The sequence below is a fragment of the Meriones unguiculatus genome, chromosome 16 (genome assembly GCF_030254825.1).
Source record: "Meriones unguiculatus strain TT.TT164.6M chromosome 16, Bangor_MerUng_6.1, whole genome shotgun sequence".
In the NCBI taxonomy this organism is placed as follows: Eukaryota; Metazoa; Chordata; class Mammalia; order Rodentia; family Muridae; genus Meriones; species Meriones unguiculatus.
Window position 1 is genome coordinate 31,970,034 of NC_083363.1, and position 576,716 is coordinate 32,546,749.

At 46.2% G+C, this 576,716-nt stretch overlaps 3 protein-coding genes, 2 long non-coding RNA genes and 1 pseudogene across 9 annotated transcripts in view; 3 read left to right on the forward strand and 3 right to left on the reverse strand.

Annotated features, from left to right (window-relative positions):
- The first annotated feature begins 24,976 nt into the window (after nucleotides 1-24,976).
- Nucleotides 24,977-310,938, forward strand: Kif6 (kinesin family member 6). Of its 3 annotated transcripts, XM_060369640.1 has the most exons (23): nucleotides 24,977-25,134; nucleotides 30,435-30,544; nucleotides 35,735-35,809; nucleotides 83,259-83,406; nucleotides 87,146-87,255; nucleotides 99,689-99,818; nucleotides 120,185-120,391; nucleotides 127,120-127,263; nucleotides 128,169-128,255; nucleotides 135,184-135,287; nucleotides 166,313-166,418; nucleotides 167,530-167,674; nucleotides 170,875-171,090; nucleotides 232,270-232,378; nucleotides 239,925-239,980; nucleotides 270,665-270,715; nucleotides 289,656-289,740; nucleotides 291,338-291,473; nucleotides 295,167-295,249; nucleotides 303,168-303,215; nucleotides 303,759-303,848; nucleotides 305,569-305,675; nucleotides 310,074-310,938. In XM_060369640.1, exons 1-23 carry the CDS (start codon nucleotides 25,069-25,071, stop codon nucleotides 310,088-310,090), a joined length of 2,430 nt encoding a protein of 809 aa, XP_060225623.1. In that variant the 5' UTR covers nucleotides 24,977-25,068; the 3' UTR covers nucleotides 310,091-310,938. The 3 variants fall into 3 exon arrangements, with proteins under 3 accessions (XP_060225623.1, XP_060225624.1, XP_060225625.1); XM_060369641.1 differs by lacking the exon at nucleotides 24,977-25,134 and having other exon boundaries at nucleotides 30,434-30,544; nucleotides 83,259-83,332; XM_060369642.1 differs by lacking the exons at nucleotides 24,977-25,134; nucleotides 30,435-30,544; nucleotides 35,735-35,809; ... (8 more) ...; nucleotides 167,530-167,674; nucleotides 170,875-171,090 and adding an exon at nucleotides 212,148-212,230.
- LOC132648376 (uncharacterized) lies at nucleotides 267,680-280,290 on the reverse strand. 2 transcript variants are annotated; one of them, XR_009586783.1, is made up of 4 exons: nucleotides 279,282-280,290; nucleotides 278,412-278,476; nucleotides 271,674-271,810; nucleotides 267,680-270,696 (listed from the first exon to the last, which is right to left on the reverse strand). It is a non-coding gene; the product is annotated as an uncharacterized LOC132648376 (long non-coding RNA). The 2 variants fall into 2 exon arrangements; XR_009586782.1 differs by lacking the exon at nucleotides 279,282-280,290 and having other exon boundaries at nucleotides 278,412-278,800.
- LOC132648377 (uncharacterized) lies at nucleotides 280,325-291,341 on the reverse strand. Its single transcript, XR_009586784.1, has 4 exons — nucleotides 290,652-291,341; nucleotides 290,290-290,366; nucleotides 281,485-281,606; nucleotides 280,325-280,568 (listed from the first exon to the last, which is right to left on the reverse strand). It is a non-coding gene; the product is annotated as an uncharacterized LOC132648377 (long non-coding RNA).
- A 10,685-nt stretch (nucleotides 310,939-321,623) lies between the features above and the next one.
- LOC110548166 (potassium channel subfamily K member 16-like) lies at nucleotides 321,624-328,005 on the forward strand. Its single transcript, XM_021636234.2, has 5 exons — nucleotides 321,624-321,867; nucleotides 325,581-325,695; nucleotides 326,589-326,755; nucleotides 327,396-327,561; nucleotides 327,788-328,005. Exons 1-5 carry the CDS (start codon nucleotides 321,655-321,657, stop codon nucleotides 328,003-328,005), a joined length of 879 nt encoding a protein of 292 aa, XP_021491909.1. The 5' UTR covers nucleotides 321,624-321,654.
- A 61,652-nt stretch (nucleotides 328,006-389,657) lies between these two features.
- Rftn1 (raftlin, lipid raft linker 1) overlaps nucleotides 389,658-576,716 on the reverse strand; it is a 201,743-nt gene continuing 14,684 nt past the window's right edge. The window contains exons 2-10 of one of the 2 annotated variants that reach the window (XM_021636247.2): nucleotides 571,699-571,851; nucleotides 510,624-510,810; nucleotides 488,720-488,828; nucleotides 464,104-464,452; nucleotides 451,057-451,260; nucleotides 432,760-432,875; nucleotides 403,207-403,310; nucleotides 401,547-401,628; nucleotides 389,658-391,839 (exon numbers count right to left, since the gene is read on the reverse strand). In XM_021636247.2, coding sequence (XP_021491922.1) covers nucleotides 391,513-391,839; nucleotides 401,547-401,628; nucleotides 403,207-403,310; nucleotides 432,760-432,875; nucleotides 451,057-451,260; nucleotides 464,104-464,452; nucleotides 488,720-488,828; nucleotides 510,624-510,810; nucleotides 571,699-571,843 — 1,623 coding nt within the window. In that variant the 5' untranslated portion in view covers nucleotides 571,844-571,851 and the 3' untranslated portion in view covers nucleotides 389,658-391,512. Of the gene's footprint in view, nucleotides 391,840-401,546; nucleotides 401,629-403,206; nucleotides 403,311-432,759; nucleotides 432,876-451,056; nucleotides 451,261-464,064; nucleotides 464,453-488,719; nucleotides 488,829-510,623; nucleotides 510,811-571,698; nucleotides 571,852-576,716 lie in introns of both variants that reach the window. The other variant, XM_021636246.2, reaches the window with a different exon arrangement.
- Nucleotides 559,355-559,480, forward strand: LOC132648417 (small nucleolar RNA SNORA17; annotated as a pseudogene).

A 576,716-nucleotide genomic window follows, 5' to 3' on the forward strand; every position in this document is an offset into this window, starting at 1 on the left:
AGCAGCACATGCCTTAGCACTGAGCCCTCTTGCCAGCCTTTCAAGTAAAAGCCTATAATACATAATATATACGGCACATGGACCTCAGCTAACAGGATAGTTAGCATTATTACCATGGGATTTTCTGGGATTTTGGTGAGCTTCTGAGCACCACGGAACTTAATAGCTGGTTTCTAAAGTTTAAGGCAAGAAACAAGAGCTCAGCATTTGGTGTTACACCAATGCGCTCAGTGAAGGACTGAGGGGTTTCCTCAGCTGCATTTCAATTTGCTACCAAACAATCAGCTCTGATGTTCCACATATAGGAGCAGATCCCAGGGACCCAAATCAGTGCAATGAAATTTTTTCAAAGCCACTAAATGGTTCCCTGGTGACCTGAGTTAATCAGATTTCACTAACAGCTTAACCACACTGTGGAAAAAGAGTTTGCATATGGGAGTCACTGGCTTGTTGCGTCTCCATTTGATCTCTTTCTCCTTTGATGCAAAATGTTTCCCACAGGGAACTTTAAAAAAAAAAAAAAAAAACTCTGACCATTTAATTTTGGTGAACAAAAAGAAATTTTTTTATATAAAAGAAAAGTCTAACTTCATGTGTTTTCCTCCAGACGCCCTGACTTTGCAAGGGTATGAATTTTGCTGTTGGGAGCTTTTCCTCCCTTCAGCTGTACAATAAAGTCTTTGTTGTTGAACATTCTATTAACCACAACCCTGTAGTATCCATCACATCTGTAACCCTCAAGTACAATCATTGTTGTTCACGATCCTGACCCTGGGGCTCTGTGTAGTCTCAGATGCCTTCTGAACCATCAAAGAGAACATACTAGCATGGGTTTGGATTCCCCGAGCCCACGTCAGCCAACCATGGAGAGCAGGGGTCCCGATAAATGCTAGGCAGAACAGGAACTGGAGTGGCAGCTCAATTTTGCCACAGGTAATTCCCTGTGGGTGATGATTGTCCATCCTGCCCCAGCTGCACCCTCCTCCTCCACCAGTAGCTTTCTTCCTGCCGCGCACACTCAGTGCTGTTCACGGCTTTGGAAAACGCACCGATGTAAGAGCGAATGTCAGTGCAGCCTGTTCTAGAGTTTCTGTTTATGCAGAATCTTATGTTATCCCCGGAAACAGTTCAGAAGATCTGAAATTCAGGGGCTCGGGGGATGGCTCCGTTGACACAGTGCTTCCCACAGGAGAAGGAGGGCCTAGGTTCGGTCATCTTCATGACCCGTGTAAAAAGCTGAGCGTGATGCTGGGCACTTGCCATTCCAGAGACGCACAGGCCATCCTGTGCTTAGTAGAGTGGGTGAGCTCCGTTCCCAGTAAGAGATTGTGTGGTAACAAATAAGGCTCATAGCACCTGCAGAGTGACACCTGAGCTTGTCCTCTGGCCTGAACATGCAAACACACACACACACACACACACACACACACACACACACACACACACACGAACATGGACAAACAGCTGCCCCCACACACGTACATGCCAGCATTACCTGAGAATTTATGAGTGTGTTTGATACACACTTTTATTCGGTGACTTCTGTGCAATAGTTTCCATCCACTGTCCACACAGCACACTCTTTGGACATTGCCAGGTCTCAAGACGGGCAAGGACAACCTTCACACGAATGAGAAAAGAGAGAAACAGGAAGGACTGGAGCCAAAAGAGGTAGATTTAATCAAACCATCGAGGAGGCTCGCACTCAAGCTCAATTCTTAACCATAACATTGGTGAAGAAAGGTTCTTATGCAACCGGCCCATTCTGCCTGGCAGAAGGTCAAGGTTAAAATGAAGTCAATGTCACCTAGGGCTGGGAAGGACAAATGATGCACAAGTCACTGATCTGCTTGTGAGGGGAATTATTTCAGTAGGGAAGGATAAAATGCAATCCCATGCATGATGACCAGGAAGAGATCTTCAGATCAAAACTGAACACCTTTGATTGAAGAAATGACAACAGAATCAGGATGTCCTGATTTCCATAGCTACAGGTAAACCAACTCTCCCTAGGAAAATGTTTCCAGAAATATGGTATACAGTTCCCATCCCCATGTCTACACTCTTACTTCGTGCCTAGTTCTGAACTTACTTCTATTCAGAATCATATTTCTTGATTTCCCATTTAACATTTCAGAAGGACTCTACTGTTAATTGAAAAATATGCCTATTTCCAAAGATACTGTGTGTATCTGAAATATGTGTTTTCTGTATGCATCATGTGTAGTATAGCTTACCCTTCCTATAATGGAATAATGGGCTCCTTACATCTTTCAACTTTCATACCCCCAATACTACATTTTACCCCTATCATTTTAGTGCTTTTTCCCTAGAACACTATTCCCATATGCTAGAACAGCTCTAAGTATGTGATGTGCTTGGATAGGCAGCATCCCAGACCTCTCTCTATTAAATGCCATCAGCACTTCCAACACATCAAAAGTCCTTGGGGGTGGTCACATTTGCAAGAACATCTTTGGAAGGCACATCTGTATCCTTAGATGGGAACAAGGGGCTCCAGTAACAAAGCCATTTACAACTAGGATAGAACCAGGAAGTCAACTTTGGTTTTCTGGTCCTATTGTTGTTGAGTTACTCCTTCTGGAATCATCAGAGACACGAATATACAGGATGACAAGTCTTGGTCTATATATTCATCTTTCAGAAGTCTATAATGTCAAGAGAAGGGAAGTCTGATTTATATTAACTTTTTTTTCCTACTCCCTTCCTCCTTGAATCTCCAGGAGTTTCCCTGGAACTCTTCAGAATGAATTCCCTATTGTTGTGTCTATGAAATGCAAGTTGAAATTTGTTATCACCCTGGCTCAACTTTCCCAACCTGTGACAAAATAGATGACAATAAATAGCAATGTAAGGAAAAGAGGGTCAATTTCCACTCACAGTTGGAGGGTACAAACATTCTGGCAGAGAAGTCATGGTCACGGGAGCCTGAAACAGCTCACATTGCCTTCACAGTCCGGTAGCAAAGAGATGAATGCTAGAGCTCAGCTCTCTTTCTCCTTTTTATTCAGTCTAGGACCTCGCCCATGGAATGATGGCATCTGCATTTAGGACGGGGTTTACTATTTCAATGATCTCAGTCTAGAAACTCACTCACAGGCACTCCCAGAAGTTTGTTGTCTGGGTGAGTCTAGATCCCAATACATTGAAAATCAGTACAAACCTTCAGACCCTGCTTTGGATTATGAACCTTCACATCCTGCTTAGGATGCCTTTACTCTCAACACCACTACCCTTTAAGGTCCATTTCCAAAACTGTGGTAGCGTATTCAAAGAGAGCTGCCCCAAAGTCTCTTCCTCGTGGTATGTAAATGCTGCCCTGTCAGCTTCTCTCCCCTTTGAGTTTGGGTTGGTCTATGTCTTACACCAACCAATAGAGTACGACAGTCAGGAGCATCTGGGATTTGGAAGTTCTGTTTTATTCTCTTTCAAGAGTAGTTACCGTGGAAGAAACTAGAATTCCTTCAGATCTTCATGTTGCCTCAAAGCCAACTGCTTGAAGTAGAAACCATAACTGACACACGTGGGCACAGCTTTCCTAGGCCTCAGTTCAACTCAACTATCACTTGAATGTTGCCAAATGTCCCTGGCTGATACCACATGGGAAAGAAAGCTACCTGGTGAATCTGAAATTGGAGAAGTAACACAATATTGTTTTAAACCACTAAGTGACAATTTCATATATGTATGCAGTGGACTTTGATTATATTTATCCCCCACTTTCTCACTGTAACTCCCCGAATGCTTCCAATCCTGTCTTCCAACTTTGTGCCCTCTTTGCTACTGTTGTTGTTGTATGAATAATATGGTGTTCCATATGCTCTCTGGCATGGAGCCTGGACAACACACCAGCAGCCATTAGCACCCCCAACCATCAGTTTCCAGTACCTTCTCTGAAAAGGCAGGGTCTTCAGGGCCTCTTCCCTGGTTTTGACTGGCCTCATCTTATTCATCTAAGCACAGTTGCTGTGAGCTTATGAGTACAGTGTCATGACCAGAAGTGAGTATTTGACAAATCTCCTCCCCAACCACTAGCTCTTACACTCTTTCCATTCTTCTTTCTTTGACAATGTCCCATGAGCCTTGAAAGGGGAGGATAAACCACCATGTTTAGGGGAAATTTGTTATGCAGCATTAGGTGACTGAAATACAATACAAGCACTGTGGTTTATTAACTATATAAGAGATAGATAGATAAATAGATAGATAGATAGATAGATAGATAGATAGATAGATAGATAGATAGATAGATAGATAGATAATTTCTTTTCCCCAGGACATATTTAGGGTTGTGCTTTAAATCTCTCCATTTTTCCAAGATTGTCTAGCTGTCAGCTCTCACAGAAAGGAGAATAATTTCCATCTAGACCTGTGTCAAAATGCCCTGCTAGCCACATCAGCCATTGTCACCCCAAACACCCTGCTAGATTTCTACTTGTTACAGTTTGTCCGATGGAAGTTGGTTCTTCCCATTGCCTTGAGAATAACCTCTTTTTTGTGGAGAAGGGATGAAAGGATCACTTAAAGCAAGCTGGGATCTGGCAGCCTCCTGTGGCTGTTCCTGTAGCCAGTTTTATCTAGCAATTGCAATCTGTCTTCGAGGGATGTCTTGGCAACTATATTCAGAACCTTCATCTTCTCCTGCAGGCATCATTTTTCCTTGAGGTAGAGATTCATATTTAAATAAATCAATCCTGCAATTTCTCTCTGATTTATTTCACCCTTGATCATGGGGTGCTTATCTAGCAAATTTTTAGACTATCCCAGTGTTATCATTCTTGTTGCCAAAAAGAGTTTTGTTATGTCTCTATTCCTGTGTTTTATTAACTTGGAGGAGTTCACCCTCACACTTGAAAAATATCAAGAAGGTTATGAACTGCCTGTTGCTATCTTTGCATAATCCTGCCACTGGCCTCCACGAAGTGGTCAAAGAGTTCCCCATCCATTTTTGGAGATAGGTCTTTTCTGAAGCTTTGAAACGAGTGAGGAAGTCCATTTTGGTTTGCAATCTCTGTCACACAAGTTCAGCCCACACCAAACTCCTTGCAAACCAGTATGGGAAGAACAAGTCTAAATTAGGTGCAATTTTGGCAACTATTTTAAAACATGTTTTAATTTTTTTAAGAATAAAATTAATAGCAATTAGTTTATACATTCTTTTGAAAGTTGGACACATCCAAGTCCAAAAGTATTAGGCCGATGACAGCTGCTTTGGTGGTATGACTTACTGCCTTGTAGCAAAGTTCACTTTGCAAACACTTTGATGCTTTGTTTATAGGGGCCATATGGGCACAGCATCAAAGCAGAGAACATGGATTCAATGTCATCCTGATGAAACTGAAACCAAAGCCCAGGGAAAGAGTTGGGCTTTTTGAACTGAGACCTATTTCTTTTTTAAAAAGTCATTTTGTTTTTATATTAACACATGTGTATGGCTGTATTGCCTGCATATATGTAGGTGTACCATGTGTATGCAGTGCCAGGGGAGGCCATAAGAGCACATTACATCCCCCTGGGACTGGAGTTACATACAGGTATGAAACAGCATGTGCGTGGGTGGTGGGAATTGAACCAGGTCTTACGGAGGATCAGTTGGTGCTTCTAACAGCTAAGCCATCTCTCCAGCCCCGTGCGTGACCTATTTCTATCAGTGTCCTAACATGATCACAGGACTGTGTTGTCATCTCCAAACTGTGGGGCGGGGGGGGAGGACGACAAGGTAACAAATGATTAAAGTGTGGAAAACCCTTGGGTATCACAAATACTGAATTCCAAAGTCAAGATGAGACATCTGAGTTATGATGCGAGTGGTCTGGTAGAGCCTTTTGGGTTTCTGTCCTTGTAGGGAAACAGTGGGGCTTTTTCAGGATCTGTGAGTGGTTTGAGTAAAGAATGTACCCCATAGACCCACATGTGGGTTTGAATCCTTGGTCCCTGAAATGGTGGTGCTGTATGGAGGAAGTTAGGAAACCTTTAGGAGGCAGAGCCTTGCTAGAAGAAGTACAATGTTGGAGGAGGGCCTTGTGAGCCTACAACCTGGCCCCACTTCCTGTTCTTTCTTTCCCTCTACTTCCTGTGTGTAGATAAAGTACCATCGGTCAACTTCCTGCTTCTGTCACCCTACCGTGCCCATCCCTGCCTCTAGCCCTCTGAAGCCCTAAGCCCAGATAAATTCTTTCTTTCTTAAATTGCTTCATGTAGTGGCATTTATTAGAAAACTGAAGGCAAGACAACAGCAGCCAGGTGACCTGCCCGTGTCCACTCTCTTACTTCACCATGTGCTGTGACCGTTTCCTATGCCCTCTCAACTAAGCCTGAAACAGCCCACAGCAGCCTGAAACATTCAGAAATTCAGGAAACCAAACTTCAGAGGGCTTTAATGACTGGCTCAAGGTCCATGGCTCCTCTGGTATAGGTGAGATAACTAACCTGAGTGCGAATTCTGAACTGTCGATGGAGAGACCGTACCCACACACAGAGCCTCCCTGAAGCCAAGGTCAAGACTGTAGGCTCTGTGCCGGTTCCAGTCTTAAAACCTGCAGATAGCCAGCCCATGCGTTCCCCAAGTAGTGGCAACTGGTTAGGGGAGTGTGAACTAGGAAGGGGAAACTCACCTTGCAACGAGCAGATAATGAGTGTGTTGTACCCCTGGGCACACACGCTCCATCCTGCACCCTCACAAAATAGCTGACAGGTGTTCAAAGTCTTTGTCTAACCTGATCTGTCACTAATGAGATGGTAATGATGTCAGTGATAAAATTTTAAATGCAATGAGAGAGTAACTACAAGACATGCATTATAAAATCACATATACCTTCTAACTGTGGAACTCTGCATATTCTAAGCAACCTGTCCGGGAGGTACTTGGGAAGCCTGCAAAGGCAGGCCGTGGAGCGGTAAGTTTTCTCACAGCAAGCATGTGTCATAACCTAGATTCAAACCAGGGCTGGTGAGATGGCTGAGGAGGTAAAGGCACTTGGCTGCCAAGCAGGAGTCTGAGCTCCAGCACCCACAAGGTAGAAAGAGAACAGACTCCTTCTTGTTGTCCCTGACCTCTGCACAAATGCCCGTGTGAGTGTGTGTGTGTGTGTGTGTGTGTGTGTGTGTGTAAAAACCATTAATTAATTAACTGGTTAATACAATTATTTAAAACTGGTTAGTGGGTACATAACTAGATTTAATTACTAAGAGATTGGATATTATATTTAAGGTAAGCAAGTTTTATGAAATATAAATTAAACCAAAAACCTCTAGGAAATTAAATGTTCCTAAGAAGACAAACATGGTGGGCTATGGCAACAATTGAACCTGGAGTGTCAAGAATGATGGTGAAGTCCCCAGTGAGGCCAGTGGGCAGGAGAGCACTGCTATAAAATAATATTTGGAAAAGAAGACTTGGAGGTTAGCCTCGCTCATATTAACTTTGAGCTGGCTGTTGAACACTTAAGTGGACATTTCCAGTACAGTTGAACTGAACTGCTGAGAGGTCACGGAAGGGACAGGAGCGGGAAGGAGGTCTGAGGATTTTCCATGTGTCAGAGCAACCATACAGGGCAAAAGAGTGTCTGATATTTACATTGGGAGCTGCCCAGTGGAGGGAGCTTCCAGCAGTCGAAAGACATTTTCGACTAACTGGGAATGGTTTGCTGATTGACGGAAAGCTTCCCTGGAGTGTCACCATAGTGCGACTCTAAAATGCCCCCCCACAACTGTGCTGGGAAGATGGCTCCGTGGATAATGGAATTTGCAGAACAAGCATGAGGATCTGACTTCAAATCTCCAGCAGTCTTGTAAAAGTTAGATGTGGCTCCCTTGCACCTGTAATCCTAGCATCGTTGAGATGAATGGAGTTTGCTAGCTGCCAGCCTAGACCAGGTTCAGTGAGAGACATTGTCTCAGAGGAATGAGGTGGATCAACTCCTCTGGCATTTGAGCAAGCCATGAATCGGTAGGTACATCACACACACACACACATACACACACACACACACACACACACACACACACACACACAAATGTCCCTCACACCTCATGTTTTGAATGCTTGTTCCCCACATGGTGGTACTGTTTTGGAGGTTGTGGAACCTTTAGTAGGTAGAGACTGGCTGACAGAAGTGATCACTGAGGGTAGGACTTTGAACAATGCTACCCCTGACTGCTGATCTACACTGCTCCTTGGGCCACGGTGATTTGAGGAGCCTCTCATACATGATCCCACTGCTAGGTGTTTCGGTGTCTGTGTGGTAATAGAAGACTACGTCACTGTTTTTCATTTCTTCTTTCTCTCAGCTCAAGATCTTAGAAATTGACTTCAAAATCACAGACTTGATCAGTAGAGGTCATTTAATCCAGCCTGAAGCTCTTCTCTTCTGGCACAAGGCTGGGAGCTGAGCTACTGCCAAGCAGATATCTGTAGATCTGGATGATAATGCTAAACATTGTTAAGACTTCAAAGAAATGTGAGGTTTAGAGGCTGACTTCAGCAACTTTGAACTCTTACAAGAACTTCATGTGCTGTCTCTGGGTCTCCCATACAGCTTCAGAATATAGATTTTGAGGCAGAGAAGGAACTGGAAAATTCACTGACCTGGAACTAGAGAGATGGCCCAGTAGTCAAAAATCTTTGCTATTTTTGTGGAAGACCTAAGTTCAGTTTCCAGACCTAAGTCAGGTGACTCTCAACTGCCAGTAATTCTAGATCCAAGGGGATCTTCTGCCCACTTCTGGCCTCTATGGGCACCGACATTCATGTGCACATATCATCACACAGACATGCACAAATGCATATACTCAATGAAAAATCAATACACAGCTTTTTAAAATCCAGAAAATTCATTGACCTATTTGATTAAGGAAAGCCTGAGAGGAGCTGTTGGTTTGCTTCTATAAATAAATAGGTCCTTGGCTGGAAGGAAATTTTGGGGGAAATTATTCAGACCAAAATGACTTTTTTTTCTTTTTTTAAGTGGCATTGTTGACTCTTGTGGGTTTCTTTTTAAAGTTTGCATTGGTCATTTCATTTCAAGTCATTTCTATCCTGGTTTACCGAGAGGAGTGGCAAGTATTTTCAGATGCCATTAATGTATTATGCAATGCCTTACAAAGAGCAATGGGCTCCAGATCCTACAGGAGTAGGCGGGTCCTTGCATCATTCATTACCTTCCCTGCCAAAAGGGAACACAGATAGAGAAGCTGGAGCTGGGTCTGAGATGGGACCAGTGAAGCAGGAAGAAAAAGGCAAACGTGACATTCTGTGGTCAGAGGCAGGAATCTCACTGGCTGACAGGGACCAGTAGCTCATGAGGCTTTTGGGAAACCAATAAAGAGTAGCCATTAGAAGTGATATTGAAGAGAGACAGTATTTTTGTGTGTGCATGTTCATTAGTGAACATACACACATAGGTGAAAGTGCACATGGTTGTGTGAATGTGCCCATGGGTGTGTGTATCTGTTCTTGTGTTTACACATGCTATAAACATACCAAAATAAGGGACTGTGTGTACAGAGGCCAGAGGTGGATGTCCTCACTCAGTCAGGGTCTCTTGCTGGACACGGAGTTCACTGTTTAACTAGACTCGCTGGCAGGCTAGTCCTAGGGATGTGCCTGTGTCCATTTCCTCGTGCTAGAATTCCTGGCATGAGCCGTTGTGCCTGCTTTTGTGTGGATGTTGGGCTCTGCATTCCAGTCTTTATATCTGCACAGTAAGCCCTTTACTCACTGATCTGTCTCCCCAGCCCCAAGACAACATGCTCTAATGATGTCTGAACAACATCCGATGCTCACACATGAGAGGAGACTACTATGAGACAATGAAGCCTTGCTCCAAGTGGACCGGAGTGCCCAGGAGAGGGGGGCACTGGAAGGGCTCTGCAGTCAGACAAGAGAAAGAGCCCACAATGTGCTTCATGTATCTGACCTGTGTGGACTCTAGCTAACCTTTACATAAAAATACCATCTTAAAGGATTGCTCCCGAAGAGATGCAGACTCCTAACACTCTCGGGTTGAACATTGTCCAAAGCCCTGGGTGACCTGTGGAAAGAGCCTGCTACTGAGACATTGCCCACAGCCACATTACATGGCCCCCACAGCAAAGCCCAGGAGGCTCAGCGGGTCTCCAGAGATACACTTTGTCTCTGAAAAACAAATGTCACTAGAAAGGTTTATAATAAGTCTGAAAATTTCTTTTTCCTTTAGCCTTCAAAAGAAGTCTGTTTCAAGAGAAATCCAAAGGTTTTTGTGGTTTTTTTCTTCATTCTTTATTTTCCCTTTCTTTCTTATTTTGTTCTTCCTTCCTTCCTTCTTTTCTTCCTTTTTTTCTCAAGATGGTAAATTATTTTTTTTTCAATGTAGTTTATTCAGGAACCTTGAACAATCATCTGACCCTGGGGAAAGCCAGCCCACAGCTTAAATAGCCTCTGGGTAGCCAACCCCAGCGTGCCACGTGGGCAATGCAGATAGGTCCACATACATGGAAGCAAGCCAGATCCTCAGCCTTAGCCAAATGTGGAATTGTTCGTGACAGAGAGCACTCACCATCGGGAAGGTGGAAGGCGGAAACCAGCTCCATCTTTAAGGCATAGCATTCCGCAGCTCTCTACAGTTCCCCCTTTTTGTTTTAGACGCATCAGGCAAGAGTAGAGGTCTGATCTCTGATATTAGAAATAAATTGGGACTTTGTACTGATGTTCATTTAGGTGTCATCCACCCAAAGAGCATCAGACCCGACCGATACTTTTTTCTCAGAGGCAGGACCTGGGGCATCAACCCGCATGCAATCAGACATGCTCTTCTCTGGGTCCAAAGCGGCTGACCCTCAGTGCAGTGCTTAGCCTCGCATCCTGAGCATAACATTTTAGTTTTTTATGGTAGCCAACCATGCTTGGGGAGACTGTCCTGCTTCAATGGCTGTAAAGGCCTGAATGATCATGGCTGCATTACGCTGTTGTGAGACTCTAATCTTGCATATATACCACAGGCAAACCAAGGAGACCAACACCAGAAGGCCTGCTAATGCTCCCATGCCCGCCCATTCCTTCAGATGATTCATGGCTGCAGCAATCCATGATGATAATCCTGTGGCTACTCCTGTGTCCACTCTGGTAGAATTTACTGTGACAATGGTCACTCTCAGCTGCTCCATCGTAGTATCGAATTCTCCAGTCCAATTACCTAAAATATAGCTCGACAAATGTTTAGACAGATTTGTAGCACAGGAAAAATTCTCATGTTATGTGCTAGTGACTCAAAGTCCAGCATATTTTCATTGACAGCCAAGTTGAGCAATTTGCCATAGGGTATCAATTTGCTCCTGCACGAGGTCAATCCTCTGATTGAACACCATCAAGCTTCCTTTTAGTTGAGCATTAATTCCTTTTTGTACAACTAAGGCATGAGCTACATTGGCTAAATGATTATTCAGGGTAAATTATTTTTAAACTACTTAGTTTAGCAGAGAGACTTCTGTATAGTCGCCCTCTCTGATTTTTAAAGTCACGTGCATAGCTAGATTACTCCTGACTAATGCAAACTCTGCTCAGTTGGATCGACAGTATTTCTTCTCATTTTTACAGATCTTAAGTGGATCCCTGCTACCATGAAAAACAAAACAAAACAAAACAAACAAACAAACAAAAAAACCTCAAAAGAAACGATGCCTGAAAAACTTAGGCAGACAATATCGATAGCCTTTCTCATTGTTAGATCAACAGGATAAGTAATGGGCATGAAGGATATGTTTATCATCTCCGTGTCTTCCTTGAGAACTCTCTCTGCCATCATTGCCATTAAAGGAATTGCTGCCAGAATCTATGGAGCAAATAAACCCTGGGAGGCATGAGTACCTCCCACATCCACGAGGGTAAAGGGGGCTGCAGACATGGCATACCAGAGCCTCTGATTCTTCCTGCTTCTGTCTCTCACTATTTAAGGCTCCTGTAAAGCAGTTGGCTCAGACACACATTCAGGACAGGACTGTAAATCCATGTGCCTAAGTCTGGATGTAAATATCTTTGTACATGTTGAGGAATTGGGGGTTATTTCAAAGGTACATTTTTATATATTTATAAATTGTGTATATTCATTAGCATCCATATGTGGGCATATCTTCACATGAGTGATGTTGCCTGCAGAAATGAGGAGAGGGTGTAGTATCTCCTGAAGCTGCATTACAGGTGGTTGTGAGCTACCTGGGAGCTGGGAACCAAACTGAGGTCCTCTACAAGATCAGAGGTTGCTCTTAACTGCTCGACCATTTCTCTAGCCCTGGGTTTTATTTAAATACAACTTTTTTTTTCTTTCTTAGGGTTTTATGGAAACCATTTGGTTTGAAATTTGTCCTGCCTTGTTTGATACAAAATGGTCTGGGAGTTGCCACTTACTGGAAAATGTGGGGGTTCACAGCCAGCTTCCAACCTGCCACACCTCTATCGATACTCTTCCTTAGTCCCATAATCTCAGATAATGCAGCGAATCCACTTGAACATATACAGCCTATGAAGAGAACATGGTGTGTACTGTCATGTTGTGGCATGCTCTGCTGGTCACGCACAGACATTTCTTTTCCGCTGTAAGCAGACTGTATTGTCTCATTGACAGCTTCCATGGCAAGTCCACATTTGTTTCTCATAAAATCTTGTCCTTGACAGATGGCTCAGCAGGTAAAGGTGCTTTCACGGGCCTCATGATCCGGGTTCCATCCCCATGGTGAAAGGAGACAAAGCAGACTCCCACTAATTGTCCCCTGACTTCCGAAGACAAATATATGTGTGCCTATGTACATGCATGCACACATACACACACAGAGAGAAAGAGGGACAGATAGATAGAGAGACAGCAACAGAGAGAGAGACAGAGACAAAGAGAAACAGAGAATAAAAAATTATATGTAAAACAAATTCGTCCTGAGGTTTAGGCGATGGCATCTTGAGTAAAGTGCATGCCATTCAAGCATCAAGACCCAAGTTTAATCACCAGCTCCCACATAAGAGACAGAGCAGAATACACCCGCAATCCCAGTGCTGGGGAGGCAGACCAGGAGGATCCCTGAAGCTCACCAGCCAGCCAACTTATCCAAATCAGTAAACTCCAGGTTCACAAAAGACCTATCTCAAACATTGAAGTGGTGAAAAATGGAGAATGACACATGTCGTTGACCTCTGGCCTCTCTATCCACACACATGCATGTACACACATACAAACACACACACACACACACACAGACGACCACATACCCCCACATAAATTCATCCCTCCCTGCCTTGCACAGCCCTTTCTGATACTTTCTTGTTTGTTTTCCAAAGCATTTTGTATCAACATTTACACTAAAGATCGAAATTGCCATCCAGAGAGGCCCCCACCACCAGAAAACATGGCTTCCACTTCTTCCTTGGTATGAAGGTCGGCCAAGATATAGAAAACCAGATTACTTTTTTTCTTTTGTAAGAGTAATGATCCTACTGTAAAATAGAAGATGCAACTTATAAATTATTCAAAGCTGATTTGAAAAGACTATTAGTCTCAGTGTCATTTTTATTCATGTTAACTGAGGTATCTGTTTTTGTCACTTTGGATACGTATAAATTTTGTTAGCTATGTTTTTAAGTTAAAGAAAATTGGCATTCACATTTTGCAACATTCCTCAATCACTGCTCCTCTTTAGAATGGTTTCTGTGCTATACTGAAATGAACTCACACATTCCTCCTGAGGCATGATGTATATTCTAACACATAACCCAGATCACTTCTTTTTCTTGTGTGTGTATATGTGATTTTGTCGTTGATATTTGTTTTGTTAATTTTTGAGACAGGATTTCTCTGTGTAGCTTTGGCTGTCCTACTAATCGCTCTATAGATTAGGCTGGCCTCAAGCTCATAGAGATCCATCTGCCTCTGTGTCTCAAGTGCTACTCTTATTAAAGGCATGCACCACCACCACCTGGATCCACCTTGTTATTTTGAGACAAGACCTCTCACTGATCTGGCACTTGCCAGGTAGGCAAGGCTGACTGGCCATCAGGGATCTACCTGTCTCCACTTTCCCAGAGCTGGGTTTACAATCACCTACCATCACAGCTTTTGTGTTCTAGATATTTTTGTTGCAAAGACTAACATAAGTAAATGCACTTAATAATTCAAGTGTGATTTTTATTTATTGTTTATCCATTTGTCATTTATTTATTTGTTTTAATTATGTGCAAGCATGTGTATGTCTGCATGTGGGCGTGTGCACTTGAGTGTAGTTACCTGAGAACTCCAGCAGGGGCATCAGATTATTCTGGGGCTTGCCTTGCAGGTGATTTTAAGCCACCTGATGTGGGTGCTAGGAGCCGAACTTGAGTTCTCTTCAAGTATGTGCTCTTAACAACCAAACCATCCCTCCAACACCTCAAGCTCAACAGTTTAGGCTAAGATCTCATAGCACCCTTTAGTGAATCCATAAGACCAGCAGCTATGAAAAAAACCGTTACTCCAAAATCCACAGAAAGGACAGATATTCTCAGCTCAGTGCCACAGTCTTATAGAGTCCATTGGCAAGGCAGCTGCCTCAGGTATCTGATGCAGTTGACTGGGTGAAAGAGTCATGCTGGCCTTATGGCTGACCCAGGGCAAAACAGTCACCTTAAGACTCCTGATGTGTGGCCAACAGCGGCAACCACCGTGTTGACTACTAGTAAAAATGGCGTTAAAAAAATAGATACAATGGCACTGGAGAGGTAGCTCAGCAGTTAGGAACACATGCTGCTCTTGCAGAAGTGTGGTCCCCAGTATCACAGGGCACCCCACCACCACCTGTAACCCCAGATCCAAAGGAGTCAATGCTCTCTCCTGGCTTTCATGGGCACCAACACCCACGTGCACATACTCCTTCACCACACGTATACACAGAACTAAATGTTAAAAATAAATCTTAGAAATCCAGAAAGATGTCTAAGCGTGTTTACAGCAAGAGATAAGCATTCCCAGCTGTTGTCATGAAAAAGCCAGATCTGGTCAACTCCACTCCAGTATGTTTTACACACTGAGCCATGTGACAATCTGTGACAAACTCTAAACCCACTAACCAAATCTCCAGCCTCTGGGAAAAAGTGACTTGGACTTCTAAATAAGTAATGGCTTAAACTCAGGTGAGAGGCAGTAACTCAGAAATATTTGGCAGCATACATATGCATGCATATACATGGATAGAAATCTATGTACAGATCAGTGCATGTACTGTGTATTGCTTGCCAATCAATAGTTGTCAAAGTCTGTGTGTTGGGGGTGGTTGTGAGTGGGTGTGGGTGCATATACATGTGTGTACAGGTGTATGTGGAGTCAGAGGCTCGTCCCCAGTACCTCCCCGATCACTTATTTTAAAGCAGGACCTCTAGTAAGAATCCTCTGCAATTTCAACTCAATAACGGTGTGATTTTAATCGGGTAGATTGCAGCGAATAAATATACTTAAGGTATAAGCAGGTAAAGGGCCGGGGAAATGGCTCAGTCAGTAAGGAGCCTAGTGCGCAAGCACGAAGACCCACAGCTGTGATACCAGCACTGGGAAGGCAGAGATGGAGTCCTGAGACTTGCTGTCTTATGCAGTATGAACACAGAAATAAATGTAAAAAATTAAATTGAAAGAGTGGAGTATTATTAAGTAGAGCGGGGATCAAATGGATGACAATACTATTTTCCTAATGAGATTTAGAGGAAAACCATGACCGGTCCTGAGTGCAGGAGACTTGGCCAGTGGCCTGCTCACATCTCCACAGCCCCACTCCAGACATCACTGTGATCGTGGCGGACAAACCTACTCAGGCCAGGACCAGCCTACTTCTGGACTCTCTCTGCCCAGGCGCTTTTTCTAGGTGTCAAGGCACTGGGACACCCCTTCACCCTGGGAAGGACAAGGGTGCAGGAAGCAGGAGCATTCACAACCCAGGAGCAGCCCCCCAACAGCGAGAAACAGAAGTGCTTCCTTGCCCCCCTCAAAAGGAGAACTAAAAGCATAGTATCTTTGGTCTTGGGAGGTTACATGGTGGAAGCAGCCCTAGTGTCCCACCACGTTAATTCATCCAGCATCCTCCCAGCAATGTTTTGCTTCCCTTCGCTGTCTTCTGGAATCCCCCATTCCAGTGTCTGTTTGGGGGCAGTGCAGTGAAAGATGTTATCTTCCTTCCCTGCATTCTTCACACAAAGTCAAAATACACAATTTCCAACACGTATTTATAGAGTATTTACAGTCTATATCAGATAGGAAGGTGATGATGAGGAAAAGCAAATTTGATTTTTTTTTTCTTCAGAAGATCTGGAACATGTTTTAAAGGCTCTCTAAGCTGGCACCCAGATCTATGATGAACAGCCAGGATGAGGAAGGAGAAGGGACCTGGAGAGTGGCACGGGCTGTGTAGAAGCCACTCCCTTTAGCTTTAAGGGGAGGGGATGAAAGCCATGGAAGAAGAGGGAGAGCCACCGCCTGAAACTGGCTCAAGTGCTAAAGATTGACTTTCAACCCTCTGAAAAGCCATTCTAACATGGGACAAAAGAAGGTAGACGGCTATTTAATTGATAATTTATAAAGGTTCATCCTTCCAAAATTAAGAAGTTGGCTCCTAGATTCATCAGCTGCTTCCCAGACAGCCTGAGAAAAGACTCATCCAGGCAACAGTGCACTACTGTCTTTAGAGCTGAGTCCATCAGACCCCTCTTCTGTTGTTTCCTATTCAAATGCTAATTTACTTTCTTTATTACCCTGGGAAAGTTGTAACTATCTCTCTCTCTCTTTTTTTTTTCACCTGAAGAAAAGGGGTTCAGAAATCTAAACAGGGACACTGCCTTTGCTTCTAACTCTCCTGTCGAGAGCCTCATCCAGCTGGTTATCTCGTTCTTGGATGAGAGAGGTAGGAGGAGGACAGTAATTTTCCCTATGGAAACATGAGCCTTGAATAAAAAGTTTTGAATGTGTAGAGGTTTTTCTTGATTCTTCCCAATTCGTTAGGCACTCATTCATTCTGACACATAGAAATCTCTGGTATCTAGCTAAGACCTTAGTGGTCACCAGGAATCCATAAACAGGACATAGTGACTACTCTTAAATGATCCCAGGCTGACAGAAGTGTGTGTGTGTGTGTGTGTGTGAGTGTGTGTGTGTGTGTGTGTGTGTGTGTGTGTGTGTGCAGCATTAACCAGATAGTAGAGACCTCACCGAGGTGAGGGGAAGATGTATCACAGGACAGGTGATACGAACTGGGTCTTGAAAGATGAGGTGTACGTCTCTGATGGATAAATGTAGAGACAGCAAGTAGGACACAAACAACAGCACAAAGATGTAGAAGAGTGAAGCAGCTTGGCCTGTTCAGACACTGCTGGATGTGGTGGCCATAATGCAGAAGCAGGAGAGTGACAGTAAGGGATGTGACAAAGGCTATGAAAGTAATCCAAAGGCAGCTTGGGTCAGATGGGAGTGGCCTTGAGATCTTCAAACAAGGAGTGATATGAACTTGCTTGTTTCATACATACAACAGGGATCAGAAGGAGAAGATAGAAAAAAAAGAGGGATGGGATGGAAGGTGAGAAAAACAGCTCGATGGACTTTGTACTGGAGAGAGAAGGAACTGAAGAGTAGTGGAGATACAGCTGGACACACACACAGAAAGAGAGAGAGAGGGGTGGAGGGATGGATGGAGGGAGAGAGAGGTGGAGAGATGGAGAGAGGGAGAGAGGGGGAAAGACAGATGAGGGAGGGAAGGAAGGAGGGAGGGGGAGAGGGAAGGAAGAATGGAGGGAAGGAGAGAGGGAAAGAGAGAGAAAGGAATTATCAAAACTTGGGGATGGTTTGGATATAGTCATAAAAAGAGAAAGAAAGCAGCAGGGTCAGCCTGGAAGGCAAGCCTTGGCAAATATGAAGCTATTCCAAGATGAGGCAAAGATCTGTCCAGATGTTTCGTTTTTTTTTTTTTTTTTTTTTTTTTTTATTTAGGTGTACAGGCCTGTGTATGTGTACACATGTGTGTTCGGTGACCCCATAGGCCTGAACATCGGACCCCCTCGAGGTGGAGTTACAGGCAGTTGGGAGTGCTGGGAATTAACTCTGGTTCTCTGCAAGAGCGGCAAGTGCTCTTAGCCACTGTGGCACATCTCCAGGGCTGACAGACTGCACGCATCAGGAGCAGCAGAAACTAGACTCGAAGGCCACTGAGAGGTGAGGGGGGACAGGGGCAGCAGAGGATAGGAAGCTTCACAGACCAAGTTGCTAGATCCACGTTCAAATCGGATCAACTGCGGCCAGGAGAAGTGCTGCAGGAAACCCAGAGGCCGCTCTTTCCCTCGAGTGATTCATCTGTGAAGTAGGATACTTTTCTATTGGCGATGTATGTTGATACACTCAAAAGTTCTGCTAATGCTCTGGGCCACTTCTGCCGCATTCATTAAGGTTAGAATTAATACAGGGGAGAGTGGCTGTGAGTTTATTAGTTAAAAGGGTGAGTTTTAACTTTTTAACGTGATCTTTCTGAATAAAATGATTCTTTGTTTTCCGAGCTAATTTATTTCATGCAGGAGGATTACAAAGCAGTTGAGAGGGTGGCTCAGGGGATACACGTACAAGCCTGAGGCCATGAATAAAAGTCCAGCCTGGTGCTGCAAACCCGTAACCCAAACTGGGGAGGTGGAGATAGGAGGGTCCCTGAAACTTTGGGCATCTAGACCAGATGCCAAGCTCCAGATTCAGAGAGAAACCATGTCTCAAAAAATAAGGTGGAAGGGCTAGAGAGACGGCTCAGTGGTTAAGTACCATAAGGCTCTTCCTGAAGGCTCAAATCTGGTTATCAGCACCCATTTGAAGCAGTCCACAACCACCTGTAACTCCAGTTCCAAGGGATCCAACACCCTCTTCTGGCCTCCACGGGCACCAGAACACAGGTGGTCTACACACAAGCACACACACACATGCTTTCATGCAGGCAGGCACACATGCACACACACATACATATGCGTGCACACACATACACACTAAATGAACGAGTAAATGAACATTTAAAAAATTAAGGTGGAAAGTAATAGAAGATAGCCAAAGTTGACCTCTGTGCTCCACAGATAAGTGCAAGCACATGTAAGTGCAGCCACATACACAGGGGAACACACACACACACACACACACACACACACACACACACGCCCCACAATGACCATGCACAGTCACAAAAGAAATGTACAAACAGAGCCAGAGTAGTCCTCTGAAGTGATCCCAGCATGGGTGCTAGAAGACTGACCACTAGTTCTTCGGTTTGTTTGTGTGGTAGGCATTTGAAGAAGAAAAAGCCAGTGAGTGAAAACTACCATTTTAAAATATGACTTCCCCCACCAAAAGGCAGACAATATGAAACTGTCAGTGTTTTCTCAGGAAGTCAGTATTTCATAAACCCAGAGACAGATTGGCTGGCTAAAACTGGCTGGATCTGGTGCCCATAATGAAATGTTAGGTAATCTCCACTAGATACCATTTTCTTTTATGTTTTAGTTTTCCACCCTAACTGAACTATGCAGAGGAGCAGACACATAAAAGGCAGGAGGAGGTAGGCCTGGGTGGGTCATTTTCTTAGAAGAAAGGAGTCCTGGAGTTATTTTCAACTCAGCCCATCCCTTGCTGTGATGGGATGTTGGTGGAGCATCCGGGATGTTTATGGGAAGCCTGGGTATAAACACAGAGACAGTCACATTTTCCATTCAGGACTGGAGGCTTCCCTCTGTGCCATCACACTGTCATTTGGTTCGTGTGCTACACTCTGTAATCCGGTGACAGCCTGGGCTGTAATTCCATATGGCTGGCCACCAGCTTCCAGATCTATGCGAACTTTGATGTTGCCGCTCAGGGGAGCCCCAAGAGGCCTGCAGGAAGAGGATCAGACAAACTGAGAGCAAAGGGGGCCTCAGTCTCTCGGTCAGAGTGGTAATGAACCAGCAGGGGGGAGAAACCAGTGTGGTGGTGAGGATTTCAATGCACCACCAATAGGAAAAGGAAGTTAGCACATGGGTACCAATACCAAGATTCCCACAGCATCCTATAAACCCAGAGTGTGGGTGAAGTTTTATGAATTTCACTCTGCTGTGTTTGGAAATATGGTTATGTTAATGAAATCATGCTTTAAATTAGCTGAACATATTCTCAAAAGAAATTTCTTTGCTGAAATTATACATTACAGATTTTGTGGTACCACTGCTCAGCAGTATAAAAGCATGTTTATTATTCAGCATTTAATGAGGACCAGAAATTGCTGCGTGCATTCGTCATTGGTTCAGAAACAATGGAGCAAATGCCCTGTTGAGACTGAGGGACGCTAAGGGGTTCCCTCTGGTCCTGACCACCCATAAGGTAGATGGGTGGGGCTGGGCTTTAAGGCGATTTTCAAGGAAAGTGTCCTCCACTGATCTGCTTCAAACTCTGTATCTTTCCACTCCCTCCTTTCCATGAAATGTTTAATCCTCACACTAATGAATTGTGCTGTGACTGTTATCCTGTGGACATTCACTAGCAAGGCAGTCCGTATCAAATGACTGCTATCTTATTCCCACTGTTAGCTTCTAGTAAGTGGGGAATTCTCATTACTGGCCTTGCTTTGTGGAGGAAGTTACTTAGAGGAGACATGGAATGGGGTTAGTGAAACCATCACTGTGGGGCTTAGTACATTTGTCCACCTGATAAGGAGGGTACAGGCTGGGGTGGTCGTGGAGAGATTTCTGTAGGAGGGAGGGGTCACAGCCTCTGCAGGTTTGTGTGTGCAAAGACCCTGTCATGCCCAGAAAATACTGTTTCGTGTCATTCCTCCGTAAGATCAAGCCAGCCAAATTCCAACATGGTGAGGGGAAGGTTTAGGAAGTCACGTGGGAGCAGGGAACTATTGACAGTTGGTAGCTGCTGGGGGTAGGACAGTCCTCGTCTTTGGGGATCTGGCCCCTGATGGATTGCCCCTTATGCTTCAGCGGATGGTCCTACACCCAGACAAGTACTGGATCAGTGTGTTTAAAAACAGGGGAGAAAAACGACATAAAGTTGGGAGAAAAGAGAGCTGAGTGGTATGGGAAAGGTTGGAGAGGAGAAAGTAGGAGGTAGATTTGATCAAAATACAATTATACGCATGTATGAAATTCTTAAGGCATAAATTAAAAAATGAGGAGAAATTTATTGCAATTAGGTAACTGGATGTACATATTCTATGTCAAGATTACTAGCCTACAATTTTTTTACTGGTCCCCCTGGAGATGTGTAAAATAAAACAATGCGTTTTATGGTTGCAGCACCAACAGCTCCAAAAGGTAGTTGAAACTCATGCTGGAGCTGCAACTTTTGCTAAAAAAACAAAACCAGACCAGCAGGCAGATGGAGCCCGACCCACTTGCCTATGGACTAACTCACTGCAGGCTTGGCTTAACTCGTACACGCTCTGGAGCAGAGAAGCGCTAGCTCATTGGCTTGGTGCAGTCATCTGTGATCAGGGCAAGTGCAGATCTCAAGGGTCCTTAGCAATTACAAAAGCATCTGGACTACATCTACATGAGGCGAGGTAAGGTGCAGATAAGAGCACTGAGCAGAAATCCAGTGGGGAAAAGACAGCAAAGCTAGGAGATTTAATCATGAGCTCTCTTGTGTCTCCATTTCAACCATCTGCTGGGAATTTAAGGAGAGCTGTCCTAGCCATGGCCTGGGAGCCACGTATGCCACAAACGGGAACCAGTTTGAACTGCTGGCCGTACATAGGGTGTCTTCAGGCCACACTGTGCACTCGTCATTCGGAGTGTGAATGCTTTTAGTTAGATGCTCTCGTTTTTGGGTTTCAGCGCAATGCCTGTTGTCTTTATCTCTCCACTTAAAGTGTGTGCATCACAGGTATGGCCCTGGGAGGTACTGAATTTGTGGCCTCAGGATGTCCTATAGACAGACACTTGAGTGGTTCCACTTCTGTTCTCTAGAAGGCTGTAGTCACAGGGCTGGGGACACAGTTTAGTTGGTGCAGTGGTTGCTGCACAAGCCTGAGGTCCTGAGTTCTAATCCCAGAGCATAAGTAAGAAGAAAAGAAAAGGTTTGGCATGGTGGCATGAGCCTGCAATCCCAGAGCAGAGGAGGTAGAGGTATGTAGGAACCTGGAGCTCACTGGCCAGTCAGTCTGGCTACTTGTTAAATTCTAGGCCAGTGAGAGCCTCTGTGTCAAAAAGCAAGGTGGGTGGCCCCTGAGGTTGTCATATGGTTTTTACATGCTTGTATGCACACCACACCACACACACACACATGCACATATACATGCACACACATGAACATACACAGAAGGTTTTACTCATTACTTTTCTTGTTGCTGTGGCCAAATGTTTGGCAAGAAGCAGCTTGGGGAACATTTTATTTTGGTGCGTGGTTTGAGGTTACGGTTTGTCACGGTGGCGAGGGCACAGCTCCTGGCTGCGGTGGCAGAAGGAGGAGGCTGACTGCTCACATCTGGGAAGACCCGGAAGAAGACAAGGATGAATGCTGCTATTTCCATCACTCTCCTCTTTTCATTCCCTTTTAGTCCAGGGCTGGGTGCATTCAGCGTTCTTCAGCTAACCCTCTCAGGACCCCCTCATAGACGCATTCAAAGGTCTATTATGTCAGCGCATCCTAAGCCCTCCCATGATTCATTGCAGTCAAGTCTCCTTCCTACTCCAGCCTTTGGAATCCGTTCATCTGTTTTGTATCCCTAGAGTTTTTCTTTAACTAGGATATCATGTGTCTGTAATTACATTCAATGTAGCTATGGGTGCTGGCATCCTTCACTGGACAGAACAAATGTGAGGCTGAGCCATGCTGTAGGAACCTGCAGTCCACTCTGGGTTGCAGAAGTTGCTTATCTGTTGGCCCAAAGGCTTTACTTCCAGTTTGGGGCTATTGCTAATGAAGCTGCCATGGAAATTCCTGTGCGGGTGTGTGCTTTTGTGTTGGATCGCATGACGTGGGTTTGCTTAACTTTGTAAGAAACTCTAAGGCCGTTTTTGAAAGTGAAGGGAGCATCTGGTTGTCCTACAACTGGTCCTGAGAGTTCTAGATACTCTTCATCTGTGCCAACACTCCATCCTGTCAAATCCTTTTCTTGTTCTGACTCTCAGAAGAGGCATGCCATTGTGATTTTAGTGACACCCAGGACCCTTTTCATGTATTTATTTACCAGCCACATAATCCTTTTCATGAATGAAGTGTTTACGCAAATGCTTGTGCCCTCTTTTCAAATTTTAAAAATATATTTATTATTTATTTATGAGTATGTACATGTATGTCAGGGTGCCTACAGAGGCCAGAAGCAGGTGTCAGATTTGAGGGAGATGGAGTTACAGGTGGTTGTGAGCCACCAGACACTGGTGTTGGGAACCAAACTCCAGTCCCTGGGAAGGAGCAGCAATCTCTGAGCCATCTCTCCAGAACCCTGAATTGGATTTTTTTTTTCTTGTGATGCTGGAAACAGAACCCATGACCTTCCACATGCTGAGCAAGTCCTCTGCCGTTGAGCTATGCCCCCAGCCCCAGTCTTTACCACCTCAGTGCTAGGATTTCAGGGCTTGCACCACTCTGCATGGTTTAAGGGATGTGGGGATCTAACCCAGAGCTTTGGGCATCCTCAGCACTCACCCTGCCAACTGAGCTCCCTCTCCAGCCTTTTAGATGTTGTTTATCTTATGTGCAACTTGCATTTTGTTCCTCGTGGATGAGAATGCCGCAGCAGTCAGGTTCAGAATAGTCCGTTACTGGAATCTCTTCATAACCATAGCCACCTCCTGCCCCCTCTACCTCCCCAGCGACCTCTAGTACCCCCATCTCTGGAATTCTTATCATTTCAAGAATGTTACAGAAAGAGACTCATACAGTATTTAACATTTGCTTTTTCTTCTTCAGTCTGGGGAGTTTCTTCAGGTTGTTACCTATTATCAGTGGCACATTCCTTTTCAAACAGTGTTCTAAGTTTGCTTAACTGCTCATTAGCCCTGCCTGTGGTTTGGGTCTATCACCAATTAAGCAAATGCACACAGACTTTCGCGTGAACATGAGTTTTCATTTCTCTGGGATAAATGTCCCCAAAGAGCAGCTGGTGGGTCTCCAAGTACCTTTCTTCTGGGAAAACACAAACCACACAAATGGAAGGTGGAAATGGTGGTGCGCTCAGAACTTGGGGTTCTGAGGGAAAACGATGACGAGGTGGAGGCCATTATAGGCTGCACGGTAAGATCTGTCGAAAAACATCAACAAAAAACTGTCCGACTTTCTTTTCAGAGTGTCTGTACCATTTTACAATATCCACCTCACCAGTGAGACATGGGTGATTCATCTTCTCCCTGTCTTCGTTGGCACCTGGTATTGTCAATCTCTCTCTCTCTCTCTCTCTCTCTCTCTCTCTCTATATATATATATATATATATATATATCCTGTTATATACATACATACCACAAAGTTTTCAATCCATTATCAACCGGAGCTACATTGCGGCTTAGTTTTAATTTACATTTTCCTGTTGAGCAGACGTTGGACATATTTTTAGAGACTGTCCACCAGCAAGTCATCATTTCCAGACGTTTCACATGGGAAGCAGTTTCTCCACTGGGAACTCAGCACTGCCCTTGCCCTTGGGTTGTGATTTTCTGTTGAGAACCTGCTTTATCACACAATGATTTTCAAGTGAATTCAGAGCAGCCTGGAAGTCTCAACCAAAAAAGGACATTTCTTCAATGCGTGATAAACGGCAGGCTGACTTCAGAGAGACGTAACGGAGTTAAGGAATGAGGAAGGAGTTGTTAAAGAAAGGGGCCAGACTCGGGGTTTGCAAACCCTTTAACCCAGGTCCCAAGAGCATCCTATGCACATGCGCAGTGATCCCTGCTCGGTCCCGCCCACAACCAATTAGGGAGAGGAGGCGGGATCCCCGGGCCGCGGTGCCGCTTGGGTAGCATCCTTGGTTACTGTTGCTAGGGCAGCTGGTCTCTGCAGGAGGTGGAGTGGGAAGTTTCAAGGGGACTGGACTCAGCAAGGTCAAGGGTCAGTGCGGAGGCTCAGCTGGCGATGGTGAAGCAGACAATCCAGATATTTGCTAGGGTGAAGCCCCCGATGCGGAAGCAGCAGCAGGGGGTACGAGCCACCCGGCCGGGTGTGGGGCGCGTGGGAGGGCCGGCGCGGGGCGCGGGGCGCGGGGCGCGGGGCGCGGGGCGCGGGGCGCGGGGCGCGGGGCGCGGGGCGCGGGGCGCGGGGCGCGGGGCGCGGGGCGCGGGGCGCGGGGCGCGGGGCGCGGGGCGCGGGGCAGCGTAGCTGAATGCATCCCCGGGGGCGGGCCACCTCAGCCCAGCGCCTGGCATACGTGTGCACACTAGTGCACGTGGGCCCGACTGCACGCTCAGCTGCACGGTTTCCGTCCACACTCTGGCGCTTCTTGGAACTCTACTCGGCCACTGCCTTCCAGCCCTGCACACACAGCTCGGAGCTGGGGCTAAAGGGCCCCAGCGGGGAAACCCGTGTTCAAGTTCTGTAAGGCACACTCGGACAGTTACAGACAAGCATGCACAGGTGCTTTCTTTTGCATTCTACAGCCTGCGGGGTTTCTTACCTAACTGCTTTGCTGTCCTGCTGCATCCCTGGTTTGTTTGTCTGACACACTTTCATAAATCCAGAAGTTTGCCAAGGCTGGGAAGACAGGCCTTTCCACTTCTGCCTCCAGGGTGAGCGTGGTCATGGCTGCTGTGTTTGGAGAAATCACCACCCACCTGTCAGTTGACTTTTCTGGGTTATGTGTGGTCCTCTGCTGGGACTCTTGTCATTTTACCCACGAGGACACTGCGTGGTAGGTTAAATAAAGTGACCAGAGTGCCCAACTTGTGAGCAGCGGGACCTGACTTTTGTTTAATTTTAATTTAATTTGTTGTTTGTCTTTAGACAGGGTCTCACTATGTAGTCTTGGCCGGCGGGGAACGCAGTATGTAGACCAGGTTGGCCTTGAACTCACAGAAATCCACCTGACTCTGCCTCCTAAATTATTAAAGGCATTCCACTACTCCTGCCTTTAATTTAATATTGTGTGTGTGTAGATTTTCAAGACAGGGTTTCTCTGTGTAGCCTTGGCTGTCCTAGGCTCGAACTCGCAGTGATCTGCCTGCCTCTGCCTCCCTGAGTGCTGCTTTTAAAGGTGTGTGGCATCAATCCCAGCTTAATTTAATTTTACATTTGTATCAAAATTTTTAATTGTTTTGCAGTCTCTCCATCTCCTCTCTCCTCTTTCTACCTTTCCCACCCAAACCTGCTTCCCAACAAGCTTCACAGCCCCTTTCAAGTTTTTTTTTTGTTTTGTTTTGTTTTGTTGTTTTATTTGGTGCAAGTCACTGGGTTTAGTTTTTGTTTGTTTGTTTTGTTTTTGTTTTTCAATATTGGGTTTCTCTGTGTAGCCCCGGCAGCCCTGGAACTCACTGTGTAGCCCAAGCTTACTGCAAACTCAGAGTCCACCTGCCTTTGCTGGGATTAAAGGCGTTGTCACCGCCAAGCTGGCACTGAGTTTAGTTTTCATTAAGGATTTTTAAAATTACATTTCTTCTTCAGAAAACAAACAAACAAACCCCCAGCTTTTTTTTTTCTGACTTACAGAGTCAGACAATTTGGTTCGTATTCATGAATGCCTAGAATAAGCATATGATTCGTATGTTTAACCTCTATTCTTTTTCAGTGCTGTGTGTCTGTATGCGAATGTGTAACATTAAGGCATCTTATAATTTAGAATTTGCCTCCGATAACTTATGTTCTTAAGACAAGGTAATTATAATGTGTCTGTTTTCACCAGCAGTGGCCCTTTTTCTAGTGAAAAACATTCAGGAGAAACTGTAAGAAAGGACTCCAAAGAAAGCATTATCCATTGGAAAAAAAAGTTGCTTTTATTTTATATTTATGAGCGTTTTGCCTGCACACAAAACACTGAGTGCATGCAGTGTCTGCAGAGGCCAGTGAAGGGCACTGGATCCCCTGGAGCTGGAGTTACAGATGGTTGTGAGCTGCCATGTGGGTGCTAGGAATCAAACTCCTGTAAGAGCAGTGCTCTTAACCTCGGAACCATCTCTCCAGCCCTCAAATCAGCCATGTTTATTTAAAGAAATAAAACTGTAGAAAGAGAACCTTGGACATCTTTGCCTCTAACTCTCCTTGCAATCAATCACCTACACAAAGACCTTTTAAAGCACTTATGATATCGACCCCCTGATTCTTAGACTTTGCCTTGACTTGGCAGTCAAGGAGAAGTTCATCCGTGGTAAGGTGGAGGGGAGCAGCGGTATGAACGGGAAGCTGGTGAGGAGTCTTGATGCTTAGTTATTTTGATGATTGTTCTTTACTGTTTTCCTAATGAACATGGAGAAGGGGTTGTTTGGTCCTCTGAGCAGTGAGCTTGATGTCATGCTGTGTTTTCATGATGCCACATTCTAGCAGCGACGTTCATTATGCTGCAAGCACAAGCAGAAGAGAACAGAAATGGGCAGATACCTGGATAGTGTGTCCCTGCTGCCTCCTGTGTCCAGGACTCTCAAACTTAGCACCGTTCTTCCCTGACTGGGAATGCTGCTTCTGATACAAAATCAAAAGCAACTCCAAGGCTTCATTCATCCATATGTCCATCCATCCATCCTTGAGTCATTACAATATGAATCATAGCAATTTGTAGACTAGGTCAGGCCTGGTGGTTCACAGCGTTTAGCTGTGTTGGTGGTTGGGTGACAGGGTACCGAATCGGGGGGATTGCTGTGAGTTTGGGGTCAGCCTGTGCCACATAGTGAGAGCCAGATAGGTGTTGATCACTACTGAATGCTACTTTGGTTTTTGTTTGATTGATTGTTTGTTTAAACACTCCAGTGAGGGTGAGGTGGCAAACACCTTCAAACCCAGTAGTAGGAAGACAGAGGCTGCTGTGTAGTTCAATCGGTTCTACCATCGTGAATTCCAAGACAGCCAGGACTTCACACTGAGACCTTTGCTCAAAATCAGCACACAAGAGGCGTGCCCGCAAGGCACACACACACACACACACACACACACACACAGAGAGAGAGAGAGAGAGAGAGAGAGAGAGAGAGAGAGAGAACAACAATGAGAAAATAATAACAAACAAAAACAAGACAATACAAACCTTGCATTTTTTTTCTGCTTCTTTGCCTAAAGAGATGATAAATTCTTTGTAAGAGAGAGGGTGAAAACTACCCTATTATACTAAAGATTCTGGTTTGAAGGATATATTTTCTTCTTCCCTTTGATGGTGGTAGTGCTAGGGTTTGAACCCAGGGCCACCTAGGTGCTAGGAACACCCTGACGCTGTTCTGCCTCCTAGCTCTCTAAGGACTTCATAATGCCTTGAAGAATGTATCTCCACTCCCACCCCCCTGAGAGAGGGGTTCACTGTGTATCCTTGGCTGTCTTGGAACTCATTCTGTAGACCAGGCTGGCCTTGAACTCTCAGAGATCCACCTGCCTCTGCCTCCCAAATTCTGGGATTAAAGGCGTGCACCACCACCGACTAAAGAATGTCTTAATCACAATGCCGGGAATTCATTTCCTACTCCAGTTCCCCCTCTGATTACTGAGCGTAGAGAGACAGCGGCTGTCTATAAAGATTTTATTTAAATTTTTTGACTATGTGTGAGCATCTGTATTTGCGTTTGTGCATGTGAGCACAGATCCCCTCAGAGGCCAGAAGGAGAAAGCCCCTGGAGCTGGTCTCTTGTGTCCTCTGGAAGAATGGCAAGTGCTTTAACCACTGAGATCTCCAGCTTCCACTCCAAGATACAGATTGTTAAAGAAGTGTGTGTCACCCGTCAGCTTTGTGTATTTCGTGTCAAACACACTCCTTTCATTCACTGTAAGAATCTGCTTCAGCCAGACATGGTGGCACATGCTTTTACTCCCAGCGCTTGGGGTTGGGGGCAGCAAGGGGTGGCTCTCTGCCAGCTGGGTCAACATAGAGATCCAAGCCAGGGTTACACAGTGAGATCCTGTCTCAAAGTTTAAAAAAATTTTTTGCTTTGGGAATTATTCATACTTTTTGTTAGCTTAGGTAACCTTTCCTTGGGTAGTAATATGACTCTTACCCTCTAATCTTGCATGTAAGTGACTCTAGCTTAAATAGGAAGTGTTGCCTGTAAGAAAGTATTTTATTTCCTGGTGAAAGACAAGAGGTCTTTTTAAAAAATCTCCTTTTTATGGTGCATTACAACCACTTCCATTCACATTACATCATTTGAGCCCCACCCCCAAACACTCTTTCGAGGGAGGCTGGCGATTCTGTTTCCCATACTTTATATGTAAGGGGCCTTTGATTCTGAGAGTGGTAGCTGCTCACACACCTGGTAGTTGGGTTCAGTGTGCCGACATTAAATCTCAAGGTTTCCTTAGAGGGTTGACTTGCTTTTCCTGGCCAAGAAATAAACACGTGTGTAATGGAGACAAGAATCAGAAAATGGCACCACTGTCAGGAGGTTAGGTCCCTCTGTTTCCATATCATCTTGGAAGATGGAAGTGATTTCTCCCTGGTCACTTAGCAAAAGTAGTGGCTGAGCTAAGTTGACATGCACAGGACATCTAAGACATGAAGCTCACACATCCTTTCAACCCACATGACCCACCGAATTCCTGAAACTTGGGAGTCTGTGTCCGAGGGTCACACCTGCTCAGAAGTGCTTATGGGCTGTATCGAGAATGTGAATCTCTCTAGAACAGGGGAGCCACACTTATCATAAGGCTCTCAAGGCTCTTCTCAAGGACAAGAAGGATGCGTTTACCCAATCAGATTTGCATATTAGAGCATGCAAAGATGCTCAGGGCCTGGGTACAGCAGTGTGGTGGTTTGAATGAGAATGTCTCCCGTTGGCTCAGGTATTTGAATACCTGGTCCCCAGCTGTTGGCACTGTTTCAGGAAGTTACGGAATGTTTAGAAGGTGGAGCCTTGCTAGGGAAGGTACTCACTGAGTTGGACCTTTTGGCTGTACAGCCTTGCCCCATTCCCAGTTCACTGTCTTTGCTTCATGTTTGTGTTTGTCATCTCTCAGATTCCTGCTCTGGCTGCCTGCTATCATCTACGTCCACCCCCCACCCCGCCGCCATTGTGGATTCTCCCATAGGAACCCCAAGCCAAAATAAACTCTTACATGAGTTGCTTCTGGTCATGGCATTTCATCACAGTAGCAAAAGTAACTAACATGAACAGCAATTTAGGTTTTAACTCTTGTTTTGTTCTATGTATTTGTCTGAGTCCAGTGACAGTGCAAAGAGAACTTTACGTACTATACCATGCTATGGTATTTTGTCACAAGAGCACATTTTTTGTACTGTTGCAGTGTTAATCATATCCAGGTCAGAGGTCACTCTGGGATTTTACCATTTACATCTACCCTCGTTCTTGTATTTGCAGATCTATTCCATAGATGAAGATGAAAAATTAACATCTAGCTTGGAAATTATCCTACCTCGAGATCTGGCAGATGGATTCGTGAACAATAAGCGAGAGAGCTACAAGTTTAAGTAAGCTTTGTGTTCCTCCTCTTTGTTACTTCATCACTGGGCAGATGCTTGTGCCATGTCAGTTTCTGTTGCTGAGGTCATCAGCCCATTTCTGTGGCAAGGGCAATATGGCCATCTCATTCGATACAAAGAAGTCAAGTTCATTATTGTGCCCAAGATTTAAAGGTAGGTTCTGTGTTTGAGATTCTATCCCAGGCCTGGAGATTTGACTCTGGCTGCAAAGTGCTTACCTTCTGAGCCTGAGGACCTGAGTTCTCATGTGAAAGCCGGACACACCAATGCACGCCTGATATCCCAGTAAGGACTACATGGGAGGCAGAGGCAGGAAGACCCTGTAAGCTCACAAGCCAGAGCCAACTAACCTAAAGTTCCAGGCGAGTGAGAGGTCCTTTCTCAAACAGAGGTGTTGAAAGCAACCTTGAGTATGGATCTGTGACGTTGACCTCTGACCCCTACACTTACATTGCGAACACATGCACTCCTCCACACACAAATATGCACACATATGAATACATATAAGATAATAAAGAAGTAGCACGATTACAGTCTTAAATTCCATCTTTGCTTTGTGATCTGTGAGTATCGAGTGTTATTATTTTCCTGTTCTTCCCATCATGGGTTAGTCCCTACATGAAGCCCATGAATGTGTAAATGTGATTAAAGGGGGGATGTTAATGTCCAGTCTGTGTGTTACTTAGGTGGTCTTTCTTTGGAATGTAAATGATACATAGGCCTCAGGTACTCACGAACATATCTAATACCTATAATGTTTAGTGGAACAACACCCACTTGAACCAGCTGTGGCCTGAAATGAGGTACTCTGTAAAGTATTCCTTTATTTTGGATATTGATTCAATATGAGAAAAAATTAAAGAGACTGTAAAATATCTCAGGAACTTTTTCATATTGATCTCATATCATAGTGACAAAAAAAAAATTGGATATAGTGTATTAGTCTAATTAATTTCCCAGCCTCCATTTTACTTAAAAAAAAAAAACTGCAGCTGGAACACTTTCATTATCATTTATGGATGGTTTTATATTTCTCTTGGGTAATGCTTAACCACATGGATTGGGTGAATGTCCCAACCACCTACTCCTTGTCTTTCTTCACTGCCAGCCTGAGGGGTGAGAGATCCAGGCCTTAGGGACAGGAAGGACAAGGTCCTTAAGATAGAAGAGCATCTGGTTGTTTGAAGAAAGAAAGGGGACCCCTGAGATTTACAGAGCAAGCGAGGGATACAAGGGAAGATGACAGGCCAAAGGGCACAGACAGGCCAGATTATACAGAACCTCGTGAGTCACTGGAGTTGTCAGGGAATTTGGGTGGGGTATGTCTTATTGCCTCAAGGTCACCAACAACCAGGCGAAAGAAGCCAGAGAGCTCTGTTCCTCAGTGCCACGGGTAGGAAGAGGATGGTGCTGAGGAATTTGGGTGGGGTATGTCTTATTACCTCAAGGTCACCAACAACCAGGCGAAAGAAGCCAGAGAGCTCTGTTCCTCAGTGCCACGGGCAGGAAGAGGATGGTGCTGAGGAAGATGGAGCCATCACACTCCTGTTGCAGTAGCGTGGCACTTGCTGACATTTGCAGCATGTGCTGTGAAGAGGCAAGGAAGTCAGGTCAACACAGCTGTAGCCTGGCCTTGGTAGGAAGTGGAGTGCTGAGAAATGTCCCATGTGTCCATTCTGTATCCATGGGTCTAACCAACATGGGGCCTAGAAAGGATCAAAACTGTCTTTGCTGAACACACTGACTCTTTTGTCATCTTTCCAGAAACAGCAGAGTATTAAGCCATTTACACGACACTTGCATTCTGTTAGGTATTGTGAACACTGAAGAATGTATGGAAAGAGGTTCCTGGACTGTATGCAGATGCTGTTATATAAGAGATCTGTACACCTGCAGATTTTGGTGTCTGAGGATGCCTAGGCAGGACTCTGATTGGATTATGGCCATTTGGAGGTCAGAGTTGATTGAGTTTGCCAGTGACTTCATTACAGAGGAAAGCAGAAAGATAGGAGTCAAAGGCACCAGGGAGTTTGGGACTGAGAATTTAGAAGGATGGAGTGGTCATCTTGTGGGGTCAGAAAGATTTTGAAAAAGGCATCAGGCAGGAAACCTGTGTGCAGTTAAAATGGGCTTTAGGCAAACCCTACACAACATCCTAATGAATGAAAGGACATTCTGGTCATCCGGAGCCCCAAGTTCTGTCTTGGTGTGTTATTTATGACCATGAGGACCACATGGCTCTCTTACCTCCATAGACCTCAACTTCATCTTCCTAAGAGATTTGACTGAACTTGTTGCAGCTAGTCTGAACTGTAGGATTCTCTTTTGTCCTCAGAAGACAGCTGGTCAAAGTTCCTCTCCAGAGCGTAACATAACTCTGTTGTGAAAATCAAATGTTTAGAGATGGTAATATTTGGTGCTCAATATGCAATTACTTTATATATTGTAAACTTTTATCTTGAAGTCTTCATTCTAAAGTAGGTATATAATAGAGAAATCTGGAATGTTTCTTCTTCCACTGTTTTTATAAAGACCAGAGGATATATTTTTAAAATGATTGAGTGAATTCAATTTTTAAAATTTAAAATTTTAATTTAAAACTATTTTTTTAATTTAAAAATTATGAATATGTGTGTACATACATGTAAGTAGAGGTACCATGGAGGCCAGAAGAGGGATTTGGATCCCCTGGAGTTGGATTTACAGGTGGTTGCAAGCGGCCCTGTGTGGTGCTGGAAACTGAACTCGGATCCTCTGAAAGAACAACAAGTTCTCTTAACTTTAACAGCTGAGCCATCTCTCTGACCACGTGACATCATGCCCCTGCCCAAAGAATTCCGTACACTTTATGAATATTATTCTAAAATTATATCTCAGTCTAATCAAAACCTTGGTAGAGCGCATGGCTTGTGGGAGGCACTTGATATGTATTTGTGAAATAGGTAAGTGAGTAGATAGGCTGACCATAATTAACCTTGTATAAGGAACCTTTCCTTGTTGATTTCATGGTGGCTCAGTGCCATTTTGAAAGTTCCTGGCACCACTTGATGTTACGGTGACAGATGAAATGACTTGTTCTTCAGGGAATTTGGGTGGGGTATGTCTTATTGCCTCAAGGTCACCAACAACCAGGCGAAAGAAGCCAGAGAGCTCTGTTCCTCAGTGGCCTCCAGGAGCCCTGCAGGAGGTCTGTAATCCAATACCAGAGTAGATCGAGAGTCCACCCTGCTCTTTAGAGCACACTCTTGCATGGTGCCCATGTGTTCCCTGGACCTCTGTGCCATGCTGGCATACAGATCTAAAGCTGTGTACCGATAGTGTTTGAAGGGATAATAGGCACACTAACAGCAAATGCTACCACCCCAAACCTAGTGTTCCCTCCTAAGACCTTAGAAAAGTTGTTCTCAATCTGTGGGTCATGATCCCACTTGGGGGTCAAATAACCCTTTCACAAATATCACCTAAGACCATGGAAAAACATAGATTTTACAATAAAATTAGTAACAGTAGCAAAACTAAAGTTATAAAGAAGCAGTGAAAATAATGTTATGGTTGGAGGTCACCACAACATGAGGAAGGTTGAAAACCTCTGTTCTATCTCAGTGTATATGTAGTCCACCATTCGCTCATCTAAAATGAAGGTTGATAAGCCCTGGGAAGCCTTTGAGGTTAATATTGGTCATTGGTGATACATTTCTTTCTCTTTTGTATTTCTAATCTTAACTCTGGGTATCCATCCGAACTCCTTGAAGGTAACAACTGTATTAAAAGTCCCCCAAGGTCTTGCTGCTTTAGTTGAATATGGCCAGTTGACTTGTGTAGGCAGGCAGGTTGACCAGAACTCCATAGTCATCTGAAAGCTGTTTATGATGCCCTCAAAAGTTTTGCTTGAAAGTTTTTACTTTAAAGGCCACATCCTCTCAGCTTTTGTTTTGAAATAATGTAAGGTACTGGGAAGAGATCACAGCTGGAAAAGTGAGCTTGAAAAGCTTTAACAGCTTCAGAACTTCTGTTTGATTCCTGGAACCCACATTTTAAAAGCCAGATGGGATGCCATGCTGTGATCCCAGAACCAGGGAGGCAGAAACAGGTCAATCTGTAGGGCTTGCTGGCCAGTCAACCTAGCTTGCCTGGTGAGCACCAGGGCAGTAAGAGACCTTCTTTAAAATACAAGACAGATGAAAGACACACAAGCTTGTCTTCTGACCTCCACATATACTCCCTGCCAGGCACTCTCTCTGTCTCTAGCATGCATGAAGCTACACTTGCATACATATAAACACACATATACACATGCATGCAGCTGTACCTGCATACACATAAACCTTCAGACACACACACAGAGAAAAATTTAAATACATAAAAAACAAAAAATTGGTCTGTCAGTGCTCTCTGTGGAAGATTCTCTTTTGTGATGTTTTAGTGAGGGCTGTACTTGCTGTCAGCACCTCACCCCACCACAAGAGAGTAGACTGTCTCACCCAAGTGTTCTGCTGTGCTGGCAATCCTGTACTAAGCTTAAGAGTGATTCAAGGACACTGAAACAGACACTCTGCCACCTCCTAGAACTCCCGTCCTTGCCGGTCTGATAAAGACCCAACTTTGCAGAACAGAGGAGTCTCTTCTCACTTTTAAATCATGGTCAAGAAAATGAGACAGCAGCACCCTAAAGCTGGCATCACTGGTCGTAGGAAAAGGACCTAATATGTGGCCAATCAACTGCAGTTCAGATGCGTTATATTCACAGATTGCACAGTTCATGCTTGCACTCTCCTCACAGGGCAGGCATCAGAGGTCCAAGGGCCTTTTACATCCCCTTCTTGGGCTTGTAACTCATGCAGGTCCGGAGGTTTGACTCTGATGCCAGCCACAGACACTGTCCCTCTTGGTAGCTAAAAATACACAGTTTATTATTTGGTTCAAAGCTGGTGTGATTTATTTCAGAGGGGGACAATTGTACAGATCTTGTCAAAGCCATATTGTTTACCCACTATTTTGTGAGCAAGAATACAATGGCACAGTGTGGGGGGGAGGACAGGGCAAACATTGTGTTAGGCTTGGTAAGCCTGGTGATGTCAGAGTGGGGTCATTTACAAACGTGTTTATGAAAACAAGATTCATTAATCCAATAGCATTTGAAGGCTCAGCCTTGCGATAATTACTACTTTCACGTTGCAGATTTCAAAGGATTTTTGACCAAGATGCTAAGCAAGATATCATTTTCGAGATCATTGCCAAACCAGTTGCTGAGAGGTAGGATTTCCCAGACTCTGTTCAGTGGGTTCGTGGCTTTTCATCTTGTCTTCAATCCTCGGGTAATTGTGGTAATTTGTTTCCATGTATCAGTCATACACTCAGGCTGCAGGGCATGAAACGGTGATAGCATTAATTATTTATATTAATAGCTGTTTGTTTTGGACTCAGATTGTGTTCTTGGAAGCGAACCAGAGATGCAGTCTCATTTTAAAAGGCCCAGTGTGGGGCAGGAGGGATGGCTCAGTGGTTTATTGCGCGTTCTTCACACGCAGAGGCCTGAGTTCAGTTCCCAGTATCCACGGGGGGCAGCTTGCAATCTCCTGCTGTGACAACTCCAGCTCCAAGGATCTGACACCCCCTTCTGGCCTCCAAAAGCACCTATGCAATGTGCACATACTAACCTTCACATATGTGCGCGTATAAAGAAATCCTTTCAAAGGTTCCATAACCAGGGGTGATGTAGGCTGACAGTGCTCAAAGTGCTATGGCTGTTGGTGTTGGAAATCTAAATGGTTTTCTAGCCGTTATTTCAGTTTTTTTTCCTTGATTCAATATTTATTTTATTATTATTATTAATTTTTATGTGTGTGTGTATGCACTTATCTGTGCTTGGTAGTGTTGAAACTAGAGGTCACTGGAGGTCATCATTGAGATGTCTTCCTCAATAGCTTCACTACCTCACTTTTTGAGACAAGAATTTCACTGAACCTGTAATTCACCATGTCAGCAGGAGTGGTTGGCCCATGAGCCCCTAGGACATGCCTGCTTCATTCGAAGTGACGGGTCTGAAAGCATACACTACCGTGCCTGGCTTTTAACATGGGTGCTGGGCATCCGACTCAGGTCCTCATTCTTATTTGGGAAACAAGCACTGTACCTACTGAGTCATTTTCTCGACCCCTCGGAATTTTAAACAAATGATTGGGAGGACAAAGAACAATGAGAAAAGAGGACACTTTGGGAGGCCCGAGGATGGTTGGACCTGCCTCCGTGGCTTGTCAAAGCTTGGTGTTTCCTCTCTAGGGCCATCTGTTTCCGTATACCCAGGCAGTTTCAGGCTGCTGACTATAACAATAAAATTTTCATGGTGATGCTGGACAATCAGACACAAACATATTGATACATCTTGGCAAGGTGTTAGATCTAGAGCAGTGCTTCTCAAACTGTGGGTCACTGGCAAACCTCTCTCTCCAAAAATTTTACATTGTGATTCATAACAGTAGCGAAATTACAGTTATGAAGTGGCAGCTAAAATAATGTTATGGTTGGGGTCACCACAACATGCAAAACTGTGTGAAAGGATTACAGCAAAAGGAAGGCTGGATAGTCATGGCCCTTGACAAACAAGGGTCCCTTGTGGGGAACCTCACAGGGAGCAACTGCTAATCAGGTTGCTCTGATTGTGAAGCCATTAAAATGGATCAGTGACCATTCATCTTTGCAGGTAAGATGAAATCTCTGCTAAATGAAGCCAATTTTCTAGTCTACTAGTTCATGTAGTTTCCTATGCACAAGGGGTTTTGCTGAATATTAATATTTATTATTGATTTATCTTTTAGTTAAGCAACGGTTATTCCTAAACCAGCTGTATACACAAATCACCACACAGAGACCAGGATTTATTTAATTAACCTAGAGCACAATGCTGGGCAATAGTTATTCCATCCTAAACCTCCAAGCCTGCATAGTTTCCTCCCATTCAGATTTCTCACATTATAGTTGCTTTTAGTCATATCTTACAGGTCCAGTTCATCTCTGCTCGTGGTTCCAGTTCTTTTCTTATATCTCTCCTCTCCGACTTCTTCCACTTGCTTCCTTCTCCTCCCCTCTGGACCAGGATGTCCCACCCTATTCTCTCATTTCCTCAGCATTGGCTGGATGTTTAATTGACAATATAGAGAACAAATGGTGGCATGCTTACACAAACTTGAGACAGGTGATGCTTACAATAAACATCACGATACAGTATCCAGATTGAAACCAGATAGTGGGGTTGAGAAATCAGCATTTGAATGAACAAGGGTAAATTGTATACATTCCACAAGAGCATTATACCAACAAAGGGGAAAAACCCACTGTCACACCTTGTCCCTCACACTTTTGTTTTATGGACTTTGCCTAAAGCAAGCTCTTTTCATCTCATGCAGTCTTCCTTCATTGATAAAATACAATCACAGCAGGCTTTGTTTCTTCTATAACCACAACCAGGCAATCTGTTTTTGGATTAAATTCAGGTTGCCCTAGTCAGATGTCAAAGATGAGTGAAATTACACTCCTTTCAGTAATCTTTAGGGTTAGGTTATTTTACAGAGTTAATCTTGCATTTTATTTTAACAAGTTGTATTTATGTATGTGTGTATGGATACACACGTGTATGTAGGTACCTGCAGAGGACAGAAGCAGGCACAGGATTCCGTGGAACTGGAGATACGGATGGTCATGGGCTAACATGTGGATGCTGGGAACCAAAGCTTGGTCCTCTGCAAGATCAGGAAATGATCCCGGCCATTAAACCATGTCTCCAAACTCTAGTCTTTGTGTTTTATTTTGAAACTTTGTTTACTCATTCCTGGAGGGAAACTTGTTTCTGTGTTCTCAGAGCTGGGGTCTTCCTCCTTTACTGAACTCTCCCATCTCCGTTCCCTGCTTTGAGCCTCTGCCCCTTTCCTCAGCTTTTCTTTATCTCAGGTACATATCTGAAGATGCTGGTACATTCACAGATGACCCCAAGATATTTCTAGCCATTTCTGTTTGCCTAACTGTCCTTCCAAAGAATGATAAATGGTGAAGGCCAACAGAAGACAAAGCCTTCTGGGAAATTCTTCCTCCACAGATGAATAGTGCTGAACAAAAACTGACAAGACTTTTACTCTAGTGTTTGGATTTGCAACTTACTATCCATAGCAGAGCTATAGACGCACATTAAATATTGGGGGTGTGGCTTGGTACACCAGTGAGTCTGTTCAATTCTTTGTCACTTGCAAGTCCAAATATCTTCACGTGGAGCATGAACTTGCTTGGCAGGGTTTCTGACCTTCTCTGAATTTTGGGCTTCTATTTTATACCCACCCTTGAGTTCTGCATCAGAATAAGCAGGATATACCTTGTTAAGTAGCAAACGAATTTATTTACTGTTGTTAGATAACACTAAGAATATGCTGTGTGTAGCGCAGAGGGCTTTGACGGCTTCAGAACTTTCCTGTAGAGAACCTCACTCAATCCACGCAGGAGTCTTGTGGAGTCTCTTGCTTTAGGGGAGACACCAGGACCCTGGGCATCAGATTGGCGTTTGCTGGACCACACAGTAATGACGCTGTAGATGTAAGACGAGAACAGATCTTCCCCTCCCTGTGAGTTGACCCTTACTTTGTTTTAATCACTTTTAGCATCTGTCACCCTTGCCAAACTCATGGATGCCACTCGTTCCTGAAAGGTCATTTTCCAACTTCATCCTCCCTCCGTCTCAGCATCGTTCAGCCATGTCACTCAGCTCCTTCCCCCTGGTCTTTGAGAAGGGGCAGCTGCGATGTGGGTCTGCCTTAACTTTCCAATTCCTGGATTCTCCTTCCCGTGAGCCAAGTGTCCACAGCCTCTGATGGTCCCATAGCTCACTCACATATAGTCACATTTCTGTGGGCTCAAACATAGGTCTTTCATTTTCCCCTAAAATGCCTTCATTCAATAGAAATACTCTCAGAAGAAAAGAACTAGATCATATAAATTAAATTTTATTCATCATTCATTCAGTGAAATTAGTTAGTTATTTAGTTGATTAATTCATTCATTTTTGAGACAGGGTCTCACTACATAGCCCTGGTTGGCCTGGAACTCGCCAGGTAGACCAAGCTTGTCTCAAGCTCACAGAGACCCTCCTGCCTCTGTCTCCCAATCTTAAATTAATGGTGGACCTGGCAGGGTTCAGGACCATTAACAAAGTGTTATGATGTGTCAGGCCCAGGCTATAATCCTGGCTCTTGGAAGGCTAAGGCAGGAGTTACTAATGTAAGGTCAACCTGGTCTACACATACACACACACACACACACACACACACACACACACAGAGAGAGAGAGAGAGAGAGAGAGACAGAGAGAGACAGACAGAGACAGACAGAGAGAGAGAGAGAGAGAGAGACTTAAAACAAGAACAGTAAAATCTTTTTCAAAAAACAACAAAACCAAAACCCTAACAAGTCGTTGTCCATATGTTGCTTTCCTGAGGAGTCACACCCTGGCCATCCTTGTTAAAACTACATGCCCTCCTTCACCACTACGGTGTTCCTGGTGCCCCTCCCCTACCACCTGACATATATTTGTGGGGCTGGGGTACTGTGGAACCGGGAGGAGCCGGTTGGAACAGGAGTGGGGTCCAGTTGTGTCTAACCCTGGAGATCTCTCAAGCACAGGAACAGTAAGAGTGGGGACCACTCCCTCCTCTGTCCAGGGCAGGCAGGCCCACATGCCTGCAGTCCTTTATCCCCCACCTTTGCCCACACCAGAAGAGATTACATAGCCAGAGCAGGTTAAACTTCCTCTCTCTTGCAAGCACCTGAAATTCCTCTTCATGCAAATAAAGCATTCCTAACATCTTTGCCCTGGCCAATGATATGCAGTCACCCCAGAAGCCTCTACCCACAATGATATGAGCTGGCACTTGTTGAACTTGCCTCAGTATCCAGCAGGTATCTATGGAATTAGTAATGTCTGAAGCTGTTAGATAAACACACAGTTTCTATTCCAGCCCAAATTATACATATAACCACAAGGGGCTTTCCCTTGTTGCACAAAAGGCAAATCACATCCTTGGTTCTTTAAATTGTTCACAGCTAATGCTTTTGTGTTGTATTTACTTTAATTAATGGAAATTCCCATTGTGGAGACATGCACTTGCTGTGTGCTCATTAGGGTGTTTTGTCACTGTTGCATGTTTTGAGCCATAAAGGATTTTCAGAGCACTGAAATCTTGGTTATAAAAATGAAAGCAGCTTTAAAAAATAGTTTTCAGTGGCTTGGTTTATGCTTGTTAAGAATATTTATGCCCAGGCTGGAGACATGGCTCAGTGCTTGATAACGCTTGCTGCCTAGTAGAGGTCTGAAGTTTTCTTCCTAGCACCCACATGGCACCTCACAACTGCTTGTGACTCCAGCGCTGGGGATCCTGTGCCCTCTTCAGGCCTTTTTGGGAAGTGCACTCATACATAGATACACATGCATACACATAATTCAAGATAAATTAGTCATTTTAAAAGGCTGTTTCTCTCTTCTGAGGCCCCGTTTTGCCTCCATCTTAGTGTTAACAAGTACAGTGTGGTTTTGCTGAGGAGTGTTGTTGCTTCTCCAGCTTTGGGGCTCTAGCTAGTTTTGTTAGGATTATTGTCCTTTTCTTTCAAAATTAATTAATTAATAAATTTACTTTACATCTCAATCATAGCCCCCTCGTGCCTCTCCCCCTGGTCCAGCCCTCTCTCCCCCTTCTGCTTCTCCTCTCTCCTCTACTCCTCAGAAAAGGGGAGCACCCCAGCCAACCCAGCCCAGCACATCAAGTCTCATCACAATTGAGCGCCTCCACTTCCACAGTGGTCTGGCGAGGCAGCCACGCCAGGGGTGGAGTGTGATCAGAACGCAGGCAACGGAGTCCATGTCAGAGATAGACCATGCTCCCTTTACGAGGAGACACACATGAAGCCCAAGCTGCCCACTGGCTTCATCTATGTAGGGGCCTAGGTCCAGTCCACGCATGGTCCTTGGCTGATGCTTCAGTCTCTACAAACCCCTCTGGGCTCTGGATAGTTAGCTCCATTTGTCTTCTTGTAGCACTCCTGTCACCTCTGCGTCCCTCTATCCTTCTCTTCACCCCAACTTTTCCACAGACTCCCTACGCTTTGACCAATGTTTGGCTGTGAGACTCAGCATCTCTTTTGGTTCACTGCTGCGTGGAGCCTTTCAGAGGTCGGCTATGCTCAACTCCAGTCTGCAAGCTTAGCAGAATACGGTTAATAGTATCAGGAATTGGCTTTCTTCCATTGGGTGTGTCTTAGGTTATGCCAGGCATTGGTTGGACATAGCCTCAACCTCTGCTCTACTTTTATCCCTGTACATCTTCTAGGCATGGAAAAGTTTGAGTTGAAGTTTTTATGGGTGGGTTTGTGTTTTCCTCCCTCTACTAGAAGTCCTGTCTAGTTAGAGGGAGTCCTCTGCAGTCTCTTTGACTCCTGATACTAAGAGTCCCAGCTAGAGTCAATCCCGTATTTTCCCAGAAGCCTGCCCTGTCATAGATCTCCAGCTTGTCACAAGAAACCTCAGCCCACAGTTCCTTGTCTCTCTACAGGCCATCTGTCCACCCTCACCCACTCTTCCTAGGTCTGGACTCCACCCTCGTTTCTATAGGTGCTCCCTTTCCTACCTTGTTCCCTCCTTCAACAGCTACCGCTCTCTGTTCTACTTCCCCTTCTGAGTGAGACTGAAGTGTCTTTCCTTGGGAACTCCTTGTTATTTACCTTCTTTGAGTCTATGAATTGTAGTATGTTTATCCAGTGCTTTATGGCTAAAATCTGCTTATAAGTGAGTATATATGTATGTCTGTCTTTGTATGTCTTTCTGGGTCCGGGTTGAGATCAGGGATGGAGATACCTCCAGAAGTTCTTGTATTATACACGATTGTTTTAGCGATTCTAGTTTTTCTAGTTTTTTTGTTTTGTTTTGTTTTGTTTTGTTTTTCCATGTAAAGTTGAGAATTGCTCTTTCAAAGTCTGTGAAGAATTGTGTTGGTATTTTGATGGGAATTGCATTGAATCTGTAGATTGCTTTTGGTAAGATGTCTCCAACCCCCCCCCATGGTGATCCTACTGATCCATGACCCTACCATCTTCTGCTATCTTCTTCAGTTTCTTTCTTCAGAGACTTGTAGTTCTTGTCATAAATATCTTTCACTTGCTTGGTTAGAGTTAAGCCAAGGTATTTTATATTATTTATGGCTATTGTCAAGGGTGTTGTTTCCCCAATTTCTTTCTCAGCCCATTTGCCTTTTGTAAATAGGAGGGCTACTATTTTTTTTTTTTGAGTTAATTTTGTGTCCAGCAACTTTGCTGAAGGTGTTTACCAGCTGCAGGAGTACCCTGGTAATATTTTTGGAGTCACTTACGTATACTATCGTATCATCTAAAAATAGAGAGATACTTTTTCCTTTCCAATTTGTATTCCCTTGATCTCTTTTAGATGTCTTATTTCTCTAGGTAGGACTTTAAGTACCATATTGACGAGAGACAGAGAGAATGGCAGCATTGTCTTGTCCCTGATTCCAGTGAAATTGCTTTAAGTTTCTCTCTGTTTAGTTTGACATTGGCAATAGGCTTGCTGTATATAGCCTTTACTATGTTTAGGTATGTGTCTTGTATCCCTGATCGCTCCAAGACTTTTAATATGAAGGGGTATTGGATTTTGTCAAATGCTTTTTCTGCATCTGAGGAGATGATCATGTGATTTTTTTTTAGTTTATTTATATAGTAGATTACATTCATGGATTTTTGTATATTTAAATCACTCCTGCATGCCTGGGATGAAGCCTTCTTGGCCATGGTGAATGATATTTTTAATGTGTCCTTAGATTCGGTTTGAAATTATTTTTTTGAGTATTTTTTTAAATCAATGTTCATAAAAAAATTGGTCTTCAGATTTCAGTTCTCTTTCTTTGTTGGGTCTTTGTATGATTGAGGTATCAGAGTGACTGTGGCCTCATAGAATGAGTTTGGCAGTGTTCCTTCTGTTTCTATTTTGTTGAATAGTTTGCAGAGTATTGGTATTAGCTCTTCTTTGAAGGTGTAGTAGAATACTGCACTGAAACCATCTGGCCCTGGCCCCTTTTTGGTTAGGAGAGTGTTAATGACCGCTTCTATATCTTTAGGGCATATAGGACTGTTTAAACTGTTTACCTGATCTTGATTCAACTTTGGTAAGTGGAATGTATCAAGAAAATTGACCGTTTCTTTTAGGTCTTCCAATTTTGGGGCATATAGGCTTTTGAAGTAAGACCTAATGATTCTTTGGATTTCCTCAGTGTCTGTTGTTATGTCCCCCTTTTCGTTTCTGATTTTGTTGATTTAGATACTGTCTCTCTGTCTTTTAGTTAGTTTGGCTAAGGGTTTATCTATCTTATTGATTTTCTCAAAGAACCAGCTCTTATGTTTTGTTGATTTTTTTGAATTGTTCTTTTTGTTTCTGATTTATTGATTTCAGTCCTGTGTTTGATTATTTCTAGCCATCTATTCCTTTTGGTTGTGTCTGCTTTTTTTAAACTAGGGTTTTCAGGTATGCTGTTAAGTTGCTGGTATGAGCTCTCTCATACTGGCATAGAAATAGACTTGTTAGAATTATATTTTCATTTACAGCTAAGTATCCTTCATCTACCACTCTTCAGGGGTTCACATTCAGATTTAATTTGATGTTACTGTATAATGATGTTACTGTATAATAATTACTGTATAATAAGTTTTCTTCACCTAAGGCAAAAATCAGATTATTTTAACTGGAAAAAAATTTTATTAAAAAAAAAATCTGAATTGTGGGCTAGAGATGTAGATCAGTAGAGGAACACATACACATTATGTACTTTAAAGGTACAGGTGTGTGTGTGTGTGTGTGTGTGTGTGTGTGTGTTATGGTGTAATACATTTGTATGTGTTGTTGTGTGTGCACTTGTATATGAAGGCACACATGAATTTGGGGGTCAGAGAGTGATACCTGTTATCTTCCTCTTGCTCTCCACATTATTTTTTGAAATGTAGTCTCTCCTCACTAAACCTCTAGGTAAACTGCTGCGTAGACTAGTTGGCCAGAAAGCCCCAGGTATCCTCCAGCCTCAGATGTGCCCAGCACTAGGATTGCACACACCTCCACATCTGGCTTTTTACATGGATGCTGGGATCTGAACTGAGGTGGCCATGTTTGCGGATCTGAACGTAGACCACCATGCTTGAATGGTGCTTTGCTGACCAAGCCATCTCTCAGCCCTCCAGCCTTGCTTCTTTAATGGAGGAGATTATACCGAAAGCTGTAGCATTGTCCCAGTGTCCCAAAAAAGGAAATATTAACATCAGAACCACCAAATCTGGATTTCCAAGGAGGTCATCAGAATGAGAGTTGCTTAAGTTACTTAGCAGAAGTTAATTGTGGATATGATGTTAAAATTTGATGAGTAATTTTAAAAATAATTAAAAGAACCAGTGTAGCAGCTCAAACTTAATATTCCAGGTATGAGAGTGAGGCAGGAAGATTGCCTGAAGTTTAACCCCAACTAAGTCATCCTAATCTGTGGAGACTCTGTTCTAAAAAACACAAGTAATGATAATAATAATAATAACAATAGAAAGTGGATGACTGCAGGAGGATGACAGCCAGGCAGCTACTATGTACTTCTGATTGACAGGCAGGGGACAGCAAGGCCAGAGTGAGTCTGAGTTTTGTCAAGCTGACAATTAATATTAGCCAACTAAGGTTGGAAGGAAATTCAGGACCTTTAAACTCCCCACAGCGAGCGGAATCTGCCAACAACCGGAAGGTTCCCTAAATCAAACATGCATCTGTCCTTCCTCAGTCTGTCTTCGTCTGCTGTCCAAATGTCTCTCTCACCTACCTTTACTGTAGGGGCTTGTGCCTTTGGTTCTGTTTGCTTCTTCCAGAATTGCTTGTTCTGGTTCAAGTCCGACTGGAATTGTAAGAATTAATAAAAAATAACACAGAAGGGCCAACTAAATGGGAATTGCATGGAAGCACACTATTTACTGATTCAATATACTAACAGTTATTCAATGTGTATCTGAAATGCAAAGTGAAATGGCCATCATGCATTTTTTTTCTGGTGTCCTTTGTCCTATGATCTTGCCTTTACACACTTGTTGTTGTTGAGATTCTAATCTGCAGCAGTGGGCCAAACTATGCAGGTAACATCCTTGCTGCAAGGCTTGTTTCCCTATGCCTGCACCCACTTCTCTCTGTCCTCCTCTTGGTTTCCCAGCCTGAGTCTCCCATCTCCTACCCTACCCCGTTCCTGTCCCAGGCAAATGTGATTGTGCTTGTCACTTTGAGGCTAACTTGAGTCCTTTTCCTAGTCCTCAGCATTCAGCTGAGAACTTACGTTTGGGTGGAGACCTCATGCAGGGTCATGTAACTGACTCTGAGAGTTATGGGGAAATTGGCCAGGGTAAAAGACTTCTGAAATGCAGCATAACCAAAAACTGATTAGTTAATTCAAAATCAAATGCTTAGTGATTCTGACACGTTTCTGGCAGTCCTGGCCTGTGCTACATCCCAGCCCTGCCACCACCTGTGTTACAAGCCATGACTTTACTGCAGCTACATGCATCGAATCATGTGACTTCTGTTTGAACACACAGCACGAGCTTTCTGCACCATGCGTGCTTCAGGCCATTCATTGCCAACACTGGAGACTATTAGAGGTTAATTCTTTTTGTTTGTTTTGGTTTTCGAGACACAGTTTTTCTGTGTAGCCCTGGCCATCCTAGAACTCACTCTGTAGACCAAGCTGGCCTTGAGCCCACAGAGATCTGCCTACCTCCGCCTCCCGAGTGCTGGGGTTAAAGGCGTGTGCCACCACCACCCAGCTACACTGTAACAATTTAGCTGGTTATACAAGGTTTTCTGCTGTTATAAAAACACAGTATTTTCATTACTGAAAGTAAAGACTAACCTTTTCCTCTTATCATTCTTCAGCATGGAAATGGGCATCTCTTTGTGTACTACTGAATTAGATTTGAGTTTCATAGAAATAAGTCATTAAATTAATTTAGCTAGGATTAGGACAAAGTTTCCAGAATTGAACTGCATATTTATGTAAAGTGGCATTCTCAGCATTGATGATTATCAAGTCAACGTATTGATAACTCAGAAAGCCACTGAAAATCTCGATCCTGCAGTGCCAAATACCCAGCCAAGATTTAATCAATGTGTAAAATTATGCAAGCACATCTTTTTCATTTGCATGCAAATACGATTTCATCTTTCATAAATAGCAGAATTGTATGTGTGCCAAAGAATTGGGGGCCGTTGAGGTGGCTTAGCAGGTGAAGGTGCTTGCCAAGCAAACCTGGTGACTGCCATGGGACCTTGAATTCCTCTGTGGAAGGAGAGAACTGATTCCCACACTCAGGCCACACACACACACACCTCATGAACATAATAAGAGTATAAATGAATTATCAGTAAATGCTTCTTCATTTTATACCTATTTTATCAATTTAAAATACCATTTTGTTAATTGTTTGATTTTTTTTTTCTTCTATTGAAAACAGACTTTTTTCATACAGTGCATTCTGATCATGGTTTTCACTCTCTTGGTATTTTGTTAATTCTTTGAGAATTTCATGCAATGGGTTTTGATCATTTTTATTCTTTCTCTCCATAACGTCCTCTCCATGCTCAACTCCCAACCTACCCAACTTCAAGTTTTCTTCTTTTTGTAAAAAAAAAAAAAAAAAAAATCCATTGATGCTGGTTTGTGTTCCTATATAACCTGAGGCTGTTCAAACTCCTTGGGTCAAAAGGAGTCTTGAGTGGAAATGTTTAAGAAGTCTGGAGCTAGTCACTTACATGTCCTGGCGGCTCTTCCCTCGCCGGACATTTTCTCTGCCTTTGCCATCTTTTCTGTCCCTCTCTTCTCTTCAGTCCTGCTGTCTTCCTGGACCAGCCTCTCCACACCCACTGTGCTGTGTCTCTGCAGCACATCACATTGTATCAGAGTTTACAGACACAGAGTTTTCAGAACACACACATATCAACTATGAACTCATACCAGAAACTCCTTTGAATAGGTACTGAGTTCTTTCCTTGTGGTTTCTCTGTTTTATTGGTGTTTGCTGCAGTAGCTCTCTTTTCATTTCTGATTTTAATAATCTGGTCTCTTCTTTCTCTTGGTTAATTTGTCTAAGCATTTGTGGCTCTTATTTATCTTTTCAAAGAACCAACCATTCCACTGAGTTTTTGTGGGTTTTTTTCCCTTGTTTTTATTTCACTAATTTCAACCTAATTTTGGTTATATCTTCTAGTCTGTTGTTTGTTTTGAGAAGTGGGTGTAGATACAATATTTTATTATATACATACATGAGAGGTTTTTTTGTTGTTGTTGTTTGGTTTGTTGAGCCTTAGCTGTGTAGCCTTGGCTGTCCTAGACTCATTTTGTAGACCAGGCTGGCCTCAAACTCGCAGAGATCTGCCTACCTCTGCTTCTCCGAGTTCTGGCATAACTATATTAGAGTCTTAATAATAAAGAAGTTTGAAGAGACATTTTAAGTCATGCAATCATCTGGCTCAGAAGCTATACAGCAGTATCTTTCTTCCCATCGTTATGTTAGTATATGCTACATTATAAAGTTTTATCCTAATGCAAAATTAAAAATATCCTAACTCTGCAAACCTCCCACAGGGAATGTAATTTAGAATGAGGTGTACTTTTCACAGTGGCTGGACAACCTTCCCTTCCTTCTCACACTTCTCCTTTTGTTCTGACAGAAACTTACAGCTTTGGGGCATCCGTTGTCTCAAAGGTGTACCTCACCACACTTTTCCCATGGCTTTGGCTTGGAGGCAAAGGGCCCCAGCAGCTTCTTAGGAAATGTAAGAACAGCCTTTGTTGGCTCCTGTAACACTTCTCTCATTCTCTCCTCCCAGACCATAATAAGTGGAACAGCGAGTTCCTCATCCCAAAGTAGGCCTAGCAACATGAAGATGAGGTTGTGTTGACTGTGAGCATTTGTATAGCTGCTAGCATCTCCACAATTATTTGGGTCCGTGTGACATAGTTAAAACAATGCCACTTGCTCAGATTAAAATGCTTAAAGCCATCATGTGATTTCAGTGCGTTAAGAGGTGAAGCTGGGACTGTTCATTTGTGTCATTTGATTTTCTACCACCCATCCACTTGTTTTCTCTCTCATCAGGTTGCCTTGTGGGGCTCCTCAGCTATCTGAATTCCCAGACTCAGTCAATGTGAAATCCTCACCAGATGGCTGGGGTGATAGTCTAGTGGTAAAGAGCCTGCACTGCTTTTCCAGTGGGCATGAGTTCACACTCCCAGCATCAAGTCAGGCTGCTCACAACCACCTGTACCTCCAGCTCCAGGGTCTCTTACCGTCTCTTCCTTCCTCCACAGGCAGGCCCTTACTCTTGTGTATTCCCTCTTAATATTTCGTAGGTGGAAGGATCAGTATCGGCTCAGGAACCCCAAGACCAAGTTTTCAGCACAAAGGAGATTTATTTGCCCCAGAGGGACAGAGGGCAGGGAATACAAGACAAAGACAGGAGACAGAGAATAAGGGAGAAGAGGACAGGAATTAGGGATGGGAGGCATGGGTATTTGTCCTGGAGACAAAGAACTGCCTCTGGATAGAGAGGAGATAGATGTGGCCCATAGGAAAATGGCAGTTTATAAACGTAAAAGGGGAAACCCCATGTTAGGATGGGGTGTTTAATTTTAATTGGGCATGTTAATTAGGTGAGCCAAAGGAGGCTTTTGATTTCTGGACATCAATGCTTTGGTAGCTGTACCTTGATAGTCAGCCTCAGGAGGAGGAGAAAGTGGCCAAATAAGGGAATATAGACCTTAATGGTCAACTTTAGGAATGTAATCTAATGGTTTTTAGCAAGGCAGAGGGAATGGGGGAGAAGGGTAAGGCCTGCCAGAACCATGTTTGCCAGGTTCAGGCTGGCTACAGTCCTTTCCGACAGGGGGTCGGAGGGGAGAAGGTGGGGGCTTCCCTGCTCTGTGGATCTCCCTGGTTGCCCGTTTGCTTTAGACTCAAGATCAGCTAGCACTCTATAGCTCTCTCTGCTGGATTCTGGTCGCCTTCTTTTATAAGTCTACATCAACAGGTGGCAACAGAACCATCACTGGCAGCCCCGGGTTTTAGCACTATTCTTGTGGCTGCCCTGTATGTCAAGTCTTTGTACAAAAGCTTTCTATGAACAGAGTGCAGCATGCCCTCCTGGGATCCTTGCTAATACATGTTCTGCACGGAAGGAGTAGCTGACTGCCCTTCAAGTAGAAATGCTATTCTCATTCCGAGGAAGAGGACAGTAAAATGGAGCAATGTAGCAATGCTAAGGGACCTGAAAAGGTCACAGCTAAAATGTGACAGAGCCAGGACTCCATCCCAGGAGGCTGGCTTCAAGCTGTGTGTTCTGGCCACCAGGCTGTCCCACAGTATGGCGGCTGGGAAAACATTCACTGGAAAGAATATATCAGAAGGGTTGCTGATGATGACAGGCAAGAACTGACCACTCAGATTTTTCTTCCCCACCTAATGCTTTCATGTGCATACTTAAAGGGCATTCCTTCTTTTCTGTTGCTCTTTAATCTTAAGGAATAAGAAGTTCAAATCCTGTTTCTTACTCTCGGCCATTCTAGAGAGTAGCTCTTTGCTGTGAGCATTCTCCGCACTTTCCGAGGCTTCAGCAAGCTCCCTCTGGTCCGAAGAGTCCAGCGTTAGGAGTTAGGAGTCATCTTTCCCACATGGTGGGAAAGGTCCTGTGTGCTTTGGGTCCTGTCTGCTGAGTCCCTGCACTGATTCCCACATTTCCTCCTGCTCCTCCCTTATTTCCGGGATCTGTGCTGGTGTTTGTGTCTCCTCTCTGCCCTGCCCCGCGACCGCTGCCATCGTCCCCTATGTTCACGTGGGGCGTGGCCTGTCACATTTCCTTTCCTTGTAATCTTTTACTGTGGTGCTGCCACTGAATACACCTGCGGTGCATTGCTGGTCCTGAACTCCGGCACATCCATGGCTGCCACGCTGTGCTATACAGTCCCTAGATGGCTTCTTTGGCAGTTGACACTATTTCCGCGGTAGCATTTTCAGAAGCCTACCTTCATGTCTTCTTGCTAAAAAGCTGCCAATAAAGACACAGCCCATCCTGGTCTCTTTGGGACCTTTAGATCATTATAATGCCATATAGTAAGAGCTGGAAACCTCATCTATACGCTAACTTTAACATGCAGTCGAGTTCCAGGACAAAGAAGGCCCGTGACTTGGTGCCCTGGTTAAAAACAGCACACGTGACTGAGTTTGTTTATAGTTTGGGTGGCTATTCTGGATCAAGATCCTGTTCTTAACAAATTTGACTCCCTATCATTTTGTCATTTTTTTTCCTACTGTGGGCATTTGGGTTATGGGAGAAGGTTGACGTTTCTCTGCAGTCCACACTTACTGTCTGGAATCCCTATTGATTTTGCTGTAGGCTAAAACAGCCAAACCAGAGAGAGCACTTGACCAGAAATTCAAACCTGGAAGTTCAAAAAATCATATCTCTCTCCTTAAACCAGTTGCTTGGCTCTTATGCTTAAGATTTCATCTGAAACAAGTTGTCTGAGGACTGCAGGATAAGTAACTTATTAAGAGTTCTTGGCTTCATCATGTGGTTTGCATAATTAACATCTTGTCCATCAAATAATTTTATGTGAAGAGAAAATATTGTTAATATTGTTAAGTTCATTTGCTCAAACGAAAGGACAGTTCTGATTGTTTCTACCTCAGAGGGTAATGCTGTGAAAAGATGTGGTTGGGATCTTTTTGCTTAAGAAATATTACCATTGTGTGTAATTTGAGAGCCAGACAGGTCTATCAAGCTAAGTCCCTTAAAAAATATGATTTATTCCATTATCCTGTCAAAGATTTAAGACTGATATATCATGTTGAGCCATTTTGTTTACTTTCTTGAAAAAGTTTTTTCATTTTCCGTCCAAATGAGAAAGGATGTTTAAGTCCAGAGATGTTTTATAATCCAGCTCTCAGTATAAAAGGACAAAATTTAAAGAAAAAAACTAACCCTTAAAATGGGTTAAGACAAAAATAGATTTATGCAGTAGATGGTTGCATTGTGTTCATAAAAACTTGGGTGTCTTTGAGTTGAAATCAACACCGTGATCATTCAGATAGAGGAGGAAAGTTAAATTCCTTTAGATGCTTAGAAAGCTGAAACAGAAACAACCAATCAGCCACCATAGTTACCATCAGTGCCATCTGTGGCAATTGCTGTGCTCCACATGGGGTTTGATCCATGGTCAGGGAGCAGCACCAGTCCCTCCACCCCTGTCCATGCTGTGCACCCAACAGAAACTCTTCCCCATTTAAGCCAATCATCAGTCCTCTCTATTTCAGCATCTGGCCTGCTGTGTAGGGCTAGAGAAACAATGTCCTGCTCAGTGATAGCCTCAAATGGGCGTGCACAGGGAGCCATGCAATCTTCCTGCAGTTTGTTTACTTCCTCACTCTTGACTGCTTCTCAAGTTAATTTATCTAGAGTTTAGAGTCTGCTATACTCTCTTCTCTTTCATTCAGTTTCCTGGAGTAAATATACCAAGCCAGTTCAGTACTGCCTCCCACTACCAACTCCATTCCTTGCCTTCCTTCCCGCCACAGTAGCCTGAGTCTCTGTGCCCAGTGTTGATTTCCTGAGACTTGACTTGCCTTCCCAGGTATAGTACATTTGCAGTTTTCTTCTTCCCACGGCATTACTGATTCTTACCATTCTGTAGGAGCATTCTCAACCTCAAAACCATGAGGCTTTGAGGACCAGGAATATTGTGATTTAAAACTGAGGCATTTGGCAGTGCAATGGGGCCCAGGTGGGGAGCAAGCCCCAGTAGCCCAGTGCCACAGGGCTTGGGTGGACAGACCACACTGAGAAGATCCCTGCCTGGTGCTGTGTGGCACAGGTGGAGCAAAGCACTCCTGAGACCACTCCTGAGAGGACCCCTGACACCCAGAGGTCCCAGGAGCCACTAAGAGAAGCAAGTAAGTGGTGGAGAAATGGAAGAGAAAAAGGAGCAAAAGGATATGTGTACAGTGAAGACAGGCAGAACTGGAGACTTGAGTGTAACAGGGAGACTGCCTGATGTGAGTAGCTGGTGATGCCACCTAAGGCCATGGTGAACTCCTGGCCTATGCTGTGACTGAGGGCTGTGTCTGGGTCCATGGCCCTGAAGCTTCAGGGGTCTGTTACCACCAATGGCCAAGTGGATGTCCCTGATCTGGACTGCCACCTGGGGTCATGCTGATATCTGAGGACTGTGCAGAACTAACCCCATCCCTTGCCAGGGCATCGTGGAAAAGCTAGCCTTTGGAGCTTAAGGACAGGAGAGATGTCCCTGCCCCTCACCTTCTGTAGCACTTAGAAAAGTGGGTATTGCACCACTCCCCCAGGAAACACATTACAGCTGCCTACATTGGTGGAGTCCTGGGTAAGCCAGTCCCAAGAGTGTCGGCATGGGAGAGCTGGTCCTGCTACTCATCTGCCATGCAGTGGCATAGATGAGGGAGAGATTCCCCCTAGCCCTATGCTACCTGCATCAAACAGGAGAACTGGCCCCATGATATAAGAGAGGGAGAGTTGGCCCTGCCTCTCACCTGCTGCAGCACTTGGGAGAGCAGGCCCTGCACTTTGCCAGGGTAGCACAGTAGAGCTGGCCCCAAGGGCATGAGCTTGCTCTGCCCCTTGCCAGAATTGGATGAGCTAGCTAGGGCAGTATTGGAGAGCTTGCTCTGATAGTGTAGGTTAGGGAGAGCTGGCAGGCTGATGAGCTCAGATACCTCCCAGGCCCAGATCCAAGGCTTTGAGTTGGCCCGCCCCATTGATGAACTGCTGGAGTGCAGGATGGGGCCAGTCCTGTTGATCTACAACTGCAGGATCTCCATGATGCAAGGCAACAGTGGGATATTCCAGAGGAGACCCAATGAGGATCCAGTATTGATAGTGTAGCAGAAGCCAGAGGCCTCAAACCAGACCAGTAACTTATTACAATAAACATTTGCAAGCAAAGAAATATGGACAAAATGGTATACTATGGGACAAAATTTGACACATTATAGCTTCCACAGTGAGATTTTTTTTCTTTTCTTTTATAGTTTTCACAATGGGATGTTTTTTTTCTTTTCTTTTTTCTTTTGTTATGGGGGCGGTTGCAAGGGCAGAGAGTATGCATGAGGAAATGGGGATATGAGTGAGATTGGGGTGCATGGTGTGAAATTTACAAAGAGCCAGTAAATATTTTTAAAGTGATGTGTTTGGGTACCAAGTTAATCTTCATTGTCAACTTGACTAGATGTAGAATCACTTAGAACACACTGCTCACTGTGTCTTTAAAAAAGATTTGGTTCTATTGTGTTGTGTGTGTGTCTACACGTGTACATGGGAACACACAGTGCGGGTGCCTGCAGATCTTAGAGGTGCCAGATCTCCTGGGGCTGGAATCACAGACAGTTGTGAGCCACCTACTTTTGGACGATCAAGATGCACTCTTTACTATGCAGACCATCTTTCCACCTTCTAGTGTGTTTCCTAGAGGTTCCCCTGAGGGAAAGACCCACCCAGAGTGTAGGCAACACTATCCCACCGACTGGGGTCCAGGACTGAGTAGGATTTGAGAAAAGAAGAAAGCAAGCTGATCCGCAGCATTTCCTGTGGTCTTCCTTCTGCCTGTGGAGGTGATGTGATGAGTCTCATACTCCAGCAGTCAAGATTTTCTTGCTATGAAGCCATGATGAACTGTATCTCCACAAATGGTGAGCCAAAACAAGCCCTTCCTCCTTAAATTGCTCACCATCAGGAATTTGGCCACAGCAATAAGACAAGTCACCGATACAGCTTCCACACAAGAAAAATGCTGCCATGTGGTGTGTGCCCTGACTGTCAGACTAAGCTCATATGCACACAGACAGGCTTCCCTGTGTCCAAGGGCATTTGGTGCCGTATGGCAAAACCTAACAAATATGAAAAAAAGCCAAGGTCTCTAAAAGCCTGTTGGATGGTTATCTCAGCTGTGAACTTGCACTCTCTCTGCTATTGCCATTGCAAGGTGGCCCATCCCTGGTGGCTGAGTAAGTATGCCTCACTTTGAAGTGCTCAGCGGTAAGCAGAATCCTCTACAAAGGCGCAGTGAGATATCTTACATTTGGGAATGTAAACTCAGGCACATCAGAATACACAGCACAGCTTCTCCCACAAGTAGGTACTTCGTGTACCGTATTAAAAGATGGCTCCTTTGTGTCCATGTTTGTGTATGGGTATATAATTGGCTATGCAAGCTAATATTTGGGCCAAGCGTGTCTCCACAAAGATGTCAGCTGTAAATTTAGCCGGTTATATTGCTTCAGTACACATTCGCTTATTTGCTTTCCCATTTAGGAGGCTGCCATCATTTGTTTGTGGAACAGCAGCACACATACAGATTTCTTTTCTGTCCCCTCTCCCCCATGATGAATTTCTGGCAAAGGGGACTGAGGCCTTGTATGATTTATTTTTTCAGTAATTTTATTCTGTGGTAGACACCACAGTGTTCCATTGTAAAGGCTCCAGAAGAGTTCCAAGCCAACTCTCTTCAAAGCTGTCCTGCTAATCTGTCAAGCCTAGCAGTGCTTGGACACATCTGGGGGTTGGGACAATTGGCATCTGACATTTGGGGACAATTAGTATCTGAGGGTTGGGACAGTTGGCATTTGAGGGTTGTGAAAAGTGGACATCTGAGGGTTGGGACAGTTGGCATCTCTGAGGGTTGGTACAGTTGGCATCTCTGAGGGTTGGGACCATTGGCATCTGTGGGCTGAGGCAGTTGGCATCTGTAGGTTAGGTACAGTTCATTCAGGTTGGTGTGTGAGGGTCTAGGCGGATCTTGTTGCCGGGTGACATTCAGTGGCTTTGGCTCATGAGAGTTTGCACAAAATTGTTGGTTGGTTTTCTTGTATGGCCCTTGGACCGCACCCACAAACTTCTCTTTGGGGTTAGCTTGGTGATCCCCACCCCACACCAAACTCAAAGTGGAACCCAGAGGGAATGTTGAGGTTTAGACTTCATGACAGCACTCATCAAAGTGCTTTACCCAGTTTTGAAAAAACAAATCAAAGCCCAGCCTAGATTTTGAAACTTCAAGTGATAGATTTATTGAAACCAGACTAAACAATCTTAGCCTCAGTTGAGATATCCAAGGTCATTTGACCACACCATCACTAATGTACTATCCCAAGGATCAATTTGAAATTATTTAAGACTTTTAATAGCTTGGTGGCTTCTTCCAGGCTTCCATCTTTGTCCTTAGACTTGAGATTGTTGGCCCCGTGGTCCAAGTTTGCTGTGCTCATCAGTACTTTCTGTTCAATCCAGTAAGAACCAATGGAGACCAAGGACCATTCATGGAGATAACCTAGAACGATCTTGGTGAGAGTTTCTGACCTGCTTCAGGATTCCATCTCACTTTTCCCTAACTGGGTCTCTGAACTTGTATTATGCAAACTAATGATGCAACAGGTTCAATAGAGGAGGCAGTTTTGGGTAAGCACTGGCTTAGTATCCAGGCTGCAGACTGGCCTGCTGATTTTTTTCCTTTGGATTTGAGCTAACAGCCATCAGTCAGGAAGCCTTGCAGCGTTCTGTTGGACACATTTTCCAGTTCCCTGTGTGTTTTCCTGCTCACTGCCTGTTCCACACCCAATTCTTGCATCTACCTTTTCCCGTCTGGCAATAGGATAAACTGCTATATACTTTCCGTTCCCCTAACATTAACATTAGTTCCGCACTTTCCAAATTATGATTTAAAAATTGGGTAAACTTTAAAATCAATTCTCTTCTTCATGCTCATGACTTGTGCGTGTGTTTTAGTGTGTATGTCTGAGAGAGAGAGGTGGGGGAGGGAGATGGGGACGCTGTGTATGCCATGGAGTACATGTGCAGGTGAGGAGCCACGTCCTCCCTTCTGCCTTGCTTTGAGGCGGGGACTCTCTCCCTCCCTCCCTCTCTCTCTCTCTCTCTCTCTCTCCCCCTGTGTGCGTGTGTGATATGTGTGTTGTTGTTGTTGTTGCTCTGCTGTGTATGCCGGCCTTTGCTTTGTGTGTAGAACCGTTGAACATGGTCTCCATTGTGTGTATTTAGCATGTAATCCCTCTGTATATCCGCTCAGAGCACATTTCCTAAGTCAAACCCCAAGGATCTTACAATGGAGGTAAATCTTTCCTTCCATCATGCTGTCTTCATGCTTAATCTGTGCCTTGTGCTTTTGTCTTTATGCGTTGATGTCCTACAGCAATCAGCACGATGCTGGGTATGTGACAGATACACACCCACATGAATGGAAAACCAAAATAGCGACCTTGTAAATTAAAGCACACTGGTGACCTCAGTTGGCACTTCCCCAAACTGCCTGACTAGATGTGAATGTCAGGTTTGATTTAGGCAGGCAACCACAGCGCCCTCATGTGGTTGGTTGGAGGAGGGCCAGAGTCAGCTGGGAAAACAGGATCTCAGCTGCTTAATATTGATGCGCTATTTCCAGGTCAGAGAGCTCCCTAAGATAGCGCACAATGGGATCTGTGAGGGAGCCACAGCCCAGGTACTTGTCTTAAGTGTGGCAATCCCAAATGTCATTATGGTTAGGGGTAAACAGGCCATCAAATGATTACCGTACAGATGTGTCTGCTCTTCTTGGATATTCCCCAAGCTTTCTCTGGGTCTGGGGCTTTTGTTTTCTCTTCTCAGAAGACTTGTGAAATCATAACACACGAGCGTAGAGTGAAGCAGAGCCTGATGATCTCCTCAGAGGTCTTCACTGAGTGACAAATGTTTGCCTGTTTTAGTCGAGGCTGTGGGTAGGTTTTCCCACTAAAGAACCATCTCCCAGAGACCCCCCCTGAAGAGCCAGACCCCAGCCCTGCCTCACCTGCTCAGGGAGGTAAGCAACATGTGCTCGCCACCCCTGGCACGCATCCACAAATCTGAGGACGCTGATGGTCCAGGTACCGAGAGCCAGACTGGCCCATGCCTGCTGTCCTTGGCCTTGACTGGGCTGCCCCAGCATCTGCAAGCACCACGGCATGCCACCCAAGGAGCCACCCCACCTCCTGCTACCTCACGAAGATTGGGCACACACTGTATTCCTGGGAACTGTGCTGCCTCCTAACATCCCGTTTGAGGAAGGGAAAACAGAAGAAGCGCCCTGGGGTCAGAGGTTAGCCAAGCTGTAGAAAGAGCTCCAGAGCCTGCTGTCAAACCTAGACCTTTTTAAAGTAACCAGGCACAAAGGGGAGAAGGGGCAACTTCAAAGGTAAATATGAGAGGTGAAAAAGCACGTCAGAGCAGAGGCAGTGATTGACAGTTAAAGATGTGTGACCCAGAAGCATGAGGAGTCAGCTGATGTCCTCCAGGAGGGCCTGTCCATCCTGGCTGGGCACATCCATATGTGTGCTCAACAGGCAGAGATGATGCTTAACATCTGCGTTCAAAGAGCAAGGAGCCTTTGAGGTGACTCTTGCCCTTTCTTCTAAGAATCAGGGAGGAGGCAAGGGAACACACAGTAGAATTTTGTTTGCATAAGTGGTGCTTCGTGAAGTAATTAAAAAGTGACCTTGGCTGCATTTAGCTTGACTTGTCTTGTTAAGCTTTTTCATTTGTCCCGGAGCCGGCTTTTGCCCCTCTCGTAGTATCTAAGCATGCATGGTGATACATATTAAGAGAATACATTTTAGCTTCTATTTCATGGTTCAAATATCAGTTTAAGTGTTAAGTCAAAATAAATGGGTAAAAATAATTTTTAAAAAGTAATTTATTCAATTTAACTTTGTAGCCATTAAGGGAAATTTAAAAAATGTATAGTATGAAATTGCTCAGTGTTCAGTCTCCAAGTGATGCTTATAAGGTAGGCTTTTTTCTAGGTCAGTTTCATTTTAGTAGATTTTTTTTATTTTTTATTTTTTTTACCAAAAAGAGGTTTAAATGCAACATGGCCACAGAAATGCTGGGTTACCTTGAATCTAAGTCTGAATATTGATTAAAATTATAACAGGTAAGGGCTCCCCAGTTTCCTCTGTGCTCCTTTTTTCTTTTCTTTTTTTTTTCCAAGAAAGGTGTCTCTGTGTAACTGTCCTGATTCACTTTGTAGACCAGGCTGGCGTTGAAGTCATGGTGATCCCCCTGCCTCTGTGTCCCTTCATGCTGGGATTAAAGGCACCTCTTTGTTTCTTATTGGAGGGATTGAGGGGGAAATTATCTTCTTGGGAAGATTACAAAGATGCAGCCAGGGGCTGTTGCCATGAAATGTGCGTCTCTGAGCACAGGGGCCAGGAATTGGTTAAACTGGACCGGAAACACAGTGGCTGCTTGATGAGGGGACAGCTCCTCATCACGGAAGAGCTCAAGCAAAGGCTGACCTTCCGGGGGGCGGGGGTGCTGGGAAGCGGTGAGTTTCTGTCACCCATGAGATGTTCCTGACAGGAGAGTTGCTGAGGTCTCCCAAGGGTCCTCAGCAGAGGCTGGAGGTGGTCTGGATTGTCAAAGCACACTATTTATTGCGTCAAGAAAGTGCCTGACCTCACTTTAGATGTATTCTGCTCATGAAGAGAGAACCAGTAAAAGAAACCACTCTTGGGCTGGGGAGATGGCTCAGGTGATAAAGTGCCTGCCACACAAGCAGACAGAGCTGGTGTGGGACCCTCACATCCCCATAAAACCGAAAGTGGCCGTGTATGCTTGGAATTCCAGTGCCGGCTCGATGGAGGGTCACTGGCGCTCGCTGGCCGGCGGTCTAGCTGAATGGGTGAGCTTCAAGTGAGAGATCATACCTCACAAACACATACATAACTAAGGTAGGGACCACAGTGCAGACATTAGATGTTGACCTCTGGCCTCTACATGTGTACATGCTCACACTAAGAATTACATATACCCCATACACCACCCACTCCACATATACCACACAAAGCCACTCTTACTTGATTCACATTTGAACACTTTTTAAACTTTCTAGTTTTTAAGTAGGGAAAAAGAGGATCTGTTCAGTCTTGAGCACACAAACCAGCAGCTTCAGCTTTCACCCTCAGGACTTGAACTTGGGGAGAGAACCTAAATGTCTGAGGCATTTGTACTCCCTTCTCCCAGACATAGCACTTTGCAATGCATCGAATTCAAATGTGGCATACACATTTTTCCATGACGTCAACTCTCCTGGAAAGCGTTGTGTATTTTGAGTTCTGTGCTTGGGTTTAAAATGCCCAAGAAAGACCTGCAGTGTAAGCTCTACACGGGCAACCTGCCAGGGCCATGAGGGTGAGAAGAGAAGTCACTTCTGGTCTCAGAATCCAGGGAGCCATCATGCAGGGAAATCAAAGGTAAATTGTGGTGTCATTGTCTGAGGCTGGGTGCCATTTCTAGCAGTGAGCCTCAGCCTACGCTGCTTCCTTTCTCTTCTTTGCCAAGAACCCTCAAGCTCTGCTTTGTCTAGCAGCTGATGACCAGCTAGCAGTTGCTAGACAATCTCCCTTTCCCGCTCCCAGATTACCTATGGCAGCTATGCCACATGAAATCATAGACAGAATCTGTGGTACTCAGACAGCTGGGAAGAGCCTGGTCCTTGTTGCTTTGACTGTGAGCCCCAGGAGGCCAGGGCCCAGTCTGTCCTGACCACTGCTGCATTCCTAGCTCCTGGAGTAGTGATTAGCCCCCACAGTACCTTGACAATCCCTTTCAGCACAGGAACCCATCATTTAAGCTGAAGTGTCCAGTGGTGGTGTTTAAATTGCTTTAAATTTCTTCCCAGAAAGAAAATTTTCCTTACCTGACGTGAAGCTTCCCCTTCCTGGTCCTATGTTTAGCCACCATCGTAAAATGTTATCTTCAACGAACACCTTTAAAGAGAACTGAATCTCATAATTGCCTTAGGATTTATTTTATCTTTAATTATGTATATGTATGTATGTCTGTGTTTGAGTATGTCCACCCACAGAGGCCAGAGAGAGCATTTACACCCTGGAACAGGAGGTGCAGGCAGGTGCTGAGCCCCCTGACATAGTGGTAGGGACAGAGCTTGAGCCCCGTGTAACGGCAGTCCTGAACTTTAGCCTCTGGGCCGTCTCTCCCCCAAGAGCTGTTGTTCTTGCATGGCCAGAAGACAGCCTTGGACTTCATCTGCAGCCTCCTTTGAGGCAGGATCTCTCATGGGCCTGGACTAACTGGCCAGTGAGAGCCAGGCTCTACCTGTGTCCGTCTTCCCAGCTCAAGGATTAAAACCACGTACTATTACAACAAGCTTTTTATGTGTGCTGTCGGGATCCTTGAGCCTGACAGACAAGGGCTTCACCAGCTGAGCCATCTTGCCAGCCCAGAATCGTCTTTTAAAGCACTTACTCCTTCAGATTCTCTCTGCCTCTGCTCCTAGTTGTCATTGCCTCGGACAGGTCTCTCGAGTGGCTGTCCAGCCCTGCTGCTTTGTCGCCTTCCCTCCAGATTACAATGCAGACGGCTTTCCTCTGTGTCCACGTTGTCTGGACTCTCCACAGCAACATACATTATCTTAAAGCTTCTCGAAGCCAAACCTAAGTAGTGTGTCATCTTCTCCTGCCCTTTCCCTGATGCTATACTTTATGCAAGGAGTCACAGTGCTGCCTCTGCTTTTAGTTGTAAGAAAAACTTCCTCCTGATATGTCCCCAAGGCTTCTTAGTTTTATTTCTCATTCTACAGTTTACGGCCCAACCCCTGACATCTCCAGCAGCCCAACCATAACCACTGTGTAGGGCACTTACGGTTCTTGGTGTCCTGTCTGCTCTGGATGTCCTGCTTTTCACATCTACAAATGCTCTAGAACAGAACGCAGATTCTCCCATTGGCACATGCTCTACTATCGTGAGAAAAATGCAATGCTGAAGTGGTCACAGCACGCAGATGCTGTATTTCATCTCTGAGGACCCTGAGGCCAGCCAGGCAGGGAACTCTTTTCTGGTTGGCTTTCTGTTGCTGTGATAAAACTCTGACAAAGCAACTTTGGGAAGACAGGCTTATTAAACTTACACCTTCAGGTCACAGTCCATCATGGAGGTAAACCACGGTAGGAACTCACACGGGAGCTCACAGGCAGACTCAGGGAAGAAAGCTGATCAGTATCTCACGCTCTAGCTTACCCACTGGCCCATGCTCAGGCCTTCTTTCACACGCAGCTTAGGTCCACCTGCCTAGGCGAGGTGCCGCCCACAGTTGGCGGGGCAAACAATCTCTCATAGTCATGGCCACAGTCCTTGCTCAAGACCATTCTCCAGTGAGGCTTCCTCTTCCCCGGTGACTTTAGCTTGTCAAGCTGACAACAGAAACCTAACCGTGGCAAAACCTGTACTTTTCTAGGGTGTACTGTTAAGATTCTGTTGCCAAAGGGAATTTTATAAAGCCCTTCTACTTAATTATGTTTAAAACTACTGTTGAATTTATTAAGCTGTTCATTCAGAAATCTACCCCAGCCTAAAAGGCTTATCCTTCTATTTTAGAACAAGTTATTATTATGTATGGACTGCCTCTTTCATATAAGATCTTATTGCCGTTTGGTTAATTCAAGTCTAACAGCTGAAATTTCCCAGAACAATTAGCTCTCATCTCAATAAAGGTAATTCAATTCCCACCAGCACTTTAAACCTCACTTACCTATTTAATATAGCTGAGTTTTTCAAGCTTCTTCCACACATGACAGAACCAACTTTCAAACCTAACAAACGATCATTCTAAGCAAGTAAGCAACTTAGAAATACTAGCAGTCAAAAATGCATGCAGTAAATAGGCTCTCTTAACATTTCAACATTATTTCCAATAGTAAATCAAATATACTGAAATCCTTCAACTTAATATTAGAAGTCTGAAATCAATTACACATTTTAAATTGAAATCATAATCTCTTTAAGTGCTTCAAACTGTTCAAACAAACTGGAACAGCCCAGTGATGCAAAGATCTCTCTTTCACATAGCTCAGAAAAAGCATTAAGGATCTGAGTTTGACTTTATTTATATTCTCATTCTGCAAACTTGCCAGAGCTACACAATTAGAGTAAACTGATGTATTGTCTTAGGATGGCTAAAGTTCCTGGGTTGAAAGTTCAGAATATCACCACATTCCTGGATTGGTTTGTGGTTTTCAAAGATGGCTTCTGGCTGCTGGGTGAAGAAAATTCAGGACATTAGAGCATGTCAGTTTGCTGTCAACTCCTTGGGTATGTGTAACTAACCCCACATTAACTTCTCCTGAGATCCTTCTCTGTAGCTCTCTCATGTTACTCCTTATCCATTCACCCCCAATACTTCATTTACAGTCCTCTCTCCTATTCTTTCCTCTACTGTGTGCCCTCTAACTCCTTTTCCTTCAGGTCCTGGTTTTCTGATTCTTATTTCCAAAGGTACACTGGACTTCAGGGGTATCTCGACCACTCAGAGAATGATCTCGCACAGCCGTACGTCCAGTTTTGAATGAATGATCTACTTTGATGACACTCAAGGGGATGTCTAAGACAGGGTCATCCCTGTCTATGTGTTTTATGTGAGTTTGACTCAAACTAGAGTCATCTGAGAGGAAGGAGCACCAACTGAGAAAATGCCTCCATAATCATGCTGCAGGCAAGCTTGTAGGATATTTTCTTAATTAGTGATTGAAGAGTGAGAGCCCAGCACATTTTGTGGATGTGGGATGATGGCCCTGGGTTCAATAAGAAAGCAGGCTGAGCAAGCCATGAGGAGCAAGCCAGTAAGCAGCACCCCTCCATGGCCTCTGCATCTGTTCCTGCCTTTTGGCCCTTGCCCTACTGGAGTTTCTGTCTTGACTCCCCTCAGCGAGGGACTGTTACCTCTCTTCTCCCCAAGCTGCTTTGGCATGGTGTTTCACCCCGGCGATAGAAACCCGATCTAGGACATCATCCAGGTTGTAGACATGCTGTGCCCTGCATAGGCTCTGCCACAGCTTATGAGTTTTCCCGCTCCGCATTATCTTGTCTGTAAGACAGTGCCTCAGAAGAAAGGACCCCAAATGTCTGTTGTAGTAAGTTCATGAAGTAATGGATGAACGGAGGATGAAATGCAAGACCTTCAATACAGTTTTTATTGGAGATTTTAATGAAACACTTAATATTCCATACACGAACTCACAGAAAAAATACGAGATAAGCCAATTTGAAGCACAGTCAAAGGTCAGCCATTTATTTTAGTCAAACTAAACTCTAGAAAACACAATTTTTACCAATTCAAATCATTATGTGGCTAAGCTAATCAGCCATGACCTGACTATCCATCAGTATGATGAAAAGATCGGTTACTTTTCTCTTGCTGCAATGCAGTGCCCAGACAAAAGGCAACTTAAGAGAGAAAAGGTTAATTGGCTCACCATCCCAGAGGGGACATGGGCTGTCATGGTGAGGGATGAACAGAACTGGTCACATGAGACCAGCTGGGCAGTTCCAGAGCCTAGAGGTCACATTTCATCTGTACACAGAAATCAAAGGGTACCAGGGAGTGGCTCTAGACCAGGAAACCTTAAAACCTGACCCACTGACATACTTCCTCCAGCAACACTCTGCCTTCCGAAGTTCCATAACCTCCCTAAACAGCCTCACTAGCTGGAGACCAGGTGTTCAGACACGTGAGCCTATGGGGGATGTTTCTCATTAAAACCACTGCGGTAGCAAAGCCTGTTTAACTACCCACTGACCAGCTCAGTGGCATGCGTAGAACTGATCTTTCTCTGTAATGCACTGTAATGTTGACCTTAGCATTGTTGTCATGTTTAAGGAGGGGGAAAAGGTTATAATGATATGATATCCTCATATACATATTATCTGTAATATATAAAGTGCTTCACTCCATGTAGCACTTTCTTGGCTGAATTACTCTTAAGTAACTGTTGAGAAGTTCTTATATAACACATACAGAAACTTTATAAAGAGTGTAAACTCCAAGTTGGGATATTATTCAAGTCACATGGAGGCCAGTCTTCCAGTTTCTATTTCAGCACACCGGATTTCCTGGAGATATTAGGAGGTTTCTTGACAGGGCCGTTTGATTTGAGTTACTAGGAGCAATTCCTAGTTCTGTTGGCCGACCCTATGTACAGTTCAGTATCTCCTCTGTCCAGGCTAGCTCGGGTGGGCTCACCTAAAGAGCAGGCTGGTTTCCAAGACCCACAGTTTGTGTGATTCCATTATAACTCGGAAGAGAGCAGCATTTAAGTGAGGCGGCAGATTTGTGTGCGCACGTGCGTGTGCATTTAAATATGAGCCACACACGACCCTGGGCTCCTCCCCTGCAGCCTGGCTGCCTGCTCCCTTCATGAAGACCTTCGTTATTGAATTTTGTTTTCATTCCTTCTGAACTTTTTCCCCTGGGTGGAAATGCATGAGCTTGGCCTCAGCTCACGGGAAAATTGTTTAATCTATCACTCCAAACTTACTTTGTTGAGGTAAGTAGTGCTGGAATAAAATAAGCATTTTCCATAATTTTGCAGCAAATTATGCTTGTTCAAGAGAGCAAGGTCCTGATTTTCAGGCTGACAGAATTTCTTCTCGAATTTATGGATCTGAAGATCTTTAGTGAGAAAACACAATACTAACTAGAATTAAAAGGTGTTGGTGGTTTTTTTTCTATTTTTATCACAATAGAGTTTTCAAAGTACCTTAAAAAATACACATTTTCACTTAATTTGGAAACAAGGCTTAATTTTGCTTAAATTTTTCTGAGCTTAAAATATCCGCTAAGTATCCAGCATTGCTTGCATGCTTGTGTTTTGAGGCAGGGTCTTCTGTAGCCCACATTGGCAGTGAGCTCCGGATCCTCCTACTTCCTCCTGAATGCTAACATTGCAAACATGTGAGTGTAGAGACGTTCATATGCAATATGAATATTTCACTTTAATTATTTTCATTTTCATTTTAAACCATTTATGTGTGTTTTTGTGCACTTGGGTACAGCACCTGCAAAGGCTGGACGAGAGCATTGGATCTCCTGAATCTGGAATTCCAGGTGGTTGTGAACCATCCCATGTGGACCGGAGAGCCAGTTCAGAACAGCACACCCTCTCAACTGCTGAGGCATCTCTTTAATACCTGAACATCCCACTTTAGGTCTTTAGGTCACCTGCTGTTATGCCAGACTCACAGGACCCTCAGAGACCACCAGGAGATGACTCGATGCAATTGAAAGAAAGCTTTATTATGAGAGCGATCAAACTCGGGACCCAAGTCTCACTGATGCAGCAGTAGAGAAGTGGGACCTCGAGTTCTGAGTGAACAGGATTTTTAAAGGGAAAGTCTGTGAGCCGGGGGTTTCCATGGCAGCAAGCAGGGGGGCACAAGCCTTGGCGTTACAGAATTGGGTGAACTTTAGCAGGGCAGGGTGACCTTTTCTGAGACACACAATCACAATGGCTAAGGCATATAATCACAATGGCTATTTTTCTAAACCATATCTGAAACATTGGGGAGAATTTTCCCACCTGATTCTCAACCGATTCCCATTGATTATTGCCAGGGAGTTTGTCTCTATTTTCTATGAAGCATTTATTCTGTTATGTTTCCTGGAGGCTGTTGCTAGGAGAGTTAACTTTGTTTTCTGCCAGGTGTACATTCTGTGATATTTCCTGGTACCTGAATTCAGTTCCCAGTCAAGATCTTTATTTCAAAATAGAGTTATACTCAGGCTATCTTAAGCTCTTCACTGCTTATTGAGATGACACAGGGTCCACTTCACCTCCCCTTCTGTATTTATTCTGTGTGGGGATAACAAATCATAATGTTATATAATTATTTTCAAATAATAGCTGACATCCCAAGGTAGATGAGCATTTGACCTTTTTAAGTACATTCTTTCTGTGTCGTAGCTCAGCGCTGTCCTCTTCGGTATGTGCATTGGGCACACACACCGAATTTAAACGGTATAAGCTAAGGTTCTTACGAAGACTGTTTTCTCATTCCCCTGTGTGCTCAAGCTTGAAGCTCCCTGTGGTGCTAACGGAGCACCGTGCTTCTTATGCATTTAGGTAATTCTGAAATATGGATCCCAAGATTACCTGATAGATCCAGTCAGAATCCATGTCTGCCTTGTGTGTGGCCTTGGGGCCTAGGTGTCTTGGTAAGGTGCGCCTTTCAGCTTGGGGCGATGCTGTATAACTGACGGGGCTTCGGAGAGTGAGCAGAGCAGAGTACATGTTATCTGAACTTTTCCAACTGCCAAATAACTGCATGCAAAGCAAATATTTGCATAGATTATCACCTTTCCCATCAAATTCTTTTATTACTTTGGAAACAACAATGAAAAATATATTTGCTGTGAGGCAAAATAACATGTAAAATATTAACTTTGAATTTAGGGAAAAATGCGATTCTCTATCTCTTTTTTCTTTTTCTTTTCTTTTTCTTTTTTTTGCACAGCTCTTCTTAGTTTGTCAGAAGAACAATCCTATAATTGTGTTCCCACTGTTGGTTAAAATAGGGATGAAGGTAACTCCCTCTCTTCCTGGGGATTTAGTATTTGGGTCACGCTGGCTTTGCTATTATTTTGAATAATGATCAGAGTGTTTGATGGTGCCAGGCTCCCAAAGAGTGGAGGTGGCAGCTGGGCCAGGGCTCTGCCTCCTTTGGTTCTGCTTGCCATGCTTCTCTTCCCTGTGGGGCCTCACTGAATGCCTGCCGACCTCTACTTTCCCCTACTTACGCTTAGGGTATAGTGAACTGATTAAGATAAAAGACCTCTTTTAAGGAAAATAGAATCACATAGACACCTCCCCCCAAATGAAGATATCAGGAGAAGAGAGATACCTCTTCTCTTCTCTCCTCTCCTCTCCTGTCTTCCCCTCCCCTCCCCTCTCCTCCCCTCCCCTCATCTTCTCTTCTCGACATGGTGGAGGGTGAGGCTGGCAGTGGCACTGTGCATGGGAAGCTATGAAGAGCGGGTAGCAGTGGCATTGAGTCTGAGACCTGGAGATGCAGGCACTATTCAAGTGAATGGGAGGGAAGGAAGGGAAGGCCAGAGGGCTGGACAGTGGGGTTTGCAGTGGTGGGGTGACTTGGTCCTCCCAATTCAGGTGTCGGGGAATACTCGAGGAACCCATGAGGAACTGCAGAAGGGCCAACTGGCTAGAGAAGGAATGAGGTGGAAATAGTGGGAGTGATACGTGAAAGGTACTCTAGGTTGTGAGAGCGCTCACACTGCCCACAAAGAGAGTCACCTCTCATCCTAATGACAATATGAAGGGGACAAATAATTGAAACCAGAGCAGGGCATCCAGTCCTGTCTGTAGGGAAAGATTGTCCGGTGGCAGCGGAGACCGAAGTGGGTTGGGGAGATTCCAGGCTCTTGCGGATGGTGTTACAGTGACCCTGGGTCGCCCAGACAAAAGCCGTGTAGGGTCTAAGTAGGCCGCACAAATGATGGAAAGGAGCCACGTTCAGACACAGGAGAGCTTGGACAGAAAGCCCATGTGGATACAAAGAACAGTCGCCTCTTGTCTCCAGCCACTTAGGAAGGCAAAAACATCCCGCCACACACGCACACGCACCCTGTTGTGCATTCAGTGCTGACTCTTGGCTCTTACATAGGTGTCAGATGTTTTTAAAAACATGAATAGAACAACAAGATAGTGACCAAACAAAATAGATCTTTGGGCCAGCTACACCCTTAAGCCTGTGTGTCTCCAGGGTCTGTTCCTTTGAACATTAATCTCTATAAAAGGAAAAAAAGAGTTTTGTGGTTAGAAGCAACTGGAACATGACAAAACCGATTTAAAATCTCCTGGGGAGTGGGGAGGGGGGAGTCCGTGATTATGCGAGATGATGACTTTCTAGAACAAAGATGGGTGCCTTTCCCCCATAAGACCCAACTACTGTATAGACCAGTCATCTTTAAAACAGTGTGATATTAGTCAGAAGCAGCGAAGGGATTGGTGAGGCAGAACGGATAACTCAGCAACGGACTGCAGCATATGGAAATTTGGGTTGCGATTTAGGGAACAATAGGTCACGTAAATGGTGCTGGGAAAATTATGCTCTCAGCTGAACAGGAGAAGTTAAACTCATACTCGTGCTGTACATTAAAATATGTTTCTATATAATGAATGGTTGAAAAACAAAGCAGGAGAGGGAAAGGGAGACAACACACTTGTGTTGCCAGGGAACAGGAAAAGCACAAAGGAAAGTTAAAATAGAGTCAGGACAGAAACAGCGACCCAAGACAACGTTAAAACATAAGTTGTGGATGGTGGAATGGTTCAGTAGGTAAAGGCATAGTGGTAAAACCACACCCAGGGTCCGAGTTCAATTCCTGCTGAAACCCACATTGTGGAAGATTAGAACTAACTCCTGATAGTTGTCCTCTCACCTCCACATAGGCACTGTAACCTGCACACTCATGTACCAAATAAAAAAAATGTAATCAAACCTTTAAAACAAGGCTAGTTACCATCTGGAGAAAATATGAAACATTCTAACACACAGTGTAAAGATAATCTCACAATTAACGAAAGAAAGAACCCATCCTCACTCTACAGTCAACCAAAGAACATGAACACAGCTTCTTGAAAAGTGTGTCAGGGCAAGCAAATGTGCATTTGATCCCCTGGAGCTGGAGTTACAAGCACTTGTGAGTTACCGCATGTGGATGTTGGGTCTTGAACTCTGGTTCTCTGGAAGAGCAGCACCCATTCTTAACAACTGGGTTGTCTCTCCGGCCCCCAGATAAATGAGAAGTTAAAGGATGAGCTATACCATCTCCGTGTAAGTGACTAACTAAGGGTTAGACAGCATCAAGAGGAAAGGAAAGCAGAAAGAGATTGGGCTCTCTCCTTGTGCGTTGACGGAACCAGTGTAGAGGACATTGAAGCTAGCAGCAAAGCCAAGAGTAGAGAGGCAGCGGGGCTCGCTGGCGTTCCCCGGGGTGGCCACGGTAAGACCTTTACCTGCGAAAGGCTGCACAGACTCGTAGTATAAGCTGTAAAGAAGAGCGTGTGGGAACCGAGCAAATGGGCCACACGGGGGATGGACGCCACTGTCGAATAGGGAGAAGGACATGTAACGATGCTATATGTAAACAATAAAAATTAAAGAGAAGTCCTGCAGGGTGCATTCCAAGGTGGTAAAGTTTTGCTCTGTTTGTGGGGTGTTCAAGGGGAACTTGACTTCATGTGTAACTTAACATTTTTTTAAACAAATCCTTGTGCATTTATGAACCAATTGTTGTGATTAATAGTGACTGTTAACAGGATCTGGACTCCATTAAGAGACTTACCTAATTACCTAAGAGACTTGATTAACTTAATTGGTGTGGGAAGATGGAGAGGCTCACCTTGAACCTGAGTTACGCTGTTCCACAGGTTGGGGATCCAGGCTTCATAAAACACAAAAAGAGAGCTAAGAACCAGCACTTATCTCTCTGTCTCCTCACTCTGGATGCAACGTGGCCAGCTCTTCCTGCCCCTGCCGCTATGACCTCTGCACCGTGATGGGCTGTGCTCTGGAGCTAACGTAAACCTTTCCTCCCAATTGCTTTGGTCAAAGTGTTTGGTCACAGCAGCTAAAAAAATTATCAATATACTTATAAATAGACCCTAAAATAAGTATTTTCAATAACATAAGAAATAAGCATGTTTCTTTTCTAAGGCAGAACCAATCAATGGAAGAAGTATGAACACAGGAGAGTAGTTAGTTAATTAGAGACAGGCCCCTGGGAAGATGCTGGGGATGCAATGTGGAAGTCCTGAGGGAGAGGTTAGCTTTGGATCTAGAAGAGTTGATCTATGTGGCCAGAGGCAGGAGGGGAAAATGAGATTGGAGCTTAGCTTCTGTGTGTGTGGGTGGGGAGTGGAGAGGAGCTGAGGAATATCCTATGCAATAGCTTCTGTTTTTCTTTTCTCTGTTTCCTCCTCGTTCCCTATCAAGTGTCTCTCCTCGATGAAGGAGTTAGTAAGTTACTTGCTGGCTTCTCCAGGCATTCACATCCAACACACGGAATGTAATTCATATCTTGGGCTTTAGGCCCTTCCCTTATGTTAATGTTGTGGAGAACAGCTTCAAATGGCCATTGCATATGCTTCCACACGCTTTCCAAGGCTGCCCCCAGAACACCATCCTTGTGAGAATGGACTGTACCAACATGTTAATTTCTGTTGTTCCGAAGGACCAAGGAAACGGCTCCAAATGGCCAACATTAGTTCTGGTGTATTACATTCTGTGCTCAAGAGTAAGTTCTGTTTCCTGTGCAGTCAAAGGGCCCCATTACCAGCCTTCCGCACAGAAAAGCCTATGAAGCCACCCCCCACCAACATTCTGTGGAATTTTTATTTTGTGACCATACAAAGGCCTCTGTTGTTCCCCTTTAACAGCTAACTGTGAAGTGGGGGCAGAGTGGGGAGTGTAGCCCTGCCCCTCCCCTCTTCTTTCAAGTGTGCAAGCCTTCCAGCAACCGACCTCACCTTTTATGTAAAATATATTTAGCCACTCATTATGAGTTGCAAGCCCTCTGTGGTTCTTGAATTCCAGACAAGGAATTGGAAAACGTTTTTTAGATGCCTTGCATCAAAAGGAAAATATCTGCATCCTTTTGCCCTCTTTGCTAAAGCATCTCACTTTGCTAGAGGCTGTCCGCAAGCTCCCAACGGTGCCACTTTTGATAGGGAGCAAGACCTAAAACCATTAGCCACCCTTGTCTGCTTTTTGTGACCGTTGAAGGTATTGGTGGGGAGGAAGTGTTAGCTTCTGTCTGAATGGGTGATGTAGTTTTGTTGTTGTCGTCGTCATTGTGGTTAATTCTCCGTCCTAATGTTAACTATCCTAGTTAGTGGTGTCATAAAACAGTACTTGGCAGGATTTTATCGTGGACTTGATGAAAATCAAGTGCTCCAGATGGCAAGATGGTTGATCTGCAGGCATGCCCATCTGTAAGACACATAGGACTCTCACCATGTGTGGCATTAGCTACAAGGGTTTGGGTCTAAGCTGAGAACCAACGAGAAGCATGGCACGCTTCATTTAACTGTGTGTGGGTTAACCTGTGATACCCTCCTGCCTCTGCCTATACTAAGTACCCCCTCAGATTCTTCAAATGAAGCCTCTCAGCTTCGTCTTCAAGACCTTCCCATTCATTTGTCCTATGAGTATCTCAGGGAGACAGACTTTGGGATGACTACATGTGTGTTATCTTGCATCATGTATCTAGTGCCTCTGGAGGCTAGGACAGGGCATCGGAGCCTGTAGGACTGGAGTTGAAGGTGATTGGACGTCATCATGCCGGAGCTGGGAGCAAAGTCTGAGTCCTTCGCAAGAACGACCAGTACTTTCCGCCACTGAGCCGTGTCTCCAGCCCCTTGATGCCACATTGTTAATAAGATTGTTTTACCTCTCATATGTGTGAACTGACAGCAGAAAACGCCTGTGCCAAAGCCCCATGAACACCATTTCCCCTGTGCTTCCTGCGCCTCCTTCTACAGGTACTCTAGGAAACTCTTCATAGGACAACCCACCTCTGCCCTCGTGCTCTGCAGGCGCTGCTCAGCAGCTCTTCATCCCCGTAGATGATTCTGATCCTGCTCAGCTGGGCAGTCATCTGAGGAAAGCCTTCTTTCCACTCCTTTCCCTTACTCTTTCGTGTGTTTTCCCCATCGGGTTGTGTCTTTCCACTTCTCTCAGCCCCTAAATGCAGCTGTCTCAGAGTATGTCCATGATGTAACTGAAAGCCACAGTGGATAGTGTGGACAACTTCATCAAATGTGTTCTTATTTACTTTTCTATTCCAAAAGGGCCATCGCTCTCTTGATCATGACTCATTGAAATGTATTTCGGCTTTCAAGGCATTCTGAAGGGAGGAGAGTGCATTTCTCTTACGCTGTGAACACTTCGAGTATCGTTCTGCATCCCTTCTTCTCTTGGTATTCAACTGACCACCAGGCTGCAGTTCCATTTCCTACTCTTTACCTTACCAGACTTATCAACAGTTTCCGTCCTTTCCCTCAAAATATAGACACCAGTGTCCCTTCCCTTCTGGGCCCATCTTCCTCACTTGCTAGCCTAGATTCATGGACCTGTGCGTCTGCCCACAGCAATGGCTGGAGAACAGAGACATTCACACTTGCAATGAAGTGGGGCAGGGAGGGCATCTCACTTTGCCTTCTCATGAGAAATCACTCTTCATATCTCTCTAGACACTTCCATAAACAAGCCACTTGGGTCTCTTTTGTTGTAGACAGTGTAAAGTAGAAGACTGTGTCGGTAGGAAGATCCTTATCTTGTTAATTATTTTGTTTGATCTTACGTTGCAAGCTTCTTAGCAACTTTACCGCCCGACCCCCAGTTCACAGAGCAGGCTTCTCATAGTATACTGAATGCTTAAGGAGCAGGAAGACAAGCCCAACCATGAGTTCCTTCAACATCCAGGACACACAAGCTGGCAGGAGAGAACTGACTCCCACAGGCTGTCCCCTCTCCCCCTCCCCCCTGCCATTCCCCCTGTATTAGTTCCTTTTCTGTTGCTTTGATAAAATACTATGACCAATCCAGCTTATATAAGGAGTTACTTTGAGTTACGGTTCCAGAGGGACATGAGTGCATCATGGTGGGGAAGCAGCAAGGTGGCGGGCATGGGGCAGCCAGCTGAGAGTTCACATCTTCAAATGCAGTCAGGAAGCGGAGAGCAGGAAATGGAAGCGGTGCAGGGTTTTCAACCCCAAGCCCGTCCCCAGTGATATTCTGCCTCCAGCAAGGCTGAACTACTAAGTCCCTCCTCCCACCCCCAAGCAGCGCCACCTATTTTTGGTACACTAGGTATTCACATCTGTAAGTCTCTGGGGGACACTCTCATTCAAACCACTACACCTCCCCACAAATAAATAAGTGTAAAGACGTGATTGATTTTAAGGATTAATTGAGAGGTCGGAAAGACCTCCCTGCCTTGAAATGACGTGAGTTTGGATCCCCAGCACCCACGTAAAAACCAAGTACAGTATGCATGCTTGTAATCCCAGTGCCAGGGGCTGGAGTCAGGACGATTCCTAGGACCTACTGATCAACCAGTATAGTCAAATCAGTGAGTTCTAGATTCAATGAGAGTCCCTGTCTCAAAGAATAAGGTGGAAAGTAATTGAGGAAGACAGATAGACATACTCCTCCGACTCCATACAGGAATATATATGGGCTTGTATACACAACCCCTGCCCACACAGAGATGATTGATTTACTAGTATAAACTTACATATTAGAAAAATTGTTCTTTCATGCAGAAATCTGGAAATTGGAGGTGATGAATAGCCTGGTGATCTGTGTTATCTATTGGGTCAGACCATATCAGGCTTCTACAACAAGGACCAGAGGTTGCTAATAGCCCAAATGACCCCTGCACTACCAAGACCAGGCCAGATCCTTCCCCAGGCCTTTAAGCTGATAGAGGTAGCCTGCCTCTAGGATCCATCTCCTTGGAAGAAATGACATGTGCCCTGGGTTGAGTTTCAGTGTAATTATGTTTCCTTGTGCACTGGGATTTTATTACATCCGGAGGCTTTTGTTTTTCCAGATTGTACTGTGTGCTGGGAATAAGCTGCCTGCCATCAGGCTCCCCAGAACCCTGATCCAGGTTGATGAGATCAATCTGAACCTAGTTTTCACTCTCACCTCTTCACAGTTTTCTTCTCTGCCTGCCATGACTACCTGCAGGGCTCCCTTCATGACCCGACAGACATGGTGGTCCCAAGCTGATCTTCTCAGCCTAGCTGTAATCCCTTTGTGTGGGACTTATGTTCTCTGGCTTGCCATAGTCTTCAGAGCTCCCTAATGTCCTGAGACTCAGGTGTCTTTTCTCTCTTTGTTTGTGCCCCTGTAAAAGAAGCCAAAAGTAACCAGTCAGAGTTTTAGGCGGTGTTTCTACAGGGCATGAAATTTCCCACATTACTGTGTATGACTTGGTTGTTTCATTTAATCACCTACTTTCATAGGCATCTGAAAACGATTACATATTTAATGAATCCAAGTGTTTACTCTCAAGGGTCACAGAAAAACTATCTGTCAGAAATGCTATAGTCAGTGCATTTTCATCATGTAAATAAGATAAAATGTAGACTCCTCTTCTTAATCCTGCATGCTGCCTTCCAGCCAAAGCAGGTCCTCTGGCTGGATCGTGTTGCAAAGAGGTCGCCTTCTCCTCTCAAAGCTGCAAGCATTTCTGTCCTGTTTCCAGGCTTCAGATGCTTGTTGTTAATATTGGAACAAGACGCTTTCTTCAGGAACTTGGGGAAACAAACAGCTCACATTTAAAGAGAACTCTGTCCTATATTTTATCCACTAAGTTATGTACATAAAGCTGTTGGGTGAGCTTAAGATCTTGAAGATTCTTTCTGGGAGACGGTTTGGATTGTGTCCTGTGATAATGTTTGACTCTTGCTAAGTCCAGTCTGAAGTAGTTGGGACAAGACTGTCAACAAAGCCTGGGAATCCCAGAGCTGGGAAGATTCTCCCCAGCTTCCCTTTCTCAGGACCAGAATCTCAGGAAGAGGATTTACAAATCATTCAGGATAGACAGCTGCTCCATGATATAGACAAGAGTGGAGGTTCTGCCTGTGCTGAGGAGAAAGGGCACATCCAATAGTGCTGTTTAAAGCTTATAAAATGTGAGCAATGCTAAGAAAGTTTCCCTTCTTCTTTCTGATCAGCTAATTGGATGAGGGAGTCACCAGTGACATTTCAAAACCCGGAAGATGCTGGAGTTTAGCTTGGTTTATTATGGACTATTTTTTGAAAAAGTGTGCTGCTGTTGTAGCATTTCTGTAAGTGCTCTAGACATTAAACAGCTCGCCATATGACCGGCGGCAGGCAGCTAACGTCAGATACACAAATGAGAGTCAGGCAGCGATGGGGTCTGCGCTTCAGTGCAGAGCACAAGTCCTTGGCTTAAGAGTACTCAGGCTTAGTTAAAGACAGTACTGTCCAAGCAAAGTGCTGCAGTGGCTACAGTTGGCCAGTCATCAGTGGGTGCAGAGGAACTCATGAAAGGTTTTGAGTGTGGACCACAGAAGCATAAAGTACCTCCTAAGATGTTCTTATCATTTTCATTTCCTCACAAAATAGTTTAATGAGTCCATTAATTTTTTTCTTTTAACATTATTATGTGTGTGGGTGTGTTGCCTGCATGTATGTCGACATACCATGTGCATGCAGTACCTAAGGATACAGGGGGGTGGGGTATTGGATCTCCTAGAACTGGAGTTACAAACACTTGTGGGCTGCTGTGTGGGTGCTAGGAACCAAACCAAGGTCCTCTAGAAGAGCAACCAGGGCTGCTAATGGCAAAGCCATCATCCAGCCCTTCATTAATTATTTCTAATGTGGGTATCCTTTTCTCAGCTGTTCCTTCCAAGATGTAGAGAATTTGAGCTAGGCCATCAAAGGTTAGCTAGGAAGCCACTTCACAGAAGTGAAGCTGTAGGTGAACTAAGAATGATCTTGCCAAAGCATGCTTTAAGAAAGGACAGCCAGGAGGCTCGTTTAGCTCAATTGATCAGGCTGCTGACCCAGAAGCTGAGAGTCCAGGGTTCAGTTCCCTGCTACCTTTAAGGGCTGGAGAGATGGCTCAGCTGTTAAAGGCTAGGCTCTCGACTATAAATGTAAGAGAAAGGACAGTCCTTGACCTCGGGGGAACTAAATGTTCAATAGTACCCTCAGTAGTCTGTTCGAAAAGCTGTGTGGTGCTGTGACTGGCACCGTGTCACTGTGTGCTGACATAGCCCCACAATCAAGTTTTGGCAGATAACATATTTGGGAAACACCTTAGTCTCAGGACAATTAGGAGTTTGAAGACCATGGCAAACCAGAAAGCAAAAGTCGCATACAAAGGGATTGTAAAAGATCAGCTTGAACTACCACATTTTCCAGTATAATAAATCTCCAATGCACAAGGAAGTGTAATTACACTGGAAGGCAACCCAAGGCACATGTCATTTCTTCCAAGGAGATGGATCCTCGGGACAGGCTACCTTAACTAGCTTTAGGGCCTAGGGGAGGCTCTGGCCTGGTCTTGATAATACAGATAGTATAGAGGTCATTTGGGCTGTTAGTGACCTCTGGTCCTGGTTGTGGGAGCCTGGGGAGCCACTGTCTGAAAGGGTCATTCAGAATGCTAGCCACCTGGTTCTAGTTGTAGAAGCTTGATAAAGGCCTGGCCCAACAGATAACTCAGACCACCGGGCTATTAATCACTTCCAAGTCCCAGAGTGCTACATGGAGGAACAGGTTTTAACATTTTACAGCAGAAAAATAATCCTATGTGCTTAATATTCCTCTTTTCTCCAGTGATCCACGGGCACAGGACTCTCGTGCTATGTTCCCAACAGGGTCACTGAAGGAACGGTGCTGATTGTCACTCTTAAGTTGCATATTTATACATCCAAGCTCAGTAGCAGAGGATTTCCTGGTTCGTATAATTGGATTAGCTGAAACTACTGAAAAAAAAAAAAAAAAACCCTGAAAGGAAGGTACTTTGTTATCTGATTAGCCCCTGACAGTAGCTGGTATTCCTTCTCCATGCTCTGTCCTCTGCTCCCTTATGCAAAATGGCAGGGCATAAGGCATATGGCAGCTGTGACCCAGTGATCCTAATACAAAAAGGGTTTCTTCCTTCTCCTCCTCATTTTCTTCCTTCTTCCCTTCTCCTCTCTCTGGGAATCCACATGAGAGTGAATCTGATTAGCCTGATTTGCATGCCCATAGCATCCTGGAGCAAAAGCTCTTGTAGATGGTGGGTTTGGGGAGGCTTATCATGGAACGGGATAGTATTACCAAACTGAATTCTAATTCCTCTTACAGGAGCTCCACAAGGAGAGCAACAGAACCAAAAAATCTGGGCACAGGGGTCTTTTCTGAGACTGATACTCCAACCAAGGACTATCCATGGAGATAACCTAGAACCCCTGCAAAGATATAGCCCATGGCAGCTCAGTGTCCCAGTGGGTACCTTAGGAAGGGGAACAGGGACTGTCTCTGACATAAACTCTCATGGGCTGGCTCTTTGATCACCTCTACCTGAGGGGGAGCAGCCTTACCAGGCCACAGAGGAGGACAATGTAGCCAGTCCTGATGAGACCTGATAAGCTAGGGTCAGATAGAAGGGGAGGAGGACCTCCCCTATTAGTGGATTGGGGAGGGGCATGGGAGGAGAAGGAAGAGGGAAGGGGGTAGGGGGCTACAGCTGGGATACAAAGTGAATAAATTGTAATAAATAAAAAAAGAAAAGAAAGTCATGTTGTCAGGCTGGGAAGTAGTTAAAATACTTGTCACACAAGCATGAGGACCGGAGTCCAGATCCCCGGAACCCACATAAAATGCCTGGTATATGTCATTCCAGCTGCAAAAACCAGAGAACAGATCTCCAAAGCAAAGCATCTGGGAAACCCCACATCTGTGACCTCTGGGTTGGATTGAGAGACCTGCCTCTGTATATAAGGGAGAAGAGTGATTGAGGATTCCCAACATCAGCCGTGTGGCTTCCCCACACACAGGGAAACATGCACACACACACACACACACACACACCCATGAACAAACAACAGCAAAAGAATGCTTTGCACTATTAAATTAGTCCATTTAGATATTCTGAGTGCGAACCATTGAGTCTCTTAGCATGTTGCTCTAAAAAAGCAGCAGTTACTGCCTTGGGCTGCTTGTGGGGGACTTGGGACTTCATTTTAGGAAGAGGAAAACAGAATGTCACAAGAAATGACTTCCAGCTACTGTGGCCTATAATAGGTGACCCGTGCTAAGAAGGAACCAGTGGCCCAAACAGAGGAATTTAAATTTCATTCAGCTCTAGGCTAGTATTTTTCACAGTTTTTACTCAACTTTGCTGTAAGTATAGTGTAATTTCAGTTAGCTTTAAAGTGGTGGTCCTCATATTAATTGGCCTATGTTTTCCAAGTGATTTTGTTTTATCCAAACAGTCATACAGTATAGGCATTTCTTTCATTCTTAGCTTTTCTAATGCTAAGCTGTTAGAATACTATCAAACTAAGATGATCCTTCAACACTACGTAATGATGCACACTTGTAATCCCAGCACTTGGTGATGGAAGCAGGGGGATCAGGAGTTCAAGGTCAGCCTTGGCTATAGAGAGAGTTTAAGGCCAGCCGGGGCTCTTTGAGTTACTATCTCAACAAACAACAGATAGCTGACCTTTTTAGGGTACCGCTTCAGCTACTGCTCTCCTCAAAGAAGAAGTTGGTCCTTCCTGATTCTATGATATCAGCCTGATCTTGAATCAAACAGCTCAATAACTATAGTTTATATGTTTCTCAGAATTAATTTTAGAGGGAGTTCTTTTGTTGGCTCAAAAGTAGTTAATAGGTCTCTAATGACATTAGTTACTGGTTCTTTTTTATGATTATATGTATTACGTGTACATTCGAATACCTGAGGGAATGCGTGTGCTCCATGTAGGCTCAGGAGCCCTGGGAGGTCAGAAGCTGGCCTCACAATGATCCTCCTGCCTCTGCCTCCCTGAGGGCTGGGATTAAAGGCATGTTCCACTACCGCCCAGCTCATTACAAAATTTTTTGAGACAATTTCAGTATGTACACCAAGCCAGCCATAAGTCACAGAGATCAGCCTGCCTCTAACTCCCAAGTGCTGGAATTAAAGGCGTGTGCCACCATGTCCAGCACAATAATTTTTATTGGTTACTTTGTCATGGTCATTGTATAGGAGGATGCTAAGACCTTCTCATCATGCATAAACAACTGAAATTTCCTTTTCTTCAGACCTACAAGATCTTCTATATGTGCTCTAGTATAACCAATCAAGAATAATAGAAATGAAAAGGCTAAACCAGAAAAAAAAAGTTTCTATTTTTCTAGTGTGGAAACATATTATGTGTTTAATTCCTACTTCAGTCTAGAATCTCCCATAGGGTGTAGGCTTTATTTTGGGGTTATTCATAAAAATCTTAAAAGATAAGTGCTGACAAAATATCTTGTCGGTATAACTTAGTCTCTTAGGGCTAGTGTACTTTCTGCAAAGGGAGAGAGCTGACCTCTACAACAGAAATTTCATCTGACCCTCAAACCCCACTCTAGAAGCCCTGGGTTTACTTCCACACCCCAGGCCGTGAGGATCAGCAGGAGCCTGCAGTATTGATTTTAGGCTGCTGAGAGGTAGCTCCCACCACAAATATCTGCCGACTTGGTTAGTTGCTGGATTTTATCATTTGCCACTCTTGTCTATCAGTACAGACACACAGTAAAGGCAGCAGGAGCATCTTGGTGCTAAGGACTTCCTGTGAATTCCTCTTCTTCTGTACTGGAACAGCAGCTTCCTTACGATGTCACTTGCATGCCCTTTGTCATTTGAAGAACATCATTTAAGGATCTGGTGAGGAGGCTCACTGGGGAAAGGCTCTGCTGCTGAGCCCATGGGCCAGATTGATCCCCAGAACACACGTGGTAGAGAGAATCCACTCTGTTAAACTGTCCCTGGACCTCCGCCCATGTACCCTGGTGCGCATGTGCACACACACACACACACACACACACAGTAGAATTTGTTGATGAATACAGCAAAGTAGGTTTTTAGCATAAGTGTTGAGTGGTCAGTGACCATCAGTTAATTTTAGGACATTTTGTTACCCTAAAAGAAGCCCTTGACTGTGTGCAGTCCTTGCTCCCCATTTTCTGTCTTCATTCAGCTGGTGCCAGACACTAACCCACTTTTTACACTGATTGGAATTTGCCCATCTGAACATTTTGCAGAGACAGAGTCTTAGAATATGACCTTCTGTGGCTGGCTTCTTTCATCTAACATAGGCTATAAAGTTGAATATATTCTTTTAAATGTATGGACATATGGTATGGAGATGGCATATTTTATTCATTAGAATTAGAAGTGGAAAGCTTTTAAATTCATTGCCCACTTTTCTTTCTTTTATTCTCCTGTGTGTGTGTGCGTGCATTTGTGTGTGTATGTGGTGGATCCCAGGGGTTGAACTCAGTTCTTCAGATTTGGCAGCAAGCACCTTTACCCTCTAAGTCATCTTGCCGGCCCCTTTTTCTGCTTTTCAACTGACTTATGGTCCTGTGATATATTTCCTCATGTGCTGTGTCTTGTCAGTGTGGTGTCAGTTCCCTTGTAAGAGAGATGATTTGTGAAAAAAAAAAGGGGGGGGGGAGGGTGCTGAGGAAATGGCTCAGTAGCTAAGACTGTTCCATTCTTGTAGAAGACCTGAGTTTAGTTCCCAGTGTCTGTGTCTGGCAGCTGATACCCCCCTCAGATATGTGTGGACCTTTGCGCTCGCGTGTTCACCCCCCTTTACCCATTCAGGTGCATTCATGCTGAGAGACAACGCTGAAGCAGCACTAGGCGACTCTGGGACTGTGGGGTCTGACGCTGGTTGTTCTCCTGCGCCAGTATTCTGCCACCCTCAGTACTTCAGCCTTCCAGTTAGCTGCAAGTAGGAAGTGCGGGCTTTCACGTTTGTCCCTGTTGTCTTGGCTATCACACGTTTCTTAAGTTTCCATAGAAATTTTATGAACGTTATGTCCATTCTTCTGGCAAAGAAGCAGAGGGGAGATGGTGACAGCTCAAATCTTCCGAAATGTTATTTCTATTCGTTAGTCATGAAGCCTGTGCCTGAGGAGGATGTCTAGTGTCTCATTCTATCATTCCCTGCCCTGTTCCCTCAAAAGACAGACTCTCTCACTGAACCTAGAGCTAGGCTGGTGGCCAGCAAGCTCCAGACACTTTCTGGTCCTCCTTCCACAGTGCCCTGGTTACAGGTGCACACATGACCACATTGGCCTTTTGTGTGAGTGCCAGAGAGTCGAACTCAGGACCTCATACCTACAACAGAAAGTGGTTTTATGCACAGAACCACTCACAAAGCTCCCTTGCCTGTGCTCATCCTTGTGCAGCCACTGGAGCTGCTGGGAGTTAAACATTCCTTTGTTCAGGCCGTGTTTCCACCCCTTAGCAAAGGAGTGTAAGGAAACACATATTAGAGCAGGCATACAGTCCACTAGCAGAGTGAGATAAGATTTTGGTATTAAAAAATCAGATGAATGGTCAGAGAGGACCCTGAGTCACCCTCAGTCATCACTTTTAATAGGCTGTGCCTATGCGGTGGAAACAGGAAACAGGTGGAAACGTGATTCACCTTCTTGAAAGCAGTATTGACCCACACAGTAGTAATGCTTTCCCCACTCCCTGTACTAAGTCTGTCAGGCTTGAAAGCAATATTTGCACTCAACAGGGTAATGCGCGTATCAGTGTGTCGCTGAACACATCCTTCTGAGGTTTCCAGCTGCATAAGATGCTAAGGACTTAACTGACCTCTTCAGAATAAGCTCTGTGCAACACCCGAGTTACCTCAGAATCACTCTGAAGACTGTCACTCACCATGTCAAAAGCAGAGGGAGATCTAGAGTGAACTATGGGCAGAATCTCAGCAGCCAGGGCAGAGCAGGATTCGCCATGCAAATGGTGTGAAACATGATTTCAGGGAGCTATCCACTTACAGTCCCGCTCGAAACGTGGGTCCCATTAGCTGACTTCATGGCAGCTGGCTTGGTGGAAACATCTTGAGGATCAAGGATCCACTTGTAGCAAAAAGACAGTAAAACTGCAGGAGTTTACTGCTCTGTATATCATAGATAAAAGGCCCACTCTTCAAAGTCCACATCTACAGAACACGTCGTTAAGAGCCTACATTACAGGTGGTGTTTTGAGAGCTCCTTAAGACCACTGTCAGATCATAGGATTCTCTGCTGGGCTGAATGATACACATGGGGTAACATCTTCCACCAAAAACAAAACAAAACAAAACAAAACAAAACAAAACAAAACAAAACAAAACACCAAAAAGCCCCAGTCATTCCAAGGAGGGTGGAGGGTTCCTGAGGAATTTCTGTTGATGGTAGGTGTTACACAGAGAAATAGACTGCAGGTAATATAGTTGTTAAAGGGTGTGTCTAGTAATTTAAGGGTGGCTATGCAATGAGTATTCACCAGGGGAGCTACACGGAGGGAAACTAAGACCGTGCCCAATCACAAATGTTCCCCTGGGATGACTTTTCATAGCTCATTCTTTAAGTCCAGTCCAGTAAAGCCTGAAGACAGTATTAAGGTGCTGGAGTATTTTGAGTGGCCTGTCCTTCCTCAGAGAAATCCTAAGATTCCTGGATTAAAAACCATTCAGCAGGCCATGCATGATGACCCAGTCGGTAAAGTGCTTGCCACCCAAACGTGAGGGCCCGAGTTCGCTCTTCAGCATCTGTGTGAAAGCTGAGCCCAGCAGCATGAGTGAGGGATGTGGGGACAGGAGGGTCCCCGGAGCTCAATGTCTGGGTAATTCAGTCATTAGTGAGCTCCAAGTTCAGTGAGGGAGGGTGTCTCAAATACGGTGGATTTAGGAAGATCCACAGTGTCGACCTTTGGCCTCCATAGGTGCTCCTGCACTGACATATGTAGTCATGAATACACATATACATACACACACGTACACACACACTTCTAACTGCACTGTCACATAATTAAATATTTTGTAACTATCTTACAAATGTATTTTCAGTAGTTTTTTATAGGGTTACTGTTCAACTATGAGGCACCTTGTGCCAATGTGTGTGTCCACCTAGCCATTGAAATTCTGTCCTTTCTTCTTGCAGTGTCTTGGCAGGTTACAATGGCACCATCTTTGCGTATGGGCAGACGGGCAGTGGAAAGACATTCACCATCACAGGTGGGGCTGAGCGCTACAGCGACAGAGGCATCATTCCGAGGACTCTGTCCTATGTTTTTGAGCAGTTACAAAAGGTAAAGAGGAAAAGAGCCCACGTTTTGCTTGACCTATTCAACAGAAACACACAGTTGTGAGGAAATGTGATAAGGCATTCCACACTGTGCCCGCAGGGGAATGCATGATTGTGGACTAACTCTGGCCTTTACACTTAAAGGTTAGGATTTTGCTGGAGAAGTAGCAACTAAGAAGGTGCTTTTCTTGCCAGGGTAGGACTTCAGCAAAGGCTGGGGCTCCGCTGAGACGCCTACAGGGTTTAAGGAGCAAATGATAACTTCTGTGGCGGAGTGGGAATAGGTACAATGGACGCTTGTGTATCTGGGTGTGTGGGGATGGTACAGAAGTTGATGTCGGTGGTCCTCTGTTGCTCTCTACTGAGTTTTTTTTGAGACAGGGTCTCTCACTGAACGTGGGCTTATTGATTTGACTGGCTGGTCAGTGGAGTCTGGGGGTGTCCTTCTCTCCCCCTCTCCCGGCATCAGGGTGACTTCGGTACACTCGAGACACCCAGCTTTCCACATGGGTTCTGGGGATCTGAATTCTGATCCTCATGCTTGCACAGCAAGCGCTTTACTCGCTAAGCCAGCCCTCCAGCCCCCATATGTGGATTTTTAATACATTGTATACGGTGACTAGCAAGTTTGGCATCTTCAGTCCCATTTCCTAGTTGGAAAAACTGAGCCTCTATTGAGATTTTTTTTCTAGGTCCACAGCTCCGTAAGCCAGGCTGCTCCCTTGCCTTGTCTCCACTTCCTCTCTAGCTCAGCTTGGCTTTGTTTTGTTGGCTGTGCTTAAACCCATTTCCTGTGATGAGTCACTTAACTTCTGTGGGTTTCTGCTCTCCATTTTCTGCAAGCAAGGACTGAGCTGTTCTGGAGGCTCCTCTGTCTCCCTTCCAGCTCCAGCAAGTCCTTGAGTTCTGTATAAGTGTCTTACTGGGTTGTTGTAACAGTCACTCTGGAATTCCCTACTGAATGTTCTTTGCATTTTGAGCTGCAAAGACGAGAAGAAATTGCTGAGATCTGCATAATTCTAATTGCCATCCATAAAGCAGCAATTATCCATTAGTTCAGCTCTTCTCTCACTGGCCCAAGCGCGCCAACTGTGTGCGCCAGAAAATGTGAAAGAGGGCGGGCCGAGTAGAGTGTGTGCCACATCCAGAGCCCGGCTCCTCGTTTCCTCATGTGTGCCTGACACTACCTGTTTTGCCTTGTTCACATATTTCACAGACAGGGGCTACAATTCCCAATAGTTTTTTGTTGCTGTGGAACAAAGCAGAAGGCTATCATCTTGAAAGGATGGGCAGGGTCGTGTAGGCTGTCAGGGTTCTGAGAGCACATACCGCTGATGGCATGTGGCTCCATGTCTCAATGTCATAGAGTTGCTGTGAGGGCCAAACATTCTAAGGTCTTGAGCTGGAGAGATGGCTCAGACAATTAAGAGTGTGGCCCGCTCCTGCAGGGTTTTGTTTTGAGCCCTGGTATCAGGCTACTCACAACTGTCTATAACTCCATCTCCAGGAGCTCCAGTGCCCTCTTTTCGCCTCTATGGACACTGCATTCTCAACGCACATACCCACATGGAGAAGCACATAATTAAAAATAATAAACACAAATCTTTAAAGTTCTTTGGTTCACAAGGTATGCTTAGTTCGTGATCGTTATTACCACACCATTAATATTTACATATGCAAATACTTAAGAATTGTTACCATACTCATCAGTATTCATATATGTACATGTGGCCAAATGCTACCTGACCAGTTTCAGAAAACCTTTTAAAAGAAGCTCTCAGAATCAATGAAGCCAATTTCCTTGAGTAGCTTGAACAGAATGGATACATCCTCTCCTAACAGGAAGTATGTTTTGTCTCTTCTAAAATATTCTCTGTGGTTACCAAAGAACAGCCCTGAAAGTCCACCAAGCGTCCAGGGCACTGGCCCCCTATCAGGGTTGTTAGGAGATCCTGTGTCATTGATGTCACTCTAAGTCTTGCTTAGTCTGAATCATTTCAAGTATTTTCCTGGAGTTGAAGAAAGCCCACTGGACCAACTGACAGCCAGGGAAACTGAAATAGACCAGTTTCTGCCATGGGCCACAACACGTTCATAGTAATCATAGTAGATTGTGCTAAAAACCGGCCTGGCAACTTAAAGTGCCCATGGAGTGTGTCTATACTGGAGACTAGAAACACAGACTGTACCCAGAGGCCCCTGCTGATTGCCTTAGACAGGAGATCTCACCAGGAGACCAAAGCCAAGTTTTCCTTGAAGACAAACCAAGGCCTGCGAGTGACAGTGCATTTCCACTGGACTTAAGGATTCCATTTGTTTAAGAAATCACTTCTCCTTATGTTGAAGCATTGTGAGGCTTGGACTTGTTTGGGGTAGACGAAATGGCTGTCTCAGGGAACACATGTGTTACATTACAGTCTGGCAACCCAGATGCTGAAAAGGACCAGGAAAGGTAGCTTGCCACATCACTCAGTGAGATCTGAGCATGTGTGCCAGTAAAACTGCAGAAAAAAAATGGAAGCTGGAGGAGCCAAGAACGCCAAGAAGAGAGTGTCTTCAAAACACACACGATGGCTCCAAGTCACTGTTCTTTTTTGTACCCTTTCCTTTTATATTCTTGTATTGTTTTAGCTACTTTGACCGTGGCTGTGACAATACCCAACAAAAACAGTTTAATGCAGGGTTTGCAGGGTTGATCTTGCCCTGTCTGAGGAGATAAGTGCACCAGGTGGGGAGAAGGTGGTGGTAAGAGCATGGTGTAACTGTCACACCACGTCCACAGTCAGGAAGTTCCTTTCTCCCCACTTCTTCTTCAGTTCAGGACTCTAGCCCATTGGAAGATACAGTCCATATTCAGCGAGGGTTTCATTCCCCAGCTATACAACCCTGGAAACCCCGTCACAGACATACCTACCTGGGTGTGTCTAGGTGATCATAAATCCCAAGTTGACCACACACTCAGTTCTCCATTTGGAGGCTTCTGTTCTCAACATCAGTGACAACAGCAATAGCCACAGTGGTTCTTGTTGCCCAGATGTTTTTGGTAGGACTTGAAATGTAGATATTCCTCTCTTATGGCAGTTTTTTTTCCCAAAATCAGGGTTATTTCATAAGTTATTAGTATGAAACCATCTTAGAAGCGGGACTACTCCAGCAGAGGATGGAGTTTGGTTTCCAGCACCCATATTGCGTGGCTGACAACTGCCTGTAATTCTAGCTCCAGGAATCTGATGTCCTCTTCTGGCCTCTATGGGTAGCTCTACTCATGCGCGCGCACACGTAAACCATTAAATACTTGTAAAAGAATTAAGATTCGGAGTAGTAAGAAAGTAAAGGAAAATGAATTATGATCAAGACTAGAAACTCCTTTGCTACTGAAGTCTTTGAACCAAAGTAATAAATAATCTTTGCTCTTTTATGAATAGGCTGTTCACAGAAAGATGCATTATTCAGTCCTACAACCAAGTGGATCCTGGCATTTTATGTATAATGTGGATCCAATAAAACAGACTGAAGTTAACTTGTAATCATGGATATTGGCTATTACAAAAAAATAAAAAACAACCCTTCATGCAGATGGCCACAGCAACTCGAAAGTGTCACGAACTGAAAATGTAAACCATATAACATGGAAAGGCAAAGGAGGGATGCTATGAGGAAAGTCCAAAGACAAATAGTGCATCTCTGTCTAGCCAAACAGTTGTTTTTAGTCATTAAATAATGCCTTTTCCTTCTCCAATCAGGACAGCAGCAAGATCTACACAACACATATTTCTTACTTGGAAATCTACAATGAATGTGGCTTTGACCTGCTGGATCCAAGACACGAAGCCTCCAAACTGGAAGATCTGCCGTGAGTAGCAGGATTACAAAGACCAGCAGGAAATGATTTTCAGATGTTTTGTTTCCATTGTTTCTTTTGAAATTCGCTGTGTTTCTGGTCTCGATCATAATTAGCAAATATTGGATAACAGCATCTTTCTGTAATGAGCAGGAATGATGGGAATTAAGATTGCTTGGAACACATTTCTTAGGGGAAATCTCTTTGGGAGTCAGCGTGAGAGTGCGTTGATGGTCTCAGTGGGCATTTGGATTTGGGGGCAGGGCTTCACCCCTACCACATAACACCCACATACTCCTTTAATTACACCCTTCTTCCAAAAGCACCATTCCATGTATGCAGCAGTAAGATAATCTGAGAGAGAACGTCAGATTGGAAGCTTTCCCTCAAATGCTTCTCTGCTGTCATTAGCACTGACATTTATAACCCTTTGATCAGATCAGCACTAGTTGTTTCAGTGAAAGGCACTCTTCAAATCTGTTGACAGAGGATGTTCCCCTGCCAGGGTCACACAGCGTTGCTATTTGTTTGAAAATCTGCCTGAGTTAGATGTAGTAATTGGTAATCACTCATGTGCTTATTTCCAGGTGCTTTTGTGTATTGGAAGTTGCCTATAGACAAGAAAAAAAATTGTTTTAAAGATTCATTTTATTTTCAAGGATGTGTATGTGGGAGTGTGTGTGTTGGTGGGGGTGCTATGTGCACGTGAGTGCAGATACCAGCATAAGCCAGAAGAGGGCATCCAGCCGCCTGGGGCTGGAGTTACAAGTGGTTGTGAGGTGCCTGGCACGGCTGGTGGGAACAAAACTTGGGTCCTCTGGAAGAGCAGTATGTGCTATTAATACTCAGCCATCTCTCCATCCCCCAAATATATGTATATATTTTTTAATTTTTATTATGCTTAAAAGATATTCTAAAATAATTTAGAAATACATATGAATTTTCTATAAAAAGATAACTAATTGATTATTGAATATGCAGGTTTTCTATCCAATAATCAAGTTGTTAAATTAGTAAAATACTTTGAAAAAAAAATAATAAAATAATTCATAATCCATATATTCTTTCATTAATATTGATTGAGGTGTTTCATGTATCACCTTTTTTATTTTTATAAAATTGCAAAGTCAGGATGGAGTCAGGAACGAGAACAATTATTTGTATTATAAATATTGGCATAACAGTGAAGAGAGAAGAAAGATACCAACTCTATGGAAGAACAGAGCTTTACAAACTTAGGGGACTAAAGTTTACTTCTGAAAAAGGCAAAGCTTCTTAGTGGGGCTAGGAATAGCAGTATTAGACACAGGGCATGGTTGGAAAGGTTATGTGTTTATGTATGTTGCATGATACCGAAGTTCCCATGTCCAACCCTAATCACCTGTGTGGTGGTGTTAGCAGGTGGGGCCTCTGCATGGGTGCAGGTCATTGAGGGATGGCGCTGCTCAACACAGCTGTTGTTTTTATAGAAGAAGACCATGGGTGCTAGTTTGGCCATTCCATAATGTTGAGGACTTCAAGGCAAGTTGGTAGCTCATCATCTAGAAGAGGGCTGAGCTAATGCCTTGATTTTGAACTTTATGATTCTATGGCTGTGAGAAATATTTCTTTTGCCTTTAATATGTCCAGTGTATTTACTGTCCATGCAGCCCAGATGCACTATAGCAAGGTATCAAGGTATCATCTGAAAGAAATCCCAGAAGCCACTTGAACCAGTTGGAGGAAGGGCTTGAATGTCAGGCTTGTCATTTGAGGTTCATTTTACTTCTGATCAACTCTTTGTTTTATAGTCTCTAGGATGACCTATTCATCTCCAGATTAAACCTTGTTTAAAATTGTTTTCAATATATTTAGAAGGCAGTTTGATACCATGTCCATTTAGCAAAATAACAGTAATATGTTTACTTATTGGACCTATAAGCTATGTAGCCCTGGGCTCTTGGCCAGGTTTACAGTGGACCTCAAATCCAATTAGAAAGCCTTTGGTTATACCCATAACATTAATGCCACTATTACACCCATGGGCTTACCTTGCCAGAACATTCATAATTGTAGCTAACATGGATCACAGCTGAATAAGACTGCCGATAACTTTTCTCCCCCAGCAGCCTGTATAACACCTTCCAAAACCATAACAGCTAAGCAGCAGTGGCAACGCTCCCAGGTTACGCCAGCGTGATTTCTTCACGTCCTGTGGAGTGTGGTGTCTTCAGCAGTCGGGTCTTACACTAAGAGTGATGGCAATAACTATCGTTTTCAGTTAGGCTCATCAAGATCCAGCAGTTTGCAGCCTCTGTTCGACATTCCAGAGTGAAGGGATTATCTCTGATAAACAGAGAGGAGAGATAAAACTGAGATATTTGCAAAAAAAAAAAAAAAAAAAAAAAAAAAGAAGGAAAAGAGGTATAGGAAGAATATGCAATAAGGTGATCCAGGTGGATCATATGTTAAACCTCAGATCGGACTGAATGAGAACTGCCAAGGGTTGGTTTTGTCATTGCTGACCTGGGACCTAACAACCAGAAAGGTTTGCTTTAGCCAGCATTTGAGAACAATTAACTGGCACCTCAGCAACAGTTGAGATCCAGATATTAGCACTTTCATGCCAGAATGGTAAGAGGGGTTTTTATTCACTGGGGCTCTGAGAATTAAGGAGTCCATTAAAAGGATTTCCATAAAAAACTTGAGTAGGTGACAATGAAGACTTTTGCAGATGGGACTTCAAGTCCGCCATACCACACTGCGTGTGTATATATTTATATTGAAGTCGTTGAGGTGGGGTATAGAGGGCAAGAAGTATGTCTCACTTGGCGTAGTAGTCTCCCTAGTGTCGATGCCTTCATATGCTTAAAATGTATGGGTCTGGAGAAGTGGTTCCTTGGTCACAGTGCTTCCTATGTGAGTATGAGGACCAGAGTTCAGATCCCCAGAACCCCCACAGATGCAGGGCAGCTGTGTTGACCTGCCTGTAACTCAGAAGGCAGAGGCAGGATCTCCAGAGCAAGCTGCCTAGGGAGGCTAGCCATATCAATGAGCTCTGCGTTTGACTAGGAGACCCTGCCTCAGCGAATAAGGTGGAGGAGCAATGAAGGATGATTCCCAACCTTGCACACACACCATGTGCATGCACACCCTTATATGGCAAACATGCGTGTGCACACGTTAAAAATGGGAAAGGGGAAAATTATCTACTAAATTGAAACTAAGAGGTTGAGACAGTGAGGGAGAAGAGGAGGAGCAGGGCCCGAGCCATGTGCATGCACGGCACTGCACAGGATGAGAGTCAGTGGGGGTGAGCGGAGGGTCCCACTCACCTAGTGACAGAAGGCTCAGGGTGCTTCAGCAGAAGCCAGAATCTTCAGAGTAGAGCCACAGCTAGTCTCAGACAAGTCCTTTCCTTTTCCTGTGTCTCTTTATACAGTGTAGGCTTTGGTCAAACACTGTTCATCAGTCTTATAATGTCTAACATCTAGAGTTCAAGGATTGGTGATGTTCACAGTGTACGACTTTATTGGTGATTTTTTACCACTTCACACAAAAATAGTGATTTGGATTTTTTTAATTCTTTTTTTAACTTTTATTAGTTATACTTTATTCACTTTGTATCTCCCCATAAGCCCCTCCCTCCTCCCCTCCTAATCCCACCTTCCCTTCCCCTTCTTCACGCATGCCCCTCCCCAAGTCCACTGATAGAGGAGGTCCCCCTCTCCTTCCTTCTGATATTAGTCTATCAGATCTCATCAGGAGTGGCTGCACTGTCATCTGTTTCCAATCTGAAAAAGAACAAGGGCAACGATTTCATTCTTCCTTTGTCCTCTGCACCCCTGAGTGTCCTTGGAATTTAGCAGTGACCCTGAGTGCTGGTCAGGTTGCTGCTAGAGATGTCAAGGGCTTGAGAGGCTGTTCTTCAGTGGCCTGTCTTTCGTCTTTCGCTTCAATGTGACTGCTGATTCATCCAGACACACAGAGACATGCACATACATATAAATCAATAATAAAATAAAAATGTGAGACAAACACACATACGCATATTACACCCACTACAAATATTAATGAAATCAGTCACAGACCTAAATAGACAGTGCCAAAGTAAAAATCTAGAGACAATATGGAAGGAAATCTAGGTAAATCTGGGTTAGGCAATGAGCATTTAGATATAACACCAAAAGCATGATTGGTGAAAGGAGAAAAATACTGCTTAAGTTGAACTTCATTAAAATTAATTTGTTTGTTGTTCTGTGAGAGTCTCTTTTAAAAGAACAAATAAACAAGCCATGTACTCAGAGAATGACTAGAAACACCTGTCTGATAACGAATTTATATCCAATGCTCTTCCAGAGGAACTAAGGTTAATTCTCAGGTCTCACATGTATACTCACAACCATCTTTAACTCTAGGAGATCAGCACCTTCAGGCCTCCTTAGGCACTGCATGCACTCAGTACACATACATAGATGTAGCCAGGACACAAATACACAAAATCATATGGCTGTAAAAGTGGATTTAAATCCATTAATATGTATAACAATATGTATACATACATATATATAACAGTAACTTTGTCATTCTAATAACTATTGTACATATGATATATAATAACCCTTAAAATCCAGGATAAAGCAACAGATGATTTAAAATTGGACAAAAGATCTCACCAGCCATGTCTCTAAAGACTAAATGTGCAGATGGAAAGTTAGCAGATGTCAGTGAGCTCAGCAACATCTGTAATTAAAGAAAACAACAGTGAGGGGCCACTGTGTACCCGAGAGAGTGGCTAAAATCCCAGAGTCTAACAATACCAAAGGCTGGCAAGGTTGTAGAGCAATGGAAATTCTCACTGCTGGTGGTAATGCAAAATGATATGGTCATAGCTGAGAAACAAACCAGAAGCATCTTACAAAACCAAACATCCGTCACACAACCTAGCAGCCATGTGCCTAGATGTTTACCCAGATGAGCTGAAAACTTAGGTTCACACATAAACCTGCTCACAAGTATAAAGAGAAGCCTCGTTCATACTTGCCCCAAGCTGAGCTTAACCAGGAAGAGGAGGAAACTGTCGCACATCCCAGTGTTGTGGACGTAAAGGAAGCCAACCGCAGATCACAGAAGAAGCTAAAAGGTGTACTTCCAGCAGAAAAGTTGCTAAGAAAGCCTGCATGTTCACCTGGCCGGCACTCCGGGAAAGGCACGAGTGTTCACAATATTATGAATGTGTTTGTCGGAGCTTGAGGAAGAAGGGTAGAGTGATCAACAGAGGAATCCTCAGTATGGAACTAGTCTGAATGATCATATGATGTGGTCACAGTAGACATATGACACTACCCAGGTGTCAGAGCCCAGAGAATTCACAGCTCAGAGGCTGACCCCTAATGTGCACAGGGGAAAAAAAATTCCATCAACAACAGAAAGAAACTAACCAGTGACATAGCCAGCAACTGGGATGAGTTTCCGAGAAACCTCACTTATGCTGCCTCGTTCTCTTCCTTTAGGCACCAGGATGATAGAAAGGGAGAAGAGACAGCACAACAGGAGTTGTCGGGTGGAGGAGGGGACGGTTACCAGGCAGCTCGGATGGCTGGTGTGGCTACACCGAGATTCTCAGGCAATAGAAAGCAGCAGACTGTTAATATTCCTATTCACACATGACCACAGCACAGCAGGAGTGCTCAACGCCATTGTCCTGCCCGTAAATATGTTAATTCTACAAGGCATTCTCATTGGAGGGGCTGGAGAGGATGCGGAGCATGTGCTGACCGCTCCTACAGATAAGGCGGCTCACAACCGCATGTAACTCCACTTCCAGTGACTCGACTCTGACGTCCTTTTCAAACTTTTGCAGGTGCCTACATACGTGTGGCACACACACACACACACACACACACACACACACACACACGTAAAAAAGTGAAGTCATTTTAAAAAGTTGTTCTCATAAGAAAAAATTAGATTCCAGATTTGTGGGATTTTTCTGCACTATTTCCTGCAGCTGATATGAAATCCATTTATCTTAAAATAAAAGGTTTGATTTTTTTTAAAGTAACTATCCATATGCTTATATGTGGATATGCACACAGATACATGTTTTCAGTCTATTCTATATTTAAGTAATTTTAAATGAAAATAGAAGTTGTTTTTGAAAGCACCTCATGTCCCATGCTATAATGGGAATGTAGTTACAGTTTAAGTGTGTCTCCTGAGGCAAAACAGGAGAACTGTTGGTCTTAGCTGTACAGAAAATAGTCACCTTGCTTTAGTTAATTTTAGTATTCCTAAATAGAAAACATACCATTTAAGGCTGTGATGATTTTTATGGCTATTACTGTAAAAGACTCACAGGCTGGAGAGCTGGCTCAGTGGCTGAGTGCTCCATCAGAAAACCAGAACTCAGATCCAAACACCCGCGGTGGGTGCTCACAAATGTCTGTAACTCTGGGAATCTGATGACCCCTTGTGGACTTGCTGTGTGTGTGTGCGCGCGCACAGTGCTCTCTCTCTCTCTCTATCTATCTATCTCTCTCTCACACACACACACACCACATAAATAAATCTTAAACAACAACAGCAACAAAAAGAATCAGTAGACTCTAGCATCCAGCATTGAAATCTTGGCTAAAAGATACTGCACAGCACTCTGATAGACAACTGTCCTAAAACAAAAATACACAAAATCATGACAGAATGGACACAGTGCTATTGTGCATTGTACAGCCTGCATGACTGAATGGAACATTTGCAAGTTGCAATAAGAAAAAGAAGAAGAAATCACATGGTAGTGCCTGTCTGTAACAGGAAGATGAGGGTCCATATTCGTGGTTGTAACTTCTGGGAAGTTCCTGTCAAGCAAGTGGACGGTGCTGGAATGTTGTGGAGGTGGGGCGGCCTCTTTCATTGATGGCTTCCATTATTGAAAGCAAGAACTTGGCTATTGTTCTCTATATGCCTTCCAGTAAGTTACAATGAGCCTACAAATTCCTACCGAGTAGCCAAATGGAAATGATTCTGTTTATAGAGAAAACACAAAGCTTGTTGCTTCCCCATCATTAAGCAGGCTGGGTACACTTAGCAGAACTTTTCCACTTAGGTGTCCAACTCAGGACGATCAGTGACTTTTGCTTGAAGTCTAAACATTTTAGAAACATTTTGTGGGGAAACTATTCACAGGCCCACTCCAAGGAATCAAATAAATAGTCTGGTGGGTTTCCATCCTGGGAGTAGAATGTTTATTTAAGAAACACTAATACAGTCCTCTTGCAAGCCTGTAAAAATTGTAGTCAGAACCAAGGGATGGGCTGAAGTCTGAGGAAATAATGAGTGCAGTGTGAGAAGGAGCGTGAAAGAGAGGGTCGGGGAAGGAAGCAACTTGGTTAAAAAACAAAACAAAAAAAGTTTACCAATGAACTTCATTTCCCCCAACCTTAAAAATGATGCCAGCAATAGTAGAGTTGAGGGTGCTCTCATCTCCCAGTGGGCATCCAGGCAAGAGGGAATATCCAAGCAGGGTTTCCAGAGCCTGAGAGGGGGTGGAGCTGACAAGCTGGCTGTAAGAGCTCAGAGGAGACTGTGAGTAAGAGCAGGCCAGGCAGTGAAGGACAGTCCAACAGTCCTGCTCTGAAGCTGCGTGCCCAAGGAGGGAAAAAAACAAAACATGAGAAACTTGGTGAAGAAATAACAAGAGAGACCCTAACTGGAAGGAAAGAGAGTGAGGAAGAGAGAGAGAAAAGGAAGGAGGGAGGGAGAGAGAGAAGAAGAAGGAATGGGAGGGAAGGGAAGAGAGAAAAGGAAGGAAGAAGGTGAGGAAGAAAGAGAGAGACTCAAAACTGCACAAGAAGCTGGGCATTGTGGCCCATGCCCTTAATCCCTCCACTGGAGGCATGCACAGGTAAATCTCTGAGTTCAAGGCCAGCCTGGTCTACATAGCAAGTTTCAAGTGAACAAGGGCTGCATAGTGAGACTCAGAAAAAAACAAGCAGACAAATAAATAAATAGGACTGGATGCCAGAGGTGGAGCCTGGTCTGGGGTGCCCTAAATGAGTGCTTAGCTGGCCAAGAGAGATCCACGAGTTTCAACATTAGTCAGCACCTGTATCTGCCTTTCAAAATCTCCACAGACAAGAAGTCAGAACATATGAACAAACACAGCATCAAAACATATTCTGAGAAATAAAGATAGCAAAGTTACAACACACTGCTGAAACCACCATGAAGGAAAACCCAGGGAGATGCAAAATTGATCTTGACCTAAGTGGCAAAGCCAGCTAAGCGCCTGGCAGTAATGCATGTATCTAATTGGTCCAGAGTAGCCACATCAGAGATGAAAGGCTGTGAAGAATCTAAGTGAAGTCAGGCAGCAATGGTGGCAACAAGGAGCTAACACTTTACTCCTTATGCTGTCAGTGTCCTACCCAAATACAACCCTAAATCAGCAATCCCTGTGTGATTGCTGCATTTTCTGCTTAATTGACACAATGGCAGAAAACACAGGCACGATGTGAGTTCCTCTCAGAACTTTTCACTTTTAAGTTAGTGATGAAGTAAGCCCTCCAGATGCTATGCTGGATGCGCAGTCCCCGATGAGTCACAGTTATCGCCGAGGCTAAGGTCACGTGGCCTGCTTTACCCTCTGACCACAGGACCGTAAGAAGCTTCCTATGGAGGAATGCATTACTGGTGGTCAGGGTCTGGGCCAGGCATTTCAAGTTCTCCGCCCTTTACCCAAAGAATTGAAAATTATGGTTCACTCAGATTTGCATTAGATGCAGGGGACTTGGTTCTTAGCAAAGGAATAGTGAAAGTCACAGAGCTATACTCTGTCAAAATTGGCAGCAGGCCACAGGAGTGAGTCTACTCAAGGCACTAATTATTGTTCAGGGCTTCCCTTTCTGAGGTTCAAGGGAGGGACGAGCTGGTTCCTAGGAATGTGGTGAAGGTGGGTCTCTATTTTGATTGACATGTTAGGTTACATAATCATTTTTCTCTACTGCATACATCCTTTCCCATGATGTATCCAGTTTTAATCATATGCACACCCTATTATGTACTGGATTAGCAAACAGAGGATTCTTTACAAAAGGTGACTGGAGGACACAGTTTGGCCTTTTTTTTTTTCCACCCACACCCAAAACCAGTCAGGCAAGATTGGCCCACTCATTCTTAAAACCCAGATACACTTTAATACATTTGAATAGACACTTGCTAAATTTGATGATTACCAGGGATGGGGAAACTTATACCACTGTTCAGAGATATGGGAATACATGTAGCTCAACTCCAGCGCATTGTCTGGGGAAGGGTTTCTGTGCACAGTCTGTGCAGGTGAAGGAGCTAGGCTGCAGATGCATTATTATAAGAAGGGGTGTGCATAACCTAAAACTAAGGTGGTCCCAACGCTCATTATCCCACGCTTGTCTGTCTCAGATGGTTGGACTCTTAACAATTCAGTTGCTTTGCCGATGCAAAGGGTGTGGCTTGTCCCTGTCCTCAGCCACAGTCAGAGGTCAGTAACTTTCCCCCTGGGGCACAAGATGGAACTGGCTGGGAACTAGGGGTCCAGAATCAGCCTTGTGGTGCACCACCCTCAAGGGTTTGGGATCAATAGTTCAACCACCAAAGAGCCTTGACAAAATCTGACACAGTGATAGCACCAGGACCAATCAAATCAGAAACCCTTTCGAGAATTGCTGGGTTCAGTGAGATAGTGCAGATGCCCAAGGGAAAGGTGACGCTCAGGGGGCATGACCCTGCTCCTCATGGTTACTGACAGAGTGGGTTTAGGGATAGGGTTAGTCTTAGAGTTAGGACTATGCCTGGGATTCATGCTAAGTTTAGGGCTAAGGCAAGGGTTAGGGTTTGCTTTAGGGCTAGGCTTAGGATTCGTGCCCTGGTTATGCAGGGCTATTTTTAGGGCTAGAATTACGGTTGTGGCTAGGGCAAAGGTGAGTTCTTATTGCCCCTCCCCTTCTCTGTGTTCCCCCTGCTCGTGTCTCTTTGTTCATCCTTCATTCTTTTTAGGCAAGCACCTTACAGATGGAAGATTTTTTTACATCATGCTGAGTGCTTGAATTCTTCCCCTTTCCCTTTTAATATTTCACCATCTTATCACTTATCTTCTGCATTCGGCTTTGAATATTGCTTAATGCCTTGCACCTTCATTGGTAAAATCTGGAGTTCAGGGAGAATCCTGTCTTCTGTGTCCCTGGAGGCGGAATTTAGCCGAAGTGTCTTAAGCCAGGCAGAGGCAAAATTCTAAGGCATAAGATCTCCTCAAAATAGAACACAGCTCATCCATGCCAATTAAGAGACCCTTCAGACTTTCCAAGCATTGTTAATACACTCGCTCATGAGTCTTACTGAAAAAAATGACAAAGTGCACTTGTTTGCTCTAAGGGAAGGGGGTGTTTTCTGTCTGTGTGGGTATTGTTGAAAGGGCTGAGAAGGAGTCATCGGCAGGAGAGGAGTACCTCCACGGACTCACCGCCTGCAGATGTGCTGGGCAAGTCACATTTCCTTCCTGCAGCTAGTGTTTTCAGTGCCCACAAATTACATGTGAAGAGGCCAGAAGCTTCCTTGAAAAATGGGAAAAAAAATTTAATTATGGTATTTGAAAAAAATCTTCATTTAAAAGGTAACTGTATCCTAAATACGTTTTTCCTTTTTCACATATTTTATTTTTAAAATAACTTTTCTTTCTTCTTGAGAATTTCATACATCTATAGAATGTAAGTTACATCCCAGATTTTCTTCCTCCAACTCCTCCATCTTTTCCTCAATGTGTTGCCCTCCAGACTGCACTCCTCCTCCTCTTCTTCCTCCTCCCCCTCCTCCTTTTCTTTTTTATAGCCCACTAAGTCTAATTAGTGCTGTGTATGTGTTCTTGGGCGTGAAGACCCCATTGCTGACGCCATCACACATTTTGCATGCACAACCTAGAGAAGCCAGTCTCAAGCTGACTAGGAAACTTCCTTCCTGCTGACTAGCCTTCATGATGTCCAAAGATGCTGTGCAGGCTATTGTGGTAGAAAAGGTTTCAATGGTCTTAGTCAGGGTTGAACCCTGCATGATGTGATGCCAGCCCACCAGCTAAGAAGAGATGCACTCACTGGTGCAATAGTGGTATGACAGTTATGGCTGGCTAACCACTTTCTGGTTATACTTGAGGCCTGTTTCTTGGGAGGGAGATCCATGCCTGTATTCCCGGGAAGGGCCTGGTCTCTAGGGTAGAACCTGATGTTGTTAATTTGCTAAATGGCCATTCTGTGAAAGAAATTGCCTTTCAGATATGTATCTTGATACCCATGGACATGAACTGCTCTCAGCTTTGGTCAGAGAAGCTATTTTTGCAGTGGTCAGCAGCCGATGCAAAGATGTAAACTGGTCCAAGTGCTGAGAGTAAAAGACTTTAGTGCTCAGCCCTCAGGGGCTATCTTTATCAGCCCCTGCCACCAATAAATAAGCTTTAATGGTGAGGAAATGGAGTGTCCATTTGCTTCATCATGGCACTGGCCTTTGCTCAACACCATGAATTATAAAATTTGAAAAGAGTGAAACCCTCCCAGAGATGGTCTTTGTAAAAATTTGTGTGTGACACAAAAGGAAAGGAGCTCTCTCTGGTTGCTCTAAGACTCCAACCTGCAGGTCTTGGAGCAGAACTAGAGGAAGTTTTCCAAATCTTGTTCATTGCAGAATGTCTGTAAAAGGACCAGGAGAGAATTTTAAGTGACCATCTCTGGAATCAGGGTTGGGAGAAAATAGATGGCTCTGGGACACCCCTAAAGTAGTTGTCACGGTAGATGTGATACCACAGCTAGGGCTCTGGCGGGAGACGTCATGGAAGGAGAGGCTTGTTATAAAGGAAATAAGACCAAGAAATGGATTTGATGGACAAGCCAGTCTTCATCACAAACTTCTTGACAATGTTTTTCTCACCTTGATGAGAAAAAAAAAAAAAACCAAAAGTAACATCTCTCAGAGAGGGACAGTGGTGTCCTGGCTTTCATCATGTGGATGCTGATTGAACCTTGGGGTGTCATGCACATCGAGCATGCTAAGACACCAAATGACAAGCTCTGCCTATTGCCCACTTAAGAAACGGAACTAGAATAATAACAACAACAAAAATGGTGTTCCTTTATTTCCCTCCTCAGAGGTAGAAAGCTAACGGGTTGCTTTTTTACCCAATAGAACATGTGCTTTAAGATTTAACGACCCGCAGATTGCAGTGACAGGCTGCTCTCAGTTGGGTAGTTGAGATTTTTTTTCCCCCATCCTCAGGGCCATTTGACAGCATAATCCAGTGGGGGTCAGTGTTGGGTGTTAATCCAGTGGTGCCTGGTGTCTCCTCTGTTTTGTTCGGCACATCCTACTAGACAGTTTCTAAACATGCCTGTTGCAACACTTGTAATTCTCAGCAGCACCTCATGCTCTCGCTTTCCCTCTCCCCCCACAGGAAAGTGACAATATTTGAGGACCCTGATCAGAACATCCACCTGAAAAACCTGTCTCTTCACCAGGCAACAAACGAGGAGGAAGCTTTGAACCTGCTCTTCCTGGGGGACACCAACAGGATGATTGCTGAGGTAACAGGCACCTCTCCTCAAGCCACTCTTCCAAGATTATGAGACATGATAGAACTTGGCCGCAAAGACCTTCATGATGATCTTGTCCAAAGCTCATGCTGCTGACTAGGAGAGCTAGGACTAGAGAAATGGGGAGATCTTCCCCTGAGTCACCTACTGTGCTGGTTAGCTTTAATTGCCAACTTGACACAGCCTAGAATCGCTTGTGAAGAGAGTGCTAATGAGTGCTAATGCTAACCACTTTGGGTTTGCTGATGGTCCTGCCAGCAGGGGAAGTCCCAGCTCACTGTGGGTGACACCATTCTCTAGGCTGAGAGCTGGCAAGCAAGAGCCTATGTGTATGTTTTTTCCTTGTTCTTTCCTGAGCATGGGTGTGATGTGACCAGCTGTCTCAAGCTCCATCCACCATGGCTTTCCTACAGGGATAGACTCCAACTTATTCTTGTGAGCTAAAACAAACCCTTCCTGCCACTTAGTTGCTTTTTTTCAGCCCCTCCCCCCACCCCTGCTCTTGAAGTGTCAATTCTTTATTTTGCTATAAAGATAGGAAACTGGAAAATATTTTGCTATAAAGATAGGAAACATTTAGATACTTGTTTCGCTTTCACATGGTGGATCTCTCCTCCTCCATAAAAGAAAAGCAGTCAGTTCAAGGTCAAATTCAGAGGGCAAGGACAGACACCTAGACCTCATTGCTCCCAGCCCACTGCTTTCTACTTTGCCACATCGTCTGTTGTTTCACTTTTCTGTTTTTCAATTTAATACAGATTGTTTTACATCTAATCAGCCACAACCTATATAGCATCTTAGTTATAAGATGCATAATTTTTGAAATTGAAAAGTATAAGGCACAGTTCATTCCTCCTACCCTCAGATTGGCACACCCTAGTGGCATGCGATTATGTCCCTGTGTATTTTCATTTAACTGGTGAGTTAATTTTTGTAAGACACACAGAAAATACCATGGAACACAGGAGGTTATGCGTCGTATGTTCCAGGGCCGTCTGTAGGACACACTTATACACAGATTGAACTGGTTCCTTTGTTTCGTCTCGAGACCCCTAGGTAGCAACCAGGATTGACGCAGACCCTGACTGGTTACTGACCAGGGCTGGAGGGTCATGAGGCTCTGTCCAGTCACACTGAACTTGAAGGAGTGGATGTACTATTAATGATGGCAGTGGTGGTGGTGGTGCAGTTGGTGTGAGAACAGGTGTCTTATGGGCACTCAGAGTTATTATAACTTTCTTTCTAATTGTTATAGAGAATTATTTTATGGCTCTTTTGTCTGTACATATGACTATGCACCTTGTGCCTAGCTGATGCCCAGGAAAGACCCCCTGGAGTTACAGATGGTCGTGAGCCACCATGTGGTTGCTGGGAAATAAATCAGCCAGTGCTTTCAGTCACCGAGCCATCTCCCCAGCCCTGACACTTTCCTATAATCATGCTCTTGGACTTCCATATTTCATATTGTTGCTGATAGCGAGTGAAGGTAGGAAGATAGGCTGTCTTCGTTGAATGACTGTTTTCTGCTGGGTATCCATACTCTGGAATGCACTCCTTAGACATGAAAGTGATAAACCTAAATTCAGACCCTGAAAGCGTGCTTTTCACATCTTATTATTTGAGTCCTTAGTTTCACTGATTTTTTTTTACTAGTGTGTGTGTGTGTTTGTGTGTGTGTGATACACATGCATGTGTGCTTATATCTGTGTCACCCTGCCTATCTACACATACAGTTGGTGGCAAGAGGCTGATATTAGGTGTCTTCCTTAAGACATTCTGTAATAATATTTTTTTAAAATGCCACACACAGCCAACAGAGCTGATAAGAAGAAATTTATTGTACAGGGAGAGGGAGAGGGAGAGAGAGACAGAGACAATGGAAGAACATAGAAGAAGAGAGAAAGAAAGATGGTGTGAGGCACCTTAGGAGAGAAAAGTTGGAAAGGGGGAGAGAAACCAATGCAGAGAGAAGAGAAGAGAGAAAGTCAGAGAGAGCATGCTTGGGTTACCAGGCTGTCTTTATCTGTGCACCTCCATGGCAGCTGCATGTGATGACATCATAGATTGCTGAGCAAGCAACCTAGATGCAGACTGCCTATATGCTAACCATTCTCCACTTTATATGTTGAGGCACGATCTTTTACCCCAAATCCAGGGCTCCCTGATTTAGCCCATTTGGATAGATATCTTGGTTCAGAGATACCTAGCTGTACCTTCTGAGTGCTCGGACTATTGGCGGGCTGTCTATTACTGCCCAACAGCTTTTAGGGTATCAGGGATCCGAACTTTGCTTCTCACACTTGTGAGACAAGCACTTTACCCATTCCCCTGGTATTACAGTGGCAAAGCACCAAGGCAGCTTCTAAAAGAAAGCATTTCATTTGGGTCTCCTAGTTTCGGAGGGTTAGAGTCCATGACCATAGTGGTTGGGAGCATGGCAGCGGGAAGGTAGGCATGATGCCAGAGCAGTTAGCTGAGTACTCGCATCTTGAGACAACAATCATGGGCAGAGAAAAAAAGAGTTAAATCAGAATGACATGGGCTTTTGAAACCTCAGAGCCCAGTGGCTTACCTCCAAGACTACACCTCCAAATCCTTCACAAACAGTTCCGCCAGCTGGTGACTAAGCATTCACACATATGAGCCATTTTCATTCAAACCACCACACCCCGCTGAGCCATCTCCACAACCACTTATTTTCTAACTAGTTAGTACACTGACAACCTCATATAGAATGAATTTATGTGACATATGCTGGATATACTTAAGGACTTTTGACTTGATTTTTTTAACTGGATGAAAGTTCACGAAGGTTTTCATTTCAGAGTGTTTTTTTCTGTTTTCTGTTTCATGTTTGTATTAAGTGCTTTAATGTTTTGCCCATGAGGTCATCTTGGACATTCTTACTGTTTTTGATAATTGAAGGCTAAGGACTAAAGGCGGATTAAAAATTGGTACTGGTAAATGAGGAAAGACTTAGGATGACTCTGCATATCTCTGTACATGGGTTTAATAACAGCAAGCCAGGAGATACAGTGTGTACACAGGCCTCTATGAAAAGGAGAAGCAGTGGAGAGTGGCTTCGGAGGAGGTGAATGGCTGAGAGAAGAAGAGTGAGAGCCACAGAGGAGGTGAGTGGCTGAGAGCAGAGCGAGAGCTGCAGAGGAGGTGGCACCAGGCCCATGCTGACTGTGCTCAAGGTTGGCTCCTGACTAGAGGCCCTGTCTTAGCTCTTGCCATTGTTCTATCTTCAGTCAGTTTTGGAAAGGCTCTGACCCTCCTTCACTAGAGCCTGTGAAAGTTTAGAAGCTTGGCAATTTGTTATATCTGAGCTATGCATTAAGTGTAGCTCACTATGGGGCTGGGGAGTTAAATCAGTAGATAAAGCACTTGACATGCAAGTGTGAAGAATGGAATTTGATACCAAGACCTGATGTAAAAGCTGGACAGGTATGAAGCTGTAATCCCAGCTCTGAGGAGGTGGAGACGGGATCCCAGAGCAATCTGTCTAGCTTCAGTAGCTAGAATTGGGGGAACTTACCAAGCAGGGGTTTAGCAAATGAAGGGGAGCATGATTGAAGAATGCACTTGATGTCAGTTTTGGGCCGCCACACATTCCCTTGTGAACACTGATGTAAAAATACTCAATAAAATACCTAGAAACCGAATCCAAGAACACATCAAAAATATCATCCACCATGCTCAAGTAGGCTTCATCCTAGAAATGGTTCGACATATGAAAATCCATCAATTAATCCATAATATAAATAAACTGAAATGTTTAAAAAAGATATGATCATCTGTACAATAAAGGAATTTTGGCGGTATCACCATCCCTGATTTCAAACTGTACTATAGAGCAATAATAATAAAAAGAAAGTGTGGCATTGGCATAAAAACAGACAGATTCATCAATGGAATGGAATCAAAGACCCAGAAGTAAATTCACACACCTATGGACAATTTTTTTAGTTGACTCCATATAGAATTTTGAAAAGTTTTAAGAAATGCCCTTGGTGAAATGTCCCTGCCATGTTTTCTTTCTCACAAATGCCAAGTCTTTGCTATGGTCCACTGGGGAATTTATCTACTAATTACCTCATAAAGGCCTAAAACCTGAAGCAACCCAATCCTAGTGTGTCCCTGCATTAATATTGTTTGATGTGATAATTTTTCCATGTTTGCTTTTGTTTTTTCCCTTTGATAAAAATCAGTGGTCATGGTCTTGCTGTTCAGTAGATTTTGCATTATAGTAGACACTTTACAAACATCCTTAAATTTTTTACATTATTTATTTATTCATTTATGTGTGTGTATTTGTAAATGTGTGTGCACGTGCTAAAACATACACGTGAAGGCCAGAGGACACCGAGTGGGTCCTGGGAATCAAACTCAGGTTGCCAGTGTTGGCAGCCAGCTCCCTTACCCACCAGCCACCTACCCATACACTATTTCCAGCTCTTACCGTGTTGGGGGAAACTGAGGTTGATTGGGGTTTTTTGTCTTGCTTACACAGCTTAGTGAGTGGCGGGCAGGCTCTGACCACATCCCTGTGATTCAGAGGCATATGTCTCTTCATGCCATGTCATCACAACGCCATCACTGAGCTATTCCAAGCATGGATGTACTTCCGAATTATCTGAAAAGTATTCCAAGTATTTAGCACTTCCATTTATCTTTTGAATTCAGTTGAAAGAGACCACTTTTACATAAAACTATAAATGAAGTCTGTCAGTTCTTGAAAATTCCTTATTATTCAGTCTCCCGACACGTCTTAGATCACTAGCTCACTGTCAAAATGTAATTTGTCATCACAGAACGAGCTTCCCATAATAAAAAGAACACACTAATCATTTTTCTAAACAAAAAAAAGAAAAAAGAAAAAGAAAGAAAAAAGAAGTTCCCAGTTTCCTTTTTATTCAGACAGATCTAGAGGTTGCCATGGAAACAGAAAACATTTACAAAACAAAGTTCCAGTATGTAGGACACAAGGTGGAGTGTGCTTTCCTTTCACAGCCAGGCTCTTAACAGAAAAGTTGTTAAAACTAGGCCTTCTCCAGTCAGAAGTCCTAACGGCTGCAATCCTACTAGTGTTTTGAATGATTCTTGATTATGTCCTGAGAGTAGTTTTCTTTTCTTTTTTTTCTAGTTGGCCAGGCCAAAGAGTGTAAATGTTGTAAAAACTGAATCGTCAGTATAGCTGCTGTGACTTGGTACATCTGGAGTCTCATAGTTAAGCCGTTCCTATCAATTAGGCAAATGTAATTGAAGAAGGCATGCCATACTTGCTGGTCAGGCCACCTCATTCCTTGCTAAGTCCATTGGCATTTTCCTGGACCAGCCCCACCCCTTTTCGCCAGCATTGTCCACTCACACATGGCGGATGGTCAAATTGGTCCAAAGCATCTCACAGCACTTAGAAGCTGCAGTTTCAGGCTTAGTGGATTTGAAATGAACTTCACTAAGGTGGGCTGCAGTTTGGACCTGACCGCTCAAAAGGTCAGAAGAATTGTGTGCGATGAGAATTATGTGAGCCGGCCCATGCTGCATCTGCTCAGGATTACCCCTGAGTTTGAAAGCTCTACCAATTGGTGGGAAAAGAAGAAAAGCCTATTACAGTTTGCATGTTTTGATGTTTTTTAGAGTTTTCAAAAATTCTTTATTTAAACAAAACATTTTATTTTGTGTGTTTGTATGTGGGTGTGGTATATTGTATGTGGAAGTCAGAGGCCAGCTAGCAAAATTATTTCTCTCCTTCCATTGTGTGGGTGCTGAGTACTGAACTCTGCTCCCTATGCTTGATGGTAAGCTCCTTCACCCATTGAACCATACACCCCACACAGTGCCACATAGATTGCGACAAGGTTCACATCTGTGAGCTCCAGACATTTTGGAAGAGGCTACTTTCCAAACACCTAGCCTACCAGCAAAGCTTATGGGCTGTATAAATTATTTTCCCAAGAGCTATTCAAAGTCTTTATACCTAACTCTTTGCTTTAAATAAAAACCCAGATTTATGTACATGTGCAGGACCTCTAGCGTGAGCTGTGCGACCCAGGGGAGTGCAGAGACAGTTGGGAGAGTGCATGGGAGTAGGTTGAGGGAGTTTATGCCAGAGCTGTGGGAGAGGCTGCCTTTGGACCTGCCATCCAACAGCACCGAGGTAGCACAGGAAGAACACAGTGGATTTACTGTGTGGCTGTGCACATTAACGCCGTGTCATAGCCCAGATCTCCCTGTGTGGCCCAAGAATCAAATTAGAGGGTTTTAATTGCAACTGAGCCATGAGCAGATCAGTAACACAGCCTGGCGAGGTCTTCTGTGAAAGCCTGGCTAGCTGCTTGGAGCTAGGAAGGAAACTTCCTTTGAGATTTTAGAGCCCAGTCAGGGAGAGGTAGTCTGACCCTGATCCTTTTACAATCGGAAGAACATTCCCTGAGTTTTGATTCCTAAGTGGCAGCTGGAAGTTTTAGCAAAAGACATGATATCAATTCTATTCGTATCTAATCCGTCATGCACACATACCAAGAAGAATCAAAGGAAACTTTGATTCTGAATACTTATTGTATGCCAGACATTTGTCCTTCTAAGAATTTGTATATGACTGGTATTAGAAATACACAGTGCAAATTGAATAGCATTCTTAAAATATCTATTGTTTTTTAAGTTGTGTGTGTGTATAGTTATGTATATGTGAGTCCAGATGCTCATAGAAGCAGGCAGAAAGGGTCAGATCCCCTGGAGCTGGAGTTACAAGCAGCTGTGAGCTGCCCCATATGGACACTAAGAGGCAAACGCTAGTTTTCTGTAAGAGCTGTAAGTGCTTGTAATTGCTGAGCTGTCTCTCCAGCCCCTGAATAATGATAGCGTGATTTGACTGATTGTGTAGTTTGAATTCTGCTCTCACATAGCCTAGCCTAGTGATATCACACGAATTTTATACTGAGATCGACAGTGTCCATTAAAATAAGCCAAGTTGTATGGTGCAGGCATTCTCGAGTGTATTGATATGAACACGCTCATTGTTCCAAAAACACAATCTTCTAGATATAAAACCTGAGTTCCAGAGTTTGCTCTCATCTTTAAAATTCTCATCTCTCATTAAAACTAGCAGAAAGAGGCCATTTTTAACCCTCTTTTCCTGTTACTGAAACTTGCTAACAACAGTAACAAGAAAAGGAAAAGCGAAAGGGGAAAAGCCATTTTTCAGTGCACCAAGGAAATAGCTAAAACCTCAAGCTGTGAGAGACCCTGCCAAATCCTATGAAACTTGAATTATGGTAAGCAAGGGTGCTAAGCGTCAGCACATGTATCTTTCAACCTCAGGCAGGGTAGAGTTTCTCCTAAAGAAAGGGCCACAATTCTCAAACACAGATCCAACGATCCTCTGGTCAGGGTGACGAGGTCTGAGAAGGGAGGGAGTGTTGAGGCATGTAATATAGATATCCACACTGCACCATGCGACATGGGGCCAAAGGGAAGCCTTAAATGCAGAGCATCTGAAGGTCAGTGGTCTAGGTCATGCCAAAAGAGCTGGCCTTCATGACTGGAACCAGAAAGGCAGTGATTTAAGGGGCTTTGTACAAGCTCTTCCAGACCCCTTACTGCAGACTGTAGGCAAAGTTTATGCTAGGACCTCCAGTGTGGATTAATGTATTCAACACACAATCCTAGTGTGGCTGTTTCCTTATTCATGTATGAACGCTCAGAAGGGAAACAGGCTGAGACCTTTGCTCCTGTTGTAGGAGTTGGCGCCTTTGTTGAAAAACTGATTCCATGGAGGAGCTCGGAGTTTGCTCGCCATCTCCAACACATCCCCTACATTCAATATTTATTTCTTGAAAAAATAGCTTAAATTTATTGAGGAGTCGAAAGAAAATAATTGCAAGACCTAGCCACGAAAACTTGAACTCAGGGGAAAAGTGAACGAAAATAACGTGAAACAGATGAACGCACCATTAAAAAGCAGAAAAAAAAAGAAAAGAGGGAGAGGGGTGCTTGAACACCACCAAGCTCTGTACTTGAGAGCCAGGTGTGCAGCACGCAGCTGCTACTGAGCCAGCGAGACTGGTCTGTCAGAGTGCGGAGGAAGCCTGTCTGACTTACGGTCCGAAATCACGCCGCCATTTACTAACTCGCTGCGGCAGCACAACTCGGTGTGTGTTTGTAGATATAAAGAACATGCTTCATCTTCACGAAACAATGACTCATTACCTCCTTGTAAAATTCTAATGTAGCATGGCCTTTCAGTAAGGCAGCAATGCTTATGAGTGCTGTAATGTCATCAGTGCCCCTGAGAGGATTCAGAGCAATTTACAGTGTTACAACACGGACTCGTCTGGGCAGTAGTCGCAGGGAAGAAACACTGTTCAGAAAGCAAGCCGAACTCAAAAGGAGAAAGGTGCTATGGTAGGTAATTGAGCTGGGTTCATGGTTGCCATCGAAGACAAACGTAGCTCAGCTTCTTCAGGCAGACAGTTGAAAAACAAGGGCATATTTGGACATCTGGGGTTATATAGATTTTTTGTTCAGAGAGCATGCTTACCCAGGAGCATCGAATTGTAGATAGATGGTGTGGATAACGTTGTGCAGTATCTTGCATGACAACAAGGGTCATGTCTTGTCTGTAACTTCAAAACATAACGTAAAACGTTCTTTCTGCCCTTCAGTCCTGTCATGCTATCTGCAAGCTTATTAAACTTAGCTGAGTATGATAGTCAGGACCCAACCACGCTGCTGATCAAAACAGGACATTGGAGGAAGGCCGTTTGTCTGCAAAGAGGATGGGACCTCTGGGGAGTCTGACAGGATACGGGTAGCCATGGCCACTTCTGGAAACTAGTGCTGCAGGTGAACAGCACTGGATGGAGACACTGGAAGGAGGTTTGTGGATGTGAAAAGGAGAGAGACCAGGACATTTCTCCATTTGTCTTCACTGCTGGGCATCAGCTCCACAGGCACTGATCAACTACTGCCTTTAGAGCTCAGCCTCTTAGCGAGGCAGGAGGAGGGAAGAAGTGCATGAGATGAAGAGGTCTAGCTTTTGCCTCATTATAGCTATTTCTTCAAGGGATGGGGCGTAGCCTTGACACGTTGCTTATTATTCACCAAGAATTGGGGAAAACTGGTAGGAGGTCAAGGTCAGCTGTTAGTGCACAGGAACTATTCATTGTCAGTTGCTATTAGACCCTCTTGGGTCTGTTCCTCTCACTGCCTTCGAGCTGAGAGTCTTCTTAAGGGGCTTTGTGACTGATTTGATTTTGTTTGTGACTGGGCTTTTGAAGTATTGACAATTCTAACAGCAAAGGTCCTCATGGCTAGGAGGACATTTAGAATGTCTTCAGTGGGAGAGATGATTATTCGATAACAGGGCAACAGAACTCGGTCCTCTGCGCTTCCGGAGACCTCCCTTCGTCTTTCACCACTGAGTGATGCCATTCTCGGGTTCATGTCCTTTTCTGGTTGCAATGTCCAGACCCAAAAACAATGCAGGGAGCTGGCTGCCACATTCAAGTTTCGTAAGAATAAAATTGTGTGAACATACACCAAAACTGGAGTGTTAGTTCCTCCTGCATCCTACTTGTTTATATACAGGGACATATGAGCTGTTTTCAGTTTACCATAAGGCAGATAGATTCTATGAAAATGTTCACTTTAAAGGTGTGGACCAAGCATTCTAAATGTTTGAGAAGTGTATTAAGCCTTTTAGTTTGACATTGTTGTTATTGTTGGAGGGTATTTATTCCCGTTGTGGAGCCAGAGACCATGAACTGTAAACACTTGTTTCTGGGTGTGTAGTGGCACAGCCCTAGCACACACCTTTAATCTAAAAACTTCGTTTATTGTAAACATGGTGTGTCTCAGTCCTAGCACATGCCCTTAATCCAAGAGCTCTCTGTACAAAGAATTAAATAAAGATAACCCTAGGTCAAGAGGTGGAGCAAGAAACAAGTTGACAGGGAGTCAACAGAAAGAAGGGACATTAAGACAGAATGGAGAAGCAGAAGGAGCTTTTGGCCTTTTCCTCAGGGGCGTGAGCTGAGTAGAAAGGCCTTTTTCCTTCTGGGATGTTGGCTGAGTCTGAAGGTCAGTTGGGTGCTTTTTCTGCCTCTCTGAACTCATAAATTTTCAACCCAGCATCTGGCTCCTGAGTCTTCTTCCGTAAAATCGAAGATTGGGATTTTCGTTCTTTAAAGTGACATTATTACTATTATTATTTCAGATATGTATGTAGTCAGATTTGGATATTTTAAAGGCAGATTGGATTTTAAAGGCAAGAGGATAAAAATAACTGAATTTCAACAATGAAAAATGACTGTAGCAGGAAACCAAGATGAGTTACTCACTGTCTTTGCAAGCTGCATCTAGTTGTAATTCTTCTGCAGTCATATTTTTAAAAGAAAATAAAAAACACGAGAGGACTTTTGAGGTTATATATATGTCATTAGACAGAGAGCAAATAATGTACTTTCTGCCAGTAGACAGTATGCTGACCACTCAGGTTGGTAAGAAGGGTTGGTAACTGGCCGGAAGGCCGTTTAAAACTACTGTCATCTAGAACTAGAGTTATCTCAGTTGGTAAAGTACTTGTGCAAGCACAGGATCTGAGTTCAAATCCTCCTCAGTCACATAAAATCTGGCCTCGTTGCACCCACAATCTCAGCTCAGGGGATGCAGAAGCAGAAGTGCCCTGGGGCTTCCTGGCCAGTGAGGCTAGCCAAATTAGTGGCATCTATTCAGTGAGAGGCCCTGTCTCAAAATGCTGTGGAGTGTGATCAAGGAAGGCTTCCAGGATTAACTCGAGCCTCCCCAGTCAGGTGCACCTCTGTGATTGCAAACTTGAATACACATGTGTACAATGCACACACACACACACACACACACACACACACACACACACACGGTTTGTTTTTAATGGAAGGTACTGTGTTGATAAAATTTTCTCCCAGTTTGTCCTCCCTACCTTTAGTTTCCCAACTCTGATTTTGACATAACTGTCATTGATTTTGGCCTGTCATATATGGAGAAACAACCCAGAGGGACACTGTCTTCTGACCTCTGACCTCCCACAGGGGAAATTTCCACAGACCCACCACCAATTCTGGCATTAAAAGTGTTAAGCCACCCAATAGATTGTTGAGGATGTGAAAGTCATATCTCTGTCAAGCTGATTCCAGACCTGTCAGGAGAATGTAGAGTAGAGCTCCGGGCTGCTCCAATCAGAGCGGAAATCGTAATTGTCTCATATGTTGCGAAGTGCTCTCAAGTTTTTATTTTACTTTTAAATAAAATCGCTGCACCTAGTCTATTTCTCTCTTTCAAAAAGCTACCTGGAGATTATGCTAGATAAGAGAACAACTGGGGAAATAATTCTCATTGCTTCTTCTGAAAGACAGGTATACTATAAAGAGAAAAGTCAGAATGGAAAATATAAAAGCTTACGCTGATTAATTCCAATAGAGTGATATCCAGTTGGAAATATTTTTCTACAATATGGTGATGGCTTGAAAGAAAATGCACACCCTCCACCCCATCAGCTCAGGTATTTGGACACTTGGTCCTCAGCTGGCAGTGCCATTTGGGGAAGTTTAGGAGGCGGGGCCTTCTGGAGGAAGGAAGTCGCTAGGAACAGAGTTTGAGAGTATATAAGCTAGACCCATCTCCCTCTCTCTGTCTCTCTTCCTCCCCCACCTCCTCTGTGTTTTGTGCTTGTGGGTCAAAATATGAACTCTCTGCTTCCTGCTCCTGCCTCTCTGCCTGCTCCCTGCTGCATCCCCACCATGAGGGGCTCTCCTCCCTCTGGATCCGTAAGCCAAAATAAGCTGCTTCTTCCACCAGCTCCCAGTGCCGCTCATGGTATCCGTCATGGTGTTTTATCACAGCACCAGAAGACTAACTGATACAGATAGGTTCTGAAACAAATGGTGTGACAAGTATTTATAGATTCAAGGGCTAGGCCACTCCGCCTGCTGTCTCAGGCACTTACAGTAGTGCATCATGAGCATTGTGAGCTTCCTGATCCAGTCCTGTTCACGTGGGCGAACTAGACAGAAATTGTAGAGGTAACACTTCGTTAGCGGTAAGGTTTTACCTGTAAAGTCTGGATAGCAGACGCGTAGAGGGCACCATGGGGGTGATGGTGTGTCCAGGCTTCATTTGAGAGCGAAGGAGCAGAGGAATGAATGAGTGAAGAAGTGCCTTCCCATTCTGGAAGGCACTGCAACAGTAACTGGAGCGCTGGACTCTGTCTTGTGTGGTTCTTAGTTACTTTGCTTTGGGCAGTTACGGGCAAACACTAACAACACATTTAGTCTAAAAGAGACCATCTAGAGTTAGGAGGGGAAATCCTTGCTGAGCTTTTTCACTGCAAAATAGCAGAGTGATTTAAGATCTAAACAAACAATAAAAGGTTTAGATACACAGAAATGGAAAAAAAAAAGATGTTCTATAAACAATAAGCAAACATTTTAAAAGATCTAGAAGTTTTTAAATGAGACACAAAAATGTTATTTGAGTCATTGATGGCTATGTTAACCATGATTACTTTTGAAGTGACTAAAATTAGATTAATATTATAAAAGTTGTAATATTATGTGAACACAAAAGGACACCTTTCACTTAGCAGATTGCCGCTCCTCCTGGCAGCAGATCCTGGGTTTGGGAGCCTATAGAATGCAAGATTGCAGAATGCAGGGTGCTGGAGGCATCCACCTAGACTGCAGAGGATGCCAAGCAAGAGGAAGACCATGCTGTCTACAAACAAGGAGACCATAGAGGTGCTCATATTCTACCACCTGGCGTCCCGGGTGAGCCTGGCTCGAAGCTGCAGGATTTAACATTTGTCCTGCCTGTGTACTGCTCTTGCTTTTTTGCTCTGATCCTTCCTGAGTATTTTTCCAGTTCTCTCATTTTCAACAGGAATGTTTACTCCGTTTTAGTGCAAGCTGACATGGTGTTTAAAACGACTTGTAGGAGTTTATCTAGAAGGATTGTCTTGCATCTCAGGAAAGGCTTTAGACCTGAGTGTATGGCGGTCTTGAAACTGTGGAGCCATGGTTCTCAACCCTGCAGGGGTTACATATCAGATCTCCTGTGTATCAGATATTTATGTTACAATTCATAATAGTAGCAAAAATCACAGTTGTGAGGTAGCAACAAAAATAATTTTATGATTGGGGGTCACCACAACATGAGGACTGTTATAGGGCCACATCACTAGGAAAGTTGAGAATCGCTGATCTAGAGCCTAAAGGCAGCCAGATGTTTGGGATGGCCCAGCCCCAAGAATAAGCATTGAAGCACTGAGGTAGAGAGTTGTGACAAGGCATTTCTGTTTGTATGCAGGAGAGTTAGCTCACTGTGATGGTGAGTCTTCATTGACAACCCAATCAGACTTAGAACCACCTAGATTAGGAACGCGTACTCTGGCATGCCTGTGAGGAAGACCACCCTGAACGCGGGCAGCAGCAGCCAACACTCTGGGGCCTGGATCAAGCAAAAGCGGGTGGGCGCAAGCCCTTGCGGCTAGCTTCAAGCCCCCTACCCCTTTTGTTTCTCGGTAGGTGTGAAATGAGCAGCTTCTGCCACGTGCCCCTTTCTACCATGTTGTTGCACTTGTCTCAGACCCAAAGTCATATGTCCAGCTGCCCCTGGACTGAAGCTTCTGAAGCCATCAACCTAAATCATAATTCTTCCTTTTAAATTATTTTCTCAAGTATCTGACACAGCAACAGAAGGTCTGACTTACACAAGCTATAAAAAGGAATGGAAGACATGTGGCAACATTTGACCCAAAGTAGTTGAAAAATACCCACACCTGTTAGCCAGAGAGAGCAGAGGTCTTTATCAAATAAGGTAGCTCTCCTGCTCCTCGAGCTCCTACTTATTAACTGTTTGGATTAGGACATATGTTTTTATTTGTAGAAAATACAAAACTGAAAAAAATAAACTTATCAATTACAATGTTATAGTCATAGATTATAATTATAATATGTAATAAATGACCTTATTATAAAAGTCAGAAAGTCACCAACGGTATGTGTTAGTGTGTGTATGTTTGTGTATTTGTGTATATGTGTATATTTATATGTATGTATATATTTGTGTGTGTTTGTGTATATGTGTGTGTTTCCAAAGCACAGGCAAGAGGATAGCACATGTAGCATGAAAATATGTCATGAGCTATTCATTGGCAATACTAGATCTAGATGGGCCTGACTTCAGGAGGTGATTCCTAGTGTCCTCTGCCAAGGTTAGAGGATACGACCTCTCTGGGTGTCATAGATGCTGCACTCCTGATGGCCCCCAGGGACATTGCTGAGTCTGCTGGGGCTCCACCAGTTAAAGGGTTAAGAGTGTTGCATTTGAAAGGTTTTGATGAGTTGTTATGTAAGACCCTTTTGAAGGAAAAGGAGATATTTAGGCTTAGGAAGCGTGCTGCTTTAATTCCGGAATGTGGGTAGAGTTGGTACAATCAAGCATGCATTCTAGAAACTCTACCCAGTGGAGAATAGCCGGTGAGGCAGGAGTAGATGGAAGACTAGGGTAAAAGGTGAGTAACAATTGGTGAATTATGTGGTGAAACTATGTGTGGAGAAAAGAGTTTAAGCCCTAGAGGAGCAGAGTGGTTTGGGTGTCCAGACACAGAGAGAGGAAGACAGATGTGATTGTTTGGGGAGACATTATGTTCAAAATACTGGCAAGCATGGGCTGAGGAGATGGCTCCGTAGTAACATGCTTACTGCACAAGTACCAATATCTGAGTTGATCCTCTAGAGCTTGTGTCAAAAAGCAGGTCTGGAGGCATATGACTGCAGTCCCAGTGCGGGGGACAGGCTAGTAAGTCTTGCCTAATTAGTGAACTCCAGGTTCAGTGAGGGACCCTGGCTCAGAAAATGGTAGTTACTTATTTCTTGCTCTGATAAAACACCACAACCAAGACAACTTATAAAAGAAAGCATTTAAATGGGCATACAGTTTCAGAGGTCTAGGGTCTGTGAAGGCAGAGCAAAGGCCTGGCAAGAGTTCACATTATGGTCTGTAAGCAGGAGGGCAAGAAAGACACTGGAAAGGAGAGAGAGAGAGAGAGAGAGAGAGAGAGAGAGAGAGAGAGAGAGAGAGAGAGAGAGAGAGAAAGACTGGGAATGGTTTAAGTCTTTTGAAACTTGGTGCTTGCCCCAGTGACACACCTCTTTGAACAAGGCCACACCTCCTAATCCTTCCCAAACAGCTTCACCAACAGGGCAACAAGTATTCAAATATATGAGCCTTTGGGTACTGTTTTCAAACTGCCACAAAGAACAATTAAGGGACAACGTTCAATGTTGACCCCAACACACAAAGATCAACCGCAGTGCCAAGCCATACATCTTTTTCCATTTTGATGTTTTGAGACACAGTCTCTCATTGACCTAGACTTTACGGAGTAGCTTAGGTTGGGTGGCCAGTAAGCCCCAGGGATTTTCCTAGCTTCACCTCCTGAATCATTAGTGTGCTTTTACTATGCCTTGATTCTCATGTGGGTGCTGGGGATAAAACTCGTCCTCTTGCTTACTTGGTGGACCAGTTAATTTTAATTGTCAATTTGAAACAACCTAGAATTACCTGGGAAGAGAGCCTTAGTGAGGATTCATCTAGATCAGATTGCCCCGTGGGCATATCTGTGTGAGGGCAGTGTGAGGAGTATAGGAGAGGTGATCGATAACTGAGAGCGAGTGAGCAAGCAAGCAAGCAAGTGTGCATGCCTTAACGCCCTTCTGTTCTCGACTGGATGGGACTAGCTGCTTCAGGCTCCTGACGTCGTAACTCCTCTAATGTATGGAAGCCGAAGAAACCTCTTTTTCACTCTGTTGCATTTTTGTCCCAGGTGTTTGTCATAGCGACAGAAATGAAACCAGAACACGTGACCAATACTTCCCTCACTGAGCCAGCACCCCATGCAACACATCTCCTCTACCAGACATGCCTCTTCCTCACCTAGTTTGCTCTCGGTTCACACACCTGGGTTCTCATGTCTGACTAGATTACAAGTGCCCCGACACCCACTTCCAGGTCTTCTTTTCCTTCATTCTCTGTGCCACCTAAGGCAGCTATCTACAAAGACCGACAACAAAGTGCAAAAGCTCTCTTCGTGCAGATGATTAATCATCCTGAGAATTTTTCCAAAGGCACCAGCGATTGCCAAGAACACATTTGCTTAAAACATGTGCTCAGTTTTGAATTGAATCTGCCTAAATGGTGCCATCTGTTCTCAGGCAATTTCAGAAACAGTCAAGTACAGTTTTTACCTTTAAAAGGACAAGGGAACGGGCATGCCCAGAGGCACAGAGACTTCCCTAACCAAACATGGAACAGACATGGGTACATCCAATGACACGGCACCGCATAAAGAGCACACATGGAGGTCTAAGGACATTTTATCTAAGAGGACACCAACAGCTACATCATGTAGAAAGTATTTATGAGACAGAACTCAAGGCATGGGTTCCTACAGCATGTTACTGCGTTCAAATGCAGGCTCCATAATCCCCGTGAAAGGCCTAGGCTTTGTTGCTCTTTCAGCATTAGCAGCTTGGAAGGCAGAGGCCGCTACTGAGATTCCTTTGTGGGATTCCCTCGCTCCACCTGCTAATTGACTTTCAGTTCAGTGGGTAGAATTTATTGTCACATGGACATAACAGGAGAGTGAAACCTGTATTTAAGTTCTGCCAATAATTTCCAGCTGCTTCCAGAACACCTCAAGTCAGGTTCTATATTTGAGTTTGTGGTTTTTACATGCAGTTATTTGCCCGCCCACTTCAGCAGGAGAAAGAGAGAAAGAGGAAGAGAGAACTCACATGCTGGCTAGATTTGAGTCTAGTTATGGTGAAAACAAGTGATGGGCCACATTTTCAGCCTATTTAACTTGCTCACTGCATCGAAAGCTTCAAACTATTGCCAGCATTTTGACATCTGTGTATTTTGCTAGTTGGTGTAAATCAACCATGGTGTGTATCAAGAATTTATATAGACAGAAAGAATTTCTGATTTAAAACACATCAACGTATGTTTCTCCATCTGTGTGTACACGTATCCACACTGAAATTCTTTGCTTCAGATCTGAATGGCCCTGAATTCATTCATATGACTGTTTGTCTTGAACATTCTGTTTGTTTTTTTTTTTTTATTGATAGCACAATGCTGCTTACTCATTGCTTGCAGTTTTAGATCATTATTAATTCTTTTCTTAGAGAAAATATAACTTCCCCAAAATATAGAGGATAACAGGGCCAGTTCTTGATGTTTTCACATTGTTGATTCAGAATTTTCTCCTAAAGATTTTTAGATAAAAGAAAGTGCATTATTCAGTCCCTGAGAGAGTCCTTGTTTCTTCTAAAACCTTGAGAACCAGTCTCTCTCACCATTCTTGTATTCTAAACTCCTGTCCCTCCTATCCATTGTAATGACCCTCTGAGTTCTTCCTACAGCATGCAGGGCCATTTCTAGCCCCAAAGTTACAGCTCTTCCACATCCCTGCCTCAAAACACTCCTAAAGGCCCAAGAACCAGTCAGGTTTACACACCAATTCTCCCACTTCTCAGGACCAATTTTCTATCTTAGTTGCTTTTCCTGTTGCTGTGATAAAGTACTCAGCTCACAAAGGAAAGGGGTTGCCGAGATCACAGTTCTAGGCTCAGTCCATTATGGCGGGGGAATCATGGGAGCGGGAGCCTGAGGCAGCCATTCACATTGCGACCTCGATCAGGAAATGCAGGAGTGGAGGTGAATGCTTGCTGCTTGACGCTTGACGCTTGACTCTGTCTTATGCAGTCCAGGATTCCCTGCCTAGAGAATGACCCGCCCACAGCTGAGGTGGCTTTTCCCACATGATTCCCTGCAGCCTAGCGTAGGTGATTCTAGAGTCTGTCAAGTTGATCATCGACACTATCGCAAGCCTGTCACAGCTAAAGCATGAGTCCCTTTGTTGGCCTTTCTCTTCCATCCTTCCAGAAGACCACCGCTATCATTGATGCTCTGTAGCCTTCTGGACTATAATTTCTTATTTTAATGACATAAGTTCAAAAGTTACAGTTGCATATATAGTTAAGAGTGCCAATATTATGTTCAGATAAAGTCCATCACAGCATTTATAGCATTCTTTCTAACTTTATTTTTTCTCAGCCACCTATTTTACAAATGTATTATCATTTATGACAATCTTTTCCTAGTCTCTTTTCTCCTTTGTCACAGGTGTCTATTTAGGCTGTACATCTGGCACCAATTTTTTGTTATCCTAAAGACATTGAAACTGCTGTTCTACTTTATGTATCTCCTGGTACACCTTCTCATGACTTCTCCGTAGGAAATAGATATAGTGTTTAATCACTCTCATGGGGATTTTGCATTTGCAGTATTGTGACATATTGCTAAATTTCTTTTTAAACTATTATTAATTTGTATTCCCATCAGCAGTATATGAAAATTTTTATATCCTTATGACTCCACCAGAACTTGTTTTCTTCATTTTGGTAATTTGTAGCCTGGCGGGCTTGGAATAATTTTTCTTTATATTTCTAAGATCTACAGTAATTATTTTAACTTTGAGCAGTTTTTCAAATGCTCATTAACTATTTTTCTTATTTCTTTGAGCTATCTTGTCATCTCCCTTTCTCATTTTTTCTGAGTTTTTTTTTTTTTTGTTGATGTTGTTGATATTTTAAAATGACAATTACTACTTTAGAGGGATTACAGTATGCTCATTCTTATCTTGATGTCAAAGTTGTGTTGTTGTTATATTTATATACATTTAGTCCATTCTGGTGTTTCCTCTTTATTTATTTTATGTACATAAACACTCTGTTTTCATGCACACCAGAAGAAGAAATCAGACTCCATTGCAGATGGTTGTGGGCCACCATGTAGGTGCTGGGAATTGAACTCAGGACCTCTGGAAGAGCAGACAATGCTCTTAACCTCTGAGCCATCTCTCCAGCCCTCTGGTTTTTATTTGTAGACACAATATGAAAGCCATCCTCATTGTGTTTGTGTGTGCACGTGCACAAGCATGTGGATTTATGGTGAATTCATGTGTGTATGTGCGTATGCACACATATATGCAGGTGTGTTCACCTATGTATGCATGTGTGAAAACCAGAGGTCACCATCAGTGTCTTTCTCCGCAACAATTCTTATATAATAATTCTTTATAACATCATTGTCTTTGTTGCCATTCTGAGTAATTATGTTTCCTGATAAATTCTTGTTGGGCTATTCGGACTTAACTGATTTCACATTTTGATCCTAGTAAACTTTTTTACTCATGTGGGTGTGTGTGTGTGTACATTCATCTGTGAGTATGGGAACAAGTATGGAGGTCAGGAGACTACCTCAAGCCTTGGCACTTACAGGATGCTTTTAGCGCCAGGGCACACCCCAGGCTCACCAGCACATGACCTTCTAGGGTGCTCTTCTCCCATCCAGCCTTAGGAACAATGGGACGACAGACATGCTCTACTGTACCTGGATTTATGTGGGTTTTGGGATTCAGACTCGGGTCCTTATGCTTGTGTCTTCATTGAGCTATTTCTTCAACCTGGATTTTTGATTCCTATCAATTTGGTTGCAGATACACGTGCATTTTCTAGACAAATCTCCCTAGTTTCCATTCAAGAATGGCATGCTCATTCCCTCTTTTCCTATGACTGTGCCCTTCATTTCTAGCTGTCTTGAATGTAGCTGTGATATTGGGCCTCTTTGCTGTGGGTTGGTTAGCAATTGAGATAATGAAGTGTCATAACACACACATTTTTATGTGTTTCTCTCTTTCTGTGTTGTGTGTGTTTCTGTCTCTCTCTCTCTCTCTCTCTCTCTCTCTCTCTCTCTCTCTCTCTCTCTCTCTGTGTGTGTGTGTGTGTGTGTGTGTTACACTGTGCCTGTGCATTTGGAGGCCAGGGGTTGACGGGGTCTCTCACTGATGTGTTAGACTCTGGCCAGTGAGCTTCTAGAAACCCACCTGTCTCTGCTCACAGACACATCACCTTGCCAGGCTTTTTCACATGGGTTCTGGGAATCCAAGCTTAGCTCCTGCACTCACATTGCAGGTACTTTACCAATTTAGCCAGATCCCTATCCCCAAAAGATTCCATATTTATCCCAGTAGGATACCTTTGTCACTTTCTGAATCAACCCATCCCCATTTGCTACCAGTCATCGGCAGGCAAGAGCACAGTGAAAAGAATAGACTGAGGATTTCCCCCGTAAGTGTTGGCTTCAGGGGAATACCTCATGATTACAAATCCAGTTTAAAATCTTTTAATATTCTCTAAAGGTTTTCACTAGTCAGCCTATTACACATTTTGCAATTTCTTTTTTTTTTTTAGACTCCAATGAATCAAGCTTCAACCCGATCACACTGCATTTTTACTGTTCACTTGACCAGCAAAGAGCCCGGATCTGCCACTGTCCGGCATGCTAAGCTCCATCTGGTTGACCTGGCTGGGTCAGAGCGTGTTGCGAAGACTGGAGTCGGAGGCCTGCTCCTGACAGAGGCCAAGTACATCAACTTGTCACTGCACTACCTGGAGCAGGTAAATTGGGTGTAGTGAGCTCTGGTGTAGACACATGTGTTGCATGTATTTTATGGTACACATTCTAGTCTCTGTTTTTGCTTGCTTTTTAATTATGATGAAGTATTCGTAACAACATCTATCCTTTTTCATAGTTTAAAAACTGTTTCTTTGCATGTGTGTGCATTTGCGCCTGCGCCTGCACCTGTGCAAGCAGAGATCAGAAGAGGGCACCAGATCCCCTGAAGCTGTGGTTGTGAACTGCTCAATATGGGTGTTTGGAACTGAACTCTGGTCCTCTGCAAGAGCAGTAGATGCTCTGAAGAGCAAAACCATCTCTTAAGTCCTGATTTTTCATCCTTTTTTAAAGTGAAGAGCTCAGTGGCATTAAGTACATTCTCAAATAATGTGCAACCACGGCCATTAGCCATCCCTAGACTTTTTCAACCAGAAACTCGGGATCCACGGAATGAGAACACCCCTTGTATTTTTAATCTTTAGCCTCTGTTAACTTGTACTTCCCGTCTCTCTGACTTTGCCCAGTCCAGATGCTGCAGGTGGCATCATTTCGTGTGAGCCCTTTGGTAGTTGTCTTGGGAGGGAATAATCCCACAGTTGCCCACATAGTAGCATATATCACAGTTTCATTCCTTCTCAAAGCTTGATGGAATACATGCCCTTCGTTTGTTTATTTGTTGATCCATTCAACATCAGTGGGCTGCATCTGTTCATCGGGAGTAGCACTCCCACAAGCACGTATCTACTAGTGCTTTGTAGACACGATTTCATTTAAACCCCACAACACCGTTATTCTGGAAGTGTTAACTTCTTCATTTCACAGATTGCAAAAATTTGTCACCTAGTAATAAGGAGGATTTGATCTGAGGTTTCATTGGGTCCAGCACTGTTGCCTTATTGTCTGTACCGTAAATTTACTTCTGGACATGAATACAGGTGGCAAATGGTCTGGGTTTTTTGTTTCCATTTTTCTAGTTCAACTCTCTGAGAATGTAGCTCAGAGGTGACCAGTATTTTTTCAGTTTCTGCTAACTTCATCTGGTCATACTGCTTCTGCTTTGTGGCTCTCTTAGCCTGGGCTTGTCTTGAGATACCTACTCCATCCTGACTACCATCCACTAGCTGCTCTGTTCCTAATTTTTGAATGTGAATTCGAAAGAAAGAAAACTCACCCAAAATTTAGCTTCATAAATCTTCTACCCCAGATCTCCATCTATAAAATGAAAAGTCTGGATGGAGGATTCCCTGTGTTACTTTCTTATTCCTGAATGCTTAGCCTAAAAGATTTGAGGGAAACGACAATAAAAGTCCCTTTTCTTTAATGCCTAAGAAAACCTGAGATTAGTGTCTTGACGATTCTGAACATTCACGGGGCTGAAAAGGCCATGCCAGAGGAACCGCCTGAATGAGATGATATGATCACGTTTATCCATGAGAACCCCAGGGAGGCAGCACCTTAGGTGAGGGCCTGGAGATGCTGGCCACTTTAGTGCTTTTGAGAGGAGTCATCAGCCCTAAGCACTTTCTTGTTTAAATATTCCACACCAGTTATACTGATGAAGCTTTTTGCTTAATAGGACATTTACCAGAACAATGATATATGCCCATAATGGGCTGTATTCAAATTGCCTTATTTCAAAGAAATGTGTCTATGTGTTCAGATGGCAGCATGGTTTCAATTCCCATTGTGTCCATCTGTTCATACAAAATTATATTCTTTAGCTGAGTCAAACTTTCTATGAATTGTAATCACTCAGAAACATTCACTCCACACCCATTTTCTTCCTTTCTTCCACACAATCACCTCAAAGTCCTGACTATCACTAAAATTATTCCAATTCTCATACCTCTTTGCTTAACAATCCCTGTAAACATTCATAATGTCTATGTGGCATTTGCTTTTTCATTAGTTAGTTATCTAATGGATATTGATAAAGGTCTTATAAGGGTCAGCGTTAATCGTGAGCTTGGTACAGCCCAGAATCAGCTGGGAAGGAAAGCTCAGTGAAGGATTATCTGTATTGGGTTGTCTCATGAACATGTCTACTGGGGGAGTTGTCTTAATTAATTTCATTGATCTGGGAAGATCTAGCCCGTTGTGAGTGGCACCATTCCCTAGGCAAGGGGTCTTGAACTATATGAGAGAGGAGAAACTGAGCTTGAGTATAAGCAAGCAGGCATGCATGCAGGCATTTCCCTCTATTGACTACGGGCATTAGGTGACTAGCTATCTGAAGTTTCTGCCTTGACTTCCCCCAAAAACTGATTGACAAACTAAAATAAGCCCTCCTCTCCCATGAGCCACTTTGTTTTGGGATAGTTTGTCACAGCAACTGACATGCGAATAGGACAGATCTATAATGTGCCGAGGGTCATAGTGCAGCCCTCCCCCAAAGGGTTCCTGTTCTGAAGCAGAGGCTTGCATTAGGCCCCTGTAAGTACATGGCTGCACCTCAGGTGGGAACTGTGACAAATAAGGAAAAGGGAGAGACGGAGGAAGTTAAGAGTTAATGATGAAATGAGGAGTGAGTGGGAGGGAGCAAGGCACAGGTGGGGTAGGGCAAGGCAGGTCCTGGGAGCTATGAGCCCATGAGCAACTCACCCAGCCCAGAGGACCCTTTACTCCAGGCTAAATGACATTCTTGTGACTCTCACCTCTTCTGTTTCCTTCCAATCCACTGCATTAGGACAGCTGTTAACCATTTTCTCTGAGATCCAAGTGCCTTTGCAAGCAAGAAAACAGGAGTTTGGGAAGCTGCAGACATGGCCATGGATCTGAAGGGTTTAGTGAGGCGGGAAGAGCTGCTGGTGAGTGGGTGGCAGGGCAGAAGAGAGTAACACTCGGAAATAGTGAGAGAACCAGAGCACTCACATCAGTAAGAGTAATAAAAAGAGTGAGGAGATACTTAATGAAATCACATAGCTCATGGACATTTGTGATCAAATTATTTCTGTGTATATTTTATTGTGTGGCTAAAGAGATGGGGCGTATAAAGGAGCTTAGTGTAACTGCCTCGCTCGTCCACTGCCCTGGAAGCTGTGGGTTGTACTGGGCATCGGGGTAAACGCCTCCCTGAGAACAAGCCATGTATCACGAAACCGGCAAACTGGCGAAGCATAAGAACTTTCACTGTTCCTTTCCGTGACAAGCACCATGATCAAAAGCAACTTAGGGAAGAGAGGGTTTGTTTCAACTTCCAGGCTACAGTTCATCACCGAGGGAACTCAAGGAAGAGACTCAAGCAGGACTTGAAGCAGAAACCATAAAGGAACTCTGCTCGCTGGCCCACTCCCCGACCCATACCTGGCTGGCTTTCTTATACAGCTCAGGCGCACCTGCACAGGGCATGGTGCCGCCCACGGTGGGCTGGGCCCTCCTACATCAGTCAGCACTCAAGACAGTTTCCCCTCCCCTAAATAAGCGCACGGGTCAATCTGACCTGGAAAAGCCCTGGATTGAGAGTTTCTCCTTAGTAACTCCAGGCGGAGTCAGGTGGACGCCTAATGCTAACTAGGGCAGAACGCCTGCCTACAAACACCACAATAAATGGTATCACTTGTAACTGTGATAGTTAATGACACCCTTGCTCTCTCCATCTCAGTATAAAATCAGGGGCGAAAGAGGAACTGATTTGCTAGGTTGCCTTGCATTGGTTTAAACTTTTCTCACAGAATTCTAGTCGTCCTGGTGGTTGTAGTTGAGAGAACTCACACCTGCCAGCACTCAGCCAGCCTGGCCTTAGTGACTCCACACTTTTAAGCGATTAACGTCCAGTTTGCCAGAATACTGTTGGTTTTGGAGTTCTCCTTATGTATGCAGCACTTTTTTCCAAAGAGTTTCCTCAAAAACATTTTAAGCCACAATAACAGGGTACCACTTGGCCCCACAGCCCGAGTTCGCATGAGGAGAAGAAAAGAGAGCATGTGTACTTGTGCTAACTCTAAACCTCAACAAGTGCTCTGGGAGTGACCTGGGGTCTCCAGCAGCCCAAACAGCGAGTGAGAAACCACTGGGAACAGTGACTGCTCCTCGCCCCATCAGAAAGCGAACGGGGTTTCCTTCAGCCAGTTCCATAGCACACGTGGCTCCTGCTGCGTTTCGGGCATGTTGGGTTCAGGAGTGAAGGTGCTGGGCCAGTGCCAGTCAAAACTGCTCCCGTGTTTGCTCGTTTTCAGAAGACATTTTTCTGCACTCTTCTGAGCTCTTTAAAGGAAAATCTTGGAGGCTACAGCAACAGCTCAGCGGTTAAGAGTGCTTGCTGCTCCTGTCAAAAGACCAGACTTCAGTTTCTAGCACCCATATCGGGTCACTCCTGACTGCCTATAATTACAGCTCCTCTGACGCCCTCTTCTGGCTTCCATGGGTACCTGCTCAAATTCAGTGAGACACACACGTACACAAATACATACATACACACATACATAAATGTAAGAGAAGGTCTTTTAAAAATAAGAAAGCAAACCTCTTAATCCATTGAGTAGCTGAACTGTTGCTACCAGGCTGGTTTCCAGGTCCTTCAAGGTATTACTAAATGTGATGTGAGATTCCTTTCTTTCTTACTAGTGGAATATGTAAAGAATCTTTGCCATTGTATTTATATGCGACATTCAGAGTAGAAGCAAACATTACACAAGAGACCCAAGGGGGCTGAAGGAAAGCTCAGAAATTAGCCTCTGTTCTGGCTCCCAGCACCCACGCCAGGCAGCTCACAGCCTCCTCTAAGCCGGCTGTTGGGGAGCCAGTGCCTTCGGTCTCCAATGGGCACCTGCACTCCTGCACATACACTCACATTTGGGTGTACACACAGAGCCCACACTCACACAGGAATAAAACATGAAATAAACAACACGGAGTTGGGCCAATAGCTCACGCAGTAAGTGTTTGCGGAGTTTAGTGCCAAGAATCCATGCGGTGAGGAAGGTGTGGTCTCTGCACTGGAAAGTGGGCACAGGTGGAGCCCGGTGGCTCAGTGGGATCCACACCAGCCTACGCGGTGAGCTCCAGGCCAGCGAGAGGCATTGTCGCCAAAAATCAAAAGAAGAAACGAGGAGGAAAGATCTTTGGAAATGACATTCTAGGGATTGTCCTGTGGCAAGCACACACACAGACACACACAAGCACACACAGATACACATGTACACACACACCATACACAATTACCACATATACACACATCATACTCACACATACCACATACACCTCTCTCTCTCTCTCTCTCTCTCTCTCTCTCTCTCTCTCTCTCTCTCTCTCACACACACACACACAAGCTGTCTGACCCCTCTGCCCTCTTTCACTGCAGAGTCCATCCCAAGCCCTCTCTGCTTGCCCACATCACATCCCTTCTCTGGGTCCCTCTTCAGGCCTGCCTTGGCTCTGTGTGGCCTGGGCCCACTGTGATGCTCCGGGAGACCTGCTCATGGTCCTCTCTCCAGGAAATGGGCCAGCCCTACACCAAAAGCAGACACTCCTGAACACTAACACAGCATTGAGTGGCTTCGTGTTCAGTAACTGCCCCAGAAATTCCCTCCTGATCTCTCTGTGTGTGACTATGTACACATGACTGGGTGCACATGTGGAGTCAGAAGAAGATACTGGCTCTCCTCTATCACCCTCCATCTTGTTGCCTCAAAACAGGCTGTCTTGCTGAAAGAGAAGTTCACCATTTGGCTGGGCTGGGCTGGCTGGTAAGTGACCAGCTGTGATAGCTAGGACCCGCCTGTCCTGTGTCCACCAGTGTTGAGGTCACAGGCATCTACAGTTTGACGTTTAATTATTTTTTTTTCTTGTAAAGTTAGTCCCTTCGTGGAGCGGATGTTGAGGTGTCTCTTCTGGTGGGGAGCACCCAGCGCCCATCCCAGCTCTAGGGATTTGATCCTTATTGGCCAAAGCAAACTGACGCCTTCCTCCTGGCTGCAGTGATCAACCTTCAGATCATATAGGGACCATGATGCTCACCAGAGAAGCTCAAGATGAAAGGAAAGGAAAGGAGTCTGCTCTCACATAACTTACGAATGAAGACATGTAATGTCAGGGGTGTTGGCCGCCATCCTGTGGCTGTGAGGTGGCTAACCTCTACCACATGGAGGACAGTAGAGATACAAGCATAAACCCACTACCCTTTTGGGTCATTTGTAGCCCACAGCTTTCCTTTTTCCACCCCTCCTGGCGGAGACCAGTATCACTTACATTTTCTGTAACTTGCAAGCAAAATTGAGTTCATTAATATTCAATTCAGTATCACCAAGAAGGTTTATAAGCATATTGCTTGTGTCACCCATATCAGTGTCTTCCAGAACTGTAATGAATACTGGCATTTATCTTATGAAAGAGCTTCCAATGGGGAGGATGATGAGATGCTTAACTGAGGTTTTGTAAGCAGCCATGCTGCTCACTCTTTGTGCAGCGGGCCTTGGAGGCCAGGAGAAGGTGTGGAATTGCCGGGAGCAGGGGTCACGGGCAGTTGTGAACCACTCAGTGTGGGTGCTAGGAATTGAACTCGGGGCCGCCGGAAGGAGAGCAAGCGCTCTTAACCACTGAGATGTCTCTCCAGCCCTGTTTTTGTTATTTTTACACTGAAAGCTCTTGTTAAGCTGACTGGTCTGTGCCTGAGCCCGGAGGTCACCTGTGTGTAGTTATCGTGTCTTTTGTTTGTATTTTCATGATCGAGAGTCCGCTGCCCGGGGTGCCTTTCTTGCCCGATTCGTGCCAACATCTGTTCACCTTTGCACAGGTCATCATCGCCCTTTCGGAGAAACACCGCACCCACATCCCGTACAGGAATTCCATGATGACCAGCGTGCTCAGAGACAGCCTGGGAGGGAACTGCATGACCACCATGATCGCAACGCTGTCTCTAGAGAAGAGGAACATCGATGTACGAACTCCCTCTCCCGGACATCTCGGTCTAGGTTTCTGTCTCGGGGTGGTGAGGTGGAGCTGGGGGCCTGGGGGAGTCTGCATCTCTGGAGCAGCACTGACGTGCCCCCTCAGAGGCAAATCCACCTCAGGGATCACAGCTTGGGGTTCTCTGCTGGTGTCGTAATCAACTCATGCGCGAACCAGCCACAGAAGAATGCCTTGAAGAAGCCACGTGTGCCAATCTCAGCAGGCCTGATGCTTGAAGAGAGAGAAGGAAATCTCAGACTTTTCCTGCTCAGTTTTCCCTCTACTGATGAGAGCTGGCCATCTCAGAGCCGTCCTGAGAGCTGGTCCTAAACTCTCAGCGATGTTGGCACCCAGGATGCTTTGCCAGGGGATACTGCCAAAGGGCTTCCCTGGGTGGCCATGGAGTTAGCTGGAATCTTGTAAGAGTCAGCTTAACATTTTGGGTATAGACACTCTCGTAAATAGTAAAGCAAGGCAGAAAGGTACATCCCAAGACAGTGCCAAGCCTTCACGGTGAAAACCTCTCCTGTGGTTTATTACGGATACCTGCTGTGTGGTCTTGCATACTTGTGGATTATGGTACCTCTGTGGCTATGACTGTCATATGAAGTTCTAGTTTAAAAGAGTTGAGTGCATACCAGTTGCCTCTTGGGACGCCAGGAGTGCCTATATTTTTGGCATTTGGCCTTTTACCAAGCCAACACCATTTTGAAAATATAGAAAATAGTATCTTAGTGTCAATCCTCCCTCATGTTGAGGTATACTTATCTATTGTGTATTTTCCAGACATCTTACTCTTTGGGTAACTTTTTCTGTTAATGGGAATTAAGCTTTATCTGGAGAGAAACGCCATCATATTTTAAGAAACTATTTTTTGCATTCTTTATTCTTTAGGAGTCTATCTCCACCTGCAGATTTGCTCAGCGAGTGGCCCTCATCAAAAACGAAGCCATCCTCAATGAAGAAATAGATCCCAGACTGGTAAGCAATGCTTGTTTTGTTTTTTTGTTTTTGTTTTTGTTTTTTTTTTTTTTTTTGAGATCAGGACTTGCGTCGCTCAGGATGGCCTTGAACTTCATTTGCAGGTGGGGAGAACTTTGACCTTCTGGTCTTCCTGCCGTCTGATTGCTGCAGTTGCAGGCATGCCCTACCACGGCTGGTTTGCATGGCGCTGAGATAGGACCCAGGACTTTGGGCATCCTGGGCATGCCGTCCAGGCACTGAGCTACACCCCAGCTCCAATAAGAAACTTAACTTCGTAATTGGGCTTAGATAAATGTATATGCTCACCATAACTATGTGTGGGTAGCTGAAACTGGCTGTGGGCAGTGAGTGTGTACTAAGCAGTGTTGTAGGTGCCAGCCTGCATTCGTTGATGTAACCCTCGAATCCTAGGCTGGGATGTTCTGGCTGTCTCCATGGATAGCAAGATTGAGGCACAAGAGCGTGAAATAACTTCCTCATGGTCCCAGTGAGAGCAGGTAGCTGAGCCCAGATAGTCAGCTCAAGGGCATCTTCTTCATGACACAGTGTGGTCCATCCCGTGGACACACCCAACAGGTTGGCATGCACTACAATGGGAGAATACAATTATATTTATACTAAGGCCTTAGCCATTCACAAAACATCAATGTTCGCTTTTAGACTGAGTAACAAGTCATCTTTCACACACCTCATAAAGAGAGAGAGAGATGTGCAAGCATCCTATTACTCTATCGTTTCTTAAAGGTTAGCTATAGTTGGATAGTTTCGTGAAAAAATTATCAGTTTTCTTGGTTTTATAAAAATAACTTCTGCGTTATCAAAGCAACTTTTTATGCAAGGGAATCACAGAAACATAATTCAACTACTCACCTCGACTATAACTTTTCCTTTGTGTTTTGTATGTTCTCTGCAAAGGAAAAGCAGGCAACACTGGAACATCTCAGGCCAGCTTCCAAACTGTGATTAAGTGTCTCATATTTGGCAAATCCAATGATTAAGGTTGTATATTTTTGAGTTACCCAGCTTTTCTCATTCCTCTAGAAAAGAAGCTCATGTGACCTTGCAATATGCAGAGTTCAAAAATGTGAAATCTTGCCAACCTCATTTTCAAATCTCTCAAACTCAACATGTGATCACTGAACACTGATCACTGCTGTGTTCTGAATTCCTTCTTCTCCATTACCTGCCCTCCCTGTCTATCATCACTCCACTGAAAGCAGAGGCAAAGGAAGGGAAAAGGATAATGAGGCCGCCTGCTCTGCCCTGTTAGCCTCAGGGAGCCTCCCTTGCCCTGATGGGGAAGTCAGTGTGTGAAGCAGGAGCTTCCCTGCACCCATTTCGGTCAGACCCCGGCACCACAGAGTTCTAGGTGATGGAGCAGAACACAAAAGCAGATTCAAGAGAAACTGCACCCCTAGGGGATGTTGTCTGTTGTCCCTGGCCCTCCTGCCTCCCGAGAGCATCACTGTGGCTGTGCCTCTCCTTCCTGCCTCCCAAGAGCATTGCTGTGCAGAACGAGAAAGGCCCTAACAAAAATTAGTTCACAGTTTATGGAAAACAAACATATAAGACATTGGGAGCACTCCTTTACTTTCTTTAAATTTTGCTGGAGAGACTTTTCTTTGAAGGATCTGAAGGCAGAGGACATCAGCACGTGTTTGATGTGGGTCTGTGAGAGGTTTAAAGCAAAGAGATCAAGAGCAAAAAGCTAATAGCTGATAATTGAAGCAATTGCTGTGGTTCTTCCTGACTGACAAGTGTGGCTTGCTAGTCTCTGTAGCAACGGCACCCCAGCCACACACTGCTGCTTATTACTGTAAGGTGTGAATCGTTCCTGAAATACAAGTGACAATCAAATATTTGTCCTAGGGGACAGAAGAGATGGCTCAGCTGTTAAAAGCATTTACTGATACTGCAAAAGACCCAAGTTCAGTTCCTCACACTCCTGTCAGGTGACTCACCACCGAGGGAAGGTGGCTACAGCCCCAGGAATCCTTAGGTCCTTCGCTCACATGCACATGTCCACGCAGAGGCGTAATCTCTAAAATAATAAAATCCATCTTTTCGAAAGAAGTGGTTTTAAAAATCACTCAAGATTTATCTTGGCTGGTATTTCCTGTGTCTTACTCTGAGAGTTTAATGAGGAGTATGGTGTTACCCTACATGATGAGAGTCACCAAACACTGGTACTTCAGAGTGACATGGACAGATTCTGAGGTAACTGGGCATGGGCCAGGATCTCCCCTGATGCCTCTAGGTCCATGGGCAATCTGTGGGAGACATGGCTTCGGTAATCTCAATCCATGAAAATGAAGATTTCTGTTCAATAGTAGTTTTGATAGTAGTTTTGCCTTGGAAATCCTTAGAAATTACTGAACCAGGAGGCAGCTCGGTTGGTAAAGTGCTCCCTATGCAAGCATGAAGACCTGAGTTTGATCCCCAGAACCCAGCTAACAAAAGCTGGTGTGAGAGCACACCCTTGAAACGCTGGTGCTGGGGAGGAGATATAGGATGATCCCTGGGGCCCGTGCACCCCACGTTCATCCACAGCCACAAAGACATAAACACTATAGTATCAGTCTCAATTTAGGAGAGGTAGCAAAATGAATGACTCAGTTCTTGTCCAAAGAGTTCTAGTCTATAAGGCTTGAAGGTTTTTGACAGTGTTTCTTGAAAAGATGCCTGCAAGTAAAACCCATGACACTGTGCATTAAAATAAAACTTCTGGAGCATGTGTCCAGAATACTGTGGTAATTTGGAGGGTTGCAGTCAAGATAGCCTAAAACTCGGCTGTATGGAGTTTTGTAAGCATCTTCCGAACATGTTACCTGAGGGTGAGAGGAGCCCATGAACAGATGGTGTTAACAAGGGGATGAAGGTCAAGATCCTGCAACTCTGTAATATGGACACTGGACCTGAGATTTCTGTTTCTCTCCCTAACATAAAACCAGTGAAGAGGGAGCCAGAAAAAGAAATCTATTTCCTGACCTGGAGACACCAGGGAAACCTTCTGTCATATTCTGGACTCCGGTAGGACAGATGGTACTTTCTTCAAAATATGTTTTAGTGTGTGTGTGTGTGTGTGTTGGTATGTGCACCTGAGTATAGGAACCCGTGGAGGCCAGAAGAAGGTATTAGATCCCTCAGAGCTGGAACTAGAGGCAGTTGTGTGCCCCTAAGATGAGTGCTAGGAACTGAATTTAGGTTCCCTGAGAGAGCAGCACTCACTCTGAACCAGCTCTCTAGCCCCACAACTAGTATCTTCTTGTGATTGAAAGCCTTACCCCTCCCTCATATAGTTTGAATCACATGTACAAAAACCCCTTGGTCTAAGCAAACCCAAGGTTGTCTTTTTTGGTTTTTTTTTTTGTTTGTTTGTTTGTATTTGTGTTTTGTTTGTTTCGTTATTTTGAGACAAGGTCTCACTCTGAAGGCCTGGCCACCCTGGAACTCACTCTGTAGATCAGGCTGGCCTTGAGCTCACAGAGACCCTCCTGTCTCTGCCTCCTGAGAAGTCGATCCCTAAATAAAGAAGTTAGAGAATAAACAGACAGACATATTGGAAAGGGAGTGGAGCTGTGGGGACAGGAAGAGCTAACGTTAGCGCAGTTAGCTGGTTTGGGGGATCCAGTTTTCAAGGTTGGGGCACAGATGGATTTCCCACCTTTAACTAATACCCGAGGTGCAGTGCTGGATAGATTTATGCCAACTTGACACACGCTAAAGTCATCTGAGAGGTGGAACCTTAGCTAAGAAAATGCCTCCAATGGGCAAGCCTATAGGGCATTTTATTAATTAGTGATTAATTGGAGGTGCAGCCCATTGCGAGTGGTGTCATCCGCGGGCTGGTGGTCCTGGGTTCTATAAGAAAGCAGGCTGAGCAAACCAAGGGGAGCAAGCCAGTAGGCAGCGCCCCTCCATGGCCTCTGCATCAGCTCCTGCCTCCAGGTTCCTGCCCTGTTTCAGTGCCTGCCCTCACTGCTTTTGATGCTGATATGGAACTGTGAGTGAAATAAACCCTTTTCTCCACCAGTTCTTCTGGTCATGGTGTTTAACCACAGCAATAGCAACCTTAACTAGGACAAGTATCTGTAGTGACAATTGTGGAATCTTGGTTTCTTTAAAAACCGTAGAAATAGTATAAGTGTAAGTTTTCATTTTACTCGCAGGTGTGGGGATATGGGGCCGCTTCAGACTGTGTGCAGCACCTGGCTATGATTGGCCTCCTGCTCTAACAGTGGCATGGTTTTGCCAGCCACAGGTAGTTCCCATGACTGTGTAACATTTGAAACTCTGGGAACTTTTCAGAAGGTACCTAAGTGTGAGGGCTCCAAGAGATGGGGTTGGTGGTTATTGATTGTTCAAGGGGGTTTGCCGTTTGTTAGTAGTCATGCTCAAAGAAGAAACAAGAAGAAAGAAATTAGATTCAAGGATCTCTCTCTCTGCGTCTCTTTCTCTGCCTTTTTCTCCCCCTCTATCCTTCTCTTTCTTTTATCTGGTGAGAGGAAGTGAAACAGGGGGGAATAAAAGGTGGGAAAAACAAGAACCCACAAAGTAGCAAAAACTAGCTACAGGTATCTTTAGATCACATAGCAGGAGGGACAAAGGATTTGTGGAACCTCTAAGTAGAAGCGGAGAAAATTATACTTTGTAACTGTTGGCTCCTGGTATAGTGGAAAGAATCTTTATAAATGGATTATGGGCAAATTTATTATTTGTCACCAAATACTTTGGGGTGTTGTATGTAGACAATAACGTGATCTGCAAGTATGAGCCAATTATTTCCTTCTTTTCACTGTCTCACTGGCCTAGCCAATATGGCTAAGTAGAATATTAAATTGTTTTACCCTTTCTACTGCTCATTGCTAAAATAAAGGGCTACTATAGAGGGGTTGGCGCTCTGCCGGCTTAAAGATGCTCATGTCCTTCAGCTCAGCTGAGTCTTTTCAATGTGTAAATAAATTCTTGCCATTTTATCAAGTATGATTTTTTAGAAAAAGATTTGTATTATGCGTGTGACTGTGTGTGTGTGTGTGTGTGTCTGTGTGTACATATGAGTGCAGTGTCCAAGGAGTCTGGAAGAAGGTTTGGGCCCCCTGGAGCTGAAGGTACAGACTGTTGGCCTATCATAGGTGCATATGTACCGGGAATCAAGCTCAGGTCCTCTGCAAGAGTTCATGCTCTTTACCACTGACCGGTTCCTCCAGCACCAGGGTGTTCAGATACTTTTTACTGCCACTAGTGATAAGATCATTCACTCTTCCTCTTTCAAACTGTACATGTGATGAACTGTCTCAATCCCTTTGATCAGTTTTTAGTATGAACCATTTCAAATATTCAAAAAGGTACGAAAGGAAGCCCTGGACCCTGCACTCTTCTTAAGATCATATCATGTTTCTTTATGGCAAGAAGGAAGACTTCTCAGGCTTGTGAAAGCTATCACCCCATGCAGCTTACTCCTCCCTTTTTAAAATTTCAACGCTCACTACACACACACACACACACACACACACACACACACATATATATTTAGTGGCAGTTTATCCTTAACTTCCTGAGGTAAGTCTAGCTGTGTCCTAACACTAAATACCCTGTTAATGACTATGTGGTCATAATATGAACTTGGCAAAACACACATTGGCAGGCTGACTCCACCTTTGCCAAGCCTTGAAAACTGGAGTTACCAAAACCAAGCAACCAACTGAGTAGGCAAATATCGTTTCTCCCCACTCCCTGCCGCTCGTTTCCCTTTGCAGTTACACAGTCCACTAATGTGTGTGTGTGAACAAGGACATTGGTTGTGCTGCTCTCTCATTTTCTTTCAGCCTTATGCCCTTGAGAACGGGTTTCCCATTACATGGACTAGTGGCTGGCAAGCCCTAGCACCTACCCCTCTCCTCAGTTCTGCTGTGGCAGGCAGCCATGTCCACGATGTGAGTTCTAAGCGGGTGATGAGATTGGAGCTCAGGTTCTCATGTTTGTGCATTGAGCACTGTTAACTGCTGGGCCACTACACACACACACACACACACACACACACACATGCACAACCATGAGCCTTTCTTCTGGGGATACAATCTCTCACTGGCCTAGAGGTCAATAGCCAGCTGGCTGGCCCCCAAACTCCAGGCATCCAGCTCCCCAGCGCTAGGGTAGCACACATGCACCACCACATCTAACTCCTCCTCATGGGTTCTGGGGACCACTCATGTCCTTGAGCAAGACAGGTAGCTTGTTGACTAAGCCATCCCTAAACTCCGACAGAGTTTGATATATGATGTTGGAAGAGTATATGCCTTTGAAAGTTCAGGATGAAGAGCTGCACAAACTATTATAAATGGGCCCAAATCGTGTATGAGAAAAAAATAACGAGATGCAATTACGTGCAGTGCTAGAACATTACATCATTTAAGGCGTGTAAAAGGACAGGGCCCACTATTTAAGGAAACACATGAAAGCGTGCATATGGAGCTAATGGATGATAGTGTAAGGGAAGTGCTTTGATAACTCATAACTGCATTACAGACACTCCAGGGAGGACTGAGGGGGAACCGAGAGAAAGGTCTCAAGTTGCCTCTGTAATGTTTTTTTTTTTTTTTTTTTAACTAATTCTAGAGTTATTTAGACAAAGTTTAGTTTAGGAACATGAATGCCTTTTAGGTTGTTCTCTATCCAGTTTCGTATCCTGACATAGTTAATCATGTTAATTAATTGACTATCCATGTGTACACAGTTAGGTAGTGTATTTGTGGAGTCATTTCTCTTCTTCCCCAGGGTGGGTCTCAGGGATTGAACTTGTGTTGGCCCCTAATCACTGAGCCATCTTGCATACCCAGTGGCTCGTTACATCCAAAGCTGCATGTTTGCTCCACCAAGGTCACAGTGACCGGAAGTGGACATTGTTCACCCGTTCTTCCCTGCACAGATGATTATCCGCTTGCAAAAGGAGATTGCAGACCTGAAGACAGAGCTGGCCATGACCACCGGGGAGCTAAGAACAGAGGAACTCACGGAAGCAGAGCTCCTTCAGTAAGCACAGACTGTCTTCTCTTCCGTCCACTCTTTCCTAACAGAGAAACTGCGTTAGGTTCCGGGGCATGGCTCAGTCTTCCGGGAAGGTCAGAGACTGCGTTGGGGTGCCAGTGAAGAGGGGTGGCTCTCTGGGAAATGAGACAAGGCTGGCAGCAAGTCCTGAGGCCTGGGCTTTAGGAAGGAAAGGCCAGAACCTGGCGCAGCTGAGGAGGGGCTTCAGACTGGCCGCACCATTTCTCATTACACATGCCGGATGCTCTCAGCTTCGAGTCTCAGATCTGAAAGGGATTTGAGAAACATCCCGTGTATCAAGCCACACCGTGCTTCAGGCACCAGCATCCGTTGTGCCAGAGTGAAGTCCCTTCTTTTAAATATGGCCCATTTGTCACAGTTCAAAACCTCACATCTGGCACAAAAGCAGGCCTCCAGGACTTTGCGCCAGCCTGGCATTTTCACGCCAGTGAGATTTGCAGCCAGGTGGTACACTGCCGCTCACTGTCTATGGCTGTGAGCTGGGGAGGTGGGCTCTGTGCCTGTGTGGTTTCTCAAGGGTTTCTGGGATGCAGCTGATGAGCAAAGCGAGGAGGCAGTGGTGGGCTCCCATTTCAAACAAGCAGCAGAGCTGGGCTGGGATGCGCACTAGTCGGTAGAGAGCTTGCCTGGCATGCGTGAAGCCCTGGGTCCACCCCCCAGCACAAACCGAGCATGGAGGTACACACCTGTAATATCCACACCGAGAGGCAGAGGCAGGAGGAACAGAAGTGCAAGGTCATCCTTGGCTGCACGGCGAGCCAAAGCCAGCCTGGGGGTGCATGAGACCATGTCTTTATTTATTTTATTTTGTATTAAAAATCGATTTTTTTCATACAATATATTCTGATAGCAATTTCCCCTTCTCTCAACTTTTTCAAGACCCTTCCAGCCTCCACACCCACCCAAATCTGCACCCTTTCCTCCCCTCTCTCACTAGAAAACAAACAGGGTCCTATTCTGACATCTTGGTTTTATTTTATTTTATTACTTTTTAAAGAGACAATGTCTTTAAACAAGCAAGCACAAAAGAAGTTCATAAGATATTTCTAAAGGCACAGTACCATCTCACCTAACTTTCTCCAAAGAGAAATGGCGAATAAAGGAGAAAATAGTTCTCTTTAAACTACTGAATATTGAGGCTCAGATGCTGGCTCAGGAGCTAAAGACTCCAGCTGCCAAATCTGGTGACCTGAGTTTAATCGTGGACTCGCAAGGTAGAACGGGAGAGTGACTCTTGCAAATTGTTTTGTGACTTGTGTCTCACTGTGATACGCATTCACATGCACACAGCACACACATGCACACACAGACACACATACCAGAAACATACACACACATACAGATGCAGACACACACACCACACACACATTAGACACACACATAGACACAACACACACATACATCAGACACATACAGACACATCAGACACATACACATGCACACACAGATATACACATGCACACACAAACACATATTAGATATACTCATGCACATCAAACACACTCACACACCTCACACACCCACACGTACACAGATACATGCATGCATACACACAGACACACCACACACACATCAGACACATACATGCACACACAAATACACAGACACACATCTGACATACGAATGCAGACACACAGACACAAACATACAGATACACCACACACATTAGACACACATACACACACAGGCACAAACACACACACATGCACACACAGACATGCACATGCACACGTGTGTTAAAAAATCAAGTATTGTAGAAAACAATGTGTGACAAGTGATAGGCTCCACAGCTTCCCTTTCAGCACTGCTGCACACCGTGTGTGAATGAAAGTTAAACAGACTGTCCCAAATTCAGATATCAAGAATTTCATGTCAGGCCTGGAGCATTGGATCAGCAGCTAAGAGGTTCCTTGTTTGGTTTCAAGCACCCGCCTCTCAGCTCACAACCACCATGTGACTCCAGCTCCAGGGGATCTGATGCCCTCTTCTGGCCTCCAAGAGCACTGCATGCATGAGGTGCACACAACATGCACAGAGAGACAAACACACACATATAGCAAAAATAAACAAAACAATAATGTCACCCTTTGATATGACTCACGATGTCCTTGACCCTCAAGGGGCTCGGTGTAGGGTCAAGTCACTGTGGCACTCCTTCTCCTCAAAGAAAGGATGGTGACATCTTGCAAAGTGTCACCAGCGTTTGATCCAGCCAGGAAGAATTGAGAGAAGGACTATAACAGGGGGAAATGAGTGTGCAAAGGATAGTACGGCAGAGGTGCTCAGCCACCAGGGTCGCATGCTAGAGACCAACAGTGTCGGCGCTGGGGAGAATGTGACAGCATGACTCAGTGAAATTTCTTTTCTGTGCTACTGTCTGGAAGTCAGCCTCGGGGAAGAAAGTTTTGTTTTTAGCTCCTGGCTTCAAATGGTCTGTGTTTCTGGGCCTGGGGTGAAATAGAGCATCGCAGTGGACGATCACAGCAGAGCTGAGCTGCTTACCTTATGATGACCAGCAAGCAAAGCGGGGCGCAGGCCAGTGCAAGATAGTCCCCTAGGACCTTCCCCTGTGACCCACATTCTTCCAGCTACGCGCTGCTTCCTGAAGTCTCCAGCATTTCCCAAAACAGCACCATAAGCTAGAGAGCAAGCTTTGGACCAGGGGGCCAGCGCTGTATTCAAGTGCAGTGGTGATGCCACCAGGGTCCAAGAGCTAGAGCTGTGCTGTGGGTGCTGGACCAAGAGGAGCAGCCCCAGCGGCACTGGTGCCCCAGGGTGGCCGGAGGTGCTGCCCTGCAGACAGCGCCGGCCTTCCTGTCCCCCATGCTGACTAAGCTCAGTCCAGAGCCACTTACTGAGCAAGTCAGGGAGCATGGCTGCCTCTGATTCTGAGTCAGGCAGAAGAGCAGAAAGCAGATCTTCAGGCAATGTCTGAAAGAAATGTCCGTGCTCTCCTGAATTCCTGTGCCCCTTGTGTTGCTGAGGAGCATCAGCTCAAGGGTCCGCTTTCCCATGAGATGGTTTCAATACATCAGACTCAGTATACCCATGCTGCTCCGAGTGTGGGGAATGACAGGACCCTCATAAGGAACCACACAAACTGCCAGCCATACCTATAATGAAAAAGTGGAATTTCCAAGAGGCGAGCGGCTTGAAGAATCCCTGAGACCTTGCAAAGTTGGGGCTTGGGTGGGCAGGTGGAAAGGATTGGCAAGACGCAGGGCAGCACACTGAGGGCTCCAGGTGCACAGGCATTTTGACACTCGTGCAGGAGAGAGCCCGGGGCAGCACTTGGGCTTCTGAAGTGGGCCCGTTTGTAAAGCTGCTTGCCTCAAAGCCCGAGGACATGAGTTCAATCCCTGAAGCTGCTATAAAGGTGGAAGGAGAGAACCAATCCCACAAGGCTGTCATCTGACCGTCTCATGCATGCACACACTCATGCGCATGCTCACATGCATGTACATACACTCACGTGCACACACGCACTCACATGCACACACACTCATGCTCACTCACACACATGTACATACACTCACAGGCTCATACACACACACACTCACAAACACAGGGTCACACTCGCACACATGCTCACGCTCATGCCCACACACACATACACATACACACACACAGCATTAATATAATATTATTAAAATAAGAACAATAGTAGTAGTAACGAATTGAAATAAGCGTTTTAAAAGAACATACTCCCCAAGGCTACGGCATACAGTCACAGTGTAGAAAACAGGAGGAAGCAAAAGCCAAGGATCTGCTTTCCCTGGGAATAAGCACCAGGAGGGACTTCAAAATTATTTTCTGGCTCTGTCAAAGTTAATATTAATAGTAAAGATGAAATAAAGGCATTTTACAGAACACAGCCTAGATCCTTCCTCTCAAAAGTACCATAGTCTATCATTGGCAAAAAGAAAAATGCAGTAAAGAGTAGGAAGCAGTAAGGATGAACAAGTATGTTTACGGTGTGTCTGCGGCGCCTGGCATCCTGTAATACTTACGTCGTGCCATTTGTTAGCTCTCCTTGTCTCCTGCATATGAACGTGCCGGCTTAAAATTACCAGAGGGCTGGAGAAATGGCGCAGCAGTTAGGGGCTGCGCTGCCTAGAAGACTGTCCAGATCCCAGTGCCCACACAGGGCACTTAGAGTGGCTCCAGCTCCAGCGCCAAGGTATCCGCTGCCCCCTGCTGGCCGCCACAGCCACTTGCACATACACATGCACATAGACACATTTTATAAATAAATAAAAGGCCTGGAAGTCATAAGCAAACGTCCATTCCCAGGAGCTTGGGGGAAGAGCGTGAAGAGAAATGACAACAAATTAAGATACTGAAGGACCCTTACATCTTAGGTTAGTTTCTGCCAAACCATCCATCTCAGATATGCAAATGACAATGCGGACAGATCCAGAGTAGAGGGTGTACAGGGTTGGCATTTGTGCGCGTGTCTCTGACTAATTCCTTCATCCATCTAACATTTGTTACTTATCTTGTGATCACAAAAGCACCACCATGGGCCTTGAAGGGAGTGCAAAGATAAACAAAACCTAGGGCTCGCTCTCATGGGGCCCACAGCTCAGGGGTGGTGACAGCAGCAATGACACAGTGTTGGAGCACCATGGGAAAGTATAAACAGGAAGCAGTGAGAACGTGGAGAAGGCAGCGTTCAGGGGCTCAGGAGTCTCACAGAGCTAGGCCAAGTGCTACTGAGTGTAAACTCCGGCAGTTCCCAGAGGGATGGCCACCGTGTCATCAAGCAGAGTGTCTCCTTAGCGATCTTTGACCAGAAGCTGGGGACAGAATGGCTACAATTCCTGTCATACCTGCCAAAGCAAAGAGCCCCAGAAACATCCAGTGAATCAGTACTTATCCACACAGGCAGTGGGAATGATTCTGATACGTGTTTTGTTCTTGTCCTTTTGTGGCATTGTGTTTGCCATGATTACCCGGAGTGGATATCGCACAGCTTAAACGTTAATCAATTAAGAATCTTGCTTGCCTGAGAAGGAGATACATGAAATAGAACTTGCCCACAGTGCTGTCCTGGTATTTGGCACCATCAGCCTGGCTTTTGTCATTCAGGCCCCTTGATATTCACTCAGAAATGAGGGTTTGCTTCAGTCCCCCACTAGCACCCAGACTCTCCAAATGGAGGTGAGGGTCATGGTGCAGGAGACAAGAAAAGTCCCACAGCTTAGCCAGAACACCCCAACTCTTGTGCAGGCTGCCCGCCTGTCCTTCAGGTCCTCAGGCACATGGTGGCTGGCATGGCTTTCCCTCAGATAGTGCTGACGCAAGTCAGCAGACGGTGCCCAGATCTGGTCTGCTCTGTAGTGTCACCAGGCATGAGGAGAGCTCCGCTTACACCCACCCCAGGACGGTTTTGAACCGTCGCCCACCATTTCCCTGGCTAATGTAAATATTTGTTGCATTGACTCGGACGCTTTGATTGAAGAGGTTTCCAAATGTCTCTCTCCAGTTATTGTGATATTTTTAGTTTACATCGTCTTTTTTTTTTTTTGTCCTTGCTAATTTGAAAAGAGACAGCTGGATGAATTGTATTGCCAAGTCACTGTTTAGACAGAGCTTCTTGGGTGAAGATTTGGCTGTGAGGGGGCTGCTGAGCACGTGTCTTTGGTAGGAGAACGAGCCGGACATCTTTGGCTCTGCTGGGAGTGTCATATCCTGGCCCAAAGATGAGTAATTCTGACCAGTATCTTACTCCTGGAATGAAATAAAATTAGATCTTACAGGCTCAAGTTTGCTCAAAATGTTTGGGTACCTCCCAATGTCTGAATCTTTCCCTAACAGGAAAAAAAAAAAAAAAAAAAAAAAAAAACAAAAACAACTTCTTCAGATCAGTTAATGTTTCTGCCTAAATTTATGGAGAACATCTTAGATGTTAATCATTTTAATGGGTACATCAAGGGCCTAGGAGTACAAGACACAAAGGATAGTTTTGGGAGAGACCATTTTCCTGGGGAAACGTTACACACAGATGCATGCATATGTGTGCATATATACACACGTGGACATAGTAATGTGTCTGTACAACGGAAAACAAGGAATCGTGAAAAGAATTATTGTTCACTAGGATTTTTAAAAAATAGTTTTACATGTATTTATTTGGGCGGTGTGCATATGGCGGCCAGAGGACAGTTTTCGGAAGTCATTTCTCTTTTTTCACCCTGTGGTCAGAGTGAATTAGAACTTACCCCGACTGGGGCCCTGCTATTTGACACCATCAGCCTGGTTTTGGTCGTTCAAGCCCCTTGATAATTACTCAGGAATAGGAATTCGCCTCAGTTCTCCGCTGGCACCCACATTCTCGAAATGGACGTGGGGACTGTGGTGTAAGAAACAAAAGGAGTCTCACAGCTGAGCTGGAACACCGCAGCTCTTGTCCAGCATGCTTCTCTGCCATCACTATGTAGCCAAGGACTAACGTTAAACTTCTGATCCTCCTGCCTCTGATCCCCAAGTCCTGGGATTATCAGCAGGCACCATCGTGCCTGGATAACTATGTTCCCTTTTCCTCTTTCTATTTGGTGCTGTAAGCTGGGTGCTGGGTATCAAGCTCGGGAAAGAGACAAGCACCTACTGTAAAATACCTACTGTATAGATTTCAGATAACAAAAGGAATGGGAGGAGAAAATATAAACAAGAGTTGCCATTTTGGTAGGGTTCCTGGAAAGAATTTGCATAGTGGGCTTGGGTTCTTCTAGGACCAGTCTTCCGTAGGAAAGTCAGCAGAAGGGACTGCTGAAAGTCCCTTCTTTAACACAAGGACAAGTGGGGAAAAGGTATGGTGCCCACTGGTAACCCCAGGGCTTGGGAAGAGGCAGAAGGCAGAGGCAGAAGGATTACAAGTTCAAGGTCATCCTCGGTTACATAGAAGATTTTGGGCAATCCTGGTGACATGAAACCGTCTCAAGAAAGAAAGTGTACACACACACACACATATACACATGCATACACACGCACACACGGAGACACACACGTACAACACACACGCATATACGCATCTCACAAAGTATAAAAAGGGGGGAGGGAAGAAAGACGAGAAATGATGAGCTTTCAACATGGTACAGATGTACACGGGGCCAGGCTGAGCTCGATAACGTCCGATGCAGGTTGAAACTGTGAGAGTGATGGACACCAGCTCGCTATAGGGCTGAGATCTGCACATGGGTGCTCAGACTCACTTTGAAGTAGGTGGTCAGGAGCCATAAGATCAGAGTTTTCTATATCTAAGCTCCCCTAGGTGAAATGGCAACTGAATGTGTTGCTTTATTTACCTAAACAGCCCTTTTCTTTCTTCTAACACATGTTGCATATTTAATTAAATATTTTACTTACTGGATTTTTAATGCTGGCAGATCACCTCCCTCTCTCTATGTTCCGGGGCATTAGTAGGAAGCAATATGAAAACTGATGGCTTAAACGAGAGAGGTGGGTGAGGGTTCGGAGCACTTGCTGCCTCCCAGAGAACCTGGCCTCTGTAGCCAGCACCCACACGGGGCAACCATGCCCCAGGTGACAGACACTCTCATCTGGCCTCTGCAAGCACCTGTACACACGTGATGCATGTACATATGCTCAGGCACATCCAAGCATAAAAACACACATCAGTATTTTTAAAGATAACAATGAAATAATATCAGTAAGTGTGCTGGCTAGTTTTATGTCACCTTGACACAAGCTAAGAGTCACCACAGAGGAGGGAACCTCAGTTGAGTGAGCTGTAGGGCATCTTCTTAATTAGTGATGGATGGGGGGGAGGGGCAGCCTGCTGTGGGTGGGTCCATCCCCGGGATGGTGGTCCTGGGTCCTGTATAAAAGCAACATGAACAAGCCATGAGGAGCAGGCCAGGAGGCAGCACCCCTCCATGGCCTCTGCATCAGCTCCTGCCAGCAGGTTCCTGCCCTGCTTGAGTTCCTGTCCTGAGTCCTTTCAGTGATATTGAAGTATAAGCTGAATAAACCCGTCCCTCACAACTTGCTTTTGGTGTTTCGTCACAGCAGCAGTCACCCCAACTAAGACAACACGTTACTGTCATAGATTTGTTTGGATAAAACTGACAAATCAATGAAACATAAATTTCCAAAGCTCACTAGACAGAAATAGAAGCCCTGTGTAGTCCCATGTCCATTGGAGAAGCTGAGTTCATAGTGAAACTATCCAGTGAAGAAACTCCAGCGCACAAGGCTTCCCTGGAAATACTATTTCAGATGTACGTCCTAGCAGCCCTGTACAGGACTCCCACACAACAGTGCAGTACGAATTCTCCGTGCATGTACTGCTCTGAAATGAGAGTAAACGCACATGAGGAAACCACAGCCAGCACTCCCCATGAGTGAAAACCATTAACTCCCAAATCACATCCAGCAAGGCAGCTTAGAGGGTGGGCACGTGGACCTCGTGCAGACGCACAAGGCTGCCTTAGGATGCACCATGATAAGAAACTAGTTAAGACAAATCGTTTGATCATTTGAGTAGATGGAGACAGAGAGTTTGATAAATTTCTCATTTACTCGTGGTCAAAACTTAGCAAAACGGGGCTAGAAGGAAGCTTCCAAATCTCATAAAAACTACCTACCTTCTATGGTGTATGTATGTCTGTCACCGATTCATTGTCTGTCATCTATGTGTCTTTCACCTATGTACCTATGTATCTGTCATCTACCCATCTATCCCTCTATCATCCACGTGTCTCTCACCTTTTATGTATGTATGTATGTATGCATGCATGCATGTTTTTATCTGTTATCTACCTATAACTCATCCTTCTATCATCTGTCTATGTATTTATATGTGTAGCTATCTATCATCTATGTGTGTATTTACGTGTATGGCTATCTCTCATCTATGTATGTATGTATATGTGTGGCCATATAGACTCTATCTGAGTATATGTGTATGTATGTAGCTATTTACCATCTACCCATCTGCCTATCACCCATCCCTCTGTCAATCACCTATTTCTATCTGTAATAAGAATAAGGAAAAGTAAGCGTTCCTTCTCCTTAAAATTAGAAACAAAAGTAAAGCTGTCTTTCTCACTGCTTACACTCAGCACCACACTGAAAGCTCTCTCAGCATATTGCGGCAAGGAAAAGAAGTACAGCACACAAATATTTGATAAAATTGTCATTCTAACAGGTAACACTATTTCTATCTAGAAAACATCAAACAACCTGCAAAAAGTTATTAGAAACACTAAAAGGAGTTTATCAAGGTCACAGAACACAAGGTTATAGAAATTAAAGGATGACAACCCTTGACAGTAACATTAAAATCCAAAATACTCAAATGATAAACTGAACAGCAAAACTCTAATGTCTGTACTATTAAAACTAGAAAGCACCAGAGAGGATCTCCCGGCACCAAAAAGCCAGTGAGCTATACCACGTTCACAGATGGGATGGCTCCATGCTTCGATGGCAGCTCTGCCTACATTGACCTGTGCCCTTTGAACCCAGTCAGAACTCAGTGTGGGATATCTGACACCCGGAATATAAAATCCACACCATTGCTAGCATTCACACGGCACTGACATGACTGGAAACAGTTTCACAGAAGAACCTGGGTCAGGGTGGCCGTTCAGCGGGTAGGCTCCTGCCACCAAGCCTGAGACCCAGGACACACAGGGCAGAAGGAGAGAACTGACTTCCACAAGTTGTCCTCTGACCACCACTGCCACATAAACACACAAACACACACACCACACACACCAACATAAAACAAAATATTCTTTACAAGGAATTAGATCATTGGCATAAACATACAAATTCAAATATAAAACTCCTGAAAAGGAAAGGTAAGAAAAAAGTCCTTATGACCATCCATTAGGCCAAGATTTCTTAGAACATAAAAAAAAAAAAAAACAAAGTTCCAAAGGGAAAAGAAACAATCAACTAGACTTCATCAAAATTTAAAACATCTGTTCTTTGAAAGATATTAAGAGAAATCTATACACGTAAAGAAGATAAACAAGAAAGAGGACCCGGGATAGGGGTAAGATGATCAATCCTCACTTAGAAAGGCAAATGGGATGTGCATTGGACATAGGAGAAAACAAGTAACAGGACAGGAGCCTACCCTAGAGGGCCTCTGAAAGACTCTACCTAGCAGTGAATCAAAGCAGATATTAAGACTTCGGGAAAGTGCAGGGAATCATACGAAAGAAGGAGAAGTTAGTATGACATGGAAAGGATAGGAGCTCCACAAGGACCAAATATATCTGGGCACAGGGGTCTTTTCTGAGACTGACACTCCACCAAGGACCATGTATGGATATAACCTAGAACCTCTGCTCATATGAAGCCTGTGGTAGCTCAGTAACCAATTGGTTTCCCATAGTAAGGGGAACAGGGACTATTTCTGACAGGAACTCAATGGCAGGCTGTCTGACCTCCCCACCCCCCAAGGGAGGAGCAGTCCTGCTAGGCCACAGAGGAGGACTTTGGAGCCAGTCCTGAAGATACCTGATAAAACAGGGTCAGATGAAAGGGGAGGAGGTCCTCCCCAATCAGTGGACTTGGAAAGGGGCAGGGAGGAGATGAGGGAGGGAAGGAGGGTTTGGGAGGGAATGAGGGAGCGGGATACAGCTGGGATACAGAGTTAATAAAATGTAACTAATAATATAAATAAATAAATAAATAAATAAATAAATGGAAAGAAAGAAAGATATTAAGAAAATGTTTTAAATGATACATTTTATTATCAAAACATATTGCTGTAAGGGACTTTTTTCCCAAAATACTTAGAAAATTATCACAACTAAATAATAAGAGAACAAGCAATAAACATGTGGACAAAACTCTTGAGCGGCCATGAAGGACATGAAAGCCTGGCTCCCGTCATCCTTAGAGATCCAGAATGACTGGACTGTTAGGACAGCCTCCAAAAGCTGCCAGCAGCTCGTACTGCTGAACACGAGGACCAGCTGTCACTCAGGCACCAGGGTAGGGTGTGCCACGCCCACTATGCAAAGACAGTTTGCTCCTTTCTCAAAACATTAAACAACGCTGGGTCTGCAAGAAGGCTCCAAGCGCCCCAAAGCCTGATGACATGACATGAATTTGATTCCTAGGACTCACATGGTAGGACAGCTCCGACTCCCACAAGTCATTTTCTTGCGCATCACACTCATACGCACACTAAAATGTCAACGTAACACTTTTTAATCTGATGATAGCCACGTTTTAAAGTAATCTTCCATAAGATACGAAAGTATGGGCCACACAAAGGCCTCTGCTTGAATATTTTCATCAATAACAACTTTAGACACTATCTTCCCGAACTGGAAATGTCTTTCAACTGCCGAGTCGATAAACAGATGGTAGTATAGATACGTAACGGGATTCTACTCGGCAGTTGGCATGAAAGGAGCTCCTGAAACTGGCAGCAGCTTGAATGAATGTCAGAAGCATGGTGTTAACTGACAGCAGCCAGGCACAGGCGAAGCGCTGTATGATCCCAGCCACACGACATTCTGGAAAAGGAATGAGATCATTGCTTGCCGGAGGTAGGGGTGAGGGGTAGAACTGCACACGCTTAAAGAGACGGAGAGAGAGTGCTGGCAAATTCTGTGGTTGACTCCAGGGCCTCAAAACATGCAGGGGTTCAGTTTCCATCCCCAGACTTCGCTTCCAGCCTTCCTGGGGAATTATTACCTGATAGGATTTTTTTTTTTTAATTTTCACTTTAAAATTTTATTGCTTGTATTTTGTGTGTGTGTGTGTGTGTGTGTGTGTCTGTGTCTGTGTGTGTGTGTTTTATTCTTTATTAATTACACTTTATTCACTTTGTATCCCCCCTTTGGTTCCTTCCCTCCTTCCATCCCAATACTCCCTTCCTCCACCCTCTGCATGTATGCCCCTCCCCAAGTCCACTGATAGGGGAGGTCTTCTTTTCCTTCCTTCTGATCCTAGTCAATTAGGTCTCATCAGGAGTGGCTGCATTGTCTTCTTCTGTGGCCTGGTAATGCTGCTTCCCCCTCAGGGGGAGGTAATTAAAGAGCAGGCCAATCAGTTCATGTCAGAGACAGTCCCTGTTCCTATTACAATGGAACCCACTTGGATAGGATTTTTTTTTAAGCCTGTGGGTGTGGGTGCATGTGCACCTGTATGAAGAAGCCAGAGATCAACCTCAAATGTCTTTTCCTCGGGTCCATCTTGTTTACTGGGATAGGGTTGTTCATTAGCCTGGAGCTAGCCCACGAGGCTAGGCTTCCTGGTGGACAGCCTCGCCTGTCTCCACAGCTGGCCAGGCTGCCTGGTGGACCCCAGGATCAGCCTGTCTCCACAGCCGGCTGCTGAGTTGAAAACACACCTGCTGTATCTTGCTTTTCTTCTTTTTTACCTGAGCCCTGAAGGTTGAACTCAGTTCCTCATGGTAATGAGGTAAGCCTAGTTCAGCTATCTATCTCCCCAGCCCCTAAAGGCGATTCTCTACGATAGTAAGTAAGCCTAAAAATAACTGAAGAACACAGTATGTTATTACAGCACATGGAGCAGGTTTGTTTCAGAAGAACTCATTTGTACTAATAAAACTTCATTGATGTCCAATCTTCTTTTTAGGTCCATATAAATGTACCTAAGGTAGAGTCTGAAATCTTATTTTTTTTTCTATTTTTAAGCTTTATTATAAAATATGTGCAAATAAAAAAAAAAAAAGCAAACACTAAAATTAACCAGACCCAAAGACTATGCAAGCTCATGAGCTCCACAGTCCAAGAAGCCACTAAGAACTGTGAGACCCCACACTGGATTTCATACTATATTTTTGTGCACTGAAATCCACCACCCAGAATGAACTAATCCACTTAATGAACATGAGCTATGAAAAAGAAAATAAAGCTAATTGTTTTTCTAACTCTATCATGCATTTTATACTATCAAGTAAATCTCTCTAAAAAAGAAAATAAACATTGTGTCCGGAGAGATGGCTTAGTAGTTAACAGACCCTCTGAGTCCCTCTCCCCATGTCACCAGGATCTGAAATTGAACTCAACACATATTTTCAGGATGGATCGCCCGGCCCTGTCAGGCCTCCTGGCTGGCTTTGTAGGCCATTATTGCTCTGCTCTGGGTCTGTGCTTAGAGTAAATGCTCCTGGCCATCTCCTATTAGCAGGAGCCCTCAGGCCTGGCCTCTCTTGGCAGAAGGCATGTCCTGGCATTTAGACCCCATGTGCTGAGTCTGTTGGATTCCATCTCACAAAGGTGACCGATCCCGGAACATCCTGTATGTTCAGCAGTTCTCTTTTGAACTTTGCCTAAGTCGCCGAGTTCAGGCAGACACGATAAATTGGAATGGCTGACATTTAAGAGAGTTTAATTCTAATTTTGGCTCTCCTTCCAGCCGAGGGAGACTAGCTGTCTTCGAATGGCCGTTCCTCCTCTGTTGGTGTTTGCCTTCTATTCAGACAGGTGCAGGTTATGCTTTCCCTGTACCAGATGCTATGTGAGGGCAGCAGTGGTTCGATGTCACAGGACTGACAGGAGTCTCCTAACATGGTGATAAACACGGCGCCTGGCCCAGGGAATTCCATGAGTGTTAACTATTATTGTCAATCCTCTGTAATCCTTTGATAGAATTTTTGCCGAGGAAAGGACTTCATTTCCAAATGTTTTGTCAAGCCTCTCTGCAGGAAACAAAGAGACTACGCCTTTCACTTTGTCTTAGTTAAGTCTCTGCTGCTGTGACCAAAAGGAAAGAGTTTATTTTGTTTTACACTTGCCGGTTATCAAAAGAAGTCAGTGCAGGAATACAGGGCAGTAAGCTGGAGGCAGGAACCGAAGCCGAGGCCATGGAGGAGTGCTGCTGGCTGGCTCGCCCCTCTAGTCTTGCTCAGCCAGCTTTCTTACACAATCTAGGATGTTGAGCCAAGGGTGGCATCTCCCACAGTGGCCTGGGTCTCCCATATCCATCATTCATCAAGCCAGTCTGCCCGGGTCATCCTAACTGAGGCTTCTGTTCCCAAATGGCACTAGCAAACGCTCCTTCAACATCCTCATCTTTTTCTGGTTTTGTTATTGTTTTTTCACATATTTTAGGGATGTGCAGACATGCACACTTGTTGAGGGTAGAGGAGAATTTGCAGGCATTGGTTCTCCCCTTCCATCTCTGGGGTCCTGGAAGTTGAACTCAGGTCATCAGGCTTGCTGGCAGGGGCCTTTTTCTGCTGAGCTGTCTTGCCATCAACAGCTGCTCCCCATCACTAAATATTATCATGATTCTCTTTAGATATACTCATGACCAAGCATGCATATACATATAAAATACTGTATATTTATAAGCAAAAGAAAAGAGTATTAAAACTATAAGTGGTTTTTTCCCCTTATTTTCTTTAAGTGGTAGTATTTCCTAGTTTCCAATAGAAAAGAAAGATTGTCTTTAAGTGAATTAATGTGATTTGCTGACTTTACACCTCTAATAACACAATAAAATTGCTTCACTTAATTAATGAGTAGAAGAAAAAATGCCCTTCCCCCATTAACTGCATTCTAGATTTCATAGCTGAATTAAAACCAAATGTTGCCTCTTGGCATATAGAAAAATATTGTATAACACACTTAGTTAATGCTGAGATTGAAATTGCATTTGGTTCTTCAATTTTGTCATTAAATTGCGCTCATAGCTAGCATTTGTGTTTCCACATCAGGCTGTAATAGCACACATTCTGTGATTCCAGGCTGGTGCTTTTCTTTTATAATTGCTACAAGGCAGCACATCCAGGGGCTGGGGAGATGCCTTCATGGGTTTGAGCACCTGCTGTGCAAGCATGAGGACCTGAGCGCAAATTCCCAGACCCGCACAAAAGCCATGTGTGGCTAAGCATGCCCGCAACTCCAGCACTAGATGGGCCACAGAGACAGGGGGATTGCTGGGGCTTACTAGCCACCAGCCTGCTTCAAAGAATGAAGCAAAGAACAACAGAACAGGGCATCTGATCCTCTCTGATCTAGTGAGGCATGGGTGCGAGCACCTGCACACACGTGCACACACACACACACACACACACACACACACACACATGCACACACATGTTGCATATCTGAAAGACTAAACAAACCAAAATCTATAAATCTCTAGAATGGCATGTTGGTTAGATGCTCCCAAATCCACACTGTTTGTGCTGTGTCTCACTGTCCACTTCTTTAACCAGAACAGGGTTCCATATATTCCCTGAGGAAGAAAATTTTCCTAAAACTTGTAAGATTCTTGGAAAATCAAAAATGGAGTAGTAGCCTGAATCATAAATATATAAGATGCATGAACTTTATGTTATTGTTTAAACTAAAGTGAAGAATTTCAAGTATATGCTAGTATGTATAAATGTATATGCTGCAATATACATGCGTAACTAAATATTTTGATTTTTAAATTTCTTTAAAAGGTTAATTTTTATTTGTATGTTGGTATGTGTTCATGTGAGTGCAGTTACCTGTAGAAGCCAGAAGGGGGCACCAGATCCCCCAGACTTGGAATTACAAGCAGGTTAAGACTCACCAGAAATGCATGCTGGGAACCAAACTCCAGTCCTCTGTATAAAGTACCACAGTCTTGTAACTGATGAGCCACCTCTGCGGCCCCAGGATGTGCTGCTTGTGGAAAACACAAACACGGATAAGAAAGCGTGTGTGTCCATGCCTGCATTCGTGCGTCAGTGGCTGGATAACGTGTGTCGTGCCTGCATGCCAGCCAGCGAGGAGCAAGGGATTTGTAAAGGAGATGCCCAATTACCGTACTGTCCAACACAGAGAGGTGGAATGCGAACCTCTCTGTCTCCTCACCCGTCTCCTGTGGGACCCCTGCCCTCTGGAGCCCCCTGAACCCATGGAACTGTGTAGCACTAATGCTTTAGTTTACCAGCGTAACGCACTTCCTAGGTACCCCCCCCAACCAACACAGTTGTTTTTATTCTGAATTCTCCGTTCTTTCCTTTCCAACACTGGACATGTCAAAAAAAATCGTCTGCTTCCTATTTTCTGAATTTTGCACTTCAACATCTGGGCCGTAGCTGCACTAAAAATACTCAGACATTGTAAAATTGTTAGGGGACATCATGAAATCTTCTAAAAGGGCGAGATGAACTGAGCCGAGGATTGTTGTTGATATGGCCAAGGATTCTGTTTGTTCCCTTGGGCTCTGATAGGTGGGAGGTGCTAGCTCTGTGCATTACAAACCTAACCTTCCAGCATATCTCCTAATTTATCTCAGTTGCTTACAAATCCACAGGCTAACCAGAGTTCAGGGGGAGCAGTTTGTTTAGTCCCGCTCCCCGAGGCTTTTGTGACAGCTTATTGAGCTGTTTTCTGTTTGAGTCTACAGACTCGGTACCCCTGAAGACTCGCCGTGAGCCATGTTACCAGCTCCACTGGGATAAATTTTTCTTTTCAATTTTGCAACTAACAAACAGAGGCATTTGGGTGGGCCATCCTACTAAGCACATTATATAACCAAGGATTGTGTCCACATGGCATGTAAGGGGCGGGCAAGTTGGCTCAGTAACGAAGGGGGCTTGTTGCCAAGACTCATGACCTGAGTTTGATCCTTATGACCTACAAAGTGGAAGGAGAGGACCCGCTCCTGCTAGTTATCTTCTGACCCCTATAATCATGTTGTGGTGTGTATATGCACCAACAAGGTATATACACACACTAAATAAATAAATATAAAGCATTGACTAGTATATCAAGATCATGTGTAAGCCTGAATTCGTAGTAGAGAGCCAATACAATATAGTAGATATATCCAGTACCAAAAGATACCCAGCGCCCTAAGGAAGTATCTCTGATTTCTTCTCACTAAACCAAGGCCAAGCCACGGCCGTTCTCACCCGGCTTCCACGCACCCTCAGCAGCAGCTGGAGTTTTCTTTTCCTCCCACCTCCACATCTCCCAAGGAGAAAGAAACATCTCCCAGGACAACCCAAGCCTAAGTGCTCAGCCTGCCATTTCCGGCCACGTGAACAGTCTGTCCCGGTTATGAGCCGCCATGCCTGGAACCTGGGTCAGTTCCCGCTCTATTCCCGATGCTCTCCATTCTCCTCCTCTCCCTCTCCCTCTCCCTCAGATTTCCCAGTTGTCCCCTCTGTGTTTGCCATTAACCCAACATTCTCTTGCCACCTCCTCAAAAATTTGTCCTCACTCAAGGAAGCCACTACCGCCTGGTATCACATTTCTACAAATTTCTGCAGAAATCAGAGTTCCCCTCTTTTGCACGAGCCCTCCTGTGACTGTCATGCCTGTCAGCTGCTTTTCTCATCAATGTACTTTGTAGATTAGTCGCCTGGCATGAGCTGGGCAGGGGGGCAGCACTGAGCGTCCTGCCAACTAATCAGAAACTCCTCGCTGACATCCACAGCCAAGGGTTTCCTCCTCCTCTTTCTGGGTAACCTCATCTCTTAGCTCCTGGTCTGAGAGACATGACTTTATGCTTTGGAGAAAGTTGGGTCCTGAAGATGGCTCAGCAGATAAAGGTGCTTGCTGCCAAGCCCAATGGCCCGAGCCTTATCCCTGAAATGCATTCGGTAAAAGGGAAGAGCCAACTCCTGCCAGTTGTCATTTCCTCCAGACACGTATCCTGGCCTGTGTGCACCCACACTCATAAACACCCCCCCCACACACACACATAATATAAATGTGTTTAAAGGAAAGAAACAGGAAGTCACTGAATATCAGATGCCTCCATCTCTGACCATGCCCCTTGCATGCTAAACCTCTAAGGAACTTAAGTGATAGAATTGTAGAATGTCCTGGAGTTGTTATGATGTTTATGTGCTGATCAATACCAGACATTGAGGCTTATCTAGATTTTTTTTTCCTTTCATTAACTGGCTCCTGCTAGGTCATTTACAAGATAGTTCTTTCTGAGATGTCTGGTGGGGGCCAGGAAAGGACTTGGGTTGTTCCCCAGGTGGAGAAAGGCAACACCTTTTGTATTTAAAAGACTGACTTCTGAAGCGGGGGAGGTGGAAATGCTGACTCCTCATGTGCAGGGGCCTTCTGCAGCAAGACAGAACACAGGCTATGAAGTGAGTGTCTGCACCCTGCTTGTGGTTCCTTAGAGTTCTGCTAACCAGTGCTCAATCCAATATCCTACGTCTTGTGTCCAAGTAGTCACAGCTGAAAAACTCAAGGTTCGATACCAACAATGAAATTCTTCCCAGTTCAAGTAACTGTGGGGCCAGTAATCTATGAGGTATTTGTCAAGCAAACATAGAGATGGATTGGTGGTTTGGTTTGGTTTGTTTTGTTTTGTTTTCTAATTGGTCACCCTCTTTGGATCCAATGACTGACATCTGACTTTATCACTTCCCTCTTTACTGTAAAGCAAGAGAGGCAAGAGACTGGTTGCTTCGGCGAGACATACTTAAGTCACAATCATGTTCTCATGTGGCTTCCATCATGTGTGTCCCACAGCCACGCGTTCAGATAGCTGATGAGAAATTCTGGGCTGGACCCAGGCCATCTCCTATAAAATACAGGGCATAAGTTACTTTGGGCAGCTCCCTGGGCTGCTCTATCCTGTCTGTGGCCTCCTCAAGCTGTTCTCTGGGTGTGGAGTAAAAATTTTCTTTCTTCAGCTAAGCTTGACCCTCCGAAGTATCATATTTCTGTCCTGAATCAGGAGGAGATGACATAAGATTGGTTTCTACATGTTTTCAGTTTGACATCATATTTAGCATACACAGTACTCACTCTTTTCGTCACACGGCATGACTGGCACTCCTCTGCGTAACTGATCCTGGTGAAGAGCATCCTGGTTTGCAAGAGGCATGCAAATTTCTAGGGATGAGCTTTTTATGAATCTGAGTGTGATAGATTTTCTCTCTCTCTTTTCAAACATATTACGTGTATATGAGTGTGGGTATATACACGCGTGAATGAAGACGAACACGTGACTAAAGTCTCCTGGAAGTACAGAAGAAGATGGTAAAACCTGGAGCTGTGGTTACAGGTGGGTCTGAGCCAGCCGACATGGGGGCTAGGGACTGAATTTGGTGACTCTGACCAGGGCAGTAGGCACCCTTGCCTGCCGAGCCATCCATCCAATCCCAGAGGCGGATTTTCTTGCATAGTGGGTTTCTGCCTTGTCCTCTGGCTCAGACACATGCTGTGTGCCCTCAGTGGCCATGCTTTCTAGTTTGAATGTTTGTCCTTGCTCCGACTGTAAATGTAAATTCTCTGCTCCGTCCAGGAGTGTCCCGACTCGGCATGGGGACTTCCTGCTATAGATCCGACACCCAGGGAATATCTATGATACTGTCCTTGCTTTAGCTCCTTCTGTCCCTGTGCAATGCCGCTCAGATCCATACAAGGCAGAGTCTGACCTGCATGAAAAGCAAAAACAATGCTCAGCCCATGCCTTTCCAAAATGCTAAAAAAGGCTGCTTCCTCGAGCCGCCACATGGCCGCCAAACATCGAAGAACAGAGTTGACTATAAAGAGGAGTTGCTGTTGGCCTCTGGCCACAGAGGGACTCAGTCTGGAAAGGGAAATGATCTAGAATATAAAATCAAAATTGTACCTAACTTTAGAGGCTGGGAAGATGGCTCGGCAGACACCATGCTTGGTACACAAAGGCCTGGGCTAGAGCCCGTAGGGTTGGGAAGAGGAATTATAGCATAACTGTAATCCCAGCACTGCCAAAGTGGAGGCAGAGAAGTGCTTGGGGCTCACCAGCAAGCCACTATAGTCAAAACAGGGAACTCCAGATTCAAAGAGAGACCCTGTGCCAAAATATAACGGGGAGAGCCACTAAGGAAGTTACCAGATATCAGCCTTGACCTACACACACGCACACTCACAGGCACACACAATGACATATGTGCACACCCACTGAAGATCTTTTACAATATATAAACACATAAGTAAGATACAATTCTACCTAAATTCAAGGGCTGGCGTAATGAGGAGGGCAGAAATTGCTTTCGACTGGGGAAAAACAGGGGCAACTCTTAACAGATTGGGTGAATCAGGAAAGATTTAGCAAAGTGAAATTGGCCTGAGGAGCCTCGCAGATAGAAGGACCAAGGCAAGGGAAGGTGCATGTCTGGTTTCCTTATTTTAAAGATACATAAACAGCCGAGGAGAAGTGGCAGGACTTGCATAGATTCCTACCAAGTTGGTTGCTTGCCCGAGAAAATCAGTCTCCACAAATCCCAGCCCCTCAGGGCTCTGAACAGCTTTATAGCTCTCTGAATTATTAGCTTCTGAGTCAATCAAAAACATAGTGTATTCTTCATGTGGAAACATTCCGATGCCATAGGCAAAGCTTTGAGCACTTTTTATTCTTTTCGAAAAGAACAGTAGCGTTGGGCCTTCTTTCAAATGTTCTGCTTGGGGATAGGTCGCTAATGAGCAACAGTTGTCAGGCCCTCCTGAGTGTGTAAGGGGGTAGGGATCCACACCGAGAGCCTGCCTCGGGAGCGCGCAGCTCCAGGTCCACTCAGCGCTAGGAGGCCTGTAGGCTTTCTGATAAGGATGGTCAGATTAAGCATATAAAAATACGGGATGGCCAGTTGAGTTAGAATTTTGTGCAAACCACAAGTAATTTTTCAGTGTAAGTCCATCCAGCACAGTCTCTGCAAGACCATTTATTTCAGCTTTATGTTATATGACCAGAACTGATCTCTTCCACGAGTATTTCTGCCTTAAAACCATTAAGATTTGTAGTTGTGTGGGTTTTGGTGTTTTTCTTAATTTTATATTATTTTAAAGTCAGTATTATAACTTTCTGTGTATGGGTAGTTTGCCTGCGTATATGTCTGTGTGCCACAGCATCCCTAGGTGTCAGAGCCCCTGAGACTAGAGTTACCCACAGTTGCGAGATGCCATGGGGTGCTGGGAATTGAACCAGGTCCTCTGGAAGAACAGCCAGTGCTCTTAACCACAGAGCCATCTCTTTCACCCCTGGCACCATTTTAAGGCACCATTTGTATGGTTAAGCCAGGTTGTCAACCTGACAGGATTTTGTTCAGTCGTCATGGAAACAAGCCTGAGTATGTCTTTGAGTGAGTACCTGGAAGAGGGTAACCGAGGTTGAAATACCCTTCCTGAAAGTCGGTGATGTCATCTCATGGACTGAGGTCACCAACTGCATAAAAAGGAGAGGACTAGTTGAGCGCCAGCATTCTTCGCTCTGTATACCTTGACTGTGATTGTAACATGACCAGTTGCTCACATTCCTGCAAACATGACTTTCCCACAATGATGGACTGCGGCCCTACAAACTGTGAGCCACGGTAAGCCCTCCTCCCGTATGTTGAGAGTATTTGTCAGAGCAAAGAGGAAAGTTAACTGATGCAAACATTGAAAAACATGGCACAGGTTCTGAAGCTCAAATTCCAGGTGAGTACAGACTTGGCTGTGAGTCCTCAGTTGCAGCATCTGCACTGTAATGAGTAGTCAGGAAGCTCTCAGTGAACAACCAGGCATGGTCTTAATTGTTATTCCCTGCCTCAGACTCTCCATTAATGTGATGGCCAGCTTAATCCATTTTCTAAAGTCAGTTTCTGTCTGAGATGTCTCGGTGATGGAGAACTGAGAAGTATCTTGCTTAACTAATGTCAGTATTTTATCTAACAGCTAATTTACAACACTTGAGTGAAAAAAGTCCAAGTAATCAGGCGGTCATTAAGGGGGTGTGGGGAGAAATGGATTATCTGCTAACACGGTCCTGAATTCATGTCTCTTGCCTCCCAGGCACCCCTCTTCCTGGCTTTGGATGAAATGGCTGGCTATAGGCAATAACCTGAAGGTTGTGGGTTCTACCTCCCAGAGACCATTAGTAGCTAATGTGCATCTCTCATTCTATAAGAAATCAGATCTCTGAAATCGTTCAGGAGACATAATTCACTGCAGATGAAGTCTCCGCACTCCAGCACAAAGTGATTTGGGTCCTGACATCGCATTTTGAAGATATTAAAACCCAAACGAAAAATGTGGTCCGCAGCTTGTATTAATTATCGTTGGGGAGCTGTGGAAGCATTTGAGTGCTGAATAAATCGCTATCTAATATGATTAAATAGGCCTGTCTCCATCGCGAGGCTGCCTCTCCACTCGGGTGATTCCTTTTATTCTCCTAAATTCAACTGTTTTGGGTTCTAATCATCCAAAGGAATGGACATGAGAGGCAATAAAGGAAAGAAGGATGAGGCGCAAACGGCAGTTTCATTTACGGATTAGAGTTGACACAGTGGGTTCTTCGGGTCTCGACAGCTCTTTTATCAGAAGTCCACGTACGAGCTTCTGAGTTATGAAGCAGGGTTATGCAGGAGCGGGTAGTTTCACACTTCTGGCATCTCACCCTTCTCAGTACTGTCCTCTGTGCTCTCCGCTCCTTGGGCTTTAGGAACTCTAAGATTTTGTTCAGTGTTTATCTTTTTAAGTTTTCAGTTTTAGTCTTTAACGGGGAGTCTCCTTCTACTTCCCAGCCCTGGGATGTCAAATGCACATCCCCATTGTCCATGACTTTACATGGGTGCACACTGAGACCAGACCCAGGCCCTCTAAGAAATCCTTTAAAGAATAAAGGGGACCATATATGACACCCAAGAATATTTGTGTTTCTTTCTTACATTTCCTAATAGCCATTCTACAGGGATAGTTTGTGTATTCATGGATTTGAGTTTTGTTTTAAGATTTTTTAATTTTTATTTTTAATCATGTATGCACATGCATGCGTGTCTTGGCTCACGAACATACACACACACATATACACATGGATGTGTTGAATGTATTGCCCATGGATAGCAAGAGAAAACACCGTATGTACTGGAGCTTAAAGAAGACCTGTGGTCCATACTTATCACCCTAAACTAAAGTCCAAGTGGATAAAATATAAAGCCAATATAAAACCAGACACACTAAACCTCTTAGAAGAAAAAGTGGGGAAGAGCCTTGAATTCATTGGCACAGGAGACAACTTCCTGAACAGGACACCAACAGCTCTAAGATCAACAATCAATAAATGGGACCTCATGAAAAGCTTCTGTAAAGCAAAGGACACTGTCATCAGAACAAAATGACAGCCTACAGATTGGAAAAGGATCTTCACCAACCCTATATCTGACAGAGGGCTAATATCCAGAATATATAAAGAACTCAAGAAGTTAAACAGCAACAAATCAAGTGATCCAATTAAAAAATGGGGTACAGAGCTAAACAGAGAATTCTCAATAGAGGAATATCGAATGGCAGAGAAACACTTAAAGAAATGCTCAATATCCTTAGTCATCAGGGAAATGCAAATCAAAATGATCCTGAGATTTCACCTTACACCCATCAGAGTGGCTAAGATCAAAATCTCAAGTGACAACACATGCTGGAAAGGATGTGAAGAATGGGGAACATGTGTGCACGCACACAAACACACACACAATTAAAAATAAAAATAAAAAATCTTAAAACAAAACCCAAATCCATGAGTACACCAACTATCCCTGTAGAATGGTTATTAGGAAATGTAAGAAAGAAATGCTGTAGGGAGTGTAAACTTGTACAATCACTTTGGATATCAATCTGGCACTTTCTTAGACAATTAGGAATAGTGGTGCCTCAAGATCCAGCTATACCGATCCTAGGCATATATCCAAAAGATGTTTAAGTATACAGCAAAGGCATTTGCTCCACCATGTTCATAGCAGCTTTATTTGCAATAACCAGAAGCTGGAAAAGACCCAGATGTCCCTCAACGGAGGGATACAGAAATGAATACAGAAATTGTGGTAATTTACACAACGGAATACTACTCAGCAATTAAAAACAAGGAAATCATGAAATTTGCAGACAAATGGTAGGAACTAGAAAAGATCATCCTGAGTGAAGTATCCCAGAAACAGAAAGACACACATGGTATATACTCACTTATAAGTGGATATTAGACATATAATATAGGATAAACATACTAAAATCTGTACACTTAAAGAAGCTAAGTAAGAAGGAGGACCCTGGGTAAGATGCTCAATTGTCATTCAGAAAGACAAAGGAAATGGGCATCAGAAGAGGGAGAAAACAGGGAACATGTCAGGAGCCTACCACAGAGGGCCTCTGAAAGACTCTACCCTGCGGGGTATCAAAGTAGATGCTAAGACTCATAGCCAAACTTTTTGCAGAGTACAGGGAATCTTATGAAAGAAGGGAGAAATGGAAAGACCTGGAGGGGACAGAAGCTCCACAAGGAGAGCAACAGAACCAAAAAATCTGGGCACAGGGGTCTTTTTCTTAGACTGATACTCCAACCAAGGTCCATTCATGGACATAACCTAGAAGCCCTGCACAGGTGTAGCTGGTGGCAGCTCAGTGTCCAAGTGGGTTCCATAGTAATGGGAACAGGGACTGTCTCTGACATGAACTCAGTGGCTGGCTCTTTGATCACCTCCCCCTGAGGAGGAAGCAGCCTTACCAGGCCGCAGAGGAAGACCATACAGCCAGTCCTGATGAGACCTGATAGACTAGGGTCAGATGGAAGGGGAGGAGGACCTCCCATATCAGTGGACTGGGAGAGGGGCAAGGGAGAAGATGAGGGAGGAGGGTAGGATTGAAAGGGGATGAGGAAGGGAGCTACAGCTGGGATATAACGTGAATAAGCTGTAATTAATAAAAAATAAATTTAAAAAATAAAAAAAAAAAATGTTTTTTAGAAAGAAGGCCTGTGGCGTAACACCTGGATTCTGATGGTCTGCACAAACGGTGATTAAGCACAGGCAGGATGAGCCATTAGCTAACAAAAGCAGAGCCATGAAATTAGCAATCCAAACATAGGAGAAGAATTTTCTTTGTTTAACCTCTAATATTAAGTTGCTATACTCCTTATTATTATATTGCATCTGAGGATGTCTTTCCCTTATAAATCCAGATTAAATTCAATAACTAGAACTTAATGATAGTGGGTGTTTTGACTTATATAAATTTGCCTCAGATTCAGTATTGTATGAACCTGTTTCTAAACGGTTATGGACTGTTTTGCACATGACGGATAATATAATTTTTTTGATCAAATGGAACAGTAACCACAAGAATTTTGTCTAAGTGGCCTTCCTATTGCTATGATAAGACACCATGAGCAAAACAACTTGTAGAAGGAAGAGTTTCTCAGGGGGCTACAATTTCAGAGTGTGAGTCCATGACCATCCTGGCAAGGAGCATGGCGGCAGCCAGACGGGCGTGGTGCAAGGGCAGTAGCTAAGGGTAACCACGAGGCAGAGCGGGAGAGAGCTCCCTGGGATTGGTGTGGGGCCTCTGAAACCTTAAAGTGCCTCCCAGGGACCCACCTCCCTCACCAAGGCCGTACCGTCGGATCCTTCCCAAACAGTTTCAGCAACGGGGGACTAGCATTCAAACACAGAGACTACGGAGGCTGTTCCTCTTCAGTAAATCTGTTCCACTACAGACTTACTCCGTGTTTTCACATTGCAGATTTTTTAAATCTGTCTTTCAAATGGTTACTAGCTTTTCTGTCTGATTTAATATAGTGTAATTTAAAAATAAAAAAAACAAGGGCTGTGGTTTTAAATTTTCGCTAAAGATGTGAGCCGAGAATTGTATATTTAAAACTATTTAAAACGTTAGTGTGGACAACAGAGTTAATTTTATGTAAGACAGGACTGTAGAAAGAGTTAGAGATATGAAGCAAAGATTATATATAGCTTCTACTGCCTTCCTTTGAGAAATAGCTGGGCAGCAAAGGAACCATGAGGGAACTTAACAGTGTAAACGAATAGCTTAGGCACTATACGTTTTAGAACTTACTATTATTTCCTTTTACTGTGAAAGCATAAAAATAATCTTCATGCAGGAATCTGTCCAGTGCTTCAAATCTTTGTAAATATCTGTAAATAGCTCTCAGTGCTGGCAGGGTGAATAAATAAGTTGAAATGAGGGAACAGTGAGGCAAAGGAAAGTTCGGACCGACCCACTCTCTCTGATCCTTTTTTTCTTTTTTTTAAATTTTTATTAATTAGACTTTATTCATTTTGTATGCGCCCATAATCCCCCCCCGCCTCCCCTCCTAATTTCACCTCTCCCCCGCTTCTCCATGCATGCTCCTCCCCAAGTCTGCTGATAGGGGAGGTCTTCCTCTCCTTCCTTCTGATCCTATTCTGTTAGGTTTCATCAGGAGTGGTTGCATTGTCTTCCTCTGTGGCCTGGTAAGGCTGCTCCCCCCTCAGGGGGAGGTGATCAAAGAGCAGGCCAATCAGTTCATATCAGAGACAGTCCCTGTTCCTATTACAAATGGAACCCACTTGGATATTGAACTGCCACGGGCTACATCTGCGCAGGGGTTCTAGGTTATCTACATGCATGGTACTTGGTTGGAGTATGAGTCTCAGGAAAGACCCCTGTGGTCAGATTTTTTTGGTTCTGTGGCTCTCCTTGTGGAGCTCCTGTCCTCTCCAGATCTTAGTATTTCCCACTTCTTTCCTAAGATTCCCTGGACTCTGCCCAACAATTGGCCATAAGTCTCAGTATCTGCTTTGTTAGTCTGCAGGGAAGAGCCTTTCAGAGGCCCTCTGTGGGAGGCTCCTAACTTGTTTCCTGTTTTCTTCTTTTTCTGATGTCCATCCTCTTTGCCTTTTGGGATGGGGATTGAGCATTTTAGCCAGAGTCCTCCCTCTTGATTGGTTTCTTTAGGTGTACAGATTTTAGTAGGTTTATCCTATATTATATGTCTATATGAGTGAGTATATACCGTGTGTGTCTTTCTGCTTCTGGGACAGCTCACTCAGGATGATCGTTTCTTCACCATCACCTCTGAAAGGATGAGGGCTGAGGGCAGTAGAGGGTGCAGATGAGCGTCCAGGGGGTTCTGTAGCATTACAGGAGGGTGGAGAGCAGTGAGGAGCCCGAGGTAATGCCACCCAGCATCCAGCTCTAGTCTGCTTTTCTCTATGGGCTGGGCATGGGGCCTGGCCAGAGCAGGCAGCAGGGCTGGAAGCACTGTCCATGCAGTATAATATCAGATCTCTCTTCCCTGTCACCAGGTGACAGATATTGTTGCCTCAAGGATGAGCAAGAAGGGTGCCAGAAAAGGAAGGGCAAGTGGGCTCCACTGTAGCCATGCTGAGGCCCTCCTTTCTGATCTCCATCATAGACAGGAGGTGGGGCCAGACTGGAAGCTGTGGCCAGAGCTGTGTTGTCAGGGAGGCTGTGGAAGACTGTGCAGGCATGAAGGGATGCAGATCCCAGACACACCCACCATACAAGCTGAGAGCTGGCATATCAAGGAGATCGCCTGCACTTTTACTTGCAGTCCAGGCTGTAGGTGGCCTTGCAGAACGCAGCAATAAGGAGGAGGAAGGACAGCCCCTCCCCCAGCAGCTATGACTGCACTCACATATTATGCTGTGCAGTCCAATGGGGGAAGGTCAGAAACCTATGGGTTCCGTCTAATGGAGGGGCTCAGCTGAGACAGAAGGGCTGGAGCCCGGGGAATTGTTACTGCTGCTGTCCATCAGAACAGAAAGCTTTGCTGACCAGGTGTACAGAACGGCCAGAACCAGGGCTGCGGTGGCCATATCAAGACTTGGGCATGAGGCGTGCCAAGGCAGGACCAGAGCAAGCTGGGTAGGGGAGGGGCAAGCAAGAGGCGGAGGGGCAGAAACAGCAGGTAAGGCAGCTAGCTACATACTGCTTGTTCTCATCAGCATCTCACTAAGCCTGCTTACGCTCCTTAGGTAAGCTGGAAGTTCTTCACCCATAGATCCTTTGAGGTGGACGCCTGCAGGCTAGTGCCCAACAGGGCCTAGGTGACCTGGAGATCATCTCCAGCCAAGCATCTCCAGAAGGCAAGAGCTTGCTGCTCACACCTTGGACCAGTCCAGTTCTTGCCTCCATGGCTGCATGTCCTCAGCCCTGACCTGGAGAAGTCTCACCGGAGGCTCAGTCTCCTGGCCTAAAGCCAGGCTTTCTACTGGATTCTATCCTTGGGGTTTTCTCCTTCAGCCTGGTACCTTCTAGAACATTGATACCGGTGTCAATTTGTTCTTTTATAGACACAGCTAGAATATCAACTGCCAATTTTTTGGTCAGAAGCACTGGCCTTGGCCTCCTGCACAGGAGATGGGAATCTAGTTGTAAGCATGGCAGGCCGCTGTCCCGAAAACCCAAAGGGCCTAGAGGCGGCACGCCTGCAGCTGGTCTCCACAGCAGCACTGTCTGCAGCACCCGTTGGGCCAGCTATTTTGATCTCTTCTCTTTTTGTTCTAAATACTAAGCTTCTCTAGGCCTACTGCAGCGAGAATACAGCAAGGTGAACACACCTTAAAAAACTAACCTGGCGCTGTGAAAACCTGGAATCACAAACAGCAAAGCTGAGTCTTAAACCTTTCAACAGTTGTATTTTAAAAGTGCTCATAATACTTACCTTCAGTGCTTTGAGCCTGCCTTACTTAAAACTTTTTCTGTAAAGTGGATGTGGAGGCACATAGCTAGCCCTGGGGAGGCAGAGGCAGGAGGATCCTAATCCCAAGGTGATCCTCAGCTAAGCAGTCAGTTCAAGGCCAGTCTTGAGACCCTGTCCCTAAAAAGGAGATAAAATCTACTCGAAATAGCTTTTTTGAATTCCATAGTAGAAATATATGATGATAGGCAGATGGTCTCACAAAGGACCATTGTTTTGTGAGGGAAACCTGGCCTGGATTTTAATTTCAGTTGGTCACATTTGCTGTTTGAAATCACTGAGTGCACCAGGAAGCTATGTGGGATTGCATTTGAGGCTCGTGCAAGATTCCTTGATAATGAAACATGGAGAAAAAGAGCCGGGAAGCAACAGGAGCATCTCGTTCTGTTTCCAGAATGGGGTGCCGTTTCACGCTCCCCCCTGCCCTGACTTTGATGCCCCATAATGAACATCAACTCTGAGCTAAAATAACCCTCTTCTCCTGTAAGTTGCTTTTGTCGGAGAATTTTGTCACAGCAACAGAAATATAAACTAAGACAAGATGTGAAAGTGACGACTGTCCTACATCTGAGGAACATCTTAAGATCAAGGTGTAATGGTAGATGAGAGGCGAGATGGCTCATGCCTTCACTCTCAGAAGGCTCAGGCAGCAGGATTGGCACGAGTTTGAGGCCAGTTTGGGCCACCTGGTGAGCATGAAGACGTCCTGGGTTACATTTGGAGATTCTGTCTCACGAAAACAAAATCATATCAGAAAATAGTCTCGCAGTTATAAATTGTCTCATACTTGACAGTGTCAGCTGTCTGTGTAGCAGGCTGCAGGAACAAGTCTTCCCCGGAACAGAAATTATCCGTGTTGTGGGGGGCTGCTGATAACAGCAGTGGGAGGGAAGTATGGACCATTTCAAAGAATGGAAAGTATGCAGATATTTTCATCATATTAGTAAGATTCGGGAGGGCTGTTCTGCGGCCCGGCAGCTTAGGAACTGACCATCGTCCTTCCACCTTCAGCTCTCCTTGTCTAGGGTCCCAACTCAACACAAGGGGATGGAGTCCAGGAAATGAATCCATTTACTAACCTGTCTGTTTACAATGAGCACCTAATGTTAGGGGTGGGACAAAAAGCAGCAAGAATTATTATTCCTTGTCATCTGCATGTGTGTGTGTGCTCATGTGTGGGAGTATTGTGCACACATGTGTGATATGCCAATGGACGCCTGAAGTCAATGTTTGTCATCCTCCTCTATCACTGTTCACCGGTCCTGGGCCTCTCACTGATCCCGGAACTTGCCTATGCAGCTAGGCTGACTGTCCAGCAAGCCCCAGGGAGCGTCCTCTTTCCCTTCCCCAGTGCCGGGATTTACAGGCAAGGCCATTGCAGACTTTTTACATGAGTGCTGGAGTTCTGAATGTAGGCCTCTCGGTTTCATGAGGCGTGCTCTGCATCTTTCCAGACCTGTTGTGATGCTTAGGAAGCGCTGTGATTGGCAAGCAGGCTGGCTCAGGTACATTCACAGATTCTAGAAGGCAGCAGGGACGGGAAAATGAGGTTGAGAGCACGTGGAATAAATAGTGGTTGGCTGTTCCTCCCTAGAGGGAGGTATTTTCTTAATTTTGTCTTTTGTTTTGTTTTGTTTTAGAATAGGAAGAACATGAAAATTACTGAACGTAGAAAGAAAGAAAAGAGTCTCTCTGGAATAGTGATGACAATGCCAGGGGAAGCAAGTGGGAGAGGATAGCCTTGAGAAGAAGGGAGGGTGTTGTCAGATTAGGGATGAGAGCAGACAGAGCCTGGATGGTGAGGCAGAGCTATTGTCAGGATGCCCAGAATACACACTCTGTGGCAGCATCTTGGCTCTCTCAGCCTGGTGAGAAGGTAGCTCACTGGTCCACGGGGGAAATTCAGTGGCAAGCTTGGGGATCATGGGAAGATTGGGAAGAACCGCTGTGGAGACCGCAAGTCTACCGGGAGCGATCAAAGGCATCGTGGAGCACTGCAGAGGGCGGCTGAGGCTGAGCACCGTGCGCTTTTAAAGAAACTAATACAGGAATTATTTATTTTTATTACTTCCCCTAACAATGTGGAAGCTTGGCTTGGAGGCAAAGAGGTTCAGTGTGGCTGGAATGGAAAGGTTATAAAAATCAAATGACTTTTAAAATATTTATTTTGTTAATTTTTAATCGTATGTATCTGTGTGTGATTGCACCCATGCATGCAGTGCCCTTGGAGGCCAGGAGAGGGCATCGGATCTCCTGAGGCAGGAGTTGCAGGTGGTTGTGAGCCACTCCTAACCACAAGCCATCGATCCAGCCCCTCAGAGAGCTTTTATATGGAGATCTGCATGTGAACGTTCTTTGGAAATTAGCCAAGGATTTGTACAATTGCAGATTCCACTTTATCAATATGCCTTCCCCTTCCACATCCACAGACAAATGAAATAATGAATCCTCAGAAAATATGGGCCCAATATCCTGTACTTCAAGTCCTCTACATGCGAGTCAAGCCATCAGGTTTCTAAGGTTTCTAGCCCATTCTTGCTTCTCATGTGTTATGTGTTTTTTAGGCTGGAGAAACTAATAGCATCCTTTTTGGAAGATCAAGATCCTGAGAGTAGACTGGAAGTCGGCGCCGACATGCGTAAAATCCATCACTGTTTTCATCATTTTAAGGTACATTTCAGTGTTTCCTCCAGCCGCGTCCTGCCACATTCCAACTGCAATAAAAACTCTTCCTGTTGACCAACTCTTAAAAGGCCAGGACCAGCTTTACACATGCAGAAAACAGCCCGAGCATCCAACCACACTGCGACTGTCACTGAGCAGCCACAGGAATTATCTCCAGCTTTTCCACAGATAAACTCTGGCCTCGGACTTCTGATCCCTCTGCCACGACTCTCTGCCTCGTGCCTGGAATATGTCTGTGCCAAAACACACTCACTCACACACACACACACACACACGCACAGGCACATGAACACACACATGTACGCATACATATTTTCAAATAGCATCAAGATGATCATGTCCAGTTTTTTTTTTTCAGTATTTTGATTTATTTGAATAACTTATTAATTTTCCTCAGCCTCTGAAGTTTTGCCTTTGTGGGGTTCAAGGGGTGGCAACATCCTCAGTTTTCACTTGCAGTTTTGCACACTTCTTTGAGTGATGGGGCAATTACCATTTTCTGTGGAAATGTAAACAAACATCTACTTGCCTTAGCTAAGGCACTAAGTGACCAAAGAAGTGATTCCACCTGAGTCTATTTGAGTGAATTCCTGAATTTATTGAGGTTACAGACCATTGGTGACTTAAGGCACACGCATCATTTGTGCCAGCATGGGTGATGACTCAAAACAATTGCATAGGTAAAGGTCCCCGTGCAGCTTGCAGGCCACACTGCAAGAGTCTCCTCTCCTTCAGTGATTGTCTTCTGCTTGTTAACCTTAGCGGAAGGGCACTGTTTGAACCTTGTAAGTTTCAGGAGCTTCCTGTGTCTTGGAAGTTTTATTTGCTTCCTGAGTCATAGAACCTTCCCCTCTCACTCTGGGAGAGGATACTTCAGTTTTGAGTATATAGCTTCACAACAAGGGGGAAAGAGTCAAGAGGAGACAGAAGCTAAGGCAGAGGGGAATGAGAAGTAAATGTGTCCAACAAATGCTGTAACTTCTTTAAAGACAGGGATAAGGGCAAAGATGCATTCCCAGTGTGTATTAGGAACGGCATAGCAGCAAAGAAATTTAGAATATGGGCTTGGTCAGTAAGTTCTTCCCCCAACTTGCAGAAGCTGTTAAATGACAAGAAGACCCTAAAGAATGTTTCAGAGGAGACATCTTCTGAAACCACACGCCAGGTGTGCCAAGAACCATTGAAAGATGAAGAATCCACAAAGCTCCGAGACCTTCTTAAGCAGAGAGACAATGAAATCAGTATCCTTCTGGGGGCTCTCACTGTCCTAGCTCGGAAGGGGAGGGAACACGTAGGTTCCCCTCTTCAGTCCCCCATGCTACCACATAGCTTGATATCCCAGCCTATCCCAACCTGCTTCCCATTCACAGTGAGATGGGTCACTCAAGGAAAGTGCAAGCAAACCTCTGACTTTAGCTTTCTAGCTTGGTGTGTGCTTGTGTGTTTTCATACATATGGAGGTCAGAGGACAATCAGTTTTCTCCTTCCACTACATGGAACCTGGGAATCAAACTGAGGTCATCAAGCTTGGTGGCAAGACTGTTTTCTAGCTGAGCCATCTCTCAAGCCCTTGATAGAGTTATTCTTACAGAGAACATTTCATCTCTTGGAATACTGTCTTAACCATCTCTCAACACTAAGTCTTTCTCAGATGTATTTTGGTTGCTCTGTGGTGGGCTTTGTGTTTTGAGTCCAGAACCAGTAAGCTAGCTAGTTATCTTTAGCCAGCTGACCAGACACCATGCTGACCACAGTCTCATCGTGGCCCAGAATTTGTGGCTGGTGTGTGGGTGAAGCTCAAAAGATGATTGGGAAAAAAATGGCGTGTGGTATTTATTTTATGAAAAGCAGAGAAGTTGGCTTAGATATAACTTTTTATTTGAAAGGCAGATCTCTTGTCTTGAGTCCCACACACAGATGTTCCCAAATTAGGAAGTGAGCAGAGATTGAGTGTTCAAGATAAAATTCTTCTTGGCTCCCAGAGGCAGTGTCTTCTGGGTGCTGAAGGCCAGGGTTCTAGCTGCTGGTGGGTGCAGGCGCTGCCTCCTGGTGCAGACAGAAGCAATTACTTCTAAAGAGTCCCAGCCCAGATGCTTAAACCTCAGGCCTCAGGGGCAGTTCTTCAGTACTATACCTCATTTTTGCCTTTCAATCTTCTTGTAAAATATTTGACATTTTCATGACATTTATAGCCTTTAACACTCACAAGAAATAATTGTGCCAAATTTTATACACATATTTTAGTCATTAAAAAAAACTTTACTAAGACATTTTAAGTGCAGCTGTCGCACAAAATCCATTAAAAGAGTCTTTTCTACACAGGAGTTGGGGAGATGGATCAGCAGTTAAAAGCGTATCTTGCAGGAGTTGGAGACATAGGCCTGGGTTCGGGTCTCAACATGGGGACACATGAGCAAATATATTATGCCGTATGCTCATATTTTGTACATTTAAAAGAAGTGTGTAAAGAAGCTAGAAAAGTGTCTCAGCAGCTAAGAGCACTTGCTGCTCTTCCAGGGATTCTATTTTATTTCCCATCAGTCATGCCCATACACCTACATCACGTGGTTTGATGGTCCCCTGTATCTCCAACCCTAGGGTATCCGATGCCTTCTGATGCCCTCTTCTGGAGTTTTCAGATGCCAGCACTCACACATGCATGCACGCACGGCGCACGTGCAGGCACACACACACACACACACACACACACACATACACACACACACATACACACACACACACACACACACACACACACACGGGAGGGAGGGAAAGAAGCTTACGAGGTAAAATCCAATCCAAACAATGTAGATGAAGTGCCTCATTAGCTTCAGTCTCTAATTTTAGTTGAGTCTTAGCAGACCCCATGTCAGATTCAAGTTAGTTTTAGCTACTTTATTATCCAGCCAGTAACACTAAGTCCAGCTGCGACGTACACCCCCACTCACGCCGTGTCTCCAAGTGCTGCCCACAGCGTTGTCACCCCTGCATTCCTTCCCTCCCTCTTACCCCATCCATCTCCGGGGATGGCCTCAGCCTGGCCCTAGCCCCAGTCTGTGTTCTGCTTCTTTTCTTGGCCTTCATCCTAGCCTAGGATCTTCCCACCTAGATACTCCTACCAACCTCTCAATGCTCGCCATGGCTAACGAGCATCTGTGCATCGAGGAGGAAGGAAATGAGATGTGACAGAGAGGGACCACTCCAGGCTGGCTTGCGCATGTTTATAGAAAAGTGAGAGTGAACGGGAGACACGTGTGTGCCCGCCCCCACCTTCTTCACTGTTTTGAATCCCACACAGCTGTTGATGGAGGCGACACTAGATGCTGCACGTTGTGAATAAGTCACTGGACTCGGAGGCTTCCATTCAGAATGGTGATATGGAAGGAGACAAGGGGCCAGAGTGAGGGCCCAGTGGCCAAACCGTTTGCTGGCAACCCTGGCAACATGAGTCTGACGCCTGGAACTCACATAGCAGGAGGAGAGAACAGATACTCCGAGATCTGTGAGGCAGGAAGGAACAGGAGCCACACTAAGTAGTCTTAACAGAGAAACTGATTGGCCATCCAGACATCAGCAAGTTGAAGTTAAATCTGAGGAAAATTGTTTCCGTGATACTTGCTCAAAAAACATGTAATGAGGCCCACCCCTGCTCTGTTCTAAGTAGCAGCCTCCCCCTCATACTTTCCTGTGTGTGTAAGCGTGCGTGTGCACTCATGGTGCCCTGCATGCCAGAGGTTGACTGAGCGCCCTCCTCAATCAGGTTGTATTTTGAGAGTCTCTCAACGAACCTGGAGCCTGCCAGTTTGGCTGGCCACACACTGGCCAGTAAGCCCCAGGTGTCGTCCTCTCTCTACCTCCCAGAACTGTTGGCAAGAAGCTCCACCCTCTGTGCCCAGCCTTTTGCACGGGTGCTGAAAGAAGACAGGGTCTCATGTAGCCCAAGATGTCCTCAGAGTCATTAAGTTGACAGGGATGGTCTTGAGTTTCTGGTGCTCCTTCTACCTCGGGAGCGTTGGGATTCTGGGCCTGAGCTACACCAGCCAGCCTAATGTAGTGCTGGATGAACTTGGGGCTTTGTGTGAGCTGGGCGAGCACTTGACCGACACGGCTGTATCACCTGGCTCCATTTCTATTCTTCACACAAATGTTAGTCAGATTTTACAGATCTTTCTGTTTTAACGACCTTTCGATTTTAAAGACCTTTTTTGAGGTTGATAGTTTCCATATCATTGTGTCACAGTGAAAGGCTGATGCCCTCCTAAGCTGTCCACAGCTGCACATTCAACTTCAAGGAGTTGCTGTGTCCCTGTGGCCAGCCTTCCACAAAGTTCATTAGTTGCAGTTATTTGGTTGGAGGATAATAATTGCTTTTGGAATTTATGTGTGATCATGATCATCTCTCAGGAGCCGTTGTAGGATTTATCCTTAAACCAGATTTCAGATATCCTGGTCAATATGTTAAAAAAGGAAAAGAAGAAAACTCAGGATGCCTTCCACTCATCAAGCCTCGAGAAGAGTGAAGCCAGGCCACCTCAGAACTCTCCCTTCGTTCCTGGGAGCCCAGCGGGTGAGAGGGCCTCATTCTCCTCAGCCACGAGCCAGGCCCAGGACCTCAGCCTCTGCAGGAACAGACCCAGCTTGCTCCACAAAAAAACAGGTGGGTTGGCTACATCTCCAGTCTTCTTCATCATCCGTGATGGATTTCCGCATCACACTCGCGGTCTAACTGTGCAAAGGTGAAGGTTCCGGTGAGGAGTTTGTTAGAATTATTTTTTCCAGGTGAAAATACCCGTTTCTCCAAATTCATGAGCAAATAAGGGAGAATGGAGTATAACATGGCAGCTTGCAGTATAGGGTGATACGGAGAGAGGTCGCTTCAGAGGAGGGGAAGAAGGCACTTTCTGTGACCAGCGCCTGTTGTGGCACTGGTGTGGTGATGTCTAAACCCAAGTAAGCTGTCCACAACCAAGTGACTTTAACACATCAGTACAGCCTTCATCAGACACCAGCAAAAATTAGCAAAACGGTGAGCTCATAGGCTCTCCCAGGGTTGGCCTCATCCCTGGGGGAGTTTCCTCTTCTGGCTTTTCATAGAGCTGTTGCAGAGGCTTCTAAAGAACTCACTAGAAGCCCACGCCCTTGTGTGCATCGGCCTTTCCTAGACCAGCCTCTCTGGGAGTCACATGACCTGGTATGGTACAGAGGAATGAGAGCGCCCACTGTGAGCCATGTAAGATAGCATTTCCTATGCTCATGTTTGCTAGAAGGGGCAGCCTGACACATAAAGGGTTAAATGACATCTGACCTGGGAATCACTTCCAAGTCTGGTGCCATTCCCGCCATGCCCTTTAGTTGTATTTGTCAACTTGCCACAGTCTAGAGTGCCCCGGAAGAAGCCCTCAGCTGAGAACTGGCTAGGTTGGGTTGGCCTACTCTGCAGGCCTCTGCTGTATTCCCGTGGCCCTACAGAAATGTCTGTGAGGGCTCGTCTTGATTTCTCTGGCATGGCTTCTAGTATGTGCTCCCTCAGCAATACAGAGACGTATTTTGAAAGCGAAAAGACTGACCCTGAGCTTGGGGAGCTCGTTTCTTGGTCTGAGTCCTGGACTGTGTAAAAGTGAAGGAATATGGCTGAGTAAGCAGGCAAGGGTGCAAGCATATGCTGTCTCTCTGCTCCGGACTTGGGTGTGATACTCAAAATTCCTGCCTTAGCTTTCCCACAGCCACGAGCTAGAATTGTGATGCAGATAAACTCTTCCGAATGTTGCTTTTGGTCAGGATATTTAGTCACAACAGAAATGAAAGAAGAATGGGTGCCCTCTATGCCGCACTCAAGGGACATGGAGATGGATTTTACAGTTTGTCACTCCTGCTCCTTTTAATTGCACATCACCTTACCTCAGTTAATTCCTGCATAACACAGCAGCACACGTTCCAAATCGCAGGGAAACAAAGATGTGTTTGTACTGTTGATGACGGTGACAGAGCAGTGAGGACTGCTGATTCCTCTCCAGCACTGACTGCCACACAGCCCTGCTACATTCTATTACAGACTGTAGCTGTAACAGCTGGTTGGAATAAGATGGGGGCAGGACCTGGATTGGGAATCCATCCGTTCTGCATGTGTTTGCTGAGTATATACTTTAAGAAATTCATACACTTTTATACACTTACTGTGGTTAGATATGTGTCTAGGTATGTGCGTGTGTGTGCCATAGCCTGCATGGGGAGGTCAGAGAACAACTTTTGAGAGTCCAGAGTCTCTCCTTGCACCATGTAGCTTCTGTGATTGAGCAAGGTTGTCCTTCAGAAGCCTTCATCCATTTAGCTGTCTTGTTGTAAAGCATAGTACTATTTACTATTATTGTAAGCACAGTTTGCACCACCCTTGTGCATGTATAAGGCTAAACTCTTGCCTTGAGTTAACTCGTTTAATCCTTAACCCGTGGGGTAAGTTTTGAGTTTGCCCCAAGTTGAAGATGAGGACATGCATAGACAAACACAAGCTTTGACCTTAGAGTAATTACAAACCAACAGAGCATAGTCACTGAAGGAACACATCAGAGAACACAAGAAAGATCCAGAAGGGCTTGCAAAGGTCAGATGTGGAGGGAGAATAGTCCAATGAGAGGCAATCCATTGCTTGGCTATTTGCAATGCCTACAGGATCTAGGCCATGGGAAGGTCAGGCGAGGCTGGCCTGTGCAGAGCAGACTAACACAAGGCATTGAGATGCAGGGCCCATTCCAAGGCCAGATAGTCTAGGTAGAGCCTGGATGTACTGAGAGGGGGGTGGACATCCTACGTGTTAAGGACCTGGAGTACACAGGGCTTGAAAGCACATAGGCTATGGAAAGTCAAGGTCAAATGAACACCCAGGTGGCCCAGTGCCTGTGACAGTTTCTACAAATGTGAGAAATGATAAATGCCTTCCCCGGCTCTGCAGTGATTGAAGCTTTGACCGTCATGAACATGTGTCAGCATCTCTCCTCTTAGAGCCCAGAAAACAGTTTTCAAAGCATGGCACTGTAGCTTGTTTGGTGCATATTTTGAGCCACAGGAAATTGGGAAGCCACAGAAACAAATTCTCTTTCTAACTCTGTCCTTTTCTCTTCTTTTACCTACCTTCCTCTATCCTCCAAGGCAGGCCATGGAACCCCTCTCTCTAAATGCCACTCATGAAACTTAGAAATAGTTCCTCAATTACTCATGTAAAAACTGGCTGTAGAGATTTCTCTGGCTTACCTTCACTGGCTGGATCATAAGACCTTCCCTGTGAAGAGGCTTTGTCCTCTACCTAGTGGGAAGGAATGTCACAGAGAGATGCCAAGATGGATGTGGGCACGAACTGCCAAGTTTCCTTACCCAGCCTATTATATCTACTCATTTCTTTGGCCCAGTCACATTTCTGTAAAGCTGTCCTCAGACCTAAACATGAAAGTAACCAATTTTGTATAGGTTGTTAGGTCTAGGCCTTCGTTCTGAAGGCTCCTTAGCTACACAAAAGTTGGCTGGGATAAATCTGTTATGCTTCTCTATATATAATCTATCTTTTGTTTAAGGGAAGTCATTGGTGATCCACTTGACAGGTGAGGAAAGGTGTCTCACCCTCCTACCCTATACGGTTCAAACTAAAGGTTATTTCCAATGCCCATGGCTCACAGTGAGTGAAGTTCTTATTTCTGAACTGTTGTGTATATGCAAAAATGGCCTCAGATTCACCAACCCAACCCTAGCTTTGGGCCAGACCTTCTGAATGTCTATTTCTTCTTTCTGCACCATCTTTCCTCTCAGAATGATTCTCCCCAAAGCATCCCATGTTCCTCCCTTCCTTTATAATTATAGTCAACTTTTCCAGGGCCTCTCCCCTCTCTTGATCTTGCCGTTAAGATGGACCACAGTCTTGTTTGGAGAACAAATCCAGTATGCTTGAATTGAAAATTGCTGAAAAAAAAATCTCGGCAATTGTTTTCAAGATCCAAGAACAAATGAGGTCAAAGCTTTGGAGAAGGGCCTCCCATCTGAAAGTGCTTTTGAGTCGTCTTAACTGCCATTGGCTAGAGTTCCACGAGAATTGTAAATGGGAGTCAGTCAACAAATGGACTGATAATGATCTAACCATTTGGGGAAGGGTTTGAAGGGGAATCAACTTTATTATCTGGCAAAGACTACAAAAAGGAATGAAAATTGTGGAGGAATCAGAGACACAGAGCGCCAGGTAATGGGATCCTTGATTATGTTTAAGATCCTGGGAGCCGATTAAACCTTTATGACCACAGCGGCTTATATATGAAAAGCTTATGTAAACTAAAACAAATTCAAAAAAATCAATAAGCTTGCTTTGGGGAGATTTTTCTGTCTTGGGAAGGTGTTTTTGTTTCTTTTAACCATTACACGGCTGTTTCTAATGCAGAGTAGGTCAAACTGACCGTTTTGGAAACTATGGCCTGTATCCCTTTCCTCCACTCACCTCTGATGTACGCTGAGCATGAGCACCTTTGAATTAGAAAATGAGGCTGAATTTACAGTTCACTAGAGAATCCTGAAGTTATTGTCCAAGCAGCTGGCCAGGTGGAAGAGAACCAAAGCTTTGGGGCTTTCAGTTGTTGATAGGGAGACTAAAAGTCTATTGTGGTTTCCTTGGGAAGATGAGAGGGATTATACAGACTCAGTTTTTAAAGTCATCCTGTTCTTTGTAGCCTCAGTTGATAGAGTGCTTGCCTAGCATGCGCAAAGCCCTGATCTCCATCTGTGGCACCTCATAAAACCAGTTGTTCGGTGGGTGTACTAAAGAGATGATTCAGAGGTTAAGAGCTTGTATTGATCCTCCAGAGGACCCAAGTTCGATTCCTAGCACCTACATGGCAGTTCACAACTCTCTAACTCCAGCAGAAAGCCAGACACAGCAGCATGCATCTGCTCTCCCAGCCCTGGTGGGGCAGGGACAGGTAGAACTCACTGGCCAGCCAGCCTACAAATGAGTGAACTCTGGGTTCAGCAAAAACCCTATCTATCTATCTATCTGTCTGTCTGTCTATCTATCTATCTACCTATCATTATTACTATTGTTGTTGTTGTAGAGGCTCTGGAGAGATGGCTCAGCAGTTAAGACCATGTGAGCATGTAGTATTCTTGCAGAGGACCTGGCTTTGCTTCACCCACCTTGGATGGCTCATAACCCCAGTTTCAGGGGATTCAACACTCTTCTGACCTGGGAGGAGCCAACACACACCCACACAAACCAAATTATTCTCCTGAGACCAAAGCCTGCTGTTTATTCATCTGGCTATCCCTAACCCTCCACTAAGTAAAAAGAAAAGCTCCAGGGGAAACTAAAGGGGGCAAAACCCGCCATCCTGCTTACCAGAGAAAAGGCATCTTTGCAGAGCACAGGACTGCTCAGCCAGGGATTTCTCTGCACAGTTCCTTGGAGAAGGTATAGCTTTCAGACCCTTATTTGACAGGCATGTAGATGAGATGAATAAAGAGGACCTGAAAATGAAAGCCAGGAGAGAGAAAGAAACAAACAAAAAACAGGGTTATGCAAGCACACAGATGTCTGCCCTCAGGTCTGTGCACCCCAAAACTTTCATCTTTGTGATCCCAGGGAGAGCTCATGAGGTCTTATCTCAAACTTATGAAATGAGTAATGTGGGTTTTTTGTTTGTTTGTTTGTTGTTTGTTGTTGGGTTGTTTTTTGTTTTTGTTTTTTTCAAAAATAAGCATTTGGTGGGAATGAATTTCTGATGTTTGGCTAGCTGCAGCAGGACCTCATGAGCTCTTACATACTCTGTCCTAGTTAGCATCTGTTGACTTGACACAAACTAGAGCCGTCTGGAAAGAGGGAAAGCCCCCACTGAGAAAATGCCACCCATCAGACTGACCTGCAGGCAAGTCGAGTGCATTTTCTTGATGGATGATTATTGTGGGAGGGTCCAGCCCATGGTGGGTTCTATAAGAAAGGCTGAGCAAGCCACGGGGAATAAGCCAATAAGCAGCACTCCCCCATGACCTCTGCTTCAGGTCCTGCCTCCAGGGTCCTGTTCCGTTTGAGTTTCTGTCCTGACTTCTCTCAGTGATGGTCTGGGACTGGGACACAAGCCAAATAAAATCTTTCCTCCTCAAGCTGCTTTTGGTCACCATCTTTATCACAGCAATAGATCCCTGTCAGTCTGTCTGTATGCATCTCTCTGTTTCTATTTATCTTTTTCTATCTGCATATACCTACTTCTATTAGTCTATCTTTTATATATCTCCATCTATCATATATTAGTCTATCTTTTATATCTCTCCATCGTCTATTCGTCTATCTGTTGATCTATCAATCCATCCATCTACCCATCCATCCATGCATGTGTCTGCCAACTGATCTGGTTTGAAATCACCATCTGTAAGAACCTGTGGTATTTTCAGTCTAGTTGGAGGAATATGTAAATGGATAGAGCTGTCAATCCCTGAGTGAAAGCTCTGGGAAAATGTCCTGCATAGCTCCTCAGGAAGTAGTCCAGGGCTAGGGAGATGGCTCTTTTGGTAAAGTGTTTGTCTTGCAAACACAGAGACCCGAATTCAATCTCCAGAACCCATATTGTATTTAAAAGAGTTAGATATTGATGTGTTCTGTATTTTGGAAAACAATAGACTGGTCCTAACAGTTTCCCACATAGGACGGGATATTTATAAAACATCTTTCAGTTGAGCCAGGCATGTTGGTGCATGCCTTTAAATACCAGAGAATCAGAGGCAGGTGGATCCCTGTGAGTTGTAGGCCAGCCTGGTCTACATAGCAAGTTCCAGGCCAACCAAGCCACATGAGACTGTCTCAAAAATAATAAATAAATAAATAAATAAATAAATAAATAAATAAATACCAGAAGCAAACACAGGGAAAACAACAAGAACCATGTGTCAGCTTCTCTGACATCACAAAGGAGAGCCTGTCACTCTGTTCCTGTGACAGTCGGGTGTAGCTGGTCTTCCCTCTTAGGGCTACGGCTTACCACACGAGTGCAAGTGTGTGAGATGGAGAAGTGTGACTGAAGAAAACCTGTCCCCACTCTGTGTGTGGAGTGTCACTCCCCACAAAGCCCTGTTTTTGTCACACTGCGTTTGTACTCTCCAGGTCCCTGAATAGCAACACGAGCCCCTGGTGAAGCTGTGCTGCTGCGTCTGTGGCATTCTTTGCTTGTGGTTATTTATTTATCTGGTTGTTTGGTTGTTTGTTTGGTTCCTTGGTTGGTTGGTTTGTTGGTTGGTTTGGTTTGGCCTGGTTTGGTTTTTTTGAGACAGGGTTTCTCTGTGTAACCCTGGCTGTCACAGACTCACTTCGTAGACCAGCTTGGCCTCGAACTCACTGCCTGCCTCTGCCGTACAGGGATTATAGGTGCGTACCACCACACCTGGTCATTTAGGGTTATTTTCTATACTTTGCTGAATGGAGATGCTTCACATGTTTGTAAGATTCATCAAATGAAAATAGGAAACATTAAGTAAAATTCAAAATTCTTCCAATAAACAAGTATTTCAAATTGCATGGGTCCCATGAAATATTGCAAACATTGGGATTTACTTCTGCTAAAAAAACAAAATAACATATCCGTTGATTGTTTGAAATTCTGAGTTAGCCAGGAGTCCTAACCTTTTCTCCCAAATCCTACTCTGGGCTCTGATCGTGGTAATTTTGCTTCTTTGCAGGAAGTTTCAGGCTCTGTGTAACAGAGTGCTGCCTGGGGCTCAGTGGCAATGTTTGCCTCGAATGCACAATGCCTTGAGTTGGATTAACGTGCAAATTGCTGCATGCCTCTTCCTCAGAGATCAACCCTCACGTCACGCTAGCAAAAATGCGGCAACTTCCGATCTTCCTTTTTTCCCTCTGCTTCTTTCTGTCCCAGCACAACTCTGATTTTCTGAGACAGGAGAAAAACAGGCAGATTCTAGTGCATAACACTTCTCAAAGCTCCTCTTTAAGTATTTTGTTGACTTCCCAGGGGCTACGAGCTACACAAGCTCTGCATCACTCTAGGAAAGCATGCAGCATATAAGCTTTATCGTGTAGGTCACTGTGCAGAATCACCGCTAAATGGAAACTCTCCTGTGTCCTCCTACTTAAGCAGATGCGTAGTCTGAGGATCAGCCCCCAGGCTCTGCCAGGCCCAAAGGAACCAGTAGCTGAACTGGCGAGCGCTAGTCCGGTCATAGTACTGGCCTAATCTAGATGCAATGGGTTCTCCATCTCATGTCTTCCTAAAGCTAAGCCTTTTTACTTTCATTATTTGGGGAAGTAAATTTAATAACTAAAGCTATTACCGATATTATGATTGATAGTGTAGTCCACACCACTGCAAGTTTTTCAGGTGCCTAGAAACCACTCCAACGTTTCCAAAGCTGACGGGTGAAATTAAGTATTATTTGCATACTGTATTCCATGGAAATACCTGCTATGCTAATGACCAAGCATGAAATTGGGATAGACAAGGGGTACTTATGGACTTCCTGAGGCAGAAAGACGGAGTAGCTCCCAGAGCCAAGTTTCTGGGCATGATATCACATGCCATAGAGAAGTTAACAGAAACAACAAATGCATTGTCGTGTGTGTGTGTGTGTGTGTGTGTGTGTGTATAAAATTATACAGGCACCCAGTGTTTTGCCCATTTTCATTCCTGACAAAAGCTAATTCAAAGCTATCCTCCTGAGTCTTTGGGGCTTTAGGTTCTTTTCTGTATTTGTGCCATCAAGACATTTATATATCTCTTTTTAGGAGTTTCCTATTTTTTTTTTCTGAGACAGGGTATCTCTGTGCAGCCCTGGCTGTCCTGGACTCACTTCGTAGGCCAGGCTGGCCTCAAACTTACAGTAATTTGCCTGCCTCTGCTCCCCGAGTGCCACCACTCCCAGCTTTTACTGTCTTTTTTTTAAATATGTTTGTAAATTATGTCATTTTGTGTATCCCTGTGTATGGATATGCACACGTGAGTACAAAGGTCTGTAGAGGCCACTGGATCCTCTGCAGCTAGAGCTACAGGCGGTTGTGAGCTGCCCAGTGTGGGTGCTGGAAATCAAGCTCATGTCCTCCGCAAGGACGGGATGAGCCACTTCTCCAGCTCCAGGAGTTTCATTTCCATAAGAACCAAACATTTACCATTTGAATGAACTTTGAATGATATTTTGTGAGACTGGAATGGCCTCACCCACAAATTCAACCAACCTGGTGATAGACAGTGGCCATATTGACATCACTCTTCATTGCCATTTACAGTGCAGTAACATAACTGACGTATACTCTGCCACATGTTGAGCCTATGAATGTTATCCTTTGTGTTCATATGAATTTGTATCTGTGTTTGTAAGTTAACAGCTTGGCAGTTTCTCTTCACAAGGCAAGTCCTGTGTCTCTCCGTTACCCTCCCCATGTGGCAGTAGAACTCTCGGTGACAATTCGACAATTTTGATATAACCTGAGAAAGAACAAGCTTAACCATTACCCTGCAGCGCCTGATATAACAACATGACCAAATCATTTCAATAACAGCTGTGCAAAAGTACCACAGACACATAAGACACACAGCCCCTCCCACACAAACACAGCACACATGCGCACGCCAGGTTTTCCAGTTCTGTGTCTTGCTCCTGCATCCTGTCCCGTTCTCTTCTTCCTCGTGTGCACTAAACTAGACAAGTGTCCTGCTATCTGTGTGATACAGAGCTATCTGAAAGATGGATCTGCTAGTTCGTAGGTTAAACAGTTCTTTCAACTACTTTAAGTTGAGCAGCCCTTGGCCACACCAACATTCCTCTTGTCTGCTGTGGTCTCCATGATGCCGCCAGCCCAGTAGTTCACAACCTCAGCAAGAACCAGCATGGCTGTTAGAATGCTTGAAGGATGGGAAAGTCACATTTTACGTTAGGTAGATTGTTTGTGACTTCCTCACCCAGGCTCGGGGTGGCTTTCTGATAGCGTCCTTCAGGGCAGGAAATGTAGTTTAATAGTCTGTTGCTCTCTCCGAACTCGTCAAGTTCTGTTAAACTTACTGTGTCCGCTTGGATAGACAGCAGACTGGCTCTTTTTCAGTCTTTCTAAGCAGCAGTAAAAACCTAATTGATGACTGTATCCGTTTCATAACTTCACTGTTCATTACTTCTCCCCACTTTAATTACACATCCAGCATGAGGTAATCAATTCTTGCCATTAGCAAAAGGAACCCGCAGGAGCTCATTATCCCCGTGCTCATGGCTTCAATGCTCAATTTGCCATTTCTGGGGGACAGCTTTGTTTTACAGAAGATTGACAGCGGGTATGGGACCCTGCGTCTCACCAGGCAGGAGCAGGTGATCTTGCCATTAGTGTTGTGTGGTGTGCTCAAGGGAAGAGATTCCCATCAGCTTGTGCTCTCCACAGGCTCCCCACAGAAGTTTAAAGTACAGGATAGTTATGGTTGTTTAACTGAGAAGCAAACCCCATAGGCTCAGATATTTGAACATGTAGTTGCCCGTTGACGCTGAGGGAATGCCACACTGCTGGAGGAAGTCTTTCCCTAGGGTGGAGTTGAGATTTCATAACCCTGCCCTGTCTGCTTTATGCTTGTGGCTGAAGATGCAGTTTCCTGTGCTGGCCACAGTGCCTGCCTGCCATGGCTCCTCACCAGAGTGGACCCATCTCTCTGAAACCATAAGCCCAAATAAACCCTCCCCTTTATAAGTTGCCTTGAACACGATGTTTTTATCACAGCAACAGAAATCGAACTAATAGAGCAGACACTGGATTTCTGCTGTACCAATATCAGACTTCTCGCCAACACTCACCTTTTTCCTCTCCTTTCCAAATTTCCCAGCCAAGGAAAAAGCCTATTGCAAAGGCCCCAAATAGCCCTCTCCTTCCCTAAGTCTGAAACTGACTCAGTGTTGTTTCCCTCCCAGTAAATGAGATCCATACCTTGAAAAGAGTAAGTAGTTGCTGGGCGCTGCACCTCCCTCACTTCTGTAATTCCAGCACTTGGGAAGCTCAGGCAGTAGTATCACAAGTTGGAGGTTAGCCTGGGCTACAGAGTGAGTTCCAGACCAGCCTGGGCTGCATTCTGAGATCCTGTCTCTAAGACAAAAGGAAACAAACAAAGAACAGAAGTGGAAGCAACCATCATATACCTTAGGATGTTTCCTCTGGCCAACTCAACTGTAAATGGAAGCTATACGAGGCTGTGCAGGTGGGACCCATAAGGCAGTGTGCTTTCTCATCACTTGACAAGGAGGAGTGCCATCCTGTAGGAGCACATGGTCACTGTGGGAGAGGAAGAGGAGTCTTGCTCTGGAATGCTGTTCACCCTCACCTTCCTGGAAGCGCTCCCAGAGTACTCCACCATGCCTAGTCCTCATTCAACATTAACTCCTGGGGTCTGAGGAACCAGGAAAGAGCAGGAAGCAGCCTCAGCCAGCTGTTCTCCAGAAAATGATTCCAAACGGAGCAAATGTATTTACTAGGTTTGGCGGCTGCAGCCAGTTCAGGATTGTAAAACTTTGCTGTCTGTGTGGTGACCACCTAAACTTAGCAAGAAGAATGTCACAGAAAGTGTCATCCTTAATTTTGGAGGTGATGCTTAGAATATTTGCCTTTTAAAAGTTAAAAGCATTACAAGTAACACTGTTTCCTGGAAACTTACCTTAACCTTCCAGTTTATTACCTTATTTTTTCTTAGTACTTTTAAAAATATATTTTTGTGAATTGGTTCATAAATGTATAAATATATAACTTATTATACATAACAAATCAATATAAATGTATGTATTAATTTTATATAGCTGTATGTCTATATAATTATGTAGCTTTATTCATGTAAATATCTATAAAAATCTAAATAACATAAATATGCAAGTAATATTAATATTTATAATTATAATGTATTTTGTAAGTAATCAGCAATTAAGCCTGCTGGTTATGTGTTCTTTGAAAATATGTAAATACTTAATACATAAATGTGTACTGTATTTATCATCTGTATATTACACTGTAAGGCTGAGGAGATAACTCAGATAGTAAGTTAGCTTAGATAGTTAGGGCATCACAAGTGTGAGGACCTGAGTTCAAATTCCCAGTATCCATGCTACATATGTCTGTAACTTGAGCACAGTGGAGGGCAGAGGCAGGAGGATTACAGGAACATTCTGGATGCCAGCCTAGCTCCGGGCAGTAGAAGACTCTGTTTTAAGGAAATAATTGAAGTGTAATAGAAGAGGGTTTCTGCCACCGGCCTCTGGTCTCAGGCCTCTTTTACTCAGCATCTTCCAGCACTGACTCCGGAAATGGGAGATGAGTCACAGACTGCAGCACCCAAGACTGCGAGTGAGCTTCTACCATGGTTACAATAGGAGATGGCCATGCCTGTTGGCATTTCGGACCCCGGACCCCACAGGACTAGGAAGGGGCCTTCCTTGTGGACCACGCATGTTGGCAGCATCCAGATAAGCAGGTGTGCAAACAGTGGCACGTAAAATGCACAAAGTGAGGGGCCCAGAGGTTCGTCTCAGCTGGCAGTGTTCCTCCACACAAGCATAGGGACTCAAGTTTGATCCCCAGCATCTGTGTAAATAGCCAGATGTGAGATGGTGTGCGTTTGTAAAGGCCGGCTGGCCTCGCTTCCTTGGTGAACCCCAGGCCTCACTGTGACACCTTGTTTCAAAGACGGTAGAGAGGCTAAAGGAGACAGACGGCTCCGTGGTTAAGACTGAAGTAGGTTTCTTGTACTCACAGCTGGTAGATCGCAGCCACTCCAGCACCAGCGAGATCCTATACCTATGGCTGCCAAAGACACCTACAGGCACGAGTGGGCACGCGCACGCACACACACTTAAAAAACAAAAATCTTCAAGAGAGAGAACATCTAGGGAATGACAGATCCCTTGCCTCCATGCACATACAGACATACACACACATATGTGTACCTGCAGACACACATGATCACACACACACACACAAACCATGTTCAGAACCTATTCAGACAACAAAAGTGAGTCCCAGGACAAAGGAGGAAAGTTTTGCTCAAGGAATGATATTTTTTCTGTCCACCACCATCTCTTCAGTCCTGCTTTAAAGACCCAATGACCTCTTTTATTTTTTCTGTTCTTTGAGTCTTTCTTTTTCTGTTTTGTTTTGAGGGGAATTTGCCTACTTATAGAGAGAGCCAGCTGGGATGTTGGCAGCATCCAGATCCGCATACTCTCACAGCGGGACACTGATTCTTTTTTGACAAGACCCTATCTCCTCTCCCAGTGCAGACTTAACGTTTTTTTCTCCTGCCTTGCTCATGCTGCTGCCTTGTTCTATAGTGCCCTTTCTCCACCCACGGGAAAAAAAACACACTAAATTAAAAGTCATATATTCTTCACCCCAGGTAGTTCCCCTCCTTGGTGGCTGTGAGGAGCCGTGTAACCCTTCATCTCTGCGCCTCCATGCATGCAGTTCTACCCATCCAGCAGGGACCATAGTCCCTGGGCTTGGCTCTCAGTCCTCTCTCTTCCCCCTGCCCAGCCCTGTGCTCTGCCCATCATTAGTGCCGAGCGGATGGGCAGCGGAGTTCACTGACAGCACATCAGTGGTCCTCCCATAGCCCCCCTACCCCATGTCACGGTCTCTGTAGTTTTCAGAGTGCTTAGCAACTTCTGTTTCAATCAGTATTTCTTTTCCCCATTCTTCTGTTTGTCTCTCCATCTGTAGGTCCCCAGAGAAGGCCACAGGGCTTGAATACAACAGGATTCTTGATCTAAAAAAGGGAAGTCCCACCTTCAGAAAGGGTGCCTGGCAACAAACCTTCAACAACTAGAATTTTAAAAGTCTTTTCACATTCAGTTAACACCCAACACCCTACCATCTCCTCTTCCTCCGTAATTTTGTTTGAATACATATGTTATAGTGACTGTTGTACATGCTATAGCAACATCCACAGGCAAACTACAGTCTACACCTGGCCACTGGCCCCTTTGTATATGCAAAGTGTTACTGAATGCTTATCCACTTGGTATGGGGGTGGGGTCTATATAAAAAAAAAGCATTACGGAAAAGTTAGGAAGCTTGCTTGCCTAGTAGCAGGAAGAAGAAGGGGAAAGGGCTTGAGAGCCAAGGACTGATCCTAAGTAACTGTCACTAAGGGTAACAGACACTTTCAAAAGTCTGGAATGAGTTTGGGTTCATAGTGGCCTGGGATTAGTGGTTAAGAACCCTGAACACTGAGCTAGTATTGACTGACTGGCAAATGGACCCAATGGCCAGTCCCCACCCTCTCTCCTCTTTGCACACAGACCATCTACCCCAGATGCTGGGAAGTTAAAAGTGAGCTATTCAAGTTCAGGCCAGCGACTGTCAGGAGCCTGCCATTCCTAGGATAGTCCTCCTTCTCAGCTAATGACAACGGACTTTCACAGCATTGACTCCTCTGCTTGACAGCTGTACCAACCCCGTGGCTGACAGACCTGCTTTTCTTGGAAGTAAAGAGTCTTTGAGCAAGAGGGTGGGTCTCGGGTAACTCTAATTCCGTGGGCTAGCCAGGCAGCACCAGGTGTTTATGTTGGACTGGGGCCTGAGGCTGACACTCTGGCAGACTGGTGCCTGTCACTGAGAAACGGACAGAAATCGCAACAGAGAGGTGATACAGAATGGAAAGCTTTCTATTTTTAAAGTCCAGTCCCACCGGAGGCGCCAGAAGCAGCCACGTCACCTACAGTTGTAAAAATACAACTTTAGAGTCTTGATTTTGTGACCCCGGCAGTTCATCTATCATGGTGTCAGTCTTGTAAATCTGGCACAAAGGCAAGAGACTTTTTAAAGTAGTTTTAATCAAACTAACTTAAAATCAAGATAGAATCCAATGCCTGCTAATTTTCTGAGGCATCTCAAAACTTTACAGATAAGTTTTTGAAGCAAAACCAAACCAAACTTATATTGACTCAGGCCTTGACTCATCTCAGTGTATAATCAACTCAGTAAATATATACTCATCATCATTCTGAGTTCAGAATGAAAGGGTTAATACTTAAGTGACTTCTGCTGACATTAGATAATGAACACAATGGAGCAACTTCTCCATAAAGATTATTCACACACCCCTAATATGGATTAATATCAACCACCATCGTTTTCTAACTTGAAAATGGAGACATTTCTCTCAGCTTCACTCCTCACAGGTCTAGACCCTGCTATCCCTAAAAAAAAAAAAAAAAAAAAAAAAAAGCAGAAAGTGAGTTAGCTCCTCTTGGGGTCTCTGTGAGTCTCAACTGCGTGTTAATAGAAAGTGCTTTAAAATAGCTGTGAGCCTGTAAGAGGGAGAAATTATGAGATTTCTGGAAGCACGGGTGAATCTTGGAAGTACTGTATTAAGTGAGATGACCCACACGCCTACCGCCAATGTGTCTTCTTGCTGAAATACCGGTGTTAACTTTTAATGGTTGCATGTATGTGATGAAGGGATCTGGGAGTGGGTAGTGACTATGAAACCGGATAGGACACTAGAAAGGAGAAAAAGAAGTGTTAAGAAAAGGGCACGAGGCAGAAGGACATGTGACGTGAACTGGAAAGGAGGCTACCGGGGCTGGGAAAGTATTGCCGGGGGAAGAGAAGTAGCACAATGAAATCGAGCTTTGCATAGACTAATAAAAAATAAATTAAAAAAATAGTGACAGCGAGAATGCAGTCAGGAAATGTTAATAACAGTCTTAGAATCACGGTTTATGTGGGACCAGCTCAGCTCCCTGAAACCCAAGGTCTAGGTGTGGCAGGCCCTCTCCTGCCCTTGACCTCCATCTGCCCAGTGGCCAGTCAGCAGATGAAGTGTGGCTTAACAGTGAAGCCCACGGGACCTTCGGTAGATGCTGTTCAGTCAGTGGCGGGCACTGGGGCCAAACTGTAACCGGATACGGATTATGTGGGATCTGCTGAAATAGAGTAGGCTGCTTGGGGGTTTCATATTAAGGGAAAGAAGGAAAGTGGGCTGGCAGCTTGAAGGAAGATAGAATGGAGGAAGTCATTAGGACAGGGAGACAGTTCGTAAATGCTCACGTTCCCCCAGACCACAGCAGCCTGGGGTGTTAGGACCCCTCTGAATGCATCTCCAGGCTGCCTCTAACGGAGGAGCCCCTGGACCCCTGCAGGTGACTCCCATGTTAATCTTACCATACTCAAAGATCAGTCCATGTTTGCACTTGACTTTGGAATCCTCTGGCCCCGTCCCCTCCATGCCCACAGCAGGCTGGCTGTTTCACTCTCTGTAAAGTGTAGGGCTAAAGAAAATCCATGAGACAGGATTTGAAAGAGGTTAAATAATGGCCCCTCTCCCTACAATTAATTGACTAAAATCTAGAATCCACACAAACAGCTATTACTTCTTTTACTGATTGAGTCTTAGGCTTGTCTGATTTCCAGCATCGCTCACCTCCTTACTAGTGAAGCCTTTAACCTGCCAGAGAATCCCCTTTGCCTCCCAGTGTACCATAAAGGAGGCTAGAGGGAGACACAAAGGTGGCCACTGAGGAGAGGGGAGCAGGGTGTAAAAAGGGTCACCAACCCACTTGCCCTCTGGAGGCCACCATCTTGGACTATGGCTTGGCTAGGAGAACAGCATACTGGGGAGCGGTGCACAGAGCGCAGAAAGCCCACTCCTGCTCCCCCTCGGCCCCAAGTGTTTTCTTCCATCAGACATGTAGCCAGTCACGGCCCTTTCTTGCTGTCATGCATCACCAGCCGTATCCCAGACTTACTTCAGGACTGAGGCACTGGCACAGAGCAGACTTCGGCCTGCTCTGTTGTCCACCCGCTGCCACCTTAAATGAACAAGGACTCCCTGGAAACAGCTTTCCAGTTACAGTCCTCTGTCTGCTCTGTGGCTCCTTGGGGAATGCAGTTATCTCATCTGCCGAAAATGTTGGGGACTGGTTAATTCCAGAGTGACCACCAGCGCAGGGTAGGAAGTTTCAGATGCGGTTTTTTTTTCCACCTTTATTTCCTTTCCCTAAATAAATGTGGCCGTTCTGAAGTTTCTGATATCCCCATCTCCACTCCCTGTGAAACTCCCTTGATGCGAAAAGCATGTTTGGGCTCAGAGTCAAGAGGAGCCTGGTGAGTGTGGCGCCTGTTGGGAAACTTCCGGAGGATTCCCCGTGCCCCTGTCATCCCAGCCTATCCTCTTTATCTCTGAGGTCAGAAGAACATGTGCACTCTCTGTTTTCCACCGGGAATACTTAACATTCATTCACCCTGAGTCTTTTATTTCTTACAAAGAGGATCAAAGATGGAGAACATGAAAACATCACAGCGGTTTTCATTTGGGCATGAAAGGAATAAGACATTTTCTTCTTTTATTCCTGAGCGTTACATTTTCTTTTTAAAGCTCGTAACTCTTAAAGCATCAGCTTGTTTGTTATAAAATTTAACATGAGCTTTTGTTCAAAAGATATGTTTCTCCATTCTTCTGTTGTAAACATATAATCCAAAGTGACTACCTTTTCTCCGACACACCCAAAATGCTCATGAGTACTTAACGTTTGTCTGGGGTTTCAATGTTAAGTGTCTTCCGAGGGATTGGTCCCCAGGGTGACACTATCAGGAGGTCGTGGGACCCCAGGACCTGTTCCCCACATCCCTTTTCTTTCTGCCTGCAAGGTGACAGTTTGCTGTACCCTACACTTGCCAGCACGGCCACCCAGCATCTTCACGGGGTGCCTAAAACCACCATCATTCAACCTTCGGGCCAAAGAAACTTTTTCTCTTTATAAGCTTTTATGGATATTTTATTTACAATATCAGAAAGCTGACTGTTCCACTTATAAAGTACATTAACTCCTAGCAACTCACCACTTATTTGACTGGGAAGCCATTCCTTGTGGTGGGAGGAGGCGTTGTCTTCTTTATATAAACAGTCTAGTGACTGGCCTTGCTAGGACTTAGGTGGCTGAGGGACTGTACAATTTTATGTTCTGAAGATGTGCCCTTGTGTTCAGGATGAGCTAGGCTCATTTGCCACATGTAAACCGTCCTAAGCTATGTGTCATAGTCCATAAGCTTGAGATGAAAAAGAAAGCGGCAAAGTGGGAGGATCCAAAGGTACATCTTCCGAAGGGTTAAAGCAGTCGGTTCCTTATGGAGGTAATTTTTCTCCAAAAATATCAAGAAAGTTCTTCCTGACCTTGGAAACAGAGGAAGGTCATCAGGTTGAGAGTTGTAGATTTGCAGGTGCCATGCCAGGGGTGAAGGAATATGCCAGCCCCTAACCAGCTGTTCACAAAGAGACCAGAGATGGCTCTGCAAGCTGGCTAGAGCCCCAGGCTGAGTTCCACCTTCCTGAGCACCGAGGAAGATTGTGGAACGTCCAGGAACTGGCTGGAGCAGCTGATGAGAGGTTTCAGATGAACATAGTGCGCAAGATTGGAGAGTGACCATGTGTAGTCCCTGGAATGTCCCCACCAACACTCACGTTGCAATCTAATCCCCGCTGTGAAAAAATATTAAGAGGTGAGATCAAGGCAGGCCATGAGGCTCAGCAAATAAAGGCACTTGCCACCAAGCCTGACAACCTATGTTTGATCCCCTGGGCCCACACGGTGGAAGGAGAGAACTGACTACTGTTAAACCTCCGTAGGCCCACTGTAGTATCTTCATACATATACACCACATACGTACACAAGATAAATGTGATTAATTTTTTAATCCTTTCTTCAAATAATGTTTGGTTAAACGGCAAGGCCAAGAGATACTTAGTTCATGAGGAGCTCTGCCCTTGTGACTAAATCAATCTACTCCCTGACGAATGGACTGAGTCATATTGGCAGTTGGTCTTTTATATATCTCTGACATGTGCTCGCTAACTACATGGTGTTCTGTATTGCCTGGCAAGAAAGCCTTCATCAGATATGACCCCTGACCTTGACCCGCCCCACCTCTATAACCACATAACCATAACCTTCGTTCTTCATAAATTACCCAGTCAGTGACGTTCAGCTTTAAAAACAGAAAATAGATTAAGAAACCATGCAAGCAAGAAAATTACTATATTTGGAGCATAGCTAAGTTACCTAGTTCTTGACGATCCGTGATAAGGTGGCATACAAGTTATCTGGCCTAAAGACTCCAGACATCCAGACAAAACCTTGCCAAATGCCATGGCTTTAGTATCTCCACCCATCAAAGGCTGTCAGCAGACTAATGTGGATGCTTAGCCCCTGGTTCTGCTGCGCGTGATCTTCTGAGCATCCAAGGGAAGCAGAGCTGGAAAGAGTCTTAGAAACAGCAGGCTCACCGGAAAGGATGTTGAATGAAGGAATGGGATGACAGGAGGAATGTCTACTCTTGGCTCTGCCGTTAATTATACGAGCTTGGGCAGGTCACATAACCACTTTATCATCATCCCTGTGACCAATAAAACCTCAGTGTCCTCATCTGAAAAATGAGAAGGCTGAACTATTAGACCTCTAAGGTCCCTTCCAACTCCAGCATTCCAGAATATACGTGATTTATTTTGAATAAATAGTTTCTGAGTCATTCCAGATTGAGAGTGTTAGAAAAATTCTGTAGCAAAGAGAAACATATTCTCTAGGTTTCTGCCGAAGGAGGAGGAGAATGGGCCCAGAGCTTTCAACACCACTTTAACTCCATCAAGCATGTAATGTCGGCCTGGTAAATGGAAGACCCTGGGCTACATGCTGGGCAAATGAACTCTTCCTTTCCCGCTCTGAGCGAGCTCATTTTTCAGTCATGAAACAGTCAGCTTCATAGAGGAAGTGAGACCTGAGTTAATGGGTTAGATGTCAAAATGAAAAGAAAATCACATTAAGTACAATGGGTTCCCTGCTTTGGGCTATATTTTTCCCCCCTGTAAAAATCCTGGGCCTGCAGAAAGCATCAGGCTCAAGGCCCAGATCTAAATCAGGTCCAGGCAGGGTTCTTTGGATGCTTCACCTTGAATGCCATACTTCACTGGAGTATGCCATATCCCTCATCAGTGGATATTTTGAACAGGGCACCAAGCTTAGTCTCTACAATAGACACTTACATGCAAAAGGGGGGAATGGGAGGCACTCGATAGACACGTGGGTCAGAACATCTGGAACAATCTACCCAGGCCTTGTCTGCAAGTCCTTCAGTAGAGCTCAGTTTCCCCTTCTGAACACTGTTTCTATGACCCTCAGTTCTGCTCTCTCTTTCTGTCCTCAACTCCAAAGGCAGGGACCTCCTCCCTGTTCCCTAAAAGGCAGCTCACGTTGCATCTGAGCATCCTTCGTAGCTCATTAGCAGCTGTAAAAGTTTAGGATCCCTAAGCCAGCCAGTGGTGGTGCACACTTCTTTTGGGTTTTTTGTTTTTGTTTTTGTTTTTTTTTGGGGAGCGGGGAGTGGGGGGGTGAGATAAGGTTTCTCTATGTAGCCTTGGCCATCCTGGACTCTATTTGCAGGCCTTAAACTCACAGTGATCTTCCTGCCTCTCCTTCCCTGAGTGCTGGAATTACAGGCCTGTGTCACCGTGCCTGGTGGTGCACACCCTTAATCCCAGCACTCAGGGACGCAGAGGCAGTCAGAACTCTTGAGTTCTGAGTTTGAGGCCAGCCTGGTTTACAGAGAGAATTGCAGGACAGCAAATGCTCCACAGAGGAGCCCTGTCTCAAAAGAAGAAAGAAAGAAAGGAAAGGAAAGGAAAGGAAAGGAAGGAAGGAAGGAAGGAAGGAAGGAAGGAAGGAAGGAAGGAAGGAAGGAAGGAAGCTAGAATCCCAAATCCTGTTTACATGTCTCCCTATCTCATGCTAATACAATATTATTTGTGTTTTAAAATGTGTGCTGGGCATAGTTATACTCTCCTTTAATTTCAGCCTTCAGAAGGGAAAGTGAACCTGGACTGTCATAAGTTCCAGGACAGCCATGGCTACCTAGTGAGAGCCTGTCTTCCCCCCCCCCCGAATGTGTTTGGGTGGGCCTAAAATATGTCTCACTCAATAAAGTTCCTGCCATGCAAACATGAGCACTCAATTTGAGCTTCCCTAGCACCCATGTAAAATGCAGGCAATGGAGACAGGAACTCACCAGCCACCCAGCCCAATCAGGGAGAGACCCTGTCTATAAAAAGAAAATTTGGTGGAAAGTCATGCCACACTCACACAATTACACACGTGCATAACACACACACACACACACACATACAGACACACATACACGGTGTCACACACATACAACTCTCTCGTTCTCGCTTTCCCTCTTTCTCCCTCTCTCTCCCTCCCCTCTCTCTTCCCCCCTCTCTCTCCCTCACTGTCCGTCTGTCTGTCTGTCTGTCTGTCTCTCTGTCTCTCTCTCTCTCTCTCTCTCTCTCTCTCTCTCTCTCTCTCTCACACACACACACACACACACACACACACACACACACACTGTATGGGATTCTTGCCCAGCCATTTGGAATCTCCATTAGGGGAAACCCATACCCATTATCTCCCTTCTTCCCTTCTTATCAGGAGTTTTGGTGTGCCCCTAACACCTTTAGAAACCCTGTTGTCTAACTGTGTGTCTGCAGGAATGCCCCTCTGATCCTGCAGACAACTTCTGTTTCTCTGAAATGGTCAAAGAAATACCACTGAAGATCTTCATGAGGTATTAAAATGGGATCCTAGAGTCTTACCCTGGAGGCCATCTTTGGGGTAAGCCCTATCTTAAGACTCAGGAACCTTATTCTGGCTCCATAGATTGTTCTGGAGCCTTTCGGAGTCTTCTAGTCTCTCCACAGAGGCTAATCCATTTGTTCTTTTTCCTTTCTTATCTTAACACAGACACCGAGAGGAGGCCTTGGTGAGCCTGTCCAGCACAGGAAAGTTCCAGCAAGAGCACTGGGGGTTGCCATGTACACATTAGCCCTAGCTCTGCTGCCCTCAGGATTGCTGGTGACAGTCTTGCTGGCCTTCTCCCTACTAAATAACAAGTCTCATTTCCTCAGAGCAGATAATATTTCCCTCACTCTCTCTTAAATTTCCCCCAAGAACTCCCTCTCTGGCCCTGCCAACAGTCTCTTCGAAACTGCAGGCTTTCACTAACAGACTCTGCCAGTCCCCCTGGCTTCCCGCCACTACCTGCTCCGAAAGCCAACGACAAGATGTTATGTTGTGTTTACAGGAGTTCCCTGAGTGCAGGCGTCCAGAGCTCCAAACATCTTCTGATTTGTTGTTAATAAGTATCGGATCACCCCCAAATTTAACGTTGCAGAAATAACAGTGCTCCCTTTTTCATTCCTCAGGCTTTCCCTCGGATGGGGAGCTCAAGGAGCACTCAGCTGAGTGCTTCTGGTGGAGACAGGAACTTTGATCCCCTCAGGTTGCTTCCTGCCTCCCCACAGCCTTTCTCTGTGGTTTCCTCACAGCACGGTGGCCGCCAGCATCAGGGCGGAGCTTAATGGACAGCTAACAGGTGTCCCAGGGATACAGCAAAGATTGTGGTTGCCTTTAGAGCCTGGCGTAAGGAATCACCATGTCCGCTGCATCCGGTTGAAAGCAGGTGACGCATAGATCTACCTAGTCTCAAAGGGAAGGAAATTACACCCACCCCTCAGCGGCCATGATACAAGGGTCTAGAGGGATTTGTAAGAGGGAATGAGCATGTGTGCGTGTGCGTGTGTGTGTGTGTGTGTGTGTGTGTGTGTGCGAAGTCCCTCAACCCCACCCTGACATAGGTACTAGCTGCTAAGCGTGTCACTGTTGTGGTTACTCTCAGCACTGTGATCCCTGTCATTTTATGAGGTTTATTTTTTTTTTCTAAGCAAGTCAGTCTTTTTTAGACAAAATATTGTTCTTTCTCGCTCCTTTATGGCTTATCATTGTCTCTAATTGCTAGCAAAACACTTCCATAATTTTATATCTCACAAAATCTCAGCATATTAGGGCTAAACCACACCATACTAATCCCTTAAACCAACCACTATATTTTGTTTTTGGCAAACCCTAAGACAAAAGTTACTTGCTTCTAATGTGTCCGTTTTCTCGGTAGCATCCTCCCTCCTCTCCCCAATAGAGATGTGAAAACTGATTTTATTTGCCCCTGGAGTAAAAATTTCTCATTCCCTTTGAGGGTGTCATGGTGCTTTGAATAAAAAACATTCCCCATAGAATCAAGTATCTGATCACCTGGCCCCCAGTGAGTGGTTCTGTTTAGAAAGGGTGAGGGAGGTATGACCTTACCAGAGGAAGCAAGTTGGTTAGGGTGGGCTTTGAGAGTTCTTAGCATCCTCCTATTTCCACTTCACTTTCTCTACTTCCTGTTTGCTCCTGAAGATGCGGTCTCTTTGCTTCCCAATTCTCCCGTCCTGTCCTCTGCCTGTTGCCCTGTATCCCCATCATAATGGAACTTTCCATCATACTGGGCCCTCTGGAGCCGTCAGTGCAGAAGAACTCTTCCTTCCGTAAGTTGCTTTTGGCGGTGGTATTTTATCACAGCAACAAGAATGTAACTAGTGCGAAGTTTTCCCAATCCACTCTGCCTTCCTTTGTCTCGGAGCCTTCTGACGCTAAGCCTGTGATAGCACGTCCTGATGTAGATGCATCCCAGTGTCAGTAGAAACAGCCTGGTGTTAGGGAGGGCAGAGACAGAGTTCTTTAAAAGAGGACATAGTATGATGTTTGGTTATATTCTCCTTCCACACCTCCCGGCCCCACTCCCACCCCGAACTCTCTTTGCATTTCATCTGAAACGGGGGCATGGCCAACAATAATCTTCATTTCTGTCGCTTTATTCGCATTCTTGGGAAGATACTAAGATTTGTGTGTGTGGGGGGGGGAATGCATGCATGCACATATCTGTCCTCGGCACACACTCTTAAGTCGTATACAGTTTGGCAAGAGCATTCCATATAGCCAAGGGTGGAACATGGCCATAGGAAAAGAACAAAAATGTCAAACCACCACCAGCTACTCATTTCCGCGTGCATTTTCTGCTGTCTGCTCTCTCTCAGCCCCGGATTCTGCCTGCTCTGAAGAATACCTTCACTTTCTTGTTTGAAATAACTGATAACAACAAAAAGTCACAGTGCCTGGAGGTTTGCAGTAAATAGTTTTGTAAGATTGGGTTTCCTCATTTATCAGCCTTTATCCTCCTGTCCTTTCTCACATGCTCTTCCTTTTTTTTTTTTTTTTTTTTTTTTTTTTTGGTTCGATTAAGCAGCCACTGAGATCTGTCCTGAAAGATACTTCTGGTCTACAGCCATCCCATTCTGCCCTTCCTGGTTCTGGCTTTTGTGCAGGTGCCAGGATTCTTTGTCTTCTGTGCTTGTTAGACTTTGGGAACGTTGCTCTTCCCCTAGGAATGAGCAGCCCCAGGTGATTTATTAGGACATTAGTTACACAGGTCCAGGTAGATGTAGGTCCCAGCAGGGACAGCTCTCAAGCCCATAGCTGTGACAATCCCTGCATTTAACTAGTAGATATGCTCATGTGTTTGAGACAGAAAAAAATGAAAAAAAAAAAAGCAATTTTTGGAAAATTGCTGGAATTGAAAAAGACTGAACCTCAAAAAGAGAAAAGTAAATCTCACAATGGAAATCCAGATTATTTAAGGCAATTTAGAAAATGGAGTTTTTATATCAAATATTGAAAAAATATGAACTACATAAAAACCTATTTCTGTAGGTATTGTTACTTTAATTCAGATGTTTTGTGGAGGGTAGCTGTATTCTAAAGAGCCTTTGGGTTCAAATAGTGTCCCTGTCTTTAGCAAGATAAGGACATCAGAATCAGACATCAGATGGCCACTATCAAGGTTTTAGAAGGTAACATTAACTTGGTGAAATTCCTAGCTCTGCTAGTCTCAAAAATAAACTTGTAGCTGGGTGTGGTGGTGCATGCCTTTGACTACAGCATTCAAGAGGCAGAGGCAGGCAGATGTCTGTGAGTTCAAGGCCAGCATGGTCTATGTAGTGAGTTCCAGACCAGTCGGGGCTGCATAGTGAAACCTTCTTTCAGTAGATAGACAGACAGACAGACAGCTGGTAGGTAAGTAGGTAGGTAGATAGATAGATAGATAGATGATAGATAAGTATAGATAGATTGATTGATTGATTGATTGATTGATTGATGGTTTGTGATTCCACTCCTTGACCCAGTTGGTGATGAAATGAATGGGGTCTGGCTCATGCAAACTAAAGCCACAGAAATATAAATCAACAACAGTTGATGAAATTTTGCGTTTGATAAACAAGCCAGCGTTCTAATATTGGCTGACCAGTATGAGTAGGAGTCTCTTTCTCATAGGAATATGTGCATGACTAAACAAATAGTTCCTTATTCAACAGACAGTTAATAAGTGGCTACTGAGTCAAAACAATGTGCCGGGCCCTAGGGAGTCAAGGATAAGCAAGGTGGAGCCCCCTAAGCTACCTGGGAAATAGCAAAAGGAGATACAGTTCATTTTGAATCCATGGAGGGAGACCTAATCCAGTCATATAGAGTCAAACAAGTCTTCTAGAAGAAGGAGGCATTTCTGCATGGTAAAGGCCAACCACCACTGTCAATCGGCAATGGGCGGGCAGGGCAATGGGGAAAACCACAAACGTAGATAAGTATGGGAGTTGATAACTCCCATAGTGTAGATGAGTGTAGATGAGAACAAGACCATCAGGTGGGACACCTTCTGACTGGCATCGGTAAGCTAGACTCCGCCTGCCAAGTAAGCTGAACTTCAGGGCTGCCTGGCTTTGAGCCTCGTGGCTGGAGCAGCTGTTCCCTGGTGGATTTTTTTTTCAGCTGTATTGACCCATTGTGAGATTAAGAAAAAGAATACGCTATCCTGGGCAATTTAAAATAGAACAGAAATCATTGAAGACAATGGTAACTGCGATTGTGCATGTTTTGTTGGGAAAAGATGGATGCAGGCATGCACAGTTGCATAAATTTAGATGAATGCTTTTGTGGACAGGCAGATGGATGGAGAGATAGATGGCTGGACTGGCAGGTACGGCCTGAATGGAGAGATAGATGATAGTTAGATAACAGATTAGTAGACAGGTAGATAGATAGATAGATAGATAGATAGATAGATAGATAGATAGATAGATAGATAGATAGATAGATAAGTATGTTCCTAGGGGGTCTCTAGGATAACTGTTAATAATTAATAGTCATAAAACACTAAATCCAAGATCTCATAAGCCCACAATGCAATAAATTACTGGAATATAGAAATAAATCTGAAACCTTATGAAAAATTAGTATTATAATTTTGTTCTTACAAGTTAGCACTTTTGCTTTTCTGAACATTGACATAAGGCAGAGAAGTCTCATCTCAGACTGTCAGCCATTAAGCTGTGCACTACAAACCTACATGCCTGCCTATACCCAGGGGTGCCTTGAGATGCTTTCTGGGTCCCCCTTTCTCTAACTCTTGTTCTATCTGATTACTCGTCCTCCTCGTGTCTCCGTCAAAGGTAATTGCTGCAGGAAGGGCTCGGGACAACAACGCTATGTTGTAAAGGAGAAAGTGTTGTCAGAAAGATCCCAGTGGGTCCTCACGGGGCACTTAGAAGCCTCAGGGTGGCCACTGGGGCCATCCTGTGGTCTCTTGGTCAGTCTTTGGGTGCTATGTACCTTGAGGGAAGGAGCCCGCTATTGAGTCTTCTCAAGGCACGGATATCTGCTGTCTCTGTCCAGCCTCATTGCTTGAGCTTCAGGGCTTGCCCTTTCATCCTGGAGCAGGACATGAGTGAAGTGACATAGCTGCACCCATTCCAGTGACCTAGTGTGGACCCAAACTTTTAGAATCTCTTCCTCAAGAAATTTTGACGTTCAGCTTTGAATGTATCCTGCTAAGATGTAAATGCACATTTTTTTTTTTTTTTACCGACAACTTCAGTTGAATTAAATTACTAAGGAAATAAAGTCAGTCCTTAAAGAGAATTACAGTGTGATCACATTTCTATCATAATTTGTTGGTATTTTAAAACTTGTAAGAGTCATTGGCTCAGAAAGGCTATAATGCTCTTTTAACAGTAACCCAGCCTACCACTGCCCCTTGCAGTAAATTATTTAACTCTTTCATTGCTCCATATTTTACTATCACTGTTGCTCTGCCCTAGACGTGCAGTAATAAATGGGCACTTGTAGTTCATCTTCCTGGTAGTAAATACAGACACAAATCATGTGAAGTGATTTTTCTCTCGGGCTTCCCCTTGAATGCTTTGCCTATATCTCAAAGCAAATAATCAGGTAATAACAAGAAATCCTTGTTAATATCTGAATATTAACATCCTTGAAATCTCTGGAAGTGTTTGCCTTCTTATTAATGTTGATGGGTGATTATAAAAATACCAATAAAAAAGATCACACACTGAAATTAGCCAGACTCAAAGTCTGTCCATCAGTTTCTAGCACCCACACCAGGAGGCTTACAATCACTTAACTCCAGTTCTAGGAAATCACATGTCCTCTTTTGGCCTCTAATTGAAATGCATTCATGTGCACAAACCCAAACACATACACATATTTTTGTTTGTTTGTTTGTTTTTTAATGAAAGAGAAGGTGAATGTCTCCTAGACACCTGAGATTGGCCTCTGGCATCCTGGTACACATGCAGACATGAACACACACACACACAAACACACACTCACACACACACATATATATAGATACAGATACACATTTACACTTACATGTAATTATACCTCAACAAATGAATACTAAAAATATAAAAATGTGAAAGACAAGAACATTCAAGGTCATAAATAATGACTCGAAGAAAAACAAAGTATAAATCATATAATAACATTTTTGGAGACAACGTCTTACCCTGTAGTCCTGACTATCCTAGAACTCACTATGTACACCAGTTGAGCCCCCCAAACTCCCAGAGAACCACCTGCCTCTGTCGCTGGAGTTCTGAACTAGGGATGTTTGCCCACTAAGCCTGACAAGGTCCCGCTTCGTAGAAGTTGATGCCACATTCCCACATCAGTGCCCGGGAAACAAGTCTTTAAGCAGTAGGGACTGTAATGGTGGTGGTAGGGAAGGGTCGGGTGCTATTCCCTCAGATCAGACTCAAACCAGACAGCCTTCTAGGGGTGTGATTCCTGTTGCCTGGGGTGAACCCTGGAGCCAGACTGTCTGGATTCAATTCTCACATCCTAGCTATTCAGTCTTTGGCAAGTTGCTTAATTTCTGTTTGCAGTCGCCTCTATAGGATCATGGTAGGGGCTGGAGGATTTGAACCCTTGGACCAGTGCAGCCCTTGGACCATGCAGGACCTACTCTAAGAGGTGTCCACTCCCTTCACCATCTTTCCAAGATGTGCTGATAACGCCCCATCTGGCTGGATCTGGGTTGTGCCTCTCTGTGCTTCTCTGTTTCTCTCCTACGTGTTTGAGGGGCCCGCAAATAGCTTTGATGACTGTGCCTCTCTGCATACTGGTGTCAGTGAGGGAGATTGGAGTTTTTAGAGAGGGGCAGAGCAGACAATGCACTTGTGTGTGCATACACGGGGAGGCCAGAAGACAACCTTGACTCTTCTATCTAAGGTGCCATCTACCTTTTTGATTTTTTGAGGCAGGATCTGTCTCTGGCCAGTGAGCCTTAGGAATCTGCCTCTGTGCACACACCCACCCCCGAGTGCTGGGGTTAGAAGCATGAACCACCACACCCAGCCTTTTTCTTTTTTTCTTTACGGGTCCTGGGGATGGAACTCTGCTTCTCTTACTTGTAAGACAAGAACTTTAGGAACTGAACTATCGTCCCAGACCCCCAAACCCTGTTTAAATAAATTCCTTACTTCTCTTTATCTGGCCCGAAGTGCTGGTGCTCACACTTAGATCAAGACGTGGGTCCCAACCTTCCAGGAATTAATATCCAATTGAGTCAAGGACACATTGAAATGGAATCAAAGCATAGGGAGGGGTGCTGGAGACCTGTCTAAGTGGTTAAGGTGCACACTGCTCTTGCAGAGAACCTGAGTTCAAGTCCCGTAGCTCACCACTACCTGTATAACTCCAGCCCCAGCAGCCTTTCCTGGTGTCTGCAGAACGTGCATGCACATGGTGCCCAAACTAACAAAGAGACACACATATAACAAAAATGAAATAAATCTTTTTAGAAATTAGGCAATGCAAAGAGATAAAGAGTGATAAACCTGGAGGGATAGTTTGCATAAGGGAACATGAATGGTGTTACAAGATATCCTGTGGGGGTGCCAGGAGAAGGCCTGGAGGTCAGGCTGGGTAGGTTTGACAAGAGCGGCTTCCCTGGAACAGGAGGGCCCCAGAGTGAGGTGAGGCGGAAATGATGAACATGATGGTGCAGGCCGTTGGTCTAAGCGGCTCCCATGTTTGAAGGGCTGGGGAGTGTCCCTGTGGGTCCCTCACTGTGGGTCTGCATTGCTAAGAAGCGCAGCTGAGTGCAGAGGCCAGCAGCACCAAGCTGCAGTCAGGCTGCCCAGGGTGGGATTCGCACACACAGTCACTCATCTCCACCAATCAATAATAAAGTCCTTCCCTTATGTGACAGTGAACGCCAGGGTTCTAACATGGCACCGGCCTGTCCACATTTCCAGGCCTTCCCCGGCAGCCTGTCTCTCTCCTCTTCTTCCTCATGGTCCTGTTGCACACTGCTGTTTTCTCTGCCTCCCCAGACAGGATGCACTGTCCCTGGCCCTGAATCCTCACAGGACTAGTGACCATGTTGTCTCTTCTGTGGTCCTTTGTGGATTTATGCTTTGTCTTTGCCTCACTTGAAGTCTTCCTGAATATGGAGGTGGATTTATTCATGGAGAAAACCTCCTCTTCTTTTTAAATATCACCCACTCAACAAATATTTGTGGCTCTTATACCTGTGGGACATCTTCTGTCATGCAGGCCTTATAAAGGAGACAAGTTGAAAATGAGGTCCTTGAAACAGGATAGGAAGCTGAGCCAGGCAGGTCTGGGTACACCTGCAGCCATGTATGTTAAACACACAAGGAAGAGCAACAGTCAAGCAGAGCGTGGGAGATTGGCCTTCATCTTCATCATCATTCACCTCACCATACTGAAATCACCTACTCAGCGCGCTGTTTTCCCACCAGCCTGCGCCTCATCCTTCATGAACTGAAGAATAGAGATCATGGCTAGTTCTGGGTTTTTTTTGGGGGGAGGAGGGTTTGTTTGGTTTTGTTTGTTTGTTCTTGGCTCCTGGCACTCAGTCAAAATTCAGCCGATGTGTTTTTGGAATGAATAGAGCTGCAGTCATTGAGAGATGTCACTTTCAGACACCTTGTCTTATGCCAGAGCCTGGCTCCCTTCATTTACTGATCCTGAAACAGCGACAGGCTTTCTCCCGCTGCCCTTTTCTCTTAGGGCTAGTAACCTGGGTTTTCCAGCGACAGGCCTTCAGCTTCACCTCTGAATCATGCGTAGAGGTCTGGAAGAATGGTGGGATGTTTACATGCCTGCTCCCTCAGGTTAAGGTGTCTTTTAAACGTTCGCAATGTGACTCTCAGATCCTGCCCCCACCAGTGGGTTTCCCCTCGCTCACTCACATGAGGGTGGCAGAGGCACTCACAGCCTCCATTTGTAGGAAGAAACTCAGCACGTGAGGAAAAGGTCCAGCCTAGCACGCTGGTCTCTAGTGTGTCAGGTGGGAAATCTGAAACACCCCTGTTTCCTCATAAAGCCGGATGCAGAAAGCAGAGGTGGAGCTGTGTGGGGGTTGAGCACCCTCTCTTCCTAGAGAGGGAAGAGAGGATGTGGGGAATGGGGGAGCAGTGACCAGGAGAGTGTATATACAGGCAACCAATAGCCGGAGTTATTGGCTTAGTTTATATACCAGGCCAATGTTTCCGGATCCCTTCTCCCTCGTGCTGTCCGTTAGGCCCTTCTTAGTTTCTCCCCACAGAAGCATCCAGAAAGAGCTGGAAGAAGGAGGAAGTATCTCGGATTTTTTCATGACTTTATAAAAACCTCATTTTCTCGTGGGAAAAGGAGGGAGACAGATGAAAGACAAAATGTTTTAACAGGAGTCAAAGCTGGCGTATGAGCTGCTTACCTTGTGGCTGTGACGGAATACTTAACCAGAGCAGCTTAAAGAAGGTTTACTTTGCCTCATCGTTGGAGGGTGTGGCCCGTCACGGCGGGGACAGCATGGCAGCAGGCTTTCAAGGCAGCTGTCATCTCCTGCCCACAGTCGGGAAGCAGAGAGAGGTGAATGCTGGTACTCTGTCCTTGTTGTTCGGTCTGGGACCCCACCCTTTGGGGTGGTGCAGCCCAAATTTAGAGTACAGTACACCACAGTAACCTAGCCTCTCAGAGGTAAGCCCAGAGATTTGTTCCCATGGTAATTCTAAATCCTGTCAAACTGACAGTCAGGATGAACCATGACAGCTTGGCATTGCTTACTATTTGTATTATTCTTATTTCCCAATTTATCTATGAAACAAAACAGTGTGACAAGGGAATGGAAAACCCAGATGGAGAAAGAAAGGGCTTGGGTTCTGGCTCTTAGTTGGTAAGGAGACAGATGATAAGCCATGTCCTACCCTAGCCTAGGATTTGGTTTTCATATCTGTAATACCATGTGCAGACGGCAAACCCCCAGGAAGTAGCCATCCTGCTCCAAGCCCACAGGGATGTCTGTATCCAGCACCCTCTCCTGTGAGCTGGGCTGGACCACATAATATTCCTCAATGGGAATCCAGGCAGCCACCACCAATAAACGAGAGGTAGTCAGGCCTCAGGACGGGAACCCTGGCCATTCCTGACACTTCCCTTTGCAGCTAGGTTACTCACACTGTGTCACCAATGACACCAGCAGCCCCAGAGACACTCGTACCCATCACTAGGCTGACTTTCCCAAAGCTTCACACCAAGAGGAAGACTCCACAGTCCCCTGGCTCTCACCATCACCCACCTCCTTCCATCCCCAGCCTCTGACAGAGCCCAGCACACAACAGGTCCCTGAAAGGAGCTGGCTTTTCTTAGATTTCAACACTTGCCCTCCCCTGATTTTTAGGCTTGAGAGGCCCGTTGTCCTGCTCATTTCTTCCTCCTCAGAACGGTCGCTTCTGTGTGCTCAAAGCTACAACCCTCAAAAGCTCTCTAAAGTCACCCTGCTCCCTATTTCTCATCCCGTAGCCATGCTGTGCTCCACACTGGCTGAGCAGCTGGTTCCTGGGGTTCCTCATGGGAGTGGGTCCTTTCATAGCAGCCTTCTGGCTCTTCCTTCATGGGACAGTCAGTGATGGTGAGTCTTCATTGTCAGCATTAGTTAGAATCACACGGAAGACCTCTGGGCATGTCTGGGAAGGTTTTTTCTTGAGGTGTTTAGCTGATGTGACCCAGCTCGAATGTGGGTCGTCTTGTCATGTGACCAAGGGTCCTTGTCTGAATAAAAAGGTGTCCGCTAGGAACGCACCAGCATTCTTCTCCCTCTGTGTCCTTCCTGTGGACACACCTTGACCTTACACTCACACCATGCTGTCCCACTATGGTGGACTGAACCTCCTTCAGACCATGAGCCCAAATGAGCCCTTCCTTCCTTAAATTGCTTTTTTCAAGTGTCTTGTCAGGGCAACAAGAAGTAGTAACTCATTAAAGAATAGCCCTGATGAACTTAGCCCTACGGGAGCTAGGGAGGTGTACTGCAGAGCTCCAATGGCCGATGTTAAATTGCATCAGATGGGCGAGATGGATCTGTGGAGAGCCTTAAAAGCCAAACAGAGCTGTTTGAATTTGATGCAGGGACATAAGGAATCATTCCTGGCAATCTGTCCAGAGTGGTCTGAGGGAAGAGTAGTCTGGCAAGGGTTTATGGGAGAAACTGGAGAGGGACAAAGCAGTTCATCTATCCCTCGAGGAGTCTCGATTTAACTAGAAAAGGAGAAAGCATGAGCAGGCCGTGGGCCACGAGGACCCCTCCCTACTGTAAAACAATGCTTTTATATTTTGAAGAGGTGATGCATCCACATGGTTCTTAAATCAGCGTCCTAGCACGGAGTGTTCAAGAAGGAGTCTGTTCCGTGCTTTCCCAGGCCAGGGCTGTGCCTCTCCCACCAGTGCCACTGCCACCACTAAACACTGCCATGTGTCCACAGGCTTGCTTGCTGAGCTTACTAACACAGACAGTATTAGTCAGGGTTCTCCAGAGGAACAGAAACAATAGAGTGAGCACACACACATGTATGCATGCATACATTAAGGAATTCATTAAGTCAGCTTTAAAACAGTAGCAACAGCAGAATTACACCTGAGCTCTGAGAACTGGGTCCCAATGAGTCGCTCACCTGGGACAGTTACAGCAAACAGGGAGCTGCCAGGGTGCCTCGGCTGCCTCAGTCTGACCCCGGAGGCCCAGAGTGTCCCCAGAGAGCTGCTGGTCCCAAGTCCACAGTGGGTATGGAAATGCTGGTTCTGATCGACAACAGAGAAAATTAATCAGGGCAAGAGGGAAGCCAGGTGCACAAAAGCCAAGATGATCTTCCGTCCACTGCGCCCCTTTTATCTTGGCGGCCACCAGAAGTGTGGCCTGAACCCCTCTGGGTCTTTACACACACACACACACACACACACACACACACACACACACACACACACACCAGGCCATCAGGACACTTCTGAGGAGGCTTCCTACTGGGGAAAAGCTCTTAGAGGTACCAGAGACAATGCCCAGGAGGTCGGAGCACTTGCTGAGAAAGCATGAAGACCTTCGTTCAGATCCCAGCATCACGTACAATGCCAGGCAAGCCTGTAACCCCAGTGCAGTGGGAGAAAGCGGAGACAGGAGGATTAGTAGAGCTTGCTGGGCTCCCATCTACCACCAGTTTCACGAAGAAAGACCTTGTTTCAAAGAAATAAGGCTGAGAGTAACAGAGCAGGACAGCCAACATCCTCTTCCACTTGCACACGTACACACTCAAAAATAGGCCTTATATGTTTTTCACATTCTTTTCTTTTTTTAAAAAAGATTTATTTAGTGAATACTTTTTGTGTGCCAGTCTGTTTAAGGATACCATGTGTTTTCAGTACCGCTGGTGAACAGAAGAGAGCATCGGATCCCCCGGAGCTGGAGCTACAGGCAGTTGTGAGGCACCCGACATGGGTTCTGGGAACCTAACCCTTGCCCTATGGAAGAGCACCAATAACTCCTAACTACTGCCATCCCTCCAGCCCCGGTGCTGACACATTCACTTGTCAAATGCAACACATTCTATTATGTGGAGAGCTCCTAAGCAAGAAATGTGCTTTTAACAAGAAATTTTTTTTTTTTTTTTTTTTTTTTTTTTTTTTTTTTTTTTTTTTGCTATTACAGATAGGGAAAAAAACAATCTTGTCTTTATATTATGCTGTACACACTGACTAGCACTTGCTATGCCGATATACTTCACAGAATAAAGTACACTCATTTCACAGTCTAAATGCATTTATAATTTTATGGAGATTTTTGGAATTGCCCTCTTTGGGGCTCTTTTGCTTTTTATTTGCATTCCCGACATCAGTAGCTGGGGCTGCTTGCTTCCCCGTAGCCCCGCTGACACATTGGCTTATCAGTTTGATGGGCTTTCAGTCTATTAGGTAAAATCTTTATGCAGCTCTAATGTGTTTTTCTCTTATTATAAGTGAAATTGTACATTTTTTTTTCTCATGTTTATGAGCCCGGTGACTTTCAGTCCCCTTGGCTTGGGGAGTTGACTTCATCATCTCTGCATCCCTCCGAACCTTCCCGAATGCCTCACTGCAAAACAGATTTTCAGTACAGATTTGTAAATCCAATAACTGTTTTGTGTGTGTAAGGAGATAAATGACTGTATAAAAGCCCATGTGATTGGAATTGTAAGTCTTAGTGTGATCCTTCCCTCAAGGCATATGAAAGCAGTAAGCTCGCAGCCCTTGTAAAATGAATGTGTGTACATGTTCAAAGGGCAGGTACATGCGGCGTTCCAAGCGTGAATCAATATTTGCCTTAAGCCGAAAACACAGAGTCTTACCTGAACTATGTCGGCCGAACGCAAAAAATGAGGAACCGGAAATCAGAACCCTGTGGCTCTTTCTGGTGGGATCGTCTTCATCTGAGGGAGCTCCGGAGAGACTGGAGTTGAGCAGTTCTCTTAGGATGCGCTGACCAGGAGGAGCTAGATGATACCTGTGTTGGTGAGTCCTGGTTCCTCTGGGTCATGCTTCTCAGCATCCAATCACCGGAGGACCACGGTTGGAGTTTCAACCCTGAGTCTCTCCGCCTCTCAGTTTTGTGTGTGTTGAGATGTGTATTCAGAACCTACCAGTTTTGCAGACGGGGAAAGAATACACTTAGATGGGCTGAGTGACTTTCCCAAAGTCAGGAGCTTCTCAAAGGGAAACCTAGGCTTTGACTTAGACAGTCCGAGTTTCCAGTATTATTTTTCAACTTACTGTGAAATTAAAACCGAATTGAAGATGTTTTGGCACTAAGTGCAGCAAGAACCTTGTCCTCGTTCTCAAGAGCAAGAAACCATCAAAACACTATATCCATCGTCCTCTGGCCTCCGAGGCTCTCCTGGCGTCATCTGTGGGCATCATGGGTAATTAGTGAGCTGGTTGGGTACCCCGCTGATTCTTCCCAGACAATGGGTCACTATGGAAGGTCAGTGCGTTAAGCCACCGTACAAACTTGGTTCTCACTGAGAACCATGTCCTGCCATGGACTACTGAAATGAGCAGAAAAACCTGAGTTCATAGTCCCTCACAGGAGAAGCCGGCAGAGATTTCAGCCTTGTATGCTTTCATGATCAGCTACCAGCAGTGAACTATTCAAGAATCCGGCTTTCTGACACGAAACACAAGCTTTCTAAGATGTTCTGCAAGTACCAGGATCTGCTAGGCGTGGAACAGAAGTCAAGGCCAGCCTGGGCCACACCATGAGAGCCTGTGTCAGAGAAAACAGGCAGTGCGGATGCTTGCCTAGTGTTTATGGGGACATGGGGTCCATCAGCAGGGGAAAGAGGGGTGAGGGGAGAGGAGAAGAAGGAAGGGAGCGATAGAGGGAAGGAAGGAAGAGAGAAGAAGGGAAGAAGGAAGAAAGGGAGCAAGAACTAAGAAGGGAGGGAGGCAGAGGGAGAGGTATTTAGAGGCCTAATTGTTCCATTACTGGGTTACTGGGCGCCTCAGTTAGAAAGACAGCCTTCGTAAGAAGGAGAATGGCTCTAAGAATAAAGATGCTAACCCCAGACACATGGTTACTTGTTTTCTCTTCCTTCTGTGTGTGCACACATCGTGACCTGCAACCGAAGACCTTTAGATATTTCATAGCTATAAAGATAACTTTCTCTTTAAACATCCCCTTGTCAAAGCCCCACTACCTGTCCTCACCTTCTCTCAGATAATAGCTTTCCTACCAACTCACACAGAAATAATCAGAAGCCCCTGAAGGACTCCGCATCTATTTCTTATTTCTAAAGATTGGATTTTCCAGACACCAAATAAAGAGCAGAAGTGGGAGGTATTGTCACAGCCACAGTCACGATCTCAGATCAAAACTCAGATGAATTTTCCACCAAGAAAATTATTCATTGAAAAATATGTGGCTCAAGTTTCTACCGTACACAGAGGACCAAATTAATCTGTGAATCCTCGAACCAGAGGAGAATAAAGATAGAAGTCAGGTTAGGAATGAATGCTCCTGGCATTGGTTTCTGTTTCATCTTGACCTGTACATCAAGTAGACTCACTCATCCTGGACTTGTGGGAAACTAAGTTTTACAAGATAGAGGAAATTTCCAGAGAAGATAAAAAACTGAAATTTATCTCTTTGTGTGTGTGTATATATATATATATATATATATTTTTTTTTTTAACCAGTTTCGATAAACATCACTCTAAAAATCTCTTGCATACCTGTCATAGTGAGGAGAACGTAACGTTATACAGTATTTAGTCTCTTCCTGACAAGCCACAAGGAGTGGGGGTTGAGAGAAGGTTTAAACGTGGATTTGTGCAGTCTGGGGAGATGGCTCAGCAGGTAAGATGACTTCCTGTACACACTGAGGACCTGCGTTTGAGCCCCCAGAACTCCCAGGTATGGAGTCCAGGTATGGCTGTGGGTATTGTAGCTGCAGCACTGGAAAGCGGGACAGGTGGATCCTGACAGCTGGCTGCCCTATCAGCCTAGCAGATGCGTGAGCATCAAACAAGCGAAGTGCTTGTCTCGGGAGAATAGGCAGAGTGATGAAAGGACAGCTGCGTCTGCTCTGTCCTTCCCATGCGTGTCCCAGGCACATACACACACTAATTAATTAAAACTGCAGTGGCTCCTTGGCTCGTCCATTAGATAATAAATGTGTGCGGGAAAATATGGACCACAGTGTTTCTTATGCCTGTTCCTCAAAGCATTTCCCCACTACGTTGGTTTTGTATTATACATTCAGCCCATACTCTTTGGTGTGTGAATCCCTAGGGTGTAGAATGACTTTGTGCTTAGTTGAAAAATGTAAGTAGTTGAAAAATGTCCAACAGGGTTGTGACCAGAAAGTCTATTGGTGTTATTATCCGTGGAAGAATCAAAGCAAAAGGAGTATGGTGATATCCAGGAGAGTCTGTGACCCTCACTGGCCCACCCGGCCTCAAGAGCAGAAAACCTGAGTATTGATTTTCCAGGGAGGTTAGGAAGGTCCAGGCAGATACTTACTTTCTAAAACGTTAGCGTGAGAGAGTAGATATGTGTGTGTTTGTGTATGTGTGGTTTTCTGTATGCATGTATCTGCATATTTGTATATGTGTATATGTGTTTGTGTGTATGTGTGAATGTATGCGTGTAGGAAATATTGTGATTGATAGGTGTTCTGGATTCATTCTTTATCCCCAGATCTGCTTGATTCCCTTCCCTTCAGCAGTCAGCATGGAGCATGAATTTTGTCCATTAGTTGTGACTTTGTTAGTCTTCCCCAGCAATACAAAAGACAAGAATACCTGCCAAATATTTCAGGGTCAGTGGACATTTTCCATCCAGATGGCACACTTTTTAACTCATGTTTCTATCCAGGGACGTGACTGTTCTATCTAGAGGAGGAAGAACAAAATGCCAGCAGTTAAGGAGAGGAGGAGCCTGCCATGGGAACTGGGCGGGACAGAAAGGGAGAACGGACATTGGTTGCTAGTGTCAAATAGGTGGCTCTAAGGGGCAGCTGAGGAGAGCAGCTCAGCTCCGGTGGATGAGAGAGCGAGGGCTGCTGAGGAAGCAGTGCCCACGGACAGTTTGTGTGTGACGAGGAAGAAGAGGCAAGTTTGCAGAAGGCTTGAGACCTAGGATGGGGTGGTTTCAGGTGCCAGAGCCCCCCCGCTTTCAGACCACAACCAAAACACTTTAATTTACAGATGGATGTCATGGGGGAACCTTCAACTTCCCTTCCGGTATACTTTCCTCAGTGTCTGTTCATTGCCTGGAGGGGCCGTTTGAGCCTCCACTCCATTCAGACACTCAGTGAGCAACTCCATTTCTTCCCCTGGAGCTAAAGTAGTTCTACGTGGAGTAATACAGAGGTTTGAGTTACCTAGACCTTTCCTACCTGTGCGGCCCCGAGATGCACCGGGAAAGAACATTCACTGCCTTCCTACCCTCTGATAGCACAGAGGAGCCTTTTGACTAGCCTGCAACTGTCATAGACACGTATTTGCTGAACACGTGTGGGTTCATGAAGGGAGGACCTGCCAGTAAAACCCAAGATGTTGAGTGCCTCGACCCAGCCACCCCACCAGTGCGCTTGTCCTCAGAAAGGAATGTATCCGTTCATGTGGGGAAAGTTCAGGGAGCATGCAGTCATGGTCAGAGCAGAAGGCTGGCTGTGACCCACAGAGGTAATGGGAAGAAAGGTCTGGAGAGAGATGAGGCAGCACAGGCAGGCAGCAAATGTAGCTGCAGTGAGGAGGGAACATGGAGGCTATAAAGACCTTGGGGGAAAGGAACAGGAGAGGAAATGAACACAGGGGTGTCACATTGCACTTGGCCTTTAAAACACTTCCAGATTGCATCCTGAGCCTTTATGCCTGACCTGGGGATCACAGACTTCTGGCAAACTGGAGGCCTTTCCTTCATCGTCCTAGCCTTGTAATGCCAAATCACAGCTCCGCGTTAAGTTTTACTAGTCAACTTGCATGAAAAGGTCACAGGGAACAAAAAGGGCTCTGTGACATTCTGTTAAAGGAAAAGTCCGATCATCTTGAAGCAATATGGTCTTAAAGGAGCCTGAAGAGCAGTGGATAAAAGCTGCAGGCCACTGTTACTCCCTCAGGCGCATTTGCATGTTGGGAAAGGTTCTGTCTCTGTCTGTCTCTCTGTGCCTCTGTCTCTGTTTCTGTCTCTCCCTCCCTCCCTCTCTCACTCCCACCTCAGATTCCCAAGTCCTGGGGTTACAGGTGTGCATAACCACATCTAGTGTAGCGTGTTTCACGGTGACACTTTCGGGGGAATGGATAGCATTAATGTTTCACTCCCAGTGTTTCGCTTGCAGGGAACAGCAGGAAGATGTAGAAACTGAAAGTTTCCCCGTAAGTGAAAAATTACGTATTCCACCTCGGCCCTTATCCATATAATATGTTCTTTTAGACCTGAGCTGTGAGTACTCAGAGTCTTTGCTAGCACTCGGAGAGCTCCCTTCTGATCACATACCTGGGCCCCACGGCTAGTGTGAAGGACAGTCACCTGGCAGATCCCACTTTGGAGTGATCAGGCTGGTTTATGGGGATAAAACATTGGATGATGAATTCGTTGTTATTATTATTTTTTTTAATGTTGTAACCAAACACAGCACCCTAAGGAGGAAGTGTTTATTTTGGCTCATGCTTGGAGGAGATGCAGTCCCTTGTGGTGGGGAAGGCATGGCAATGGAGGTATGGAGTAGGTGGTCACACTGTGTCCACAGTCAAGAAGCAGAAAGACAGATGCTGCTACTCCAAAGGCTTTATTCAGTTTAGCCTAGGGGATGGCGCCACCCACATTGGAAGGGTCATCTTCCATTCACTAAATTCCTCTGAAAAGACCTTCCCAGAGAAAACCTAAAGGTGTGCTTGACAAACGCCCCAGGCCTGTCTTCATCTAGTGATGCTGACCACAAAGAGCATCACAGGATGTGCTGCGGCCAGTCCACCACACTCCCGCAGAGGGGTTTGAGCCACCTGTGTCTTAGACAGAAACGTCCAGCAGGCAGTTGGATGAGACTAGTCAGCTCCTCAGCACAGTCACCTGCATGACCAGGAGCTGCTGCCCAGTCCACTGGTGTTACAGCCACGTAAAGTGTTGCATTTGGATCTCTGCCCTGTGGGTTTGGAGCCCTGATGTCCCCTCCTCTACTCTCTACTGGCTCCTCACTGGGTCCCTCCTCTACTCTGTCCTTCCCTGTGTTCTGCCCCTTGGCCTGCTAAGGCCGTACCTGCTTCCATCCATGATCAGACACTACCCTCTACGACTTTAATCCTCTGCATATGTTAAGTCTCATTTTATGGTGTAACATATGGTCTATCCTGGAGTATGTCTCCTGAGAACTTGAGGAAAATGTGTCCCCTGCCGTTGTTGCCAGGTGGATGGCAGATTGTCTAGAGATGTCTTGCGGTCTAGTAGAATCATAGCACCAAGTCTGTTTCCTGTAGTCTTCTCCCTCTTAGTTCAATGGAGTGCAGAACATGAAAAATCCAAATGCTGTTGTCCAATGTTCTATTTCCCTCTGAGATTCCTCTTTCCTTCTGGAAGCTGTTTGTGTGTGCTCACTATATTCTCTGGCAGATTAGCCATTTTTTTATCATTATGAAATACCATCTTTATCTCTAGTGACATTTTAATGCTTATTTTTATTACTTTTAGGTATAGGTGTGTTTATCTGTATGTATATGCACACGTGAGTTCATACATGCACAAGTGAGGTTCTGCATCTCCCAGGAGGTCCAGACCAGAAATGCACACTTCTCCTGAAGGTCTGAGCACTGTTAGCTTCTGGGAGGAAATGGATGGAACTCAGAGTCCCAGCTTCCATTTCCCTCAGGAGTGGCTGGAGCTCTGAGGGTGAGGTCTGTTGGCCAGGGTTCCCGATCTCACTGGGGATGTGGAAAAGAGTTTTTCCACTGGGTTACGCTTAGCTCTTTGTAATGAGATTGCCAGCACCAGAGGGCAGAGGAAACTCAATGCCCCAAAACTAGCGTTGATACCACAGTGTCACAGCCCTTCAGTTAAACTGCCGTGTTAATGGCAGAGGGTGTAGGCGAGGGCCTGTGCCCACACCCTTGGATCAGGTGATGATCCAAACAGTGGGACAGCTGCGGTGGCCAGACAAGCTCCAGCTGCAGCCAAGGTGGTTCTGCTGTGGCTGCCTGAGCAGCATTCAAGCCCTGGGATCCAGTGACAGGTTCTTCGGGGAGGAGGGAAGCCTTCTTTCCCAAGGATAAATGACTTAGTCTCAGTCAGCTGGTGATGAAGTAGACAGTGCTGGCCCGTTTATTTCATGCGGAACAGGGACTTATAAACCTCGGGCAGTGGGAGGGGTTTTGAGGATGAATTCGTGTCATTGGCTGGGACTAGGATGCTGGCGATGCTGTATTTGCATGGGGAAAGACAACAGGAGACAGGCTTATGTGACTGACCGCCTGTAACCTCGGGAGCTCTAGCACGTGCTCCTGAGGCAGGCACAGAAAACAAGAGAGCTTTGTCCCATGCCTTCCAAACTCAGGATGAGCTTCTAAGCCTCAAGTGTGAGATTTCCAGGGCTCGAACATGCTGTTTCCATGCCAGTTCCTCTGGAGGCATGGTCCACAAGCCTGACATACTTGTGCATGTGGGGTGCCTGCAAAAGAAAGAAGAGAGCACTGGATCCCTGAAGCCAGAGGTACAGGTAGTGGTGAGCCAAGCCCATGTGAGTCATTGCTCCAGCCTCCATTTTTTTTTAAACTTTTGTTATTTATAAGTTCATTTTGTTACAGATTAGAATGCTCTTTTTAGCTTTCTTGTAGTTACTCTTTGCCTGATGTAAATTTTTCACCTCATACACTCCCCGGAGAGACATGAACAAACCTACCCACTGCTTGTAAGATTCCCAACAACAACCAGAGTTCACTCTGGGAACCATTGAATTTATTGGGCTTATCTACGGAGTGTGGACCAGGAGTTACTGACAGCAGTGTGCGTGACCCCCAAAGCAGCCATGTGGGGGAAGTCTTGACCCTGTATGAATCATGACCACCCCAAAACTTCCTATATGGAGCTGCCTTTCTGTTGCCCTTCCCTAACCTCTATACTCAAGCATGTTTCAGACCCCAAAGTCACAAGTAGGACAGGACTGCATGCACATGGCTAGGAGAAGTCTCTTGGATCTCAGGTGACCCTCCCCACCCCTTTGGCTAATAAGGAATGCCAGCAGTTAGCAAGCCCCGTCATGATGTTCACTTACAGGCACAACTGTATTAGGGATGTTGGCTGCTTTGCTTTGAGGACTGTGTTCTACAGTGTGTGCCTGTGTGTGTGTGTGTGTGTGTGTGTGTGTGTGTGTGTGTGTGTGTGCAGGTATGCATGTATATGGCTGCTCATGCCATATGTGCTTGGGTGTATAGAGATTTAGGGTAGGGGTTAATGGCACAGTGTTTGGACATGATAATGTAAACAGCATGGAACTTCAGAAAGTGTTTAAGCACCCAAGAGAAACTTCAGATTAATTTTACAATATCCCCAACAAGGGCAAGGTGAGGAGTAAACTAAAGTCGGGAAGACAAACCACAAGTTATGACATTAGTTTTGGCGTGGGTTGAAGGTTTAAAGTGAAGGCACTGGTGAAGAGAACTACATAGAGGAAATCAGGCAAAAGGAAATCAGAAAGCCTTTGCAACCAATTAAATACCAGCACGATGCCATCTAGGGGTGCACAAATGTGTTTGTTTTCTCTGCTAATTAAAGAATTAAAAAAAGAAAACAGGAAATACTTGAAAGTGAAGCAAAGCCCAAATTTATTCAAAGAGGAAAATTTTATTGGCGTTTAAAAAAAAAACCCTAGGGCAGGCCATCTGTAATTTCAGTAGCTGCTTGGAGGAAGAGAATAGAGAAGGGGGGAAAGGCATGAGGCAAGCCAGCATGGAGGTCAGCCTCATGGTGATGGACAGCCACGTGTCAGAGAGCAGGCTTTAAGAAAGAGTAAAGCCCTGACTGCTACGGCAAGGTGCTGCACTCTGTAAGATGCTGTAATGGGGGGGGGGGGGGTCTGGGAAGGAAAGGGACAGTTGCTCATTGAAGTGATAACTATCCCAGCTATCCCTTTAGCATGCCTGAAGGTGAGCCTGCCATCCTAGGAGTGGTCCCTTGGCCAGATATTTAACCTACCCAACTGGACCGACTCATTTAGGTTTTGGGTACTGGGAAGATTAGGCCTCCCTTGTTGGATTGGGACTGAAAGAAAGAAGAGACTGACCTCGGGAAGAGCAGATTGTCCTTTCACTAGAACGATGCGGGACAGCAGTCTCTCTGTGGGCGTGGAGACTGCATACCCAGGCAGCTTCAGGTAAGGTTATCTGAGGTTTTCAAAAGGAGGAAGTTTGACCCAGGATTAACGCCATGGTTAGAGTGCCTCCTTAATGCTGCAGTGTTTTGGCAAGAGTTGGTGTTTGAGGATGTCTGGCGGTGGAGCCCATGCAGCTGCAGTTCTCACAATAGCGTGATCACAGTTGGGGTGGGGCTGGAGGGTAAGATTCTCTTTCATCCACCCCGGTTAAAGATTTCCTCCTCTTGACCAGAAGGAACTAGTTTTCCCCAAGCGAGCCTTCGCTGTTGCTGTGTGAAGTCCTCAACAATGTGAACTCTAGTAATGAGGACTACGAACTCTAGGGCGATGTGAAAGTCCCACATCCGGCAATGCTTCTCCATTACCTATGTTGCCTTTGATGACAGCATCATTGCTTTGAGTTCTTTAAGGGAACACTTGTACAAGAGTCTTAGCTTTCTATGCCCCACTAAGTGGTAACCTTTATCCTTCTTCCTTAACCTCCCCCGATAACTTCATGGCCAGTGATGCCAGCCACCAGAAAATGGGGGTGTCTTCTTTGGCGTATGAATATCTACACTATGACACCGATGCCTGCTACTAAAAGATGGACTGTCATCTGGTGAGGCCATAAATGCTTGCAAGAGAAAAGCCTGGATTACCCGTGAGCTTTCTTGCCATAGCTTCCAGCAACCCCCAGTTGTATATTGGCGGAGGTAAAAATGATCAGTCCAAATAGCAGCCAAGGACAGCTCAGAGGCAGAGCACAGGCACAGGACTATGCGCTCAGCCAGGCACTGTACAAACAGGGTTCTTTTTGATTAACTGAAAAAAAAAATATATTCTTAAAAGACCTTTACTCCATCACAGGTGTGTATCTGCACTGAACTCAGCAAGTTGCAATGATCAGGTGACCAGTGGTTTCTGAGGGATTGTTAAGATGAACCCTGTCGAACCCAGTTGTGCTTCTCCACATCCCTGCCTGGCTACCTGCACCACCAGTGTACAGGCTGTGTTGAGGTGACCTGGCAAGTAGGCCGAGAAGAGGAAGAATGGAGCTGATGTGGTCTGTGTCATCACAGTTAAGCAGGTGCTCACCATTTTCCCAGGGCACGAGAAATAAAGGTGCATTTAAAGTTAGGGCATTTCCCTGTGACTCTTGAGTTAGCATGCAGGTCCATACCTAGTACACTGACTAATCAAAAGCAGCCACTGGATTTAATTGAGATCATTCTTTTTTCCCAAAAGGCTTTCATGGAAAGCCTGTCACAGGCACCAGGACCCCTGGCCCTGCAGATCCTCAGCAGCCAAGGATGGAAATGCCAATGGTCTTCAAATCCCCAATAGGCTCTCTTTTCAACCCAAGCCCTCTGCTAAGTAGAACAGCCCTGCCTCTCTCCCAGAGCAGAGCACCTTATCATGTGATGGGGTCAGAGGCTCACTCTGCCCCTCTGTCTCTGGGTGCCCCCATAATGGCCACTCTCATGCTCTAACATACAATATGTCTGCTAGAAGCATACAGTTGTTTACAAGCTATTGCTGAAGCTGTAAATAGGAATATCAGATGAACAAGACAAGTGAGGCCCGAGGAGGGTTCCTGTGAAAGGTTTCTGAAGTCACCTGAGGTTGATTTTAAGGACTTCAGTGATTTAACATCATGGGTCTGGAGGAGGAGGGAGATAAATGATGGCTGAGAAGAAAGTCATATGCTGGAAGGAGTGAGCCTATTTATTTGTCTACAACAGAAAACATCAGCAGAGCCTCAAGGCAGGAGCAGGCCCGAGTGCCTGACATGGCCCAAGGTTGAGAATTTTTATTTGACACAATAGACAACTGGTAGCCACGGCGAGGAATGTGAAAGGAGAAGCACAATAAAAAGCTGTGGTGGAAAATTCCAAGAATGGCCAAGGGATGGGGTATTGTAGTTACTGCTTTAATGATTCTAAAGAATTTTCAGTTCCACAAGAAATGTTTGATGAGATGAAAAGCAGAAAGTGTGGTGCAAGATTTAGTCTGTGATTTTAGTTGTTTTTCATGAATCTAAATGCCTTGGAGAAAATATTCTAAAACCTGAAGGGAGTTGTGTCCTTGTGTATTGGTGGAGTATTTTTTTTTCTCTTTTCTTTTCAATTTTTTAAATAATTATTATTTTTTCTCTCTCCCCCTCCCTCCTTCTACTTACCTACCTCCTGCCCCTCCTCTGTGTGTGTGTGTGTGTGTGTGTGTGTGTGTGTGTGTGTGTGTGTGCCATAGTGCATGTATGCAGAGGAGAGGACAGGTTTCAAGGCTCAGTTTTCTAATTTCAGCATGTGACTCCCAGACCTAGAATTCAGGACAGCAAACTTGATAGCAAGTACTTTTACCTGCTCAGCCATCTTGCCAGCCCTTTTTCCTTTTTCAAAGTTGAAACAAAATCTACAGAAAACATGACTTGCACAAATATATATGAGTGAAAATGTAGTATCAGTACACCCAAGAAGATAGTGGGTGGCAGTGATAAGACGGCAGGCACATGGAGGGCTGCAAGGTATTCAAGCTGTGAGCTGGAGACCTGTGAAAGGAGAGAAAGAGGAGAAAATGGGGGCCATAATTCAGAGTAATAACATGAGGCTACATGAAAGGGGGAAGCAAATGCCATGGAGAGGATAAAAGTGCTCCCTGCAGATGGGGTAGGATTTAATTCACTGTATGTCCTTTTTCCTTTAGGTAATCACAGGTACAAAGTTAGACCAAAGACTTCCTGTTTGACACATTAATATAGCAACGCCTGGTAGGTTTTCTCATGTAGGATTTAGTTGGCTGTATTTTCTTTCATGTTAAGTATTTGATCTACACTAAATACTCAGCCTGGTCTCGACACCTCCAGCTCTATACTAATCACCAGCTAATAAATATTCACTGACTCCTCTCTCTAGACAAGTTCTCAGCCCTGACTCTTTCATATGCACCTCAGTGCTAATCAGTCTGCCCAGTGGTCCTCATCCCACCTCACCGTGCTCATTGTGCCAATGAGGAATGCTTTCAGTTACAAACAGTATCTGTGTATTGCTGGCGTAGATGATAAGGGCAGCCATTGTTTTCTTATCGAAGTCTAATTCAACAGTTGTCATGGGAATTTCGGGTCATTGCTCATTATTCTTGGCCTGTTGACTTTTATCTTCACTGTGAGTCAGCCCCTGGTGATAATATGCCTGCTATAGCTACAGCTGTCATACGATGCTCACGGTCAACATGGGGAGAATAGAGAGTGGTGCCAGTAAGTCTTCCTCTTCAGTTTGTCCTTTTGTCAAGAAATCCAGGCTGGTAAGAGGGCTTAGTGTGTAAAGGCCACTACTAAGCGTCAAGACCAGAGTTTGATCCCCTAGACCCTACAATGGAGGGAGAGAAACCAGCTCCTGAAAGTTGTCCTTTAATCCCAGTGAATATCTATACACCACACACACACACACACACACACACACACACACACACAGAAATGATGATGATAATGATGACAGTAAATGTAATTTTTAAAGAAAGCAAAACCTTCCTAATATACACAGTTCCCCACACTTAAACTTCCTTGCACATTTTCTTTGGTCAGAAATATGCAAAGCTCTCTAAGTGTCTGAGAAGGATGAAGACATGTTCATGAGGGATCTCTAGCCTTTCCAGCCACCCTCCTAACATGGCAGCCAGTCCCTCTCTTACACTGTTAAGTACTTATAGTGTGGCCAGAACAGCTGAGGCAGTCTAGTTTTATGTCAGCTTAACACAAATTAAAAAGTTAATGGGAAGGAAGGAAACCCAATGAACAAAATGCTTATGAAAGATCCTGCCATGGGGCATTTTCTTAATTAGTGATTGATGGGGGAGGACCCAGCTCATTGTGGGTGGGGCCATTCCTGGGCTGGTAGTCCTGGGTTCTATAAAAATGCAGGATGAGCGAACTATGAGAAGCGAGCAAGTAAGTAGCATCCCTCCATGGCCTCTGCGTCAGCTCCTGCCTCCAGGTTCCTGCCCTGTCTGAGTTCCTGTCCTGACTTCAGTGATGGAGTACAATGTGGAAGTGTAAGCCAAATAACCTTCTTCCCCAAGTTGCTTTTCATCGTGATCTTCCATCACAGTGATAGTAACCCTAAAACAGGCTTCAAGTTCCTAATGTTGTTAAATTTAATTAAATTGTTTTACATTTAAAAACGGAGCCAGTGGATGTAGCACTATTTTGTATAGGACAACATATCACTTTAAATGTACTGTGTCATGTTACTGTCAGGTTGCAGCCTTACAGTAACTTAGGACATTTTTCATTCTCAGATGACACATGAACATAAAATTGGCCAGTTTTGTCTATGTGAATACAAATATCAGGTCAGTAACTTTGTTTCTCGATGTGAATATTAGAAAATCTGAACATATATTTACTTTTCACAATTGTAGATTTTTATGAAACACAAATATATTTCAAATGTTCCTAATAATGGTTTGGTATCCAAGCTGTGATGTTCCATAAGTTTGAACAATGTAAAGGAGCATAGAGATTTAATATTTAAAAATCAGTAAAAATATTTAGGTAATTTTATCAATGTGGATTACATATTAACTTGCTACTATGTAATATAATTGGGTTGTATAAAGTAACCCAATTTGTTGTTGTTAAAACTAATCTCGCCTATGGGTTTTTAAAAGTTAATTTTCATTTTTTTTATTATGTAAGTGGGAGTATGTGCATGTGAGTGCAGGTTCCTCTATTTTTATTACGCAAACTGGTGTAGAGTGAGCTGAAGACAAAGGTGAAGAGAAGTGACAGTGAATTTCAGGTTATCCCATCAATTGCTCCTGCCTCATCCTTATTGCCTTTGCCATCTGCTAGTGAAGAGAGAATCCTCTATCTTCACCCATTAATACCTATTAAGTGCTCATTAAATCCCCACTGTTGCTTCTATTGACGAGAGTTCCCTTATTATTAAACATAGCAGAATGCCAGAGAAGAGCATGCTAATGGTCAAGGAATAGCCAGACCGTACATACAGAGGGGCCAAAACCACAAAAATGTGTAAGGCCGCTGAGCCTGCCTGCTGGGGGCAATCGGCGACCGTTACATTCTGGCCTTATTTCAATTGCTTATATTTATTATTTGTTAACTACAGGGATCAGTACAAGGCAGAGGAGACTGGTGTGTGGATTTTATGCAGGGGATTTAGGAAGCATACAAAACAGCTTTCTGATCTCAGCATGGCACTGTACTCCTAGAACCGTGGCCCTGAGAAGGCAATGGGGGGGGAGGGGGTGGCTTGCTGGTCAGCCACTCTAGCCAAGCTGGCCAGTTATAGGTTCAGTGAGAGACCTGTCTCAAAACATGAACAATTGAGGAGGATACTTGATGTCTAACTCTGACCTCAACATACACAAGTGTGTTTGTGTGCGCACGCACACACAGAGACACAGAGAGAGATGCATGTGCCTTCCAGTAACCATTCTTAACATGAAACTGTCAAGTAATCATGGATTTAAGAAACAGAGTTTTCAGTGAAAAGTAATTTAAATGGATACCAAATTTGGAAATCAGAGCATTTCACACAGAGCCAAGGATCCGGGTAGCTTGGGGTCCTCTTCAGCAGGGCAGATGTACAGGCAGTCACGTGAGAAGGTTAACCAGAAACCTCATACTCTTCTCTTATAAAGCATCCACTGTGTAGCCCAGTGTCCACTGGGGGCCCGTTCCTCCTTACCGAGGCCCTGGACAGCATCAATTACACAGGAGCCATCAGAGATGAAGAATCATCTTTTTCAGATCATTTCCCACTGACCAGGAGTACTGACCGCATTATTGTCTCCTCAGGCAGAGGCTGTTGGTGTGTCATGTGCCCCCAGGAGCAGGCTGGGTGACAAAGGCTTTATCATTCCTGCACAGACCCCTGTTACCAGGTCACACTAATTCACATGACTGCTGTGCCTGTCACTTCCATATGTCTGAGCAATTAGCCCTGGGCACACTCGGTGGCATTTCCTGTCACTGGCTCTTTAACAGAGTTGTGAGTCAAGCCAACCCAAAGAAAGTTATCTCTTGTTTGGCCTCGAGTCCAGCAGCTCCAAGCGCACTGGATTAAGACAGGAGAGGAGAGAACATCCAAAAACCATACATCGTAGTAGTCTCCTGCCTCTGGCTGTAGAGAGTGTGCTCCCATCCATCCTGAGATGTGCTCCCATCCATCCTGAGATGAATTTTCCTGGTCCTGTGCCTTCCATGCCATTGCTCGCTGTTTATTTTGTTGCTTGGCTGCCACGGGCCTGAGCTTTGACTTTGCTCCACATGTCTGGAAAGCATAGCACAGACTGCTCTCTTTCTCCACACCCTGCTCTTTTTAATAAAAATGTTCCTCCCCCAGCCCCTTTAACACAGAGTAGTTGATCATAGCATTTGGTAACAGGACAAACACTAACAATTTAGTTAAAATGAGACACTTTTGCAACCAGGCTAGGAGCCCCATGACTCATAATTATGATTTCAAAGACTTGGTTGTCTGTTAACAGGAGGAGGTCCAGCCAGAGGGGCTTTCAGCCTGTTCCCTCTGAGTTCTTTATACCCTCTGAGCCAATTATTGTCCAGTGCCCCTGCCCCCAGCTCATTAGAGAGCCCAGGGAAGTGAGGGGCAGCTTCCAGACCAGGCACAGGGGGCAGTCTCCTAATGGGCCTCACCAGCTCCCAGCGCCTCCATCTCAGAGACTCAGCCAGTGAACATTTTCTGCTTCAGAAGACAATCTGGCTGGACTCTAGATGCGTCTTCATTATTCTACTTAACTCCTCCCGTCTTTCCTGCCTCTTCCTGTAACAGGGCACCGAGGGGAGGTGACGGCCCTGTCCACTTAGCATTGTCTTCCACAATCCAGCTCTGCTTCTGGCTTGGAGAAAAGACGATCCTTTTTCCCTTCCTCCCTTTCTTCCTACTTTCTGTCCTCTCCTCCTCCCTCTCTTCCTCCCTTCCTTCCTCTTTTTCCTTCCTCCTCTTTTTTTTTCATGACTATGTGTTTTATTTTCACTATATATATTCACTTTACACGGTCTGTGGTCTATAAGGACATTAACATACAATCTACATTGCCCATGGAGCATACACACCAAAGATCCCCAACCCTCCTCTTTCTCTCCGTGTCTCTTGTCCAGGCACCTTGGTTCCCCTTGCTCCTTCTTTCTGACTTATACAAACATGACTTTATATGCCTATATAAAATCTAGAAACCCTTTATGAGTCTGGCTGGATTCCCTTAACTATAACATCTCCAGGTGCATCCATTTTCCTGAACATGACACAACTTTGTTTTTCTTTAAGGCCAGAAAAATTCTCCTGTATGTCTATAAACTGCACTTTCTTTATTCACATCTGTGCCGACGGATGCTTAGGTTGCTTCCTTAATTCGGTTATGAATTTTTACACACCTACAAACCCAGGTGAGGTGAGTAAAAAAGTCATATAAGCTCTTCCAGATGCTGACTGCAGGGGCGCTCCCCTTGGTGTCTAAGCCGCAGACCCTGAGCCCTACCCATGAACAGTCACCCCAACTCTCTCTCCCACCACCACCCCCATCTCCACCCATTTTGCACAGATGTGTCCTTTCTCTGGGTATATGTTGTTGACCACCTGTAAATGTCAGGCGCCATACCATCCAGGACCCTTTGAGTTCTGTTCTGCGCCCACCATCCCTAATCTTTCAAGGACTTGGGCGTGTTCCTTGGTCCAGCTTTCCATTCCCACAGACACACCTGTCCTCCTCCACCCTACCCGTGCACTCAGGCACACACATGCACACAGACACATGTTTGAGGGCCCACTCACTCCTGCTTCCCATACAAAAGTCAGGGACTAACTAGAGCAGTCAAGCTCAAGATCCTGATTTCTAGGACACACTTTTGTAGTGGCTCTTCCTGTATAAATTGCTTCAGGCTCAACTGGTTTCCTAGAAAGTGAGATGAAATCCAATTCCCAACTCCCTCTGGGAAGCTGGCTTGCTGAAATTTCCAGAATGCCTCCGCAGAGAAGCCGTCTTGGAGAACCAGTCCTCTGACTCCCCTCAGCAGCAGGCCTCCCTCACTGTTTCTATCCTCCTGGTCTCTTCCTCTTCGATGCTCCTCTTCATAGACACACTCTCCTGCTGTCCAGTGTCCTTAGGAGGACGCTCAGTCTCAGCATCCTACTAAAAGATAAGATTTCATTCACCACCACACTCCCAACATCACAAGCAGCAGCACCCAGCAGTGGCACTGTAAGTACTTGTTGAAACGATTGATTAGATATGAAAGTGTGCTCGTGTAGCCAGAGGATCCTTGCAGCGACGCAAGCCATGTGGATGAAACAATGCAAATGTCTGACATTAGGGAATAGACCATAAGGAAGATATATTACATAGCTATAAAAAGTAATATTCTTAAAGATCTTAATGTACCATAAAAAGGGGTTAAGGGGTTATGAGATAATATTAAATGAAATAAACAGGCTAAGGAATTGTGTGTGTTATCATCTTAACTATGTAATAAAACAGAGTACGGCATGAACTGGAAGGAAAAAATGCAACAAATAAGTGGTTTGGGTTTTTTGGGTTTTTTTTTGTCAAGCTTCTTTATATCATTCTGTATTTTCTAACTTTTCTGCAATGGGACATCTAGAGCTTAATATGAAGCCAGATACTCGGAGATCTGACATCTTAGCTCTTGCAAATTGTGTACACTTGCACGCCTTTCTGAACTCTGTAGGGCAGTAGAGTGAGAGCAACTCCTCACACACCTTCCATCAAGCTTGTCAGAAATTCAGGGGAGGGCACCTTCCTGCTGTCTATTGAGGAAGTGCAAATGCCATGTACAGATTCTGGGCAGGCACCTACATGTACCCATTTGCCCCTCAAAGGACAGGATAGAACCGAAGACCTAAATTTGGGGACCATTTATATGTGACCAATTGTGTGTTGAAAAAGCAGTGTGTCCAGGGCAGAGTCCTACAATCTCTGGGCAGGAAGAAGAGAAGCCAGGAAAGGTGGCCCCAGAGGGGCAGGTTGGGGGTAGGGGCACAGGACCACACATGACATCAGAAGGGTGGTGCCACAGTACACTAGAAAAAGAAGTGCTTCGTGCAGCTGGGATCTGGTCAGCGGGTCAAATGATGCATGTTAGTCCAGATAAACTAAGTTACCCTCTCACTGCAAATCAAGACCACCTCTTTACGACCATCACCTCACTCCACTGAAAGAAGAGGGCATGAGAATCTTCCTACGGGAGCCATTTGGTATATCTGTGCTTACATTGCAGTCGCTGTGATAAAATACCACGTCCGAAAGCAACTTAGGGGAGGAAAAGGTTACAAATGGCCAGTCCATACTTACAGGGACATCACAGTGTTGGGAGCTTCTGTCACTGGGCACACCACATCCATCGTCAAGAAGCAACAGAAACAAATGTGTCTGTGCTGCCTGATTGCTGACTCTCAGCTTTCTTTACTCTTACACTGTTTAGGGCCCCAGTCTAGGGAATGGTATCACCTACAGTGGGCCGGTTCTATTAACAACCAACTCAATCCCACACAGACACGCCCACAGGCCAACCTGATCTAGACAATTCCTTAACTGAAGCTGTCTTCTCAGGATACTCCAAGCTGTGGCAAATTGGTAGTTAAAATCTGCCTATCGCAGTGCCTAAGCTGGAAAGTAACACTTGTTCCCAACATGCATGGCCAACTGAAGAGGGCATCCCACACACTTCCTGCCTGTACTGCTCTGCTGTTTACTGAGAGCTCTGCTAAAATAAGAACTGAAAGCTGACCACTGGCTTTGGAATGTTAAGATCCTTGTGGATCTGGAAAAGATCAGTTTCTGTGGAATAGATTGACAGTTTGGAACACCGCTGAAAGAAAGAGATGGAAGGATATTGAGATGGTGAAGGCAGGAAACCTGGCTTAGGCATTTTTTGTGGTGTGTGAAAAGGATCAGAGAAGTAGAAAGAGAACTGGGTGATAAATGGGGTAAAGTGAGAACATTGTGATACTGTTCCCCTGAAGATAGCAATACCCCACTCTGCCCTCTGTACACAGTGAAGAGTCTGTTCATCCCATAATTAGTGATCTTACACCTGCTTTGGTGGTGGAGTCAAGGTTTATGAACAAGGATGTTCTAACCTTCCATTTTTGTGCCTGCAAATATATATATATATGATGGAGGAAAGATGAGGTGAGCAGGCACAGGGCTGGGAAGATGAGGAAGCCCATGCCTGTGGCATGGAGTTTCTCAATGAGAAGAGATGGCAGCTGTGCAATGAGTGGGGTTGCTATGGTGGAGAAGCCAAGAACAGAGAGGCTGTGGAGCCGGACTAGATATTAAAACCACTCACTTTCCATACAACCAGCAATTCCTAGTCCTGTGCCCTATCCTCATGTGTTAAAATGGTTCTTGTATTCTAAACAGCTTGCAGCAGGTGGGTGGCCTTTCACATGACTCGCTGTCACCGACAATGATAATTCTGACTCTTTCTTACATTTTCACTTCTGAAGTGTTTGCACATTCATCCAGCCATCCTGTCAGACTTTTAGATGAATGATTCACAGCTGATTGTATATCGTAAAATGTATAGGCTGAAAATGCGTGAGTGTTCTACGTATGGTCTAACAGTACCATTTCTAAGAAAAAGCACTTTCACCAGAGATGTCCCATCTCCAGCCATCTCTTCAGTCAGCAAGGCCTGCTTGCAGGGTCTGCAGCATTCCAGACAGAGCTTGGAGCTATATGCTTTGAGGGCAGGTGGACTGGGGAAGAGAAAATTAAATGACAAAGCCAAGGCAATGCCTCTGACACATACAACAGTCTAGAAAGCCTGGTCCCACTAGCAGACTTGTGAAGATTACACCAATTCCCTGTCACACAGAATGCACAGACACACACACACACACACACACACACACGAACACAAGTAATTCCCCATACCTTTCCCCTAAATGATGGACACCGATATATTAAATTTTTAATTGGTCACTACATCTTCCTGAGCTAGGGAGGCGGCAGTTTTGCTCTGAATGCTTACACAGTTAAGGGAAGTTGCATTAGGGGAGTTTTTTGTTTTGTTTTGATTTTTCATTTTCATTTTTCATTTATTTTTTTTACTTTTTATTTTTTTTTGCTACTCAGCTGCAAGATAAATCTTTCATTTTTCTTTCAAAACATATTTGCATATGAAGACTGTAACACACTGCAGTGCTAACTTAGGTGACAGGGAAGCTTGCCCCATCCTCAGATGACAGGCCATGTCTATGATACTTCAGCTACCGCCTCCAGCACAGGATGATGAAAGGCTTCTGCTCGCCATGTGACACAGGGATCCTGTTAACTGTCCTGTCCTGAATCCCATGAGGTCAGTGATGCAGACACTGGAGAGGAAGGCAGGCTTTCTGTTTAGAAGGTCTGTCAGATACCTGTCCCTTCACTTACAGAGTGGACCACACAGTTCCGGCCACCCAAAGCCTGGCATGGAACTGGACACCGAGCCCCCTTCAGAACCTCCGCTTTGGTGAACTGAAGATGATCAGAAGCATTTGAGAGCCAGCCTGGAGTAGGAGCACCAGCAGCTTCCTCCAGATTGCTGATTTAGCTCCAAACCCCAGAAATGCCAGCAAGACCCAGGCTGCTTTCCAGGCTCAGTGCCCATATCTGTCCACCGTCATCTCCAGACAGCACACATGGGTACTTTGCTTTGGATGAGAATATTTACAGCATAAAAACCCTGGAGGGCTCGGCTGAGAGAACTCGTGCTTTCTGCGATTGGCCTTTAGGACCGGATGTCTTCACGGTGCCTTCCAGAAGCTTCCCTTCCTGTTAATGCTCAGCGCCTACTTGCTTATCATGCTGAGCCTCTCTTTGCTCACTGTGGGGAAAGTGGGAGGCTGAGCCACAGGAGCAGGGGGGGATGAATCAGACATGGTTACTAAGGCAAAAGGAAAACACAACTCTCCTTGGGCATACTGTCCCCTTAATCTCACCCAGCCCACTACCTCTGCCCCGCTGGGCCATGGCATGTGCGACTTCTGGCTCTGGGAGTCAGGAACCCGTCTGATTTATTTAAATGTGGTGCCACCATTGGGTGGGTCTCCTAAGGTTTATGTGGCTTTCCACTTCACATTTTCCTTTTGCTCTCCTCCCTGGAGCCTTTGCCAAGCCTGCTGCACTTCAGCCTGGTCTAAGCTGGCACTGGGGATCTTCTAATTGCAGACTGTCCTCTGTTATCTTTCATGTGGCAATCTAGAAACTCCAAGGCAGGTCCTCATCCGAGACCCTTAGCCCAGGTGATAGCAAAGGTTGAACGCAGACCTCTGACCCCCAAAGCCTTCTAGACGCTGTCAGTCACAAGTGGGAAGCTGGTTAAATGAGCATCATTCTTGATCTTGCTAAATATCTTCCCTGTGTTCTTGAACATCTGCACTCACTTTGGCCGTGGCTAAGTGGTTTTTTGGGGTGTGTGTGTGTGTGTGTGTATGTGTGTTTCTTCCTCTCATCCTCAGATTCCATATCCCATTGGACCCACCCAGCAACCCCTTAAATTGTAGCTGGGCTACTTGTGGTCCTTTCAAGCAAACTGAATCATGGCAAACGACACTGCTTTCTGTGGTGACCTCCATCACCCTGGTGGCAGAGAATGTGGAGAAAGGACTCCTCATTTATTCACTCACAATCTTCTCAGTGATTGGAACGCTCGAAGGCAAGGATACCACTGTGGGGGCACAGGGGTGTGGCCGGGATGCTCCATAGGCCAGTTCCTAAAGTGACAAAATAAAAGGCACAGAGATGATGAAGGGGACAGAGGAAACATACTAAATGCCACTTGTCACATAATTGGCTTATAATCTGGAAGCCACCTCTTGGAGGACCAGCTTTTGAAGCAGAGATGACTGCCACAAAGCCTACCCAAAGAGCTTGCCAAAAGTGCCAACACTGTAATTAGTTTCCCTGGCAGAGAACACTGAGTGGTTAGCCATGTCTCCCACGGGTGTGAGGAAGGGAAGCAGCAGGCTTCCCTTTCAAGTGTCTCCAAAACATTCCTCCTGCTAACCCCTCCCTGTGGCAGGGGAGGGAGGGAAGCTGCTGTCTCAGATGCCCCTTCTGAGCTTCCCCAGAGATGGTCCATGTCTCTTTGTGCGTTCATGCAAGTGTGTGTGTGTGTTTGTGTGTTGTGGTATATGCACATGTTCATAGAGGTGTGTGTATCTATATGCCTATGTATGAGGGCCAGAGGTCAATGTGGAGTGGCTTCCTCAGTCACTTTCCACCTTAGTTTTTGAGGCAGGGTCTCTCACTTATCCTGGCGCTCACCAATTTGGCTAGGCTAGCTAGCCAGTGAAGTCCAGGAACCTACCTGTCTCCACCTCTCAAGCTCTAGAGTAACAATGAGCCCCCTACTACTCCTGGCTTTTACGCAGGGGCTGGAGCTCCAAACGCCTGTTCACACAACACCTTACCAATAAGCCGTCTCCTCAGGCCCAGTCCCTGTGTCTTGGAGACCTCAGCCCTCCACTAACTATCCAGGGCACTTAGCGCAGCAGCAGCACCAGCTTTACTCTCCACACTGGACTAAGCTGTTGACTTGCCCTTTCCACAGAGCCTCTGGGGCCCTCACTTCCTCTCTGTGACCCTGAGGACACCCTTCTCCACAGCATGATTCTTGAGACTGTTGGATGACTAACCATCCATTGGGTCTTCATCAACCTCCTAACTTTCTTGTCTCACGTTTCCTCTTGACAGATTGTCTCCTCCCCTCCCTCACCTCTGCTTCCACACTTGACTAAGTCTCCTCTCCTTCTTCTCATCCTCCTTCCCACTCCCAGGTCTATTCCTTGGAACCTAGGCACACATGCAGGAGTGGAACTTCCTTCTAATTGTTTATAAGAAGATATTCACATTATATTTCATGCAGTTCACAATGACTGAGAAATTTTCTTGCCTGTAAAAACTTTATATCAGGGGCTGGAAAGATGGCTCACCTTTTAAGAGAACTGGCTTCTCTTTTAGGGGGGTTGGGTTTGATTCCTAGCACCTAAGTGGCAGCTCGCACATACGTGTAACTCCAAGTTCCAGAGGATCTAGGCCCCTCTTCTGGCCTCTGTGGGCACTGGTCAAGTACACACACATACATGTAAAATACAAATAAATATTTTAAACCTTGCATTGGGAACCACACAAAGGTAAACTCCATGCCTGCCTGTGGCCTGACATCCTTGCACAGTCATATAGTTTATCAGAGCCGTTCTGTTACCTTCCATTTCAAAAGTTTTCTAGCACCAAGTGCCAACCCCTCTCTCCCTCTTTCTGCCCTGAGCTTTTCAACACTTCCTATTGGTCTTCTTTTTTCCCCCTTCTCTTCTTCAGTCAGAGAACTGGAGCCATGTATGAAGACATGTCTCCCAAAGAAAATATATTTTTGGCTCTCTGTGCACAAAATCACTTTTCAGCATGCAGAACACAAGCCTCCGTCCTTTTACTTTGGTGGATTTTGAAGCAATAGCTTCAGCAATAGTAGGTTGTTATGAGAACAGCCAGGAAAATAAGCTGAGGTCCACATGCCCCAGACAAAAGGAAATCAGATGGGAGGCCCAGGACAAAAGAAGTTCTCCGCCACACCAGCGTGCTCTTTCCACTCAGTTTCCATAGACGCCTGTGTTAGGGTCAGGAGAGCTTCCAAACACTCTCTGAGTTATATTCTGTAGCAAAATAAGGGATTCAAATTTAGGATGACAAAAGGGAGAATATTCAGAAAGAGTGAAAGGGACTAGAGAGATGGCTCACCAGTTAAGAGTGTGGCTGGTCAGAACTCCTAAGGCCTCAGGCCTCAGTAGGAAACTGATTCCAAAACACTGGGATGGAGGCCAGGTCAGTTCTATGCTCTGCAGACTCTGTCAGCTGTCAGCAAACTTCAGGCTTTCTCTTTGCTCCCCCTGAGACCATAGTACTCCCAAACTGTGTCTGTGCAAAAGCTTCTGGGAGCTGGGGTTCATAGCCAATATGGACTGAAAGACATGGTGAGCTCTAGTACAGAGCTGAGTGTTGAATTTCAGCATCCTATGGTACCAGCTGTGAACCTACCCTTATGTTCCTTAGCAAAACATTCACAAGAAATGTCTTCAGCGCCCACATTGCTCAGTTTCTCCATTCATCCACACTGTGTCAGTCAGACCTTCCACCTGGGACCTGGAACTCCCCAGCAGCCACTCCCTCTCTCAAGCACTTACCTTTCCCTGCTTCTCTCTCAGTGCAAGCTGCAATGCAATTATTTGTTCACTTTTCCTTCTCCCTGGCTAGACTCTGAGCACTTTAAACATGACCATCAAAGCTTCAAGCCTGTCCAGTTTCGCATCCCAGTTGCATGCCTAGCGCCATGCCAAAGATAAACAAACGCGTCTGGAGGGAAGAAATAAATACATATCTGTCCCCTCAACAAAGTGAGCTCTCAAATGCAGAGTCTGCTCCCTTCTCTTCCTAAAGCGTATGATGTGTGCTTAACAAGAGCTGCTCACAGGAGAAAGAGCTTATTTCCTAAATCCAAAGAGGGATAGCAAAGCAGAGATGACTCTTCAACGGAGTTGAAGTAAAGTTGTTCGTTCATTTTGGGGGATGACCCGGAGTTGAATGTATCTGTATAATCTAAAAAGAAGTTAGTGTAGTCTGTGAGCAAGGGCAGGGGCAGCCAGGAAGGAGGAGAGCTGGGATGGGAAGGAGGCTCAGACACCTCAGCTGCTGGTCCATCCCTTAGGCGTCTGCATGGACCTCTGGTAACATGCTCCGTGCAACAGTCTTCCACAGTCTCTGCAGAATCCAGGCCTTGATTCCCCTTGAGAGAAGCCACTGAGGTCGGCTACCCCGTTCTCTTCGGGGCTTGGAAAGCTAGTTGCCATGTTTCCACTGTTTTCATCAATGCCCACCTAGCCTTAGGCACTGCAGTCCCTCCCCACCCCCCGCCCAGCATGCGTTCCCTAGGATGGGAGCACTGGTGCCGTCTTTCTGGTGGTAAGCTGAGGCACACTCCTGTCTTTTCAGTTATCCAGTCTCCGAACATCCGTGATTCACAGTGACCGTGTTACCCCCAATGGCTCCAAGTTTCATAGCAGAACCTTCTAGATTCTCAAAGGACACAAACCCCCTCAGGGATAATCCAGAGACTGTCCTGCTGATTACAAGTTCTTAACTGCCTCGAGAGTGCTACGGTCTTTGTTCCCATAACAAAGAAGGCAGGCAGGGGCTAGAGGAGAAATGGCCAGGCTCCGAAGCTTCTTCTTCATTCCCGGACCTGCTACAACCTGAGGAGCGAAAGCCTCCTCTGGGGGAGGCAGCCTGAGGCTCTCACAGAAAGTTCCAGTGTGTTCTCTGTGGCGCTAACTCTACAGCATGAAGCATACCATTTTACAACTAACTGGGCATAGCCTGGAGACAGAGGAGAGGCAGGGAAAGTGTTCCTTGGCTACTGTTGGGCTCCACTGGGGTCCACCGGAGAGATGTGCACCACAAAAATATCTCCTGTGCACTGGAGCTGATCTTGGTGAGTCTCACACCAACTAGTTCCCACCAGATTCAAGAGTGTGTAAGACAGATGGAGGCACAAATGAGCCATGACTAAAGAGGGTGGGGTGCCAAGCCCATCGCCGTGTCACCATTCAGACATTCCTCGTGGTGCTATTTTTATCACAGTAATCATGAAATTGCTGTCAGATGGGCTTGTCCAAGTCCTAAAGCTGAGGATAGGAGATAGCGGGCTCTTTCCAGGGAAAGGGGGATGCTGCATGAAGGCCACTAAGAATACGTCTCCCAAGGCCCTGGGCTGTTACTCCTGCTGCCCTGAGAACAGGGTCATCCTCCCACCCACTTCAGTCTTGGCCCTGTGAATTTAACAGACTAACAGACATAGGCTGAGTAGCTTCCGGATGCAGACCTTTAACAGAAGACTGTGGAATCAGATAAACATATGACCTGTGGCCCTGGAGGAATTTGTGTTTCACTGGAAAGGCGTGTCATGTACACAGTGTCTTCTGGACTGACTGTCATGGATGGAAGATAGGGAGCCTGGTGGGGGGAATCTGTTCTTTGTGGGCTCAGGAGCCTCCTGATGGAGGGGATCTGCTCTGTGTGGGCTCAGGAGCCTCCTGATGGAGGGGATCTGCTCTGTGTGGGCTTAGGAGCCTCCTGATGGAGGGGATCTGCTCTGTGTGGCTCAGGAGCCTGGTGGAGGGATCTGCTGCTCTGTGTGGACTCAGGGGCCTGGTGAGGGGATCTGCTCTGTGTGGCTCAGGGAAAGCATTGGTCTGAAGATGACAGCTGGCTAGGGCTTACTTTTCAAACATCAGCGGAGGTATTGGAAAAATAGAAGAGAAGGGCCCTCCTAGGGGAGGGGATGGGAGGAGAATGGCAGATTTTTTTTTTTAAATAAGAGTTCTGGCCTAGCATGCACTAAGCCCCGGGTTCCTTTTCCAGAAGTGCTTAAACCCAGTTTAGTGGCACATACCTCTAACCCCAAGAGTTGGGAGGTAGAAGAAGAGGATCATGAGTTCATTATCATCCTTGGCTAGGTAGCATGTTCAAGGTCAGCCTGAGCTACATGAGACCCTTTTGAGGCAGATCTCAAAAGACAAAAGCTTGCAGATTTATCCAAAGCCTATTGTGACTTAGGTTGCTCCTCAGGAGTCAGGCGCACACCTGCACTGGCCATTGCCTTTGGAGGCTGCCCAGTAGGGAAGCTGGCGAAAGAAAAGCCACCTGTTTCCTCTAAAGGGCCTACTTTCTGTGGCTGGGCTCTGGATTTGTGCTGAGAGCAGAGCCAAGCTGTGAGGGCTGGCCTGCAAGTGGCAGTGGCAAATTAGGGTGTTAAAGTTGGACATAAACTGGGGACCTCCCACCATGGGCTTTGGCTTGGAGCATTTTACTGACTCCCAGCTAAGGCCCAAGTAAGGAGCAGGACCCTCTTCACCAGCCATGGAAAGTAAGGCTGAATCATTAAATAGAAGCTAGAAGCTAAGGGCAGAACTTTCTAGATCCTGTAGCTTTCACTCTGGACTTCAGTTTGTGTTACTAAATGCCTAGAAATTCAGAGAGAAATTTAAAAATCCAAAATGGGGCATAAGGAGAAAACAGGAAGAACTGTGCCACCAAAGGGTGGCAGGAAGTAAACTCACAGATGTGCTCACCATCTAGGGCTTGGAGGCCTGGCTCTCATTTCCTCTGAGCAGGCACTCCAAGCCCCACCCCCACCCCCTGAGTCACGTGGACTTGTGGGCACAGCCTCTAGTCAGGCACCACCTGTCTGGCCACAGCCTTTCTACTGTGGGCTCCTGGGAGCCAGGGCCAGCTCTGTGGTCTGAATATAGTGACAATGAAATTAACAGCTTCCTGATGATGTGACTGAAACCATCCCCTCCCCCCACCCCCGTGTCTCCAAATAGGGATGAGAGAGGGGATGTCACTGGGACGCCAGGAGGCTTTTGAGATTTTCAAGAGGGACCACGCTGACAGTGTCACCATCGATGACAACAAACAGATTCTGAAGCAGAGGTAAGACTGTCAGAGCGCAGCTGATTCCCTCTAAGGCTTAAGTAGGCCAGTCCCGAGGCTTCCTGCCCTGTCCTTCTGCAAAAAAAAGGTGCAAAGTCTCTATGGATTCACATTTCCCGTGCACACCCTTGTACAGTTCTCTTTCGTGTCTGAGGGTCACCATCCCAGGACCACTTGGGTAAGCCGCTTGAAGGTCAGGGGCCTGCTACTGACAGCATTAGCACTCTCTGCACGATGCTCATTTTGTATATAATTCTCACCAGACTGGGACTCTTACAGATACCTTCATAATCTCCAGGGGAAAGCAAGACAGGCTGGGGAGCTGGGACTGGGGACAGTGTTAGCTGTGCAAGCATGAGGACCTGAGTTCCAGTCACAACCAGCATCATGCACCTGTGATCCCAGGGAAGGCAGGGGAGGGGAGATGTTAGGGGGTTCTCTGGGATTTGATGACCAGCCTGGTCTGAGTTCAGTGCCTCAAAAAACAAACAAACAAACAAACAAACAAGTAATAGAAGACAATGGAATTGTACACACACACAGACACACACACACACACACACGCATGCATGCACACATTCTTAATGTATAGATCAGATACATTTAGGTCCTCCATATTTTTAGTAAAATTAAGAGTTCGGGTAGATGAAAATGCTGAGGAGAAAGATGAAGGTTTAACACAGCTGCTACAAGGAGGGATGAGCAAGTCAGCCAGGAAGCATTTCCCAGGGCTAACGGCAGATCTCAGAGCACATCAGGAGCCCAGTAACCCAACACAATCCAGCCCTCTGGATCTCAGGCTAGACCCTCTTAGTCCAAAGAGGCGTGTGCACCTTGTGACCTTTCAGCTCCATGGGAGTAACTATCCAGCTGCACCCCGAAGGAGAACTCTCATGGCTGCACTGCTTATAGCTGGGGGGAGCTGAACATAGCCTAGGAGCCCAAGCTGAGCAGTTGACAGGGAATACAACAGAAAGTCCGTGGATGAGGATGTCCTGTGGGCATTGATGGACTAGATGCTTGCAGGTCAACAAACAGAGATCTTAAAGGCACAAAAATAGGAAGGGACATGTTCCAAAAACTATTTGCCCCAAACCGAGACCTTTGTACAAAAAGATTGACCTGAGTGTACCCTGGGAATGGAAGCAGGGGCAGAGTGGACAGACAAGAGTGGTTGCTGCTTAAGCATGAGTGCTGGATTTCATAGCCCAGCACCCATGTAAAACTCTGGGCTAAGCCACTCAAATGCCCTTCACCCCTCCCCCATCCCCATGCTGTAGAGGTGGAGCCATCTGTGGAGGTGAGACCTTATCTCAAAAGACAAGGTGGGCAGCACCAAAGGAATGGTGCCTGGACTTGACTTCTGGTCCACACCTGCATATGCACACACGCACACACATACACGCTCACGCACACACACATACACACACATTATGCACAGGCGTGCACACACCAACTGATGATGCTCTGTGTACCCGAGTTTAAAAGCCACCAACATGATAGATAGACATACTTTACTTTCTCATTCTCTGAAATCATCCCAGCTCCTGGCTGCATTGGGCTTGTATCTGAGTCTGGTTCTGTTTCTGATGGGAAAGCTGGTCATGGCCTATCAGGGTGAATGTGTGTGTGGGCCTCTCAGGCTTCGCCATACAAAGCCGCCCTGCCTCCAGTCCCGTAGAGTTCTGATAACCCGAGCAGCTACTGGGATTTTACTGGAAGCAGATTTTGTTCGCCCAGGATGGACAATGTTACCAGTGCTCCCATCTTCCCCTTGGCCATTGTGCCAAGGAATTAGCAAGACTCACTCCTCTGAAGAGATCTTCCCAGCAATACATCAGTTTTTAAAAATCCAATGAAAAGGTGGCCCATTCTTAAAATGTTAATATAATTGTAGCCATTAGGGAACTGCTTCATGCCAAGAGGCAGTGGGTGCCACTGAGAACCTCACCTTCTCCCTGAACTTACACTTTTATTCTCATCCACAGGCATCACTCAGTTGTTAGAAATTACCAGTTGTGTCAGGCAGGTTCTCTGGAGGAACACAACCGTGGAATGAATACATGTCAAAGAGAGGAATGATTAGATTGGCTTACCCGATACAGTCTAGGCAGTCCAGCAGTGGCCATCTGCACACCAAAGAGGCTGAGAATCCAGTAGCTGCCAGTCAACAAAGCGAGGAGGCTCAGCAGCCCCAGTCCAACACCAACAGCGTGGGGAGCCAACAGTCTTTGTTGTTGTGTCTAGGTGGGAGGGCAGGAGACGCTGAAGTCCAGCATCAGTGGACACTTGGAGGTGGCAGCCACTCATGCTGCTTTTCCCTGGGGCGTCTTCAAACCCTGCTGGAAGATGCTGCCAACTTGGAGAGTGAATCTTCCCTTCTCATTTAATTCTCTCTGGAAATATCCTCATAGATATACCCAGAAGGGTGTCTCCTGGGTGATTCAAGACCCATACATGTGCACACACACACACACACACACACACACACACACTCATACACACACACACACACACACACACACACAGAAAAGAAACAGCTGCCTACCACAGAGAAAAAAAAATTTTATTAAAAAAAAAAAACCTAAAAGAACAACAAAAAACAGTGTTTCAACAGCAGACACAAAATAAATCCCCAAATGCACAGACTTCCTGTTTGGCCCTGACATAGAAATAATCATCAAGTAATCCCGAGTCCTTCCAAATATCTGCTTTAGTGCCTCCTAATGTCAGGGAGGACCATCGCAAACAGCCACAAGTAGTGGTCAGAGGAATACAGGCTGACATTTAGTTACCTTGGGCTTCTGCAGCTCTCACCTTTCTACCATCCCTCGGCACCCAGGTCCCACTGGCCTTCCCATCTTCCTGCCCTTGCCTCACCTCTAGGAACTCTGTGGTCTGATGGTTCTGGCACGTTATTCTGTTGAGACTGGAACTACCTGACCCCATACATATCTCCTTTAGCCCATGGCAAGAGAGGTAATAATGCCTACCGGAGGGATTGTTGGCAGCCCAGAACCCTCTGTGAGTCTCTCCGCTTGGAGATTCAGGGGGCACATGAGTGGCCTGTGTGGTCCCTGACACCTACCAGGAGGCTGTCTATTCGCCGTTCACCTGTACATTTCAGCACATGGACTTCCTAGTATGCCTGGGTGCTGCCACCGGGTTTGGGGGAGGTTCAGCTGTCTGTCTGTGATGAGAGAAATAAGATGTCCCATTAATAGGACATTTGCCCTTCATTGGCCTACAGCATATGAACCAATTCTTCAGTGGAGTGGTTTTTTTTTTACCCCTAGTGGAAGGCAGTTGTTTTTCATAATCACTCCATTTTGTAGGCATGATTCATCTTTCTAATATATAATGATAAGAGAGGCGGGCGACCCTGTGTTCTGTAAATATCAGCGCCCAGGCAAAGCACAGGGGAGCTTTTCTTTTGTGGCAAAACCTTCTTACAAACGGAACCTACCAGACACAGAGTCCCCATTAAGTAACAAAAGAGGAAATGAACGGGGAGATGGACTGTGGTTGGAAGGCGTTAATAACGTGAGCTAAACCAAGAAAAGTGCCCCTTCACTCAGCTGGATCCTTCTAGCACAGAATGCAACAGCAGCCTAGGAGCTGCAGAGAAGTGGGCGGGGGAAATCACAGGCCCCATCTGGAAATGCTGCCGGTAGCAAATAGGAGCTCCCTGCTTCCCGTTAGAGTTTCCTTTAACCTTTATTATTTTACCATTTGATTTTTGCATTTACGCTTTGTCTGCTGAGCTAGAATTATAAACTCTGAGGGTAGAGACCAGATTAGAACCTTCTCAGCATCCCCCTGTTTCTTAAAACGATACCAGACACACACACACACACACACACACACACACACACAAAAACCTCTACTTAGAAAACTATTTTGTTTGAGAATGCCTATTTGAAATTGGCTTCCAGTACTCAGCAGTCAAAGAAACTGCTTAAGATTTGCTGCGAAGCATAGAACTGATGGTGGTAGACTCCCTGAGAGTCCAGGAAGGAACTTCATCAGGCCATAGAGGACAGCAAGAGTCACACACACACACACACACACACACACACACACACACACACACAAGCACTGACATGTAAAAGAAATGCAAGGGAAATGCAGGCTAGATCTTCATCACAATAGAATGGCCTAGAAGGTAAAGTATTTGCTGCACAGGCTTGGGGAAACTGAGTTCATGTCCCCAGCACTTACATCAGAAAGCCTGGCATGGCAGCTTATTTCTGTGACCCTGGCAGAGGAGGCACAGATGGGCAGACCCCTGGAGCCCAGCAGGCCGCCAGCATACCCAAGTCTGTGAGCCCCAGGTTCAGTAAGAAACCCTGTCTCAAAAAATAAGGTGGAGAGTAATTGAGGAAGACACTTGACATGGATTTCTGTCCTTTCCATGCACACTGAATTTCTGAAAAGAAGCTGTCTACACAGGCTAATTGGCAGATTAAAACTTCAATAATATGGAGAGCTAGAGTGTTGCAAGGAATAGCAGTCTTCAGCCTAACCAGAGACATTACTCTGTGTCAGACCTCTCCTCCTAATAAACAGATAAAAACTTATGGAAACTGAAAACAAAGACTATACTCCACCAGAGGAATGGCTAAGACTGTCATCACATAGTCTCTATGTAACCACAACCCATCTCTCTGGTGTTTCCATCAATGTATTTTTTTAATGCCTTGATTTAGAGCTATTTTGTTTTGTTTTGTTACCATAAAAAAAAAGTTCACAAAGCTTCTTCATAAAACTGGGGGTCACTTAAATCGGTGCTGCCAAACCAGGGTCACTCAAATTTGGCTCCGGAACAAACCATCTGTGGCCCTGGGTCAGAGCATCCGTTGCCTGAGTTCACTAGTGAACTGTGTGTAGGGTAGCCAGGCATGGGCTTCCTCTGCGGCTTCCTCTGCTGCTTCCCGCTGAGCGATCATATCTTTAGCTACCACACACCAAGGGCAAGAGGGGATCCCCTCAAGAACGTTCTCAGAAGTCACGTCAGACTCTGCTCAGCTGTCTCCCACGATGAGAAAGCTGGCCACAGTGTCCAGGCCCCTAACATCTATCTGCAGGGACCCCTTCCAGTAGGTTGGTTGGCTGGAAGGATGACCCTCAGCCTCTGCTGTCCATGGTTACTGCTTCCAGAGCACAACCCCAGCACCTAGCTCCCCCATAAGGCTCCTGCGTTGCCTAGCGGAGGTCAGCATTCAAGTACACCGCACACAGAGTCCAGTGCTTTGCTCCACACTTCCATGATTGTCTGCTGGACTGAACAAAGCCTGCATTTTGCCAGATGCCTCTGCACCGGACCCTGGATGGTGACAGGCTCTCACTGAGAAGACATAACTAGCCTATGAGGAGCCTTCATTCGGGAGCCAGGGTGGTGTCCTCAGCCATGCAGCCTTGTAGGAAAATTCAGTCCTCTTCCCTGGAACTCCACTTGTGGTCTTACGCCAAACAGATGCAGAGAACAGCAATGACAGAAATGTCACCACTTTCCCACCAGCCACGAAGCACTGGTGGCTTGCAGGCCCTTGCTTTCTCTCCTCCATTCACCTGATACAGCTCTTTAAGCATGAAGCATCAAGCAGTAAGGCATCTATGCTTCTCTGGAACCACATGAAATTCGTTTGGGGAGGTTGGAAGAGGACAGAGAGAGAAGAGACCATGGAACTAAGACGGACAATAGAAAAACGGAGCAGTAAGATGGGAGGATTTAGCCTAACGTGCTCTCTGTTTTATAGGTGTTTGTAAACCTCTAGAAGAAATCGTTTTCTAAAATTCTGTGGCCCCTCAAAGTCCGGGTCACTCCCAACTCACACACAAAGCTTTCTTGACTACACCCTACACACAGATAGTCCCCTTCCCAGATCAACTCCAACAGTGTGGTTATTGTTACCCAAGATAGAATATGTCCTATGGGCATATATTTTGTACTTTTTGTAGGGTTTTGGCTACCCCTTTAATTTCATGGCAGAAAGATGGACCAATGTTTTATAAGGTCTCGGAGTGGTAGCTCATCTTCATCATCAATGTCTTGGGACTTGGAATCCCCTAGGAGACACACCGCTGATCGTGTCTGTTGAGGAGGGTATTTCCAGAAAGGTTTACCTGAGGAAGATGGACTCACTTGACTGGTGGCCCCGCCCCGTGGGTGGAGCCCCGGAACTAATTGAAGATGAAAAGCCAGCCAAGCAGCGCCATTCTGCCCTCTCGCTTCCTGTATCTGACACACCATGAGCAGCCATCTCACCCTCCCTCCCGCCACCATGCCTTCCACACCTTGTATGACGCCCTGTGTCCCCTCAAGGGCTACCCGTTCCTTCCATGGGTCGTATCTTACACCACTTCCCCAGGACAAGCTTGGGCTCATCGTGGATGTCACTTTAAGATGTGAGCGTAGAGGGCACGCTGACTGCGGGCCAGCACAACCGTCTCGTGGACTAGTATTTGCCCACAGAGTGTAAGAGTTTTGAATGACATAGGGAAGAACTTACAACGCTAAGTGAAAAAAAAGAATCAAGGTATAAACCCTGTACACTGCCTATATGTGTGTGTATTTATGCATACATTATGACCTTGCCCTGTAAAAACAGGCTGGAGAAAACACTAGACACACTGCATATCATGATTTTTTTTTTTTTATTTCTGATTTGGAGGTTATTTTCCCCTTAAATTGTATTTTCAAAATCTGGTTTAATACTCATCTGCAATAGGAGTCTGTAAAGGGTCAAATAGTAATATTTTCCTGCTCCACAAGCCATCCAGTCCCTGTCACATCCTCTCCACTCAGCTGGGGTAACTTAGAAGCCGCCATAGGTGGAATGGTGATGAATGGGTTAACACAGTCTAATAAAACTTTATTGAAAGGACCAGGAAGTAGCGCTGATTTGCCTCATGACCGATTGTCAGTAGATGACCTCTGCTGCAGCATTGTCTGTCAATATGTTATTTCAGAGTTTTCTTTGACTATGAGGTTGGCATCACGGCTGAGTAGATCATGGTAGAGAAACCTTACCAGCACGCTTCATCCTGGTATCCTTGCCAGCATCAGAAATTGAATTCATTCATTAAAAATATAAGAACGACACTTATTTTGTTTTATTGTTTTGTGTGTATGGGTGTTTGGCCCGTGTGTGTGTGTGTGTGTGTGTGTGTGTGTGTGTGTGTACCACATGCATCACAATACACGCAGTGCTCCTAGAAGCCAGAAGAAGGTCTTGCATCCCCTAGGACTGGAGTTACAGATGGTTGTGAACCGCCATCTGGGTGCTGGGGATCGAACCCAGGTCCTCTGGGGAAGTGCAGAGAGTGCCCTCAACCACTAAGCCGTTGTTGCTCTATTTCACAGGAGATGCAATCATACAGATTTCAGTCTTCCTTTGTAAGCCTACCATATTAGGCTTCTCTTCAGTTTTCTTTTGTCTTCATCACATTCTAGCAACCTCTCAGACATCTCTTATTCTTTCAAACATAATCCAGGATGAATAGCAAGAAGTAAAACTTGTCTTCATTCTTTATTTTCTTCTAGATTTTCTGAAGCAAAGGCACTGGGAGAAAGTATAAATGGAACAAGAAGTAAAATTGGTAAGCAGATGACATTCTGACGGCTTCTTTCACAGACCCTTCCCCAGTGGACACTGGATGGTGGTCTGCCTTCTTCGTATAGCCACAGAGCCTAGCTTGCATCCCTTCCCAGGAAGCCCTGGCATGCACCCTCTGTAAGAAAGGCATTTTTGTATGGGTCTGGCCTGAGCTTCTGCAGGCTCTCTCACTGGGTTGGCATACTCCAGTGAGAAAGTTTTACTTCTCCCTGTGTGTTTCAGCAGTAGCTCAACCTGTCACAGCCATGTAATCACAGCAACATTGTTTCATATTTCCAAGGGCTGTGAAACACTGTTACACCGCCCAGAGCTGGTGCTGGGCATTTTTTGCACACATGTGCACTTTCAGCACCGTCCATAAAGCCACTGGGAAGATGGGAAGCCAGAGTGGGCCAGTGCATTCTCCCAGCCGCCAAGCCTCCTGACAGAAGTGTGCTTGCCAGGAAAGGACAGGCTAAGGCAACAGACAATTTTGAAAACACGTGAGCCTCAGATCTTCTTTAAAGCAAGACAGAAAATGCCTCTTATCCTAAGCTATAAAACACAACGGAGACCCTTCTCTCAGATAGTGCAACTTCGCAGAGGGGACCCTTTTACCTCTGTGCTCCAGAAAGCAACTGTTGCCTGTTGGCAGCTGGTTCCTTGTCTCTTTCTTGTCCCCAGCTCCACCTTAGAAACCTCTTTGTGTGTCCCCTCTGGCTTATTTTACAGAATATGGAAAAACGGGATAGTCTCAGTCCATTTAAGTCAAGGAAACAGTTCCCCTCTGTGACTGTACAAGAAAGAGCTGAGGCAGCTAGACCCTAAGCCACACCTACACCTTGTGGCCCAGAAGCTTGGAAGGTGTGATGGTCGATTTTATTTATCAGATTGACACACTCCAGTAACACCTAGGAAAGACGTCTCAGTGAGGAATTGTCTAGATCAAGAAGGTCTGTGGATGTGCCCGGGGTTGAGGGTTGGGGTTATCTTGATCACATTAATGGATGTGGGAAGGTCCAGTCCACTCTGGGTGGCACCATTCCCTAGGCTTGGTGGCACACGCCTGTAATCCCAGCACTCAGGGAGGCAGAGGAAGGTGGATCTCTGTGAGTTCCAGGCCAGCCTGGTCTACAAAGCGAGTACAGGACAGCCAAAGCTACACAGAGAAACCCTATCTCAAAAAACTAATGAATCAACAAACAAAAAAGAATGGAGAAAGTGAGCTAAGCAGTGAGCATGTGGACGTGATATGACTTGGTGTTTTAAGTTCTTGCCACAATGACTCTCCACGCTAGACCACGACCTGAAGTTGTGAGCTGCTTTTTGTCAGGGCACTTTTATCACAGCAATAGAAACGAAACTGTGATAGATAAGGAAACTAACCTAGCTGTAATTTAGCACCACCTTTGATGGTGGAGGCAAGCAGTGGGGGGAAACGTCAGCCCAGCACAGTGAAGCCAGGCTCGCCACGTGTCAGCCTTTGTAGAGTACCTTCGATGCCCTTGAACATTATCACAGGGATTAGACTCACCATTAGATCTGTTATTGGATGTATGCCTATAGTAGCACATCAACATTTCTATATCAAAAATGGTTTCAGAGCTTTGGTAACTATTTCATTGTAATTATCAGATGTGTGTACATGCTAGGCCACCACCAACATGTACATACCAGATTCCTTTCCACAATGTGGTGCGCAAATGTTGCTTCATAATACAGAATAGAGGAATGGTCCTACCCATCCCTCTTGTTGCTTCTCCAAGGGGTTGAGGAGTGAGGGCTGTCCTTAACCTATCCAGACTGGATACGTTTGTGATTAGCACACAGAAACATGTGCTGTCAGAAGTAAACATCAGGGTTTTATTTCTGAGATTCAAGTTTCCAGTAATATCAGGAAAGCAGCTAGTTCAGTGGTATAAACAAAGCCAAGGCCCCTTTCACAGTCACCCCCACCGTTCAGATTGTCTTCTTGGTTCAAGAGGACCAAGGTGAGAGGACTGTGGAGCCCTGGCCTGGCTACTGAACAACACCCACCTAGTGTCTAGCCACAGGGAAGAGCTCAATCACAGCATCACTCAGATGGCAGGTTAAAATTAAAGAAGCTGAAGGAAAAATCTGAGCACATATTTAAGCTTTCTAAGAGTTCGGGGCAGAGCACAGATGGCCCATGCCATGGCTGGGGTAGTGACTCAGCTCTGCTCCGAGCACTGCCACATCCCAGCTCTGGGCAGGCTTTAGATGCCGTGGAGTGTACTTTAATTGGCCCACAGAGAAGAAACTACAGATCAACAAATCCATATGTTTTTTTTCTGACATTGTGACTACAGCTGTGTCTTGAGTTTCATCCTTAGAGATTCTTGAACACTTTCTATTTCACTAGTAGCCAAATAATATCTATTTTTATATGGTAAAATGCTCGAATTATTTTCTTTCTTCAAGACACTAATGAACGAGGTGGATAACTCTTGCCAGTACTAGAGACACAGCTCAGTGGTTAAGAGCATTTACTGTGAGTGCAAGAAGACATGAGTTCAAATCTTCAGGCATGGCAATGAGAGAGGAGGATTCTGGGAGCCTGCTGGACAGCCAGCCTAGCCAAAGATGAGTCAACCTCAAAAATGGGTCTCCTTCAGGTTTCATGAAAGGCTCTGGCCTCAAGGAATGAGGTGGAAAGCTATGAAGAAAGAGATCTGATGCACACACATGCATAACACACACATGCATGCACACACATGCACACACGCTCACTCTCATGCACCCATCCGTGCACGCTTTCCACACACTCCTCTTAGCCCTTCTCAATAATTCGCTTACATCAGTCTTGGTCTTGGGACAGGCTGAAATCAAAACTGGGAAAAATTAATAGGCCTTTGTTTCTGGAAGGGAGGAACTATACTTCCGTGTACCTGTCCCACACATTGGCGCATTCAGCAGCTTTTGGTCACGTGGATTATGTTTTAAACACCTTTTTGTCCACTCTATTGCCATCCAGTCTGTCTCTGTAATTTTTGTCATTGAGTCCAAAATTCGGGAACTGTAGGCTGCCTTAGAGGCACCAGCCTGTCAGTTTTCACTTCTTAGAATCCTGGCGTGTGTCTTTCCACCCCAGCGTGCCACCATTGGCCACATCATTTTTGGCAACACAGGACAATGAATGACTACACCCTGGCAAGGGCCATCCAATACCAGGCCAGGAACCAGCTCCTATCACAGGAGCTGATCACTCACAAGCCTGTGAGGAATTCAAGTAATTATTGGGAGGGCTCGGGTTGTGGCTCAGGAGCACAGTGCTTTCCTGTGTGGTGGGCCCTGGGTTTTCTCCCCAGTACTGAAAAAGAAAAAAAAAAAGTTAACAGAGAATATAGCAGAAGGAACAGTGAGAAAGAGTAAAACAAAAAAATGTAAATATCCAAGAAGTTAGCATTTTCTTTTCTTTACTTCAAATTCCTTTGTGACTGTTCCCTGCGTGCGTTTTGGGATCTGGGAAACCGCTGCTCAGAGTTACATCTCCCAGGCTGACCAAGGGGACCCTCTCTCCTGTCCCCCAGCTTTGAGTGTGTCCTGTCTGTGATCAGCCCTTTGAGCGCCACTCTGGAACCCACCTCCTGAGTGCTGGCTTCTGCTGTTAGATCTCAAAGGAAAGAAATAACGATCTCCCACTCGCCTTACCAGATTATAATGACACCAACAGGGCATGCCCTTCAACACAGTTTTCGCACGTATTCATTTTACGTGTGCACATGCTATGGCACGCATGTGGCAGTCAGAGGACAACTTGTGGGATCCATTTCTTTCCGTCTACCATGTGGGTCCTGGGAGTGAACTTGGGTCGTCTGACTTGGCAGCAGGCACCTTTAACCTTAAGCCATCTTGCTGGCCCAATATCAGTTTCTTCATCCCTTCCTTCGAAAAAAGGTGCCTCCCCACACCGCCCCTTTGTTTTGCCAACACTATTAATCAGTCTTTATGGGGAACATTATACTTTATTTTTACACAGACATCTACTGCTGATTTCTTTTTATGATTTCTTCCAAGTTTTTGCACCTAGGAAAGGTCATTTTGATTAATAACAGGTAACTTCATTGCTAAGTGTCAGTTTATTATTTTCTAAACACTCATAGATTTTTTTTATTGTTAACATTTTCACATTGAGTTCATTTGGGATTTATTGTAGAACATGGCATAAGCTGAGGCTCAAAGCAAGACACCTCCTCCGACAATGAAACGCCTTAAAATAAAAATGTCTCTTCCTCTCCCAGGAAAACACTTTCAGGTCGTTCAGGAGGAGGCTGTTGCACTTTAATCTCATCATAACAGCCTTGACCTGATCATCTCCATTCTTGTACTTCAAAAATAACTTTGACAGGAGATACCATCATCTAGATATCAGGAAAAAAAAAAAGCCCACAGTAAAGTGTAACTTCATGTCAACCAGGTAGCTCTCGGACGCCATGGGGACATTATCTTGCCCGAGCACGTGGTCCCTCTGGGCTCAGCGCCCTTTTCAGGGAAATCAGTTGTCTATAAATGCCATTGCACAGCCTGGCTCGGCTTCCTGATTTGCCCAGGAAGAGTTAGTGAAACTCCATTCCTATGGAGGGCAGGGGTGTTCCACTGTCTTCTATTGACTGGGAGGGGAATGATGGGTAGAAGTGAGGTGGAGATGTTAATGATGCTAATCGCCCCATGTAGCTACACGTGTCCCTTCTAGGCCACTCTGGAAACTAATGAGTCCTCTGCTGAAGGACACCCAATAGCTTCCAACAGGAAAAAACACACAGTGCTGAGATACCTCTCCTCACAGGGCAGCCAAACCACTTACGGTGGAAACAGCCTCAGTGCCGTTCCAGCTTCACTTAGTCACATGACCCTCTAGGCCAGACTCATCCTCTAATTCAGTGTCTGCACCACAGCGTATTGAAACCTGCTCAAAATACACCAGTCACTCAGCACTCCCTCCCAGTAGATGTCTGCTATTGGACTTCTTCAAAAAGCAGAGACGCTGTCACGCACACTTGCAGATAGCGTCACTAATCAGGCATCCAGGGACAAAGCCCAGCCCAGTCAGTTTGGGGGCAGGCGGGGAGCGGATAGCACTAGCCCCAGGCAGCTGCCTAAGTGAGGCTTTCACGGTGGCCAGAGGCAAGAGAGTTCAGGAGTACCACGAAGACAGCCTGACATCTGGGACTGTCTGAAAGTCTGTGGAGCAAGCAAAGGAGACTGCCACCACCACGTGTCTGAGGACAGACCCGAGGGCAGGAGAGTCAGAGTGACTGAGTGCTGGCTATAGGCATGGTGACGATATCAATAGAGCTGCCTGCTTCTCTGGGTGCAGATGGAGAAACTGAGGCTGAACGAGGTTAGTGAGCATGCCCAGTCGTGTTCCGCTATGAAGGAGTGGAGGTACTCTGAGTTCCCTTCCTGCTGGGCTCCAAGATCAGTCTTTAGTCAGAAGGCAGGAAAACCCACAACCCAACTGAGAAGGAAGTGTGAAGCCATGGGGACCAGAGGCCATGTGTATTCTCCAAGGTCAAGTCGATAAAGAGCCAGTGAGAATGAAGAGCCTTCTTTGTCTTTCCTTGCTAGAAGATAGTAAAGGAAGATGGCAAGCAGAGCCTGATGGAAGGAGGGGACACTAGGCCCCCCACGGAGAGGGTCTTCTGTGCCAGAGGCTCTCCCTCCCTCTGACCTGGGATTTAGAGGGTTATAGATGCGTTGGGGTAGCCTGTGTCTTCTTTTAACTGCAAAAATAATTCATGGATGAGTTATTGTACTTCGGTAGCTTGCCACAGGATCTCCAGTGGATCCCTGAAACTATGCATAGTATTGGACCGTGTATGTGTGTGTGTGTGTGTGTGTGTGTGTGTGTGTGTGTGTGTGTGTGTGTTTACTAAGCTTTTTTCTAAGTACGTATATCTACGACCCTTCTTCAATTAATGTATAAACTAAGTACATTTCACGATTAATAATAACTAGGGTGGGAAATTAGGGAGGGGGCTGTGATTGGGATATAAATGAATAAATGAGGGCTGGAGAGATGGCTCAGAGGTTAAGAACACTGGCTGCTCTTCCAGAGGTTCTGAGTTCAATTCCCAGCAACCATTTGGTGGTTCACAACCATCTATGATGAGATCTTGTGCCCTCTTCTGGACTGCTGGTTCACATGCAGGCAGAACATTGTATACATAATAAATAGATAAATCTTTTTATCTAATGAATAAATTTATTTTTGAAAAGAAAAAATAATACTTCAATAAAAATTATGTGGATGTGGTTTTTCCTTTCATTCACAAAACATTTTATCATACCGTAGCGATCGTTTTCTTTTTGCTTTCACTAATTTCATATTTCTGTCAGCTTTTCTTACTGGTATACAGTGTACTGTGAGCACATCATCACCTTCTCTCTCGTCCCCCTCATTCCTGACGACTCCCCCTGCTGTCATGTCCTGTGTGGTCTGTGGAGGTGTCCACAGCTGTTGTGTGTTCATGATTTCATCAACCGAGTCGCGTCCTCCGGGTCTTATAGTTCTCAGGACTGCCAGCCCTCCCCTGTGATGTCCCCCGGGCCTCAGAGTGGATGATACTTATGACCTGATGAGCACTCAGCATTTCATCAGGCTCTAAGTCTCTGCTTTGACCATCATCCGCTGCCAGATGAGGCTCCTCTGACTAAGACATGGGGGCTGTACTATTCTGTGCCATCCTTTTCTTGCAATGATGCAGACACTTAGGAGGTATCCATGGCCTCCTATTAATTGCAGCCTTGTTGTCCTTGCATTTGGAGACCATCACGAAGCAAAATGAGAGAAGGGTATTTAAACATACACACTGCAATACTGATATCCTGGATTGGCCAGAGCACTTATACTGTGAAGTTTTATCAGGCTAGTGAGAGCAGCCTCAACTTAAAACTTAGGCGTTGCTCATTTCTAGAGTTTTTGTTTTGATATTTTCATGTTATAGTTAAGTGAAGATAACTGAAGCCCCAGAAAGCAAAATAAACGATGGGAGTAAGGGGAAGATTATCGTACATGTATCAAAATGTAAAATCCCTCTTTACTTCCTCTCTTGCAGTAACAGTCATGTTACATCTCTCCAGAGGGATGTAGGCACTTGGAACAATTTCATGTCTCTTTCCATCTTCCCCTATACATTGGTAGCTAGGTGATAGATAGGTTAAGCGGTAGATGGATAATATGGTAGATGGGCAAGACAGGTATATAGACAGGTGAGAGGTACAAGTTGGTTGATTGATAATAGGGATAGACAGACCAACAGACAGACTACTTATAAACAAGGCCATCCGCGTGTGATTCCTTACCCTGCTTTCTCGGTGACCGTTTATACGTGTGTACCATTTGGCTTTAGTGGTGAATAAACTGATCCATCAAACTATTTGTTTATAACAAGTATTTCACACACACCTCCACTTCTATAAAAGCAATACATGCACTTGCACATAAAGACGAGTGTCTGAGGGAGAGATGTTGAGACACAAACAGTATCATCCGTGTTAAATTTTCTCAGCTCCCTGGTCACGACCCATGAGGCTTCGTTGATTTGTGCTGCCTCTGTAGTCAGCAGCACCCATTTTCCTGCACACTCACTTGACGGTGACAATATCTGCTGTGGCTCATCATTGTTGTTGGAATTTGCATTTCTCAAGCAGCTGGCGTAACAGGACCCTTTTCCTGCATCCTGTGCTCTTTGCTGACTAGCTATTGGATGTTTTCTCTTTGATTCTCAGCAGCTCTCTGTGTGCTCTGGAAGGGAGGCCTTTGTCTGTGGAATAGGTAGCAGATGTTTTCCTCCAGCCCAGAACTTATTTTAATTTTCTCTTAAGAGTTTTGGAAGAAACTTAAGACAGTTGCTTTTCTCTGTTTAAAAAAAAAAAAAAATGTGGCGGGAGTGGGGGTGTAGACGAGCCTGGTTTGCCTATTTTCTTAAAGTTGTTCTGAACCAAGACGTTTTTTACCCTACCTCACGGCCACACTGCCACTAGAATGATGCCCAAGCCCCCTTAGATGGCACTGCAAAGACCGTCAGGGAAGCATGAAGGGTGACAATGGATTTCCATTGAGCATTATAGCCAACAGCCGCTACAAGGACAAATGTCGCTGTTAGACAGATGGCTAAATTCTTTGCTAGTCCAGAGTTTGATGACTTTTCTACTGAAGGGTTAGTTTTGTCACCAAGTGTACTCATTTGAATATATATATCAAAACATCATTCATTCATGTTACTTGAATAGTTTTAATGGTTCTATTTATTTATTATTTATTTATGTATGTCATGTATTCTCATGAGTGTCTGCCACAGCTCACACACGTGTGGAGGCCAGAGGACAACTCGTGGGATACAGTTCTCTCCTTTTGCCATGGGCCACCAGGGATCAAACCCAGGTGGTCAGGCTTGGTGGCAGGTGGCCCTCCCCACCGGGCCGTCTCGCCCACCCCCTCAAGCGACTTTTGTGCTGTGTTTTGTTAAAGAGCTTATAAAGACAGGCTGAGATGGTGTTGACATCTAGAAAACAGCCTGACAAGCAGCTGGAAAATAGTGGGAACTCCTCAGCAAGCAGTGGTGTACCTGAGCACTCCCTGTGTTCGAGAGGCAAATGGAAATAATTATGGAACAAGTGCAGAAATGGATATTGTGGAAAGCAAACTCCACAGACAAGAGAGACCAAGTCATAAAGTATATTAATTACCTGGGCCAGCAATCTAAGGCAAGATGAAGCCCATGCTTGAAGGCTGCAAAATAATTTATACCTTAAAGAAAAAAGTGTGATGGGTTTAGCTTCACCTCAGCCCAGTGAGAGATCTAGAACAACATCAGCAACAGATGAGGGCTGGAGAGAAGGCTCAGGAGTTAAGAGCCCCAGACTGTGTGTGGAGGCGCCCTTGGGGGTCACATGACCCTGTCAGAGGGGTTACATTTCAACTGTTTACATTACAATTCATAACCGTAGCAAAATTACAGTTCTGAAGTAGCAGCAAAATTAATTTTATGTTTGGGGGTCGCCACAACATAAGGAACTGTATTAAAGGGTGGAAGCATTAGGAAGGTTGAGAACCATTGGTCTAGAATGTTCCTTGAGGTGTACAGACCCCCGGTGCTCACTGCTTTGGCTAGACTGACTTGGCCAGTGAGCTCCAGGGATCTGCTTGTCACTCATCATGAGGTTTTCTAGACTTCAGCATGATTTTAGCATGTGTTTGTGAGGTCAGGAACACACGGCAGTTATGGTTATCTGTGCAAGATCAGGCCAACAAGATCAGTCAGCATTCCAGCAGTGAGCACTAATTAGACTCAGCAGCTTAGAGAGAGGATGAAGGGCTCAGGAGCACGGATTGAGAGTGTCTAAGTTGGGGGTGGATATGATCAAGGTTCATTGTTTGCATGTATGAAATCGTCGAAGAGCAAATGAAAGACATTCTATTTTTAATACGATTTTTAATACGATTTGGTCAGTCGGTGCCGAATGTCGGTGCCGAATTAGGGGCTGCCAACTGCTAAGCTGAAAGCAAACCAGACCCCTGACACCTCAGCCCAGCCCCCGAGAAACCAGGCGGTAGACTGTCTACAATGTTTAATTTCCTCCGCTCCTCTCTTCACTAACTTCAGGCCCAAAGAGTTAGCTCTTTTGTAGACTGTATTAACTGTGGGCTGCCGTGATGTCTTTTCCTACAAGGGGGATGAAGAACAAAAAAGCAAAGCCACTCAAGCCCCTTTAGCGGGATACGAACACTCACTGGCATGTCTGCATCTGCCAGTGCCTCCCGCGCTCCCTGAGCATGTGCTGGCCTTTCTGAGAGGCGCGCCAGAGCAGGCTGGTTCTGGTACCTCAGTCAGCGATGGTCAGAATTTGGTGTATATGCACCCCTGTTCTCCCTTCAGGGGCGACAACTGGGAACTGTGTGGCTAGTGGGATGGAGCTCTAGTTGCCCATGATGATGACTGGCTTGCGACTGCCTTTATTATCGGCTGCCTGTCCACCCTGCTCCTCTAACCCACGCTCTTTAGCCATGTTTCCAGGGACCATGTCCCAGATGAATCACCCGGATCTGTTTCTGGAAGAAAGCACACTAGGATTAACCCGAGAGCTGGGTCCCCTACCTCCCCACTCAGATATGCAAATAAAGAGGGACAGGAAGCAAGTGGAAAGGTGGATGGGGCAGCCTGGACGTGAACTGTGGTGAGCTAAGAAGTCATGACAGGCCCCTGGCCCCCTGTGACAGCATCCTTCTCAATAGCTTGCCGCTTTAGGAATGAGGGCTCTGCTTGCTACCCAGGTATTCCATTCTGTCATCTGGGCTGCTGCAGCTCACCCATCACCTGCCCCTTGTATCAGCAGAGTTGGTGGTTTCCTGAGAGCCAGGTTGCACAAGACACCCCCCCAATGTTGTTTAAATTACACCCCACAAAAGGCCATTGACATTAATCTGATGACCCATGGAAAAGATTCCAGTAATTTCTGTGGCACAGAAAGCCACGTCAAGCATAGTTTATCCAACAAGCAACACCCTAGGGCCCAACACAGCGTCCCCACTGGAAGTAAGTCAGCTTGTTCCCCACTGATGCCATTGGCATGAAGAGGAGTGATTCTCAAACTCACATGAAGAAGGAAGGCAGGTCTGTCTCCAGAGACGACACTCAGCTCAAAACCACATAGAGGAGAGTAGGATGATTCATGAGCTCTTCTCTCTCTCTCTCTCTCTCTCTCTCTCTCTCTCTCTCTCTCTCTCTCTCTCTCTCTCTCTCCCCCTCCCCTAATCAGCACAACCCACTCTCCCTTCTAATCAAGAGCAATTTCAGTTTGAAGCCCGTGATGCCCTTGGGATAAAGAACAATCCTGAGATTCCTCTGTTAATTCCTTGAACACTTCTCTGGCATCCCGACGCTGACCAAAGCTGGATCAGGTGTGTTGGTTTTGGACCCCATGAGGCCTGGCCAGCGTGGCCAGTAGAGAGAGCCGTCTGCAAAATATTAGCTTTTGATATTTTTCAAGAAGGGTGAAAAAGAACACATTTAACCAGATTTCGTTTCTTCAGCGTTTTGTGAGTTGGGGTTGGCATGAATCGGGAATATAATCATCTCAATTGTGTTTGAAAGAACGCCGTGCCTTTCCCAGTCTGCACGGTCTCCTTGCCCCAATAAGCCACCCTGCTCTTGTTCCTGGAGAGGTGACAGCTCCGAAGGAAATTTCTCCCAATGACTCCCACGTGTCTCAGACCTCTCCAGCTCACAGCAGCCAGAACTGTCCTTTCTTTTTATTCCCGAAAGATCATGGCCGAAGTCCTACTGGCTTCGCCCCTGGAAATTAGTTCGCTCATCTCAAAATAAGTCCCCAGATGGTTCCTGAGAGGACCTTCTTCTAAAATATCCTGAGGTTTGCGCCTGGAGTCTTTCCCTGCTGGCTTGCACATCCACTTCCAGGCAGCAGGGACTGCCACCTGCTGGGAACCGTGGCTTCTGGTAGTGCCACTGCTGGTGGCAACGTTAAAGACCCAACGTTCCTGGCCACCAGATCTGATGAGGCCTGAAAACTTGGGTATAATGAGAATGCTCCCAGAGAGTGGCATGGGGCTCATGCAAAGCAAAGTGTCCCTATTGCCTTGTCCTTGGGAGCACTACCTGATCTCAGCTGGGTGTGTCCCACACAGCGGCTTGCACCCGGAGTGAGGGCCCAAACACCTATTAATACATATATCCATTCTCTCCTTGATTCTGGGCTGGGAACCCTGGCAGGACGGTGCATAAGTCATTTTCCAAACCATGGACTCAGCCATGCAGGGTGGTATATGCCTGAAATCCCAGCACTCAGGAGGCAGAATCAGGAGGATCCCTGTGCCTTCAAGCCAGCCTGGTCTCTGTAGAAAGTTCCAGAGCAGCCAAGGCTACATAGTGAGACCCTACCTTTAAAGGAAAAAGAAAAAGAAAAGAAAAAGCAACTGTAGCCTGTTGAGAATGTTCATTAGCAGAGCGAGGTTGCCAGGGGTCACTGCTTCTGTGGCAGCTCTTTAAGTTCCCCAACTGCTATGACTGCCTTCACTCAGATGCAAACTGAGACCAAGATCGGGCTGTGTGGCCCACCCACCGTCCCACCATGGTCCCTGTCCTTTCCGGAAGTGCCAAAGCAACTGCACTGACAGGAGCAGGCCTCTGCGTCAAAATGCTCTCCACATCCTGTGGGTTTTCTTGTGGTGTCCTTGGCCCCTCTGGGCTCCTACTACCACCTGCCGCACCCCACTCCCTCGCAGGTTCTTCTGCAGGATTCCCTGAGCTCCGCCTAATGTTTGGCTGTAGGTCTGCGCATCTGTTTCCATCAGTTGCTGGAAGAAGCCTCTCTGCTGACAATTGGTCTAGGCACCAATCTCTGAGGACAGCAGAATATCATTAGGCATCATTTCATGGACTTTTTTTTTCTTTTTTTTTCTGTTTTATTTTTTATTTTATTTTTTTTATTTTTTATTTTTTATTTTTTTTTATCAGTTACATTTTATTAACTCTGTATCCCAGCCGTGTCCCGATCCCTCATTCCCTCCCAGTCCCTCCCTCCCTCCCTCATCTCCACCGTGCCCCTTTCCAAGTCCACTGATAGGGGGAACCTCCTCCCCGTTCATCTGATCCTGTTTTATCAGGTATCTTCAGGACTGGCTGCAAAGCCCTCCTCTGTGGCCTAACAGGACTGCTCCTCCCTTCGGGGGTGGGGAGACCAAAGAGCCAGTCATTGAGTTCCTGTTAGAAATAGTCCTTGTTCCCCTCACTTTGGGAAACCCATTGGTTACTGAGCTACCACAGGCTACATCTGAGTGGAGGTTTTTTTTTTCTTTTTTGCCAATCATGTTTGGTTCTATCCTAGGTCTCTGGGTCCTGGCCCTGCAGGCAGTATCAGGGGCAGGCTTCCTCTCATGGCATGGGTCTCACAGAGACTCACAGAGACTAAACCGACAACCAGGGAGCCTGCATGAAACGAGCCCAGGCCCTCTGCATTCATGTTACAGTTGTGTTGCTCCGTCTTCCTGTGGGACGCCTAACAGTGGGAGCAGGGCAGGGGAGTCCTGTCTCCGACTCTTTTGACAGCTTTGGGGATCCTTTTCCTCCTGCTGGATCGTCCAGTCTTAACACAAGGGGAGGTGCCTCGTCTTCCGGCAGCCTGATATGCCATGTTTGGTTGATGCCCTCGGGAGGCCTGCCCTTCTCTGAAGAGAAACGGTGGAGGAGTGGATATGGTGTCCTGGGTGAGGGAGTGGGGGTACAGAGGGGTGGAGGAGGAACTGAGGTCACGATGTAAAAATGATGATAACAGCAACAAATAATAATAATAGCAGCAGCAACAACAAAGAATGCTCTCCAGAGGAATAAGAGGATGTGTGTGGGCACAGCAAGAGGGTTAAGAGAGGAGCTTGCAAGATTGCAGGGACAGCAAAAATTCATGTTGTGCTGGGCAGGCCTGGAGGCCGGAGGCCCAGAAAGGTGTTAAAGTTGCAGTTGACATCCAGAGGCATCATGGTGGCAGAATATCTCCTACTTTGGGGCACTTCAGTCTGTTTTTTCATTCTCTTTCTTAATGTCCTGAGCTGATTGGGTGAGGCCCACTGCCAGTTAAGGTGTGTGTGTGTGTGTGTGTGTGTGTGTGTGTGTGTGTGTTATTTTTTTCACCCCTTGAACACTGGGCTCACAAACATACACTGTCACACCTGGCCTTTACATGCATGTTGGGGGTCCAAACTCAAATCCTCATGTTTGCGTAGTTACCCTGCTGAGCCATCTCTTCAGCCCCAAAGTCTGTTGACCTCAAAAGTAATGTAGACAAATTGAATGAAGCATCTGGGTACCAAAATGCAGCCAAGTTACACATCACCTCAAAGTGCAGACACGGCTATTTAGGATTACAGTTGGGGGCGGGGAGAATCTCTAGGTTGCCCTGGTATAGGGTGTGCTTCTGACCTTGGAATTCAGAACCAAACACCTAAGTCTTGCCTTAAAGCGCCTGTGCTTGAGTTAGTTTCTTCTTGGAATCTTCCCCAGGTAACATGGTATTTACTGTACCTGTACAGACCACAAAAGGTTCACTAGAGTGGTGATCTCAAACAAGGCTGTGTTTGCCTCAGATAATATCAAGACTCCCTTGAAGGAAGATGAAGCTGGAGATTTCAGTCCTCCCAGAATCAGTGATCCCGGTCTCCTCTTGGAATATCTCCGAGACCTTTAGCTGGTGATGAATGGATCACATGAGCAAAGAAACCAGCTGTTGCTACTGTAAGCATTGCCAGCAGGTGCTGGGCCCTGGGAGTGACGCCCACATGTCCTCATGCATTTATTCATTCATTCATTCATTCATTCAGATAGGGGGGTCTCTCTGTATGGCCAGAATTGGCCCTGAACTTACAAAGCCCTAGCTCAGCTTCCCTGCGTACTGGGATTATAGGCAGCCTAGCTCCACATCTTGTAATTCATAAGGGCAGTAGTCCATCTGTCCCTAGCCATGAAGGACCAGTACCTCCCTGTATTATAAAAATCCATTATTAAGGAATAAGTGTGTATATGAAAGACAAGATTGAGTCTGCAAGTAAGTCTAAGAAAATGCCTATATATGTTTGCAAATTCATGGAAAGAAAGTCATAGAGCCAGTAGAGTAAAGAACTGTAATAATGAGGCTGGGAGTGTGTGCAGAGAACTTGCCTAGCGTGCATGATGCTCTAGGTTCCATCCCAGCACAGACAAGCGCGCGCGTGCGCGCACACTCAGACACACACACACACAGACTCGAACAGCATTTCATGTCTCACCAATTTATCGTAATTGGTTCTGTCATGTAAACTGCACTTTCATCGTTTCTGGGATACGGTAAGGTTTTCGGGCCCCCTCTCCCCTGAAGTCTCAACACAAAGCCCATAAATCACCACTATCTTTGTGTACCACGGCAGTTTCTCCACTGTGTCTGCTTTTCTTCTCGCACGGCCGGGGCTGTCCTCCTGGTGTCAGCCCTTGAAGCTTTGACTCCCCAGAGATGCAGGACTCAGAACTGCGTCAGGCCCTCCCTCTCACACATTCCTGCACCTTTGGTAGGTGAGGATATGGTAGCTCTGGGCTGTGTGCTCCAACCGCCCCCTCAGATTCCTCCTCTTCTCACAGCTGCATTATAGACACACACACCCTCCCCCACGTTATGTGTCTGCATTGCCTCTTACTTCCAACTCCAAATCCCTGTCCCACAAGTGACCAGGTAAGACCTGCTGGGATTGAACTCTGAAAGGAAGAGCTGCAGGTGCTAGAATTACATGCGGGCAGATTTCGTGTTGAAAGAGGGAAAACACTGCTTCCTGGAAGCCTGGCTCCTGCAGGATGGCAGCCAGGTCCATCTCCATCTCCCCTCCCTTCCTCCCTCCTTTGAAAACCTTTAGACAAAAGCAACAAAGTCCGTTTTCTGAAAGAAAGGAACAGGAGTCAGAATCATCACAGACTCCGGAAATGGGACCATTAACCACCAGCATTTCAAGCAAGCTTATTAAAAAGCCATTTGCTTCCAATTATAGAAATCAATCATATTTGACTATAAAGGACTGCGAAAAGACCCCGTTACTAATGAAAGTGATGGAGAGCTGTAGGCTAAGTCATCAGAAGGCAGAGAGGTTTGGAAAATGTGAGCTTAATGGGTACCCCGGATTTGGACCACTGTGCATATGTCCTCCCCAGGGATGGAGGCATCTCAGGGAAGCCTGCAGGGCTTAAGACATCCTATTAACGAAGGCCTGAAATCTGTCACCATTTAAAAACAAAACACAGGGGGAGACTCAAAGGTCACACCTTACTCTAACAAAATCAAGGCATCAGACCATCTGAACCTCTCCCCCGCTTTTGCTGTCATTGCCATGACTACCACTTACTACACACATAAAACATCCAAGCAGCGTGGGGTACTCTGTTTGCTGTTTCTAATTCTGCAGCAACCTTGAAAAGTTGGTGTTGGGGGGGAGCATGCGCACGCATGCACTCACGTGGATGCGCGTGTGCAGGTGTACTGTGTGGAGATGGAGGACAATCTCAGCTGTCACGGCCCAGTGCCGCACACCCGTTTCGTTTCCTTTTGCTTAAAGGCGGCGTCTCTCACTGGCATAAGCCTCAGTAAGTCGGGCAGGCTGGCTGACCAGGGAGACCCAGGGCTCTAGCTGTCCGCACCTTCCTAGTACTGGCCGTATCAGCATACGCCATCCCTCATTCTTTGTTTGTTTGTTTGTTTGTTTGTTTGTTTACATGGGTTCTGAAGATAACACTCAGGTCCTCGTGCTTGCAAGCCATGTACTTTAAATTCACCAGGAAAAAGGAAAAGTATTAAAGCCGCTATACTGAAGAACCATAGCAACAGGACTGAGAGTGCTCTGTGTAAGAGCGCTTGCCTAGCATTCAGGCAGCTCTAGGCTCCATCCCAGCATCACAGGCTCACACGAAAGCACTCTAGCAGTATCTCATTCATTGTCTCCCCAGGCTCTTAGCACCCTGTTTCATTGAAGTAACTCAAAGGGATTAATTAGCCCAAAGATGCAGGTGGTAAGTGTCTGTGGCCAGCACTAATTCAACTCTGCCTATCATCCATTCTAGTCCCAGCTCTTCCTCTGCAGTCCTCCCTCTGCAGTCCTCCCTCTGCAGTCCTCCGAGTCTCCACTATGGCCCAGCCGTCTCGGAAGACCTGCTCTCCTTCTCTGGCTTTGCAGCTCCACTATTATCCCCGTTTCCCACTGGCTCCTCCTGCCCTTGTGCTCAGCCCTCTTTGGCTCTCGAGGATTATTTGCCCAGGTTGCACCTGGACACCCCAGTCCCATAATAAGCAACTGTAGACACATAGCCAAGAGCCACTCAGAGTAGACTGTGGCTTCGGAGAGAAGCAACCTATCCAGGTGCCACACAGCAGGGGGACTCATTTCTTTTTCCTGCTACTGGGGCTCCCCAGAAGGACTTCATACATGCTGGTCAAACACTCTACCACTGAGCTACATTCTCTTTTAAAGATCTATCTATCTATCTATCTATCTATCTATCTATCTATCTATCTATCTTCCTTCTTCCTATCCATCTACATCTACTTTCCTTCCTTCCTATCTATTTATCTACTTTCCTTCCTTCCCTCGTACCTATCTAACTGTCTGTCTGTCTGTCTGTCTGTCTACCTACCTATATCTATCTATTTTACTGTTCTGCCTGCGTGTATGTATATGGATTGAGTGCATGCAGTGCCCACAGGGCAGAAGAGGGCATCAGATGGCTTGGAACTGAAGTTGCAGACAATTGTGAACCTCCTCATGCAAGCTAAAAACTGAACACAGGTCTCCAGCAAAGGCAGCAAGAGGTCTTAACTGCAGAGCCAACTCTCCAGCTCTAAGAGGCACTTTCAGACCTGGAAGGTGACCCTATTTCTATTTTGTCTTGTGCTTCCAAGTGTATCAGGCTGTCTAGCCTCTTCATAGGGAGAAAAATTCCTACAAGCACATGCTCCCACTTTATAGTGAGGGCTGTTGTTCCACAGGCCCCTGCTGAACTGAACCAGGGTGGGCATCTTCCTCCTGGCTTTTTGTAAGCACTAATTAATAGAAAATGTAGAGTCAAGTCTTAATTTACAGTGGAAGAGTGTGGTGTGTATATCAAGAAACCAATTGTAAACTCACAGTTTTCCTGTCTTATTCCAAGTTTTTAAAACTAGATACATTAGCAAAAATCAAACTCCAGTGCTTAGGGCCGATTTCAGACCCCTCCATGGCATTCTCTGCCTCTACAGTTAGTGAGGAACTTCCAAGATTTGCTTCTGGTGTGAGCAGAGGGACACTAGAAACAAGTACCTGCCCCAGCTACATTGGAGTTGATGAACCTTGGGTGTCCCAGGTTCATCATTCACCCCATCATTCTGCCCTCAAGGATGCATGGAAAGAAGTCAGAGGCCACCACCCAGGCCTCATGCATGGCCCAGACAACACCCTGACATCCAGGGAAAGACTATGCTAATCTCTATCTGTGCTCCTACTAGGGTAGGCCCAGGAAGTTGTCTGTGTCCCTCCTTTGCCGAGGGACACAAGTATCTAAAGTGACATCTTTTGCGGGCTGAGGGACACAAACACAGTCCTGCCCACTTAGCATTGACCAATTCGTGCTGAGTAGAAAATCCCTCCTTCCTCCTATGGCCACTCTGCATCTGTTCAAGCTTTAAACAAACCTATTTACGTAGTCCTCTGACTGTGCATATGGAATATTCACACTCTGTGGAGTAATGACATTGGGAAGCAGCTTAGCTTAATGAAGCCTATACCAAAGCCGAATGTGCCCATCCTGTATGATTCTGATGACTGCGTGGGTCGCACCAATGAGCACCCCATAAAAAGAAATTGAACCTCCCAGTCACAGCATTACTGGGTCTTCTTTTAAAACAATAAATGAGAGCATTCCCTGAAATATGATCATTGTGCAGTGTGCCGATGATAAGAAAGGAGATGTCTCAGGAGCACAGATGTCTGCTGACTTCATCCCAGGCTAAGGACCTCAGCGGTTACAGGGAAGATCCCTCCCTTTGCAACAGGGCCAAGGTGCTGAACAGCTTTTGGGAAATCCCTGTGGGAGGACAGAGAGAGGGAATTGGCTTGCTCCAGTGGGGTTTTCGAAATATTTTTAGAATGTGCTGTGAGATATTTAGGTGATATTTAGTAAAGCTAAATAGAACTAAATGTAATTGGGAATGAATGGGCTTCAAAATGTTTGTCTTTAGACTGGACAGAAGACTAACCCTGTTCTTGCAGAAGCCAGAGTTCAGTTCCCAGTTCCTGCTTTGAGTGCCTCACAACCACCTTTAGTTCCAGCTCCAAGTGATCTGCAACTTCTGACCACTACAGATGTCAGCACTGACACACACACACACAGCTCTTGCTATCATTTAACAGAACAAAGGACTCTTTATGTATTTTCCTCCATTTTAAAAATAAATATTTTAGATTTATTTAGTTTATGTGTGTAAGGTAAAAGGTCAGAGTCCACTTCTGGGTTTGAAAAACCACCAACCCCCACCAATCCCTGAGCCTAAAGAACCCACCGATTCCTGAGCTCAAGATCCCACCAACCCCCAACCCCTGTGCTTACCTTGAAATCCCCCCAACCCCCACCCTGGAGAACTCTGCCCCCTAGAAACTCTATATAAAGCCCGCCTCCTGCTCAGTTCACCCTCTCGTGTCCCTCCCAGTAAATCTTGTGTGGGGTCTCTTGTGCCGTGTGACTCTGTGGCATTCCTTGGCCCCCGACAGCCAGGGGTACCTTTCCCCTCAGAGCTGTAACACTTACAATATGCATGAGTATTTTCTTGTATGTGCACCGCCGTGTGCAAGCCCAGTGCCCTGAGAGGCTAGAAGAGAGCATCAGTCAGATCCCCTGGAGCTGGAGTAACAGATGCTGCTGAGCCACCATGTAAGTTCTGGGAACCAAAGCCAGGTCCTCTTCAAGAGCAACAAGTGCTGTTAACTGCTGAGCTGCCTCCCTGGCCCCTCTCGCCATTGCTTCAAATCCCTTTTCTCCTTTGCTGCCTTCTGTTGACGCCAGAGCCGCCTTTCTCCTCATCTTGAACTGACCTGGCTGCCTCGGTCTGTACCTTTATTCTTCCTGGTTTAAAGAGCAAATGCAACAGTGCCTAGTTACTCTGACTATTTAGTTATTCTGTCCTCCCAGCTAAACCCAGGGTCATAGCTTTGTGCTGTTTGTCTGTTTTTCCCTTTTTTACAGGTATGTGTATGTGTGTATGTATGCATGTGTGCATATGCATACCTGTGCACATTTGCATGTGGGAGAATGCTCATGTACCTGTGTGTATGAACGTGAAGGTGCAAGGCTGACGTCAGCAAACGTCTTAGGTTGCTCTTCTACCTTATTCTTTGAGGCAGGATCTCCCGGTCAAACCCAGAGCTCTCCAATATGGCTAGTCTCCCCAACCAGCTCTGAGGACCTCTGTCTTGGCCTTTAGATGCTGGAGTTACAGGAAGCCAGCCACTCTCACCTGCCATTTTTATGGGTTCTGGGACGGGAGCTCAGGTCCTCACACAGCAGCAGGGGCTTTAACCACTGAACCACCTCCCCGTGACCCCCTACCACCCTATCTCCATCTTGCTAGATTTAGTTTCTCTCCCTTTCTCTCTCTTTCTCTCTCTCTCTCTCTCTCTCTCTCTCTCTCTCTCTCTCTCTCACACACACACACACACACACACACACACTTCAGTGGCTAAAGCCTCAGTCTTTCCTGCCGCCACTGTCTCTTTGACCCACACCTTTCTTTGTACTGCTTTTCCTTCTTGCCAGTCATCACAGTTTAGTGCTCACACGGGTCTTAGCACACCAGGCCCCATTTCCCTATTTTAAGCATTTTACACATGGGCCCTGATTCAGTCCTCATGTACATACTGTTGTTCCCATTCTTATGGAGAGGAAACAAAGGCAACACTGACTCTGCCCTGAGTGGCAGTTAGTGACCTGGCTAGTGTCCAAGCCAGGGAGGGTGTCCTGACTGCTGGGGCGGCCTCTCCATGCCACCCTTTCAAAAAGAAAGGACCGTGCAAGTGTTTCGGGCCTCGCATGAGGGTCTGCACTGGGCCTTCACTGGGGTAGGGGTGAAGATCCCTTTTGTCCTCTGGGGTAAGGGTGATGATTCCTTTTATCCTCTGGTATCGTGCATAGCCCCTTCCAGCACTGGTCAGTAGGGGTGAAACAACTGAGCACCAGCTTGATTTCTCCACGGTCCATGATACAAGTATGTGGTGGCCTCAGCAGTAAGGTTGCAGTCAGGTTATAGAATACAACCAATAGCACTGTCGATAATCTGTAATGCTTGGGGATTTATGGGACCTCACTGGCCAACAACCTATTCCCGGTACTCAGGGGTTGATTTGGTGGTGTATGGTGTCTAGTTGGGATATTGTTCCCCCACTGTATGGTGACTTCATTTAAACTCCTTTTATGTGCATATATATATGAACCTTCTAGAGTAGTAGGTTTCTATATGGCTTTTCAAAAGGCCTGTAGTCTTATTTGCTCCTCCCTGTATTCCCTCTGCTATCCTGGCCTCTTCGACCCCATTTACTTTTCTTGTTTTGATGTCTCCTTTATCCCTTTATTTTCCCCTCCTTGGGAGGTTCCTTTGGGTACCTGACTAGCTGCCTAACCTCTGTGCATATTCTAAACAATACACATATATCTAAAAAAAAATTAAATGCTAACATCTACATATGGGATAAAACAGGCTACGCATTTCTTTCCAAGTCAGGGCCACAGCACCCAGGGTAATTATTTCCAGTTCTAGCCACTTGCCTGCAAAATTCTTCGTTTTATATTTCTTAATAGCTGAATAATATTCCATTGTATAAATATACCACATTTTACTGTTGATCTTTCGGTTGTTAGACCTCAAGGATGTTTCCAGTTTCTGGCTATGAACAGAGCATCATTCAAAGAGGACACATCATCATTCTCCTCAAGGAGCCTCATCCTACCTAAATCCTTTGTCTTGGGAGTGCAGAGAGCATAGCGGCACCCACACAAAGCACACAGAGAGGCTAAGGCTGAGCAGAAACTCTCACCATTATAGGACTTCTTGCCTAGGGATGCCAGAGGTCTGTTATTGTTCATGGACTTGGGACATGGGGAAAACCCAGGGGTTTAGACTTAAAGACCCAGGGTACAGCCCTGAGCAATGCATCACGGGTGTTTGTAGCACCTGAGAATTAGGTGCACATAGAGAAACATGGACCAATGTCAGAAGCATAGCATGAAATGGAACGGTTTTATTAGCCTAACAGGTGTGTGTGTGTGTGTGTGTGTGTGTGTGTGTGTGTGTGTTGGGAAAAGAAGGAATGCTGAGGACTGGACCCAGCTGCCTTCGTTTTCAGTGTGACTTTATATCTTGAGACATGGTCTCACCAACTTTCCCAAGCTGGCCTTGAACTTCTCAAGCCAGTCTCCTGCTTCAGTATACTGAGTAGCTAGGGTTAACAGGCATGTGCCACCAGGCCCCAGTTCACAATATCATAGCTTGAAAATTACCCAGAAAACTTTGAAACAGATTATAAGGATACAGGTGATAAAGATATACATCAAGCCTGTTAGAATGGCTGTCCACTGGGAGAAGAAAAGGGTAAGCAAAGAATGAAGCACAAGGCTTGAGGATAACAGCACATATGCACAAAGCTGACCATGATGATACATGCCTTTAATCCCAGCACTCAGGAGACAAAGAGAGGTTAATTTTTGAAGGTTCAAGGGAAGTAAATTCCAGACCAGCTAGAGCTAAGAGGGACTCTCTAAAAATCCATCCATCCATCCATCCATACATACATACATACATACATACATACATTTTGTCTTAGTCATTGTTCTGTTGCTGTGAAGAAACACCATGAAAAAGAAAATATTGTGAGAGAAAGCATTTCATTGGGGGCTTGTATACAATTTCATCATGGCAGGGAGCATGGTAGCATGCAGGCTGGCAATGGAGCAGTAGCTGAAAGCTATATCCTGATCTGAAGGGAGAGAGAGGGAAAGAGAGAGACAGAGAAAGTGAGAGAGAGAGAGGAAGGCGGTAGGCAGGCAGACTCCGACTTGGCAAACATAGAGATATGCATATACATATATATAGAGAGAGGGGGATAGTATTTATATAAGTCACACATGAATGTCTGGGTGTGTTTGCACACATGTATACACGCAATCACATTGTACATCTCTGTGTACATGCATACATACCTATAGATATATATCGTGAGATTAACCCAGCTCTCTGTACTTCTGTATCCATAAGATTCTATCTGCCTGACAAGCAAGTGTCTCTCTTTTGTAACCCATTTCTGATCCTGTTGACTTAGCTCTCTTTTCTAACATTATTCATACAGATTATATCAGCCTTTTTTGTGGCCACCCCCCTTTTTTCCTGAAACACATCTAACTCATTTCCCTTGCTCTCTCTGTGACCACTCCTCTCTGCTGACAGAGCCTTTAGCCCCCTCCCCCAGTGCAGAGCCAGCTCTGAGGGAGACAGTGCGAAGGACTGCCCCACAGTGCTGCTGGGATGTGGCGGCTCCTGCTGTAGAGACACTGAGCAGCTGGCCTTAGCAACTGGACAGAAGCTGGACCTGTAACATCTCTCTTCCTCCCTCTCTCCCCCTTGCAGCCTCAGGCTTCCAGTGGGGCAGGGACCAGAGCACTGTGCACAAAGCTTCAGGATGTGTTCCTCCTACCTCCAGGCCCCTTCATTCCAGGCTGGTGGCGGGAGCCTCACCTCAGCTCACAGTCTCACCCCGTGAGCCTGGCTCTCACTGCTGTTTTGCACAGTGCACTTGGAATTACCTTCCTCCGTCTGGAGCCAAGAAGCCTGGCGGGCTCCAGGCTCCGGCTCAGTTCACTGTTGTATATTTCTGCTCAGCTTCAAGACTTCAGAAGCATGCCTTGTAGCCTAAGCCAGCAAAGCCTTCTTGCTGTTCTCTTGTGTTTCCTCGACCACGGCTATACGGAGCAAAGGTGGCGCCCCTGCCTCAACAGACTCTCAAATTATACTAACAAGCCTGATGAGCTATACATTAGTTACATTAGTGAGAGGACGCATCGTCTGATTTTAAGCCTTCAAAGGATTTACATACTTCTGTTTGTTGGAAACCCATCTAAGGATTACACACTTAATTTATTCCAGGCCCATTATTTTTACAAACAGCCTTGAGGGATCTAATGTACTGGTTATCTCCGATCTTTTTTCTTATTGCAGAGAAACTGGCCTCAGCACTATGGATTCAGAACCTCAACCATGACCTCCTGTTGCAGTGTACTTCCCCCTCCCCCTCCCCCCAGGCAGGGAGCATAGTTGATGTATTCTCCCCACACTCCAGTAGGCTTGTAAGACGTGGCTAGAGGCTGTGGTATACCCAGACAGAAGATTCCTTCTACCTGGCTCCCAAGCCCCTGGATTATCTAGAACCCCACACTCCCATAGAGATGCAATGCAGCCCTTTCTCTCCCTTCCGGCCTCCTCCTACCACCTGTCTGGGCCTAGTGTCTGCCTGTCCTTCTCTGGCCAGCCAGCTCATGTCCGCCCCTCTCCCTCTGCTCTGCTGTATGTCTCATAGCTCTCTTTGTAGCACACATGCCCAAAACCTCTTTTCTGAATCTACTTCATTCTTATCCTTTTGTTGTTGTTTGGATTTTTTGAGACAGGGTTTCTCTGTGTAGCCTTGGCTGTCCTGGACGCACTTTGTAGACCAGGCTGGCCTCAAACACACAGAGATTCACCTGCCTTCGCCTCCCTGAGGGCTGGGATCACAGGCCTTTGCCACAGCGCCCAGCTAATCTTACCCTTTCTTAAGCCGCTCTCCCCCATTCAACACTTCTGCCATTGACTTAACATTCACAACTTGGCCTTTGGAATCCATCACAGTCTCCCTTTAATAAGTGGTGAAGCACCCTGATACCTGAAATTAGGGGACACCTCCCATGTGCCACTTGTTTCCCGCTCCCCTCCCACCAAGTATCTTCAGATATTTCAGATATGGTCAAACACATGTCAGTGCAGTGCTGTGAACTCCACTTCTCAAACGAGGAACTCCAGGCTCACACGGAGATACAAACTTGCTGAGAAGCTGAGATTCAAACTGTTGTGTGGCAAAACGTTTCCTGAAGAGATGTGAAACATACACACACACACAGCCATAGCCATTCACCCCAGAGAGAAAGCATAGATACCACTAAACTCATCATGCTGACACAATGAGTTTTATTGAGATTACTCATAGGAGCACAAATGACTCAAAGCTACATCACTAAAGCTCTCATTCCAGCGCAGGTGGCAGCTCACAGAGCTAGGAACTTGAAGCACAGTGCACAGCCTGCAGGTAGCTCAACAGGTTGGAGAGTGTCCTTTCCAGGTCCCTCGGTTGGCAGCTGTTGTGGTCTCAGGGCCCTCATTGCAGCTTTGGTTGTCCGAGAGCCTTCTGGGCATCTCAGCTTCCTTTACTGTGGCAGAGAGGGGCCTAGTGAATCTGGTCAGTTTCAGGGACTTCCTGAAGCCATGTTGAGTTGTTTATCTTCCTGTGAGGAACTTTCTGCATAATGGGATATTTCAGTTTTAGTGGAAGCTGTTACAATACAGAACTCATCTCCAATTATCTGCGAATTTGAAATTAGTTTCTAGTATAGCCAAATTGGTAGAGATCTTTGCTTCCTCCTACTAGCCCATTTACTGTATCAGAAAAACAGCTACTGCAGTGGGTGGGATATGACATCGCTATATTCCCCAAAGGTTCATTTGTAGGACCTTCTGTTTTGGGAAATACATTTGTGTGTGAGTGTATATATGTACCTGTATGTGAAGGCCTGAAATGGGAGTTAGGTGTTGTTCTTTAATCACTTTGCTATCTGCCTCTTTTGCTTACTTGACACAGAGTCTTTTGTCTGGGCTGGCTAGTCAGTGACATTCAGAGACCTCCAAGGATGGGGGTTACAGACACATTCTGCCATGCCTGACTTTTTAAGCTGGCTCTTGGTCTTTAGGTTCTCAGGCCACATGCTTTACCACTGAGCTTTCCCCGTAGCCAGAGGAGGTGGGGCTCAGTGGGAGGCCCCCAGGTTCTTAGAAGCTGCTCTCAAGTACACACTGTAGCAATCCAGCCTCTTTCTGGCTTCCTGTTTGGGGGTGTGATTTTTCTCCCCTCTTTTCCACTGTTGTCATCTGCAATGAGGTGATGCCATCAAGGAGGGAGGGACCTTCACCAGAACCTGTGTAGTTCTATTTGGATCTTCAGCTGTGAAAAAAATGCACTAAAACATTCTCTCTGATTTAAAAAGTTGGCCTGCCCCTAATATTTCATTATGGTGATGAAAGCAGATTAAGATACCAGTCATGGTAGATGAACAAAGTCAGGCATATGTCTGGCATCTTAAAAAGGGCATGTAGGCCAGCTGTTTGCTGGCTCCTGTATTGTGCTGATTTCTTAGGCTTCAATGGACTGTCTACTACCTTAACACATGGCACTTTGGACAGCACTAAATCATAAATGATAAATACTTATGTCTTGATAGCAATGCAAGCATCTTCAGGATGGCATAGCATCACAGAAATCCCAGGAGGAGCAGAGTGTAAAGCTGGGCTGCTGTAACCCTAAATAAGCTGCTGCCCTCAGGACCAGCTTCCACTTAATGAGTGATCTCAAGCTAGCTTACATGCAAAACGAAGTGTAAGGCTTAAGAAAAACTCTTGAGTCCCAAACACTCCAAGTATCAGGATGCAGAATCGCTTTTGCTTGCCCATGATGCTAACACTTTTCCAGGGACTACTCAGGTCCAGAGAATCCATACCACCTGCAGCTCATAACCTGCGTGTGCTCTGATCAGATTGCGAGTGTCTTAAGGCCGCACATTTTCACAGCGTTTCTGTGGGTAGGTATTGGCTTAGAGTACCCCACCTGCCACCACTGCCGCCCACCCCCTCGATGATGACTGGATCAAAAGGGGACAAGGCATTTCTTGCACATAGCATTGTAAGTCAGCAGAGAAACATTGCTAACTGCCAAAGCTGTCCTTAGGAAAAGGCTCTCCTTTCTTCCGTCAATCTCCTGTTCCTTGAGTCTTGCTCGAGTCTAGGCACCCTGCTCCCCTCTCAGTCTGTCTCCTGCCTTGGCTGGAACTTCTCTGTTTCTGTCTCATCTCTTCCCTACCTCTACACAGAGAATATGTCCAGAAACCCTGGCCAAAACCCGCAAATTTATCACTGTGGTAATGACAGCAAGCCTCATGCTGAGCGAATTCTGCAATCCCCCTCAGCTCCTCCTTTGCCAAAACCCATGGAGCTGCAAGATCCTGCCCATTAGAGAGACTGTTATCTTTGCTTGAAGAATGCCTCTGCTGGCAAGTGTAATTAGGTATCAGCCATAAGGCTATTTTTGGAAGCTCATTTGAGGATATGGCCCTCCCACTCCAAATGCCATATGGTAGGGGATGTCAGTACACTCAACAATTCTGAGCATTGGGAATTATATTTTACAACTGCCTTTATCAATGGGTGATATTATAAAGGCCCACTGTTTTTGTCCCTTAGGGGTGCCTTATTCTAAGTGTGCACTTGCCTTTGTGTGGAGTTTAGAGAGTTTTCAGTCCTAGTAAAACCTTCCTTTTTGTACACATGAGCAAGCCAGGGCCTGTGGAAAATCCTTAACCCTCTCATTCTGCCCAACCCTGCCCCCTCAGGGTTGGGGAGCCCATCGTTGCAATGGAAAGCAAGGGAACTGAAGACAGGCTAGGTCAGATGCCCCTGTGGCTCAGGGTCCGGGCAAGCCTCATCAGAGGTGGGACACATTGCCAGAGGATTTGTCTTCAGAACATTGGGAGGGATGTGGACCTTCAAAGCATATTCCCCCTTATTTTTAAAATTTCCATCTTAGTTTTTATTTTTTAAAATTATAATTATATCATTTCCCTTTCCTGTTCTTCCCTCCGAATCTTTCCATGTGTCCACCATTTTTCAAATTCACACCCTTTTTTCTTTAAGTGTATATTTTTTCTTTATATATATTTTATTTAAATACATTCATATATATATGTCTTGGCATATATATATTCCTAAATACTTAAACACAAAGTACATATAAATAATATTATTTATATGTACGCTTTCAGGGAAGTATGGATAACCAGTAGATGTGCTTGAAGTTCCAGCACTCCAAGGTAAAGACAGAAAGACAGACAGGCAGACCCCTGGGCTCACTGGTCAGGCAGGTTCAGTGGATACCCTGTTAAGATGTTGGAGAGTTGGAGACATTCAGGGTTTGTCAGCTGTGTAGGTGTCCCCCTCTCACTCAGACATACACGTGCACACAAATGTATTTTAGAGCAATTTTGGTATACGTATAGTTTTACCATTTATTGAAGTCAACAGCAAATTTGCATGCTCATGAGAAAAATGCGACTGTTTGGGTTTTGTTTTGCTTTTTGTTTTTTGTTTTTTACATAGGAAAGTAGTCTCACCTGGGTATTTTTCACTGAGGGATAGAGAGCATCTTCAACATTTTCCATAGTGATCAAGTGTTATAGTTATCACTGTTGAGCATGCGGTTTCCCCTATGTGCATAGTACAGAAGAGCAAAAGCATGTTTAGGGCCATTCCAGAAACTGCTGGAAGTTCTGTCCCAATACCAAGCTAAAACATATTTAATGATTTTTTTAATGAAACTTAGGTCAGTAACCCCATCACCTATTTTTTAAATTAGATCAATTTTTAAATTAAATCAAGTGACTTAATACAATACCATTCAAAGAAGTGCTGCTTTGAAACTTACATGTTGAGGAACAGCATAGGAAAACAATTTAAAAAATCTTCATTTTCTAGAATTAAACCATTATGTTTCTTTAAGAAAAGAAAGCTCTGTATGCGCATGAAAAAATGCAGCAGTTCATAACAAGCCAGGTTTCCTCCCAACTCCTCCGCCACAACATGCTCCCAATGTTTCACCTTTCCCTGCTTAGAATTGGGGAGCAGTTATCCTTCAGACATGCCCTCGGCTTCCTCTCTGTATGTATGTTCTCAGTGAGGACATGGAACAGCAATGAGCAGCCGTGCAGGAGCCCCAGGTCAGCGGTTCTCAATCTGTGGGTCATGACCCTTCCAAGGGGTCACATATCAACTATCCTGCATGTCAGATTACATTTTGCAGTCATTATTTACAGATACAATTTACATTATGATATTTAACTGTAGCAAAATTAGTTATGAAATAGCAACCAAAATAACTTTATGGTTGGGGGTCACCACCACACGAGGAACTGCATTAAAGAGTCACAGCATTAGGAAGGTTGGGGACAACAGCCCTGGGTGATCACCTACCTGGAAGCTGTGCCCCCCCCCCCCACCTCGGGGATCACTGAAGAGCTGATGACGCCTGACTTGGAGGGGCAGTCAGACTGGGGAAAGGGTATCACCTCCTGGTGTGAAGGTTTCTCTCTGCCAAGCAGAAATAATCATTTTTTTTATGCTGATCTGAGTGCTGAAAAGGGAAGGCAAGCAGGTGTGGACCCCTAAGTTTATTCTTTACAATTTCACTATGAAACTGGTTAGGAAAGGGGCTCTAACGCGTTCTTTAGGATGGGTTCTTAAGTTGGAATTGAAGTGAATGAGCTCTGCCGTCCTTCTCCGTCCTAGGATCACCTGAGCAAACAGGTCTCCTGTGAACACCTCCTTCTCTGTTCATCTTCTCTGTGGGGCTCGAGAATGTTCTTTATGTGCAGGAAGAAATACAAGAGGCAGGGGGCAGCGAGACTCCCAGGCTCCCCCGACAGTCCTGATGAAGTTCCCGCTTGGGACAAGCAATACAGACTACACTGAAATTTAACACGTGTGTTGAGTCTCGCAACACACTAACCCCAGAACTACCCATGTCTCAAGCCCCAAACCTTGGGATTTTTTGAGACAGAGGCAACCCAGAGTCACTGAGTCCCAAATCCTCTAAGGATAGGAATTTTCACTCTAACAATCCACAGAATGCTCTTTCCTGGTGCTTTTGAGAGGCCCTTGCTGTTGTGCTGGGAGACTGGGGCTGCCTGAGAACACTCAGTCCATTTGCAGGCCGTGCGCCTGGTAAACTGTTCCTTCCTCACACCAAGCCCCCAAGTTGGCCAATTCTATGACTTGGCTTCCCTACACACTCACTCCCAAGTTAAACAGAATAGAATGTCTATACACCACTGCTCACTTTCCTAGGAAGCTTTCATCCCCATTCCTCCTAGTCTTTTCTTCTCCGTCAAAACATCTCAGGTCAACTCAAAAATCCTCAAGAGCATGATCTCTCACCGGTCACCTCCCGGTCACCATCTATGCCAGAGGTTCCTGTTAGGTGTCTTTCTCAGTCACTCTCCCCCTTGTATTTTTTGAGACAGGATCTCACTGAATCCGGAACTCACTGATTGAGCTAGCCTGGCTGGCCAGCAAGCTCCAGGAACACGCCATCCCTGACTCCCCAGGGCGGGGATGAAAGGTGCTGGGTACTGTGCCCGGTTTCTTGGGTGGGTTCTGAGTATGGTGTCTTCTCAGGGAGCATATCAACTGAGCCACCTCCTTACCCCTCTACTGTGCATTTTCTGTTTTGCAAATGTTTCCTGTAAGGGAAGCACCCAGAACAAATGGCACATTGCCGCCCCAGTTCCACAGAACTCTGTTGACACTCTCATTGACCTCAGTCTATACACTGTAACCTCACTAACGTGACCCAGAATTATGTGTGCTTCATACCTGGTGATCAGCTTTTTTTCATACAGCTCTTAAAAAAAAAACTGGATTGAAGAAAGGGTCTTATAAGTTATTAAAAGACCACATCCTCCCTCCCTCCTTTATTAATAATAGAATTATTGAAGAGACCAGGGCCCCAGCAAAGATTATGAATGACAGGCTTAGATGATTAAACCATAAGATGGTTGACCCCAAGGTGAAATTCATGCTGATGTGCCAACTCCTGCCTCTGTGTTCTTCTTCCTGACACAGGCTGTATGCAGAAGGGTTCTCAGTAGGAGCTGTGCCTGCCAGTGTTTCCCCAATTCTGGCCCTTTTCTTCTCTGTCTCAGTTCAGCAGGTACTCCTAAGGTGAAGTCTTCTTGCAGCCTGTTGGGAACTCTCTGATGGTTTTTCTCTGTGTCTTTGACAGGTCAGCTGAAGGAAGCCATCACCCAGCGGCACCTACAGAAAGCCGCCCTTGGTGAGTACACTGCACAGCCCTTGGGATGAGGGGTGGGTATGTGCTGCACCCTCAGGATGAAGGTAGGAGTGGCCCCAGCCATTCCAGGAAGATGACAAGCCCTTAACACGCTGGAAACTGAAGGAAGGCAAGGGTTGGGGTCTGTGTACCTTATCTGGGCAAGCCAACTTTCACCTTAGGTGCTTTCACCTGGATGCAGGCAAACCCCCTTTTGGCTGCTTCCTTTTCCTCCCAGCTTTCCTGTCCCATGACAGCCTGAATCCTGCTGCTTCTAGAGGCAGGACTGATTAATCCTATAGGGCAACCTCTGGCAAAAACAGCAGCCCATCAGTGCCTGTGGTCCTGTGGGCACCAGGTATTTTCTTCATCATCACATTCACAAGAGGCTGAGGCATCCTCCAGATGGGGGAGATTCAGTGGCCTGACTGTGGTCCTGTGGCTGGTGCTTGCTGGGATGAGGTGATGGCCTCTGATCTCCCTGAACATTCCTATGGTTCCTAGCCTACAGCAATGGTTGACTCACTTCCAGGCATTGATAATGTCAACACTAAACCCATGGTCATGGACATTTTCCAAGGGACCTTCAGGGGCAGACAGGTGCAGGAAGTGTCTCTTTTGGTTCGGGACTCAAGAAAAGTACATGGAGGATAGTGTCATTCTCTTGAAGGCAAGTGGAACAAATCTCTGGGAAAAACAAATAAACAAACAAAACACCTCTCTTTCCAGCTGGCCAGGACTCAACCACTTATCTTACAAACAAGCAGCTCCCCCTTATGATAGCATAGGTCCTGCAATGACACACAATTAAAGAGACCTGATCCCCATGGCCCATGGAAGGGAAGTTTAGCAGAAACCTAATGTCATGAGAATGGCCCAAGTCAGTAATAATAATAATGATCACGTGAAATGACAACTGATGAGGTGGAAATGTCAGGACACATATGTCCAAACTACCTACCTGGACACTGAGCCTCCCTTTGCCAGTCTTGGTGGGGTCACACTCCTGTACTCCATTGCCAAGGACTTGACACGCCCAGAGTTGACATTCCTCCCATGCCATCTGCATCAGGGAATCACGGGAAGGCAAGACAGCCTCTGTTAGAAAGATAAGCCAGTTGACCTGGGTCCTGTGTTCATACTGGACATGTCGCTGGATTGACGTCATCCCTCACACAGGGGCCTTCTCCAGCTTTCATATTGTTGACTCATCAGAATTAATACCAAAGTGGAAATGCCACTCAATCCAGGTTTTACCTTGGACCTGCGAAAGCATGCCCATAATTTGTAGGCAAGGGCTGCTGTGTCCTTTGCGCTCCCCATCCCAGAACCTCCCTGGTCTAGTCCTTTCTACTGGGGCAGGTACCCTTGGTGCCTTTATGCATGTTTGCAGAAATTCTGTGCCTTAATCCCGCTGTCTGCCTCCCTGGTGCCTCCTACCCTGCACAGGTGTCAGGGTCAGTGGGGCCAGCTGTGCCGGAAAGCCATCAGCAAACTTCAAACAGAAAGTACTAAGTAAGAAGTCTAAGTAAGAGCTTCAGAAAGACCCATTTAGTTTAAAAACATATTATCCCAATTAGAGAAGAGATGTTAGCAGTTCCCAGCTGCTGTGTTAGCCGGGTAGCTGTCCAGGCGCCTTAGGAGGTGGTCTAATATCTGTGGCCCCATGTGACCCCAGCACAGGAGGGTGAAGGAGGCTTTCTCCTCCACCCTCACCAGCAGCTAGCACTTGTGTCAAACGCTAGGACAGATAAGTAGCACTCGTAGCATGTTGGCATGGTCTGTGGTCTGCTGTCATGTCATGTGGGCTTCTAGTGCAAGAGTTAGGCAGTGACCAGATAGGCAGTGTCTGCTCCTCTATCTTTGGTTTGTCCTCCTTCCACCTCTTCACCTTGCCTCGCCCTCCATTTTAGGCATGCACCATTAGTCTTTCTGTGTGTTCCTAGGTTTCTATGGAGGGTGGTTAGTGACTGCTTGGGAGTACTGTGGGAACCAAGCAAAGCAAAGCAGGAAAGGCTGGCACAGACATCCTGCTTAGGACACATCTCTATATGGAAAAACAGATGAGTGTCCAAGGAAATTCATATGAAGACAAGAAACATAGATCCCAAGAAACATAGGTTTAGTGGTGCTGTGAGAGGCAACATTTGGAAGAGAACATTGCCTTGATGAGAGGAAACCATACCCAGGGGTGTGCAAGAGGTGGCTACCAAGTCAGGAGAACTGGCTGGTGACTAGTGACGTGTCGGGAATATGGGGTGTTGTTAGTCAACACAGCTGATGCTGAGATTCAAATGATGGAGGTTTAGAGTTGCATTATATTTTAAAACAAACTCAACAAACACTTAAATTTCCTTCTTTGCTAATTTTTATCGGTACTTTTGAAGTTATCTGCAGCTACCATGCCGCTATGGGGGTGGGGATGTCTGCACAGTGAGTGCTGCTCTGCATTTCCTCAAGTCCAAGTTTACTGACACAACACAGAAGCTTAGAGTCAGCTATGGTGGGAGAATTTACATTAAAGGAATGGGCATACCTTCTCAACATGGGGTTTTTTAGGCTTTTCCCCCACATCACTACTTTTATTAACACAACACATACAGACAAGCATGAGTCCCTGGCTATGTGTGTATGCATGTACACATGTGTGTGCTCAAGATTTTCTCCTCCCTCCCCTGGCTACAAATACAGATCATGGCTCTCTTTTTATCCCGCCTGCCCACAGTATGCCAGAGCACTCAGACTGCCTCACAGCCTTGGTCTTTTTGGAAGTCAATGGACACGGAAACTTGTGAAGATTTTGACATGAGGCAGGAATAGCATTGAGCCCTGTGAGCCCTGGATGTGGCAGCCTAAGAAATCTAGGGGTAGCCCTTGAAGAACATGTCAATAGCCACTTGTAAGACCATCAACGACAGACATGACTGATGGGCTGAAAGGGATCCTGGGTCCTGCAGGCTGCCCTGGGAATGACAGCATCTCATTTTAACACGGTATTACTTGGAGAGTTGAGAGTGTGGTCACAGCTGCATTGTCCTTGCTACCTGGAAAGGTACAATGGCTGATGGATCAGATGAGGCCACCAGCCAGTGTCTCTGGGGAGTTTCACGGCATATCTCTCTGTGTATTTTCTTATTTAATGCTCACAAATCCCCAAAAAGTAAATATTTCTCCTCTATCCTTCATACCACTGGCTCATTATAAGCAGTGAGGTGGGGAATCCAGCCAACCCAGAGTCGGTCTTTACCTTGGACCTGGGAAACAAGGTCAATGTTCAGGCAAGGCTGCTCTGTCCTCTCTGCTCCCCAGCCCAGAGCCTCACAGGACTGCCCTCCTCCCCCACCTCCACACATAGGTCCTCACATTACAGCTGAGACCCAACATGGTTACAGATACAAAAGCAGATAGCCTGGTTGATTCAGGCTAGGCCAAGTACCATACTGCACTACGCCGGGCAAATTGCCTGGCATCCTGATGTCCGTATGGGGGGTGCAGAGCTAAGGCCTGCCCTCTGAGAGTCTCTAACCGAGCTAGAAGAAAGAGGACAAAGATTAAGACGAGGTCAGCTTTGAACTTCCAAAGTCGGAGCTGCCTGTTTCCATCCACTGTCCTTTTCCCTTCAACACACAAAGCTGGGTCAGCCTTGACCCCCTCCAGGAAGGGTCCCCTGGCGTCTTCTCCACGGGTCTTGTTTTTCCTCAGTCTTGTGTGTCTCTGAGCTCACCAGCCTTGTTTTATAATGACTAATAATTTCCAAGCTTTTCTCCGCATTAAAACATGAGCTTCTTGAAAGCTGGGTGCAGAGGAATTAAGCTTCGTGTCTCCAGCAGCCGGCATAAGCAGAAAACAGGCCAAATCAATGGGCCAATGAATTCTTCCCCAGACGGCTTCCAGACCCACACATCTCGCAAAAGCACAATGAGACATTTGAACATAAAATAAAATAAGTCCATTTAAAAGAAGTGGAAGGAGTAAGTGCTTTTGGACCCCACAGCTGAGCAAATTACACACACAGGCAATAAATTTGGCTCTCCCTTGTCTAGCCGCAGAACAAAAAGAAGCACCCAGAATTCCTGAGTTTTCATTTTCTGACAGCTGGGAGCACACTAACTAATTTATCTGCAGAAATAGAATTTCTTCCTGAAACTAAACACAAGGCAGAATTTATCGTGTGGATCCTCATGTAAAGGACACTGGGTGACACTGAATGATGTCTTCAACTGCAGTTTTACAAAAGACATCCCGGTGTTGTTCAAGCAGATGATTCCTGTATCGACCCTCCATAAAAGCGCGAGGTCTGACATCAAGGCATAACTCACAGAAAAGTGTTTATGTGAGCAGCCAGGATAATGGGATCCAGGTACCCGGCTTCCTGACAGTCATGGGGGTGGGGCCATGGAGGTGGGAGAGTCTTTCATGGGGAACGTGCCGGCCGAGGCCTCACCTCTCCTCGTGAGCAGTATTCTGTCAAGGTCTAGGTCACGTTCTACTCACGATCAGAATCCTAACAAGAACTGTGATCAGAACTTTAAAAATGCAAGACACTCCTAAGCATGGAGAGAAGTGTGTCAGGGAAGAAGGACAGCCATCTGGGCTTTGGGGCCATAACACAAGGAATGACACTCATCACTGAGACCTTAGGTCAGGGCTGGGGGTTAAAGAGCTTCCAGGAACCATAGCCACAGAAGAGAATATGAAGTGGAGTAAGGCTGAAGGTTTGTGTGGTGTGTGTGTGTGTGTGTGTGTGTGTGTATGTGTGTGTGTGTGTTAAGGCTGAAGGTTTGTGTGGTGTGTGTGTGTGTGTGTGTGTGTGTGCGTGCACGTGTGCTGTGTGCACAGTAGAGCAGATAAGCGGTAACAAATGAGGAAGAATCCTATGCCCTGCGTTGAGAATCCTGCCCAGGCCAGGGCAGTTGAGCCACGAGCACCTAGAAGTCTTCATTTAGAAAGCCATGTATGGAGAGCAGACCCAGTTCTGAGCTGGCTTTCTCCACCAGCTTTTGCTCAGGCCCTGGAGAACTCTCTGGTTGTCTGGGCTCACCTGGGTGAACCCACCTGGCCCTTGGGATAGGTGATCACTCAGTTACTTTGTGCCATCATTTCCCTGAGAGACTCACAGACTTGGCACAGAGATAGTCTATGAGAGAGAGAGAGAGAGAGAGAGAGAGAGAGAGAGAGAGCCCATCCTGGCACTTACCCTCAACCCAACCCCTGTTGAAGACAACTCTCTGCCAATACTGTGGGCTTGCTTCATCCACTGTTCCTTTTGTACTTATGGTGGTGAGTACAACCAAAGACACCCACCACTGGCAGATTCTAAAGACAGCTGGGATCCCCTATACTTTCCCAGGCCCTTCTCCCTCTGCCCCACTCCCGTCTTGCCAGCCTCAACAACATGGGCGGCCCTTGGATCATCACCAGCCCAATGTGTGCTCTTTAAGATGACTCCCCAGTGCCCCCACAGGGCCTTCAGGAAGTTGAAAGACTTCCATGGGCTGATCTCTGCTTTACTGCCTTCCCCCCTTCCTTCAACTCCTGCAGTGACCTCTTGTGGCTCCCTGGCACTCAGAGAGCCAGTGCTTCCGCTTGCTCCATTTGATTAAGATCATCTGGGTCCCACGGATTTGAGAGGAAGCACGGAGGCAAACCATACCCAGTCGCTCCCCAGGTCTCACTGAGTGCCCAGTGTGATTGAGGGTGTGAGACTGGTAGCCCATAGCCATGGAGACGACCCACTACTTGAGGCAGACATGAAGGGCTTCCCAGCAGTGTGGACAGTGGACTTCGAGGGACCAAGGCAGTAGGTGTATCACCAGTGACAGTGAGCAGAACCTGCATGCAAGCAGCAGGGTCCCATGATGGTCCCCAAGCCGAGATCACACAGAGTAACTGGTCTAATTGCTGTTAAGTTTGTGTCCACAGGAAGTTCCACAGATTTCACACAACTTCTGCCTGTGGCTTCATTGAAACTCTCAAGTTAGACAGTCCACTGCCCTTTCCCCATCTCTGTTCTGCACGTACCTCTAGAAAATGACAATTCAGCCTCTTCTGCACCCATCACACAAAGCATCTCTATGCTAGTTTTGTTGTTGCTGTGATGTCCAAAGCACATTGGGAAGGAGAGGGTTGATCTCACAGATCACAGTCCATAACCAAGGGAAGCCAGAGAGGGAACTCGAGCTAGAAACCTAGAGGCAGAAACTGAAGCAGACGCCATGAAGGAACTCTGTTCCCCGGCTTGCTCCCCATGACTTGTTCAACCTGTGTCTTAAACAACATGAGACCACCTGCCCAGAGGTGGCACCTGCCATATGCTGAGTGCTCTCACATCAATCAACAATCAAGAAAATGTCCCACCAATTTGCCTATAAGACAATCTAAGAGGTCCCTGTTTTCAGATGGTTCTAGCTTGTGTCAAGATAACAAAAACAAACAACACTGAGCCAAGTGACAGACACACGGCACTGGGTCCCCATAGCATCTGTTGACACACCAGTGAGATCCATAGCATTATAGTTTTGCTTTACAAATGTGCCAGGCAGCTAAGGGGCTTTGAGCCTGGATTCCAATATCGTAAGTGAGATGTTGATACCAATTAATAGCCCAGTTCCCAGCACAGCCCCTGAGACTTAGCTTCATTTGCTGATGGTTCATGGCATGAACTAATGGCTCCCTTGCTATTCTTGGCCCTCAAGCACCAGAGCATGCTCTCTGTGAATGCAGCTGTCCTTAGGATACGTGGCACTGTGGTATGGACACATGTGAGGGCTTGGCTCAATTACAGATCATCGATCCTCTTGGAAACAAGTGAGAGAGATGTTGACTCCTTGGAATTTCAAAGAATCTAAAGAAAACACCCCCAGATGATATAGCATCTCAGGGGTTCTAAGAGTAGTCAGAGAATTCACTGAGCCATGCAACAATGTCTCTTCACTTAGGAGGATTCACGTCTACAGTGCGTATAAGAATACAGGGTGAAGTAGAGTGACTGGAATTCCACAGTTTAATTTCAGACTCAACATGAAGGCTGGGAGTGCGAAGGCCTCAGGCCATTTTGCTACCCACTGTCCAAGGCTGTGCCTTTGGTCTCCTGCCTCCATCCAGATATCCTTCCCAGGACAGTGGAGAATGAAGTCTGGCTCAGCACCAGTCTTGAGCTGCAGTTTTCTCCAAGGGAAAGGGCTCTCACCCTGAATGCTGGTCAGGACTCTCGGAGAGCAAAGCAAGAGGATAGAGTCTGATTCACAGGAAGAGGTTACTATGAGGAACTGATTAAAAAGGCAAAGAAGTCACGTAATCTGCACTCCCTTTGTGAGCAGGAAGCTCAGGAAAGCAGGGTGATACGGTGCCAGTCCAAGCCCGATTGCTGCAAATCAGGGGCATCTGTGCTGTGAGTTCTGGTCTAAGTTTTAACACCTGAGAACCAGAAGCTCTGGTGACTATGGGAAGATGGTAGATGCCCCCATCAAAGCACTGAGACCAAATTAGCCTGACTTATACGTCTCTACAGTACATCCTCAACAGACTCAATGATGCTGGCCTACATTGAAGAAGATGGCTCTTCTTTTCTCAGTCCACTTGGGAACGCCTCCACAGATTCACAGGGAAATAACATTTTACAAACCATCTTAGCCCAGTCAAGTTGACACACAAAGTTGACCATTTCACATCAGGATCAGAAGGACAAAAAGCATGAAACCTCTGTGATCTACTGGTCTTGTGATCGTGGTCTGTCAGCCTTCTGGAGCATCCCTTTCCTTGTCCCTAGGAAACAGAAAAGCACTCCGTGAGCTGGCCTGCATTTCAAGCAATGTGTGAACGTGATCAACATAGACACGGAAGGTGCTGAGCAAATGATGATGAGCTCTGACAGTGACGGCAGGGGACAAAAGGAAACAAATGTTCAGGCAGTGGGCACCACCCCCTCACCACTGAGGCCCCTAGCTGTCGGCACCACTGACACAGCTGATGGAGTCACCACATCTGCTCGCTGGCAGTTATGCTTCCTTGAAGAACACTATAGAGCCCCAGGAAGGGTCTTGTGGTCCTCCGAGCACTGCATTGCTCCCGATGGAGTTGCTAGTTGCCCATACCATCTTTTCCGCTAATATCAACCTTGTATGTGCTCATTTGGATTAATCAGACACTTCATCAAGCATCTAGAAAATAAAACAGTAGCCACTCGACTGCACCATCTAGCCTAGAACATATTACAGCTGGCTCTTCCGTATGTCTATGCCTTCCCTAACATTTAAAAAAAAAAGAAAAAGTTGCCATTTGTGATACATAGATCTAGGGCTGAGAAAGCCCCGCCCATGTGTCACAGAGCTGGGAAAACCTTTCTCAACCTCCCTGAAGAGATGATGGTAAGCCAAGGACCTGTTAACAGAAAACCAGAATTCTGTGTGTTCATGTGGCTCATAGAGCAAGTTCCAGGACATCTAGGCCTACATAGCAGGGCTGTGCCTCAAAACCTTTTTTTAAGAAAATTCTTTAGCTGTTGTTTTGAAAATACTGATTTCTATTCAGGGAGCAGTGAGGAAGCTGTTGTCAAGAGCCAGGTACTTACCCAAGACATAGTGCACAGCAGTAACTTTCCACAGAACAGGCCTATTCAGTGGAAAGGGGAAGGGAGGAAGGAGAGAAAGCTCAGGAAAGAGAAAAATGAAAGATGGAGGAGAGAGGAGGGGTGGAGACAAGGAGAAGCAGGGAGACAAGGGTTGCGTGTTTAAACTCTATGAACATCGTCTGGGGAGATCTGGTAACATTTGGTACAGAGGGAACCAAACCTTGCTTCCAGACAGTTCCACACTCCTCCTACAACTGTGCACTCGACATGATGTCACAGATGAGTCCAGGGAGACACTCAGCCCAGCACCGTCCTCGCAGTGGACAAACAAGCCAACCAACTAACCTGAAACCTGAAAGCCCAGAGGTCTCCAGCCGGGCAGCAGAGAAACGAGCTAGGGCTGCTCTATTCATAGAATGAAACAAAAACAACAAACCCTCAGACAAGCAGTCATGACTGAAAGAACTGTGGAGCAACGTTGAGCTCCAGAAATGGTGTCCTTTTGTGTAGTTCCCAGTTTTTAGTGCTATTTATTAGTGAAGCATGGAAGGCGTTTACATTTCATTGCAGGCTTAAAACCTGTGTCTGGGTATACGGTCCCCCAAACATTTATGAAGGAGACACCTGTGAAACCTCTTTCTTGGTCAAGAAATTGTTGTGTGATTTTTTTAAAAAAATATTTGTATATGTGTGTCTGTATGTGTGTATATGTGTGTGCCCATCTGTGTGAGTAGGCACACGTATGTTACAGAACATGCCACAATGCACATGTGGAGGGCAGAAGACCACCTCAGGCTTTGGACCTCACCGTCCACCTTGTTTGAGACAAGGCGTTTAAAAATGTGTGCTGCCACATCTGGTTCTGGGGATTTGAACTCAGGTCCTCGTACTTATGTAGCACATGCTTTACCCATTTAAACCATCTTACCAGCCCTGCTCTGTCGATGTTGCTGTTCACTAGGTCTTTGAGAATTTTACACAATGACTTTTGACTATTTTCACCCTCTCTCCCAGCCCCTCCCAGAGACACCCTGCTTCCCAACCCACACAACCTCGTATCCTTTTTTTCCTCATCCATCAAGTCCAATTGGTGCCGCACATATAATTACGCATTTGTGGCCTTCCACTGCTCTGTGAATCTTAAGGAACCCTGAACACACACAGTGAGAAACTGAACCGTGACGAGCAGGCTGGTGCCGTACAGCAGAATTATGGCATCTGGGAGGGGATGTGGAGGAAAGTGGATGGTGGAAGCTGCAAAGATGCTCCCGCAAACTCTGTCATGGCCTATTAAGAAATAAGAATGGAAACAACTATATTAAATAATTTAGAGTTTTCAAAATATAGAGGTGACACAGAGTGTTATTCATACCACACTCTGAGCTTTGTTGAAATGGTTCCTAGCAATCCCCAGTGTTCAAGAAAGGATAGGCTCAAAGGGTTCAGAACTCAGACAGAAATTATTGGTTTTTTTAATCACCAAAATGGTTAATTTGATAATAAAGCCAGAATCCAAGCCCTATTCAAATTCATTTTAATTCTCTGCACTATGGGTATGTCAGGATCACTTTACCTAAAGGTAAAAGCATAAATATGCCAGTTCTCATTTTTGTCCACAAGCATGTGGTCATTTCTAGTGGGCTGCAGATAGCATGCCGAGATGTTGAATGCACATGAAACACTATTTTATCTATCTATCTATCTATCTATCTATCTATCTATCTATCTATTTATCTATCTATCTCTGAAATGCTTATAGGAGGCTTCTCTATCTCAACCAGAAACTGAGTAACAATTGAATTGGTCATTCATTGTTCTTCACAAAAACAATTAAAATAGATCATTGTCCCTCAGTGGCGGTGATGCACTCCTCTTATCCCATCACTCAAGAGGCAGAGACAGGGGGAGCTCTGTGAGTTTGAGGTCAGCCTGGTCTACAGAGGACAACCAGGGCAGACAGAGAAAACCTGTCTCAAAAAATACAAAAATAGAAAAGAAAAAAAGGGGAGGGGGGGTCATTGCATGTTTAACTGCAGTTCTCTTAATTCTCCCAAAGTTATTTCTCCCTGTCTTAGCCCAGCTAAGGCCCGTGTGTCTGTGGTCAGCTTCTCTCACTCTATTCCCTTCCTTGCTCCACCCAGTAAGGCTCCATCTCCACAGGGAGGGGTCGGTGGGGAGAGCAATTGATATAAATGTTCCTTACCTGGTATTACTGTGACATGCCTGTGACCTGATGCTTCCTCCTTTGGGGTCCCTGGGTGGCTCCCACCAGCACGTCCAAATGCTCTCAGTTGGGCAGTTGTATAGCTGATACGGCCAGGGGTCCTGACAAGAAGTAGATGGCAGTATTAGATATTATGAAGAAAACTGAATAAAGGCCTATTCATAAAGGTTTGAGTGTAGCAAAGCCATAAGGGTCAATCTAGCACCCAGGGGTACTAACAGACAGCAAGGTAGTAAGTGCTGTCGCCTCTAGGCCCAAGGGGTAGGAGGAGCAACTGGAACATGAAGACACAGAGGGATGCATAGAGACACTTGAATGTCAGTCAAGTCCTGTCCCTGTAGAGACATCTCTTCAGTTGTCTCGACTTCTGTCTTCTCCCTCCCCTCAGTTCACTGACTGAGCCCAGGCAGGGTACCAGTCCAAGGAAGCCCACCTTTACACCAGCCAGATCCCCAGGGTGAAAGGGATGGGGCAAAACGAGGTGAGTGTGAGAAGTCAGTGGAATAGAAACGAGCCTCTCACAAAGCTCCAGGCAGCAGTGGCCTCCTCCTGGTTTACTTTTCCAGGGGTCCTGTTTCATCCAGGGAGCCTTATTAAAAATGATCTTGGTCTCCTGGAGTGTGCTAAAGGATCTATGAGTGCACTGGAACCAGTTCACACAGGCCCACCCTGTGTACCTCGCTTTCCAACTTCAGATTCAGAAGCAACACATTGGTGACTTGAAATCTCCCATGACTCTAGTGTTCTCTCTTCAGGCACACTTGGACCACAGGGTACCCTCCAAGCTTTCTATCGGTCTCTTTCAAGCATTACTTGCTGGATCTAATGAAAGGGAATACATCTACACACACACACACACACACACACACACACACACACACACACAAAGACACGGGCTGGAGGAAAAGGTACAGTTCTTTATTTTCAAAGTTTCTCGCCAGGGCATCTTGCTCTGTCCTTGTCTGAGGTTGCATGAGAGTCACGGCTGCTCAGCCAGCTCCAACTCTTCTGATAATGCGCCATTTCTGCAGTGTGGTCCAGCTTGGAGCTCATTTGTGGCTCCAGTGTGTGATATGATACATGATTGCCAAATAAACCACAGTAACAAGAAACAGCTTTATTAAGATTCCTCAACTCAATTCCTAAAAACCTTTAACCTTCCCAACTACACCAGTCGAGGGATTGGCCAATGCTACTTGTCAGTGCCATTCAGATCTTCATCGGTGAGAAGGCCTGAGTCCCTCCCTCTGACATAGGGAAACCATGCTGCCCTAAGACCTGCATGCCCTAACAACACAGCAGGCGTGATGACTAGATCTGCTGGTAAAGAGGGAACAGGTTCTCAGGATGTCGAGTTCTTACTTCCTTCCTTCTGGGAAGCCATGTGGCGCTATGGGTCCATGACACTGAAAGGGCAGGAGAAAGGGTTTTTAAGATTCATTTTATTCGTTTTAATTATGTGCATGTATGTGTGTCTGCGTGCGGCTATGTGAGTGTAATGTCCGAGGAGGCCAGCAGAGGGTATCTGGAGTTACAAACAGCTATGGGCTCAGATCTATGAGGAATGTCCTTCCTGAGTATGGAGTATCCCAAGGGACTCCCTCGTGCTGCTGGTTGACTATGAGCACACTGTCCCACGCTATGGCCAGCCTTCTTCAGGGAACACCATGAGGAATGGGAAGAGCGCCATGGCAGGCAGGTGATTCGGGGCAGCAGCAACATTCCGGGGTAGAAGAGAGGAAGAGCGTTCACACAGAGGGTGGGGCGGGTTCCCTGGTTCTCCTGAGATACACATCTGTGCTTGTACGAAAGTGGTGCCTTTCTTCGTTCAAAGTTCTCCCTGCAGGGACGACAGGCAGCGTGTGAAGGGACTGTGGGGCAGGGATGAGTGTGTCGCAGGAACTCGCAGGCATGTGTCCTCGGGCTTTTTCATCACTGCGGAAGTCCAGGCATGCTGTACGGTGTGCGGCTAAGGTGCTCCACAAAGCCAGCGCCAAGATGGATAATTGCACTGAGCACCCATCAGGATGACGACTCCAGCTGACAATAAATGTGAGCCTTGACACAGGAAATGCTCTAATTGGGAAGCCAGACGATTGCTGACCATTGTGGTGATTGAGCCATTAATCTCCATAAGAGTAGACACTTTGACTCCTCAAACAAGATGAGGTTGAGTCATCTATGGCTCTGTTAGGCAGTTCAGTCCAAGGAGACCCAGAGTGGGTGTTGAAAGAATTCACAGGTAGCTAAGGAAATGCCTGGTTGCTCTGATACCCTGTCTGGCAGGATTGCACTGTCTCCTCCCATGCTGAGTCCTGGCCAAGTGAGAACTATTTTAGGCCCCACAGCCCATACCGTATGGAAACCCAAAGGGCCCCTCTCAGCTTCACAACATGGTTGGAATTATCAGTGTTGCCTGCCTGAGGACCTCTAGTATGGTCAAGAAGACGGCATAGGTTGCTCCCAGAAGTCCCGTGGAATGACCTACTTTGTGGCAGACCCCCTACTGAGCGGGTAAGCTGTGCACGGCGGGGGGGGGGGGGGAGGGGGAGCTCGGCACAGGTGGTTGTCCTTGGTGAGGAAAGGGCAGTCTTCACAAGGCGGTAGACTATGGCTTCGCTTCAGCCCTGCTGCAGATCTGAAAGTCACTCCCGGGAAACAGCATCCCCTTCACCCACTTAGGGTAAGTCAGTACAGACCGATGAGCCTCCTTTGGCTCCCTTCACCGCTGCAATTGCTTGCAGAACAAGAGACTCCAGCTTTGAAACTAGACAGAGCCGGCATGCCAGCCTAGCTCTGCTCATCTGCAGCATTCCCGGAAGAGACTCCACCCCTCCTCAAGGCCAAGTCCCATCTGGAACAGGAGTTGTAAAGACTTCCTGAGGTGACACCTGTGAGGTGTTAGAGTCACGTGGTGGATAGCATTACCTAGATTCTGCCAAGCACTTCGTGAAAGCCAACTGCAGGCAGCTCTGGCTTCTCAGAGAGTATGTGTACCTAGCTGCAAGTCCCTGAGCTCCCGTCTCTCTTCAGGCTGTAGCCCTCAAACATCTGCAGGACGCACAAGAGCTGTGAGGACATACTAGCTCCACACACCATCCTTCAATCCCCTATGCAGATCCTGTAGTCTCCAGGAACGCTTGCACAGGCGCGTGCAGTGAAAGGGTCCAAGGCCTTAGCTGGTTCCTTAGCGAGGGGTGGCATCCGGATCTTCAGGGGCCATGCCGACAAATCTGAACTCAGCAGGTCTGGATCAGGGCCCAGCTGCTGCTGTGCTCTGACAAGCTCCATAAGTGATTTCAATGAGCGCCCCAGTCGAGAGCCACCGAACCAGAGAAATGAGATTTGGTACAGTTCAGGCATCAGCTAACTGTAGAGTGTGGGATGGGGGGAGCGGGGAGAAGGAGAAAGGGGAGCTAGAGGCCTCCACAGTAGAACAAGTTATGGCAGAAGGGTCCACATCTTGGCAGGTCACCCCAGCAATGCCGGGATTGAGTGCCCCAACCTCTGGCTTCCTGGTTTGACATTTGCTACCCAGCTTCTTGGGGCTTCCTCCTTGTGTGATGTCCACCAGGGGAAAACTAAACCCTTTCTTCTTGCTGTTGTATGTTGCTTTGGAGCTGGCTCTTCATGATAGTGACCTCACAGGCTAACCCCTGCTGGGCTGCTGTTCCAGACAGAATCCTGTCTTTGAAAGGATGACTCCCCCTGTGCCTCCTGTCAGGTGATCGGGGCTTCTGCCCATGGCAAGGGTACCACTGGGAACAAAGACCCACAAGCCCAAGTCCCCTTTCTCTTCTCCTCCTGTCCTTGCTCATCTGTTTTCACTTGCCTCCTTTTGACTTCTCCGCCCAGGCTCCTCTTCACAGGGGCTGGCTCCTGTCTCCTGGTGGGTCACTGTGCAGTCAACAAAACAAGCGTCACCTTTGGCTGCCAGCCCATCTGGGACATTGTGGGTAGCTGTGCCTTCAGCTGCCAGCTGCCCCAGGTCTCTTTCCCTTTCAGCAAGCCTAGAGAACCCTGGCACCACCCCACATTTGCTTCATTGCTGAATAACTTTGTTTCAGATCAGCCACAAAGGACTAGATCAAGCCACACCTCCTCCCCACCCTCACCCCTGCTGTTACCCCCTCAGCATCTCCCAGTCCTAAAGGGACCTAAAAAACACTCTGCCTCAGCTTCCTCTCTGACATCGTTCAGCTCCTACTGTTCTTTGCCTCACCAACTCCTCCAAGCTCACAGGCCTTCTCGTAGCTCCTCATAGGCCCCAAGCAGCTCATGCCTTGAGACCTTCACATGTCTCTCAGTCCCCTTATTTCTGCAGATCTCTGCCCTGTTGTCCCCTGTCCCAAAGGCCACCCACGGCAGCCCTCCATACTCTCAGCATTTTCATTCAGCTCTGTCTTTCAACCTACTGTACTATGTTGTAGACCTAATTTTGTTGTTTTTGATTGAAGTTCAAGTCTGACAACCTGAGAGAATTGATTCCACAATGTTGTCCTCTGACCTCCACACGTGCTCACACAAACACACACACACACACACACACACACACTAACAATACATAAACATTTGTTAAGCAAATGAAGGAAGGGCCAGAGCTCCTAGGTAGCCCCATGGTATTGTACACTTCCCCTAGCCTGCTGACCTTTGGTCCAGAGTGGTAGTGATGACAGGGCACACATTGCTCTAGACCCCACGACTGCACCAGAGGTAGCCGATATCACCCTCTATTCTGTGTCAGCTGCTCCCTCTACCTACAGCGCCTGGACATCCCACACACATGCAGCGCGCCCATAGAAACCACCACACACACCGTACCATAGGGTAAGGCTGTGAATGCATGTTGGGACTCAGTCCCCTTCATCTCCTCTCACCCTCACAGTCCTCAGTCCACCAGAGCCCTTCGTCCACCCTCCTCCTGCAGCCCCTCTGCTGGTTCTGGTACCCCAGCCATCACCCAAGAGCAGGCTGTCACTGAATCCCTTGTGTGCCCTTGGTGCGGGTCCAAAGGTGTTGAAAGAGGGGAGATGAGGCAGAGTTCTGTGTCAGCAGGCTGCAAAGCAGACAGGGTGTCTGTGGAATTCTAGGGAAGGCAGTGTCCTGGCCATTTAAAGGCCCACTGTCATTTGGTGTTAAATGCCACCTTCCCCATTTCACACCTGCCATTTTTCAGAGAAAGAGGGCCATCAAATAAACATGGAATCCAGTGTGCCCTGTACACAGCCTCTAAACAAGGCTCCAGGAAAAGATGCAGACAACAGAAGGGCTCCACTTCCCAACTCTGAGGCTCCGTACGCCTGTGACTTGGAGGTCAGGGAGGAATCCTGGGTAATGAAGACCAGCATTCAGCCTCATAAGGCTGATGAAATGTTCCCACAGGATGCCAGTGTCATCTTCGGCGGAGATGACAGACAGTATCTGCTTACTTAGCACAAGGAGGAGAGGGTAATTGGTTCCACAAAGATAAAAGACAGACTAGTGACCACTTAGCATAGGTGTCCATGTGTCAATAAAGTTGTAAAGATGGAAAGAAGAGAGTAATAACTTGGCAGATGGAGGACCTCTCTGCAGCCCAGACTCCCGGTAAGTGGGAAGTGCTGGAGATGGGATCAAAGGGTCAGCCAGCTGAGACAGGATACGTTGGGACAGCCACTTTATAAAAAGCATGAAAGGCTTTCAACCAACCACAAGCTTAGCAGAGGGCCTACAGGTCTGGATGGAGAGAGCCGGTACAAAGAGCCAGCTCCTTGGAACCAGGAAAAAAAAGAATCGCACTTATTTATGGACAAGAAGTCTGACTGCAATGAGGTGGCAGTTCCTGCCCTGCGTGGTGAGTCTGAGGACTTTGCTGTGCCTAGAGGATCTAGTCATGTGCCTAGCAAACCTGGCACAGCATTTCAGAGAGAGGGTTTTCAATAAACGTAGCCCAGGTTGGCCTCGAACTTTCAGTCCTCCTGCCTCAGCCTCCAAGTGATGGGATTACAAGGGTGTGCCACCATGTCCATCTGAGAATGCACATACACACATACACACACGAGCCAACACATGTCCAACTGAGAACACTGTGTGCATGTGCGTGTGTGTGTGTGTGTGTGTGTGCTTTATGTGGGTGTGTGTAGGTACATGCCACAGCATACTCATGGAGGTTGGAGGACAAACTTGAGTGTCCTTCCCTTCCACCTCATTGGAGACAAGGTCCCTCTTTCTGTTCGCTGCTGTGGGTGCCAGGCTAGCTGGACAGTGAGCCTCCAGCCACTCTCCCATCTTCAGCTCCCATATTGCCCAGGAACACTGCGACTACTGATGCACCCCACTGCGCCCAGCTTTCCAGGGGTCCGGGCAATTCACACTCAGGTCCTCTCTAGGTTCATGCCAAGTGCTTTCCCCACTGAGCTATCTCCCTGGCCTGAAAGTATATATTTAAAAGCTGGAAGGAGCCCTTTTCCACCCTGTACCTCTTGCCCTAGATGAGATATTATACCAGCTCTCTGCTTTTTTAAATGAGATAATTAGGCAATAATAAGGTCACTGAACCCATACATAAAGACCTGGGCAAGTCAGCCCTGCGAATGAGACTCCAGTCTCCTGTAGTGGTGCTGCTGAATATTTAAAGGACCTGCACAATAGAAAAGACGTTCAGTGCTGCTCCAAAGCGCCTGTGTGGAGATGAAAGAGGACATTAGCAAGAACAGTCTCTGCTCAAAGCTCGTGGAAATAGCTGCGGCCCGTGAAACGTGTGCTCCTGCACAGCACCGAGCTGCCAGCCTCTGCGAGTCCGTGGACAGAAAACTAACGGTCATCCCTCAAGTCTGTGGACATAAAGCTAGCGGTCATCCCTCAGAAACCTTGGAGTTGGTGAGGTGGCTCAGTGGGTGAAGCCTTTGGTACCCAAGTCTCGGTTGGATCCCTGGAACCCGGGTGGAAGCAGTGGAGAGAACAGTCCCCACAAAATTGTCCCCCGCCTTTATATGCATGTCATGACGCAAATGCACCTCCCACACACGTAATAATGAATAGAAAACAAAGTGTTCTACCGGGAGTTTTGAATCCAGGACCCTTGCTACCAAACAAACGGGGATCTGCACCCAGGATCGGGGACTTAGCCACAGGACTTGGCAAATTAACCCCCGTAAGCCTCCTCAATAATGCAAGAGTGATGTTTGCCTCAAATAATTGCCATCAGGATTTTGTCTGTTCTTACTCAGAAAGTACACGGGCTAGGGGGCAGGGATGAGGGAGGTGGCAGGGAGGCAGGGGGGCCATGTGCTGGAGGCAGGGGTGATGGGGCAAAGAACAGGAGGAGTGGGGGGAGGTAGAGGGAGGTCTTCAGTCTGTGCAGGGGGAGGCATGTGCTGGGGGCAGCGGTAGGGTAGGGAGCAGGAGGGGGTAGAGCAGGAGAGGTAGGGGGAGGCCTTCATTCTGTGCAGCGGGGAGGTAGTGCTGGGGAAGGGGGGTGAGAAGTGGTGGGGAGGGAGAGACCCTGGCTCTGCTGGGCCTTGTGGCTCCTCCATACTTGCAGACTCCCCAAGAGGTTGAGAAGTTTAGCAAAGGATCTGGGAGGGGCTCCCCAGCCTACAGTCAGGTACCCACACAGAGGGGTTCAGCAGGCAGCCCAGGTCATAGCCACCAGTCAGTCCCGCTGAAGGGCTCAGGACTCCTCCAGGCATCGCCATTGGTCCTGTTTCTGGTCACAAAGGATGCAGATTCCCGCCTTCTCCATTGATCAGCCTGAAGCCTCAGCCTGATGTGGGTGGAGATCGAGAATCTGGGTGCTGAGCCTGCGGAGCTGCTCAGCGGTACAGACACAGTTGTGCCGGCAGTCTGAGCCAGGCTCTGCTCTTGGTCTGGGAAGGATTCTTTCTTCAATCCGGAATTGTGGTTTGCCTCTTCCCTGTGGACCCCAGAAGACAGGGGTGCAGGGAAGAGGAATGGAGAGGGGAGATCCCCTGCACTGGCAGACAGCAGGGCTGGGAGGAATACAGGAGAGTGATTCTGAAGCCAAGCTGAGGCTGCCACCCAGAGGCCCCCAGAGGAACTCCCGGGACTCTTTCGTCTTTGAATGCCCTTGAACTCTGTTATTGGCCCTGTCACATTTTTCCTTCTGCCTTTCTTTGTCGCTGTAACCCTCCGGCATCTTATTCCTCCAGGACTCTCACGGAACATGGTCACACCGGACATGCCTGACCCCCAGGAAGAGAAACTGCGAGTGCAACTGGAGGAGGAAAAGAGCAGGTGAGCTGTAGGGTTACGTCAGCTGTTTTCATTTGTTTGTTGCCAAACGCACTCTGACTCAACCTCAAAGGGCCTCCAGGGCCTCCAGGACTGCTTGGAGCCCCCAGGCTCTTCAACTTTCCTTAGGAAATGGGTCCAGCCTGGAACCTCAGAGAGCAGAAGAGGGGAGGCGTGGCTTTAAGCAAGGCCGTGGCCTGGGAAGGGAGGGTGCTCAAGTGTCCCATCCTGGCTGCCAAGTGGTTCTCAATCTGTGGGTCACGACCCTCGAGAGGGTCACATATTAGATATTTACTTCATGATCCATAACAGTAGCAAAATTACGATTATGAAGTATCAAGGAAATGATCTTATGGTTGGGGGTCACCACAACACGAGGAGCTGTATTAAACGGTCCCCGCACCAGGAAGGTTGAGAGCCACGGCTCTAGGGGGACCAAGAAGCAGGCCCATGGTGGGCCTGACTCCACACCTTTACCAAAGTTTATCCTGGGTCTTGAGGAACCTCAGGCCTTCACCCAGCTATCACAGCGGTGGGGGTCATTTTACTTACAGGGTGAGGAAGTGCAGGCTTCCTGGTCAGGCAGCGCACGCAGCTCTTTCATCTGTTCTCCATGCCAGGGCTGGGATCTGGAGGTGCAAAGCAGGGCTTCAAGTTACTGATGGCATGACTGCAACCTCCCCAGTACACACACACACACACACACCACAGAGAGACACATACATACAGACACATACACAGAAACACACACACAGAGATACACACAGACACACACATGTACAGATACATACACACACGCACACAAACATACACCCAGACACACTCACACACAGAGACACGAGCAACAACAGTACCCAGCGCCCCACTCCCTCACAGCTTCACAGCAAAAACCCAAGTGCTGCTGCTACCCAAACCTGTGTGCCATCTGGCGGCGCTCTCCACATTGTCCCCCGTTGTCCTTCCGCCCCTCGTATTAGTTGCTTCTCTCACCACTGTGAACACCAGCCGCAGATGCAGTAAGGAAAGAGTTCATTTCTGCTCACAGTCTGAAGGTACCATCCGTCAGGGCAGGGAAGGCACGGGCAGGAACACAGGGCTGCTGGCCACACACTCTGTAGCCGGAGAGCAAAGACGGATGGATGCCGGCGCTCAACTTGCCCTGTACTCAGTTCAAGTCCCTGTGCCGGTGCTGCCTGTGTTCGGGGTGCGTCAGCCCCGCCCGGCTAAAGCGCTCTGGAAACAGCCTCACGGCTGCTTGCAGAGATGCATCTCCTAGGCGACTCACAATCTCGCCAAGTTGACGTTGAAGACCAACTGTCACACTTCTTCTCAGTACACGTCCAATGAAAAGGAGTTCTCGTTCCTGGAGGAGATCCCCACGTGCCCCCTGAATGAAAGTCTGAGCTCTCTGATGGTCTCAACACTTAGAGTCATGCTCTAGCCTTGGCAGCCTCCTGGCGGATCTCCCTTCCAAGCAGCAGGGCTCTGTCAGGCCTCTGAGGCACAGGCTGTCTTCACTTAAAGCCACACACACACACCCCACGCTGTGCTGGCAACTTCAGGGCGTGAGCAGGCTACAGCTTCTCTGGTCCCACCACAGGTACAAAATGACATTCACGCGGCTGAAAGCCCTGAAGGTGGAGATAGAGCACCTGCAGCTGCTCATGGACAAAGCCAAGGTCAAGCTGCAGAAAGAATTCGAAGCCTGGTGGGCAGAGGAGGCCACCAATCTGGAGGTACGTTGTGGGGACGAGCTTCAAACCTCAGGCCCATGTGCGCTGGCGCTGGCCCTGGCTAAGAGGCCAGTGCTCAGCTGAGTGACAGGAACCCAAGATCGAGAGTCTCCTGGCTCCAGGGCCTTAGGTAGCCTGACCAGGAAGGAACTCAAAAACAATGATGGTATCTCTGTTGCTTCATCTAAGATACTTACGGAGATTTTATTTGACATCCATCCTCTCTCTCTCTCTCTCTCTCTCTCTCTCTCTCTCTCTCTCTCTCTCTCCTGTATCCCTTACTTCTTTCTTTCTTTGAGGCAGAGTCTCTCCATGTAGACCAGGCCGGCCTTGAACTCAAAGATATCCATGCCTCTGCCTCCTGAGTTCTGGTATTAATAGTGCGTGCCACCATCCCTGGTTGTTCTGTCTCTTATTGTGGAGCCACACATACCTGCATATGAGTTCTAGAAATTCTAGAAAACATGAAGAAGAAAACATAAATCGCTTTTATCTTACCACTTAAGGAGAACCAGGTTGTCCTATGCTATCTCTGCTTTTTCTGCATATATATCACTATGGAGTTTTTAATCACTTGATGAAGCGTGTGTGTGTGTGTGTGTGAAAGAGAGAGAGAGAGAGAGAGGAGAGAGAGAGAGAGAGAGAGAGAGAGAGAGAGAGAGAGAGAGAGAGATTGGTTGCTTGGTTGCTTGGTTTATGGCTTGTGGTACTGGGACTCAAGCCCAGAATCTCAAGCATATTAGGCAAGCGTCGTCCACAGAGCTACACCCTGTGTTTTTAACTGTTTAGAACAACTGCTTTTTTCATATCATAATTCTGTGATGTTATTTCTGACTGTCACTGTTCCATCATGTGAATATACTTTAGATAATTTAGTCAATCTGTTCTTGAATATTTAGAGTTTCTGGTTCTTCATGGAAGACATGTCTGTAGATGATTTTTACATATTTCCCATACAAATCCCTAGAAGGTCTCTGTGATGTTGTGAAGGCTAAAATTACCTGCCAGGAAGCAGGGGCAAAAACCCCAGTTTCCTGTTTGCCCCCATGCGGCCCCTCAGACAGGGCAGATGGAAGTGAGGAGGTCACAGTGTCTCATGACCCTTGGAGAGTCTCTCCCAGGTTCACCCCTCACTTTAAGGACAATAAAACTGAAAGACAGAAAGGATATATGACCAAGGACACCTGTCCAAGTACTGGCAGTGCATGACTTCTGGCCATAGTGACACACACCTGCAAACACAGCGCTTAGGAGGCAGAGAGGTAAGAAAACTGTGAGTTCAAGACCAGCCTGGGCCACACAGACAAGATCTCGTCTCAAAAAGAATTTGTTTATGTACTATAGAAATCAGTATTATGGTTCATCAGCAGACAGCAATCACAACCGTGACCCAGCTGTGCCGTTCCTGGATAGGTCCCTGAGGAGTCTGAGCACAGCACAGGAACATGTGCACAGCTGTACTCATTGCGGTACTGTTCACAATCGCCAGTGTGGGTGTCCGTCACCAGATTAGAAGTCACATGTGGCACATACGTGCAGTGGAGCTCTAGTCAGCCATGAAGAAGAGCGACATCCTCGCCTCTGGAGGAAGACGGATGGAGCTGGAGATGCCTGCACTAGGCTCAATAAGTTAGACGTGGGAAGATAAACACTGCATGTGTCTCTCATGTGTACAACTTAGGCTTCAATACACATGTGATGCACGTATGTGACAGGAGAGCAGAAGAGGGAGGAGGTGGGTGATGATGTTTGGTGCCAAGGCCCTGCATAGTTCCAGGAGAAAACTAGCTCCCACAAGTTGTACACACACACACACATACACACACACAAAAAAAATGATTAATGAATTAAAAAATCAAATAAATAATAAATTCATGCATTACAAGTGACCATATGACAGCTCAATAAAAAATTAGTTCATTAAAATTAAATACATGGGAAAATAAAGAACATTAAGTAGGCTGAAATACAGCCATCAAAATAATTTTAAAATAAAGCTATGTAACAAAATTTGTGCGTTCTTTTGTAGATATATTAATAAGACTTAGGTTGTGGTTACCAGTGAAGTGTAGCAGCATCAGTGTGATTTCAGAGTCACAGTGAACACAGCGTCTCTCTCTCTCTGCACCAGCTGTGACCATGTGATAATGCATCCGGTTGGTAGCGAAGTCACAGGGGCTATTGGTATCGCTGTGCGGTTGATATCATTTCTTAACCTCAGGTGGAAGTCGGGGAGAACGAGGATGTAATCGGTCTCCATGTATGTCCACAGTGACCCTGGCTTCTGCTGGGACTCTGGCTCCAACACCACTCCTAGTGAGTTCATCTGGGAGTGAGGCCGTCAGCAGGTGCCCAGGGGAGCTCAACAATAGACAATAGACGAGAGTCACGGAAGGTGACCCAAGAAGGCCGGCAGATTCCTGTCGCTCGTTAGTTATACAGACAGTGAAAGCCAAAGCAGCCATGGCGCCTCCTGCCACCCAGGGGATTGTCACCAAAACAAGAGAGGCCAGATGGTGATAGCAGAGATGACGAATACCCTGCCACTGGGAATCCGATGCCACACAGCTGTGGGCACTTTCCTAGGCCACCCTATAAAAGTCTCCTCGGTGGACTGAGGTAGAACACAGGAGGTGATGAGTGTTCTATGGTGGCTTTCCAGAGAGGCAGGAAGCCAACAGGACACCTGGCAGCAGCTCCTTGCAAGCACGTTGTGCCTGTGGGTTCCTGGAGGCTCTCGGGGTGTTCTGGAAGGCTGGCAGGGTTTCTGGGAGACAGGCTGGCAGGGTGCTCCGTGAGGCTCGCTGGGTATTCTGGAAGGTTCACAGTTTGTTCTGGGAGGCTGGAGTGTTCTGGGAGGCTGTCAGGGTGTCCTGAGAGAGTGGCAGGGTGTTCTAAAAGGCTGGCAGGGAGTTCTTGGAGGCTTTCAGGGTGTCCTGGGGGGGGGCTGGCAGGGTGTTCTGGGGCCTCGCAGTCACTGCTAACTGCAGCACTGCCTCTGGAGACATGGCAGCATTCCTGAGCCGCATGGCAGAGGTGAACTCTCTGGGGAGTGCTCCATTGCTCCCTCAGAGGATCTCAGGGACAAGGAGAGGCACATGCCCAGGAAGGATTTCCTGAGAGTTGACAGGTAATACCGTATTCACCTCCCTCTACCTGAAAACAGTACATGATGTATGCTCCACTTGGAAAACTGGAGGGCACGGAGAATAATCCAGACTCTATTAACAAATGGCCTCATCCACAGGCAGTGTTTTGATGAACCAAACTTGGGTCATAACTATGTTTGGATTTTTTTTTTTTTTTTTTTTTGCCATATACTGACTTCTATAATCGCCCCCCCCCTTAAGAATGACATCAAAAGGCCGGAGAGATGGCTTAGTGGTTAGGAGCACTTCCTGCTCTTCCAAAGGACCAGAGTTAGGTTCCCAGCACGCAAATACACAGTTGCCTGTAATTGCAACTCCATGGGTTCTAACACCCTCTTCTGGCCCCAGAGTCACAATATAAAGAAAAACATTTTCAAGGAAAAGAAGATGTGTTTTAAAGAATGACATTCAGGGGTTGAGGGTGTAGCTCAGTGGTAGAGCATTTGCCCAGCCAGCCTGGGGGACAGAGGACAAGAGCTACGCTGAGAACATTATACCACGGCATTAGACTTAAACTAACTTACAAAATCCCTCCTTTGTCCAACAGGCAAACCCCCCAGCCACGAAGCCCCAGGAGAGTATGAAGCCATGTACCCAGGTGGACCAGACACAGCGTCTCTCCAAGAAAAGGTCAGGACAGAATCGCCAGCTGGTATCAGGGTATCTAAGAAAGGCACCCTGCCCACTCCTAGAGGCTACATGGAGACGGAGAATGCATTGCCTTTGCTGTTTAGTTGGTTCTAGGCCCCTGTCAGGCGTGTTGTCTAAGCGCTCTTGACTGTACCCCCGGCTAGACACTGACAGCCAACCCCGTACACCCACCACACCTGGTAACAGGAGAAAACCGTCCAAAGGTGTGAGCGCTGGGCCTGCCACCTAAGGAGGGAGAAGGGGTTGGCGTGAGCAGGAGGGGGCGTGGCCTGGGAGGAGTGTTTGGGAAGGAGGAGCCTAGAGAGCACTCAATCCACCAGGACTCAGGGAGCTAGGACAAGAGTATTAACGTCGCCTGTCCCAGAGCAGCTTCAGGAGATAAATGGGCAAGGTGTGGACAGCCTCCCGCCGAGCAGCATAGGTTGCTCATGCCTGTAACCCCAGCTCCAACGCATCTGACGCCATCTGCTTCTCTCAGTGGTGGAGAGCTCCGGTACGGACAGCAGGTCTCGGCACACCATGCTCCGGTGTCTTACTAATCACCCAATACAGATGACAGAGTCTCTCTGAGCCACACCTCCTGCCACTCACCTCAGACCCAGCCCCGACAGGCCAGAGGCTGGGACGGTGTGGGGCACCCATCTGCCATCAAAGAGCCATCAAACCTCTGGGTTGAAGGACACCGAGATCCCATGTTGGGATGGTCAAAATGAAGCTTTTGAAAAAGATACCAGGGAGCAGGAGTGATGTCCCAAAGACCAAGAGCGCTTGCTGCTCTTACAGAGGACACAGGCTTGGTTCCCATCACCCACATGGTAGCTCACAACCATCTGTAAGTCTAGTTCTAGGGTATTTAATGTTTTCTCCTGATCTCCGACAGCAACACACATGCACACAGGGCACTTACATACATTCAGGCCAAACACTCATACTCAAAAGTAAATAAATAAATAGTTCTAAAAATTAAAATAATAAACAAAAATAAAATGCCAGAGGCAGGCAATGCTGCTCAGTGGATAAGGGGATTGCCACAAAACCTCGTGACAACCTGAATTTGATTCCAAGGACTCGTGTGACAGAAGGACAGAGTCACCTCCTGCGGGTTGCTCTGTGACCCTCACACACACACACACACACACACACACACATACACTTTTTAAACGTGCCAGAAAGTACCAGTAGGAGCCTGAGAGAAATGTCACACAAATTCCAGCCAAAGGACATTCTAGAAAATACCTGGCCAGGACTTGTTGCTCCCACAGAGGACCTGAGCTTGGCTCTAAGTATCCATCCCAGACCTTTCCCAACCCCCTACTTGTAACTGGCTCCAGGGGACCCTCACTTCTGGCTTCTGTGGGCACACACATGTAACTAAAAATTAGTATCTTTAATTTAAAAAAAGATCTTACCTAGAAAACAAAAACACTTCTGCTGACATTCCCCCGGGCCTCCCAGGTGCATGCCTGCTGGCCTTAGAGCCAGGGCTTCCCTGGCACTCCACTTCAGGGAACAGTACCCACAGGGCAACAGCTGGTGAGGTGTGTGCTGTTGGGTATCTGAATGCTTTAAAAATCAGCAAATTCATGGAAGAAAAAACCAGTAAATTGAACTTTATTAAAAATTTAAGGGATACTGTTGGGCTGGAGAGAAGCCTTTCCTGGCCTGGCCTGCGGACTGCAGCCTGGGCTGTTGACATACACCTGTAACTCCAGTTCCAAGGGATCCAGTGTCGTCCTCTGACTTCCACGGGCATCCTTGGACAAACATGTGCATACACTCATGCAAACACACTCCCACACAATAAATGAATTAATAAAATGAAAATTAAAAAAATAAAAGGACTATGTTCAGAAAAAGAAATGTGAAGACAAACTTTGGGCGGAGTTCATGGAGTCTTATGAAAGAAGGGGGAGATAGTAAGACCTGGAGAGGACAGGAACTCCACAAGGAGAGCAACAGAACCAAGAAATCTGGGCACAGGGGTCTTTCCTGAGACTGATATTCCAACCAAGGACCATTGATGGAGATAACCTAGAACCCCTGCACAGATGTAACCCATGGCAGTTCAGTGTCCAAGTGGGTTCCATGTAATGGGAACAGGGACTGTCTCTGACATGAACTGATTGGCCTGCTCTTTGATTACATCCCCCTGAGGGGGGAACAGCCTTACCAGGCCACAAAGGAAGACAATGCAGCCACTCATGATGAGACCTGATAGAATAGGATCAGAAGAAAGGGGAGGAGGACCTCCCCTATCAGTGGACATGGGTGGAGAAGGGGAGGCAGGGTGAGATTGGGAAGAGAGGAAGGAGGGAGCTACAGGGGGGATACAAAGTGAATAAACTATAACTAATAGAAAAAATTATCCTAGAAACATATTTTTTAAAAGAAGAAATGTGCAGAAACCAGAGGATATTTGCAAAGCACATGTCTCATAAAAGACCTGTACCCAAATAACCCAAACACAGGACACTTTATGGGCCATGGTAAAAAGAAAAAAAAAATAGCTGACCCAGCCAGCTTTGAAAAACAAAACAAACCCCAGCAAATTACCAACACAATTCTTTACAGACCTTGAAAGAAAAATTCTCAACTTTGTATGGAATAACAAGAAACCCAGAATTGCTAAAACAATCCTCTACAATAAAAGCTCTTCTGGAGGTATCTCCATCCCTGATCTCAAGCTGTACTATAGAGCACCAATACTAAAAACTGCATGGCACTGGCATAGAAACAGAGTGGTGGATCAATGGAATCGAAGACCCTGACATAAATCCACACACTTATGGATACCTGATTTTTGACGAAGATGCCAAAACTATTCAATGGAAAAAAGACAGCATCTTCAACAAATAGTGCTGGTCCAACTGGATGTCTACATGTAGAAAAATGCAAATAGATCCATACTTACAGCCCTGCACAAAACTAAAGTCCAAGTGGATCAAAGACCTCAACATAAAACCAGACACACTAAACCTGTTAGAAGAAAAAGTGGGGAAGAGCCTTGAATTCATTGGCACAGGAGACAACTTCCTGAACAGAACACCAACAGCACAGGCTCTAAGATCAACAACCAATAAATGGGACCTCATGAAACTGCAAAGCTTTTGTAAAGCAAAGGACACTGTTGTCAGAACAAAATGACAGCCTACAGATTGGATAAGGATCTTCACCAACCCTATATCTGATAGAGGGCTAATAGCCAGTATATATAAAGAACTCAAGAAGTTAAACAGCAACAAATCAAGTGATCCAATTAAAAAATGGGATACAGGATGAAACAGAGAATTCTCAATTGAGGAATATCAAATGGCCTAAAAATACTTTAAAAAAATGCTCATCGCCCTTAGTCATAAAGGAAATGCAAATCAAAACAACCCTGAGATTTCACCTTATACCCATCAGAATGGCTAAAATAAAAAACTCAAGCGATAACACATGCTGGAGAGGGTGTGGAGAAAGGGGAACCCTCCTCTACAGCTGGTGGGAATATAAACTTGTACAACCACTCTGGAAATCAATCTAGCATTTTATCAGAAAATTAGGAATCTCGCTTCCTCAAGATCCAGCTATACCACTCCTAGGCATCTATCTAAAAGATGCTCAAGTACACAATAAGGACATTTGCTCAACCATGTTTGTAGTAGCTTTATTTGTAATAGCCAGAAGCTGGAAACAACCCAGATACCCCTCAACTGAGGAATGGATACAGAAATTGTGGTAGTCTACACAATGGAATATTGCTCAGCAATAAAAACAAGGAAATCATGAAATTTGCAGGTAAATTTGGGGAACTGGGAAAGAGCATCCTGAGTGAGGTATCCCAGAAGCAGAAAGATACACAGGGTATATACTCACTCATAAGTGGATATTAGACATATAATAATAGGATAAACCTACTAAAATCTGTACATCTAAAGAAACTAATCAAGAAGGAGGACTGGAGGACTCTGGCTAAAATGCTCAATCCCCATTCAGAAAGGCAAAGAGGATGGACATCAGAAGAAGGAGAAAACAGGCAACAGGACAGGAGCCTAACACAGAGGGCCTCTGAAAGGCTCTACCTGCAGACTATCAAAGCAGATGCTGAGACTTATGGCCAACTGTTGGGCAGAGTGCAGGGAATCTTATGAAAGAAGTGGGAAATAGTAAGACCTGGAGAGGACAGGAGCCCCACAAGGAGAGCAACAGAACCAAAAAATCTGGGCACAAGGGTCTTTTCTGAGACTGATACTCCAACCAAGGACCATTGATGGAGATAACCTAGAACCCCTGCACAGATGTAGCCCATGGCATTTTAGTGTCCAAGTGGGTTTCCCAGTAAAGGGAACTGGGACTGTCTCTGACATGAACTGATTGGCCTGCTCTTTGATTACCTCCCCCTGAGGGGGAAGCAGCCTTATTAGGCCACAGAGGAAGACAATGCAGCCACTCCTGATGAGACCTAATTGACTAGGATCAGAAGAAAGGGGAGGAGGACCTCTTCTATCAGTGGACTCAGGGAGGGACATGGGTGGAGAAGGGGGAGGAGGAAAGGGGCTACAGGGAGATACAAAGTGAATAAAATGTAATTAATAAAAATTAAAAAAAATAAAAGTTTTGCCACCATACAATATAAAAAGCAAAATAAAACAAATAAGATCAACAACAACAAACACCAGGGCTACACAGTGAAGCCCTGCCTCAAAACTGAATTAATGAATGCAGCTGGGCTCGGCTTGGTGGTGCTGACCTTTAACCCCAGGGCGTGGGTAGCAGGGGCAGGGACATCTGAACCGCTGCGGTTTCCCAGAGTTAGAACCGGAGCCCTCTACACTTCACAAGCTGCCATCCTCCTGCCTGAGTGGAGGCAGGGGGCCTCTCCAGGAGCCGCTGGTTGCCCCCACCTGCCCGGTGTGGTCACATCCTTCTGCTCTGCTCCTCGGTCGGTCCCTCCCACTGTGCTGTTCCACTCCTGGCCCCTGGGCACCTGTGAACATTCTCTGGCCTCTGAAGAAAGATAAACAGGGAAAGCATCAAGTGAAAAGGCCATTTGACAGCCAGTGGCTTATTGCCGCAGATTTACTGCTGTTTCTAATCCGGCCCTGACCTGCAGTGGAGGTAGCACCAATGGGAGGAAACCCTCTCCTGCCCTTCTCAGGGTTTGCCCCTGAAATGCGGCAGCCGTTCTCCCAAGAAGAATGTGCAGCGTCTGCCACCTTGTGGCTGTGTCCAGTACTGCAGCACCCCACACCAGACCCGGCTCAGAGGCGCCACTCTGCCTCCCAGGGTTCCACAGAGACACTTCAGACAGCCAGGCATGAGCATGAGGGGTGTGAGTAGGGGCTTTGGGAGCCCCACACTCTGGCTTCCCTTCCTATTTATCTAATTCACGGTCCTGAGCCTGTGGAGACATCACCTGTCATCATGTCTGAGGTGGGAGAGCAAAAGGTTGGCACAGGGCAGCTAGCCAAACTCGTGTGTGGGGAAGCAAGCTGTGGGCCTAAGCAAGAGCTCAGATAGATGCCAGTGAGCTTAACTAAGCCACCCCACTCGTCTCTCACCCTGGCCCGCCTCCCTGCCAGCTCTAAAATGAAGGTTCCGACCACGTGACTTCTTAGGCCCTTTTACCTCTGACACTGTTCTTCACAGGACTGTCCCAAATTATATGGCAGGATAGCCAGAGAGACACAAGAAACAAACGACAACCTTTCCCCTCCCTTCCCAGTAGGAATGTGAACTTCCTGCAGCCAGGAGTGCTGGGCAGGGCGCACACACCAGACCGCAGTGCTTGCTACACGGGCCTGACACACCCAGGGAGCAGGGAGCATCCTCCATGAGCATGCAGTGGCCAGCAGAGGCCGTGCATGGGAACAGTGTGGTCACGGGAAGGTAGAGTGCCCTCGTGCCCTCCCGGAACAGCAGCCAGGAGCCAGGCGGTGGAACAAGAAGGCTCTGCCCACATCTCTATGATGAGGGTGATGGCACCCTCCTCTGACATCTGCCGGGCTGATGTTGGAATTTTCTGTGCCATGACAAAATGGACGAGGAAAGCAACGTGATGGAAGAAAGGTTTATTTTGTCCCAGGTTGTCAGGAATTTCGATCTGAGGTCAGCTGGGTCCATTACTGTGAACTGAGGTGAGGCCATGCATCATGGAGAAGAAAGTGGGGTGCAAGAGAGCTCTTCAGTTCCTGGAAGCGTTGGGAATCAGAGACAGACAAACAGAAAGGGACTGGAGGCCAAAGCCATGCTCTCCCTACCCCTGGCCGTGACCTACTTCCTCCAGCCTGGCCCCGTCTCCTGAGTTCCACCATCCTTTAACAAGGCCACCAAACTATGAACCTATCTGAGGACTGAGCCATAGAGGAGGGAAGAGCCTTCAGGGCCCAGGCTGTCCCCCAAAGCTGGCAGCCATTAACACCAGTGCCTCCGGAGTGCCTCCGGGAGAGACACCTCCTGTCCGGATCACAACAGGGAATAATTGGGGCAAGATAGAAAAACAGAAGACTTTAGGGACATGACAGAGGAGAGGGGCCCTCACCCAGAATCCATTTGCTGTGTCCTGCCTCCAGACAGGCAAGGACTCCAGCACAGCTGACAACCGCTTAAGGCCTCTCTCCCTTCCCAGCTATAAGCCTGCTGTTTTAGGACCCTCACAGAAACAGGGAAAGGACATGTCCTAAACCCCTTGTGCAGCCCTAGTGACCCTGGTGTCACCTTATCTCCTCTGGAGCCAACCCATAATCACACTTCTCAGAAAAGAACGAAGGGGAAGGGGGGGGTCCGAAACAGTCAGCTGTGCTTCTCCCTTGAGGAGTCAGCACCCACAGATGGTGCGTCTTGCTTTCTGAGGCTCCCCTTTGGCAGCCCACACCTCATCTCAGGTGTACACTTAATCTCCTGTCACCTGTCTTTCTTCAATATATCTATTAACCCCCAGCTCTGCTCCATATACAGACTAGTCCTGAAAATTTTTTCTGTGTTGATGCCCCTAAAGGTCTAACGGGATACCTCAGAGTGCTGAGGGTGACAGCATGGAGCTGTGTCTCTGCCCCTTCACTGCTGGCAAAGGGGCATGGCATCTGCAGAGCACCATACATAATGGACAGTTGCGATCTTTGCAGTCATGGCCTGCTGTCCATCGTCTTTCCACCAGCAATGCTTTGCTCCGACAATGAAAATCGCCATGTGTGGGAGGAGGGCCTCGTGCACTGTATTTTCAGATGCTTATTTCAGTGCCCTGAGTTCTGGTTACGCCCTGCTATTGACACTGTCATGACTGTTGAACTAATTCTCCCCAGTTATTCTTGACTGGTTAATAAAGTTGCTGACAGCCTGGGCTGGGCAGAAGAGAGGTAGGCAGAGCTAAGGTTCCTGGGCTTGGGGACTCAGAAGGACCATCGGGAGAAGAGGAGGAGGAGGAAGGAGATGGAGAGGAGAACAGGAAGCCATCATGGGCTGACATGGACCAAGAGCAGCGTGTTCTGAGGACTGGCCTGATGGAGCAGAAACAGCCCAACTAGGACATGTGCAAGTATTAGTGGGGATTTTGGCTGAGAGGCAGACAAGATAGGTTAGAGGTTTGATATCTGCCCAGCTGTGGTGCTTTAAGGCTTATTATAAATCTAACAGGTCTCTGTGTCTTTTATTTGGAGAATGGCTTCCACAATAATAATTCCCTGCATTTAATTAATATATACATAATAATAACAACCATTTAACCATCCAAGATAGGGTGGGAACAGGGACGTCAGATTGTTAGCACTGTCTTCTCATGTTCCTGTTACAAACTGAAAGAGTCCGGGAGGCTCATTGGTTGGCTGGTGGCTGGTTTTTCTGGTATTGGGGAACACACCCAAGGTCTTGCACCGCGCTGCTTTCCACACTCATTTGTTTTTCTGTATTCATGTCACAGTTCTGGAGGCTGGGAAGCTGAAGATGGCACTGCCATGGTTGATGTCTGGTAAGGGCCCTGCGTCCCCCACCCCCACCCCAGTGGGCAGGGTTGGGAAGCTCTCGTGTTTCTCTTGTAAAATCACTAAGGCCACTCTTGAGGGGTTTACCTCATTACCTCATCACCTCCCGAAGGCTCCGTCTCCATCGCTTTAGGGTCTGGGTTCCACCTTTGGATTCTACAGCACCGAAATGGAGCTCTTGCCGTGGGCTCCCTTGCTGGTGTTTAGACACCCCCGTCTTGCCGTGTCCAGACAGAGTGTTCTAGCCTGTCTTCCTCTCACAAGAGCACTAGTCCCATTGTGAGAACTCCACCCACAAGGGCTCATCTATCTAGTCACCATCTAGTTACCTGTTTACCAAAATGTAACTGTTCTCTCTTTAGCCATTTATCTGTTTACCACTTCCAAATGTTGCGACTCTGGGAATTAGGGCTTTAACATAGGAGTCTGGAGAGGACACCCTTGGTTCTCAAAAGCCTAAACATTAGCCTGGAGCCTCTCTGCTGTGCACTCCCCATGACTTCTGGCTCTTGCGGGTTTGTTTTTTTCAGTGATAAGAACGCCAGAAGAATTCTCCCCTCACCCTGCCCCAGTCAGCCCAGCCAAGAGTCCGGTGGCAGCAGGGCCCAGCAGCAAGACAGGTCAGTGCCTCCTCCCCTAAGGGGCCCCTTGTCCAGCTTATGTAGGCAGACCCTGGGGCTGACCTCTGCCCCGGTACATGAAAGCCCCACCCCACTCCCAATCTTCTCTTGCATTCTGACTCTCAAAACAGGAGGCATTTCCCCACCCCCCAAAAGTTCTGGGGCTGGTCAGAGTAGCTCCTGTCTCCTGTGAATGTTTAAGATGAACCAGGGGTGGTGGTGTACACCTTTAATCCCAGCATTTGAGGGACAGATGTAGGTGGATCTTTCTGAGTTCAAAGCCTGCCTCGTCTATATAGTAGGAATTTGCCCAAAAAAGAAAGCAAAGAAGGAAGGAAAAAAAAGAGAACATAAAAGAAAAGAAAGAAAGAGCCGGTTAGAGCAGTTCTGCCAGAGCCCTCTGTCCACTACTAAAGAGAACCCAGTAGCCTCCCCAGGAGGTTGAGCACTGATTAGGGTAACAGCTTTAAGAGGCCCTTGACACCAAGGGCTGTTGGAACCACAAGCCTAGAACCCTAGTCACCTATCCGAGCCCTTCTCCCAGAGCCGCCTCAGGCTGGGTCCACCCTCCACCTGTGGACCTCACCATCTCCCACTGTGGCTCCCAGCCCCACCACATTGTTCCTGGGTGTCTGCCAGGCTGCAGATGGGGTGCTCACCCCATCACAGTGACCAAGAACAAGCCCATTACCTCACAGTCCAAGAATGCCACTCACTTTGTGGAGTCCTAGGCAGGAGACTGGCGAAGTCAGGGGAGTTCTCTAAGCCAGACGGAAGAAAGGCAGGGAGGGGAGCCAGTATCCCTCCCTTTATCAGGAGAATTTCTGGAAATCTCACGCAACTCTTCTGCTTACAAATTTCATTGGACACATGGCTGCAAAGGGTTCTGGGAAATGTAGTTTATTAATCGTGTCACTTTAGCTAAATATGGTTGTGATCTGAAAGAGATAGTGAATAGCAGTCTCTGCCTTGGGGGCAAATAGATACACCTTGTCAGCAGTGCAGGGGAGACATCCTCAAGATGTCAACTCTATGTTGAGTGCCAAAGGAGAAGTGGGGTAAAGTGGCTAGTTTGAGTAAGACTGGGATGAGAGAATAAGAAGGGTGAAGGTGACAGGCTGGAGAAAGCGTTATTCAGCTGTGGAAAGGTGTGTCCAAGGCAGCAGCAGGGAGAGGAAGCCGCTAGAGCTTCCCAGAGGCCCCAGAACCGGAAGGATTCCGCTTATTGAAGCAGAAAAAGAAAGTTGGGCAGTGGACCAGGGTCAGGGCGGGGACCCAGGAAGTCATGTTCTGGGAGTGATGAGAAGAGGGATCCGTGGCACCATGAGAGAACGGGGAGGCTTTCAGAAAGGAAGTGGAAAGCTGGGCAGTCAGACGAAAACCAGGTGCCTCAGAACAGAAAAGCAGTCTCAGTGGGTAAAAGTACTCACCACACAAAGCTGATGGTCTGAGATAGCTCCCCAGAACCCCACAGTAAAAGAAGAGAACAAGTTAGCCTCTTACTACACACTCTCTCTCTCTCTCTCTCTCACACACACACACACACATACATACACACACTCTCTCTCTCTCTCTCTTTAATCTTTAAAAAAGTAAAAATCAGGTAAGGTAGAAAATGACTTTGGAAAAAAAATTTAAAAAAATAAAATTACTTTGGAAATGCAGCCTCTGGGTTCAAGGTTTAGTGACCTGTGACACTATGACATGTGTTTGTCCTCAGTATCCCCGAGAGGCCAGTGTCATCCATACCTCTCACTGGTGACAGCCAGATCGACTCCGACATCCTGGCATTCATCAAGGCCAGACAGAATGTTCTACAGAAGAAATGTAAGTACACATCCCCCGGGACCCCTCCAGGGTCTGGCTGTCCCTCACTCTTCTGTCCCACACTTGGGAGAAGGAGGAGGCTATGGCAAGTAGGAAGCTGCAAATGAAAGCCTCATCATCGCCCATGCTCCTGTGCGACAGCACTGGCCTCAGTCACTTCCGTGAGCTGAGCCCTGCTTGTCCAAGTCCAGGGACCGGCACCAGAGACACCGGGACAGGCGCCAGGTGCGTGGGTGGGTGGCCTGGGTGCCCCTACTGCACCTGGCCAGGCTCCCTCTTCCTCTTCCAAACCTTGGCTTTGTTCTCTGTGCCCCGAAGGCATCACTCTCTCCTGCCCAGCCTTCTCCAAACAGGAAATTGCTGATGGAGGTTTGGTAATTCACTGTAACCCAGGCTAGAAACCTCACTCTCCTCTCAGAACATAGTTCTTGCCAAGGAGCTGTGGACATAAACACTACTTGAAGGCCCAGCCTGTGTCAGTCATAAAGGAAATCCCTGTCCCACAACAGGAAGAGAAGAAAGCCCCTCCTGGCCTTCCTTGCTGGCCTGTTCTCTTGGCAGCTAACCATCATTTCTTTACTGTGGACAAGCCTCTTCCATTCTCTGATAACCACAGGATCAAGGCCAGGGCCTCTTACCCTACATTTGCATTCAGTCTTAGCCTCACCCCAGTATTCCAAAAACTTAACATTGTCTTGGCTTGTCAAAAGCTGCCCTCCTTGGTAGTCTACCTCTGTCCATTTTCTATTGCTATAATGAAAGGTCTAAGTCAGGGCAACTTAGTAAAGAGAAGGGGTTCATATAATCCAGCTCTGGGAGCTCAAGGACACACACAGTCATTGCAGCAGCTCTGCCCTGCTTAGAAGCTCATGTGGTAAGAGGGAGGAGACTTGTGAGACAGAACCCAGAGAGGGTTCAGAATCAGATGATGAGACAGAAACCCAGAGAGGGATTCAGGCTCAGACTTCTGCAGTGACCTAAGGACCTCCTAAAGAGCTCACTCCTGAAGAGCCCACCTCCTGAAGAGCCCACCTCCTAAAGGTTCCGCCTCCTGAAGGTCCCACCTCCTGAAGGTCCCGCCTCCTGAAGAGCCCACCTCGCAGTCCTCACATGGAAAACCAAGGCTTGTGTACAAACTCAAGCGAGTGTCCAGTCCCAGTGAGAAGCCCTGTCTCAAAAAGCAAAGGGGAACCAGCTATGTGGCTCAGCAGGCGAAGGGGCTTATTGCCATGTTTGATGACTTTGATCCCCGGTAGCCACAGGATGGAAGGAGACAACCAACCCCAGCCGCTCCACATGTGGGCCGTAGCACACGCTCTAAGTTCATTAATTAATGCAGAAATAGATGGGTGTCATCCGAGTAATAATACCCAAGACGGAACTCTGGCCTCTGTATGTACACAGAGCTCATATGCATGGGCACACATGCACGCGCGCGCGCGCACACACGCACACACACACACACACACACACTCACTCACTATTGGCTAGTCAGCACTGATAAAGGTCTTTGTTTACATTACTCCGTTCTATGCTCTTGACGTACTATAAGGCACACAGCTGCAAGATCTTGACCAAGTTCTTGCTATGGTTGGAAGAGTTGCCCAGGGCTGTCCAGCTCATAAGAGGCAGAGCCAAGGAAACCCACATGTTCTGCTCTCTCCACTGAGCCACGCTGTCTCAGTGCCACAACCAACAAGAGCTGGCATCTCCGCTGTGCCTCTTAGCTTTGAAGAAAAGGACCAGGATGGATTGGAGGGCAAAACGATCGCCTCCCCTGCACTACAGCTGCAGTGCTGTTCTCCGAACAGCAGCCTGGAAGTAATCCATCAAAATATGTCCCACAGTCCAGCTGTCATTCTCAAAGGAGGGACAAGACCCTCCTGGTTTCTCAGTGACTCGGGGAAAGCCTTGGAGAGGGGATATGGGGGCAATTTTTTACCGGGTCATAGCCAAAGAACCAGCAGTTTTAACCTGTCCAGGCGTTCAGCAGATGGCCGACGGCCCAGTGTGTAGCACTTCATATGAAGCCCACTTATCAGGCCCGGCAGTCAGGCAGACAGCAGCCAGGCCTACACCATCCCAGCCAAGGCAAACACCCTGCCCTGCCTGGGGTTCTCTGCTCTTAATTTAGCATTCTGTCCTGTCATGGCTTCTTCCCAGCACTCATTACTGGGAATTTGTGACTGCAGAGGAAACAGGAGCCCAGAGAGGGCAATTTAACATAAGGCTCCCTGTTCTGAGAATGCACCAAGGGCCAGGAGGAATCGGCTTGATTTAGGACCCCATGAAATGCCAGCAAAATGTTTAAATCCCTGCTAGGGGCACCTGCAGACAGGTATATGTCCCCCATAGGGGCGTTCGTCATCCATGGAGTCAAGTTTGCCCTTCCACTGCCAAGCATGGGTTTTACATCTGAGGAAATGAGGTTAGCCCCTCTTTGCAGGCCTCTTTTATAATCTTCCTTAATCCTGAAATTTGGAGGTGTTTCCATCCGGAAAAGTCCACTGGAGCGACCCCATAATCACAAGTCCCCTTCTCTAAGAGACGCCAGGAAAAGACTGTACCAGCAAACCTCAAAATCCCACTCGAGTTCTGGAGCTCTTCCAGGGGTCAGAAAGAACAGAGGGAGGGAGGAGGAAGGAAGGAACACAGAAAGGAAGGGAGGGAGGGAGAAAGAAAGGAGAGAGAGAGACTTGAACAATATTTCATCCTCTCAGAGGATTAGGAATTACAAGGCATCAAATCAAGCCATCTCTGCCATTTGTGGCCTTGGCCAGGCCACGCTGTGATCCTCTGTGTGTCATAGACAGCATCTGCCCTCACCTGCCAGTGAGTCTCCTCATAGAGAAAGTCTTTCATAATGTCCTGGGCACCACAGTTCACAGCAGGGAAGGCGGCCTTGGTGATGAGACCTGGCCTCATTTTCGTGGTGCATCTCTCCATTTCAGAGCATGCCATCACGCCTGTGCTACCTCAGCTCCATTGCTTCACTGGAACACGGTATATGCCACAGAAATGGCACCTGAAAGGCTGTGATGTGCATCTTCATGTGAGGAGCCATGTCCCAGAGCGTGGCATGCTCTCCGCTCTGCTGTGTAGAGTCCCTTCTTCAACCCTCCTGGGCACTGCTGCATGCTGGCATCTAGGGGAGTGAGGACTTTTGAGGTGGGAGCTGGCTCAGATGCTCTTCCATCTTCCAATAGCATCATTAACTAATCCTAACCCAGACTTCTTGTCAACCATGCAGAGGAAACATCAGACCTGAGGCCTGAGTTCTCACCCCACATGTCCTCGAACTGTGGAGGGGAAGGTTGGGCCCTGTCCGGGTCACCTGCAGAGATTTCAATCCCATGGGTCTGTGCTGTGGCCTGTGGTGACTAAAAGGTACCAGAGCTGAGCATAAGCTTTTAAGCTAGGCTGTGCCCTGACTTCCTTCCTGTCCCTGCATTGGGTTAGGACAGAATGAGAAGAGAACCATCAAGATGGCCCAGCTGGTAAGGAAGGGTGCCAAGCCTGATGACCTGAGTCTATGTCATAAAATGAAAAAAGAAAAATGTCCATAAATTGCTTTTGGCCTCTCCACACATGCTGTGCCATATAGGCACACAGGTACACACACTGTAAGTACATACGTAAATAAATACTTTGAAAGAACGTGTTAAGAAACAAATAAGGATCATCTCTGCTGAAGTCCACACTTGGGCCTCATACACAGCACTGGCCTGCGGGACCACAGCCTAAAGCCAAGCTGTATTGCCCTCTTAGTCCCACAGTCAGTGGGCTATTGTAACCACGCGCTCAGCCTCGGTAGGACCACAGACAGAGCCCTGCCCTGACCTCACTCCCAGCCTGGCTTCACAGTCCACTTCCAGCTGACTGGAGCTTCCTCTTCACCGAGCCCTCACTGGCCTCACCCCTCGGCCCCCGACCCCCAAGCACTGAAAATTTTAAAACGTTGTGTTCATCACACTTCATCCAGAAGATGTGAGCAGTTTCCGCTTGCACCTACCATATTATCCAAACCCTGGGCAGATGAACTATGAACTCATGCTATGCTCACACTTCCATGTGCCTGGATATAAGGATTCTGCTCAAATGCAGATTTAAATCTGTATGTCTAGGGTGGGACCCTAGACTGTATATTTTCAAAGACTTATTTTAAAGTGTGTGTGTGTGTGTGTGTGTGTGTGTGTGTGCACGCGCGCGCTAAGCAGAGGCACCCATGGAATCCATGGTGCTGGGATGAGTTTGGGTCTGCTCAGGAATGATACCTTGACAAAAACAGCATTTCCTGCAGAGCCTGGGAGGTAAGAGTTCAGAGAGAAGAGTATGGCCGCTTGGTGGCCATCAGCCCTGGGGAAAGGCCCCACTGACCAGCACCCCATCTCCTTCCAGGCCTGGGAAACAACTGACAGCTGTCGGGAGTCCAATCCTGTCCTGCAGACAGAATGACCGCCGTGAAGATGAAGACCCTGCCCCTCACTAGTGACCTCGGATCTGATGGGAAGCCACCCCAGGGAACGGCTGGCAAATTCGAGGCCAGAGGAGAGAGCTGTGCTTCTTAGAGGATGGTGTGAGGGAGAGCACCGGAAAGGGGGCGTGGGGCTGACGGGAGGTCCTGACAGAGCTGCTGACAGGGTGGGTACCTCCAAGAGGCTGGAGGCAAGACAGGCTGTCGCTCACTGACATGTTTATGAGAGCCCTGGAGACACCAGAACACCATCAGAGTGCACAGGCGGGGGCCATTCCAGGCAGTGCGGTAGGGAGGCATGAAAATTCATTATTTATTTATAGCTATTCGCTAGGCACCACCCAGTCCAGTCCTGGTGGGGCTTCGGAGCCCTAGATAAGAATGTAGGCACCTTGAGGACCAGTGTCTCAGCCCAAACCATCACCCACTTGCCCTGTCTCCGGGGAGCTACGTACCCTGCAGCCTGAGGACCTCACAGTACAGGAGAACAGTGGGACGCTACCCAGAGCTCTGCAACCATCGGTACCTTAAGTCCTCACCTCACCAAGCTGGGTGGGGCTCTATAAAATTAAGGCCTAAACTCCCCGTCCTCACAGGGGAACATAGCTGCCCCATGGTCTTGCCTCAATGACCCTCCTGGCATTCCACAACCTGGCTCAGGGACTAAGTGAACACGAAAGGGAGGGGAGCACAGTCAGCAGATGCCTACGCTGGGGTCCCAACACAGTTGGAAGGCAGAAACGGGCGCCCAGAAATGATGACAGCCTAATAAAAACACCTTCTGATGTTCCTGGTGTGTTGGTCCCTTCAGTGTAAGAACCTGTGACCCTGGGGAATAGACAAGGAGTTGACAGAGCAATGTGGACTTGTTGGGTTTGTTTGTTTGTTTGTTTTCATTCCTTTTTAGGCATATGGAGGCTAGACACACCTGTAGCGCTCCTCTTAGTCATAGCATCACTGAGAAACTGAAGGTTGTGGGTGGCAACCTTCAGAAGATGCACCGCTGTGGCTGGCCGCACACACCGAAGGCAGCCCCGCTGAAGAGCCTGCTCTCTCCAGCAAGCATTGGCCTCCTGCATGGTCTCCAGGAGGCCTGTGACTCTTGCAGCTTTCTGAGCTTCCTGGGCCTGATGAGCCCCTTCCTCCCTTCAGAGTGCGCTAGGGACCCCACGGGTCATCCTCTCTCACACCTCACCTTTATATTTCAATTTCTGTGGATTTTTTTGTGACCTAATAGTTTTTAGAAGTCAGCTGGCATGGGCATTAAAAGTCAGCACACACTTTTAATCCTGGTACTTGGGAGGCAGAGGAAGGTAGATCTCTATGAGTTTGAGGCCATCCTGGTGTACATGATAAGTTACAGGCCAGTCAGGGTTATGTAAAACCCCATCTCAGAAAAACAGAAACAGAAAAAAAAAAGTTATCAAAAATCCCACACTAACTGCCTGGCTTATGTCATTAGGAACCAGAAGGATGGGGCAGGCCAGTCTTGCCCTTCCCATATCTGGTTTCTAGGTCTGCTGATGACTCTAAAGTGGAAAGAGCTGTGACACCCGTTGCCTGTTGTCTAGCTCCACCCTAAGACCCTAGCACAGAGCCAGTTCTTAATTAACAGTCCCTCCACTTAAGAACCCAAACCTGCTTCTCAGGCTGGAGTGACGCTTTCTACCTCCTGTGGCTCAGTGACTTAGCCCCACGGGGTGGGGGCCACTCCTGCCCACCCTACCCCACCCCTAGTAAGGCCTATAGTTCAAGGTAAGACCAGACAGGAGACTCTTGATGAGTCCACAGCAAATAAACCAGTCCCACAAACACACACTCAGGGTCCTGGAGATAACATGGACCTGGCCGGAGCCCCTCGGGATTGGCATCAGTGATCCTGGAAGACCTTGACATGGTCCATCTTCTAGATCTTGCTAAGGTCTCTTGACTTTCACTCTCCTGCACAAATGTTACCTCCTGGATCCAAAAGCTTTATTGGCCAAGATGTGTGGTACAGCTGCACACAGGGCCTGAAACAGTTGCCCAGGCTGGAGAGGAAGTAAGGAAGTGGGGAACATACCAGCCAGGGACCTAGGGCTGTGGATCATTGGCAATCAATCCACCTTAAGGCAGCCTCCCTTAAATCTTTCAGTGGATGCTGGGATTTTGGTGTTCACCCACAATGTACCTCGCCCCAAATGGGAGAAGGGATGCATGCTTAGAAAGGGTGCTCTAGCTCTCCACTGAGGCTCAGTGGAGCAGGAGGAGAAAGGAATGTCTAAATTCAAATGTGGAGATCAAAATGTTTTCTGAAGAGAAGCCTGGCCAGTGACCCTTGTCCAATCCTAAACAGAGCTGCCTGTTATTCCACAGGAAGAGGGTGGGGTGGGAGGTGCTTTCATTTATCTTGCGAAAGGGTATTTCAGGTTGCTCAGCAAGTGAAGGCATTTGCCACCACCCCTGATGGTGTGAGTTTGATCCACAGGACCTACATGGAAGACGGGGCGCTGACTCCCCCAAGATGTCCTTCGACCACCACATATACCCTGTGATATCATGTACCCCCATCACACACACATACACACAGCAACAATAATTACATAAAATTTTAAGAAGAAAACTCTGATTTATAGAAATCAGATGGAAACACTGGGACACTGAGTAACGTGTCAATTTTTCTCCACCTCTAATAGAATTTACATATGAAGTTTTGCCATAGATCCGTGGGTGAGGCGTCCTCCTGCACGTTAAAAGTGGGCTTAGCTCTGTGATCTGCTTTGGAGACACAAGCAGAGGCTGGACATGTGCCTCCATGGTCACGCTTGCTTCTTTCACTCCCAGGACATCTTGAGATGTCCTTGACAGATGCTGTCCTTTTAGCCCATATCCTGGAACGTACAGAGGGCAAAACCAAGCCAGCCTGGAGACTAGCACAGGGCCTCACAGGAAATTTCAGCCACAGCTGACTGCAAGACCTGTTGTCCTGAGATGAAACATTTCTTTTCATAAACCACTGAGTTGAGGGAATGGGTCCATAGCATTATTCATGTCAATTGCTGGATCATACAGACATTAAAGTTCAGACATGGTGGAAACCAGAACTTTCCAGTGCGACATTCGCTCTGCCCCTTTACGCTTACTGTTGGCAAACATTTCAGGGTCCACTGTGTCTGGGGCACAACAAGACCTAATTTACTCCACTTTACACAAACCAACAGCTTTTAGATCTCGGATAATAGAAAGTCATCGATGGAAGTGGTCCCATGAAAAGCCTCAAACATCACAGGCTTTTCTCAAGGCCATACATGTTTATTACTGTACACCCCGATGGTAAGGCCATGTGGCTTCTGGTAATACTTGGCTGTGGAGATGTCCAGCTGGTGCCTAAGTAGAAGCTTCGCCCCTGCTGACTTGTGACCGTGGTTCCGGAAAGTACGCTGCATGCCATCAGAGGTGGCCCTTGCCGTCGATATCACTCAGCTGTGAGCACGGGGAGCCACATGCCTGCTGGCTGTACCAGTGCAATGGAGGTGCAAATGTGAATTGGAACCCATAGCTGCCACTGCCAAAGTGGCCAAGAACCTGAGACTAGATAGGCCATAGTAGGAGAAAATGTCCTGCCATTATTCTGCTAAAGGAGCAGAGCAATAAAACGACACGCTGCTATACTCGTAAATCAGTATCTTGCTGAACCCTCATCAGAGCAGCTTTTTCTTACAATAGACGGGAATTAGCAGAGAGATCCAAAATTGGCAATGTGCAGTGAGTGAGGGGCTCAGTCCTACATATGAGGATGAGGTTTTCACCAAATCCCTCCCCTCAGGATTCAGGGATCTGTGTGGAAGAGGAGGGAGAAAGACTGTACAAGCAGAAATGATGGATGATTCCAAGCAAACCGTGTCTTCCAGACATAAAATGACTAATACACATAGGAACTCACAGGATCTGTGACCATGACTTAGCCATGTGCACACCAGACAAGAATCCCAACACCCAGAAGGGAAAGCGAACGTGCTCCACCCCTAACCAAGAAGCTCTCTGCAACTGATAACCACTGGAAAAGAGAAAATCTGTTTTCTCCAATGGAGTCTGACTGGCTATTCAGCCACACTCTATAGTAGCCCCATGCCAGTAGTGACGCCATCACAAAATGAGCTCAGTGGCATTTTTGTTCTGTTTTGCTGTGTTTGAGGGGTTTTGTTTGTTCTGTTTTGGTTTTGTTTGTTTTTTGTCTTACTGGTCTTTTTTAATTTTTATTTTTGTGGGATTTTTTTGTTTCTTTCACTTTTTTTTGTTGGTTATTTTGCTGTTGTGCTTTGGTTTTTTGTTTGTTTGTTTGTTTGTTTGTTTGAGAGAGGGGTTGGGAAAAGGGAATGGGGAAGAGAGAGAGGGCAGGTGCAGTGAGTGAGAGACTTTGGAGCACTGAGTTCTAAACGTGATCTTTTCATTAAATCTCTCCCCTCAAGACTCAGGAATCTCTGTGGAAAAGAATACAGAAAGTATTGTAAAATCCAGAGATGATGGGATGGTTCCAAGAAACAATTGGGTAGGTAGGGAGGTGGAGAGGATCTGTGAGGAACTGGAGGGAGGGAAAATATATTGTATGAAAAAATTTTTTCAATGAAAAAAATTGAAAATATTGACCATCGAACCAATTAACAAAATATATATGTGTCAGGATCCTCACATGCCTGACTGATCTATACCTATTCTTCATCCACACAAGGGTCCATGACATCCCAGGCCTCACACTGCTTTGACCCCAATGCTTCTCAGAGTTCTGGGTTCTACCCGTGGTCTGAAGAAGTGACATGGTACCTGAAGATTCATTCACATGAGGCATTCAGTGGTCCTTTAACCGTCACCGTGTCAAGAGAAATAGCCATTGAGGAAGCAAGACATTCATAAACATCAAAATAATGCAATAAATTTATCTTTTTAAAAAAGATCAACACCATGTATGGCTGCTTATTTAGTTGGAGGCTCCCTGAAAAATCACCTCTCAGCTCCCGCATCCTCGCTGCTGCTCACCATAGGCTGGACTTCCTCTGAGATCGACCTCTCAGACAGATAAAGATCCATCTGGACCTAGACCATCTGCTCTACACAGAATGTTTTTCCACAGTGCCCACTGTAAGGAGACTTCCAGGAGTCCCTAGCATCCTTGCCTGCAACTCAGCTCTCAGCCACTTGGTTCTATTAGGGAGCACTTGACGGCCCCTTCTCTCTCTCTTACCCTTTTTCCTACAGGATACATACCTGGTGCAGCTGGGCGGCATCCTCTCCCTATGGCACCTGTTTGGACAGTTCACCTCTATGCAGACATTTCTGGTGAGTGAGCCCATAAGCAAATACCCATGTTGGATGGTTGGGTGGCCTGTCCTCTTCTCTATTTCAAGGTCAGCCAGATGGAAGGAAACCTGAGCCCAGCTACTGTTTACTCTGGATTCTCTGCCCATAGGACATGGGATTGATCTTTCTTTTTGCCTCCTATCTTCCTATTAGTTCAGCTTCAGAAAACACCTTATCATCCCCGGATGTTAGGCCACGCTCTGCCATCAGGCCCGCCTGGCCATTTTCCGTTCATCATTAATTGATTTTACCCTCCCCACTGGGGAAGCACAAATCAGCTCTGCCTGTTAGTGACACAAATTCCCTGCAAAGGGTCATAAATCATGCCTTGTGTCTAGGACTCACAGAGGAACACTGTCCACACATGAAGATGCCTGGCTAGGAAGTGGGGTGTGTGAGAGGATTCTATAGTCTAGCAAGATCTCTTCTAAACACAGCCGAAGACTGATAGGTCCCAACACATACAGGACACCAAGTTTGTATGTGTAGAAGGAATGGAGGGGTAGGGAGGAGGAGACGGAGGGCAGAGTGTGTGACTTTTCTCGGGGAGATGGAAACAAGACTCTGTTCACTCCACATAGGGCATGGGCTGTGGACCTCAAAAGTAACTCCACCAAAGTCCAGACAGCGCACAAGTGAGCTGACTGGGGTTACTTAAGGGAGCAGGGATGACTCAATGGCAGCTGCATCACTGAGAAACTAACCTCAGCGTGGGTGGCAACCTTCAGAAGATGCACCGCTGTGGCTGGCCGCACACGCCGAAGGCAGCCCCACTGAAGAGCCTGCTCTCTCCAGCAAGCATTGGCCTCCTGCATGATCTCCAGGAGGCCTGTGACTCTTGCAGCTTTCTGAGCTTCCTAGGCCTGATGAGCCCCTTCCTCCCTTCAGAGTGCGCTGGGGACCCCACGGGTCATCCTCTCTCACACCTCGCCTTTGAATTTCAATTTCTGTGGATTTTTGGGACCTGATAGTTTTGAGAAGTCAGTTGGGCATGGTAGCACACACTTTTAATCCTAGTACTTAGGAGGCAGAGGCAGGTGGATCTCTATGAGTTTGAGGCCAACCTGGTCTACATGGTAAGTTACAGGCCAATCAAGGTTATATAAAACCCCATCTCAGTAAAACAGAAAAAAAGGTTAGGTGCTCCCTGGCCATTCAGGGAAAGCTCAGTCTTGCTTAAGGACTGGGCTCTAATTCATAAAGCTGGTTGACCACCAACACTCCCTTGGCCCCACATGCCCCAAAATATGAGAAAACAAACAAGCAAAAACCCAGCAACGGTAAGTGTAGTGATTTCAGAAATCCTTGAATGCCTCAGAAAGTCAGGAGCAGCAGAGAAGGTCTCAGGAAAGATGACTCCTGGGCTCTCCTTACACTGCTCCAAAAAAACCAGCATCTGTTCCTGCTCCTATCACCAAGGTGCCCCTGCCTCACCTCCTTCCTGTGATGCTTTGTGTTCTATGTTGCAGCAGAAGAAAACAGCACCTGTTAATCTCCCATATACTTGTTCATAGACTGAAAAATAAAAATAAAAAAATTCTCCCCCTGGCTTTGTTTTGTGTAAGGCTCTCCCACCACCAATAAGAGCCAATTGACCATCCTTTCCCTATTACAGAAAGAGTGGTGGCTTTTTATCCTGGCAGGCTAGCCACAGCTCCTGCCTGCCAGAGCTGTCTCCATGTGACAAGCGTGCTTGTGGTGCCCGTACCTGTGATTTCTCTGCCCATGAAGCCCATGATTGTGATATCTGTGTCTTGTGATGTCTGTGTCTGTGATATCCATCCCTGTGGTACCCAGGCTTATGATGTGATGCCTGTGATGTCCATGCCTGTGGTACTCACCCTGTGATGTGGTCCCTGTGATGCCCACGCCTGTGGTGTGGTGCCCACACCTGTGATGTGCCACCTGTGATGCCTGTACCCTCCTGATAGGGAGAACTCAGTTTCAGATCCCTGCCTACTTAATTACTTGACCCAAATATAGTGCCATCGGGTGCCAGACCCATGTGAATTGACCACCATATCAATATCAGGCAAATATTCTCACAGACACATTGCCTTTCCAAATGTGGCCAGAGTCAGGACATACAAAGAGAGAAAGGCAGAGAGTAGTAGAAGCTGGTGGCACCCAGATGCCAAGAGGTAGACCTGGATTTCAACTCTGTCCCTGTGTTCATCAGGATTTTTTAGAGTAACAGAACTTATAGAATGAATCTCTTTATACATAGAGGGAGCAGATTTACTAGAATGACTTACAGGCCGTGGCTCAGCTAATCTAACAATGGTTCCTATGAATGGAAGGTTCAAGAATCCAGTAGCAGTTCAGTCCACAAGGCTGATGTCCCAAAGAAGAAGCGGGCTCTACTGAAAGAGAAGGAATGGAGTTGTTAGTGAGAATAAGCAGGCAAAGAGCAGAAACTTCTTCTATGTACACTTTTAGCAGATGATGTAGCTCCAGATCAGAGGTGGGTCTTTCCAACTCAAAAGATCTGGGCTAAAGGTGTGTCTTCCTACTTCAAAGATCCAGCTTAGAAGTGGATTTCCCCACTTCAAATTAAAAGTCCCTCACAAGCTTGCCTCATTTTGTGGTTTTATTTCATTCCAGATGTAGTCAAGTTGACAATCAAGAATAGCCACCACGGTCCCATTTTTTTTTTTTTTTATAGGAATGTCCAGAATAGGGGAGTCCATTAAAGACAGACAGCGGGCTCCCTCAGGCTGAGGGCAGGACTTGGCTGAAGGGGGCAGTAGTTGGTGAGTGAGAGTTCCTCTTTGAAGCAACAGCTGATAGCAGTGGTGCCCACAAAGCTCGGTGGTGTGCTGCAAACCATGGTCAGGCCTGGCTGGATCTAAAGTCCACTGGAAGACAGAGCTCTGCGTACGTCTGTGAGACAGTTTCTAGATGGGGTGTGTAGAGGTGGGAAGACCCCCCGTGGGGTGCCAGACTGAAGAGAAACACAAGAACGCAAGCTGAGCGCCAGCATCCCTCTCTCTGCTTTCTGAGCTCCCCGTAACTAGCCACCTCACCCTCCTGACACAATGGATTCCCTCGCTGCGACAGACTGTGCCCTCACACTGTGAGCCAAAAGAAAGGCTTCGTTCCTGTGTGGTAGTGTCCATGCGGTGGTTTGAATAAAAATAAACCCCAGAGTGGGGTTCCTAGGGAGTGGCTCTAAGGAGGCGTGGCCTTTCTGGAGTAGGTGTGGCTTTGTTGAGGAAGTGGATCACAGTGGGCGGGCTTTGAGGTCTGAAATGCTCAAGCTAGATCTAGTGTGTCTTTCACATCCTGCTTCCTGTTGATCTGGAGGTAGAACTCTCAGCTCGTTCTCCAGTATCATGTCTGCCTGTACACTGCCATGCTTCCCACCGTGATGATCATGGTCTAAACCTCTGAGCTGTAAGCCAGCCCCAGTTAAATGTTTTCTCTCGTAAGAGCTGCCATGGTCATGGTGTTTCTCCACAGCACGGTAGGTGTGGCATTAAAATAAAAACTCTGAGAAGTAGCCCACCACACTGCTCACAACAGCTAAGACGCAGAACCAACAGCAGTTAGAGGGACCAAGGAAATGCACTGCACACACACAATGCAATTCCACTTGACAATAAAGAAAAATCTGGACTCCAGCAGGAAACTGGACTGAGCAGGAGATTATCATGTTAACTGAAATAAGCCAGAATCAAAAGGCAAATGCTACATGTTTTCTCTATAAACATAATCCAGATTTAAGTGTGTGTGAGAGAGAGACTGAGAGAGAGGAGAAGGCTATGGAGGAAAGTAATGGAATGCAAAGGACGTGAAAGCAAAGGACAGCACTACGACAGGGGAGGAAGGTGACATGCAGAGAAGGGTGAGTTAAGTGTGCTGGTTATTGTTATTAACACAACACAACCTAGAATCGCTGGGGGGAGAGAATTTTAATGAGGAATTCTCTAGATCAGCTTGGCCAGTGGGCATGTCTCTGGGGTTTGCCTTGATTACTAATTGGTACAGGAGGACCGAGTCCATCATGGGTGACACCACTCCCTAGGCAGGGTGTCCTGAACAGTTTGAGTGAAGAGACTGAGCTGCTCAAGCAAGCAAGCAAGGCACCATTATGTATTTATTCTCTCTCAGCTCTTGACTGTAGGTGTGATTAGCTGCTTAAGTTCCTGCCTTAACTTCCCCCAATGACAGTCTGCAGCCTGGAGTTGCAAGCCAAATGCATTCCTTGCTCCTTTAAGTTCCTTTCTGTCAGAAGACATTTTACCACAGCAACAGAAATTAAACTAGAATAGTGGGGGAGGGCAGTGAGAGGAAGAGATGAATAAGAATAAAGTATAACGACGTCTATGGATAAAATTGCTATAATGAACCCCATTACTTCAACAAATAACTTTAAACTTTCATGAAAACAAACAAATTCGTTACAATGATAATGGTAGAATATACCCACCAAAGAAAACCTACCACCGAGGAGACAAACAGGTATATAGAATTCTGGAATGTGAGGGCTTCTATTTTTTTTTTCCTAAAGATTTACTTATTTACTATTTATACAACATTCTGCCTGCATGTGTGCCTGTGCACCAGAAGAGAGCATTAGATTTCACTATAGATGGTTGTGAGACACCATGTGATTGCTGGGAACTGAACTCAGGACCTTTGGAAGAACAGCCAGTGTTCTTAAGAACTTTTGAGCCATCTTCTCAGCCCTGGCTTCTTTTTTTTTAAAGTCTTTTTTCTTTCACAATAAAATTTACTTGGCTTTAAATGTAAGTAAAAATATCTAGGGCAATGGCTCAGCAGTTAAGAGTGTTCTCTGTTCTACAAGAGTCCATGAGTTTAATTCCCAGTACCCAAGTTCAGGTGTCACAGTGAAAGCAAGACAGCTCCACATGGCAGAAGGCACAAGTGCTGGCATTATGCCAAGTGCCATAGGCACTGAAAGACACACAGATGTCACTTAGTTGGCAGAGTGCTTGCCTGGTGAACACAAAGCCCTAGCTTAGATCCCCCAGCATTCCATAAACTAAACTAAACATGGCAGTACACACCTGTAATCCAACCCCGGGAGGTATAGACTTGAGAGATACGCTCCAAGGTCATCCTCGGCCACGTGCCAGGTGGCCGACAAGTGGGCTACACCAGACTTTGTCTCAAAAGCAAAAAAGGTGTGGAGGGGGTAGGGGATAGAGAGATGACTTGGTGGTTAAAAATCTGGCACCCACACTGGGCTGCTCACAACTGCTGCTAACGCCAGCTCCAGGAGATCTGACACCCTCTCCTGGCTCTTCCGTGGGTGCCTGCATTTGTGTAGGATACATTCTCTCTCTCTCTCTCTCTCTCACACACACACACATACACACCAATAAATAAATAAATAAATATCTTAAAAATAAGTAAGTAAAGAAGTGTATGCATGACAGAATGCCAGCTGAACTCTTCTGTAATCTCTGTAAAGCTGTCACATGTACCACAAATGGGAATCGCAGTCCCACAACTCCACCTACAGCACGGTGGCAGTGGACACTCATTTCCAGTTTCTGTCTTTTGTCTCCTGAGCTCAGCATCCTCCATTTAACTGCCCAAGAGTCTCAGGCAAGACCAACCATTGGCAGATGATGCCACCGGGGCCTTCCAGGTGTCAGCAGGAGCCACTGATACTGCTCCTGAGCAGAGATGTCATCTGCTGTTTTCTTTGCTCTGATTTGTCACCCTGGTTACTCATCCTCAGGTTTCCCCAATGGACAGGTCAACCATTCTGTCAGCAAGGCTAATCCATAGCTTCATGGTACGTTCCAGGCTCCCGTGTGTGAGGCTGGGGGCCTTCCCAAGGGAGGAATCTGAATGTCAAGACCACCCTCAGACCCAGCAGGGTGGACACCCTGGTCATATCTGTTCCATAGATATTTGTGTCCACTTGGAAGCAGAGGATGAGACCAGGTGAGCTCAGGAGGGGCCGGTGGGTGTCTCTGAGGGGCCCATGTACTTGCTGCCTTTGCTGCTGCGTGTGGAAAAATAAGGTCCAGTGAGGGACAGCGGGCCTGTTTGCACACCACACTGTTCAAACAGACTCCCCTGCCGCAGACACCTGTGCAGTGGAGGACAGGGCGGGCAGTCACAGAGGCCCTTACCTCTTCTCCCCTCTCCCTGCAGCCACCCTCACAGCCTCCGCAGGGTCCTGGCCGCACAATGCCCCTTGCTGGGCTCTGCAGCTGTTGGAACGGCCGGGTGCTGCCTCTGCTTACGGCGTATATCTTCTACCTGCTGCTCGGGGCCACCATTTTCCGGCTGCTGGAGAAACAAGCGGAAGCTCAGTCCAGGGACGAGTTCCAGCTGGAAAAGCTGCGCTTCCTGGAGAACTACACCTGCCTGGACCAGCAGGCCCTGGAGAAGTTCGTGCAGGTGAGGGAGTAAAGAAGGCTAGGGCAGGAAGAGTGGGGAGGTGGGTGGAGGAGCCCAGGGCAGGTGCAGAGCCACCACCCGGAGGCTGGTCCTGTTTGGAGACACAATGTGGTGGGAACTGTAGCCTGAGGAAACCTAGCCCTGTGCCTGACCCTCGGGTATACGGACAGACCACTCTGTGGCCAAGTCACCTAATTTAAATGTTCTCATCAGTCAGTTAAATGCTTGCCATTCAAATATGAGGATCTGAGTTTAATTTCCAGAACCCACTCAGCAGGCAGAGGAATTTTCAATGGAGCCTGATGACCTGAGTTCAATCCCTAGAGATAAAACACACACACACACACACACACACACACACACACACAATTTGAAAACAACAACAACAAAGACCAGGCATGATGGAGCACACTTGTAATCCCTACAGCTATCTGGCTAGCCAGCCATGACAAATTGGCAAACCCCACCCAAGCCAATGATTGAAGCCTTCTCAGAAAACAAGGTAGAAGGTTGGAAGTGTGGCTTCATTGGCAGGAGTACTTTCTTTGTAAGCTTGGGGACCTGAGTCTGAATCCCCAGCACCCATGGAAAACTCTGGTATGGGTCTAAGTATATGGGATCAGAGCATTGGGAAGAAGGGGAGCTGGAACCCCGGGAGAGTCACTGGCCAGGCCAGCCTAACCAAAAGGGCAAGCTTCCAGGTGGGTGAGAGACCCTGCCTCAAGGAAATATACACCGGAGAGTGACAGAGAAGGCATGGGGTATCCTACCCTGACCTCCTCCAAGCACACACTCACACATTCAGAAATGTGCACCAAAGAGAGAAGGAGGGAGGGATGAAAGGAGGAAGGGGGATGTGAGAGGGGGGGAAGAGAGGAGGGAGAGAGAGAGAGAAATTAAATAAAACTAGGGCTGAGCTGGAAGCCAGGAGATCCCATTCCCTCTGTGGCACCAGGCCCTCTGGTGGTACAAAGACATACATGGAAAACACCCATACAAATAAAATGACAAGGAATTTTTTAAAAGCTGGTGGCTCTCAGGAAGGACACCTGCTGTTGACCTCTGACCTCCATATGCGCACGTATGTGTTCATAACTACCTGCACATACACAAACATGTATTACACACACATGCACACATGCACAAAGAAGACAGGTCCCTATGCACACAATGCTTAACAGCACAGTAAATCTCTCTAAGCCATCACTCACTGTACACTCTAGAACCTTCCCCTCACGCACTTTCCCACTTCTCAGGACTGTAGCTTCATCTGCTGGCTCCCAGCCTATGGCCCTGGGTGGAGACCCAGATAAAGGTGAGAACCAGCTGTCACACTGGACCTGCCTCCTTCCCGGGCTGGCGGACAATGGCCAGGGTGGGTGAGCTCTGCCAGGCCGCAGCCCCAAGTGCTCTTGCTCCCTGCCTGAGCCCCTCCTGCCTTCCCTCTCAACAAACAAAGCAATACCAGTGTGAGAGAAAAGTGAGCACACAGAGAAGATGAGCAGAAGAGACATCAGCTGCCGCCATCAGGCCACACGCAGTGATAACTGGCCTCTTGTGAGTGCTTCTGACGTGTGTTAAGGGGTGGGGAGCAGGCTCCTGATCCATCCTGGTTCACCATCCTGGGATGGAGAGGCATACAGGTGTTTTCTCCCAACAGCCTACAGCGATCAGCATCTCCACCTCAGAGGTGGGAACTAAGAGAGAGAGGCAGGGTATAACCAAGGCTCAGTCACTGGCTGAGGCTGAACACCTCTACCACCACCACCACCATCTCCACCACCTCTACCTCCTCCACCACCTCTGTCTCCACCATCTCCACCACCACCACCTCCACCACCACCTTTACCTCCTCCACCTCCATCATCACCTCCACTACCTGAAAGCTTATTAGGGAATCAAGTTTCAGAGCCACTTAGACCTGCTGACTCAGGAAGTGAGTGAGGCCACAGGCTGATGATGAGGCCCTGAGCCTTCTCTTGGGGCTGAGACAACTGGTCTACAAGATGAGACTTGAGCAGAGAGACTTGCTCTTCCAGGATACCCTTCATGCACACAGAGTCACTCAGGAATGGCACTCACCTCCACCCCTGCTGACACCCCCGGAGTGAGCCAGAGACAGGGACACCTCAGCCCTTCTCCTGCCTCAGCCCTGGGATGGGGGTAGAGCCAGGAATGAGTAGTGGACAGGGTGGACATGGGTGGACAGGCTCAAACCGGCTCTGCAATCAAGGACAAGGGTCTAGGCCTGATTGCAGCCCGAAGGGGACAGTATGTTGCACCAGGAATTTGCTAAGGAAGATGGGGCATACATGTCCCTCAAAGTCCTCAGTCTCGGAACAGGATGGGTAGAGCTTGTAGGCAGAGAAGTGCTAGGGTAACATTTGAGGGGAACCCAGGCCCTGGGAACTCACACACTGAGCCATACATGGTGCTGAGTATAGTGTTCAAACCTGACTCCATATGGACGCCTGTATGCTTGCCTCTTTCTCCTTCACCACTGGATTCTCAGAGACAAAGATGTCACAGCCATTCAAGGCCACTCACCTACGCTCAGAGCCCTAAGGGAGGTCAGAGACCCTTCTCCACAAGACAGAGGGCCTAGAGGGGCAGTGGGGATGATAACCAGGGACTTGAGCAAATGCTGTCCCCAAGAGCGAGGGTGTCCCGGAAGGGGACGCGCTCTGGCATGCCTGGCTGCGTCCTTGCATGTGTGGGGAAAAGGAAGCCAAAGCCTACATCTTAAAGCTAGCTCCTAGCTGGATGAGGTGGCCCACACCCACAACCCCAGCACTTGGGAGGCAGAGGCAGGTGGATCTCTGTGGGTTCAAGGTAGCCTGCTCTACAAAGTCAAGGTAGCCTGCTCTACAAAGACCTGTCCTTGGCTGCCCAGGACAGCCAAGGCTACACAGAGAAACCCTGTCTTGAGAAACAAAACAAAAACAAACAAAAGCTGGTTCCTGCCCAAGTGAGGGTCAGGAGTTCTCCACCCAGCAAGTGAAAATCAGTTCCCACAGGAAACAGAGGCAGGAGTAGCAACCAGACTGCGCAATGGCCTTCAGAGCACTGCTGGGTGACAACCCTGAGCTGATGCGGCCCTGGGACGAGTTACCAGCTACAGGGGAAGAGGGAGCCCTGCCCATTCCTCATGAGGCATTGAGGGCTTCAACCTGCCAAGGCTCCTGTCCTAGAAACACAAAACACACACACACAGAGCATACACACCCATTCAACACACAGTACTGCACAGCAGAGCACACAGCACATGTACACACATCGTCCCTCCTGGGCCCCTGATGGAATTTTTTCTGCAGGTGTGGACTGTGCTCACTAGAGAATGTCAGAGAGCAAAGCTGTCAGCCCCCTGGATGCCCTGGAAAGCTCTCGGCCTCCCACCACAAGCTCCATGGGAGGGAGGCCCCAGGCTCCACCTTCCCCAGCAGATCCTTCCGGAAGTATCCGACACCCACCTCTCCTTCTCCTAACTAATGTGTGCATGTGTGTCAGCTTCCTAGTCATCAAAAACATCTCCACACCACCTCCTTAGCTCCTGGCCCTCACAGCAGTCAACCACTTGGCGAGTGTCTCAGCCACTCAGCTTTCTTGTTCAGAGACTTGTTAAACTTAACCACTAAGCAGCATCCTCCTGAGAGCTCAGTGACAGCTGGCCCTGGGTAAATGTTAACCCCCTCCTGACCATGCCACCCCTACAGGTCATCCTAGAAGCCTGGGTGAAAGGTGTGAACCCCAAAGGCAACTCTACCAACCCCAGCAACTGGGACTTCGGGAGCAGTTTCTTCTTCGCAGGCACAGTGGTCACCACCATAGGTAAAGGCGCTGGGAGAGAGGGGCCTCCACACACCGTCGCTAGGACAAGGATGTGGTTTATCCAGGTGGCGACACAGGAAGCACGAACAGGGGCCTGGGTGAGACAGTAACAGGAAAGCAGTGAAGTGTACATACCCTGGTGCCTTGGGGGAGAGGGCTGGTCACCTCCCTGGGGTCCTCTGAAGGACTGGCCAGAGCCATTCATCAGCACAACTGCATGAAGGCAAGCATAGGTCCCTCTGTTGACTTCAGTCCTGGCTGGCAGAGACGGATCCTGGTATGTCAATGCTCTGACACTGTGCACCTGGCCACAGACCTGAACATTCTCTCTGGGAGAAATATAGAAGTATTTGAGGTGGTAGGTCATTTGTGCAGAGGGACTGTCGCTTAAAGCTGCGGTGACATCCCAGGAGATGTAGGAACTGGAGTAACAGCAGAAAGCCCTTTATCCATCCCAACCTCTCACACCAGCCTCCCTTCCATTCAGTTAAGCCCCAGTTAATTCCAAACACCTTGCTTGGAAGCCCAAGCAGATCATTAGAATATGGGTGAGGTTATGAGTTTAAATGCGACACAGGCTTGGCCTCCCAATTCACAAAAGAGGGATTAAATTGCTATCGTTATATGAGGAAAATGGTGATAATTAAATAGAAATGACATAAAACATCTCAGGAAATCACACCTGACAGGGAGGCAGAGGGTGGTGGTCAGGAGGGCTTCAGGGAGGCAGCATCATTGGAGAAAACGCCTTCTGTAAGTAGAGATTGTTCTAGCAGAGACTAGGATGAAGAAGTGAGCTTCTTCTCCCCCAGAGGAGCCCAGGGGAGGGGGCAGGCTGGCAGAATGCATTTCCAGCCTCTTTTCCCCTGACATGCACACTCTTTGCCCTGTAGGTTACGGAAACCTGGCACCCAGCACAGAGGCAGGGCAGGTTTTCTGTGTCTTCTATGCCCTGATAGGTATCCCGCTCAACGTACTCTTCCTCAACCACCTGGGCACAGGGCTGCGTGCCTACCTGACCACACTGGACAGGTGGGAGGAGCACTCCAGGCGTTCCCAGGTAGGACGGTGTCTTCCGGATTCCTCTGGGACAGACGGCTGCAAATGTGGGGACGGGCTTGGGTACAGGGTTAAGGGCAGACACCTGAGAGAGTCGACAGCTGGGAGGCTCATCAGAGAGACAAGCAGAAGAGTGGTTCCGCAGCACATGAGACCACGGAGTCTACCTGCAAAGACATGACAGCCAGACATGGGGTACAACTTCTCTGGGAGGATTGTGCACAAGTGCCAGGTAGCTCTTTGCAGTGGAAGTTTGAATATTATGTTTCTGTCTTCATCATGGATTTCCAATATCCTTTTGTGTGGTTCAAAACAGTCTCCAGGCCACCCAGCATGGCCCCAGAGCTCATTGCCCAAGAAGGACCTGGGACATCTCAGTTGCAGTAGTCCTATGCCAGGTTTCAGTTCTCCTGGGAGTCTATGCAAGTGTGATCCTCACGTTCAAAGGGATCTCCCTTTTTGATCAACTAATAGACTCCCCTGTCCAGGAAAGCCTAATGCAGGCTTATCGAAGGCCATGGGCACAGCCCCACCCAAAGGTCTTCCATCATTGCCCTGAGTATGAACCCGACTCTGCAGACCTACCCCAGATATTCCTGGAGCTTTCCAAGTGGTTTTAAAGGCAGACCCTCCTTTTCTAGCTCCTGCAGGTCCTGGGCTTGGCTCTGTCCCTGACCCTGGGGACCCTGGTCATTCTCATCTTCCCAGCCATGTTATTCAGCCGTGTGGAGGGCTGGAGCTTTGGAGAGGGTTTCTACTTTGCCTTCATCACCCTCAGCACCATTGGCTTCGGAGACTACGTTGTCGGTGAGAATGAGAATATTAAGGTATCTTGGTGGGTGCTCGCTAGAATCTGGGGCACATGGAGGTGCCAGCTGAGGCTGTCTGGGACCACTGTGACTCTTGGTGGCATCCTCAGAATTCTCTGCTGTTTCTGCCACTGGTCCTTCTTCTGAGGACTGGGGAGAGAGCACCCCTATGGAAGCTGGGGGTGGCTGTGCCCTCAGACACCAGCCATCACCTTCCTCGGCAGGCACAGACCCCAGCAAGCATTACATCACCATGTACCGGAGCTTGGCAGCTGTGTGGATCCTCCTAGGGCTGGCATGGCTGGCAGTGGTCCTCAGCCTGGGATCCCTGCTTCTGCACAGGTGCTCCCGGCTCTGGCTACTCATCAGAGGTCTGGACCCCAAGGATGGAGCAACCCCTGACCCTGACCCCAGACCTCAGAAGATCCCCATCTCTACATGATACCCAAATATTCCAATCACCCACCCATCCTCCCCCATCCCCCAGACCCATGCTATTCCCTGCCCTTCCTTCCCACCCCACACACTTTCCAGGTGGAGTAGTCGGTAATTCTCCAGAGGAAGGAGACAGGTGTGCCTGCAAAGTATTTAGGAGAGATACAAAGACAATTATGTGGGTGGAGATCTGCACACTGGCCTCAGCCCCTTTCCTGGGTCCCTCAAAGAGGACCTGGAAAAGCCAACACGGATCATGATGGCCAAACCACCATTGCCACCTACATATACCAGCAGGAACCCTTAGGCTGCAAGCCAAGGTGGAGTTGGGTTCGTGTTAGTTGCTACACACTAGGCACTCAACAAGCACCTACTCTGTGCCAGGCCTGTACCTTTGCTGCCTCTTCAGTCTCGAAGGAGTGGACATATGGAGAAGCAGCCCCAGGGCAGTGCTCCCAGAGCCTTGATAGAAACAACTTGGAGAGAATGAGAATTCAGGGCAGTGGCCGGAGGAGGGGAGCTGGGCACACCCAGGGACATTCTGGTGCTTACAGGGAAGTGCCCCCAGGAGGCTCACAGCAGTCAGCCCTCTCCAGCTCCCCTGGCCACAAGGGAAGGGGTATTCTTGAACAAGGCTTTTGACATCTTCTGGGTGTCCCACCATTTCCTGAGCATGATCTCCCTGGACCCTCGGGCACCCTTGGTCCTCACTACTCCCCCTGAGAAGCTGGAGGAGCAGCAGATCCCAGGAGCCTCACAGAATATGAGTTCCCTTGGGTCTAGGCTCTCACGGGCACACTCTCTGTGCACACCTGGTCCTTTGGCCAGCTTTCAGCACCGTGGGCCTGCAGGGAGGACAGATTTGGCCCAGTCTGCCCCATTGCCTGGTCTTAAAAGGATTAGGAGCTAATTCTTTCTTGGCCTTCTTTCTCTCCAGAAGTAAGGAGGTCTGCAAGATCTGTGTCTTTGCAGAATTAGGAGTGGGGGCCCCGGAGGTTGAGGGGAGTCCCTGAGAAGGACTCTCATCTTTGGAGTGATTCTTCTCCCCCAGGACTGAAATCTGAAGCTCTCCATCTGCTCTATACACGCTAGCCCCTGCCTCAGCTCTGGGTGAATGGGGACTCAGAGACCTCTGGGTCCACATGCCTTACACAGACTTACCTTACCCAGCTGGGGCCCTTTTCTTTGAGTGTACCTCTTGTGGGAAAACCTAGGGTGACAGTGACCACTTGTCTCTGGTGTGACAACTTAGACTGGAGCCCTGTGACAATAAACCCGGCTGTTTCTCTTCCACATTGCACTGTGGATTGCAGGAGTCTTTGCCTGAGGGTGGGTGAAAGGGTCTGAGTATTCCCTCTCCTCATCTGTGGCTACCTGACAGCCCTCCCCTTTGCCCTGACTCTGAGGTGGGCACTCCAACTCTCCATGAGCTATCTTTTGTCCCTGGGATTGGACCCTTGAAGGTGAACAGGGCCATCGCGTCCTGCAGCAATCCTCAAGGGGAAGAGGCCATCCACAGGCATTTGCTTAGAGAAGGGCCCCTCCTGGCCTCTTCTGCACATTCCCTGTTCCTGTCTACCATGGCACTCCCGGGCTGTAGCCTCTCCACCATGTGTAGGCCATGACCTCCTGAGGCACCCTGTTGGGCTGGGGGCTATCAGATGCTTGGCATGGGGCTCCTGGTGCTCTCCCACTTGGCTCACTTGGCTCTGGGCACCTGTGTGTTATGGATGCTGAAAGGTCATGTGGCCTGGAACTCCAGCTGCAGCTTCTAGCATGACAAGTGGGAACTGCTATAGAGCTTTATGTCTGGATGGCCCAGCCCTGGGCCTGCTGATCCGGGCTAAGGGACTAGAGGAGCCAGCTGAGGAGAGGAGGGGCATGGGGGCTCACTGCAGTGATGAAGAGTGCTCTGAGACACTAAAGTGCTCAGAGGAGTAGAGTAAACAGGATTGGGAAGAACAAGGCTGTGAAGTGAGGGGTGGGTAGCCACGGGAATGGGTTGGACTCCGTTGGAAAGGGCCTCACTCTGTCGAGGAGCAGGGCTCGGCTTTAAGGAAGTGAGAGGCAGTACTAGCTAGCCCTGTAGGGAGACCTGTCCAGAAGACAGCCATAAAGAATACAGAGGAACATTTCCCTGGGTCACAAGCCACAAGGCTGTCGGACAGGGGACAACTATGTTTGGTCAGCCTTGTGTGGGGCTTGTTGAGACAAAGGGTGAAGAATGAAAGGCCACACCTAGCCTCTTTCAAAGGACAAGGGAGGGGCAAATACCTTGGGGCTGACCAGACTCTCAGGGGGAAATTGACCTGAGGAACTTGAGCTTGGGAACTTCAGGAGAAGGGACTCAGCCAATCAGAGTGGGTGAAGCAAGGCCAAAGTATGTTGGTATGGGCATCCTGGGCCCAGAGCAAAGGAGAGAGGGAGCTGAGAGCTAGTGGACCTGGGCTAGACCCAAGCTGAGATCACCTGAAGTAGCTGGACATTAAGAGCAGACACCCACCTCACCTGCAGTTCAGGCAGGGATGAAAGGGGTGGAGCGGGGGGGGGGGGGAGGGAGGCACAGAGGTCACCTGAGCCAGGGGCTCCTTAGAGGCTGCTGGGTATGGAGCAGGAGATGGCTCCTCCTGGCCTGTGTGGGCCATGCGGCAGGTAGCAGAGCAAATCAGTGTATGCATTACTGTTTACTTCACCTGCCTCTGCCAAGAGAACAGGGGCAGAGCTTAGGCCCATATAGCTCAGGGCAGAATCTTCACTGCAACGGCCCCATTATAGAGACGGGGAGGACCTGGGTCCCCGAGCTTCTAAGCTGAAGCCAGATCCCCCACAGAAAGAGAAACTTGCTGATGTAGGGCAAGAGGGGCAATGAGTGGAGATAGAATTCCAAACCTCTGGACAGGCTAATTGGGTTAGACTTAGAGCCAGGCAGGGCAAGGACTGTCTGACCACCATCCGTTAATGCTCCTGTTGCAGCCCTTACCTTGTCCCCTCCACCCCGACCCCCCATCACATGCCTCACCATCCGCACGAGGAGATGAACCACGGCTCAGAGAGGTTTAGCATAAATGCACAGCCAAGAGCCATCAATCATACAGAGGCTGCTTTTGTGTAGACCCAGGTGTATGACTGTTTCTCGGGATCTCATTTTATGCCCAAGGCACAGTCTGACCTGTCTGCCTCTGCTCCTGTGGCCCTGTTTTCCTGAATGTCTTCTCGGTGAGAAGACCTGTTTGTGTGCTTTTTAAACCTCTTATTTATATTTCTTATATCTCTTCCTCCCTTCTCCACCCTAATTTCTTCCAACACTCCAAAACCAGGTAGGAGAGAGAAGGGGTTAGTGGGAGAAGGGGTACAGTTGTCTCCACTGCTTCCTGCTGGTTTGGGTCATCGGGTGCCTTGGAGCCAGTCCAGTTCTCATTTCAGGCGATCTCCAACTTCTTGTCTCACGGCATCAACAGCAACCAGGAGCTGCAGGGGGAAGCAGCAGCCGCCTTGTTCTTTCTCGGAGCTCCTCCGCGCTCTCTGGGCCCTGGCATTTATTCTCTCTCCAGAGTCCTCAGATTTAAACTTTCTGCAGCTGGCTAAGAGCTCCTCTCAGCGCCCACATGAGGCAAATAGTTTGCTGCTGTGGACCATCTGAATCAGTCCCACATCCCACACCTGGGATTAAAACAAAAACATGTTTAGATCCACAACAAAGACCCTCAGAAGAGGGCCAGCTAAAACGTCACTCCCTCCATCTGATGCCCATTAATCCCACCCACCTCGTCCCGCAGCATGAGATCCCTAACAAGACAGCAACTGTTCACCACCGCTAGCATTCTGTTCTACAGATAAGGAAACCGAGACATGAAGAAACTGAGGACCCTTTACACAACCTCCTTAGTACCAGAAACAGTCTTATGGCCCCTTATCAGTTCTTCCTCTGTCCCACTGAAGGCTGAGGGCTTGGCGCTGACATTGTCTGGCAACATCAGCCTATTGCTTCCTGCAAGATTAGGACTGAGCTAGACAGCTAAGCCCATGAGAGCATAGAACCCACCCTGACCTGACTCTAGGATAGAGAAAGGGTTGTTCCCATGTCCTCTGTCTTCGGGAAGCCCTTGGTTAGTGGGAAAAGGTAGAGAGCCAAAGAGACTTGGAATAAAGAGGGAGATGTCATGTGCGTTTTTCTGAGGACACATGACAAGGGCAGATAGGACACCAGTGATTAACTGGCCAAAGAAACAGTCGCACCCACTTCTAGCTGGGTGAACCAGTAAGTTTATTGGGGTTACTGATAGAATATAGCAATATGGGTGACTCACAGGCAGCGGCGTCCCTGGGATGCGACACCCCACACCCCTAGAGCTCGCTACACAGCATGTAGAAGGCTCTGCTGAAGAGTCCCCGCTCCCCAGCAGTCATTATTGTGAAGTTTAACTTGGGGGAGGGGCTTGTGAGACAGGAGCTTTGTGGATCTGTAAATCACAGGGGCTTTTCTCCTCCCTCCAGAGGGAAGTGTATCACTCTGGAAAAGCTGTTTATACAACATGAGGACTCTACAAGAGTGTGGGTGTAGGTGCAGGTATAGATACGGGAGTGAGGGTGTCTCGGGGTGTGGGTTCCAGTCCCCCTTCCCGGGGTCCTGTTGGTCACTGCAGCAGCTACCCAAGCCACCCAAGCATACAAAGATGGGGCCTACCTCCCGGGCAATATCACCAGCACGGGGTGCTGGGAGGTTTTGGCTCTTTCTTCTTTCCACCATCGCTGTCATTGGTAAGGGCATCACAGGGACAAGCTGGTGGGGCTTGGGGCGTGGCTTCACCCTGAGGGGCAATCGAGCCAGTGATGGCGTTTCAGAGGGTGTCACGGGACGTCACACCTGAACGCAGTCATATATGCAGCACTCTCACCCTCCTTCAAGCAGCATCTCCTGTCTCAGGCCCCATGGACCTGGTTTCTACATTTCACCACCCACCAAGGCAAATGTACGCAGATTCAAGTTTGGGGGCTGCTGCTTTCACGGACTTTGCTCATCACACCCAGACCAACAGACCCTTGAAGCCCAGCCAGCACCCCTCAATCCCTATAACTATCCTCCAGACCCATGTCCCCTCCAGAGCCAGGCTGAGGTGGAACCTGTCTTGAAGCATCTGGGACTGTTGTGTGAAAACTGAACAGAAAGCCCTTGTCCTCAGCACCGCCTGCATGACCTAGGACTTACCACCAGGTGGCAGGCTCACACCACTAATGATGCTGGTTCTCTCTCTCTCTCTCTCTCTCTCTCTCTCTCTCTCTCTCTCTCTCTCTCTCTCTCTCTCCCCCTTCTGTCTCTCCCTCTTCCTCTCCCTCCTCTTCCCTCTCCCTCTCCTTCTCCATTTTCTTCCCATCCCTTGATCAGCAGCCTTTTGATCCTCGCTTTGTCTTTCTAGCATTGCGCCCTAATACATGCACACACCTCTTCAACACTCCACTTATTCAGGCCATCATGCTGTGATCTCAGCCCTTGAGAGGTGGAGGCAGGAGGGTCAAGAGTTCAAGGTTACAGCCTGGGCAACATGAAAAACAAAACAAAACTGTGTTTTAAGACAAACAAAATAAAACACGAGCGGAATGTGGGATGGAAGCTCCAGAGAAAGAGAAAGAGGCTTCTGAGGTTGTCAGGCCAGATACCCATAGGTATCGTGATTCATCTGACCATTCACACAGCCAGGTACCCACCAGATGCTCAGGAATTCGCATTCCCGCCTACAGTGTGACCTCTCATTACCCCCAAGCCAGGTGAATGCCTGACGCCCGTTTTAAGCTCAAGAAAACCAGCTCAGAAAGAGCAAGGCCTTTGCCCAAGTTCCCACAGCCTTGCAGGCATCAGTGCCCAAGAAGTGGAGCCAGAAGGAACGAGAACTCCACAGCCCAACAGCAAGCTGATGTGCCAGCCTGGCTGTGTCTCATTAGAGCTGGTTAGGCACCAGCTGCCACCTCCAGCATAGGAGTGGAATGAGAGGGCATGGTGGGTGGCCATGCCCAGAGCTGGAGAAGGGTCCCCTTAAAACCCCCTCCCTCCTGCTTCAGGCTGCTACAACCTGATTCCAGAGAGACCATGGCTGCCATCTCTTTGCATCTTCTTTGCTCTTGTGGGATCCCTCTCTACCTGCTGGTGTGCCGCTGGCTGGGCTACCTTATACAACATGGGGTGCACCGATATGCCCACCAGTTGGGGGTGGGGCAGCTGGCAGGTGAGACAATGGTCAGTCGGGAACTTGGATGAGTCACTTCCGGATGGGAGACTGTGGTGGAATTGGAGTGCAGGACCGGAAGGGGCAGAATAAGGAATGAGGAATGTTCTGTCCTTTCCCAGCGTGGTGGGTCTTGCCTGCTAGTGTGGGGCTGTCCTCCACAGTTATAGGCTCAATTGATGCCCTAGAAGCATGCAGCCTCTGAACCTCTCCATGCATCCCATCCCCCAGCTCTAAGAGAGGTCCCAGGCAAAGCATTCAGGGTATGCTTAGAACACAGTCTTCCTTGGGCCTCAGGGGGAAACAACAGCCAAACTATAAACCTCCCAAAAAGGCCCCAAATGGGGTCCATCAGTGCTTTCACCTAGGGCCATTACAAGCACCCCAGAGGCAGCTGATTTTTCAGGAGACAGTGGAGGCAAGAGTCCAGAAGGTGGGACTGGGGAAAACAATGGAACAAGGCTGCCTCAGTATCCCTCCCTGTCTCTCTGTCTCTCTCGATCTCCTGCTGGCCCTGAAAAAGATCTAAGAGTGAAGGCCACAGGTCCCTTCACCACTGATGGGGGGCAGCCTCAGGGACATCACACCCTCTAGCAGCCCTGGGGTGAGGAGGAGGCCTGTCATGAGAATTTTCTCCTGGGTGGGAATTGGGGAGCTAGACATCTCTCCCCATCTTTATAAGGTCTCAACCTTATAAAGCTTGCTTCCACCAAAGTGGGATAAATCTGTGAATTTACTGAGCTTTCTTAGAGAGGGGTCACAGGCAGGAACTTGGGTGACCATGAGTTTCTGTACTAGAAGGTTTTCACCCCTGCATGGAGTGAAAGGCTACATAGATGGAGGCCCTCCCCTAGTCCTTCCCAGCCTATATACTCTCACGCTCCTCAAGACCCTGGACCCCTGCAGTTAGGGCAGAGCTGAATTAATGGCTGGATACTTGGGCGTGGGTCCAATGACTCTCCACACCTCCTCCTTCTGAAAGGGAAGGTCAGTGGTATACAAATCCCAGCTGTGTCCATCTTTTGCAATGGGACCAGCTGGTCTGATGAAGATGGAGGCAGTTTGGCTCAGGAAATTGTCTTGTACAACAGGGAGCCCCCCCACCGCCAATTTCTTCAGTGGACTGTTGAGACATGGTTCCTACAAGATGACAAGCCCTCAGCCTGCAACCCAGTGCCACCCCTATTTTATCAAAAAGGAAGCCGAAATCCAGAGAGGTCAAGCCATTTGCCTGAGGTGGTGCAGCAAGATACAGCTTCCAATTGTTTGCTCCCACAGTTCAAGCTAGTTCTAGAACCGTCTCTGGGCCTTGATACCCCTAACTGTAAAGTAAAGGATGAAGCTTGGGGCTTGCTGGGGGACCCATCACTGCCATCTGGCCTCTGGATTCAAAGTCCTCTGCCTTAGGACTCTATTTCCCCAAGAAGAGAGTCTCATGTGGCGGGGGTGGGGGTGGGGAAGGGGAGGGGCTGCTATCCCAGCCTGGTCTTCCCTAACCTGCGGCTCAGGAAGACGGGACTTGGACTGATCCTTCCAACTAGGTCAGGTGCTAACCTCTGCCCTCGTGGTGGGAGCATTGTGGGAGGAGAGCTGCAGCCGGCAGCATGCAGGCAACCTCCAGTTCAGGAAACACTCTGGAGACTGCTTTCTCTTCTCTTTCCCACGGCTCTTTCCCCTGTTAGGCCGGGACCGTTGCATAAAGCTGCACAGGATGGGCGCTTCACAGCCCTGAGGGGTTTCCATCCACACAGCGTAATGGGGCTTAGCATTCAGGGAGTCGTGCGCCCTCTATTCTTGTTCCCCTTGGCGCGTAAGGTCATATAGCATGCCTAGCTTCTTTGAGAACCTTCATGGTGTTCCCATAGTCTTAGGATAGACCTCAGGTTCTACAACTCAACACAGCTGTGTGGTTCACCCCTGTCATCCTGCATTCGAGAAGGCAGAGGAGGCAGGAGGACTGTGAGGTCAGAGACAGATCCTGTCTCAAAAACAAGAGAGTTCCCCAACCAGGCAGCATTCTCTAGACAGGGACACCCTGAAAACAGGAGCAAAGGCATCAGCCAGCCTCCGCAAAGGGCAGAGGCATGGCATAGCCTGTGACTATAAGGAGTGGGGTTGCCACTGGGGTCTCTGCCCAGGAAGCATCTCTGTGAAAGGGCAGAGCAGCCTGCTTGGCCTCTTCCTCTAATGCTCGCTGCCCTAAACTAGTCCAGAAGCGCTGCGGGGAGAGCAGAGCTGCAGTCCTCAAAGCTGCTCAGTACCTTTGCAGAGGATGACACAGACAACTCCTGACGCCTTCATCGGCAGGGCCTCTGGCTTTTGCACATGGAGAAACTGAAGCCAAGAAAAGGGCAGGGAGGTGAATAAGGCCAACCACATAAATCTGAAAACTTCCACAGCTCTTCAAACCTCAGCTTTCTTGATCCCTTAGGGATGAACTAACTCCTTTCTTGCATAGGAATGGTGATCGCCGAAACACACACACACACACACACACACACACACACACACACACATACCTGGTCATGGGATGTCATTTTCCCTGCCTGAAGCCAGTAGCCAGCATCACACCAAACTTCAGCCACCAGCCACCAGCCACCAGCTCCTGCCATGGCCCTCGTCCATAGTTGTGTTAGCTGCTCAGTGGAGCACTTTGCCACTACCAACTCTTGTGCCAAAAATTAAATCAAGGGAGAAATGGCCTTCCCGCTTGTGTACCCAGGAGCAGAAACTGCGGCCTTGGGGGAGATGCTGGCCCCACTGTTCTCATTTGGTACTATGGAAATCTCATAACCCTATTGACTTAATCCGGACTGTCAGCCAGGTCTGACGTGAGGCCAGCAGGACCAAATGCAGGAGGGGCCAAGACAGGAAAGTCCATGGGGACAGTAGGCAGATCATTGTGAACATGACCCTCTGAGGAGGGAGGTGGGAAGCGGGCCAGGTCCATAGGAAGCAGTCAGAAGGAAGGGGAGCATGCTGTAGAGCAGGCCCATGACAGGGGTCGGCTAAGGGACAATGGGACGCCTTCAATCTCTTTCCTCAGCCACCACAGACCCAGTGTGTCGGCATCCAGGGCAAACACACAGTGAACCGCTCCAGTCCGCGGGGGTCCTGCACCCAGGAGCTAGAAATAGTCGTAGGAGAGGCTTCTTCTGTTAGCCAGCAAATCAGCTCCCAGCAAAGACACCAGGGCTTTGAGAGTGTGACACGAGAGCCAGGTTATTCTCCAAGGAGGGAGAGCTGAGCAGACACACAGGAATGAGGGCAGGAACAGGATGAGGGCAGTTACAAATGAAGGGCCATGGGGAGCTGAGGCAAGGACAGTGGTGCAAGGACCCTGACGAACCAGGGAAGATGGGAACAGCAGAGAGGAGCATGCTGCAGAAGTGATGCAGGCCTGGAAGTCAGGGCTGAGCCAAGAGGGGACTGCCTTCCCTTGTCACAGACGCAGGGGACTCAGCTGGCACCCATAGCCGCTAGGAGCTGAGGCGGGACACCTTTCCAGCAGCTCCCTGGCTCCCACAGCCCGCTCCGTTCAAACCTACACCATAATGGAACAGATGGATGGGGCTGTAGCACAGTGGTTAGAACGCTGGACTCCCATGCTTGAGGTTCTGGGTTCGATCTTGAACACTGGATAACTGGGTCTGATCACACATACCTGTAACGGAGGTGTTCAGGAGGTGGGGGCAAGGAGGATCAGAAGTTTAAGGTTACCTAGGAAATCCAAGGCCGAATGGGACCACATGAGATCCTGGTGAAGAGCGGAGGCTGCTCTCACAGAGGACACAAATCCGGTTCCCAGCGTCCACATGGTGACCCACAAACACTGCAACTCCAGTTCCAGGAGATCGGGCACTGTCTTCGGACCTCCCCAAGCACCAGGCCTGCACGCGGTGGGTGCCCAGATAGATATGCATTTAGGCAAAACAGCCATACACATAAAAATACGTTTTAAATATATTTTTTAAATAAACCCAAAATACAAACTGAACACAAACAGAAGAACAGGCAGTGCCTCTCTGGAGGCTTGCAAAATTGTAGCCTGTGAGTCATCCCAGAGATTCCCATTCACCAGGCAAGGTGGGATCAGTCACCTGCCTTTCCAACGGGCGGCAGCGATGGAGCTAGAGGAGAGCACTTTGGGAACTTCAAGAAAAGATTCCTCTCCGGTCGTAAGGAACCAATTAATCCTGTCTGCACAGCTACCATGTCCCAATGCTGACAAGGGACAGCCGGGGCACAGCTGCTAGCCCACCTACTGTGTACCAGGGCCTCCCAATGGCAGCCTGGGCATGCCGTGTTCCAATGGCACCACATGGTGGCTTGGGCACAACTGCTCACATGCCTCTGGTGTCCCGGCACACATGTTTCGACACCTGCCTTATCCCAGTGCTACCAACTGGAATCTGGACATGCCTGTTCCCACTCGTGCCATGTCCCAGTGCTGGCATCTAGGGATGCCTTTTCGTACACTCGCCATGTGCCGGTGTTGCTGTGTGGCAGCACAGGCGTGCCTTTCCTCAGCTCTGCCACGACCCAGTGCTGCCTAGGCTCTCCTTTCGGCACATGCAGGGTCCCTGAGCACACCTGTTTGCGCACTTGCTGTGTATCACCACTGCCGCTTGGTGGCCTAGGGGCGCTTGTTTGCACGCTTGCAGTGTCTCTGAGGCACCAGCCAGTGGCCAGCACATGCCTCTTCACTCACTTCAGAACTATCATGGGGTCAGCATGCCCCTAAATGAGACTGGGAAATGGCATGCCCATCCACATCTCCATATGACGGGCTCAGAACTAGCATGTGAGCCAGCGTGCACAGTCATCTGACCGGGCTGGGAAATACCATGGGAACCAACCTGCAAAGGCCCATAAGACCAGGCTCTGAGATGGCATGGCAGCCAACATGCCCGTAGTCCTCATATGACCGGGCTTAGGAATGGCTTAGGGGCTAACATGCTCACACACACCTAATATGAATGGTTTTGGAAATGGCATAAGGCCTAACATACCCATATAAGCTGCATGGATGGCCAGGCTCAGAAATCACATGAGGGCTAACGTGCCCAGACACCCCTTCACATAGCCAGTCTCAGAAATGTCACAAGGCCAACAACCTCATAAACCCTACATATAACCAGGTTTGGAAATGGCATGGAGGCCAACATGACCCCCAACAGGATAACAAATGGCATGGGACCAAAATGTCCATCGATCTCCACTTATGACAGGTATCACAAATGGCATGTGCCCGGATAACCCCACTCTAACATGGCTTGGTTGTGTACACGCCCATCTGCTCTCCCATATGACCAGTCTCAGACACGGAATGGAGGCCAGCATGCCCAGAAACCTCACTGTATGATGAGTTCAGAACTGCATGGGTTCCACCATGCCCATACACCCCAGCATTTTACCATGCTTAAAAATGGAACTAGGCAGTCGGGAGGTGGTGGCACATGCCTTTAATCCAAGTACTTGGGAGGCAGAGGCAGGTGGATCTCTGTGAGTTTAAAGCCAGCCTTGTCTACAGAGTGAGTTCCAGGATAGCCAGGGCTGCTACCTAGAGAAACCCTGTCTTGAAAAACAAAAACAAACAAATAAAACAAAAACCAGAAGAAGGGCATGAGTCATACACTCTCTGGTTGTTTAGCTTGGGGTGTTTATGGGACTCCTAACAGTGGGAGAGAGTATCTCTGGTTCTTTTGCCTGTTCTTGGGACCCTTTTCCTCCTACTGGGTTGCCTTGTCCAGCCTTGATGTCTAGCCTTATTGATCTTGTTATGCTGTGTTTGGTTGATATCACTCGGAGGCCTGCTGTTTTCTGAGGGGAAATGGAGAAGGGGGTGTGGGGGAGAGAGGACGTGGGGACATGGACTAGGAGAAGTGGAGGAAGGGCAGGCTGCAGTCAGGATGTATTTCATGAGAGAAGAATAAGTAAAAACAAAGAAGAAAAAAGGCATGAGGCTAATGAGCTCCTACACACCTACATATAACTGGTCTTGGACAAAGCACAGAGTCCAAATGCCCACATGTCCTCAGGTGACCAGACTCAGAAATGGCTTACACGGCCTGCCCACACCTCCTTCCATACGAATGGCTTTGGAAACGACGTGGAAGTCAACATGCTTGTACATGCACTCACTCAAATGGGTTCAGAAATAGCATGGCAGCCAACATACACCATACAAACCCCATCTGGGCATAGAAATGGCATGGGTGCCAAGATGCCTACATACCTCACATCTGACTGAGGATCAGAAATGACATTTGGCTCAATGTGCCCACCCATTCCCTCATGACCAGGTGTAGTAATGGCATGCCCATGTAATGTCTATATGAATGAGTGCAAAAGCACCATGAGGACATCATGATACCCATGCACTGAGGACTTCACCCAGGCTTAGGAATCTTATAGGGACCAAAATGCCCATACGTCCTTCCATATGGTCCTCTCTTCCCCCAGGGGTCTTTGGCCACTGTCCCACGCGGACAAAGGGACCAGAAGTGACAAATAAGGTCCAGGCAACTGTGAGTATGAAAAACAAGACTTCCAGAGGCAGCTTCAGAGAGGCAGCTCATCTTATTGTTTCAATAGTAAAGTATATAAGGGTTCTTGGGGTTATAGGTGGAAAGACTGATTGGTCATAACACAATGCCTAGTTATCATATAGGCAGGGGGAAGGAGCAGAATTCCTGTGCAGGAGCCTCTGCCAGGGTCATCCTCCAGGCTACGGCAGGCCTAGAGATGCTCTCCAGATAAGGTCAGGCAGAGAAGAGAAAGCCCCACTGAGAAAGGGAATCCTCTGTTTTGCACCAAGCTCAGTGGATAGATAGCTTAATAAAAGGGTCTTCGAACACTTCATTTGCCCTGGCTCAGAAAATGTCCTCATAGTGCAATACTGCCACAGCCGCCAAGATAGGGCTGGAGATAGTGGTCTGTCTCAATTGCCTCATTGAGCCTAACTACACAGAAGTCTAATGGGCCTTCCTGCCTGCCAGCCAGTGCAGGAAGAAGCAGGGACCACCACTTTGGAGAGCAGGTGATGATGTATCTCCAGGAGTCCAGAGAAGGCCTTATAGGCAGCAGAGCCAGGCAGCCAGTCTCTAGGAGATAGCTGAGCTGGGGCTGGAGTGGCTGGAAAGATTATGCATCCTGCTCAGGAAGCACTGTCATGAGGCATTCTGTCCCCTGCACAGCTGTGAACAGTGACTCCTGGGGCTGATTCATGCTGATGCTTTGTCGTGTTGAGAGGATGCGGGCAGGGGAAACTCACCCTGGGCTATAGATAAGGCATTGGGGCTTGTAGGAGTCTTGTCTTACATTGCTAAGTGTAGAATCCTCTGCAAGCCGGTAGGAGTCTGCGGCCCTCACCTGAGGGGTACACCCAGTCACCAGGGCTCAGGGTGAAGCAGGAGCCTCTCAGCATCCTCTCTGACTCTAAAGCGCTCAACACTCTTGGAATTGAGCTTCATGAAGAAATATGAGCCCTGGTAGGGGTTGGGGTGGGTGACTTCCCTCAGTTTCTATCCGAAGCAACACCAGTGCCTCTGTCTAACCCCACGGACCTGCAAGTGCTCTGGGATTTATTGCACAGAAGATTAAGACCTGCAAGGCAGATTCCAGGTTCCAGGGCTTTCTACAATACTCGCTACAGTGGTGTGTAGTCTGGGAAATAACATCACTGGGTTTTCATGGGTCACCTATGCTATCAGTGTAATTCTGCTATTGACACTAGGGGTTCAAATTACATTTTCTTCATGATTAACAAGTACAGAGAGTGTGGCTATCTTAACCAGGATCACATTTCTAGAGAATAAGGAAGAACCTGTGACCAAAGCCAAAAAAAAACAAAACAAACAAACAAAAAAAAAAAAAAACAAAACAAAGTCTAGCTTTTTGGAAAAGAGTCAGTGGCAGTGTTATCAGCAAGAGGCCTCTATCTTGAAGCTGGAAGCAAAAGGCAAAGAAAGAAGCAAAGCTAGGACTGTTAGACCGCAGCCAAGTGGCGTGTTTGTATTGCCAAGGAGACTGCGTTCAGCTGGAAGGTGCAGCGAATGCACTATGGCAGAACAGAAGTGCCGGTTCAAAACCTGGCTGCATCACCCTGGGCCTTGGACATGTGTGTTCTTCCTCTTCTGAGGAACACTGGGCTGGAGCTGATCGCATGGTCTCTCTAGAATTGAACATTCTTTCGTAAGAGAAGTATGAGTTACCCAGTCTGCCGACCATACGTAACTTACACAGCCTGCATGTATGTAGTATGTACACTTAGTGCTTAAGTACTCACACTTAGGTGTTTGAATAAATTACCAGTTTAGTACACACTGAGATAACAATCACCCTTATTTTAGGTTTGAACTCCTTTAGGAGTGGTCTTCAGAAGGAAACAGTAAGAGTTATAACTGGAGATCTACACAGCAATTGGGAAATGGTTTTAACCTTTGAGGGCTAACTATGGCCCATTTGGGGCAAAGGAGAAATCTCACCAAAGCCCACACAGCTCATATAATCTTTGTAGACATATTCTTCCCAGGTAGCCTCTGGGATACGGAGGAATAAGATTTTTCAGTGTCTACCTTTAGTTCTTGGGTGAGTTATTCTTGAATGTACAGGAATATAGGCAGTTACAGTAGGGAGATGAATCAGCCAGTAAAATGTACCTGTGAACAGGGCACACATGATGGAGACAAGAGGGCCCTTGGAGCTCAATGGCCAGCCAGCCAGGCCAGTCAGTGGGCTCCAGGTTCAGTGTGAGACTTGTAAGACGTAACACAAGATGCACAGGAACTAAGAGGGACATCCAGCATCAACTCTGAATGCTCTCATATGCATGCATATTCATATACCACAAATATGCACACACGTATACCAAACATACACAAACAGATGCAATCATCTTTGGCTGGTAGTAAGAATAAATTGATAAGTTTTTTATTAAAAAAATTTACTAGTACAAGGTATTAAATCTCAGACCTCATGCATGCTAGACGCATGGTCTACCAGATAAGCCATACCCCCAGTCTGGTAGGCCCTTTAGAAAATTCATTCAAACCCTTCAAAAAGAATTTTCTGGGGGCGTCTTAAAATATGCAGTTAAGGCTCACCAAACCCCCTGGCATGGCATTGTCTTGCCATCACTCCACCAGCCTTCACCAGGCCCACAGCACCAGAAACATCCAGGTTAGATTGTCCCCCTCCAACACACACACAATCTCCCTCCTCCCTGTGTCCCCTGGGGCACACCCAGTTGCCATGCTGGACACTGTTCTCCCAGGCTCCACTGTCCAGCTACCACTCTGCTAGCTTTCACCAGGCCTGCAGCACCAGAAACATCCCAGTGTGCTGCACCACAAATATCCAGAGACAACCAGATGGCTAAGGACACAATCAACAAGAGCCAGGGCAAGATGGCATCTTCAGAGCATAGTTACTCTACTACAGCAAGCCCTGGACATCCCAACACAACCAGAGCACATAAAATGACCTTAAAACCAGTCTTATAAAGATGATAAAGGCCTCTAAAGAAGAAATGAATAAGTGCCTTAAAGAAATACAAGAAAACACAATTAAAGAGTGAAGAAAATGAATAAAACTATTCAAGACCTGGGAATGGAAGTAGACACAATAAATAAGACACAAACCGGTGGAATCCTGAAGATGGAAACCTAGGGAAGAGAACAGGAACAATTGATCAAGCATCACCAACACAATAAAAAAGATAGAAGAGAGAATCTCAGGCATAGAAGATACAATAAAAGAAATTGATACATTAGTCAAAGAAAACACTAAATCTAAAGAATTCCTGTCACAAAATGTTCGGAAAATCTGGGATACTATGACAAGACCTAACCTAAGAATAATAGGAATAGAAGAAGGTGAAGAGTCCCAACTCCAAGGACCAGAAAATATTTTCATCAAAATAATGAAATTTTCATCAAAACAGAAGAAAATTTCCCCAACTTAAAAAAGGGGGATGCCTATAAACATACAAGAAGCATACAGAACACCAATTAGATTGGACCAGAAAAGAAAATTCTTTCACCACATAACAATCACAAAACTAAATCTACGGAACAAAGAAAGAATATTAAAAGCTGTAAGGAAAAAAGGCCAAGTGATTTACAAAGGCAGACCAACCTGATTACGTCCAACTTCTCAACAGAGACTCTAAAAGCTGGAAGGGCCTGGAGACCTGTGGTCTTGTAGCCTCTAAGAGACCACAGATGCCAAACTAGACTATTAAACCCTCAATCACCATAGATGGAGAAAACAAGGTATTACAAGACAAAACCAAATTTAAGCAATATCTATCCACAAATCCAACCCTCTAGAAAATACTGGAAGGAAACCTCCAACACGAGGAGGTTAACTATATTCAAGAAAACACAGGAGATAAATAATTCCCCACCAGCAAAAACAAAAGAAGGGAAGTACACACACACACACACATATTAATACCACCAACATCAAAATAATAGAAATGAACAATCATTGATGATTAATATCTCTCAACACCAATGAACTCAATTCCCCAATAAAAAGACACAGTCTCACAGAATGAATGCAAAATCATTCTGCTGCATGCAAGAAACACACCTCAGAAACAAAAATAGACATTACCTCAAGATAAAGGGCTGGAAAAAATATTTTCAAGCAAACATACCCAAGAAGCAAGCTGGAGTAGCCATTCTAATATCCAATAAAATAGGCTTTCTACCAAAATTAATCAAAAGACATAAGGAAGGACATCATCAAAGAAAAAAGATGACATCTCAGTTCTGAACACCTATGCCTCAAGTGTAACAGCACATTCATTAAAAAAATACTAAAGCTCAAAACACACATTGAACCCCACACATTAATAGTGGGAGACTTCAACACCCCACTCTCACCAAGGGACAGGTCATTGAGAGAGAAAATAAATAAGTAATGAACTAATGGACATTATCAAATGGACCTAACAGACATCTACAGAACATTTCACCCAAACACAAAAGAATATACGTTCTTCTCAGCACCTCACAGAACCTTCTCCAAAATTAACCATAAAGTCAGTCACCTTAACAGATATAAACAAACCTCAACAGATACAAGAAAATTGAAATAACTCCTTGTATGTTGTCATGGATTAAACTGGACTTCAACAACAACAACAGAAACAAAAGAAAGATTACAAACTCATGGAAACTGAACAACTGTCCACTCAGTGACTACTTAGTGAGGTAAGAAATAAAGAATGGGGGCTGGAGAGATGGCTTAGAAATTAAGAGCACTGGCTGTTCTTCCAAAGGTTGTGAGTTCAATTCCCAGCACCCACATGGTGGCTCACAACCATCTATAGAGAGATCTGGTGCCCTCTTCTGGTGTGCAGGTGTACACGCAGGCAGAACACTTTACATAATAAATAATCTTTTTTAATTTTATATTTTATTTTTATTAATTACAGTTTATTCACTTTGTAGCCCAGCTGTAACACCCTCCTTATCCCCTCCCAATTTCACCCTTCATCCCTCTTCTCCTATGCCCCTCCCGATGATAAGTCCAATGATAAGGGAGGTTCTCTTCCCCTTCAATCTGACCCTAGTCTATCAGGTCTCATCAGGATTGGCTGCATTGTCTTCCTCTGTGGACTGGTAAGGCTGCTCCTCTCTCAGGTGGAGATGATCAAAGAACCAGCCCATGAGTTCATGTCAGAGACAGTCCCTGTTCCTATTATTGGGGACCCTCTTGGACACTGAGCTGCCATGGGCTACTTCTGTGCAGGGGTTCTAAGTTATCTCCATGCATGGTCCTTGGTTGGAGTATCAGTCTCAGAAAATACCACTGGGCCCAGATTTTTTGGTTCTGTTGCTCTCCTTGTGGAGCTCCTGTCCTCTCCAGGTCTTTCCTTCTCCCCCTTCTTTCATAAGATTTCCTGCACTCTGCAAAAAGTTTGGCTATGAATCTCAGCATCTGCTTTGATACCCTGTTGGGTAGTCTTTCAGGGGCCCTCTGTGGTAAGCTCCTGTCTTGTTCCCTGTTTTCTTCCTCTTCTGATGTCCATCCTGTTTGACTTTCTGAATGAAGACTGATCATCTTACCCAGGTTCTCCTCCTTGCTTAGCTTCTTTAGGTGTACAGATTTTAGTATGATTATCCTATATTATATGTCTAATATCCACTTATAAGTGAGTAGATAACCTTGTGTGTCTTTCTGCTTCTGGAATACCTAACTCAGGATGAACTTTTTTAGTTCCCACCATTTGCCTGCAAATTTCATGATTTCCTTGTTTTTAATTGCTGAGTAGTATTCCATTGTGTAAATGTACCACAATTTCTGTATCCATTTCTCAGTTGAAGGATATCTGGGTTGTTTCCAGATTCTGGCTATTATGAATAAAGCTGCTACAAACATGGTTGAGCAAATTTTCCTTTTTTATACTTGAGTATCTTTTGGATATATGCCTAGGAGTGGTATAGCTGGATCTTGAGGTAGCACTATTCCTAATTTTCTGAGAAAGTTTCAGATTGATTTCCAAAGGGGTTGTACAAGTTTACATTTCCATTAGCAATGGAGGAGGGTTCCCTTTTCTCTATATGTTCTCAACAGAGGGCCTCTGAAAGACTCTACCTAGCAGGGTATTAAAGCAGATACTGAGACTCATAGCCAGACTATGGGCAGAGTGCAGGGAATCTTAGGAAAGAAGGGAGATATAGAAAGACCTGGAAGGGACAGGAGCTCCACAAGAACAACAGAACCAAAAATCTGGGCCCAGGGGTCTTTTCTGAGACTGATATTTCAACCAAGGACCATGCATGGAAATAACCTAGAACTCCTACACAGATGTAGCCCATGGCAGCTCAGTGTCCAAGTGGGTTCCCTAGTAAGGGGAACAGGGACTGTCTCTGACATGAACTCATGGGCTGGTTCTTTGATCATCTCCACCTGAGGGGGAAGCAGCCTTACCAGTACACAGAGGAAGACAATGCAGATAATCCTGAAGAGACTTGATAGGCTAGGGTCAGATGGAAGGGAAAGAGGACCTCCCCTATCAGTGGACTGAGGGAGGGGCATGGTAGGAGATGAGGAAGGGAGGATGAGGTTGGGAGGGGATGAGGGAGGGTGTTACAGCTGGGATACAAAGTGAATAAAGTATAATTAATAAAAAATAATTAAATTATTAAAACGTGACAAAAAATCTGGCTAGCAACAGTTCAAAAATCTTAGGCTGTACATAAAAGAGGCTATTGAAATGATAAATACAAAAGGTAGACAATTCTCTAGGTCATTAGTCATAAGGGAAATCTAATTTATAAAAATAATCCTTTTTTTTTAAATAGTCACGTTAAAGTTGGTCAAAGAAGAAGCTGGCAAGTGCTTGCCTAGGTCTGGGGTACTGGGACCTTTACCCTATGCTAATGCAGTTTCTCTAGGAACAACTAGTTAGAAAATGTTTAGCAGGATATACAAAAGATGAATATTGCCATATTTTAAAACACAGTAATTTCATCATGTGTACAATGCTTTATTCACATGTACACACAATAAACACTGATGTGTATTTTTAGCATTCTATTTTAATAGGCAAATCTAGGAACAATTCAATTCCCACAAAATATATTATATAAATAACATATAATATAATAATATAATATATATTTATATATAATATAATAATTATATAAATAATTCCTTTCATATTTGAGAAAATGAAGAGGAATAAATTATTTATATTTGCACCAAAAAAAAGCAAAAAATAAAAACACATACCCGAGAGCTCTGGAAGAAAAAGAAACAAACACACCCACGAGGAGTAAACAGCTAGAAATAACCAAACTAAGGACAAAAATCAATACATTAGAAACTTAGAAAGTTCAAATAATCAAAAAACAAAACAAAACAAAAAGCTGGCTCTTTGAGAAAAGCAAGCTAGACAAACCCTTATCCAAACTAACTAAAATGCAGAGAGACAGTACCCAAGTTAACAAAATCAGAAATGAAAAGGGGGACATAACAGCAGAAACTGAGGAAATCAGAAGAATCATTAGGTCTTACTTCAAAAGCCTGTGCTCTACAAAATTGGAAAAATCTAAACAAAAAAAGACAATTTTCTTCATAGATTCAACTTACCAAAGTTAAATCAAGATCAAGAAAACAACTTAACAACACCTATAATCCCTAAAGAATAGACACAATCATTGAAAGTAGCTGAATTTTTTTTAAAAAAGCAAGATGGGTTTGTTTTTTTTTTAGCACAGAATTCTACCAGACTTTCAAAAGAGAGACTCCTCAAACTATTTCACAAAATAGAAACAGAAGGAACATTGTCAAGCTTATGAGGCCACAATCACCCTGATACCTAAACCACACAAAGAGTCAACAAAGAAAGAGAATTTCAGACTGATTTATTTCATGAACACTGATGAAAAAATAATAAAGTACTTGCAACCTGAGTCCAAGAACACATTAAAAACATCATCCACCATGATCAAATAGGTGTTATTTCAGGAATGCAGGATGGTTCAATATATGAAAATCCATCAGTATAAACAAACTGAAAGAAAAAAAACATATCATCTCATTAGATGCTGGAAAAGCCTCTGACAGAAATACAACACCCCTTCATGTTAAAAGTCTTAGAGAGATCAGGGATACAAGGTGCATACCGAAATACAATAAAGGCAATATACAGCAAGCCGATAGCCAATATCAAGTAAATGGAGAAAACCTTAAAGCAATTCCACAAAAAATCAATGACAAGACAAGGCTAGCTATTCTCTTCATATCTCTTCAACTTGAAGTTCTAGCTAGAGTAATAAGACAACAGGAGATCAAAAGGATACAAATAGTAAAGGAAGAAGTCAGAGTATTGCTATTCACAGATGATATGATAGTATACATAAGCGACCCCAAAACTCTACCAGAGAACTCCTACACCTAATAAACACATTCAGAAAAGTGGCTGAATGCAAAATTAACTTTAAAAATCAGTATCTCTCCTTTATACAAACTATAAATGGTCTGAAAAAGAAATTAGGGAAACAACACTCTTCATAATAGCTACAAATAATATAAAATATCTTGGTGTAACTCTAACCAAGCAAGTGAAAGACTTCTATGAAAAAGCAAAAAACTTCAAGTCTCTAAAGAAAGAAATTGAAGAAAATATTAGAAGATGGAAAGATCTCCCAGGCTCATGGATCAATAGGATTAACAGTAAAAATGGCCATCCTACCAAAAGCAATCAGATTCAATGCAGTTCCCATCAAAATTCCAACACAATTCTTCACAGACCTGGAAAGAGGAATTCTCAACTTCATATGGAAAAATAAAAACCCGAGATACAGTCCTGTACAATTAAAAGAACTCCTGGAGGCATCACCATTTCTGATTTCAAGCTGTAATAAAAACTGGTATTGGTAAAAAAAACAGGTTGATCATGGAATCGAATCAAAGTCCCATAAATAGACCCACACACCTATGGACACTTGATCTTTGACAAAGAAGCCAAAACCACACGATGGAAAAAAGACAGCATCTTCAACCAATGGTGCTGGGCTAACTGGATGTCTGCATGTAGAAGAATGTAAATAGATCCATATTTATCACCCTGCACAAAACACAAGTTCAAGTGGATTAAAGACCTCAACATAAAACCAGACACACTAAGTCTAATAAAAGAGAGAGGAGGGAAGAGCCTTGAACTTACTGGCACAGATGACAACTTCCCGAACAGAACACCAACAGCACAGGCTCTAAGAGCAACAATTAATAAATGGGACTTCGTGAAACTGAAAAGCTTCTGCAAGGCAAAGGATACTGTCAAAATGGCAGCCTACATTTTATAATGGGAAAAGATCCTCACCAACCCTACATCTGACAGAGAGATAATATACCAAATACATGAAGAATTCAAGAAATTATACACCAACAAACCAGACAACCCAATTTAAAAAGGGGGTTCTGAGCTAAACAGAATACTCAATAGAGGAATATCAAATGGCAGAGAAACACTTAAAGAAATGTTCAACGTCCTTGGTCACCAGGGAAATGCAAATCAATGCGGCTATATCCGTGTTGATTCCATATTACATTGGTCAGAATGGCTAAGATCAAAAACTCAAGTGACAGCACATGCTGGTGAGGAAGTGGAGCAAGGGAAACACTCTTCCATTGCTGGTGGGAATGTAAACTTGTACAACCACAATCAATCTGGTGGTATCTTGGAAAAATAGGAACAGTGCTACCTCAAGACCCAGCCATACCACTCCTGGGAATACACCCAAAAGATGTTTCACCATACAACAAGGACACTTGCTCAAATATGTTCAAAGCAGCTTTATTCGTTATAACCAGAAACTGGAAACAACTGAAGAATGGATAAAGAAAATGTGGTCCATTTACACAATAGAATACTATTCAGCTATTAAAAATAGAAACACCAATACAATTTGCAGGCAAAAGGATAGAATTCATCCTGAGTGAGGTAGTCCAGACCCAGAAAGACACAGATGATATGTACTCACTTGTAAGCAGCTATTAGTCATAAATTACAGGATAACCAGGCTGCAATCCATAAACCAAAAGAAGCTAAGTAACGAGGAGAGCCCAAGGGAGGATGCTTGAATCTCACTCAGAGGGGAAATAGAATAGACCTCTGAAGCAGATGGAGGGGGGAACTGGGTGGGAAGAGAAACAGACATGGGGGATCAGGTGTGGGAGAGTGACGGTGTGTGGATTGGGGGGAGGAATCAGAAATCAGTCAGGGAACGTCTGGAGCTTCAGACAGGGTGAGAGGAGGGGCCACATGCTCTCCCACAGCAGCGCGGTTCCCTCGAGACCTAGATTTGGGGCCGATGTGGAGCATCCCCAGGCTCTCCACACTGTCCTGGTCGACACCCTTCGGGGCATCTGACACCCTTCCTAGGGGCCTGCCTAGTACTGCGCTGAAGACAGTGGGACCAAAGAGCATAGAAGAGAGGTTTTTAAACTCTGCCCAGCGCTTCTAAAGGAGACGTTAACGTGATGGTGATATTAAGCTTTAGATTTATTCCTTGGAAGGAATGGGAGCATTTTGCAGTGACACATTCTTGGCCCCTGAGAGATTTCCCAGCAGTTACGGAGTCGCTCGAAGTCACGTTTATTTTTATCGTAAATGTTACCACTTCATTTGGAAAGGAGCAGCAACCAAGGATCTCAACATAAGATCGGATTTAAAAGTAGGTCATATGATAGGAATAACGTTTTATACACCCTCTTGTATGTCAGGCCAGGGAGTGTTTTATTGGCACTATCAGCCCTTCTAGGTGGTTTGGAAAGGGAGAGTTAACTCTTGTTGGCCAGCGTCTTCCACAAGCATTTCATTTATTCCACTCAGAGGTCGGAGGCAGTGTGTGTGCGGGTTAAGTGTATATGTGTGTGTTGTGTGTGTATGTATGTCTGTGTGTATTGTGTATAAATGCATATGTATGTGTTGTGTGCGTGTGTATGTATGCTGTATGAGTATGTATGTATATGTATTGTGTGCATATGTTTTGCATGTATGTGTGTGCATGTGTCTGTGGTGTGTGTGTATGTGTGTTGTGTACATATATGTGTGTTGTGTGTATATGTATGTATGTTGTGTGTATGTTGTATGTACATGTGTTGTGTGTACATTGTGCGTGTATGTGTGTATTGTGCGTTACTATCACCCCTGAGCTGTTTCACTGAATCCGAAGCCGTGTGCAGCACTGTATGTGGCTGAGGCTTTCATACCGAGCACTGTGGCCTACTGCTTCCCTGAGGAGACTAAACTGGCAGGTACCGTGACTGTCCTGCAGTTGCTGTCACCTCAGGACTTTCCTGCTCTTCGTGGTACCTGCCTCCCTTCTCTCCCTGGCGTCTCCCCCATCCAACCTCCGGCACGTTGCAGGACTCTGACTCCCCGATGGATCCTCCTCTGTCCTCTTCAGCCACCTCTGCAGCTGCTGCTCTGCCAGAATCTTCCACTACGACCTGGGAAATCTCATACAAATGTACGGCATGGCTCTGGAGAGATGGCCCAGTGGTTAGGAATACTTGCTCTTGTGTGAGACCTAAGTTCAGCGTCTAGCACCCATGCTGCGTGACTGACAACTGCCCATGACTCTAGTTCCAGGGAGTGCAATGCCCTCTGCTGGCCTCTAAGGGTACTGCATTCACACACACACACACACACACACACACACACACACACACTTAAAAATAAAAGTAGAATCTTTTTGAAAAATATACCATTTGAAACCTTTGGACGTACAAAACCAGGTAGTAATTTTTTATTTAAAATTTTTTTTGTTTTGCATTTATGTTTTGACTGGGGAAAGGGTCTTTACATGATATATGTGTGGAAGCAAGAGGGCAGTTTGTGGGAGTCAGTCCTCTCCTTGCACAGTTTGGGTGCCAGGGACTGGACTTGGGTTCTGCAGCTTAGCAGCAAGCCTCGTTACCAGCTGAGCCACCTTGCCAGCCAGCCTTACTGTTTTCAGTGTGTTAGTTCAAGGGCTCCCAAAGCTTTAGGAGGCAGCTGGAATAGCTTTGTTTTGAATGCCTTTTCGCCAGTAGGTGGCGGCCTTGCTCACGACGACGGTTTACACAATTAGGTCTTAGAATTTGAGAAAGAGCTTTTAACCTTCCCGATGGTGAGTGCTCTCTGTCACGAACAACTCCACATTTGGCTAAGGCTGAGGATCTGGCTTGCTTCCATGTATGTGGACCTATCTGCATTGCCCACGTGGCATGCTGGGGTTGGCTACCCAGAGGCTATTTAAGCTGTGGGCTGGCTTTCCCCAGGGTCAGATGATTGTTCAAGGTTCCTGAATAAACTGCATTGGAAAAAAAAAAAAAAAAAGAATTGACTCTTCTTTGTTTTCCAGTTGAGTTGAGAAATCGGCCGTTTATACCACTGTTAAAGCGTGTTCTCTAGCAGGAGGTGTGTGAAACATTAAGCGGAGCAGGGTCCACCCGTTACTATTCACAGGCTGAATCTATCAGGACCTGGGTCCCAAGAGGCATAACTGCATTGTTCTAGCCTTTGGCTGAGCTTTTACTGTCTTCAGCCCACTGCCAGATCAAACTGGGCAGGACCATGAGGTGAGTCACGTGGTCAGGCAGGAAGGGACCCTGGCTGGCAGAAGAAGACACTGTGGAGGGCGTTTCAATCCGTGGGTTATAGGAGGTGGCTCAAGTCCAGGAGGATCAAGCAACAGCAGAGGAGGAACAGTCAAGAAGGAAAAATGTCCACATGAGGTGGGGAGCGAGTGATAAGGAGGAGCCGCTGAGAGAGGACTTCCTTCCGGGCACTGATGGCCAGGAGACTTCCTTCAGTGTGCTGCTGGGGTGCAAACCGAGGGCCGCATGTGTGTGCGAGTGTGCGCGAGTGTGCGCCAAATAAACATTCTACCATTGAGCTGCACGCTCTCGGATCCAAATGAGCCTTTTCTTTTGGAGGTCAGACTTGGTGGGCTTTTTCTGCTTCCTGTCATTGTACTTGCCTATTGTCTCTGCCGTTGCGGGAACTTTTGTGAGAATTGCAGTGTGTGGAAAAACTCTCCATAGTCCAGCTGGTGTGTATCCAGAAGTCTTGTGTAGTAGTGGGACCAAAATGTTGTATTAGCCAGCTGTAAGGATGCCCAGAATATCATGGGTTTGTAAAGTAAATTCTCTGTCTGTCTCTGTCTCTCTTCATCTCTGTCTCTCTCTGCCTGCCTGTGTGTGTGTGTGTGATTCTCACTGTTTTCTGTTAAGCACATTTAACAGAGAAAAACTAGCTTAGTAGTCTTGCATGAGGTGACAGAGGCCTTCTAATTCTTTCTTAAAGGATCAGGAGAAATAGCCAGTAATGTGTTTGTTCTTGATGTCATATCTTTGTATCAATTAGAAATTGGTCTTTTTCTAAAGACTGTGGAGAAGCTGTGGACTTTTTGATAAATTCTATCTTACTTATATCACCCTTATTGGTGTGTTTATTATTCTCTATCTCTACCTATTAGAATTGTAAGCTCCCTGAAGCCTTCTTCATAGACACTCACCAAAGCTTGCTTGCTATGCCCTGGGCCCTTCATAAGTATTACTGAATGACAGACTAAATTAAGAAATAGAAAGCTTCGTTAATTGGCTAGAATATTCTCCTAGCACTACACTTACTTAATACTTACCTGCTTACTTAAAATTATTAATACTGTGCCTTCTAAAATGCTTAAGAAGTTCATATTCTATTCTCAAAGTTATCACAAAGGGAACAGACCAAGGCAATATAGCATATTAAATGTAAATGTTTGGGGGAGCAGCAAGATGGCTCAAGAGATAAGAGTGCTTATCACCAAGCCTGAAGGCTTGAGTTTGATCCCTGGAACCCATATGGTAGAAGGAGAGAAGGACCTCTGACCTCCACTGAGTCGCCATGGCACAAGCACAGGGCACACACATACACAATAGATTAATGCGAAAATAACCTGTGTTTTAAAAAGCAGGTGTATGGCTGTTTTGCCTGAGTGTGTGTCTGTGCACCATTTGTGTGTTTGTCTGCAGAGGCCAAGAGAGAGAATTGGATCTTAAGGAACTGGAGTTACAGATGGTTGTGAGCTGTATGTGGGTGCTCAGAATTGGACCCCAATCCTCTGGAAAAGCAGCCAGTGCTCTTAACAACTGAGCCATCTCTCCAGTCTTAGAAAAATATTTCTTTAAAAACTGTGGGTTTTTTTTTTTAAGGAAAGAAGTATTTAAAACTGGCACAAAAAAAAAATGGTACAGGAAGGAAAAAAGTGTTCAATTTTTTTTTTCTTGAAAAGTAAAGAGGCACACGTGCACCGTGGCATAGCCAGGGCTGAGGCAGGGCGAGGCCAAGTTTGAGGCCAGCCTAGTGAGCTCAAGGCTAGTCTGGGTACTTAGTGAGCTCATTTCCCAAAGCCAGTGGGAAAAAAATAAAGTATTAAGAATCTTCCTGGTTTTTTTTCCCCCGAGGTATAATCTACGAACAGAAAACTACACATAGCCCATGAGGACAGCTCGAAGAGGTTACAGCGTGGACGCACAGAGGCCATCCATACCCACATACAGAAACTGCATTGGTAACAGTACCTTCCAAGAGGGACTGCTACCCGCTTCCTGACCTTACAGGTTGATTTTGCCTGTCTCTACACATTACATGGTTGGAATCTAGGTGCTTGCATGCAATATAGCTGCAGTATTCAGTTACATTGCTACATGCAGATGAAATGCACTCGTTGCCTTTGCTGCAGCATGCATTGCACGAATGCGTCACACTTCATTTAGTTGTTTAGTGGCCTTTTGGAAAGGTTCTAGTTTGGTCTATTATGAAAAGTATTCCTATCTGTTGTTGCTTTTAAACATCTGTGAATCTTAAACTTCTATTAATTTTTATTATATTTATTTACTAGTGTGTGTGTATATGTGTGTGTGCATGTGTATGTGTGTATATGTGCATGTGTGTGTATCTGTACATGTAGACTGCACGTGGAAGTCAGAGGACAACTTGCTGAATCTGTTCTCTCTTTCTACCATGTAGATCCCAGAGATAGAACTTGGGTCTTCAGGCTTAGAGGCAAGTGTTTTTACTCCGTGAACCATCTTGCTAGCCCAAACAAAACTTGAGTAAATCTGTCTACCTCTTGCACTTTGCCTAACATACGTAGATATTCTTTGAAAGTTTCATACATTATGATTTGTTCATAGTTACCTCCCGCCCAGCCTTTCTTTACTGACCTGACTCTGCAGCCTGATCTTTTGAAACCCCATTGAGGCCGGTGTGTGCTATGCATACACTTTTGGGTGTGTGGGTACACTCGGCAGTGTGGAAGGCCTGCCATGGGCCACACTTTGAAAGAAAACACACTCTCCTTGTCCCAGCAGCCATCAGGTCCCACCACTCCTCAGCTGGGTACAGATCCTGCCTGGCTGCCAGTTCCAAGCTGGGCTTTTGTCTTGAGCTTGTGCATATCCCGTGCACGCCATCAAAGCTGCTGTGAGCTCATATGTGAACATGCCATGTCCTCCACCGCCTCCGGCTCTTACAAACTTTCCACTTCCCTGTGACACTCACGAAGCCTTGGGAAGAGGAGGGGGTGTGGCATAGACCTCCCATTGACAGATGAATAGTCTTACTTTCTACGCCTTGGCCAGTTTTGGATCTTTGTGTTAATTCTTTATGCTGGAAAGGAACCACCTTTGACCACAGGTTTTTGGTCCTGATAGTGGTGTCTGGTATGGGCAGACCTTAAGTCCAGTTAGAAAATGTTGGTTGAATACACATGAGTAAGTGGCGTTGGCACCACCACTACTCCAATGGGCATGTTTTGCCAGGCCGCCCATCATTGCTGCTCTCAGCATTCACACTAGGTAGACTGATCGTTACTTTTCTCCCCGGTGGCACAAACAACTCCTTTCAGCACCATGAAAGCTAGTCAGTAGGGACGAAGCTTCCAGGTCAGTACCAGCGTAATTTCTTGGGATTACATATCTCACTTGCAATGCCTTCAGCAGTAGGGTTGCTAGCAGGATATGCCAAAGAAGCAGAGGCAGGAGGATCATGAGTTGGGAGCCAGTTTGGGCTACACCTAGAAAAAAAGAAAAACATAATATTAAGGACTTGGGGCATTGGGGGTAAAATAGAGTTACCAGGCAGCCATAAATTCTGTGCTCTTTCACAGTAGCGTAAGATTAGTTTTGTCTACTTGCTAGACACATTAGAAACAAATGCAGACCGTGAACACAGTCACCCTCCACATAATGACGTTTATTCCACAAAGTACTGCACATACATCCATTGGATTATAATGAAGATAAAAATTCCCACCAGCCAGTGACACTGCAGGTGTCATGGCCTCACAGCACAGCTCCCTTTCACAGTGATGCTGGTGTGAGCAAACCCACTGCCCTGCCACTTATGTAAGAGCGGCACCTGTAGCTACATACTGCATAAGATTTGATAGTAAATGGCTATAGTACTGCTGCCTGCATTTACCACACTTTACATCATTATTTTGGGGTATCTGCCCTTGACTTACAAAAATAATGTGGACCGGCAAAATGGCTCAGTCAATAGAAATGCTTCTAGCATAAACCCTACAACCCAAGTGCAATCCTCAGGAACCACAGTGGAAGAAGAGGCCTGACTCTCTGGAGAGTTGTTCTCTGATTCTACATGTGTACTGCAGTGCATCATACACACAGGCACATACATACACACACAAATGTAGGCATAAGCTTATTGTGCAATTCAAGTGCTGATTTCTGTATCCCCCCCCCCTTGTCTGGTTGCAATCCTTGTTCTGAGAGTCTCCTGTCTCAATGTTGTATAAACACTGCTCCCCTCTTATCCCCTGATATCTGAATAAAGCAGCTTACAGCCAACCACTGACCAGGAAAGAGAATAGGGCTGAACTTCCTGCCAGCCAGGGAAGGAGGAAGAAGTAGGGGATTCAGCCCTGGAAGAGGTCCAGGAGACATCAGGAGAGGGAGTTCAGCAGGAAAAGCCACAAAGTGCAAGTATCTGTGAGATGTACCTTGGGAGGAAACCAAATTATCTTAGAGGGTTAAGAATAGAGTAACAACTGCTCAGTTTTTGTGCTGTGAAGCTTGTTAAAATGATAGAGTCTCAATTATTCTTGTGATAGCATAGCCAAGTTAAGAGAGCTACCAGGTTAAGACCAAAACTGAGAAACAAACACACTTTTATAAAAATAACTTTAGCCACAGGTACATATATACAGAATAATAATAGCTTTTAACAGAAAACCAATCCCAACATTTTCTGTAAACCATGTTCCATGTCATACTGGCAGCAGCCTCCCAGGGGTCCTGTTTCCTGTGTGTCTCCATTATATCCAGAGGCCATGCCCAGAAACTAGCCTACATCATGTGCTTCCAACACTGGCCAGTACTCCCTGTATTGTCTACACAGGGGTGGAGTCTCTTGAGAACCAGTTCTCACAGTATGCTGCTCTTACTAGTGACCCGGAGCTCTATCTGGTAGCATCAGCCATCACACACGTATGTGCTGTTCAGACATGTTAAATCGGCTCTGCGTTGTGGCAGAAATTTTGCTAGGGAAAATTAGGCCATTCCTTGCTTTGGAGGCACCAACTCACAACTGCTCCACCAACAAACCCCAAAGGCCTTTGCATCTGTTCCCAAGATATTCTATCATTTTCCCACCTTTCTCTGAAAAATTGTTTTAAATTTCAGTTCCATTTGCCCAGGCAGCACCACATCTTGCCAGTATTCGCATCTGGATTTCCAAGTTACTTCACGGTCCTGTGGGAGCCGTCTGTGCTCAGGCTGCACGCACCTTGTGTCACCTAACCCTAACCCTAACCCTGTTGAGGTGAGTTGTCAGTCTCCAGTGACATTTGATTTGATTCCCAGAGACTTGATCTGGTGACTGTAGTGGAAGTTTTGGTTTCTTTGTAAACTCAGTTATGTTATGTTATGTGGAATTTCAGTTTGGGCTTTAGATGGTCCCCAGCTGAGAACTGACTCCTGTGGGCGATGGCCTTTGACAGCTGGTGCACAGAAAGGGGTATGGTCTAGGACTCTGAGGGGTATAAATATGAGAGGCCATAAAGAGAAGGCCTGGCATGCAGTGTTGGTGTGTGGCATGTGCCAGTTAGGAGAGACCAGAGACAGCAGCTTGGACAGACGGAGAGAAACATTTCAACGCAGCAGCTCAGAGGAGACTGCCTGATACGCTTGCTATTGAGGGAAACTGGTATAGCCCCAGGGGAACCCAGCAACCCTGAACATCAGGAGAAGAAAAGGAGTCTGTGTTCCCTCTCCCCACTAACCTCCTCTCTCCCATTTAGGGTTGGGAGGTTGGGAGGGAGAGGCTTTAAGGAATCGCAAATAAGGTAGAGTTTAAAATTGAGTGCTACAGGGAAAAGATCTTCACCAAACCTAGATCTGACAGAGGGCTAATATCCAGAAAATATAAATAACTCAAGAAGTTAAAAAGCAACAAATCAAGTAATCCAATTAAAAAATGGGGTACAGGGCTAAACAGAGAATTCTCAATAGAGAACATCGAATGGCAGAGAAACACTTAAAGAAATGCTAAGCGTCCTTAGTTATCAGGGAAATGCAAATCAAAAAGACCCTGAGATTTCGCCTTATACCCATCAGAATGGCTAAAATCAAAACCTCAAGTGACAACACATGCTGGAGAGGGTGTGGAGAAAGGGGAACCCTCCTCCATTGCTGGTGGGAATGTTAACTTGTACAACCACTTTGGAAATCAATCTGGCACTTTCTCAGAAAATTAGTGCTACCTCAAGATCCAGCTATATCATTCCTAGGCATATATCCAAAAGATGTTCAAGTACACAACAAGGATATTTGTTCAGCTATGTTCATAGCAGCTTTATTTATAATAGGCAGAAGCTGAAAACAATTCAGATGTCCCTCAACGGAGGAATGGATACAGAAATTATGGTACATTTACACAATGGAATACTACTCAGCAATTAAAAACAAGGAAATCATGAAATTTGCAGGCAAATGGTGAAAACTAAAAAAAAAATCATCCTGAGTGAGGTATCCAAGAAGCAGAAAGACACACATGGTATCTACTCACTTATAAGTGAATATTAGACATATAATATAGGATAAACATACTAAAATCTGTACACCTAAGGAAGCTAAGCAAGAAGGAGGACCCTGGGTAAGATACTCCATCTTCACTCAGAAAGGCAAGCGAGATGGACTTCAGAAGAGGGAAAAAACAGGGAACAGGACAGGAGCCTATAAGAGAGGGCCTCTGAAAGACTCTACCCAGCAGGGTATCAAAGCAGATGCTGAAGCTCATAACCAAACTTTTTGCAGAGTGCAGGGAATCATAGGAAAGAAGGGGGAGATAGAAAGACCTGGAAGGGACAGGAGCTCCACAAGAAGAGCAATAGAACCAAGAAATCTGGGTACAGGGGTCTTTTGTGAGACTGATACTCCAACCAAGGACCATGCATGGAGATAACCTAGAACCCCTGCACAGATGTAACTGGTGGCAGCTCAGTGTCCAAGTGGGTGACCTAGTAAGGGGAACAGGGACAGTCTCTGACATAAACTCAGTGGCTGGCTCTTTGATCACTTCCCTCTGAGGGGGGAGCAGCCTTATCAGGCCACAGAATACAACACAGCCAGTCCTGATGAGACCTGATAGACTAGGATCAGAGGGAAGGGGAGGAGGACTTCCCATATCAGTGGACTTAGGGAGAACCATGGGAGGAGATTAGGGAGGATGGGTGGGATTGGGAGGAGACAAGGAAGGGGGCTACAGCTGGGATACAAAGTGACTAAACTGTACTTAATAAAAATAAATAAATAAAATTTAAAAAGTGAGGACTATAAGTGACCTTTTGTGGGAGGTCTGTCAAACTCAAGAGAGGCCACATATCGGCTTTAGGATGTGCACCACCAGACTGTTAAAGGATACCAGAAGTGCAGTGTGTCACTGGGAGGTTTTTAGTACTTTCTGGGGTCCATCCATGATGCTACATTACAGAGGAAAGTTATTTTATAAAGATAAAACTTAATAACCTGGGTTTTTTGTTGTTGTTGTTGTTTGTTTTTTGTTTTTGTTTTGCTTATTTTCAAAAGCATATTGAAATCCAAAAGGAAAGCTGGCCATTTGGAAAGAACCACAAGTGTCATGCAATGGACATTTGTATCTCTGAGGATGACAAGTTTTGCCGGCCAGGCAGTTTGTATGCACTTGACTGGTTTGCAAGAGAAGCACTGGGTGACACTGTGACACTGGTCCCTGTGACCGTCAGGGAAATCTCATTTTCCTGTCCTGAAATTTCCTGAGTAAAACACAAGGTAACTAATTAAAAAAAAAAAAAAAAAAAAAAAAGCATAGTGGTCCTCAGTATTTTTTGCCTTGGCTTGGTGTGAGTCGGCCATTTTGGTGAAGGAATTACCATTGCTTAAAGGAGTCCCCCCTCAGAGGTGTGTGCTTAGGGCATCTTGTAGACACGGAACTTGGGGGGGGGCTGCAATTTATGAATGACTTTCTTCTCTCCCTCTCCCTGTGTCAAAGTCTTTCTTGGCCCTGCTTGAGAATCACTCCTCGCTCACGAGAGCATCACCAATGAATGAGGCAGGAAGGCGGCTGAGTTTAGTGTCCTTCCATGCAGACTTTGCCATCACAGCCAGCTACCTGCCCCACGCAGGCCTGGGAGACAGGATCCTTGCTCTCTACATCACTGAGTAACAGGTTTCCGCTTAAAAACACAGAGTGTAGAGTTGATGTTGCTTTTTTTTTTTTTTTTGTGAGTTGTAGCACTCATATTCAGAAGTACTTAGCTTAGTCTTCTCTTTATGAACCCAGACAGGTACTTTTGATTACTTCTGCAAACATGATCAGAAATTGCACTGTCTGTGCTTTCTGAGGATTGTTTGGGGGATGAAGGGTGTTGTGTTTTTCAATTCAGCTTTAAATTGTTTTTTTTTTTTGAGAAGTATGTAAAATTAGTTCAGCAATGGAAGTTTACAGACATATGGGAAAATACACTTTCCCATAGATGATGCATCTGAAAGTTTTTTGAACACATAAAAATTCGGATTGTGAAAATGTGAAGGCTTTAGGACTGCTTTAGCCAATGTGAAATCCCACTAGCTGTAAAGAAAGAAATGCTTTATTTCACAAGCTTGTGCTGTGCTTTTGGTGATGTGTGGAGCTGATGTTGGCAACACTATTTCAAGGTCCAAGGAGTAAAATTTAGATTTTATGGATCAGGGTGTCTCATCTTCAAAACTAAACTGTGTCCTTGGGATGGGAGACCGCCATGACAGTATGTCAGCAAATCAAGGTTGTCGTGATGATAAAATTCCACTCAGCAAAGCACCCGGTTTGGGCCTGAAGAAAGCACCTATCCAGTCCATCTTGAGTTGGAATTGTAGGCATCTCAGGCATTACTGGCCGACGCATTGGTTCTTTGTACCCATGTTTAAAGGATATTAGTGTAGATTCTAATAGTATAATTGAAAAGTTGAGCATTTCAACGCCTAGGAGAAAACTGCAGAGGTGAAGTTTGAATTTGGTCACTATGTTTGTAGGAAGAAATTTCCAATTTCTGTTGTTCTAAACTGGGAAGAGATGGGAAGGACTGGAGACTACTCTAGTCCCAAAGGACACCCCCAAACTCAGAGCAGGGGCTTCCTGAAGTGAAAAGGCTGCTATGCTGGGCTGTAACAGAACTGGATACGCCATTTCAATTACTTCATCATAGTCTTAGCTTATCTATCTATCTACCATCTATCTGTCTATCTGCCTGCCTATCTATCATCTATGTATCTATCATCTATCTATCTGTCTGTCTGTCTGTCTGTCTATCACCCCTATCTATCTATCTATCTATCTATCTATCTATCTATCTATCTATCTATCTATCTATCATCTATATCTATCCATCAACCATCTATCTGTCTGCCTATCTATCTATCTATCTATCTATCTATCTATCTATCTATCTATCTATCTATCATCTATATCTATCCATCAACCATCTATCTATCTGTCTGCCTATCTATCTATCTATCTATCTATCTATCTATCTATCTAGACAAGGTCTCACTATGTAGTTCTGGATGCCCTGGAACTCTCATTCTGTAGACCAGGCTGGCTTCAAACTTACAGAGACTCACCTGCTTTGTGAGTGCTGGGATTAACATGTGGCAACCACCAGGCCTGACTCTGATGGCTCTGATGGCCTTACCTTCTTACCTTAGTCTAGGAACAAGCACAGCAGGAAAGATGGCATGCTGTGAAGGCAATAGGACTAGAGTTTGGATCTCCAGCACCTCCACAGAGGCTGGGCATGCAGCTGGGGGAAGGCAAGAGGCTGCTTGATTCCAGGAGCTTGATGGCCAAGCAACGGAGCCAAAGCAGCAAGCTCCAGGTTGAGTGAGCCTGCCTCAAAAACTAAGATGGACAGAAGTAGAGGAAATTGCCAGATTACTCCTCTGGTTTCTACATATGTGCACACAGAGTACACACACACACACACACACACACACACACAGAGAGAGAGAGAGAGAGAGAGAGAGAGAGAGAGAGAGAGAGAGAAAGAGAGAGAATTAAAAACAAAACCCTTACCATGTATCATTTGCTCTTCAGTCCTCGAGTTCAAGTCCTAATGAAAGGCTGCCATCTGCTTTACCTAAAAGGAAACGGTGCCTAGGAGACATTCTGGACTTGAAGCTTCTCCCCTAGGCACAGGGAAGCTCTAGCTCAGAATTCCCACCCCAGAGACTCTTGCCAGCCACTTCCCAATCTGACAGAGTGGAATAGCCACTTACACAAAGATGCCCTTTCAGTGTTGGCATTGTGTTCCCTCTGGAAAAGTTATAGGGTGGATATCTCCTAGGAGTGTATGTGTGACCGCCCAAGGCATGCTGGTGTGAGATACTGGACTCTGAATTCAACAGCATCTGATTGTGTTCACGTTCACATTTTTTTTCTTTTGAGATCAAAGAACGAGCAACTCAGGCAATTGCAGGCATGTCAAGAAGAGCAGGAGTAGTGAAGGCAGTAAGAATCATTCAGGCAAGAACAATATTGTTCTGGAGAGTCACTCTGTCCTTGGCCCATGGTGGAGACTGGCCCACTGAGCAAGCTACACTCTCCATCACCTGTATGGGAGCATTTCACAATGACAGAAGTCTAAGAATTCATTCTTTTATAATCGTTTATCATTTGGCAGATACTGGACCAGGTATTAGGCATTGGAAACATAGGCAAACACTTGTTTTAATGCTTTTTGTGGTCCTTTGGTCCAGAAAAAAATGGTTTTGTGCACTTAATTGTTGTTGATAAAACTGTGTTTCATATATACTAGTTTACTTTCAGAAGCTTATGCCTTCTGCTATAATGTCTTGTAAGTACTGTTGCCATTTTGTTTAGAAAGCACTGAATTGTGCAGTGGTTGGTCCTTGATTTCTCCAGCTACCCTGGCAGGTAAGTGAAGGATTCTTGTCCTGTTCCTCAGGTGAGAGAGTGCATACCCAGAGGTTTGTTGGAATGGTCCTGCTGCTGAGAGTGGTATTCATGCTTCTTGTTCCCAGACTAGTTTTTAGTAGCACCCAGTTTATGCTCAAGACTGTCCCTCACTAAACAATGACTTGGGCTCTTGGCCTAAGTTTAAAGGACTTACTGAGGTACGTGGAAGACTCTGCCTTCAAACACAGATCTTTTGAGTATGTTCCAGTTCTTTGGTGCTTCCCGTGATGTCTGGTGCTAGATATGAACATAAGATGGTCACCTTAGTCAGGGTTCTATTGCTGTGAAGAGTCACCATGACCAGTTTAGTCCATTATTGTCATGGCAGGAAGCATGATGGCACACAGGCAGACATGGTAGAGAAGTAGCTGAGAGTTCTACAGGCAGCAGGAAGAGTGAGTGATACTGGACCTGGCTTGAGCTTCTGAAACCTCAACTTTCATCCCAGTGATACACTTTTTCCAACAAGGTCACACCTACTCCCACCAGGCCACACCTCCAGTAGTGTCGTTCCCTATGAGTCAATGGGGGACATTTTCATTCAAGTCATCACCTGCTTTTCAGAGAAAAGTTTCAGGAAATGCAGTGTAATGGCCTAGCACCTGGCCTATGGCTCCTAGGATGTTCAACTCAGAATCACATCTGACGAAGAAAAGGAGGCTTCTGGAAGGGAAGGCACAGTCTTGCAGCTCTGGAGCCATAGTAACCAATATGATGTTGACATACCATAGGCACTCACTACTTGCTTCACTGAATAGATTACCCAAGCACTGATCCCAGCATTGTAGCTAAGTGTCTACACAATCTGGAGTAAAGCACTTTATGAAGTAGGCAGGGTGCTGCTAATACCCAACATGGGGAGTGAGTGGCCTGGTATATCTGGTCAATATCAGGAACTTCCTGTAAACCATTGAGTTGTTCAATTTCTGAATTTAGGTAGCTTCCCAGCAGGAATTTCTTATCCTCTTAGAACATCCTGTTGTTTCACCTCCCTTTAACATCATGTGTCTCAAGGGTCCCTCCAAATTAGAAGGTTTTACTCTAAGAGGAAACATCTACACAATAATGGAGAACTTTGCTGTGAGCTTGCTAGCGGCTCTCCACCTAGGGAACTGCTTAGGTAAAGGTGAGCCTAGGGAGGCTGAAGGAAAGTGTGTTTATCTTCTACTCTCACACAACGCTCCAAACCCAGAGAGGAATTAAAATGCAGAGCAGAGTGAAAGAAGTCAGGAAACGCATACTTTTTTATATCCGAGGGTACACAGGCACTGGCCACCCTTCAGTGAATGGTTTCCAAGCTGCTCAGTTTGCAAGTTTCCGGAAAGCAGATGCATCCTCTAGAGGATGCATCCTTTAGAGTAATGATTCTCAAAACTCTTGCTTTAGGTTTGGAAAAATACAATAACTCAGAAAAAGCTAAGAAGCACATGGGAACAAACAAACAAACAAACAAACCATTTTCTCTTTTTTACTAATCAGGTGGTAAGCTGTCATGAATTCTTTTTTTAGCCAATTTTTAGTGTGTCTGTGAATGTTTGCTGTTAGCATGCCGTGGATTTCTTATGTGCTTAGAGGTGACAATGGCCTTGCTTGGCCTAGTACTATGGAGAGTTTAGAGGTCAGACAGGGTTGCTGAGGGGGTCTGACACCCAGAGGTTTTCTGGGTGCTTACCCAATGCCTTGCATGTAACAGGTTCTCCTCGGATGGATGCTGGCCACAACATCCCTATAAGGAATGTGTGCAGAATAAGACAGCCCTGGACCAAGAGAAGCCATCTGAATCTATTCACCTGGGGATGGGCAGAAGTAAAGCACGGTGTACTTTGCCGTGGTTGGCAAATTTTCCAAAGCCACATCTTCGTAGAGTTCAGAAGTCCCCAGGAAGAGGCTTCGGAAGCATTTGTCCCTCAGGACACATACGCACTGAGTCCTTTGGCTTCAGGTTGTGGTGGTGGCTCAGGTATGTGGAACTGTCCACAGGTCTGTCGGTGGACAGCCTCTGCTTGCTAATTGCTAGCAAAGAGCTTTATTTGGAGACTTTCTAAGAGTGTATATTTAGATGGTGCTGTTAGATGAAAGGGATTGTATTTTCTTCTGGAAAGGACCGTCTGTGTTCTCCACCCGCCATTTCGTCATGGACAGTCTGATTCCTTTCTGGGTTGGAGCCCACACCTGTTTTGAGCCCATGGGCCCCTCTGTGATGCCCTAAATAGTCCAGTATCAAATACAGCAGCCAGTGCTAGTCCATGAAACCACAGGTTGGCAATCATGTCTGCAAGCAGCTTATAGTCACATCTCTCCCCGTTATTCATACCCCAGCCAGATACTCATGCATTTCTAAGTATCAGTCTTCTTTATTCTAATAGAGTAAGTAGAACAGCTCACAGAAGGACGGCCAGCTCTGTCGTCACAGGGCTGACTATCTTCTTGACCAAATCCCTATTCCTCATCCTTCTCTGGGCTTAAATATTCTGCCTAATTTATTAACAGGATTATCCAATCAGGCCCATTACTCTCTCTCTCTCTCTCTCTCTCTCTCTCTCTCTCTGTCTCTCTCTTTCTCTCATACACATACACCCCCCCAACACTCACACACTCACACATACACCTCCTACCCGCCATCACACGCAAATCCTAAGTGTGTTCCGTTTGACTTTGAGGACTAATCAGTATGCTGCCAGGCTAACAACCCAGCTGTCCCACTGTTTCTCAGAATGGCCTCACTGTAAACAAAGCTACTTTGTATTTCCCTAGAAAAGGTGTGTTTGGGTGTATGCGTCCTCTATTTTAATATCGTCTTCATCTCTATGAATTTCCGGCATGTCAATCTTGGTGGCATCTCTAGAAGTTACTTGACTAATTTTGGCAGTCCATCTGGAAATGTGGTTTTGTTAGGACGTGTGATAACAGCAACAGTAGCAGCCTTGTGTTAATAGTTTGCCTTTGAATTTAGAACTAGAAAACAAGATGCTGATTGCAATAATTTGTGTTTGTGAAGCAATTTAGTACAATCCCTGCACATGTTCGGTGATACAGATTAACTGCATTTAGCAGTTTAAAGGGTGGGCAACACACTTACTCTCCAAAAAGATGGTTGAGCAATTATTACTTTGAAAAATAGAGACTTCGATTGTAACGGTGCCTTTCCATACGTCCCTTCCACGGGGATTCAGCCCAGCACAGTATTGTCTCTGTGCCTTCAACTCTTGAGCCCCTTCCGGATGTGGACCTCCGTCTCCCACGTCCAAAAGGCCTGGGTGTTGGTTATAACGCTGCCACGGTGGTGGCCTTCAAGTGGCTTAGTAGTGACCTGGTGAGCACAATGCCAGAACTGGGATCTCACAATAAAAGCCTTCAGAGCCGGAGTGATGTCCTCCAGCCGAATGCATGGCTGAGGGCTGGCTTGCTGTGCTCTGGACAGACGTAGGCGTCAGGGGTCAATGTGACCATTTCTCTGGTTAGCAGTGTGGGTCTGCACTTATTCCTGACCCTGGGGTCTTCCCCTTGAATGGCTGCGCTCTTACTCTAGGCTCTGGTCTGTGGTTCAGGTTGACCTCTAACCTCATGGGTGGCAGAGTGGCTGTTTGGTTAGGTTGGTATGTTCCTTACCATTCTTTGTTAGGATGGCTTTGTGTTTTAGGTCTCCAGCTTGGCAATTACCCCCTGGCACTTTGCGCAGGAAAGAGAGGCTAAGTGTTACTGCTGGCAGAAAGTGTCAGAGCTGGGAGTGAAGAAGAGCTGCTGGAGTAAAAGCAAGGATTGCCTCTGGGCTCAGCCCAGGCCCCACATCTAGGAAGACTTGGCTGCTACCCCCTCTGACACCAGCCCAACTCTGGGATCCAGCTCTAAGTAAATTAACAAATTACAATGTGCAACAAGCTCTAACCACCAACCCCTCCCAGAAGACTCCTGTGGGGACACTGGATGGTGTGACTAGGGAAACCTGTCTAGAGCTAGAAGGAGGTCGAGATGAGTCCAAATCACAAAAACCTCAATCTTGGGATCAGCAGGACTAAGGATGGCTCCCTCCCTGTTCCGAGTGTGCCTGCGTGTCCCAGTACCCAGTCTTGTGGCCCCACCTTCACGATTCTCGAGGGAGTCAGATAGCCTAGCACCTGGAATTCCTCTCCATGCCAATGAAGCATCCCGCACCACCTCAGCCCCAGCCAATGCTGTTCACTCACCTGAAAGCCCCTACCCGCGACCCCAAGGTTGGCATAGCCTTATTTCCCCCAGGAAAGACAGCTGCATCACTGAAGAGCGAGTGTGGTCACGAAAAGGGCGACCCACCATCACGCTGAGATCCCTTCCTCCAGGGCCTGTGCACTTCACGCCTGGAGGCTCCGAAGGGAAGAAGCAGGAGCCAGGCTCCAGAGCGACTAGCTCCTTGGTGAGGTCTGCTTTTGACCTTTTCAGAAATCCTCCTTCCCCACTGGGGGTCAGAAGGGCGTGCTATCAACTTGTCCTTGTGGCCGCCTATTCTGGGGCGGTACGATGCTGCTCTCCTGTGGTGGTTCCACAGCTGAGGCCTGGAGGCTTGTGAAGCTGATGGTTGGAAGGGCAGCAGCCAGCGTTAGAGGGGGTGAGTGCGCGGGGCCCCAGGACACCAGTGCCTGAAGTAAAGGTAAGAGGAGCAAGATGGAAAGAGAATACCCACCTCTGCCCCACGCATGGCTGCCGCCTTGCTGACAGTGTCTGGCGTCCACAGCACGAGCTGGGGTGCTTTGCCTTGACCGCGCCTGGGAGGTGCTCTGTTCCCTGGTTCTTTCTGTAGACTGCCCTCCTCCATCCCAACGTCTGTGGCAGCCCCCTCCTATGCTCTGCTTCTGACAGAGCTGGCCTTGTTCTTCGCCTGGCTGCCTACTCGGAGGAGATTTGAACATAAACTTTAATTTCATGGTTAATTTTCGCCCGGTCTGAGTGAGTTCATCGAGGGTAGGAAGCAGGGCACCCAGGGCACCGGTGGCGTCTGTCCCACAAGTTCCACGGCGCTGCCCGCGCTTTGTACAACAGCACAGGATGAAAGTGCCACGGAGTGTAGCACCATCGTTTGGCCCAGTGTGTGCTGGGCGCTGGTGCAGGACCTCTGGTGTGTCGGCGTCAGACATGGATGTGCGGCTGTGCTACAAAACCTCAGCCCTGTGCATACACCGTAGCCTCAGCTCGACTCCTAGGTGCTAATCCTGCAAAGGCTGCTAGAGAGCCGTGTGTAAGATCAGTGCTTTACTGGACAAGTATTTTTAAGAGATGTAACTTGTGCATATTTTCTTACATTAACATAGGGCTATTGATTTAATGATTTTTTTTTCCTCTACCTTGTCTGCAGAGACAGAAGAGCTTTGAAAAAAGATCTCTACTGGCATCAAGCAGCAGAGGGCACTGCAGCTAAGGAGATGAAGCGGAAAACTAGCTAAGCAGGGAAAGAGTGAAGACTGAACCTCCCTGATAGCAGGCAGCAGCTAAGTTAATGAATTTGAATTACAGTCTTTGTATTTTTTTTTTTACCTTATCTACAATAAAAGACAAATTAGAGTATTCACGGGAAAGAATCAAGGCTGGAATGTTTCTGGAGCATTTTCTACCCCGCGGTGGGTTAAAACCACTATTGGTTATTATTTATTGTTGTTATGTTTATCCTGAGACAGAGTCGCACATAACTCAGTCATGATGACCTTGAACTCCTGCTCCCGGGCACCCACCTTCCCAGTTGCTGGGCGTATAGGCCCGGTTCCATGCAGCGCAGCAGATGGAACCCTGGGCTTCATGCTGGCTCGGCAAGCATGCTACCAACTGAGCTGCATCTCAGCAACAGCACAACCTGACTTTAGGACAGTCTCACCATCTCACAGGGAACCCCTGAAGGTTACCATCCACTCCCCACCTTCCCTGTTACTGCTTCATAGACTCGTCCATTCAGAATATGCCATGTAGAGAGAACCATGAAGCATGTGGTCTTTTTGTGGTTTCTTTCACTTAAGATGACTTCAGAGCTTTCCGGGTTGTAGCGTGTATCATCCACTGTATTTTGTTTGACCATATAAACATTTAGTTTTTATTTTTTTAATGGCCATGACCACCAGTGATGCTCATGTTTTTGAGTCCTGTTTGTGTGTGTTTGCACATGAGCTGTACACGAAGGCACATACACATGTATGCAGAGGCCATAGATCAACATAGGTGCTTTGTTTTTACTTAATTTTTATATGTAATGTGGAGGAAGAGCCCACATTGGTGGTTTTTGTGTGGATGCCCAGTTTCTCTGGTATCATTTGCTGAATTGACTCTTCCTACACTGAGCTGTCTTGGCACCCCTGTCATGCATCATTTGATGATAAAGTTAAGAATTTATTTTTGAGTTCTGCATTCTGACCAACCTGTCTGTCCAGCACCACAGTGTCTTCAGACTCTAGTTTTGCAATAACTTGAAAGTCATAGGCACATTACATTGGATCTTTGGGGAATGTTATCATTGTAGCAATAGTAAATATTCTAATCCATGAACACGAGATGCCTTTCTATTTTTTAGGTCTCTAAGCTTTCCAATAGTGTTTTGTAGTTTTCAGTGTTTAAGCATTATACTTTTCTTTATTACATTTGTTGCTACTTTTTTTTCTTTTTCTTTTTTAATATTTTATTATGTATACAGTGTTCTGCCTGCATGCCAGAAGAGGGCACCAGATCTCATCATAGGTGGTTGGGAGTCACCATGTGGTTGCTGGGAATTGAGCTCAGGGCCTCTGGAAGAACAACCGGTGCCCTTAACCTCTGAGTCATCTCTCCAGCCCCTACATTTTTTTTAAGCAGGGGGTTCTCACTACATAGCCTTGGTTGGCCTTGAACTCAAAGATCTGATACCTGTCTCTGCCTTGAGTGCTGGATTAAAGCCATATCCTACCATGTCTAGTTTTCATATTCTCTCTCTCTCTTATTCTTATTTTTTATTGCAAGCGTATAGAAATATAGTAGATGTCTCTATAACTCTGTGTCTTGCAGCTTTATCTGCATTTATTAGTTTTAATATCTTTTTAGATCATTTGGATTCTCTGCATATGAAATTATGCACCTGCAACTTCCTCTTCTCCAATCTACACGCTTTTTGTTTAGAAATTCTCTCATTCACTTCCTAAGCCCTCTAGTGCGGTGCTGAGCGAAAAGCACAGGAGCAGAATTACTTGTCCAGGCTTTCACCGTGACGCCAGCTCTGGGTTGGTGCAGAGGCACTTGTCAGGTCGAGGATATTCTTGTTTATTTCTAGTTTCTTGGGTATTTTTATTCTGAAAGCTTTGCTATATTTTATCAAATTCCCTTTAAACTCCAGAGTTGTGTGGATGTTGTCTTTAATTCTCAGTGATAGGACTTTGATCAACGGGATATGCAAAGCCCATAGTTTTCTTGCAGTGTGTGTGTTTTCTGGTATCAAAGTGATATTGGATTCATTAGAATAAATTCAAATAATTTGTTCTCTTCTGTTTGGGGAAGTTTATGAAAGACTGGTATTCATTCTACTTTAAGTATTTGGTAGAATCCACCAGGGAGGTCATCTGGACCTGCTTTTGTTTTGTTTTTGGTTTTGGTAAGAGTTTTTAAATGACTCATTTAATCTTTTCATTTCATGTAAGTCTGCTTATACTTTCTTTTTTCCTGTGCCATTTTGGTGGTTTATGTCTTTCTTTAAAAGGATTTCTTTCTTTTTACATGTGATGTGAGTTTCTATGTATCACCTACACGCAGGAGCCCTCAAAGGCCAGCAGAGGGCAGTGGGTCCCCTGACACTGGAGCTGCAGGCAGTTGTGAGCCACCACGTCGGTGCTTGAGATCAAGCACAGGTCTTCTGCCGAAAGCCCAGGCCTCCCTCCTGTCCAGTTTATGTTTTCGTTTGTTTGTTTTAGTAACGTGTACAATTTCATTTAAGTTAGTCAAACTTTGGTATGCAGTTTCATACAAGTCCTGTATTAATTCTTTTCATTTTGTAAGACTTGTTCTGAGGGTTCCTTCTTTCATTAATTTTAGAACTGTATCTTTTTCTCCCCTTAGTCTAATAAAAATCTTGTCAGTTTTGTTTATCTTGTTACCTACTGCTGATGAGTCTTTAAAGTTACTTCGACAGTGATAACATTTTTTCTTCGTCTTTAGGGTCAACTTGTTTATCCCAGGGGTCTCAGCGGTTGGTAGGTTTTCAATATGTTGCAGCACCAGACTGCCAGGAGAAGAGAGAGTGATCAAACTGGCAGTGAAATATGCAAACCACCCTCCTGCTGTCTGAGTTCACAACAAGGTGAGCCTTTAAACAGTGGAGGGCTAAGCATTTCTGCTTCCGAGAAACGTGCGCAGTCTGTGTGGGCCACCTGGCACCGGTGTGCAGAGCTCCCAGGATGGATACAGAAACAGAATCTTACTGGTGAGTTAACTATGATTGTAAGGGGCTTTGAAATATTTTCTTATTACCAAGCATTTTATGCAAACTTTGGAAAATTGGCTCTGTCATATAAAGAGTAAATCTGTAAGTCATAGTATTTTAGTATAGTCAGCCTAAATATTTAGAGGGAAAGTCAGCTCAGTTCAGAGATGCTCAGAGGCACGCATGGTACTCCACTCTAGTCACGGAGTGTTCTTCACAGGGCTTGTGAAAGGGCCTCCAGATCTAACTGTTGTTCATACCCTGAACTATACCACAGTGTTTACCCCAAAGCCTGCATAAGCCACCTACATGGCTTGTTAAAACTCTAGGAACAAAAGTGAACTCAGAACAGACTGGTTGCTCATCCATAGCTTTCATTGACACCTTCTTCCTTCCTGGAGTGTGCATTTTGTATTTACCTACAACCTGCATCCTATTTCAGGGTTTTCTTTTATCAAAATGTGCCCAGAAACTCAGCACTGTCCCTTTCTATTCCTGGAAATCATGGTCTACAAAGGAGAACAGAAAGGGGAAATTCTAGCTTTAGTCTCATCAATGTATTTTTGTAAGGTTGCAGAGAATTCTTGTGTCTGTGTGGGAACCACGTGTAAGGATCATGTGAAGCCAATAGTAGCAGATCTCAGCAGAGCTGAGGTCTGAGGTGGGTGAGCCATATAGCATTGACTACAGAAACAGTTTGGGGTGGGGGTTGAATTTAGTGCCTACAGTTTGGTTAGAAGAAGAGGCACGCAATCTCAGTAAGCCATACTTGTAGGAAGTAATATGCTTTTGTGACTGAAAAACTAGGAATTGTAGGACACTTTCTTGCTTCACCCCCAAGTACAGGACTATCTTTCCTATGGCATATGTATATGTATATACATATACATATATAGAGCTAGATAGATATAGTGGCTTTATATAATGTCTCTCTCAATATATATTCATAATCTTATGAAAAAGATCAAAGACCTACAGTGTTCTTGGGCTGGAAGATTCACTAGAACAAGAAAGGCAGATCTCAAAGTGATTCATAAATGTATCATAACACTCAACAAAATCTGAACTTTTTTGCACATATAGACAAGTGATTTTGACAAAGAACTAGAGTAACTAGAAAAAATTTGAAAAATAACAGAATGAGGGGAACCATCGGCACACCTGTAATCCCGTCAGATTGGTGAGTTTGAGGCTAGACTTGATCTACTTAACGTGGCCTTGTCTTAAAAACCCAACAACGACAACAAAAAAAAGGCAGATTTGGTTACTTAAACTCTTAAGATTAGAGTGAAGAACATCAATCAAAACAGTATGGTACTGATGGAGAGACAGACAGAGATAAATGGATAGAATGTAGAGTTCAGAAGTAGACAGAAATATGTGTGGCCATTTTAATTGTCATGATAGTGCTAAAGAAACATGGGTAGAGAAAGAATGTTTCCAGAAAATAGGGCGGAAACAGTTGTATAGTTATATAAACACGTGGAAACCCTTTGATCTAAACCTCATACTTTATGTTCAGAATTAAAATAGGTTGTACACCTAGATGTAAAACATGAAACTACAAAAGTTCTAGAGGAGAACATAGGAAATGTGAACCTGAGCACAGAAAAGGAGTTCTTACACATGACACCAACTGGAAAAAAAAAATTGAATATAAAAGAATGTAAGACTGTACGGGGAAAAATGCTAAAGTTAACCAAAATTTAAAACCTTTCTGCAAAACATCATGGGCAAGATTAAAAGGTAACTATAAACTTGGAGAAAATGTTGAAAATCGGATACACACCGAAGGAATCTACCAAGAACAACCAAGCTGAGCAGGGGCTGGAGAAACGGCTCAGGGGGGGAAGGGCACTGGCTGCTTTTTGCCAAGGACAGGGATAGTCCCTAGCCACATGGTGGCTCACAAACACCTATAACTCCAGCTCCAGGGGCTCCTATGCCCTCTTCTGACCTCTGTGGGCACCAGACACACGTGCGGAGCAACCACATCCACGCGACGTTCGTGTGCACAAAAGATACAAACGCTCACACGCATAAAAATCAATAGATCTTTTTTTCTCAAGAAGGGGGACAACGTAATTTTTTTTTAAATGGACAAAGTGCAGACACTTCGCTAGGCAGAGTGAGAACGCCAAAGGCTCCTTAGAGGAAATGCAGACTGCAGCTGTACATAGCGGAATACACGCAGTATCCCGTCGCCCTAACTATGACTGATGTGGAAAATGTTGACACTGCCAGCCGCTGGTGAGTCCACAGCAAGCGCAGCACACACATAGCGCTTGTCTTGCTAGCGAGGATGCAGGCTGGAGGGGCTGGTCTGGCATCTGCGTAGAGCGTCGGGCATGCGCTGACCCTGACCCGGGGACACCCTTCTTGAGGGTTAACCTAGACAAGTGAAAGTTGTGTTCATTCAAAGACCCAGTGGGTGTGTTTGCAGACGTTCTGCTCCTAGAAATCAAGCACAGAAAGTCCAACTGTCCCCCAGCAGGCGGACACTCTGTGATTCTTACGTACTCCGGACTCAGCAATGAAAATGGATGAGCTGAATGCACGCAGTAGCGTGGGCGAGTCCCAAAGGCGTCATGCTGAGGGACAGCGGCCAGTCTTGAAAGGCTGCATGCTGTACAGCCCGTTCGTTCCCCTCCGGGAGGCAGAAACGACTGGACACCGATCAGGTTTTCACAGGCTGGAGGAGGAAGAGCTTTGAGTAGAAAAGGATAGCACAGGGAGGCAAGTGGGTATGCAACTACTACGGATTTTTGCTTTGATGGCAATTGCACACACACACACACACACACACACACACTCGCACAAAGTGTTAGATAAGAGGACTGTATACCAAAAGGAAAATGAAGCTTTACTGTAGGTGTTTTTAAAATAATCTTTGCATCTCTTGCGGCAGAAATAGACATTCTTCTTGCGGTATCTTCTCCATGCTCACTTGTGTCTGATCTGGATAGCCTCGGTTGCTTCCAGATGTCGATTCACCGTCAGTGTTTCCTGTCACATTTTCACCCAGCTGCCTCTGAGTCTCCTGTGGTATGGCCCCACCTGTCTCGTTTGCTTTTCAGTTCTCTGTAGATTTCCAGCCCACTGCCATCCCCTGGCTGTTCTCCCAGCTTCTGAAATATGCCACACAACCCTTGGCTCATTTAAATTGTTTTAAATTAAATTAATGTGTGCGTGTGCCTGCTCAACACTGGCGTGCAAGTGCCTGCAGAGGCCAGGAGGGGTCACTGGATCCCCTAGAACCAGAGTTACAGGTAATTGTGGCCACCGGATACAGGTACTGGAAACTGACCCCAGGCCCTTTACAAAAGTAGCAAGTGCTCTGATCTACTGAGCCATCTCTCTAGGCCCCTGCTCCATCAAATTTAATGAGACCCTAACCATCCCACATCCTAGAAGGATGAAAACACACACACACACACACACTTACACTCACATGAATGCATGCACACACACACACACACACGCCCTGGTTCTAGCCCACTCCCTCTTGGTTTCATGCCTCACTAGCACTTCAGTGAAGAAACTCATTCTTTGAGGCTGTAAAAAACCTCCCAGTGTTGTGCCTGAGTGCACACCCTGATGGCGGTGCCTGCTCTTCTCTTGCCTATGGGGCTGTGCAACCAACCTTTATAAAGTCATATTTTTCCTGGACCCATTTCCAGGTGGCCATTTTCCTCCTGAGGATTTGTCTTACTAAGTCATTAGGGTGGACAGTGGAGGCACTGAACGTCTGGGTGGCAGCGGGCTGCTCTCTTGGGACACAGGATAAAATGCCATAAACAGCTTCCTTTATTTTAGTGGATTTGGCTCAAGCTGCTGGCAGGGCCATTGTGTGCTTAGCTCCAGTTGCTGCTGAAACGTTTTTGTTTTTGTTTTTTTCTATGCTCAGATCTGATACAGTGCTCTGCAATGAAAGCGATGCCCTTTTCTCTGCTGGTGTATTCCAGTGGTCAGTGATCTGACTCCCGAGGTCATGCTCCACTCACAGTTTTTATTGACCATCAAAAGACAAAGGTAGTTTTCGATTCTTTTCAGATGCTAGCCAATTAGGAGACAGGGCAAAGATTATTTTGCCACCAAGGAGAAGACATGGTTTTTGGGCAATGTCCTTCCCCAGAGCACATTTTCTTGGCAGTTTTACCGTTGACCATACTCACATTCCCAAGAGCGAGCGAGTGGCTTTCTTTGTTGTCATTCCTAAACACACTGAACTGGTCGTAGGAGAAAAAATGTTTCTTTCTCATTTCTCAGTCTTTTTTTTCTCTAGGATTCTTATGTGTAAAGCGAGCTATATAGGCTAGGGTGGTGGAGGGTGAGACTGGCAGAGCCTCTTGGGTGCTGAATTCTACTTTCAGGACTGACAGGAAGGAACGCCCTTGAACTCTGGGAGCCAGGCAGCCATGCCTGGAGTCAAATTTTTATAACCAGTTGCTCCCTTGCTGCTATTTTTTTTCTATAAAGATGAAATCCGCTTACCACCATTCACCTAATGGTCTTCCTCAGAACCGACAGCAGTTAAGGTTGGGTTCTCCCTCCTGAGGTAGGGTTACCATTCATGGAGCACTTTACCGGAAGGGTAAAGAGTTATGAGTTACGAGTTCAAGTGATTTTTTTTCTTTAAGTTTAGCTATATTTAAATCATAGACCCTCAAATTAAACTCACTGCTCGCCTGTATGTGAGGCACCCAGGTCCTGCATACCAGTTAGCCCCTTAAGAACCCTGTGATGGGACAGTACTTCCCAGGAGGATGGTCGATTGGCCAGGGGCATGCACTGGAGTAAAATTGTGCTTGGAGTGTCAGCATCACTAATCCTGGATTGTTTTTCAGAGTCGGGGAAGAAGGAAGCAGACTCAGTGCTGCTTCTCCTCTGAGAGCCACAATAATCCAGTCACATTTTTGTGTAGAACTCCACACCAGCAGGGATCCACTGTCCTCTGTGTGTGTGACAGTGGGCCGTACAGGCCCGCTGACACACTTCCAGAGTGGCAGCGGAGGCTTGGGAAAGTTAAAAGGACTTCTGGCTCACATTCATTCATTTAACTCTTCCAAACGAGGAATTGTCATCAGAGCTACTGCCGCCATTCTAGAGCCATCTCAGAATAAAATTCATAATTAGTACGACAAATGCATAAAATTAAAGGGGGATAAAAACAGCCCCCAAAGCCCGTAGTGCTCTGGCTATAATACAAAGGAGGAGTAAGGGAAGGAAAGTGACCCACAAAGAATATTTCTTTAAACACAGGCATTGGCATAGTGAAACTACAAGACAGAATGAAGCAGTCGGATGACTTTCCATGAAGAGAAACACCGAAAGTGTGTGGTCTGCAGTGCAACTGCAGGCTTGGTGTGTGGGTTCACAGGACACCCATGACACCTGGGATGTGCTCTTCGGGAACACTGAGCATGCTCGGGAAAGTCCTGAACCTGACCAAATGCATTCTGCACACTTGTTACACTCCGGGAAATTCAGGTGAGTTTAGATCTGCGTGAAAATGTCTCCGTTTACTTGTAAAGTGGGCCAGTAAGGGATTAATCTTGATTGTCACCTGGACGCTGACTAAGAGATTAATCGGTCTCACCTCTTGGGTGTGTTCTGTGATGGCATTCCCAGAGAAGGTTAACTAGGGAGTGTGGGCGGATAGCTCCACCCTGAGGCCTGGGGTGCCGGCATGGAATAAAAAGAGGGAAAAGGAGAAAACTCACGGCAAGAGCAGTCTAGCTGCCATGGATTGAACAACTTCTCTGTGCCCCTCCATCATGGTGCTAGCCTCGCCATGGCCCAGTATCCACGGAGCCAGCTCACCGTGGACTAAAGCTGGAGCTGAGAGCAAAATAAATCTACCCCTTTTAGGCTGTTCTCTTAGTAGATGTTGATAACATCAACAAAGCAGCTCAACCAACAGAGTGAAGCTGTGGTCTCAGGTCATTACAAAGTGGCCCGCACCTACGTGAAGAGTGCAAGGGACCCTCAGAAGTCATCCTAACCGTCTTGGTATTACAAGGCATGATGGGAAGCCAGTGCCTTGAATTGAAGAGAGCTCTCCTTTGAATCACTTGTGAATTTCTATGTTCTGAATATTACAACGGTGACCGATTCCAGACTACCAGCAGAGAGCAGCTCACAAATCTCCTGTCGGTTTTGCCGTCAGCTTATTAGGAGGCAGATTCAGACGCCATTAATTATGTGGGATGCATAGCCTCTCCAGCCCTGTACTCTGAATGCCACTTAGGTCCCCAAAGTCATTAGGAAAACAAAAACACGCTGCTGCAAGCTCCCAAACACCCTGCCAGAGGCAGTATCAGCCCTCTGAGTGTTGCATTCACTGCTGATGGCAGCTGTGGCATCAGTGACCTCATCCAACACCAGTCCATTACCTGGGCAGGCCTGTGAGACTTGGCCTGCATGTACAGGCTGCCTGTCCAGATGCTCTGGGGAGGAGTGAACAGAATCTCTGGTGCCGTCTGGGTCTACACGGGGCCTTGCACCTCTCAGCCCTGAGGGCACTCCAGAGGCTGGCCTTGCCCACTCTCGGCAAAGCTCTCTGCAGCTAGGCGGGCTCCAGAAGAACCAGGGGACGATGGTTGTATGGGTCACAGGGTAGAACAGCAAATGGACCAGCGGGAACAAGTCCCGAGGCCTTGAGAAACGGAGAGCACGCTGTATAAGCCTGCCTGAGTACTGCTAAACAGCGCGAGGTCAAACCATGAGCTTCACTTACAAGCAGAATGCCCCAACGTGCTGAGGGATCTTGTCTTGCTTGCTGCAGTGCGCACTTGGCTCTGAAGTGGCTCTCGGAGTGGGTAGCGAGTTCTTTGACCCCCCAATCCACAGATGCCCCTCGAAACCTCATGTTAGAGAAGTATATCTTCAGCAAGATCAGGAAGACAGAGGAGCTGGGTTGAGGCAGCAACAGTAGGACTGCTCTACATTTCGAAGACACCAGTGAACGCCTGTTTAGGTGTGGCTGGCGGGGGTGGGGGTGCCATTTACAAACTAAGTGAGTCTGTGGATGGTTCATAAACAGTTTGTGATATGGCATCCTAGGTTAAAAGGGACTTCTGGGGTTAAAGGGTACAAGCTGGAGCTCAGGGACAGGATAGAAGGGGGGGTATGCTTATACAAATCAAGGTGTGTATGAAAATGCCATAATAAAGCCCATTGCTTTGTGTGCTAGTTTAGATTCTTTTAAAAGCCATGTAGGCATATAGGATTCGCAAGTGGGACTAAAACTATTTAGGGGGGTCAGTGGGAGAGGAGTGGGGTGAATGCAGTCAGAGTCCATGCTATACTTGGGTGAAAATGTTCTGTAAAACCTACAATGAACATAAACCAATAAATACATGAACAAATGAGTAAAAATCTTTTGTAGGTTCTGGTTTCTTTGAAAGGGGAGGGGCTTTGCAAGGCTTAGTCAGTTCAGATAAAATTTTAACAGATACTTCTTATCCAGGACAGTCAAAACCACTACCATTGAGGACCCTTCCGGTTAAGTGACAGGATAGAGGGGCCCTTTGTGGGATGGGGTTTGGAGGTTAGTGGAATGAGAACAGAAAAGTCACCAGGCTGGGGCATGGTAGCTCTCCTGTTAGCCTAGCCCTAAAATGCTGGGGCCGGTGGATCAGGAGTTCACTGCAGGCCTCAGCTACACAGCAGCTTCAGAAAGGCCAGCCGGAAGTACTCCAAACCCTGTCTAGACAAGTTCAAGTCAAAACAAACCTCCACAACACCACAGGTTCCAGAAGAGTCACGAGTCCTGCAGATGGGAGCAGGTATCACAGAGAATGATGAGAGTTAAGCAGTCTGGACCCCTGGGCACAGGAAGCGCCCATGGGTCATAGCGCAGAAAGCGAGGATGCAGGACCAGACCGCCGGAGGGGAAAAAACCAAAGAGCAGAAGCAGTTACAAGATCCAGTGGTGAAATAGCTACTTAATTGCCAAAGCTTGAGAAAAAAAAAAAAAAAGGCCACAATGAAATCCTTTCTGCACAATGCCTCCCAGGGCAGCTTCCGGTTTGGGGCAAAGGCTTGTTGAAGTATTTCACGTTGAATGTGCCTCCAGTGGCTGGGCTGGCTGTGGAAAGGTGCTTAGGATTGAATGGGATGGAGAGCCGTTTCTGAGTCCTGCTTGTCTGCTTTGTATGTGCCTCCTGCCACCCACCCCCCAAAACAAAACAAACCAAAACAGGGTTTCTCTGTGTAGCCCCGCCTGTCCTGGACTCTCTTTGTAGGCAAGGCTGGCCTCAGACTCACAGAGACCTGCCTGCCTCTGCCTCTGAGTCCTGCGCCACACCTGATGTGCACCTTTTTAAGGCTTGTTCTGCTTCCAGCAGGTGGGTAGCGCGTACTCGCTGGGTGATGGGAGAAAGCACCCAGCCTTTTCACTCCTCTCTGAGCCTGGGGCTCCTCAGGGTGGGCAGAAGGTGATGGAAGCCCATCTCAAGGCTGCTCTGCTACAAGTTCTGTCTTTGTTCAGAGTTAGAAAAATCAGAAGTCCGCGGGCTGCCAGTAGCCGAGCAGGATTGGGCCCGCAGTATCAGAGAACAGAAATAAAGAGAGCCTGTGCAAGGACAACCCAGTGCTGGGACCCAGGAGACTCAGTTGAGAGTTCAATTCTCCAGCTGGCAAGAGAGGTAGGCCACTCATTTTTACCTCTGTGGACCAGACAAGGGCCAGCATGCAGCTTCTGTCTTGTTTGGAGTTTTGTCAGGCTTTAAGCAGATGGTACAATGGCTGGCATCTACCCTGAGCTGGGTGCTGTTAGGTCACCAGCATTGCGCAGACGTTATAAAGCATCTACCACAAACAGAGGTGGCTCCCGTGTCACTGAGAAGTACGTTCTTAGGAGGTCACTGTTGTGTGGCCTGAAATGGACTAAAACATTGTTACACAATGCATGGCTATGTTATATCCAAGATTCAGTAAGAGGGGGAGGGGCAGTGGGCCTGTGGAGATATGACCCCATTTATTCCAGAAAATCAGCTGCACTGTGAAGATGAGAGCATGAGAAGCCGAGCTCATGAAGAGCGGTGGCTCAGAGCTGGGTGGTAGAGCTCAGAACAGGCACAGGAGCACAGCACCATGCCCTGTGGGGCAGTGGGGTCCGAAAGGGGCTCCTCTGCCAACTGGAAAGGTAGCCCAAGCCTCTGTGTGACAAGCGTGGCAGTGTCTGGGGACCCTTCTCAGAGCAGCATGGGATGGCAGCACAGGCAAGGCCACCCTGCCTCTGTCCTTTCGGCACCACGCTGTGTGCCTGCTGTTCGCTCTACCTGTCTGGAGATCCCAGCTAGGCCTTGACACCCTGCCCTGACTTGCTGTCACCACTGTGAGCTGCTGAGGCGGGCTGGGCCACGGCCTTTGTTTGTCTGAGCTGTTATTCCTTTCAGCGCTAAGTGCTGAGAAGTATTTTGTGGTGGGCATGGCAAGGATGCCCTGTTGCCCTTGCTGTCTGGCTGGCCCACATCTCTCTGGCATCCAAACTGAGGAAAGCTCAGGGGCAACAGGAGCAGGGACTGGGGAGAACCGTTACGCTGAGCTTATAAGCTACCCCCTAGCTCCTTGACTTTGATCAAGTTGCTTGGGTGGTTTTTGCTTCATCTACATTTTACAATTGTGTTTAGGTATGAGCAGGAAGAAGACCACTCATGGTGTTTATAGTGAAGAACACTGTGAATGTGTTGTCATTACTCATTTGCTCTTCCTTGTCCTACTCAGAAAGGACTTCAGGAGGCTGAGTGGAGCTGACTTAGTTTGCTAATTCATTCCTTTGTGTGGGCAGAGTTCTTTCCTTTATAGCACACACACACACACACACACACACACAAACACACACACACACACACACACACACAGGCTTACCCCGAGCAGGAGTCCATTAAAGGCTTGTTAAGAATCCTTAATGGGGCTGGAGAGATGGTTCAGCAGTTAAGAGCACCAACTGCTCTTCCAGAGGGCTGGGGTTTCGTTCCCAGCACCCACATGCTGGTTCACTCCAGTTCCGGGGGATTTAGTGCCCTTTTCTGGCCTCTGAGGGCACCAAGCACACATGTGGGGCACACACAAATATGAGGACCAAACACTCACCATAAAACAAAAATGAATAAACCTAATTAAGCTTACTTTAAAAGGTGGAGGGAGGAAGAGGAGGAAGGAAATCTTAGGGGAAATTCCAAATGTTTGTCACTGTAGGAGACACATGCCCCCACTCAGCTTCCGTGACTACCAGTGTTCTCTTTGGTTCCGCCATGTTACTTGTCAGTTCTTCGGTATTCTACAGGTATGTATCCGTAACAGACGAATCACTTCACACAGCCAGTGCTGTTAAACACAGAACAGGTCACACCAGCTCTTGATAGCTTCTAACAGTCGCATATGGCATGTTTCCCTGCAGTCCCACGTCCCACTGGATCGATGTCTCCTGTGTGTGTGTGTGTGTGTGTGTGTGTGTGTGTGTGTGTGTGTGTGAAAGAGAGAGAGAGAGGGAGCTGGGGAGAAGGTAGAGGTCCATGTCAGGTCCACCACAGGGATAACAGGTGTGTAGTGCTTTACCCAGATGTTTACATGGCTACTGGGGATCCGAACTCAGATCCTCACACGGGCACAGTAAGAAGGCAGCGTCTGGCTGGAGAAGCCAGTGGCTAAGAGCACTTCCTGTTGTTGTAGAGGACCCACGTTTGGTTCACGCTGGGCGACTCCAGCTCCGGGGAGATCCAATGCCCCTGACCCCTGCGTGCACACAACCCTTGCACAGACGTGCACAATACACAATTAAAAATACCAGCTTTAGAAGAGTGTCTTTTAAGTTTCTGTTAATAGGCGGCATTCTACCCCACACATTCAAACAGTTACGTCCTCCCAAATTCCTCTGCTGAAGACATTGCTTCCTTTCTTGCATAGGTTCTGACATTTTGAACCCAATTTACTATCTCCACAAGGTGCTATTAACATGGTCTTTTATCCTCTGTTTTGTGTAAACTGGTCATTAAGTCAAATCAACTTAGAGTCAAAGTTAATTTTTTTTTTGCACGACTACATCATTATAAAGTGCACGTGCTGCTTCTTGTAGCACGTAAGACACACCTGTCTCACTGTCGATGTCAGGAAGGACCGGTGGTCTGAACTCTTGTCCACTCGATCCACCTAGTATCGCGTTCTCCTAACCTTTCACCTGATTGTCTTAGCAGCCATTAATAGCCAAAGATTAACTATCTGTTTACTGTACTTCCTGAACGCATTATACCTGTTATTCTAAAGAATTTTGCCCTCATCAACAAAATGATTCAGCAAAAGATCTAAGATCAGTGTTTCCTTTATAACTGACAAATTTATCAGTTAATATGTTTTCATTTTATACCTTAGCAACTACAAAAGATGAGCAGTGAGTTGTTTTTTTCTTTTAATTTTTTTTTAACAATCTGTTTGAATCCATGGCTTACTTTTCATGCAGTCCACATGTGTGTGTGTGTGTGTGTGTGTGTGTGTGTGTGTGTGTGTTTCATCTTGTCTCAACTTGCCCCTGCTCTGTCAGTGGCTCAGACTAAGTGAAGACGTGATGAGGTCTGGGGATCAGGAGGGACACAAACAGCGCTCTAAGCAACAGATAGAAGACAAAAGAACCCACCCATAGGGAAAGCGTTTTGAGGATGGACTGGTCAGTCCTGCTTCTGTTCTGATCTAACCAACAACCACTGACTTGGTAATCGGAAGGCCTTGGCGATGCTGATAAATGGACAGTGGGAGCAGTCTGCTTTACACCCACATCCTTAACTCTCAGATGCTCCGAGGCCCACAGGACAGAACCTGGATCATGCTGTTGCCCCTAACATGCTGGGTAGGAAATACCCAGCGTGCTGTGGGAGTGATGGGTCTGAGGTCAGCGAGGCCATGCTGAGAAGCACTGGGACCACTGAGCGCTGTTCCGAAAAAGCGTTTCCCAGCGTGGATCATCGGTGACTTATTCGTTTGGTTAGAGGACAGATAAAAACCCATTGCGTGAGAAGTGAGTTAGCATGCAGGCTGCTAACGGCTTCTGGAGCTGCCCTACTTCGTGGCAGCTACTCCAGTGAAGCACAGCAGTTTGGAGATGCAGAGGTTCCACCAGGAGGCAGCAGGTACTTACGCCTTTGTCATGTCCAGCCACGACCACATGAATTAGGACTTACACTAAATACTGCTGTCACACTTCTGTTAGCTAAGGTTGGAGGTGCCAGGCTTCATTACGGACAAACCTCGCCACCACAGCGGCTTAGCAAAGCCAACGGTATTAATACCCCTGTCCGTCTTGAAATGAAGAACTCAGGTCCTGGCTGTATTCAAAGGTGAGGCCTGTCACAGTTACAACCCACACGCTTGTGGAGCCAACCTATAATGAAAGGAAGGAAGTACTGAAGCCTACAGATGCCACGTCAGATTAGTGGACCAGCTTGCCCCGTCACTGCCTGCCCACAACCAAGCTCAGCACAGGCACACACACTATTAGTGCTTACAGAACCAGCTCACTTCAACTGCTTTCACACCTGAAAGTGAAGGGCCCATGTGCAGACCACATGCAGAGAGCATTGCAATCATCTCTGCCCAGATCTAAATCCCTCCTACACATGCCCAGTATAGCGGGGTCCCCAACTTCCTTAACAACGGTGTCAAGCTCCCCGCTGCCTGGCTTTGGCTATAACTCCTGTGTGTTGGGAGCAGCGAGGCTTTCCTTTAACTGTATGTGACAGACGTGCATCTCCTTCCTGTGGTGGTTTGAATGAGAACTGGCTTCCTTAGGCTCACAGGCAGTGTGCCACTGGAGGTGGACATTGAGCTTTCAAAGATCCAAACTGTAAGCCAGCCCCAATTAGATGTTTTATCAGAGTTGCCTTGGATATGGTGTCTCTTCACAGCAACAGGACACCGACTAAGACTTACTGACCTGTGAATGATTCTCTACCCTCTCCTGAACCTCTGTAAAGGTCAAGATTGGATCTAAAACACACTAGGCCAGACTTGATGACACATACCTATGATTTTATCGTTCAGAATATAAAGTGGGAGGATCCCAGAGTGAAGTCCAGTCTGAGCCACAGAGGAGAACTTGTCTCAAAACAAACACCTTTCAGGAAAAGAATCAGAGTCCAGCCTCGGCTTCGAGGAGTATTACATTTGGCATGTGCTGATCTACAACCCCGCATTTCTTACTGACTTCTGTGACAGCCACAGCTGCAAAGACTACCGCCATGTCCTAGCTGACCCCATGATAAAACTCCACCTTCAGAGGCATCTTAAGGGAGGAAGTGGTTTATTTCAGCTCACAGCTTGTGGCCCATTATTCAGGGAAGTTGGGGCAGGAATTCCAGGCAGGAGCTCATGCAGAGGTCATGGAGGAAAACTGGTTACTGGTTTGCTCCCCAAGACTTGTTCAGCCTGTTTCTTACACATCGCAGGACCACCTGCCCAGGGGTAGTACTGTGCTGGGCGCTCCCACATCAATCACCAAGGATAAGCACTGTAGGCTGGCCCACAGACCAATCTGGTGGGGAAATGTTCTCAAGTAAGGTTCCCTCTCCCCACATGACTCTAGCTCATGCCGAGCTGATCCACAACTAGCCAGCACACATGTGTGTGAGCTGCCTCCTCTCAACGCAAGCTGACTTTGCTCTGGCGCCCAGAAGGAATGATGCTTTCCTTCACAAATCTTCCTACCTGAAATATCCATGCAGGCCAAACACCTTCTGGGAGGCTAGGCGGTAATTCTTACCATTTGGGAAAGTGTTTCCCTTCACATGGAACCATCTTATGCTGTTTAGAGAGCCCTGTTCAAGCGATTCTCAGTCTTGGCTGTACTTTAGGACCACCCACAATCTCCCAAGAGCTTTAAAAAATTCCCAAGCTGAGGTCATTCCTGGACCGTGCACTCACCACGCTGGTGGGGTGGGGGGCAGGACGCCCAGGGTATGAGGGGTCCGTAAACTGTTCCTCTGGATGCAGCCTCTGGGCCTAGCCCAGCCTTGAACATCATGTGCTCAGGAAGCTGCCTGCCTGATCCTACTCTCCATGGACCCTTCCCATCCCCAGTCTGTCCAGGATCCTACATCAAGTGGCCAGCCCATCCCGCTCAGTCCCATCTGTCCTACACCCAACTTCCAGGCTTGGACCAAGCTATACAATCTGTGCTCCAGCCCAGCCCCCAAGTCACCTGACTTTATCCTACTCACACCATATCCAGCATCCAAGCCCAGCATGGTCTGTGCATCCTGTTCTAGACTGCTCTGTCCACATCAGACACAGAAATAATAGAAGAAATCCACATGGCCAGGTCTCCTTATAGAAATACAAAGGATGTGAATGATCAAAGTAGCATGGCCCTACCAATCCTTTAGACATGAGAATTACCTAGATGAATCCCAGAATTAAAATGACAATGACATCCAACTTCCTCAAAGAAATCAAAGAGTTTAGAGAAGAGAAAAAGAAGTAGCTCAAAGAACTCAAAGATAATACTCAAGAAAATACAAAAATAAAGCTGAAAGAAGTGATAAAAAATCTAGAAACTGAAAGCCAAATTCAATTAAAGAAACAGAAATATTATAGAAAAATCAAGCGGAAATGAAGACGGACTCAATCACCCACGTAGAAAACACAAGAGAAAGCCTTACAAGTAGAATAGATTAAGCTGAAGATAGAATATTGGGCCTTGAAGATAAAGGAGAGGAATTAGACCACACAAGCAAGGAATATGAAAATATTTTTTAAAGCACAGGAAAGGAGCATATAGAAAATGGGAGACACCATGAAAAGACCAAATCTGCACATTATAGGCAAAGACGAGAGAAGAATCCAAGGTCAATGGCACAGACCAGAATTTCAACAAGGTCACAGAACAAACTTCCCCAAACCCAGAAAAGACACACCCATAGAGATTCAAGAAGCATACAGAACACCAAATAGACAAAACCAGAAAAGAAACTCCCCACAGCACATCACTGTTTAAACACTAAGCATATATAAAAAAAAAAAGACTACTGACAGCTGCAAGAGAAAAAAAATATATAAGTTATATAAACAAACAAACAAATCAGAATAACAGCTGCTTTCTTGATGAGAACATCTGTTTATTTACTTGAGACAAGGTCTCAATAAGTAGCCCCCACTGGCTTCAGACTCACAATGTAGACCAGGCTGGACTTGACCTCACAGAGTTCAACCTGCCTCTGCCTCCTGAGTGCGGGGACTAAAGGCATGGAACACTTCCAGCTCAATGGAAACTCTGAACGCAAGCAGAGACTTAGAACTCAAGTTCTAAGAGAGCAGAGATGACACCTGCGTGCCCTTCAGTATGGCAAAACTGTCTGCCATACTGAAGGAGAAAGAAAGACTTTCCATCATACAAACAGGTTAACAGAATTCATGCCCATCAAACTAACCCTAAAGAGAATACTGAAAGCAATACTTAGGAATAAGCGTAGCCAAGAGACTCCAGAAAGGAAAACAAAAATGAAGTTATAATTACTGAAATAGAGGAAAAGCTAAGAACACAAACAGCAAAACAAACAACAACAAAATGACTGCAATAAAACACAACCTTTAAATAATACTTTAAAGATAAATTGCCTTAGCTTTCCAATTAAAAGACAAAGGCTCTCTGTGAATGGAACTGAGAAACAAAACTCACCTTTCTGTTGTCTGCAGGAAATTCAGCTTTACAGACAGTAACTACATTAGAACGAAAGGACGGGAAACTGCGCTCCAATCAAATGGGAGTAGAAAGCAAGCATTCATTGCCATACTAGCATCTGACAAAACAGACATCAAACTCAGACTCATCGGAAGAGATAAAGGACACTTCATTGTAGTCAAGGGAACAATGAAGTAAGAGCGCCTAAGCACCAAACCCTGGTGCATGCAGCCAGTTCCATAAGACACGTACTACTGAAACGGAAGACACAGATCAGCTTCAGGCTGTTAATAGTAGTCATAGGAGATGTCAATGTCCCACTTTGTCTAATAGGTCATCCGGACAAAAAATAAACAGAGAAATAACAGAATGAAATGACCTCATATGTCAAAGGGACCTAACAGATATCTATAGAATATTCCATGCAAACACCAAAATACACTGTCTTTTCAGCAGCCCACGGAAGCTTCTCTTAAATAGACTTCATTCTGGGGCACAGAACAAATCTCAATACATTCAGAAAAAAAAAAAAAAAAAGAAAGAAAGAACTTCATGTATCCTGTTTGACCACAAAGCAATAAAACTTCAATAGCAAACAAATATGTACAGACTCATGGAGATTAAATAGTTCATTACCAAATGATGAATAGTGCAAAGAAGAAATCAAGAAAGAAAAAAAAATCCTGGAACTAAATGAAAATGAAGATAGGACACAATGAAACCTCAGGGACACACTGAAAGCAATCACACAAGGGAAAGGAATAGCCCTAAGAGCCTTCATTAAAAAAAATCAGAAGGAGCCTAGCGTGGTGGCACATGCCTTTAATCCGAGGGCTTGGAAGGCAAAGGCAGGAAGATCTCTGTGAGTTAGAGGCCAGCGTAATATACACAGGAGGTTCTGGAACGGCCAGGGCTACAAAGAGACCCTGCATCCAAAACAACCCACATGACCTTCAGCTGATAAATAATGAAAATGTGGCGCACTTACACAATGAAATCATGAAATCTGCAGTAAATGATGGAACTACACAAAATAGTATATTAACTGAAGTAATCCAGGACTGGAAAAACCAATGTTCTCTCTCATCCGTGGTTCCTAGTCTAAATCTCCATATGGAGCATATAACCTGAAGTAACCACAGAATCCAGGGAAGTAAAAGGGGACCATGGTGTGTGTGTGTGTGTGTGTGTGTGTGTGTGTGTAGTCATGGAACAATAATGTCTTTAAAAGGAGAACACGAGTTTGAGAGGCCACGTGGGTAGGGCTGGAGAGAGGGAAGGGAAGATGGAGAATGATGTAATTATATTTTAATTAAAGAGAGTGTGGAAGCACACCTGATAAATTTATTCTCACACGTGATTAAAGGTTTTTAAGCTTTCTGTAATTCTGAATTAATGAACTTAGAAATATTCTGTACAGAAAAAACTGAAGGAAAAAACCCCGATGACTTTAATTACATTAAGCATGGAGTCAACAGATGACAAGGAACGAGACTGTATCTTGTTTTGCGACATAATCATATTTCAGTAACAATGGACTATATAAGGATATTCACATACAAAGCACAATGCATTTATATGTTGTTTTTGTTGTTGTTGTTAACTGCCTCAGTTTTTCCAAAGTATAGTGACACCCTAGAAAAGGGAGAAGAAAAGAAACAAACCCCCTGATGAAATCCCAGTATCATTTGTTGGCCGCATACTGGGACAATATCCATAAAGAATTTTTCAAAAGTCCCCACAGGAAATAAAACAGAAATGTTACTTATCGAAACATGCAACCAGAGCCTTCCAGCTTGGGAAGCTCCCAACCATCTGTAACCCCAGCTGTGGCATCTGACACCCTTTTCTGACCTCAGCGGGCTTCAGGTACACACAACTGGTACAGACATACATGCAAGGCAAAACACCAAACACATAATATGAAAATTAAAACAAAAAAATCTTTTAAAAAAAAGATATGTCTGCACAAGGCTTTGCAGTTCCGCCCACTACACTGGTTTACAGGATTTCCAAGTTCATTAGATTTTCTTCATTAAATAACTTATGTGAAATCTTAAAAACCACACTTTGGAATCAACTTGTGTCCTCTTACTCACCTGACGGCATCTGAATTCACTTTCCGCTTCTTTTTTTTTACTAAAGCTTGAGACCCTGGCAGCTTAGGTAGCTCTGCTGTTTGCCACATCTACCACACTGCCAGGAGGTAGAAAATGTTATCGTCCCCAGGGGGCGAGGGAGTCGGGTGCTTCTATACCAGGCCAGGACCTCTGTTGTGACACGGTGAATATTCATTTCTTGCCACGCACTAAACTCAGGTGATTTATTGCTTTAAGTAACTAAACAAGAAAGAGACAGGCTGTTTCCATCCAGACAACTGGTGTTCTCTCTCCAAGGTTTGCCAGATGCTTCTACTTAAAGCCTTTAACAACAACTTTATGGACAGTCTAAACATGTGACAGGCACAGCATACACCTCAGTCAATGACACATCAACAAAAAACAGCACACAAGGCCACCCAACCACCTACTGCCACAACGACAGACATATTCATACCTGTGCTGAAGACAAAATTTTAAAACAATATATTTTTGGCATTGTTATTAACACAGAACACTTTCTTGAACATTCTGCAAGAGCAAGGGCTTAGGGGATTACCTGTCTGTCTCCACGTCATCCGTATCTATAGAACTACTTTGAGAAAGGCAGGGGGCTTGGGGACCTCCCCTTCTCCAACATGGTTGCCTTCCATAACAGCAGGGTGTTCGGGGTTCAGGTGGAGAAGGGCAGCCTGCAGGCTGCGGGGTGAAAGCCACCGAGTACCTGCTGAGAGTGGCAGCATGTAGGAGTAAGTGGGAGAACCTTGGTGTGTGCCAAAGGATGTCCCAGAATTTGACCCAGAATGCCCTTGGGCCCCATGGCCATGGCAGTACAGGCACTGTATGGCCCATGGCCTGGGAAAGTGGTGGGACCAGAGCCAGGCCTCCAGCCCTGAGGTCTAGAAAGGAACAGCCCAACCTTGCACTCTCACACAAGTGGGTCATTAAGACAGCTTTCCAGTGGATGTGCAGAGAACACTATCAGAGACCGGCCCTAACAGGGCCCACTGAGCTAACAACGGGAGGTTAAGCCAAAAGGTAACACAGAACAAACCAGCTGCGCGCAAGCTTCCCAAGGTTTGCCATCACACCTCAGGCCTAGCACAAATCACGGACTCAATTTGCCTCTGCTGGTACAAGCCCTGCAGCAAGCTCGGCCTCCGCTCTGGGATTGGAGTGCCTGGGGCCCACGGAGTCCCTGTTGTGGCCAGCAGGACCATTCTGCACAGCCCTGGAGCCCTGCCTTTGCTCCCTGACCTCAGAGGCTCCGCCCCACTGCCGGGTCTCCAGCACACAGTTTTCCACATCTCCAGCCTTGGGAAACTGGTCTTCTGGATTCTTCTCAGTCTCTTCTGCTTGTTGCTTGTTTCTGGTGCCAAGTTTACTCTTGGATTTTCTTGACTGCCTGCTGTGGCTCTCTTCTCGGGAGAATCGCCAGTGGAACTAGAATGCAGAGAGGATGGAGATGGATGAAGAGTCTCTGGTAGCCTATTCCTGTATCCACTTCTCGTCTTCAAACCTGACGGTTCCCAGATTCCCTGGACACCACCAAGCTAAGTGGAATCCACCCCATCTCTCCCATCCTTGGCGCCTGCTAACACCCTCCATGTGTGCATTCTATATTTGGGGGAGCTGTGTAGGGAGAAGAGTGCCATGGGCTCCATAGCGAAGAAAGCAAGGGTTCCTGAGGTGCCATCATTTGGAAGGCTAAGGCAGAAGATGGAGGCTACCCTCTCCAAATGCCAAGCTGCTGTGAATAGGCTGTGCATTACCACATACCAGGCACATACCACTGGGGAAAGACTGTCTTTCCTCAGCTTACACAAGCTGGCCAGGGCTGGCACGGTGCTGTGCTCTAGACCCCAGACATTCCTTCAGGACTTGTGGGCTCCTTCCATAGCTTTGGAGAGTGATACTGGCTATCAGGCCTCTCTGGCAAGCTGACAAAGGTGCCCAGGTAACCTGAAAAACACTGGGTGGTTCAATCCATTTTTTTCCCAACTGTGAAAAGCTGGTCCAGTCACAGTCACCTAGAAACTGAGATGCAGCCAAGCCCAGCTTCTCCCTCTGCTCCTTCCTACTAGGGCACTGTCTCTGAAATCGTTCTCCACCCAACCTCATCCTTGAGCCTACTTCACAGTGAGTATTGCAACCAAGCATTTGCCTGTATGAAAGGAAATCAGCAGGGGTTCTAAGATCTATGGCCATGTACCCTGTGACAGGGCTAGCAATAGCTATGATCTTATGGTAGTTCTGGATGAGGGCTGCTGAGGAAAGCTGGAACACTCACTGGTCAGATTTCTCAGCCTATTTCGTGATCATGAGACATATAGGACTTTAGTTTTTAATTTCTCACTAGTTGCACCACAATAGTTATGCCAAATATACACTTAAGCATTGAAGAAAATAAGCCTGGGTGTATGTCACCCCCTTATTTAGAGAGCAGAGCTGTCTCACTTTCTACTGTTACGATGAGAGAACATGATTAAGTCAACTCACCAAAAAAAAAAAAAAAAAAAAAAAAGACATTTAATTTGAGTTTAATTTAGTGGCTCACAATTTCCACAAGCACAAGGCAGAGAGAGATAGCTAACTGGGAATGACACAGGCTTTTAAACTCCCAATCCCATTCCAGAGACACACCTCCTCCAGAGGCCACACCCCCTAATCCTTCCCAAACAGTTCTACCAACTGGGAACCAAGTAAAAGAAAACAAAAACCATAGCCTTAGTGTTTGGAGTGTCCTGCAGGGACAGAATGCCCATGTTTCCAGTGCCCTCAGAGAAGAGCCTAAGAACACAGCTGAACCGTGAGCAGGAAATGTGGCACACTATGAAGATTCTGACCATTTGGTGAGGGTAAAATAAAAACTTGCTTTACAAAATCGCTTTTAAAGCTATCCCAACCTTGTGACTTCAATTCTCATGGAAGTCAGAGATCCCTTTTGGACAAAACTGGTCAATTTGAATATCCCATCAAAATATAGAAAAGGAGTGGAATACACATTAACTTCGGGTTGGGAATTTATACCGTCCCTGTATCCCACCCTTGAAGGCCCAGTTCACACACAACATTGGATATGGATGTGGCTCCTGACGCTCACTTTTGGGGTGCTCTTTGACTGCATCTGTGGATTGCCCTCTGGGATGGTTGGTCTTCCTCCCGCTCAAGCTGTTCATTCCACACAGTGTGATGTGGAACTCAAGCTACGGCTGCACCACTTCTACCAGGCTGCCCATCAGACACCATAAGGCCCCACAAACACCCAGAGAACACAGACTTCAGACCCCGGTTGGCTGCTGTAGCACTGATCATCTACTCCAATGCTCTCGGACACCGTGTTCCTCTGGTTCGATTCCCACCCAAATGGATGTGTCCAAACACAATCTTCTAACATTTTCCATGCACTTGTAAGAAGCTGGTTAAGCTAACTTGTATTTTATCCTTGGAACAATCAGCTGTTGGGGGAAGTCAGAGGAAGTTGTACATTTGTTAAAAGAATGATGAGACCGTCTTGGTTAAGCCACACCAAAGCACTTCAAGGCTGTTGAGCCCACATCCCGGCCCTGGCACTGGATGGCTGTCAGGCTGTGAGCAGTCCCTTGTCTATGGGACGTCCTTCTCCTCTAATGGGTATCCCTGGCCCCATACACCATAGCTGGCATCAGCAGTGTCTCCTGTGGACACACAGTGTCCTATCCAGGACAGCTCTGCCAGCCTTGAGATGTGCCCCTTTCCACCACGAGCCCAGACTTTCTCAGCTTCTGCCCTTGCTAACTACACCAGGAAATGTCCACAGCTGTTGTGAAAGTCTGGCCACAAAGCATCCTTTGGAGGAGCTTTTGGGGTATGAGGCTGGCACAGCAGCTGCTCCCTCTATCACCCTCCAGGGCCACCACAGGGTCTGGCCTGTCACTGTGAGCTAGGTGAGACCCAGTTCAGCCGCTTCCTGTCCTTCTGGCTCATCACAAAGAGACCTACACAGCCAAACAGAGGCCTTCTATGACTATACTGTTTCTTGTGTCCTCATTTGGGTTTGAGTTGCCTCAGGACTTCTGCTGTCTGGACCTCCCAGCAGTCATAGAACCAGATTCCAAGAAAGGCATGGCTCAGGCCTTCCCACTGTCTCTCTGGAAGGGGGAACAGTCTGGAATTGGGAAGCAATATTGGCCCACATCCAGAGCTTCAGAGAGACTGCCTTGGAATATAAAAATCTGCTTGATAGGAGCTCACACCTCCCTGAGTTCCCCAAGCAAGACCCCCGCAAGCATTATTAGTGCTATTTGCACACAATACAAAAAAGTTCAGAGACGCTGGATGACTTGTCCCAAGTCACAGGGCTGGGAAACCACAGGGCTGACGTTCAACCTGATTTCTTTAGAGCCACCTTCCCAGCCTTTCCTTCTGGGCAAAAACAAAATATAAACAAAACAACCTTCCTCGAGAGGGTAAGGGCACCTTTGGAAAGGCTCAGTTCCGAGCATAAGCACTTTGGCCTTCAGGCTTTCAGAGGTCAGGATGAATGAGCCAGGTCATCCGGGCCTTTACACCCAGTTACCAGCTAAGGGAAGTCCAGGCCTAATGGCGATGAATGAAGCTTTTTGGCTTATTAAAGATGAAGGGCTTCCCCATTTGAAGGCTCCTTGACATCATTTATGATAAAACATTAATTATGAGAATGTGAGCACAGATTCACAGGTGAGTCCAGAAAGGGGCTAGACTATTCAGTTAAGATCCAGGCCCTTGGCCCTGAGCAAACATCTGCATTGCTGGGGGCTCCTTGAGACACAACTACAGGCCCTGGCCCAGAGGGCCCAACTCAGTGGGCAAGCAGGCTGGGGACTGATTTGGCACTTTAACAAACACTCAGGTCTTGCTGCGGCTGTTGGTGGTTCTCCGGCCACAGTCGGAAAGCTGCTTGCCTGGAAAAACATCTGGAAGGCCACAATATCAGACAATGCCTCCTCAGAACACCCACAGGGAAGGGCTTCCTCAGGTTCTCAGCCTCCATACTTGCCTCAGGCAGGCCTCCCCGTGGGAATGGGGCAGTCACCCATATAATACAGCCCAACTGTATTATATCAGATCCCAAGGCTCCAAGAGGAGACTCACGGAAAGCAGGGAGAGCGAGGAACACAGCTTGCCACTCAGGCCAAGCCTCTGAGGCAGGGTGTGCAACACACCTCAGGGCTCCCCCAGCTAAAGAAGAGTTTCCACACCTTCAAGAGTGGCGGGTGCTGTCTCAGCTCAACCAACAAGCCTGCAAGGACAGCAGGAGGCACAGAGCCTGGGCTTTTCTCAGCCACTAACACCTGTGTCACTGGAATGCTCAACCCAGCTAAACTACCCAATTCAGAATTAGGTGTGTGGGAGTGGGCCTAGGGGAGCACGCCTGTGTAGCCTGATGTAGCTCAGTTTTGTAGTTGAGAAACGGAAATAATGAATGAATGAATGCCTGGTGGAAAGGACAGAAAGTCTTCACTTTCAGGTCAGTTGTGGCAGCAGGGGCTGGTGGGTCTAATGAGTACCTTTCAGAAACTTAAGAAGTTTCCTTCAAGAAGCTGAGCTGGGGGTAAGAGGATGGCTCTGCAGGTTTAGTTCCCAGCACAACTGTCAAGGTGCCCACAATTGCCTCTAAGTCCAGTTTCAGGAGCATCTGATACCTCTGGTCTCCATGGGTACCGGGTGCACATGCCCAAATCCACACGCAGACACACACTCATACATGTAATTAAAATTAAAATGAAGGAAGGAATGAGGGAGGGAAGGAGGGAGGCAGGAAGGAAGGAGGGAGGGAAGGAGGGAGGGAGGAAGGAAAGAGGGAGGGAAAAAGGGAGGGAGGAAAGAAGGCAGGCAGGCAAGGAGGGAAGGAGGAAGGAAGGCAGGCAGGCAAGGAGGGAAGGAGGAAGGAAGGCAGGCAGGCAAGGAGGGAGGAAGGCAGGCAGGCAGGCAGGCAGGCAAGGAGGGAGGAAGGCAGGCAGGCAAGGAGGGAGGAAGGCAGGCAGGCAGGCAGGCAGGCCAGACTGTAGCTGGGAGGAAGGAGTTAGTTTAGCTCAAGACTCCGTCAGCACAGTGTAGTCATCTACTCCCTCCCAAGTTTAGTGTCTCCAACAGTCACGCTCACAGAAGTGACAGCACTCTGCAGAGACCAAGAAGTTTCCTTGAGAATTTCGTCTACATTGATGATTGACTCGCTGACTGACAGGATATATTAGGTCCCATCTGCCAATCCTGAAGTTCCGTTCTTTAAATCTTGATGCTTGCAAAATAAGCGTTCTGGGAGCAGAAGTCTGCAGCTCAGCAGGCATCTCCTGAGCATCACCTAAAACCCAGGTACCACGAGAACAGTAATCGGAGGGAAATGCCTTTACTCTGATGACTTATGCAGGCCAGAATAGAGTGATCACAGATAATGAGAGCTGGGGTAGAGATCTGAGAGGTGAGTCTGGGCTTCTTTCACAGCGTGCCACTGTGATGGTTTAGATATAAGGGGTCTCTTCTAAAAAGCTCATGAGTCTCCAGACAGGGAACCATTGAGTGGTGACTAGACAGTAGGGCCTACATCAATGGCTTCATCCTAACTATGCGGTGGTGGGGAACTGGGTGATGGGGCCTACCTAGCTGGAGAAAGTAGGTCAATGGAGGTCCTGGAAAGAAACGCATTGTCCCCTGCCCCTCCTGGGCTCAGCCTCTGCTTCCTGATTTCCAAGAACTGAAGATGATCTTCAGCCTCACATCCCCAAGACCATATTCTGTCTTACCCCAGGCCCTGAATCACAGAGCCAGCTGAGTTTGGACTGAAACCCTGAGGCAAGAGTCTTTCCTCCTTTACCTATCTGTCTTGGGTACCTGTCACAGCAACAGGAAGATGACTAATGCAGCTCAGTCTCGGTGGGAGAACACTGTCCTGGGCAAGGATGCTGGGTGGAGAAAGAATGGAGAGGAGCATCCTAGGCTGGGGTACAGGCAAAAGCAAGGGCCCAGAGACAGTGGAAGACTATGGAGGCCGGTGCCACTGGCATGTAGAGGAGGGTCTGGCACAGACAGGGCTTCATGGGTCATAGGACAGATCTCCATCTTTAACATGACAAAGCTAAATGTCCTTCTGCTTCTACCTTCCAAGCAACTGGGTTATAGGCATGAGGAACTGTGCCAGCCTTAAACTGGCCTTTAAAAAAGGTTTACCTTTATTTTATGTGTACTGAAGAGTTTAAGATAGCCTGAATATAACTCCATTTTGAAATAAAGATCTTGACTGGGAACTGAATTCAGGTACCAGGAAATATCACAGAATGTATACCTGGCAGAAAACAAAGTTAACTCTCCTAGCAACAGCCTCCAGGAAATATAACAGAATAAATGTTTCATAGAAAATAAAGACAAACTCCTTGGCAATAATCAATGGGAATCAGTTGAGAATCGGGTGGGAAAATTCTCCCCAATGTCTCAGATATGGTTTAGAAAAATAGCCATTGTGATTATATGCTTTAGTCATTGTGATTGTGTGCCTCAGAAAAGGTCACCCCGCCCTGCTAAACTTCACTCAATTCTGTAATGCCAAGGCTTGTGCCCCCCTGCTTGCTGCCATGGAAACCTCCTGCTCACAGACTTTCCCTTTAAAAATCCTGTTCACTCAGAGCTCAGGGTCCCACTTCTCTACTGCTGCATCAGTGAGACTTGGGTCCCGAGTTTGATTGCTCTCGTAATAAAGCTCTCTTGCAATTGCATTGAGTCATCTCCTGGTGGTTTCTGAGGGTCCCATGAACCTGGCATAACAGTATGAGTTTTGTGTCAATGTGTAAGTGTGCATACATACATGTTTTGTTTCAAGTATGTATCGAAAGGTTACATAACAAAAGGAATGGGCATTACAGACAGTTGTGGGGTACCATGCGGTTGCTGAGAACTGAACTTGGATCTTCTGCAAGAGTAGTAAATATTCTTAACTGCTGAGCCATTGCCCCAGTCCTAAACTGACCTTTTTAACTGATCACTTTGAATCTGAACAGAAAACATATTTGATGGGGAGACCTGCTACCAGCAGACTGAAGCAGCTGGACATAAGATCCTAGAGGAATTCTGGAGTTTCTAGGGTTTAAAGCATAGATGGACTACTAGGAGAAGGGGCTGAGGATGGCCCCGCGGGAGTGCTGTCATTCTACAAATGGGCAGGTGGGCCAGATAGAGGGAGAGGTGGGCAAGGTCGCATGAGTACCCTTAGATGGAGTAAGTGGAGGGAGAGATGGAGGAGGCTTGGATGATGTGAAGCTAAAAGGATGACATAAAAGCCGTGAGCATAGAAATGGTAAGCAAAGCCCTGGGAATGAAGATTCTCAAAAAGTAAGAGGAGAAATGGGAGTAGAGACAAACCCTAAAGAACTTCCTTGGAAATCAAGAATTGTAGTTTGTGTGTGAAAAGTCCTGCACAGGTTCATCTATTTGACTCCTTGGCACCACAGCTGATGGCACTGTTTGGGAAGGCTGTGGAGCTTTCAGGAGGCAGAGTTTCTCTGGAGGAAATGGGTCTCTGGGACAGGCCTTGATGTTTTCTAGCTCGGCCCCACTTCCTGTCCTCTTCTGTTCGCTGACTGTGGGCCTGGTGTGACCAGCAGCCTCCTTCCCTACTGCCCTGCTCTTCCCAGTGATGGACTGTACCCTTCTTACCCTGTGAGCCAGAAAACCCCTCCCTTCCTGAAGTTGGTTTTGCCATGAATTTGATGGCGGCAACAAGAAAAGCCACTAATACACATGGTAAGATGGAGCGAAGGGACGAAGTGCAGCCTAGCTTACAGGAGTGATGCAGGGTCCTGATGGGACAAGAGGCCCAGGTGGAGGCAGCTGAGGTGTGAATGATGGGGACAGAGAGACTGAAACATCAAGTGCATGGAATTCTTTCTGGAAGCCTGCTTTCTTTCTCTTAGGGGCGAGGGTGGTCTCCTGGAGAAGAAGTAAGTGCTGAGCACTGCCTCAGTACACAGAAAGAGAGAACAGTTGGTCTGCACTGGCTCAGCCAATTAGGGTTGGCTTACTGACGAGGGGAAAAAATGGTTTCTATCCTTTCCCTGAGGAGGGTCAATTCTGCTTTCATGTCCCCTCTGCGGGATGCCAAGGTCTTCCTACTAAAACCAAGGTGCCCTGCAAAGAGACATGTGGCAAGGGGGTCTAGAGCCATTTCCATTAAGGGCCTGAAGGCCAATCTCTCCATGTCTGGTAGCAGATGGCATGTGTTGCTCATTGAATGTTACCGGTGACGCCCTGCAAGCCTGTGGCTGAGCACTACCTGATATCATCCATCTTCCAGGTGGAGGCTGACTGCTCCTGGTGGTTAACGGGGACTGGTAGCTAGCTGCCTTCTGGTCCACCTCTGTTGTCACCTGTCACATTACTATGGAGGGCCTATGAAGGCCTGGAGAGTGGCCTTCCTTCGCACTGCAGTCTATCTGGCGTCCTGTCCTCACCACCTTGGCATTCCTTCAACAAATGGGCAACCCACAGGGTTTGTTGGCTGATGAGGGTCTAGTGCAATCTGTTCACTGGCTGGACGCTCTTACCTGGGACTCTGGAACAAAGAATGGGGATTATGGGGTGGTGCCAACTGTGCAGGGCTACACAAGTCAGCAACTTTTGCCGGAGTGTGGCCGTGGCCATCGAAGTAAAGCACAGTGGATCCAGGTGACACCTAAGTGGGGCTTTGGTAGACTCATTCAACATGCCGGGCTCTCCCTGAGAAGCTAGCAGCACACCTAAATCCTGCTGGTCCATGTTCTTTTTCTGTACTCAAACAAGAAAGTCAACTAAAGGAGGCTGGAGAGGGAGAGATGGCTCAGTACTTGGTGCTCTCGCAGAGGGCCCAGGTTCCCAGCACACATACCACACAGCTCACATCCACCTATCTAACTGATCCAAGGGATCCATTACCCTCTGACCTCCACAGGCATACTATGACACATGTAGTCATATCCACATACACATAAAATAAAATACATATTGAACTTGAAAGGAAGGGAAGGTCCAGATTGGCTCACAGTTTCAGAGGTTTCTGTCTGTAGTCTGTTGGTTCCATTGCCTTTGGGCCTGCGGTGAGACAGCACACAATGGCGGGGAGTGGATGGTAGAGACTACTCACCCATGGTGACCCAGGAACCAAAAGAGAAGGCCTAGAGTTCCAATAGGCCCTCCAAGAGTATACCACCCTCACAGCACCCCCTGCAATGGCCTAGCTTCCTTCCACTCTGCCCCACCTTGTGAATGTTTAACTATACCTTATAACAGTGCCATCAGGTAGAGACCAAGTCGTTAGCACATGAACCTTTGGGAGACATTTCAGACTCAAACTGTAACCCACAGGAGCAGCCCCTATATCACAGAGAATGAGCGGAGTATCTGAATGACCCAGCAGAAGCAAACGCTGGGCTCGGTTTCAGGACAAGAGAGAACTCTGAGAACAGCTAGGGGAGAGAAGTCCAGCAAGGAGGAAAGAGCCCTGACGACCTCTAGCCCAGATCTGCCTGAGGATGCACTACCACAGGCCACGGTGGCCTCTGTCTACATCACCAACCGCTCATCAAAGACCGCTGGCAAGAAGAAACTGGCAGTTCCCCTGCTAAGATGAGCAAACTTCTGGTTTATGTTTAAGGCAGGGCCTGCTACACAGCAGAGGCTGGTCTCAAACTCATCTTCCCGTCTCTGCTTCCCAAGTGCAGGGGTTACAAAGGTACACTAGTACACCGGGCCAGGATCAGCAAACGCTGATGTCCTGAGGGATCTAATAGGCAGGCCAGAGCCCCAGTCAGCTCATATGAGATCAAGAAGGGCATCTGACCAAGAGCTCGGGCCTTCCCGGGCCTCTGTCAAACTGCAGCTGATTTGTATTCTAATTTTAGCCTGTGGGCTTCTTTGGCACATGCTGGCGAACAGACAGGTCTCTGTCATCTACCTTGGTTAGTCCCAGGAAGCCCGAGGAACCGTTTCTAGGACCTCAATGGCCAATCCCAGCATCCCCTGCTAGGATCCAATGTGGACCCAGCTCTTCACTGGGCCCCAAGAACATTTGGGAATGGGAGAGGCCCAGCTGGCAAAGACCCCACTGGAGCCAAGATGTTCAGACATAAACCCAGGGAGGGAGGGTAGAGGAGTCTCATGAGTCTTACCTTGGATTCCCTCTTCTTGGTTTTCTGAGGTAGACACGGTCTCTGAAGAAACACAATCTGCTTGGTGGAGAGGTTCCCTTCCCTACAACACAGGAGCTGTGATGAGCACGGGCGCCCGCGGGGGTGCAGCCTGAGCTTCCTTTAAGTGAAGGAAGGCTGCTACTGGACCTGGAGTTCCCATCCCTAAGCCAAGGGACATCGTCGATGCCACCCAACTGTGCCTGGCTATCCCCACTTCCTGGAGACAAATTCCCTTGCCTTTGATAGGCAGTGGCAGCTGGTACCCTGGCTAAGTGAGGATATACTGGCAGTTTAGGGAGTCCTAAAAGGAACAGAGTGTCTTTCAATTCTATCTTTGATACTTTATGGTATGGCTGGGCAGGAGAATAAAGAGGTCCTGGAAGGCCAGGCTATCACGGCCAAACAGCCCAGGCCACCTGCTACTGCCCTACAGTGTGAGCTGTACAGCGAGTTCAGTGAAGGCACTACCCTAAGAGACAGCCAGCTTCAGGGCAGGGGCCTGACTCTGTGTAATGACGTCTTGGGCCCTGTTTCAGCTTCCTGCTGCCCATGGGGCCTCAGGACCGTGGCAGGCCTTTCTGAGCTTCATTCTTCACCCATGAAATGGGGACTGCAGCCATGATTACAGCCCCAAGGAATGTCAGGACGACTCAAAATATAGATGAAAGGTGTTTCAGGCAAGGCTCAAGGGACAATGGGTAAGCATCCTTGAACCTGAACTCCTGAACTTATAAGGAATAGCACAAGGAAGGCCCGAGACTCTGGGCCTGATTATCCGCCTCATGGGAACACTGATCAGCATCATTGACTTGACCAAGTCCCTTACTATCAGGGTGCACTTGCCTTGGCTGAAAAGTGGATTTGAAATGATGATATTAATAAATCAGCTACATACGGTGGCATATGCTTGTCATTCAGGCTAAGGCTGGGGGAATACAGGTTCAAGGCCACCCTGGGATAGAGTGAGATCCTATCTCAAGGGCAAAACTAAACAAAAAAATCTACCTCACAGGTCTTGGTCTCAGTCTCTCAGACTCTGACATACCTCTCTCTGACATATGGCCTCCCATCTATATTTTGAGTCCTCCTGACATTCCTTGGGGCCGTAATCATAGCTGCAACCCCCATTTCATGGGGGGTCCGGGGGAGAAGTGAAGCTCAGAAAGGCCTGCCATGGTCTTGAGGCCCCATGGACATCAGAAAGCTGATATTTTGGTTCCCCGGACCTTTGCATTTCTCCTCACTCTCTCTGTATGTGCATGCTCTCTCTCTCTCTCTCTCTCTCTCTCTCTCTCTCTGTCTCTCTCTCTCTCTCCTTCTCTTCCTTATTCCCTCTTAATTGAGGTTCTATACATGCAGTACTATCAAGCCCAGAACCCAGGCATTCACTGCTTTTACGTATGTTAGTGCAATGTCCTGCCAGACCAAGTGGCTAATCTCAGTCGTCCAGGGCAACCCTGACTCACTGGCCGAGGGTCTTCCATGTGAAGAGGGGGAAGGAGGGGAGTGAGTGAACCCCTGGCTCTGGAAGCCCCAGCCAAAGAGGTTCAGTGCAAGCCCCCGGGCCTGTTGCAGGACAAGAGATGATCCACTTATCAGGAACAATGACAGTAACCATCACAGTCACCATTCTTGTTACCTGGTTGTCTTGAGTATGGGAGTTGGTAGCACACAGGTGAGCTGCCATCCGTAGGCCGCCAGAGAGTTCAGCAGGGGCACGTAGTCTGTCTGCACTTCCGCACCCTGTGGGAAAGGCCACCATGAGCACTCCTGCCACCTAAGGTCAGCTCCCACCACTGCAATCGATCCTCCCATTGATCCAACCAAACACAGCAGGGTAGGGGGTCTCTGAGGACATGAGCTGCAGACTTGAGAATTTAGAGCCAGACAGTTTCTTCCTAGACCAACTTGGTCTGTGCGGTCGGCCAGGAATTATAGCCCAAAGATGAATTCATTAAGTTTGGTTTATCCTCGTCTGGACAGTCTCCCGTGAGTTTCACTGAAGAAACACAATTACCTTCCCCCAAGATCCATTCCCAGCATTCCTAGCAGAGATGCTCTCTGGTATCATGGGGAGTTAAATTACATTTGACAAATGATCAAGTCATTTGCATCCAGGTACAGCAGCTACGCAGAGCAGCCTTAAGGGTCCTGAGCCCTGCCACTCAGGAATACATGCATGCTGCTTGTGCTTTATTTCTAATTAGGGCCTGAGGACAAATATTTGCTTTACAATTTAGAAACACAGCCCCTCTGGCACAGGGAATCGTTACAGGGACATCTTGACCCCATAGGCCTTGCTCCTAACTCTGGGCTTCTCACCAAGAACAAGTATGTGGTCCCCAGGACTACCGGGAATACACTGGACTTCCCCATCTATTAAGTGGCTTAGGAAAAAGACTGACACCTCTCCAGGTTCCTTCAACCTTAGTTCTGTGGACAAAATCTCCAGGAAGGAAGCTGTGTCTGCCGAACTGACTGGCTGATTAAAATTCCAATACTCTATCTCAGGCTAGGTCCAGCCCCCTGGAACAGCTGTTCCTTGCCCATCTCTGAAATAACATGCCTTGCCCATCTCTGATATAACATGCCTGATACAACACCTGTGACCAATAGATAGAAACCTTTTGCCATCCATTAACTTCACAGACCTCTAGCTTCCACCAACCCAAAAGCTAAGGACATCACATGATAAGATCTTGGGCCTATAAAAAGCTCCTCCTGACTGCTGTAACACCTCCATGGCACACCACCAAAATGTATTTTAAACTTAACTTGATTTATGGCTTGCTTTATTCTGTAAAACTGTAACACTTCATGAAACTACCTCTATGTTGAAACCTGGAATTTGGGGTGACTAAATCTGTATTCCAAGGCTGTGGTCACTCAAAATGGCCCCAGAAGAAACTACGTCTTATTCCCTTTAAGGAGAGAGCTGTGGTTTTGCTTTGAAAGGACCCACTGGATCCATTCTGCTTGTAACTTGGAAGGTGTGCACAGAGGAAAATGAACTGAGGCTCAGTCCTGCCCCTGGAGTTCACAGTATCCAACATGCATGCAAGCAAGCAGGGTAGACACTGGCCTGCTGGCAGGCTGTAGTAACTTTGAGTGTCAGCAGGAAAGCAAGGAACCTCCTGGCCAAGCTTCCTGACCAGGTGCACAGTAGTGGGTGGGCTTCACTCATGTACTGTTCTTAGAGCAGGGCATGACAAGGCCACACTGTAGGTAGTCTAGAGAGTCCTTCTGGGGGACCTGGACCCCTTGGACCAGGGAGTTGGGAGAGAGGCTGAGGAAATAATCTTCCACCTTTTCAAATGGCTTTGAAGTTCTTTAGAACTGGACCCCAATCCCATCCTACCTACCAAGTCACCCAAATCTCTGCTAACTTATCTACCTGTGGTGTTCTAAATTGTGAAGTCCAGACCCATGCGGGGCTTTTCGACCTTGGTCAGGCACCTGTGGCACAGGCCTTCATTCAGAACATGGGGAAATGTAGGTTCTCAGATCTAGCCCTGCTGACCTAAGACTTCTGAGAGCACGCCAGAATGGATAAAGAGCCACCATAGCAGTCTCTGTGCCACTGACTGCCACCTAGATAAAGTCTTAGTCCCCTTCTGAAGAAAAAACAAATGTATAATTTTGGAGCTAGAATCCACCAGTGGTCATTTTCAGTTTAACTGTTCTTATAACCCATATATGAAGAAAGATAGACCAACTTGCCAGGGATCTGCTGTGTCTGTGAGAAATGCTGTGGCTTCAGGAAAACTGGTAGGAGGAGAGGACAAAGGAAGAATGGAAAATCAGCAAAGGAAGGCAGAGAGGCCAGGGACCAAGAACAAACAACCTAATCAGTCTACAGGACAGGTCAGGAGAGGGTCTTCGCAGCCCCTCTCAAAGCCAGAATCAGGCCAGCCATGGCTTAGCAGGTGGCCAGCCTGACCCTCATTTCTGTTGTCCCTCAAGACATACGGACACCTTCCATCCAGACTAGTAGGAGCTTACCCAGTAACTGAAAGAAAAGCCCTGTGGCTGTAGCTAAGACTCCCTAACCCCACCCCTTGCACTCCCAGCTTAAAGACAGGGGAGGAAAAAAAAAAACAATTTAAATCCACATACTCAAGCTTTGCAAGGTTCTGATTACTTGGGCCTATCAGGGATAACCTTCCCACTTTATCAAGCACTATGACAAGCCTACCACAATCAGACAGTAGCTATAGCAACCATGTCAAGCTTTGGCGCCTTCACAAAGCCCTGAGTGGCAAAATGCAGTCTTTTCATTGGTGGCTCTAGCCAGGCCAGGTTTTTCACAGCTGGAGCTCAGAACTGCAAGACAATGACCAATCCCCGCTGCAGCCAGACCCGCCTGCTCAGAGGGGCCTCACCAGGACACTCCTATTTCCCTCCATCTTATTTCACTTTGTCACTATCCTGAAGAGAAAAACAGCGGGGAATTCTCCCAAACATGCCCTCCCCTTGCCCCTGCAAGGGTAGGAAATGTCAGCCGTGGGGTGCTGAATTACAAAGACCGAAAGGAACAGGGAATGTACAGTACACCAACAGAGCTTGGGACATTCAGGCTCGAGTGCTAATTTCTGGCTGTCAGTCAGAGTTGATGAATCAAATACGGACGGGAGGGGGAGGTGCACCTGCCAAGCTTCCCGCACTTGGACCTTTTGGGCTGGTTTCTATGTAATTCATGTTAACTATGGTTTTCCACAAGCACCTATGGATGGCACTTTGTGTATCAGCAGTACAGTAAGATGGCATTTCTAAAGCCAGATGAGCCCCACACCGCCAGCGGAAGACACTTTTAGCTCCATTAGCTGAGAAGGTGGCAGGAAAACAGATCTGGATGGAAGGCTGCTTTGATCTGCTTTTTTTGTGACACTCCTATGAAGGAGAAGAAAGCAGAACAGCACTCCAAAGCCATCCCGCTTATCAAATGAAAAGACATTTCTTTCTGTAAGCCAGAACAAAAAACTTTAATTAACTGTCCCCTCTCCCTTGTTGGATACCTAATCTCCCTCACACCTGGAGTATTTAAAAAAAAAAAAGAAAAGTGGAACATGTCCTGTGTTTTTGTGGTTGTTTTTTTTTTTTTCCAACTTGTAGAAAAGGAATTCATTTGCATTAATGGCCCCTTCCCCCTTGCATCCCTATTAGTTTCTCCAATGGTTGCAAATCAACTAAAGAAACAAGACATCCAACATAACCTTACCCTACCCTCCAAAGATTATGACAACAGAATGTATAGTTTACTAAGAAACGCATTTGACCGTTGATCATTTTTAAAGACCCTCTTTATAGGAAAAGAAAGGGGAGACCACATATTTGTCCAGTAAAAGAGTTTATAGCCCAAATGTCAATGGGCTCTTCCTTTCTTGTCTGTAATTTCTCTTATATAATTTTAATTAAACCAAAGGTTAGACTTTGTTTTATTAAAACAAAACTGCTCAGCGCTTGTCTTGTAATGGGCCTGGCAGAAATAAAAAATTTTTAAGGAGACACATTTGTCTCTCAACCTTAAAGGAACCTACCTCCCACCCTAAGACCAGGTCCATAAAACAAATCCAAGGCTTCAAGAAACTTGCCTCTGCATCACTGCGGATGCCCATGAAATTCTGGAAACCAAGCACTCCCTGTCAGGCAGCCTGGAGCTCTGCGGAGGCAAGAACAGGCAACTGCCTTATTCCTGACCCTGCAGTTTCCAAAAGCAGCTTATGGACCGCACAGCGGGACATCTATCCTCTGCATTCTCCGCTACTACAAAAACAGGTCCTCGGAGCCTGCAGGGAGTGGGCTGCACCCTCATGAGCAGAGCAGGAGCTGCAGGGCTTGAAGCACCAACCTCTCTGGCCAACACAACTGTTCTTTCTGTTTTGATGTCCAGCTGTCTGTTCTTTCACTTCCCTCCTCTGACGTCTTTCTTATATTCGGTGCTGACAACCAGGAAGAGTGACTCGGTGGGTCCAGATAGAAGGACCCCTTTCTTCACCAGGCACCTTTCTCTGTTCTCCAGCTCTGATTCTCACCTTTTGTTAACCTTCCAAGGGCCACTACACCTTCCAAACTGAAGGATGTTTCATGCAGGAAACTAGCCCCAGCTATATTATGGGTCACAGCTCCTCTCTTTAAAAAAAAAAAAAAAAAATTAAATGGAGCTCAAGTTCCACCTATATCTGACCTCAATATGCTCATGACAACCAAAATCACTGACCTAAATTTGGTGTGTTAGAACCTGCCATCTTGCCAGGCCTTGCCAAAGGTCCTTCGTTTCTTCATTTCTGTGTATCTGATTTTATTAGCTCAAACTTCTACACTTAATTTCCAGACTCTTCTCTCTGGCTTTGACCTGTTTCATGAACCTCCTCTACAAACACCTTCTCTTCTCTCATATCCTTGTCTCGGCAACACAATCAACACTACCCTCCTTCTCTCTGTGGACCCCTGAACCTTGCCCTCTCTATGCCTTAGGAGCAAATTGCTGACCTATAGATCTCTTCTTCTTTGGCAAAAAAAAAAAAAAAAAAAGAGGCTCGATTGAGATCTTCCCTCCTTGGGATCCCTAAGTCCTGCCCAGAACAGAAAGAGAGTGCTGGTCCATATGGTTCCTGGTGGTTTTTAACTATCTTAGTGTGCCACAATGAAATCTTCTCTACTGTGGTGCCAAATGGGAGCTGCTAAAGTAAAAGCGATGGCAGGAGAAGCAGAGCAGAGCAGCCCTATATAGAGATTATGTTGGCAAATTGTCCTGCGCTGTTTAAGTTCACTGAGCAGCTGTCAGGAGACAGGATTTGACCCTCCCATTTCTGACTCAAACATTTGTCTCAGAGTGTTCTCCAAAGCCTGTCCTGGGCCAGGCGATCTCCTGACTCTGTAACAAGGAAAAGGAGAACAAACCACAGTAAAGACACTATACCCTTAAGGACAGCTAATGGAAAAACTATTTTCATTATAGGTTACTGTTATAGATCTCACAGAGAACGATATAGTAAAATCAGTTAATAGCCTTTCTGTCCAGAAGTCTCCAACCAGTAATTCCAACATAATAGTTCGGACAGGGACTCGTTAGCTGATTTCTAGGAGTACAGTCAATGCTTTACCCTGGATCTGCTGCTTTGTATCTGCTTCATACACTCACCCAAAGCCCATCACTCCGTATACAGTAAGGACGGTCTTGTGCTTTCTATAGGGTTACCTGAATATATAAAGCCTCATGATTTAACATTATGTGCACGGGTACATGACCTTGTATAGGTAGTTTGGGTTCAGCTTTTCTCTTTTACTAAGATGATACTACATAACACTATCTTCTAATCCAAATTACTACACAAGACCAGCTGTAGCTGCTTATAAGCTCATGACTTTTGGGTATGTTGAGCACACGTGTTCCTTCTTAGAGAACAAAGATCAAAGAAGGGCACCAGACTCTTATCCTAGGGCAGACATGACTGTTCATATTTAATCTGTGAGATGTGGGAATCCCATGGGCACCCATGCCCTATGGGGGATGGGCTCATGTTACCATGTAGCTGGGCTCACCATGAGCAAAAAGCAATAATGTGTTTTGCCAGTACATTGTTAAAGATATCCTGGAAAGAGCAAATTCCATGCGAATTCACCACCATCTTGGTTAATGTTGCCACATGGCACGCCCCAAAATAGAGGTATCCATAAATTGTCCCAGTCCCAGTAAGCCCAAGGGAATCACTACACCCCTTCTTATCCTAGACTAAGGAGGTAACACCAGGCCCCCAAGATGTGATCTTTTTGTTTTGGGTGTTTTGTTTTGTTTAATTTTGATGTAGTTTCCATGATATATTTATTGGCCTCTAAGGGAGAGAGACGTAAGGGTTTTTCCTGACTACATGCCTCCAACACTGGTCTATTAACAAAACGGGCTGACACTTTCAGATTTACAGTGGCCCAAAGCTGTTCACTTCCTCTACTAAGGACAAAATTGCCTCATCTGGTTTCTTAAGCTCTCAGAAAGAAATGTAATATTACTAACAGTCTCACTTTTGGTTATGTTACAGACACTACCTCACTAGCATAGCATACTTCAAGGATGCATGCTACCATCAAAGGCTCTCATATATGCTGCATCTTCACCATCTATCAGGCTTTATCATGGCACTTCAGACCAACCTTTCTCTGAGGCATTTTAACTGCTTTTCCTTACTACATTATCCCCTTTGCCAGTTTAGAAGAAGTTAGAGTGTTCTTCACCCCCAAGCCCCTAAAAGTAGTTAGGGTGACCTCTGAGATGTGAAAGGCGGACCTAGACAGACTCCCTGACAAGCAGACGGACAAGGAGAGGACAGGGAAGACTAAAGGTGATGAACTTTCAGGCTTCTTCCTCGCCTGAGACAAAAAGCCTGACAGCCTGAAAGAGAGGCCTGGCAGGTTTTCTCCAGCAAGTAGGGCTCCTGCTGCTAGGGTGGCCTGATGAGTTCAAGGCCCATCAGGCTGCCGCAGTTGTGGGCCTAGCAGACATCCTGTCCTTGTTCAGACTGACCCAACCCTAAATTAGGGGCAAAACAAACAAACAAACAAAAAAAAAAAAAACCTTCAAAGACTTAAAAAAAAAAACAAACAAACAACCCAGGTTTTTTTTCCAGGCTCCCAGGTCCACCCTCTTTTTCACACAGGGGGTTTTTCTCTGCTCCCCTGAAGGCTCTGTCTTTACTTGTTTCAAATTGCTGACCAACTATTTCCAATCCTACTCCCAATCTGTATGATACGTAGTTTGGATAACAATGGTCCCACAGACCCATAGCGACTGGCACTATTAGGAGGCATGACTCTGATGGAGAAAGTATGCCTCAGTCTCTTCCCGCTGCCTGTGGATCCAGAGGAAGAACTCCAGCTCCCGCTCCAGCACCTTGTCTGCCGTGCTTTCCACCATGATGATAATGGACTAACCTTCCCAACTGTAAGCCAGCAACAGAAATCCTAACTAAGACAATGATCTTCCTTCCTCTCTGGCTTTCACTTCACCTGTAAAACTATACTTGGAGGCCCTTGAAATGGTAGGTAGGGCTTCCTAACTACGCTTACCTTTCAGCTCCTCCCAACATCTGCCCAGGGGACCTTAGCCATTGGGAATACGTGTTCACAGACCTCCCTTCCCCATGTCTACTCCCACCTGTTCCTCCAACTTTACAAATGCAGCCTCACCATCAGCTCCTTACTGGGCCCCTCCCCCACTCTGAACCCTTCTGAGTCTCTTCTGGTTCTCAATATGCTCTTTGCAAATACCTAACAGTTCCTCCCTATTCAAATCTAACAATGCAGGCCACTTGCCTGCTCCTAAAATCCCCTCTCCTTTCTGGATTTTCCTTGGCACCAGGATCATTCCCCTAGCCAACCATCCAAGAGACTCTTCCCGCTTCTTGCCCCTTTGGGCTCAGAACTAAACAGTGATGGTTTCTTCGAACCAGTTAACATCTCTGCCTCACCAGCTTTCAGATATTAAAGAAATTTCATATCAGCTAAATACCCTTTCAGGACCAACTTGATTCTTTGGCTGCCATGGTACTCCAAAACTGAAGAGGGCTGGACATCATGACTGCTGCCAACAGAGGGATCTGTGCCCTGCTCCAGGAATGATGCTGCTCCTGCATCAACAACCCTAAAGATTTAGAGGCCAGACAGAAAACTCAGCAACACGCTCCCTCCTTGGGATGGGCTTGTGTCCCTCCTGCCCTGGCTCCGTCCCTCCTTATTATCTTTATACTTACATCTTTTAAACATTTTACAGATAGTCTTCTTGGATTACTGGATCCACTACACGAGATGAAGTAGAAACAATGCTTCTCTTAGAGTCACACCAGACCCCAAACTTCCAAACGGTACCCCCTCTCCCAGCAGGAAGTAGCCAGGAAGCAATGCCTCCATATCCCTTATATGTAAAGGAATAAAGAAAACCTTTATACCCCATAACCAGGACCTTAAAACAGGCTCAAGTCTTCAAGAAACCTTCTGCTCATGGAATTCTGGTAAGTGGCCAATCCCATCACACAGCCTGGAGCTCAGTAGCACCAGTAACAGGCAATTGAGTTTCTCCCTTCCCTGAAGTTTCTAGGCCCCCAACTAAGCTCCCTACTTTCTACTACAAAAGCAGATCCTCTGACCCCACAGTGTTGTCCTGTGCCCTCAGGGATGGAGGGCACCAACCTCTCAGACTAATAAATGCCCTCACCATTTTGAAGTCAAACTGAGTCTATTTCATTTTCTCCCACTGACTTATTTCTTAAAAAAAAAAAAAAAATCTATCAACTACTGAAACAATGGACCCCAAAAGAAAGGGAATTTCCTCAGGAAAGGCCCTGGCCACAAGGGAGCTTGTCTCTTAGAGATTTCAGTGCTATCAGCTTGCCAGGCCACCTTACAGCATGAGTCTGTGGATGAAGGCTCCTGAGAAGCAGCTGTGTCTGCAGAGACTGCTTGACTGACTGGAGCTGCAGGGATGGGGAGGGCTAGAAGGCTGCTGGGTCCAGAGCCTAATAACTTGACCTTGGGGTAGTTTTCCCTGACCCCCAAAGCCAGCCACTCCTTGGTCCCCTCTGTGCTAGAACTAACATCCAGTGACTAACAGATAAAAAACATTTTGGAATCTATTAACAGAACGGATCACTAATTTGCACACCCCCCCAAGCTAAGGATGCCGTCAGATTGCATCTGAGGCACACAGAGCTTCCTCCATCCTGCCATGGCTGCCGCTCTGGTGTTTCCGCCAATGCATCTTTATATTGATTTACGATTTTCTTTGTTCTGCTACTGTAAAACTTCATGAGACACAGTACCTGCGGTAATGTGGCCCTATGTTTCCTGGGCCACCGAATGGTCATTCAAATGTGGCTCCAGCATGAACCATCCCTCACTCTCTTTGAAGTGGAAGCCCAGACAATGAGGGGTCCATGGTGGGCAGGGCTGCTCATTTTCACATATTTTGGCCTTTTGTTTAAATTTTAATCTTAGAGACCAGGATGAGGACTTGGGGCTTCGCTGGATATCTCTGACTATCTTCCCAATATGAGCACACTGAATAAATCTCTTTTTTCCTGATTTTGACTATTTAATTGACTTATTGAAGGGCCAAAGCTGGCTTGGGCAAATGGTGAGAGCCCAAAGTTCAACAACAGGCTGAGTTAGACTGTAAGCATGACTTTTTTTTTTTTTATGTCATCCTTTATTTTTCCTGACATTTAACCATTACCACCCCCATCTCCTTAACAGTTACAGGAACTCATAATTAATTTATTCTGTATGTTACAATCTATTTTATGTCATCATTCATCACGTCTTTCAATGGCAGACATCATTTCTGGAGTTCTCTAAACCCTTGATCCAATCTGGTCTGGCTGCTTTTCAGGCCCGTGTTTTCTCTATCCTGGTGTCTATAACTTGAAGGTTCTTGTTTTTAGTTTCCTTCCCATTTTGTTGGAGCATATTCCTTTGCGGCTCCCTAGGAAACAGTACCCTGGAAATTATTTCAATCCCTACATATGTCTTTGTCTTCATCTTTAACTGACAATTTGGAAACAGAAGCCTGGGCTGACATCTATTTCCATTTAAAAATTTTACAAGCATTGTTTCTAGCTATTTGAAATTCATATATATATATATATACATATATGCAGGTCATATGATCCTCGCTCTATAATAAAATGGACTAGTGAAAACAAAGCAATTTTTTTTTTTAAATATACCAGTCTACAGAAAGGGACACTATCATAGAGAAAAGGCAAAAATTGTCTCTCTAGCTAATTTGGTGCAAGGCTGTTATTTTTAAAGTTCCTGACCCGGAGAAATCCCTACCTTCTTTTTCCCATAGGCCACAACCTTGCACGGCCTCCTTCCTAAGCTCACAATCTAGCACAGTTCCCTTGCTAAACACCAGGCTCTATTGGTTTAAGATGCAGGGTCTTGTCCAATGAATAACTCTGACCTTGGGCCCACCTCGCAGACTGCCTGTAAGTCTCCAGCTCTCAGAAACAAGCTGACACCGCCCACCAGCGGCCACTGTCACTGTTAGCTGAACTCCAAGCACACCTCATGCTGGAAATGAACCGTTAACACTTTAGGTTTTACAACTAAATTCATATCATTAAATATTATTTTCTCCTGAGTGCAGCCTGTTTCATTGCCTTGGAAATTTTTAGGATATTTAAACACCACAACATTTTGCTTTAGTGTGAACTTTTTAACTCAAGATTGCACACGTGACAGGTGGTACTTTGTGCATTCTTGTCCTTCCATTCTGAAGAGTAGTCTCTTTTTACAAAGTCGTCTTTGGATGTCCTCCCTGTTCGTTCCTCTTTCTTCTTAGGCTGACTGTTCGTCAGAATCTTTGTTTCAATCTCACCACCCTGCTACTCCTGCCTTCATAAATTATTTTTATTCTACCTACAAGGTATTTCTTCACTTCACCTTCCGTCTTTTTCTTATACTTTTGAGTATTCTGTGTCCTTAGACCCCAAAGCTTTTTGACCTTCCAAGTCTTCCTTTCTTTTTTTTATAGAAGCCTGTTTGGGTTTCATGGACCCTTGGACACTATGTATGATCCCTGCATTACCATTACCAGAGCTGTGACAGAAACAACTTATCACACCATAGTGGAACTTTACCCCATGTCCTGGTTTTCAGCTCTGCAGTTGGGTGCTCCTTCCGTCCCCTCATGCTTTCTGTCCTGAAGACTAATCCTTTTCTTCTTTTCTAGGCTATAGCTTCTGCTTCTTCTACCTCTCTCTCTCTCTCTCTCTCTCTCTCTCTCTCTCTCTCTCTCTCTCTCTCTCTCTGCCAGGGTCTCACTATGTAGTCCTGGCTATCTTAGAACTCACCATGAAGACCAGGCTAGCCCAGTGCTAGTACTAATGAAGAATGCCACCATGCCAGCCTCTCTTCTAATCTTAGAGTTTTTGCAAGTATCTATCCATCTACAGTAATTCTTGGTGATAACTGTGTTTTATAAGGACCACTAAATTAGTGAATACTGAGCCATTTTTCCTTCGGGAAAGGCAGGGTTGGATTCCTAGTAGCTTCTGTATTTTTGTTACTCAACCAACATGTAATGTTGTTTCTGTTTGTTTTCGTTTACACTTTATTTGCTGTGTCTTGCTGGTTTGTGAACTTTCAGGCAGCTGCACGTGACTAAAGCCTGAACAATCTCATCTAACACTTGCATTTGCTCTATAAAGCACAGCACTTGATGCTTAGGAACCTGAGTCCTGTTCTCAGGGGCTGTCTTTAATAATGAAATCACCAAGGATGCCTGGCACAGCGGCACATGGTTTCAGTCCCAACACTCAGGAGGCAGAGGTAGGTCAATCCCTGTGACTTTGAGGCTAGTCTGGTCTATATACAGAATTCCAGACCAGCCAGGGCCACACAGTGAGACACTGTTTAAAAAAAATAAATCACCAGGGAAAAGGAGAAAAATGTGGCACAAGCAGACCATGAAAAAGACATTTGCTTGATACGAGCACCAAACAATGAGGCAGAATGTGGCTTTGTTTAGCTCTAGCTAGAACAATGAACATTGGGCGGTTCAAATGCTGTGCTATTCGCCATATATTTGCAAAGGACGATGAGTTCACCATATCAGGGATCGATTCTGGAGCTATGAGTAAATTTTATTAGGCAGGTGAATGCAGTGTCTGTGACTATATTCAGGATCTGTGACTGTAAGGATCAGCTTGATCACTCCTTGAGTGCCGCTTCCCTGGAAGCCATAAACACCCACATCCAAATACTCTCAGAAGTTTTCTCATTTTAATGTTTAAAGGGACCACTGGGTATTCCTCCTAAAGAACAGACTTCAGAAGGGAAAAAAAAATAAGAACAGTTCATGTGATCATACAAAAATCTACCTGTACGACAAAAGACGCCACATGTAAATTCAAAAGTCAAAATGGGTAAAAACTTACATTATATCATAGACAGAATTCTTAAAGCTGACAGGAAAGTAAATTTTAAAGTGGACCAGACTATGGCAATGAGGGGAAAAAAAAAATCAAACAGCCATTACACACACCAAAAAAAAAAAAAAAAAAAGGACAGTCTTGTAATAAAATAAATGCAAATTAAGCTACCCTGAGGCATTACTTTTTATATATCCAGCCTTCACGTGTGACAACCTACTTTGTTTACCAGGCTGTCAGGAAACAAGCGTCCTCACACACTGCTGATGGAAGGGCAAACTGAGTCAACCTCTTAGAGAACAATTTGACAGCATCTTTCAGAGTTACAAATACATCTACCATTTACCCTCTGACCGACAATCTAAGTTCTGGGAACTCGTCCTCTATATAAAAGGGGGCGGGGGAGTGTTAACGCAAAACTATTCACTGGAGAACTGATCGTAGCAGCTAGGCCCTTGGCAGCTATTCCGTCACCACGAACCCTGGACTGCTTCGTCCCGACAGTGCCGAATAACAGGCTCGGGTGCTGAGTCAGGGCAAACAGGAGCGGGGGACTCTGCGCTAGTACTGAAGGTAAGGAGTCTGTAGAAACACCCAGGAGGGTGCTAAATAGAAAGGTGTATTAAGGCAGGCACCTTAATGCCCCTACAGATGTCTATGGCCCAACCCCAAAAGCTTGTGAATGAATTCCTTTACAGTTATAGCACTTGGCAGATATTATTAAGGATCCCAGAGTTGATAGTTTATTCTAAATTATTGGGGTGGGACCAGTAAAATAAAAAGGTTCCCTTATAAGGATGACCAAGAGTCAGAGAAGGAAATGTGATGGCAGGCTAGAGTGATACAGGGAAGGGTCCAGGAGCCAAAGGACTGAGGGAACCGCCAGAGGCTGGGAAGGCAGCAACAGATTATTCACATTCTCCAGGAAGCCTGACGTGTGGCTAATACCTTGGTTCGAGCCTCTTGATATCTGCCGTGGCTTGGGCCTGAAATATCTCCTATATGCTTTCAGCTTGAGAGCTTATTCCCTAACTGGTAATTTAGAGAGGGTAGGAGCCCTGAAAGGCTGGGGCCCAGCTGGAGGAAGCAGGTAACTAGAAGTGAGTTTTTGTAGGCTATAGCTAGCTCCTGGTTCCTGCGTAGTCTCTGTTTCTCCATCTCTGCCACATGGGCCCGCCACCGTGCTTTTCCTGCTGTGATGGACTGAAACCCTCAGACAGCATGAATTAAAGCAAAGCCTGCCCTCTCTTAAGCCATTTGGTTGCAGTGATACACAACTAATACAATTGTTTACTTCCGTCTTCTTCTGAGAGTTTGGGGGTGTTGGCCATGGCAGAGTGAGGCGAAATGCAGGAAGTAATAAGGCCAGGAACTGGGCTTCCCGGTGAGGCAAGGAACAGAGGAGGACACGGGACAAACGAGGATCATCTTCTCAGATGAGGAAGCCCAAAGGTAAGGCAAGAGAATGCCAAGGTGAAAACGGAACATTTCACCTCCACTATTCCATGGAAAGCAGTAGGACAGCCAGAAAACCCCAGTGTGTCCCTGAGTATGTGAGAGGGTAAGGCTTTGCCAGGACCGCAGTTCTCGAATCTCTAGTCAGTCAAACTGGCTTCCACTGGACGCCGGGAAGCAAAGCTGTGGACCACGGTGAACAGGTAGGTGGGCTGGGAGCCCGAGGCCTATGGGGGAAGCAGGAAAGAGGAGTAGCAACTGGATTGTCCACCCTCTCTGAAGAGGGAGCAAATCTCTCTGAAGTCACCACAGAGCTGCCCTCCTCTCTGTTCTCCCCCAGGCACCCCACCACACAGGACAGAGAGCCTTCCAGCCAAAGGGAGGAACAGACTGGCTGGCTGGCTGGAGATGTTGTTTTCCTCTTTGTTTTCCACACAATGCCCCAGAAAAACATTTTGCTGATGTGTAATTAGGCTAACATAATAGAGCCTCAGAGAACAGTCATCTCATTTTAGACAACTCTGGCTCTCAAAACCTTCAAAGGGAATGAGGGTGGTTTTTGTTTTGTGCAGGAAAGGGGGCAGATGAAAATACACGTAATGTGTAGAAAATCCCAGTTTTCTCCAGTTCCGAGAACTCCCCAGCAGCCAGGGCTAGTGAATTCACATTTCTGCCTGATTGTCTCCACTACACAAGAATGAGGGCAAAGTGCAGCCTTTCAGGGGCTCAGTACAACAGCAGATAATAGATGTTATTATTATGTGAAGTACATTGTTTATAAAATGGCCTCTACTGTGACCTCCCTGGCCAGGACCCCTTACAATATGACCTCAGCTCCCCCACTCAGAGGGAGCATTCATTTTTCCTGCCTCCCGGAACTAATTCTGACAAACAGAATCTGGCAGCTATGACCCCAAGAGTCTGAGCCTAGGCCTCAAAGGGCCTTCCTGCATCTGCCTTCTCTCCCAGAACTTTGCCTATTTGCTGAGGACTAGCCTAGGCCAGCCTGCTGGGTGATGACAGACAAGCAGCCCAGCCAAACAGCAGACAGTTGCTCGATGCCATCTTGGACCAGGCAGGAGCCAGTTAATGCCGCCTAGCCTGCAGACTGTCTCAGCAGGGTTAGCAAATGCCAGAAAGCAAAGCTAAATACCCCTCTCTTAATTCACTAAGTTTCGGGGTGCTTTACCAAGTGGCAGATGCTGACGGGCGCATTATCATTATTGCAAGAGCTGCAAACATTCAAGCAAATCCCTAGTAGAAAAAAAAAATCACAGGGAAAGTCACCTTGTTTGGAAAGAAATAACTGAAACTAGTACTCGGGGTGGGAGGATTTGGTGTTGCTCATTTTTCACCATCAAGGCTGGCATCCGTAGTCCTCACATCCTTCATACCAGGCATACTGTGACCTTGTGTTTCCTCTGGAGCCCTAATGTCTAATTTATGGTAACCTACATGAAGCCAACAGCATCACCAGCGTACTCTGGGAGGGAGAGATAAAAACTCAAGAGCGAGGAAGAGCACCCCAACTCCAGCTGTTGCCTGGCATCGTCTACGGAACCATCCTAGCTGGCAGAAAAACCAACCCTGCATGTACAAGATAACACTTCTCTGGTTTCTGGGCACCTGGCTAGCTGGCTGCTGTGCGTGCTTTCTCTGAAGTCACATACTGTGGAGCTGGGCGAGGGAACAGGTCATAGGATGGAGGCAGCAGCCCGCTGAACCTGTGATCCTCGCTGCCTGCCCGCGTGCAGAGCTGGCAGGATGAGCACCAGGCAGGCAAGGAGTGCGCAGCACACACAGCTCCCACAGCACACGAAAGCTAATGAGGCTGAACGTTTGGAGGTCAAGAGCATGATGGCTCAGGCGGACCTTTCCCATTAGTAGGGGCAGATGCTGAAGTTCTTAGTAGAAAGAAAAAAGAAAAAAGAAAAAAAAAAGAGAAAAAAAAAAAAAAAAACCAAAGGCTGCACCCTGTCAGCCAGTAATGCAAAAGGACCACATGCTGTGACGGCACACAACCCCAGCCTCAGAAGCTGACAGCCTAAACAGGCTGAAAGCAAGAGGACGAGTCTCCAGGCTCCTGAAGCAGCTTTGCCAGCTAACAATTAAACAAGAAACATTTTCTTCATCCAGGGACTTCCCAGTCCCTAACCCTGGCTTTGATGGGTGAGAAGAAGTTACATTTTCTGGGAAAAAAAAAAAATGAGATTTATCAATTTGTTTCCCTTTAGACAAATGATTGGAGTATTTCTAACCACCCTTTCTCATTTTCTGCTTTCTCTCTTAGAAAAGAGAGGGAGGACTGGAAAGGGTATTTTCCTAAAATACATAATTAATTAAAAGATAGTTCTTGTAGAGCAGAGGGGTTGGGGGAAGGGAGTCAGTTCATCTACAAAAATGCTAAGACTTAATACTAAGTAACCTTTACGGACTGAGTTTAACCACAGAACAACCACAAAACACTAGCCCAGAAATCATGTCAGCATAACAATTAGTACACAATCTTAATAGGGGGGGAAATCGGAAATAAAGGGTCAGTCCACTAACCCAGCCAGCAAGGGCTGAACCACACAAAGCGCCTGTGATTTTCCTCACCCTAGTAAACTCAAGGTACCACTTTCCCCATCAGTACTGGGGCAATCACAGTCAGTCAATATTCGCTTTTGTGGTGACCCAATTGTCAGCATCATGTTGCTATGGTTACCAGCATTTTAGTTCCACTCGCCCTTCTTTCCCAACTAAATTACACTGCTAATCCCCCAGCAAATCTTCAGAGGACCCAGCTCCTGATACGGACACATCTATTAGTGTTTCAGAAGTACCCAAAAGCTCCAGATGAAATAGCCAGACTTCGGGATATGTCAGATTCTTGACCATTCACTGACTTTCATTGCTTGTATCTCTCTCCCACTCTTGAGCCTCCTCCTCCTCAGAGGAAAAGTCTACCGGAGCCTACTACAGCAGATGTGCTATTGAGCTCCCATGGGCATTTGGATTGTGACCCACCAAAGGGTGAGCTAATGAAGAAGAAGAAAAAAAAGTCCAAGTCAGGAAAATTCAAATGTTCTCAGAGAGCCTGGCTAACTCAGGAAAAATCTTCCCAGCGTCCTCTCTTCCTGCCTTATCAGCATATGGACCACTGAGCATTTCTGCCTTTGTTTGTTGTGCTTTCCTGCATTAGAGCATGGAGGCAGGGAGTCTAAGTTGTTCCTGGTGAATTCAAGGCCTTTCACAGAAAAGTGTCTCCCCCCCCCACTTCCTTGCTGAGTGGAAGAGTGTCAGCACTCAGAGGGTGAGTTGTGCTGCTGTGTCTTACATTCTCCAAGTGTAAGCAAAATGGTACATAACAAGACACGGATTTGTCACACATAAGGCGAGTTTATTCACCAAGACTCTCCTTCCATTTCCCTTTTTCCGGGGAATGTCCACGTTTTGGACGTGGAAGTTGTAAATGCCTTCACATACAAAAGTTAACCATAGAGAGCCATGTACTTGCTTTTCACAAAGCACTCAAGGCCACTGGGTACTTCTGTAAAATAACTGGGAAACCACTGAACTGGCCACACGCAAATCCGCCGTTTTTCTGCTGTGTCCCTCTGAATGTGCTGGTGAATCACGTTATGAGAAGATACTCATCGTCCATTATTAGGAAAACGCAAGTTAAAGAGAGATACCTCCCACACATGTGAGGATGAGTGAATTCTAACCACCACAGAAGTGCAGGCTAGGAAATGAAAGAGGAGCTCCCACCCACTGCTGCTGGGATTGCATGGTGGCACACCCGATTCAGGAGATAGTTTAGCAACTTCTTACAAACTAAATTATGCTCACTGGCGTATGACTCTACAATCATATTCCTCATTTTAAAAATGACCTGAAAGCATCTGTCCACATAGAAACCTGCACGCGGTTGTTAACAATGGCTTTATTCATAAAATCCCGACCCAAAATGTTCTTCAGTAGATAATGGATGGAAAATATTAGTATCCCAGATAATGGAGAGTCAGTCAGCGCCGAGGATGCTAACTGAGCTGCTGTTATTATTCGGTCAAGATGGACATCTGGAATGATTTTGCGGAGCTCAGGAGCACTCACATGCTTTGGACCCTGGTGGCCACGCCAGGCACACCACACTGCCCCTCACTATTTGAGTGTCTACCAAATTCAACACAGGCACCCGAGGAAGGCCGGAGACAGAGCAGGACACAGGAGAGCATTGTGGGACCGTGGATAAAGACTTCCCCCGACTGCAGTATGTCCTTGTGCATGCAGCAGCTGGTGCCACCTACATGCCCTGACCTTTCAACTTGACTAAGTAGTTCTGGGAGTTCCACCTAGGGCCCTGCACAGGCAAGCTAGGTACCCTAGTGCCGAGCTTCAGCTCCAGGCCCCCTTTTATTTTTACTAAAATTCTTAACTTGGGCTGGGCACCTATGATTCCAGTTTTTGGCAGACGGATGCAGGGGAATTACTGTGAGCTTGAGGCCTTGGCTACAAAATGAGGGAGTTTCAAAAACCAGTAAATTTTTATTCGCTGAGTTAACCTCCAAGGAGTGACAATGACTGAACACGTGACTACATCAACATTCTCCAACCCTCTGCGCCGAGTCACCTAATATGCTTCAGGTCTCTTTGGAGAACTGTTCGTCTCACCTTCCTCTATGTGACTCAAACTGCCCATATGTTAGAAGGAAACCAGTCCAGTTTTTGTTGCTATCACAATGTACTTGTTATTTATATGAGAAATTGTATTTATTTATTTATTTTTAAATCAAAGGTAGTTAGCTTACAGGAACTCTTATTTCCCAGGCCTCCTCCCTTCTTCTTTGCCATCTTTAGCCAATCATATCAGAGTGTGAAGTCAACTCCCACCAATGGAACAAGACAGCCACCACCTATATCAGGGATAAAAATAGAGGCTGTCCTGGCCCCAGTGTGCTTGCTAGCCCGGCTTGGGCTCCAGTACACCCGTTCTGCAAAAAGAGGTTGCTCTGCTGAGCTGCTTTTGCTCTGTCAGTGTGTTTCTTTGTGTAACACGAAGATTGTTTCTAATAATTTACAAGGTTATGCATTTTAACTATTTAGTTTAATTTAATGTCTATAGGTGTTTTGCCTGCATGTATGTCTGTGTATCATGTGCATACCTGGTGCTAAAGAGTTCATGAGATCCCTCGTCACTAGAATTACAGACAGTTCTGACCTACCATGTGGGAGTTGGGAATGGAACGTGGGTTCTCTGGAAGAACAGCCAGTGCTCTTTAACCACCATCATGCCTGCCCTGAAGTTGTTTTTCAGCTCATACTGTTGCATCCTGGCAGTCCAAGATCAGATAGCATTGTTTAAACCTCTAGTGAGGGCCACTCCTTCTATATCACAACATGACAGAGAAACAGAAATGGAATCTGTCATGTGCAGACAACCACCGTGTGTGTATAAAGTCACCTCACTTAATAACAACCTCCTTCTACCAAGAGCTAATCCCCTGGTGAGACCGCCATCAGCCCAGAGCAGGATTAATCAGGAAAGATAGGGACAGCAGGCGTGAAGAAGAATAAGTCATAAGAAGAATAACTCTGGAATCCAGAAAGTAAGACAAGTCCCGGACTGCCTCTGACCATGCCAAGGATCGCACAACTTCCCTCCAACAGACAAAGAAAATCAATTACCTAGGACAAAGAAAGACCCACCCCTTCAGGGAGACTTTTCCTTCCATTTTATAATAAAAATCCCTTGAAAACTAAAAAACAAACCAACCAGGGTCTCTTGAGCTTGCTGGGGCTCACCTTTTAAATAAATGTATGCTTTACTCCTCCTCCGAATCTTGCTCAGTTCATTTCCCAAGACACAACCCCACACCATGGGAGAGCCTGAAAGGTCCTCTCGGTAACGCCGGCTAAGAATCAGGGGGTTGTTTAGTTGTTAAACAGCTGTTCAAGATGTCCCCAGTCTCGGGAATGGTGGATGGGACTCCTTCATAGTCAGCAGCTTGTAAAACCAGGAACTGAGACCTTAGGACTGAAAACTGCTCTAAAGAATGGGATTTCCAGCCCAGGGTGGAGACACGACATTCTGAAGTGCCCAGAAGGTCATAAGATTATTATCTAGCAGAGAAAGCTTTCTGGTAAAGAGCAAAAACAGGCACTGTGCCCCGCCCATAATAGAATCCAAATGGGTCTGCCAATCACCTAGACCAAAAAAAAAAAAAAAAAAAAAAAAAAGCCTTTCAGGGAAAGCAGCCTATCCTAGGAGCTAGAAATATAAAACTTGCATCAAGCACACACTGGTGCAATGGTGCAATGGTCCCTCCAGCCAGTGGTCTTCCTCGAGCTTTGAGACTCCCTCACGTCACTGTGCAATAGTACCAATCATCGATCTATACTAAGCCCAGTGTCCCACCTGAATTCTTCCAGCGGAGATCAAGGGACCTGGGAACTGAGTGGAGGACAGAGAGAGATCTCAGTGACACACAAGACTACCTCGCAGTAGGCCTACTTCTTAATGGTGGAGACATTGCTCAACATTGTCACACTGGGGACCAAGCTTCCAGTGCAAGGCCCTTTGGAGGAGAAGCTGCCTCCAAACTACACTGTGGCCATATGACCAACAAAGACTGTATCCAAGATGGCAGCTGGTAAGGAAAGTAGTTAGTCTTACAGCACAGGGGGCTGGCCAAACTCAGACTGAGCCTCGTGATACAATCTTCCCCCAAGGCCTGTAAGGCACAGGGTCCTTGCTGAACCCAATTTCAGCCTTATGGGGAGCCCTAAGCAGAGGACTCAGCTCAAGAAACTGTAAGGAATAAAGTGTGTGTGTATGTGTGTGTGTGTGTGTGTGTGTGTTTAAAGACCTTATAGAAGGCTAGTATGATGGCTCAGTGGGTAAAATGTGCTTGCTACTAAGCCTGACAACACGAGTTTGATCATACGGAAAGAGAGAACTAACTCCTACAGGTTGTCCTCTGACTTCCACAGGTGAGCCGCACCTATGTACACCCACAGAAGCATATACACGGACCTACACACGTACACAGAAGATACATGTCAAGAAGTCAGAAATCAAAGCCTCGTAGAATCACGGTCTACCTTCCTAATCTCCGACACATCAGGTCAGGTGGAAACCAAGCCTGCCCCAGCACGCCCTGCGTCTACAGTTTACTCTGTGCGTCCGCTCGGTGGGGAAGATGGAATCCCTCTGCTGCCCACCCGAGCTACGGCATCTGCCCTCTGCAGCTATGACTGCTGGCTCTCAGGGCCTGGGGCCTGGACCAACCATCATTCCTAGGTGACCTCTACCACGGGCGTACTGAGGCTCTAAGCTCTAGGATTTAAGTATGTCCGAGCATGAGCCAAGGCCTTAAAAGAAAGCTCATGGTGGGCGTGGGCACACACAACATCCACTGCTAGTTCTGTTTCCCAGGAGAAGCTGATACCCCACCTTCCTGTCATTCTGGGGCCTACATAATGAGTTCTATTTAATTTTACTTTTAAATGTGTGTGTGTTTGTGTAACGGTGGGGGGGATGTGCAAGTACCAGTGGAGGCCAGAGGGGAATGCTGGCTCCCTTGGTGCTGGAGTTTTTGGCAGCTACAAACTGCCTGACGAGGGTGCTGAGAACTGAGCTGGGATCCTCTTCAAGAACAGTCTCTGTTCTGTAACCACTGAGCCGTTTCTCCAACCCCAAGTAACAGTTTTTAAAACTGAGGCTGGAGATGTGGCTCAGCAGCTCAAAGTCCTTGCTGGGTAAGCATAAAGACTTGAATTTGAATCCCCAGAACCTACATAAAAGCCAGAGACATAGTGCAAGCACCTGTACACTCCCCATGCTCCCACAGGGCAATGGTAAGCAGAGAAAGGCCAGCCTGCTGGTGGATATGGTGGAGAATAGGCGAGCCCCTGTCACTTGCAGGATTTGAACCTAGGATCACCCTCTATTCCACTGTAGTGAAACTCTAAATTCCTCTGCCCCTCTTCCCCTCACCCCACCAGAGTGGCTGCCTGCCTCATCCTTGCATCAGCATTAAAAAGCTGCTGGGACTTAGGCTCTCTTGCCCCACAGGAAGCTTGCTGAGGATGAGAAATTATATACGGATATGGAAAGGCCCGGGGGTGGGAATCCATTTTTAATGCTCACGTTCCTTCTCTTCGGTTAGAGAATCAATCCTTCCTGCCCAAATTTCTTCCATCTATCATGTTCTCATGGTTGCTGACACACACAGTAGGAACTCAATATTTATTTGCTGAATGAATTTTTCAAAAGACTTCACTGCTCATATTTGGAGTAAAACATGGATGTCAGATATAACAAAATGGAGTTTATAAAAGAAATGTTTAGACAGATTAGAAGTCACATTCTTCCTTCTGCCCCACAATCCAAACTGATTTACCTCAGTAAGTCCTTTCGTCTTAAACACCTTCCTTCAAGTTGCCATGGACAGCCATGTGCCTCTGTAGCGGCAAAGGCTCCTGTCCTAGCTAACATCCTCCTCAGTCCCAGATAACTTGGATTCCTATGAGGCTGGGATGTTTTCCCTCACTGGCAGCACCATGCTACATGCAGCTGCAGGAGACGGAGTTCTGAGAAGTGACTAGCAGGATGTCTACAGCCACATCGCTTTCTGCATCTACTGAGATATATTTCCAGAGAACCGGTTCCCATGATTACGGAGGCTGGCGAGAGCAAGATTTGCAGGGTGGGCAGCAAACTCCAAGACCAGATGTCTAGAATTTGAAGACAGCCGTGGAAACAGAATTTCTTCTTCTGTAAGAATCCAGTCCCTGAAGGCCTTCAGCTGGTTGGGTGAGATCAGCCACAAGCTGAAGGGCAACATACTTTGTATCTCCGTGATGCGCATGCTAACAACTCTATCTAAAATTACCTTCCCAGCAGCACCTGGCTGTCTGGACAGCAGGCCACACCAACACTGAATACTAACCAACGAAATAGCTTTCTGTGGCTCTGTTCTTGTAACACCTCCTGTGACCCTTCTTTGTCAGTGTGTGTAGAGTAACACAACAGCAAGAGCTCAGCGGGGACAGGGACGCTGCTGCTGCTGCTGTTTCTTTTCTCTTCGTTATCCCTGTCGCTAACTCTGCTGAGATCACACCCTTTTCTGCACCGTCTTAGGAACAAAACATATTGGTTTCTCTGAGAGAGACAAACGTGAGAAAAACCTTCCTTACATTCTGTAACTCTACATTCTGTAAAGTTCCTCCATTTTGGTTGAAAAATGACAATTCCCTAAACTCAGTACTTTGGTCTACAGACTGATTGTAACTTGTTTTCCTAGATGCCTGCCCTCCTGACCTCCCAACAATGCCTGGCCAGGAGAGATGTTTATTGGTCAGGATCACCTGACATTCCTTAACTCATTCACTGAATCCTTGGCAACTAACAATTAAGAACCAACAAAGGGAAACTTTCCCCTTCCTCTGGTTTTAGACTAGAGACGCCCTCTACAAGATCTTACCCCAACACCAGTAAAAAGCCTGTACTGTCATTCAGTTGCCTTTGTCTGTCTTTCCTTTTTGAAGACCTTGGAAATCTGAGATATGGAATTGCTGAGTTGGTGGTCAGCAACTATGGTGGTCCTTTAACTTTAATAAATGCAGGTGACTTGTCTTTTAAGGCATCCTGAACTTCAGAACTGAGACCATCGCCCAGAAAAGGGCTCCACCTGTATGATCCAAGACAGTGGAGTGTCATGGTCAAGGTGAGGGGGACAAAGGACTGAATAAAAGCCACTCTTCTGGGAAGGCTGCCACACAGACCTGAGGTTCTGAGAACTCTGCCCAAGCCTCCTGCATGCTTGTGGCTTGCTCTGGAGTGGGAAAGGATGGAGCTACCAGGAGGAGAGATTTGTGTCTTACTTCCCAGTCCTTTCATAGGAAAGAGATTCACAGAAAATTATCCAAATCACAGGTGGAGATCTCTTGACCATGGCATTAAAAATTATGATTGTAAACCAAAACTGTTTTCTTGGCGAAATCATGACAATAAAAAATATGCCACAGTCTGAAAAGAACAAATACTGGTTCTTTTGTCAACGCTGAAGGTGGTAAATTTTAGATGCCCGAGAAATGGAAGCTACATTTGGGTAAATCATGTGGTAAATCCTTGCATGAATATTTTAAGAGGTGGCTGGGAGCCTTTACCAATGATGCCCAGGGCCCTGCAGGAAGTCACAGAGAAGAAGAGAGAGCCATGACATTGTTGCAGGAGCTTACTAGGTGAAGGAGATTCACGGACAGGAACAGCATCGCACAGGCTCTCTTAGGACATGAGTAAGGTGGAGATCTATATGGCAGAACAAAAAGTCTATCTGAAACCACCACGCAGTTTGGTCCACCTGGACACGGGAGACAAGAGGCAGCATGTCCAGGGGTAACCCAGGCTTTTCAACACTGAGATCAAGTGGCAGCCACCTTATACATGAAGCCTTCCACGATGCCAAAGCTGGATGATCTTCCAAATGCAGGACTACGTAACCTGAAGTGCCTCAACAGAGGGGTCAGGCCTGTAATTCCAGCACAAACATCAGGAATTCAAGGCCAGCCTAGGCTACATAACAACTACAAAACTTTGAAAACCAGTTTTCAAAACTGGTCTTGAAAACTAAGGGCTGGGAATGAAGCTCAAAAACAGAACGTTCATTCAGGCCCTGTTTTCATCTTCTAAACCACTAACCGTATGAACTGATAAACTGCCGAAAAAGTTCTTTTTCAGAAAACTACAGTGAATCTTTTGAAGGCTAAACTCATTTTTCAGAAAACTAAGTTGATTTGTTTTTGAAAGCTAAACAATTTACAGTGTAAACCTGAGGTGTGGAAGTTGAAATCATAAAAATCTAGAAGGCTGCCACCAGCAGATCGCTCTCTCTCCAGTCTGAAGAAGCCAGGACTGTGCTGTCAATGTGCTTACACACGGTGATGTGGGATTCCATCCAAAAGACTCCAATTCGAAAGCGCTGGCAAGGAGATGCGCATTTGGATTGCACTCCTTCATTTCAGCTGGCTTTTCCAATACACCCAGCAGCCCCTGTGCCAGCTGTTATCAACCTTAAGTGCTTCTCCAGGGCACTGGGGCTGGAACCCAGGGCCTCGTGCCTATCAGACCAATGCTTTACCCCTGAATGGCATTCACAGCTCCTGTTTTTCTTTTTGAGATAGGCTCTAGCTAAATTGCCTAGTTTGGCCTTGAACCTGTTGCTATCTCTAACCTCAGCCTCCTGAGTACTGGGATTACTGAGATCTGGCTCATACATGTTTTTTTTCTATCATCTTACACCCATATCTAACACCAGACATCAAGGAAGTCCTGGTAAACTAGAACATACTCCAGGGAGAGAGGTGAAGCTAGCACTTACTGATGTGAATGAGAACTCCTGGAGTGAACGTGTCTGCCCAGACTGACTGTCTGATCAGAGCTGTAGTACGTGGAGAGCCTGGAATGTTCCAGGGCCACAGCCTAATATTCACCTTATCTTTGGCTAGCTTCCTTGTCCACCTGTGTTAGAACTAATAGACAAGAAAGTTTTAAAATCTATTAACCTAGCAGGACCCTCCCTTCCACCAACCCAAAAGCTAAGAATGTCACCAGATAGCATCTCAGGCCTGTAGAAAATCTTCCTCTATCTTTCTGTAGCCAACTATCTGGCGTACCCACCAATGTATTTTAAATTTGTCTCCACTCGTGACTTTCTTTGTTCTCTAAAACTATAAAACTCCACAAGACCGCTTCTGTGTTGGAATATGGAACTTAGGGTCACGTAAATCTGTGTTCCCAGGCCATGGTCTCTCAAAACGACTCCAGAACAACTGCCTCTTATCCCCTTAAGATGAGAGCTGACAACGGTGTCTAGATCTTGAAAATCTTCCTGTCCCCCCACCCCACCCCCTCTGCCTTACAAATGTCCTTTGGGGGTTCTCATCTTCCTCCTGTTACCTGGCCCTATGGGCCATGGATTTACCACTAAAGGTAATACGACTATTTTCTTTTTCTTTCTTTGAGACCTGGTTTTAGAAATATAACCAGGCACTATTATCCACAGCAGTCTCTTCTATTTGTCCTCACACACTCCCTAGCCAAAACTCCTTTTAGACTAAAGATCAAAGCAGTAGGTGGAGACTAGTGTCATGAGTGACAGCAACCAATGGGCTACTTCGTAATAGTAGCTCTGTGTGCCAGGGCCTACAGTCACAGTTTGCACTTTAGTTTCTCCTTGTGGGTGGGGATTAAAACAGAGTCTTACTATGTGGCTTGGCACTGAACTCTGAGCAATTCTCCTGTCTCGTCCCCAAAGGCTGGAGTTATGGGTCCAGGTTGCCACACCAGACTGGACTTTCCTCTTACATTTGTCTCTGCTCTGAGACTGTGTTGCCAGCATATACTCATAAAACAGAAAAAAAAAATGGAGAGAGGGAAGGAGTGGCTTCCTTTCTACCCTGAGCTGCTGGGCTGGGAACTAGAGGCCAACGCCTACACAGGTTCCCAGTCAGTTTCCTGCTCTTAACAGGGTAATTGTCTCAGGGCTGAGAACAGCCAGGCAGGCCCCCCGCTGAAAGTGTATGTGGGGTGTGTGTGTGTGTCTAAAGAGGGCACGGAAAACACAGTGACAGAACTGGAACAGGACTGAGACTGGGGCTGGGACTAAAGGACAGGTAAGAGTTCACCAGTGGGAACTGAGAAAAAGCTGACAATAGTATCTCACAGTCACTTCACAGGCCACTCAGGAATGAGCATATTCTAAAGAAACATTTGTGTTTCTCAATCTTAAACAACAGACCCCAAATAAATGGAACCTCTCCCCACCCCTCCAGGAATTTCATGCTGGGAAGGAAAAGGCTCCAGTCAGAAGAGAACTTGTCTCCCAAAAAGAGATTTCACACAGTTCTAACTTATTACCTTCCAGGACAAGGCTGAGGACCAGGCTGAAACAGGCCAGGAGGGTGGTGCCACACCTTGACCAGGCTGTGTCTTAGTTTGCTTCCTATTGCTGTGATAAAGGCCACAAGCAAAAGCGACTTGTGCAGTAAAGAAAGGGTTTATTTGACTTCACGGGTTACAGTCATTCACTGAGGAAGTCGGAGCTGGAACTCCAGGCAGGAACCAGGAGGCAGGAACTGAGGAAGAGGCCATGAAGGAGTGTCGCTTACTGGCTTGCTCCCCTGTGGCCTGCTTAGCTGTTTTCTTACCTACCTTAGGACAACCTGCCCGGCCATGACACCACCCAATCAACCAACCAATCAATCAATCAATCAATCAATCAATCAATCAAGAAAGTGCCCTACAGGCTTGCCTTCAGGACAATCTGACAGGGGCATTTTCTCAATCGAGAGTCTCTCGTCTCAGATTGCTCTAACTCCTGTCAAGTTGACAATAACCTAACCAACTCAGATGTTAAACTTTAATCTCACTTTAGGACCATAAAGACAGAGCTGCGGAGTCACTGGGTCTTTTTGCCCCTCTTTCCAATGTGGCTGCATTGAATAAATCCTTTTTTTTTTTTTCTGGATTACACTATTATTAATCTGACACTTGTAATTGAATTATTGAGGACAGGTGGCCAAACCTGGCTTGGGGCACAGGTTGTGACCCCCAACTTCGATACTATCCAGAGCCTAGGAGGTTAGGGAGGACAGTGCCTGTCATAAAAACAAGGTCAACCAGAAAGAAAGAGAAACTGATGTTTGGAGCTGGGGGCTGATGAGGCCACAGCTACCTGCAGCTGCCTCTCAGAGCTGCAGTGAAAGAAATGCCAAACCCCAGAGGAGGGCTTATGTGACCCTGTAACGTAACAGATTGCAGGTGACAGAAGTCTAGGACAGATGACACCCTAATTCTCATTTCCCCAGGAGAGTTTATAAGCCCCGGCTCCCAAGACATCTGTAGACTGCTGGCCGCACTCCCCAGTACCACCATTCGTGTAATGGGTACAGCTTTTTCTCTTTCCTTTATGTTTGTTTGTTTGTTTGTTTGAGACAGGGTTTCTCTGTATCACCTTGGCAGTCCTGGACTCACTCTGTAGACCAGGCTGGCCTCAAACTCACAGAAATCCACCTGCCTCTGCCTCCCCAAGTACTGGGACCATAGGCATGTGCCACCACGCCTGGCTGGGCATACCTTAAATAAATGTGCCCCTCCCCCCACTTTCTAAGTCACTTACCAGCAGGATGCCTTCCTCTCTTTATGTCAATGAACTAGTCCCACCCACTCACGCCAGGAATTAGAGACAGCCTGACTCCAAGTATACGGCATGGCATACTCAACTACGACCATATGGCATGAAACCCTCCCCTTCTCAAACCTGTAGGAAAGGACCTTACTCTGTGGCATGGCATGAACTCTCCTTAACCCCCCCACGTTGCCCACCTATGGCATATATGTCTATGGTGCTACTAACTATTCTAATGAGTCTCTTATCCCAAAGGATGATCATCTGCTTCACTGTGTCCCCCTGAGCTGCAAAGCCATCACCTTTCAGTTACCTGGCCAGGGTTAAGAAGGAAAATGTTTTTATAGGACAAATGGTGGTGAAGAGAAGATGTAGCTGGGCTGAGGACGGTATGAACGGGTTCAAGCACACCCATATGTCTCAGACAGGGGCTGACTATGGATCGCAGTGGGTGTCTGATGAAGCCTCCATAGAGGGCCAAGCCTTCTGCAAACCTGTCCCTAGGCGGATGCTCCAAGGATGGGAATCCTCAGAATTTCCTCTTGCAACCAGCAGAGGCAACTCACTTAATAGGATGTTATAAATGCGAATTCTTGGGACCAGTCTCAGAGCTAGGGTTTAGAGACTTACTATTTTGTGCCCTACCTAAATTTACCCTCAGGGCAGAGATGGGGCCTCCAAGAAGCAATTATGGTTAAACGAGGTCACAAGAGTAGGTCCCTGATCCATTAGGACTAATATCCTAAGAGACACCAGAGAGCTCATTGGCTCTTGCCCATAAGCATACTCAGAGAGAGTGGCTATCTACAGCCAGATGAGAGCCTTGAAGACAAACAGCCTGAGTGAAACCCTGACCTAGGGCTATCCAGCCTCCTGAACGGTACAAAATCCCATCTGTGGCATTTTTGTTAAGAGTGGGCCAGGCTGAAAGGAAACGTCCAGGGTGGGGCCCAAACATCTATGCATGAGGAACCCTGCATGTGACTTAGACAAAAGGTCGCTCGCAGCACTGGCCTAGTCACGGGCTGAGGCTGACTTAAAACACCCATACTTCATGGATGCAGAAAATCCAGGAAACCTCAGAGGGAAGGCCTATTCCAAAGACATGGACTGAGATTTCTCCTACCCAGAGCCAGGTATGTAATGGCTCACGGCCATCACTCCTCAAGCATGTCCTGCGGCACACTTCTTCAGGCAGGAGGTCCTGACTGGGCAAGCAGCACTGACCTCAGCTGCTCTCTGAGACCTGAGAGTTCCAGTTCGTTTCTCCCAAGGATGGCTTGCAGTAGCTAGCCAGGCACCCTGCCTCTGAAAACCTCGCAGCTCTTACCAGAGCATGAGGAACATGCCTCTTTGTATCACTTGCCTTCACAGTGATATGCAAATAGCCAAAGGTGGCTCTTTCCACCTAACAGTCTGAGGATACCTGTTTGCCTGGTTGGAAAAAGAGAAGTGGAGTCCGTCCCAGGTTGGGGGAAGGGTGTGAAAGAGTTAAGAGGGTCCTCCCAGGGTTCAGCCAGGTGAATGCCCTTTCATAAGAAAGGCACAGCTGGGTACCAGCCTGGCAGTCAGCTGATGGAAGCCAAGAAACAATCTCTCCCCAGACAAAAGCAGCAATGGGGGCAGCCCCATACTTACTTCCAGGATTGTCCATTGTTCCACAACAATAGCGTCATAGCCCTGCGTGGTTTTGCTATCTTCTGTGGAAACCGCTTCAAAGATGAATACTCCATCTGTTAGGCCATGGAAGGAATCTGTGGAAAGAACAACAACAACAACAAAAAAGCCAGTTGGGCGGGGGAGCTGGGTGTGCATGTGTGTAAGCTCAGTCTGTGGCAGAAGTCTTACAAAACAGCAGAAATTTTCACTGCATTCATTAATAATCCCAATCAGAACATCTTTTCAGAATGTTAATTAAAGATGGCGCACACAACCATTGCGTCTAGCCCCATCAGAATGAATGAGACTAATTTACCTCACGCTTTTGAATAATATCCCTGATTTTATGAGCTCAGATTTCATCGTCGGCAATCACCATCAGATTTATGTGCTTACCTTCCTGTCATGCTCCAGGGTCAGGATGCACTGGGAAAAACTTAACCAGGGTAAAACGTAGCCGCCTGCACGGATTCTGGAGGAAAACTACATTGAGATTTTTACAGAAGGCAGGGTAGACTGAACACACCTGATCTGCGCTTATTAGTTGCGCTCCGCATGCATTCATTCTGTCTGGGGTATGGTATGGTTGCTGTATGAAGGATACTCCCGGCAGCCCTTGTCAAGAGTCGGGGTTCGGGAGGGGGCTTCCTAAATGATTTGCTGTTGGAAATGTTCCTGGGGCACTGCCAGTCAAGAGACTGGGTAAGGTGTTCTGTACAGTTCAACAAGCCTGGTAGTGATGGGCTGCGGTTTTGAGACTGTCTTAGTGACGGAGGGGTCTAAAGGGGCACGGGGCAGAGCCTCTGCCAACCAGAACATGTGCCTTCTGCCTTCTTTGGGGCTGCGGCGCAATTCCTGCTAGATTCGTTTAGATACGGCTGTGAGAAAGAACAATCTAGATGCTGGTGGCCTGACTCCACGAAAGGGTCCCTTTTAGTTACTTGTCTACTCATCTGTGAAACCAGCATTTGGACAGATGATCCTTTTCGCCGTACAGTCTTATTCTGTAGACACTGCTCATTCTCAATGAACTGCTGACGTCCTGTCCTCCAGCTGAGTCTCTGGAAGAGGCTCCAGGCTCCTTCACTTACTTGCTCCCTCTGACTCCCAGAGAGGCACAGAGGGAGAGCCAGGCAGGAAGAGAGCTCTAACTGGAAAGAGAAATTGTTGCCACTTGTGTTCTGGGCTTCTAGCCTCAAGAAATGAAGGGGAATAGGTCTACTTATTATTGAAGCCACCTACCCTGTGGGCTTACACACACACACCAACCTGCTTTTATGCACATTTTGGGATTCTGAACTCAGGTCCTCATGTTTGCAAAGCAAGAACTTTACCCACCAAATTTTCCTTAGCACCCATGTTTAGTATTTTTGAATTAATTTTATAAATAATACTTGCAGAGAAATACTCTTGATGGACATTGATTATAACAGATTAAAAGAAGCAGGATGTGGGATGTCAAAAGGATGGGCTTTCTGGAGCAGGCACTTCAGACCTTGTAAATTGCTCCCTAAGTTACGCAGCTAAAATTCTCCTAAACACTGTCAACGTGCCTCTATCCCTACACCTCTGCAGGCACCGAACATTTTCTTTTCAAACTCTGCCAATCTGATAAAAAAATAAAATAATTTTTTTTTTTTACCAGCTATGGAAAATTAACATCTAGTTTCTGTTCTTTTCTCATTTCTATTGGGATATTAGAGTTTTTAGGTATTGAGAAAAAAATTATACGTAAGTAGTAAGTGTAGCCCTTGATTTATTTTTGTTGTCGTAAATAACTTTCCCCTGTTGCTGACTTTTTAATTTTATTTGTGGAGAATATAAAAGCTGCAGGTTGCTATGTACTGACAGTTTTGAGTCCTTTCCTTTGTGACTTCTAGAAAACACTGGCACTTCCATGAATGCCAGCACGACTCACAGGTTTTCTAATCTGTCTCCCTTCCCTTTCTGTGACAAAGAAAATGATCATTATTATGACTTATCTCATTACAAAATGTCCTTTTCAAATAGTCTCTGCAAAGCGCAAATGGATCCTGGGCCAGCCAAAATGACAAGAGCAGGTTCTACAAAAGACCCCGGTTCAAAAAGAAAAAAGGTGGGGAGACTGGTGGCAGACACCTGACCTTACACAAAGCACCCCCTTACACACACACACACACAGCCCTAAATAACCTAAATAGTTACCATAGGAAATAGTTAAATGATCAAATTGCATTGTTGGGCCTGATTCATGTGACCCCCAAAAGACCACCAGGAGTCCATTGCAAAACACATGAGGATCTTTTTATTATAAGCTTGAGCTTGTGCTTACTCCCTCCCTCACTGACACAGTGGTTGAGAGTAGAGCCCTGTGCTCAGGGTAGGTGGATAACTTATAGATCCCAGTCCCTCCCAACATGCCCAAAGCAGGTGAATTTCAGCCTGGCAATTGTCTATTGGTTGAAACACAAAAGGGATGTTGCATTTTGAATTGACTGGCTGTGTGGAGGCCCCCAAACCATTAAGGTCTGGCTTCCCTTGTTTGGCTGTCCTAGGGGAGAGGGACAACCTGAACCAGTTTCCTAGCAACTGTACCTCTAGTGGGCAGGAAAAGAATGCAGTAAGACTGGTGCCTCCCCACAGGTGGCTGGACATGTCTCCACCTGTCTGGCCTTTGTTCAGGCTTGTGCTTTAAACTTCAATCTAATAACCCAAGAAACTAATTTTTAATTCTCTGTTCTTAAAAAAATACCACAGGAATTTAATCAGAGAATAATTAAGAAACAATATATAGAAAAAAAATACGGATATAAAAGTGTCATTTGGACCAAATGTAAACTTTAAAAAGCATTTGTGTGTACATGTATATGTATGGGTGACCACAGCATATGTGGTGGCATGAGTTACAGGCATTTGTGAGTACCCTGACATAGGTGCTGGGGTCCCAGTAAAGGTATGCTAAAGCATCTGTTGATTGCCCTTATAGGCCAGGCATGCCCTGGAGGGCTGGTGAGCAAAACATAGTCCCTGCAGCCTTCCAGCTTAGCACGCGGTGGGGAGACACTAATAGACTGTCAGAACTGACAAACAGAAATCTAAAGTGGGGTGAGGGAGTGAAGGTAGAGGCTGTGGCAGTGGCTGTTTATGAAAGGGACGTTTGAACGAGGGCTCCCTGTTTTGAGCGGAGACATGATGGCGGCTATTTCTGTTTAACGTGACACAGTCTAAAATCATCAATCAGGGACTGTCTAGATCAGGCTGGCCTGGGGCGGGTGTTAGGCATTAGCATGATTTCTTAGAGAGGAGAAGAACTGTATACTGTGGCTGGCACTACTCCATACACAGGGAATCCTCGAGTGCATGTGGGTGCAGTGATCTGAGCACAAGCGTGCATTATTTCTCCATTCTCTGCCCTTTACTGTACAGATGTGTAATGTGACCAGCTGCTCTGAGACCCGCTATCTTGACTCCCTCGCTCTGATGGATTGTTAACCTGGCACCTTGAGCCAAATAAACTTTGAGACGCTTTATTAAGACATACAGGAGTGCGCTACGCAAGCAGGTGATACAGATTTACAGGGTTTGTGAGTTCCTCGCAGAGAGGGGACAGCCTACATGCAAAATGAAGAGTTGGGGGCGGGGGCAGCCAATAGCAGGTGAACTGCGGACTCCCAGGAAAAGAAGTCCAGCTCAACTTCAAGTTCCTGGTAACACTTCCAGGGGAGAGCCCCTGCCACAAAAAGAGGTACCCAAGATGGCTAAGACAAAGCTTCCCCAGTCCAGATCTATGGATGCTCCACCCTGGAAGCCACACAGGAGGTCCCCAGGAGTGCACAGTGCCGCACACAGTTTCCTAGACCCCTGCAAAACGTCAGAAGTGGCCCTCTGCCTCTACAGCGTCCATTTCTGGAGAGTCAGCCAACAGCAGACAGAAAACATGAGAATCTGTGTTGAACAGCAACACCCTTTTTCTTTGCCATTAGTCCCTAAGCAACGTGGCACACCAAACCACTTAGCATCTATCTAACACTTCAATAAATACTGTAAGTCATCGCTGGTGATTTAAAGTACACAGGAGGCTTTGTGTACTCAGCAGGCACATGCACCTGCAGATCTGAGCATTTGAGGAATTCCCTGAACCAAATCCCTTGGATACTGAGGGATGACAGCCACCTACTTTCCAAAGCCTCTACTTATATCAATGAAAGCCCACCCCTTACCCCTTAAAATGTCCCTGCTGAGCTCTAAGCACTAAAATGCCCAATTCAACACAAGTCATAGGATGGTGTTTAGTCTGTCAACAGTACAGTGAGGCAGAGTTGAGACCCCATGGTGGAAGGGATGAATTCAGCACCTCCAGATGTCCATCCCATTCACGTCTGCCCTCCACCCCAGCCACTGTCTGCCTCCTCCCCACCCCACGCCTGCTGCTCTACCTTGCTCTCCTGAATGCCAAAGGCCGAATTACCTACTTGCCTACAACCAAGCAAGTTCAGAGCAGCTGTCAAAACTTGGTCATCTGTAACGGCAGAAAACGTCAGAGAATGCCAGGGGACAGACAGCAGGGCTTTTAAGGAGCTGCTGTTTTGATGGTCTTGTCTACTTTCCTTCTCATTACTTTCACTGCTCAGCCTCCCTGAAATGTGCGTCAACCCGGGTGTAAATAGTTCCACTTTAGAGTGAAGACTCCTGATGTAAAAAGGTTAAACCATCCTCCACTTATGAAAAGAATTCTATCATCACTGTATTTTTATCAAAGATGCTTTCCAAGAGTGCACAAAACTGATGCATAAACATGCTGGTCTTTTGGAAAAAGGCCACTTTAACATTCAAGCTTGTGATTTCAAGAAGAATGTTGGAGAAGATCTGCCACACCATCTTAAGTCTTAAATTCTAGCTGGGCACGGTGGCACACAACAGTAATCCCAGCACTTAGAGAGGCAGAGGCAGGAGGATCTTTGTGAGGTTAAGGCCAGCCTGGTCTACAAAGGGAGTCCAGGGCAGCCACGGATACATAGAGAAACCCTGACTCAAAAAACCAAAACCACAAACAAACAAAGAAAAACCCTAAATCCTATGTTCAGTTCTCTTCTGTAGACATTATGACTGTGGATTTCACGTCCAAGCTCAGAAGTGGTGCTGGGCTGTGGGCATCTGGAATGTGTGCCTCAGGACAAGTGGTCAAGCTAGCCTGTCTAGCAAGGTTCATAACTACTGTTCTCTGATTGTTCTTTGAACAAACTAAGAGAGGGCAGGACTCAACGGCCCACCTTCAGAGAGCTGCTATTCTTCACTTCATGTTGATTCCAGGAATGGCCCCAGCCAATTCTGTATCTCAATAACCATAACTACAAGGGCAGTCATGCTGTCCTGTGATTTTCTGTGAACAATCACTGTTCAACCCACTCTAGTTCACCCTCTCTTACCCCTGAGTCCTCCCTGCACTCTGGGCCTCCCTACCTTCCCACATTTTTATTCAGAGGCTAGTGAAGACATCACTACTCATCTGTGGCCAGGGACCAGCCTCGAAGTTCGGTGCCTTATAGACTAGGTGAGGATGTGTCTTTAATCACTGCCCCTAGCTGGGTGAGGTGGTATACGCCCATTATCACAGCACTGTGGGAGGCAGAGGCAGGAAGATTTTGGGAGTTCAAGGCCAGCCTGGTCTACAAAGTGAGTCTAAGACAGCCAAGGCTAAATAGAGAAACCCTGCCTCGAAAAACAAAACAAAACAATCACTGCCCCAGTGTGATGAAATGCTCCAACAAAAGCATCTTAAGGGGGAGGGCTTGTTTGCCTTAAGATTCAAGGTTACAGTCTTATCACAGAGGGAAGGTCATAGCAGTCTGAGCTCGAGGCAGATGCTCACACCTGTATCCATAGTCAATAAGCAAGTAGCAATGGATGGATGTTCCCTCAGCTCATTTTCCCTCCATTTTACAGTCTAGGAAGGATCTCAACCCAGTGAATGGTGCCATTCACAGTGGATAGGGATTTCCACCTCAATGACCGTCATCACAGTAATTCCCACAAGCTTGCCCAGAGACGTTTCTCCCAGGCGATTCGAGATATCTTCAAGCTGACAACAGAGATCAGTCTTCACAGGAAGAGACCCTGTCTGTGAGGGGCCCTGTTGGGCATGGGTCCCAGTTTCTCACAGGAGTAAACCATCACTCTCTTTCAGTGTATATAAAAGGGAGGCTACAAAAGTCAAATGACAGGCTAAAGAGATGGCTAAGAAATTAAAAGCGATTCCCACTTTTCCAGAGGACCTGAGTTTAGTTACCAGTATCTACATCAGCTCTCAATCACCTATAACTCTAAGTCTATGGATTACTATGCCTCTGGCCTCTACAGGTACCTGCACTCTCTCTCTCACACACACACACACACTCACAGAGATAACTTAAAATAAATCTTATTTTTTAAATTAAATATTTGTCCGTGTTATGTGCACTTGCAAGGCAAACTTCATCTTAAGTGTGGTTCAGAATAGATTTCTTCTGCCAATGAAATAAGCCAATTCAAGATGAATTAAAAGTATATAAGCAGGTTTATTGGGGAAGCTCTAGGAACCGAGACTGGGAAACTGCCATGCAGACAGGGAGACAGAGAGAGGAGAAAAGAGAGAAAGAAAAGAAAGAGAGAGAAAAACACAAGAGCAGAAAGAGCGTGTGCAAGCACGTAAACACACACACACACACACACACACACACACACACAGAAAGGGCACATGTACAGAGCAGAGAGGATGACCATGGCAGAAAGAACTGGGGTGGCTGGTGGTCCCCCCATTTTCTTTCTTTCTTTTCTATTTTGTTTGTTTGTTTTGTTTTGTTTGAGACAGTTTCTTTGTGTAAACTTAATTCTGTCCTGGATTCCCTTTGTAGACCAGGCTGGCTTGGAACTCACAGCCATCTACCTGCCTCTGCCTCCCTGAGTGCTGGGATTAAAGCAGTGGGCCACTGCACCCAGCTCTGGTGGTCCTTTTATCCACATCATACACCTGAAGCACCTGGCAATGGCAGGTGATAATGTAAGCAGTTGCTGCTGAGAGCAGGCCAGTGGAAATGCCTGTCTACTAACAGGGTTAGGGTTAGGGTTCTGGGTTTGAAACCAAAGACTTTAATTCCAGCATAAGGAAATACTTACTGAGCCACCACAGTGAGCCAAGTGGTATCTGAGGGAACCTGTTCCCTCAGGCACTGGTTTAGGCTCATGAGACCCTGTGGTATCACCGTGAGCACTGCCCCATGCTCTGTCTGAAGTCTCAGAGTCCAGGCACTACAACACTAAAAACCAAACGGTGCAGGCCCTGTGTAAGGGTTTACAGATAGATATCTGTGTGAAGTGTTTATGGCACATAGGCATTATATTTTAAATTCATGCACTACAGTTTGGGTGTGAAATGTTCCCTGAAGCCTCATGTGTTGAAGGTCTGATTCCAGGTTCTAGGGCTTCTGTAAGCAACCGGGAGACAAAAGCTGAGGCTTCATCAATGGCTGGATCCAGCACTCAAGTGCAGACCTTGTCCCCAGACCTTCTGAGCTGCAGGAGGTGAGAGCTTTACTAGATCGTGACCTCTGTCACGGTGCCTCACTGCAGACCGAAAACTCGGAGCTGATCAACCACAGACTGACACCTCTGCAGGTACAAGCTAAAACAAATCCTCCCTGCTCATACTGCTTTACTTAGGGGGTCTGTGACAGTGATGGAGCACTGTCTAAGGCAGTGGACGTATTTCTAAGATATGCAGCCTGCCTGTCTCGGGTGATTGGATCAGCTTGGCATCTGAAGAGATGGCATAAGGCCCACCATTGCTTTGACTGCATGGCTAATTTTTTGTTTCTTTGACGTCTGTTTGTTTGAGAACAGGTTTCTTTGTGTAGCCCTAGCTGTCTTGGAACTGGCTCTGTAGACCACGCTAGGCTCAAACTCAAGAGATCCTCTTGAGTGCTGGGATTAAAGGCTTGTGCCACCACGCCTGGCTCTGTTCATTCGGGATGGCTATTCTTGGTCATCAACCTAACATCTGGAATCAGCTAAAACCCCTGCTGCTGGGCGTAGCTGCGAGGCATTTACTTAATCAGGTTATTTGAATCAGGAAGATCTATCCTAAATTGGAGCTATCCCTTTTGGTGGCGCTTACTTTTCCTTAGTCTCACTGGCAAGTTCAAGAATTCGACTGCTGCAGTCTGCATTTAACTCAACTTCTTCAGGACTCCAGTGACTGAAAACCAGCAGCTCGTCAACAGTCTTGTAGGACCCGAGCCCCGGATCAGGAATGGTGAAGACATCCAGCCTCTGGGACAAATGAGTGCTGGATTTTCTGTCTTTCCGCTGAGAGACAGCCATTGTTGGACTGGACTGACCACACCCTGCAAGCCAGTTGAATGATCAGTTCTTTCTGAGAACCCTGGCTGGCACAGACTGGGGTGCAGCAGACGCATCAAAGGGTCTGGATGATTTTTTTCTTCCAAAAGAGCAGAAATGGGGGCAGGAACGATGGCTCAGCTATTGGCAGCTGCTCTTGCAATGGAGCTGAATTTGATTCCTCGCTCTGGCACGGTGGCTTAGAACCACCTGTAACTCCAGTTCCAGGTTATCCTGTGCTTTCTCCTAACTTCCACAGGCACCAGGCATAAATGTGGTGTGCATACAAACATGCAGCCAAATGCTCACACACATAAAATAAATTATCATTTTAAATGGGGCAAGAGCAGAGAGACACCCAGTGATGATGCCTCATGTCAATGAGTGGTGGTAGCACACTCCTTTAGTCCCAACACTTGACAGGCATGAACTCTGAGTTCGAGGTCAGCGTGGTCTACAGAGTGAGTTCCAGGATAGCCAGAACTATAAAGAGAAGCCCTATCTCAAAAAAAAAAAAAAAGAAAGAAAGAAAAGAAAAAGAAAAAGAAAGACTCCTGAGTGTGATGCAATGGACAAATGGTCAGAACATGAGAACATGTCACCTAGAATACATTCTAGTCGAGGCTTCAATTGGCTGGCCTGTAGAACTACCTTCAAATTTATAGGAACTGTGGCTAGAAAAACAAGCAAAAAGAACACCAGGAGGCACTGTTGAGAGAGTCACACTGTAGGCCCTGAGGTGGACATGAAGCTGTGTAGCCTTTTCCTGCAGCAAGGCAGGAAAATGGCTCTTCAGGCAAAAGCGCAGATGCAGCGGCCCCGGCCAGTGCTTTCCTGGGCTGCATTCTGGCTCTAACAGTCAGCTCTAAGGATATTTTTGAAACAAAGGGAGCAATGACTGCCAGGGTAGGAGAGGGCAAGGACAGGATGGGGAAGGGAAGGGAAGGACACAGGGTACGTGGGGGACAAGAGGGAGGGTGTGGAGAGAAAGCCAGGGGGTTCCAGGAGAACACCACAAACAAGAAGAGAAGCAAGGAACACCAGTCTTGAAGCGAGTTCCAAGGCAGGAGTGGGAGAGGGCCTGTGACTGCACAGCTTCAGGGCCTGCTGACAGTAGCAGGATCTGAAGGCCTGTAGTCATGGGGAAGAGACCGGCTCTCTAGAGTCTTCAGATGTATGTGTCCTGCCGCCCCCTGACCTTGCCCTAGGCTACTGGAACCCACTCTACTGTCCACACACAGGCAGCTCAGCACAGGGCCTTCCCTTCTCACACGGGCTGGGGAGCCCCCAGTGTCCCCCACACTGCAACAAAGCCCTGGGATCACCCCTGCTGTTCTCTTGTGTGATTTGGTGCCCTCCTCCTCCCACTCCAAGGGTCACCCAAAATCCACTTGGGAGCTCAATTTCCAACCAAGATACCCACCCCTTCCCACTCCTCTCCCAGTCCTTTCTTCTTCCCACTTTCTTGGCACTTCCCAGCTGGGAGAACCTCTGTTTCCACAGCTACCCCACAAAGACATCAACAGGTTATAAAGGGTCATAAAAGGCTACCCAGCTTCATGTCCCCCTCGGGCCTACAGTGTGACTCTCTCAACAGTGCCTCCTTTTCTTTTTGCCTGTTTTTCTAACCACAGTTTCCTATAAATTTGAAGGTAGTTCTACAGGCTAGCCAAATGAAGACTCTACTAAAAGATATTTTAGACGGCACGTTCTGTCCATCACCCTCCTGCTTCCCTTCTGTGCCTTGTGCCTGAGGGATTTGGAGTTAGACAGATCCCAGATAGGTAGATAGGGACAGAGCCCAAACAGACTCCTGACAGGAGACAAAGGCCCGATGGATGGCCAGTTACCCGACCCCAGACCAATCTGACAAGTTCAAGGCCCCATTAGGCCTTGCTTATCTCTGCCCTGTGGCCTGTGTGCTCCCCTGTCTTTGTTTAAACTGCCCAACCTTAAATTAGGGAATGAGGACGGCTCAAAGGCAAAACTCCAAACTCATAAGGAAAGACTAGATTTTGGGCTCCTGAGTGACCCCTCTGCTCTGCAAGAGGGTCTTCCTGTGTGCCGGACTCTTTGTGTGTTTCTTCATTCCTAAGAAAAAGCTCCCACCAAGGAAAAAATACCTTTTAATTCCATCTGCTATATCTGAGATTTTCCCTGCCCCTACCTGTTGTATTTTTAAATCCCTGCCTTTTAGCTCTAACTGGCCAGAAAATGGGCCCAAGTAAGATTCCTAGGAAGTAACATACCCATTTGGGTATTTTAAAAAACAAAACAAAACAAAACACATAGGACAGGAACCCAGATTTTGACACTGAACAAACTCTTCTACATCCTGGGAAGGTAAAAATGGAAGCTGCAATCTGACTTTGTACCTCAGACGGAGGCCTTACCTTATTTGTGGGACAAAGTATTTCCTAATTTTATAACTCTGTGGAATTTTTTTTTTTGTTTTGTATTGTTTTTTGAGACAGGGCTTCTCTGTGAAGCCTTGGCTGTCCTGGACTCACTCTGTAGACCAGTCTGGCCTCAAACTCACAGAGATCTGCCTGCCTCTGCCTCCCTGAGTGCCAGGATTACAGGCAGGAAAACATTTTAAAGAGGAAAATAAATACTCATTCAGAAGTCATGACAGGCAGCTTGATTCTCTCCCTGCCAGGTTACTAGCAAGGATGTCTTTTCTTTTTAATTTTGGGAAAAGGTCAGGGTCTGTTTCTTCCCTGGCCAGTGGAAACCCTCAGCCTTTTCAGAGCAGAGCCCCCCTCAGCACTAAAGTTACCCCTGACTCTGCTAGCAGAAGAAAGACATAGGTAAAACTCCTTGTTCTCCAGCGAATCCTGCCCCCAGGCTTTCATTCACAGCGCTGCCTGGGCAATGCCTCCACTGCAGTGGTATGGGAGTCCCGTTTGCAGGGGACAATGGTCACAGGGGACATTTCATACTTTGTCTTCAAAGGTGGAACGCTAGTTTGATACAGCTAAAGCCAGAGGAGGCTGTAACAGCAGTGTGCACTTGTTAGGCCAATCTGAAGGCCCTGAAGGTCTCAGTGCTCTGTGATTCAGGTTGGCGAGTGAGGTGAGGGGAAAGCCCAGAGGCTGAGTCAGCCTTGATCTTTCAAGCCATAGCCAAGACACAATCAGTGGCTTTAGAAACTCGCAGGGTATTCTCTCTTGGGCTCAGGCATGGGGCAAAGACAGCCCTTTCGATTACCCTAGTTTTACTAAGAAGAGTAAAACAATTACCCAGTAGCCTTCTGAGGAGCTGCTAACAGCTGTTCATCTTTAAGGTGCTGGCAAGAAACCAAATTAGCTTAGAGTAACAACTACTCTAGAGTCATAGGTTTGATGAGGAGAGATGTAAAACTTTATCTGGCAATGGAAAAGGAAGCCGGAGTTGACAGGGTCCTCCCCGGCATGCCCAATTTGGATAAACTGGACTAGAAACACCTCCTGCGATTATTGTTTTATCACGCATCCCCCAAAGAGTCTGTGACAACCCCTGGCTTCTGAGGACACTACAGATACTAAAAAAGGGCTTCCTCAAGCATTAAGGAGTTGCTAGATCTGCTGCCGGGAAACGCAAGTTGACAAAATGCGTCCTCCAGAACCGCACTCTCCACGTAAATGTAAACAAATGAAAGTGAAATAAACTGTAAAATTCACCAAGTCAAAGGTGCCCAAGATGGTAGTGTCTACTACATGGGAGGACACAATCCAGAACATTCTACCATCACAGGAAGTTCTGCTGGACAGCACTGTACCACATGCTTTTCTAGGTAACTCAGATGGTCAGTGTTTTTCACCCACTCACCATGCCTGCCGCTGCTATAATGGCCTGTTGACGGTATTACTGATGGTCAAATAGAAACAAGCAAGGAAGGACCATGCATCCAAACTTAAGCCCTGTCTGTGCTCTATCATAGTCCCAGGCTTTGAACCATCCAGAGCCGACACATTTAGAACAACGGAACCTTTATTCTAAGAATGCTTGCTTGGTCATTTATACGTGTAAGGTTCATCTGTAATTCAAACGCTGATTTCTGTTCCCCCGCCCCTGTCTCAATGTCTCAATGTCCTCCTGTCTTAATGTTGTATAAACACTGACTCCAACTGCCCCTTGATATGTCAGTTTACAGCCAATCTCTGAACGGGGGAGAGACTAAGAGCCAGACTTCCTGTCAACCATATGGGGAGGAGGCCAAGGAGGAAGTGTGGGGTTCAACCAGGAATCTGAGAGACATCTGGAGATTGGAGCTGGAGCAAGAAAGCTATAAAGTGTAAGTTATCTCTGGGCTGTGCCCTGTGAGAAACCAGATTATTTTAGGGGGTCAAGAGCAGAGTAATAAGTGCCCAGTTACAGTGCTGTGAAACTTATTTAAAATATAACAGACTCAATTATTTGGTTGATAGCCAGGTTAAGAGAGAAAGAGAATTTTATAAAAATAACTTTAACACTTTGGCATACCAAGTGCGACCAGAGTTTACACAGAATTTAAACTTAAACAGAAAGCAGTTCCTTAGTTCTGTTCATTAAGAGAGCAACCCCAGTTTCTGCGGCAGGAGTTCACAGTATCCAGACAAGACCCCCGCCCCCCACAGTGCAAGACCTCCCGCTGGCTTCAGAAAAACAAAAACAGAAACAAGCCCCAGAGAGGCAGTTCTTTGAGATGCCCCTGCTAAGAAAAAAAAAAAAAAAGTAGCTCTTTAACACAAGCAAGCATGGTATTTGCTCACTTATAAGTGGATATTAGACATAATATAGGATAAACATACTACAATCTGTACACTTAAAGAAGCTAAGCAAGAAGGAAGACCCTGGGTAAAATGATCAATCCTCACTCAGAAGGGCAAATGGGATGGACACCAGAAGTGGGAGAAAACAGGGAACAGGACAGGAGCCTACCACAGAGGACCTCTGAAAGACTCTACCCAGCAGAATAACAAAGCAGATGCTGAGGCTCATAGCCAAACTTTGGGCAGAGTGCAGGGAATCTTATGAAAGAATGGGGCGATAGAAAGACCTGGAGGGGACAGGAGCTCCACAAGGAGAGCAACAGAACCAAAATAATCTGGGCCCAGGGGTCTTTTCTGAGACTGATACTCCAACCTAGAACCCCTGCACAGATGTAGCCCATGGCAGCTCAGACTCCAAGTGGGTACAGTAAGGGAAAACAGGGACTGTCTCTGACATGAACTCAGTGGCTGGCTCTTTGGATCACCTGCCCCTGAGGGGGGAGCAGCCTTACCAGGCCACAGAGGAAGACAGTGCAGCCAGTCCTGATGAGACCTGATAGGCTAGGGTCAGAGGGAAGGGAGGAGGACCTCCCCTATCAGTGGACTTGGAGAGGGGCATGGGAGAAGATGAGGGAGGAAGGGTGGGATTGGGAGGGAATGATGAAGGGGTACAGCTGGGATACAAAGTGAATAACCTGTAATTAATATAAAAAATTAAAAACAAAAAAACAAGCAAGCTTCTCAAAGCCAGACTTTCCTAGCCAAGGCAGGCCCTCAAGAAGCAAGAAGTGGCTCTTGCTGGCCTGACTCCAGAGGAGCAAACACCTGTGGACTGAATACCCTTCCAGACTGGGGGAGGGATCATGATCTAGCGAGGGAGACAGAAAAAAATAAAATTAAGGCCTCTCCCTGGAAGCAGGACCCAAAAACAGAGAAACCTCAAGCTTCTGAGCTGGTAAGGTCTAGAAGGGAAGCTGGGCCTAATAAAGTAAAGTTCTTAGGAAGAGGTTTAGAGATTAAAGAAGATTATTTTCTATGCTGACAATGGAGCAAGACACAGTGACACAGTGCTTCTGGATTCCATTTGGGGTTTTGTTGTTTTTTTTTTTTTCTCTTTCTCTTAGCATACAAATAATATTTTCAATGACAGTTATAGTTTTTGTCTTTGGGAGTGATCAGAATAAGGCAGACTTGGAGAAATTATATGTTAAATTAAAGGCCATAGAACAGAGGTCAAAGGAATCTTTGAATAAAAACAGGCAACCTTCAGATAACGCCCCCTGGAATTTACAACAACACCAAAAGAAGTAGTTCCAGATAAGAAAAATCCACACTTAAAGAAACCGCATGGCAACCCATTGAGATACTGGATAAAAACGCTTTGCCTATCAGCCAACATGGTCAGATTAGATATTTTAACTGTACTGTCAATTCGAGGACTGGATAAAGGTCTATAAGTTAAAGCAGAAATGCAGATCCTGTTTGTGTAGCCTTGGGATAAGGTTATACAGTGGCTTGTGTGCTCCATTTTGCAGTTTGGAGAATTCAAATATATGCATCATGCCAGGGGTTCATATTCAGAATTCCAATGGGCTTTTTTCTTAAGTTCTGGAGAACAGGATTCTAAGGTCATACATTTGTTAGAGATGGTGACTGTTCTTGGAGATGCCTTTCTAAACTGGGGCTGATGTTGCATGTATATCTATTGGAATACAACAATTTTTAGATATTATGACGTGAAATCTGTTATAGTTATAACTTATAGTCCTATAGGTTATATAATTATGAAAAGATCTAACAGTAATTTTAAAAAGGTAGTCATAAAACAGAAGGGGAGTACAACATCTCCCCAAAATAGATTAAATAATGATTTACTGATTTCAAAATTATTAAAGGAGACAAGCAGCATACCTCCTACTAAGACACACTGGATTTTAGAAAGGACTGCTCAATTAGATCAGCATATGCAGGCCCTAATTCCAAAATGGAAGACAGGAAATGTGTTGTGCTGGGAAGGAGAATATGTTCTTGTCTCAACAGAAAACATAAAAGCTATGTATTCCATCCAAACTCAGATTTGACAGTGGGAGACCTCCTGAAGATCTGGGCTGCAGACAGAAGGAAAGAAACCAAGAAGATGAAACAGGTCAGGCGACATAGTTTGCTGATCCTTCCACATGGGAACAGCTGAGACTGAGCGATGAAAATGTCTCCAGCCAGGACTTAAACTGTGCATGGCCAATAAATCTCTGGCTACAAAAATCCTCAGGACTTATCATGCCATTATTTTAAATGGAATAGATGAAAATTATTTTAAACTATGGTTATACAATCCAAACTAACTTATATGGAAAAACAAGTGTCTTACTTACTTGAAGAGGGAACAGAGAATCACCTTTAACTGAACTGTGCTCAGTGCAGAGCCCATACATACATTAATACAAAAAAAGTACAAACTTTTGGGAGGGTGGTATTGGGAGGGAAAGAAGAAGGGAGCTACAGGTGGGATACAGAGTGAATAAGCTGTAACTAATAAAAACAAAAATTAAAAAAGTACAAACTTTTGAAAGTTAATATTTTGCGAGAAAGAGGACCAGATACCAAAAAAGACAAGAAGCCCAGGTGATCCTACTTCACAGACAGCCTCAATAACTGTTTCCTCAAAAATCTGTATCGAGGGCAATTTCAAAACAGCTAACTAGATAGTCCAGCGTCACAGACTGTTCCGGACAGGACTTCAGTTAAGCTCTGGACAGCAAAAGTTACAGCTAGCTTTCTTAAGACTGGACAGTATCTCAATTTTCTTGCCCCTGCTCCCCCAAAAAAGAAAAATGATATCCCAAATCACCAGGAAGCAATTTAAGAAAACTATGCCCCATTTCCAAGATGGGGTGTATGGTTTTGTCATTCTATGGGTGAGAGATGTTTGTTATTTATTGTTTTAAAGGGGTTGGTTATAGGAATGATAAGTAAAAGCGTAAATTTTTAAATATTATTTTAGACCAAAGGGCATAAATAAGCCAAAAAATCTTACATTGGTATAGATCTTTGTATATTAATACAGATTTAAGATTATATTTGGTTACAACATGCTGAAGTATCGTACCTAACACTGCATCATTCTTTAAAATGCAACGTTAAGTTCTATCCATTTTAAAAGCTACTATTATAAACTGTTTAGGATAAGTAAGAAATGCATATTAGAAGTCAGACAACCAAGTCATTACAAAAAATATATTTCTAGATTGACAGATAATAAATAGCAAAAAACAAACAATTCTAATAAGATAGATGAATAGATAGCTTTCAAAAACCTCAAAGATCGACACAATATGGCATTTAAAGATTTTTATTAACTTTAGGCTTTTTTGACTATGAGACAGGTCTGCTCCTGGCAGCATCCCAGTTCTACTTCAAAGGGCATCAAAGGCTTCATATGTGGCAAGCTAGCCACTGGGTGAGAAAATGCCCTTGCGTCAACTACAAAATACTGTCCAAAACTGGACAAACTGGATGCAGAAGAGTCAAGCTTTGCCATGCTTTGCAAGGACAAAGTAGGCAAGTTCTTTATAATTATTGCTTCACAAAAAAGTCTGTCGGGTATTCTGAGCCAGAAGGCTGGAGATGATCCTCCAACATTATGGAAGGATTTGGGGAAGAAGGGGGAACTGTCCATGCAGCCAAATATCTCTGTCATTTTTATATGTTTGGAAACGGCTTTCTGCACTTCCTACATATTTATGAATTTTATCCCTTCTTAAGTCTCTGATGGGGTTGAAGACTAGATAGTTATAGTATCACAGTTAAACTTAAATTGTTTAGGATGATAGAAACTGGTAGATAGTAGAATACTTCATCCAAGTGTGCCAAAAGTAGAAATGTAAATCTTACCTAATCGTTTTTGTAATTGTCATTATTACATATAGTTTGTTATTGTAAGAGAAATATCCTTTTATTACACTAAAAGGGAGAGATGTAGGCATAAGGTTCTTGTGTAATTCAAACGCTGATTTCTGTATCCCTCATATCTGGTTGCAATCCTAGTCCTGAGAATCTCTTGTCTAAATGTTGTGTAATCACTGCCCCTCAATTGTTCCCTGATAGGCCAATTAAACGGTTTACTGCCAAATGCTGAGCAGGGGAGAGAATAGGGCTGGACTTCCTGCCAGCCAGGGGAGGAGGAATTAGAAGAGGAAATAGGGGATTCAGCACAGGCAGAGGTCCAGGAGACATCAGGAGAGAGGAGCTGGAGCAGGAAAGCCGAAAAGTGCAAGTATTCTGGGATGCACACTGGAGGGAAGCCAGATTAGCTCAGAGGGTTAAGAATAGAGTAGGAACTTCTCAGTTATTGCGCTGTGAAGCTTATTAAAAAATAATGAGTCTCGATTATTTGGTTGATAGCCAGGTTAAGAGAGAAACAGAGAAACAAGCACAGTTTTCCCAGCCCTGCTCAGGCCTGAGAAGCTAAACGCCATCAAACCAGCTGTAAATGCCCCTGCCAGGCTCTGCTGGGATGCAAAAGTTCTGTGTTACATCTCACTTCCTTAGGAATCCTGCTGCTTCACAACCCTGCCCATGCTGGCATGCTAGCTGCACACCCTAAAACTGCTTCATTGTCTCCGAAGATGACCCAACTCGCAGCCACGTTAATCCCACAGCCTTTTGTGGTTCAAAACCTTTCCCCATTCTGCACAGACTTCCCAGAAGTCTTTTTAAATGCTGAGGGCAATTGTACTGTTCCAGGCAGCAAAGCTCCAGAGGTGAGCCCACTGGGGAAGACTACTGAGCAGTTCAGATTCAGGAGGGTTGGGTCCCAGCAACAGCTGGGAGGGAGGCGCTGCTATTATTAACTGTGTCAGTTCCACAGTGCTGCTATTGCTACTTTGGACTGTAAATACTGTCTACAAAATGCACTTCTGGAGTGGCATGATCTGAGGAGGGAAATTAACAGTCTTAGGGAGTTATCATCTTAAAAGACTCTAAAAGCAACAAGGATGGGAGCTACCACTGGCTAGGAAAAACCATCTTCATTCCTGGAGAGTCTCACAGAACAAAGGGTCCAGCCTGAGGTATGGTCATTAGAAACCAAATGCCCTGTGTTTACTGGCTACACAGCTCTCCCTATAGAGGAAGCTTGAGAGAAGAGGCAAGATCACGGGAACAGGAAGAGAAGAGGTAACGGATTCCATACCATTGGCCATTGCAAGCTGGAAGACGGCGTTCACCAGTACGCCGCCTTTCCGGAAATGGTCACTCATGTGCTCCAGCCAGCTGGCATCCAGACTGCTCACTGTTTGGCCATTTTTGGAGACCTGGAGGGGGATGGTGACGGGGTAGTACTGCCGACACTTCTGCTGGCTCTTCGGTCTGTTGAAAAAGGCGAAGATCTCCATTTCTGTTGGGATTTGTAAAAAGGATGGAGGGAGAGATGTTAGCTCACAGAACAAATCTGCTAAATTGGGTTCAGTGGAATCTCCCTGGAGCCTGAGAATGTGGTATCAGTTCTGAATCCCTGAGGCCACACTCTTGCCAGATAATAAAACGGCATTTTCAGCAGTAATTGAAGCTGCCTTCAAGGGACTAGGGCCTTAGAAGTTGTGCTATGGATAAAGACTGCGGTTTTTGCTTTGTTTTGAGATAGGGTCTCATGTACCCACCTTAGGCTAGCCTTAAACTCAGTGAATAGATGAGGATAAGCCTCTACTTACCGGGTGCTTGAATTACAGTAAGATGTCACTACAACCAGCTTATTTGGTTCTGGAAACTGAACCAATTTCATGCCTGTTAAGCAAGTACTCTACTTCCCTAGCTGGGATTTGGTTTTTTTATTCTAAAATATAGATCACTGTTACTCAAAATTAATTTGCATTGTTAAATATCTGGAATAAGTATATTTCTAGAAATGCGTACAAATAGTGGGAAGTAAATGTAAAAGTCTTTAAAGGGTGTGTGTGTGGTGGGGGTGGGGGCGATTCATAAAAAGAAAAACACTTCTCTAATTCCAGGAACCTTTTACATCCCTAAACGTACTATTTATAAACTGCAGGAGGGTTTCCTGGGGCCAAACCCATAATACTCAATCAAGTACATCAAGTCCATTGATATGTAAAAATAAATATGTTCCTGTAAATGGGGGTTTCTGCCTGGAGTAGCCGGTCAGCTCAATCAGTCAGGCAGGCCCTGGGTGTGAAGCCTGGAGCTCTCCATTCTTTCATTTATAGCCCAGAAATCAATAATCACTACCACCCCGCCGCTGACATGCTGTTCATGCTGCCAACCACGGCTAGCGGGAAGCTGCTGCCAGGAGCAAATACCTGGGATTTCAATACACACTGGAGTCTATTTTTGCACTATTCATTTAGTCAAGTTACCAGGGCTGGCCCAGCCTAGAAAGCTTTCCTTCCACAGGCAGGTTGGGCATACGCATTGTCTGCCAAAAACATCCTTCTGAAGAAATAAGGAAATCCCCATCTTCCAAACACAAAAATCTAAAGGTCATGAACAATGGTTGGCTTTCGGCAGAAGGACAAAGCATGCGTGAGCTCTGGACATGGGACACCCACACTTAAACTCTAGAATGTAGGCTCCCAAATTTCAGGATTGTGCCATTTGGGTATTATCTAAGTATTAGCTGGGTGTATGTATGTATGTGTGTGTGCGCGCGCAAGCATGCCATGCATACATGCACACATGATTTAGGTGTCTCCTTCATTGCCTTTTGCCTTGAGGTGTGGCCTCTTGCTAAGCTTGCCATTCAAGGCTAGACTGCATGACCAGTGAACTTGAGGCTCTGCCTCTTTCCACCCCTCAGTGGTTGGTTTACAGGCAGGGGTAGCCACACCTGGCTTTTGATGTGGGTTCTGGGGATTCAGACTCAACCCCACACGTTTGTACAGCAAGCGCTCTTCTCTAGGGCTCTGACTGCATACACATAGATCATTTAAAAATGGGCTCACTTTCCTTTATTTTCGTAAAGGGATTTTATGGAGAGTCTGCTTTGACCACAGGGCACACCATTCCTGCTTGCTCTCGGGCAGGAGGTCACAACAACAAACAAGTCCATCCCAGAACACCTGGAGCTTCCCATGTAGTGGCTGCATTCTAGAACAAAGGCTATCCCCCAACCCCACCTGGAAAGCACTGCTGAGGTTCCTGAGCTATGAGGTCTGTTGAATCGACAGGGAGTTTCATCAAGCTATTCCAAGCAACAAACCAAGCATCTACCTTTGGAAACTACAACCTGAGTTGTAATTGGGAAACCTGAATTGTAAGCGTGTGTAGACCTTGGAAACACAGCTTTTGAAAATAAAAAAAAAAAAAAAAAAAAAAAAAAGCAGTTCCAGATGAGAAAAAAATGCAAGCACAGAACAGCACTCAGACCTCAGGAGGACTGTACTACACCTTCTGAAGATGAACAAGGAGGAGCTCCAGAGACTGGAAATTAACAGGATGGTGCAACCTGAATTAAAAGCAGCCCTGTCATTTAAGCCCGACCAACCAAGTACCTTTTAGCCTACCTGCCTGACCAAGATGTCATATCTAGCCCAGAAAAGATTTCTACCAAGAACTTAGGTCCTGGAGCATACAGATCAAATGACAGGAGACATAAGAGGAAACAGATATGTCCATGGGACTGGAAGAAAAATTTCCTTCAAAAGAAAACACATCCCCATCATGAATACAAGGTTGGATGGTACTGAAGAATAAAGCAGAAGAGGATACCACTGGACAGTGAATGAACTCTGTGTCTCTCTATATAAACATGGAGATTGTGGACTCTACCTGGATCCACACAAAGTTCAGCATCTATCTGCCTGAGCACATTGGCCCAGGCCCTGTGAATGTGATTCCCCCAGTGGACTATGCAGGCCTATGAGGACTGTGCCATTGAAGGCAAGTCTGTGTTTCAATTTGCTAAGCCAGATAATCACAGAGAAGAAATGATAACAGCCTTCTTGGTAGGAAAGTCCATGCTGTTCAGCTCCTTCCAGTGAATAGTGAATCATTTCCACTTGGCTACCTTGAACGCTTCTGCCACTGCCTGCAGTATGATAATGTTCAGTGCCCAGCCTTTCATCCTTAAGGCTCATGTTCATAACCCTACTATAGGCCTTGTTCAAAGCCAAGCTGAAGAGACACCAGAGAGCAAAGCCATGTGTAGACCTTGGAAATACAGAACCACAGCTTTGGAAAATGAAGGAGTTCCAGCTAAGAAAAATGTAAGCAGAAAACAGTCCTCAGACTTAAGGAGGACCACACCATACCTCCTGAAGACGAACATGAAACAGCTCTAGAGATCAAAAGTCAATATGAAGACAATGGAGGCAGTGAAGTTGATGAAGAAGAAAGAGGATGACAATGAAGATGGTGAAGAAAATCTTCTTCCAGCAAACTTATAAATATACAACCCTATCTCAGGGGATTTTCCCACCAATAAACAGAAGACCATCTATTCCAGATGATTTTATGGTACTTGCCACTGGAGAATGACAGCTGGTTTTAGGACAACTGGTTACTGAACCGGGACTGAAGTCTATGTCTATATAAATATATAAAATATATATAAAGATGTGGAGATTGTGGACTCTCTCTGGATCCACAGAAAGTTCAGCATCTACGTGAGCACATTGGCCCAGGCTCTGTGAATATGATTTTCAGGAGACTATGCAGGCCTATGCAGACTGTGTATTGAGGGTAAGGCTGTGTTAAGCCTGATAATTGCCCAGGAGAAATGGCAATACTGAGAGAACACGAACAACAGTCCTTGGGAAGGCCAGAACACACATTTAGAAGTGAAGATGATTGCCCTCGATTTCTTTTGACTGGCATAAGCATTTGAAAGAGGCTGGATCTGCAAATTCCTCCTCACAATATTTCAGTCTAAGACTCCAGCAACTAGTGAATTCCAAGTTGGTGTGAAATTTGAAGCCCATGAACCTCATATTATTGCTTCTGTGTGTGTCACTTCTGGTACTGGAATTATTAGAGACAGATTACGTTCACAACTGGATGGTAGTGACAATAGTGAGTTTTGGAGCCTTGTTGATTCAACAGACATACACTCTTTTGGCACATGTGAACAAGAAAGAGCTTTACTTCAGCCTCCACTGGGTACAGGATGAATGTTTCATCATGGCCCGTGTTCCTACAGTAGACGCTAACTGGATGTGAACTGGCACCTATAGTGTTTTTATGTCCTTTTAAATTTGGGATGAAGATTGAAGCTGTCACTAGACAAAAATCCATTTCTGTTCTGTCCTCCCACAGTTGGAGCTGTCAAAGGAGATCAAATTCATATTACTTTTGGTGGATGGGGTGCAAATACAACTCCTGGGACATCTTCCCAGATGGGTGATGTTGCCTAAGAGGAAATGTATCGCAGCCACCAGGAAAATTTGAGATTATTTTTATAAACATGGAAAGCAACAAATGTCGCTGATGTTGACTTGACCATAAATTCTGAACTTGAAGACTCTGAGGACAGCATCCCTACATGCTGAGAGAAGACACAAGCGCACAGCAGTCAGCAAACCTCAGGCAGATCGTATGTATCTTTTGAAGATGAAGAAACAGCCCTAACTTCAAGTAATGTAGCTGTATCTGACCCCAGTATCCTGAAATGGGTTCTGTAAGGATCTTCAACCTGGACTGTGGATGAAGCAGTACAGGTTATGAACCACTGAATGAAGGTGATACAGTTTATGAAACTCTAAGATCTTCAGCTATCAGCCCCTAGTCGACTTTTCAGACTGCTTGAGACTGACGGGAAAGCCCTGCTACTGCCGAAGGGTGAGCCGAGCAGCTGCTGAAGTACGTGGGGCTGAAATAGGACCAGTGTCAAAATTATGCTCTGACATTGAGATACTTAAAAAAGCAAAATATAATTGAAAATATGCAAATTTAGTTTCGAGATAATTCTCAGGTGTACTGAAAACGTTACTTTAAAAGTAGTTTTTCTTATCAGTTTTTATTTCATAGAAGGTTTTTATAAAATGTTTCCTCAAAATTGTACAATTATGTTGATTGTACTTACTCTTTAAATACCATTTAATATGTTTTTATTAGCATACATAAAACTGGCTATTCATTGTTCATGTCTTTAATTATTTTATTGTGTTTACAAGTATATTTCATGTAGCAAGCAGGAAAACTGTCCATTTGAATTAACCTTTCTATCTAGAACCAAACAAACCCCAAAGGGGAAGAAAAACAGCAACTTAACATCTATTATAAAAACATGAGAATTTTTCCTCACAAAAGAATTTGAAGATGCATTTAAGCTCTCCTCAATTATTTTACGTCCGATTTTGCAATGTTCCGTTCGTGATCTTCCGCTACTCCTAGACAGAAAAGAGCCGTATAAAATATCTTCTTTTCTGTCAGTGCCCTTGGTGTTGTATTTGTGCATGGTAAGGGGAGAATAGAAAGTTTAGAAGCTTGCACAAAGTGGTCTTCAATATTTTCCCAGATTTTAAAGTTTTGTTTTGTTTTATTTCATTACTCATACGATACTTTAGCATATTTATACACTACTCTGTATCTGTGAGAATACACAAGTGGCTTTTTGAATTTAACTTGGCACTGCCCACTGCCACAGAGGTAATAAAGAGCTCTGTGTAGGTGTTTATTCCCTAAAGGGTACATCATTTTGTTATCACCAGCACCTCTCAGCTTATTATTCAGGTGATCAGAAACTCTCCATCGATTGGCCCCCACACAGGAGCAATATTTCTAATTTTCTTCGTTCTGAGCCATCAATTCTGCTGCATTTTGAAAGATGTGTTAATTCTGACACTGCAGCTTCATTTTTATGAATGAGAGCTTTCCAAGGAGAATGGTGCTGCGTGTTATCATTTTATATAGTTGTATAATACATATACGCTCTGAGAATCAGTTATACATGTATTGCATATTTGTTCTAAATGACAACAAATGTTCACCAGGACAAGGATGAACATTTTCTAAAGAATACCAAGTGTGCCTTAAACAATGCAAATGTATAAAAGCTTAAGTCACTCATGTCATTTCCGATACAACTAGATTCTTTCTTAAACTTCATCTTCTTGAAAATTGTTTGTATGAAGACGCTATATCCAGTTGAATGGCCCTGTGGTGTTTATAATATTGTTTAATAATCTTCAGATTTTAAGAATATAATAAAGTTAAATAACCACAGCAAGAATGGGGTGACACAAGAAAGTTTGCGATGTGAGGAAACGAGTCAGGGGTTGAAGCTGGGGCAGGAATAGCTAGCAATGAGGTGTTTTCCAGTCCTACATCCCTAAAGTTCAATAAAAGTAACTGAAGAAGGAAGAGTCTCATCTGGTAGGTCTTTGTATCCTTCAAAGTAGACGCTCCAAGATTTCCACAAAGAGTGGCTGATACTACTGCACTATATCATAGGGGTTAGTTGTCTTGTACTGTTTGAGCTCACTGAGAAGATGGTTCTTGAAGTGGGTCTACCTGCCCCCATTTCACACCCAATCATGTTGATGTCAAGTGTCCTCCAAGAACACTTGTATGGGAACGGGCTTTCCTCCCAACTTAGCTACAGGGATGAAGACAGCAATACAGCTTAAGAGTAAGATCGCCATCCTTTGAGAACAGCCAGAATGCAAACTTTTATCAACAGATGTTACCATTGCTTATTCCATGATAAGAAAGTGCCCACCAAATGGATGGATCTGGCAAAGATCATCCTGAGTGAGGTAACCCAGAACCAGAAAGATAAGCATGGTATATACTCACTCATAAACAGATATTTACCATAGAATACGGGATAACCATACTACAGTCCATAGACCTAAAGAAGCTAAGTAACAAGGAAGACCCTAGGGAAGATGCTTAATCCTCATTCAGAAGAGCAAATAGAATAGACAGAAGTGGCTGAAGAGAAGGAACAGGATGGGAGCCTACATATATGTCCTCTAAAAGACTCCATCCAGCAAGGGATCGAAGCAGATGGTGAGACTCATACCCAAACTTTGGACAAAGTGCAGGGAGTCTTGAGTCGGGGGATAAAAGGATCTAGAGGGGACAGGGACTCCACAGGAAGACCAAAACAGAGCAAACAAATCTGGGCCCAGGGGCTCCTGCAGAGACTGGCGCACCAACCAAAGACCATGCACGGAGAGGACCTAGACCCCTGCTCAGATGTAGCCAATAGGCAGCTCTGTCTCCAGGGGGGTCTTCTAGTAAGGGGAGCAGGGACTGTCTGCCTCAACTTCCTCCACCAATTCTGCTGGGTGTTGTAAGTACCTGGTTTATTCAGGTTTTGCTGTCTGTCTATCTATCTACCTACTTGCCTATCTATTATCTATCTGGTATTTATTCTTTCCTTTGACTTGTTGCATACTTTATAATAAACTCACTCATTAAAAACAAACATTATGGCTATCTTAATTCTGCAGACACTACAGCACAGCACAGCACAGCACAGGAGTGACGCTGGAAAGAGAGGGGAGATGAGATAAGCTTTGTGGAAATCTCAACTGCTAGTGAGCAGTTACCAAAGGGCCACTGGGTAGACCTCACCTCAGATGTATCCACCAAGGACAAGACAACTGAGGCACCCATCTGCGTGGCTTGAAAGACACTCTTGAAGCACTCGTGTCTACAGGATTGGTGCAGAGCACAGGCCAAATAGTCGTTTACAGTTAAGCACAAAAGCAACAGGTGTGAGAACTCAGAGCTGCTGCGCTGAGAGAATTTGGTCGTGGCCACACCTGCTAACATTTGAACACACTGAAGGACCCTCACTCACAGAATAAAAATACCATTCTTCCAAGGCATCACAAAACAGAAGAGGAGCAAGGCCGAAATGAGGAGTGGCGAGTCTGAGGAGGGAGGGAGGAGAGGGTGAAATAGGAAGGGTCCACAGCATCTCAGCTTTCCAGGCTCTGTCCTCTCCAGGAGGCAGGGCTGAAGCCAGAGACAGAAACACACTTTCCAAAAGGCAGGAAAGGGGAATGCTGGTGAGAAGCCACAGCAGTGTTCTCAGTAATGTGTACTTAGAGAGACCTGACCTCAGATACACACACTCCCCCTTTTGTAATTTTATTTTTACAATTCACTCATTTTATATCCTGATTGTAGCTTCCTCCCTCAACAACTTCCGGTCCCACCCTCCCGCCCTCTTCTCCCTATCCCTACCCTAGTCCATTGAAAGGGAGAGTCCTCCTCCCCACCAGCCCTTAGAATGTTAAATAGAACAGACACTAGAAGTGGTTGAAGAGAAGGAACAGGATAGGAGTCTGGCTTAAAGGGTCCTCTTTAGAGGTTCTACCCAAAAGGGGACTGAAGTAGATGCTGAGAATCACAGCCAAACTTTGGGCAGAGTGCAGGGAAGCTTATGGAAGAAGGTGTGGGGGGAGATAGAAGGACCCAGAGGGGACAGAAGCCCCACAAGGAGACCAACAAAGCTAAAAAATCTGGGCCCAGGGGGTCCTGCAGAGACTGATGCACCAACCAAGAACCATGCATAGAGAGGACCTAGACCCTCTGCTCAGATGTAGCCAATAGGCAGCTCAGTCTCTATGTGGGCTTCTGAGTAAGGGGAGCAGGGGTTGCCTCTGGCATGAACTTGGTTGCCTACTCTTTGATCACTTCCCCCTGGCAATGTGGCCTTGCCAGACCACAGAGGAAGAGGATCCAGGCAGTCCTGATGAGAGATACACAACCCTTTAGTCGGGTCTTCCACTCACACGGAAACCAACCAAAAGAAACTGTCTAAAAATAATGTATTTTGATGTTCCCATCCCCCCCGCCGCAAACTCCAACACACTTCATATGTGAGCAGAGACCAAAGATTCTGAAGCGGAGCCCCAAGTTTGTTTAAATTTTCTCAACTGCTCTAATACCCTGGCCCCAGCTGGAAACTTTTTCCAGATGTGGGAAAAGCCCCAGAGGAAGGTATTGTTTCTGAGAATGGCTGAAGGACCAGGCTGGCAGAGTACCCAAAGAGCACAGACTGTCTTCTTGTCCTCTTTCCCTGTGACCTGGGGTCTCACATTTCATTTAGAATTATTGGTCCTTCCAAGGTCTCTGTAGTACGGAAGGTGCCATACATGATTGACCTGAGCAGGGTACATGGAGAATCTGGAGACCCCGGGCTGAGGGCTGGCGAAGCACAGCTAGGCTGATGGCCCTTTCCATGCTATATGGAAGGACACAGAGAAAGGAATGCAGTTCTGAGTCCCACACTAGGGCCTGAGTGTTGAGCCACGGTGCAGGCCTGTAGCTTGTCTGCAGTTGTGGATCCAGAGAGCTGGAGTTTGTGAATGAGCCACTGGAGCTGGTCAAGTCATGGGCAGGGCGAACTAAGATGAAAAGCTTCCACTGAGGCTATTGATGCTGCGTAGTGGAAGTTGCGGTGTCTTTACAAACTCAATTATGTAAACATGTTCCTTGTTCTAATCCCAGGTGTGGGATATGGGGCTGGTTCAGATGGTCCACAGCAGACCATTTGCCTCCTGTGGGCTCTGAGGGGAGTGTGATGGTTGCCAACTGCAGATGGTTTAATTCTGGGGACTCTGAGAGGGTGTAAATGCCAGGGCCCAGAGAGGGGTTGGGGGCTTGAAAGAAGAAGGCCTCTGCTGCTCCAGTTGCTGCTTTTTTGGTTTGATGAGAAGAAGCTGGAGATCTCCTGAAACAAAGATTGGACTTGCCTCAAGGAACTCAAGGACCCTAACCAGCAGGAAGCAGCTAAAGCAAACTACACCCCCTCTCCCCACTAACCTCCTTTCTCTTCTACCTGGTATTGGGGTGCTGGAAGGGATAAGGAGTGGAGAAGGGAGTTAGAGGCATAAGAAATCTAATAAAATAGATTAAAAAATGAGCACCAACAGCGCTGTGGTGGGAAGGCCCCATAGAATCCCTGAATCTGTGGAAGGCTGCTTTACCCTTCTCTCAGGCATGGGACACCTCTGGGCCAGTGTGAGGGCACCTGACATGACAGCAACAACCAATGGTCAATTCATGGGCACCAAAGCAGATCCAGAAATAGGCACAGCAAGGTACTCCCTCCATAGCTGACTCAACTTCCACAGGAGCTTCTGGGCCTGGCAGGGTCAGGTGTATCTCTCAGAATCCAAGCCAGTGAGCAGCAGAGCCCAGAGTCTTTCGAACCTCTCAAACCCTGGGCTCATGCTCAAATCTCCTAAGAGGTTAATTAATTTACTAGAGTACAAAGTAGATGCTGGTGGCCACAGTTGGGGACATTTATCCATGGACTCAGTGGGTCACTGGAAAGGTGGCAGCAGTGGAGGAGGCAGATGCCATGGTCTAACTGCCCCATGAGCATAGGGAAAGAAAAATACACATCAGAAAAGCTCCAGCCCTCAATTCTGGCTGCCTGGGAGGCCACTGAACAGGGTCCTCTCGGAGAGAAAGTTGACTGTCTTTCTCACCCTGACACTGGATGGCACACCCAGGTGGTTCTTGCTCCCTAAGCAAAGGTGCTGCAAGGGTTACTTGGGCACAGGAGCCTCAAGGAAGTCCCCAGACAAGAAATGAACGTCAGTGAACAAGAAGAGTATAACTCTGGGGGACACGATGCAGGACTGGGGTCAGCACACCTGCTCTCCCTGTAGCTCCTGAAAGACCGCTGTGAACCGTCCCTGACTGGATCTACTCCTAGCTGCCTCCTACCTAGGAAACTAATTAACAGAGGAAGAGGAAGGAAGAATGGAGGCACCCTCTGAATCCTTTTTTAATTGTCTTGCTGTGATTGCTCTCCTGGCGGAAAGAGGCTTAAACATTTCAACCTCCTTACTGGGGTAGGGAGTGGGGGCGGGGCAGGGAGGCTGAGAGAAAGGCAAGCAGAGAGCTGAGCAGGGTACAGGATTAGTGAGGCTGGGACTGGGTGTTGTGTGGGTGTTCCCAGGGCAGGCACCCTAGGGAGGGAACCCCCGCTCAACTCCCTAAGAAAAGGCTCAGGGGAGAGGCCAGGGTCAGGTGGGGACTATGACCTGTGGAGACAGGGTCCTCAGATGTCCAGCCTTCAGGAAGGGGACGTTCCTCACCTGAGCCAGGAGCAACAGTAGCCACTCCTGGCACAGTTGTGGTGAGGAGCAACTGAGGTAACATCTGGGGAAAACTATAACTCATCTTTATCAACTGATTTAAAAAAGCTGGAGCGAGAAGAACAGTGCCTGAGAGCTGCTTGCAAGGCAGGGCCTGGGCTGTATGTGCAGAGGGAAATGACTGTCTACCTGGAGGCATGGAAACAGTCACTGAAGCCCAGGCTTCCCACAGCTGGGCTGAGGCTTCCATGACACGTTAACCCGCCATTTCCCAAAGGATCTGAGTGTGCAGAAGAGGACAAGGACCCAGGAAATGGGGGCTGCAGGCCAAGGCGCTCTGGGTGTTAGGGGAGGGGTTCCATCATTCAGCCATTGGAGATCCTGGGCAATGGAGCGAGGTTAGGAGCCACAGAGTAGAAGCATGACAGTGGACACCTGAGAAGGGTCCTAGGAAAGGCCTCCCAGGGCCAAGGGTCAAACACGGAAAGCAGAGTCTTGAGGTCTAGGAGAAAGGTGGGTTCTGGGATACAGATCTGTACTCCTGACAGACTCTTGGACAGACTGCCTCCTTTAGAGCCAGAAGTCTGTGAGGGGTGGCACTGTAGAGCCAGGGCGCTGAATAACAGCTCACACACACGGGAAGTCCCTAGCGTTGTGCCTTTTCTTAGGAAGCTACTAGTCCCCTTATAGAAGACGTTATTAGCAAGCGGCAAGTATCTGGACAGACTGCCACCTACCTAGAAGGGGTGCTAGAAGGTGCTGCTTGGGCTCCCCAACCCCTGGCTCCTATCTCTTGCTCCTGGGATTCACGCTTGACCTGGGTCCTCATGTTCCATGGTTCCACAGACACGCTCCTTCTCAAAACTCAGCATGCCCAGGCCCCAGCTCTAAGATGGAGCTTCCAGGAGCCTTACACCAGTTCTAAACCTCAGCTACCATCAGGATGGGATAGAAGTCTATCTCAGCGGGATGAAAAAAGTCATACGAACAGCTCTAAGCCAAGGATGAAGGTCTTGAGTAAATGACAGCTGTATTTCAGAAGGGAGGCAGCCCCCGTCGCATCTCTGCTTCAGAGCAACCCTACAACTAGATCTCAGATCTGACCATCCTATTCTGACCATCCTTTCTTCTCAGGAAGTACTGTCAGAGCAATAAATAAAATATTTCACTGTTTCCTACTCTCTAAGCACCCTTATCACTTACAAGAAGCCAAATTCAAGCACTAGCTAATGCACAGCAGAAATGGCCACTGGGGACACGACAGAGAAAGGTCTACACAGATGCCCTCGTGAGGCTTTGGTCACCTTCTAAAAGCCAGAGAGGCCCCATTGCTATCATAAAGACCTCACTCAACGGATTTAAATTCCAAGCGAAAGTAGAGAAAAAGAAACTGAAAACTACAAAAGGCTTCTGGGAAATCTTTTCATCCTATTACACTGGAAAGACCAGTCAGAGAGATAGCACAGATGGTGTCAACCCCACCTTCATTCAGTCCTGTGCGAGGTGTGCCGGCTGCCAGCCTGAAGTGGTAAGAGAACACCGGAAACCTAAGACTGGATGGAAAACAGAGATGGTCCTTGAAAGACGGCACAAAGCCTGGTAGTCAGTCGGGAAGAACTGATAAACGTCTGTTATGGCTGTGTTGTTATGTGAATTCATCAATGTAATAACCATTAGCACTGAGAGAGAAGAAGCCCCACACTGGTGGCCTCTGCCTGACGGAGCACTTTCTCCATGGTGCCCGTCTTCAACGGCATGTGCTTCAAGCACTGAGGACACTTCTATGCTAGTGAGCAGAAATACTACGCCTGCATGGCACGCCCTCCATAGCTGCCTCATGCCCTTGCTCTGGTAGACATTAGAAGCAGAAGGTCCAAGCTCACCAGAGAGAGGCTCACAAACACCGCCTCTGAGGGTGGAGAAGTGACTATTTCATCTAGAAGCCACTTTCGGAGTCCCTGCGAGTCAGTTTCCCTGGGCTAAGATACCTGCCACGATCCACAACTGCAGTAGGCGAACAGCTGTGCAGCCAAGACAGCCTCTTCCTAAGCTTTCTCTGTTTGAGGTCCTGCTGTGTCTACACGCTAACTCCACTTCTCTTTCCCTAAGAGGCCCTGGGGAATGCTAAGAAGCCGCTGGCCTCTCTTAAGTAGGTCAAAACTGGCACTGACACTTACTCCCCGAGAGCTGCTCTGCATGCCCATCTGAGGGCTCACCCTCTGGTCCATCCAGGGCTGGACTCAACCGCCGCAGAGGAATATCACCAGCCTCTATCTCTTCAGGAGGGGCGATGCCTGCCTGCTGGATACAGGGCACCTCCCCTGCAGATCCTGCATTGGGCTCCAGTCTTCGGTTCACCCCTGCAGTGGCAGCATCCATAACTTCAGCCTTTGGGGTATCATTTTCCGAGGATGCGTGGTCCCCAAAGGCATGTTTCACATCGTTGGCATCCACAACACTGTTGGCAACAGGCAGGAAACGGCTGCCAGTGGCTGAGTTCACAGAGGACTGGTACTGAGGTATCACACTAACGAACTTCAAGCCCCGACTTGCGGCCTCCTGCACCTGGGAGACAGAGGAGAGAAAGGACATCTTGTAAATGGGACACAGGCATGGCCAGGCACAGAGACCTCTGTGCATTCCTAGCACAAACACAAGGACCACCTACCTGTAGAGGCCTGGGGGGAGAAGTCAGGCCTGGTGGGTCTCACGGTTGGAAAAACTTAAGCATTTAGTTCTCTCTCTCTCTTTCTCTCTCTCTCTCTCTCTCTCTCTCAGTGTGTGTCTATGCCGTGTTACACAGAGTTGTGAGCTGCCTGACGTAGCTGTTAGCATCTGAACTCAGGCCTTCTACAATACCAGCAAGACTCTTATTGCTCTGACACCTCGCCGCCATCTATCTATCTATCTATCTATCTATCTATCTATCTATCTACCTACCTACCTACCTACCTATCTATCTATCTTTGAGACAGGGTGTCACTATGCAGCCTCAGCTTGCCTTACACTATAGATTCTCCTGAGCCTGCCTAGTGCTGGGATAACAGAAAGGAGCCACACTGACTGGCTTTGTTATTGTTGTTGTTGTGTGCGTGTACATGTGGGCGAGAATGTGTGTGTGATACATGTGCACATGGGTGTAGGGGCCAGGGGTCAGTATCAAGGGTCTTCCCTTGACTGCTTTCCATCTTTACTTTTCAAACAGGATTTCTCAATGAAACTCCTCTGTTTGTCTAGGCTGACTGACCAATGACCTCTGGAGAGCCACCCACATCTCTCTGCCCAGCACCCAGCGGTAGAATTATAGCGTGTGCTGCCAATTTCCATTTTTAACCCGGGTTCTGGGGTGCCACACTCAGGTCCTCACGCTTTTGTAAAAGGCACTTCACCAGCTGCACAGATCCCTGAACCTTTTATTTTCAATTTTTTTTTTTTTATGAATCTGGAAAAAAACGGTTCTGAAAGAATAAACACCGTCAAACAGAATCTGAAAGAGGAAGTTCACTCGGGTGACATTTATTTTTTTCTCCACCACCCACATCCAGCCCAGGAGGCTGCTGCACAAACTCTGCACAGCTCAGCTCCTCACTGCTGGGTGGCAGCACACGACCCTAAGAGCCATCCTTTGCAGAGAGTAGTTTAGGCAGAGGACCGAGGTGGGGAATCTGATGGCCATCCTTCCCAGTGCTGACCTCAGGCCTGAAGGACACCATGGAACCCTCAGAGCACCTCTGACTCACAGCTAAAACCAGGCCCTTGATCCCCAAGCCTGATATACACACCATCTCATGCAAGGAGCCAGGAAGCTGTTCTCTCCCACTCCTTGAGCCTGAGGGAGGAACACATACATCTGTCTACAAGGTGTCTACAAGGTGTCTCCATGGACCCAGCCCCCAGGCAGTTGGATTTAGTAATAACATAATGAAATCAAGTACAACAGCCAAAATGAGGAGGTGGTCTTCCAGAGATTTCCCTGGCAAGATGCTCAAGCCATGGGACCCATGAGCCAGGAAGAGGGCTTCAGAGCCACGGAAGTCCTAGGCTTTGCCTGCTAAGTGAGTGATCGCAGAGACCCTCGAGGCTTCTGCAATGGTCAGCTATAATCAGGGATCAACAACAAGTACCGGCACGGAGCTCCTGGAGAAGTGTCCTCTGCAGCCCTCCTTAGACCAACTATCCTAGGTTACCCACGGTCTCATCACGGGTCCACGCAGAAAATGCAAGAAACAAGTTCTACAGCAGCTGCAGACGTACACTCCAGTCTTTTATAGAAAGTCCAGCCTGTGCCAGAGAAAGCAGGAACGATATTAAAGCTACTGTGCAGCGGCTATGTGCGGGGCACTGCTCTGACAGTTACACTGTGTTTTGTTTAATCATTGTCTCCATTTTAGATGAGGCCTAGGGGTGAAAGTTGTAAGTGCTCTGTGGGGAGCCAGAGTTCAAAGCCTGGCCTGGGGTGAAACAGGCGTGAGACCAAGTAACCATCTCCCAGGGCTTCAAATCTGTACGTGTGTGCGCTCACTGTGTGGACTCAGCTTTACCTTACGTTACTATAAGCAAAAACCTGAGGAGGACAACTTCAGCAAGAAATTCACCTTGATCTTAGCTGTCAGGTTTTGGGGTTTTAGTCCTTTGAGCTTCCTTTCTCTCCATGAAGGGAGAAAGGAAGGAAGGAAGTAGGGAAGGAGGGGATGAAAGGAAAGATGGAGGGGAAAGAGGAAGGGAGGGGAGGGAGGAGAGAGAGCACACACCTGTGCATACATCTGTACTCACTAGCTTTCTTCATCCCCACTGGCTCAAATTATTCTTCAAAGGTATGCCATGAGGAAGCAGGAGGGGAAAATAAAATTCCCAAAGTCCCTCTTCTCAATGATTAATCTGTGAGATTAATCATTTTGAAATTATTTTGGAGAGCTTCTGAAAGATGATGCAAAGTTTTAAAAGAAAAGAGTGAGGTGCTAATTACATTAAAGAGCCTTCTGCTTAGGAAGCTACTGCCCACAAAGCATAGCTCTGAGCTTCCTGGCAGAACGGGCAAAAGGAGAAAGTCACTGAATTGGGCAATCCTCACATGGACATGAGCAAGCAGCTCGTGGGCCTACTGCTGCTCCAGAGAGCAAACGGCCTCTTCCTTAACTCAGTTCTGCAGTGGAGCCATAGCAATGGCAGGGCCAGAAGGCTTGCAGAAAGACCAAGCTGGGGCCCGGTCCTGTTGCTCCGAGGCGTGGGTGGTGCAAGTTTTCAGTGCCTCAGAACAAGAGAACCACCAGCAGACAGCGTATGGCAAGTACAGAGACCAGGGCCTAGCGAAGGTACCAGCATCCACTGTGACTGCTGCTCTCTTCTGCCAGCCTGGAGGTTTAGCAGCCATTCAAAGACTGCAGGGGCCATGAGGTAGAAAGGGAGAGGTTCTGCACTCAGTCCAGGCTCACCCCAGACCTTTGTGTCCTCAACTACTCTTGTACCGAATTGATTCTCTCAGCCAGTGTTCTCAGAGGGAGGTTTACCTGTGATCCCACCTCTCAGATACCTTAGATCTACAGAGGGAACTGTTCTGGGGTGAGAGCCCTGTAGCCCAGAATGCGGCTTAAGACGGTCTTGTGTCTGAGTGCTGTAGGGCCCTCTGCAGCAGGCCTGGGGCGTTCCGCACAGTTGTTTTCACAGTGACGGAGTGGTGGTCTGCTGGGAAGCCACACTTAGTGCATGCATGCAGGCGTGTGAACTGTAATGCAATGCCTGAGTGTGAGTGTTCCTTCCTGGAGTTGACCTCCCTGGGAGTGCAATGGTGGTGCATTAAGCTTCCTGCTCTGGAATTCAACAACCATCTATTCATTCTCTACACTGGCCCAGATCAGCACATTGTATCAGTACTAGGGAGGCTGACGCAGGAGGATTGCAAATTTGAGGCCAACCTGGGTTACACAGAGTTTTCAAGGCTAGCCTAGGATACATATGAGACACTGTCTCTAACACACACACACACACACACACACACACACACACACTAAGTGGGAAAGATGTAGAAATGAGGGAGGAAGTAGGAAGAAAGGAGAGAGGGAAGGAGAGCGAGATTAGGACTGTAAGCATTATATAACGGAATAGAACTGAGGTACGATTTGGGGCAAAACTGAAGAACGCATTCATAAAAGCAGTAAAACATGGTTTATATTTTACAGTATTATGCTTCACAAAACCTACTTGAGGATCAAATGCTGCCGGAGGCTTTGAAGAATGAATAGAATTTTACCACACGTCTGAAGGAAAGGGAGATGGAAAATCTACATTAAAGGCAAGAATAAAAATTATCCAAGTTTGAAGATGGGTAACAGCTTGATTTGCTACAGAAACTTCGAGAAATTTTCTTCTGGACCATGACATGAGAAGCCAGGAACATCCAGAAAGAAGGCTGGCCAAAACCCTCACGGCTGGAAGCCCACATGCCTTTAGACACTAAGTCCACAGAGGCTCTAGCACCACACGCAGGCAGCATATCCCTGACATTCCCACCTTGGTAGCACTGGGAGCAAAGGGCAGAGTCTAGGGGGAAGATTACAAGATTACTTCAAACTCATCTTGTCAGCACGGAACCCTCTAAAAAGCAGCTGACGTTAGATGTGCCCCGTATCCCAAGTTTTCCAGGGACTCCACCTCCTGGTACTTCAGATGAAGCATCTTTGTGTGTATCTGTCTGCAGCTCACCTTTTGCCCTTCAGGTGGGCTCCTGCGGAATGAGGAGGTGGAGGGATACTGACTTCTCATGCACAAGCTGCCCAACTGTGCAGCAGGAAGAGTAACAAACCCTCTTCAGCCAGAGACCAGCATTTGTGCACTAGAGAGAGGGCTCCATAGTCAGGAGTGCATCCTGCTCTTGCAGAGGACCCAGGCTCAGGGTCCAGCGCCCACGTCTGATATTGTACAACAGTCTGCAACTCTAACTTCAGGGGATGTGATGTCCCCTTTCGGCCTTCACAGGTTCCTGTACTCATAAGCACATACCCCCACAGGGACATGAACATGTAACTTAAAATAAAACAGTCTGCTTAAAAAAGATCAGTATTTGTCCAGAACCCAGGAGCCTTGATCTCCTGATGTCTACCCTACCCTAGTGCAGACACTTTCATTTCTCTCTCTCAGAAAATCATCTGACCAAAACTATGGCTAACCAGAGTCCTGTCTGTTTCTCCTTCATTTGGTTATTCATCACCTCTATGGAACAAGTCTCAAATGCATACAAATGGCAGGCACCATTGGTGTAGATCAGGGTTCACCAGCTTTTCTCCACCTCACTCCCTCCTAGTCATGTAGTTTCAGCTCTGATAATGCTTGTTATTCCCACATTTGTGCCTGTAGTCCTGACTGTATGTTCTGACCAATTCTGCCATGGGCACAGCCACTGGGTCCCCACCCACCTTCCCTCTGAATCTGGAGACATGGGTCTTTCCCCAGCTCCTCCCTTTCTTACCTACCTATTCATACATTCAGCCACATCCTGCCAGATTCATCCCTCCCAATGCTGCACACAGCTAAGGCCACCTTCTTCTAACCCCACAGCTGGACACCATGGCCTCACCACAGTCTCCAAGAGCCCGAGATCAAGTCAGTATGAAGGTGAAGTTGTGAGTAATCTGGTCACCTCAGCCATGGAGCTCCCAGACGCTCACATGCACAACCACAACTGTAATGAGGCAAAACAGCAATTAACACTGTGTAACTCTTCTAGGAAGTTCATCTGCATGCATTCCATTAGGTCCCAAACAGCCCCTTCCAGCACAGGAAGCCCGTCCCACTGGCCACCGCTCAGAAGCAAAGCCGAACTCATCCTGAACACCTTGAACCTGGACTGCAAGTCTTTCCCCAGCACAGCCTCTGCGGAGATGCCCATGAAATGCCTGTCTAACTTCATGTACACTGCCCTCTCCTCACCTCTCCTGCCTTTGGACTTCTGGGTAGGTCTGGAGAGCTAACTACTGCCTTTTGGACTGAGCCAAGACTTGATCCAACACTTTACCATGTTGGAACAAACTCCGTGGCTAATGGAATCAGGATGTTAGAGAAAAGGTGTCTTGAAATTTAATTATATAAAAGTCCCATCTCAGTGGGGGAAAAAGAAAATCAACTTTGGCTACATAGTCAAGGAATCACTTTTATTACACACACACACACACACACACACACACACACACACACACACGCCATTCCCAGAACACCTACGATGAATTAGCGGTTACTTCCAGTAGAGTCCATATACCAGCCATGGTGAAGCCAGGGAGAACTGAAACATGGTTCAGGCTTACTTCATAAGTCATAGCAGCCGTGCTATGCTAAGCTCTCCTCACCCACAGGGGAGACACACAAAGCCTCTGCTCACACCTGAGACTGATAGGGACAGGACATGTGGTGCCACAGGCAAAGGTCAGAGACCGGTTCATCTGAACCCAACAAGGGACTTGCCGTAATTAACTCTATGTCACCCTGTCTATGTTATGGTGACCGGATGTTTGGTAAAGTATTATGCTAATCTGAATGCTGTTAGAGGGTACTTTAAAGGTATGGCCAACATACAAATGGCAGGCACTGTTGGTGTAGACCAGGGTTCACCAGCTTTTCTCCATCTCAGCTGACTTCCCATAAAGTGTGTCAGTTCTACAACGCAGCAGGCCCCAACCAACCAGCTGAAGGATTTAAGGCCAAGTGCCCCAGACAGTGACTCCAGGACCTGGGGTGGGGCTGGGGGAGGCCAGAGGGGCTGGGTGCTTGCTTCTGCCCAGCTAACAGGCTGTGCTGAGAAGAGCTCCATACTGATCAAGGGAAGTGACAGCCACAGCTGGTGATCTTATTTTCCACAAATTATAGAAGCCCGTAAATCATCAGCAAATTAACACTGATCAAAACTTATTAAAAAAAAAAAAAGAAAAAAAAACTAAAAGAGTTGGTTTATGCAGTATAATTGTTACTGGCCATATGTGGCTGTAAAATTAATTCACATGAAAACAGTCAATTCCTCAGTCATCACTAGTGACCACCTTACTGAATGAAGCGCGCCGAGATTTCTGTAATGCCTGAATGGTGTAGCTGGTACATAGCTGCTATCAAGCGCGCTGCATCGTATAAATGGCAAAAGATGGGGGCGGGCTGGAGACCGTGCTCAGCGGTTAAGACCATATTCAGCTCTTACGGAAGACCAGAGTTTGGTTCCCAACAGCCACACCTGAAACCACAGCTCCAGCTGACCCAATGTGCCCTCTGGCTCCTGCAGGCTTCCGCACTAATGCACACAGCCACACATAGCCACACATCCATACGCATAAGTTTTAAATTTTAAAATAGAAAATATGGAAAGAGTCTTAGGAATCTAATAAATCCCAAATACACCTTGGAACAGACGGTCCACTCTAATCCTCCTCAAAATTCTAAGGCGTGTATTACACCCCAAATATACCTTAAAGCCAGACTACTGTCCACTCTATCTCTCCTCATGATTCATGGGCCCCTGCTGGGGACCAGGGCACACAGCAGAAGTCTGCAAACAGAGCTATGAGCAGTGTGTATCAGGACTAGGCACAAAAACTGCTGTTCTGGGTCGCACAGTTTACGGGAGTCTTGACGGTGAATATTTTATCACATACACACAACCCTTCCCATTTCTGTCACGTCAACCGGTGTAGCTTTCTGAAGAGACAGCCTCAAAATAATATGAACATGAGCTCTCATCTGAAGCTGCCTGTAGGGACGTATCAACACTTGGTTTCTTAACAGAGTGCTTTGCTGGGCATTCCATGAGGTGGAACACCATACAGAGATGTGGTGCTGGTGGTGGTGGTGGTGGTGGTGGTGGTGGTGCTGGTGGTGTCTTCTCTGGTGACCCAAACATCTAGGAATGAGTATTTGGCAAGGAGCCTGAAGACCTGAACCTTTGGATCTGACTCTGCATCTTACTACTTATTCCTCAAATTAGTCGATCACCTAAAACATGGGGCTAGTAATACTCGTTTACCCCTTCAGTCAATCATCTTACACCTACCATGAATCCCTACTATAATGGGTAAGACTAGGTTCTGGGGAAGCACGAAAGTGGCATTACCCTACCATTCTGAATGTCACGTCTTCTGAGAAACCCTGAAGAGTTAACCTTCTCATTTCCTTGACTAGACTCAGTTTGAGATCCCTCCTGCTGGTTCTGAGATCTTGGTGGTTGCAGATGAGGGGAAGTGATGCTTTTGATTCTCTGCTATTAAGGGTGAGTTGGCAGAAAGCATGAGGCATGCTGTGGTAGTTCAGCACACCCAATCTCCTTAAAATCAAAGGAAGGGGCTAGAGAGATTACCCAGTAGTCTCTCAGGGCTCTTAGACAGTACCCAGGTTTGGTTCCCAGCACCCACAGGGCAGCTCATAACTGTAACTGTAATTACAGGGGATCCAGTTCCATCTTCCAGTTTCTACAGGCACCAAGCTAGCATGTGGTGCACATACAGGCATGCAAGCAAAACACTGTGTGTGTGTGTGTGTGTGTGTGTGTGTGTGTGTGTGTGTGTGTTTAACATCAACATAAACCAAAAAGAAAAGGTTGGGTATGAAGAATGGACTGACCTCAGGGAAGCTCTTAGAGCATTCATGAGCCCCTGCCAAGTGAATGGTACCTCCCACAGTGGGCTGGGATGTCAATTAACAAGACAATCCTCCACAAACAAGCCCCAAAACACCCCCACCCCCATCTAGATAATTCCTCAATGAAGAATCTCCTCCCAGGTGTTAAGTTGACAATTAACGCTGACCATCCTAGGGACTAGGCTGGTTAGACTTTTGTCAGCTGGATGCTGCTAGTGTTATCTGGGAAAAGAAAACCTCAATTAAGAATATATTTTCATCAGATGGCCTGCAGGCAAATCTTTTAGGAGGCATTTTCTTGATTAATCAATCAAGAAAATGGTGTGGGTGAGCAAGGATGGTCCTGGACTATAAGAAAAAGCAAGATGAGTGAGCCATGGAGAGCAAGCCAGTAAGCACTGCTCCTCCATGGCCTCTGTTTCAGTCTCTGTTCTAGTATCTCTTGCTGATGGACTGTGGCAGGGACACGTAAACAAAAGAAAACCAACACAACAACAGAATAGAGGCTAGTTGTTTTGAAAATATGTTCACCTGAGATTTTGAAAAACCTACGTATTGGTTATCCCTAGCATCTTTCTTTGGTTTTTGGAAACAAAGTCTTTCTCTCTGTAGCACAGGCTGACCTATAATTTACTAAATGTTTCAGGTTAGCCTTGAACTCAAAACCCTCCCGCCTCTGCTTCCCAGGTGCAGGGGTTACAAAGTGCAGCATCACTCCAGGCTGTTTCTATCATCTTCGCAGACAAGGGAACTCAGATGAAGCACCATGTAAACCTGGGTTTCTAACGTTTTAACAACTCAAGTCAGCCTTCCCTTCAGGAAGAAGAAAGAAGCAGCAATCTTAGGCTTAGTACCTACCATTGGGGTGAGCGATGCCCCAACCTGGGCCTCTGTGTAGATGAGGTAACGAATTTCCTCAACTACCACCCCCCAAACAGGCAGCCAGCCAGCATCAGGAGCTGCTGAGTCGGCAGCCCCAATTCCACACTTCAGTAACACCAGCGACCCTGAAATGACAGGCTGGGGGCTCTGAACATCCAGGGCTTATTAGAACTCCAGGGAATTTTCTAGAAGCCTATCTGTAAAGTCTTCGTGGAAGTCAAACCTCAGCACAAAGTCAGACGAGGGAGGCAAGACAGGAGCTTTGAGAGTGTTAGGAGAGCAGATGCCGCCTTCACACCTCCCTGCTTTAGTATCCAGCATTTGTGACTCTCCCCACCATCCCCCAACTTGCACAGGCTTCCTCGGCATTACTGAAAGGCACTTTAACAAAACGTTGAGACTCTGCAATTGGGTACCATCATGCTTGGTTTAACCCCTGGTTTAAAAACCTATTAAAAAAAAAATTCCCTTGAGTCCAAACTAACAAAAATGCCATGTGGCCTTAATGGTGGTTCAAAGTTCCAGGGTAAATGCCACTGTTAAACTGCAAATTTGGAACTGGTTTCTATTACAATGTAGTGGGGAAAAAATGCTTTATGTTCCTCTGTCAATACACTGGAGAACATAGGTATAGTTTCCGGAAGATGGAAGTGACCTGGGAGAATTTTATATACTATGAAAAGAGGGTCCCTCTGTGTGACAGACAACTATTTGGGGAATGAGGGGGGATCTGGGAACACACACAGTTAGAAAGGATTATTACTGATATCCAATAATTCTTAAATCTAACACTCAACACATAGAGAGAGAAACGTAATTACTATAATTACATCATTTCATCCCGTTCCCTTTCCCTACCCTGCCTTTCAGGCTACCCTCTCCCGCTCCTTCCTAAGTTCCTGGCTCTTCTCCTTTGTCATCATCACACATACGTATAAATGATAACTCAAACCTGCGGAATCCACTCAGTATTGCTTGTATGTATATGATTCCAGGGATGACCACCTGGAATTGGATAACCCATTTGAGAACTCATTTCTGTGGTGACTGCTTCTCCCTCACTCGGCAGCTGTGAGAATACACCACTGCTTAACTTCAATTTTGTTTTCCTTTTTTCTTTCTTTTGTGGTTTTTGGATTTTTTTCTTTTCTTTTCTTTTTTTTTTTTTTTTTAAAGCTGTGTAGCCTTGGCTGTCCTGGAACTCACTTTGTAGACCAGGCTGGCCTGGAACTCACAGAGATCCTCCTGCCTCTGCCTCCCTGAGTGCTGGGATTACAGGCATGCGCCACAGCAGCCCACTCATTTTTTCCTATGCACCCTATTTCACTCTGCATGGCTTCAGAGTTCTCTCCTAGTAGAATGGACTCAATATGAACTCGGTGCATCAGAACCTGTGTGTGGCAAGCTGTTTTCCTCAAGATGGCCACCATCACTTCTCGCAACCCCAGAACCGTTCTTTCCCACAGAGATGGGAGTCTTCAGAAGTGTCCTGTACTTGAGTCAGTGTGGGTGTCTGTGATGCCCCTCCCAGTAAGTGAGGTGGAGGATCACGTGACATTTGAGGCAGCCCATAGGGTTCCAATGAACTCCAACCTTGTTCTTTTAGAGTCTGGCTGTCACCGTTTGAGGAAGTTCAAGTAGGCAGAGAGCAACAAGTAGACCCCCAGGAACTACAGCACCTGGGGGGGAGGGGCACATATGGCTGCTTCTGCCCAGAAGATTTTGGGGCCAAACAAATGGTTGTTATTGTTGAAAGCCGATACCTTTAGGTGGCAGATACATGCTATCAGACCTTTATGAGTCTCTTCCCACATCTGCACCGCTCCCTCCCTTGGTGATTGGAGGGAATTGCTCACTTGGTATGCCAACCTCCTACCAAGTGGGACTGCAGGCGTGAGTCACCACACCCCACTTAACATCCTTTGAAATACGATGATCCCCACTAATTCATATCCGTAAGTGATTCCAGACTGCAGCAGCTTCTTCAACAAACACCCAAACCCTCCATCAGAGATGGAGTTAGGAGTACCTGCAAACGTGCAGAAATGTAAACGAAGAGAATGCAAATGTTCCTTAGGAGTGGGCCTTCAGGGATAAGAGCAACCCTCATTAGCCTCTCAGTTTGTGAGGGTGCATCCAAACTGTGGAGGCAGGCACATACCCATGAGAGAAACACTCACTATCCTGCACCAGGCTTACACTATTAATAGGCTCAGCAAACTTGTAGGCAAACTCAGGCTTGCTTCTTGTTTATCACAAGTTACAAATATGCAGCAGAGCATGAATTAATGATGATGTACTATTCAAGAGTGACAGAACGATGGAACTATACCCACCTTCCCAGGCACAGGAGGAAAAAAGGGGGTCACAGAGCCTCTGAGCTCGAGGCTTAGGCAGCACAAAGAGGGGCTTCCATCATCCTCTGGGGAGCGTCTCAGAAGTTAGAGAGGCGACCGCCTTATATTCAAAATGGGAAGCCATTGAAAATAAAGTTTCCACAGCAACCAAACAATGAACAGTTCTATCAAAACACTGTCTCTACTGGGAATATGCCTAAACATTGTATTTTCAGTTTTTCTATCTTTTTACATAGTTTTGTTGTTTGTGCCCTGTATCACCATCTTTTAACCCCTAGAATAACATCCCTGTGACCTGAACCATTATCATTCCTGGTACCCATTTCTCAATACCTTTACAACATGGGGATACAGCCACAGACTGCCACTGAAGGTGTAGAGTTAGAAGAGGGTCCCTAGCAATTAGGGTGGGAGCTGTCTCTGGCATGGACTCTGTTGCCTGCTTCTGGATCACTTGCCCCTAGCTGGGATGCCTTGTCTGGTCTCAGTGGAAGAGGATGCACTTAGTCCTGCTGTGACTTGATGCCCTGCTGTAGGTTGGTGATGGGAGGGAGGGCTCCCCATTCCTGAGGGAGTGGGGAAAGAGGGAAGAGAGTAGGAGGATGGGACCAGGAAGAGAAGAGGGAGGGGGCTGAGACAGGGATGGAAAGTGAATAATAATAATAATAAAAAGAAGTGAGTTTCTTGGAACTTTATTCTGTTTTCTCTTATTCCTCAGTCGCATGTATAACAATCATCAATTTGGATTCTCTGGCTTTCTACACATCACGCTGCCACCCCCACAGTGACAACCTTCCTTAGTTTTCATTCTTTCAAACACTGAAGTCAAAAGTGATCCAACAAATGAATCGTTCCAAGTTTAGATTTTTCTCACAACTCTGTTGCATTGAAGGCAATGCTTATTTTTAACTTTAAATTAAAAAAAAAAAGGAAAGAAAAATTGGGAATATAAAATAATAACCCACACTCTGAACTCTGATGGCATCTGTTAATTGAGGAGGTGAGGAAAAAAATACATTAAAAATATCAATCAACAAATATGGGTGGGCTCTATGAAGAACAGAAAGAATAGGAAAATGTACCCAGCAGGGCTTATCCATGAGTGTCTATGGCACTGAGACCCAGTCTGCACCATCCTTACCTCTGACCTCTTTGGTAACAGGAGAAATAATTTAAAAACAAGGTAAGAAGATAGACACCATTAGCAATCTCGGGGATTATCAACTTAGGAACCATGAAGGGCCTTGCCTCAGTGGCTGCCGCTTAGGTTAGTAGCTGAGAAATCTCCTCTACTGGAATCAAGCAAAGATTCTAGAACCGAGTCATTAAAATCCCAGACGCCCTCTGGAGAAGACTGGCTGGTTTCAGAAAAATGTCTCCCACTTGCACTTTCTCTCCACACCCACCGGCCCCTCTGGCCACCTTCAGCACCAGACCAGACCCTAAGGACATCCTCCCCTTAGGATGGAAATTGTCTCAAAGGAAAAAAAGAGAAAGGAGGGGAGGGGAGGAGAGGGGAAGGGAGGAGAGGGCAGAAGAGAAGAGGAGAGGAGAAGAGATGCAAATAGAAGAGAAGGCGAGGAGAGGGGAGGGAAAGGGAGGAAAAGAAATCCTGTTGCCCTGGATCTCAGAAAAGACAACAGTCAGCAGCGACAAAGTGCAGCTCCCAGTGTTGGGAAGACAGCAGCAGGCAGCTGAGGCACTGCCAGGATCACCTCACTCCACAGAGGAGACACCCCAGCCCTCACACCCCACTTCTCCACTCATCTTTTGGATGACAATTGCCTGGCAGACAGGAGGCTTCACAGAGGGATGTTCAGCACTGTACAGCTCCCACATGTATTCCCCGACAGTGCACAATTAGCACTCAAAGCACAATCCTTCTCATCAAAAGTCCACCTATATCCTGACAGCATCATAGAACTAACACTGTTAGCAATCTCGGGGATCATCAACTCAGGAACCATGAAGGGTCTCACCTCAGCGGCTGCTGTTTAGGTTAGTATGGTATCACTGCTCTCAGTGAGACATATCTCTGTCGCCTCCCCACCCCCGCTGGTGGCAACGGCACACCCCACACTTGTAACCAGCCTGCTGCAAAGTAGTATGTGGGAACACGCGTGCGACACCTAAGCCAGCCACTTCCAGGGATCGCCGAGTGAGCCGCCAACCGCCCCAGACGCTGACTGGAGAGGCTGTGAGTTACCGGACGGAGTCGCCGGCTGGCTGTCTTCATTGTCTGCCTGCTGCAGCCTCTCAATGAAGAGAGTCTGGCAGCCCGAGAAAGGCATGGCTGTCACTTTTACCCTTCCCCCACCCACTGAGTCCTGTGCCATCAGCACAGAGAAGAGACACCAGGCAGCCAGCCCAGGAGGCAAAAACAGTCAAATGTCTCAAGAGCTGACACGGAAACGGGGGCTATTCAACGTGATACGTATGTCTGTGATCCTAGAACTTGGGAGGCTGAGGCAAGAGGATCACTTCAAGCTCAGAGCCAGCCTGGTCTGCTGAGCAAGTTCCAGGGAAGCCTTAGCCACGGACTTGAGACCCTTTCTTGAGTGAGTGAGTGAGTGAGTGAGTGAATGAATGAATGAATGAATGAAATTAATAACAGGACACAGAAAGTTAAAACAGTCAAATGAAGGCCTCCCCCTGCATCCTCAACACTGGATATACTCCCCCCCACCCCAGCTATGTGGCAAAAGAAGAGCCAAGGAGAGCTGTCAAACTTCTGCTATGGCAAAAGTAGCTATGGAGGCAAAACAGGCAGAGTCAATCTCTGTATCGGGAAAAAAAAAAAAAAAGAGCAAATAAAAGGAAAACCGGGACCAGAGGCCCTGATGGCCACCCTAGCAACAGAGATCCACCCGCAGAACTCAGGGAGACTAAAAAGGAGGCCAAGCTGGCCTTCTGAAGAAACAGAAGCACCCACCCACATTCCTGTCGCCCTTCCCAGGCAACCCTGAGTGTTGTTATCTACGGATTGCTCTTAAACTCAGGCTTTTAATAGCTCTTCCGAATATATATAAATATTTCTTTTTTTTCCTGAAAGAGAAAAATCTCATCCTCATCCCATTTTTAAAATAAGAGTATTTTTTAAAGAGATGAAACCATTCATTTCTTCATGTTTTTTTCGCAAGCAGAAACTAGTGGACCGTTGAGCCCTGGTGGGTACTGAATGTCAACATCGCTCAGGTGGGAGGTTAACTCTCCGCCTTAGCATAATGTGGTTTGAATGAGACGTCCCCCATGGCCTCAGATGCTCGGGCTCTTGGTCCCCAGTTTGTGGTGCTGTCTGGGAGGTTTGGGAGCTGTGGGTTTGCTTGAGGAAGTATGTCAGTAGGGGTGGCTTTGAGGTTCCAAAAGCCAGGAGACATATCAAGTTCTCTCTAGGCTTGCTGCTGGTGGCTTGAGAAGTGAGAGCTCAGCTGTTCTAGCCACCATGCCTGCCAGTTGCTTCCTCACTAGGATGCTGACAGACTCTCAGCCCTCTGGAGCTCTAAAGCCCAAAGAAACCCTTCCTTCTTTAGCTTGCCTGGCATTTTACCACAGCAACAGAAAGGTAGGTAACACACACCCTGAGGGTCAACGGGGAGTCATGACACTCATGGCATACATCATGAATATTTTCAATTACTCCCAGCCCGTGCTGCTTTTAGTTGTACTGTTTCCTAAACAAAATGTCTCCTTGCGTTCCCCCAAACATCTCTGCTTATGGTGGTTGAGTTCCCCTAATAGTTCTATTACTGCTGTGTGAAAGATAAAAACAACAACAACAACAACAACGGGCTGGGGTAGTAATAGGCTCAGTGGGTAAGGAGCTTTCTACACAAGCAGGCAGACCTGAGCTCAGATTCCCAGCACCCCTGTCAAAGCTGGGCACAGAGGGCGTACATCTAGAACCCCAGTGCTGGGTGCGGGGCAGAGATGGGGCCCTTTGAGACGGCTGTTTAGTGAGACCCTGTCAGGGTGGGGCAGGAAGTGATAGTGCACATCACCCAGTGTCCTCCTCCAGCTGCACACACGCGGGCGTACAGCTTCCCCTTCAGACAAGGATCGTCATCGTCTGAGGACATCGGTACATGAGATCTCTTCAGGAAAAACTGACTCAGTCTTGAAGTAGGAGCGCCACTGGAGTGAGTCTTTAAGAATTCTGCCACACGGCTCTTTACGTTTTTGATGTGTGTTGAAAATTATGAACAAGTTGAAACGTCTGTGCACCGGCTCCCAGCGCAGCCAATTACAATCTCACTAGTGGGGGAAAAAGCAGCGGGCGCCAGTGTGTGATGCATCTATGTGCCCTTAACCCCAGCACGTGACAGACAAAGACAGTGGACCGTGGTCAAGGTCAGCCTATGACCTTCACTAAATAAGTAAACAGCAAGAGCAAGGTGAACTTGAGCAAAGATTTGAAAGAAATGTGAGAGTGAGCCAAGCAGGTATCTGGAAAAGGACCATTAAAATGATCTCCACTGCCAAGAGTTAGACCCATATTAAGTAACACTCACAGGCTGGTACAACAAGCAAGAAGGCAATAGGCACAGTCCTTACACACACACACACACACACACACACACACACACACAGAGAGAGAGAGAGAGAGAGAGAGAGAGAGAGAGAGAGCCTGTACATGCTGGCAGGCTTCAGCCCTGACACTCTAAAATGTAACCTCTCAGAAGACAGGCACGGGATATACCCACCAGACTTCCCAGCACCTCTCACAGCACAAGGAAGGGCTCTGAGTCACCTGCACTGGAACCCCAAATCACTTGTTCGGAAGAACCCATTAGTGGAGGAAAGCTTGAGTTAATTTAATAAGTGGTTTGAGAGACAACGCATATGGGAATAGATTTAATAAAAGTTAAAACTTCCTACAGCATAAAGTTCATAAAGCATTGAGGGGAGGCTGTACCAGTTTTCTTCAAGTAGCTTTTACAGGGTAGTGCAGAGATTCTGTACATAAATTTAAAGGAGCCAATGGGGCCTGGGCAACTGCCAGGCATGGACAAGCGGAAGACAAAGGCTAGCCCGGAAGGACTCTCCACCTCAGCCTTCAACTGCTGGGGTTACAGGTGCATCCCACGGCAAGCCCAGCTCACTTGTGCCCCTGTCTGAATTTACACTAGCTTCAATGAAAGGGACTTTCCCTTCACTTTTTGTAAAGATTGACACTGAGCACACGGTTCCTTTCACAGACTCCGCACTCATGTAAGAGTGGGTGAGGCGGAACAGCGTGTGACTGCAGACTGTCCCTGCTGCCACCGTCATGTGTGAACTCTAAGAATGCCGATCCCAGATGATATATGCATGGCAGCAAGCAGGGGAGCTGGATGTCTGTGCTGGATGTCCCTGAAACCTCTCAGATTACAAAGTCACCAAACACAAAAGATGCACTAAAAAAAGGCTCAGAATGAAATTGCTTCATCGAGTGTAAACGTGGGGGGAAAAAAGAAGTAATTCCAAATCTGAGAGATCTGTAGAGTTTAAAATATGCATGGCTAATACCTAATATCAAGTGGAAATGTAGTTTCTGGAAATGAATCCCTAGGAGGTTGTATGTTAAATGGAGTGTGTTGGCCCACATGGGTAATCCCAGGCTTTAGGAGGCTGAAGCAGGAGGATCAAGAGTTTGAGGCCAGCATGAACTACATACCAGGACTCGGCCTCAAAGAATAGCTTCAGGTTAGGGGAGGTGGTTCCTTGGCTCGCTGCACATGCATGAGGGCCCAAGCTCCACTCTTCAGAAGCAATGTAAAAGCCAAGTATGGAAGTGTGCACCAGGCCCGTGCTGTGGCCCGTTCGTCATAAGGCAGAGAGCAACAGAGGAAGACACTTCGTGTCGACCTCTGGCCTCCATGAGTGGGCACCCAGACACCTGTGTGCGTGACACATACACGCAGACACACACTCAAGTTACATATTAAAAGTGACCCCAAACCATTTTTTTTTCTCTTGAGGAAAACAGCAAATTTTCTTTAGATTTTCTTTAGTTATCTTCTTTCTGGACGTACTGCTCCAGGTTTCACGTCCCTTATGACGGACACTCAAAGTCACAAATGACCCATCTCAATTTAGGACACTGAAGTGTGTTTAAACGAATCAGTTTATGGAGCAATGCCAGGCTTGGTCATGAGTACAGGAGGTAAATTCTTAATACTACTAAATTTTAAATTATGTAAAGTAGTATAAAATATTTTCCTGCTGAACACAGTATCTGTCACATCTCAGATTCTGAATGGTTCATTTGCTTAAAACAAAAGAATGTGCAATAGTTCACCATTTGCTGCAAAGTTTACATCTGGCAATACTCAATTGTGTGAAATACATTACTGAAGGGATTTCACTTTTAACATGTATTGTGCGTGTGAGTGAATGCACACACGTGCTCACGCCACAGCCTGAGTACGAATGCCAAAGAACAAGTTGATCCTCTCCTTCTACAACATGGGACCAAGGGATCAAACTCATGTCCTCGAGCTTAGCAATGAGCCCCTCCACCCACGGAGCCCTCCTGCTGGTCCACATTTTCTAGGCAGGGCCATCAGACCCTGTAAAACAGGTGGTCCCGCTGTCATTTCTGTTGAGTACACTTGCTGAGGAGGTAAACGCCATTGCTCATCAGAGACGTGAAAGCACGGCGGCCATCAAAGCTGGAAGCGCTGATTTACTGGAAGATCTGATAGGCAGCCATGGCGTGCACTGGGCACCTTGTTCGGCAGACGCTAGGGTGTGTGGATCTGTAGATGGCACTTGTTTGTTGTCTGGGTCAGTCCCAGTGAATCTGATCACTTCTCCAGAAAGACTCGCCTGCCCTTGCCCTACTGTGTTCTCATGTGCCCACGAAATCTGCCATGGTGTCCCCAAGCCTCCTCCCCCTCCCCCCATCCCCTCTCTGCAGTAGTGAGTGCTAAGCCCACTTCTCTTCTGCCAGCCTCCAAATCACTTTTTCCACACTGAAGACACTTCATTCTGGGATTCCATCTTTTTCTCTCCTTCCCCAAGCCCCGAACCCTCACTTTTTTTCTACACCTTTTAAAAAAGTTGCACTTCTCATGGTTTGAGGACGGGAGTGCAGTTAAGTCAGCCTCTCTGGGTCTGAAGAGAAGGCTCAGGGTTGAAGAGAACTTGCTGCTCTCGATAACGCCTTTTTGGTTTGTTTATTTTCTGTTGCTGTGATAAACCATGATCAAAAACAACCTGGGGAGACATAGGCGTCTTTGCCTTACATGTCCTGATCACAGTCCATCACTGAAGGACATCAAGGCAGAACTCAACCAGGAGCAGAAGCAGGAACCACAGAAGAAATCTGATTCCTGGCTTGCTTCCTCTGGCTTGCTCAGTTACGTTTTACACAGCCCAGGCCACCTGCCTAAGGAATGGCACTGCCAGTAGTGGGCTGGGCCCTCCTGCATCCATGAAGAATTGAGAGGATACCTCACAGGCATGAGCACAGGCCAGTCTGAGCTAGAAAATTCCTCGTTCGAGTCTCCCTCTTCCCAGGTGTCTCTAGGTTTGTGTCAGGCTGAGGCCTGAAGCTATAACAGATCCCCAGGACTCACATCAGCAGCTCGCTCAGGAGGGCAGGCGCCTTCTCTGGCCACCGGTGTACCTGCAAGCCCCGGGTGCACGTTCATACCCGCCGACATGCGTGCGTAAAAGAAATCTTCAATAGGATAAAATTAAACTCTGGCTTCCTACCTTAGGAGACCAGATACTCACAAAGCCCCCAGGAAGTAAGTGCTGAGCCATTTCTGTCCCCCAGGCAAAGTGACCGTACTGGCATTCTGTTTCGTTTTCCCTCAGAACGTCAAAGCTCTAGGGTTTTCCCCAGAGCAAGGTATCAGCAGTGTCCTTTGTCAAATGCAGTCCAATAAATATCGATGATGGTGCGTTCTCTTCCACTGGGCATAGCCCAAGCCTTCCCTGGTCTCCCCACAGTTGTTCTCAGTCAGTGTAACACACTCCTAACTGAGTGGTCCTGTGGGTCTCAGGCCCCATCACCAAGGAGTGAGGGCCTTGGGTCTGAGGGCAAAGGTCATCTGCACCAGGGAAATGTGGCCTCTCCTGCCTCTCCCTCATCCTACAGATGAGGGAGCTTTTACCCAGAGAAGCTGGGCATAGTGGCTACACCTTTCTACCTCTCAAACCTGTATGTCCACAAAAGGGACTGTGAGGGAAGAAAGGAGAGAGGGAGAAGAGACGAGATGAGACACTAATTTCTTTTTCTTCTTGCCTTGTTTGTAATTGGGTTCAGGGTCTTGCATGTGCTAGGCAAATGCTTTAGCACTGGGCTGTAGCCCAGCCCTTTGATTTCTGAGACAGGTTATCACAGTGTAGCCCAGGCTATCCTGGAACTCTTGGCCCTCCTGCCTTAGCCTCCTGGGTGCTGGGATTACAGCTCTGCCATGACCCACCACAGTCCTTCTGCTGTTTCTAGTGGCCCTGCTCTGAGGCCCCACCCCTTCCCATTCCCAGGGTCCTCACTGGAAATCTAGCTGAACTGGCTAGAGCAAGACCTTGTCATGTGATCAAAAGAACCCTACCCCATGAAAAAGAGACCACTTTTGCCTACTTATCTACCCCACACCGAAGACAGAACCTGGCCTGTGTCTTTTCACACTCTTGCCCCCACAGGCATGCCACCGTCACTGCCCCCCCCATCTCACTACACAGAGCCTGACTGCACACCCCTGCTCTTAAGAACCTTCCCTGGCTCACTTGGCTTCTCTGCAGCCCTTGGGCCTCTTCTTCCTTGGGAAGGGTAGATCCTGGCCCCACTGTTCAGCAATCCCACTTCCCTGCCAGCTCAGTGTCCTCTTTGAAGATGTGCCAGAAGCAGGTATCAGAAGATGAATGAAGTGACTTCAAAGAGCTCTTACACATGCAATTCTCATTCATACACGTGTGCCGGTGACACTCGTGAGCCACTACCCACTTAGGGTAAGAGGCAGCCATGGCACTGGCTCCAGCCCCCTGCTGTCATCACTTTAAAGCTGGGCCACTATTTTGGGTGCAATAATGGCTCCTGCTTCTCTGGCTTTCCTGGAAGGTCCAGAGAGGGTAAAGAGGTCTGAACACACTTACGAATGAACACGCAGGCCCCTCTCTATAGGGCTCTTCATTCTACTCTGGGAACAGGATATGCTAGAGGGCCTCACAGATAGCCCAGACTACCCCTTAGGATAACAGCTGAACCCTTGCCCCAAGGGAATTCAGGGGACATTGTCACTCCCACAGTTCCCTTTGCCCACTTGGCGCTGGGACTTGGACAGTCTTGCTAAGCCTTCCCATCATCTGCATTTGAAATGCTCTGTGGTTCAGTCCATGATTTACATACAGGCAGGCTGGCTAGCTGCTGCATTGCAGGATGTGAGAGGGGAAAACAGAATGCAATGACCCAGATTTAACCACACCAGAAAAAGCACTCAGAGAACTTCAAGAGGCCCATGGGAGGGAAGATTCATCTTTACGCAGGTCTCTTGACCCCCTGTGTAAGGATCACTGTGGAGAGAGGACAGCAAATTACAGCATCGTCAGCAAGTTCTACACGACACAGAGAATATGACTTTATTTTTCCAAACTGTGGAAAATAATAAGGTCTCTTCCCCCTTCTAGTCATGTTTTCTAGCCAAAGCTTCCACTAATTTAAAACATTTGGTGGGAAAATAATATTGGGACATTGTTCTTAAGGGAGAAAATCAGCTTGCTTTGAGTTAATCTCTAACAGGCAGAGAATGTACGCTTATCTCACAGGATGGGACAATGACACATCGGCTAATTACCATCTTATCTGAAGACACATCTACTCAGCCTAGGGAGAGGAGCCATTACTTCACACAAACAATGACCCAGAAGTGAAGTAACGATAGCAAGCCACAGGCACAGTCATTAACTATCAACAAGGCCCAGAATTTTTTCTTAAACATAGAATTGGCAATCGGTTGTAGCAACTACAACCGATTACAAATGAACCCTCAGACGCTGGCACTTAACCATTCATATACAAACATATCCATATACATGTATTCTATTAATATGAGTGGGAAAAAGAATGCTGGGATAAGAGGAGAAATTGGAAGTCAAATAAAGCACAGCTAACATCTTCCAGAGCTGACCCTACATAGATGCTGCATTAAGGAACCACAGCAGCCAAGCAGCACAGAGAACAGGGAATGGCTTCCTGAACACCTCCTGGTGCAACGCATCTACCACACAATGGTCTGGTCTGGTGAGGGCCAAGGCACCTATCACTCGTTTTCAAATGAGCACACTGGAGACAGGATAAGAAGCCTCTCTCCCACGTCTTCCCCACAGACCCTCAGCTACCCTAAAGCAACCGAGTTGTAATCATATGACCCCCATGCTTCAGGTCATCAGTGTTCAGCTTCTAGGATGTCTCGAGCCGACTTGCTTAGGGTATGGCGAAGAAGATGGCCCTCTCCTGTAGACGCTTACAGGATTTAGGAAAACATGGTGGTCCTTCCATCTACCCATGTCTATACACCAACAAACTACCTCCATTCTTAAATAATCACCCACATTCTACCAGAGTGGAAAAGTCTTCACCATCCTAGAAAAATTAACTAAATTCGAACCTTAGAGCTCATCTGGCTCCTGGTTTACGGTTCCCGGCCCCTTCAGATGTGAATGATTACTCCCAGGGACTTGAAGCCTGAATGTTCAACAAATGTCGAAGGCAGAGGGAGGAAAGGAGGAAGGAAGGGAGGGAGGGAAGGAGGGAGGGAAGGAGGGAGGGAGGGATGGTAGAAGGGAGGAAGAGAGGAAGGGAGGGAGGAAGGAAGGGAGGAAGGGAGGGAGGAAGGAAGGGAGGGAGGAATGAAGGGAGGAAGGGAAGGAGGGAGGGAGGAAGGGAGGAAGGAAAGGAGGGAGGAAGGAAGGGAGGAAGGGAGGGATAAAGGGAGAAAGGGAGGAAGGGAGGGAGGAAGGGAGGAAGGGAAGGAGGGAGGGAGGAAGGGAGGAAGGGAAGAAAGGGAGAGAGGAAGGAACAAACAATTCCCCTTAAAGGACAATCTCATTTCTCCACGCTTCTACAATACTCCTCACAAGGTCTCCTGTAGCATCCTCTGCTTGAGAACTGGCTCTCTCTGGCCTCTTCTCTTCTTTTGCCCCCTCCCTCTCTCCCTCCTTCCCTCCCTACCTACTCCCAGTGCCTCAGTCTCTCAAAGGTGCTAGTCACCGTTCTTGGAGGCTCCTTAAGTGTCCCAGCATAGCCCTCTCTCCACGCACTCCTCCCCCCTCCCCTCTCAGCTTCCACCCCTTCCCATCCCTGGACCACACAGGCAGCCTCTGCCACATGTAATTCACTTCAGCTGCTTCCTCCAAGCAACGTCCACCCACTGTGCCCACCCATCATTACCACAGTGAGTTTGTTCTCCGTTATCCCAGCACTTAGTTCTAGTCCTCGATCAATGTGAACAATCAACAAGATTTACTAGAGAATTCAGTAACTGGCTATTTGGATCTCAAGTGGCTGTTTGGACCTGTGTAGGTCAATTAGAGTCAAGTTCCTCGTGACATGTCAAAAACAGCCTGCAGGTACCACTGTGGTACTGTGAGATGAGAAGGCACTGACAAACTACCATTACCTCGTCATGTCAAAGCTGCCATGGTGCACAACACATCACTCACACGCCTCTGGCGGGGCTGCTGAGTACCAGTCACAAGAAAGCATGGCACCCAGCCTTTGGGTCCCTTTCCCCTAGCTGGGATGCCTTGTCTGGCCTCAGTGGGAAAGGATGTGCTTGGTCCTGCGATGCCAGGGTGAGTCCCCATGGGGGGGGGGGGCTCTGCTTCTGAAGAGGAGAGGGGAAAGTGGAGCGGGTTGAGGGTAGGACTGGGAGGAGAGGAGGGAGGGGGCTGAAATCAGACTGTAAAGTGATTAACTACATTAATTAATGGGAAAAAAGCATGGCACCCATGAGCATACAGAACCTGAGACTTGCTAACAATAACCACTACTGGTTTATGTGTCTACTCTATTATACTTTTTCCATCTTTAATTTAGAATGTATCCTTTGCCCTCCCTCTCTGTATATGTACACACACACACACACACACACACACACAGGAAATTTACTATAAAACACACAACAATGGGAGATATGGCTCAGTTTGGCAAAATGCTTACCTAGAACGACCAAGACTCTCAGTCCAACCCCCAGTACCACATAAGCCAAACACGGTGATACATACTTATAACCCAGCACTATGGAGACACAGGCAAGGAAGATTAGAAGTTCAGGGCCATTCTTGGCCCTGTAATGACTCTGAGGCCAGCTTAGACTCTGTGAGATTCCATCTCAAAACAAAACAAAGAAATGTATGCCATTCTGGGCCTGCCACAGCGCACAGAAACGTTGCAATGGTCTGTGCATGGAAGTTAGCGTCAGCACTCTCTGAACGCTGTTGAGGGGTCAGTGCAGCACACTGGGGGACTACATCAAAGAGAATATGATACCCACGAAGACAGAGCTCAGCTGCAGTCTGGAGTACAGCCATCCCTTCTACTGTAAATATCATGTAGAATTCAAACAATGCCTGCAACTGGGCATGAAAATGCCCCCAACTACCTCCCACACAGAACAAGCTCAATGCCAGGCACACTTGTAGGACGCAGGCAGTCCCTGCAGGTAGGCAATGTTGCTTGGTACAATGCCTGTACCTACTGGCCTACTCCCAGGCCATGGAAGAAAAGGGCAACAGAGATCTCCTAAGACAACAGAGCATGGCATCTGGGAGTCAGACCCATTTGAGTGTGCCCAGTGGTGGGCCAGGAGGCCTGCTGGCTGGGATCCAACTCCAGCTCCTACAGGAAAAAACACAGGGTCACCCTGGCCTCAGCAGGAGATTCTTCTTCCAGAGCCACCTCCAGCTGTCCCTGTGGTGTGGCTGGCCGGCTACCTGCTCTCCAGCCCACTTAGGGGCCTGTCCCGTGAGCCTGTTGCTTTGGTCTCACTGTGGTGCTCACCTTCTTAATGAATTCTGAGATGAGCTTCTGGTCTGTCAGGTGTTCTAAGGAGGAGCAGTAATCCAATTCCAAGATGTAGCCTTCATTGGGAAGCTCAGTCTTTGGAGACCTGAGGGGAGAAACAAAGAGTGAAATCCTGTGGTCTATAAAAAGAATCCCAGGATAGTTAACGAAGCCCCCAAACCTTTCCTGAATGTAACCAACAAAACAGCATGGCTGGAAAACAATTTAGGGTAAACAGCAACACATGCACACACACACACACACACACACACACACACTCACATACATGTGAGTGCACCTCCATGTGTATGTATGTACATATGTATGTACGCATCTCCAGGCCACTGAAAAATCTCCAAGAAGGTTGGGCATGAGAGGTTAACGCAGGAGGACTGAGACTTTGCAAGCAGTCTGGGTATCTCAAAGAGAGGTCACAGAGAAAGAGAGAGACAAGAAAGAAAGAAAAGAAAAAAGAGAAAAAAGGAAGGAAGAAAAAAGGAAAGAAAGGAAGGGAGCGCAGGAGGGAGGGATCAGGGTAGAGTTGGTCTCTCTGTACAGTATCATCATAGAATGATAGGTATAGACAATACGGCTTATACAGCAAACAGTACAAAAATGTTTGGCTGCAGGGGCTTTCAAGTAACATATTTCCTTTGGTTTCTATCTTCTTGGAAAAGGGTTAGCAAAAGACACATGCAGCCAGTCACAGCGCTGGGCTCTAGATGGAGCAGCCTCTTGGGGACAGGGACTTGGGGCAGCAGTGTGGGGCTGATTAAAAGTGACTTCAGCTGGAACTCTGAGAAGAAAACAATATTCACATATCACCTAGGAAATTAATTTGTAAGGCCTCCAAAGAGCCCAACCCCTACCAGGCAGAAGCTGTCAAATCTACCAAAGTAAAAGATAAATCAAAGACAGTCTGGGATGGGCAGTGAGGTGGCGCCGAGAAGCATTTGCTGCCGAGCCTGATGTCCTAAGTTCAATCCCTGAGACCCACATGCAGAAGGAGAAAACAGGCTCTCAGAAGTTGTCTTCTGACTTCCACATGTGTACAAGAGCATGAGTGTAGATATGTGTGTGCACGTATGTATGCATGTATGTATGACATGTATGCCTGTCATACAAATGAAAAGAAAGGCTATGAAGCAACTACCAGCAGAAATTCTGGAGAAGCAGAATGTAATGAAAGGTGGGCAGAGGCACAGGCTTTGGGTTGTGGCATAACTACACAGGGCTGACAGCAGGCTGGTTCTCCCTACCCACCGACAGCTGAGCTGACTGTTCCCCCACACAGATCCACCCTGACCCTGCACACAACTGGACCATCAGGCGAAGTGGGAGCAAGTGACCATCAGAGAGAGCCTCCACCCGTGCTCAGTCACCCCTCCTTGGAGAAGGAGTCTCCTAGGCCCACCAGGCCTGAAGCAACATGAGGCGCAGGGAAGGATCAGCACAGGATTCTGTCTATCATAGGTGGCTGGCCACAGGGCTCCTACCGCCTGTCCAGACACTGAGGCTGAGGAGTAAGTGGCCCTCCTGGGCACGATGCAGCTGCTCTACCAAAGAGACCTGGCCAAAAAAAATCCCTAAAGTTTACCCTTTCAACACACACACACATGTACACCATCACATACCACACACACACACACACACACACACACACACACACACACATGCACACACTCAGTATACACACAATATACACACTCACATACCCACACACATCACAAACAGCACACACATACTAATATACACATAACACAAAGACACACATGCACACACAGACTTACACTATCACATCACACACACACACACACACACACACAGCAAACAGTATAGTATATGTGAATGCATATTTGTTATGACAGTTTAAACATCAATCTCCAAGGTTTCCACGTACTGTGAAAAGCAATTTATGCTTCTGTCAGCCAACTGGGTATGATTTACATAAAAATTAAAAGAAAAAAATTAAAGAGGATTTGATGTCCCCAGGTGTGAGGCTGTGGTTCATTAAGCAAATTTCAACAGGTTATTTTTATTTTAGTGTTTCCTCTAGCATATCCTTTCTGAGGTGGCAAAATGTTTGAAACGTCAAAGAATAAGCTGACCTGAAACTAGTCCATCTGGAATAAACTAATTCTAACAGAATAAGCCGGCCGAGAATCCTGCCATCTTGTTTCAATACTTGGCCAGAGATTTAGTCATGTTCTTACTTCTTCCCTGAGAAAAACCAAGACAGAAAACTCCAAACCTTCGGAAGATTTAGTTCAGACACATGGTCACATGTATCATGTGACATCCCAAACAGCAAAGACTGAGACTGGGGAAGAGAGTACTAAGACATGCTCAGTCCTTAAAGAGCTCATCATACAGGCGTGAGGATGGCCCTGAGCTCAATCCCAAAACCCTTGTAAAGATCCAGGCCCGGCAGAGTTCACAATCCTCAGAGAAGGCGAATCCCTGGGAATCCCAGGCTGATTGTCCTCATGAACCTCATTGTTGAACCCCAGGTCCCAGTGAGAGACCAAAAGCAAGATAAATAGTTCTTTGAATAACACCAATGTCTCCTGTCATATACACGCACACATACACATACACAAACACACACACACACACACCCCAGTTCTTGCTAACATGGAGACTAATGTCAGATGCCTATGGTTATCTATAAATGGCCATTGAGATTATAATCTGAGGTCTCAGTCTGTCACTGAGGGAAAGTCAAGGCAGGAACTTCAGCAGCTAATCACAACACATACACGAGCAGAGAGAAATAAATGCAAACCGGTCTACTCACATACGTGCTCCCAGCGACATTTCTCCTCTCTTCCAGTGTTCTGGAGCGCTTGCCCGAAGACTGGTGCCTCCCACAATGCACTGAGTCTTTCTATATCAGTTAACAATCAAGAACCCTGATCTAGCTAATTACTCAACTGAGGATCTCTTCCTAGATTTTAGGTTGTGTTGACAGTTGAAACTACCAACACAGCAGAAATAGCACAGGATTTCAGGCAGCGAGTACATGCTGCTGTCTGCTGTCCCCCACCAAGTGTGTCATAGCTTATCACAGAACACAAAACCATTTCAGTCCCTGAGGAGGAAGACCTGGGAACATCCTGCTCAGAAATGGCCTCGGGGAACAGGCCTAGTAAGGCAGCCGAGCAAGCATAGTCTCGGATGATAACAGGCATGCTATGTCTCTGGAAACCGCCCTGGGATAAAGAAGTGGACATCTCCTAGAAGGGGCCTCCCAGAGCCAGGGACTAGCCTCTAAGCGAATCAGTGTGAGGGAACAGGTGTTCAGGTATTCAGCAGAGTTAGCTTCTAAGCAAGAAGCAGCGTCCAGAGTCTCCCGCCACTGTCCCATGGGTGAGGGAAAGGCCATGGATACTCCCAAAACGCCATGTGATCTTAGAACAGGACATGAGAAACAGTATCATAGCTGAGCCCAGAGCCAAGATGACACTATTTCTGAAACGGACAGAGAGTTGTGGATTTAAACAAAAGGAAAACAGGGTTACAACATTATCCTTGTGGGGACATGGAACTGACTAGCAGACATAACCTCCCATGTTGTCCTGTTTGAAAATTATTAACACCACATACATCAGGGCCTAGAGAAGATCAGGGCACACCATGACAGGCCTTTATTATTCTCCAGCCCAAACTTCACAAACGGTCTTGTAGCTCATAAGCTGAAGCATCTAGAGCTAGCTACGAAGGTGTCCCATCTACCATAAGCCTTGAGACAGTTTCCTCAAACTTTCTGGGCTTCATTGTTTTCATGGTAGGTAAGACAGTGGTGAGCAGCTGTCTATTAGAGAGCCTGTGGGGACAGACAATACAGACCTCCCAGGACACAGAGAAAACAGACCCTTTAAGCAGAAGGACAAAGGCAGTCCTTGAAGGGCAATGAAGATGCTTCAGGGGCAGCGGGCCAACTGCCTCAGTGGTCCAGTCAACTGATGCTAGCATTTCAAGCACCCTGGCAATGGTGAGTAAGTAATGAGCTCTGACTGTTTTCAAGGTAGTATCTTCAAAATACCTAAGAGACTGGTTGTAGAGTGTAAAAGGAAGAAGCAGATGAGATGACTCCAAGGATTATTGCCGTTGAAGTTAGGGAAGTGAATGGGACTACTTTGGTTGGTGGAGGTTTGGCAGGGGAAGAGAAGATTGACAATTCAGTTTCATCTATGTTAAACATGACATACCCAGCTGACATGCATGTAGAAATCTCTGCTATACAGTTGAAAACACATTCAGGTCTGAAGCTGAGGCTGTAACTTAGTTGGTAGGCTCCTTGCCTAGCATTTGCAAAGCCCTGGGTTTAATCCTCAGTGCTGCATGAACCACTCATGGTGGTGCACACTATAATCCCAGCACTCAGGAGGTGGAGGCTGGAAAACCACATGTTCAAGGCCATACTCGACTGTATCACAAGTTCAAGGCCAGCCTGAGCTACACAAGACTCAGTCTCAAAAAGGAAAGAAGGAGGGAGGGAAAGGGAGAGGAGGGGAGGGAGGAAGAGGAGGGAAGGAGGGCAGAAGGAGGAAAGATACACACAAACACTCTCTAAGTCTGGTGGCTGGAGATGTACTTTAAAGGTCATCAGCATCCAGACGGCATTCAAAGCTTGAGACCAGCTGAGCGCTTCATGAATTCCCCAGACTCCCCACTATAAGAACTCAGGGAATCAAGAAAGAGATTACAGTAAATCTACAAAAGGAGCTATCTGAGGAGACTCGTTTCTGAACATCATTTAAGGAAACTTACCACTGAGGATGGCAGAGGCTTCCCTGTCAATTGTTTCCACGAACAAACCCATCACCCTCTCTCTAATTCATGTAATTCTTTGGCAATCCCAACCCAAGCAAACAGCTCTGGAGGTCTCTGTGTGCCTTTAATACCTGAGTATTCGGTTAAGTCGGCAGACTGTCACGTTACTATGCCGGGTTGGCTCAGGACACCTGGGGTCCTTCGGAGACAAATATGCTTCTGGGTGGTTTCCTAGGGAAAACCAACCTTAGGGAGTTTTAAGGGGGATTCTCTGGTTTGTCACTGCTTGGGCTTCTTGTGCGTGCGGTTGTGACACAACTCCAAGGGAGTCATCATGGCTTGGGGAACCACCCTCTCTAAGCCTTTAAAACTATACACTTCCGAGGAAATTCTGTTAGAACACTTTGCTTTAAACACTGAAGTGACTGCAGGCAAAATAGTAAAGCCCTGAATTCTTTCTACAACATAAATGTAACTTGTGAGCTGAGCTCATTTGGGTCTTTGGATCTAATTTAAGGCTCCTTTAAAATCTTTTGAAAAATTATCAACTATTCCTTTAAGTAATAAGCACATGACAGAGAGCTATGACACATGTGACATTTAAGTAATAAACATGTAACAGATCTCACTTCCGCATTTCAATCTTAGATGTTGTGACCTCCGTCATTTCAAAGAGGAGTTTAAAGGACTCCCTTTTCCTAGGCCAGGAGGCAGAGCTTAAACTTCAGTCATAAAAAGGGGAGGGAGAGAGAGGAAGAGAGGGAGAGAGAGACCGGTTGTGCAGCTCATCAACAGAGCTATTTTTGCTCTATTTAGAAATCATCGCAAGAAGCAGAGACAAGCACCAACTTAGATCATCGCACTTCTCCAGCCAGAGAAAAAGTTACTAAATGTCACTTGTCAAGAACAAATTCTTTAACTCTGGGAAACAGGAAGAGAGGTTAAGGCTCACCCATCCCAGCCAGTCCTTTTTTGTTTTTTTGTTTTTCCTCCTCCCAAAACAACACCCGGTTAAATTAGAATGAACAGAATAGCTATTTTTGTTTTAAAGGAACAGTAGAGAAAGAAATGAGCATGAGCTAGTGATAGTCTGTATGCTGGCTGGCCTTTTGTCACCTTGACACAAGCTATGATCATCTGAAAGGAGGGAACCTCAACTGAAAAAAATGCCTCCATCAGATTGGCCTGTAGGTAGCTCTGCAGGGCATTTTCTTGATTAGTGACTGATGTGGGCGGGCCCAGCCCACTGTGGGCAATGCCACCCCTGGGCACATGGGTTGTATAAGAAGCAGGTTGGGTAAGCAATAGAGAGCAAGCCACATGTGGTTGGTGGCACCAAGTCACTAGAGTAGGGTGTGGAGAGATGGCTCAGCAGTTAAGAGCGAGCGTTCTCGGCTCCTGCAGAAGACCTGGGTTTGGTTCCCAGCACCCACACCAGGCAGCTCACAACTGCCAGTAACTCCAGCTCCAAGGGATCCGACACCTCTGGCCTCTGCAGGCCTCTGCAGCACTCAAGTTCACAGCACACAGGCATGAGGCAGGCGCATGAGTACACACAGGCACACACATTTATGAAAAATATTACGTTTGAACAGAGGAGCGTGAGACTTGTTTCTACTATCTATGATCAGGAAGTATTTCTTGAATCAAGAAGCAGATGAGCAGAGTCTTTGAGGCTGTTTGGAAATTAGTCACAGGGCCATAGACAATGGGAGACAAAGAAGTTCTGGCTGGAAAACAAGCAGATGGGAACATGACGGCAATACAGGTCAGTTTGACAAAGTTCCACAAACATGAAGGTGCTTGTTACTCAGCTGGATCAATAAGCAGAACACCCAGCAGACTCACGCCCCACTCACTGTTAGAATGAACCAAAGGGAAGACTGTTTCTTTTGTGGCTAAAGCAATGGAGCAAGGAAGAGAGGAACCTGCCTTCATCCTGACAGAAGTTCAAGATGGCATCAGAAGATTACGCCAGTGGCACAGGTGTGATGTAGAAAGACTGGGAAGATTTTCAAGGAGAGAGTGGTTAGTGAGAAGAGAGATTTTAGGTGCCTCTCGACCCTGTCTTCGGTGGGTTGTGGGAGGAGAATAAACCACACAATCCTAAGATGTTTCCGATTATTCAATCAGGGAGGGGATTTTCTATCATTTGTAGAATCTATCTTTGTAAAATGAAAAAAGCTACAGCAGTGACATGAGACTGATGGATTTCAAAGTTCCCCCTAACACTGAAGGTATAAAAATGCTTGAGATGGAAAAAAAAAAATGGCAAAAAGAGAAATCTCGGTGATCTTTACTGAAGGCAACTACAGAGCATCAGGGGAGCTCAGGAGGAAGATGGAAGGAGGATGAGCTCGTCAGGCCATCGCTTCTTCTGATTTCTCCCACCTCTGTCACTAACAGATTTCTGTCAAAAAAGGGTTAGGTAGCTATAGAACATTCTAGAATTGGTGGTGCTGTCACCACACACTCTCAAGGACCTGTATGCTGCCAAGTGGGTTCCTGTTACAGGGGAACATAATACAGGACACCATCACTTACTTCAGAGAAAATCTTGCCACATCCTGTCTCAGAGTTTACAGTCGGGGCTGGCTCTCTGCTAGAAAAACTACCTAACAGCTGGTTCAAGGCCTTTGCTGTTTGTCTTGGAAGGCCATGGCATACACGAAGATCCTTTATCTTGGTCCTCTGGGCTATAGGAAGAAGGGGAACAGCCACAGAAAGAACCCTGCTCTCTTGGACTCCTGTAGACTCTCACAAATGACACACAAATAAAACAGAAAGAACTCATATTTGTAATAACGTGTAATTAACGGCATCTTATCAGTAAAAGAACACCGAGTAAAGTCAAATCTACCTGACATTTGCCGGTTCAGAAAGAAAACCCACCTGTGTACACAGAAAAAGCAAGGATAGCTACCCATGAGTGGTCCTCAAGAGTTTTATGGGCCACAGCCAGCTGAGTGACAGGAAGTCTTGGTCTGCACATAATAATAGGTTCTACATTCAAGTCTGCTGCTATTTCTCCTTTTCTAGTTTCTCCTTCCTACACCCTGCACCTGCCTGAGATGAGGTAGGGGGTCACAATGCTCTGCATCCACAGCTTCCCGTGAGGTCACTACAGAAATGTGGACAGTGCAATTCAGAGAATGGAGCTCTGATTTTAAAGTCCATCGCCTCCAGGACAGGAGAGATGGCTCTGGGATGAAGAGCAATTGCTGCTCTTGCATAGCACCTGGGTTCCGAGTTCCCAGCATCCACATGGTAACTCACAGCCTCTGGTAACTCCAGTTCCAGGGGACCCAGCAACCTCTTGTAGCCTCCACAGGCCCCAAGCATACATGCAGTACGCAAATCTGTATGTAGACAAGACACTCAGACACGTAAAATAAAGATAAGTTGTTTTGAGAAATGAAGCATAACCAACATTGATGCAAATGTGTTTGTGCTAGGGAGGTCCAGCCGAGCTCTGTCCTTACACTTGCATGTACCCACAAGCTCATCTGGAATCTACTAAAATGCAGACTGTGATTCCACATCAGAGTGGGGCCTGAGAGCCCGGAATGTCTCAGGAGCTCCCTGGAGATGCTGACGCTGCTGGTCCACAGACCACACTTTGCACAGTAAACCTCTTCCTCAGGAACCATGGGTTTGACCCAGAGGCTTCCTTCAGCTTCACTGTCTCTACGTTATTTTACGCACACCTCCCTTTAAGGAAAAGCTTGTATGGTTACACTAATGTGTCACATATGCCATAAAGCATACAGACTAGCCGTTAGAACACCAAGAGGATGAGAAAAAGTGGAATAAGCACTCTCCATGAATGGCCTCGGGAGGGCTGTGTTGTTAAGAGCTGCCACCCCAAGCCAGAAATGTCCACCTGAAATGAGGCTCCTTGTTAAATAAAATGGAAGGCTAGGTATGGTTCAGAAAGTCTTTTTGGTAATTCTAAGTTTCTTCAAATTAGATCTCAGCGGATCTGGTACTTTAATCTCACTCTGGGCCCAAAAATTTCTTGTAAACATTAAGAGCAGAGGCAGTCATTTCTATTTGAGTCTGGGGATTGGGGACTAGAACACTGCTGTTTTTCTCAACCTGCAAATACTTCACAGGATTCCTAAAGCCGTGTGTATGTTCAATGAGTTATCTGACATTTTTATACACAGGTATCATGGTATTTTATCCATACTTACCCCCCACTCCTTCCCTCCCTCATCTGCTTTCCCTTTCCTCCCTTCCTGCTAGTCCCTTTCTCCCTTTAATGCCACACACACACACACACACACACACACACACACATATATGTATATGTATATATGTATATGTATATGTATAAGTATATAAATATATAGATATATATCCAACACACATAGAAATATATATTTTAAATATATATACTTAAACATACATTCTGCACCTAAACAAAAACATGATGGAGCTGGATAGACAGCTCAGTGGTTTAGAGTGTGTATTGCACTTGCAGAGGATCCAAGTTAGTTTGCCAGTATCCATCACAACTGCCTGTAACTCCAGCTCCAGGGACTCTAACACCTCTATCCCATATGGGTACCTAACGCTATGCACCCATGCACAAACATACCTACATACATAAAAACACAATTAAACTTGCTATTAATTATGAATTTTCATAGTAAATCTTTTTTAAAAGAGAAAATGAGATATTTGTCTTTCCTCTCACACCTTACCATAAAAGACTATTTTAGTTAAAATATAAGTAAGTCACAAATGGACTCTTCTGAGATCTTAGATGAAAGTGTTCCTCTGAACTTAGCCATTTTCAGAGACCCTTCCTGCTCCATACGGGATGAGCAGGAAGCGTCTGACAAGCAACTAAGCCAAGACAGCATCAACCTAAACATTACTCAACATCAGCGATTACTGACTTCATTTATCTCCTAAATTCTTACTAAAGACAACTGTTAACAGGTCGTCTCTGCTCTCCCTCACTGCTGGCTGTGTCTCTTCCACACATTGCTATTGCTGACCTAGCACAGTACACACGCCTCTCCAAATGACTTCGAAGCTCTAAGCAAGTTACTTCTAACAATCATATTGAACCCTGTGCTCTTGAAAATATAAGGTGAAAACTACTCTCAAATTAGTATGTTAATGTAATTACATTTTCAGCAGGTTTTACTGTGAACTTCAGAAAATTACTCTAGGCTTCAGACAAAAAAAATAAATAAATGTACTAAAGTGACCATGGTCCTGAAGACTAGTTCTTTTACTACCATATACATGCTACAAATTTATTGTAAGCATTTATATGATATGGAGAAGGCAATATACATCAGCAGTAGAGCATATATTTAGCAAGTATGAGGCCTTGGGTCTGATCCCCAGATAGGAAAAAAGATAATGTAAAATCCAATAAATAAAGCAAAGAAACAGTAAGAAATCACAGGGCTAGAGCTATGACTCAGGGTTCCGAGCACTTGCTGCTCTTTCAGAGGATGTAAGTTCAGCTCCTAGCACCCGCCCATGCTGGCACTCACCCCACCTGTAACTTCAGCTCCAGGGGTCTGATGCCCTTTTCTGGCCTCCACAGGCGGTGCCTGTATACACATAGCTTATGCATACATAGACACATACACATACATACAATCAAACATAAATCTTTTAAAAATGAGGAACAAACTGAGGCATATATGGAAAGTCTAATCATAATAAACATGCCACTTCATTCAGTAGCAAAATTAGGTTATTACAGTAGATGTTTTTGGGAAAGTTGGCTTTCTAGAAAAGAGGAAAGGCAGAGGCCTGCCTTGCACATTAACTCTAAGTCAGCCATCCTCAATTGGAATCAGTTTTGTTCCTCGGCAGGTGTTTGGCTGTGTCCCAAGGCATTTGTGACTGCTACAAGTATAAGGGAGAAAGAGTTACCACTAGCATGTAGGTCCCAAGAATGCCCAGTGAGGCACAGGACAGTGCCACTCAATGACCTGACCCAAAATGTCAAGCATCAAGTTTCTAAAAATGCTGCCCTAATCGGGGCACAGTGGGGCACGCCTGTAATCCCAGCACTCAGGGAGGCAGAGGCAGGCAGATCTCTGTGAGTTCAAGGCCAGCCTGATCTACAAAGTGAGTCCAGGACAGCCAAGGCTATACAGAGAAACCCTGTCTCAAAAAAAAGAGAAACTCTACCCTAACACTTAAACCCCAGTGGCTAAAAGAGCAACAGTTTTAAAAGTAGAGTCAGTGAGAATCTTTGTTCCTCCGCTCATGAAAAGGTGGGCAAATTACTATCCTGAGGTTCGCGTTCTTCATCTCGGCTTCAAGAATAAAGACGATGCGTGTAGCGATGCAGTGTGTGAGAACTCCACAGTAAGTAAGCTCCTATTGTGATTATTGCCAAAGATGGTTAAGCCACGCCAAGAAGCACATACAGACATGTCCATGTTCTTTAGAACAGGTTTTTCCTTCCTACTAAGACATAGGTTAGTGGGCACAGCAATGCCAGGGTCTGAAGCAATGTGGATTTAAGAATGAACATGCCAGAGACACAGGTACTCTACAGACTTCCCTCTGTAGAGACGATTTCACCTCCTTCTCTCTCACGAAAAAATAAAAATAAAAAAATAAAAACAAGCTACCACAAGACGCAGAAGGCACCCCACCAGCACATTTTCACTTAGAGAGAGTGGAGAGAAAAGAATGTGCTCGTGGCCCCAAGACTGTCTCCTGCAGAAGTGGCCAGACCCTGTCAAGAAACTCCAGACAGTCTTTGTCAGTAGTTCTGTGTGCACAGCAGTCTGGGGATGAGTGTGCCCTTCCACATCGCTCCTCCACACAGACAAACAAATATTAGAAACCTGGGAGGCCTCCTCAGATTTTCTGAGGACACTTCCACAAGCTCTGGGACCTGAGGCCAACGGTGCTGTATGTATACATTGGGAACCTTAGGTACTCTCCCTGCATGACCGCCACCCATGCCACTTCAGGACTGAAAAGTCATTAACAGTCCCGCTTCCCTTTTCTGGAGTATTAAGTGGGAAGTTGGTGTTAAGGGGAAATAGTAGTCATTCTTGCTATGAATGACGCAGATACGAAACCTCAGCTTAACACACGACAGTGCCTTCAACCAATAGTACAACAAAAGCCACCATCATGAGGACATATGGAGAATTAATTATGATACTTAACACATACAGGAATGTAGCGAAGGACTCTCACCTTCAGAAGCAGGTGCTGTATGAATACGAGTTTCTAATTTGGATTTTAAAGTCTTTGTAGCCATGTTAAGTTCCAGCTCATGGTGGATGAATAGGAAGCAAATGAAACGATGAACATCACTAGATCATATTTATAGCATTTATGTCTATGCAAAAATGGTTCTATCTTTCAACCACTTAACGTATTACAGAAAATACTTGCACAGATTAGACAGATATTCATCAAGATCCACAGAACATGGAAATCACTAATAATGTCCTCATTTGCATCTGAACATTATTTCTCATCTGCTTCTTATTATATGCTTATTGAAAATGTAAAATTTAATTAGTACTAGTGTCTTCCAGATCCTACTATTGATAATGTCCGTCACGTTATCAAGAGGAGGAAAAATTCAGGGGGAATTCAGGAAAAATTCAGGGGGAAAAAGTATGGCAGAAAGGTTCAAAGTAAGAACACCTGAATTCTTAAATTTAGTACAGGTAAGACATATAAATAAATCCAAAACACTTTAATAAAATTATTTACAACTAAATTTCGAGTTGGAGTTCTGTGTCAGACGGTCTTAAAAATTGTCTCTTAGTGTCCCCCTGGTCCCTACAATGCCACAGGAGAAATCTCCCTCGTAGAGAATCCATTGTTTGAAGAGTGCATGCCTGTGTAGGAGAAAGGGGCCTTATTTTATTTAAAAACAAACACAGATACTTGAGGGCACTGTGGTATTCATATGTACTTTAACATCAACAGGAAACTCGAAGAAAGGCAGTGCGTAGGCGGGGTGTGGGGGCCACCTGCTTTCTGTTTCTGCCATCCTGGAATGCTTGCCGGGCAAGGCCGCAAACCACTTGAACGTTCATTTGACAAAAATTTTAAAAAAATATTGGAAAAGACACAGCAATCAGAGGCAGCTCAGAGACCAAGGGCAACGTGCCTCCGCACAAATAAGAGCTCTTGTCTCTTCTATTTTCTCCAATTGGACAAAGGCCGACACTTCAGAGAAGAATGAAAAAGTGAGGCAAGACGTTTAGGGGTGTGGATTGGGAAAAAAACCTCTTTCCCCCGGAGAACATGGCTTGATGCTGGTATATTAGGGAAAGTGCAAACACAATAATTAACAAGGAATCCTGTGACTTCAACACACCAGAAAGGGTGTTGCTCCTGAGGGAGCCCGGGAATAAGAAGAATAAATTAGAGTAGGCCGGGTGACATTGAAAAGCTCCTGGAGGTTGTGAAGGGGCAACAGAGAGTTAATCAGGCGTGACACACGCCCTGGGAAGCTAGAGGAACCAGTGGGCACTCTTTCTATTTCTGAACGCACAATAATGAACTTCACACTGACCAAACACTTGCTTATCTATTCTCCGCTCAGACTGAAGACTCGAGCTTCTGGTCTACCTTCCTGGGTTTCTCTGCTCTCCGGAAACAAGCCTGCTGCTGTGGCTCCCTCTCTCTCACAGCAACACATGTCAATCACTGTCAGGCCCACTGCTACTCTTTCTTCCTCATGTGTGATTCCAACAATCAGCGAGCTCCAGGCTGATCCCCAGCCTCAAGTGTGAACATTTTCTAGGGCACACTTTGGTAGATGCTTTCACCGTCTGTGTATTTCCCTTAATTATGAAGCCTCCTTCTAGAAGCCCTATAATTCTCCCTAAGAGTTAAAGTAATTGGTAAAAATTAGGGATGAAGAGATCTGAGTCCACTTAAAGGGGACACTTGCAACTATAATTTTAAAAAGAATTTTCCTTTTAGTTCCAATATAATTCTGCACTTTTCCAATTTTGCCCTTTTCAAATGCCAAAGAAAATGTTCCTGTTATCTTGTGGGCCATAAAAAAAGGCAACGTAATGCATTCATGCCCCACTTAAGGTCTACAAAGAATTCCCTTCCCTTGAAGGGCATCCTTTAGATGTTTCTTTAAAAGAGTGAAAAAAAACATATAAACACTCTTGCTGCAAATCACTGTTATCCTTGCTTACGAAAAATGTGTGTGTGTGTGTGTGTGTGTGTGTGTGTGTATGGGTTCCATTATTTTCAGTCCACACTATGTGACTATATTAGCAAGATGTTCTCTCATTACTGGTAAATGAATAAACCAAAATACAGAGCCAGTTGTAATGAATTTATGATTCTCTACTGAATAACTAGCTAAATTCCAAGGCATAGCTTTATTTGAATCTTCCATAAGATTCTTATGGAAGAAGGGGAAAACAGAAAGACCTGGAGGGGATAGGAGCTCCACAAGGAGACCAACAGTCAAAAACTCTGGGCCCAGGGGTGCATGCACAGACTGATGAATCAACCAAGGACTGTGCACAGAGAAGACCTAGACCCTCTGCTCAGATGTAGCCCATGGGTAGCTCAGTCTCCATGGGGGTTCCCTAGTAAGGGAGCAGGGGCAGTCATTGGCATGAACTTAGTTGCCTGCTCTTTCCTCACCTCCCCCTGGTGAAGTGGCCTTAATAGGCCACAAAGAAAGAGGATCCAGACAGTCCTGATGAGACCTGATAGTTTAGGGTCATATAGCAAGGGAGGAATACTCCCCTATCAGTGGACTAGGGAAGAGACATAGGGAGAGAAGAGGGAGGGGGAAAGGGTGAGACTGGGAGGAGATGAAGGAGGGGCCTACAGCAGGGATACAGAGTAATAAATTTTAGACAGCAACAATAATAGTAGTAATAAAGAAAAAATAAAATAAAATACTTGGATCTTCTTTAAATTAATCATTACCATTTTTACTTTATGTATTTGAATGTTTTTCTTGCATATATATATACATACACACACATATATACATATATGTATGCATGCAAGGGTTTTTAACCGCTAAGCCATCACTCTAGCCCCTGTTGTTCTTTAAGCAACAACAACAAAAAGATTTATTTTAAATTTTTATTTAAGTGTATATGTAAATGTATGTGGATACATGTGTAGAGGTACAAGTCAGAAGAGGGAGCTAGATGCCCTGGAACTGGAGTAAGACGTGGCTGAAGATGATTCAACACGTGTGCTGGAACCTAGCAAGGGTCCTCTGGAAGAATGGCAAGTGCTCTTAACCCCTGGGCCACCTCTCTAACCCTGACTCTAGTTAGCGAAAACTACTGGGAAATGCTGCTAGCACTCCAAGAAGTGACGAGACTCCAAAGATGGGGAAGATTCGGCACGGAGGAATGGAGGCATCCAACAGGTAAAGCACAACCTCAGAAAATCTGAAAAATCCAAAGTCTACTGTGTCAAAAACAGAGAACAGGCCCTCATAGAATATTTCCTAGTTAGGGTTTCTATTGCTGTGAAGAGACGCCATGGCCATGGCAACTCTCATAAAGAAAAGCTTTTACCTGTGACTGGCTTACATTTTCAGTCCATTATCATCATGGTGAAAAACACAGCAGCACACAGACAGACGTGGTTCTGGGAAAGGAGCTGAGAGTTCTACATCTTGACCCATACGCAGCAGAAGGAGACTGTGTGCCACTCTTGGTGTAGCTTGAGCATATTAGACCTCAAAGCCCTCCCCCACAGTGACATACTTCCTCCAACAAGGCCACACATACTACAAGGCCACACCTCATGAAAGTGTCACTCCCTTTAGGCCAAGCATTAAACACATGAATCTATGGGGGCCATTCCTATTCAAACCACCACAAGGTACATGAGCAACATCCACAGTTACCTCTGTGGACCCAAGATGGCAGCCAGAAGATGTGTTAAAGGCAGTGTTTGAAAAAGAAAGGTATTAACATAAAAATTCTAAACTTAAAAAAAAAAAGTGTACAAGAGATGGTAATGAGCACAGATCAAGGCACCAGGTCTCCAATTCCAATAGAATCAGTGATCAGAGGAGCTGGCCCCTGTAAGATCCTATATTGGCAAGCCTTGTCTTAGATGGAAGGAAGGGCTCCAGAACTTTAGATTCTGCCCCAAGAGGGGAAATGAGGACTAAGGGCTGAGTACTTACTAAGATTTTCTCCTAGAAACTGAGCAACAAAAAGCCAAAAGAATGGCCTTTCTCAGCACCACTTTACACTGGGTGGCTGGGATTGACTCATTCAGGAATCTGTTTTGCTCCTAAGTACTTGGGAAGACAGCTTACTGATGTGGTCTGAGAGGGAAAATGTCTCAGATTCCATCATATGGTTGATTTAGAATGAAATCACGTGCTATAGATCTCAACAACCTACTACACTTTTTCCAAAGGATTGTTGAAGTAATCTGGAGAGTGAGGGCATGGCAGCCATGGCTGGACCAGCAGATAGAGCAGGATCCTGTCAGCCTTGTTACAGCTCTGGGCCTCTGGCCTCTCCCACCTCTTCTCCATGGTCCACACTCTGCTTTCTCAGGCTTTAGGCTGTTTTTTACCTGGAAAACCCTACCCTCTACACCCCTACCCTGTTCAGATCTACCCATCTCTCCAAATACAGGGCTAACCACGAGCTTTGGGCCTCCATTTCAAAAGTTCCCGGACAACAAGCTCCTGCTAAAGATGCAAACCAAGATTTAAGTACTAGTTTGACATCATCACAATTGTACGTGCCGTTTACAGGCTGTGGAAGGTAAGTTTCTGAAGACCTAGGGGGAATTTCTTTAGAGTCATCTTTATGCAGTAAAATTATACAGCATATATTTATGTTAGAAATTCAAGTTTTAAGGATATTTATTACATAAAACAATGTCAATTATCTTAGTCAACAGGCAGATGGGCCACAGAATGGCCTCAAAAAAAAAAAAAAAAAAAAAAGGGAGTTCCTAGTTCCCAGTCTTAGTTCTACTGACAAGCATTGCACCATCCTGGAGACGATTGCTCTGTAAAACCAAACCAGCTTAGGTTGCCCAAGGGCTTCACTGCAGGGAAATGGTAGTCCAATCTAGTCCCAAAGGAGAGCATACTGGCCAAGTATTGCAGTATTAGCAGTGTTGCATTTCACAGAAGCTTAAAAAGATTGCCAAGGGCAATTTTGGTTAGATACATTTGGGTTGTCTGATTCAGCTTTAGCAATTCTGTGAGTGTCATTCCCTAGGCCAAAAGGCACCTACCTACCAGATGCCCAGGCCCTGTGCCAGGCTAGGCATGACGCTGGGAAACCTGGATCCAAGTACCTTCTGCCCCCAATGGGAATGAAAACCCTATCAATACAATGAAATTACTCAAATCTAGCTCTGCCTCAAACAACAATACAGCACCTAGGAGCTAGGACATCTTAGGACATTTCTCCATTTAAAACCACCTAGAATTAAATCCACACCCATAAAACACCAGGCCTGACATTTTAATAACTGACTTCTCTAAGCTTTGAGGTTTTAAGATTTTTGGCCATTCATTCTAAGGAAAAAAAATAAGGGTAACTTGTGCACACTTAGAATTCAGACACAATATAACTATATTGTATGTCAAAAAAGAAAAAAAAAACACTAAGTGGTCTTAAGAAAGAACCAAGGAAGGGAGGCAAAAAGTGTTTCCACAGATTCAAGATTACATGTTCAGCTTATTCATGCTGGAGTCACTTTTCCAGGTAACTAACTTTGACTGAATTCAAAACACTCAGCTCAAGATCAATTGAAAAGATATGCAGTTTGACCCACCATCTTGAAATGGAATGGCAGTTAACATGATTTTCAAAAGAAAAGATCTGACATTGTTTTTGTAGATTTAAGTGAACTCTATGAAATGGTAGGGTTCAGGGGCATTGTCACCTTGCTGAGTACTGCCTTTGGGAGGACTTAGTAATGATTTTAGTTTATCAAGATGTTCTCCAATTACCCAAAGAACACTATAGCACATTTCCTTATGAGACTTAAATACATTCTCCCCAACTCAGGCTCAGTATTCCAAGTGAGGCTGAGGGTCCAGCCAGAGGGGCGAGCAGGCAAAGGCAGCTAAACCTGGTAACCTGAGATTGAGCCCTGGGACCCACAAACTGCCTTCTGACCCCCATGTGTGCATATACACTGACGTGCATACAAAATAACAGACAATTAATAATATCTAAGGAAATAAGGCCCAGGTTAAAATGTGGTTTCTCTTTCAGTAGGAGGGTGATATGACAAACCTGTCATGAGAATTTTCTTAACCAGACTGTTGGTCCCTGGGAAGCAAGTGCTATGTCCAACTGAGCCCTCTACCTTCCCTCCTGGTACAGCTCCTGGAAAAAATGTTTTTAAAATGAGGGGACCCCGGGACCCCTCATTTTATCATGCTTTGCAGGTAACCTGTTTTGCAAACCCAGAGGTTTGTGGCAACCGTGCTGAGCCCATCTACTGACGTTATTTTCCTAACAGTTTAGATAAGCATTAGCATCTTTTAGCAATAAACTACTTTTTAAATTGAGGTGTGTGCATTAAAAAACAAACAAACAAAAAAAAAAAAACATGCTGCTATATCCTTAGTAAGAATACAGTATGGTGTATAGATAGCTGTTATATGAACTGGGAAAGAAAAAAATGTGACTTGCTGTATTTGTGGTATCTGTTTATCATGACAGTCTAGGGGAAAAAACCTAACACTTATGATATCCTCATAACCTTGGTAGGTATTTGCAGATGGATGGGTGAGTGAGTGGATGGATATAAGCTTGAATCAAGCTGCTCTTTTTTTTCTTGATATCTCTGCATATCTCAAAGTCCAGTTATTTGCCAAAACCTTTGTGTTCGCCTCTGAAATTCTTCAGTTTTACCAAGCTTAAATGGCCATTCTGTGGTGGTTCTTGCCAGTACACTTCATTTGTACAAACAGAAGCAGATAGACAGTTTTGCTAAAGATTCTTCAGCGTGCCCTACTTGGGAAATATTAACTAGGCACTCACTCCCTTTTCCAGAGCTAAGTAATTTTACTTAACAGTATTTACGGCTGTCAGACGTTGGCAGTCTTTGCTAAAAGTGTTGCTTTATCTGTTCATGTTAAAAATTAATCATGTAAGCTTCCGTCTGTTTTTATTTCTTCAACTATCTGCAGAACAGAGCTTTGAGGACTTTTTTGTTTGGCTGCTTGCAGTTGTATGGTGGTGATGGGGGGTTTCTGGGGGTGAAACACGGTTATTGAATTGGCCAGGGAGGGGGAGAGGAAACACCTTTATAGTGGCCCTGCTTCAACAGACTGCCTCCTCCTGCCCTACACCATTCAGGATGGAAACTGGACGATCCACTGGCCATGTTTCCTTTATTTCACCTGGTACATCATCAGATTTTTGCAGCTTTCTTTGAAAATCAGTTCCAAAGACTCTTCAGAGAGTGAACAGGGTTGTTTCTCTGTACCAGGAGATGGAGTGCATTAGAGCCAATGAGACAGTGCCGTGGGCGTCCTGGGGCAGGGAACCAACCGTCCTATCCAAAGAGGCTACCATCCTCTCCCCTAGAAAATCCTTCCACACACCACTGTCTTGATCTTAAGAACTTTATTTTCTTCTTCCCTGTCTAAACCCCCAGCTCTCCTGGCTGGTTCGTACAGGACAAAATGGGGTTGGGGTTTTTATTCTTAAACAGTGGCATCCACACCCAGATCATCTGATCATGTGACTGAACATGCCTTGCAAACAATCTGTTATAAACCTCTCACTGTGCCAATTATACAATGGGAGGCTCAGAAAATTACACTCATGCTTCCTGACACTATATCACTTCCAGGGACCACATGCAGCCTCCAACCAGGAGCCTTGGGCCCTTCTTTACTTTGCTCTATGCCTAAAGCTGTCCCAGAGAGAAGAGCAGTAAACCCTAACTCTGTGGGTGATAGATAAGAAAAAGTCAGGTCCTCTCTACCCTTACTACCCAAAGGGTGATCCATGGGGCAGCATGGCGTCAGTATCACTGGGGACCACATTGGAGATGCAGCATCTCGGGCCTCACTGCCAACCCGCGGAAGCACAATGCTCTTTAATGGCATCCCCAGGAGATCCACAAAGAAATTAGTTTGAGCAGGTGCAGGGGGAAGAAGAGATATATCTTCATATTTGTGTCAGTGCATTTGTAATACATGTTCTTCATCCAGGTTCTGTGTTAGCATCACCTTTTACAGAAGACACCCCTGCCATCTTATGCCAGGGGGCTGGTCTCTACACACCAAGACAACTAATAAACAGCTTCACAGGAACCTTGGACTGTGCCTTGTGCAACACATGTACCATATAGTGAGGCTGTTTTGTTTTATTTCCTTTCAAAATTGTTTTCTCTGAAAGGGAGGATGGTGGGTGATAAAAAGCATTTCCCTCCTCTAAGATCATCTAGAGGTAATAATATAGGCATGGGAGTTGATTTCTTAGTGTAACAGGGCAAAGTTTCCTCCATCTTGTTTCTGCTGGAACCATCTTTGATTTAACTGAAACTGAGCCCTCCTCTTTCTAACCCTGCTATGAAAGTAACCAATCTTATTCTAGAAACTGGGGGGTTTGAAATGCCCCAGCTAACTGCATGTTTTTTGCTTCTGTTAAACTGCTTGCTTGCTTACTTCCCCCTGCAACTGCCAACCAGGATGTAGGTTTTTTTTGCTTTCTTTGCCTTTCAAGGCTCCCTGTAAAATGCATTTGAGGCTGCTCTGTGAGAAGAGTTTCTCTCCAGGCAGTTGCTGGTAGCATAATACAGACTCTCAATTTGAAATTTGGTCATGCTGCATAGTGTTTGGGTCTTTACCCTGCAAAATTAGGGTCAAGTCAGGATTCCCATTTCATGAGCCAACGATGCAGATAAAATTATAGTTGCCACATGTGACACCCAATGCATGCTCAGTTAACATAAGCTCTTGTCATTATATGTATACCTGTGTGTCTGTGTGAATTAAGACTACCATGGACCCCAGAATAATTTCCTCATGTGATTAAATCAGATATTGACCCACAGCCGATGGACAAAAAGAAGCCAGTAAGCGTAAAAAGCAGACTCTGCAAAGTGTTATTATACAAACAACACAATGACTGTCACAAAAACATGCATCACCTCAGGGAGCAGAGCCTGATAAGCCGTTGTGAAATAAAGTCTATCTTGGCATGTCACCTCGTGCCCCAGGAGTCCCTTGTGAATATACTAGGTCAATGCCATGTGTACTGCAAAGACTTCTACAAAGACGAACATGACTTGCTGCCCTTTCCTTTAAAAGGCAAGTATTGTTACCCATCCCTTCCAAGACAGTTGGCCAGAGGGCAAATTCAATTTCCTTTCTCAAACTTCAATTTATTTACTTAAATACTCACTAAGCTGGAGTCTCGTGGAACATTGACTAGCCCTGCACTCACTGTGTAGCTGAGGCTAGACCCTGAATTCCTGATCTTTCTGTTTCCGCCTTACAAGACCTCAAGTGTCCACCACCGCACTGAGCTCCAAATTTTCTTATTGCAAATGCAGCTCTACCTACGGAACTGTCTGCTTTCACCATTGTTTTTTAAACATGTAAAATGAATATTGCTCTTTTTGAAAATCAAAACAAAACAAGACCCAAGCCCACCTCTTCTCCTACTGTGGCATAATTCAAACTATCAAAATAACACTCAGTTGGACAATCCAGACTGAAAAACATCCTCAAACCATCTTACAAATTAAAATCAAAACCAGCACAATACCCATATTGGGTGTGGGTAGAAGATGGAAGGTGAGAGACGGGAGGCGGGGGTGAGAAGGTGGCAAGAGACAAACCTTCTGGTGGACTCAGACTTTTGAAGTATTTCTAAACTTTGGAAGGAAACACTGAGCATGTATAAAGCCTTTAATAAAATGTGTTTCCAACCATGACTTTTCAGATTAATGGTTTTATTATATTTCTACTTGCTGCCTGATTCTGGAAGCATGCTTCTGCAAAGGAGACATTGTTCTAGCTGAATCTCACCCATAAATTAGAAAAAGGCCCATGAGCATACAAATCCATCCCATCCTCCCTCCCGCTTCTACATGCCGATGTCTTAGTCTCCATAAGATGTGATGCTAAGGACATGATGCTAACAGTCCTTACCTGTTGGTTTTCTTGACCAGGATGGCCCTGAAGATGTGCTCGAGGAGTGTCTTCTCTTGCCGGTGTGTTGGCTGCACAAATGGGTGCAGGACGGCCAGCGAGAAGCCTTGCTGGTACAGCTCCAGGAGCTGGGCAGGCAGGTCCCGCAGAGAGGCTAACCTCACAGCTGAGGACCTCGGCAGCTCCGCTAGGAATGGGGAGGAAAGAGACTAATCAGAGACCTGTCACCATGGCCCTCCAAACTATATCCTTCTTCCTTCGTCCAGGTGAGGGCCTTCTGGGTCACATCTTCCCAGACAAGCCCGCCACAGACCTTATAAGCAGCTGTTTTCTCTCACCTCATCTAAAGGCACCAATAACAGACGTACAGGCAGAAAGCCCTCAAAATCACTGAGCCTCCTCTCCAGCCCCTGTTTATTAATACGAGCAGGGAAGACAAGGTCCAAAATTTGTATGCAGTGGAAGGTCTACATGCAAGGCCTCTGCCTCAAACACTCAGTGATCCTTCTGCCTCAGCCTCCTGGATGCACAGAGCACTTCCTGGTTTATTTCTTGCAGATCTACTTATGTGTTACATCACTGACTATTAAAAATATGTTTATTTTTATATGGCTTTAATGAAAATATCAATCCTATATGATTTTGCATGTGTGTACATACAACACATTTAGAAAACATGTGTTTAAAGCTCGTCTTCAAGGTGCATGCCTGTAATCTCTGCACTCTGGAAGCTGAGGCATGGGGTTTGTGAATTTAAGGCAGTATGGGGTACATAGTGAAACCATACCTCAAAATAAAAAAGAAAGGCATGAAAGTGCCTATAACATGTTCAGATGCTGCGAGGCTTCTTTCATAAAGGAGTACAGATTTACTTCTCTATGGAAACATTTCTTCTCCCGGGCCCCCGCATAATCTCAAAATTAAGGGAAAGGAGGACCCTCCCTGTGTGAAGGCAATCTACAGTTCCTATGTAATTTGTAGTTTCTCTTATTAAACATTTCATATTTAAATCGTGCATATGAGCTGTGGGTACTCTGCCCAGTTTTTATTAGATTACTGATCAATTTTCCTCCTGGTCCACAGGAACTAATATACACTATGGAATGTAGTTATTGATGATACAAGTTGCAAGTGTCTTTCGTCAACTCATTTGTTGCCTTTTGCACTTCACAAAAGCCGAGTTTTCATGAAGAGGTTTCTTATGTTATTGTAGCAGAAAGACCCTGAAACACACAACAACTTTTCTGTTAATGCTTTATAGTATGTCATGGTTTTGCATGTAAGTCCTAAATACATTTCAGATTTACCTTGCAAAGCATACACTGTGAATTCAATCCCCCTGAAGTTTATTTAATTTTCCTCATTGATTTGAGAGGTGGCTTTTGTCATTAATGAATATATCTGTTTGTGACTAATAAAACATTTGTGTTGCTCTATCTTTTGCCATGTCAGTTTCATAAGTATGTTTTGGGTCTATTCCCTGAATTTTCTGGCTCCCTATTTATTTTCTAAACCTTACTCAATTTTTTTTCAAATTCATGTTTTTTAAAATTAGCTAATTAAATTCCCCCTTGTCCCCTTAAAACTGTTGACATTTTATTGAATCATATTCAAACTACAGCTCAGCTGAGAGAGAGTGGGCATTTTTCACCATGCTGCTGCTTCCTATTCACAAACAGCCCAGCAGCGCTTTGATTTATTTCGGTTTTATTTTATTTCCTCTGGAGCATATTAGATTTTTGTCACATGAGTATTATATATTTATCAAGTGTATCCCTGGTCATTTTGTATTTTTGTTGGCAGTGGAGTAACAGATTCTCTGGTTTCATGTATATACTGCTCTGCTGGGAAAGCAGACAGGCTTGTGCCAGCTGATGGAGTGACCCTCTCAAGAGGGTAAACTGACTTGATCCCCTAGAGCATCTCTCCATCCCTTGTAGCACTCCTCCGGCTGGACACACGGAATGAGCAGATGAGTCAGAGCCACACAGTGGCACCAAGATGGCCGGCCACCAAGTCATCCCAGTAGCAGGCAGCACGGAACCATCCTCAATGCCAGCCTCCCACTGGAGAGTGCAGAGGCATCTACGTGGGACCTGGCGAGGCTACCCCCATAAGATACTGCCTTTGGCTTTCCAAATTCCTTCTCAGGACATCCTGGGTGTCTCAGGTTCCTGCTCCCACTGCATAGCATCTGTGAGGCACAGTGCTTTCAGCAGCATGAGCCCACTGACAGGTTTTACAGCCCTGATGCATTCCTTCTACAGCAACAGACCTCCTGCGGCTTAGTCTCTTGAGTCCTAATCTGTCAGGACACACTTGGGACTTGAGCAGCCCAAAACAATCAGTGGTGTCCCCTCATACTCTACCAACTTAACAAGACCCCAATTTCAAACTGGAGTCAACAATTCAGAATATGAGCAGTGGCTGGTACTGGTACACTGGTACAGGCAGCAGACCATGATGATGTAAAAAAAAAAAAAAAAAAAGAAAAAGAAAAAACAAAACCATTCCTACCTTGGAAAATGCACACACAAATAAAGGATGGGTATCTTAGAGCTATTTGAAAATCCACAAGCTCAGATAAGCCCGTTGAACCTGGAGATAGCCTCCCCTCCTTCACACACACCATGCTTTCTTCATTTTTATAAAGGTTTAAATCTTTTTTTTTAATAAGAAATAGTGCAAAAAATTAATGATTGAAAGGAGGCTTTATGGACAAAGGTATTTCCAACAATGTTGTTCTCACAGCAAGAACTGCAAGAACCTGGAACCAAAGAGTTAATCTTGGACATCGTGGTAATGGGGCCCATGAAGAGTAAAAAGATGAAGGTATATCTGTCAGATGCTGATAGGGAAATGCGTATATGATATATCGCTATGTTAAAAAAAAGGTATCTGTTAGAGTGTGGTTATTCTTGTATTAGCAACATACATGGATGGATAGAGGCGAGTAATATTTCTCTAGATGTAAACAATTGAGAAAGGCTGTAACAGAGGGGAAGACAGGCTGGAGTCAGCACAACGGCCACATCACTGGGACAATCATGGGTCTACTTAGTAGCAGCCTCACCTGCTTCCCTCTTGTCCCAGCCAGAACCAAGGTCTCCTTGTGTAGCCTCCCAGAAGCCAGGTGTGGGCCTTGGGGAGCACAGGTGCAAGTTTCCTCAGCAGATCACACAGCTGCGGAAGCACACATGCCACGCCACAGAGGGCAGGCGCAAGGCCTCATCACACCCAATGTTGATGGTGTTGACAGCCTTCCTGAAAGGTTGTTTAGGACACTGACGAAACCCGAAAATCCTGCACTCAGAGCTCATCTTTGAAGAAATTACACACAAAAGGGCTTTGGTGAAATCAGTTCAGGCCGAATTGTCTTGAGGGGCAGGCCTTCTGTAAATGTATCAAGGACTTCAAACTCTTACTCACCTAATGATCAAATCTTTACTAGGGCTTTTGCATGTATGTTTGTGTGTAAGTACATGTCCATGTGTATATCAATCTGTGTAACTACAGAGGCCAGAGGCCAACTCCAGGTGTTCCACAGGAGCCATCTTCTTGGCTGGCATTTTGGTTCCTGTTTGTTTTGAGACAAGGACTCTCATTGGCCTGGGGCTTGCTCTAAGACCCTAAGCTGGCTGACAAGTTAGCCCCAGGAATCTGTCTGTGTGTGCCCTTACCAGTGCTAGAATCATAACCACACGGTTTCTGTGTCATTTGTGGGAACTGAACTCAGGTCCTCTTGTGCTGTGAGTACTTTGTCAACTGAGTCATCTCAGCCTCTCCCCCTCTCCCCCAGCATGACATTCATGACCTATATTTGTTTTATATATCACACCATAAAAGAATACAAGCATCTGGTGTGTTTAGAAGGCAGGGCTATTGTTTTTCTTCTAAGCTGGTATGTGTTGCCTTCACTGGCTTCAGATCCAAGGCTCAAGTGATTTTCTAGCCTCGGGCTCGCCAGTAGCTAGGACTGTTTGTACAAGCCACCGCTCTCGGCTCAATGGCACGGTTCTCATGCTCCTCACTAGCCCGAGCCATGTGACCACAGTAAGGTTAGATGTTTGCACCAGCCTGTTTGCCATCCAACAGTGGTTATAAAATTCAGACGGGATGACAACGGTATGTGTGTAATCAACAAAGCCCAAACAATCACAGCCAGCATGGGCAGGGCCTGGCAGGGGAGCTGGCAAGTGGAAATGGTGGTGACAGGGACCAGGGCCATTAGACTGTTTTCCATCCCCACCCAGCACTTTATGCTTCATATTCCCAAATCAGTGCACTAAAAATATTAGGCAATCAACTGCCTAGTAGTTAAAAGCTTCCTGAATACAACATAACATCCTTTAAATTTTTCTTAAAATCGAATCTTTGTTTGTCAAAAGTCAACGGTTTTATGCCTTTAATTTTTGGTAAGTGTTCCATAATAAGTTTAGCTTTGTGGTTAAACAAAGGCTGAGAAGACTCAGCTGACAAAGGACTCACCACACAATCACAACAACAACAAATAAAAATGAATCCCAGCAATCACATTGCAATAAAAAGGCACATTCTATAAATATGATTAAAGATCTTAGTTTCATGTTTCTATTTGAACCTTAACCTACAAATGCAAAAGCAAAAGCTTAGTGCTTGTGGTTGAAGAGATGGCTTACTGGTTAAGAACCCATATTGTTCCAACAGAGGACTAGAGTTCAATGTCCACGTTAAAGGCTCACAGCCTCCTGTAACTCGAGCTCCAGGAGAACTGACGCCCTCTTATGGCTGTCATGGGTACATGCACTCAAGGGCACATACCTACACACAAGCCCTACACATACAGCAATCAAAAATAATAAAATAAAATTTGAAAAATGCCGAGTTCTCATAAAGTTGCCAATCCCCTAATGTTATTACCAGAAAAATAAGCCATAAAACTATTAAATGATATTAGAAAATAAGCAATGGGTTGATTCATAAACATATCAAATGTTGGTATGATCATATGGACATACAGATTACAGCTTCAGTCTGTTTTTACCCAGCCAATCAGAGTAATCTCTCTAGTACTCTGTTTTGCAATAATTGCCTGGTTTCATTGCTGATTACGTAACCTTGAATAAATGACAGAACTCCCTCCCTATCTCTTGGGCCCTTTATTATGAGATGAAGATAAGCATTTGGGAAAAAAATTTCCAACTCTAATGAAGCGATTTTATTATCTCCACTTGAAGACTAAAATCTGTTTTCCAACTAAAAAGTAACAATGCAAAGTACAATAACTGTTTCAAAATGCACAGTTTGTCAAAGCCAGAGCCTACACAGGAATGAAGAATGATGGTAGGCAGTGAGTAGAGATGGCAGAGAGGCAGGGCAGGGATGCCAATACTGCTCACCTGACCACATCCTGCCTACGCTGTCGTCCTCTGCAGTACTCTGAAGTTCACACTCTCACCTAGGAGCACAGGAAGACTCCCAGGGGAGTTCCAGAGAATAAGGAAGAGACCAGAGCACAACATGGGAGAAACAGGGTAACCGAGGGGGACCCCTGGAGGACAAACGCCACATGTGTGAGGTTGCCATGTTTACCATTTTGGATTCCTCTGGAACTGCACCACAAGCCCCTGCACTGCAGGGTGGCACTTCCTGTTTCACTGTCACTCACATGCTGAGGACATCGGACTGCTGATAAGGCTGTCTCAACTACCGCTTCTCCCCAGCAAGAGGAAATGCCACCTGAGGAGGGCCACAGCCTCCCTTCCTCTTCCCAATCGGCCTCACTCCATAGTCACACTTCTAGTGATCAGACCTTAGGCCTGATGTGAGCTGAACACCCACTCCTGCTACACTGACATGCCCCCTCCTGTCTGGGCTACCCTACAGCATGGCAAAGGCCGTTTCCCGCTGTTTTCTCCCATCTGTGCAGGAGCACAGCCTTAGCTACAAGATCTTAACATGCACTACAGAAACCCTGCACCGTGTAAACCAACCTGGCCTCACATTTTATGTAGCCCAGGATAACGGTGAACTCATCGTGACCCTCCTGCCTCAGTTTCCCAAGTGCTGGGTTGCGTAAGTGAACCACCACTGCATAGATGGTCTGGTACAGAACCCAAGGCTGGGGGCCTTGGGGTGCAGACAAGTTAGTAAACAAGAGTGATAAGAGCTAAAGCTTACCTGGACCCAGGGGATTGCACCTTGTCCTTGTGGCCTGGGTCTTTCTGATGGGCATGTGGGCCCAGGGGCATAAAACTTTTACAGTAAATTCGCTGTCATGCTAAGCACTGCACTTCACTGTAACATTTTCATATATGTATAGGTATCACTACACCTGGTTCCCACTCACTCCTCCACTGCTCTCCTCCATCTCCCCACCTCCCTGGTCCTCTTCCATCCCACGAATATCTCCTTCCATCTACCCCTCTTGTTCTCCTTGGTCATGCCCCAAGCACACCTCTCCAGAACCCACTTATATGAGAAAAATAAATACAATACTTGTCTTTCTGAGACTTGGTAGGGTTTGCTTATTAAAATGATGACCTCTGATTTCCAGGTGCACCCATTTCCCCAGAACTTCCAAATCATAATACTAACCTTATGATTTTCAAACCCTTATGACTCAAAGCCAAGACCTGGTGGGCTTCAGAGTCTGGCTGGGGCATGTGAAGATGTAGGGTATGAATGCCCGTCTTCTATTCTCATCTCTGATCTCACCCTGCTGACACTCAGCATTTGCATCAGTGAGGACATTGAAAGGCAAGGATGCTGAGAGTGAGCCCACCTGGCTACTCCCACAGAGCACCATGGATACCCATGGCCTCAAGGCCATTGCCGTGGAAATTGATGATGCATGTCTCCTGGTCCCCTCCTTTTCTGCACTGGTAGCAAGAGAGCTTAGCAACCATAGAATTATATTCAAATCCCTTTATAAATCCTCTGTTTCCCCTGCTGATTAATCAGCAATAGACTTTTCTGCTGAAAGTATTCGGGGCTGTTCAATGGCCAGAACTCTTAAAAGTAAGAAGTGTTTTCCTTATAAACAAATTTACCATTGTTCCAAAAGTTAAGTGAAAGAAAAGGAATGAAAACATGCGGAATCCCAGCCCACAAAACCACACATTTCTCAACACTCCTGGGACAAAGTTGATTCTGGTTTTGTTATGACTATGTCTTTGTTTAGACAAACATTCTGCCGCCCATTTCCCCCTGGAAATGAAGCTCTTCAGGCATCTTCAGAGGAACTTGTCATGGCTGTTCTAGCAGCCTGCTAACCAATCCGGCATAGCACATAGCCACACTCGCTTCCCTCTGCTCCATCATGCAGCAGACACCTATTATTCTGTCCGGCAACCATTTGTGACTTTAACCTAATTATTCCAAGTCCGACTTTGCTTTTCTAATTACACTCGCTAATGGATATGTCAATACCAAAGAGCCTGCCGTGAAGGAGAAGCCACCTCCCCGGGTAATTTCTCTCACAGGTGAGGCTGATAATCACACTATTCACCCAAAGCTTTTTTTTTTTTTTAATATATAAGTTCCTTTAAGGCTGCTATTTCTATAACATCAATCTGCCTGAGCTTTGTAGTAGATCCAATTTATGAAACACTAAAATCAATCATTTCTCAATGTGAAGCTTTTCAATGTACACAGAAGGACTAAGAATTCGATTTTTAAACATTGTTTGCAGCCCTTGGCTGCCATAGGTGTCATTTTGAAAATTTTGGAGCAAGTTAAAACTTTCATTAGAGGGTTCTTTAAATTCAGATTTCCACCATCTTCCCATTTAAAAATCCAAGCTTCTAAAAATGAAGAGAGGGAAGGAGGAAGGGAGGAAAAAGAGAGGGAAGGAAGAAGGGAAGAGGGGGAGTTAGGGAACTGGGGAAACAGAGAGGGGGTTGGGAAGGCATGGCACATCAGCCAAGTCTGAAGTACCTGTGTCACTTTTATTCTCACATCCTCACAATGGCAGGCCCGTCAATGAAAGGCTGGAGACACAGAGGCTCTTTACGTTACAGACTGATGGCTACCCAGAAAGTCTGGGAAGCTGGATCCATAGCTCCAACTGTACTATCTAACAAGGCCTGAGGAAATCAAGGCTCAGAGTGATACATGTGCGTTGTGCGCCCGGTTCTGTAAAAACCAACCTAAGCCCCCACTGATGAAGCAGAAGAGATGATGTGGACGATGGAGGAAGTCTCAGTGGATGGTGATTAAGTCAGGGCGGAGAGGCTGGGCAGGGAAAACCAATCTTAAATTAATTTCAAGGCTTCCTTTCAAAGTGACAAAGATAATGTTAATAAAACATATACAAGCATATACATACATACCATTATTATGGTTTTGGATGGCTAGCATGAGGACCAAAAACAAATTCTTAAATTCCACATGCTTAAAAGAAATTTGGGGCTGGGGAGAAAAAGAGGACATGGACCCACAAGTTACATAAGCTATAGCAACTCCTCCTTCTCATCGGCCCCACCCTCTTTTTCTCTCTAATTCTCTACCTGTACAGTTCAAACCAGTAGAGGCTAGCCCCATATAGCTAAAGTATAACGATATAAAGATGTACCCCGTCTCCAGGGCAACTGGTCACCAAACATATGCAGGGCTCTAGATTCAATTGCCAGTCAAAAGAAAGGGGCCAAGGAAAGGGGACAAAGGAGAGAGAGGAGGAAGGCGAGAAAGAGAGAATTTTCTTAGGGCCTGTGAGATGTCTCTGTGGATAAAGTACTCACTGCTAAGCCTGATGACCTGAGTTCAAGTCCTAGGGCCCAAGAGGTTGACAGAAAGAACCAATTCCCACAGCCGTTCTCTGACCTCCACACAGGTACCATATCCATGCCCACAAACACGCGCAAACAAATTAAATACGCTAATTAAATCGTAAGAGAGGAGCCTCGCCAGGATGGTTCATCCACAAGCAGGCCATCCCACAGTACTGAATAGGCTCAGTATCAGAAAGTCAACTTGGGGGAAACTTGGCAACTTCATAACTTGTAGTAAAATATACACTAACAGAAACTACTATTCTAATCATTTTGAAGTAGCATTAAGAATCTTCACGTAGTGCAGCAATCACCACCAGCCACCTCAGGAAATCTCTTCATCCCCGACACCCTTTCTCCTCAGCTCCCACAAGGGGAAAGATAACGCATCCCCACCTGGGCATGTGAGCAGCAAAAGCAAATGCTGAGAAAGAATGCAGACACTGTTGGGAGTCAGCATCACTCAGAGTGCCATGGGAAACGCAAAGGCTGAAGAAAAATATAAAAATTCATAGCAATACTAGGGCAGAGGCCTAGGTTGTACACAAGTGTCTGGGACTCTTCACAGCACACAGCTCAGTATGGAAACAGGAACTGTGCCCAGAAGTGAGGTGCCCAGGGGCTCAGTACCATCAGCAGGGTCCTCAGTACCTCAAGAAGGGCAGAGCCAAGAGCTCAGAATGGCAATTGCCCATTGTGTCTCAAAATAGTCTTTGGGAATTTTGTTTTAAATTCTGAATTTTATAAATACACAATGTAAACAATGGAACTGAAAACTCACTGTATAGGTACCTAGTTTAAAGAGGGTTACGACAGCGTAAAATCTATTCTCTGCGGGATTACAGTAACTTCTACACACAAACAAAGCCCATCTGTTTCTTCTGTTGGTAAGTTCTTCATTTGTCACAAACCTCACTTATCTGGGAAAGGGTAATCCCAACTGAGGAGCTTCCTGTGGGGGTGTCCAGGTCAGCTGCTGACTGACGCGGGTGGAGCAGCCAGCTCACCGTGAGCAGTGACATCCCCAGGCAGGTGGCCTAGACTGTCCAAGAAAAGTAACTGAGCAAGCCTGTAAGCAGCGCTCCTCCATGTCTCTGCTTCAGTTTCTGACCCAGCTTCCCAGCCTGAGCTGGTGCCCTGGGTTCCCAACATGGTGGACCCGCAATCTGAATGCTGAAATAAAAAGCCCTTCCTCCCCAAGTTAATTTTGGTCACAATGTTTACCACAGCAAGAAAACAAACAAACAAACACAACCGCAACAAAAACAGCAGCTGTTCCAACATGCTTCTCAGACACCCAGCAAACGTCTACCCAGAAGGCCTCCTTCTCACTCTACTGAAGCCACAGCTTACGCCCTGGGATGCAACTCATTTCACAGGAGTGAGCAGCGTGCTTCCTCGTGAATATCATTACAGACTCAGCCAGACTCAGCCAAGTGTGAACAGAACCCGAGAGTCCTCATGCTCCAAAGAAGGCCCCTTCAGCTTGGCCTCAACATGACTGTTCACACGCAGATTCTTAACTGCTGGTGCACTGAGACAGGAAACAGCGCACTCTACACACCTGAGCGACTCTGGCTCCCTTAGCCAACTTCAGCCTCTGTTAAAAAAGGGCCCTTAACGGTCTAGGCCCCTCACGGCTGACTTGTGTTCAGTAGAAAAGGAGAAACCTTGAGATGAGCTCAAGCAGAGCCCTGCGGTGACAAGAAAAGGGCCAGGGGATGCTTTTTAAAATAATAAGACAATAAATTTGACGAAAATTATTATTTATTTTTTTTAATTAAATTTTATCCTTCAAGAAAAAAGATGCATATGCAAACTGTGTCTGTGTGAGTGGAAGACACACGCATATGGGTGCCCACGGAGGGCAGAAGAGGACTCGGAAGCCTCCGGAGCTGACGTCACTGGCGGACCGCCCCCACACAGGGGGCAGGGAACTGACCCTACAAGAGCAGCAGAGCACAGGCTCTGAACGGCTGAGTCTTCGCCCCAGCCACTGAGAAACATTCATATTCACACTCCAGATACAACCTATGAGTACCTGCCCCAGAGAAAGAAAGACGCGCTGTCACCGGGTAGGAGAACGGAGCCTGCCAGCCAGCTGGCACTGCCCCCCACCTCGTGCAGAGTGCCACCTTGGAGACTGTGGCAACTGCGCAAGCATGAGGTCAAGACCTCAACATGGTCTTCCCTCTCCTCCTCCCCTCCATCCCTCCTTCCTCCTCCTCTACATCCCAGTGTTCGCCAGCCATGCGTGGCTTATGTAAATGATGCCATACCAAAAGCACAAGATACAAGCAGTAATTCAGAGTTCAGAACAAAAACAACAACAACAAAACTGTTAATACTTCCAGTTTTAATTCAATGACATAGTGAAATGGCAAGTTTTAATGTGCTGGATTAAATAAAATACATCACCAATTTGCACATATTTTTCCTTTTTTTTTTTTTTTTTTAAGTTAGGGTCTAATGTTGCCCAGGCTAGCTTTGAATTTGCCCTTTCACCAAGGCTAGCTTTGAATTTCTGTTGCTCCTGCCTCTGAGTAGAGAGGGCTGGAATTCCAAGCCTGTGCTAATGCATGTGGCATATTTTCCTTTTTTTAATGCGACTACTAAAAAATGTGCAGTGTCGTTCATGGCTCACTGCCGCAGAACAGGTCTGCTGGAACCTTTTGTTTTAAATGGAGGTATTTTAATCATGCTCCAAGAAAACATTATTCCATTTTTTTTTTACTTTCTTTTTTTATGGTGCCAATTTAATTCCTTATTAAGCATCCTTTAGCTACAGCTTCAAGGAAGGTCACACTCCTTTTTCCAAAAATAAACCCATAACACCATGGAATGGGGAAGAGCTGCCAAAATCTTCACCGGATGGGCCAGAATCAGAAACTCCCAAGTGTATTCAGTCTTGGCGTTTCACTCGCTGCCCCCCATTCCGAAGTGAGGGAGAAAAACAAAAACCACAAAACTTTTGCACCATAAACCCCCATAAGTATCTGCTCTTCAAGAGCCACTGGTAGAGTGCCCCGTTCCAGCCCACTGTGACCCCCGTGGGACTCAGCCTCCTGGTGCAGACCCAGAGTTCCCCCAGTTCCTCTTTGCCACCCTCCTCACCCATCTCTACTCCTTTGTGACTCCCAGCCTGCCAAAGAACTTCTCTCTACCAGGGACCCCACAGCAACTAACTCTGACTGGGACCCAGATGGGCTACTGGAGCCTCCCTCCCCTCCCCCAAACTAGTCTCCTAGGAAATTTTAGACTCGCCTCTCTGCTGCCTGTCAGTCCCTCATCTCCAAGGGACCTGCCCAACACTCAACTCAACTCAACCCAGTGTTCCCTAGCTCTTCCTCTTCTACCTCATGTGCCTTGGCCATTCCTTCCAGCCATCTCCATTCCTTTGCAACTCCTCATCAGAGACACCACAGCTCCACCCTTGGTTGGAACCCAGGGATGCTGCCTGTGCCTCCCTCCTCTCCTCAATGATACTCTAGGAAGGGAGTACAATGGATCCTAAGTCCAGCAGTGGCTGCACAACTCAGTCCATCCTTCCAACCCATCTCCACTCCCTTCGGCCTCACCAGCTGTAATGGCTAATCTTGGATGTCAACTGGACCACATCTGGAATCAACTAAAACCCAAGACGCTGGGCATAGCTGTGAGGGATTACATTCTTGACTGGATCAACTGAGTTACAAAGACCCACCCTAAGCCCAGATCATTTGACGATGGAAGACCTGCCCTAAATCTGGATCATTTGAGGTGAGAGAACTCACCCTAAATCTAGGCCACACCTTCAGGTAACAGCCTACATAAAAGGACTTTTCTTTTTTTGCCTGTTTGTCCTTACTCTCACTGGCAAGTTCATCTATCCTGCTTCTAAGGCATTCCTTCATTGGTATTAGAACTTACTTATTTGGGATTCCAGTGTATACTGAAGATCAGCCTGAGGCATCCAGTCCTGTGGACTGAACAACTATTGGATTCTTGGCCTTTCCATTGCAAGACAGCCATTGTTAGACTAGGCGGACCACAATCTATAAGCCACTCTAATAATCCCTGTTTGTTTATATATATGTGTGTGTGTATAAAACATATATTGTGTGTGAATATACATATATATTTATACATGAACACACATATTCTATCATTTCTGTTCTTGTAGAGAACACTGTCTAATTCACCGGCATCCATAACCAGACAGAGGGCACCCCTAGTTCTTCCACTGCCACCCCAGTGGCATGGAATGATTACTACCTAAGAGTCCCTCAGAGCTAACCCCTCCACCACCTGCTAGACCATCTCAAATCCCACCCAACTGCAACGATCTAGACTGCTGGAGGGATGGACCCAGAATTCCCACCACAAACTACAATCTGGGACCACTGAGAGTGTAAATGCTAAAACCTAAAGTAGCTACAAGACTGAAGACCACAAATTATTCTGCTCATCCACAACCTGTCAGATTGGGGTAACAACAAACAGCAAACGGAACACCTAGCCAACAAAGATATTCACCCCAAGAAACACCACAAATGCCATAACTCCAGATAACAATTCCCAGTGAAAAAGTACAAACATGAACAACCAACATAACTTCTCCAGAAGCCGGCCACCTCTACTGCAACAGACCCTGGGAAAAGCAATTTAGCTGAAGCACAATACAAGGACTTCAAAACAGCAATTATAAAATATGTTCAAGGACCTTAAAGAGGACATGTAGTCCCCCAAAATACAAATAGCTAAACAAAACAACACAAACATTTCCAGATATGCAAGAAAATTTAAGGAGAAACAGAATCACTTAAGAAAAGCTAAACTGAAATAAAACAAGAAATAACAACCTGAGAAGGTCAAATAAAAAATTCAGAGGAAAGCCTTGCCAGCAGACTGAAAGTGAAAGAGAGAATTTCAAGTTGTGAAGAAAAGGTAGTAGAAATAGTTCAGTCAAGAAAAGTAAAAATCTAATAAAGCCAAGGTACAAAACATCCTGGAAATTTGGAACGCTGTGAAAATACCACACCTATGAACAATAGCTATAGAGGAAGAAGAAACCTAGGTCAATGTCACAGAAAATATTTTAAACAAAATCTCAAGAGGAAAATTTCCCCCATCTAAAGAAAGAGATGCCAAAAAAGGTAGAAGAGCATACATAATAGACTCCCCCAAATATATAACAATTAAAACACTAAATGTACAGAAGAAAGAAAGAGTATTAAAAAGCTGCATGGGGAAAAGTCACATAGAACCGTGGACCCATTAAACTAATGCCTGACTTCTCAGTAGGGACTGAAAGCCAGGAAGGAGGTCCTAGACAGACAAGCTCTGACAGAACACATGTTCCAGCTCAGACTACCACATCCAGAAAACTATCAATCACAAAAGCAAAGGAGAAAGAAAGACATTTCATGACAAAACAAAGTCAAGAGATTTGTGTTCACCAATCCAGTGCTACGGAAGGTACTAGAAGGAACCCTTCAGGCTGAAAAACAAGGCTACCATACCCAAGAAGACATAATCCCAGAACAAGAAATCAGAAATAGCCATGCCATAAAGGACCCCATTTGTTGTTTTGCATGAGCAGTGGTTCCATGTTTTAAATGAGGAAGTGTGAATATTACTGATGCAGTTCTGGTCACATGAGGGATGGAAATCTAGAGCTGACTCACACAATAGACCGTCCGAGTCAGTCTTGTGTATAAAGATACGGACAACTCCTATCCTACTATGTGTTAGGGGAGTCAAATGAGGTCCTGGCAAGGAATGAGTGTTTCCCCAGTCTGCCCTATGTGGAAGCCACCAAAGTCATCAGTGTCGTTGCTATTAATACCCTAGTTGCCTCACAAATTATCACTAGGTCAGACAGGGTCCTATGTCCACGTGCTGTTCCCTCTAATTTCAGTCTGGAGCTAATCAACATCTTCGGTTCACACACAGGTCTTTCATTCCTCAGTCGAAGCCATGGGCCATCTGTTCTGAAAGTCATTTTTAAATGCTGGAGTAGGGCCAGTGAGCTGGATCAGCAGGTCAAGGAGCTGGCTGCCAGGCTGACCACTTGGGTTCAATCCCACAAGGTGGAGGGGGAAAACTAGCTCCTGCAGGATGCCCTTTGCCCTCTGGCCCCCACACATGTACCATGACAAATGTACACAGGTACAAACAAATAAATGTAGTTAAAATTCTTTCCCAAGCTGAGCCAAAAATGGGCTTAGAGCTTTAGGGCTGAATAGCAAACTCTGAAAAGGCATGCTGAGGGGTGGTAGCTTCTTTGCCAGATGCCAAACTCTGCTAAGGGCTTCTGCAATACTCAGGGCAGAGCCAAGAGGAGGAATGTGACAAGTAAAACGCGGGAGAGTGAGCTGGGTCCAGAAAATGGCACTGCCCTCCAAGAGGAACCAATAGGCAACAGCCGGAGGCCAGCGTATGAAGAGGGAAAACCATGATGAAAGTACACTTAGGATCCAGCAGACAGGAACAGAGTAGAGAGGCTGGGTGGCCAGGAGGGAGGTGTCTAGCAGATGTATCTAGTGGCTGACCATACCCCATGTCTACCTCAAACCCATCCCAAAAATGTAAAATTCAATATGCAAAGAGGAAATGTCTCCGTGGAGACGTCAGAATTCAAGCCTGACCTTCTCTTCTCTCACCCCGTAACTCCATTCCTCTGCTGAACAAGTAGGGCTGCCTCCCTAAGGCCTCCTCTCACCCCAAGCCTGTCACAGGCAGCACTTCCTGGAAGCCCTTATGCAAAACATTTTAAGTGAAAGAGTGAGCCTGTCATTAGCTCTGACAGAGGAAGGGGAAGCTGACCACAAAATCATCTGGCTATATACAGCATGAGGTGGAGATGGCATCAGAAAGGGATCTGAGCCTACATTCCCCCGGGATTCAGGGTACCACCCTTCTGTGAGCTAGCTCACTGCACCAGTGTGCAGCCAAACATCTTCCACGGGTGTGCTGCCTTGGGTGACTTCCTCCATCCGACTCATTTCATTAAACACTGAAAAATAGCAGGTAGGGATTAACTTGTGTCAAGCTGCTCCTGGGACAGGAGGAGCACTCACAACCCCAGATTACAGCAGACTGCTTAGCAATGCTAGGAAATCTGCCCCATACCTGCTTTCTACTGCCCTTTCTATTGTCAAGTCCTTTCTGAAGAAAACAGGACGAGGAAGTGGCGGAGGAGTGAAGGAGAGAGCGAATCAGTTCCGAGATCCTGGTCTGCCCAGTGACATCTGCATCTGTATGGAGACACCTGGTCACACCTACTGTGCCAGCAGCTCTGGGGCACAGTAGAAACGGCACCTGTGGGAGCTCTGGCTTGAGAGGAGAGCCTGGGAAACACCTTCATGGACAGCCAAGCCCGGAAGCCACACACGTGGAGATGTTCACGGTGTGTGCGAATGAGCAGACGTGGACTACGCAGCGAAGCCAGCAGACAGCAGGAAGATAACCGGGAAGCAAGGGCTGGGGAGAGAGCTCAGTGAGTATCGTGCTTGCCCCCAAGTGTGAGGATCTGAGTTCGAATCCCCAGAACCCAGGTAAAAGCCAGATGCAGGTAGACAACTGAAGCCTCACATTCCTAAGGCTAGACGGTAGACAAGACACGGGAGAATCCCTGGAGGCTGACAGGCTGCTTGCCTGGTAGCCAACAAGTGAAGTGAACTTTTCAAGGACGGAAAGCCACAGGCTTCCACTCCAGCCAGGTTACTACCGAGATCAGCAAGCTGTCAAGCGACAGGTGTCTAGACCCTCCTAGTTCACTTAGTGCTGTGTGTTTGTCAGAATACCTTGTTCTGCCTCTAATCCTTATTTGGAGAAATGATGGAGGAGACAGTGTAACCAAGAAACTTCCACGGCGATTGAACTGAATCTATTCCCCTCCACATTGCAAAGCTGTGTGATAATCTTCACCCTGGGTACCCAGAGTTCTCAAACCCACTGGGACTAAATGTCACAAACATACTGGGGACAGGAAAACAAAGACCACAGGATGACAAGTGTACAAATAAGAAAGAAAGGAATAATGAAACTGACCGTATGTAGATATTAGGAGTACTGTGAACATGGGCACACATTTTTGAAAAGACTTTGCAGTGGAGAGCACCAACTCCCATCGTCTGTAGTTCTTAAAGCCCAGGAGGTTGGCACTGATGAGTTGTCCACTACACGCAAAGGGCACTAAAGTTCAAAGCTCACGGTGGACTCTTCTCCTCCTAAATCACGACTCCAGCTCTCAAATAATCAGCTAAGAGAGTCCAAATAATCTCACCCTGGAATAACGAATGCCCATGGCAGGAACACCCTAGTTCAAAAGAATTAAACATCAGCCGCTCTGTCAAGACGATAATAAAACAATTTGTGAGACTAAGATGCCAAGAAGGAGCGATGCAGATTGGACTCTCCATCCCTCACGGAACCCAAAAGATTCTAATCAATTAGCTCAGCATCCCCCCTCCCCTCCACCTCATCTCCTCCGCATTATCCGCCCTCTTCAGAGAAGTTCCTGGGAAGCCACTTACTATTCTGCCATCGCAGACAGGAAATGGAAAATCAAGTCCTCTGTGGTATGTGGCAGAAACTTCGCATTGTAATTCAAGATAGCCTGATTAAGGACACTTAATCTACACACAGCTAATTCTTAAGACTGAGGAGCAGAGTGGGTGTGATGCAAGGAGAGTGCTCGCTTCTAATCACACAGAAAAATGGATCCGGGCACTCACTCTTCAGCAGCTCCCTTCACAATTACAGGAAGAGAAGGCGCTCTCTCCAAGTGGACACTCTAGAGGTGACCTACAGAGTCTCTCCGAAGAGCACTGAGGCCCAGGAACACGGGGTTCTGGAAACACCCTGAACGATGTCAAGGAAGGGAGTGGTTACCTTGTGCATTAGCTACTTTTCTCTTTGTGTGACAAATATCCTACCAAAGCAACTTCAGAAAGGTCGGGTTTCTCTCTGTGCACAGTTCAGAGGCACAGTTCAGATGTCCCAGAGGCAGAAGCTTGAGCCTCCACAGTCTTAGGAAGCAGGGAGCAAGGGACAAAGGTGCACGCCAGTAATCCCAGCACTTGGGAGGATGAGAATTTCAAAGTCATCCCCAGCTAATAGAAAGTTGGAAATCAGCCTGCAACATTTGAGACAGTATCTTTAAAGGGGGCGGGGCTTAGCAACTCCAGAACTGTGTGTGTGTGTGTGTGTGTACTTTAGAACTTTCGGTATTTATACCAGGAACATTTTTAGGCTATACTTCATCAGTGGCAAAGCAGCTGTGTATCATGAATCCTCTGGAGAAGTCCAGAGTGAGAGGGAAAGGCAAAACAAGTATTTTAGTATTATTTTGAAAACAATTTGGAACTTGGGTGCTTCTGACTGCCCCCATGGAGAACCACATGGAGAACCTGAGATCTAAAGATGTGGCTGGTGGCTACAGGGGTGGGTGGGTCAGCAGTGTGTGCACACACACGTATGTGGACATGTGAGCAGGCAAGTGCGGCATGTGTGTACACGTGGTCGAGTTCTTGTAGAATATGTATGTGTGTGTGTGTTTGTAGCTCAGGTTGTCCTTAAACCTACAATCCTGTTTCAGCTTCCAAAATGCTGGTGTTGCATGCGTGAGCCACTATACCTGGCTCCAAGAACCATTTCTTTTATTAAAAAAAACAAAACAAAGCCACTTTGAGAGATCAGTGGTTAAAGCACTTGCTGCTCTGGCAGAGGACCTGAGGTTCTGATTCCTAACATCGCCTGGCGGCTCACAACCATCCATGACTCCAGTTCCATGGGATCCAACACCCTCTTCTGGCTTACATGGGGACCAAGCACGTGCGTGATACACATACACACACGCAGACAAACCCTAACACACATAAAATAAAAACAAACAACTTTAAAAGAATTCTGCGTGCATTGCTTGTTGATAAAAAGTTTTGAAACTGGCAAGCGCCAGCTCTGTAAGAATTTCAACAAGAGCGTGTGAAGCTTTCTACGCCCTGACAGGAAAATCAGCCCTGGCCTTCTCCAGCCTTCCACACTCATTTTACAGCCTCAGCGAGTGTGCACATGCCCAGAGCATATACAAACCTCTAAAGATAGGATGGTCCGGGCAGATGTGTTCATAGGCCACTTCCGAGAAGCAGGGTAGCTCAGTGGCTCAGGGCATAGACTCTCGTTCTAGGCTGGATGATCACCTGTGTGCTGGCTTTTGGCTGCTCTCTCGAAGCTCATCAAAAGAGAACGACAGTACCTACCTGACAGCACCTTCCTAAGCCTCAAGAACAGATGTGTGAGACAAGCCTTGTAGGAAAGGGGGAATTATCATCACACTTTGTTCCTGGTGTACAATGCAGCCCCAACGTCTCCACACAGTTTTATGCTCAGATTTCAGAAGAATGATCATTAATTATCCTAGTACTCAGAAAACCACTTCCTGACTTCAACGAACTTAGTTTTTCTCATGAGTATGCGCATGCACGCCTGTCGGAGTGTTCACATGTGTGGCGGTATCAGATGTCTTGTGTCATCCTTCTCCACTTTATTTCCTGAAGCAGACGCTCTGCTGAACCCAGGGCTCAACAAGTCAGCTACTGCGGCTTGCCCCAGAGATGCCCTGCCTCTGCCTTCTGTGTGGTGGGGTGACAACACGGCTACTCCACCCACCTTGCCAGCCCACGCGTGGGTTCTAGAGCTCTGAACTGCAGCCTACACATTGGCGAAGCAAACATTTTATCCACGGAGCCATTTCCCCAGCCCCTAGGTTCAGCAAATCTGAACACAGCCATACACAGTTTAATGAAAAACACACTCTGAGAAACGTGTTGTCATGTGACTCTGCCTTATGTGGACATCACAGAGCATGCCTATACAAAGATGTTACTATGACACTCAGCAAATTCAGCTCCTGCAATCCTCCATTCAGTACACGGCTGACTAAATCATTAATGTGCAGCACTAATGTGCATTAATGTGTAGCTATAATAAAACTTTTTGGCTCAGTCTTTACTGAGCACGGCACATGCTATCCAGGGAAAATGAGATTGCAGTCTCTCAATGAGATGGGGATAAGTGTGATGGGCAATCTTATTGTCAACCTGACAGGATTTTAGATCGCCAGGATTTTAGGTTGGACCTGTACCAATGGGTGTATCTATAAGTATTTCAGAAAAGGTTTCCTGAAAATGGAAAATGAAACCTAAATGGGATCCCATTGGCTGGGTCCCAGGATGAAAACAAAAACAACAAACAAACACACTGAGAAAGCAAGCCGAGTGCCAGCATCCGCTTCTCTGCTTTCTGACTGTGGATTTCATGCTGCTGGCCACCTCACACACATATCAATCCTGCCTTTATAGATCATATCCTTAAACTGAGCCACAGAAACCCTCCTTCCTTAAGCTGCTTCTGTCAAATGCTCTAGCCCTGCAACAAGAACAGTAACCTATGCAAAAAGCGTACAAGTAATTCTTACACGGAAAAGTAGTTGCGGCCATTAAGACTTACTTCAGTAAGTGAGGCCGTGTGTGGGCCCCAAAAGTCACAGGCTGGAAACTCAACCCTGCATGTTGGGAGGCCAAGTCTTTTTAGAAATGATTAAATCACTCGAGCTCAGCCTTCACGAGTGAGTTAACGCCGTTACAAAAGGTGTGTGATGGAGGAGTGTGGTAATGTTTATCCTTCTGTCTTCTGTGCGTGAGGACACAGTGAGTGTCCTCCCTTATGGAGATACAGCAACTAGACACCATAATGGAGTCACAAACCAGACCACCACCATTCATTCAATCTTGGATGCTTTGTTCTTGGACTGTCCAGACTCCGGTACCATGAAAAACAAACCTCTGCTACTTGAAAACTACCTAGCCTCTGGTATTTTGCTATAGCATCATAAAACAGAAAGACATTTATTGAGCACCTATTATGTGCCAGGCTGGTACCACGTAGTTGGATGATAAAAAGAAAACAGAGATGGTAACTAGCCCAGAGTCACAGGGGCAGACATAAACTAGACTGACCCAGCATGGGCCTGGCTGCTTAATCAGGTTAAGATATGCTTGGGATCCCAGGGCCTCAGGCAGCACAGTCCTGGCCACAGGCTCTAGCAGGCAGAAAGGGGAGAAGTAATGTACTTGTTGTTACGGGAAAAATACTTTCCCTGATGGCAAAGCCAGTTTTTTAATCCCTTCCACTAATTCCGGTCCCCCACAAGAGAGGGCCTTTTCTCTGCTTTCCTTTGGCGTTCTCAGCATGGGATCCTCACTGAGCTTTCCTGTCTCAGTAAATCATGAACGGTCTTTTCAAGCATAATGACAAGCATTTCAACCAACTACTCTTTGTGCACACTGTAGCAATGACTACTTATTTAGACATCAAATTCCAGAAACTGTGATCTCAGGTCCACACAGAACAAGAAGCCAAATAAGTTCTCAAAACCCAAATATTTTCATAAATTTGAGTCCCCTCCCGAGAGTCCCTCAGACCATAGCCATTCCTGTTCTGAAGGCACACAATAAAATGAGTTGTTCTGTCTGTTTTTCCAGCTGATTAACAGCATACTAATCAGAAGGATGCTTTGAAAGCACAACTCCTGGCTCCACAAAGTCCTTTAAGTCACAAACAAGAACTCTTGGGTCTTCTCAGTGAAATTATTCTTTAAAAAAACCAGAGAGAATTATGTTACATACAGAAAGTATTTCCAACATCTTAAATCCCTTACATGAAGAGTCCTCTCTTTAGAAACAGATTTATTTATTTGTGTGTGTGTGTGTATGTGTGTGTGTGGTGTGTATGGTACGGACATGTGTAGAGGTCAAAGGACGAGGTCTGTGAGTTGGCTCTCTCCTCCCACCATGTGTGTTCTGGGGTTAAACTCAGGTGGTCAGGCCTGGTTGCAGGTGCACTGACCTGCTCGCTCATCTCTCTTCAGCCTGCATTTTCTTCTGTCACGAACACTGACCATTAAAATCAAATTCACCTCTGTACTTGAAATTTACTTCAAACTTTTTCCTGAACATCCTGGTCCCCCCTCGGAGCTCACGTGTTCCTGTGGTAGTCACGCACACCTGCGTTGGTGTAGATCTGCTGCTCACGTGGGATAAAGGTGACAGTGTGCCCCCACTATAGCACTTCTGGCAATACTATTTGATGTATGCTGGAGCAAATAATCCCATAACAGTTACATGCACCGGGCTTGAAAGGGGTTACTGGTTTGGTTCCTATAACTTTTAGCTATATGACCAGACTAAAAAGAGAAACTAGAGAAGAGATTTATTTTTCTTCTCAAATGAATGAAATCAAGAGGCTTTTGAGAACGTCAATTTTCCAAATGACAGGCTTGTTTCCACATTTCGTGGAGACATGCTTTGCTCTGGTGGGTCCCAGAGTGACATGTGAGCAGACTGGATCGCTTAGACAGAACAAAAATCTGTGATAAACGGCCTGTAAAAGACTCGAATTGTCTTCTCCTCCCTAAGCCAGGGTGATTTTATTTACTGTGTAATTCTGAGCTTGTACACCTACAGGGGCTGGCAGGATGGGGAGAGGGTGTCTATTAACTGAATTTGGCTTTTATCTGAAGAACAAATTCCTCTTTCCCTTCTTCCTTCCTTTCCCTGAGGCCCAAGAGGCTTATGATAAACCCAGAACCTGGAGAACAGGCTGTGTAAAATGGAAGATGGGTCATCTGAGTTTCCCAAGCCTGGGTTTATTTGAACACCCTTCGTTCTCTCTGGACCACAGCTGGACAAGTGAAGGAAGTGGGGGATGGAGTAATCGGATGAGTAATGTCAATGATTGCTCCCACGGTCCACAACCAAAGCTCTGCACTGTCGCCAGGGCCTGGGCTGAGAGAATATTTTCTGAATTATCTTCTCAATCCACCCCCCCTTTTGGCTAGGTAGAAATAGGGCAGAGGCCTATTATACAGATGACTAGTGTGACAGACATGTAAGCAGGTGTCTCTTGAGACTCATTTTCCAAGTCCAAAATCCATGAAGAGCGTTTCGGAGACAGGCGGTTCCAGACTCTCCCACCACTGCCCTGGCCCTTGTTCTATCCCAGACAACAAAGCAAGCCTGGCCCCATGAGGTGAGACAACACAGACCCTCAGGCACCAGCACTGCAGTGGCAAGGCCGCTAGGAGGGAGCATCATGTTCGTCTGAATTAAATATGCCCACATTCAAAAAATTCTCATCTAAGTATGCACTTCCCTCTCCAAAACCCGAGATGTGCAGTCAGAGTCCTAGTGACAATCTATCACACTGTCACCCTATCACCCAGTGTCCAGGCCCCAGACACAGGAAAACCTTGAAGAGAGAAGACAGAGCCCTTCCAGCCAATTATACAATGATACAATATGGCCATGTTTACATTATCAAAGGGAGGCAGACCAAATTACCTAGCTACTTCAAGTTAATAACCCCATTTATGTCAATTACCTGGCAGGCAGGGTCTAAACAATCTGAGTAATTACCTCAACTCTTTCAGACAGCATGAATCTGGGCCGCATGTCCAGCTGTTATTTTCCCTTCCACACACTTGGACCATCAGCAAATATTAAGATGTACAACGGCAGGCTCAGCCCAGTTCTTATCTATAAGCTCTGCTTCAAGATAGGCTCCGGGTAGACCTAGAGCTAGGACTTGGGCCTCTCAGCGTGGAACTCTGAGCTAGCTGCTGTATTCACCACCCCCTAGCAACTCTCTGGCTGACTCCAGGAAGATCCTAAATTCGAATCCTCATTATTCCAGCAAGCGAGACTCCTGCAAACTCCGCTGTGTCTTGTAGGCTTTCCCCCATCTCAGGCAGCTGCAGAAAGCATGCTGTGCATCTGTATCTCTTACTGTGTGTTTGTATCTCTTTACTGTGCATTTGTACCTCTTACTGTGTGTCTAATCCATACCTGTGAGACCAGTGGAAGCTTTGCTGGGGGTGTCTTTCCTCAGAACAGCAGTGAACTGGCTAGGCCAAGGTGCCCAGGCTTGTGTCAACCCTGGACTCTAAAGGCCTCAGGATAAAGTGGCTAGGACCACCAGTTCACCTCTCTCCCTCCTCATTATCTCAGCCTTCCACCAAGTCATCTCTCCTTCCCAGAATCTAAGCCCCCAGAGATGGGTTTGAATTCTGTGTATGTGTGTTAGTACTTTCTTGATTTTTTTGCACTTGTTGGTTTCAACCTATGCAATCCTAACCCAAAAGCAGAAATCTCTTCCTTATATTTTTCAAAGTGCTTTCATTATAATATTAAACCTATAGGAAAAGCAAGGCAGGAGTATTTCACTCTGATTATTTAGGCCAGGGGTGGGCAAACGCCAGTGAGTCAGCCTGTGCAGCCCACGACTGTGTTTATAGATGAAGTTCTATTAGAACACAGTGATCTTTTCATGTATATATTGACCCTGGCTACACTGGCACTAGGAAAGCTTTTACACAATAGTTGTTTACACAAAGCCCACATTTTTCATTTTTCTTCTTCTCTACAGGAAAAAACAAAAATGCCAAGCAGCTCGTCACATAAACTAAAGCCGAGACATATTCAGTGAGCAGCATCCAAGAGCCCTCAATTCTTAGCTACCTCCCACTTTTAATTTTCTTATCACAATGATTTATTACAATCATTTTTTAAGATTAACACAGCAGTGAGAAAGAGGGGAACTGAAGCTGATGGTCTTTGTACAAAAAGGAGGAGGCAGCTCAGGCCACAGCTAAGGGCCTTGCTCTGTGTGTTTGTGGATTTCTGTCTTTTTTTTTTTTTTAGGGGGGATGGGAAGATTGGGGGAATTTTGACATTCACCTTGGAAATCTGCTAAAACAGTAACGGAAAATTACTCAAGGATAAACTCTGGGGGGTGTGGTGGGGAGTGGGGAGTTGTTGCCGTTGTTCAAAAAATGAGCATGTAAGGAAGAACAATGAAAAGAATCCGAAGAACGTGTTTAATTTTCATCCATCTGACTGCCAAAAGCTTTCATTAAGACAATTCTCTGAGCTGGAGGGAAAATAGCCACAAAAGGGACAACAGTAGCTCAGAAGGGTGCTCATGGGCACGTACACACTTGCATATCCTCTGTGCCTAATTAATTAAACAAAGCAATTTTTAATCTGATACCGTTCCAAAGTTAACAATGACTCAAAAGAACGGCCAGTTGCTCCTTCCTTCTTCGGCTCGAGACAAGCACATGATAATTGCTTCTTTTAGCAAGATTTTCTCTGTCTGATGAGTGCTGCGATTCAGTATCCATGTCAAATGATGGATGCTAAAGTGTTCAGAATCGCCAAAACTACTTCACACACGTCAGTCAAGCGCAAGCATGTGCAGAGAGAGGCAGAGACAGACAGCAGAAAGACGGAGATAGATAGGGAGATAGAGAGAGACACACAGAGAAAAAGAGACAGAGGGGAAGGGAGAGAGACAGACAGATACTGTCTTGTTTGGGGCAGGCAGGCAGGCAGACAGACAGACACTGACTTGCTTGGGGCAGCCAGTCTCTGTAGTCTTACGTAGAAGGCTGAGTAGGACATACTGACATCCTGTCTGCTTTGGAATCCCCGCACTTGGAAGCCAAGCAAGTTACAAAGACCCAGTTATAAAGTAGGGTAGTTGTAAACTAACAAAGGAAGCAGATTCCCCTAGGAACAGTCAAGGAAAGGTTCTCAAGGCTGCCAGGACAAGATCCCATGGCTGTTTCTCTGAGGACAGAAAGACACAGTCTAGGCCAGGTTTCTGTGAAGTAGTCATTCAGTGCCCCTCACTCCTGGAATTCTTCCGTGGTTCCCTGGCTACCCTGCCCTGGAATCTGGGCTCTAAGCCAGCACATATAACATAACATGTTTATATACATCTTACTCCTCTAACTGCACTTTGCTCATCTACTCTCTATGGCCTGGCCCATAATGATGGACGCTTTCAAACGCAACATCCAAAGCCCAACTTGCAAAAGAGTCAGGTTACATACAACTGTATGTGTACTTCAGAATTTTACACTAAGGTACAGGGCTGGCTGTTCTTCCAGAGGACCTGGCTTCAACTCCCAGCACCCACCTGGATGCTCCCAATTGTCAGCAGCCCCAGTCTCAGACACCCTCTTCTGATGCCTTCCAAAGCACTCATACACATTGAATAAATCAGATAAATACAAGTTATATCTGTTCTAAAAGAAAGGTTATTAAGGGGCGAAGTAGAAAGCCGAGTGCTCACTGAGTTCGGGTCCCTGGCACCCACATAAAGAGCTGGGAGTGACAGCATCTGTCTGTAACCTCATCGCTGGGAGATGGTGAGGTGAGTGTTTCAGAGGCTCACTGGTAGCCAGTCCAACCAACCAGTGAGTTTCAGATCTCATGAGAGACTTTATCTCAAAAAAATAGGATGGAGAGCAATAGAGAGGTACACCAAAACTCAGCCTCTGGCCTGCACATACGTGTCCACGTTCATGCAGGGTCACCCACACTCGCACACAGAATTATTAGAAATCAAATTTTAAAACACTGAACTTCAACCTTGCCGCTTTACAGAGACATGTTCCCCTGGGCAGGAAGTAGTTTGGGGAAGCAGGGACTTGCAGCCAACTGGATTAAGATTAATCTCTAGCGCACCCACTTCTGTGGGGGACAGCTCAGAAACAGGCTTATGCTCCTCCTTTGCATGTGTCATTCTGGAACGTAAGGACTCTAGTAGGAGGTATTAAAACATATCTCTGCTCCTGTGGCAACCATGGATTAGTACTGTTGCTTTATCTGTGCAATTCGCCAATAGCATTTGAGATCCTGCATGCTCCACCCTCCACCCCCAAAGCAGGCCTGTGTACCTTCTGCGGACTCTGCGCTGGCTCTGAGACTTCCCTTGACCAACTCAATATGGCCAGGGTGACGCTGTGTTACTTCCCAGAAGCACGACAGCTTCTACGTTTAGTGCTTGGGACCTCACTCAGGACAAACTTTGAGACGGGAAACATCACGGGACAGGCCATCCGGAGGAGCGGTGGAGAACACTCAGCACCAGATCCATGTTCACTGAGCTATCCCAGAATCTCTCACCCAATGGAGCAGCTAATGCCTCGAGCCCCCTCCACGACACCTCCCAGTGCTCTGGATCGAAACCACGTGGAAAGGAAGAACCACCCTGCCGAGCCGGCCAACAGAATTATGATAAGGTATTGTTTAAGCCACCAGCTTCTGGGGCTGAGGGATGCCTCAGCAGTTAGGAGTACGTGTTGTTCTTCCAGAGGACCTGGGTTCCAATCCCAGTGCTCACACAGCCGCTCACAACTGCCTGTAACTCCAGCTCCAGGAGTTTTACACTGAGGTACAGGGCTGGCTGTTCTTCCAGAGGACCTGGCTTCAACCTCCAGCACCCACCTGGATGCTCCCAACTGTCAGCAGCCCCAGTCTCAGTCACCCTCTTCTGATGCCTTCCAAAGCACTCATACACATTAAATAAATAAATCAGATAAATAAAGGTTATTTCTGTTCTAAAAGAAAGGTTATTAAGGGGCCAAGTAGATAGCCCCTTCTGGCCTCCTCAGTAAATATACAGACATGCAGGCACATACACAGACATACAAACTGAAAGGAATGAAATAAATATAAATTTTCTAAAAGCCACCAAGCTTCAGAGTGATTTGTAATTGTAGCATGTGTCAAGTTCTTCCTAGTGAATGTCTGATAAAGACACAGAGATCTTGTTTCCAAGAAGCCGGAAGTAGGCTGCAGAGAACACCAAGAGAAGTCACAGGCTGAAGGAGAATCTTAAAGGAGCCTGGACACAAAGGCGAGGCAGGGCAAGGCAAAGTAAGAGACTCAAAGGTCAACGCGGACTTTTGATGATACGGTGGAGAACAATGCAAGAGGCATTTAGTAGGCTCCCGTGTGCGTGTGCGGAGAAATAAAATAAGAAAAGGGGAAGAGACCCTGAGGTGGAAGGAGGTCACCGGTACAATCCACTGAGACTAACAGGGAAGGTAAACTCCAAGGGGAGACAGAGAGATCCTACAAAAAAAGAACCTAGTGGATATGACAGTACTATGAGCAGTAGACGAGAAAGAATTATGACGCTCTTTCACCTTGGAGAAACAAAGGACTACGGCTCGGCAGTACCACCTCCCTATCGCTACATAGTTCACAGACCACCCAGCTGTCACTCAGTATAAGGTCGCACACCTTGTAGGCCCTGTCTGCTCACAGAGAAGGGAGTCCATTGTTCCCTCTGACCTCAAGGTCACCACTGTTTCCCATATCTACCTGGTCCAGACACTTGACTCCTTAATCCCCCAGGTGGGGGCATATTCCCAGCCCAGGATGAGCTTCTCTAAGGCAGGCCTGAGTATCAGCAGCACCCAGCACGAAGAGATGGCCAAGAAACCCCCCCCAAGATGCATCACTAGGAGATATAGGACACAGTACCACAGAAGGAATGATGCACAGCAATACCCAAAGACGCATGACTAGGAGATAAGAGGACACTACAGCACAGAAGGAAAGATGCGCAAGCAAGAGCCAGAAGCCTGGGGAGCACCAAAGCTTCAGTGAGGCCAGAGTGAATGAAAGCCAGGTTCAGGTGGAGTCAGGAAGGGGGAACCTACAGGGGGAGCAGGGCAAGCTTCTCCCTTCCCTTGCCACCTGGCCCCTCAGCCAAACCATGGCAGGTCGTACTTGGAGGAAAGAGGCTGGGAAACATGAGCAGGCTCCCATGACCACCACAAACTAATTCCTAAGCAGGCCTTTCCTAATTCACTATTGTCATCTTTTCTCTACCAATCACGTCTTCCCAAGGCAAAGACTGGGGCACCCAGGAAGCGCTGACTCCCAGGAAGCACTGACTCCAAACACCAGCATCAATATGGAGAAAAGGGACCGTCCTGGGGTGGTGGGTATTTATTTGTCACAGTTGGTGACACCTTCACACACTGTTCGCTTTCCAGAAATCCTGTCGGCTTAATTTATGTGACTCATAGCTCATTCCCTCCTGGGTGACAGGCTTTTTATCTTCTTCACTGGGAAACTTGTCTTTAGGATTGTCCAAATCCTCACTGTCGTTAATTTTTCATATGCTAACTCCATTTTGAGTTCCTCACATTCAAGGGCGCTCCCATAATGGCTGCTGCCCACAACCCCCAGCACTGTCAGACTTGTCCCTATCCTGTGACCAGCAGACCTTAGGTGGCAACCTTCAGAACAAGTGGGGGGAGTTTTCTCTTCCAACCCCTGAAACACTAAAGGATGTTTTTCCACATCTTTCCAATCTTTAGAGAAGTCATTAAAGGGAAGGTCATTTCCTCACACACAAGTCAGAACTGGGGTATTTAAATAAAATAAAAACAGGAAAACTTTATTCAGAAAAAAAAAGCTAAGCTAAATCAAGTCACATATTAAAAGTTCTGAGGAAATTGGGACGAGCTGAAGCCAACTAAAGCGAGTCAATTATCACCCATCATAAAACATGACTTAGAAGAGGCCCTGTGCCCCAGGACAATGGTGCAATTAAATCTTTATAACTACAACAAGAAATATTACATAATTAGGTGAAGCCACAAAAAACGGTCCACACACTTCCCCTTCCTGTGACTTACCTATGAGGCCAAGCCTGCAGTCATTTCTGTGCTGGCAAAAGGCCTCACGGGTCCCCGGCACTCAGAGTGCCTGAACCACAATTAGGCACCAGGCCGCTGAGGTGGAGTTTCCTTTGGCAAGAGGCCACCAACAGTCTTTGAGTTTCTCATCGACCTTGGGCCCAAACAAGTACAAGAACGCCAGTGCCCTGCTTCACAGGTAACCACCAAACACTTGAGCTATAGAATGAGACACACACAGCTGTCTACCAAGGTAGCAGAAGGCGCAGCTTCTGGAGAGTATCAAGGGGCCATGTTGTGGACCTAAGGGCCAGCAGTTTTCACATCTGGAAAACTGTGTCTAAGCAGAGCATGTGAGCTGCTGTGGTCACAGTCTTGGGGACTTGGAGAGTCCTGGGCATGAAATACATTAATATAAGGGCAGATTTGAAACGGTGGCTGGAGCACAGCAAGTGCTGTGTAAATCCACTATTGTTAATAGTGATTTCTAAAAAAATTGCATTATTTATCCCACCTGTGTGGGTGCATACACATATACATGTGTGTGCGAATGCATGTGTGTCTGTGTGATTTTGTGTGTCTCTATATGCATGTTCATTTCTGTTTGTGTGTTCCTGTGTTCATTTCTGTGTATGTCTGTTTCTCTGTGTGTATCTATGTAAGCGTGTGTCTATCTCGCTCAAAACTATGGGGTTGGCAATAAGCAGATGGACCTTAACCTGGCATACCAGTTCAGGAGGGCAGGCCTGTGTCGTCTTTCAAAAGAGTTCTCAGGACTGGAACAGCCTCAGGTGTACCCTTAGCAATCGTAGGGTGGGAGGAAGATTTCCACTGGAAATTGTTATGCTAACCTGCAGGAGTAGGAAGCAGATGGACCCGAGCAAGAACCAGGCTGCAAAGCAGGAACATGGCTCCTGTCATCACTAAACAGCTCAGAGACACTGTCCTGGAACATTCACCTGGAATACTCAGCAAGAGTGGGGGCCAGGAAAACATCCCAGTGAGTAAGGGTTGGCCACACAAGTGTGAGGACCTGACTTTGATCCCCTGAACCCACATTAAGAGGACCCAGGTGTGGTGTCACGCATTTGCGCTTGAAGTGCTGGCAAAAACAGGCAGGTCCACTGGCCTGCTCGCCCAGCCTAACTGGCAAGCTCCAGTCCAGTGAGCCCCATGGAACAACAGCAGAGGCTGCTCTTTTGCCTCCACATTCACTTGTGTGTGGACATGCACACACACGCATGTGTACACCCACACACGTACACACAGAGTAATGATAATCATGCTTCTAGATCACTCCTTAGATCAACTCTCCTACAGATATAAATATAACTCTGGATGAAAAAAAAAGACAAACAATTTTCTGAGTGGCTAGAACAGGGAGGCAAGGCAAAGGGGCAGAGGACACAGAAGGAAAGCCAAAGCTGCACCAAGTGAGATTTGGTGATGGCTTTTAGCCTAAGCTGTATATCACAGAGCCAAGCAAACATTTGGACAGAAATCCGCAGTTTCACTGTCTTCAAGACGCAGAGGGAGCAGACAGCTCTGGTTATTTCTGCTGATGGAACATGAACAGGAAATCTAAGAAGGGAGAGACCCAGAGAAAGGCAAGCCCCAAGTTATGTGTGGAAACCCTGCTCAAAGTTCTGGCCAATCCCTAGACCACACATACATGAGGCACATACATGACACACAGTTTAAACAGCCCAACCAAGGCTAAGAGAACACAGAGGCCATGGCTGCCTCCCAACGGGCAGAATTTAAAGCTGGAGCCCAGTGGCTTCTTGGCAAAAACAAGAGCAGCACTCCTGAGACCGTAACAGAAACCAGAATGTTAACAACGTAACAATCAGAATGTTCACTGTGAAATCCAAATTATTATAAAAACCGGTGCCTGCCTCTTAAGAAAAGTGACAAGCCATGGAGAGCCATCCTGTATTATCCTTGAAGATTATATTCAAACTGACTGTAAAGCAATTGTAACTATGCTAGTTATCCATGCTGGCTGGGTTTTCTGTCAACTAGGCAGAAGCCATGTCACTAAAAGGAGAGAGCTCAACCAGAGAAACTGCCTGTATCAGAGTGGCCTGTGGGCCAGCCTCTGAGGCATTTTATTCACTAATGTTTTAGGTGTGAGGGCCCAGCCCCCTGCAAATAGTACAACCCCCGAGCAAGTGTTCCTGGGTTGTATAAGAAAACTGAACAGGCCAGCAAGCAGCACGCCTCCATGGCCTCTGTTTCAGTTCTTGCCTCCAAGTTCCCGGCTTGAATTTTCAGTGACGGCATGTGGCCGTGAGGGTATCAAGCCTTTTTCCTCCTCAGGTTTATTTATTTTGGTCACGGTTTATTACAGCAGCAAAAGAAACCTAACTAAAACAGAAGTTTGTACTGTGAGTGAGGTTTACTTTCATGGACCTGAGCGTGTTCTTTTGGGGGAGAACTGTGGAAGCATTTGTAACTTTGGTCTGAAAAATGCTCAGAGTTTCATGAGCTGCTGTTATGAAAGCACAGAAGACAGGAATGTTTAGCGATGTCAGACAGTCGAGGCCTGGTCTGTGAAACTTCAGAGGAAACTAAGGCTCTATCAGGGTCATTCACGTGATATTCTAAATTAAGAATATGTGGTTGCTGGTCATCTGGGGCTAAAATATCAGCTGTGATTAATAGCACACCAGCACCACTGGAATGAAAGCTTTGCTTTTTGCCGGGACAATTGATGCCCGCCACTTAGCTGGGGCTGAAGAATAAGCTGCCTCAATGAGACCAGCGTCACTGAAGACGCTGGATCAAGGCTGCATCTCAAGCTGGGAGCCAAACCATGCCATGGGTAAGATACCCCCACATGATACTGGCTTTGGAAGTATGACGGGATGGGTCACAGGAAGTAGCTGGTTGGCAGTGCCATCTGTAGGGAGAGGCCACTGATGAAATGCAGCCTCATTTCATCCCCAGGATTTTAGGGGTCATGGAGAGAAACTGAGAAACTTTGTACCACGTGGCAGGATCAGAGTGCCTAGAGAGAGACCAGGAAGCCATCAGTGAAGGGGTAGTCTTGGTTGCAGTGGAGACCCAGGAGATACAAGCATCACAGGGCATCCCCAAGGACAACAGTAGACATGGAATGGAACCAGTATGTATGAGGTACAATACAAGCTATGTGTGCTGTGGATGGCAGAGCTGGAAAGGTGGAACTCCCCAAGCCCGTTGGAGCCCAGAAGATCCTGAGTAAGTCCAAGACCTGAGAATTGCGGGACTTGATTTACACAGCTACATGCTGGGTTTGCTTTCAGTTGGTAGTAACTGTGTCCTGGTTCTTCCCATTCAGAAGGAGAAGTAAGCAGCTTGATTTTGTCTTATAGATCATAGTTGGGAGCCTTTAGACTTTTAAAGATATGTTGGATATTTTAACAAGAATTTGAAATTTTAGAGTGTTTGGACTTTTTAAAGACTGTGGAACTTACAAAGTCGGAATATATTTTATATTATGATATTAATGTGGCATCTTGGGGATAAATCAAAAAAGGAAAGATTATGGTTTAATAGTGATGCAGTTCTGTGTCACGTTGACAAAGGGTCAAATATGTGCGTTTTTGTCAAGTTACAACAAGCTGGAGTCATCTGGAAAGAGGGAACCACAGTTCAGGAATTGTCTTTATAAGAATGGCCTGTAGGCAAATCTGCGGAGCACTGTCTTGATTAATGATGAATTTGGGAGGGCCCAGTCTATACTGAGCCATGCCACCCTCAGACAAGTGGTCCTAGGTTGTATAAAATAAATAAATAAATAAATAAATAAATAAGCAAGTAATAGAGAACAAGCCAATAGGCAGCGTTCTTCCACGATTTCTGCTTCAGTTCCTGCCTTAGCTTCCATCAAATATGGACATGATTTGCAAGGTGAAAGAAATAAACTGTTTCCTCTCCAGGACATCTTTGATCAAAATTTTAACACAGAAACAGAAATCAAACTAAAATAGTATTCATCCAACATGCAGCATGCAGTTGTTCAAAGCTAAGATGTAAGTGTTTGCAAAGTTTCACATATACTCCACTTGTGAAATTAAAATGTAAGTGAGGGCTGGAGGCATGGCCCAGCAGTTAAGAGCAGAGGGTCTGGATTCCACAGCCCACACATTCATGGTGGCTCATAGCCACCTGTTGCAGCTCCTGGGAATCTGACACCCTCTGAACGACACAGGCACCAGGTACACACATGGTAGACAAACATACATACAGGCAAAACACTCGTACACATAAAGGCAATTAAGTAAAGAATTTTTTTTAAATGCAAACAGCCCCTGCTTTCTACACGCATTCAAGGAAGTAGCTTAATAAAAGCAAATATTTTAATATGTATGTCTCTCTTTTAGTAGCAAGTGACACTCAATGACTGAGTTTCTGATGGAAACTCCATTTTTAAATAAGTTTCAAAGACACATAATAATGTGTTATTGCAAATCAAAGCTGATAATGCTTTACCTATCACACCACAAGTCTCTCTTTCTTTTTAAAGAAAAATCTGAACCACAAGCAGAATCTGGTTTATTGTGCTTACCATCACAGGCCTTGAAGTCAGGCAGCTGAGGCTCAAAGCTCAGTTCCCCTTTGCACCTCAGTTTTTATACAAACAATGCCAAGAGGCATAGCACCCGTTCCTCCAAACTGTTGTGATACTCACATAAGCCTGCAAAACAGTTCCATGCACATGCAAGCAAAACAGAAGCTTCCCATAAGGAGGTGTAAGAGAGGCAGCCCACAACAGAACTTCAAATAGAACTTGATTTGTCCTCCTTTTTAAACTACTGGGCAGAATTAGAGTGCCCGCCTCTTATGTGACAAACACCACTACCACATATCATCACCATCATCACCACCACCACCACCACCATCACATCACCACCATCACCATTACCATCATCACTACCACCACCATTATCACCACCACCACCACCATCACCACCACCATCACATCACCATCATCACCATTACCATCATCACCATTACCATCATCACCACCGTCATCACTACCACCACCATCACCATCACCACCACACTTCTCCGACTTCAGCACCATTTCTTTAAATGAGGATGCCTTAGTTACTTTCTGTTGTTGGAACAAACACCCCGACAAAAGCAACTTTCACCTCAGTTAGCCTAAGCAAGAATCCCCACAGGCATACCCAGAAGCTCACCTCCCAGGTCACTCTACTCAAGTTGACCTCTGAGGTGAACCATGCAGAAATCACTGTACATTGGTTGTTACTGGCTTCTTAAGGTGAACACACAAGAAACAAAATTTCAACTCTGTCACGGTACAATTTGTAGAAGAAAGCATATAAAGTTAGAAGCTTTTATTTCTTTGCTTTTTAAAATTTCCTCTGGATCTGGAAGGCTTTTTTTTTTTTTTTTTTTTTTTAATAAATCTGGAAGGCTTAATTCACATCTTTGAGAAGGGCTCCTGGAAGAGTCACACAGACACCTTGGCTTTCCTAGCCAGCACTTCCTGGGCACCTACACAGGGCCTCCAAAAGTACTTCACACATAAATGTAACATTCACAGAGCTCACTGTGATGTTGATGGGGACAATGCCAAGTGCCTCCTAAACAAGATTCCTGCATTTCCTGGTCTCTTGCCTACCAACTGATGTGGCACTAATGGAATTTAAACTGCAAATTAAAACTTAAAACCTTCCTGAGAAGTTTTGGAGGGAAAGTGGCACTCTGAGTAGGGTGTCGCTGTTTATAAAATTGAGGCTCTACCTTAGAAAAACACATGTTGGAACGGGAAACTATTCAGAGAAGCAACGTGTTCTTCCCCTCATAACTCTTCCTCCCTGTGACCAGGCAGAGGACCCAAGGAACTACATCCACCTTCTAATTAAGCACTGAGTATGAGGAAGCAAGAGAAATGTCTAAACAATCGGATACAGGACAGAGCCAGTCGCCTCTGGTCCACTCCTCCTTTGGAAAGAACTAAGAACCTTCAAAATACCTTCTCAGAATGTGATCACATTTCAGTAACAGGCCATGACACAGAGAGAACCTAACCCCTCCCCGCCCAGCGTTACAGGAACTTCTGACAGGCAGACGCTGGGCCAGGAGGGACATGTGAGAAGGAACTCACATGGAATGTTCTGGAACACAACAGATGTGGAAACTTCAGAGAACAAGGCTTCCAGTATGAAAGAGAAGTGGGCTTTGGACTAGCACATGATGCCTTACACAGGCCTGCATTCTGGTCTCCTTATCTATCACACAGGCGTGATAGCTCTGGAAACTAAGGTGGGGTGATGCCATGCTAAATGATCAAAAGCTGAGGAGATAGGTTTTGTCCCAGCAGCTCAGTCAATTAGACCTGCCTTAATCCAGTTCTTTTCCACCAATGGTCTCAGTTCTTTCATTTGCATAGTGTCAAGCATCAGATTTGGCAGGGAGGAGGACAGGAGTTATAGGTTCCTTTCCTGGAAATCACTCTTGTCCATAAATGTCCTCATAAAGAACAACCCATTTTCCATTTGGATTTCCTGAGGAAGCGGCTGTGAACGCCCATCACACACCCACGTGCACACATACAAATGACAATCTCAGACCATCATCTCCTGCCTCTCTCTTTAGCACAATGCAACAGTGTTGGCCAAAGCGTATGACCTCCACCCCCCAATCTGGCAAGACATCATAATACAAGGTCCTTTGGGAATGCCATCCAGAGCCAAACTTCCAGAACTCATCCTCTTCCCTTTGTATACACTCATAAATACATTGAGCATTAACATTTCTTATAATTGCATGACTAAATGAGACAGGACTGGCTATAGTATGCTGAATCCCAGAGAACTCTGGGAGCACTATGTGACATAACACCCTATGGCTTTCTCCTTAGACAATGAGCATCTCCCCAAGACCCCCTGCTCAACTCCCCTGGTATACACCTCTGGGCCACTCTCTTTTTTGTTGTTGTTGTTGTTGTTTCAATGCAGTTTATTCAAGAACCTTGAACAATCATCTGACCCTGGGGAAAGCCAGCCCACAGCTTAAATAGCCTCTGGGTAGACAACCCCAGTGTGCCACGTGGGCATTGCAGATAGGTCCACATACATGGAAGCAAGCCAGATCCTCGGCCTTAGCCAAATGTGGAGTTGTTCGTGACAGAGAGCACTCTGGGCCACTCTTGACTGGTTTTGTAAAACATTCCATTCTGCAGGGAGGCTCTTTAAGCAGCAAGGTAAATAACTCAAAATAGCCTTAGGAAGTCCCTGAAACTGACCAGATCCACTATGCCCTTTCCTGCCAGAGTAAGTAATAAAAGTTGACAGTCCCTCCCAGAGAAATGACGTCAAGCTACAAAGAAGACGCTCAGACCACCTGAAAGACACAAACACCAGACACGCTGCCTGGAGGAGGTTTAGAGCAGAGTCGCCTGCAAGGGGCGCCCTCCAACCTGCTGAGCTGCCTGCCGACTATGGCCCCCTCAGCCAAACACTTGTAGGTCATCCCAATATAACGCACTGGTTCACCAAATCGGACTTTGGTGGTAATCTGTACTTTGGTCTGTCATGGATTTGTGTTGTATCTTCCCAGGAAAAGTTTTTCCAAACAACATGACTGGCACCCGAACAGAGATGTGACAGAGCCAAGATGAGTTGGGGAGGGGTAAATGCATGGTCCTGACTGTGGGCATGCAACTGAAGCTGAGCAGCCAGTGGGGAGCATCCGTGGAAGAAATTCAGAGCCTTCTTCTTTCACGTATGGTGTGTGACAGCATGTGCTTGGCTCTTGCTATGGGTGGTGGCACATACAGCTAAGGCTGAGTCATCAGGATTAGGAGTATCTGTGAGAGGGTCCCCAGGATGGCAGTCACCATCTATGTGGTATAACGTGGCATGCCTGCTTGAGAACTGGGATGTGAATACGGAAGCGCCCTGGAAAGAGTTCCCAGTTTAGAGGAAAGTTTGAAGTCCCGACATGGATGCACAGGGTCTAGATGTTGGCACGCAGTGGTGGAGGTTGCCTGGCCTCTGCTGTGTGTAGTTAAAAATGCACCTGAGGCCAGGATGGAGGCCAAGCAGAAGCTTGCCTCTGATTAGGGAACTAAACTACATTAACAAGAGGATGAGAGCGAGATGGTAAAAGTGATAGAAGATAGTCCTCAAAACCAACTATTAGAAAAGAGAAAGAGAGAAAAAGATCTGTGATCAAACATGTATCCAGGAGACTTAACCATGGTCCCATACAAGAAACTACAGTGATGAGAAAACACTCATCACCGGAATGGCTGGACTTACGGAAGAGTTTGAAACAAGTGCAGTCTGTCTCAGCCTGGCCTGTGACGCTGTGGACACGGAGTGATTGGGCTCAGTCAGCCTGCTGTCGAAGCAGGAAGACTGAGTGATGTAACTCCCCATCCTCCCTAAGACAAACGAAGGCGGCATAACCTGAGCATGACGCAAGTCTGTCCCTGCTGGACTCTTATCAGAGCCACTGGGAACTCCTGGTTATCTCCTAAGTGGGAAGAGAAGAGGGTGGAGGAGCACAGAGCAGAGGCAGACGCTGTTGAGGGATCTACGATTGAGGAGCTGTGTTGGAACCCCAGCCCACTGGGTCAGACAGAACAGTGTTCACAGAGGAGATAAAGACAAGGTTGACGATGCAGCAGGGGCCTCGAGGCTGGTGTGGAGCGTTAGTGGCTTTGCTGAGTCCACTGATGGGGCAAGATCCTCATAAAGTAGAAAGGCTTTGGCAGAGCTCAGTGACTTAGGCCAGCTGATAAAAAATGTCCATAAAGTAAAAGCAAAGGCTGGAGGAGATTTTTCGAAGAAGTAAAGCGAAGGAAGAGGTCTGCCTGGATTACTCACAGACAAATGCGGCAGGATTTATGTTCAGCTAGAGTTCTTTAAAAAAAAAAAAATGATTACAAAATTGTGTGCTGAGGGGCTCCCGGAAGGCTTGAAAGCCCAGGAGCAGACATATGTGACAGGACAATTCAGGTGAAGATGATCAAGCCTGTCCCAGAGGTCAGTGGTAATTATTACCCCAGGCATTCTCCTCCAGCAAAAGGTCATACTAGGGGTGGAGATGCTAGACAGGGACTCCCCCAAGAGTCAGCTATGGATGGAGAGGTAACAGCTACAGCCACAATGCCAAACCCTGGCCTCTCTGACCCAGGGAGCCCACAGGTGCAGCAGGGGAAGGCAGGGCCCCAGACACCTTTGGCCCTGATGTAGGTTTTAGGAGACTAAGCTGGGCCCACTGAGTTCATCAAGGGTGGAGCAATGCAGGGAGACTGTGGAAGGGCTCCAGGATACATAAACACAGTGGCTCAGAGAGAATGCCTGAAGGCCACAGAGAGCTGATGAAGGTAGCGCCGTCTACCCATGCTTTGACCTGTTGAGGAAACTGACACGGTGGATGGAGCCTTCTCTGCTGTATTAGACCTTGCCGATGAGTGACTTTAGTGTCTTCTTAGTTGTGAACTGGGGTCACCCGTCACCTGCTGGGAGCAGGCGACAGCAGCCTCTTAGAGTGCTTCACCACTCTAAAGTCCTCTGCTGCTGAGGACACTTCTGTGGAGAAGATGGCCAGGAGTGAGGGTGGGTTGGTGGGGGAAGCTGAGCCCAGGAAAATGACAAGCTGGTGACAAGCAGGCCCCTGTCCCTGAGCACCCTGTGTGGAGATGGATTAGGACAAAAACCTAGCCATGCTTGGTGCTAGAGGCCCAGGAAGGTGCTTTCCATAGTCAATGACTATGGAATTGGCACATGGTTATCTTTGTTGCGGGACAGTGGCTTGGGGTGTTGCCCTGTCCTGCCTATTCTCTGGAAACGGCTGTTACATCGATGACATAATGCTGACCATTGAGTGCTCTGCAGATGTGGGAAGCCATTGGAAAGACAAGTGGATGAAATGGTGCTTCCCACTTCCTTGTACCCTATTGGGGCTGGGTTAATTGAAAGGAAAAAAAAACAACAACAAAAACCAGAGGGTATCCTACATGGGTGAAAAAGGACACTCCCAGAAGCTGTAAGCTTACTGAATGAAAACCCTGTGCAGGCAGGGTTGGGCTACTGCCTATGAGTGTTGGTCAGGAAAGGCCCTGAGGCCCACAAACCATAAAAGCCATTGCTTCTGCTGTTGGTTGTATGTCAGAACAATAAGATGGTAAGAGCCTATGGCCAAAGACTCTTCATTTGCACACTTTGACTGCAGGATGGGGAGAGATTAAGGTGGGACGGAAATGGGAACTCCCATCCTGTTGTCTGGCCTTCACAGTGCTGGGGGCAGTCTTGTGGGCTGCTAATGGAGAACTGTCACCAACATGCCTTCTTGGCTATGGACCTCATATCAACATACGAGACAGGGTCTGCCTGCTTGTGTAGTAGTCACTTGGCTATTGCACTGGCTGGATTTGTGTCAACGCGATACAACCTAGAGTCATCAGGGAGGAAGGAGTCTCATTTGAGACTCCATGAGATCCAGCTGTAGGGCCTCTTCTCAATTCGTGATCAGTGTGGGAGGGCTCAGCTCTTGGTGGGTGGTGACATCCCTGGGCTGGTGCCTCTGAGTTCTATAAGAAAGCAGGCTGAGCGAGCCATGTGAAGTAAGCTAGTCAGCAGCACCCCTCCATGACCTCTGCATCAGCTTCTGCTTCCAGGTTCCAGCCCTGCTTGAGTTCCTGTCCTGACTTCCTCTAATGGATGGAGTATGATCTGGAAGGAGAAGCTGAATAAAATCCTCTCCTTCCCAACTTGTTTTTAGTCATGGTGTTTTGCTGCAGCAATAGAAAGTTAGACAAGACAGTTACTGACCGACGCCTTTTGATTACATTTAAGGCCCACCCAACAAGACAGCATCTACATCCGGCACTGTAAACCATGATAAAATCCTGTGGCTGGAAAGGTCATAGGTCCCAATGGGAAAGCAGCTTCTATTGTTTTACTAGATGGATGTGATATGCCTGACAAATTACCTTCAGGATTGCCCTGATCTGCTGCTGAGGACACTTCTGTGGAGAAGATGGCCAGGAGTGAGGGTGGGTTGGTGGGGGAAGCTGAGCCCAGGAAAATGACAAGCTGGTGACAAGCAGGCCCCTGTTCCTGAGCACCCTGTGTGGAGATGGATTAGGACAAAAACCTAGCCATGCTTGGTGCTAGAGGCCCAGGAAGGTGCTTTCCATAGTCAATGGCTATGGAATTGGCACATGGTTCTGCCAATGGAGCTGTCAACCTAAACTCATAACCATTGGTGATGGAGAACAAGTGATTGCTCATGGCACAGTGATGCTATGGCACAATGGCCAATTCTCAGATATAGATGGAAAACAATAGCTAGGCCCCCACCAAGGCTCAGAGATAATTATGGACGAGGGGATGACAAGAAAGAAGGGCCTAAAGAAAGTGGTGGGGTGTTATCTAACAGTTTCCTCTGAGGCTGCAACATTCCGCCCTGAAGGAAATTCCTTATTCCGGAAACTAAACAATTCAAAATGGCTTCAGGAAGTCCCTGAAACTGACGAGATCCACTAGGCCCCTCCTTGCCAAAATAAGCAATAAAAGCTGAGAGGCCCTCTCTGAGAAGGGGGGCCAAGCTGCAAAGAAGACTCTGAGGCCAGAGCAGCTGCCTGAGAGGGGGTTAGACCACAATCACTTGGAAAGGACACTCTCCAACCTGTTATGCTGCCTGCAGGCTGTTCAGTGCCTTCTAGGTTTCCAAGTGTTTGTGAGCTGTCACCTGCTAGGACCAGCCTTGGTAAATGCAGTTGTCTCTGAGTCATTTCTGTTCATCTAAGTAACCCCATCACCTATACCCCAATAAAATCCACTGGTTCACCAAACTAGACTTTAGCAGTATCTGTACTGTGCTCTGTTGTGGGATCCTTATCTAGGATGAGATGTTTGTGTGTGTCTCCCAGAGAAAGTTTTGTCACAAAAGACCAGGTAAATGTTGTCTTCTGTTCTGCCAACGTCCATCATCCTTGCAGAACAGGATGATGTGCCCAGGCACACCGTCCCAAATGATATACAACAACATCCTAAAGGTGTGTGGGGCCACAGAGAGGCCCAGATTCAGACAGAGAAGCCTGCCTTGCAGAAGAGGGAAGAAAGGGCTAGAGAACCATCTCAATGGTGTCTGTTACAGCAGAAAACTCAGTCCCCAGAGCTGCATGTCTCTAGGTTTAGAGATACTAAAACAGCACCATTCACTGAGAATTACCTTGGGGCCTAGGCTATGCCTTTTCAGATTACTCCATCAAATGGTAACAGCAGCAGGAAGTTTGCTTACAAGGAACACAGAGGAGCCAGGTAACTCACCAAAGGTCATAGCAACTTGCTGGTAATCACAGGTATTTGCCTCCCTCCTCCAGGAGACGCAAAGACTGACCCTCTCTCCAGCCTCTGGTGACAGGTGGTGTTGGGAACAAGGGCTGCACTCTCCATGTGTCTGATAGCCATTTCAAAGTACTCAAGGAAAGGAGAGTGAAGAAAAAAAAATCCGAAGAGAAAAAAAAAAAAAAAAGACAGACTTCCACCCAATGCTTTTATACTCTGCTTTACCATGAGGTGTGGTATTAAAGTCAAAAACGCCAGGATCCACACTCTCCTGGTGCAGCTGCCTCAATAAATCTTATTGGCCATCAGAGAAAAAAAAAGTATACATTTTTATTGTATACATTTATATATATATATATATATATTTAAAACATATTTTTTCTAGAACCTAAAACAAGAAAATTTAATCAGTTAATTTGCAAGAAAATACTGGGTCGGATAAGGTTTAAGTACTAAGGATAGCACAGCTAGAAAATAGATAGCAGGAAGTAATGGAAAAGTTGTGATTTTCTGAATAATTCAGAAATGCAGGCAGAATTTATGGCTGTGCTCTATAGCCTCTTACCTTATTTTAATTTTCAGATATCATATTCTTGCATTGCTAAGTATCCCTGATTTCTCTATAAACAAGGCTAGTTGAAACTTTACATTTTTATTTACTTAATTAATTGTTTCTTTGTTTGACAAAGACATTTGCAGCACAAGAGAGCCAGATATGCTCAGTGTTTAGCCCCCCTGGCCGCATTTTACTTTTCAATAAGTAATAAACTTGTAAAGTATAGGTTAATAACCCTGATTATCAGTTTATTCATATTCACTATCATAATTATTGTCACCATGCAATAATGTACCTAAAATAAATATGCATATTAAAGTATAAAAAAAAAAAGTGCCTTAGCCACTACCTTGTTCCCAATATCCTGCATGTTTGCTGCTTACCAAAGAACTGTGCATCAGTGCAACACTGCCTGGGAAGCCAGCTATCTGGTAACATCCCAAGAAGGCAGAACGCACATATTTGGGACAGGGACGTACGTAAGTGACACTGGCTCTATTTCTCTGTAGCCGAAATACACAAGTCAACATCTGCAGGGGGCAGATGAGGTCAGCTCAGTTCCTCCCTCCTAGCACTGGAATCCGCTAGTCTGGAAGTGTTGGGCTGTTGTGCTGTCATGTCGTGTGTGTGTGTGTGTGTGTGTGTGTGTGTGCATGTGTGCAAGCATGCATGTATGCATGTTTTCATGTGTGTACACCAGACATAGCAATGACTTTAAGGTCCAGGAGACTGAGATGATCTGTGGTCACTTCTTGTTTCCAATGCCACTAAAACAGAAAGTAAAGAGAGTGGCTGTCACACTGGTTGAGGACAGGAGGCTGAGCCCAATGTCCAAAGGGAAACTGAATTCCTGCCATGGGTTGGGGAGTAGGGAAGGACCTGGCTGCCTCAAGAGTTCTGAGTGTCTCCTTCCTTCTTCTGTGTCTAAAAGTAAACATCAATGGTAACTCGGAGGAAGAGTGGGAAAGCTAGATAGTGCAGGCTGAAAGTGAGAGGCCAGTCCAAACCATCTCTGATCATGGTTGGTCATCCTGTCACCTACCAACCTCATCTGAAACCAGCATCTTCAGACTAAGCCAGGAGGATGATCCAGGCCACCCAGGGACACACAGCACACTGGCTGGGGCTGTTTTCCCTCACGAGGGTGACGGTGCTCAAAGCATCACTTTCTCTGTGAAGGATGCTCCTTTGAGGGCCAGCTGAGCAGGTCAGGCAGTTGCTGGCTCCAGCTCCAGATGCCACTCCTGGTTCTGATGTGCAGGTGGGTGGGAGCTGCGCCACCGTCATCTTTCCTTTGCCAGCTGGGCCCTGAGGCTCTCCCAGGAGAGAAGGGGGAGATAAGAGCAGCGTCCTCACCCTTTGTCTTAGGCTTCACCCTGGCGTTCACAGGTCCTGTAGTGTCAGCCTCATCTAGCCCCATGCTATTATGGGTGCTAGAGAGGGAGAAGTGGGTGAGGCAGGAAGGGCTCCACATTCAAGGTTCTTCAAATTCAACAAGGGAGAGGATGCTGAAAGGTAAGAAACAGCTCATTCCTGGGCTGAGGGCCTAACCCAAAGCCCCCAGCCCGGAACTCATTCAGAGGAGTGGTTTCAGTCTGAGACCTCTGGCCACTGGCACAAACATATTAGGAAAATGTCACCAAACTCACTTAGACGATCAACTGAGACTGTGTCATCTACGCGACAGCAACATACCTTCAGGGAAGGCTAGCATGCACACACACGGCTTTAAAACTTATTTGTCATTGTGGATGTTTTGCATTAGCCATTCACTGGTTCAGTCGCTCAAAAAAGCCTCAACACTGAGGTTCTAAGGACTTGGCAGTGACCTCGGCAGTCACAGAGCTTGTATTCTGGACAGGAGGGTACATACATAACAGCTAAAGGATAAAAGAATAAGACCGAACATGATGCCAAGGTCCGGGCAGAAAAAGCAGGAAGTGGAAGGTGAGTGAGGGCGTGGTTTGGGCAGCTGGGAAGAGTGGGAAGCTCAGAGAAGGGAGCTCTGAGCAGACTTCCAGGGTGGACAGGAAAGGGTCCTGGGAAGGCCTGGGACAGAGATTTCCAGACAAACAGCTCTCCAGAGAGGCGCCCTGGGGACTCCCAATATAGATGCCCTTGGGTCAGTGCCAGCCAAAGGTGATCCCATCTCAGGGAAGCTCTGGTTATTTCCAGCAGTCCTCAGTTAGTCCTCTCTGCTCTGCCACAGGGTGATTTTTCTTTACTTTCAATTTGCATTGCAAGCTGGAGAGAAATGAATCACATCCCCCGGGTTTCTCTGTTCCATACAATTAAGAAAAGCTATTTCTTAGTCACAAGGCAGATGAGGACAGAAAGATGTTCCATTTTCTCTCAGCAGGGAGGCTGTCATCACTCAATATTAATTGATCCTACTTTTCATCCATAAAGCAGGGTTTGAAAAAAATTTTTGGTCACAAAAATGGCAACTATTACACTATTAAGGTGAATTATTAATGGCATCCCCATTAAAGCACACAGCCTTCATGCAGGGCCGGCTGCATCAATGTGTGTAGTGTTGCTTTAATAGGGAAAAATGAGTAAATTATTATAGTCCTCGCTGATACTAGATGAATCACCAGCACCTATCCTGTTCGAGGTTTGCTGGAGATTTTCCACCATTTCATCACAACAAGGAGCACACAGAAACCATGTAATACGGCTTGGCTCCCAGCAGGACAGTGCGTCAATCAAATGCAATTTTATTTTTCTGCTGGGGAGCAGATAAAGTGAAGACAGCAAGACACGAGTAACTCAAAAGCTGAGGAGACCGGCTGTTGCTTGGGGGAGGGTGTTTATTTTAGCACGGGCAAAAAAAAATTAATGCTTTCTTTAGAGAAGAACTGAATAGGGGAAGGATCTGAGGGGACAGAAGGGGAAGGAATGAAAGGGAAATGAGCAGGAGATAGAGGGGCTCAGAATGCTGAAGGGAGATGGAAAGAAGGGAGGGCAAGAAGCAGGGAAGGCCAGGGAGGGGGAGAGAAAAGGAGAAAAGGCCTGAGGATGGGCAGAGCCACGTCCATCCCCAGCCATCACATGCGGGTACCCCGTGTGGGGCAGTTCTCAAGGGGGCCTCTGACACCCAGCCCAGCCTACTCCTCAGTCATTTGTTCTTGAATGCTGAGTCTTCTAGAAAGCTGACCCCAGGCCTGGCATTTGCATTTTGTCAATAAGATTAAATGTCACAAGTCTTGACTCCTCTGGCTAGAAATGAGGCTTCATGACTTGGAAGCCAGCTGATAAAAGCCACAATCCAAGCAGAAGGTTTTCCTTAAACATATGACTGAGTCTGGAGACGAGATTAGCCCTGCTCTCCAAGCCTGTGGCGTGAGTTACACATGCAATGGGTGTGTGACTCCAGCACCGAGAAAATGACTTCAGTGACTTTCCCAAGATCACACAACCAGGAAGTGGCAAAGGCAGAATTTTGAAGCCAGGCAGGTTTGGCCCAAGGCCCTGTGTTCTCCCTGTCCCACGAGCAGCCTCTTACAGGGGACAGATAGGTCGTTCAACCAAACTGCTTGTGTTAACACGTAGTGAGGTATAATGAGCTATCACTAAGCTTACCTCAGTGATCTGACACTTTCAGGGAGTTAGGAGCCCAGCTGAAGCTCAGCTGGGAACCTTGGGCTCACTCCCTTGGGAGGATGCCTCAGGTGGCAGCCATGGCTCGTCACCTTAAGGCTCCATCAAGGAAAATCCACTTCTAAATTCACACACATGGTTGTTGGCAGGAGTCAGGTCCTATGCGTTGTTGACCTGCAGGCCTGCTTCCTCACTTGCTGTTATCAGCAAGCCCCCCACAGGTCCTTTCCCTGTGAGTCTTTCCAAAGGAAAGCTTACAGCACGGCTTCCCTCACAGGGACTATGTAAGAGTTCAAGATGGCAGCCACAGTGTTTATGACTCTGTCTCAGAAACGGAAACCAGTGTGCTCCTGCAGCCTACTTACAAGAAGCAGGTCAGTCGGTCTTATCTATATCACAAGGTAAGGAATTACAGAAGGGCATGTCTCTATTGTATGACCCTCTAAGGTCACACAATAATAAACAGAGAAACTAACTTTAAAGGTGCCTTTTCCTCAGTTTCTTTTGTTTCCCATGTCCAAGTTCAGTCTGGTCCTTAACAATCCTCCCAGTTAAGAGGGTAAAACATGGTGGGTTTACCTGTCAGGGATGCTATCTTCGAACACTTTCATAAGGTCTCTTATTTTGATCTCACTTATTTACATGAATTCGACAATAAGAAGCCATGGTGGCACATTCCACAGACCCACAAACATTACAGACTACTCCCATTGCTCTAGGTTATCTTCCAGAACTTGGTGGTAAGATCACATTGCTGAAGACACTCACATACTTGAGTCACAGGACATGGGAAAAATCAAGCTGGTACCAACCTGGAAAGTTCATTCCCTACTTGATAGCTTTCATAGTGCTAGGAGGTTCTACACACAGTATCAAGAGAAAAATACTCCACAATCATACCCAGGTATGCACCTTGGAAGCTACAATAATAACTTACCTGGCAAGGTATGCCCACTTGTGCAACAGTGGCACAAACGTTATGGGAATAACCAACCACTTTCTACTTAAATTTAAAGCTTGCTCCAGAAGAGAAATCCTGGTACTGACAAAAAAAAATTTCTGTGATTGGCTGGGTTATCAGTAGAAAAAAGAACTAACTCTATCCTTCTAAATGAACACAGTAATAAACTGGCCGCAAGGTCTTCTCTTTACACACATTAATTAGTGCATCTCTCAACTCTCACCAGAGAAGCTAATTTTTGTAATATATGGCAATTAGTACAGAGACCCATGAGCAGTCAGCATGCAGAGAAGAAGATACTATGCAGTATTTAGTTATAACGAGATATCTACATCACGCCCTCTCCCACCAAGGCTTAGGGATTGTTGTGGGAAAGAGGGTAAGAGAAAAATTTTAAGAACCCCGGGCTAGGTAGGTATCTGTAGAGAAACATTTGCTCAGCACAACAAAGCTATTATACACAGCAATTTGCAACAGCTAGGACAGCATGTACAAGATCTGTATAAAGTCAGGCCAGGCAAAGTCCCAGCATGGACGGGGAAAGGTCCCATTAGGTATACCATCCCTAACTGCGGACCTACTGACAGCTGATGGCTCCTGAAGAAGAGTCAGTTTTTGTTGAGATAAGGGACCCTGAGAGGTTACCTTTCAGTAGATGGTCCCACATCCACGCACAGACAAGCACTAAGGAGACTGAGTAGGTTAAAAATAAAAGGGCACATTAAGTTGGAAGAAAAAAAAATTGTCAGAGAATAGGGAAGGAAACAGAGGGAAGCGAGTTTGGGGTTGGTGGACTCAATCAAAACTCCTTATACGCATTATCAAATTCTTAGAATAAAACATTATTAACACTTAAAAAAGAAGAAACCATAGTGAAATACGAATAAACCTTTGGTGCTATTTACAGGTCAGCACAACTTTGTCAGTAATAAAAAGGGAAGCAACTGGGGAGGCTACTTGGAGGATAAAACAAAGCAGAGAGAAAGCCTCTGTCCCTCCCCCTCTCCCAGCACCCTTCCTACCCACCCAGGCTAGTGGACACCGCAGCAGTTAACTTTTCTATCACGAGCTTCTTCTTGCTGTGATCGTTTCCCACCAGAACGCTCTGACAGACCAAACACCCAGAAGACTGTCCCCAGAGTGCATCTCTGCACACCCATCAAGCCCAGCTTAAAGGCACAGCTCACAGGCCTGCCTGAAGCACTGGGATATTCTATGCTGCAGTTGAATGTGACAAAGATTCAACTTGGTGTTGAATCAGAGCCTTTTTTTTGTAGTCACTAAGAGAAGACAAATATCCAAGAAAACAGAAATTGACCAGGTCACAGTAAGTGAAGGCTGAGGCTTCTCCAAAATGACAACAGCTGCTTCTGTCTTTAAGGGAAGCACGCGACACACACACACACATACACACACACACACACACACAGCCCTAACCACTACCCAACAAATATGCGACCAGTCTGTCACAGGCAACATTCATTCCTCAAGCCCATGGAGTTCCATGCTTCTAGGCTAATGCTGATCTCACACCCGAGATAGTCCCCTCCCTCTCATCCTCACCCGATGAGCCTGTCAACAACTGGCCCACTCTGCTCCCCGTGAATCCTACATGTACCCCTAAGAGCAGGCTCCTATCACAAGGTGGGAGGGAGGTTCAACTACTGGTAAGCTCACAGAACATGCCCTGCCTACTTCAGCTTACTTAGTGGGGATAGATCACCTTTGACTGAAGGGTAGGAGTCTGAAATACAGTGGGAAGAAAGTGACTCTCTAGGCTTGATCACAGGGACATGAACCTGGAAGTCACTCACTCACCTCCTCATGCCAGTGAAAAGGACTTCAGAGATAAATCTACAGGTCTTTATTTCCAAAAGTTAACAACCAAAGTCTGATCAAACTTAGGATGAACAGGGTGGAAGGTCTCCATACATGACAATGTCATAGTCAAAACCATCATTTTGCACAGTTAACATACACTAATAACCCCCTCCCTTAAGTGTTGTGGGTATGGCTGCTGTCACATGTTTGTCAGCAGGTGACACAGAGGAGAGGGGCTATGTCTGTGTTTGGTGTTCTGACCTGTAAACATGTGATGATTACTAGCCTAAACATTCCCTGAAAAGAGTGAGCCTGAGATGATCATCAGTCACAGGCCCTGATGGCTCCCAGGACATGGAGCAAGCCAGAGACTTTAAAAAAAATAACCATCCTGGGACTGAGGGACACAAGGAGGAGTGAGCCCAAGACTGATGACCCTCACATGGGGCCACTCTGGCAGGCTGGGCAAAGAGTGAGTGTGAGGTGACCACCAGACCAGTGTCATGGGTGCAGAACTGGCCCCACCCCTCAGCTGGGCATAATGGAAGAGCTGGCCCTGGGGGCAGGAGGATAGGAGAGCTGACCCTCAGCTGCCTCTCGAATAGTGTACGAGTTGCAGATGATCTGGCCCCCCAAGAATATGAGCAAGCTTTGGAGAGCTGGCCCTACCACTGTGTCTCATGTCATGGGTGGATGAGGGAGAGGTGCCCTCCTTCCCCATCACCCCTCATCACTTTTGGGAGACCTGGCGCTGAGGTCATGAGAGCAGGAAAGCTGGCACTGCCCCTCGACAGGACAGCTGCAGCCCTCAGGGGAGCAGGCCCTGCACCTTGCCTGGGTAGCACAGTAGACCTGATCCTGTTGGCAGGGACCTCAGGCAAGCCAGTCCAGAGGCCATGAGTGGGAGAACTAGCCCTGCCACTTGTCTGCTGTGAGGGAATATGGGTATGGAAGGAGATTGTTCACCCTCTCATCCCTTGCCAGCTATGGCAGGGAGGAGAGCTGGCCCTAAGGTCATCAGAGTGGGAGAACTGACCCCAGCCCTCACCTGCTGCAGTACTCGGGAGAGCAGGCCCTGCCCCTCACCTGGGCAGCACAATAGAGCTGACGCTGGATGTGAGGGTTGAGGGTGAGCCGGCCCTGAGGGCATAAGAGGGTGAGAGCCAGTGGGAGCCTGTGGGCTCACTAGCTCAGATATCTCTCAGGCCCAGATCCAGGGCTTCGAGTTGGCCCACCCCAACATCTACCCTATGGATGAATTGCTGTAGTGCAGGAAGGGGCCAATCCTACATTTACAAAACTACAGGATCTCCATGACACAGGGCAACAACAGGATATCTGAAAGGAGTTCCGGTGAGGTTCCAGTATTGATAGGAAAGTGGAAACCTCCTAACAGACCAACAAGTGACTGCAATGAACAACAGTAAGTAAAGAAGTGTGGACAAACGGGCATACTGTGGGACACACTTCTCTGTTGGGGGAGGTTACAAGAGTGGAGGGTGGGTATGAGTGGGATTGGGGTACATGACAGGCAAGGCTACATAGAGAAACCTATCTCAGAAAACCAAGTGTGTGTGTGTGTGTGTGTGTGTGTGTGTGTGTGTGTGCATACATTAATGAAAATGAAGTCAGGACTCCAGTAAAACTGAGTAAAGCCTTTTTTTTTTCAGGGGGGGGGAGTGGTAAAGCCTCTTGATAAAAGTCCTTTGAAGTCATATTGATAACAATTAGTAGGTTATATATAAAACACTAACTTGTTTTCTGTTCCTCTTTTTAAAAAATAGTTATTTTGTAGTGTATATACACACACCCATGTATAGTTAACTTTTTACATTTATCTATTTACTTACTGTGTGGGGATGTACGCTTGCCATGCTGCACATGGAGATCAGAGAACAAGGTGCAAGAGAATAGGTTCTCTCTTATCAGTACTTAGGTCATGTCGTAAGCCTTAGCAGCAAGTGCTTTACCCAGAGTCATTTTGCTGGCCCTTCTGTTCCGCTTTAGTTAAAACAGATACAAGTTATTACGACAGGCTGCTTTTATTATGAACCTCTATAGAAAATAACGATTTGGTTTTGCTTTGACAGATAACAGTCATCACCGAGGAATTCCATCCCACTGAGGGGATCCCCGAGTTCCTGAATTTGACTGCTTGGGTCACACACACACACACACACACACAAAGCCCATCTGCACACAAGACTTCATGCTGTTCCTTGATCGAGATTTAGAGAGGCTGAGACCAGAGCACCAAGAGTTTTGAATTAAGAAAGGAATGTTGAGAACGCCTCGCCTCCTTCAATCTAATCTTATCACCCCATTAGCAAGCATGGAACAATAACATTAGTACCAAGAACAACATCAAAAGCCACCACACAGAAGATACACACAGGAGCTTTGCTTTGAAGGCCTGAGGGCATTTCACATACATTACCACACCCCAGCTCCCCAAATCTGAAAACTGTGAGATGTGTTTTTATAGGGACCAACTTTCTTTTGGGAACTACGGGCTGCACATTCTGTTTAAAAACAGGGTCTGTTCCTAGCGCGCGCGCACACACACACACACACACACACACACACACACATCAGCTAGGGCCTCCCCTTGCAAGTCACACATGACCCCTTTGCATGAATCTTCAAAACAGAAAGTAACCCTTGGCAATTACAGAAAATGGAACTAGAACCAAAACCAGGAAAGAATAAGAAGTAACTTCACAATGCCCAAGAGTTGCTCTTACCCAAACTGAAATTAAGTATACACACATGCTCTGCCTCACCCTTTATTGATGAAACAGAACCTAAAAATGGGTCAGAAAAACTAACCCAACATTCTGAAAACTACACTGCAGGGAGCAGATGGTTACATAGAGGCAAATTCCTAGGAAAGGAAAGTGTCTCTCTGGACTCCTCTGTGTATTGTGCTCAGCAAAGGAGGAGCCTATTTTCAACCCTGAGTTTGCATGGTTTGCACAGCTGGGACTAGGAGGCAACCATTCTCGCTCGCCCAAGTTCATGCCTGGCTTCTTAAATCTTAGCCAGAAGTCAAACTTAGCTCTCTACCTTGGAACAAGTAGCAAAGGGAAGCCAGAGGTCCACTTCAGCGGACTCCTGGCTGACATTCACATTCTTAGCACGTAAGAAAAGTGTAGTCTCCCGAAGCAAGGCGTGGTGTGTGGCTGTAATCCCGGCACTGGGGAGGAGAACATGAGGACGCCTGGGCTCACTGCTCAGCCCTCCCAGCCTAGTTCCAGGCCAGTGAGAGACCTTGTCAAAAAAAAAAAAAGGTTGACAATTCCTAAGGAACACAACGGGAGATGTCCTCTGATTTACACACATGCATACACGCACGTATGAATGCACAGGCATATGTACGCACTCACACAAGCACGCACGCATGCACGCACGTGCACATGCAGTGGTCTCCGACAGGTGATGAGCAGCGTGTGTACTGCCTTGCCTGTTACTGATGTAAACATTTTCATCACTGTGCCTGTCACCCAAGCCTGTCGCTTCTGTCACAGTGGGCGATCTAGAAGGATTCACCAGGAAAGCTGACATGCAGAGCACCTAACAGCTGTACACCATGACGGCTTGTGAACAGGAGAACCAGCTCCAGGTCTGGAGGTGTAAAAAGTGAAGCCGCAGATCAAATGCCAGGCTATAGGCCTTCCTCTCAAAGGACGCTTCCCGCCTTCCTTTACTGACCCAGCTTCCCCCATCCATAGCATTTTACTTCGAGGTTTGTGTTTATCTACCAAACTGTGAAGCCGTGACTAGCTCAGTTCCTCTGAAAAGTCGCAAATACTGCATGTACCTGCTCTCTCGGAGCGCTGCAGGCATCATTTAGAGAGGTAAATGCCTCATTAATGGGTGGCAAAACAAACACTTCAGGGTCCTCCAGACTTCAACTAAAGGAACCCCGTGGTGAAACCCTCTCTCACCAAGAACCCTCCTGCAGTGCACATAAGCCTCACCCATGTTTGCCCTCTGTTCCACAGTCTCAGGTCAGGCGACACCTTGTACATCCTGGCCAGATGTTAACCCCAGAAATGCCTGACAAGTCAGGTCCACTTACACATATGCTAATTGTGGACCCCAGGCAATTTCTGTGGGACTTGGTCAGCCTGGCAGGGAAAAAGGGAGAAATGGGAAGGGTCCTGGAGGTGGAAAGAGAAGGGCAGCAGAGACCTTATCAAAGCAATGGCTCCCCAAGAGGATCTGAGGCTGGTCTGGCCAGCCATGGCCTGCTGGTCGGCCTCTGGAGTGAGCAGTGAGATCTAAACGTGAAAGCCACAGGACTGGAAACAGGCCTGTCTAGATGTTAGCTAGTGACTGGGAGCAGAGCCCCGAGCGCTAGTCTCCAGCCTTATATGAAGGTAAAGGTTCTCCAAGGCCCCTGAGTCAAGAGCAAGCTTTCAGAAGACCCAGCCCATTGGCTCCAAGGTTCCCCAGTTGGCAGAGACCTGTTCCTCACGTCCCATGTTCTGCTCTTAGCTGGACCTCATAGCCTCCTTCCAAATCTTTGGTCTCATCCACCCGGGTCCCTCAACGCACCCCTCTACTATAGTTGGAAGAACTAGCTCAGCTGTTGTAAAACTTAAGAAACATAGAAGCATCTGAGGGATTTATCACATAGGGACTGTTTTATGTTTCACGGTGCCTGAATTTGGGGGAAGGGGGGACCAAGAGTTTGCATTTTTACAAGATGGAGACCACACTTGGGGAACCCCTGGGCTCCATCTCTGCTGCATGTAAAACCCATATGTTTCTTGGGCATACCTTATCTCCCAAAGGCACCTTAGGACCTTAAACAGACTTAGCACCAGAAAAGCCAGCACCCACTCTCTTCGCTCACCCTCTTCTCCCTGCAGCAACCCCAGGGCCAAAAACCACACCTTTCTTTTTGCCCCTCTACACCACTGCTCCCTTCCTAGCAGAGAACTGGCCCTGCCCACTACATCAGGGCAGATCTGGATCTACTCTCTCCTTCAACTCAGCAAAGGGTGGGGGAAGGCTCCCTGAAAGCCCAGCTCTGGGGGAGCGATGGTGAACTTCTACCCGCACAGCTCTAGCTGCTTCCTAGCAAGCCCCAGCCTACGGTACACACAGCAGTCTCAGGGAACAGAGACCACAGCCAGAGGCCCAAGCAGCCCTGGCGGGGGGTGAGGAAGGAAAAACTCTGCACACCGTCACCCACTGGAACATCATCTGTCAGGATGTCCACGTTTACCCACTTACTGCAACACATACTCTCCTCCCAGCTCCATCCCTTGCAGCCTGAATAATACCAAGGCCTGGGCTCTTCCCAGAAGAAACTGGCACACAGCAGGGGTGTGACAAGTTAGTAACCAAAGTTTAAAATAATTCTGTTGGTCCCGGCATGGTCTTACATGTCTTTAACCCCAGCACTCAAGAGGCAGAGGCAGGCACATCTCTGGAAGCCAGCCTAGTCTACATACTGAGGTAGAGGCCAAACCAGGACTACAATATGTAGCCTTATCTCAAAAACAAATGAATTAATTAACTGGGGTCAACGACCTGGCAGATAAGGATACCTGCTGCCAAGCCCAATGACCCAAGTTCAATCCCTGAGACCCATGTGGTGGGAAGAAAGAACTGACTGTCACAAGTTATGCTGTGCTCTCCAGCACACACCACGGCATCTGTACGCCCGTACATATGCACTTATTAATAAATAAAGACGTCATTAAAAGAGTGATTGTATTGGCTTGTCTTAGGTCTTCTAAAATATAAGCTACTTAAATAAAATAAAGTAGATGACGGTTTATGTCTAGGTAGACTTGCAATCATTGAACATACTTTACATTAATATGCTCCCACCAATACTGCCGCTGGCACCATCTCCACTCAGGTAAAGGAAAGGTATGACTCAACCGTGGTCCTTGGCCAGCAGCTCTGAGCAGATGATTGACTCTGGACCTTTCTGAGCTGATTCCCTATCACACCCAGCACCAGCCCCGGGCAATGGCACCAGGGTTTCTAACTCACTGGCAAACACGAAACTCAGGGCCAAGTAACAGCAATAACGAGATAAAATAGTTTTTGGAGTGTGATGAAAGTTGTGGCCCATCATGCACGATCAGCCTTTCTCCCAGCTGCCTGGGGACCACAGTGTGTGAGAGGACAAATTCCAGACTGATTCAGTTGCTTTTTAGGTTGTGTTTGGGGCTAACACTGCGCACCTTGGAAGCTAAATGACAGAGGACCCGTCTATGATTCATGGCACAGCATGCACCTTTTGAACAAAAATGTCCCCTGTGTTCTTATCACAAACAAACAAAATTCACACACAGCATTTGACGATGGAAGGCTGGCAGCAGACACGAAAGTATTAAGTGTGGTCAGCACAATGTCAGAAAAAATCCCAAAGGCCAGCTCTTACAGGGCCCCAGACAGGAAAACCACAGGGAGGGAAATTTTTTAAATGTGGTCCTGAGGCCTGCTGTGGGAATTGTGCTGTGTATCATGGGAACAGTTTACAAGAACAGGAGCGGAAAAAAGAAGGCAAGCTTGAAGGTGCAGGCAGGGGGCAGAAAGGACTCAGGGCTTTTGGTGTGGAATTTCTTGAATGTGTAGTTTACACTTATCATAGAAGGCCAGAAATTGAGGGATCCAGAAGGCCCAGAGCGGGTCTGTACCGTTCAGAGTGCAGGGGCCACTCTACCAACCTTTGGCAGCGTGGGGCCCAATGGGTAATTAGTTTCATCACCTCTGCTAGATCCATTTCTATTTTTCTGTTTCATAAGAGGCTAACCCCACCTTACATGGGTGTCCTTTCTTTGTTAAAAAGAGGAATAATAAAAGCATGAGCCAGAGATGTAGCTCAGCTGGTTGACTGCTTACCCAGCATGCACAAATCCCTGGGTGCCCTCTCCAGCACTGCATAAGTAAGGAGAGTCAACACATGCCTGTAATCCCAAGCACTTGGAAGCAGTGAGGAACATCTCAGAACCCCACACATGCTGAACACCCAACATCACGCTGGTGCGTGCACGCACGCGCATACACACACACACACACACACACACACATACACACACACACACACACACACACACACACACGACCCAATCACACGTATCCACAGCAACATTTTTTCCTAACAGCGCCAACCTGGAGCTAGTCTGGTGTTCAATAGGAGAAGGGTCAATTGATGATAGCACATGCTAGGAACCAAAGGGACCAACAGCAGCATGGAGGGGTCAGAGGGATGGACTGAAGGAGCCAGACACAAAAGCTGACAGACTGTAGAGTGCCCTTCACATGTCTTTCAAAGGGGAAGAGTGAAAATGAAGCAAAGCCTGCCTGTCTGGATGAGCATCTGTGTGTCTATGTGTGTGGTGGATCACCAGATAAACCTTTTGGAGACCCATAGTGACCTCCCCTCCCCACATCCCCACATCTCCTTATAGTTCCATCAACATGACTGATTGCTACTGGCGCTTGAGGCTGGCACAGGGTGGTCTGATTCGCCTGTCAATCATTTAAAGGCTGTTGCACTGGACGGTAAAGTGTCCAGCCTCCACTTGGAGGCTGGTCTCCAGAGCCTGATTCCCAGCATTCTGCGTGGGCTCTGTCGCCACTCATCCCCCCTTTACCGGGTTCCTGATCCCCATGTGTATGACTGTGTCGGGGTGTCTGTGTGTATGCATTAGTGTGTGTATGTGTGTGTGTCTGTGTGACTGTGTCTCTGTGTGAGTGTGCGCGCATCTGTGTGTATGTCTGTGTGTCTATGTGTCTGTATGGGTATGCACGTTCATGTGTGTGTGCAGGTGCCTGTGTATATGAGGCTATAAGTACACAGAGAGGCCAAAGGTCAACCATGGATGTCTCCTCTGTGTCTCTCCACTTTGGTTTTTGACCCAAGGTTTCCCATTTTTACCTGGATCTGGGACAGTTAGCCATAGAACACTGAACACCAAAGGCTTCCCCGGAGCTTTAATATAGGTTCTGGGGATCAAACTCAGATCACATGCTTACAGAGCAAAGACTTTACTGACTGAGCCACCTCACCAGCTTTGGCTAAGACCTTTTACCATCTGACTGCCACATGCTGTTCCCCAGGCCATACTCCAACCCCACTGCAGTTTTCCACACACAGTATTGCCTCTGGGTGTGGTCCATGGCCTAGGTCCTCCTACTTCCTGGAGTGACAGCGTCTTCCTACCACTGTCTTCTGCCCGTCTTCTGCCTGACTAACTCAGCACACTGGAGATCTGAAGCCTCCCAGCTGGGGAGATCTAGGTTTCCTGGCACCAAATTCTGAGGCAGTGACAGGAGCCGCCTACAACTCCACCTCGCCTGCAAGGACAGATAACCTAGGTACCTAGGTAACTTGGATTGCTGCAAGGAGAGACTGGCCAAGAAGCCACAGAAGGGAGAATATTTAGGGGAACGTCCCCTTAGCTGACAGACACTGGACTGAACTCAATATCCTTCAAAGGTGACTGAGAAACAACCTGTACTCAGCCAGGGCAGCAGCTGTCACAGACTGGCATGGCAGGAAAGGTCAAGGACACAAAAGAAACCCCGGTGAATGGGAGAAGCCAGGGCGAGAGGAGGCAGGCAGGGCGATCTCAAATAGGTTAAACTATGAAAGCACAGGAAGAGAGCAAACTGGTGGTTGTCTGGGGTGTAGAGCCAGAGCAGAGGAAGGGACACGGAAAGCTCAGGCAGGGACATGCTCCACAGCCTGGCGTGGTGTGGCTGCTTGAGTCCTGAGCCACGCTCAGTGCAGTGAATACAGGGGAGAAAACGCGACAAGATTAGATCAGGAACAGGAGGCCCCTCCCAGGGCTCAGCACAGAGTAGGTATTCAACAAATCTTGGCTCATGCTTGACAGCAGAGAGGGCCTCAGAGCAGCTGGACGCACTACCTGGGACAAGTGGGAGTCACCCCCACTCTCGAGCTCACTAGCCAGCTTCTAGGCTGACTGGCCAAATTCCAGCTTCACCAGGGCCTGACCCCTTAAGACAAGCTCCTCTCCCTGACTGAGAAAGAAAACAACAGCTGGTCCTCAGCCTGAAGGAAAAACAACTGGCCCAGGGTATGGTGGAATAAAACTGTGTTTGGAATGAACCGACAAACTTTGGGGCTGCAGAAGAGAACTGAAGGGATGGTGGGAAGGAATGGGGCCAGCTCGGCAGGAACCTGGCAGCAGGGAGGGGTGAGGCCGACACAGGAGAGCTGGCAAAGCAGGGTCCAGGGCGAGCACAATGCACAGTCCTTCCACAAAGGCAGTGCTGGTCAATGGGAGCCCGGAGTATGCTCAACTTCACTTCATCTGTCCAGAGCGACCTGCCAAGGACTTGCATCTGGTCAGATGTGTGTCTCACACAAACAGGTCCCATCTAGACGACGGGACAGGCTAGCAACTTCTCAGAGTCCCAACATCTGCATACTTCACCTGCAGATTCCCTAGAAGATCATCAGGACTGCACATGAAGATTATTATTTATAGTAAATCTTATTACTTATAATATCCCAGATTCCAAAATAACTTAAAAGTCCTATAAAGGGGACTGCTACACAGGTTACAGTACACTGAGTGATTGAATCCTATCACGCCATTAAATCATGCTTCCAGAGCACGTGGATGGCAGGGTGCACGCCTCACTCCATACTTTTAAGTTGCAAAAGAGCAGGATTTAAAAATACATATTAGTTAAACCTTCAGTTCTCAAATATTCATTATCCGTTAAGTGCCAGGCACTGCCCTGCACACGGAGTACTTCAGAATACAGGCACCATCTTCAGACTGGAGGCGTGGAAGTCTGCCCCGTGGGGAATGAAGGAAGGCAGACTGCAGAGAATTAACAGCAGTGGGTAAAATACACAGGACCTGGGATGGCAGATGCCACTGTAGGACAGATTCTTCCAAATCCAAACATTTCCTCCTAGAGGAGGGCGGGGTGGATCATGAGGCTGGGAAGTAGACAGAAGGTCTGGGAGAGCAAACACTTGGACCCAGGACTCTTGGGCTTTTTGGAAGGAGTGACCACTGCTGGTGACCCCTGACCAGCCCAGCAGAAGACAGGAGAGATTCCCTGTGCAGATGCTTGCCAGCTGTGAAGAGAGCCCCAGAACCAGTGTTCCTGAGCCCTCGCATGTCGGGGAGGGCTTTCCAGTGATGCAGTTGCTTTTGAGTCACCCCCGCTCCTGTTAGGTAACTCTTCACCCATATTCCTGTGAGTAGCCACCCCCCCCATCATTAGTTCACTACATTGGAGGCTACTGCAAATGTTGCTTTGGTCTGTAGAGGAGTGTGGGTGTGGGTGGGCATTGGGTGTTTCTGTATGATGTATCTTCCAAGGAAAATTCTGTCACACAGAACAGGCAGGGGAAATCCCAGTCCTCAGGGTGCAGAGAAGGGTCAGAAGGTCAGAGATAAGCCAGGTATGGTGTTGCCCAGAGACAAACCAGAAAGCAAGGGCCGTAACTCCACTGATGACCACAAGGATGGTGGGCAAAGAATGTCATGTGTTCACGGGGTCTTAGTATGATCAAGTTATTGCTCTTTTGTAAAACAGAAGGCTTACTTTAGCTCACTGTGCCAGAGGCTTCGGCTTCAGTCCACCATGGCAGATGGGTGTGGAGGAAGGAAGCGGCTTGCATCCTGGCAGCCAGAAAGCACAGAGAGAGAATGCCTGCCCTCACTGGCCCTCCCACTCCCCCCCCCTCCCTTCTATCCCAGCTCATGGGATAGTACCACACACACTCAGAGGAGATTCAAACCCTCAGCTCTCCCCCTGCTGGGATTACAGTTGGGGACAATCACTCTCATAATTATAAAAGAAAGACAACTAAGGTGCAAGAACTACAAAAGAGAGAAAAATAACCCCTGCAGAGCCTCATTATCCCAGCGACTGCACCATTTCCCTCCAATCTTTACACAGACAAAGCAAGTGGCCGAGATGTGCAGGAGCAGGGATGGGAATCCTCTGAGCAGGGATGGAAATGGGGCCAGGTGTGATCTTAGAGCTGTGCTCCTCCTGGCCACTCTCTCCAGTCATGCCCCACAGCCTGCTGTCTCCACCTCCCAACTAGTGCCATCAGCTGGCGATCAAGTGTACAATGAGTGGGGGTGGGCACTGCAAATCTGAACCCTCAAAATGAGAACATCAGCTGGGTTTGAACAGCATGAGGATGATCGAGAACGGGAACTGTGGATGAGAAGCCATGGGCCCAGGATACCAAGGTGGGTCTATCTGAGTGAGATGGTGGGGACAACAGTGTAAGGGCATTGGATGAAAGCAATTGCAAACAGGAGACGCTGGTTTTGGCTTTGGTGACATGGAAGGCGTATCTGTGAAGAAGCCCAGCTGTCTGTCTCTCGAAGAGCACTGGGACCTTACTCTAGAAGAGATGTGAGGAGGAAGGAAGATAAGGAGAAAGGGAAAAGGACAGGGTGAAGAAGATTCCAAACACCTGCTGCTGTTCACCAAACTTTGTGCTAAAAGCTCCACATACTTCATTCCATCTCTAATCACCACATCGCCCTGTGACAGGGATACAGCATCCTGGGACAGCCCATTTTATGCCCTGGGACCAAGTCTGCAGTCAAGAGGCCTGGTGATTATCACTCTAAAACAGCCCTTGAATCAACCCTCCACCCCCAGAAGTGCAAGGGCTCTTCTCTCTTTCGCCTTCATCTTCACAGAAGTTTAAAAGCATTCCTTAGGCAGCCGAGAAAGCTGTATTTTAAGATACAGTCGAGGAAACTGTTGAGTGTGTGCTCCTCATTTTCTGTGACCCAAAAGAAAGAGCAGATCTCTTCCATGTTACATGCCATTCTTCATGACTAGAACCTACTAAGCTCATTATCTGTCAGTGGGTCTCCCCTACCTACCAGAATAACCACCTGCATACCCCAGAAACAGCCTGATGCACACAATAGGCACCCAGGACACTATCTCAGCACGCACTCTGCCTGATAACTTGAACATCCTTTACCTGTCACACCAGGGCCATGTCCTGAATCCTCGGACCTAGGGCACGGATTGTAGGTGATGGCACAAACCCCACTTGCCAGAAGAGACAAAGCTTAGCCCAGATTGAAAAGAGGAAGATGATGGCTGGGTGGACTTTGGGGAGATGGGGCAGGCAGACACAGAGGGCATTTTCTTCTACAGTCGGCTCACAGAGAATGTACAACCTGGTCCACAGGCTGAGTTCAGCCCACCCATATGGACTGCTTACTGACTCATAGCTGTAAGTGCCTGCCTACCTAGTTGGTTGGTTTATTTCCCTGAGATCATGTCTTGCCGTGTGGTTCAGGTTGTCCTGCATCTCTCCATCCTTTTGTCTCAGCCTCCAAAATGCTGAGATGACTGGTGTGGGCCATCTCACTCAGGCTGTTATTTTACGCAGCCCCTCTCTGGTAAAGAGGGATACGAAAGCCTAACTCTCTAAACTGTCCTCCCTTAGACTTTGGGCTAGGCCTCATCCTACACTGTGTCCCACCCAGACACCCTCCTTGTACTCACCAGCAGTCAGCGTGGTGAACTCCAGAAAGCGGTATTCATAGGTCACATCTACCTTGGTCTCCACCTGAGGTCTCTTCAGAGTTGAATAAATGTTCCCAGGCCGCTTCTCTTCACGCTTCTCCAACTTGTTCAGGCTACAACCCATTTCGACAGCTGTCCACGAAAGCGAAACAAACAAGGGGAGGTGGAGATGTTCTGTCATTAATTTTGAAACACCACAGCACAAAAGACTCCCAATTTTCTGGAGCGATACATCAAAGACCTCCATGCCCAGGAAACCACACGTGTGATTTACTACATCCTGAACACAGGGGACAGGGCCACCTTCTCTTCTTATGAGGACACCATTACCAGCCATCCGGGGAGAGCTGGGTGACCCCCGAAGTGTCCCTGCTTTGTATCTTTTCTCCTCCATCTGAGGAAAATAATACCTCAGAGTCACTCCCTCCACTATCATCTGCACACATGATTAAAAAAATAGGGCCTAAAAAGCAATACTGTGCATTATGTTGTCAGCCCATCTGCAGAAATACAAGACACGTGTCACCTTCCACACGGTTGCTAAGGGAGAATAATAAGTTGTTGTTATAGTCTCTAAACTCTGGCGTCTCTTCCTCCTGCAACAGTAATTATTTAGACAGGAATTGATATTCAAACATCTCAAAAAGTAGATGTCGGTATTTTTATGGGCTTTGTCTAACAGTCACCCCTTCTCTTCTTTTTCAGACCAACGGCAGGAAATGAGCATAGGCGCCCCCCACTTCCAGTCATTTCAGGCCGAAAGGAAAGTGACAGAGCATAACAGGGCCGGCAAGACATCAAGCAGCAGCCACACATGCTGGAAGATCACTAGCCTCAGCTTGCCAAGGGGGTGGAGAAATGGGCACACAATAAACAGAAAGTTTATTGTGGGATTCTGTTTATTGGGGCCTTATTTATCTGTATGGGTTTCTGTGTTTATTTAGACAGAATGGCATTCATAAAGTGACCTTTTATGGGAAGGTTAAGTTCCATGTGTACCCTGGGCATGAACTGTTCCTCCTCTTGGTGACACTGACTGCCATGGGAATATGTTTCCTTAGAATACAAACTGTCCAAGAATATCAGAGAGCGAGAGGGAGAGACAGAGAGACAGGCACAAATACACACACACACACACAGGCAAGGACTACTTCCTCTAAACACAAGGATTTCCTCCACTGATTCATTCATAGGGTTCCCAGTTTCCTAAAGCAATTTGGCAAGTTTCAGAAAAACAAACTGAACTTCAAAAAGGTAATGAGGGCATGGGAAGGGGACTGGAAAGAGGTAGGTGACACAACCACAGCCTGCCTCAGCTTTGTACTAATTAAAAAAGGAGTCAGAGAGAATGGATAGGAACCGGAAGGCTGACTTCTGCCTTAATAAGGGAACATTAGCGTCCGAGAACCGGAGCACACATGATTTATGCGCAGTCTGTGTGAACTGATAACTTAGAAACTACTCGCTCATTCTGCAGACGCAACAGCTCATGTGTGCAGAGGCTGCTGAAGAAACTGTGCAAAGCAAACTGTTGCCGTGTGCGGGGGGCAAGGGGGTAGAAAGCAATGGACAGGAGGCTCCTGAGTGCTGGGACCAGGGCACCCTGGGTACTGTGAGAGTACTGTGAGCACCAGAACAGGACTACAGAGAGTCCAGAGGAATGCCCTTCACTCCTGCCCATTTCCAAGAGTTGAGTCTGGTGAGGAAGGAAGGCCTCTGGGATCATAGCTCAAGGCAGGCAGGAGCTTGGAGGAGCTGAAGTGAGCTCTGCTACACAGATCTGGGTGTGCGGTGATGACGGAGAGCCTGCAAGAGTAAAGGGATGTGGTAGAAGAGTTAGGGCAGGCTGTGGAGTCTGCCATCCTGGGTCTGACAGGAAGCCGGAGCCACCACTGCCTCACTGTGTCTTTATGAGCTGCACAAGTCCTTGTCCTCCAAGGAAGGCAGTCCTACCCCAGCCTCGGCTTAAAGAGGAGAGGAGAGGCCAGATCCAGGCCCCGACTTACGCCCTCTGTGTGCAACCTTCAAAACTAGGCAGGACACTGCTGCCCCAGCAGCAAGAAAGACCAAGTAGCTGATGTCCCAATTGGTCATGCTTGACCCACAGGGTCCTGCAGAAAAGCGTGGAGGAGGAGGAGGCAAGGGTTTCTTAAACAGGATAGAAAGATGTAAACACAAACGGAGTCATGAGAGAGAGACACAGATTAAGACTCCATCTGTCTGTTTGTCTGTTCCTCACAGTACATTCAGAGTGTGACGGGACTGGATGAGCTACCGACGGAGCACTTGTATACTACGCTGGCCAACCAGCTCCAACTCCTTTACACACAGCTCTGACCCCTCTGAACAGAGCTCACGCTGTCACTGAGCTCTCTAAGCAGGGCTGGGAGGAAACACTGCTCCTGTATCTCCCCAGCTAACGAGAGTCGGTTCTCACAGTTCCATCCTCCACGGAGTTAATTCATCCACACTCCACCTAGGTTGCCCCTCAGGTCAGTTGTCTGGAGCAGCTGTCTGGAGACAGCCCTGACAAGCTTGTTACACTGCGGATACACACAGATGACCAAGGAACAGAAGAAGAGCTCTAGTGTACTGCTCACCAGGGAAATGGCAGGAGGGCCACAGGGAGAGGGGTGACACTAGAACGGCCATTTGTCCAGAGTAGGCATCCCTAGACTAAACACTCAAAGCCTGAAGCCTTTTGAGAGATGGCGTGGAAGAAGTTCGGACTTCAGAGCATTTAGGATTTCAGAGGAGGAGGCTCAAGCAGTAGAGTCTATGCAAATATCCCCAAATCCAAGACTCTGAAATCTGAAATGCTTCTGTCGCTAAGCAAAAGGGATCTCCAGTCAGTGCTGGTGAGCATACGGAGCTGCTGGAGATCTGATTTGATTTTTTTGTTTGCTTTAAATATTTACTTATTTTGAATATTGTCTGTGTAAGTGTTTTGCCTGCATGTATGTCTGTGAACCATGTGAATTCCTAGTACCCACAGAGGCCAGAGGAGGGGTGAGAGTCTCTGAAAGTAGGACTACAAGCAGTTGTAAGCTGTCATGGAGGTGCCGAGAATCGAACCTACGTCCTCCGCAGCAATTGCTCTAAAACACTGAGCCATCTCTCCAGACCTCAATTTCACTTTTTAGTTGTCTTTTATAATTGAGAACAGCTAGTTTTTGTATAAAAAATCTCCCTAGTAAGTATCTCTTATATTAATAAATGCTGCCAAATCAAGTCGCCAATGTTTTTACATCTTCTAAATGTAAAAAAATAAAACCAGGGCAAACGGTATTCCCTGGCTTATACTGCTAGCGAGATAGTCAAGGATGTGGCAATGTGCGAGGAGGCTGCGTGGATATCTGTGTTGTGCTCTACTGAATCCTCTCTAGAGCTGGGCCAACAAAAGTGTGTATGTATGGGTGACACAGGGCACAAGAACGCCCACGGATGACCTTGCGGGGGGGGCAGTTCTGTACTCATGCACTGAAGAATCAGAAAGCAAGGGGAACACAGGACGCATGTGTCCAGGGCCCTTGCTTGTCCCTCAAGGCACAACTCTGCTCTTTCTATGTTCCTCTGGCATTCACACCAGCTCCCACCTCTGCCAGAACAGGACAGGCCTTGTTCCTACTCTTTGTTCCTCTGTGTTCCAAGAGGGTCAGAAAAGGCTCGCTTTCCAGGAGGGGGAGGAAGGGCTGCCGTGCCCTAGCCACCTTAGAGCTCTGACAGAAAGACCTTCAAGGACAGCACAGGGCACAGGGAGAAGTCTGCAGAGCGGTGCATATGTGAGCCAAAGACCCCACGCCTGCACACCCCTTATGACGGCACGCCTCTGTGGGACTAGGCGGGACAGGCCTCCTGAAACCCATCTCCCACAGGGCAAGATCTCCAGGAAGCCCGACCCCAAAGTCCAATGGCACTCCTGAAACTGAGAGTGGGGCGGGCATCTGTTGCCTCCCAGAGTTCCGGTTCTGTGACTGCTTGGCCTGCTGCATGAGCAGCAATCCCAGACCCACACCTTAGGAAACTGGGAGCATCAATTTCATCTCACAACACTTAGAAGCCAAGCCTCACCCACCAGGAGCCCAAGCAGCGCCAGAGGTGCCTAGCCACGACCGAAACCAATGGCAGCATCTACAGTGGGCATAGTGGCTGGTGTTAACCCGCAAGCCATGGCCTGAAATCAGAAGTCCTGGTCACATTTGATTGCATTTCCCTATGTTTCTTCAAGGGATTTATTCAGTTCTTTTACATGTTTAGTTGTATTTTTCTGCAATTCTTTAAGGTATTTGTTTTCTTCTTTTAAGGCCTCTATCATTTTCACAACTTCATTTTTAAGATTATTTTCTTGTGCTTCGGGTGTGATAGGCTCCAAAGGGGTTGCTGTGGTAGGAGAGCTGGGTTTTGGTGGTGTCATATGGCCTTGGGTTTTGTTGCTGCTGTCCTTTCGCTGACCTCTAGCCATTTGGTCCACTCTGTTATTAGCAGGCCTGGTGGTCCCTAATGGTAACCGATCTCTGGGGTTGTAGGTAGAGCTCACGGTCCCAGAGGGCCTCAGACTTCTGGTTTTCCTGCTGCTCCCTGATCACTGCTGGTCTCTGGTGCCTCAGATCGGGGAGGGTCTCAGGAAACGGCGCAGGGCTGGGAACTGCTGCTCCCTGATCCCTGCTGGTCTCAGAGGCCACAGATCAGTGTGGGTCTGGGGAAATGGTGGGGAAGAGGAGCACAAAGGGCCCTGGGCAGACCTGTGGTAGGCCAGTAGATTTTTTTTAGAGATTTATTTACTTTATGTATATGAGTACTCTGTCTGCATACATACCTACATGGCAGAAGAGGGCATCAGATCTCATTACAGATGATTGTGAGCCACCATGTGGTTGCTGGGAATTGAACTCAGGACCTCTGGAAGAGCAGACAGTGCTCTTAACCTCTGAGTCATCTCTCCAGGCCATTATAGGTCACATTTGAAAGCTGCCATGTTTCCAGGGTGGGTTGATTAT

Excerpts from the sequence above, each read along its gene's own strand:
- Kif6 (XM_060369640.1), top strand. The coding sequence starts at position 25,069 with ATGGTGAAGCAGACAATCCAGATATTTGCTAGGGTGAAGCCCCCGATG. Across the intron at positions 83,407-87,145 it reads TTTTTGAGCAGTTACAAAAG|GACAGCAGCAAGATCTACAC; the intron begins GTAAAGAGGAAA and ends TTCTCCAATCAG. Across the intron at positions 232,379-239,924 it reads AAACAGATTCTGAAGCAGAG|ATTTTCTGAAGCAAAGGCAC; the intron begins GTAAGACTGTCA and ends ATTTTCTTCTAG.
- LOC110548166 (XM_021636234.2), top strand. The coding sequence starts at position 321,655 with ATGCCCCTTGCTGGGCTCTGCAGCTGTTGGAACGGCCGGGTGCTGCCT. Across the intron at positions 321,868-325,580 it reads CCCTGGAGAAGTTCGTGCAG|GTCATCCTAGAAGCCTGGGT; the intron begins GTGAGGGAGTAA and ends CCACCCCTACAG. Across the intron at positions 325,696-326,588 it reads CACAGTGGTCACCACCATAG|GTTACGGAAACCTGGCACCC; the intron begins GTAAAGGCGCTG and ends TTTGCCCTGTAG.